At 42.7% G+C, this 451,349-nt stretch overlaps 2 protein-coding genes and 6 long non-coding RNA genes across 39 annotated transcripts; 2 read left to right on the top strand and 6 right to left on the bottom strand.

Moving 5' to 3' along the window:
• Positions 1-25,207: 25,207 nt before the first annotated feature.
• LOC128339872 (uncharacterized) lies at positions 25,208-27,198 on the bottom strand. Its single transcript, XR_008313284.1, has 3 exons — positions 27,064-27,198; positions 25,638-25,720; positions 25,208-25,542 (listed from the first exon to the last, which is right to left on the bottom strand). It is a non-coding gene; the product is annotated as an uncharacterized LOC128339872 (long non-coding RNA).
• A 16,089-nt stretch (positions 27,199-43,287) lies between these two features.
• On the bottom strand, positions 43,288-58,878 carry LOC128339516 (uncharacterized). The gene is made up of 3 exons (XR_008313062.1): positions 58,800-58,878; positions 58,245-58,305; positions 43,288-43,368 (listed from the first exon to the last, which is right to left on the bottom strand). It is a non-coding gene; the product is annotated as an uncharacterized LOC128339516 (long non-coding RNA).
• Positions 58,879-76,145: 17,267 nt separating this feature from the next.
• On the bottom strand, positions 76,146-97,307 carry MDH1 (malate dehydrogenase 1). Of its 5 annotated transcripts, none has more exons than XM_053284367.1 (9): positions 97,170-97,307; positions 84,287-84,385; positions 83,808-83,904; positions 82,533-82,708; positions 81,403-81,525; positions 81,072-81,248; positions 78,217-78,330; positions 77,786-77,875; positions 76,146-76,826 (listed from the first exon to the last, which is right to left on the bottom strand). In XM_053284367.1, exons 3-9 carry the CDS (start codon positions 83,869-83,871, stop codon positions 76,701-76,703), a joined length of 870 nt encoding a protein of 289 aa, XP_053140342.1. In that variant the 5' UTR covers positions 83,872-83,904; positions 84,287-84,385; positions 97,170-97,307; the 3' UTR covers positions 76,146-76,700. The 5 variants fall into 5 exon arrangements, with proteins under 5 accessions (XP_053140342.1, XP_053140343.1, XP_053140345.1 ...); XM_053284368.1 differs by having other exon boundaries at positions 97,146-97,283; XM_053284370.1 differs by having other exon boundaries at positions 97,245-97,264.
• WDPCP (WD repeat containing planar cell polarity effector) lies at positions 95,438-446,225 on the top strand. 28 transcript variants are annotated; one of them, XR_008313267.1, is made up of 20 exons: positions 174,137-174,289; positions 174,535-174,833; positions 214,444-214,527; positions 215,571-215,615; positions 216,478-216,528; positions 218,460-218,530; positions 218,785-218,844; positions 242,226-242,340; positions 249,460-249,593; positions 271,208-271,399; positions 299,711-300,320; positions 304,420-304,608; positions 307,896-308,019; positions 334,274-334,337; positions 361,605-361,707; positions 416,969-417,122; positions 419,308-420,575; positions 423,801-425,837; positions 431,174-431,202; positions 439,283-439,299. XR_008313267.1 is itself a non-coding variant. In XM_053284349.1 (19 exons), exons 2-19 carry the CDS (start codon positions 174,797-174,799, stop codon positions 439,331-439,333), a joined length of 2,211 nt encoding a protein of 736 aa, XP_053140324.1. In that variant the 5' UTR covers positions 97,318-97,484; positions 174,535-174,796; the 3' UTR covers positions 439,334-446,225. The 28 variants fall into 28 exon arrangements, 15 of the variants coding, with proteins under 15 accessions (XP_053140332.1, XP_053140324.1, XP_053140330.1 ...); XM_053284349.1 differs by lacking the exons at positions 174,137-174,289; positions 419,308-420,575 and adding an exon at positions 97,318-97,484 and having other exon boundaries at positions 425,740-425,837; positions 439,283-446,225; XM_053284355.1 differs by lacking the exons at positions 174,137-174,289; positions 174,535-174,833; positions 419,308-420,575 and adding exons at positions 97,318-97,484; positions 134,820-134,882 and having other exon boundaries at positions 425,740-425,837; positions 439,283-446,225.
• LOC128339864 (uncharacterized) lies at positions 116,450-119,516 on the bottom strand. Its single transcript, XR_008313281.1, has 2 exons — positions 118,465-119,516; positions 116,450-117,157 (listed from the first exon to the last, which is right to left on the bottom strand). It is a non-coding gene; the product is annotated as an uncharacterized LOC128339864 (long non-coding RNA).
• On the bottom strand, positions 129,395-130,075 carry LOC128339862 (uncharacterized). The gene is made up of 2 exons (XR_008313279.1): positions 129,722-130,075; positions 129,395-129,605 (listed from the first exon to the last, which is right to left on the bottom strand). It is a non-coding gene; the product is annotated as an uncharacterized LOC128339862 (long non-coding RNA).
• LOC128339865 (uncharacterized) lies at positions 226,938-239,313 on the bottom strand. The gene is made up of 3 exons (XR_008313282.1): positions 239,167-239,313; positions 233,858-233,942; positions 226,938-232,211 (listed from the first exon to the last, which is right to left on the bottom strand). It is a non-coding gene; the product is annotated as an uncharacterized LOC128339865 (long non-coding RNA).
• Positions 293,992-295,499, top strand: LOC128339863 (uncharacterized). Its single transcript, XR_008313280.1, has 3 exons — positions 293,992-294,438; positions 294,795-295,101; positions 295,288-295,499. It is a non-coding gene; the product is annotated as an uncharacterized LOC128339863 (long non-coding RNA).
• Positions 446,226-451,349: the final 5,124 nt, after the last annotated feature.

The following is a 451,349-nucleotide window of genomic DNA, read 5'->3' as shown; positions in this document are numbered from 1 at the left end:
AAGACCCAGCTCCCTTGAGAAGTCCATAATGCTGGGGAAAGTTGAAGCAAAGAGGCGGATGACCAGCAGCAAGGTGGTTGGACTTGATTACAACAGCAATGAATGCACCACTGAGAGACCTTAAAGGCCAAATTGAGAACAGATCATCCTGGAGAGAATCTATCTATGTGGTCACTAAGAGTCGACACCAACTTGACAAAACTTAATCAAATCAAATCTTTATTGTTACCGCCATTCGACCAGCAAAGCACTTAATCAATCAATCAATCAATCAATCAATCATGCCTCTCAGCTTAGATTCCACAGTATATGGGCAAGTGCCATAGCTCCTGCCAGAGGGGGAGGAGGGAGTTCACTGGGGTTTATTCTTGACTGTGAGGGATTCACAGTAGGCTGACACCCTCCACTTGGAACAAACCACACTTTCTATAGAAGATTCCTTGGGGGGTAAAATGGCAAAACCCTCCCTAGAAGGGTTGAGCAATCCTAGACCTCCAAGGTCATGTGACTAAGGCAGACCCAAAATGAAGAGTAGCATACCTCACCAACAAGGATTTATTATTAGCTTTTTAAAAATAGTATGCAATAAGAACAATTCTCTCTTCATAAGGCAGATTGTAAGAGAGATAAGTTTTCATGCTATGAAGTCTTATCCCCGAACAAGGTGAACACACACACACACCCAATATCTTACACTATGCCATTCAGGGTTTAGAGCCACATAAGCAGTTTCTTGATGAGAAGGCCTTATGTGGCTCTAAACCCTGAATGGTACAGTGTAAGATATTGAGGGGTGTATTTTCCTTGTCTTCTCCACAGTGTATGGAAGAATTTGCAGAGGAAATGGGGCCAGGCAATAAGACTTCATAGCACACATCCCCGGATAATTAAAATACAATAATTTTGTCTAGGATATTTTATGCTGTTTGGAGCTTTGCCCTTTCAAAGCATCAAGAGTCCTTGGTGGGTTGATAAATTATCAAAGAAGCACTTTCCTCTAATTCTGAATTAATCCTTCAAGGTCTCCAAACAGACAGGTTTCAGAGTCCACAGGGAGTGCTGGTCATCCCAAGAATCCAGAGGTAAATAGTACAGTCCAGGATAGTCAAAGATCAAGTTTGAAAGCTTCAAAGTTGGGAAAGAGGTCAAGCCCCAAAGACAGATAATAGAACAGACAAGAGGTCAAATTCCAAAGTCGTACATGAGCCAGCTGTGCGGGATGAATGCTCTGTGTGATTTTTGACAAGGTCTACACCCCAGAGATGGAAAATAGGTGACAGCATTGTAATCTTTTTAGCTTTCTGTGTTATATTGTGCTTCTATTGTCCTGACCATCGTGCCTGCAGCAACTAAATTTACAGTGCTGTTTTAAAAGCTTTTAAAGGTTTTTTAGAAAACTACTTTAAAATTTTATCAGTGTTGTCAGAGGAATGGGAATGGAAATTGGCAGGAATGTCCTCCAACGATTACTCCATGGAGAAAGTACAACAATTTGTTCTTTGTTAACCTGACCCTAACCTTTTCCTCTCTGCAAAAATTACTGCAATTTTACCCTAATCATTTGGGTGTTTGGATAAAGGGGTGATAACACAGAGAAAGATGTATGTGCAACAATCCTATCACCTGTTTTCCATCTCTAGGTGGGTAGACATTGCCACAAATAACTATGAGCATCTGTCCCCTGAGATGGTAGCAATGGACAAAATTTGTGGGCCTGGCTTGTGGACTAGCAGGAGCAAGAAGGTCAGGGCCAGAGGCAAGTAGCATAATCCAAGAGAGACAGGCAGGTGGAGGAAGAGGGAAAAAGTCTTATTGTCTGTAATTCTGACTGATGTGGTTTGGGCTAGATAAGCAAGAAGCTGCTAGATAAGCAGGAAGCTGCTCATCTAGCCACAGTTTGGACCACTGCACTGCAGACTCTGTGAGAACTAAGCATGCTCATGCCTCTTCAAAAATGACAGAAAGTTGAGGGTCCTAGTTGAAGATGGAGGTTGGGGTGGGGGTGGGGACATGGCAGAAGGAACAGATCAACCTATTCTGGAGAAAGGAGGTTAGAGTTGGGGGATTTCTGTGCTGTGAAGCATGCATCCCCCAACTCTCAGCCATCGGGCTCTGGCCACTTTGAAGTTTGAAGAGTTCTTAGACAGAGGAGGTGCTTTTCCTCCTGTCCTAACTGACTTCTCCTCCAAGGACTCTAAGCTGTGAGGGTGGTAGAGCACAAACACTTTAAAGAATCTTGGAAGGAGGGGTGAAATTACAGTCTGGAAATGCATCTTTTGAGCCCCAATTTCCTCGCAACTCTCCTATATACTACAAAAAAAGGAGAGTACTGTACAAGACTGAATAAAAAATAGCATTTTAATTCATAGTATGTGATGTCATAATCTCTATTGACCTTCAGCCATTTCCAGGGAAAAAGTCAGACAAGTCCAGAATGTACTGTAAACACAAATCGAATGGCTGGATTTTTAAAAATTCTATATACTGTTTAAAAAATTAAGACTCTAAGTGACTGTTGTCATGGCAAATTTCCTGATTATATGATAGTATAAAGAAGTCAAAGAAATGTACCATGCTCCATGCTCTGTCATCTAAATTTAATATCTGGTCACTTTTGACTTTGGAAATATACTGTACATACATGTAGCATTCCTCTGTCGTGTACATATGACACAAATTATGAAGCTCTTTATTTATACCTCAAGAGCTTCCTGTAGCTCCTTCACTCTCAGGAATTCCAGAGAAAATTCTCCATGTCAGAGATAAGGATTTAACCAAACCAAAAAATAGTTGAGAATGCTCAGGCCTTCTCAACTATTACTAAATTAAGTATTAAGGACTTCTGTTGGTGTTCCTATGACGTTAAGGCTTAGGAAAAGTACAGGAACAAGCAAGATAACAGAGGCAATGACAATTGAGCAAACGAATAAAAAATAGTGTTTATTTCAGGGGTAAGTGGGTGTGTATAAAATATTGATGCCAATGGAAGCTTTCCTCCCAGGACAAATCACTGCTTTGGGGCAGAAGGCCTTTCCAGAATGAGACAATGGTGAAAGCAAATGGGTAAAGCCCCCCTCCCCCCATGCCATGATCCCGATCTGGATCATGGTCCTGCTCATGGCTGTTACTAGTTCAGCCCATCAGCCCTAGTAAGGGGCTTAACATAATGTAGTATGGGAGTGGGGACTTTAACCTTTTGCCCACGCCGTGGTCCCAGCTGGATCCGGGGGCCCATGGTTGCTGGTACCCCTGGAGGAAACACCCATTAGTGCCAATGTGAGCTTCCCTACCAGAATAAATAGCTACAGAGGCCCAATCAGGACCATAGCAAGTAAAGGGTAATGCTTCCTTTACCTCTTCCTCTGGCACTGCAGTCCTAATTGTACCCTCTGTGACTCCTGTTTAAGAAAATGAAGGACTTCTTTTCTAATGGCATGCTTAATGTAGTGTGCAGTTTGGAGGTTGAGACCTCTGTTTGGACTCCATACAGGTGACTGTAGCAACTTGTTTATTAACAGAGTTCAGCGCAGCTTCCAGGCAGTTTCTCATGCTGGCCTGTGGCAAGGTTTTTCATCCAAGAGAAGAGAGGGAGGGTTGTTAGAAGAGGCTGGGTTGTGCTTAAGAGAACAGTGCACAGTTAATTCACTGTACCTGAAAGCAGCACCCAGCAGAGTCAGATTCTGACCAGGACTCAGCACAAATTGCTGACTAGGCAAAGACTCACCTTTCAATGATGATTCTCTTATATTTCAAATGGGGAGAACAACTGGCCCTGTTCAGCTCCAGCACAATATTCCTTCAGTGGCTGTGGCTGGTATCTACCTTGTGTTTCTTTTTAGACTGTGAGCCCTTTGGAGAGAGGCAACCACAGCAGTAGCAGTCATAGTAAACCACTTTGAGAATGTTTTCATGGCAAAGCAGTATATAAATCATAGTAAGTAAACATCACCCAAGGATAGTTTCTTCCCCGGAAGAGATCATTCTTCAGGCTTTCTTAAAGCATCCCCCCCACTGCCCTGCCACCTTTATCTCCAAGAGCTGGAACTAGTCTGGAATGACTTTTCTTGTGCTTGAGGCTGACTTGTTTGAACAAGTGGAATGTCTTATTTATGAGTCCTAAAAGCCATTAATAGTATTATCACATAACGTTTGTTTGGACATTGCTACACTGCTCTCTCTCCCCCTATTTGTTTGTTTGTTTGTTTGTTTGTTTGTTTGGTGGAATAGTAACTCTTATGTTGGAATTTGCAATGATAGTTTAGGGGTACTAAACAACAACAGCCTTGTTGTTCCTTAGAAGAGATATTAATTTCTACTATTGTTTTTGATCTAATCGTCTAATTGCAGTAGTCATGTCTAAAAACAAAGCAAAGCAATCTCATCACAATTTTAACTCTTGCTGATATTTGACAGAGTTTGTTTTTTAAATCAATATGGATTTAGGACCAAAACAGATGCAACAGCAACAGACCCATTTATTTAAAGTCCGCATCGGCCCTAATTACTTATAAAATGCGGGGGCAGGGGGAATACAAGGACCACACCATGAAAGACCAAATGGGTGCCACCAGAGAAAAGGCACAGCTCTGTGCCCTTAAAGTTCACATTCATAAGAGATGGTACATATGGGAGGAGTTACTCCTTAAGGCAGGAGATCTCAACCTTGGGTCCCCAGATGATGTTGGACTACAACAATGGCTGCCGTTTTGGCTGGGGATGATTGGAATTGTAGCTCAGCAACATCTGGGGACCCAAGGTTGGGAACCCCTGCTCTAAGGTAAGCAGTCCTCACTGTGTATGTTCTCAGTCTAGACTGTGCCTGGCAGCAGCTAAGCCATAATTTCATGTTCCCTGTGGCCCCACCCTGCCAAGCCAAGCTGAAGCATCCTACCCGATTTGGAGCTTCAAAACCATCTTCTGCTCTAACCCCACATTGGAGATGAGCCTTGAAGTTGTCAATACAGGTGATCAAAGTGTGGGTCATTCATGACAAATCTTTGTCTGAGATAAACGGTTGAAATGATCAACCTGAGCTGATGAAGGACTCATACTGCTGCCATTTGCACATCCAGCAGCAAGACAGGATCTTGGAATACACCAAGTGTTATCCATTAGCAGATTTATAACCACATCTAGAACAGGTGCTGATAAATGGAGGAGGCTGCAGGGTTCTGTGCTGATCTGGAGCACATGGAGAAGGCTCACTCCACACAAACCCTGGGCTCCTTCTCCTCTTCTGAGCAGAGTTGGGAATAAGTTGATCCAGTTTGCCTGGAATGGAAATTATTCTGGGAGGACTCAGAGCTAGCCAAACGTCTTCTCCCGAGGACTAGCCTCTCTGTAACCTTAGCTACAGTGGCAAACCAAAAAGCAAACTAGCTCACTTAGCTGGATCAGACAGAAAAGTGTTCCCTAATGTCTGGGCTGGCCTCAATTTATATGCAACTTGAAATCTGAGATTGTTGATACAACAGTTCCATCTGGCAATGTAATTGGTGAAGATACGTACATTAGCCAGCGTGGTGTAGTGGTTAGAGTGCTGGACCAGGACCGGGGAGACCCGAGTTCAAATCCCCATTCAGCCATGAAACTAGCTGGGTGACTCTGGGCCAGTCACTTCTCTCTCAGCCTAACCTACTTCACAGGATTGTTGTGAAAGAGAAACTCAAGTATGTAGTACACCACTCTGGGCTCCTTGGAGGAAGAGCGGGATATAAATGTAATAATAATAATAATAATAATAATAATAATATATAATTAATTAGCATGTGGGCAATAAAGTGGTCGAGCCTCTCTAGAGAAAGAATTACAAGAGAGTGATTAGATCTATACCTCAGGCTTTGAACTTTTTTTATAATTATACCATACTTGGAATTCTAATGTTTCCTTTGGGATAAACTTGACTTGAAGCCTCTAGAGCAGGGCTGTACAACTCCAGCCTTCCTGCAGATGCAGGACTACAACTCCCATCATCCCTAACTATTGGTTACTGTAGCTAGGGGTGATGGGGGTTGTGGTCCAAAAACAGCTGGAGGGTTGAAGTTGTGCAGCCCTGCTCTAGAGAAAATAAGGATGGGAGCAATATCAAGTCAAATATATATACCTGTAGAACCTCAGGTATTGTGGTGCCCAAGGCGAGGCACTAAATGTTGCCTTGATCCATGCTCCTGATGGGGGCCAGCCCAATTTCAAAACTGACCTTTGCAAGCTTTAGAAGTGGAGTAGGGAGGAGGGAAGGTTCCCACCAGCTTCCTCTTCAGTCCTCATGCCTCTGGCAAGCTTTGCAAGGAGTGTTAGGGGAGGTGCTCCTTGCAAAGCCTACAAAGGTTAGATCAGTCCTAAAGAGCTGCTCTGATGATAGCAGCAGTGGGCATTGGGGTGTGCACAAACCATATGATGCCAAACCAGTTCACCTCAAACTATCAGCGGTTCAATCACAAACTGAACTGGAGGCTGTTTGGTCCACAATCAAACCGAACCAAGTCCGGTTCAGGCGGATCAGTTTGGCATTGAAATGCTGGCCGGGCGGTGGGGGGGAGGAGCAGAGAGAAGTGGTTTAACCTTCTTACCATTCCAACATGGCTGCTACTCACACCCCTGGTGCAGCCCAGGCATGCAGCAGTCCCTCTTCAGCAAGCTGCCGGCATAGCGGTGGCATGTTTCTGGACTCTGTCCAGAATTGAACTGCACCACCGCATGGGTGGCTTCCTAAAGACTGATTGCCACACAACGCAGAGGAAAAAATGGGGGGGGATGTTAGTGAATGTGAGCAAGTTTCATAGGAAAGACAGAGTGAAGAGAAATGTTAATACCCTTCTCGTACTCCCATTGCTACAATAAACTTTGAAGCCCCCACCTGCCTTTCCAGGGCCAGCCCAAGGATTTTGGGTACCCCAGGTGAAGCCTGGCTTTGGCACATACACGCACCCAGGGAGGCAGAAGACATGGAGATGCTCATCCCCACCCAATACCCACTCACTTGCCTGCTCATGGCTCCTGCAGCTGGCTCCACCTCCTTCCTGTTGGCTTGATTGTCTGCCCGCCTTTGTTACTGCAGAGTCCACTGTGTCTGCTGCCAGCCTGGGCCTGCACTGGGTCTCAAAGTGCCATGATGCATTATAACAATATCACCGTGGCACGTCATTCTAACATAGCTCAGCACTTCACAGTGTGCAGTGATGTCATTATAACATGCTGTGGCACTTCAAGGCCCAGGCTGGCAGCACCAGACGAAGCAGTCAGGGCAGGTAGGTGAGTGAGCAGGCAGGAGGCAGTGGTGGAGGCCACAGGCAGGCAAGTGAGTGGGTGGCTGGGCTGGAGGCAAAGTCAACCACATGGTGGGCGACTGGTGGGTGTGGAGGTACCCTCCATAGCTTGGCTCCCTGGATCAGCCTAATGGAAGGGCCAGCCCTGACCATCCCTTTAAACAACCATCTGTTTTATAGCTGCTTGGCTCATACACACAAGGAAATATTACATAGATTAACGAAAGGTTCATTTGGCAACAACTCCATTTTCTCCTCCTTTCCCTCCCTTTTCTTTTCTGACTCCTCCCTCATATGCGCTACAGGATCCCCCCAGAACAAATATCCAAACAAACAAACAGAAAAAAGAAAAAGAAAAAGACTGGAAAGAATAAAAAACAACCATATGGAGTTTGAGTCGCAAGGTAATTAAACAGTGCTTTAAAAGGCTTGAATAGATGTTGTTGCCATTCTGCTCTCTATCTGATCACTATTTGTGGGTCACTAATTTGAATTTCCAGCCAAAGATACCCCGTACAAAACATACCTCAGGTCACATTGCAGAATCTAGTTCAATTGTCCCCTCAGATTCCCACCTAAGTCCAGCATTCAGTTGCACACAGAAGACTTGTGCTCCATCGCACAGGGCCACACGGCACTCTTGCCCTGAGCAATGTCTTGCATGGCTACATTAAGTCAGCCTTTAAACCAAGCAGTGAGTCAAATTATTCTTTTTTTCCATTTTCTGAAGTGATATCATGCTTTATTGCTGTCAGAGAGTAAAGAATGCAACAGGCTAAAAGTGGAAATTGCGTATCAACATATCCTCTTTAAATCTCCATCAGATTGGTCTTTCACACAGACCTCCAAGATGCCTTCCTTCCTAGGGGCAAGAGTTCAGGATGAGATTCATAGTCAACCTTTGTTGCACTCCTCTTGCCCTTGCCCTAAAGCAAGTTATGCCCCCGAGTCAGTTTCACAGGATGGCCCATCTTAAAACCTAGTCTTTTTTCCAAGTTTAACTGGATTGAGAAGAAACTGCTCCCTGGGTCCCACCTGCTGCATCTCCTTTCAGGAAGGCAGAAAGAGTCTTTTGATCAGCTGTTTCTTTTTCCTATGGATCTTCTGCAGCCCTGTAAGGCATTAAATAAATGTTGGTTCTAATACTTGCCCTCCCAGACAGTAAAATAGAAAGGTAGGTATTTTTTAATTGACAGCAGTTAATTAACGTTTGATCTACATAATTAACAATCAATCTGCATAGTATGCAGATTGGGCTACCCAGATTTGGGAAACGAACATGGCAAGCCCAGGAACATCACAATTTTTAATATAAGTTGGGTTCTCTAATGACCCTAAGCTACAGCCCATTTCACTCAGCTGTAGTGAAAATGGTGGTTTTGGCAGGTCATAAAGGATGCTTATAAGCACGTAGACCAATAAGGTTACCAATATACCAATATACAGCCCAGACTAGTGCACCCTGTCCATGTGTGCTGATACTTTAAACTAAAGCCATGTGGACATGCCCTGATTTGCTCCCTGAGAATACACTGCAGCTGCTCAGATAATGGATGTATGAGAAATTTGTCAGTTTTACTGAGCAGCATTATTCTTGGATCCTGCCTCATGAGAGAAGAAATTCCATTCAGGGAGGCTTTGAAGGGAGGAGTGGAGTATGATGGTGTTTACTTGGCAATTAAATGTACATGTCAAGTCCCCCACAGAGCTCAGTCCTCCCTGTGCGTGCATCGACTTTTTCTTCCTGCAAGTAATCTCAAGTGGCATGTCGGTCTATTAAAGCAGGAAGCATAGAATAAATTAAGTTTGTGACAAATAAATCTTAAAATCCAGCCACGAATACTGGTTATTCACATTTAGCTGTTGACATAACTTAGATCCAAAAAATACATGGATGGCAATCTTTCAGCTTCTCTCATAGGCCCAAATAGTCCTTTTAGAACAGACCTATTACATGGTGTGGAAATATGCTCCCAAAGCCCCCCATTAAAAATCTGCATGTTCCTACAGAGAGTGAAACAATTCTCTTGTATGCCTATGTAAAACCTGTTCTTTTGGTGCCTTCTTTCTAGGCCAATTTTGTAATAATATTAACTACAATGCAGATCTTCACATAGAAACAGAGCAGCAAGATTCAGCACATGCTAACTTTTGCTTTTAAAATATTCATTCGACTTCTCCCTTTCATCTTTGTTCAACTTTTGTTCTAGAAAAGAGCTGACTTAAAAAAAAATGGCTTTGCACAGAGTGATCAGTGCAGATTCGATTTGGTCTTTTGTTCTGATCAGGGTGGTGTTCCATGGGTGGGAACTCCTGTCATCTTCCCACTGTCATGGACTGATCACCATCTGGTTAAGGTAGAACTTACAGTCACAACCCACCTCTGCAGGGCTGAAGGGCCTATTAGATTGGTTTGCCCGAGGAGGTGATTGGATCCAATAGGATTCCAAGAAGCCTTGGAAGGGTTGGTTTGGCTCTGCTAGGGATTCTGTCGATGCTCTGGTGCAAACATGAATTCACTAGGGCAGTAGACACCATTGATTCCAAGCGTCCTCTCCGACCTGCTTTAAAGACAGCCCCATGGTATTTGGATGAACTATGGGAGCTGAAACGGCAAAGTAGACAACTAGAGCGCAAGTGGAGTACAGAGCCCTGGCAGTGTGGGCGGCAAAGAAGCAGTTCTTTTCTGCCCACATTGCTTCCACAAATTCATGTCCAGCTGAGTTGTCTAGGGTTGTGAGGGGGCTAGTATTTACCTCCTCCCCCTTGAATTTAAACTTGGGAACATCGGTCACTCGCTGTGACATCTTTAATAACTTTTTTCTGGATAAAATCTCTCATATTCGGGCCGAGCTGAATTCCACAGTTACTGCAGAGTCTACTGTGGAGGTGTCCAGCAACTCCTCTTATGGGATTAGTTTGGATCATTTCCAGTTTGTGACTCCTGATAAAGTGGACAAATGCCTTCGGACTGTACATCCTACAACCTGTTCTCTTGACCCTTGCCCAGTTTGGCTTATCTCACCTGGTAATCATATTATCAGAGAGAGTCTGGTAAATATTATAAATGCTCCTCTGAGGGAAGGCAGGATGCCTCCTTGTCTTAAGGAGGCTATTATTAGACCACTTTTGAAAAAAGCTGCACTGGATCCCTCGGAGGTAGCTAATTACAGACCTAGTCCGGAAGGACGTAGTCCAGAAACTACAACTGGTACAGAATGTGGCAGCCAGATTGATCTCTGGGACAACACGAAGGGACCACATAAGACTAGTTTTAAAAGAACTGCACTTGTTGCCAATGTATTTCTGGGTGAAATACAAAGTGCTGGTTATTACCTATAAAGCCCTTAATGGTTTGGGTCCAGGCTATTTAAGAGAGAGCCTCCTTTGTCATAAAACCTTCCTGCCTTTTATGATCTTCTGGAGAGGTCTGGTTACGGTTGCCTCCAGCTAGTTTGGTGGCGACCCAAGATGGGGCCTTCTCTGTGGCTGCCCCAGGACTTTGGAATATGCTCCCTGCTATAATAAGAGCATCTCCTTCTCTGTTTTTTTTTCAGGAAGACCCCCAAGACTCACCTGTTCTTGCAGGATTTTAATTAGAATTAATTTGAATAATTTTAATAATTTGCTTCAAAAACTGTTTTATGCTGTCTTTATTGTGTCTCATGTATTTTAATCCGTGTTACCTTTTAAATATCATTTTAAATTTTGTACACTGCCTAGAGATGTACATATCAGGCAATATAAAAAATGATAAATAAATATTCAGTTTGAGACTCAACGCATCCTGGGGCCAGTGTTCCTTCTAAGGTGTGTGCTTGTGTGCATACACACAAGGTTTTTTTAATGTCCGCTCAGCTGATTTTAGATCCTAATCAGGTTGAATCAGGAAGGTCCTATTCTGCATGTATGTTCACACACACTGCCTTGATACTGCCACTCAGGGGAAAAAACCCATTCTGCACACAGATGAAAAAAATTAGAGGGAACACTGCCTGGGGCAACCTATTTTTCAAAGGTTTTTTCCAGGATCCATTGAATTGCAGTCTGGATATGCAGTTAATTATGCACAGGACTACTCTTGTATGTGTAAACCTACTGAAGAGGTTGATGTATTAAAAATGTCATGTGAATCCACCTTAAAATAGTACAAAAGAAGCTTGGCTGGCAGCATTCACTCTACAAAGGTCACATGAGCTCCTGACATGCTTTAAGAGCCCAAATCAGGAACTCCAGGAATCTGGAGGAATTCCAAAACAGGAAGCCATCCCATTGGCTGAAGGCACCATCTCTCAATACAAGTGAAGAGACACATAGCTGAGTGTGATGTGCTGCATAGATAAGGAAGTGAGCACTCTTCCTCCTAGTGAAGCCAACACACACACACACACACACACCTTGAGCAGGAGGCCAGCAAGGGGGCAGGAAGAAATTTGAGCACTGCAGACTTCAGCCTAACTCTGTAAGCTTGGCAAAGACATTGTGCGTTCCGTGCATTAAGAAAAAACCCTTTAGTTATCTTATACAAGCATAGCTCCCACGTCGTTACTTGAATTTTATTTTATATTCCTGAGCTATGTCCTGAGGAATTTCTGAGAATGCTTTCCTTGGAGACTGAAAATAACACCTACGGGCACTCAGAAGCAGACAGGTAACCACTTATATCCAGGTTGCCTGAATAATCCAAAATCCATTACCCTTAGTAAAAAGCATGGCTATTAATAATTAAAGGTAGGCCCAAGTGCTATTCAAAGTTGTATATTTGAATAGGCAACTTGGCAGATGGGAAAAAACCTTCTTTTAAAAAAAATCTATAATATTCTGTCCTCTGTTTCATAATCCATCCTCTTTGATGCCAGCTAAGTGAAAGGGTTTTACCTTTTAGAAATTACCCCATTTGCTAAAAGTACAAATAAAAGTTTTTAAGGTATCCATAAGTACAAATACGTATTTAATACAGCATTCTTAAATCAGTCTCTCTCTTTTTTGCATTTCCAAATGCAATTATACTGGACTTAATTTATGGTAAGACTATTTGACTTGCCTTAAGGTGTATTAATAAACAAGGTTTTACACAATTTTTGCTTCCATAGCTTTGTAACACAAATATAAAACCCACATTGTCCACATAGCTCGTTAGCATTGCAAATGTCTCTTTTTCTACTTTCTCCTCCACATTAACAATCAGGTCATCTAATTAACATAGAAGTAGTTCAAAGGAGAACAGTGAAAAAATGGGACTACAACTAAATGTAAAGAAGACTAAACTAACGATAACGGGTACAGCAACCAGCCTCAGAACTGACAATGAAGACACTGAAGTGGTGAATAGCTTCTGCCTTTTAGGATCGACCGTCAACAGTAAAGGATCCAGCAGTGAAGAAACAGGCCGCAGACTAGCACTTGGTAGGGTTGCAATGAAGGACTTGGAAAGCATATTTAGATGCTGTGACATGTCTACACCTACAAAGATTAGAATCGTTTAGACCATGGTTTTCCCCGTGACACTCTATGGATGCGACAGCTGGACTTTGAAGAAGCAGGATAGAAAAAGTATTGACGCTTTTGAACTTTGGTGCTGGAGAAGACTTTTGAGGATACCATGGACAGCCAGGAAAACAAACAAATGGATCCTAGAACAAATCAATCCAGAATTTTCACTCAAGGCACAAATGACCAGGCTCAAACATTGGACACGTTATGCGAAGATCCAGCTCCCTTGAGAAGTCCATAATGCTGGAGAAAGTTGAAGGAAAAAGAAGAAGAGGATGACCAGCAGCAAGGTGGATGGACTCAATTACAAAAGCAATGAATGCACCACTGAGAGACCTGAAAGGCCAAGTTGCAGACAGATCATCCTGGAGAGAATCTATCTATGCGGTCGCTAAGAGTCGACACCGACTTGACAGCACTTAATCAATCAATCAGCTCAAAGGCCATTTTTAAGCCTCATATATGAAAAACACTCTCCAAAAATGTGAGTAAAAACATTACTCACATGTTTATTACATGTGAGTAATAAAATAGTATTGTTTTATTATTAAATACTAATAAAAATAATTGTAATAGTAATAGCTATTACTATTAAAGTGATTTGAGAACTATATACTGAATCAGCAAATGACAGATGAGTTGAAGACTATTGGGTCCTAATGATAGTTCATTGCTGAATCAGAAAGCATGGGAGAATTCTCAAGTTGTGTCTTCTCATCATTTGGTGCACACAAAGTGGTGAAACAAGAAGAATGTGATGAAAATCAATCGAATAGCTGAACAAAACCAACAGCAGGTTTCTGTAAAACAACACAGGCTAAAGCCTCAAAAATGGACCCAGATTGTCTAATCTGTACATCTGGCCAAACTGATACAGGAGAACCTCAGTATTCGCGGGGTTTCCGTTCTCCATGATTACCGTGGATACAGAAATAACGAATACCGAGTTATTGGGGCAATGGGATTGTGGGGGTTATTTATTATTTATTTATTATTTATTTATATACTGCCCTTCCAAAATGGCTCAGGGCAGTTTACAACAGGAGAAAAACAATTAAAACCAGTTAACAATTAAAATCAAAACTATAAAAACAGGATAAAACCCATTAAACATGCAAACAACTAAAAACCCTGGAAAACCAGGGCAACCATTTAAAGCAATTTAAAACAGTTTACAGTAGTTTAAAAACACTGGAAGGTCACGCCAAACAGATAGGGTTAGGCTCCCAGAAAGTAAGAATGCCCCCAAATCAGCCAAAAATCACCATTTTTTGCCCGTTTTTAAAAATTAAAATGCGGAAGAAGGCCCTAGAAATATAGGGAGAAGTGGCCTACTGTCTTCCGTGGGTCCCCAGCAGACAAGCAATACCCTCAAGAGTAGTAAATCCATCAAACCCCACAATTTTTGCCCATCTTTTTGTCAAAAAATGAGCCATAAAATGGCTCCTGATGTCAAAATGGAGATCAGAAATGATCTCTGAAGTAATTTCCAGCCACCCCAACATGCAGATATGTGGATTTAACCCCCTTTTAACTCCCCCCACCTCCGCCTTGAATGCCCTGTTACGTACAATTGCCATCTCATTGCTGCAATATTTCCCTTCACAAGTCCATTCGTCACCCTGCCCCCACTGTCTCATAAAGCTTGTAAGGACCCCTGTTACCTTGTCACCAGTTTGTGCTTCCTCATAAGCATTCATCCTACCTTGAGTTTTCTTCCACACCACCTGTCGCCACCTCCTTGCATTTCCTCACAAGTTCATTCACCACTCCACCACAGCCATGGAAATAGTGCTGGGATGAAGTACATTTCCCAGATGTCCCTATGTGCTTTCCCAATGTTCCTGTGTGAATCCTCAGCCCCACAGTTTCTGCTTCCCATAGAAGAGGCCTCCCCAGTACCAGGAATGTACTGAACTGCACCAGAGATGGCCATGGTGGAAGCAGCACCAAAAGGATGCTACAGATTTGTAGGGATGTGCACGGACCATGGAGGTGCGGTCCGACACCAGGTGTGTGTGTGTGTGTGTGTGTGTGTGTGTGTGTGTGTGTGTGTGTTGCTTTAAGGGTGAGGGGGGTGTTATACTTACCCCTCCCGCTGCTTTCCCCCCTCCGGCGCTCCATTTTCAAGTAAAATCTTCGGGGTGGCAGCGGTCCTCCCTGCCACCCCTCCCCCCTTGTTGTCTGCAAAATGCAGAAGTAACTCCCACACATGCGCACCACCATGCTCACTGCCGATGTGCACGCACATCATTACTTTCGCATTTTGCAGACAACAAGGGGGCAGGGGCAGCAGGGAGGACTGCTGCTACCCCAAAGATTTTACTTGAAAATGGAGCACCGGAGGGGGGAAAGTGGCGGGATGGGTAAGTACAACCCCTCCACCCTTAAAGCAAAACACACACCCCGGCGATGGTCCGTCGGACCACAGGACCAGCGAACCGGTTCACAGGCCTCCAACATGGCCTGCGAACAAGTTTGTGCACATTCCTACAGATATGTTGGGATTGCAGAGTTCAATGAACAGCCCTAGTAGCCAACACGTGTTTTCTAGAGTTCAAGGGTCAGTTTTTTACTGTTGCATCTTAGCTGCGTCCTGCACCAGATCTGAATGGGTGGTGCCCCTAGTTGATGCCTGCAAACTTTGAGGCAGACAGGGCAGATAATTTAGATGTTTATCACCAAGAGAATATTCTAACATTCTAGTGTTAGAATGCTGAAACAATTGCTGCATCTTAATTATATTAACATAACTGCAATATAAATGTAATAAATAAATAATATAAGGAAGGATGGAGGATAAATTTCCCTTTCTATTGAAAAACTGAAGATTTTGATCAATATTCTTGGTATTTTGAGGTTAATTTGGAGGGTACTGTGAGGTGGGAAATTTCTGGGAAGAAAATCTGTAGTCTAAAGCGGTTGTTTTTAATGATCATTGGTGTGTTTGTGTGTGTGTGTTTAAGGAAAAGAAAATAATGACGTACAGATCTAAAGTGAACACAAATTATCTGTTTCTTGTTGTTTCCTCATTCACTGTCAGATCCCACTATTGCTAAATCCACTATTTTCATTTAATGTTGTTGTTTTTCCGGGGGTGGGGGATGTATGCAGAGTGTGACTTTATCTTAGTTGAAGGTGTTACAAAGTTTTTGGTGGTCAGCATCAGGAAGTTCTACTTTGTAGTTTGAGGTCAAATGACTATATTATTTGGTATCAATCAATCAATTCCTTTATTACAGTCACCGACCAGCACAGTATTATTTGGTAGGTAATTCATAGAATTTCAGTCAAAACAGAACTTCGACTGCTTTACAGTTTAGATCCTGATCAGGCTGAGTGGAGTGTTGCAAAGTGTGCGGACCTAAAATATCCCTTAATAACTATGTGTTGTCAAAAAGTGTGTGTGTGTGTGTGTGTGTGTGAGAGAGAGAGAGAGAGAGAGAGAGAGAGTGAGAGAGAGAGAGAGAGAGAGAGAGATCTGTGCTACTAAAGTGAGAATGGTATTCTGTGAATTTGAAGATCATTTATATGCCCAGCCCATTTATTGAGGCCTGTAATTCTATTAGTCTGGAGAGGCATGGGTACTTGGTAGTAACTTCTGTCAAACAAGGCTGAAGATACTACAGTATCCTCCAAAGAATACTGATCAAAATCCACATTTTTCCAACAGAAAGGAAGATTTATCCTCCATCCTTCCTTATGTCACAGTTCTGTTAATATAATTAAGATGCAGCAGTGGTTTCAGCATTCTAACACTAGAAACCATTAATACTCTCTTGGTGAATAAATCTAAATTATCTGCCCTATCTGCCTCAAAGTTTGCAGGCATCATCTAGGGCACACCACCCATTCAGATCTGGTGCAGAAAGCGGCTAAGAGGCAACAGTAAAAAAAACTGACCCTCACACTCTAGAAAACAAGTGTTGGCTACTAGGGCTGTCCATTGGACTCTGCAATCCCATCAGATCTGTAGCATCCCTTCTTAACTTCTGCGCCATATAAGCTGTAAAGACTTTGTACAGTCTGATATATGATGATGACTTTAGAAATGAGGCTCCATGGACCCACACTTTGCCTTGGTCTTTCAGTTGGACATTGGGCTGCAGAGGGATGCATTTAACAGGTGCAGCTTCCCTTATCACTTCCTAGAGATGCCTTTGATGAATTTCTGCCTGGTGCATCTCTGATCAAGGCAAAGTGTGGGTACACAGAGCCTCATTTCCAAAGCCATCATAATATACCAGATTGTATAACATCTTTACAGCTTATATGGTGCGGAAGTTAAGATGGGCACCTTAACTTGCAATTTCTATTCTTTTTAGAGTACAAGTGAAAATGTAAAGGATCTTAACTCCAATCTTAAACCAAAGGTTTTTTGGTTACTGAATTTTATTAAACCCAGGCAAGTTTTAATTAACATATCTAGTGTTATTAGACAGCTTTCTTTCTTCATTAGTATTTTGTGTTCATGTATATATCATATGCTATTTGCTTTTAAGAAAATATAAACCAGTAAAATAAAAATTTCTTACTGTTTTTTTTAAAAATTACAGATATGAAATCTATTGCAGTTGTCAACAGATGCAGGCTTTTCACTGAAGTCTACAGGTAGAATAATTAGTGAACATAGTGGAAAAAACAGGATGTTGAAAGGAACTGGGAAAATGTAATCATTTTTTCCTCTATTCTGAATGGATACAAAAAGATCCCTCTGCTATTTTGAAATCCCTTTCTTTTCAAGGCTTTCATTCTAGCTTTTAAAAATATTGCATAGAACTAGAGTATTTTCTCCATTGAGACAAAACTCTGTTGACAAACTGAAAGTACAAGACTTTAGATGTTATTTGTATTCCCCTTTCCCTCTTTCAAACTAGGCATAATTGTTGAAGGGGGAGGGGGAGCAAATTTATCATTTCTGTTTATGCTCTCAAGAAATACAAAGAGCAGTCTGTGTGTACACATACACACATCATGCAGTTCTGTCCTTCAAACTACTTTAGGGAATCTGATCAGATAGATTGGGATCCTCCTCTCTAAGGCCCTGAATGGTGTTCTTTACAAACAGTGAACAGTCTCGAGTTAGAAAACTACACATCAGTTCCTGTTTAACAATGCTCTCTTTTTATTTTTTCAAAAACGTCTAATACATAGTTCTTAAATGACAAGAGAGGGCAAGTTAAAAGTGTTGTCTCTGCTTTCCTCAAGGTTTTGCCTTCCTAAGGGAGTCATTAGCTTGGTTAATTAGAGCCTGCAATCCGATTAAAGCGATCAAAATAAGCAGTGTGACTTGCAGAATATCTGAGTACAGATGAACATGTGTTCTGTATGTTAACAAACCTCAAATGTCCAGCAGCAGCATGGACCTGGAAGGGACTTCAGCCTTCTGCCAAGTTTAGTTAGGCTGGCTTATCCCCATACTTATTCAACAGACAACTTTGTTCACACTGAGAAAATGTTTCAGTCGTGTTCCTGGCTTTAGCAGCCAGCCAGAGCAGTTTTTTCTGAGTTTCAATATGTGACTGTAGTTCCATGTTTAGTTATATCTCATTGTTTGATTTTACAATTACTGCTTTGATCTCTTATAGGGTTTTTCACCAAATGGTGAAAAAAGTTGATATCTATCACCAAAAAAGGGGGAAATAGAGGGCTCCTTTCACTAAGAGCCTCCCAAAAGTCTCCACTTTGCATAACATTTGCATATGTTTATTAGTATTATATATGCCTAGTTTGATAGAAATTAGATAATTTGAGAATAAATGCAGCTCACCCCTGTGAAGCTGATGACCAGGTGAGGGGTATGTCTGCTTGGTCTGCTGTCTAGGTGCAGAGTTCTCCAGGCCCCTGCTGCTTAACCCCTGTCAGTTCATCTCCTGGTTAGGTTTACCACCCACACACAGTCCTCTGTCCTGATTCCCCAGTGGGTCACCCAGCCTGCTCTCCCCAGCCAGGCCAGCAGCTTCACCTCTTGGCTGGAGGCAGGGCAGCCAGCTAGCGACCGAGCCAGCCTCTTTGCATGCTCGTGCAGTGGTGCATGCATGGCCTCCCACTCACCACCCTACGGCATTTATATACAGCTTTTTAACAGAAGGATTCACAGTGGTTTTCAATAATAATAATAATAATAATAATAATAATTTCCCCTGTCCCCAAAGAGCTCCCACTCTAAAAAGAAATGTAAGGCAATACCCATTACCTTCATAGCATCAGCCACTGAAGGGATGCTGTGCTGGGGTTGGATAGGGCCAGTAGCTCTCCCCATGATTAATAGAAGAGATTCACCACTTTAAAAGGTGCCTTTTTACTCAGCAGGCATAGCTGTTTTCTCACTACCACCACCACATGAAGGAAGGGGCCTCTGCCTCACATGGCCCTGCAACCTACCACTGAAGCAGGAACTCCACTCTGGGTTCCCCACTCAATGGATAGTCAGTAGGAAGGAGGAGACGACAAAGGAAGAGAAGCTGCCCATAAAAGCAGAATGTTCTGGGCCAACAAAATGTCCCAGCTGCTCCCCAGAACTTTGTACACCACAACACATGCAAAAAAGTGGTTTGGTCTCGAAAATAGTCTCTTTTCCTCCTACTGCCCCCACCCCCAAGTAGTGATTTGGTCCCCAAAATAATTGCATGTCCTAAAGTCCCAAGATGGCAACCCTACTCTCATCGTTTTGCAATTTTTTTGTTACTTTTTCTTTTGAATTTATTTTTTAACCCTTGAGTGTTCAAAGGAGTGTTGAAAGGTGGGATTTATCTATGAAAAAAATGTATTTACAAAACAAATATAAAAATGATAATCCATGATCAAAAGACATAGTTTCAAGGGGAAAGTGTTTGCCTAAGAACAATTTTGTTTAAGCTACATCCTGCTATTACTGACATCAACCACTGCACACTCTGAGTTGAATTGCCCAATAATAATAAACCTTTGTTCTTATAAAGGCAGGCAGGTAAAATGGATTCAGTTAAAAAGGTAAGTAACACTGGACCACTAACAGCTAAACAGTTTCTTGTTTCATACAACCAGAAACGTATCAGGACATAAACACCATACGGACTTAATTCTGATTAAATGGTGTTTGGGTTTTGAGAACAGAGTGTTTCTCATGGAAGAAATGAATTTTTTATTGCCAGGGCTTGGTGCTGGAACAGCTGAATATATGCCTTACCCTCACTTCTAGCAAGCACAGCTGACTCCTGACACTTGTAGTAAAGGCTTCCAGTACAGAATGTGTAACTGTCAAGGAGGACTAAATTCTGACCCTTCTCCATTTGGAAATTTATGCTACCCCCTTCCTAAAGTTCTAAGGCTGACAGAGCTCATCTTAGTGTAGATTCCCTTGCACCCAGGATCAGATGTCTTTTGTATGCACTGGTTTGTATCCATAACTTTCTATGCACTGTGCTTTAAAGGTTAGTCTCTGAACCCATCCCAGATAATGAGTTGAGATAACATCAGCATTCAGAAGATAAAACAGATGTTAAATCTTTGAAGTGCTGCTGTGCATTAGCCCTCATCTGGAGTCATGATTTTTTTTTACACACAAGTAGGACTTCCTGAGTAGTCCCATTGGTTACTTTGGATGCCCACCAATGTTTTCAAGCTACAGTACCCACAATAATTTAAAATTTCACTCCAGGGGAGTGTAGCGGTAACCCCCACATCCCAAGCATGGTGCCCTGTGTGACAGCACAAGTCACTGAGAAATGAACATTTCAAATCCCACATTAATGAGGATCCATATGTCAACATCTCAGTTCTCAGCTGAAAGGACACACTGTGACCAAGGCAATCTGGGAGCTGGTCAAGTCCATTCTACAGGCCAGTCACCCATAACTGTGATATCTTTTGCTTGGTTTCTTGTCAGCTGTCCTGGGCACAAACAATACCAATGTCTTCTGCCCATCCAAGCTAAACACAGATGACAGTGCTTCCCTTTTGTGGTTGCATCTCTGGGGGTATGTCTGGATTGTTGTGTCTCATAGTCCCTTGGTCAGGTCAGCCTCTGCCAGCTACACACTGGGCGGGGGGAGTTACCCCTCCTCACAATTCACAGAAGGCAGGTCCAGACGCTGCACATGGGAGAACATCAAGTCTGTGGCAAGAACACACCTGCCTTGATATCACTGGTGGATATGCTGATGCACTCCAGGCACATCCTTTAATTGTGTGAGAGGGATGCTCATTTGAATCACCCTACACATGCTTCAACAAAGTTTTGGAGTGCATGGAGAGGGATGATTCACCTGAAGCAGTCCCAAGTGTTGTTATATGGCTGTACGCACTGCTGCACAACCTGCAGGCCTACTTGTCTTTGTTGCAGTCCTCCAGCTTGCTTCCCAAGATAAGACATTACCTGTCAGTGGGTAGGATGTTTTTCAGCACAGCACCATCACATTTTCAAGCCGTACTTTTCTGGCTTGCTTAGCACGTTTCCAGAAGGGACAGTACCTTGGAAACCTAACAGATGCTCAGACTCAGAAATGTAGCTGTGCTGTAGCTCCTGCACAAACAAGGTCCACCAAGGCTAATGGTTGCCACCTTGGCAATCATTCTTCTTTCCTGTCATATGGCTTTGTCATATAATCTTAAATTGCTTGTGATGCCCTCAAATTGTCTCAGCTGCATCATGGCACAGAAAAAGGACCACCCCAAATGTACTGGCCAGAGACCTTGCAATGCTTCATTATTGCCATGAAACTCACCAGCCAGGACTAGCAGGCCAACATACACTTTCAGTTCTGTTAGGTCAAGAAACTTCCATTGGAACACAGGAAGTTGCTACCTACTGAGTCAGATTGTTGGTCTGTCTAGAGCAGCATTGTGTACTCTGACTGGCAGTGGCTCTTCAGAACTTCAGGCAGTATTTGGATTCCTCCCTCAGGGTTCATGATGATCCTTTCTTGGTCTTAAATTTCAGGGGAGGGAGTTGGTCACTCACTGTCTCCTCCTGCTGGACTAAGCTTCTCTTGGTGTGGCCTCTCATCAGAGGACCCAGGCCCCACCTCAGCACTGTGCAGTGGGTGAATGATAGACTGCTAGTAGACCACCTTTTGCCATTTCTGTTTGTCATACACCCATTATCTTGGTACCTTCACTGGCAGGTGAGTGAGGTCAACAGCAGACTATTCAATGCTACACATCTCCCCTCTACATCTTCTTGCTTTCTCCACTTGGAACCAAGCTCCAATCACCACCTCCTTCTCGGGTGTTTCCCAGTAGGAGAAACAGGAGAAGACCCCAGATGTACTGCACAGAGTTGATCCACTGGTGCTAGGCTTATTGAGGTTAACATGTTGTGGTTGCTGCTGTTATGATCCTTTTGGCTTTGTTCTGCTGGAAAATTACTGCTTCTGCAAGGTCAGATGCTTCTGAAGGCTTTACTTTACTAGGTCTGATATTGTGGAAGAGGCTGGTTTCATCTGGCCTAATTCAGGAGCAAAGAACTATGCAGTATCTCAGACTGATTTTGAGACAGTATCATCAGAGGAAACAAAACTGAAGTTTCTGAAGAGAAACAGGGTGTTCTCCCTCATCCCAAATGACTTAGCATGGGCATGGGATAGAAAAACTATCCCACCATAGAAAGCCCATTCATTTCTGGGGTGGTTTTTCTGCCAATTGACTTATAGAGGAAATGGTATTGAAGCCACCCCACCACAGGGATTCCATTCATTTTGGAGTAGTTTCCTACCCTGTGTCATATTTTTATTAACATAAATATAACAACTGGTGAGAGGCCATGCTTGAGGATCTATAGGGTACCAGAGTGCAAGTAAGAGTTTGGCAACAAGACCATAGCTGGAAGTCTTTAAGCAACTTTATGCAGCTGGGGGCTGGACATCTATCCCAAAATCCAGATGAGGGTTAAAATTGGCATAAATGAAGATGTTTTAAAAGAGGTTTGTTTTGTGTTTAAGTCAGTGAGCTATGTACAGTTCCAAAAATATTACAATAGTCATAAGTCTCATAATCCTCTCGTCAGTTGGTGTGAGGATACTATTGCAGTGACCTTTGATTGCAGCTTCATAAGCCAGTTATGTGGATGAAACCAAATGCTTTGTACATTTTAAACCAAAGAAATTAGGAGAATTAAGTTCACCACCTGACTACAGAGCAATATGAGCTCAGCAATGTTGAGAAATATTACAATCAAGGAGGAACCTGTTTTCTTTCTAAAAAAAAAAAAATCCAGGAGAAAACCGGTGTGTGTGTGTGGGGTGTGTGTGTGTGTGTGTGTGTAAACAAAGTTTGGAAATGTTGAGTTTTGCATTTATTTCAGAATATTATTCCTTCCCTCTCACATGCATGTACATACTTTTGAGATTATGAGAGGCCAGGAAAAAGCCCTAGTTCCTGTTTCTGTCACTCAGCACAGGGGTTGCCAACTTGTGATTTTCAGGTGTTGTCAGACACCAACTCCCATCATACTTAGCCACAATGGCTAAAGGCAGATGATGGGAGTTGTAGTTCTACAAAAGCTGGAAACCTAAGGTTGGAAACCTCTGCTCCATTATCATACTCTAGTGCAATGAAGAAGACTTGATTCTCAGTCATCCTCACCTCACCAGTACATAAACCCTCACATACAATCTATATACATAGAAAGACAGCACCACTCTACCCATCAGTAATGAGAAACAGCAGATATACAGTAGATTCAAGTCCCTTCCCTTGGGGATGGAAATCCAGCCTCTACAGGGCAAACCTTACTTTAATGGTGTCCTGGAGACAATAATATATAGAGGTGCAACTAGGTAATTTTGGACTCTGGACCTAATGAACTTACGGGGACCCCTCGGCAAAATAAGCATCTTCTCCGTATATATCAATTTCACGTATATATCTGCAAAATAAGCATCTTCACCGTATATATCCATTTCTCACAGGTCCGGGCCAGGGTGCATTTGGAAAGGAAAAAAAGACTACACAACCCCCAAAGGATTCATATGTCTTCTTGATCATTCACCATAAACCCACAGATCTGGGCCAGAGTGCATTTGCTGGGTGCGGGGAGACTATAAGCTCCAATGGATTCTTACTGCCTCTTGACCATTCACAAATTTACTGTGACACAACACGTATCCCTTGTTCCCCAGTTCATACACAAAGTCAACTTGGACATATAGTTCATTCAGAAGGGAAAAATATTAAAGCCACACTACATGTCCCTTGTTTTACAGTTCTCATGCAGACCTTCTGGATCACAGACCAACTTGAGCATAGTGCATTTGTAGATAGATAGATCCAGATGTGACAGTTAATCCCACTTTCACTAGGTGTGAAGTACTCTATGGACAGAAATAACTTTCTGGTATCTTTACAGCAGTAGGGAGAAATTCATTAAAAATCACAGGATTGACTGATTTCCTTGAAATAAAAATGCAGAGTGCTGCCATCTCGGGCTACATGTGTGCCCAATTTCAGAACTCCAAGCCCAAACATTCTGAAATGTAAAGGGTTGGGCAACAAGGGTGTGTGGTGATTGACAAGTAGTTCCAGAAGTTTTTGTAATTTTCTACCATGAAACAAGTCACTTATAGGACTTATGTGAAGTTTTTTTAAAAAAATCAACGGATTGCCAAATCCTCTTCTAAATCAATACACAGTATCCTGATAACCTATCCTACATCTGTGCCAAATTTCAGAACTCTAGGCCAAGCCATTCTGGAAATATAAAATGGGTCCCTTTCCCTTGAGAAACATCATGGGGCACTCTAGGAGAATGGGCACACAGACCTGGGCCCCCAGGTCCATGCCTAACAGTATGTGGACAAAAGAGAGAGGACGCAGGAATATAAGCCAGATATCAGCAGAGAGCAAAGGGACAAATGATGGGGCCTTTTCTTTCAGTGATCTAGCCTCTGACACATCCCTTCCCAAGCTATAGACTCGGCAGGATAGCACAGGTTTCTTACAAAAGTGGGACCAAGTTTAATCCCTAGCAACAGTCTTCTAGGGACTGAAGAAAGGGCTGGGGAAAACAAACACTAAGACAATGCAGCATGATCACAAGAATGAGCGATGTAAGAACCAGTGGCCTCACCCAGGCAACCTCTCTGCCCCCTCCATCACACCCAGCTTTCACACCCCATATGCATTTTGTTGTTTGGTAGGACCTGCTCATTATTTTCTTAGTCGATGTCATCCACTGCCTGCCCCCTCAATTTCACAGAGTATGAATACATATCACAACAGCTACACTTAGGAGCCAGTTTAAGAAGACAAGGAGCTGTTGGTTCCAGGGGCAAGACAGTAACTCTGATGGGATGTTGTGGCAGTGAACCCTCTGACCCCCTCACCTTCTTATTGTGTTCCCCAACATGAAGTCAGTAGTGCTGAGTTACAAGCTGGGGGAGTCTTATTAGTTAATAATCATAATTTTTTTAAAAAAAGTTAAACAGTCATGGCATCTATGGAACAGCATGGCTTGTGGAGAGAGTTTTTTTTTTAATTTGCTTATTTGATTTGACAGCATCAAAGAATGAGGTTGCTAACTTCTTTCTTGCCACACAGCTCCTTTGCCTTTGCAATCTGCATGACAGGCAGAGGAGTTCACTAGCCTTGTCTGTCACTGCATCTTCATGCTGGGTATGGCTGTGCCCATTTTATATTTCCCTCTGTAACATGCTTGAAACTGCACAGGAGCCACACAAGGATGAAGAGTAGAACAGCAGACTTCCCACTTGCCATTGCTGCTGTTGTAGGCCTCACTTGTGGTCTGTATGGCACTGAGGCTGGGGAACAGTTTTGTCTCTGGACGTTTTGGATGGTTGCCTAGTTGCTATGGAAAGACGGGATAATGATACATACAAGCTGCAAGATTTCTGTGTCTAAGTGATCATTAAGGGTTGTTGGGGTGTGACTGAAAGAGGGTACCTCCACTTAGAGGCTTTTTCATTCCACACGGCCCAGCCACCTTCTCCCGCTCATCCCACTAATGTCTGCATTTAGACAGTCACCTGTTGGGGGAAATAACAGACTCATTAAGAGCAGTTGCAATCTTCCATTGTAGAGAGTTGCATTGGAACACTCAGTCTTTGTTTTAATTATTTATACCTCACTTTTAGCCATCAGGCAACAAAGCAGCTCACAACAAAGTACAAAAATACAACAAACATATCATAGAAATACACTGAAACAGATAAATAAAATACAGTTGTCCCTCTCCAACCGCAGGTTTCCCAATCGCAGATTTGAGTATCCGCGACTAGGAAAGTGTCACCAGACTTGCCAACTGCAAGCTGAATATCTGCGGTTTGGCAATTTAAAAAAAAATCGGGTGTTTGGGGGTTATTTCAGGAGTCAAGGGGCAATTTCTGGGTGGGTCATTTCCAGAGCTTCAGAGGAATATTCTTTTATATATTTATTTTCCATTTATTGTTAAATTTTTATACCACCTTTCATTAAAAACAATCCTTTCTGTTTTTGCTTTTTGGCCCTTCCATCACCACAGTTCCCCTAACCCCATTTCCAATGCTTTCCTGTTGCTTGTCTAATGCGAATTAGCCAGCTACTAGGTTTTCCAGGAACAGATCCCTCGCAGTTGGCAAGGGATGACTGTAGCAGCAATTAAAATGAAGTAAAAACAAAGCTCTCCCTACAGAGTCAAAAGCTTTATTAGGAGCCAAGGTCTTAACCTGTTTCCTTAAACTTGATAAAGAGAAAGCCAGCCAAATATCCCTTGGGAGGGAATTCCCGAAGTATGGCAAAGCTACAAGAAAGTCCTGTATGTAGTACCCACCAATCAAATTTCAGTCAATGGGGACCAGAGAACAAGACCTCTTAGGCGGACATTAATAGAACCGCCAAGGCCAATACCTTGGCTAAGTTAATATGGGAGGAGATGGTCTTTTAGGTAACCTCATCTCAGATCATTCAGGGCTTTAAAGATTAAAACCAGCATGCTCAGTTGAGCTTGGGGGCATATTGGTAGCCACTGTATCTGGGCTAAGAGGGGCATCATATGTTCCAGCTAGCCTGCCCCTGTCACAGCTTTTTATACCAACTGAAGCTTCCAAACTGACTTCAAGGGCAGACCTAAAGAGAGTGCATTACAGCCTAGATGTAACCAATGCATAGATCCCTGAGGAGCCTCAAGAAAGGGTCACAGATAGCACAGCACTCAAAGCTAGTAAAGGACACTTCTGGCTGTAGCCCTAGATATCTGCGAAGAAGGCTGGGTCAAGGAGAACCTCCAAATTGCATACTGGCTCATTCAAGGAGTGTGCAAACCCACCTCAGACAAGTCTAATGCTCCCATCTAGCAAGGCAGAATCTCCCACCAATTGCACCTCTATCTTACCTGGATTTCATTTCAGCTTTCCCCCCTTCATTCATCCCAGAACTGCCTCCAAACACAGGTTTGAAGTTTCAGTAGATATTCTTGGGACTAGTTGTTTCAGTAGGTATTCTTGGGATTCATTGCTGGAAATGAGAGGTTGAGCTGGGTGACATCAGCATACTGATAACACCACAAACTAAATCTCTAGATGATCTCTCCCAGTGGTTTCATGCCAACACTGTTTCCTTGTATTCTAGAATGGGAGGAAGAGCAATGTAAGCATTGCTTTGACAAGTCATAAAGCAATATACAGATCCATTTAACTGAGAAGATCAATTTTATAGGTATATGGACAAAATTAGTCCTGTGATGCTGATCATCATGTGACATGCTATGTTTTTATTTAAATCTATTTTATCTTTTTGTTTGTTTCCATAAACCTGCAGTCTACAATAGAGTACCTTCAAAGCTTTAGTCCAGGTTTTGGTTTCTTCCCCCCACCCCCAGGGTTAACAATCTGAATGTTGGTGGAAAGTGGTAATTTTGGTTTTCAGTTACTTAAACTTTTTTTTTAACATTTATATCCCGCTCTTCCTCCAAGGAGCCCAGAGTGGTGTACTACATACTTAAGTTTCTCCTCACAACAACCCTGTGAAGTAGGCTAGGCTGAGAGAGAAGTGACTGGCCCAGAGTCACCCAGCTAGTCTCATGGCTGAATGGGGATTTGAACTCGGGTCTCCCCGGTCCTGGTCCAGCACTCTAATCACTACACTACGCTGGCTCATACCATAAACACATTAAAACATAAACATACCATAAACACAATATTCTCTGCCAGTAACAGTTAAATGCTCACAACTCCTTTTTCAAATAAGCTTTTGGCCCACTTTAGTTTTGAACTAGTCGTCATAACGAAAAGCCTGGAGGCCAACAGAGACATAAAAAGAAGACAATGATCACTTTGTGATCTAACCCAGTTATAAAATATGTTATACACCGGTTTCACTCCCCAAAGGTAGAAACATTATTTTATTCTGGTAATGCTGTCTTTATGAACTTCTTTAGTCCATAGATGAGATTAATTTCAAATAAACTTAACTCTGAGACATGGATCCTCCTCACCTGGCCCACTCTTGCCAAGGCAAACTTATGCCATGTTATTTATGTTGCTTACTTTCCCTAGTGTCGAGCTTATTTATTAATTGATTTATCTGCACCTGCTCAGAGATTTCTCTGTTTATCAGTCCTGAAAGGATTTTGCTTGTAAAAGTGTGTCGAATCAGAATTATACAATGACTCTCAGCATTTATGGCAGTCTTTCCACGGTATACACTGGTGTCATTTGCTGCAGAAAAGGTACACAGCATCCATGGCTTTAAAAACCTACACAGGGGATCAAGTTAGGCTCAGTATGTTAGCTTTGAATCTGGGAAACTAGGCTCAATTTCTTACACAGCCATCCGCTCCTACTGTAAAAATAGGAATACTAATGGCTGGGTTGTTATTCAGATAAGCACAATAAAGCTTGTAAAGTATTTTGCACTCAAAAGGAAAAATCATATGCTCCACTGCACCAGCTGTGTGGGATAAGATTGCAACCAAGTGTGGTTGCACTGAAACCAGAAACTGCATTGCAACCGAACATGAATTTATCCTGCACAGTTATAATGTAGATTGTTTTAACTTTGCTGGTACAAGGTCATAACTGGAAGGAAAAGAACAAGGAAGTGCCCGGTCAGTTCTTGAGAAGGAACAATGCTACAAGTATGCTCTTCAGATATACAGAGTGATCTTTTCCTAAGCCTTTCGTGCACTTTGCTAATGGAAACTGTGCACCTGCTTGCTTGATTTATTTACTTATTTATTCAATTTATATACCGCCCTTCCTAAAGTTATTTTTATTTTTTAAAATAAAAACACATAATAATAAAACAGTTTAAAACCAGAAAATGTTTAAACCAGTTTTAAATTAAGTACCAGATATCATCAAAAGCCAGGCTAAAAAGTTGGGTCTTTAATGACACTGGGTGGCTATGTTGCCGTTTGTGATATGCCTCCTCTACTTAAGTGGGACTGAAAATAAGTTGGCAGTTTCAGTGTAGATAGAAAAGGTGGGGGCAGGGGAGAGAATTTGAGCTTTGTCTGTTTGCTGGCAAGAAACAGTCTTGGGGAGAGTGGTATACTGTAGCTTTTAAGGAAATGGTGCTCCTTTTACTACGAGAAGTGTCAGGGCCAGACTGGGGGCACTGAGAGGGCAGTGGAACGTGTGTGGGGAGGGCGCCAGGTTTTGAGCAGAATGGATAATTAAGGGTGGGAGTCAGGGTGCAGGGGTGCCCCGTGGGTGGGGCGCCCCGGGAATATGCCCTGTTGCTCTGTGGGCCAGTCCGAGCCTGAGCAGTGTCTATCAGAGTGTTGGTCTGCTCTCCACTTCTAGGTTAGTAAACAAATAGTTCAATACCATCATACATCTCCACATAAGGAAATTGGTTCTGCAAAAGGCTGCTCTAAAACTTGTTCTTCTTGGGTAAGTGGAGAGTATAAGAACATAAGAACAGCCCTGCTGGATCAGGCCCAAGGCCCATCTAGTCCAGCATCCTGATTCGCACAGTGGCCCACCAGATGCCGCTGGAAGCCACAGGCAGAAGTTGAGGGCCTGCCCTCTCTCCTGCCATTACTCCCCTGCAACTGGTAACTCCCCTGCAACTGGTATAAATCAATACATTTCCAAGAGCAACATGGGAATCACTAGTGTGGCTCCTTTTGTATATCGTAGCTATAAGTTCTGAAATAAGATCATCTGGGTGGAGGTAGCTACATGCTCAGTCATTTCCCACACCAGTATTACCATCCCTTGAGTTGGGTGATATTGACATGGCAAATAATTTCTTCATTGGTGCTGCCTACATGACCCATAAAAAGTGTAGTGGGTGCTGGGGTGATCAGACCCCGCCCCAAACCTTTTGGGCAGGCCATGGCTGGTATACTGCTGCTACCACCTGTTCACAACCTGGGAATGTTTTTCCAGACATGCCTGCCCCCCTCCCCTACCCCTGGCAGGTATACCAGACTGGATCAAACAGGATACCCAGTCTTCATCACAGTTTCACCAAGGACCTGAAACTGCAAAGTGATCACTTGGGGGGAAATATTAGAAAATTGTGGCTCCTTCAGTCTAGGGCTTGGGAGGCATGAGACTTGGGGCCCTCCTTTCTCCACCAAGCACTCAGGGAACAGTATTAACAACTCAACAAGCTTTATTATTACAGTGGGACATGAATTGGAGCAAATCGGGGGAAATAAAAAAAACAGGCCCCAACCTTATTAATAGTAAGACACCCTTGCTACACAACCCAGGGTGGGGAGAATAAGCTAGCACAAACTGACTACAATTACTATCCCTATCAGAGGTGTATCTAGGGAAAATAGCGCCTAGGGCAAGCACTGAAATTGTGCCCCCTGTCCAAACATCTGACACCCATCTTTCAGATAACTTTACCATAATATCAGCTGAAAAATACAAGTCAAGCTCATTAATCTTTTAATATTTCAAAAACTATTTAGCAGTGGATGTAGCCAGACCAAAAAATGCTGGAAAATGACACATTTCAGTATGCTGGGGCTCATGAAATACCCAAATACTATGCAGAAGTGTACTTGGAAAACTAAACAGAAGTGCCTGTCTAATTTTCTACTATGCATTGTAGCATCACTATTACATAAGTTTTAAAAATAAATGGAGAATTTGACTTTTTCCAGATACTCTGGAAATAATTAAAGGATATGCAGAGTAAACTGTGTCACTGCTTGAAATATATTCTAGTATTTCAGAAAGACAGTTAAAATGAGAGAAAGAGAGCAAGAAACTCCCAGTGGGCCTCAATACTAAGGATTTCACATTGATTCAAAGACAAACTCAGCATTAATAGCCATATTATTAAGACATCACATTTAACTCACTTATCACAAGAAGCAAAGTAAGAGCAAATGAATACAATACTAGCTCATAAGCTTCAGCTCAGTATTCACAAGCCCTGATTCTCTGTACATAGTGCCAATCTGAATATGTGTACAGTAACTTATATTATATTAAATTTTAATTTTTTTACCTGTAGCCCCTTTGGGGGGCTTCCTAAAGGCTGTGTGTGTGTGTGTGTGTGTGTGTGTGTGTGTGGCGGGGTGTCTGCAAAGGTTCCCCATCCCCCTGATGGCCTCTAGGGCCTTGCAGGAACCATTTGAGCATGTGCTGTGGCCATTTAAAAAAATATTTTTTTAAAAAAAATGGCCACTGAGAACAAAATGGCCACCGTGCATGCTCATATGGCCTCTGCAAGGCCTGGCATGGCCTAGGGCCTCCCAGAGGCCATTTGAGCATGCGTGGTGGCCATTTTGTTTTCGGCAGTCATTTAAAAAAATTAATTTTAAAAAATGGCACCCCCCTTCAAGTGTCACCCAGGGCACATGCCTTGCCTGCCCTATCCTAGATACGCCTCTACCCACTACACCTTTTATCCTGGTCCTTGGGGCTGTTATACTCCACAAGCCTCCAAGACACCTTCTCACCTCAAGCTGAGTAAGGCCTGAGGGAGAGAGACAGAAAGGCCATCTTCTTCACTCCAAAACCTCCAAAGAAACTCACAAAAGACAAGAAACCCCTCCTCCCAAAAAGAGAGGGAAAAGTCAACTCTTAATTTAATTGGTTCCCATGTGGGAGACTGTAGCCAATTACAGGGTTTGGTTTGTGGTCTGGCCCTGATGTCATCTATCCCAGCAACCAGGATCCTGGGGGGGAGGGAGTAAAGTGGCAAAACCCTTCCAAAAAGGGCTGAGCAATCCAAGGCTTTCAAAAGCTTATGACTACTCTTCAAAATGAAGAGTAGCATACTTCACCAACAAGGGTTTATTATTACATTACAAGAAAAACAAAATTAGGCAATAAGATCAATTGTCTCTTCATAAAGCAGATTGTAAAAAAGAAAGAGTTTTTATCAAACCTGGCAACTCAGATTCCAAGCAATACAGAAAAGAAACATATAAGTTCCCTCATGTGTCTAACTGAACTGGTCCTAACTTGTTACTCACTCGCTGTGGCCTTCCCACTTCCACAGCAGTACTCAGCCTTCTGCTTCCTCGGGGCCCTCCTGGGATATAACTTAGAGAACAAAGCTTTCTCATCTTCAATAGGTAACTGTGTAGGTAGTTCCCGCCCAGTCCTTGGGATTGGTCCATTTTTGAATTTCCCAGGCTTTCCCCCTTATTAGGAAAGGACTAGCCTGCTAGCAGTTGCTCTGAGTGCGGCCTTGTGTCCTCCTCTGAAGCCCTACCATCATTACACCCCCCTGCTTAAAATGAGATCTTGGGATTGATAAGTTTTCACAACCTGCATTGAGTCAGGTGACATGTTCAACAGGTTTACCTGGTGCCTTTAACTGGAGATAAACCAGCTGCAACCTAAAGAAAAAAAAGGGTCAAGAACAATAAAGTATGGATACGTCAAGTCCACAGAATCAACCATGCAATGGCTATCATCTTTGGCACTAATTAAAATTCTACTGTCTCTTTAGTTCCATCTCTCCTTGCACAAGAGCCTTGGAATACTGTGACTGGCACTCGTAAGGCCAGCCCATAAGGCCAGGGCAGTGTTTCGCAATGATTTTGGAGTCATGGACTGGTACACTCTTCATGCGTAGTTTCCTGGACCAGCAGTTAGTAAAGGGGTCAGGGCCCTCACTACCACCCCTCCCCCCAGTGATGTCATGCGCAAAGGGGGCGGGGCCCAGAGTCCACAGAGCCCAGGCGAGCTCTCCAAAGCTCATTTCTAGGCAGGCAGCCCTTGCTGCTGGATAATGTTCATTTCACAGCAGCGAGGGCTGCCTGGAAATGAACTTTGGAGAGCTTCTGGCGGCGGCCCCTGACAGCCCGAAATTGTTTTTTGGGGGTGGTTTTTATTAGTGATGCCTCTTGGACCAGTATCCAATGCCTCGCGGACCAGCACCGGTCTGCAGACCAGTGGTTGAGAAACACTGGTACAGGAGGTACTGCCTCCTGAGGCAAGGGCAGCGCTGTGGGTACTGAGGGCACAGCAGACTTGTCAGGAACAAGGGCTCTCTCCCACAGGAGAGAGCGTAGACGGCTTGCCTGGTTCTTATGGTCTTGTTTAGTAAATTTGAGGCAATGTGCACAACCTTCAACCTCGTGGGATTCCCCCAAACAGACTGGTCAGTGGGAGTGGCCATCAGAAAAAGATATCTTAGCCCTACAAAGTGTACAATGCTTAAAAATCACCTTGCTGGCCATACAGAGAAGGTCGGGGTGGGGAGCAACAGATGGGATTGAGACCCCTCAGCACTTTCCCCCCAGAAAAAAATTTAACCACAATGGGCACCTGGATTTTTGTTTTTAAAAAACAGAATAAAAGGGAGGGCAACATTGGAGATGAAGCCCTCTACAAAAAATCAGTAAGGGGAAAAATGAGGGTCGGGAGGTGGCCTGGCCCACGGATAAAAATTGGTGGTGAAAAACTTTACTTCAACCCCAAAAGGGTGGGAAGGGTTGGAAGTGGTGGGTGGGGGGTGGAGGAGCCGACTGAGAAAACAAGAGGCCAACGGCAAAGAGAAGGAGCACAACTGGATAGGAAAAGCAGGAATAAAATGCTAAAACAACTCAAAGGAGACAATAACAAGGATAAAGAGGAATTATTCAACCTTTTGATCACAGAGAGCAAGAGAGCACCCAAGAAAAAATGCTATCCCTTCGGGCTAGAAGGGATGAAAGAGAACTGAGTGAAGGGGGAACAAGGCGAGGCTGGCAGGGGCAGAGCTACCACTCAAAATCAGAGAGCTTGAGATGTTCTGAAGGCTGGTCAAAGCACCCTTTGATATTCGGAAACTGCTTGAAAAACAGATCATATTAGAGACAGTATCGAAGGTATATTTTTGCCATCACAGGCCCAAAAGCCTCATTTTGACTAAAACTCTTGCAAAGCAGACTGGTCAGCCTGGACATAGAAATTGCCCTTCCGGTGTCCTTACAGTCGGCACGTTTCAAGTGTTCCAAGTGGCACCAGAGTGGGCGGTAAGGGGCGGTTGGTGAGCATTTTAACCTCCCTGGACATAAAGTCACAGAACTCGGGTTGGCTGTACTTAAGAAGATAAATTCAGGGAGATATTTGCAACATGAAATAGCAGAAGAGCCTATAGTGAAATTTGATTGTGCCAATTTCTCTTTGAATAGATATTATGGGTTTTATGCACAATACAGAGACACATACTTGGAAATTTCTCTCCTTTGCTACCTGGTATGTGTAAACCCACTGACATACTGTAGATTTCTCTTTAAATGTATCAATATTTTTAATTCTCCTAGGCATACCAGTTGCTAATCCCATGTGTGGAAGCTCTCGCGAAAGTTTGCGAGCAGCAGCCAGATAGGATAGAGACAGGGAGAAAATGGCGATGCTGGCTGAAAGAAGCCGCGGAAGCAGAAGGTGGCAGTGGGCTGGGCCGGCCACAGGGAGGAGGAGGCAGTGTCTGGCCGGCCTGGTCACAGGGAGGAGGCGGCCACTGCCGGGAGTTGGCAGGTGGGCGGGAAGGGGGGAGAAGAAGCAGGCCGGCTGGAAAGCCCAGCCAGGCGGGGGGGGGGGAGAAGAAGCGGGCCAGCATCTGCCAGCCATAAAGTGCAGGGTGGGATGCGAGAAGCGGGCGGTGGGGGAGAAATGGGCCGGCCGGCCAGAAAACCAGGTGGGCCAGTGGGGGGGGGGAGAGCGGTGGTGGGTGGGCCAGCCGGAGGCGCGAATGCTCTACGCCCAGCCTAGCTAGTATGGAATATTTGTCACTACCTGCTGTAACTGACTCTCTAAGTCACGAAAGCTCATGCATTAAAATAGTTTGTCTAAAAGGTCCTGCCTTATTATTCTTTTATCAAAAATAATTATCACTGCCCAGAAAAGCATATTCAGAATCTGCAGACACTTGTGTTTAGGCTTTAGCAAGGCCCACAAATATTCTCTGTGCCTTTGAGACACAGGAAGATTGAGCAAGCATCTTCTGCTTGCTTATGCTAGGCTTAGCAAACATTTCATGAATAGTCTTGTGTTATTCTGCAAATTTGAAGTTAAGCTTTCACATACTGATTTAATTTGTATTTGTGTGCACATGTTTACTGAGTTACAGTTTTCTGGGAAAAGTCAACATGTGGATATTTATGTGCAAACAGGAATAATTTTCCTATTGAGACAAATACAATATTATATAGTTAATGAAAACCTAGGGGCATTTCTATATCTCCAGCATACAAGACAGGAATATATTTATTACTCCTGTTTCACAGACCATATGGTAACTTTATGTAAGGTCTGCTCTAAGCAATGCACATTTATTTATACAGAGTTATAGATGTAAAATAATTTGGAGAAGAGTTGCTATTGTTCATGAAGTTGCCAATGTTAGTGCTTTCCTGGCTCAGAATATTAACCAGTGTGGTATAATGCTTGCCACCAGTCTGAGGGGAAGATCATCTGGTGAGGTCCAGTTGCGGCTACCACTGGCCTGTTTGGTAACTTGGAACTGGGTTCTTTTCCATAGCTGCCCCAGGATTTGAGAGTGTGTTCCCTGTTAAGAGCTTCCCCAACTCTGGCTACCTTCAATAAAGCTCTTAAGACACATCTGTTTCTTCAGGCTTTTAGTTAAATAATTTTCATATTGTTTTAATTGCTTTTAACTGTTTATTGTAATGGTTTGTATAAACCATCTAGAGATATTTTATATAAGGTGGTATATAAATTCTATAAATAGATAGAATTCTATAGAATTCACCCACAACTTTTGCCCAGATTCCATAGAATTCGCCCAGAACTTTCGCCCAGAGACAAAAGTTTGGGGCAGTATACAAATTTGATAGATAGATAGATAGATAGATAGATAGATAGATAGATAGATAGATAGCTCTCCTCTGGCTAGAATAACATAATTAGAATAACATAAGAATATAAGAACAGCTCTGCTGGATCAGGCCCAAGGCCTATCTAGTTCAGCATCCTGTTTCACACATTAGCCCACCAAAGGCTGGTGGGCCACTGAATGCCCAGTCAGGATAATAATTGCTTCAGGATGATAATTAGAACCAGACAAGAACACCTACCTGCCTATCAACTACCCAACTCACTCACTCATTCCCCTCCATCCACCCCTTATCATCTCTATCTCCCCTTTTATCTGGTTGTGGTTATGACTGTGAGGACAACAGATAGGTCATTTCATCCTTCCTGTTTCAGAGGATGAATACAACTGAAGGAAGCCCGGGCGGGTGCACGGCTGGGGGAGTCAGTCATATGACTTGCCTCTGGGGGCCCCCCCCAAGGCAGTGGGCCCCCAGACAACTGTCTCCCCTTGCCCTATTATAGTTATGCCCCTGCTCCTGAGGTACAAAGGAGAGAGAGTTCCAAGTTGTCATAAGACTGAGGGAGCTTAGCTTGCCAGCCTTGTCTGCTGGCTACCCCTTCCCTTTGTTATCTTAGCAACATGAGCCTGTCTGTGGCCAAAAGTGGTGGTATCCAAGATGTGGCAAACGTTTCCTCAGATAATGTGAATTCACAGCTGCACAAATTTCCCCTTATTCCTGGGAAGGTGTAGCCAGAATGAAACCTGCACTTGTGTACTAAATCTGTACACTGAGCTTCAATCTTTTGTCTATGGGCTGGGCTGGGGAGGGGACATGTCATTGTCTATACCTGTATCTGTACTAAGACAAGTGTTAGCAAAATGCTCTTCCCATATATGTTCTGAGGGCAGCAGAACATTGTGCAAAGTGACTTTTCTCCACACCACAGTTCCCATCACCACATCCCCCCTTGCATGCTGCAAGTATGCACAACACGAGTCCACAATAATATAGCTTAATGCCATGTGCCCTGTCTTCTGAGTTATGAGTATACAAATCCCCTGACAGGGGTTTGTATACTATGATATGTATGCAGTGCCTGGATGCAAAATTATTCTGAATCCTGTACTCTGGTGTGATAGAGTGGATGGGATGGATGAAGCCACAGGTCAGGGAGACAGAGGATTTTTGCTTTCAGTTTGTTCCAGTTGATGTTTATTTACTTGCATGTCTTCTGAAGTCAGTGTAACATTAACTGTTATTGAAGGCATAAGTTTGCTCTTCCTGGTCCTGCCCACACAGCATGCCTCATCTCAGCCAATTTTTGACCTTTGCACTGGCTAGGTTGCACCCATGGTAAGAGCATATAAGAGCACAGCAATTGCCTAACTGGCATTATTGGTCCTGATTGGCTATGGCACTACACAGTTTTAGGTGTTCTGAGGTGAGGACTGGCTTCTCCCAGCCTGCCTCCAGGTGGGAGACCTGAGGCCTTGTGTGCTAGAGCTATGCTGTTCCAGAGGCCTATGGCTCCACCTTCAGCCACCCACCCCCCACCCCCTCAGTCCTAGTCCTGGACTGTCCGTCCATATGGCTGAGTCTGTGGGCTCGGGCCCTGGGGGAGGTTTCAAAAGCCTTATTAGGTTTCTTTTGTCTATTTTCCCTGTGGTTGTATGATGAGAGTTACTCTGTGGAGTAGGAAGTATGGGTCCTAGTCCTGCCTCCTCCACTCTCTTTGGGAAGCCACAAGGGTGTGCAGGCTGCCTGTGTTTGTCGCAACCCTGTCTTCAGGAATCTCTGAAATATGTCAGTTGCTCATCATTGCCCCATGCCAGTGTTCACTAAAGAAGACACTGTGATATTTTGATGGTGCCTGGTTGTATATGTTATGGGATCATTCTGCTAATGCCATTGTCGCTCGTTATCATTGCCATTGTTTGGTCCTTCTGTGCATGGTTCATGTAGAGATGTTATCAGTGTTGGGAATTCTCTCTGGTAGGAGAAACCCTTTTTCATTATAGCAGAGTGCACAGAGGCACAACACAGCGGAATTTAGTTAGGTATGCGTGTATGCTGAGAGTAAAGTAACTTGGAGCCAGTTCATAGTTTCAAATCAATATAAGTGGTATTTATTAGAGAACTCCATTCTAGATAGGAAAGTGAGGAGTTAGGATCACTAATCTAGCTAGCTAGCTGGATGCGGATGGATTCTGCATCTCTGCACACATGGTGCAGGGAGAGGAGCTTGCATGTTGTAAGGTAGAAGGAACAGGAAGCGAAGGGAGAGAGGAAGTGCAAAGCAGGAAGGAAGGAAGTTAGTCCCTAAGAGTAGTAATCTACATTCCAAAGGGATAGTGTCAGAGCAGTAGAGAAGGGATGACCAATGTCTTGACCTTCTAGCCCTCTGACTCACTAGTCTGTCCTTCACTGTCTTTGAGACAAGAGACAGCGCCAAGTCCTGCACTTCCAACAGTCAGTAAGTATGCTTTGATTTGTAGGTGGTTCCAGAGTTGCCTTGGAAGCTGTGGGTTCAATCGGTGTTGTTAGCTTAGCCCTTTTCTGATACTTTTACTGCTCTCTAATATATGTGTTCATTATACTGCCTGAAGAGACTCCACACATACATCCAGGAACCCTGCTTTCATTTTGAAGTACAATTTTGCTGTTTACTTTGCTGCTGGCAGTGCATAGGATCACCAGAAGCTGCTTTACTCCAAGTCAGACCATTGGTCCATCCAGCTCAGTATTGTCCACTACACTGCCTGGCAGCAACTCGTGCTGCCAAATCAGCATGATGTGAGCGACTTTATCTGCAAAGTGACATGCAAACTTATCACAATGGGTGGCACAGCAACTGTATTTTTATAGTCTTTTTAATTTTTCTGTGAACCGCCTAGGGATTGTCTTAATGAAAGGTGGTATATACATTTAACAATAAATCAATAAATCAATAAGAAGCTCTCCAGGGTTTCAGGCAGGATTCTTTCCTAGCCCTACCTTGAGTTGGCAGAGATTGAATCTGGGATCTTCTTCATGCAAAGCAGGTGCTCTAACAATGTTACTCAGGCATCAGTGCTGAGAGATCATCATCAATAATAATAATAATAATAATAATAATAATAATAATAATAATTCAATTTCTATACCACCCTTCCAAAAATGCCTCAGGGCGGTTTACAAAGAGAAATAAAACAAATAAGATGGCTCCCTGTCCCCAAAGGGCTCACATTCTAAAAAGAAACATAAGACACACACCAGCAACAGTCACTGGAAGTACTGTGCTGGGGGTGGATAGGGCCAGTTACTCTCCCCCTGCTAAATAAAGAGAATCACTACGGTAAAAGGTGCCTCTTTGCCCAGTTAGCAGGGGTCATGGTGGGCTGACTCTCCAAATTTCAGTGAACTGTTAGTTACAAATCTGGCAGTACATACAGTCATTACACGTGTTATTGTATGTAAACAACGTGTATCAGAGAGAGAGAAGCGGGTGGGACTAAAAATACGCACCTCATTCTATACTGGTCAGAGTGACAATATAAAACATTAAATACAATAAATGACACCCAGCATACATTCATAACATGCTACAAAATACAACTCCTGGTGCATATACTAAACTACATATAACACACAATGGAAACCTGGTTGGTATACCTGTTTCAGAGTCTTTATCAAGTGCCTGATTATTCAAAATATTGATCAAATGGTTGTTCTTATTATCTTCAAAGCATGTAGTAAGACATCATCATGGAAAACTTCAAGTACTGTACATTCACTAAGATATCATCATGGAGATCTTCCAAACATTTTCCCCTTCTGTGTAAGATTTAGCTGTCCACACAAATTGCCATTCCACTAAGACAGATACTGTAAATGCTGATGGTAGAGCCCGCACAGCTGTCAAGTACGGAACAGTACTGACATGAATGGGACTTGTGTCCTGTGAGACAGTCAATTTCTTGGGAATTTTTTAGACATCAGTACTGGTCTTTACAAAGTGGCTGGTGAGAAATTTATAGGGGGGGGGGGGAACGGAGGAATCAATGATATCCCAAGGAGAAAAACAAAAAACAGACCGTGGACAATTAATCTAATAAACAATTAAATAAGAATGGGATTTAATCAAATAACATACTAAACGTAATATAAGATATACTAAAAACCAGTATATGTACAGAAAACATATGACTGAAATATACTATATAAACTCAGTCAGGTAAACATCTACAAACAGAATATATGAATGAATGAATACAAGGCACATAAACAGAAAACTCCCCCTAGGAGCCCAAAGTCGGGTGGAAGCAAAAGAACCTAACAGCCGGAAGTTAGAAGTTCCAATCCTGGATTAAGGTTTGAGTTTTTTTGAATGAACATGACAAAACAGTTTTAAATATTTCAACAATGTTTTAGAGTATGTATTCATTATATATTTCCTAGGTAACATGTTGCTCATATGATTCTGCATTAGAAGCTGTCTGCTCACATCCAGTAATATTTGAGTGTTTACTTGGATCTATATAATGAGTGAGTATGAAGGAACCGTAGTAGTACCTACTGTATGACTGAACATTGTTGTTAATGTGTATGTCTTATAGGATAAATTGCTGTAGAAGAGAGAGAAAATGTTTAAAAGTTCTCCATGAAATTTTCCATGATGATATCTTACTACATGATTTGAAGATAATATTCTTCTCCATAAGACCTAACATTTGATTAATATTTGAAATAATTGGACACTTGATAAAGAATCAAGTGTTATGTCTTGATTAGTATATGCTTCATTAGTTGTATATGTATCATGGGTTGTATTATGTAGCATGTTATGAATGTTGTTATGCTAGGTATCATTTACTGTACTTCATGCTTTATACTATACTATATGACCAGTATAGAATGAGATATGTATTTTTAGTCCTCTCTATATACTGCAAATATTCACAATTATCATTTACAATTGATTTACTTATTGGCATTATAGTTTTCATATTATACTCCACCTTATATGTGTTATCTTGTATTATTGGGTATTACTTAACTGGCCAGTCAATAATATTTATGGTTCATCTAAAGGCCACTATTAGTCTGTCATGACATTTATTTTATTATATATTTATCACATTTCTAGACCGCCCCATTCAAAGGCTCTGGGTAGGAATGTGCACGGAACCGCAGCGGGGAGTTTCAAAGGTGGTGGGGGTCTCTCTTTAAGAGCGGGGGAGGGTGAACTCCCGCCGCTTTCCCCCGCTGGTGTCTGTATTTTGCAAAGCCAATTGGGGCGGCAGCATACCTCCCTGCTGCCCCATTGCCGTCATCTTCCGGATATGACTGGAAGTCGCCGACGCACCAGCACTATAAAGGGCCTCCGAACCAGTTCCGTGCACATCCCTAGCTCTGGGTGGTGCACAACAAGTTTTAAAAACATAAAAACAAACACCATTTTAAAAACACACTGCTTAAAACAATATAAAAACAATTCTATGATGTTATCTAAGAGATCTGAAGATGGAAAGAAGGCACTTGCTTACTGTCATGTCCAGTGTAGGAAAATTTTCATGATCTTGACCAATTTTCTGATAAATTCCCCAATAACCTGGTTTAGATCTGAGCTTTAGATCTTTCTCTGATAAACAGCTCTGTGTTCAAAACATGTTGTGACTAGTAGTGTGCTGAAGACTGCAGTACTATGCACCTAGGTGGCCAGATTTGGCTTTAAAAAAGCCAAATTCTGGCTTATGGCCCATTTGACCCATGAGTATACCCCTTAGGTTCTGGCAACTATGCAGAATAAATCCCACTGAACGAAGTGGGCCTTTCTTTTCAGTTGACATGCTTAGGATTAGACTACACTATAACTGTTTCCTTGACCTATTGAATATTTGCCTTTGCCTCTGCATAACAGCAACAATAGGGATATGAAGTAGTGGAGAAGGAATTCTAAACATTCAGAGAAGTTCTTTTATTATTGTAGTCAACGGTACTCTTGCTACTGACTTCTGAGACTATAAATTCATGTACTCTGATCCAGCAATGGCGCTGGGTATACAAAAACAGACTTCCACTCACATATCCCTTGCAGGATGAAGAAGCGTTTGTGCAAAGTAGTGCTGAGTTTCCCAGGGAAGCACCACCCAGTATCTGGGGCTCTGTGTTGGTGGGTGACAGCACCAACCACATCTTCAGGAAGACAGGGGGCAAGTTAGATTAGATGACAGTAGGGTTAGTCAACAGTAGCCCACTGCTGCATGTGTCTCATTTCACATCATTAGCTTTTATGAAAACTATTGCAGTGCTTTCAGGTCTGGTTTCCTGAAAGTATTGCCATTCTTGTCAGTGATTGTATTTCAAGGATCCTGTTTTCAGTGATAGGCCATAATACTTGAAGCACATTCAATGACATACATAAATACAAGTACATTCATTGATATTCTCTCTCTCTCTCTCTCGTTTGTCACTTTAAAAACTCTGTGTTCCTTGTACAGCACAGAGAAGCATGTCATTTATTTCTGAGGCCAAGTTTAAGGCACCAGTATAGTGGATACTGTTGAAAAGTCAAGCATGCACAGGAAGACTGAGAGACTTTTCAGGAAATGAGAGGAGTGTGGTACAATACGTGCATTGATAAAACTCATGAACAAAGTACACTTTTCATCAGCCACAACTGCAGAAACTGAGGAGAAATCGGACTGACTTGATCATTTTCTGCCTTAACTTGTATTTACATATATGGAATGAATCTATTTGTTGCAAGATAAAAGTGTCTAAGGCACAACATATTTTAATTTTGTGTGTGCATCTTGTGAGTATGAAATATATATATATGAATCTTCATCCATGTAGTATGCAAGGGCCATTCTAGTATTATATGTCCATACTTGTGTTACATATATATACACACATATTTGCATGTCAGGTAGTACGTAGAAAATGGCTAAGGATCCACATGTTTTTTAGCATCAGAAGCAGGCCCATAGCCAGCCTGAAAGCTTATGGCAGGCCCCAACAAAAAGGGGAGTGGGCCAGATCCGTCTTCAGTGGGCCAAGCCAGCTTATATGGCTTTTTAAAAACAATTTGCACTACTTATCCTGAAGTAGTGCAAAAGTCAATTCTCTAAATCCAATTCAATTCAATTCTCTAAATCAATGTTTTTTAAAAATTCAATAAAAGTACACATAGTTAAAACTGCAAACTATTTTTAATAAGAGTATTCTAATACTTTATAACAAATAAAAATTTACATAGATAAAGCTGTAAACAGTTTTAATTAAGGAACATATTTTCCTAAATGCATCCATTTCTTACCACTATATGACCAGCAACAAATAATTCAACAAGGATAGCTTTTGGCCAGCATAGTGATAGAAAACATTTCCTCAACTCTGCTGAATTTCTGCCTGTTTTTTCATCCTCTTGCATTGCCATGTTGAGGCCATTGTGAACTAGAAGTCTGGCTGGGGAAAAACAAAAATCAGAGTTTTAAGTCCAGGTGGTGACAGTGTACAGGAGCACCTTTTAGCAACTACGGCTGGTATGCCAGCTGTGACCCTACTTGGAGGAGTCGGAACTGACCTCAGTTACTCGTGCATTGGTAACATCCAGATTGGACTACTGCAATGCACTCTATGTGGGGCCGCCCTTGAAGACTGTTTGGAAGCTTCAGCTGATCCAGAATGCTGCTGCAAGAATGCTCGTGTGTGCAAGTCCTTTCATGAGTATCACACTCATCCTGCAGCAGCTCCATTGGTTACTGGTCCGGGCGCTTCCAGACTAGATTCAGGATGCTGGTCTTGACCTTTAAAGCTCTGCACGGCTTGGGGCTGCATACCTGTTGGACTGCATTTGCCCATATGAATCTGCCAGGGTCCTCCGTTCATCATCTCAGGCCCTGCTCATGGCCCCGCCACTAACAGAGATCTGGTTGGCAGGGACTAGAGACAGGGCCTTTTCGGTTGTAGCCCCCCAGATATGGAATTAATAATAATAATAATAATAATAAATTATTATTATTACTACATTTATATCCCACTCTTCCTCCAAGGAGCCCAGAGCGGTGTACTACATACTTAAGTTTCTCTTCACTACAACCCTGTGAAGTAGGTTAGGCTGAGAGAGAAGTGACTGGCCCAGAGTCACCCAGCAAGTCTCATGGCTGAATGGGGATTTGAACTCGGGTTCCCGGTGTAAAGACAAGGCCTGAATCTAGCAATGACCTTAACATGAGTATCTGTCTGCACATAACTAGCTTGCACAGGTGTAATCAGCAGCTGAAGGTAACCAATATGCCACCACAAAAGGCAAACAAGGAACTTTATATATGAAAGTGGGCAGTGAGTTAATAAACGAAAACCTTATGCACATTATACATACAATTGGCAACCTTTTCCCTTTAAGGCTCCCATGGCTTTAAAGAGCTGACATACAGAGAAGTAATGGATGGTATTCTCCCATCATTTCATCTCCATACCAGGAAGAGCTTCATCTGCTAAGGTTATGCCTATGAGTTGCAGGCAGCCCGAGGTGAATAGCAGTATTCATGATTATGCACAAACATGCAAATAAATTGTGTGTTCCATGTACCCAAATCCAGCCTCAGCTTCTCTCTCTGGAGAACATCAGAGACCAAAGTTAACAGCAATGACATCAAATGCATACAGAAAAACAGTATTTATACCATTTGAGAATAAGCTAAAAATAATATTCCCGCTCCTGTGTGACTTCTGAAATATTTTGTAAGGGCACCTCATGCTGTTCACAAGACTACCAGGTTCCGGAGATCAGTGTTGCATCCTTCAACTGTACAGCATGTACCAAGATTCCTGTCTTAAACTGACATTTAGTATAGCCACTTAGAGGAGGGAAAAAGCTGTTTCCATCAGAGGCTTCAGTAAAGAGATGTCACAGGGGTATTTTAAAACAGCTGCCTTTTGCTGTCATGGCTTTTATGTGGATCAGAAAAGACTGGCAGCTACTAGACCCATCATTCCTGAATAAGGATCTAGTCAAATATAGAGAGAATTAGGAAATATAATTTAGAGAATATGTTTACCTCACTGGGCATGCTCAGCCAAACATAAGCACTTTGAAATCTCAACAGGCAATATTCAGATTAAGTCATGACTAAGTCCCAAGGAAATTAATGGAACTTAAATTAGTCATGACTCACTTCTACCATTTATTTCAGTGTCATGAAAGCTTAGTCATGATTAACAACCTTGTGCATTGCCTGTTGATTTTAATGGAAGAGTTTAAGTCCACAGCTTTGGCTAGATTGTGCCCATAGTGTATTAAACATAAATATTTAATTAGCATTAAGAGTTCAGCTGCATATATTTATATTTCTAATGGTACTCTTTGTTCCATTTTGAGAAATGCTGCACTGACTGATTTCCTTCCTTATCTTATATTACTTGTTCATGGGCCATGGACAATTTTTCCTTCTATTCTTTGAACTTCAGGTTTGCTCACCACAATTTGCACAACATGCAAAAGTGCAATCATTTATTATTATTAATTATTATTAAGTATTATTTATTATTATCATTATCATCATCTTTTGTATATTTAATTTTCTTAAACGTACCCGCTGCTAATCCCATGTGTGGCAGCTCTTGCGAGAGTTTGCGAGCAGCTCCTGGACTAGCGACAGGGATGGAGGAGAAAATAGGGGTGCTGGCCAGCGTCCTCTGGGAGCAGGAGGCAGCGGGGGCCAGCCCAGCCACCGGAGGAGGAGGCGGGCCAGCTTTCTGGCCGGCCTGCCAGCCAGAAAGCGGGGGTGTGTGTGTGGAGAAGAGAAGCAGGCGGGGGGGGAGAAGTGGGGCGGGGGGGGAGGCAGCTACAGTGATGGCCTGAGGCACAAATGCTCTGCACCTGGCCCAGCTAGTTATTGTTGTTGTTGTTGTTGTTGTTGTTGTTGTTGTGTACAGCTCTTAAGAAAATACCAGGGGAAATTTTGTTTGTTGCTATTTTGTTACTTTGAAAAGATCAGTGAAGAAAGATCTATAGGTGCCCCAAACCTTCAGAATGACTGTCTGAGCTCCTTGGCGGAAGAGCAGGATAGAAGTGTAAAAATAAATAGAAACATTTCATAGCCTGGTGGAATAAGTCAATAGACTTGGCTGAAGTCTATTGGATAAATGGATAAGTGAAGTATGTGGATAAATTGAGTGAAGGGAGGACTCATGATTTCATGTCTGTTTGTAATTGTGTCTAGGCAATGATGAAGGCCTGGCAGTCTGAAATGTCTGTATTCTTCAGAAACAATAATGATGTTACTGTTGCCTGGAAACATGTGTAAAGAAGCAGATAGAAAGGAACTGCAAGCCTCATTGTTATAGTGTTTGGATGGCAGTCCATACTACAGTAATGTTCAAATCACTTGAACAAGCAATTCTGGAGCAGGAGTATACATGCATCCCTTTTTAAAAAGAAGTCTGTACTCCTGTTCATTCCTCAGTTCTACTCCTCTCTGAGGGTATTTGAACCACAGCCAAAGGGTGCTGGGGTTCAAAGTCTGTGCTTTTTAGAGCTCTTGGACTCCTGTAATAGTTCTCGTAGCCATGATTTACAGGAAGAGTTATTCCAGACACAGGATTTAGCAAACACTGCTATGTTTGAAAGGCTGTGTGAACATTGTCGGTTCTTCTGCTACCCAATACAATAGGGCAGGGGGTGGTTGAAGGCGGGGGGACATACTTTAAGGGTGTGGGAGGGTGCCCTTACCCCTCCTGCCGCATTTCCCCTGCCAGTGGTCCATTTTAAAAGTATCCGTCGGGGCAGCAGCGTACCTCCCTACCACCCCGGTGTCATCCTCAGCTGAAAGTAAAAGGAAGTACCCAGCGCATGAGCACATGCACGTTGCACTTGTTCACACACATGTCAGGCGGGCACTTGACGTGCATGCGCACATGCCCATTGTGCGCATACGCACCAGGTACTTCCTTTTACTTCTAGCCAAGTAGGACACCGGGGTGGCAGGGAGGTACGCTGCCACCCTGATGGAGACTTTTTAAATGGAGCGCCGGCAGGGGCAACACAGTGGGAAGGGGAAGGGCATCCTCCCACACCCTTAAAGGTATGCCCCCCACCTTCAAACTGGCGGTCGTTTGGAGGCAGGGCCTCCAAACCAGTTCCGGGCATGTCCCTATTCAATACAACACTCTGATTTTAAAACTGCGTTGAAAAGTAGGCTGGGGTAATATTAGCCAAGTGATTGATTCACCACACATGCAAGTCCTGATTTTTCTGTGGTAACAATGTTAATAACTGCAAGGCTTAGGTTAGGACAACTATCTCTTGGTTATTATTTGTTTGTTTGTTTTTGAAGGAGGAGGAATAGATTATTAAAAGTACTGCTGAATCAAAATTCTCATTGAAGAATGTGTAGCCTTAATTACGGTGGGTGGGGGGTGGGGGTGGCTAAAATTTGGCAAGGACATAACTCGAAGCAATTTTTATGGGGAGCCCACATAAATTCTGGAAATGTTATTAGGGCAATTTACCACTGATTGGTGGCAGACAACTGTCTTTCCCCCCTTGAATCCCCCACCCCCGTGCCTCTCTGGCTGTGGCAGCAGTGGCAATGCAAAGCTCTTCTCAGTGGCCAGCTCCTACTGGCTGCCATGAATTTATCCTCCAGAATTCCCCTTGAATGATGCCACGAAGTGACATTTTATCATTCTGATGTGGCTTTCACTGGACTAAGATGTTCCTCAGATGTCCACCACCACCACCACCACCACCACCACCACCACCACCACAAATGCCCATCTTTACTGCCTGAGAATGAAGCTGAGAAAATGAGAGGGCATTTTGGATTAGCCATGAAGCTGAGGTTTCTTGTTTGTTTGTTTTTTAAGTCCAGTGTTGGCCAAATGTGCTCACTGCATATTTTAAACTAAAACTACATACCAAAGAGCTGACACATTTTTAAAAATTGGGTTCAGTTCTTGTTCAGTTTCATTCATATTTTTAAACTTTGTGGTTTGATTCTGGTTAAGACCCTAATTTAAAATAGTTTGGTAACTGGTTCAGTAGCTTAGGACCAGTTTTGTATCAATACATTTTTTTTTACAACTAATTCAACTAATGTCAAACAATTACAGTGTAATGCCTATAACATGATAAATTTAATTGTAAAAACATTGATATTTGTAAACTTGTAATCTAAATGTACTAATGGCACATCCTCTGGAACTCTGTCCCTTATCTTAAAAACATGATACATACGAATTCCTGACAGGATGTTATCTCACATGGTTTCCCTTTGGTTTGGACACCAAGATTGGTTATATTTCCTGATTTGTAAATCAAATTTTTATTATAAGCAAAAGTGGTTGTGTGTGTTTTTCCTCACTTTCTATTTTACCTTTTGTAATTGATCTGACCATTTTCTGTTAAATATGACCTGGTCTTGTTTTGACCATTTGCCTCTATTGTTTCAGTTTCCTTTCTAACAATGGAGTTTTGCACATCTCTTTCAATAACTCTCAAAACTGCTGGCAGAGCATTTTGCTTGGCACTTTATTCACCAAGACGCCTGGTCTGTGTTTCTCTTCAAAGGTGAAAGCTGATGAGGCCTGGGTTAGCTCCAGCTCAAAATATGAGTCAAGCTCCTGGAGCTTAACACTGGAATCTTAAAACTCTGACTTCATCATGTGATCTCAGATGATCTTTATTCCCCCAGATGGCCTTGGAAAACCTTGTCTGTCGGTCATTTAGGATTTAAGGAGCCAGTAAACCAATAAATATAGTCCTTAAAAGCCTTTCCTGGGGTGTGTGGAGAGAACCAAGATAAATAGCAGGAACTGGCATGTTTTCATTTAGTGTGATGATTCCTAGTGCTCATATATGAAAAGTAAGAGATGGTATATTTTCAAGGCATGTAAGCATAATATGTGAATACCATATGATATGGATCCTGGCAGCTAAAGAGTTAACATTCATTCTTTAGTTAACCTGATAGTTGGATTTATGTGTGCTTCCCACAAGATTGGCTTCTGAATGTCTTCAGCAGCTGATTCTACACAGAGTGAAAAACATGAACCTACAAGGACTGATTAGGAGTGGAAAGAGAAGCATGTGAATGAAATGCAAAAAAGGAAAAGGAAAAAACACAACTCTTGATGGAATGCTTTTCTAGCTTTAAGTGTGGTCTTTACCTTCGTGGCTAGACCTTTAAGACAGACAGCACATGTGTATTAAATCTTTCCAGCTATTGGGGGCAGGGGCAGAATCGTCTGCTGCTATTGTAAACAGCTCTATAAATCTTTAAAAAATATATGTTGTTTGTATTTATTGTAGATTTTTGTTTTTGCTTTAATGTGTTTTTAATTGTATGCTTTATTCTACTGCACTGTTTTATTCCTACACTTTGTCAGCTGCCTGGAGAACAATTGTTATGGGGCAACCAATCAAGTTATCATCATCACCATCTCACATCTCAGCCATGAGCACACTTGCCTTGAACAAGTCATTTGTCTCTTAAACTAAAATTGGGCACATTATCCCAATTTATAAATCCAAACCATCCCAATTTGTAAATTGGGAATACTAGCAGCCTATCTCACAAGGTGGTTGTGAATTTCAGTGAGGGAAAGAATTCACACTGGGATTTCAGGATAGGTTAGATTAACATTTTTAAATTTTATTTTATTTACACTTTTATCCCACCTTTCTTCCAAAGAACAAGGAGCTTAGGCTAGCATGTATTGTCTCTAGCCCACCTTTTGTTCTCACAATCAATCTGTGAGGTAATTCAAGGACTCATAGCTTATAGTCAGCGGAATAGGGAAGATAACAGCAGCCTGCCTTTGCAGCGGCCCCTGCCACGAGCCTGCTAAGCCCCTTGTGTTAACCTTGTATCAGAAGCATGCTGGTGTACGGAGCATGGCCAACACTGGGATACAGATGTGGAGGCCCTGGCCGGCACTGTGTTGGCTGTTTGCTCGCTCTGGCTCCAGTGAACAAGAGGATGGAAATAAGTACTCAGCTGGTGAACAAAGCAGTGGCCAGCTGGGAGAGACACATACAAGGCCCCTCATCCTCTCTCAGCTGTCATGTGCTTTGTTTGCTGGCTGGGTGTTTCTTTCCATCCTCGCACACTCAGGACCAGAGTGAGAAAACAACTGGCAAAAAAAGCACAAGACAGCTAGGAGGGGACAAGGGTCCCAGTGCACCCGCTGGCTGGGTTCAAGGGGCAAGGGGGCACCCTGGTAGCCCAGGAACATCCCCCCTCATGCTTATAGTATAGGGATGGAGCTATAATTTGGTGGATGTGTTCAAAGAACATGAGCTGCCCAACTCCAAGGAGCTGCCTGGTTCTCCCCTTCTCCCCTCTCCTTGAGTGAGCTTTGGGTGGCCTCATTCCCAGCTGGCTTCATGGTTGACTGCATATTTTCTTCATTCTCTCCCTCACAAAGAGCAAGAGAAAGAATGAAGAAAACACACAGCTGGTGCTTTGTTGCTGGCTGAGAAATAAGTTCCAGAGGGCCGTGTGGGGCCCTTCTGGATGCTGGCCACCCCTCCTGGGCGTGACTCTTCACTTCACTCCACTCTATCTGAACCCACTGATAGTTGTAGTTGCACATGGTTCTTTGTCATTCTTGTTCCTTGTAACAACCTACTGGGCAGCAGCTGATACTCACATACAGAGGTGCACCTAGGTGATTTTGGAGCCTGAACCTAAAGGCCTTTGGAGGCCCCCCCCCCACTGCAAGTTCTTGAGGGCACAAACCACACCACCCAGGCTACTTTGCGAGGGCCCAGGGGGTGTGGAGGCCCTGGACTTTGGCCCTGAAGTCCAGCGGTAAGAGCACCTCTGCTCACATGCACCATGGCGGACTACCAACTGATCCTACAGCCTCTGTTTTCACAATCTAGGTCTCTCACCCTGCTCCAAACGGGTCATTGGAGGGAACTACACAGCCCAACTTTCCAGTCTCCCAGCTGGTTTGTGAATGGGAAGAAGCCCTCAGGCAGCCAAGCTGTTCTGCTGCCTCTCCCCATTCCCTTGCACTGGGCCTTGTGAATCATACCTCAAACATTTCATAGATGAAAACTAGGGACCTGCTGCATGTGAATGTATGTGGCCCAACAACCTGAAGTGTGCTGTACACTTCTGACTGCAAGTATGCCACAAATGGAAAGATGGTAAGAAAGTGTATGGCATGCAAAGCATATTATTCCAGAAGACTAAAACAGATTAGCCAAGTTCACACTCTCCAGTTATTTCAGGGATGAAAATAAGGATATATTTGTATAACAGTTTCGTTTATTACTATCAACGATCAAAGATCAGCAATACTTGTATAACAACCATTTCTCATACCAAGAATTACTGCCCAAGCCCCACCTCACACCTATTGTTACACTGCTGAAGACTGGATTCCACTTGCTCGATCCATGTTCTTCACTGTAAGCATGGTGTGCACTCCTGACGAATTGTTTATTGGGCCTGTGTGAAGCATTGGCCAAAGCTGAATATTCTACACAGTCCCCATGCAGAGAAGACCATTCATACCGTGCAGTACTGTGCTTTGCCCAGGCCAGGACCAAGAGAACAGAGCCCTTGCACCATCTTGGAAGGCAGGCATGAAGTGTTGGGAAGTATAGCTCTTCCCAGCACTTTCCCCACAGATCTCTTAAAAGAGGCTCTGTCTCTCTTAAAGGGCCCTCCCAGCACTGAGAAAAGCGCTGTATGTGCAGAGGTCAGGAAATGATTCTCACACTGAAGAGTTTTTGCCAAAGTGGCCCCCACTTGAAAAATAGTGCTAGATGCTGGATCATTGCGCTAGATGCTGTGCCCCCTGCATAGTGCCTTAGTGCTGTGCCCCTATTTACAAGCAGGTGCACTAGAAACACAATGCATGCCTCAACCCACTTGGAAATTTAATTTCTGAAGATTTTGGAAGGAAGCTGAATCCTGAAGAATGACAACTCAAATTAAAAAAATTGAAGAAGGCGTCTCCAACAGACAAAAATAGAAACAATGATCTACCAGGCATAGATCCTGGGTAAAAAGGGGTAGTTGGAGCCTATGTGTGATTTAATCCCCCAACAAATTCTGATTTCCTGCTGTTTGTGACCGTGTTTTCTCACCAAGCCAGCCATCATTCATTCATTCATTCATTCATTCATTCATTCATTCAATTTCTATACCACCCCTACAAAAATGGCTCAGGGCAGTTTACACAGAGAAATAACAAATAAATAAGATGGCTCCCTGTCCCCAAAGGGCTCACGATCTAAAAAGAAACATAAGATAGACACCAGCAACAGTCACTGCAGTACTGTGCTGGGGATGGATAGGGCCAGTTACTCTCCCACTGCTCAATAGAGAGAATCCGCACATTAAAAGGTACCTCTTTGCCAAGTTAGCTGGGATAACTTGCACTGAGGAACAATCAGCTACTTAAACCAGTGTGAGAGCTAGAATTTTCTTCCAATTTAGTATCAAAATTTCTCTACAGCCAGAGGAATGGGAAAATGTTATTAGTTGGAGGCAATCACTCAAAAGCAAGCAAATGTATTGCGATGAATGTTAATATTTGTTTTTGTTACAGCTGTTTGGATGGTGTATCTTTCCCTTGTGCAAAAGAACTTTGATCTATTTCATAGGTTGCTGGCCTCCTAAACCCTCAAATCAGCAGGACAGCATGAGCTAGTGTAGTGCACTGAATAATTTGCTTAAACTATTCAAAGTGCCAGGGTTCTCTTACGCAAGAAGTTCTGAACCATCCAAAGATGAGAAACTAATAACTTTTATTGCAAGAAGTTATTCAGTGCCAAGATAAACTCCATGCCATTTCTGCCAGTGACAACACAAAGATTCATTAAAAGGTAGTTGGTGTTATGGGCCAAACTAGATGAAATGAGGGAGTGGCTCCCAACTGTTTTTAGTTTCCCCCCACCAAAGGAAATGTAGCTGTGAGAAGCTGAAAACTGGATAGATAGAGTTTTGGAGGAAGGAAATGCTTAACCCTTTTCCTGCAGGCAATTATTTTGATCAAAAATATTATTGTCTTTCTCCTTGCAAGGGAAAAGATACAGGAACCCTGGATCTTTTCCTCCAAAGCTGGAAAATCAGCTGGGGAGATTTTGAATAGAACAATGACCTACAGGAAAAGCTTAAGAATACCTTTCTTTGACGCGGCTCTGATCAATTTGCAATCTTCCATGGATTTCAGGATTTTTTTAAAAGCCAGGAGTCTGTGCATCGGCTTTTTGCATTTCATCTAGCTTGGCCCTTAGTTGCAACACTCACTCCAAAATGCAATAGGGCTTCACCAGCAAACACAGAAAGTTTATTGTATTTCCTTCACTAGGAAAGCTCTTTATTGCCCTCTGATTAGACGAATGTTGAAACAAAAATGCTGGAGTACTTGGGAATAAAGCCATGACCGCTTCAATACTGATTCTTAATTAATATTTCATGTTCACAAAATGGCCTTGGATGGTATTCCACATACTGTATGCACCAAAGTTAAAATGAAACAGATTGTCCAAAGACAGTTTGGTGAACAGGCTTCTAGTTCCTTCTGCACTTGGCCCTCAGGATTGCACCTCAAAAGAGGTTTCCTACCACAGGTGCAGCACACTGTAGTATGGATAGTGGAGAGGGGATCACTGCCACAGTATGAAAAATAAGATGTTGATGCTGAACTGTGGAAAACGGAACGGCAGACATTTCTTTAGTGAGGAAGTACTATCTACTTAACATACACAATTGAAGTTGTAAAAAGGGAAGGTTTTTTCCATGTTACAAAGAGCAGTTAAAAAGCACAATAGAGATTCAGTCAGGCTCTCCACATGAGCAGTGTGGAGAACCTAAAGGGGGTTTGTGGGGAGAGTGGGCTTGACCCAGCCTCTCCGCAGATGAGCAGGCCACCCTCCCTGGGTGGCCGGATCGGCTGCCCAGTTGATCACCAGCTCCATCACAGAACCAAGAAGTCCCCGAATGACCCGCACAAGTGTGCAGGGCATTCTGGGGAGCCTCCCGGTGCCAGGAGGCTTGTTGTAACATCCCTGTTGGGGATCTACTCGTAAGTCGCTGCAGCGACACACGGTCTTTTGACCCAGTTTTCAGGCACTCTTGCACCTGAAACCCAGGTTAAGCGGCGGGTTCCATAAGCTGCTGAGCCGCCACTGGGAGCCGCACAGCTCCTGTTGCTTCCCACGATCGGGAGGAATCGGGCTAGCCTCCCCTAGCCCAATTTTTGTTGATTGTAGGAATAGCTTCAGTATTAGTATTGCTTGTTATTCAGTATTGCTTGTTATTTCTCTTTGTAAACCGCCCTGAGCCATTTTTGGAAGGGCGGTATAGAAATTGAATTATTATTATTATTATTATTATTATTATTATTATTATTATTATTATTGACTAGCAACCAGTGTTCTCTCTAATTTTTTTCCATCTGTGTGCAGAATGAGTTTTGTTCTGGGAGGCAGTATCAAGGCAGTGTGTGCACACCTGCATTCAGAGTGGGGCCTTCCTGATTCAACCTGAGCAGGTTCTGAAATTAACTGAGCAGACATCAATAAACTTGTGAGCATGTGCATGTGCACACGCCTTAGAGGGAACACTGCTGGCAACACTTTCAATTAATAATAAAAAAGTATAATAAAATAATTTCATGAATAAAAGATACAGATTAACAGAAGATTGTGGCCAATCTTCTGACAAAATATGTGGCTGCTCATCAGGAAGAGCTGTGTAGGCCACAAGGGTATAGTTTTGAGTGGTGCATGGTACTTCTGGGGGCAGGAGAGCTTGGCAAGAATCACCCTCCCCTTGCATGATAGATTCTAAGGAAGTTTTCATAACTGCAGATGCTTCTTCCCAGCACATGGCCACATGCTGAGTCAAGATGCCAGCCCATGAAAGCACTCCAGTAAACACACAAAGAAAAAGCTAGCTGAAGCATGCCAGGAGGTTACTCATTTGGGATCCTGAATGAAGTGCAGAACAGCTATTCAAAATTTTTTAGGATGGAGACTGTGATTACAGAATTAGTGCTGGCATTTATTCCAGATTCATTCTCATGCTAATGCTTTAATCGAAAGACCTCTAAGGAAATAGTATTGTATTCTGTGGTAAGAATTGTGACAATTCTTCAGTTTGAATAATACAGAAGAAATAGCATGGAAGAACTTTATGAAAGTACTTCCATAAATATGCACTGAAGTAGAGAAGAAAAAATTACCTACATAGTGTTTTAGATTTTGCTTGTTATTTGATTACTACAACAGAGATTACTAGCAGGGGTGCAGCTAGATAATTTTGGACCCTGGACCTAATGAGCTTACAGGGGCCGCCCACCCCCTGAAAAATAAGCATCCTCTTATTTAACTGCAAATCCACAGGTTTGGGCCAGAGTGCATTGGTTTGGCGGTGGAAGGGCGGGGGAGAGACTACACAACACTATGAAGGATTCATACAGCTTCTTCATCATTCACCACAAATCCACATATTTGGGCCAGAGTGCATTTACCAACCTCCCTCCCCCCGCCCCCAAACCAAACAAATAAACTCCAGAACAAACAAACTTTATGCAAGCCCTAGTGGATTCACAAACTAACTGACACACAACATGTGAACCTTGCTCCATAGTTCAAACACAAAATGAACTTGGACATATAGTGCATTCATAAAGGAAAAATATTAAAACCACTATTCATGTCCCTTGCTTCACAATTCTCATGTGGACTTTTTGAATCACAAATCAACTTGAGCATAGTGCATTTGTAAAATAACAACAACAACAACAACAACAACAAATAGATTGATAGTTTATTCAGATGTAGCAGTTCCACTTTCACATGGTGTGAGATACTCTATGGATAGAGATGTTTTCTAGAAGCTTTACTGCTATAAGGAAAATTCTTTAAAAATCACAGAATTGACCATTTTTCTTGAAATAAAAATACACAGGGTCCTGCCATCTTGGACTACATATGTGCCCAATTTCAGAACTCTAAGCCCAGCCATTCTGGAAATGTAAAGTGTTAGGCAGAAGCGGGGGGCAAGTTGCACTTTTTTAAAATGAAGGCAAATGGCAAATCCTTCACATGGGGGGTGGAATGATGGTTGGGGGGGCTTCACTTCCAGACATTTTTCTAATTTTCTGCCATGAAACAAGCCATTTATAGGACTTTTTAAAAAGTTTTTTTAATTAAAAAATAATTAAAAAACAATTGATTGGCTGATCTGCTTCAAAAATCAATACCCATAGTCCTGTTAACCTGTCCTACATCTGTGCCCATTTTCAGAAAACTAGCCCAAGCCATTCTGGAAATATCAAAGGGGTTAAAAGGGGGTGTTGATTACCCCCTTTTAATGAAGGCAATGGTCATATTCCTACACATGGGGTTTGAATGATTGTTGGGGCATGGGGGCTTCAGTTTGATAGGTTTTTGTAATTTTCGGCCATGAAATAAGCCACTTATAAGCCACTTTAAAAACACTTTTTTAAAAACCCATTAAAAATCAACAAATTTACTGATCTGCTTCAAAATCAATATACAGAGTCCTGCTGACCTGTCCTACATCTGTGCCAAATTTCAGAACTCTAGGTCATAGGAACATAGGAAACTGCCATATACTGAGTCAGACCATTGGTCTATCTAGCTCAGTATTGTCTTCACAGACTGGCAGCGGCTTCTCCAAGGTTGCAGGCAGGAATCTATCTCAGCCCTATCTTGGAGAAGCCAGGGAGGGAATTTGAAACCTTCTGCTCTTCCCAGAGCAGCTTCATCCCCTGAGGGGAATATCTTGCAGTGCTCACACATCAAGTCTCCCATTCAGATGCAACCAGGGCAGACCCTGCTTAGCTATGGGGACAAGTCATGCTTGCTACCACAAGACCAGCTCTCCTCTCCGGTCAAGCCATTCCAGAATAATAAAATGATTTGGCTTGTGGGAAATCATGGGGTCCTCTAGCAGAGTGGACACTTGGCCCCCAAGGTCTGGGCCTAATGGCATACCTGCTTACAAGCATGTATAAATGCTAGTTTATAGAGAAAGAATTTTACATCACCTGATATCATCTCAGCAAAATGTTTTCCACTGGAGTCAATTTACACATTCATCTGCCAGTATCATGTGTACTGTAGAATTAATTCAATCTTGTTTAACATAATGGATTAAATTTTTAAAAATTAATTCACATTGCTATTTATCATCTAACAAATTCTGTTATGCATAAGCAATATAGTATGCATCAGGCACGGCTCATGAACGCGCCTCCAGGGGGGCTGCGGGCAGCTTCTTTAAGGTAAATGGAGCCGGTGCTCCATGCCACCCGGCAGCCCCAGCAGCGGGGAATTGCCTCCACCACTCACCTGTCTCCCGCGGAGCCAAGCCCCCGCCAGCGGCCAGGTGAGTGGTGGAAGTGATTCCCCGCCACGGGGCCTGCTGGGCGGCATGGAGCACCGGCTCCATTTACCTTAAAAAAGCCGCCCACCACCCCCAGGAGGAGAGTTCACGAGCCGCGCCTGGTATGCATATTTGCAGTGTTAGAAGTATGCAGCATTAGAAGGCAAGTGCGGAGCTGGGAACATATATACATTGCTGGTGGAACTGTACTAAAATATACCAGTGGTCTAAGATAGTGGTGCATATTAAGAAATTCACAGGCTATAGGTTACATTTACATCCTGAGATATTTATCTTGGAGTGGTATGACAAGGAAACTATTCCAGCAGTCTGACAGCACTGCTCACAGTCCTGATAGCAGCAAACCCCCAAATAGTTTGGAAATGGAACGAATAAAATCCACCTTCTATTAGATTGTGGTATAATAAAATATGGGATATTAGTTTAAACATCTGTCTAATGTAACCACAATTGTTTATTGATCTAATTAAAAAGGGTTAAATTTTGTTCTGTAGAGTCTTCTCCCCCTTCCTCTCCACTGTTCTTGGATAGCTTATTTAGTTTCAGTTGCTGTATTTAAAGAATTTCCAGCTGTTTGAGACAGAACATTGACAATGATGTTTTAGCATTGAAACACATTTGCTCAAGTGTAAGATCTTGGTTTTATTTGTTTTTACTTACTTACACATTAAAAGTGGTCTTTAAAACCTTGTCATAATTGTTTTATGATGGCTCCTGAATTTTGTTTTTGCTATGTATGTGTTTTATTTTAGTGGAATTCCCATATGGTAATTTGGAGAGGTACTATATTAGTTGTATTTTTTTTTAAAGCTTAATCTTTTTAAGTGTACAGTACAGACATTGTCATTATGTATTTGCAGGCATGTACCAGGTTATAGAGTTCAAAGGAATTGAATAGCTTATAGTCCACTGTTGCTCTAAATCAAGAGGCCTTACCTCAAGCATCTCTTATTTCAAGCATCTCCAAAAACTACCTATCAAATCTGTTCTTGGAAACCTAAAAAGGAGATTCAACAGTTTCAATGTGGTTAGAACATTTATGTTTTATCCCCATAGTTATATTAAAATTTATTTCATATTAAATAGAAATAAAGGAACATAACCCAGGCTGCAAACCTGTGCACACTTGCTTGGGAGCAAGTACCATTCAACTCAGTGCCATGTGCTTCTGAGAAGACATACAAATGGCCCATTGGTAAATGTTCTCTCACCACCACCCCTGCCTGTTCAGCAGATAGAACAATCTGCTGAATCAGGCAGTGAACTCTTTGCCCCATCCTCTTCCTGCCCTCTTGTAAACTGTCTTTGTTTCTTCCTCAAGCTTGATTTTGAACTTCACCCATTTAATGTTAATGAAACCAAATTAAGATATTGGCTTATTGTTTATGTTTGAATTATGCCTGCTTATTTTCAGATTGTGAGTGACTTTTGCTCTTTTGTGCATCTTTCTGTTTGCCATCTGTGGCTTGTATTTGCTATTCATCCTGTTACCTTGGAATCCACAATGGACATTGTAGTTTGTTTCACTTTGTATTCTTGGGAATTCTGTTCTTCCACCTGGAGCTTGCCTTCTTTTTATAAGTCACCATAGGTCTTCCTCATGACAATCTCCCATATGATCTCGAATACAGTGAAGCCATTTCTAGATTTCAAAAGACACAAGCAATCATATTGGGAGTCTTGGCATTCTGTGATGAAGGGTACCCCTTAAGCCTTAAAGTAAAGGATTGTCCACAAATCCCAGGCTGTCCCAGGGAGAGGTGAGCATCAAAGACAATTTTCATTAGACCTTATGCACTGAGGTTAAGGATCCCCATCCCACAATTGCCAAAATCCTACACATGTCCGTAGTTGCAGATATGATTATATTGCGTTGATCCCTCCAAGTTACTATTGACTCAGCCATTTGAAAGCCACGCTGGAACCCTCTGTCTTTATTTGCATGGAATAACATAGTGACAGTAATGAGAAACAAAGGTGGCTGGTTACAGTGGAGCTTCATTGGAGAAGAATTCCAGAATAGTGCTATCGGCTGCAGAAAAACGAGTTGTGCAGCACCTTAAATTCTGACAGAGATATTGTGGCATAAGCTTTTGTGGACTAAAGAGAATAGGGCGCTTGCCACATTGTTTCCCTATTTGCATTCTTAACATGCAAATGTTAAATAATGAATTGTTACTAAATGTATATGGTTAAGAAATACAAGGGCTGACATCCTGATGCATTCAGCATATCTGCAGTGCAGAGAGCTTCCCCACTATTGCTGTGCCTTGTGTCACCGGAAAATATGTCCCTGGGGACTGCTTGACCTTGAGGGACATATTTTTTCATGATGCTGCTGAGGTCATTGCTGGAGGCAGAGTAGATGGTCAAAATTTGCTTTCCCCTCCTTGCACACCTGATGTGCTGCAGCTTGGAAAGCTTTCTGTAGCATGGGTGCATATTCCTGGAGTATCCATACTGCATTAGTTAGGATGTCAGCCAACATGTAATGAAGTGCTATGGAAAGGCAGTATGCCTGAGTGAACTGTTCTTTTAGGAGTGCATGCAGCATTGCAAACGTGGGCAAGGCTTCTCAGTGGTGGCCCCAGCTCTCTGGAACTCCCTACGCCCCTTGATCTTAGTCTTTCTCCCTACCTGTTTGATTTTAAACCAAAGTGGAAGACTTTTTTTTTTTATTCCAGCAGGCCTTCCCATACTTTATACATTTCTCTGTGACTGCTCTGTTTGAAGATTGCCTTATTCTGCATTTCTATGATTTTAGAGATTTTAGATTTGTGTTTACCGTGCTGAATTTAATGAACTTTGTTGTAAGCCATAATGAATTCATTTATGAAGAATGGCGGCATTTAAATCTTTCAGTTAATCAATTAATTAATCAAAGGATCCTGGCAGTGTCAAAAAACAAAAGGAAAGCAAAAAGGTGAAAGTCTGGTGAATGGCTTCATCATTAAGACTCATATTTTAAGACTCACATTCTCCCCTTTAATTTGTGGCCATTCCTGTCCTGTCAGATTTCTTATTGGAAATTCACAGCTCATCTTTGCTGAAACATAGACTCTCACAAAAGAACGTAAAACACAAAAGGATAGAGCCTAATTTTTAAAATATGTCTTTGCATTGGGTATTCTCATGAAATAATTATGTGTTGTATGATGGGGTAGGGGACAAAATGGGGCTTCATATTAAACTCTATTAATCAATACTGGTGGCTCCACGATGCCTCTGAATACCAGTTGCAGGGGAACAATGGTAGGATAGAGGGCATGCCCTGAGCTCTTTCCAGTGAACTTCCCAGAGGCATCTGGCGGGCCACTGTGTGAAACAGGATGCTGGACTAGATAGGCCTTGGGCTTGATCCAGCAGGGCTGTTCTTATCTTATGTTCTAATTCCAAGACTAAAATTGAGATTCTCCCATTAAAAACTGCAACAGCATTCATGTCACAGAAGAACAAGTAGCATCTTGAATGATGAATTAAATTGCATAAAGTGAAATAGAATTTTAAATTTTGTTATTTATTTTATTGTAACAACAAATTAAATATTTTGTTATGATGACCTTTGTATGGAAATTATCTGTGAGATGCAATAAGCACAACTGACCTTCAGAAAATTCATATGAAAAGAAAGGTAGGAGACAAATATCCTTTAATTTATTTTCAGAAGTCCCAACTCACACTTTCTTCTTAATGGGTTCAAGATACAAGTGACTGCTCAAGCAGCCAAATGAGTTTACAAGGTTTTATTTTAAACCTGAATGGCACAAAATCAAATAAGCACAGAATTATATTTTAGCCACAGTATATTTCCACTAGGTCCTTACTCTTTAATAAACCAGAAGGGTTGCTAAGAGAAACCTTCCTTAGCTACTTTTAGGAAAGTACATGGAGGCCTCATTTGCACGTAGTGCGGTTACTTGTCTGCATTCGGATGTAACCGGCACAACCCTCTCTGCAGCCAGGGAGACTGCAGAGAGGAAGGGGAACAGGCTGCGTGGACTTCCTTCTGGAATGAAAGACAGCCCCAGTAGCCAATCACAGCCAGAGCGAGGAGCTTCCTCCCTCAACTTCAGTTAATGCAGCACCAGCATTCGAACGTAACAGGCCAGCAAAGGAAACTCAGGTACAAGTGACAAAACTCATACAAACCTAAGGTTCAAATTGGAATTTGGGGAGGGAAACCTCTGGTCACTTTGGTGTCCAAACCACAGCTGCACACATTCAGACGTACAACAAATTCAGCCTCAGGCCCCTCTAACTCTAGTTTCCTGTTATGTGCGAATGGACCCGACTTTCAAAACCAGCCCTTCAGAAATCCTCTGTTCCACGGCCATCTCCAGGTGGGGGGCAAAGGGGGCAAAGGGAGTAGTTGATCTCCCCCTACAGATTCATGGCCAGATTCATGTGGAGCAGCAGATGCTTTTATTTATATATTTATATGTATACTAGTGGTTTTGTAGCCCGTTGGTTAACGGGCACTAGTGGAGCTCTGCGCTCCAGACGTTCGCCGCCATTCCCTCTCCCGCCACCCCCCGGCGCCCGGGGCTCCGGCCGGGCCCGCCACTCACCGCCGCCCGCGGCTCCGGCTGGGCCCGCCACCCACCGCGGCTCCGGCCTGGCCCACCGCTGCCCGGGCCCACCGCCGCATTGTTTTGTCTGCCGCCTCGTCCGGCGGCCATCCTGGGCGGCCAGAAGCGGCCGCCCCGAAGAAGCCGGGTAAGCAGCGGCACGGCCAGGCCTCGGCCATGGCTCTGCCGCCTCCTCGGCTGCGCCGCCTCCTCTGGCCGAGGCGGCGGCTTTGCCGCCTCCTCGGCCAGTGTCCCCCGCCGCCGCTTACCCGGCTTCTTCGGGGCGGCCGCTTCTGGCCGCCCAAGATGGCCGCCGGGTGCTGGCGGTCCTGCCTCCCTGGCTCCTTCTGGCCATGCGCTTCGCGCATGCCCAGAAGAGGCCAGGGAGGCACGGACACACACTTGGTGTCCGTCCACGGACGGACACCAAGCCTTTTATTAGAGAGGATACTTGGGCCCACCCCCATAAACATGTCTGCAGATACCCATGCTTTGTTCCCCTTTTTCTCCTCTCCTGACAAACAACTTTACCAAAAGTATTTGGTAACTTTCTCAATTTGTGGTCAGTACATCTGTTCCACCAGCATAGCTAGTTCTTCATTTTGTAGATTGATTGCAAATATATAAATATCTCAATATTTACAGCCTGTTTGACCAAGCCGATGCCAACTGGGTCCTAGCCAATGAACTATAGATTGCTACCAAAACTGTCCCAATCATAAGATATACTTTTAATGTCCTTGAGAAACACCATGGGTTGGTCGAGTGAACAAAGTGCAGAACTAGCCTGATCCTGCTTTCACATTAGTAGCAGGTATGTCATTTTGTTAGGCACAAGGCCTCATGCATCCTTCAATATCCTCGAGTATGGGAGAGGAAATTTGAGTGGGTGAACTGCTGAATTCTCCTTGGGAGCAAAAGTAATAAATTAGGGCCTGATCATGTCACAGTTAAGCATACAGTCCCTCTGATTTCAATGGGAGGAAATTACTCATGATTTTAATGAAGGCTGTGGGTTTAAATTGCGTATATGTTGCTAAACTGTACTCTTATTGATGAAGTCCTGTGTACTGTAATGGATAGAATTGTGCACTTGAACTGGGGGTGGGAGGGGGGGTGTCAAATCCCTGCTGAGTCACAGAGCTCACAGGGTGACGTGGGACAGCTACGTTCTCTCCACCGATCTATCTCATAAGTTACCTGTGTATGGTGCCTTGAGCTTCTTGGAGGGTGGGTGATAAATAAAATAATAATAATTTGCCCATCAATCAATGGCTGCCTTGACAAACTGGACTCATTCACCATCCACTCCCTGTTTGGGGCCAAATTAATGACATTGAAAATTACAGTTTAAGCATATGCCAGTTCCCAGTCAGTTTCACATTACTTTCTATTTAGTGGCGTTGTTAGGGTGATTTCCAACAAGATTTTGTTCCAATGCAAACAAGTGCTTAACTATCATTTACTTGGCAGTCATTTTTGCAGCAGGAGAAATTAATCTGATTCTTCTAAGACACACCAATTCCCCATGAGCCCAGAGTGCTGGCAAGCTTCTAATGGGTTTGGTTCCTTTTTGCACTGAGCTCAATGTGAGCTCACTGACAGTATGGAATTCTTAGGAAATAATTAACCGTATGCATAATCTGCAATGGACGGAGGACAAACCCACTTTGGAGCCATGTGAATTGACCCAAGGTCTATTACTTGAGATGGTAATATGCTAAAATCATTGTAAACCGCTTAAAGAGCTTCCAGCTATAGAGCATATATAAATGTAAGTGCTATTGCTATTGCTAAGGGCTATAATATCATTCTGGGTTGTTCTGACTATACCCCGTTTGTAAAGCATCTGGCATCATCATAGAATTTGCTACACAGCTCAGGTCACAGGTATTACAGTTTGTATCACAGCTACATCTACCAAAATAGGAGGAGTGGGCATGAATACTTCATTTTACAGCTTTTGTCTGGGAGATGTTTAAATCTAGCGGTGTCCAGGCAGGGTCCCTTACCCTGGTTACACAGTAATGGAAAGTTCTGAGAGAGGAGCGACGTCTAGCTCATCCTTTAATCAAATATTTGTTTTAGGGCCTTGTATAAGAATGAAAGGAGACCATTTGTATGCCATGTGCTGAAGGATAAAAGGGGTTACTGTTTGGAACTACAGGCAGCATAATTGCAAAGTTTATGGCACAGAAAGCAAGACCCAGGAAACCCAGGGCAGGGGGAGGGATCTTTTCCACTGTGAAAGGTTCTGTTTGTATCTTTCACAGACTACTCCACAAAATGATCTTGGTGTTGCTCAGTGGATCCACCTCCTGGCCTTTTTTAATACTTTTGTCCCAATACATTCCCAGTATACTTTGCATGCCATATGTTTTTAAGATCTGATTTTATGGAACTGGGAAATAAAGGATGCAAGATTTTTACTGTATTTTGAAAATGTGTTTTTGAAGTGATGGTGTAGTTCAGTATGGAGCGAGATTCTGAGCTTTTAATTGGTGATGTAATTTAAGATAAACTGTTATCTGTAGCTCAGTGACAGAACACATATGCTGCATGCCAAAGATCCCAAGTTACATGCCTAGCATCTCCAGGTAGGACAGGGAAAGCCCCCGGCCCTGTCTGAAACCCTGGTTGCTGCTGATCAGTGTAGAGCAGGGGGGAACAACTCAAGTGTCCCTGCGGGCCTGAACCAACTATGACTTGGCGTGTGGGGGCCAAAGTCAGTTTCCCACACATTAATTATTACGTTAAAATAATATTAATCAAAGCAATTATTAGCCACTTGTGGATATTGCCCCCACTATCGAGGGACCCACAATTTTGACCATGAGGAGTGGCTAGAAAATAGGCCCTTTCCCTGCTTAGTTAGTGGGGCACCTGGAGTGCATGCCAGCCGTAAACAAACGCCAAGCCTTCTCCTCTCCCTAAACTGCTGCTGTTTCCAGGCTGCAATCTTGGGCAATCCTAGGCAGGCCTATTTGGCAGAAAGCTTTGCTGAGTACATCATGGAATGCATTTCCAAGTAAACATGCATTGGATGGCATTTTAAGGCAGTTTCCAGAGAGGATGGAGGATGGCCCTCCTCAAAGAAGAGGAAACTGAATGAAGGAGTGCCCTTCTGCCCTTCTGGGGTGTGCTCTGTCTGTGACTGCGTGATGCTGCTGCTTTTCCAACCCACTCCATCCATCACTGCTGCTGATGCTTCCCCAGCAGCAGCAACTGGCTCACTCACTCATTGGTCCACATGCATCTCATCTGGCCTTAAGGGGCCAATCACATTGAGATGCTGCTGCTTGTCAGTGGAATTGGCTAAGGGCTCTTCATGGCTTCTGCTGTTGCTGCAGGATATACCTACCTGGGGGTCAGCAAAAAAGTCTCTGCGGGCCAGATCTGGGCCCAGATGCCCCGGTTGCGCAGGCCTGGTGTAGACAATACAGGGCTATATGGATGAAAGGGGCATCACAAGGTTGGTGTGGGCTCTGGCACAAAAAGTGAAGATAAGATCCTGCCTGCCTTCCCCACAGCTTCTCTTTCCCCCTGTGTCTTTGCTGCAGAACTGTAAGGACATCATTTGCATGCCCTTTCTCTCATTCCTTTGCAAACAATTTGGGTTGTGCACAAATCAAAATCTGCAATTCAATTCCAGGTTGAATAAAATAGTAGACCCCTCAAACTGATTCATTGAAAGCAGCCGGCTTGGCTGGCTGCCTTGACGAATCAGCCTCAAGTCACCCAAATTGATTTGGGTGATTGGTGTGCCATTTTGAGGCCCATTTTGCTGGGAAATTGGGCCTCAAAATGGTGCTTTTTTCCAGGGGAGAGCTGGTCTACCTGTTGGGATCAGTGGGTAAACCAGCCCTTCGCCTTGGAGTGTCAGCCCGCACCAAGGACAGATCCCCATTTGCGAGGTGTTTCAACCAGCACTGGGTTTTCAGTCTCTCTGGGAGTGCCTCTCTCTGTTTTGCAAGGCGGAGAGAGGTGCTGCTCACAGCCAGGCTGGGAACCCAGCACTGGCTGAAGCCTCATGAACAGCCACGTTTCTGCATCTGGCCACACCTCCTACATCAACATCAGATGCAGGGAGCATGTATATGTCACAGAGAGGCATTCCCAGCCAGGCTAGGTACTACTCAGCACTGGCTGCAGTACCTTCTGAACAGAGCTGAAGGGCCCCATTTTTGCATTGGGCCATACACTCCTGCATCTGACTTCAGATGAAGGGGTGTGGTGGTTAGGGTGTGTTTCTACTACAATGAGTAGTATTATAGTTTTACCCTGTTCTATGGAGGGCAGGATTCAAAAAGGGTCTGTAAGCTCCTTTTCGGCTCGCTCTCAGATTTGGGAGGGAAAGGGGATGGGGGAGAAGTGTCCTTTCTCCTCTGCTTTTGACTAGCTAGCTGATGCTCAGTGATCTATTCTTCACTGGTGCACTTTCAGTCAGGCTGAGGCCCAGATGAATTCTCTGATAAGGAGCCAGCAGCATGCCAGTGAGTTGGGAAGGCAGGAGGGCAAAAGTGAGGGGTGAACTATCAAAGATCAGTTAGCCAAGCTGATAGAATTAACGCAAATGAACTGGGTGGCTCTTTTGCCTTATGTGCTGTTTAAAATTAGGAACACCCCAAGAGGCGAGGAAAAACTTACTCCATTCAAAGCCATGTACGGCAGGGCATCACCCATTCTCCGCGCCCCAGACGGAGATCGCCCGCCCTCTACAGCTCAGTGGGCTAAGGTTTTACATGATGTACGCAGCTCCCTACAAGAGACAATTCCCATTCCAATAATCGACCCTGTGCATTCATACGAGGTGGGGGACTGGGTGTGGGTTAAGAAGTGGAATGTGGAACCGCTGAAGCCCAGATGGGGAGGCCCGTATCAAATTCTGCTAATCACTCCTACTGCTTTAAAATGTGCAGGAATTAAGGCGTGGGTCCATCACACCAGGGTTAAGCGGGCGGAGGCGCCCATTTCGTGGGTTGCACAGAGGACCGGAGAGACGAAGCTGAAGATCCGCCGTCTACCCTGAGTCTACCCCCTGCTACACCCTACCGGGAACGGGTGCACATCTTCGCACGGGTCCAGGGTACAACTTTTGGACGTCCCTACTGTGTGCCCAATACTGGAAGCGGCCACTCTACGTACGGACCACCGGAGGGGGAGGCGAGAGGGGGGAGCCTTTTTCTATCTGGACATGTCCGGGCATTGTTAACTCTGTGGGTAATGGGAACGGGCACCTCATCCAAGTTTCCCACCCGAAGGTCCCGGGGCTCCAGACTGTGATCGGAGCTACGTCTCTTAAAGACTGCTGGGTTTGCACCCATGGAGATATACACTCTGAGGAAAAGGTTGCTCTGGTGGCGGGCCCGGTATCCCTCGCTTGGTGGGTGCAAAAACCCAGGGTCACTTGGTGTTCGCCATGGATTAGCACCACTGATTTGGCATGGCGCCCGGACCCAAGAGGGGGGAACCGTCAGCCCTACCGCTATGTGAGGGAATGGAAATGCAATTGGTATTCAAAAGGGGTGCCCGAATATGAAGTGGAATCCTTGCTGGGACAACATCCCATCTGTATTCAGAATGTTGGCAGTACAGGACCCAGTCTGGGAGCAATTCCTCATGCCCATTGCGCTCACACCTGGTCATTTGATAAATCTCTTGGTGAGTTCACACCGCTGCTAGATGATCATGGACCTGACCAGAAGGAATGTGATGGGAATGATCCCGCTGTGGGAAGGTATTTTGGATTGTATGGGGGGGAGATGACACTCACCTCCGTCACTCTGTTCAATTTTACTAATGGCCCTTGGCGGGAGGAGTCGAAATTTTTATGGAATCACACTCTGTATGTACATGATCGGTTGGGCATTCTAGTCAACAAAACACAGACTAAGCATGACACGTGTGACAGTAAACTTAACACGTGGGAATCCCCTTTCTGGCACATCTGGTTAAGTATAACATGTGCGCACCACAAAGACCCTAACGTGACTCTCTCCTGATTTGGGGGCCGGTCCAGCAAATCCGGACCTTTCAGCCTAGACGGGGAGTGTGCCACAGCCCTGAATATAGGGGAACGGAAGGTGGGGCCAGGAGAGTGGGAGACAGGGGACGTTCTGACCCTGTCCTTGCGAGAGCCTGGAATGTACTGGCTCTGTGGGAGAAATGCGTACAAAGCACTACCACAAGGCTGGAATGGTAGATGTGCCCCTGCCTACCTAGCACCCAAGGTAGAGCTTCGCAAAAGCCTAAATGCCTCTGAGGTTTTAAATATGGGCAGTTTCCTGTACCGCGCAAGACGTGGCGCGGAAAACCCCCTTGTGGTTCGAAACACTGGGTTTCATCAGGCCTGGCGAGCCATACTACCAGGTCTTGGTGTAATTGAACTAGAACAAGCAGTTAAAAACATCTCAAAGGAAATGGAAAAGTCCTTTAATAACACACTGAAAATGTTAATGGAAGTGCAACAGGAGGTTGATTCCCTATCAAAGGTGGTAGTACAAAACAGAAAGGCGCTTGATATCCTTGCTGCTCAGCAGGGGGGTGCTTGTGCCTTAATTGGGGGAAAATGCTGTTACTATGTAAACAACCAAGGCAAAATTGATCAAGAGGTGGCAAAGTTGAAAGAGTCCATCAAAGTCTTTCATAGCATCGGTCAGCCCGCCTCCGGATGGGGGATGTGGCAGTGGCTCACAAGTTGGCTACCCGACCTTGCCTGGTTGAAATCATTGTTTATTGTCTTCATTGTCATTGTTATTATCTTGCTTATGTTACCCTGTGTGATCCCTTGTTTAACTAGAATAATAGAATCTGCTGTCTCTGCTATAGTCAGGAAAGAAGCTGCCCCACACATAATGGCAATGTACTCCAGTCTGCCTGTAAAAGAAGAGCCCTGAAATGGGCTCTTGAGGGGGGAGATGTGAGATGGAAAATTCCTTATTGTTCTCTACTGCTGAAACTGTGGAGTCTCTTATCTGCCAAGGACAGACAGGGTGGGGGAAGAGGGTAAGGGTGTTGCAAACTTCATTAGCATAGGCGTCGAATGATAGGCTTATTCCAAACTGTAACTGTTCTGTTTCTTGGAATGTGGATGTGTCTTCATTTAATTTGCTTATCTGTCTGCTGAAGAACCGAAACTTAGGGCAAAGTCCAGCCTCAAGACAAACACATGTGTAAATGTAATGAATTAATTGGTCCCTTGGGCTGAATGGGGGACGCCCAGCTGTGTAACAATGCCAAGGTATAAAACCCCAAGGCACGGGGTATTTGGCGCGTTTTTCCTGGTAGGCCGCGAGGCACAGGAAAGAGCCACCAGCGCTGATTTTGGTTCAATAAATGGTGACTATTGCTTCCTTCAATCATCCTTGTCTGTCTGGATTGTGGTAACTGGGGTCTCCCAGGTAACAATACACTCCTGCATCTGACTTCAGATGAAGGGGTGTGGTGGTTAGGGTGTGTTTCTACTACAATGAGTAGTATTATAGTTTTACCCTGTTCTATGGAGGGCAGGATTCAAAAAGGGTCTGTAAGCTCCTTTTCGGCTCTCTCTCAGATTTGGGAGGGAAAGGGGATGGGGGAGAAGTGTCCTTTCTCCTCTGCTTTTGACTAGCTAGCTGATGCTCAGTGATCTATTCTTCACTGGTGCACTTTCAGTCAGGCTGAGGCCCAGATGAATTCTCTGATAAGGAGCCAGCAGCATGCCAGTGAGTTGGGAAGGCAGAAGGGCAAAAGTGAGGGGTGAACTATCTCCCTCAGGGGCTAAAGAAAGTCCCACTGAAATTAGACGCATGAGTTAGGCATTCCTAACTTGTCTTTTTAATTTCAATGGGACTTCCTTGAGTAAATTTAGTTAGGACATCAGCCACTGAATGCATTACTTTTCTTCCAATAAAGTAAATTATTCCTCTCCAGTATTTGGCCAATGAATTTTACATTTCTGAACGACTAAAGATATTTAGCAGTTTGAAAATGAGAATTGTGACATAAAAATCTACAAAAGGATGATTATTTTGGCTTGCTATGAAACATAGATGCTTTGGGTAATTATTTGACAAAATAATTTGACAAATATGCCAAATACTGGAAAGGAATAATTTAATTTATTGGAATAGAAGTAATGCATACATTTTTGCAGATGAAAACTTTTCAGAAATACTATATTTCAGGTCAAGTTTGACTTGGCAGCATGAATTCACAGCAATTGGATGCCTAAATTCCAATACTTATCTAATGCATAATATTTTAAAATTAGTAACAGAAACAAACTGGACTGAATTTATTATTTTCTGTTTCATTGGACACAGCTGTGTCAAGCAGAAGGGAAGTATGAAGAGACCTATTTGAGTTAAAGTTAAATGTCAAATGTTTTCATTCCCAAAGAAATTTTCAAGAGTTTTGCTGTGAAAACAGTAGACTTCTGAGTAGGGGTGTTTTTGTTTTTTTTGTAAAGCTATTGTAATATCTTAATGTGGCAGAGTCATGTAGAATCAAGCATTCATTGGCATTTTCATAAAGAATCAAGCATTCGTTGACATTTTCTGAATGTGATATGATTGGCATGGGACTACCTTCTTGTATATGTATATGGATTATTTAATGTGTTCACAGAGATTCAGCTTGGTGAACCAAGGCTATTGGTAAGTAAGCAAGCCTCGTGATATATTAATATATTTTTAATGTTGTATTTCCTGACAAAGCTGTGGCAGATCCCTACATCCAGTATACACAGGTGCCACAAGCAGGTCAGGAAGTAACAGCAAGATAGCACAGGAAGCTGAAGGGCACAAGATGGTAGGATGTACAAGGCAATATATTAAGACAGGAAAGCTAAAGGAAACCAGAGCTGGTCCATGGCAACATTCCAGAACCATGGACTGTAGTCAGAGAGACTAACTTCTTCAAAGTATTATGGCATAGATTAATGTAATGGCCTTCGGAAGCATTTGGTCTTTGTGATACAGCTAATACTTTTTGAGACTTGCTGTGGAAAAAAGCTTAGGCAGTATGAGCATGAAGAACAATGTGAAAATACACCAGGAATAGGGATCAGTCTAGAAAAGGGAAGAGATACTGTGTTGAATCGAAGAACAATGAGCAGAAAGAAAACAGCTGTTTGGTGCTGTCCCACTTGCACAAGAGCAGGCGCAAGTGTTCACACAGTGCTAGACCACCAGAGAGATTTATAAGTTACCTCAGAGAGCACTTTCTTCTGTATGATCCACATTGCATGTTGAGGTCATCCGGAGAAGTCTGTCTCCAGTTACCACAGTTACCAGTCTGGTGGCAACTTGGAACTGGGCCTCCTCGTTAGCTGCTCTGGGCCTGTGGAATGTACTCCCGGCAGATATCTGTCATCTGGGCTCGTTGTTAGCCTTCAAGAGAGCCCTAAAGATTTACCTGTTTGGCCTGGTCTTCCAAGGATTTTAATTTGTTTTAAAGTATTTTCAATTGGTTTTAAATGGATTTGAACTGTTTTAAATCTATTTTTATATTGTTTTAAGCAGTTTGTTTTAAATGGTGTTCGTTTTTGTTTTTTATTTGTTGTGCAATTTGTTGTGCAACCAGAGCTCTTGGTTGGGGCAGTATTAAAAAGGTAATAAATAAATAAAGTGATATTCATTGTTCCACAAGAGTCTATGCAATCCCTTATGCAGGTGGAAGAAATCTTTGGATTAGTTTGACTTTTCTCATGCAACAATGTCATGCATGGTGTAAAATATGCTTGTTCGCAGAAGACAACACCCACATGCAGAATCCAAACAGGGAGTAAGTGCCCCCTCAGACAAGTAGTTTGCCCCTCCACCTGCCCCCCCATTTCTGTTTTATAAATCTAATATGTGGGAGACAGCTTGCCCACCCATAAATGCACTTTGTCCCTTCTGTGCACCCTCAATTTTTTTTCTGGTGTCACCAATGGAATAGGGAGGCCTACCTGATGGAATGGAGCTGCTGAGGCTGATAGTCCAAGAGCAAGGAACAAAGTGCTCAGAAAGACCGAGGTTCTCAGACTGAGGAGGGCTCCCTGAGGGAGGCACAAAGCTTCATGGAGGATCTTAAAGAAATGTGGGAGCCTTCTTGTCCCACCCCAACTAACATTTAGCAGTGCCGCCACCACTGCCACCATAATGGCAGATGGAGAGGGGATTTTGCATACCCTTCCATGCTACTCCTGAGCAGCTGAGGCATGGCATGCTACCACCTCCTCTCTGTGCTTTGGAAAGATTCACTGACTCAGGTAGAAAATCTATTGCCCTCACACACAACAGAAGGTTGTGCACTATGAATGAGGATGTCAACATACCTGTGGAACCGATTGTATGTGGCTGGAGGCCCCCAGAAAAAAGTGGATTTCTAAGGCAGGAGGGGTCAAATAAAAAGTTTAGAACACGGGCTTTGAAGGTCACCTGTTCAAAGTGCTTGCCCCTTGTCACATGGACCAGGATTCAAGATCTGCAGTATTGAAGATGTAGGATACTAAACTCAGGGTTTTTGATGAGCAGTGGGTCATCTGGAATTGTATCATGCAAAGGCAGCCTGTTTCAAGGAGCCAGTCTGTTTTGCTCCTGAGTTTGGCTAAGCCTGTTCTTACATCATCACAAACTCAGCCCATTTAAGCAATGAAGCATATGACTCCCTAGATATTTTTAGAGCTCACTTTGCATAAAACCAGAAATTCAGAGCAGCATCTATAGGCCTGCTAAAGCCTCTCTGTAAAAAGCTAATTGCTTTCCACTGTAGAGTTCTAGGTTCCTCCTTCATAATGCAATCTGTTCACTTGTAATCTGTGAAAATTGTGTGCAAAATTTCTCCTGATGTGTGTAACTAGCTAAATGAAACAATTCTAGTTCATTCTTCCACATCCATATATGCAATAGAATGGCATATAACAAAAGTAGAAAACTAGCACAGACAAAACTATCATTTTTTAAAAAATCTGACCCTTTCTTCAAGGAGCTTAGGCCTGTTCACATGTTATGTGCAACACACACACACGATCTGTGTACAGTGTACACATGTGTAAATTTGTACACACATAGTTATTAACACATTATGTTCAATGCAAACTTCAGTAAAATTCACATCTGTATCCTCGTTTGTACCCAGGTTCACTTTTAAAATGGACACATATACAGTCATTCACACAAAAACATGTGTACATATGTATGCACATACAATAGGATGACTGAATACAGCTCTAAAATAATCATTTTTGGTGGTTATTTTATTTCATAAGAACAGCCTTATTAGATTAGACCAATAGCTTGCCAGCTCGCCTAAGGTTACTTAGTGAATGTCAGCCAGCATGATGTAGTGGTTAGAGTATTGGACAAGGACTGGGAAGACCCACGTTCAAATCCCTCTTCAGCCATGAAACTCACTGGGTGACTGGGCCAGCCACTGCTTTCTCAGCTCAACCTACCTCACAGGGTTGTTGTGAGGATCAACATACGTGGGGCTGCCCTTGAAGAATATCTGGAAACTGCAGCTAGTGCAAAACACAGCAGCTAGGGTTTTATCTGGAGCTGCCCAGTGGGAGCACATCACACCCATTCTGAGAGTTGCACTGGCTGCCAGTTCATTTCTGGGTCCAATTCAAGGTGCTGGTTTTGACCTTTAAAGCCCTTAATGGTTTGGGCCTGGGATACCTGAGGGACCGCCTGCTCCCAAGGGTTGCTGCCCACTTGACAAGGTCATCTGAGGGGGCTCTGCTCCGGGAGCCGACAATGAGGGAGGCTAGGTTGTCGTGCACTCGGGACAGGGCCTTCTCTGTTGCTGCCCCCAGACTCTGGAATGCTCTCCTGGTGGGTATCCGCTCCTCAGTCTCCATCACAGTTTTTAGAAAGCATGTCAAATCATGGCTTTTTATCCAGGCTTTTATATGATTGTCTCAACTGTTGCTTCTTGTATGTTGTACTGTTTTTATGCAAGTGTTTTAATTTAAATTTTTTTTAATCAGATTTTTTATATTTTTAGCTCAATATTTTAATGTGTCTTTTTTGGCTGTTGCAGTGTGGATCAATTAATGTACTGGTCATGTCCAATAACATACAGCGACATCTTTCTCAATGAGGTTATTTCATCTTGTAGAACAGTAGTTTTCAAATAATTCTGAGATTCCTCAGTAAGATTAGTGTTGGCAAACAAGCTTTTCAGAAAAAAAAAATTGAATCTTTCCTTTTAATATGTGGCTATTGGGAAATGCTAGGTGTATTCTAGCTTACTCTCTACATTCACACGAAAGCAAGGTGGCAAGCCTGGTCAGTGCCCTGTGTAAATCAAATATGTGTCCTAGGATATGCCACAGAAAAGAGATCCTTAAGGGGTTCTTCAGCAATCAATGTGGAAAGTGTCTTATGAAGGTAGAAAGTTTGGAAACCACGGATACAGCGAAGAATTTTCAGCATTCTGATTTCTGATTCCAATCCAGATGATGTGTGGAACATATCAGATGTTCCACCTGATATGTGGAAAAACGCTAGAGGGACATGAACAGTATTTTGTCCTTCAAACGTTAAGACTAACTGATCTTTTTCAATTCCCACAGCTTTCCATACTGCCTTCACCCAGTTTTCTCTCTTCTAGCTCCATCTGCAGGTTCAACAGAGAATTCACACGGTTCTAAAACTTAGAGGTGAAGTAAAAGGATTCAGATACTACTTTATGGGAATGACTGACTGATGTTTTGAAGACTTAGAAGGGTGGAGAATAAATCAAGCTGGGGGAACCCTCCCATACAGTTGAGGGAAATTTTCTATTCAAAATGGCTGCAACCAAATAACATTAACAGACTCTACCTCTAACAGTTTTTGGACAGAAGCAATCCATCCCCCCAGAATTTAAGACTTCAGTTCTCTTAAGGGCTCCAGCATTCTAAAATAGATTATGTTGGAATGTGATATATTGTGTTGATAAATATCTATGATGGGTATTTATTCAATGACAAGCAATGTAAGTTCTGCCCTAAAAGCAAACTACAGCTCTTGGGAACCATTAAGGCTAAGGCAAGTATCACTGTCACAAGGTGCCCCAGAGAACAGACATTTTCTCATTCAAATGAATGGCAGTGTGATAACCGGAGCTTCTCCTGACTTCCAAGATGGGCCTGAGAGTCCTGCTGCACCTCAGAAGGATGGGGAGGGGGTTAAGGTCCCTGTTTCTCCTCCACTAACCAGGGAGAGAAAATGCCTGGCTCCTCACTGGGAGACACAGGCCACACTGCTATCTATCTCCATTCACCTTCCTCACCACCGCTTGTGGGCTCCTCTAAATATCCTTGTGCAGGAGGGACACTCTCCCAGGTAAATGGAGAGTGCTGTCAAGTCAGTGTTGACTCCTGGTGATCACAGAGCCCTGTGGTTGTCTTTGGTAGAATACAGGAGGGGTTTACCATTGCCATCTCTCGTGCAGTAGGATATGACTCCTTTCAGCATCTTCCTATTTTGCTGCTGCCCGGTATAGGTTCTTCCCATAGTCTGGGAAACATACCAGTGGGGATTCAAACCGGCAACCTCTGGCTTGCCAGTCAAGTCATTTCCCACTGTGCCAATTGCTGGCCCACCCTCACTGCATCTCTCCAATTGCCTGCTGCCTCAGTAGCTCTGGGGTTCCTCCCCCTGCGGCTGCTACCTCCTTAGCTGCTGGCTCCTCCCCTTCCAGACGGGGCTCTATTCGGCCCAGCACAGCCAGAAAGCCAATGGGCTGGGCCAGCCCCACCCAGCTACAGACCCCTTGCTCGCCATCCTCCTGGCCCGGCCCATCAGGGCAGGGTGGTCACTACAGGCCTGCAACACCAGGCCCAACCCAACTGGCGTTCTGCCTGCTGTCCAAACAGACTATGTGGCCAGATGCCAGCAGGAAGGCCTGACAGGTAGCCATTAACTTCATGAGAGAGAAAAATTATTGCCCCAGAGAAGTTATTGGGCTAGATTTTCCCTGCTCCAATGCTAAGAGTTGCTTGGGTTTTGCTGTTGGGGCCCTATTAATGGGTCCTAGAACTTTGCCTTTCCAAAAATACACTTTACCCTACTTTTCCATTCTCTGCCAGATTATAGCAGTCTCTTCCCATTATGAAGTCAAAGGCGGCTAGCTGCCCATCTAACCTGTTGACTACCCAGAATGCATCTGTTCCAGGACATCTTGTCAAAAATTAACATCTACTTAGACTATTTGGGTTTGTTTTTTTTTAGTGTCACCATTACATTTGGGCAAATATTTAATCTGCTTTTTTAGGCCTTTTGTTTTCCCTGCAAGACTACTACTTTCAAACCACTGTGTGTCCAGCATTTACTTTATTTTAGCATTTCACAAAACAATGTTCTGGTAAAGATTGGTTTTATATATTTAAACGAAAGCAAGTTAACAGAACAGCACAGGGAAAAAAAAGATAGGAGTGCTTCGTCAACAACATTTAATAGTAGTTTATAATGAATGCTTTAAAGAGTCAGTGATGATCAGTACACAGTACATTCATCATAGTCAAAATTGTGCAGTAGGTTTTGGTGTAAACTGAAGCTGAAAAGCTGCTAACCATTCTATCACTAAGGCAAAGATGTCATGTGTGCTATGCAATTACAAGAAGCAAACAGTAACAAATCAAGGAGGTTTGGTCAAGTCTGCAAACTACTTTTGGAACTGGTTATGCAATCATCTCATTACTAAGAGCTCTCAGCAACAGGCACAGATGTACCAACAAAGCAAGTATTGAAAGGACTGCCACAAGAACAACAACTGGCTGACAGAGCAGTCATATTTTATGTTGGATTTAGAGACGGCTTTTAGACTCTTCTGTGTTTAAGCAGTCTCCCCCATTCTGAGGAGCATGTAGTCATGCACTGGAGAGAAACTCCACAGCCATCTCCTTTTCTTCGCTTAATTCCTTAGCTGTCAAATCCATCTTTTCACGGGAGAAGTCATTAATAGGAAGGCCTTCAACAAACTTCCATGTTTTATTCTGCGGAGAGGAAATACATTGGTAAGACCAAAACCTTGAAAGCATACAAACATTAACTGTGCAATGTGTTTGCAATCCACATTTGCATATTGGCTGACGTCCTGACTAATGAAGGATGTGTGTTAAGAGACTCTGTGAGGATGCACTGAGAGCCCTCGTAAAACTCCCACAGTCCTCCTGCACTCTCACTGCTGCAGAAGAGGTCTAATAGTTCAAAGCACTGTTCACATGCTATTAAGTGCTGTGTTGGAATGGAAACACATTGCTGACCCTCAGGGTTTTGATAGCCGTAGCTGGTTTCCTTATCCTAAATTTATAAATAATTTTTTTATCCTGTTTCCTCATCCTTATTCAAAATAAAGTTGCAGTACAAGGCATATCAATATTCTCTCTTCCCAGGACTTTTGGATATTTTATTTTGGAAGTGAGAGAGCACATTTCTAGGGATCTCTAAAAAGAGAATTCTTCAGTCTCTTCAAACTTGAATTCCCAGACTTCTCTGGGAGACATTGTAAGTGTTAAACAGTAATAAAACCAATAAAGTTGTAGTATACTATACATCTTATGAGTACACATCCCAACTATGCACTTTATATATATTTATTTACATTTCTTGCCCGCCCTATACCCAAAGGTCTCAAAGCAGGTTACAATAAAATTACCAAAAGGAAATCCAAACTTTTGTTTTAGAGATACTAATTAAACTGCTTTTATTATTTCTGAGTAATCACTGATGTACAGAGTGCTTTACAATCATCTTGTCCACAGTAGCCTGCTCATATACAGGCACTGACATTTTGCTGTAAAATTCTGAAACTATAAATCCTCTCCCAGCTTGGAAGACACTAGACATTTCCTAGCAAACCATGACAGCAATATTCATATTCACTGATGTCAACTTTACATAGCATTCTTATTTAATAAGAATGTTTCAGAAGTCACATGCATTTCTTACATACCTTTATTACAACAGGAAATGAATAAATAAGATCCTCTGGGACACCATATGAGTTTCCATCAGAAATGACACCCATAGAAACAAATTCACCCTTCAAAAGCAAAACACAATTAATTAGTGTATTGTGTGTTTCCACCCATCTCCAGTTCAGTTGTTCGTGTTGTACTATCTTGTGCAAAACCAAATTTCAGAAAGAAGGTTCTGTACCTTACTACATTTCATTGCATTCTAGAAGACCAGGTATTTACTTTCCCCTCCTTTTAATCTTTGTTCAGGTTATCATATTTATATCCCACTCTACTCACAAGTCCCCATGAAGATGTGCACAGGACTGTTGATGATCACTTGCATGCCCAATATATACTAAGTGTATGCTAAACTTTGAATACACATATGAAGGTCAACTTTGTCATGGGACATGGCAACACATACCTCTGGAGTGCCGAACCAGAGGTCCCTCACATGGTCACAGATAGCTTTGGCTGCTGACATCGCACTCGATAGCTTCCTGGCCTTGATAACAGCTGCACCCCGCTGCTGAACAGTCTGTGGTATTGGGAGATGGAAGCTATTGCATTATTTGCCATTTGTACCTACTGCTGTATATAATTATTTTTAAAGGAAATTGTCTGACATTCTGCAGACCCATCAGCTTTTTCGATTACATAAGCTTATACCTCCTGAAACAATGTCCTTGAGAGTTGGAAGACCCCTCAGGAAGATGGTTTTGTAAAGCACAGGCAACTGCAAAGGGAAGGGTATTTTCTTTTGACAAAAATCTCTTCACCCTCATGAATCTAGCAGGTTTTAAAAGAGCACTCAAGACGCATTTATTCCATCAAGCCTTCGATCAGCTCTAAGTTGGTTTTTATGGCTGCTGTTACTCCTGTTTAATTGGTTGTTTTTAACTCTTGTAATGTTTGGTTTTAATGTTAATTTGTAAACCGCCATGAGACAATGTCATAAATAAATAAATGAAGCAGAAAAACTTGGTGCACCTGCAGAAAGTTAGTTTCAATGTCAGCCAGGACTTATATTGCCTAGATATGGAAAAAAAACAGCAAGAGGAAGCCTCAAAGAAACACAGAAGGTAAGTTTGATTGAACTTGTTTTGTGTCAGCAACTGCATTAGGAACTGAAGGAGGAACATAGAGTGGTTCTGATGTGTAGTGCTCAATTGAGGCGGGGGGGGAAGGTCTTCTGTACACTTGGTTGAGCTTCTGCTCTCATTTCTGCATCACTGTCCTCCTTCCTTCCCTCCCCTGTTTAGTTAACGGGCAGTGACACACGTAATATGTGTGTAAGTACAGGAAAGCTGCTGGTTCCCACTGGGCATGTGCTCCTCATACCACCTCCATTTTTGTGATGTCTGAAGCCACCAATGTTGGGTGGAGAATGTCAGTTACCTGCCTCATCCTGACTGCATCAAGCCAACACCAAATGATAGTTTCAGATGGGCTGAGGTAGATTGCTGTGCCCTTGTGGAAGACTGTGCCCTTGTGGATGTGGGAATATTGAGATGGTTGGCCATGTGCTTCTGTACTGTTCTTTCTACCGTGAGCTGCATTCCAAATATATTGCTCCTCTCATGCTTAGAGACCCTGACAATTTGAATGAATTTTATATAAACTTATTTCTTTCTGATAAACATACTTATGTCCTGCATTCAGTAGCCAAACTCTGTACAGCTGTGATCAAAATTCACTCACGGTGTGTAAGAAGCTGTCAGTTTTAATCGTCCCTTTTTAAAAATTTTTGTTTTATCCTATATATTTTTATCTCAATCTTCTATGTAACTGATTTTTTATATGTATATGCATGTATGTGTTTATACTGATATCTACCCTCAGGGTAGATTTATTGGATCTGTATTTGATCAAAGATCGTAATAAACTGAACTGACATTAGGTATCTTCAGAGTCACAAAAACAATGGCACGAGTGCACACCTGGTCGGAACTGGCATGAACTGTCATGCATACTTGTTGCATTACATGTGAAATCACCCATAGCAACAATATCAATATTCCTTAAACTGGAGTATTTTAAAGGAGAGCAAAACTGAACTTGGGTTGAATACAGTCAGACATTAAGTACGGACTAGGGTACAATATTGTTCAGTTGCAGAGAAAGCATCTTAGTTTAGATATTCCAAAGATGCAGGGGGAAAGGCACAAAAAAGTGAGCTCCTCCTTTGCCAGCATTTATTGCTATGTTCAAAGTGGGATTCACTGATCTTATCCAGTGTTCCCTCTAAGGCATGCATGTGTGCGCACACTCACATGTGTTTTGAAGTCCGCTCAGTCAGTTTTAGATCCCACTCAAGCCGAAAGCCCCACTCTGAATGCACATGCACACACACTGCCTTGATACTGCTGCCCAGAATAAAAACTCATTCTGCACACAGATGGGGGGGAAACTAGAGAACATATTGATCTCATCCATAATGAAATTTGTAGATTAAAGAAACCCTACATTACATATTATAAAAGAAAAGAGAGAAGGCAAGAAGAAGCAGAAGCTATTGGAGCTTCTGCTTTGCAACATAAATACTGCCCCTTGGTCTCCATTTCTATTTTAAGCCTATACCACTGCATAGCACTAGATTCCTTTCCAAGGTTACCCAGAATGAGAGCAAGTGGAAGTCATAATGCCAGAACACACAGATAGAAAACTAGAGGTGCCTTTCACTGGCTGATCCCTGGCAACTCAGCTTCCCAAATGTCACAAGACAATTTATCTCAAGAACGTGGAAGAGTTTGCAGTACAGTGATAAGAGATCTGCTATCCAATTTTTTTCTAGAATATAGCAGTATTGGCAGGAGGCAGCCAGAATGGTAACTGAAGAACTTGCAGTGTTATTCTGAGGGACTGAGGCCCCATCACCGTTCCCAGCTACAGATCTTTCTCTCACACACACACACACACACACACACACACACACACACACACCCACCCACCCACCCACACACCCACCCATGGACTGGAATATAAATTTGCTTCTACTGGTGAAGCTCAGATATGAATATTTCACTTACAAGCATTTTAGTAGAGAAGTTCAAGAAGCACACACATTATTTTTCTGGAATACAAGTGGATTTTCTGCCTCTTTATCGAGAGTCCTTCACTTAAGACACATGCAGTACATCCAGGATGTAGTGATACATCACATGTATGCTATTCTTCATAGCAGGGCAGCATTAAGCCCTCTTGCTCTGTAACATTCACTACTCCTCTTATGTAGCTGCAATATGTCTACAAAAACAAGGGGGGGAACCCATAACTTACTGAAATGAAGTCACCCTTCAGCCAGTTATCATTTTTCACAGCTTCATAAACTCCAACTTCTTTTCCTTGCACTTTCACCTTGGCATGGTTAACATCTGGATATTGAGTAGAGGAGTGATTCCCCCAGATGATACAATTCTTTACATCGTTAGCAGTCACACCAACTTTCAGAGCAATCTGGTTTGATCGAGGGGAGAAGGAAAGTTCCAACATCATTTTATTAATTTCAAGTATTAAGATTCCTTTTTAAATAGAATAAACTTATTTCTACAAAACAGTGTACATTAAAGAACATACAGTGCATCTCTGGAACCGAAAAGAGGATTTGTACCTGGGATTTAGCTCTGTTGTGGTCCAGTCGAGTTAGACAACTGAAATTCTCTTTTGGTATGGATGGAGCAGACTTTGAAGCAGTCAGGCAGTTGGTATTTGCTGGATTACCGACCACAATAACCTGGGGTGTGCGGAGAGGAAGGTAGCCTGTTCAGTCATTCAATAACCATACTGTAATCAACTTAACTTTCTTTAATAGTATGCAAATTTAAATTTAAAAAAGGCAAATTCCTGAAAATGGAGTAACTCTACCTTTTTAAAATGCTGAAGTAAGTGTGAACTTACAATTTAATCAGCTACCAGTGACTGTTAGAAGGAAAGGTCTTCTTTAATATTTCCTTTTTCATTATCTATTATTTCAACAGATCCAATAAAATATGTCTTTAATTCTCACTCCCAGCAATTAAAACACATTAGAAGCACCTCTAGTGTTTTAAGCATAGAAGTGAATTGTTCTTGTTCAACTTCACCCTCTTTTTCTGAGAAAAGGCTTTGAAAGACCAAATCCTTACAGAATTTGAAGTTGCATTTCAAAAACTATGGCATACCGTATTTTACGGACTATAAGACGCTACAGACTATAAGACGCACCTTAATTTTAATCCAGTTTTTCAGAGTTTTAACATATTAAACTGTTAAAACATATAAGACGCACCTGAATTTTGGCGGATATTTTTTGAGGAAAAAAGTGAGTCTTATAGTCCATAAAATACGGTATCATGCATCTTCAGCTTGAACTGAAAAAAACTTTTCCTAAGCAAGTTTGCAATTCTATACATTTTTAATAAAACCAGTATCTAATACTGTACAGAAGAAATATGTATTTTATTTAAAATGTCTTTTAAAAGAAAAGAAAAAAGAAAAGAGGAGACTCAAGTTGCAGAATTTGAAAGGAATTTAAAGAAATGTCAGCTTTGTTTCAGTAGTAATTACTACTGCTTTGCATTTGGGTAGCATTTTCAATGTTCCAAAGCATGTTGCATGCATTATCACAGTTATTGCAACAGGGGATTATTATTATTTCTGCATTGCAGGAGTGTGAGAGCAGCCAAGGCCACAGAGTGAGCCTCTTGTAGCAATCTCCTACATCACAGCTCATTACCACTACACTATACCAGCTGTATTCACCTTAACAGATTTCTTTGCATACTTGTCCAACGCTGCACCTTGAGACTTAAAAATCTTCACATTGGCCTTGAGGAGATCTTTCCGTTCCATGCCCTCTTTCCTTGGCATGGAGCCAACCAGAACGGCTACATCAAGGTTTTTAAATGCAACTTCTTCTTTGTCAGTTGCAATGACCTCTAAGCAGAGATGAAGAGCAAGAGACCAAACAAAGGTATTTGAAGTTGAATGTATGGCAACATACAAAGGAACAAATGGCTTCAGAACCAATGATATTCTATCGTAGCTGTTACCAACATCCCCATACAAATAAAAAGCATGGACTTAACACTTAGAATGATATTGTTTCTATTCAAATGTCAATGTCCTGCTCCCTAGAGAGATTGCTGTACTTAGGGAAAGGAGAGATATTAATTAACAAACTGTAGTGAAGCAAGTTCGCTCCTGTTACCTGATCTTATCTAAGCTTTATTTTGATCTACAGGAGGACCTCAATATTCACAGGAGTTCCATTGCTGGCTGCAACCAGGGATATGGAAACCGCAAACATTCAGTCATTGGGGGCTATGGAATCACGGGGATTAGGTTGTCAGGAAAATCACTGAACATTATCGAAAATCAGCTAAATGTGGAAGGGGGGATATGTGGAGGGAAAGTTCCCTACCATGCTTTGCGACTCCCCCTGAATTGCGCTGTGCCCTGGAATGCCCTCAAATCAGCTGAAATTCGCCTTTTCTTCTTTTCAAAAAACCCTGAGCTATTGAGGCTCCAAAACACAAAATGTCTGGAAATGACTTTCGCAGTCATTTCCAGCCACCTCTGACATGTAGATACATAAGATCAACATGTCCCCCAGCCCCCTTTTTGTCTCGTATGCTGAGATTGGGTGTCTTTTACCTGACTGCATATACGTGAATTTTTGGATAATGAATCCATGTATATCAAGGCCCTCCTGTACACTGTCTCCTCTTCTCCCACTCACCCAATGCAGCCGTGCTTTTTGTGTTTTCATCCTCTACTGTCAACTAAACTCCTACATTTTATCTTAATGTTTGGGCTTTTAAATCTGACACTTAGTTGCTTAAACTGACATATCTGCAGTTTACTGAATGGCAGCATGATTCTCAGCATTTGTCCCAGCATATACTGTATGTCCACAGCACTGAACATTGCTGCAAAACTGGCAACATGTGCTGTGGCCTATATACCTCAAACCTGAACTTTTGCAGAACACTTCTCAGATCACATTAGCTTTTGTGTTGTGTTTGTTTGTGTTACCTCTTAACAGTGGAAGAGCACAGTCTTGCAATTCCATAAGTACACCATCCAACACAGTCATCATGGGAGTGATATCCAACAATACAAGGATGAGGGTCTGCAAGACGACAAACAGTGTAAATTACTTAGTTGAACAAATATTTGGCAAAATCAGATAATTATATTCCTTTTTACCCGGTAGTCAGAACATTATGCATCACATTCATGAAGTACAAATATGTACAAGACTAATCTGTAATCTGTCAGATTCTACCTTATGATAGCAGCATATATGAAGCACACTACAGGAGTAATGAAAGTCTCATTTCTTCAAAATGCAAATTCACCCTCACCCCCTACAAATAAGTTCTCAGAAATCTAAGCAAACCAAGTAGGGCTCAGTCAATCCTTGCTTTGAAGGACTGATAACAATGGAAGAGCTGACCTTTAAGCTCCTTGCTACGGCTTATAAGTATGCTATAATGTATTTTATTCATTACCTGATCTTTGCCAAAGACATCACCCTTCGCAATGCTGTAGAGCAGAGAGTATGCAATTTGTCCTGCAGCTCCAGTCACTAGGACTCTGATGGGTTCAGACTGCAAGATAAAGAATATTTGCAGACTTCAGTAAGTAGCACCAAGTAACACATTTCCTCTTGTTAAAGAACTATTGAGCATTTACAGTGCGGTTCCCACAGGACGAACATTTATAATGATTAGCGAGTCTACTTGGCAGGAAGGCCATTACTAAGATCCAGCTCCTACTGTGGTCAACAGGACACATTCTGCTGACTTCCAGTAGGGAGTTAGCCAGACTGCCAGAAAAATTAGTTCTAGATTAGCCAAGACTTGTTGTTTTAACTTTCCCATTCGATCTACAATTTTAAAAGCTGTGCATGCTCACTTAGAATACAGGGATCTTCTGGAGAACAATATTCTATATCTGCCTAAACACAACTTACTTTGAAGAAACTTCTTGGGAACTACAATATTTTGGAAACAGGTCAATTAGCTGCAAAACTGAAAGACAAGGTCCATGCTATCACTTAACATTTTGCATAATGCCACATTTATTTTATTTTTTTCATTTATACTCCACCCTTCCTCCAAGGAGCCCAGAGTGGTGTACATGATTATCTTCACAACTACCCTGTGAGGTAGGTTAGACTGAGAGATAAGTAAGTGACCCAGAGTCATCCAGTGAGCTTCATGGCTGAACAGGGATTTGAACTTGGATCTTCGCAGTCCTAGTCCAACGCTCTATTCCCTCCATCACACTGATTCTCCCTATACTTATATAACCAAAACAAGGTAAGAAAGGTTATAGGTAACCTTCTACTATAGAGAAAATGCTGAAATAGACATAATTTCAAACACAACAGATACAATGCCCGGGAATCATTAAAAAAAAAAGTGTTTGTGTGAGTGGGTGAAAATATAAATGCTCTACTGGCATTTAGCATAATAAATAAGGTGGTTAAGTACATATTTAACAAATCTAATTTGGATCACTTTTTACATGGTCACCTAAGGGTTGGCTTCTTAAAGCTGGTTGTACTAGTTTAAGAAAGGTTAGGCAAAAAGGGACATTTGAATAATTTCATCACTAGCAAAATGATACAGACCCTTCTTCAGATCGACCCTGCTGTTTCAAAGCAAGGGAGATTAAACTCACTCAAGCTAATACAGTTAGACTAAAGAGAGAATTAGAAAGGCCTCAATATAAAATGAATGTTTTTTTTTTTTTTAAAATCAAAGCATGTCGGTTACATTATTCTTGGTCCACTATTTTTATGTAATCAGGCGCTCTCTCACACTTTTAGCAGGCTTTGCAAGTTACATAATGCTGGTTAGTAGACTTTGGAAGCCAGTAGCAGTTACTATATTCCGTAAGGCTTTCTCCCCAATTTGCTAATGGAAGATGTAATTACTGTAGCTGAGTAAAATATTCATGATTGCCACCACACAGAACTAAACCGGAAAAGTACAAATCCACTAATATGAGTTATTCCTACTGAGGAATCTATAGTTGGGGAAGTGATTAAAAGATTATGTATCACATCTATGATAGAATGTGGGGGACGGGGAAGCAGAAGGGTTTATTTATTTATTTTAAATATGTATACCCCACCCCTGCAGTGCACTAGTGCACAGGGTAGCTCACAACAATAAAATAGATACAAGAGACAAGTAATAAAATTAACAAACAAATTAAAAGACCCTTTAAAACCACACTCATTAGGTTCAAATTAAAAGTTATTTTAAAAGCTAAAATCTGAAAATTATAAAAAGCTAAAGAACTTAGCAGATATAATAAAAAAAGGAGCATTAAAAAGCCTCCTTAAAAAGGAGTGTTTTAAAAAAAACTGAGGGAGGGACCATGGTGAAGCTCTTCAGGGAGGGCGTTCCAAAGCTGAGGGGCCACAACTGAAAAGGCCTTGTCTCTAGTACCTGCCAACCAGATCTATGTTAGTGGCAGGGCCACGAGCAGGGCCTGAGATGATGAGCGGAGGGCCCTGGCAGAGTCATATGGGTGAACGCGGTCCGACAGGTCCCCCAGCCTCAAGTTGCGTAGAGCTTTAAAGACCAGCACCATGAAAGAGTGCTGTTACTGCTAGCAGTATATTAATTATAGACATTATTCTGATTTAGACATATAACACTTTAAAGTCAGTGGGTTTTATACATACACACACACACACACACTCTCTCTCTCTCTCTCTCTCTCTCTCTCTCTCTCTCTCTGCCGGAGAGGAATGGTGGAGAATGATGTAGCATATATTATTAATGAGCACACTTGCTTATTATTAAACTATGAGAAGGAGAAAAAGTTACTCAAGAATATCAGTGAAATTTTGTATACATTTATCATATGCTGGAATATGAGTAAACCATATGTAGATATAGTACAAGTAGTATTAGGCATTGTATAAGCCAAGATAAACATGCCACTGATAACCATGCAGACTGATACTCTACTATATTTACCTGAAGCTAAGACTAGGTCTTTTCCCAAGTTCTTTGATGTTAGAAATTGAAGGAGGGTGGGTAGGTCTTAAATTCTTCTTAAATTCAGAATTCTATTCCTTTTGGGTAAATATCAGTATAACCTAAATGTAACCTCTATTTTTAAAAGGGTCATCTTGTATTTGGGTAAATATGAGTATTTTTCCTCTGCATTATAAATATTTAATAAATTGTCAAACATGTTCATGATATGAATCAATTACATACTGATATACTAAAATTTACAATCACCTCTACTAATTGGGTAAAGAGGCACCTTTTAAAATGGTGGCTCATATATATTTATCAGGAGAGGAGAGGAGAGCAACTGTCCCAGTTCAGCCCAGTATCCTGTCTTTCTAGTGGCTGCTTCTGGTGTTTCCTTTGTGTGTGTTTGCTTTAAGATTGTGAGTTCTTTTGAGATAGGAAACCATTTCCTCATATTTCTTGCTATGTAAACTAATTTGGTAACCTTTTTGTTGAAAAGCAGTACTGTATAATATAATTTAAAGCTGCAACCTTGAAATGAAGGTTTTGGGCACGTTTGCACTTTAATGCTGAGACTTCTCCATGTAAAGATTCCATGGAGAAGATGAATTACTGCAGTTCCATTAACAGACTACTCGGCATTCACAAGCCTGGAATCTCTCCTTCCTTGCCCTGTTTGCACCCTGTGCCTGGAGGTTTTACAGACAGGGCTCCTCCCCTCAACCCCCATATCCACTTGTGATTGGAGTGTGCCAGTCCACATATTCGCTGGATTTATCCCAACCTCCCTGCAGGCTATCAGGGACCAGGACAGACAGGGCTTTGTTTTTCTCCAAAGGGAGGCTGTGAATTCTGGCTTAGCCCAAGTTATGTCTGGGGTAAAAAAGATCCTCTATTTCCAGTAGCTTTTGAAAAAAACTCCAGGGCTTCTGCTTTCTCCAAGGTGTTGATGGAGGTGCTGAAGACTTTGCGAATGGTCCATCTAATTCCTCAAATTAAAATGCCTCGAATGAAGCAGATTTGCTCTTCAGATACCCCGAGGCATAGAGCCATGTGTGGAAAACCTCCTGGCAAAAACAGTCCCTCATCAGCCTTTGACAAAATAAGAGTAGCAGAACCTCTGAGTCTAGACTTTCTGCATCTGAAAGCAGGGAATGCAACATGTGGGAGATCTCCACTTCCCCCCTTCCATGCTCAAAAAGATTGGTTTGTAGTCTCTGGTCCCTGGAACTAGCATTGCAGAGACCAGAGATTACAAAATCATCTTCCACCTACCATATCTCCTAAGGGCTCCACAGACGGAGTGAGAGAAAAATAACGATGTATTCTTTTAGAAGAGATAAGAAGTAGAATAATGAAGCCTCAAAACCACTTTCTCATCTCTATTCTACCACATGCTTAGTTCTCACTGAGATGTCAACCTGTGCTTGGCTGTGGCACATCAGATTGCAGGCAGGAGATCGCATGACTGAAGGCTTCTTCCTATAAAAACCACCACCACATGTGTATATAACACCAGGGAAAAGGATAGGTCAGGGTTCTAGCCTAGCCTTCTTTCTTACATTAGTTATGTACAATGCAGGGATTTTTGTGGGGAGAAGCGTTCAATCATGTCACCTGCAGTCTGAAATGCCATAGCCCAGACACAGATTGATCGTCTCAGTGCAAACTATGACCTCTAGGGAGAGATACGAAGGACAAGAACAGAACAAAAGCAGAGATTAACACTTCGGAACCTTGTTTAGGCTTGAGCTAATACAAATGTTTACTTCACTGCTTCTAATACTTTTGTCAGGTGTGCAAGTACTTCTGGGATGAATTTTATATTCAATAGCCATCTCACATATGCGAAAGAATGGTTTAGGATTTCATTGTACTTGAGGCTCCACTTGTGAGACAGTGCAACCCCAAGGGCAGAAGACTGTAAACTGTAGGAGAATATAAGACTAAAATGAAAGGGCATGAACACTAAAAACAGAAAAATAATATATATTGGATTGGATAGATGACAACTCTAACCAGAACTCCAATATTAGAGAGATGAAGCCCCAACTTGGTATTTCTGGATTGTTTCAATAAGCAAACTGGTTATCTGCATTTTTGTGTATAAATTATCAGATTATGCAAGATGCTACAATATTTCATTATGCATCACACACTAGAGCAGGGGTAGGCAACCTTGGCTCGCCAGCTGTTGCTGAAGTTCAATTCTCATCATCCCCTGTCACAATTTATTGTGGCACTTGAGAGCTCTACTGTCTCCTTGTGCACAAGAAACAGACAAACAGCAAATAAAACCCAAAGAAGTGTGCCACACACACAGCTTCCTCCAAATCATTTTCTTGAAACAATTACTGGCTGCTTCTTTCAGCTTACAAAGGACTCAATTTAAGAGATTGCCCCTAAATGTGACTGTACATTTTTAATTTGTAAACAGCTTCCTTCACTGGAAAAGGCTTTCATGGCCTCACTATTAGAGGTGACCTCTAATCACAGAAATTCCAAAGGACTGACTGACTCACAACACAGTTTCCATTCACAGAGAAATAATCTGAAACAAATAGGAACATTTGGTATGCCAGTTAAAGATGTTGTCCATCCTAACACTCCACCAAGGAGAGCATGCAGAACAAGTCTATGCTAGACAAAAGCCAGAGGGGAAAGGGGGTGCCTGAAAGATTTCTGTTTGTTCTTTATCATTTCCAGAAGATCTTTGGAAAGTCAGATGTGGATTCATTATTCTGCAGTTCTATCATTCTGGTACATATAAATACTGAGTGGGTTTATTATTCATTCATTCATTCATTCAATTCTTATACCACCCGTCCAGAAAGGCTCAGGGCGGTTTAGCACTGTCATCCATCAAGGGACTTTAAAGTTTAATTCTGACAATGTGTATCAGTAATTCAGTGCCAAGGGAAATCTTGAAATTCTTACCTGTTTTGTATTTGAAACTGCTGCTATTGTTCAGTATTGGTAAATAAGGTGTAAAATAAGAGCAAGTAAACTGTGTTCTTTTCAGGACTAGTTATAGGCAAGAAGGAAAAAGGTCCCCATATCTTAGAGAGTCTGGAAGATTTATATCAAACATCACCTTTCATGATATAAAATACCTTGAGAAAGGTTGGCTGATAGTTTCTGAAATTATTTCAGAGACTGTAGTCAAACAGCATGCATTAGCTTGCTTAGGGTGGGAAAGGAAATTAGCCCTGAGGAATTCACTAAAGGGTGCACTTTGTTCTACTTAACAGTAAGAAAAAATGATTATATCTGAGTTTTTATTAACAGATTTTTTAAATTACCAAATCCAGTATTTTTCACCACTGTCTAGCTCTTCGAGCCAAATAAAATTTGTCAGGGCCTGAAGTAGTCCTGAGTAGTAGAACTGAGGAATTTAGTCTGGATGTCAGCCACTGAATGGATGACTTCAGCATCCTGAAACATCTTGGAAGCTTTGCCCCCACCCACCCCACCTGCTCCTGAGAAATGTGGATTATGCGGATCAGATGTGGATTAGAAGAAAGAGATTGGGAAAGGAAGTGGATGCTCATGGGAAAGTGCCAACAGCAGAAACTGTAATGTAAAGATAACGACACAGGGAATAGCAGGTAATTTTAATAACTTCTTTTAATAACTGTTTTATTCTGTTTTTATTATGTTCCGTGGATTTTAATCTGTTATTTTCTATATTGTTTTAAATTGTGTACACCGCCTAGAGATGTATATATCAGGTGGTATAAAAATATGATAAAATAGATAAATTAATAAAATGGTGCTAAGTGAAGTATTACCACCTCCTGATCACCACGCTGATCATCACTCTCTGTTGTGTTTTAGACAAAGTTGCAAAAGTTTCTCCCCCGCTCTCCCCCCACCCCACATATGGACATGAAGCGTATCTATACAAAACTGAGTGAAAGAAGACAGTCTCACAATCCCACATTTACTGAATGATATGAGGCAGCCTCATACTGAGAGAGATCATCTGTCTAGCTCAGGTGGCAGCAGCTCCTTGAGCTTTCAGACACGTCTTTCCCAGCTCCATTTGGAGGGGACAGGGATTAAACCTGGGACCTTCTTCATGCAGAGTATGTGGTCCACAATTGTGCTACAGCCCCTCCTCAAAAGGATCCTTTGTCTACAGTCAGGTGCAGAGAGGAGAGAAAAGCATAAAGCTAGTTGGAAACGCATAAAGCTAATTCCAAATTCTGACAATGTTGGGACTCCTATGAGTCATCTTTGAGGAGCTGAATTATTACAGAAGCTCCCTGGATCGTGCTCGGACAGTATAATCTTTGATATAAACAGCTAGCCACAAAGGGTATGCATTGTGTTTGGAGAACGTGCTGTATGGTTATGTTATGAACTCCAGAAACATCTAAAAGCACAATAGAGAGAAGATCAGAAACAAAGAAATCACTTGTTTTAACTCACAATGCAATTCCGGTAATACAAAGGGAAATCTTGGTCTGCTTTTACTACCAGAGAGAAAAAGCAATGGCATGATGGACTCCTAAAAGGAAGACGCCTGCTGACTACAGTATTATTGTTGCCTAGTAATTGGTACAGATATGTGTCTTTGGTTGTCCAGAGATGGGGAAGTTGGGGGATGACTCTGGGGCAGCTGTTCCAGTGTGGTGGGAAAACAATGAAGATATGGCACTGGTAGGTCAGAGGGCAATTACAGGGGAAGAGAATTCAGAAATGCAATTGCTGTTTCCCCTTCCAGCAGGCTTACCACCTTTCCCCACTTTTTTTCTTTTTTACCTTGGAGAGCAGTGCCAATAACCCACAGAACCTCACCTTATTATTCTGTAATGTCAGGTTGGTCCAAAATAAGTCTGAGGTCATCCATGACTTGATTATTGACTTGAAGGAGCCAACCTAGTATGCATTAGGGAAAACTGGTTTAGCCCCTAACTGAGCTGATAGACCTGGATGTGGAGTTGGTATTAGAGCTGCCCAGGTTGTGTTGGTGGTGGGGGACTACAATGTTCATTTTGGGACTGGTTTGTCAGGAGTGGCTCAGGAGTTCAAAGCAACCATGACAACTATGGGCCTATCCTAATTGGTCTCTGGACCGATGCACAATGCTGGTCACACGCTTGATTTGGTCTTTTGCTCTGATCAGGGTGGTGTTCCATGGGTGGGGATTCCTGTCATATCCCTATTGTCATGTACGGACCACCATCTGGTTAAGGTGGGACATGCAACCACAACCTAGCTTTGCATGGGTGAAGGATCTATTAGGCTGGCCCACCTGAGAAGGTTAATGGATCCAACAGGATTCCAAGAAGCCTTGAAAGAGTTTAGAGTTGGCTCTGCTAATGATTCTGTTGATGCTCTGGTGCAAACATGGAAGAATGAACTCAGAGCAGTAGACAATTGCTCCAAAGTGACCTGCTTCAAAATCAGCCCTGTGGTATTCAGAAGAACTATGAGAGCTGAAGCTGCAAGGCAGACGACTAGAGCACAAGTGGAGGAAGACCTGACATGAATCCAACAGATCACAACACAGAGCACATTTGAAGAGCTATGTTCTGGCAGTGCAGGTGGCAAAGAAGCAGTTCTTTTCTGCCGGCATTGCTTCCACAAATTTACATCTAGCAGAGTTGTCTAGGGTCAACAGGGGTCTAGTATATGCCCCCTCCCCGCAATTTGGAACCATCAGTCACCTGCTATGACATCTTTAATGGCTTTTTTGAGAATAAAATCTCTCGTATTCAGGCCGAACTGGATTCTACAATTACAGAGTCTACTGTGAAGGTGTCCAGCAACTCTTCATAGGATTATATTGGATCACTTTCTGTTTGTGACTCCTGAGGATGTGGACAAACTGCTTTGGACTGTGCGTCCTACAATCTGTTCTCTTGACACTTGCCAACTTGACTTATTGCATCTGGTAATCATATTAGCAGAGAGGGTCTGGTAAATATTATAAATGTTTCTCTGAGGGAGGGCAGGATGCCTCTTTATCTTAAGGAGGCTATTATTAGATCTTATTTGAAGAAACCTGCATTAGATCCCTCAGCTAATTACAGACCAGTTTCCAGTCTTCGATGGTTGGGCAAGATGACTGAGCGGGTGACAGCCTCTCAGCTCCTGGCAGTTTTGCATGATACAGATTATCTAGACCCATTTCAAACTTTCAAGTGGGACTGCCTTGGTCGGCCTGATCGATGATCTCCAATTAGGTATTGGCATAGGGAGTGTGACTCTGCTGATCCTTTTGGATCTTGCAGAGGCTTTCAATACAATCAACCAAGGTATCCTTTTGGGTCACTTGAGGAAGGTGGGATTGGGTGGCACTGTTTAACAGCGGTCCATTCCTACCTCTCTGGTAGATTCCAGATGGTGTTTCTTGGAGACTGCTGCTCTGCAAAGCAAGAATTAAAGTATGGTGTTCCACAAGGCTCCATACTGTCTCCAATGCTCTTTAACATGAAACTGCTAGGAGATATCATCAGGAGATTTGGTGCAGGGTGTTATCAATATGCTGATGATACCTGGATCTATTTCATCAGGAAATGGCATAACTTCCCTAAATGCCTGCCTGGAGGCGGTAATGGACTGGATGAGGGATAACAAACTGAAATTTTGTTACCTGAGACCTAAGAGATGGTTTAGGTCTGCCTGTTCTGGATGGGGTTACGCTCCGCCTGAAAGCTCAGGTACATAGCTTGGAAGTGCTCCTGGATACAAAACTCTCTGGTTTCTCAGGTTGAGGCAGTGGCCAAGAGTACTTTTTATCAGCTTTGGCTGATTCGTCAGCCATGCTCATTTCTGGAGGTGCCTTAAAACAGTGGTGTATATGCTGGTAATCTTCAGGCTTGACTACTGTAATGCACTTTATATGGGGCTGCCTTTGTACATAGTCTAGAATCTACAATTGCTACAGAATGCGGCAGTCCAACTGGTCTTTGGGACAACCTGAAGGTACCATATAACACTGATTTTTAAAGAATTGCACTAGCTGCCGATATGTTTCCAAGCAAAATACAGAGTACTGATTATTACTCATGATGTCTTTTTCATCATGAACCCCACTGCCCATTGAGATCATCAGGAGAGGTCCATCTGCAGTTGCCACCAGTTCATCTGGTGGCTACTCAGGGACAGGCTTTCTCTGCTGCTGCCCCAAAGCTTTGGAACATGCTCCATGTTGAAATAAGAGCCTCCCCATCTCTGACAATTTTTAAAAAGTCTTTGAAGACACATCTATTCACCCAGGCTTTAATTAAATATTAAAATATTGTTTTAAAAATATTGTTTTAAAATTTAAATTGTTGTAATGTTTTAACTTTTTCTGTTTGTCTGTTTGCTTTGTTGCAAACTGCCCAGAGACGTGAGTTTTGGGCGGTATACAAATATGTTAAATAAATAAATATAATAAATACTTATTAAGCCCTCAATGGCTTGGGTCCACAGTTAAGAGAATGCCTTCTCTGTCATGAAACCTGTAGCCTATTCATATCATCTAGAGAGGTCTGGTTAAGGTTGCCACCGGCTCATTTGGTGGTGACTAGGGAGCAGGCCTTCTCTCTGGCTGCCCTGGGGCTTTGGAATATGCTTCCTGTCAAAATAATAGCATCTCTTTCTCTGTTTGCTTTTAGGAAGACCCTCAAGAGACACCTGTTTTCTCAGGCTCTTAACTGAAATTAACTTTAAACTGTTTGTTTTTATCCCATGAGATTGTCTTAACTTTTTATTTTGTAAAAAAATTTTTCCTGTTTTATATTTATAGTGTTTAAATTGTGTACATGGTGTAGAGATGCACATATCAGGCTGTTTATAAATATGATAAATAAAAATAGAAATAGTGAAACCAGCAATGTTTCACAGCAGCTGTTTCCCCATAATCTTCATTTAATCTTGATGATGTTAGAGCACAAGGCATATTCCCCGGTAGTAGTATAAAGAATGCAATCTTTTGTAACATTTTAATCTATACACCACCTACTTTTAGAAAGAAGGCCAAATGTCCAACTCAAGTCATGACAGATAACAGCCTTACTCATTACTTAATAGAGAGCTATCAGCTGCAGGCCACGAAACAAAGGTATGTTTCAGTGGGCCTCCTTCTCTATGGTTGCATACTGCTAATCAGAGAGGAATTTGCAAATGTTCTACACCATTGTAACTGTCAACACCTGATCAATATGCAATAGCCAAATCTTTCACTGGAAAGTGTCAAGAATCTAACTTTTGGTCCTAACAAGAATCTGAGAATCAACTACAAGTTCACTTGAAGAGCACCTGAAAGTCACATGAGATACTCTAGCAGTAGCACTGGTCATATGCTGCAGCACTTGAAAAGAGCAAGAGGATAAATGGAGTATTGTCATTGTTAGGGTCTGGCATCTCCTTCTGCAGCTGTCCCTTCAAGTGCCAAATCTAGTTATTAATGATCATAAGTAACCTCTTGTGCAGGCTTCCTATCTTTCCACTTCAACTGACATGAGCAGAAGAGGAAGCACTGGTCTAATTTTAAGACGATCATTCTGTCCTCTAAATAAGCAGAGAGGAGAGAGATGCGTGGTGCCTTCCCCCCACCCCACCTACATACACTCAAAGGTTCAAGTCTGCAAAACCATGATTTAGCAAAGGGGAATTCTGGCATTTGCAACAGGGAAAGCCAACAAGCTCTGTTTCACTCTAATACCCATCCCATAAGGTAAGTAAAGTGTGCCGTCGAGTCAGTGTCGAGTCCTGTGGTTGTCTTTGGTAGAATACAGGAGGGATTTACCATTGCCATCTCCTGTGCAGTATGAGATGATGCCTTTCAGCACCTTCCTGTATCACTGCTGCCCGATATAGGTGTTTCCCATAGTCTGGGAAACATTTCCCATAGTCTGGGAAACATTCCAGTGAGGATTCAAACTGGCAACCTCTGGCTTGCTAATCAAGTCATTTCCCACTGCGCTATTAGGTATCAGGTGGTATACAAATATAAATTAATTTTTAAAATAGGCATCAATAGTATCTTTTGAGTGACAAAAGATCCACCTTCAGAGGAAGATTTAGACCCATCTTTACTGGGAGCAATTTTCTGTGACAGGAACTCCTAACTGGTGCAGCATAGTGGCTAAGAGGCTAACTCACAAAAGGATGTTCCTAGGTTTAAATCTCACCTCTGCCATAAACTCACGAGGTGGTCTTATTTCCTCTCAGTGTCAGCTACACTATGAGGAGAAAGATACCTTCCAGTTGTAAATTCATAAAAAGCACTTTGGATACTCAGAAGCACTATACAAAAGCAGAATAACCACCTCTCTCAGGCACGGGCTACCATGGTTCACCCCTATGAGATTCACAGCTATGAAGAGAACATCTAAGTCCCCTTGTCAGCCACACACAGATGGATAAGATTCCTAGGCTCCCCTGTATAACCATATACAGCTCCTCGCCCCAAAGAAGAGAGGAAGTACCTATAGGAACAGCACTGATTAAACCAGGTCTCCATTTCTTCTTACACGCTCGATCGATTTCCCCCCAAGCTCCAACCTGTTCTGGGGACAGGACAAGGAGGAACTCATAACTCCCCACCAGCTTTAAGAAACGCAAATGCGGTTGTTGGTTTTTTTTTTAAAAAATGTACAGGCTTCCAGATATTTCCCGCCCCCATTCCTCCCCGGGCGCCGAACTTTTGGTCTGGGATCTTCTTAGATCCTCTGTACCGCAGAAGAGTTTTCAACCCCCAAAACCATCACCGGAAAAAGAAGCTGCACCATATCTCATCGTACAAATCCACTCCGAGCTCGGCTTCACTAACCATGGCGATTTTAGAAGAAGAGACCGTTTCTGCTCCTCGAGGTCACCTCTAACCGCAGTCACAGTTGCAGCAGAGAGAAAGAGCCAAGCTCGAAAGGTAAGCAAAAGGGGTGGGGAAAGAACTCCCCGCCTCTCTCACCACCTCTCATTTTGCTGCCTGGGAATTGTAGTCCTCCGCTTCAGCAGCAGCGAGCAAAGCGAGGCGCAGCCGCAGGAACAGAACTACGACTCCCAGTGGGCATCACCAACAGCCGCGACAGCATCGATGTAAGCTTTAGCTCTGCTCTAAAGTTTGACGTACGACTCACGCGCTTCTCCCAAGGGAGGGGGTGACTGTAATTAAAGTACATGCGCAGTTGGGGAGTCTTGGAGAGCAGATTCCTGGGCCTTGCTGCGCATGTGTAGATAAGTCTGAGGCAAAAATTGCCACGGTCAGTCTATCGTTTCTTATGTCTACAACTGGAGGCTTTCGGGCCTCCAGAGAGATAGAAAAGATTACATGACACATCGCTAGAACTTCTAGTAAAAGTGGAAAGCCGCCATAGGCCATGACTCTCTTGTACCATGATAAGGTTGGAAGATGACATAGTACCCGAAGCCTCTCTTCGGCCAGTACCGTATATAGTTTCCATTAGCGTGGGAAACCAGCTTCAAACCGGTAGGTGCCAGGACGGGCAACGGCGTCTCCGACCTGTACTCATTGTCGTTTCGGTCCCGTTGCTCTTCGTCCTCATTGCGCAGGCGCAGATGACCCTGGAGCAAAATGGGCGGATCCATTCCTCTTCCCCCGAGGAGGAGTGAACGGCTGCTTCGCTGGTTGCCAAGAGACGGCCGGAAAGCGCGCGCCTGAGAAAGAGAGAACGGCTGGCTGCGGCGGGGAGGCTGCTGCTACTCCGCTACCCGACGGTGGTTCTTCCTCTACTGGCTGGTGGTGAGTTATGGGGAGGGGTGTGGAGCAGTGACACGTTCCTCACCTTGGCATGAAGTCTGAGCGGCGCCAGATTGATTATGCTTTGTTTATTGCTTTTATCCTGTATTCATACAGCTGAGTGTTTGCTGATATCACACTAAGTTTACGGACCTTCTTTTTCACTCTCTCTGCTGCATTTGCTTCACCCCAGATTGCCATCCCACGTTCACTTAGAAGTAATTTCCAAGGAACTCAGTGGGAATTTCTTCCAAGTGAAAGAGCTTAAAATCGCAAATGCAGATGCGGTAATTTGATTTCTTTCTCCCCCCACTGAAGTCTCCTTAGTCGTGAAGATGGAAGGTAAATTTTATGAGAGCTTTGCTGTCGGGTCAAGGGGATCTCTTGCAAGAGTTTGTCTCTTCTTTCTGTCAGTGAGTCAATACAATGTAATTATCTGGATTCGTTTTAATACAGTTTGCAAATGAGGCAGCATAAAACAAAGTTTCTTCATTCTTGTTATGTTACAATCCGAAGTACATGTGAAGTGGAAATAAGACCCTGCCAATTTCAGTTGTATTTATTCTATCTATGCAATATGTTTAGGATTAGAGTGCAGGTTTTAAAATATGGCAGTGCCTTTACTTTTAAAGTAGTCTTCCAACTGTAATCTGAATATTGTGACCATTAAAATACTTAACTTGGGTTGGGGGAGAGATATTTCGTGGTATTTTAAAGTGTTGTCAGTGTTGACAAGGTATTTGAAAAATGGCATATAGACCTAAATTACAGAGTTTGATAATATGATCCCCTTAACTCTGTTTACGATGAAGTTAATTTGATGCCATTGTCTTTCCAGTTATGCTACACTTGGTGGTAATCTGAGGCTGGGGATTACGGCTGCCACTGGGTCTGGGGATTATGGGAGCTGAGGTCCAGTAACATCTGGGGACGCACACGTTGAGAATCCCTGATTTAGAGGATCACTTTCTTCCTTGTGAATCTGCGTGGACCTTTAAGATCATAACTGGAGGACTTGTTCCTAGTCCTGCTATCAGGGATGAAGTGACTTTTTTGTTGTGGGAACCCATCTGTGGAGCTCTCTCCTCCTCAAGGAAAACCACTTGGTGCTATCCTTCTATTGTCTTCTGCACCAGATGAATATATTCATATTTGCTTAGTCTTTTCAGAGTTGTTTTATCCTGGAATTTTTATCAGCTTCCTATGTCTTCTTTCAATTTTTAATTGTTAGATTTGCTTTTAATTGTATTTTTGTATGAACACTATGGCAGAAGAGTGGAATATAAATAAAATAAATTGTTATAAAATATTGTAAAAGGAAGAACAGTGGCTGGCATTCCATGCAGTGAACATTGGTGCTAGGGACCTGCCAGGTCTGCTGTACAATGTGAAAGGCAGCCTGGGTGGTGTTGCAGGGCAGGGCAGCTGCAGAAGGACTTAAAGCAGCTTCTGGGTGGTTGCTCAGAGCTGTTTTCATTGTTTCCACTGGAAGTTGTACTGCACAACTGCCTATTTTGCAATGCTGTCAGGATTGCCTTTCACATTGTGCAGGAGCCCCAGTGTGTCCCCACTGCCATTGTTCCACTCAGGCATCTCCAAATCCACTTGCCAGCTCACCAATGCCTAGTGTCCCTATCCCTCTGGTGAGTAGCACCACACATCCAGCACCACACAGATATGCTACCCAGAGGTCTTATTTCTAATACCATCATTTCTTGAATGGCAGGAGTCTCTTGATCAGTAGGAGAGGGCAGCCATTGTTTCATACCCTTTTCATATTTCAGAGCAAATGAGAGAAGACCCACTTCTCACCTAAGCCCTCTGCCTGTGTGCCAGAAATGATTTGAGGGAAGAGAAGAGTTGGTGGTGAGCAGAAATAATGGCTGGCTAGTGATCTAATCCTAAATTTGTGGGCCTCTAGTTCTGCTACTCAGAATGTCAGCTAGTATTCTAAATCAGAAACTTCTGTACCGTTCTGCTGAATTTGCTAGATGCCTGCCTCTGATAGCACTTAACCTGGGATGCATGATCAAGACTAGGAACAACATAAATCTCAGTCAGTAAATACAAAATGAACTATCTCTTGAGAGAGCAGATTGGCCTGTGAGTCTTTTTAATCTACATAAGCAATGAATGACAACCTTACTTTCATGTGTGTTTCTGGTTTTCTCAGATAAAATGCTATCTGAGACCATTATTTCATTAAAATATGCCAAACATCTTTAATTTTCATTCCATTTATTTATTTAACATATTTTTATACCACCCAAAAGTTACTTATCTGGGCGGTTTACAACAAAGCAAAAAAGATGACAACAGAAAAGTTTAAAACATTAGCTAAAACAAAATAAATAACAGAAAAAGTTAAAACATTACAACAACTTAACATTTTAAAACAATATTTTAAAACAATGTTAAAACTATCAAAACAATATTTAATTCAAAGCCTGGTTGAACAGATGCAGAGACTTTTTAAAGGTTGTCAGAGATGGGGGAGGTTCTTATTTCAGCCGGGAGCGCGTTCTAAAGCTTTGGGGCAGCAGCGGAGAAGGCCCATCCCCGAGTAACCACCAGATAAGCTAGTGCAACAGCAGATGGACCGCTCCTGATGATCTCAATGTGTGGTGGAGTTCATGATGAAGAAGATGTTCTCTTAAATACCTAGGGTCCAAGCCATTTAGGACTTTATAGGTTATAACCAGGGGTCGTAGCCCGGAAACTTATCGGCAGCCAGTGTAACTCTTTCAGTATGGGAGTAACATGGTCTCTCTAAGATTACCCAGAGACCAACCTGGCTGACGCATTCTGGACCAACTGCAGTTTCCAGTCTACATACAAGGGCAGCCCCACATAGAGAACATTGCAGTAATCCAGTCTGGAGGTTACCAGCATATGTACCACCGTTCTGAGGTCGTTTATCTCAAGAAATGGACGTAGGTGGCGTATCAGCTGAAGCTGATAGAAGGCACTTCTGGTCACTGCCTCAATCTGGGACATCAGGGAGAAGTTTGGATCCAGAAACACCCCCAGACTGCGTACCTGTTCCTTCTGGGGAAGTGTGACCTCATCCAGAACAGTCAGATCAAACTCCTCTCCCAAATTTCAACTCCATACAATGAAGTTATTATCTGGATTCAGATAATAACTCTGTCTTATCTGGATTCAGTCTTGGTTTGTTATTCCTCATCCAGCCCATCACCACCTCCAAGCAGGCATTTAGGGAGGTTATGTCCTCTTTCAATGACATTGACTTGGAGAAATAGATTTGGGTGTCATCAGCATACTGATAGCACCCTGCACCAAATATCCTGATGATCTCTCCTAGAGGTTTCATGTAGATGTTATACAACTTTGGAGACAATATGGAGGCCCTGAGGGAGACCATACAAAAGTTCAGATTTTGAAGAGCAATATTCTCCAAGGGACACCATCTGGAACCTGCCCAAGAGGCAGAAGCGGAACCACTGCAAAGCAGTGCCTACTAGGGATGTGCATGGAACTGTGCTTCCGCGGTTCAAAGGCAGTGGGGTACCTCTTTAAGGGCGGGGGAGGGTGCACTCACCCCTCCTGCTGCTTCCCCCCCTCCCGGCATCACCATTTGTTCCTAAAAACCCTCGGGGCAGCAGCATACCTCCCTGCCGTCCCGTTGCCCTTATCGGTCAGACATAAGAACAGCCCTGCTGGATCAGGCCCATCTAGTCTAGTATCCTGTTTCACACAGTGACTCACCAGATGCCTCTGGAAGCCACAGGCAGGAGTTGAGGACATGCCCTCTCTACTGCTGTTACTGCCCTGCAACTGGTACTCAAAGGCATCCTGCCTTTGAGGCTGGCCTATAGCCCTCCAACTAGTAGCCATTGATAGATCTCTCCTCCATGAAGTTATCCAAACCCCTCTTAAAGCCATCCAGGTTGTTGGCTGTCACTACATCTTGTGGCAGAGAATTCCACAAGTTGATTATGTGTTGTGTGAAAAAGTACTTCCCTTTACTGGTCCTAGATTTCCTGGCAATCAATTTCATGGGATGACCCCTGGTTCTAGTGTTATGTGAGAGGGAGAAGAATTTCTCTCTATTCACTTTCTCAACACCATGCATGATTTTATAGACCTCTATCATGTCTCCCTGCAGTCGTCTTTTTTCTAAACTAAAAAGCCCCAGGTGTTGTAGTCTTGCCTCATAAGAAAGGTGCTGTAGGCCCCTGATCATCTTGGTTGCCCTCTTCTGCACCTTTTCCAGTTCTACAATGTCCTTCTTTATTTTTTATTTATTTAATGTTTTTAAACATTTTATAACAATTTATATTTTGCAACAACATGCCCAAGTTGCCCCCCACCCCTCCCCCACACCCTTCCCCAAGAAAGAAAGAAAGAAAGAAAGAAAGAAAGAAAGAAAGAAAGAAAGAAAGAAAGAAAGAAAGAAAACAGAAGAGGGAAAAAGGGAGAGAAGAAGGGAGAATCACCGTTGCACTAAGATGTGGATAGGTCAGAAAGATTCTTATTCTAAGAAAAGATTAAGAAAGTTATCCCAAATTTCAGACCATTTATCCAATTTATTTACTTTTAAGAAGGCCCATTTTTCATGTGCCGCAAGCTTAAGCAGGTCCTGTACCCAATCCTCGCACCAAGGGAGATTGGGAGATTTCTACAGCCTCAATATCAACCTCTTGGCAACCAGCAGGCTCTGCCAAAGCCATTATTTAGAGCTGTATTTTAGTCCCCAGCTGGTTGGAATAAACCGCAACTCTGCATTTCGATCCTTCAGTGCAAGAGATGAATCCAGCACTAAGTTAATTCTCATAGTGATCTCTCTCCAGAAGCCTTGCACTATGGAACATTCCCAGAACATATGTGTTAAATTGGCCTGTGGATTATTATATCTCCAACAGTTACTATTTGAGGACATTTTTAATCGCATAAGGTATAGAGGAGTCCAGTAGGCCCTGAAAATAATCTTCTGCTGGATGAGGCGCAATTTAAGATCTGATGTACTGCATTGAACACTACTTAAAATATTTTGCCATTGCTCAGGTGAAAGTTTATCGGAAAGTTCCAAGTTCCATTTGTCCCTAAGTAAATCTAACCCAAGGTCTGTGTCTCTATGCACACTGGCATATAAGTACTTATTTAGTTTTGGGAGAGAGGCTATCTTAATGGCAAGCCCAAAGATAGCTGGAGTTGCTGGGGTCGCTAAGGCGTCTGGACCAAATTGAGCCGATATGGTATGTCTCCGTTGCATATATTGCCAGGCACATGCTGGTGGTAGATGGAACTCCTCTTGCAGGAGTGCAAAGGGTACTTGTAGCTATCATTTACATTTTTCAGCTGTGATAACTAGTAAATCCCTTTATCAATTCAATGTCTCCACAAAATTGGTTGTTTGCCTATCAATATATGTGGGTTACCCCACAGTGCCATATCCATGTGGGCATAGGGATCAAAGTTTAGTTGCCTTGCCAGTTCCTTCCAGGAGTGTTGGGCTGCTAGTATAGTAGGGGATTGGTAGTGGGGATGTTTAAGATATCTGGAGCCAAGTACTTCCCATCCCTCCAAGGGTTTCAGTTATGCTAGCTCCACTTGAGCCCATTCTGGCCTTTCGCCATTTGTGTTGGCATGCCAATGGATAGCTTGTGAAATTAAAAATGTGTTATGGTACAATCTAGGGTTCACTAGGTTGAAGCCCCCTTTATCTGTGGCCAACTGGAGTTTATTAAAAGCAGCCGGAGGCCTGCCATTACCCCAGAGGAACCTCCTCACAGTTCTGTCAATTTCTCTAAAGTATCTTTGAGGAATAAGCAATGGAAGCCCTCTTAAAGTATAAATACATCTGGGCATAACATTCATTTTTACAACAGCTATCTTACCCCACAAACTCAGCTGAAGGTCAACCCAGCGGAGGAAGTCTATCTTAATCTGTGAAAGTATTTTATCTAAGTTAGTTTTGACAAATAGATTAGGTTGTTTAGTAATTAAAATACCTTAGTATTTCACATAGTCTGTTTTCCAAGTAAAGGGCCAGGGCATATCCCTATGAGAGAGGGGCAATTTCCCAATGGACATGGCCTCGGATTTGTGCCAATTAATTTTGTATCCAGAGAGGTCCCCAAATTGGTATAGTAATTCCATAAGTTTAGGGACGGATTCCTGTGGTTTGGAAAGAAACAAGAGGGTGTCATCTGCATATAATGCAATTTTATGTTCTTGTCCATCTATCTCGATCCCCTTAATACCTGCATTTTGCCTCACTGCGCAAGCCAGAGGTTCAAGGGCCAAGTCGAAGAGCAATGGAGATAAGGGACAGCCCTGTCTGACCCCGCACTGAAGGGAGATGGGTGCAGTCTGTTGGCCGTTAGTATTGATCCTAGCTGAAGGCATTTTATAGATTGTCCGCACCCAATTTACAAAAGAGGTAGGGAATCTGAATTTCTCAAGAATTGCCAAGAGGACGTCTCTATGTACTTTATCAAAGGCCTTTTCAGCGTCAAGGGACAGCAGCAGCACCTGGTTGGTCCTACGGGATGTAATGTGGATAAGATTATGAACCATATGTATATTATCTGCTCCCTGCCGCTTAGGGATAAAAACAACCTGTCCTGGATGTATAATTATATGTACACAGCTATTAAGACGGGTTGCCAAGATTGTAGCAAAGATTTTGACATCAACATTCAGTAATGATATTGGTCTATAATTTTCACATTGCTGCGGGTCCCTTTGTGGTTTTGGTACAAGAGACACATTTGCTACATACATAGTTTTCGGCAGGGGCGTAACAAGGCTGGAGTGAGCCCAGAGACAAAATTTTTAAATGGGCCCCTCGCTGATACACACACTTCACAGTATATAGTGCACTCACACTCACATCCCCATTATGCTCCACCCTCCCATGGGGAAGAGCGCTCGCTGCTCAGAGTTGCTTCTGCAGACAAGGACTTTGCTGCATGCATGCCGACTTTGCTCCGAACTTGGGGTTGGCTTTTCCACGACACCGAAGTTCTGCAGGTGTTGGGGAGTCATGTGACTTGCCTCTGGGGGGCCCCTCGAGGCGTGGGGGCCCCCAGGCAGCCACCTCCCCTTGCCTAATGGTAGTTACGCCCCTGGTTTTTGGCAGTTCATGTGTATTTGCGGCTTTGGTGGCCACTTCTGCCAGTAGTGGAGCTAGGTTATCAGAGAATGTTTTGTACCAATCAGATGGGTACCCATCCTCGCCTGGGGCCTCTCCAGGTTTAATTTTTTTAATTGCTTCCTGGATTTCAGCCAAGGATATGGGTGCAGCAAGATGTGTGGCTTGTGTATCAGTGAGGGTCGGAATCTGAATTTTATCTAGGAAGTGTTGGATCTCTTCACACCTATAGGAGGGGACATGATTATATAGTGCTAAGTAAAAATTTTCAAATGCTGCATTAATTGCCTTATTATCAGTATGTAAATGCCCATTACTGTCTTTGATGCCTGCTATATGGGAGCGATTATGTATTTGTTTGATTCTAAAGGCCAGCAGTTTGCCAGCTTTTTCTCCTGATTCCCAGTACGTTTGCCTTGAGCAAGCTAGAAGGAAGTCAGCCTGCCTGGCATGTAATAGATTCACTTCATATTGTAGCTTCAGAAGACTAGAGTAGGAACGAGGGGCTGGGCTGGTATTGTATTCCAACCAAGCCGCTTTGAGTTTCTCTTCCAATTCTTTAATGTTCTTGAGCTGTTCCTTTTTTTTAATATGAGGCAAAGGCTATAATTCTGCCTTGTAAGCCTTAAGGGTATCCCAAAAAAGTGCCAAGCTAGTCTCAGGTTTTCTATTAAACTTCAAAAACTCTTGAATTTCAGATCCAATCATTGTAATGAATTTGGGGTCCTTTAACAGGGTTGTATTTAGTCTCCAATGTTTCTGCTTCTGGTCTCCACTGTCTGTCAATTGTATTTTTAATACCATAGGTGCATGGTCTGAGATAATGAGTGGGCCATTATCACATGCATTTACCTGTTTCCCCAAAATTGAGGACAAGAGCCAGAAGTCAATCCTAGGGCTTGTCTTATGGGATTTTGATAAGAAAGTAAAGTCCCTGTCTTTGGGGTGTAGTAATCTCCATACATCGTAGAGGCTAAGGTCCTTCATAAAACTATTTAACAGAACACGAGATTTAGATAACACAGAATGCCCTGTGCTCCTGTCCATTAGGCGATTCAGAACCTCGTTGAAGTCTCCTCCATAAATTGTTACTGTTCTCCCTTGCAAGGAGCTTAGCGTGTAAAGCTGTAAAAAAGGAGGGGCAATCTTCTTTGGGGGCATACACATTAGCCAAAAGGATGGTTTGGGGCCCAATCTGGGGGGCTTCCACAATGATAAATCTTCCTAGGGGGTCTGCCTCTACATTAAGGGGGTTGAACATGATGCGCTTATGAACTAGGATTGCCAACCCTCTTGACTTGGAAGAGGACCCCGCAACATGGCCCACCCAGCTCTGTTTAAGCCTGTGAATGTCTTTTTCTGCCATATGTGTTTCTTGTAGGAAGGCCACATCTACATTTTGTTTTTTTAAATATCTAAGAATTTGCGTTCTTTTTTTTGTGGTGTTCCTAGTCCCTTAACATTGAAGGTAATTAAATTCATATGTCCTGCCATAAGAAAATTTTAAGGACATACAATGTCCTTCTTTAGATGTAGTGACCAGAACTGTATGCAGTACTCTAGGTGTGGCTGCACCATAGTTTTGTATAAGGGCATTAGAATATTAGCCGTTTTATTTTCAGTCCCCTTTCTAACAATCCCTAGCATGGAATTGGCCTTTTTCACAGCTGCCGAACATTGAGTCAACACTTTCAACGAGCTGTCCACCATGACCCCAAGATCCCTCTCCTGGTCAGTTGCCGACAGCTCAGATCCCATCAGCGTATACTGTCCCAATGTACATCACTTTACACTTGCCAGTATTGAACCGCATTTGCCACTTTGTCGCCCACTCACCCAACTTGGAGAGATCTTTTTGGAGCTCCTCACAATCCGTTTTGGATTTCACTACCTGAAAGAGTTTGCATCTTTCTGCAAACATCTGCCGATTTGGCCAACTCGCTGCTGACCCCTGCTTCTAGATCGTTTATGAATAAATTAAAAAGCACCGATCCCAGTACAGATCCCTGGGGGGCCTCACTTCTTACTTCCCTCCATTGTGCAAACTCTCCATTTATACCTACCCTCTGTTTCCTGTCTTTCAACCAGTTAGCAATCTACACATGTACTTGTCCCCTTATCCCATGACCGCTAAGTTTCCTCCGGAGTCCTTGATGAGGAACTTTGTCGAAAGCGTTTTGGAAGTCCAGGTATAAGATGTCAACTGGATCACCTTGATCCACACACTTGACACTCTCAAAGAACTCCAAAAGGTTTGTGAGGCAAGATTTACCTTTGCGGAAGCCATGCTGGTTCACTCCCAGCAGGGCCTGTTCTTCTATGTGCTTTACATTTTTTTCCTTGAGGATGCTTTCCATCAATTTGCCTGGAATGGACATGAAGCTAACCATCCTGTAATTTCCCAGATTGCCCCTGAATCCCTTTTTGAAAATCGTTGTTACATTTGCTACTTTCCAGTCCTCTGGTACAGAGCCCGATTGCAGGGATAAGTTATATATTTTAGCAAGGAGGTCGGCAATTTCGCATTCAAGTTCTTTGAGGACTCTTGGATGGATGCCATCCGGCCCTCGTGATCTGTTAGTTTTCAGTTTTTCCAGACAGTTTAGAACATCATCTTTTGTCACTTCTATCTGACTCAGTTATTTCGCCTCCATCCACGAAAAGCCTGGTTCAGGAACATGTTTATGCTCAGTATCCTCTGCCGTGAAGATGAATGGAAAGAACTCATTTAGCTTCTCTGCAACCTCCATATCCTCCTTAATAATCCCTTTCTCTCCCTCATTGTCTAATGGTTCAGCCGCCTCCTTGACAGGTTTCCTGCTTCTGATGTATTTAAAGAAGTTTTTGTTTTTCCCCTTGATACGTTTAGCTAAATGTTCCTCAAACTCTCTTTTTGCCTCCCTGATTGTCACCTTGCATTTCTTTTGCCATTGTTTGTGTTCCTTTCTATTCTCTTCATTTGGACAGGCCTTCCAATTTTGGAAGGAAGTCTTCTTCCCTTGTATGGCTTCCTTTAACGTTACCTGTTAGCCATGCTGGCATCCTCCTGGACGTAGTGGTACCTTTCCTCCTTTTGGGTATACAATCTAACTGGGCTTCTAGTATTGTGGTTTTGTTCCATGCATTCTGGAGTGGTTTTGCACCATGCATTCTGGAATGAAGTGACTTTCCTGATTTTTCCCTTTCAGCTTTCTTTTCTATACTTCTCATTTTGGAGAAGTTTCATCTTCTAAAATTCAAAGTGTCTGTGTTAGACTTCCTTGGTGCTTCTCTCCCTGCATGTATGCTGAATTTGATGGCACTATGGTCACTGTTCCCTAGAGGGCCGATGACACTGACATCACGCACCAGGTCCTGGGTGCCACTCAGAATTAAGTCCAAGGTTGCCTTCTCTCTGTTCAGTTCCAAGACCAACTGTTCTAGGGCACAGTCATTTAGCGTATCTAGAAATTTGACCTCTTTGTCATTACCTGATTGTGAATGTACCCAATCTATGTGTGGGTAATTGAAGTCACCCATTATTACAGCCCTGCCTCTCCTTGACGTCTCCCTGATTTCCTCCTGCAACTCCCAGTCACTGTCAGCGTTTTGATCCGGAGGGTGATAGCATGTCCCCAGTAGCACGTTCCCTTTCAGGCCTTGTATTGTCACCCACAGGGTTTCTGTGGAGGACTCCAGTCTGCCTAGGTTTTCTAGCTTTTTAGATTCTACAGGTGAAACAAGGAAGAAGACAAGGATTGAAGAATAGAACAATATCGGACCTCTGAAAAGTATAAGCATGCATATGTATTCAGTACTTGGTTTGGGCCCCTTTTGCAGCAATTACTGCCTCAATGCGGTGTGGCATGGATGCTATCAGCCTGTGGCACTGATGAGGTGTTATGGAAGACCAGGATGCTTCATTAGCGGCCTTCAGCAATTCTGCATTGTTTGGTCTCATGTCTCTCATCCTTCTCTTGGCAATGCCCCATAGATTCTCTATGGGGTCAGGTCAGGTGAGTTTGCTGGCCAATCAAGCACAGTACACTGTATACTTTTCAGAGGTCTGATATTGTTCTATTCTTCAATCCTTGTCTTCTTGGTTCCATGTAATATTCTAATTTTCTGAGATTGTGGATTTGGGGTTTTCATGAGCTGTACGCCATGATCATCACAATTATAACAAATTAAGGCTTGGTTTATCTCGCTTTGCATGTAATGCGTCTGTCTCATATATCAGTTTCACCTTTTAATTTGCATTACTGAAATTAATGGACTTTTGCACGATATTCTAATTTTCCGAGTTTCACCTGTATGCCTTCTTTAACATGCAGTGCTACTCCACCTCCAAAGTGCCCCTCCTTGTCCTTTCTATAGAGTTTATACGCAGGGATAACAGTGTCCCATTGGTTCTCACTGTTCCACCATGTTTCTGTTATGCCCACTATATCTATTTCTGCATTAGCAACCAAGCACTCCTGCTTACCTTCCGGAAGTGGCTGGAAGTATCGGGTGCTCGTGCGTACCTAGGCCTGACCTCTGTTGGAAATTTATTTGTATACTAGTTTCAAACTGGGATTGCATTGGAAGCATGCGCAGATATGGAGTAAATTCTCTTTCACCCAACTTCATTTAGCTTTGGTTGTATGTTTGTTGGATGGCTATTATAGGAGTGTATGAGCTGGCTCGACTTGAAGGCATTAGGCTTGAAGGAGCTTTGGTCGAGCCGAACCGGGCCTGGTTTGGCTTGAACTGGCTCGAAACTCATTAGTAAGGAATCCAGTAAGGATTCCCCTTTACCAGTAAAGCTGGCGCGGGGGGTGGGGGCGGGGAGAGGATTTTTTGTTAAACATAGTGGGGCGAGAGGGAAGTCAAAGTTTACCTTTGACTCATGGAGTGGCTGTCGTATCCACCCCCTGCCGGAGCAGGCAGGCCCAGTTTGGGCCTCTTCACATGCACGGAGGTCAATAAAATGGCCTCCTCGCATGCACAGAAGCCATTTTATTGACCTCCATGCACATGCACAGGCCTGAACTGGGCCCAAAACAGGCCTGAACTGGGCCTGCCTGCTCCAGCAGGGGTGGGGAAGAACTGCTGTAGTCACCCCCGCAGCTGTCACCGACGGCACCTTTAAGGTAAACTTTAACTCCTCTCCTGCCCTAACTAGGTTTAACAAAGCACCCTGGTCCTCACTTCCAAAGGGGAATCTTTTACCATTATAGCTTCAAGCTTGACAGGACCTGATTCATCTTGAGTTTGATTCAAGTCGAATTGGGTTTTCCAGTTTTGCATACATCCCTATGAATTGGTCTATAGTTCTAGATCAAACGTTAGAGAATTTAGTTCTTACTTCCAGGTTGGGTAGTGGAAGTAAGTAAACATGCTTAAGACCATTTTGCATGTAACCACACTCAGTGCCACCATCTATAACAGAATATGGAATTGCTGGCCCTGATCTTGCAGGTACTTGTCCATACATTCTTACTATAGGATTTAGCCTACAATCCGTAATCATGCTTTCTGTTGGACTAATTAGTGCTTACTTTTGAGTAAATATTATTTGGATCGCACAATACACATGAGCCCGATGCCACATGCAAACAAGTAGTGCAATATGCAACACAGAAAACTGTTCCCAGCATCATAAGCCAGATGCAATGAGGCTGCGATCTTACACAACTTATTAAAGTGCTAGTCCTAATTCAGTGGTAGTTACTGCCAAGTATAACGCAACAAACAGCCTGCAAAAGAGAGGTACCATTTGATGCTAAACTCACAAAAAGATAAATAGTAGTATAGACCAGTTTAGTCTAATCATCCGTTGTTAATATATAACATATAGGCAAATGAAACTAAATGAATTATTAAGTTCACAGAAAAATTTCAAATATACTTGAAATTTTTCTATTTACTTAATAAGTTTGTTTCATTTAGCTTCAGTTGTACATTTGTTGCATGGCTATTATATTAATGATAGTTGATTAGACTGAATTTGTCTATAGTACTAGAGCAACCTTTTGTGAATTTAGTTCTCACTTTCAGGTAATGGGAAGTAAGAAAAGGAGTATTCCTTATTATTCTCAAATAATAGGAATCGGAAAGTGATTTCCCCCAACAGCTTGATCCCATGTTAAGGGAAAATCCCTACTTGTCTGCAAGTAAGCAGATTTCAGATGCATACATACAAACTGTTCAATGAGTCCCTTGGTAAAAAAAAATAAAAATCAATATTATGGTTGTATAATGGCTAGGAATATGAAGTAATTTAAATTTAGTGCTATGACAAATAATACAACTAGCACTTGAAATATTTCTGCAGTGCTTCTGTGAAGGATACCTGTTCTGTAAGTCATCTTAAAAAATGGGTTTTGAATGTTTCTTTTTGAAATCTGAAATTGTTTATGGCTAGCCATCAGTATTTAAAGATTTTAAAGCTGTAGCTTCCTGTGTTAATAAGCTTTCCTTTAACTGTGTCTCTGATGGGAATTTGGTTTTGTCCTTGAAACGGATTCCTAAGTTGCTTTCAAAAATGCTACCCACTGTGATTTGAGAAATGAAATATAATAGAAGACTGTGGATAATTTTATGGCACTTTAGTAAATGTTAAATAATACTACTCTGCATAGTTACTTGGGATTTGCACAGTTCTGATTCAATTTCTTCACCTACAAATGGGTTGCTAATTACAGGGGCTACAAATGGGTTGCCAATTACAGGCCCAATATATAATAAAATGGGGGCATGAGAGAGGCCAATATGTGGATGGAAGCAACATTCACCTACCAGCACCTTAGGACAATAATTACGTGTTTGAAGGGAGGTTTCTCGGTTTGCTCCTTAAGAAGAACATAATGCAGATGTGAAAATGTCCAACTTGAAGCTCTTTGTTTCTGAATGGCAAATATAAGAACAGATATAGCAAGTGTAATATACAGGATAGGGCTAACATGATGCTGTTAAATTGTTGCATATGCTTACATTCCTTGTGTAGTGCAATCCTTGAAGGTGTATTCACTGTGTTCAATAGTCCCACTGTGCAGGCTGTCCCCACTACCTATCCTAAGAAGAAAGTGTGCGTGGGATTGTAGAGGTAGTTAATGTTGAGATTTTGTTTTCTTTGCAAGTACTATGGAGAATTTTCTTGATTGTATGCATAACGCAATAGGGAAGTGCACAGACAGGTTCGGAGGCCTTTTCGTGGACCTCCGAACTGGTTCAAAAGTCTGACTGTTTCAAAGATGGAGGGGATAGCTTTAAAGACCGGGGAGAGTGCTCTTATTTATTTATTTATTTAGCGCATTTTTATACCGCCTCAACCCAAGGTCTCAGGGCAGATCACAACAAACAAAAACAAAATATCAATTAAATACTAATAATAGTTTAAAACAATCAATAAATAATCAAAAGTTTAGAAAGTTACAAAGTTAAAAAGCTAAAAGGCCTGGGTAAAAAGATAAGTCTTTAGACACTTTTAAAAAGCTGCTAGAGGTGGGGAGACTCTTATTCCCACGGGAAGCGTGTTCCAAAGTCTCGGGGCAACAACAGAGAAGGCTCATCCCTGTATGGCCACCCGATGACATGAAGGTAGCCACAGACGAGCCTCCCCCGATCTACGCAGTGGACAATGGGGATCATGCAGAAGAAGGCACTCTCTTAAATTCTGTGGGCCTAAGCTGTTTAGGGCTTTATAGGCTATAACCAGCACTTTGTATTTTGCCCGGAAACTTATTGGCAGCCAGTGCAACTCCTGTAATATAGGAGTAATATGGTTTCTTCAAGATGAAACCATATTATGGTCTCTTCTTGCACCCCCAACCGTGTTTCCCCCACTGTCACTGTGTTAAAAAATGGTCCTGCGGAGTGGCAGCGAACCTCCTTGCCGCCCTGGTGCATGTTGGACTTGAAATACCCCCGGAAGTATCTAGTGCGTGTACGCATGCTGCATGCATGTGCTCACACATCGCGCTCGTGCTTGTGTTCATCAGACTTGCACGCGTACCTGGTACTTCTGGTCCAATGTGCACCAGGGTGGCAAGGAGGTACGCTGCTGCCCCGCGGGACCGTTTTTAAACAGAGTGCTGGCAGGGGAAATGCAGTGGAGGCAGGGTATAAGAGCACCCTCCCTGGTCCTTAAAGCTATCCCCCACACACACTTTCGAACCGGCAGTTACTGGTTCCATGCACATCCCTAGTGCCATACACATGTGAGTATGACTAAAACTGTAATGAAAACAAAGTATCACATTAGTCCCATAGCTTTCCTCTGTGATATAACTTGTTAGTAGTGATGATTTCAGCCAGTCACTTCGTCTCGCTTCTGAACAGAGTTTGAAAAATGTTGTTATAAAATAAGAACATAGGGACAGCTCTGCTGGATCACACCAGCATCCTGTTTCACACAGTGGTGCAACAGATGCCTCTGAGAAGCCCACTAGCAAGAGGTGAGGGCATGCCCTATCTTCTGCTGTAGCTCCTCTGCAATTGGTATTCAGAGGCATCTTGCTTCTGAGGTTGGTGGTCTATAATTACCAAACTGGCAGCCATTGATCCTCCATGGATTTGTCCAAGCCCCTTTTAAAGCCAAGGGGCCATCACCACATCCCATGGCAGAGAATTCCATAGATTATGTGCTATGTGAAAAAGTACTTCCTCTTGTTTTGGTCCTAAATTTCCTGGCCATCAGTTTCATGGGATAACCCCGGTTCTAGTGTTGTGTGTGAGAGAGGAAAATTTCTCTGTCCACTCTCGCTACTCTATACACTTCTATCATGTCTTCCTGTAGTCTCTTCTTTTCCAAATGAAAAAGTATCAGATGCTATAGCTTTGCCTCATAAGGGAGGTGCTTCAGGCCCCCCTGATCTTGGTTGCCCTCTTCTGCACCTTTTCCAATACCACAAGGTCTTTCTTAAGATACAGTGACCAGAACTGTACTTTAAATGTGGTGGCACCAAAGATTTGTATAATGGCATTATAATATTAACATTTTTATTTTCAAACCCCTTCCTAATGAACCTTAGCATGGAATTTATCTTTTTCACAGCTGCCGCACACGGAGTTGACACTTTTAACTAGCTGTCCACCATGGCCCCAAGATCTCTCTCCTGGTCAATCCCCGATAGCTCAGACTCCATCTATGTATATGTGAAGTTGGGGTTCTTTTTGCCCTAATATGCATCACTTTACCTTGCTTATATTGAACCGCATTTGCCATTTTGTTGTCCACTCACCCAGTTTGGAGTGATCCTTTTGGAGCTCCTTGCAATCTGTTTTGGATTTCACTATCCTAAATAGTTTAATGTTGTCTGCAAATTTCTAGATCATTTATTAATAAGTTAAAGAGTACTAATCCCAATACAGATCTCTGGGGGACCCCACTTCTCACTTTCCTCCATTTTGAAAACCATCCCTTTATTCCTGCTCTCTGTTGCCTGGCCTTCAACCAGTTACCAATCCAGACATGAACATTTCTTCTTCTTCTTCTTCTTCTTCTTCTTCTTCTTCTTATTACATTTATATCCCGCTCTTCCTCCAAGGAGCCCAGAGCGATGTACTACATACTTGAATTTCTCTTTCACAACAATCCTGTGAAGTAGGTTAGGCTGAGAGAGAAGTGACTGGCCCAGAGTCACCCAGCTAGTCTGTCACAAGCTTTTTGGAAGTCCTAGTAAACTATGTTAATTGGATCACCTTTATTCACATGCTTGTACTTGTGTTTTTCCATATGCTTGGAAGAGGGTGAGGTCTGATCTGTACAGCAACTCTTTGAACAGTTAGAAAGGCTAGGTGTGTAGCAGTTAAACTGTGACTTTGAATCTGCAGGGGTGGCTGAATTAATTGTACCAAACAAGAAATTAATTTTGCAAAAGTTAGAAGCAACAGGATCTAACATTACTGTGCAAAATTATAGTTATCTGCTTCAAGATTATTGTACTGTTCAACACTATTCAAGTAGTCTTTAACTCAGGTTTCAGGAAATATTTGAAATTCCATTCTAATACCCAACAGAGAATATTAAAGTACTATTAAGTTTCACATGCCTGAAGCAAAAAAGCTCTCACAGCATCTTAAACTGTTGAATTGTATAAGAATATACATATCTATTATTCTAGTATGATCTTGGTTTTGGAAATATGACTGAATGTGAGACTGTGCCCAATAAACCAATATAGTTCTGTGTTGTAAAAGTTGGACTGGCATCCTAAGCTGAAGCAAGATGCCTGGAATAAATGCTTGAGGTCTGTTAATAGCAGACCATTGTTACTGCTCTCTCTCATTTTGCACTACTACTATTACTGCCGTGAATATTTATATTCTGATTTTTCAAGAAAAGTTCTCAAAGGGGTTTACGCAGAAAAACACAAATAAGATGGTTCCCTGTCTGAAAGGGCTCAACATCTAAAAAGAAATGCTGGAGGGATGCTGTGCTGGAGATGGATAGGGCCAGTTGCTCTCCCCTTTCTAAATTAGAGAATCTTCACTTTAAAAGGTTACTCTTTGCTCAATTAGCAGGGGCATTTTGAAATTTCATATCTGATGATTGTGCTATGTAATAATCATGGAACAAATAGCATTCAGAGAAAATATGAGCTACCTCAAGCATGTCTGCCCCCCGCCAAATATGTCCATGTTACTATTTATGGTCGTGTTTCAACGGACAAAGGGCCACTATGACAATGTGTTATACTGCTCCAGATTTTATAAAAGTGGGAGTTGAGGTACAATTGATTAGAAACTCCCACAACATCAGAGTAGACAGCTTGGCTGTGCCAAGCAAAGTGATAATGTCTTTGCTCCTGGATTCCTGAAACATCAAGAAAGATGTCAAGGCACGGAACTAGTATGTCTGGGAGGATTCGCAGAAGTCGTACTGGTAGAAAAAATGGAAGATGCAAGTCAGGTGCTGATATGCCAATAAAGAAGAGAAGAGGTAAAGTTTAAGGTTCATATGTGTTGCATTATATTGGGTGGTTGTCTTATGCTTGGCAGTTTGCTCAAAAGCCAATATCTGATTGAGGATGAATGGGTTTTGCTTAGTATTCAACAGAATAATACTGTAATAGTCAATACTGTACTGTTTATTCCCCACCCCCCATCCCAACTTGGACAGGGTATGTACGTGTCTGTAACACATACTACTACTGGAGAGGAAGAAGACATTCCCAGTAACTGCCTTTCGCATAATACTTAGGAATTCCATCTTTGGCACCAGTGAGTCACCACCAGGCATCTGCCATGAAAAGGGAAGTCATCGAATAAGTCACCGATGACCTGAGGGAAGACTGCAAAATCCAGGAGCACTCCTATTAAAGGAGCTTGACATGTCTGTCTGTCAATAAACTCATGAAAACTCATGTTGTCTTTGGCGTCTCCCTAAATATTTCATTCTCTAGTTCTCAGATGTTTCGTTGTAGTTTTAATGCAGTCATTAAAAACTCAGTGGCATTTGAGTAAAGGGGAAAAGATAGGAATCAAATTCATTTTCTTGTTATTACAAATATAGATAGATAGATAGATATTGTGTGTGTGTGTGTGTGTGTGTGTATGTATAGATAGATAGATAGATAGATAGATAGTCTTTTTCCGCAAACACAATCTCAAAGGTTTTTTGGAGGCAAAATAAGATAGCAAAAGGTTAAACATATGTATTATTTCTTCATCTTTTCTATGAGAGCAGTCTAGAGATCTGAACACCTTTTAGATACTTGAAGTTCTGGATAATACCAAGGGCTCCTGAGAAGGTAGCTTTTATACACTTGTTTATCATAAACTCAAACATCAAGGATATGAAAGAGGAATCCCCTTAATTCTTTAGAATAGAGGCATTGGGTTGCAGGGTCACATAACACAGTAGATGCTCAGATATTTTAAATCAAGTAATAATTGGCTTTAATGGGGAGGGTGCCAGAAGTAGGATCAGTGTTCTCAAAATACACCTTGGCATAAACCTCCAATGTGATGCCCTTCCACATTTTGTCTGACAAAAGCTTTTATCAGCATCACTGTTGTCACAAGTTCCTTGTTGCTCATGCAGCTCCCAACTCCAAGACATCTAAGCTCCTCTCTCCATGATTGCTCCCCCAAACTCTCATATCAAAAGATCTGCCCTCCACCAGCCCAAACATCTCTCATTCACATTTCTTTCCCCATTGTTCTCAGGACACCATCACTCTCCTTGACGTTTAGCACTTTCTTAAAAAAAAAAAAAAGTGTGCATGTGTATAAAACTTCAGGGTACAAATTTTTAGAACAACAGTGCTTCTTCTTAAATTATTTTACACGGACACACACACCTCTTGTAGTCCCAGATAGGGAGGCCCATGATCTGCATTTTGTCACAAATGAATGTGACTTCATTAGTCTGTATTAGCATTGCAGTTTGCTTATTAAATTATCAAAGATGCCAGAGCAAATCACAAGGTCTGAAAGGGTTATCAAGGACAGGTGGTGCTCACAAGGACAAGCACTTGACCAGATTCAAATGTAGCGGGGGAAATGGCCAGATTCCAACGCAGCAGGAGCCAGAGCCTAACCCATCTCCATCGCAGGCATCGCCGAAGGGCCAGTCAAGGAGGTAGATCTGGAAGGAGGAGGAGAAGATGACGCCAAGGCAGAGGGAGGAGAGGTAACAATCCTTATATCATCTAGGACATTGAACCTTATAACTATATACTGGAAGTAAGTTTGAATATTAGACAATAACTAATTGGTGTTTGTTGCAGGTCATAGATCACGTGGTCTCAGAAGGGGGAGAAAGCGAAGAAGGAGAGATCGCGACTAAGCTTTTCCACTGTCATGGTGTCTGGTGGCCTTGGTTTTAAGTCACTCATCTCACTAAAGTCTCTGCAAAGCAAAAAAGTGAAACACAATCACCCCTTCTTTTTGAAGACTCAGAAAGAATTACCAAAGAATTGTGGAGGCTGAAACCATTTGAACCTTGTCAATAAATGTGGACATAGCATGTGTGGGTCTGAATATCATTCCAGGAGGCTTCATGCTATTATGATGAGCAGATGTAGGTGAACAAAGCAAAGTTACAAACACCACAAAATAATGTTCCAAGAGCGTTTTTAAAAACAGATCTTATATAAAAGTCTTGTGGCAAAAAGCACATATATCTTTAAAGTAACTATTAAATTATGTAGATATGACTCAACATTCATTGTCTTATCAATCACTTAGGTTTTCAGGGTAGAAACATTCTAGTTGGCACAGGAAGTGAGTTTTCCAAAGCATTAAATGGTACTGAATTTGACATGGATGTTTCCATACTCAATATCTTGGGCTCTCCCCCTGCCCCAAGTTTTTACTTTTAACCTCTCCCATGGTAAAGGCTAAGGTTGGATAAAGCCATTTAAATTCTGGAATGTTGAATTGTTATAGTAATTCCAGGTTCATATCCATGCTCGGCTTTAAAGCTCACTGAGATTTAGCATGGGGCAAATCCCTATCTCTCAGCCTAACAAACCTCACAAGGTTGTTCAAAGATACAACACAACTCTGACCTCCTTGGAGGAAGGGGTGGAATACAAATGTCACATATATTTTCTGAAGCATCACAGACTGCCACAGCTAGTTTCATTGGAGTGGAAAGGATGAGTACTGTATTAGTGGACTGAAGTTATTTTGAGGTTGCTCAATCAAATGAGGTTCTTAAGGTCTAAGCGTTAATTTGATTATTTGAAAGCCCAGCTAGACACTTTATCAGAGTTCCATGATTGAGCTCTCAGGTCATTTTAAAAAATGGTGGTTTTGGACTGGTCCAATGGCATGCAGGTGGGCAATTTTAGCCCTTTGGTGGCTGCCCCCCCAAAAAACAAAGCTTCTATTAGTGCAGAACAGCACACACCCAGAAAATATCAACTGAATAATGCTTTAAAGTCTAACCTTGCAATTTTCTGAAATCAGCATGGGTTCAGTCTTTCTCAGTTCATAATTCTGCATTTGTGTTGTGTGTCTCCATGTGCACATGCTGGCATCTGTTCTTTGGAGACTCAAAAAGAGTACAAAGTAATAGACATAATAAGAATGTAATCTAGCTGAACTAATTCTGTCACAGTCCTCATTTGTGATTTACATGATACACTAACATTGTCAGAATAGCACAAAGACCCAGTTTCTACAGGGCAAGGAGCTAGAATTCCACATGCCTAAAATATTAAAAGCCTTATTTATAAATCAGCAACATATTTGGGGGGTTGACAAAATGTTGGCTTATGGGTGTGGAGCACTGTTGGATGAAATATTTAAAAGAACACCTTCTTCGCTGTGAACCATTGAGATCATCTGGAGAGGTTCATCTGCAGTTGCCACCGGCTTGTCTGGTGGCTACTTAGGAACAGGTCTTCTTCTGTTGCTGCCCCGAGGCTTTGCAACACACTTCCTGCTGAAATAAGAGCCTCCCTGTCTCTTACAACTTTTAAAAAGGCAGTCAAGACACATTTGTTCACCCACGCTTTAATTAGATACTGTTTTAATTGTGTTTGTAATAGTTTTAACACTTTTCATTTCAATTGTTGTAATGTTTCAATCTTTTTATCTGTTTTTATTATTTTGTTGTAAACCACCCAGAGACTTGAGTTTTGGGTGGTATAGAAATTTTTTATATTAAAAAAAATATATATATATATATATATAAGTCAAAGACCGACATCCAGAATAATGAAGCAGCAGTTATATGGGCAGGAGCGTAAGGAGGCTGGTGGCGGCCTGTGTGCGGCTGCCGCTGTGGCCCCCTGGCCCTGTGTCTGACATCAGATGCAGGGGCCCAGCTAGCCATGTCCCTGCATGTGATGTCAGACGGAGGGGCGTGGTCTACCTCCTAAACGGGGCCGCACAGCCCCGTTTGGAAGGGATATTGGCCTGCGCTGCATTGGGCAGCGTGGGCCGGACCAACTCTCCCTGCTTTAAAGGCAGGGAGAGCCATTCCGGCCGCTCTGCCAATGCATTGCGGGCCAATCTCTCTCCTAAATGGGGCCGCGCAGCCCCGTTTGGGAGGGAGATCGATCGGCCCCACTGCGTTGGCAGCGAGACCAGGAGCGGCTCTCCCGGCTTTAAGGCAGGGAGAGTCACTCTGGCTGTGCTGCCCAATTTCAGCTCCAAATGGGACCACGCAGCCCCGTTTGGGACCGAAGTAATGTCCCCGCTTCTGATTGGTGCTGGCCCGGGTTCTTTGAACCTGTTTGCCCAATGGTGGCTGTCCCCCTGGCTATGGGGGAAGCACTGGAGTGAGTTCAACTCACTCAGCTATATCACTTATGCTGTGATTTTGACAACCTCCCCTTTACCCAGAAGCACTTCTGTGCCCCTGAAAAATATGTCCTTGAGGGTTATGCAGCCAGGGACATTTCTGAGTGGCACAGGGTACATCCAGAGGAAGGGGAGATTCAAACTTCTTCACCACCAACATCCCTCTTCAGAAGCATTGATGCCACACCAGTGCTTCTCTCATTATACTAGTGCTTCTTTAGTCTGGATGTCAGCCACTAGGTTTTCTTAGTTCTGAGTGGATTGTACCCTTGGTCACTCAAATAAGAGAAGTTGGTGGAAATAACCTCTGAAACAGTGTTGATTTGTTGGCCAAAATCTAAACATCTAGTGTGTTTGTTGAGACTGTAATGATGAAACCAACTAAAGGAGGCACAGGAGTGTAGTTATAGCCATTTATATTTAATTGAATACACAGATACCACCGCACATACTGCTAAGTGTTCAATTTAAGTTATTGTGACCATAAACATATAATAACAGGCACAAAACATAATACTCCATATTTTTATAAAAGCGCAGCTGGCTAACAATGCAAATAAAATTATGACAATTTTAGATGCCTGACTGTTGTTACAACTCTAATGAATAGAATCCAAATACTAGGACTAATCCTACTAAGTCTAGGAGGTTCAGCACATACCTTTCCCCCACTAATTTTAAAAGACAACAGGGTAAACATGGCCACTTGATAACTAACATAAGGAAACAAGTTGTTAACACATTCCTATTCAGAATCTGTGAATTGATCAAAAACGTGGCCCAACCTTGCTCCAAAAGGGATTCTCACTCATTGCTTCATTCCCAATGGGAGATGACACACAGCTTCGGAGAGATGGAGCAGCTGCTGTCTTTGACAGCTGCATGGATGGACTCTTGGCTGGCTCAGAAGCAGGAAGCGTGCATCCCTCTTGGATGGCAGCTTCCTGAGCAGGATGTTAACCACCATTTTAAGCTGAAAAATAAAAGTACAAGAATATGTTATATGTTGTATGTTGTTAGGCACTTGTTAGGAATATGTTGTTAGGCACTTGTCTTGTTTTATCACTAGTGGTGAATACTGCTAGTTATACATATATAGTACTGCATATATGGTGAAAACCTGACGATAAATATCTTCTATACACATCAGATTCCTCATATCAATGTGTGTTAAAAAGCAAAATGGTTTCTTTACTTTTCCTGTAAGTTCCCAGCCATAGGATACAAAATGGATAAGATAAAATAAGGAAAGCGGGGGTGGGGTGGGATGGAAAACATTTTATGAAATCTCACAAAGTGAAATTTAAAAATTCATTTCTTAAATATAATTAATAAGTGTTTGTTTAGTTTTAATTTTAAAATAATATCTACATAAGAACATGGCGAATGTTCTGATTTATTACAGTGAGATACTACTGTGCTGCTAGAGTAATTTGCCATATATGGTCCATTACAATGGGCAGGAGGACTGGCTTGTCACAGAGAGAGAGAGAGAGAGAGAGAGAGACCACTGCATTTCATCACAATCAAGGAACGCGTCATGAGCCATTGTCAGGTTTCACACCAGCCTTTAAAAGGGGCAGCACTGCCAGCTCCAGGCCTTAAGCTCTGACAAGCCCATCATCTCAAGAACAGGTGGTGCTCCAGCTGCACAGAGCTTGAAGAGAAAAGCACCATCTCCTATGGCCAGATTCAGACGCAGCCGGAGCCGGAGCCTCAGTCGCCGCCGTCGCAGGAGGCGACATGGAGGAAAGGGTGGGAAAAAGAAGGGAAGGCGCCACCGTGGCAAAAAGGGAAAAGGTAAACATTTTATTATTTATCTTCACATGTCCTATATGATGGTTTGTTCCTAACAGGCATGAGAAGTAACCATGTGTGTTTTCTGGTTTTTTCTAGGTCACAAACATGGTCGTAGGAGAAGAGGGAGGAGAGGAAAGAAAGATTAAAGGCTCCCCTCATCCCCAGCTTTGTCGGCCTCTAGAGCATCTGCCAATCAGAAAAATGAAACAAACCTTCTCAACAGAACATCCAGGATGACTTTCCCTAGAATCAAGGAGGTCCAGACCATTTGAACAGCACCACCTGTCAATAAAAACCTTGACATTTGTGTGTGTCTTGTTTCATTGACCATGTAGTTATGGGGAAAAAACTGGCAATCAGGGAAAAGGTAAAAGGAAAGGGGCATGCCATAGTCTGAAGCAATTGAGTTGATTGATCAAATCAATTGATCAAATCAATTTGAGTTGATTGCATTCTGAAATGCAGACTAATTTGGAAATTATTGAAGGCAGAGATGAGATAATAAAATCACAATATATTAGGAAATGGTACAAAAGAAGGGGAAATACAATAGGAAATGGTACAAAAGGGGAAAGAACATGCAAATCATATGAAAGGAATTTAGAGCTTTATATTTCATATTTGAGTTTTGTCTCCTGTAGTTTTGAAATGGTGAAAATCCATGTTGAATCAAGTGCTATGGAGTATTAGAACAAACTGCACATCATGTTATCCATTTTGGTAGGAGCGGGGCAGGGAACTTGAGAACTCTTGATACCATCTCTCCTATGGGTAATCATTCACACTATACATTTATTAAGGATCTAACAATCTCCGGGGTTTGGTGGGACAACAACCATATGGTTCATCTGATATCTGAAAAGACAATGGTACGAATCGTTTTCTGCCATCATACTTCACAAATATCACCCATTCATTCGCAGTCAAAATGGGTACTTTCACAAATGTGGCAACAAAATCTGTAGAAAAATATATGAATCATAACTTCCCTCTAGTCCCATTGGAATTAAGGCCTTTAAATAACTTATCCTTTGAATCTGAATAGGACTGCTTTGAGTAATGTTCCTCATTGCATCAACCACTAAGAGTGCAATATGAAGACTAAAGGGTTGGGGCAAAGTCTGCGAGTTTTGAGGAGGATTTTAAAGAAAGTAAGGGAGGTGGCACCAATAAAGAACTGTGGGAAGTGATTCCAGACATAAGTGACAAAGGAAGGAGATATTTAAGGAAGCAGAGCATTTTTGAATGGCTGAGGATGGTGACGCTGAATAAACAAAGGTCACAGGTACAGATGTGGAATGAAGAGATAGCAGGGGGCAAGGCCATGGTGGGTTTGGAAGGTAAGAATTAGAAGCTTATGCAGGATCCTGTAGCAGACAGGAAACCAGTGTAGGGATTGAAGAAGAGGTATGATATGATCGGCATGATGGAAGAGGTATATGATTCTTGCAGCAGCTTGCTGGACAGAGATGAGGGAACTGAGGTGAGACAATGTAAGACCAACAAAGAGAAGAATGTAGTAATCAAGGTGAGAGAGGCCTGCGGTGTGCATCACACTTGTTGAGCACAAGATAGAGCGCAAGGGTTGCATTTTTATATTTAGAAGAGAGGAGCAGCCTGATTTTACAAAGGACTGAAGCGAGGGATGAGTCGGCAAAGGATACCAGGCTACATGCCTGATCTATAGGGTGAATGGTGACATTGTCATGGATAAGGTGAATAAATGCAGAAAGGAGAGCTTGGGAGGAAAGAGAAGGGACTCTGTCTTGGACATTTTGAACTTCAGGTGCTGATGAAGCATCATCATTTAGATGATGAAGCATTCAAACAAGTATCAGAGAGGCACTTGGAGATGCAGGACTGGATGGAGGAGAACTAGAAATGAGTATAATTTGTTAATATTCAAAATGTGTGGAAGGAAAAATGAGACCTGCAAATCGTAATACAGTATATTATATTGAATGTTGAATGGGTATCTTCATGAAATCTGATCTTATTACACTCAGGATTGTGCTGTTGCTACTTTAATTTCCCTTATATGGTCAGTGATATGATTTTACCATATTAGGCTACATCTATTGTATGTCATTGCTAATGAATTGTAGCACAACAAGGCTTTGTTAGACTTGGACTCCAGCTTTCAAACAGGCTAGTTATGCCACTTCAGTTGACAAGCTCTGAAAGGCCCATCAAGGACAGGGGGTGCTCCAGCTGTTAGGAGCTCAAAGGGGAAGAACAGTAAGAGACACAGCAAGATTCATATCCAGCAGGAGAAGCATGACCCATTTCCATCGCCAATGGCAATGAAGAGGAAGTCATCACTGAGATAGATCTGGAAGAAGGCAGCATAATAACAGAAGAAGGAAAGGCAAATACCTTAATATACAACTTAAATTCTAGGTAATTCTAGTCATTTTCTTTGTGACTAAGACTGCAACTATATGCAGTTATGTGGCTGTTGGTTTCATTGAATGTAGTGGGATTTGTGAGTAAACATTTTCAGGCTCTGGATATTAGCCACATCAAGTGATCTATGATTATGTTTGTCTACTTTCCAGACAGCAGATCAGATGAGAACAAGAGGAAGAGGAGGAAACATAAACACTATATACATGGTCTCCTTCACTCTTGATCTGGAAACCTGACCTCTCTCTGCCTAACACAAATGAAATGAAGCAAATTCCATCCTTCAGAACACCCAAGATGTCTTCCCAGAATTCCAATAAGATGAATTGAACAGGGCCACCTGTCAATAAATGCTACCATTTCATTTCTGTATTGTGTCTCATTCACCAGAGGACGAAAATCATATGTACCTGTGCATATATAATGCAGGTGTAAAGAACCTTTACACTAATAGTTAAAATTATTAACTGTTTGGAGCACTTTGAATTAAGGTCAGTATCAGTCTGAGAACTTGATTTCTTATTAATAGAGACAAGCTTTTAATGGTTAATTCTAAAACTCGTATACTGTTTTGAGCCATAATGCATGTCATGCTTTGAGAATCTTAAGCATTACTTACTACTTGAAGTCAATGATTCTCGTGTCTGAATGAATATGACTAGGGTTGAACATAGAGAAATAATGGTTTTGCCATAAAATATTTGGGACATAGTAGCAGCTTTCAAAAGTCCAGAAAACTGTCATGAAAAGATGGAAACTCATTTCTGGACACACTGAGCAAAGTAATATAATTTCTGGTTGCTGCAGATACAACCAAAAGGAAATATTCTAACTGTAAGAACTGCTAGACAACTGAACTAGTTTTTTTCCTTGAAGGTAGCATTAGAAAGTATATTTATGCATTTGTGGAGGATGGTTTAATCCAAGGGAATCTAGATATTTCAGGATCAAATGATTAATGAAAATTCTTTACTATAATTCATCATAGAAATGAGACAATCTATCGATGAACATTAATTACATCACAAATAATGACCTACCCAGGCAACAAAGAGACTTGGGGGGGAAATGGTGGGAAGAGGAGTTGTCTCACTCACCATAATCACAGACATTAACCATACCAACTGGTGTTCATGGCATGCATGCAACCATAATTTGATAGAATAGTTAATATTAGCTGGGCCGGGTGCAGAGCATCTGCGCCTCTAGTTCTCCCCCCACTGCTGCCGTTTTCTCCCCGCCCACCCACCACCACCGTCGCTTTCTTTGCCTGCCCGCCACCGTTTTCCTTCCCCCCACCTGCATGCTGCCACCGTTTCCTTCCTCCTCACCGCCCACACACCGTCGCTTTCTTCTTCCTTCTCCTCCACACCTGCATGCCACCGCTGTCTTCTTCCTCCCCACCGCCTGCTGTCACCGTTTCTTTCCTCCCCCACCGCATGCCACCGCCGTTTTCTTCCTCCCGCCCGCAAGCCTGTCCGGCGCCACCGCTTTCCTCTTCCCCTGCCAGCAGCTTGCTTATGAACTCTTGCGAGAGCTGCCACACATGGGATTAGCGAAGGGTACGCCTAAGAAAAATAGATCTATAGATTACTTGCTGGGTACTAAAAAGTGCTCCCAGCAGCATATTACAGCCCAAGTGCTAGAAAAATAGTAGCCACTGTGATGCACAGAGTTCTGGACATGTTGCACACTGTGTCGAGACTGCTGCAGACTCTTAAGGCAGCCCTGACCATCTTGAGAAAGTGCAGTTGGGCAAGCAGCAGCACTGCCACATTGTCTCCCATTGTTGTGGATGGAGAAATGGCAGTAGTGCTGCTTGTGCAACAGTGTGTTCTCTACAGCATCGGGGCTGCTTTACGCATCCAGAGTAGCCCCAACATGGTGTGTAGCATCTCTAGAACTCTGCACGTATTGTAGGCCTCTGGGAATAGTTCTCCTTTCTTTAAAAGAGAGCGTCAGAGTTTCCACTATACCAGAGCCCGAATAAGGCTCTGTGGGGTCTGGGGCACTTACGATCGGGCAGGCCCTTAGCATCACAAGCTCTCTCAGGAAGTAAGCGAGCAAGAAGAGTGTGCATGCAAAGCCACAAGTGGGTAGCCAACAATAATAAAATCTACAATTATAATAATAAGGTCTGAGTGGACTGTTTCATGTGAAATATGCAGTCTGAGATTAGTTGGCTTGTACTCCTCTCAAAGGTTCTTTTCATTCTTGGCAGTGGACGGGGATGAGCGACTAATGATCAAGTCACCCATGACCTATTTTGGCCCAGCCTAAAGAGTCTTAATGCTTGTGCAGATTCAACGAATAGGAAGCTTCACAACGTGCTGTGGACAGCCTGATATTCCAGTTGCAGTTCATACTATGTATTATGTACATAGCACTACGTAACTCCCATGTTAATTAGGAATCTTCCATTATTTCTTTCTGCTGATTTTTAAAGTTTGTCGTTTTGCACACCTGTCCCAAGCAGGTTGACACCACATAAATTTAATTTCCATTGGTTTCAATATGGTTTATTTTCAAGTAAATTTCCTCTAAATTGTAGCTTCAATTGCAGAGCAAAATGAATGCTTTAAAAAAAGGAGAAACTTTGAACAGAATTCTGATCCTGTACTCTTCACACAAGCCACCTAATGGCACATCAGGGAAATGACTTGACTCGCAAGCCAGAGGTTGCCGGTTCGAATCCCCGCTGGTATGTTTCCCAGACTATGTGAAACTCCTATATTGGGCAGCAGCAATATAGGAAGATGCTGAAAGGCATATCTCATCGCCAGGAGTTGATACCGATTTGATGGCACACTTTAGTTTTATTCTTCACACATGCAATATTCCCAATGACCTCAACAAAAAGTACTCCTGAGAATGCACAAATAGGAAAAGTATTTTAAAATTGCTCTATAGTTTTCTGTTCTGTTTAGAAGTATTTTATACTATTAACTATGTCTAATACTAGAAATTTTAAAAACTGGTTCCGCATTAATTTACCTTGAGAAGTCTGAGAACAGGCAGCTTTAGAGGGGAGAATGAATAAGTTATATTCACTAACACCTTTGGGATGTAACATTATCTAAAGCTTTTATTGCACTGGTCATGTAATGAACCTGTAATTAGCATATTAAAAATACATGAACAGATCATTTGTTCTGTTCAGGCTTTATATAAGATAAAACATTTATTTTTAATATATCAAATAAGACACAGTAATAATCTGTAAAAACATTTTATGCAAATAATTAGCATAAGAAATAAAAAGGACTGTGAAAAGAAAAATAAGTAGCTTCTAAATCCTGTGCCAGAAAGACATAAAAATAAGGTTTGAGATCTGAACCTGAAACTCACTACACAGTCATGTAAGTGCTTAGGGTGCAGTATACCAGATGCTGTGCATCAGTACAATAAAGCATGATATTGTACCAGCAGTGCAGGTAATATCAAGCTGTTACATTTATCAATAATTGTATGATTTTTTAAAATAAGAAAATAAGTTCACAGCGCCATTGTAGGTAGTGCACTATGAGGCTGTCCACATGAGCAATCCTACCTGGGTTTGCAGCCTACCAGGGTAGGGCAGTTCATGTAAAGGGCCGGGATTGCGGCCCATCCTGGCGCTGCTCCGCCAAATAGCCCAGGGTTTTTACCAGAGCTTTTACCCGGGTAGACCGGCACAAGCATGCCCTTCCCCTGGGTCCCCGTTCATGTGCCTGCTCGAGCTGCAGACAGCCTGAGCAGACATAGAGCCAGGTGCCTGGAGCGCCTGGCTGAGGGGGAATCCCTGAATGCACCGCGCTCCTCATGCAGTGCATTTAGGGATACCTCTAACCCCCTTGCTAACTGGGCAAAGAGGCACCTTTTAAACGTGGTGATTTTCTTTATTGAGCAGGGGGAGAGTAACTGGCCCTATCCACCCCCAGTACAGTACTTCCAGTGACTGTTGCTGGTGTCTGTCTTATGTTTCTTTTTAGATTGTGAGCCATTTAGGGACAGGGAGCCATCTTATTTATTATTTCTCTCCATAAAACCGCTTTGGAAACTTTTGTTGAAAAGCGGTATATAAATATTTGTTGTCAGGGTTCCTTATCACATTGAAAGCATGCGTGTTCAGCTGAGTGCTTTCTGACTCTTTTTTACAAGGGGTAAAAGTTGACATCTTTTGAGGTTTGATTATACAAGCATGGTTGGATTTGGCAATCAGCACATGTCATATAAGAGGTAAGCTATGGTTTATATATTTTTCCACAGATTTTGTTGCCACATTTGTGAAAGTACCCATTTTGACTGTGAATGAGTAGGTGATATTTGTGAAGTGTGATGGTAGTTTTAACAAAACTCGTACTGTTGTCTTTTCAGATATTAGATGAACCATATAAGTCTGGATGTATACAGAGGCGTAACTATAGGGGGGCAGGGGGGGCACATGCCCCGGGCGCCATCTTTTCTGGTCACGTGGGGGGCGCCGCCATGACCAAATTTTTTTAATTTTTTTTAATTTTTTGTTAATACAAATGTTTCCTGCTCAGTGCAGCAGCGCTGCAGCAGTCAAGGGAGCGCGTCGGTGCCCCCTTCCCCACGAGCCGTCCCTTCCGTGCCGCCTGCGCCCTCCCCATTGCTTTGCTGGCGCCTGGCGGCCAGTCAGTGGCCTGGCTTGGCGGCGGCGGTGGGCGCTTGTTAGGAAAAACCTAAGTATAATGTAGTATGTTGGGGGGCAGGGGGCGCGGTGGGGGGGCGCCATTTCAGTTCTTGCCCCGGGCGCCGTTTTCCCTAGTTACGCCTCTGGATGTATATCCCACCAAACCCCAAAGATTAAAGTGATTAGATCCTTAATTTCATGTTTACAAAAAGGGCCAGAGAAAAAAATGTCTAATAAGTATATAGTGTGATTTCTCACAGGAGGGATGGTACTAAGAGTCCTTGTTCCCTGCCACACTCCCACCAAAATGACCAACATCATGTGCAGTTTGTTCTAACACTCTGCAACACTTGATTCTGCACTTGATTTTCATCTTTTCAAAATGATAGGAGACAAAATTCAAATATGAAAAATAGGCTCAAAATTCCTTTCATATTCTTTGCATGTTCTTTCCTCTTCTGTACCATTTCCTATTGTATTTTTCCTGCTTTTGTACCATTTCCTAATATATTGTGATTTTATTATCTCATCTCTGCCTTCAATAATTTCCAAATTAGTCTGCATTTCAGAATGCAATCAACTCAGACTGTTTCCCACTGCTTCAGACTATGGCATACCCCTTCCTTATATCTCTGCCCTGACTGCCAGTTTCTTCTCCATAATTACATTAGTGAAACAAGACATTATCTTGTTCCCCCATAGCTACATTATCAATGAAACAAGACATAAATGTCAAGGTTTTTATTGACAGGTGGCACATTTCAAATGGTCTGAACCTCTGTGTTTCTGAGGAAAGTCATCCTGGATGTTCTGTTGAGAAGGTTTGTTTTGTTTTTCTGTTTGGCAGATGCTCTAGAGGCCGACAAAGCTGGGGATGAGGGGAGCCTTTAATCTTTCTTTCCTCTCCTCCCTCTTCTCCTGTGACCATGTTTACGACCTAGAAAAGATAAGAAAACACACATGGTTACTTCTCATGCCTGAGTCCTATTAGGAACAAGCCATCATATAGGACATGTAAGATTATTTCCAAAAGATGGATAATAAAACCTTTACCTTTTCCCTTTTTGCCACGGTGGCGCCTTCCCTTCTTTTTCCCACCCTTTCCTCCATGTCGCCTCCTGCGACGGCGGCGACTGAGGCTCCGGCTCCGGCTGCGTCTGAATCTTGCCATAGGAGATGGTGCTTTTCTCTCCAAGCTCTGTGCAGCTGGAGCACCACCTGTTCTTGAGACGATGGCCTTGTCAGAGCTTAAGGCCTGGAGCTGGCAGTGCTGCCCCTTTTAAAGGCTGGTGTGAAACCTGACAATGGCTCATGATGCGTTCCTGGATTGTGATGAAATGCAGTGGTCTCTCTCTATGACAAGCCAGTCCTCCTGTCCACTGTAATGGGCCATATATGGCAAATTACTCTAGCAGCGCAGTTGTATCGCACTGTAATAAATCAGAACATTCAACATGTTCTTATGTAGATATTACTTTAAAATTAAAATGGAACAAATATTTCTTAAACAATTATATTCAGGAAAGGATTTTACATTTAGCTTTGTGAGAGTTGATAAAATGTATTCTATTTATTTATTTTCTTTTTCCTTTCATTATGTTATTTTAATTTTATATCCTATGCATTTTTATTTTCTTCTTTCTCAATTTTTTTAGTTAAATATGGTGGTTTACATCTTGCTCAGGGAGCTTCCCATCCAAACGGGAGACATGCGCTCTGCTTTTGAACCTACCAAGAGCAGCCTCTTCATGCATTTTCCAATGGCTCCATGTTTCTGAAGCTCTGCGTCATCACAGCTGTGATTTATTCACATTGGGAATGAAGCAGTCAGTGTGTATCCTTCTTGGATGGGTGGCTCACCGTGCAATATGTATGCTGGTATCTGTTTTCAGTTAAATAATACATGGCTATAACTACCCTCATGTGCCTCTTTTAGGTAAGGGCTTGGTTTCATCATTACCATCTAGAGTTGATTTTATTTAAATTTCACGTTTTAAATCATAGCTTAAATTGCTTCACAGAAGGACTCTATTGTAATGATTTAAATAACTAGTATGGAATTTTCTATATAATCATCATTTTCTAGTAAAATACATTCTTGTTGTCTAATATAACCTTCATACATATTCAGAGATAGATGTAGGTTCCATTTTTAGATGATAGGTGCATACAATAATAGGTACACACCTCATAATGCTGTTTCATTTGGGCAACCAGGCCTTGCATTTCTTTGTTGCACTGTTTGCATTTTGCACACATGCCTGCCTTACCCACAGGTACAGGAACAGGAACTTCATTGTAATATTCCCAAATGGGTTCTTTTTTATGGCCTGCTACCATGATAGGTATTTCCCTTCTACACTGGAGGATATACTCAGAAAAAGGTTGCTCAGGATTGTATGAATATGTTATGTTCTCTTTTTTTCTGACATTCTTTTCCCCAGCCCTGTCCCTTGCATTTATATCCAGACTCCGCCTCCTTTCTCAGATCTACTCCATCCCCTCATAATCTATTCATTTATTGACCTTCTTTGTCTTTGTATTTTTAGAGATGGGGGACAAGGGCTTGAGAGAGAGAGAGAGAGAGAGTGTGTGTGTGTGTGTGTTGCATGTATATCGCCTGCAGAATAGGATTGATCAGGTCTGTTATCTCTCATCCCCATATACTGCTGTTAACATAATTAGAAATTATGATTAATATTCATCATAATATCTTTGACCTAGGCTCTTTTTAAGGAATTTTTTTCATACAATTTGAATTTTAAAAATCCAATGTAAATTTAAAGAAAATCCTATTCTTTAATGTTTTTTGTATCACCCATTTTTATCAACCCTGTTACAATCCCAACAAGCTCACTGTAATTGTTTACATTTTGGTCTACAAATCAACACTGTTTCAGAGGTTATTTCCACCTACTTCTCTTTTTTGAGCAACCAAGAGTACAATCCACGCAGAACTAAGAAAACCTAGTGGCTGACATCTAGACTAACAATGCACAAATAAATTGAAAAGTTTATTCTGCAACTGTATGAAGTTCATTGTGCAATGACATTTTGGAAATATAATTGCTTCTTTTTCTTTCATAAGACACTTTTTTTTTTTAGTCAGGCTTTTAGTAATCTCTGAATGTTTTAAATTGTTTTAACAGTTTGTTTTGTTTTCTTTATTTCTGTGAACCACCTAGAGCAGGGCGTCTCAATTTTGGCCTTCCTGCAGATGTTGGCCTACAACTCCCATAATCCCTACCCATGGGCCATTGTGGCTGCTCTGGATTATGGGAGTTGTGGTCCAAAAACAGCTGGAGGGCCGTTGAGCAGGCCTGGCCCAGAGCCTTTGGAGTCAGGAGATATATAAATAAAATAAAATAAATACAATAATGAATTTCCCCCCCAGTTTTGATTATTAACCTAATAGATCTAGAATTTCACATTCAGTTTTTTTCGTTAGCTCTGTTACATTCCTCCTTTTTCCACCTGCTGAGATAAAAGAAATGCCATTATCCTGGAGGAGAGAGATTTTTGCAGCTTTCTGCATACTGTTTGGTTTACTTTTTTCCTTCCAAATTCTGCCACTATTATCTTTCTCTAAAATGTACTGTGAACAATTTTTATCATTCTAGTGACTTTGATATTGATTCTTCCAAGCTATGTTTGTCACCTCCAGCCTCAGAGGCAAGATGCCTCTAAATACTAGTTGCAGGGGAGCAGCGGCAAGAGAGAGGGTGTGCCCTCAGCCCTTGCCTGTGGGCTTCTCAGAGGCATTTGGTGGGCCACTGTGTGAAACAGAATGGTGGACTAGATAGGCCTTGGGCCTGATCCCGCAGGACTATTCTTATGTTCTTATGTCTGAGTAAGCACCAGGGGCGTAGCAAGGTTGGAGTGTGCCCAGAAACAAGATTTTAAAATGCCACCCCCCCTCACTGAAGCTCAGCTCATGAAGTAAAGAAATCTTAAATGAGGCTGAATAGTGGTAACAAAAAGCATAGTAAAATTTGTATATAACACCTATGTGCCACAATAGAACATCATCCTACATTATTTTTAATAAGGTTTTGTAAATTGTGGACAATGCAAGTCATTTAATGTTACTAGAGAAGGACATGCTGTTCTGGTAGCTCCAGGTCTTAACACATCAATTTCGGAGGATGAATACAACTGAAGGAAGGCTGGACGGGTGCTCGGCTGGGGGAGTTAGTCATGTGACTTGCCTCTGGGGCATTGGGCAACCAGACAACTGTCTCCCCTTGCCCTATTAGAGTTACGCCCCTGGTAAGCACTATTTTGGTATTAAAAGTGTCACTGGAAGAAAGATTGAACCTTTTTGTTCCGAGGCCAACAGGCACAAAATTAGGAGGAGGGAGATGAGCAGTTTTTTCTCTTTAAAAGTTGGCAAGTATGAAAGGAGGCTTCTTTTTTAACCTAGTAACCTCTACAATAGCCTTACAGAAGGAATCAATTTTTACTGGTTAATTTATTTTTATAGTTAAAACAGTCTTGAGACAGATTTGGAGAGATATCTGTGAAATATATTTTAGCTGACAGTTCGAAGACTGACTGCATCATTGGTAAAGTGAGGGATGAAAGGAGTTAGTCAGAAGTCATTACACTGAATTACACTTTTTGTCTGACAGTTATGATGGTATGTTAATAAAAGCTCAGATATGTAGGATGCCTGGGGATATGAACTTGTTTTAATATATTTTTCTCTGAGGAGGCAACATGGCAAACACTTATTTTTCTCCATAGTCAAATCTACTATAGTATAAAACTTATTTCACAATGCATTATGAAAATCTGCAGGAGTCCCAGTAGTGTACCATCTAAGAAAATAGACAGTATCTAGGATGAAAGGTTCATATAATGATTGCTGGTAACTGTTCATGTCAATGTGCAGGTAAAAGCAGCCTTTGAAGAAGTATAGGACTGGGTGTTTGTCCTATCAATAATTATTTGGGTATCTGATTGGTTAAGTACTGTATTGGCCAAGTATTTAATTGCTTGATCAGCAATTGGTTTTCTAGAACAAGGGAGTTGGAATGAAAGGTTAGGCCTTTCTCATCTTCCAGAACAGCCTACTAGCAATTCCATTACCACTAGTGCAAATCCCTCCATCCCTTTCACTAAGCTCTGCATTGACAACTTTGAGGGTGAAATGGAACCCCTCAGAAGGCTAGATTTGACCAAGGAGCTGCCAGTTGTTGATTTCTAATTTGACTCCATCCTACAGTGAAAAAGCTAGGCTGCCACTTTTACAAGGTGCTTCACCAGCTATTTATTGTTATTGTTGTCCACTATTTGACCACAATCAATCAGCTGATAATCATTTGACAGATCAATTAATTGGCACCCCGACACTAGAAGAAATGTATGAAGATCATTGCCACAGTATGAAAGTGTTCGAAGAATGTTGGGCTTACCAAAAAAAACACACCACACATATCAAAGTGTGCAATCTATTCATTCAAGAATTTGTTTACTAGCCCTTCTCAGAGCGTACAAATTAAATTTTTGTATTAGATCTCTCGATGCTCTGAATTTGGCACTTTGACGTGAAACCAGAGTTCTGGGAATTGATACTATTCTGATTTAGAAATGGGACATACTGTATGTTGCGTGGGGTATCTTGCTTCCTTTCTCCCTCGTGAACTGTACTGTCTTAAATTTACCTGGCCTGCCATGTAGATTATTAAGGAATCAAAGTGATGCATGCAAAAGTGCCAAAGAGCCTGTGGTGACTAGATGTGTTGAACCAGAACTTTGAAGAAAGTAGATGTGCCACATACTTTGCATCTGTAATCCTTAGACTGTTCATTTTATGTTGACAAAAATATGTGCTTCCTTACGTTGCTTATACGATACTGGGTGTGCCACGAGCGTTCCTACCATCTTGCTTGTAAAGGGGCATGATTCAAATAGTGTGCAAGATTCATTCAGGCATCGCCTCTTTAGAGTGCAGCGTTTAAAAGTGACCCTTGTGGCTGTAGGACATAGCGACCAACTAAAGAATCCAAGAAGCAGGAGGAGAGGGGAACTTACTGTAAAATTAACACACAATTCAAAGAGAGAAATATATATGGGAAAGGAGAGACAGAGAGAATAAATGATAACTAAATGCAAGGGAGTTGAAAACGATTGTGGTTCATGCTGTCAGGCAAAGCTGGAAGAAAGAACCGAAGATGCCGCTGTGGCAGTCAGCAAAAGACTGAGGAGAGAGGTAGGATCAGCCACTCTTTCCCGCCCTTTTTTCCTTTTATGGTAAAGCTCTGGAAGGATCCAGATCATGGCTCTGTGCAAGCAGCATGTGAATTCACAGAAAACCACTCCCAGGAACTACAGTTACAGGTAAGAAACCTGCCTTTTAACTCTTACATGAAAAGGAAATCTTAATAGGAAATGTGGCAACTGGATCACAGACAAAGCTGCTTGAGAATCTACCATTTCCCAGCATTTATATGTGCTGTGTATCTCTATATATATTTGTATCTATACATTTCTTCTATGAAAACAGCATGTGTGAATTGACCTGGTCCCCTACCCAACAGAAACCTAATTATAGCTTTTAACTCACAGAGTGACTGAAGTGCGTTATGTTGGAGAAAATAATTTCTAACACAGAATGAAATCTAGAATATACCTAGTTAGGGGATTAGGCTTTTATTTTATTAAGTGATGGAATTTTTGCATATTCTGAAGTTATTTTTGCAGAATGAAATTGTAGTATTTTGACATGATTAACACTTAATATTTTTCTAGATATAAACAAATTATACTTGACATTTTCAAGAGTAGGCCCTAGCTGTTGTCAAAGGAAGACATGATTAATACAGTTTAGTGAATGCACAGGTGACAGTGTTGAAGGGGGAAGAAAAAAACATGAAATATATTTGCAGCAGCCATACTTTAACAGAGTGAAGCTATTCTCATGGGCAGCGAAAACTGGGCTCGTGAAGCCCAGCCCAGTTTTTGCTGTGCATGAGAACCGCTGGGAGTCACGCGGCCCCAGCAGCGGTACAGCAGTGAGTCCTCTTAAGTAGCCTGCTGCTTAACCCGGGTTCTGGGTGCGAGTGGCTGAGGAAGCCGCTGCTCCTCTGGACGGGCAATCTGCCTACCTAGAGACTTCTCTGTGATCGTCTGCAGGGAGGTAAGTGCTTTCAGGCTTCCTCCTCGCAAAAGAGGATAGACTTTCTCACTGATCGTGAGAAGGGCTTCAGTATCTCTTTTTATTGCTGAGCTATCTGGTTTGTGCTGGCCTTGCATCTCTAGTTGGGGTAGAGGTTCCTGTTGGGTGTTTGTGTGTAGAGTCTGTAAGGGTAAGAAGAAAGGGTTAGTAAAGTGTTCTTTCCGTATTTGTTTTGGGGGCAAAAGGCTGTCTTTGTGTAACATGCATTTTCTTTATAGTTGCCATAATCAAAATTCTCACTTGTGTGCTCTAAGTGTGCTCAACATGAGGCCAAAGAGATATAGCCCAGTGCCATGCACCATACCATCTAAGTTATATATTCCCTGCTAGGGGGTTATATACTGGGGTAAGTGTGTTATGATTGATTGCAGAATTAGTATGAATCCTGTACTCTGTTGTAACAGAGTGTGGAGTGGATGAAGCAGGAAGTGGAAGAGGGCAGTGATACTTTTGCTCTCCATTGATTTCATTGTTTCCTTTTAACTTCTGATGTTTTTAAATCTCTGAAGTTGATGAAACATTGGCCACATTTGCATGTAACATGAAACTGGAGTTGAAGAGGCCTCTGGTTACAGTTTGTGTACTCCCGAATGTAGGCAACTGCAGTTCTAACTGAAAATGGACCCGCGGTTTCCTTCCCCAGACTCCAGTGTCTGCCTTCAGTTTGTAGTGAGTTTCACTGCCTGGACCTTCAGTTTAGCAATGCCAGTGTTACATCCGAACGGGGCACCGCAATCTGGTTGTTCCACAACCAGAATTGAAGGAGGAAGCTCCTTCCTCGCTTGGGCTGCTATTGGCTGCTGGGCTGCACTTCAGTCAAGAAGGAAGTCCAGGCAGCCAGCTCCCCCTCCTCTCTGCAGAAAGAGAGCTCTCCATTAGGGATGTGCATGAAACCACGGACGTGTGGTCCAGCACTGGGGGGAGTGTGGCTTTAAGGGTGGGGGGGTAGTACTGCCCCCCCTGCTCTTCCCCCTCTGGCACTGGACTTTGCTCAAACGTTTTTGGGGCAACAGAGTTCCTTCCTGCCGCCCCTGCCCCGTCGTTGTCTGCAGAGTTTGCAAGCAGTAGAAGCTGGCACCACGCATGCGCCTGTTGTGGTGCGTGCGCGCCTGTTGCCACCACTGGTGCGCGCACGCCGCATACGTGGTGCCAGCTTCTACTGCTTGCAAACTCTGCAGACAACGACGGGGGCAGGGGTGGCAGGAAGGAACTTTGCCGCCCTAAAAACGTTTTAGCAAAGTCCAGCGCCGGAAGGGGAAGAGCGGCGGGGTGTGTGTGTAAGTACTACCCCCCCGCCCTTAAAGCCACACTCCACCCCCCCCGGGCCACCAGACCGGCCAAATTCCGGACCAGTCCGGAGGCCTCTTGCATGGCCCCGGACCGGTCCGTGCACACCCCTACTCTCTATTACATCCAAATTCATACAGGAGAGTGAGGAAGGCAGAACCGCAGGTCCATTGGACCCATGGTTCTGCACTGCTTCAATATTGCATTTCTTCCTGCTCAGCATACTATTCATGCATGGGTATAACAGTTCATCGTGTAGGCCCATTTCATGTCAATTTCCAAATTGTATTTGGGATATTAGTTGCACTGTTCTGATCTATACATGTTTAATTTTATGCTCATTCATTAATTTTATGCTCATTCAAACATTACACCCATACATGGATATCCGGTAATGCACTGAGTAGATGGGAGAGAAGGTGTGATCTTGCTTTCTCACCATACATTCTGGAGAACATGTTATCCCTAACCCTAACCTGGCCAGAGTTTGCATCTATGGAAAAGATAATTCAGCTAATGTACATAGTGAATTTTCCCAATCAATGAAGGCTGTCTCCCCATTAAGAGAAGCGCTTCTGTGATCTGTTGTGGTGTCACTTTATACATGGGATAGAATTTCATTAACTAAATTATGAGCCATATTTTAAGTCAGGTACACACTGTTTATTAAATTATAGTGGCTGACATTCCAAGCAGTGTTAGCAATGGTAGAGGGATGTCTGGGCTGAAGGGGGTTTTGCAGCACAGTACTTGCAGCCTTGCAGCTCCCTGCTTTACTGGCAAACTCATCCCATATTTCCATCATGGCTGATACAGCTGCTCTGGAGTGACTGTGTAGTCCCAAAGCTGTTATGGGATTATTCCTGGCCATCAACACTTCTCACATTTGGAGAACTGTGGTCTTATTGTCCTGGGAAGCTTTTCTTACTACATCACCATATAAATTTAATTATATGTAATTTGATGTTCGTTAAGTCTTTCTTAGACATGGGCATTGGTTACACCTGGAAATGAAAGAAAGCTTTTGGCAGTATAGTTTTTGCTTGATTGAATTGAACATTTGCCTACTTCTCACTATAATTTTAATGTCCCTTAAGAGGCGTAAAAAATTCTTTGTGTAGTTTTTCCATTTGGGCTGAAATGTTCCCTCCATCACACACCCAAAGCACCTCATCAGTTTCCTTGCCATTTTAAGTGTAACGGGATCTTCTAATTGCATATTCTGTGCCTGTGGTAGTTCTGTCCCTGTGGCCTTCAATTTTTTATAATATGCCTTCAATTTTCCTAGAGACCTAATTTTCTGTGCTGTGAATGGGAATGAAAGCCTCAGGTTGTCTGTCATATTAAGAATTTAGAAATATATGTATATGAAGCAAATCCATTCTCCTTTCCTTGGACAAGATGGAAGTTGCCTGGAATCTGGTAATTCTTTAACTTAAGTAGATACTTATTTACATATGCTTGAAGATCAGGCTATTCATTTGCAATGTCAGTTATTAAGAAGATGGATAGAATGGGTTTCTCTCTTCTTAGAACCAGGGAGTAGAGTTGGTGGGAGGAAGGGGCATAAGATAACACTTGTTGTCAGCTTGTCAACTTGAAAACAGTTGAAAACTGTTGTCGTCAGCTAGGTCTGTTAAAACTATTAACAAAGATTCTAAATGCCTCTCTGCACTTTAAAATGACACATTTCTTCAGCATAGAACTTTTATTGGTGGCTGCTATTTGCACTCCATGACAAACCATATGCTGCTTTTTAAACCTAAGGAAATTTCAATGCTTCCTGTTAGGTATGGGGAGGAAAGTCTATTGTTATTAAACTAACGTGCATAGAATATCATACATACATTCAGTTGCTTTGGGTGATTAAACCCATGTCCCAGGAACTTTTAATGTGGATTAGTTAACCATTTAACCGCCTAGAGTCTTTGGAGGAGGTGGTATATAAGAAAATTTTAATAATAAATAAATAAATAAATTTACAAATTAACCACCTTTTTGTTGAGAGTAATTTTTTGTTTAAAGGATCTCGCTCTCCAATCTTGTACTCATAGACTTCAGTATGTCTTGTGGAAGGTGTGTGTGTCTTAAATTCCAGGTGTGGAAGGTGTGCTTTTAAAAAATTAATACACTTCCGGATTTTTATTACACTGACTTCAGTTCAAACATTGATGCAAACCTATACTTTCTTTAGCCAAGGCATGGTTCCTTGCCATATCTGAATTCAGCCCCTCCCACAAATTATGGTTTGTTTGTGGTTGACAAAAATATGAAACCATGGGTTGAAACTGGTTTGCAAACTACAGTTTCTGCTAACTATGCTTCCCCACAATGTCTGAATTTACAGACCACTGACAAACCACATAGTGTCATTGTTTCATTTCAAGAGGCTGCTTTACTGTGGAGATGGGAATGAACTTATGTATCTGAGCCTTGAGCAGATAGGAAACAAAAGCAGACTAGCAAGTCTAAATGATTGTTTGCCTACTATACATCTGGAAGCTGAAAACATGAAGTAGAATCTTAACTGTGGTGTTGTGCTATATCTGAACTTTGGTATTGTGTTATATCTGAACCTCACCATTGCTTGGAGAACAGAAAAATGTCCTTATTTTATGCCTCAAGGGTGCCAAGAGGTATATGCCGGATTAATATCCTGAGTTCAGCTCTTCTTGTACAAATAAACTATGAGTATTTATGTACAGCTTTTCAACAAAAGTGCTCACAAGCGATTGACTAGAAAAATAAGATAGTTCTCTGCCCTAAAAGGGGTTACAGTCTAAAAGGAAGTATAAGGTAGACACCAGCAACAACCACTGGAGGGATGCTCTGCTAGGATTGGATTGGGACAGTTGCTCTCTCCATTCTAAATAGAAGAGAATCAACACTTGAAAAAGTGTATGAGTACTTCTAATTTTGCTCAATGATATCTTGTCTAAGTATGCAGGCAGGTAGTGCCAGTGCCTAACTTGTTCTTTCCTTATGCTAGCTGCAAACTGTCTATCTTTTGGAGAAAAGTTATATACTTTAAAAAATACAGAATATTTAAAAGTATTTTATCCCACTCTTCTTCCAAAAGACTGAAGGCGACATACATGTTCTCCCCTTGCCCCATTCTATCTTCAAAACAATGCTGTCACATTGATTTGGCTGAAATATAATGACTGGCTCAAGGCCACCTAATAAACTTCATGGCTGAGAGACAATTTGAGTACTCAGTCAAATGTATGGTATCTTCTGTGGAACCAATTCAAAACTGTTAAAAACAATCACCCCAAAGCCAACCAAGATAATCAACATTTTTCAGGTGCCTAATATCCAGAAAATAAGCCAGATACACATTTCCCACAATTTATCCCATGCCAGAAAAGTCTTTATGAATCTCTCCTCTGGCCACAGTTCTCATATTTCATCTAAAACAACTTTTTGAGTTTTTTCAAAGTGACTTGTTAAGTGGTTGTTGTTGGAAAAAAGAAGCCTTGTTGCATTCATATACACCTTTGCTTACAAGGATTGTCAAAAGAAGTTCAGTGGCTGATTTGCTTTGGAAGAGATTCAGCCCTATTTGACCATTGAAGCATGAGTTCATTTTTGATTAGGCAGACTACCAGATTGGTCCAAAGTGAAGCAACCAGAGACAAATCAAGCCAAACTGTTGCTCCCCCAACCTAAGGGGTATACTCATGGGTCAAATGGGCTGTAACCCAAAATTTGGCCTAAAATAAGCCAAATCTAGCAACAGAGCGACTCCTGTAGTGTGGTCAGATCAGGTCAAATCAAAGCAACTCCCTCAACCCCTGTAGTTACTTCCTGGTCATGGTAAGAGATGAGTACAGGGCAGGTTGTACTACATCTTTGCTCCTGGCAACAAGGGAGCATCAGTTTCTGCAGCATCAGTTTTAAAATGTTCCTGGAATCTTAATCATCATCTCTTCCTATTCTGGGAAAGACACATTTTCTGTATAATTGTTGTGTAATATAAAATTATTACACTATATTATATTAAAATATAAAATTCTTCATTTTACATTGGGGAGACAGGGAGACACCCATTAAAAAGATATAAAAACATTTAGCAAACATGCAATATATTAAAGACTGATTAAAACCCTGGGCAAAACATATGAAAGAAAAGCATGAAGGAAGAGTTGCACAAACAAAAGTGTTTATTTTGGCTGTTGAATGAAATGCTATGAAATGTAAGATTAAAGAGGCTTTGTATATTGAAAAATCAATCCATTAATGTTAAGGTAGAAATGAGAAAGGCCAGTAAAGGGCAAATAAAGGGTTGATTTTGGAGAGTCACTTATTTCCCTCTCCTTCCTTTTCGCCTGTCCTTTGATTGGTTACTTCAGCTGTAGTTACTGTATTTAATCTTAAGTGTTTCCAGCTGCTTGAAATTACTGATGTGCACGGAACCACGGAGCTGAGGTCCAACGCCGGGGTTGTGGTGGCTCTTTAAGGGTGGGGAAGGGTGCACTTAACCCTCCTGCTGCTTTCCCCCCACCGGCGCTCCATTATTTTCCAAAATCCATGGGTGGCGGCGTACCTCCCTGCTGCCCCTTCCCCCGTTCTTGGCCGGAAATGTGGAAGTATCCGTGCAGATTGGCAAGCGGGAAGTCAGTATTTACTTATGTGTAGAATTAGATAAAGGAATTTAATTTGAATGTAAAAGTTATTGTAAAATCCAATAAAAATTTAAAATGCAAAAAAAAGGAAATGCGGAAGTATAGTCTGCGTGTGTGTTTGCCGCCACACGCCCGCTGCACATCACGCATGGATGTCGCGCGCATGAGGTGTGCACGTGATGTGCAACGTGTGTGGCAGGTGCACGTGTGCACGACAGCGGGCGCATGCGCACACTATACTTCTGCATTTCCGGCCAACCACGGGGGAAGGGGTGGCAGGAAGGTACACTGCCGCCCCATGGATTTTGGAAAATAATGGAGCGGCAGCAGGAGAAAAACGGCAGGAGGGGTAAGTGCACCCTCCCCCGCCCTTAAAGAGCCACTCCCCGGCGTTGGACCAGCAAAACCACCAGTTCCGTGCACATCCCAGCTTGAAATAGAGCATTGATAATGGTGTTGGGATATTGAAACACATTTGCTTGATTTTGAAAGATTTAATGTTTTGTGTTTTTAAAATTGGTCATGGAAGTAGTCTGGCAAGTAGGGGTGTGCACAAAACTGGTTTGCCTGGTTCAGCTTGAATCCGAACTGGACTGGGCATGTTAAGTTTTGTGCATTCCCGAATATCCCACCCACCCTGTTTCACCTTGAGTTCAAGCTGGTGCGGGGGTACTGACTGTAAAATTTTGTTTGTTTTAAATGAATTTACCACCTCCAGGGGCACATGCATGGCAGTCTCCAAAATGGCCACACAACTACACAGGGGCTCGAAATGGGCCAAAATCCACTCGAACCAGGCCTTTCCGAGCCTGGAGGAGGCCAATGGGGGGAGGGAGAACCTCCAGAAATTCCCCTGTGGCCACAGCAGAACCCCCGGAGGCAATGAGTTCATTAAAAAAAAATAATACTCAGAACCCCCGAACTGGGCAGGGGGTTCGGCTTGAGTTCGAACCAAACCAGGGTAGGTTCAGTTCGAGGCCGGCTCGATGTCGAGCTGTTTGATGTCAAGCCAGTTTGCACATCCCTACTGTCAAGTCAGGAGTGCTTCATGGTGCTTATTTAGACTAATAATTGTTGATTAATTTCTGGACAACTATATCTTCATTTTCTGCATTCCTAGGATCCAATTCATAATAGAAAAGTTTGGCTGGGTGGCTATTATTCCCTAACAACATTATGGAAGTCGGGGGGTGGGGGTGAGGGAGGTGGCCAAACAAGCATACAGCTAAAATTTATATATCAAAGCACTTGATAATATTTAACGGACATAATTGTAAATAATGTTAAAGTAAAATTGTGTACAGAATTAATTTCTTTCTACTTATATGTCTGAGTTGCTGCAATTCATTGTAATAGAATGTTTCTTTCATAACTAAGACATGAGGACTGTAAAGGTGAGCTTAGTGATTTACACTAAAGTAAATAAGATCACATAGTCATCTCCTTTGTCTATAATGGGGATTGCAGAGTAGGTATCTCTGCTCCCTTTGATGTTTATATAAAACAGATAAAAATGCATAAATTGCTTATAATCAGAGATGAATTAAAGCCAAATAGCATCCCAGAGGACAAAGCACCCCAGGCACCCATCAGCAGCCTAACCAAATGACAGACCTAGAGGAAACTTCAAAGCTGCAAATATAACTGCCAGTGATATCCACAAAGAATCTAGATGCTAATGGAAACCTAATTTTCACAGTTCTGAGATATCTGGGTTTTGGCCAAAAAAAGAGGGGGGAAAGTGATGCCACTTATAAGCACCTACTTTTTAAAAAAATGTTGCCATTCCTAAAATTGCATATATGAAAAAAATGACAATTTATTTCCTACTGAGATTAAAGCAAAATTTGGGTGTTGGTTAGGAATGTTGCCTACAGTGGTTACTGTTAGTATAATTTATGTTCCAATAGTGGTCACATCTGCCTTTTGCCTGTTTTGATGACTCTTTACAAAATTAGAGTAGTAGTTTATTTAAGCTTGAAATTTCAGTCTGCATTTCTTTGTGGGTGAAAAGTGTTAATGTAATTCTGCAGCAATATATTTTGTATTAAAGAATGAACATTTATACAACACTAGAACAGGTGTTTTTTGATCAGTAATCTTTTCACTATAGGCATATTCCTAAATTGGATGATACCCTTTTAAATCAGCTGCAGGAAAGTGTACGCTTCTTTAAACCAATGTATCTATATATTACATCAGGCCTTACACAGATGTAAAAGAATATGTGAAACTCACTCTTCAAGTGGAAATGGCTTAGCAAATATGCTCTATGACATTTCCCCCTCTAGAATTAAATGAAGAGCTAAAAACCTGTGCCTGTTTACATGTGTGTAATATTTTGATATACTGTTAAAAACAAGATGAGTACCTTTTGTTATAGTTTTTTATTCTAAAAAAAACTTTGATGGCAAGAGGCCAAGTTTGCGATCTTGTCTGATTGCAAAACATATTTTTTCTGTCCATTAACATTCCTCTGGAATGTACTTTTCTTAACAAAAGTGTGTCTGTTACTTTTCTCTCAAGTTCCCTTCTAGGTTCATTTTCTCCACCTCCTCTCTTGAGATAATATTTTAATTCCTTGTGTGGGAAGTCTTAGCCAGCGGTCCCTTATGGCCCAACAGCATAGGGTAAGAGATCAAGTTTCACACTGAAAGTCCTCAAATTCTGTCATTTTAAAACCCTGGCTCACCGAATCAGAAATTCAAAATGGACAATTGCTGGAATGCAAATGACTTTAATAAAAGATTTTGACTAAAAAGATTTTTACAGGATATTGTGTGGAATATACTTTTTTTAAAGGTCCTATCCATTTTAAAGACCTTGAGATGTAGGCGCAACAGTTAATCAGAGTTTCTGATGCAGCTATTATTTATCATATTTATATACCACCTGATCTCTCTCTCTAGGTGGTGTACATAATCCAAGATATAATATAAAAATATTAAAATTTCCAGAGTAAAACAATTAAACACATTAAAATTAGTTTTAATTAAAAACCTGGAAAACAGGTGTGTCTTAAGGGTGTTTTTGGAAGCGATAGGAGATGGAGAAGGTCATTTTGACAAGGAGTGCATTCCAAAGTCCTACGGAGAAGGCCCAGCCCCAAGTCGCTACCAGATGAGCTGGTGGCAACTGTAATTGGACCTCCCCAGACATAGGGATGTGTGAGCCAGCTCAATCTCAAGCCGGTTCAGCATTGAACTTTTGGCTGTTTTTGGCCTGTTCTGGGCCTCTTTGCACTGGCGGTAGCCATTTTAGAGGCTGCTGCATACACACACTGGCCATCTTTTGGCCCAGAATGGGCCGAAAACCACAGGAAAACTGCCCCAACTGGGCTGATTTGAGACTGGGGGGAGACCGGGGGGAGGGGGAACTGCTGGAAGACCCCCCCTCCCTTGGCCGTGGCAGCACCCCCCGCCAGAGGTGGTGAGTTCTTTAAAAAAAAACTTTTTTCATTAGAACCGCCAGACTGACTCAAATTCGAACTGAACTGGGGGCAGGTTTGTTTGTGGGGGCAAAACTGAACATTCCTGGTTCCGTTCAAGTTCGAAATGGGCATACTGGTTTCATGCACACCCCTACCTATATGATCTTAATAGGTGACAGGGTTCATGACAAAGGAGATGGCCTTTTAAGTACTCTGGACCTAGGTCATTGGGAGCCTTATAGGTAATAACCAGCACTTTGTATTTCACTCGGTAACATAGCAACAGCCAGTGCAATTCTTTAAAAATCGGTGTTATATGGTCCCTTCAGACAAAGTTTCTGAGATCTATTCTACAGATCCCTAGATGTGTTCCCAATGTAATATTGAGGTTGGAAACTGGCATGCCTAAGATGGAAGCCCGGATGTGGTTTTCCATTCTCAGCTTCTGGTTGAGATTGTCTTTCTTTTCTACAGGCCTTGCTCACTTAATTTTTATTGATAAATTTAATTCTAGCTGGAAGCAGTCAATATCTCGCCAAATAAGTTTATATGGCTTTAGCCTGGATGGTCTATTAGAAATGGGTTTTTGTCACGCGAGACTGATATTAAAGCAGCGGATCTATGATATGGAAATGCAGACTGATCGATCTTTAATCTCTAAAGAAGTTTTCCTAGGTTTACAAATGTATAATACTAAACCTGCGAATTACCTGGGTAAGATTACTATCACTAAATATCGCAGGATGTTTACATTGGCCAGATTTAATGTGCTACCTTCAGCTGAATTAGAAGGTAAATTCAGAGGGATCCCAAAAGAACAGAGACTATGTCCTTGTGGCTCTGGAGAACAGGAGTCTATCTTCCATATCTTACTCCGCTGTCTTTTTTATAGGGACTTACGAACTTGTTATATTTCCTCCTTACTGACTGATTTCCCAGGGCATACAGATGCATTTTACGTCAACTATCTGCTCTCAGATCAGAAGGAGGAAGTAACATTTAAAGTTGCTAAGTTCTGTGAGGCAGCTAAGAAGGCTAGACAACAGATGGTAAATCAGATTATGCTAACGGGAAATTGCTGATTAGGATGAGTCCATGCTCCTGATTATATTATGTATATATTATTACTATATTACGTGTATTATTATGTATGTAAATTTTGGTCTATGACCGTAAATAAACATGATGATGATGATGATGGTCCCTTTGGGTTGTCCCAGAGACCAACCTGCCTGCAACATTCTACAACAAATACAACACATATTTATATACCACTCTGCAACCAAAGTTCTAAAAGTGATTTACATAGAAAAATAAATAATACATAAGTAAGATGGTCCCCTATCCCCAAAGGGCTCACAATCTAAAAAGAAACATAAGGCAGATATCAGCAACAGCCACTGGAGGGATGCTGGGCTGTGGTTGCATAGGATAGCATCCCTTCAGCACAGCATGTACCACCAGAAATGGGTGTAGCTGATGTATCAGCCAAAGCTGATAAAAAGTGCTTCTGGCCACTGCCTCAATCTGAGAAACCAGAGAGAGTTTTGGATCCAAGAGCACTCCCAAGCTATGTACCTGTTCTTTCAGGGGGAGTGAAACCCCATCTGATGGTCTCTCCCAGCGGTTTCATGTAGATGTTAAAGAGCATTGGAGACAGTATGGAGCCTTTTGGAACTCCATACAGTAACTCTCACTTTGCAGAGCAATAATATCCAGGTGACACCATCTGGAATCTACCTGAGAGGTAGGAACGTAAGCACTGTAGAACAGTGCCACCAATCCCACCTCCCTTGAGAGACCCAGAAGGATACCATGGTCGATGGTATCAAAAGCCGCTGAGAGATCCAAAAGGATCAGTAGAGTCACACTCCCTCTGTCAATACCTAATTGGAGATAATCCGTCAGACCAAGCAAGCAATCTCTACCCTATAGCCTGCATTAAAGTTTGCAATGGGTCTAGATAATCTGTTTCCTCCAGGACTGTCTGGAGCTGTCTGGCCACCATCCTCTCAGTCACCTTGCCCAACCATGGGAGATTAGAGACAGGCCTGTAGTTGCCTAACTCTGAGGGGTTCAGTGTAGGTTTTTATAAGTAGGGTCTAATGAGTCTAATAAGTAGGGTCTAATAAGTAGGGTCTAATGCCTCTTTAAGACAAGGAGGCATCCCACCCTCCCTCAGAGAAGCATTTATTATGTTTACCAGACCAAGTTAAATGTGCATTACACAAATTCATGGAGGAGAAATTTAACCGTGGCTCGTAATCATGCTGGCTAAGTGGAGCCGCCATATTCATAGGCAGTATATGTCTGATGTAGAATTTCTCTGTCCAAAGACTGCCCCCCCCACTTGGTATACCCTTGCAAGGCCCCCACTGCTGCCTCGTGTTCCCTTGCAAGTCAATTCACCACACTGCTGCTGTTTCACATACCCTGGCAAGGCTGCCCCTGGCCCTGTTGCCACTTCACTGGCCCTTGCAAGGCCCCCCATCCCCATTCCACTGCCTTCTGTGCCCTTGCAAGGCCATTTGCCACCCCACTGTCACCTTGGTGCCCTTGTATGGGCTCCCCCTCCCATCACCACTTTGCTGTTTCTTCAGTGGAGGGAGAAAATAAGCCCGCTTTTAAAAAAGAAAGAGGGAGGGAGGGGAAAGGAAACACTAGCTTTATGATAAACATGCCAGAGTGTGCCTAGATATATTTTTTTTAAAATCAGGCAGCTAAATTCAGAACCAGGAAGTCACTATCTAGTACTTGCCAGTACTTGCCACTCCCAAATCTGGCTTCAGAACCCTCAGTGGTCAAAACTGATGATACATGGTCTTAGTTGGTTTTACACTGATATTATGGAGAATACAGAGGCAAATAACTCAGGAAATATTTGATGGAGTTTTTTCAAAACTACACAGGGATTTTTTCCCTGCATATACCTGAATTAAAATAATATTTCAAGGGGCATTAAAAATAGCCCTTCTACATGGACTATTCATTTGTCTTAACATTTTAAAAAGTTCATACCCAACTTTTCCCAGGTTTGGCCTTCCCCTTCAACCCGGGAAATTGAGAAGTTTCCACCTCTGCCTGGGTACTATACAACTTGTAGTTGCAGCTGCGGGGGTGGGGGTGAGGACGGGAGGTTCGTTGGACCCTTTGATCAGTTGTGCAAGGATTAGTCTTCAGAGCTGAATCCCTGTGTTTGGAACTTATGATCTAAATACTTGCAAGTTCCTTGACAATATTGTATCTGCCTAACGAACACTGAAAGAGGATGTGTCCTTGCAGCAGTCCTGGGAATCTTGGCCGTATAACCCACCCAGAAGCTGCATGGCAGACACTTGCACATCTCAGCAGAAAGGGTTCTGGCTGCCATGCTCTGGCCGGACAGATTGCTTGCAGCTAGCACTGCTGGAGTTTTCATATCCTGCTCTCACACTGAGAATGGGACCACACTGGGAGTGGGAAACAGAACACAATGACATAATTTCATTTCTTTAACCAATTCTAGATTTTTTAAAAATCATGCTAATTGTTCATTTCTTGTGCATTGAATGAGAAGAATTGGGTATACCACTGTAGTTTCTATATAGACACTACAGAAACTGTAGACGTGCATGTGTAATAAGAGACGATAAAAATGGTTTTATGATCACTACAAAGCATCTTATTAGTACCTCTGGATCATTATCCCTCTTTTCTTGGATCTCATATTGGCACAGCCTTCTTGTTTGCTTGGCTACTGCAGAAGTATTCCCAAACTGAAGAGGGGGATGGGGTGTGCATTGAGAACTAATAGTTTAGACCTTGAAGGAAATGCCAAATGAAATGAAAAAAACTCTACAGAAAAGAAAAGAAAAGAAAAGTCACTTGTGCAAATGTTTTATTTTCTTGAAATGTAGGTCTTTGAAAAGGAGTTGATGTACTTGATTAGGCTTTTAATTACTTTGGACCTGCTTTCACCATTCATTGGTGACAGGCTTTCCATTACATTTATTATACAAGGAGCTGGTCTTGTTCTGTACACACTGTTGAGTTTTGATTGCACTACTGTTCTCATGTAAACACTAATGAGGAAACCATACAACAAAGACTAGGTAGGAGAACCTGCTAATCCTGGGCATGTAAATGCAAGAATTAAATGTGCATGTATTATATAGAAAGCTCTGTGTCAGTTGGAATAGTTGGAGAGAGAGAGAGATGAGGAGACTTACTATGCTTTGGAACAGCTACCTAACACTGGTCAACATCCAGACTAAACCTGCACCAATTCACCAGGGTCCTCCAATCCTCTGGCATATAGTTTTGAGAGACATAGGCAGCTGCAGAGGGCACATCAGCACATTGTTAGTCTCAATGTTGGCCCTTGTTTATAATCTCCTTTGTATGTAGGGGGATCCTAGAGGCATGTAATGGAATTATCTTGCTGAAGATACACAAGCCTGGGCATGCTCAATGCTTAGGCGGGAGACTGCCTGGGAATCTTATGAATTCTGCCTTATGGAAGAAAGGATATAAATGAAACAAAATCATTGGTTCTTACATGACCAAATATGCAAGACATTAAGAGAAGAAATCACATGAACTATCTCCAACATCTTACGAACTATTTCCCTATGGCCTGATGTATTCTTTTCAACAATATTGTTCCAAAGAGGGCATGCACAGCAAGAGAGTTTTAACCTCAAAACAGTTCTTGCTTTTCCTCAGTCATTTGCATAATTATGTAAAGATGAGGAAAAAGAATATCTGCGGGAAACATGATAGAGGTCTATAAAATCATGCATGGTGTGGAGAAAGTGGATAGAGAGAAATTCTTCTTCCTCTCACATAACACTAGAACCAGGGGTCATCCCATGAAATTGATTGCCAGGAAATCTAGGACCAGCAAAGGGAAGTATTTTTTCACACAACGCATAATCAACTTGTGGAATTCTCTGCCGCAAGATGTGGTGACAGTCAACAACCTGGATGGCTTTAAGAGGGGTTTGGATAACTTCATGGAGGAGAGGTCTATTAGTGGCTACTAGTCGGAGGGCTATAGGCCACCTCCAGCCTCAAAGCCAGGATGCCTCTGAGTATTATTATTATTATTATTATTATTATTATTATTATTATTATTATTTTACATTTATAGCCCACTGTTCCTCCAAGGAGCCCAGAGCGGTGTACTACATACTTAAGTTTCTCTTCCACAACAACCCAGTGAAGTAGGTTAGGCTGAGAAAGAGGTGACTGGCCCAGAGTCACCCAGCTAATATCATGGCTTAATGGGGATTTGAACTCGGGTCTCCCCGGTCCTAGTCCAGCACTCTAACCACTACACCACGAGAAAGGGCATGCCCTCAACTCCTGCCTGTGGCTTCCAGCAGCATCTGGTGGGCCACTGTGTGAAACAGAATGCAGGATTAGATGGGCCTTGGGCCTGATCCAGCAGGGCTGTTCCTGTGTTCTTAATGTATATACCCACTATATCACTTGTCAATTATAAATTAAGCCTGGAAACTTGTGGAAGAAGCTATTTAGGAGCACAGGGAAGTTATATGGGTAAAGACACAAATACATAACAGCTGTTTTAAAATCTGTACATTTTCAATATGGAAGGGTGAAGGGACAATAAAAGTAAAGTGTGCCGTCAAGTCAATTTCAACTCCTGGCACCCACAGAGCCCTGTGGTTTTCTTTGGTAGAATACAGGAGGGGTTTACCATTGCCTCCTCCCACACAGTATGAAATGATAACTTTCAGCATCTTCCTATATCGCTGCTGCCAAATATAGTACCAGTGGGGATTTGGACCGGCAACCTTATGCTTGTTAGTCAAACATTTGAAGGGACAATAGGTCATCTAATAAAGGGCATAAATATTGTTTTTAAACACTAGATGGCACTATTGTGTAAAGCTGCATTTTGGTAACTTTCTATAGCCAACCTTTCATAGGTTTTCAAGTATGAATATTTATTTTGAAAGCTGTGGAGAGTTCTTAAAACTGGCTGTTTGTTTGCAAGACTCCACTTTATGCCCATATAATTATTTTTAATGTACATTAAACAAACTCAGAGCTGGGATAAATTAAATCATACAAAATTTGTGTCAAAATGATTTTCCTTCTTGATTCTGAGATAGTGAAAGAGGGAGAGAGAGAGGTCATTCAAGTAACACTCTCTGCACGTCAGAGAGCAGGTAATTTCAGATTCATCGTGAATATACTAAAACAGACTTCCCTTGTATTACTTCAAATGCACCTTAAAATGCCTTAGGATTAAAGCAATTATGTGTAATACTATATTGTCTAGATTTGAAGATTGCCGTTGATTGGGTGAAAACATGAAATGCAGCTTTCCCCCCTCTTGGAATAGTCAGTGTGGCTTCCCTCCCCACCCCCCATCCCTCTACCAAAACTGTGCATTCTTCATGTAATCCCAAGATATTAAAATAATTAAATGGTATATTCACAGTTTCATTTAATAATAAACCATAATTGGTGGTGTAACACTTTGATATTAAAATTAAAAACCATCTTGCTGAGAGTGCATAATATTTTCTTGCAAATCTTGGATGCTTGAATTAATGAGCGTCTTGCCAGAGTAAAGACTGAGGTCACTGATAAGTGGATATGTTTCTTTCATTGTTTTTTTCTGCTCCCCCCGCCATGGACCTCATAATTTTAATCTTTAAAATGCTTCATGAGCTTTTAAAGGCCTCTCTCTTTTTTAAAAAAAGATGTGCTGAGAAGGTTCTGCTATATTACAAACCATACATCTGGTATTGTTCATGTATACATCACATCCCCTGAGTTACAAACATCTGACTTACAAACACCTGTACTTATATTATTATGGAAGTCCCCAACTTAAAATGTTAACTCACACATACAAACATGTCTTCACTCTTGGGAAGTATATGTGTTCCAAGTTATGATCATCCAACTTACAAACTTTTGGAACACAACCCGTTTATAAGTTGTGTTAATAGTGATTGTGTGTCTTATCAGATTGCAAAATGGGGTCAAAAGAGGGAAAATGCCAGCCTGATGTGGACTGAGAATGCTCAGTGGCCCCCACGAGCCAAGGAATGTTGGAATGTTATTGGGGGGGGGGGCAAAGTGTGTGTGTGTGTTTGTGTGTATCGGGATTAAACTGCTTGGGCATTTAACACTTTCTAGCATCCTGGAGGTGGGCATTAGATTTGGAAAGATGCAACATTTTGTTGCAGATCCCTCTTGGGGAAATATGAAACTAATTTGGCCTATATTAGAGAATAGATATCCCACAATGCCAAATAAACTATTATTTATGTAGGTTGTTATTACTGTATATATTGACTACTTTACAAGGGAAGGAGAGCTGGTCTTGTGGTAGCAAGCATCAATTATCCCCTTTGCTAAGCAGGGCCCACCCTGGTTTGCATTTGAATAGGAGACTATATGTGTGTATACTATAAGACAGTGAAGCTATTCACATGACTGCACGAAAGCAGGCTAATGCAGCCCAGCCCACTTTTGCCCGGTCATGAGAACCACTGGGCTTGCGGGCGAGCCCGGTGGTCCTCTGGTGGCTAGCCTGCCTAAAAACCCCTCACCTTAACCCAGGTTAGTGGAGCAAGCGCTCTGAGAACCCGGGTTTTCGGGTCATGAGACTCTGCAGAACATCTCTGCACCACAACAACTCATGAGGAGACCCCCAACCAGGCAGCTCCATCAAGCCTCCCAGCCTCGGGGGGGTCTCCCAAGCATGTCCTGCACACTTGCGTGGAGCATGCTGGGACTTCCAGGGGCTGGGTGGTCCCCGAACCCTGCCACCCCTACCAACTTTGTGATGGAGACTGGAGTCATGTGGGTGGCCGATCTGCTCATGTGCAGGGAGAGCAGGCTAAGCCCGCTTTCCCCGTACTAACCCTCCTGGTGCTTCACACTAATCGTGTGAAGCGCCTCAATGGTTCCCAACCTGGGTTCCTCCAGGTGTTGCTGAACTATAACTCCCATCATCCCCAGCTATAATTTATTGTCTGAGGATGCTGGGAGTTGTAGTTCAGCAACATCTAGAGGAATCCAGGTTGGGAACCACTGCTGTAAGATATTCCTCCTAGGGGCCTCTCTGGGAAGAGCATCTGCATGCTTGCCTGCAGAAGCTTCCAAGTTCCCTCCCAGATGTCTCCAAGATAGGGCTGAAAGAGACTCCTGCCTACAACTTTGGAGAAGCCATGGTGCCAGTCTGTGTAGACAATACTGAGCTAGATGGACCACTGATCCGACTCAGTATATGTGGCAGCTTCCTATGTTCCTAAATAAGGATTTAGGTGATCTAGAAACCACTGAAGAGTTGGCATTGGTTCCTGAAATAGCTGTGTTGCACCTCAGATGCTCAAGGCATTCACTTAAATGGGGTTTGTGCCAGTGAAGCCATTTAAATATCAGACTTTCACATCTAAAGACTACTCTCCTATACAAGACTGCTTATTATATACATTGCATGTGGCATAATGCTGGCCACCTCTCCCATCTAATTACAGGCCACCTCTCCCATCTAATCTAATATTGTATTATCATCATCGAGCAAAGGAATACATGTTAGGGGTGTGTTTTGCAATCTTGCGAGAGAGCTGACAAACCAGGAAGATGTTATTGCTAAACAGCACATCTTCCAGTGGAACAGCAACTGGGAGAAAGCCAGAGTCATAAGTCTAGTAAGGCTCATTGTACAAAGGTGTTCCATATCAGTAGCGGGGCCAGAGCAGCTGCGGCCTGTGTCCAGCTGCCGTTGCAGCCCCGCTCACCCCACCCCCTACTTCTGACATGGGACACAGGTTATCCACACCCCTGTGCCTGATGCCAGACACGTGGGCTGTGGTCTGGCTCCCGAACGGGGCTGCGTGGCCCCATTTCGGAGCTAGATCGAGGCCAGCACTGCATTCGTGGTGTGGCCAGAAGCAGCTCTCCCTGCCTTTAAGGCAGGGAAGATCCGCTCCTGGCCATGCTGCGAACCCAGCGATGGCCATTTAATTCCCAAACGGGGCCACGCGGCCCCACGTGGGAGCTAAATGTGGGAGTTAATGGCCCCACTTGGGATCTAAACCAGCCCCCCCATGTCTGACGTCAGATGCAGGGGGCATGCCAGGGTTGCGAGGCGTGGCCCCTGAGGGGCAGCGGCCCAGGTTCTTTGAACCCAGTCACCCAGTGGTGGCTACGCCCCTGTTCCATATAATTATCACCAAATGGAATGGAGTGTGATTTGTGGCATCTTTGGTGAAATATATGCAGTTGCTTAAGGATATGGGAATTCATTTCACAGAAGTCCGTGCTTTCATACTGATTCTCTTAACTTGATGCTGCTTCTAGGTTAGATATTTGCATGGTTCTACATCTTCTAACCAACCAGAAGGAACTTTCAAGAGGCCAAGGCAGTGTCATCCTTTTTTTAAAAAAAGACAATTGCAGGGTTGTTTTGATTTAAATAAAATCAATTTAAATCACGATTTAAATGGCTTCACAGAAGGACTCAATTTTAATGATTTAAATCACAATTTAAATTACTACTCAGGAAGATTCTATTTAATCATTTTCTATAAAATTACATTCTTGTTGTCTTATATAACCTTAATACATATTTAGAGATAAATGTAGGTTTCATTCATACCTACCAGAAGGTAGGTACACACTATAAGAGGTACACACTTGTTTATAAGAGGTACACACTTCCTTAGATTCGAGGCAGTTTACATAAATTAAAACAGCAACAATGAAGACAAGAGAAGAAGGGGCAGGGGAGAAAAAGGAAAGGAAAGGAAAAAAGAAAAAGAACCCCACCACACACATACACATTAAAAACTAAAAGCCCGGTTTTCAGGAGCTTCTTAAAGACAGAAGGGAGGGGGCATTACGAATCTCAGGAGGCAGAGTGTTCCATAAGGAGGGAGCTGCAACAGAGAAGGACCTCCCACGAGCCCGGGTCCCACGTACCTCCCCTGGGCCCGGAACACTGAGAAGGCCCACCTGAGATGACCTCACAGGGCGAGTTGAAGTTGGATGGGAGAGGCAGTACTGAAGGTACACAGGTGCCAAAGGGTTTTATAGGTGATAACCAGCACTTTGAATTGGACCCAGAAGCGAACTGGGAGCCAATGCAGCAACTTCAGCAAAGGTGAAACATGATAATATTTTCTGCTGCCCATAAGCAGCCGGGCCGCGGCATTTTGGGCCAGCTGAAGCTTCTGAGTCGTCTTCAAAGGCAACCCCAGGTAGAGTGCATTGCAATGGTCCAACCGAGAGGTGACGAGGGCATGAATTACGGTTGCCAGGGCCTGCCGGTTGAGGTAAGGCTGCAGTTGGCGTACCAGACGAAGCTGGAAAAAGGCTCCCCTGGCCATGGCTTCCACCTGCTATTTGGAGCCATGAGTCCAGGATGACCCCCAAGGTGCGAGCCTGTTCTTTCAAGGGGAGCACAACCCCATCAAAGGAAATACCTCAAACCGGAACCTGGCCAGATCGAGAACCTGGCCACACTCCTTGTAATGCTGTTTCATTCGGGCAATGAGGCTTTTATATCCAGACTCCTCCTCCTCACTTAGATCTGCTCCATCCCCCCAAATCCTCCATTCATTTATTGACTGTCTTTGCACTTCGGTGGCGGGTGGGGTGGTGGGTGGCAGCAACGGCTTGACTCTGTGTGTGTGCTGCATGTATACCACCTGCAGAATAGGACTGATCAGGTCTGTTACCTCTCATCCCCGTATACTGCTGTTAACATGTTCATAGGATATAATTATGATTAATATTCATGGTAATATCTTTGACTAGGTTCTTTATGAATTTTTAAAAAATCAATTTAAATCAAAAATCCGATTTAAAATTTAAAAATCCAATATTTGTGTGTGTGTGTGTGTACACACACACACACACCACCTATTTTTATCAACCCTGGACAATTGTGTGAACTTTTCTGGATTCTTCTGTAGGCTAATGTGAAATCAAATCTTCCTCCTATTTTTTGTTTTTGTTTTTTTCTTTCCCTTTTTTGCCTTCTCACTGCATCCACACCTCTAAATTATTCTGCTTTATAGACTATCAGAAGAGGGTGGGGTTTTTTTGTTTTTGTTTTTTTTGCGGGGGGAAGGCCAAGAAATTAGGAGAATATTACACAGAAGGGAGCAGTGGGAGCATCTCCAAAAGGCTCCTCAGACATTCATTGAAATTACAGAGCACTGGAAAAACAGATGCTGGGTCAGTAGGTTAAAAAAGCCATGCCCTCCTCAGCTGTTTGCTATATCAGAAAACGGAGAATAGGTTCATCTGTCACTTTTCCTTGTAGAGAGTATTTAACTTGAATAGTGCAAGACAGTTGTTGGGCTTTTCTGTACTGACAAGTACATTCTTTCATGTTGATGATAGTGAGATCCCTTTAGCCTTAACAGCACTTCCATGAAGAAGAAACTCTGGTGCTCCTTACAGCCTATTCTCGCATATGCTAGCTTGGAAGAGGCTGTAGTTTGTGGTAGAGCACCTGGTTTGCATGAAGGCGGTTTAATACTTGGCATTAAGGCTTCCTGCCTAACACCCGGAGAGCTGCTTCCAGTTAGTGTAGACCAGGCCTGCACAACTTCAGCCTTTTTGGACTACAATTCCCATCATTCTCAGTCACTGGCCAATACTGAAGGATGATGGAAGTTGTACTCCCACAACAGCTGGAGGTACCGGAATTGTGCTGCCCTGTAGACACATCTGAGCAGGATGGGCCTGTGGTCTCATCAGTGTTCTTCTCTAAGGTGGCACAGTGCAACTGCCATCTAGAAATAGAAATTGCGCTTGGAATACTTTCAAGCTGAACTTGGACGGCTGTGCTTTTGCAGGACGAACTAGCCTTCAGGACAGTTTATGTCAGGCGGCGGGAGGAGGGTGGTATTTCAGACATACATTTTTAAAAAATCGTAGCAGTAAAGTCTGAAATTATGTTGCGTGAAATGTGTTGGTGAATCATCTACACATTACAGCCCCTTCTGCTGCAAAAGACAGGCTTCCTCTTTGCCGGCCCCTTAAGTCTTGGTTCATCAACACATTATTTTGATACCCTACTGAAGCCAGGGAGACTTCAGGGTGTGCCCCAAGGCCCGAACAGCTCAGCTGCCTCAGCCACCAACCAAGCCACATCATGGCATGGAGCCGCAGGTGGGAGAGGGGTGAGGCTGACGAGGATTATTCCCCTGCAGCTGGCAGAACAATCCGGTTGGAGCACCTCTCCAGCACTCTGGTGGCAGGTTTCCAACAGCGGCCGGCACAAACTAAGCCAGGCATCTCGGTTCTCAGCTCGCTCCGTCCAGGTGCAGGCAGGCAGGGTTGCTTCATGAGTCAGGAGACTCCCGCAGAGGGGAGGCTGAGCTTGACGAATCCGTCTCTGTCCTCCGCTCCCTGCTTGCGCGGATTCCTGGCAGTGGCAAGCCTCTGCTGCCTGGGCGGGACACTTTCCCTCCTTCCCTCTGTGTTCGCCTTCTTCCGTGAGAGGTGGGCAGGGAGGAATGTGGCTGGGCTGGCTTAGGAGTTTGTGTGGAACCGGAAAAGAGGGTTGCCTTACATGTGGCACTTAGAGGTGCAGGGGGCAAGTCTGGCTTCGGAGGAAGACAAAGCATGTTCCGGTCTCACTAGTTTTCCTCTCCCTATAAGGGGATGATGTCTCTTCTGGATTCCATCCCCCCCCAGTATGTCCCAAGGGTTGGGATGGTGGTCCAGGGACATAGGATTTCTCACCCTTTGCTGTGGCTAAAGTCTGAGCATATTTACACACCTTCTTTTTAAAAAGCTTATCCCTCAGCTGCAACACTTTCTCTTCGATACTCATGATGTTGCAGGCTGGATTGACTAGGTGTATGGGAGGGAGGCATGGAGCCACTTAAGTGTGGCTGGGCTTGGCTGGCATAGTCAGGCTCTTAAATAACTCCTCACATGGCTTAGCTACAGAGGGTTCCTGTGCCTTTAAGTAGTTGCATAAGAAGCAGGAATGCAGCTGGTGAAGCTTTATCAAGCATGGAGGCAAGAAAACACCACCTATTTCTGCGTATGATGGTACAGGGCACAAGTAACAGCTTCGTAAAATATGCATTAAGTGTAGATGTTTTATATCAAACACTCCCAGCAGTTACTATATGCATGTACATATGCATCTGTCTTTGCTCATCAACTCTTCCTCATGCACATTTCAACATTCTTCCTGATCAGAAAGTTTTGTAGGTTCTATGCTGTTCTGCAGCCATTAGAGGGTGCTTCTGTATCAAGGAACTGTTTTGCTTCTTATATGCCAACTTAACTCTTCTGTACCTGTTTATATACATTGTATAAGCACCAAAAATGCAGAATTAATATTTTCCCTGTGAACTACATTAACAGCAACAAAGTTACATTATAGATACAAATAAGAAATAAATTTAAGAATATTACATATTTCAAAGGTACACAAGGTGGCCAACCAGCAAAATGCTCTATGGAAATATGAATATATGGATATGCAAATATATTCTGAAAGATAATGAGGAGATTCTCATGATCCACCAAAAACGGGCTAAGGGAGCCTAGTCCACTTTTGAGGATTGTGTGCTGCCACAGGAGCCACACGGCTCCCAGCAGCAAACCCTCCTAATTCCCCCTCCCCTTAGACGAGGTTAGTGGAGCAAGCGCTATTTGATTTGTGTCACATTTCACGCAACCCATGAGGAGACCTCCACCGGGAAGCTGAAACAATCCCCGCAGCCCCCTCCGGCTCCGCGACAGAGCCGGCAGTCATGTGGGCGGCCGATCTGGCCACCCAGGGCTGTCTGAGGATCGTCTGTGGAGAGCGCGTGTACTGATCGCGAGACTCACCTCAATACATTTTACTTGTTACCAATAGTGTTTTCAGCTTTGGGAAGTGTCCTTCTAGGTATATTCTATTTATTTCTGCAATTTTACTAATACTTTTGTTTTTATTAAATATATATGTTCTATTTTCTCAAATTTTCAATGTGGTTTACATAACATAACAATAAAACATAATTTTAAACAAGACAAATATGGATCAACAATATCAACACGACACCTGAAGCAGAAACAAGGCTTCAGTCAAAAGCTTGATGGGGGAAAAAAGTTTGTTTCAAAGTCCTTTGGTGGTAGTTGTCCTAACTTCTTCTGGAAAAAGAAGTATTCCTAATCCAAGCTATTGCAGTTTGCACCTGCTACAAGAAGGTTGCAAACTGTTTCACCTGCTGATTGGTTCTCAGTAGGCAAGTGGGCTTGCACAGGGAAAAATGGTCCATTAAGGTATGAGGGCCCTAGACTCTTCAAGGTTGAAACCAGCACCTTGAATGGGCTTGGAAGTAGGTACGTAGGTAGTGCAGAACAGGTTGGATATACACGTGCCTTCCAACATCAGTTAGAAAACACCATTCTATATCAGTTGACTCTTCTGAGTCACCTTCAAAGCCAGCCCCACATAGAGTATGTTGCAGTAATCAAATGGGGAAACTACAGAAGCATGGATTAGCATGTTAAGAACTGGCCTATCTAGAAGAGAAAAATGCTTCTTAAGTTGAGGATAAAGCGGGCGGGTGGGGGGATTTCAACCTGCTTCTCAATAAGTAGTGCCAGATTCAGGAGTATCCTTACGCTCTTAACCTTAGAGGTGGTTGCTACAGAAACCCCATCAATCAAAGGCAGGCTTATCCCCTCAAGTCCAAACCATGGTTCCCTACCAGTCTGACCTCCATCTTGTTTAGATTAAATTTTAACCTGTTCTTTTTCATCCAATGATGACCCGATTCAGCTGTTCTAGGTGGTGCAACAAAATACCCATTTTAATAATGATCCACAGTATTAAAAGCTGCTGACAGGTCCAGTAAAACTGACAGGGTGGTATTCTCTTTGTCAATCTCCCTTCAAAGATAGCTCAGTTCTACTAGCAAAGGCATATCCATCCTATAGAGAGGACAGAACCAGGCTGGATTTTGTTGTTTTAGCAAAAATACACTATATACATTTTTGTGTGTGTTCTTGTGGACTGTCTAAAGCAGAGCTGCTTAACTTTGGCCCTCCTGAAGATGTTGGCCTACAACTCCCATAATCCCTGATTTATGGCTGCTGTGACTGGGGATCATGGGAGTTGTAGTCCAAAAACAGCTGGGAGGGGGTGGGCTGGGTTGAGTAGGCCTGATATAAAGCAAACATATGCTGTTATTGCTTTTCACTTTTCTAGTTTAAGACTTTTGACTCTAGTGTAATGTATGAAAGATTTTCAATGCAAACATGACTTCTTATGTTGCCTGGTAAAATGAGGCTTCATGGTACCTCAACATAATGCAGTTCAGGAAAGCTGATAATGATTAATGTGCTGTGACAAATAATTAGTAGATGGCTTAACATTTTGAACTGTAACACTAAATTGTTCATAATGCTTTATTCTAAAATATAAGGTATTTCAGTTTACAGACAAAATGATAAGGGCTATGATTCCCTCTTGTACTGAAAATTAAAATAGAACAAATAGGCAGACAACAGGAAGAACACTCTTAGGAAGCTATTCTGACTCCTGCTTAATTGGACAAGTGTTAGTTGGATAAGTATTCCAATTGCATCCTTTATGCCATTCTTTTTTAAATGTTGGATTCCTTATTTAATAACTCTGGTCTTAGAAAGTGGCAGAAAGCCAGACTTCCTAAGAGTGACCACTATAAATCCATCAAGACATCTAATGATGGAAATGGTACTAATTAGTTCAGCCATACCAACAAAGAGTAAAGGTATAATGTAATAAATGTGCTAACTGATGCCTAGGTGGTAAGGTTACAGGTATTTTGTTATATGAAACCTCAGCTGTCTGCTCAGAATTTTTGTGATAGAACAATGAACTGCTGTAACTACAATACCAATTTGTTGAATAGGGCAAAGCAAACATGAAACTCTGAGCATTGTACCCTTGCTAGTTAAATTGAGAGAAAGATATAAAAGCAGAAAGAGACAAAACAGGAGGAGGACCAAGACTGATGACATAGCTAGACATTACTTTCTAAACCCAGTATATGGGAAAAGTGGTCACCCTTGCATCTCCACACTCCATCCTACATGTATATAAATGTATACATTTATACATGTGGTGTATAAATATTCATAGTAGTATCTCCTCCCTAAATGTCTAAGCTGCTATGAGAGGGGGCAGATCTTTGGTTATCCAAATGTCTGGATTAATATGTGTTTGTGTTTTTTTGCTTTCAGAAAAGAGCCACAAAATGGCTCAGCACTACAAAATGGTGGCAGGAAGTGACATAGGAAATCATTTCCAGCCACTCAAGAACTGTGGATAGGTAAAAATAACCCTATTTTTGCCCCATGAATAACGAAACTGGGTCCCTATGACCCAACCATGGATACTTGAAGCCATGGGTGCTGGGACTGTGGGTAACGAGGGCCACCTGTACTTTGAATTGGGCTTGGAAATTGAGTAGTCGCCAATGAAGCTGCTGTCGTAATGGGTGGCATGATCCTGATTCTTGGCAGAAGTCTGGCTGCAGTATTCTGGATTAGCTGAGCATATCACAATCCAGTCTTGACTTCAGCAAGCCATGTATTGTCATGACCAGATCTGAGATCTCAGGAATGGATACAGCTTGCACACCAACTGAAGTTCAGCAAATGCACTTCTTGCCATCTAACAACTTGGCATCCAGGCTCAAAACTGGGTCCAGGAGCACACCCAAACTGTGAGCCTGAGCTTTCAAGGGGAGTGGTTCATCATCTAATGTGAACTGAAACCCTTTTCCTGGATTCAGGGCCAGTGCCAGACTATTTTGCACCCTAGGCAAGGCTAAGTACTTGTACCCCACAAAAAAAATTTCAACGTCGATTTTCGAAAACAGATGTATTGTAGAAAAAATGAAAAGCACAAAACTTGAAACTGCGAAATTTATTTTAAATTGCAAAAATAGGTAATATATCAATTTTTGATTATCTTTCTCAAATACAAAAGAAAATATTTTGGCACACAAATTATTTTGAACTAGAAGGGCACTCGGTAGGGTGTATACCTCCACCAAGGGCAACACAACCCTCAATACCACATCAAAATCTCACTTTGCGTGCCTTTTCCTTTGCAAATTTTGTCACCAATTCAATCAGATCAAGTGCTGATGCCTGTTCATGTTCAATTGATATAGTTGCCAAGCCAACTAGTCTCTTTTGTGACATTGTTGAACATATGTACGCTGCCGACCCTGCCCCCGTCGTTGCTTGTTAGTCTCTGTAATAGTAGCACGCATGCGCGCGTGGCGGCGTGCGCACGCCCGTCGCCACCGTGCACACGTGCGCCACCTACATCACACGCAGCATGCGTGTGACGTAGGCGGTGCGCGCGCATGGCAGCGACACACGCGCACATGCGTGCTACTATTACAGAGACTAACAAGTGACGACGGGGGCAGGGGCGGCAGCGAGGAACGCTGCCGCCCCAAAAACTTCGCTTTCAACTACAGTGCCGGAGGGGGAAGAGCGGCGGGAAGGGTAAGCTCTACCCCCCCGCCCTTAAAGGGAGACACCCCCCTCGGTGCTGGTCCGGACTGGTCCGGACCATGCACATCCCTAAGGTCAGCAGAGGTGGGGGGGCAGGAGGTGGGGGGAGTGCAAGAGAGACTGGGGCAGGAGGTGGGGTGGGGGAGAGCGGGAGAGAACAGGGGGGAAGGAGAGCCGGCCCCCAAGAGCGCACAGATGCTCTGTGCGGGGTCGGCTAGTGTATATATCATACAGGAAGCAAAATAGGGAATTATATTGTTGTAGCTGTTGGAATCTCTCTTCAGCAGATTGTATGGCCATGTCTAAGACATTATAGTAGAAACCTACTTTGAATTTCTGCTTTGGATCTTGTGGTGCCTCTTCTTTGGCCTCGTACTCAAACTGCCATTTCTTTCTCCTTTTTCTAACTTGTTCTGTCTCAAAGTATGGTAGTATCTCTAGTTGCTTTGCAATTTCAGTAGCATCTGTCAAAACTTGTTGAAAACCTTCATCACATCTGTAGCCCACAAGGTAATTCTTAGTCACTTGCAATTGGCTTGTAGCTGAATTTAAACCAGCTTCCTTATTTTGTAGTAGCTTGCTTGTAAGATTGACTTCAGAAAGTATGTTGTACCATGCAACAAAGGATGCCACAAACTTGAACTTACAAATTGCATCAGCATGGGCCTTAGCTTCAATTTGGGAAGTATTTCCAGATGAACCTTTTAGCCTTGTGTCATCAAAGATCTCTCTTAAAGCATTGTATATATTATCAAGATGATATCTCAGTGGTTTCAAAGCATCTATCTGACTCTCCCATCTTCTTTCACTCAGTGGCTTAGCAGTTATGCCTAAGTCTGATATTTGGCTAGTTAGAATTTGCCAATGCTGATTACAGATCTGTTGCAACAAACTGAAGAAACTAGTTGCTTCCAGACAACACTTAACAGTATCATTGACTACCAAGTTTAAAGAGTGTGCATGGCAGGGCACAAAAAAGACACGTGGGTTTATGTCTAGGACTCTCTTTTGTACACCATTTTCTTTGCCTTTCATGTTACTGTCATTATCATAACCTTGACCACGCAGATTCTCAACTGGTAATCCCATTTGCTCAAGCTGTACAAGAAAAGTTTCTGTCATAAAGGCACCTGTAGTCTCCTTTAGTGAAACAAATCCCAAGAAATGTTCTCTTATGATAACTTCAGGCTCTGACATCTCATTATTTGATGGTTTGATTACATAATCAAAACATACAATCATTGTCATTTGCTCAGTGACTAATATCAGGTGTGCAGTCGAGAATAATTGAGTAATATTCGGCTGAGTTTGTATGTGTTAAAATTTGCTGCTTTATAGCACCTGCTAGTAGCTGTATAAGCTCATTTTGGATATCTTTTCCTAGGTAGTGAACCATTGTTTCTTGATCTTTAACTCTGTGCAAATGTTCATTCATGATAGGGTCAAAAAGGGCTAGATATTCTACAAACTTAAAAAAATTTCGATTGCTAGCACTGTACAAGTTTTCATTTGTACCACGGAATGACAAGTTTTGCATGCCAAGAACTTTGACCAAAGCAATCAACCATTCCAAGATTTGTCGCCAATATTGTTCTTCTTGCCTAATTTTCTGCTGGTTATTACCATCAATTGTTTTTCTTTTAGATAAGCGCAATTCAAGTTCACACCATGTCTGATAGTTTTCTAAATGGTCAGTATTCCTCTCATGTGAAGAAAGAATTGCTCCAATATTCTTCCAGGCTTTTGAACCTGTTTCTTGTAGGGATGATGTACCATTTTTTTGGCTGAACAACCTACAGCAAAAACAAAAAAGCACATCTTTTGAGGTTGAATATATCAACCATTGACTGCATACTTCTTCACCATTTGTTAGTCTCCTTTTATAGTGTATAGGAGAAAATCTTCTGTTTTTTTAGTCTTTGGGGAAATCATGTGATACAACCTGCTGTGGTTCATGTTGTATTATAAGCTATCACAAATTATCACTGCAACAGTAAGGCCAGTTGGCAGGATCACTGTAATTTAAGTCAGGCACAATACCATCTTCACATTTTCTTGACATCTTTTTTCCCCTCTGTGTTTTCCAGAAATATCTCCAATTTGTGAAACTTCTGTCTTAAGAGTTTCTGTCATTTGTAGTAGGAGCACCACATTCAGCTCTCCCAGTGCTAGTTTCAACAAGAGTACAGTCATATTCTTGTTCTTGATTTGCTTTCTGTGTACGAAGGTATTTCAAGAAGAACCCCTCCTTAGCTTTTTCTGCCTTTTGTTTGTGGTACTGAGCTCCAGAAGGTCATTTTCTATCAGCCATAGCTTACTAGAAAAATGAAATAAAAATATATGGGATCACTGTGATACAAATTGAATTAGGTTTAACAGTATTGTTAGTGTTGAAAACAATGAATTGGTTTTTTTTCTCATTTTCCTACTCATTATTCTTAACGCATTGACACTCTACACTTTCCGCCACTCTGAGATCTGTGCCCTAGGCGGCTGCCTAGTTGGCCTAATGGTAGCACTCGTCCTGCCCGGATTGGCAGTTTGACTAAACGAGAGCACCTCTGCCTATTCTGGTTTTAAACTAGTTTGTTTGCTAGACTTTTTTTGATTAAATGAGTCCATTACTGATCTTAGGGACTAGGTTAGAACCTTGTCCCTTGAGTGAAATGAGAGACAGAGTTGTTTGCTTAGAGGAAGGTCCTGGTGTGTTTTGAATTGCAGCTTTTGTCTCAGCCGTTCAAAAAGGTTTAAATATGAAGGGAAATGTTTCAGTTTGAGGTACAGAAAACTCAAATAGTGATTGTGATTGATTAAGTACCGTCAAGTCGATGTCGACTCTTAGCGACCACATAGATAAATTCTCTCCAGGATGATCTGTCTTCAGCTTGGCCTTTAAGGTCTCTCAGTGGTTCATTCATTGCTGCCGTAATCTAGTCCATCCACCTTGCTACTGGTTGTCCTCTTCTTCTCTTTCCTTCAACTTTTCCCAGCATTATGGACTTCTCAAGGGAGCTGGGTTTTAGCATAATGTGTGCAAAGTAGGATAGTTTGAGCCTTGTCATTTGTATCTCGAGTGAAAATTCTGGATTGAATAGCTTGTAGACATGTATCAGGCAGAAATTCATCAGGGATATCTCTAGTAAATGATTGGGGAATTTCTGCTTGGTGGATTTCTGCACTTGTTGAATTTCTGCTTGGATACATTCCCCCCAGCCCAATTTCAAGCTGGAAGACCAAGGCAAAATGTGGGTGTTTGGAGCCTCATTTGTAAAGTCAGCATAATATACAAATCTGTACAAAGTCCTTAAAGCTTATACGGTGCAGAAGTTAAAATTGGCACCTTTACTTGCAATTTCTTTGCTTTTTAGAGGATGAATGAAAACTGAAAGCATTTTATTGTAAACAGAAGATTTTGAGATTACCAAATTCCTAGTCTTAAATATATATATATATATATATATATATATATTAGACACTGTGGGAAAAAGAAGTTTAACAGTGGCTCATACCCATGCTGCCTAAGTGGAGCTTTCATATTCATAGGGAGTGTACCTCTGATGCAGAATGCTGATGTTCAAAGAAAGAATTTTACTTGCTCATAGGGAGCAGCAAATCTCTGATGTAGAAGCTCCTTCTTCAGGGACAATCTACTACTGCCTTGTGTGTCGCTGAAAGCCCTCCCACCATTAACCTTGCCACTTCTTCACTTGCCCTTGCAAGTCCATTTGCCACTCTACCACTGTCTCTTGTGCCCTTGTAAATCCATTTTCCATTTCACCACTGCTTCACATTCCTTCTTAAGTCCATTTGCCACCTTGCTGCCAGCTCTCATTCTCTCATGAGGCACCTTGCCTGCCCTAGTATGACTCCCCTGCCACCTTACTATCACCTCAGTAGAGGGACAAAACCAATGCCAATAACAGGAGAGGGAAGGAAATTTTTGGTTAATTATAGGAGGTCCAGAGCTCTCCTAGACTCTCCTTATCAAGCAGCTATGTTCTGAACCAGGAAGTCACTCTCTAGAACTTGCCAGGATTTCCCCCTGCTAACTCTGGCTTCAGAACCTTCAATGGGCCAAATCACTGATCTGTGCCCTTTGTTGTTTCTCTCCTGTTATTTCAACTTCAGAGGCTAACAACTCAAGAAATACTAGATGGATCTTTTTTGAAACAACACAATATTATGCTTGAGCATATCTGAAGTTTTAAAACATTTAAATAGCGATTTTAAAAAGGCACTAGCTGACCCCACACAGAGCATCTGTGTGCTCTTTGGGGCTGGCAGTTACCTCTTCTCTCCCTCCTCTGCCCTAGTCTCTGGCCGCCTCTGCGGCCGGGCCCAGGCTGCCAGGCTGAGTGCCGCCTCCGCGGCTGGGCCTGCCGCCGGGCTGAGTGCTGCCTCTGCAGCCGGGGTGGCTACCGGGCTGAGTTCCACCTCTGCGGCCCGCCGCTTGCCTCCGTGACCAGGCCCGCCACCGCCTCTGGCCTCCTGGGTGCACCTCAGCCTATCAGGTGCTTCCGCCACCCAGCCCATCAACTGGGTGCCGGGACGCACATTCCAAGGCACACCCAGGAGAATTAAATATATAGATGTCTTATCTGATAGCAAAAAACAAAGCCAACAGTTGTTTTCTAGAGTGTCAATTTTTAAACTGTTGCATCTTGGCCATTGTACAACAGATCTGCACCATATTTGGAGGTATGGTGTCACTTGTCACCTACTGATGTCTGCAAATGTTCAAACAGCTTGGAGAGATGGTTTGAATTTCATGGTCAGTAGAATGTTTAGGACTTATAATGGAAGAATTTGAAACAACTCCTCATCTTAACTAGACTGACACTACCATGCTAGAACTACTTTTGTTTTCATTGATTTGAAGTATCGCAACCTGTATGCATTTTTGGAATAATATCTGTTGCAGGACTTGGCTTTAGTATCACCAGTGTCTGACTTCCGAAATTACATGCAAATCCCACGAAATCATGTATGTATATTTAGTCAAAGATAACCATAACCAAGTACTAAAGTATGATAAGAACAGCCAAATAGATACTACCTAAAAAGAAAAGCAATATTTTCATGTTAAGACAGGAAGAGTCTGACCTGACCCACCAGAAAAGTCTTTGATAGTATTAAAAGTACAAACATTGAAAATAGGAAACTGATTGCTGATGCAACATTTACATTTGTGCAAATACCTCTTTATTTTGGGGATTTGACTATTTAAATGTGATTGTTTATATGATTGAACAAGTGCATATGGTTTTTCAAAATATCTTTGTCCTACCTATCTGGTACAAGAACAGACAATAAACCTACACAAACAGCATTGCAATCTTGAATTATTACAATATAAACATTAATGGGTCTTTTCTTTCTTTAAGTGAAGGTGGGCATATCTGAAAATAAAATCTCCCCACCACCACCACCATAATTCTGTTTGAGGATCAGAAAGGAATACAAAGGCAGAAAAGGGTTTTTCTTGTTCGTATTTCTTGAAAAAAGAAAATCTGGAATATAGGCATTGTTATTGTTTCCTGATATAGTGAATACAGTTTGAAATAAGGCCTTTTGGCATTTCTGTACATCAGCAAAATGTATTACAACTATAAGCTGTTTAAGCTAGGGTACTTTACTTCAGTGGGACTAAATCAGTTTAAAAGGCCATATCATTTATATTTAAAAAAATTAGATCAGCAAGAAGTTTGTAGTAACAGGTTATAAAAATGATAAAGAAATGTTACCTTTTACTTTAAATACTACTAGAAATAGGGATGTGCACTGAACGGGATTGTAGGAAATACTAGACAAATCTTATCCCCCACTATATAGTTATATAAAATTACTCTCCCTAAGTTCTGCCATGCCTTTACTTTGACCCGTTTAAATGTGTTACCTGTTTTGGAGGGAAGATTTCATCATATGTCATATTCCCGATAGCTCTGCCACTGCCATTCACACAAGATTGAGCCAGTGGAGTGTGTACTGTATTACTTTACTGTGTATTTTATAAAGATATTCATTCTCTTCTTATTGGTTTAATTTTGTTACACTATCCAGGCAGGCCAGATGACTTTTATGTAAATCTCCTTCTTTCTGATTCTGACGCTGAGATCATCTATTTGATTGTGTGGCTAAATTCTGTGCAATATTAATATTAATATTAATATTAATATTAATATTTATTAATATTAATTCTGCCTGCAATATTAGGAAGCAAATAGTTAACCTTTATGTTGTGTAAGGTATACGTGTTGTGGTGGTGGTGGGTTGATAGTCCTAGTATTATTTGTTGTTATTTATTACTATTTAGCATTAGAGTACTTTAAGTTGAACTGCCTGTAATTGTTGGTTGTTGTGATTGCTGGCTGGTTGCGGACTGTAATATATGATTATGTATGGGATTTCTGTTCCGAGCTCAGAACAGAACGCAAATGCCCGGAACATTCCTTAGAAAAACCTGTCGAGCCGGTTGTTCCGGCGGAATGAGCTCAAAAAGTTGATTTGTATGATAAAAAGCCAACCCAGAAGCAAGGAGATTGCAAGCCATTCAGAAACCAGTGCTAAAACCAGTAGCAAGAGAAAAACATCTGCCAAAATGGTGCTTGGAATGGGGGCATTCTGGTCCAAGCTTGAAATAGGCCCTTCATTCGAAGGGCATTCTGTTTCAAGCTTGAAATACTCAAAATGCCCCGTTTTGAGTCAGAATATTTCAAGCTTGGAATGTTCTGCACACCCCATAACTAGAAACTGCCTACTTTTTTAGGTAGAAAAGTTGTGTTTGGTTTTTGGCTTCCCAAAAATATTAGAGACTTTTAAGTAGATTAAACCTATTATAATTTTTTTTAAAGTTTTAGAAATCTTGGTTCCCTTTAATTATCATTCACATTGGAAAAATCATAATCTTAATTGGCTGTATCCAAAACTATAGCTGCAGTGGCACTTCATCATCAGAAGCTTCTTCTGCTCACAGGAGAGTTGCACTTATGTGAGGACCACATCCACTGACAGAAGGAGCCCTTGCATGCGTACAACTCTCCTCCTGGGATTGGAGGGAGCTTCTGACTATTCATTATGGGTGGACCAGATCAGGCATGTATCCAAGGGCTCATGCCTGCCTGTGCCTAAATGAGGGCCTACGCCTCACCATCCATCCAGCTTCTCTGCAGTGGAAGTGGAAGTGGAAGTTGGTCAGTTTTCACACCACTGCTGCCTTTGCCATCTTCCACCAGCCAATGGGTGGTGGACACTGCTTGGCTGATAGAAAGCAAAGAGCTGGTGTTGTTGAAAGGGAAGTGTTGGTGTTGATGGATGCAGCAGCTCCATATTGCTGAGGAGCTGCTATTGCCACATCATTTGGCAACTTGAGCAGCAACTCCTCTTCCCACCCTAAAAGGGTAGAAGTGAAAAGCTGCTGTTGCCTAGTAAGTTCAGGAGGGCACTGGGACCCTGCATGTCATGAGGAGCTCAGAAGAAAGCTGCTGCTGAAGGATGCAGCAGTGGTGGTGGCAGCTCCTCTTGCTCTTACGCTTCAAGAGTGGGAGGGGGAGAAGCTGCTGCTATCTTTCATAGGAACATAGGAAGCTGCCATATACTGAATCGGACCATTGGTCTATCTAGCTCAGTATTGTCTTCATAGACTGGCAGCAGCTTCTCTAAGGTTGCAGGCAGGAATCTCTCTCAGCCCTTTCTTGGAGAAGCCAGGGAGGGAACTTGAAACCGTTTACTCTTCCCAGAGCGGTTCCATCCCCTGAGGGAAATATCTTACAGTGCTCACATGTGGTCTCCCATTCATATGCAACCAAGGTGGACCCTGCTTAGCTAAGGGGACAAGCCATGCTTACTACCACAAGACCTCCTCTCCTCTCTTTCTACCACCAACTGGTAAGGTTTTGATTCTGCGGACACCCTTCATGGGGCCGTGCCCTAAAGCTTTGGCACTGGCTCTGTTTCTGACAATGGAATGCCAAGGAGATTCCAGTTTGATCTTGGTTTTGGAAATATGACTGCAAGTGAGACAAGGAGCCCAACAAACCAGCATAGTTCTGTGCTGTAAAAGTTGGACTGGCATCCCAAGCTGTGGCAAAATGCCTGGCGTATATGCTTAAGGTCTGTTAATAGCTGGCCATTGTTACTGTTCTCTTCCCATTTTAAACTATTACAATTACTAAGAATATTTGTATACCATTTTTCAACAAAAGGTCTCAAAGCCGTTTATACAGAAAAATATAAATATATAAATAAGATGGTTCCCTGTCTGAAAAAGGCTCAACATCTACAAAGAAATACTGGAGGGATTCTGTGCTGGAGATGTATGGTCCAGTTGATCTCCCCCTTCTAAATATGAGCATCTTCGTACTTCGAATCTCCCCCTTCTAAATACGAGCATCTTCGTACTTCGAATCTTTGCTCAGTTAGCAGGGGCATTTTGAAATTTCATATTTGATAATTGTGCTATGTAATAAATCACGCAACATACAGCATTCAGAGCAAATATGAGCTGCGGCAAGCATGTCTGTTTTTCCACCAATAGCTGGTAAAATAGGGCCATGTTCCTATTTATGGTTGTGTTTCAACAGACAAAAGGCCACTGTGACAGTGTGTTACACTAGGGATGTGAACGGAACCGGCTGGCCCGATATGGTTCGAGTCCGGACCGGACTCAAACCTGACTGGGCCAGTTCGGTCTGGCACCCCCTCGAACCCCACCCCCATTCCATTCAATTGGGGGGGGGGTTGCAAATGTTTTTGGGTTTTTCTCCTATTTTTTTCTACCTTTACTCCCTTTGAGGGAGTTCCTTGAGGCATGGGTGGGAGTCCACGGAGGTTCCCCCTCCCCCCACTGGCCTCCGGCCTCACCACCAGGGGCCTGTTCAGCTGTTTTTTTGGCCCGTTTGGGCCTTCGGCACAGCAGCCATTTTGGATGCTGCTGCACCTGCACAATTGGCCTCTGTAAGGCCTGGGCCAGTTGTGCAGGCATGGCGGCATCCAAAATGGCCACTGCGCTAAAGTTCGAAGTCCTGAATGGGCTGAAAAACTGGCCCAACGGGCCGCTGCCAGTGAGGCCAGAGGCCAGTGGGTGGAGGGGAAACATCCATTGACACCCCCCACACACACACACTGTATCAAGGAACTCCCCCGAAGGGAATAAAGGTAGACATTTTTTAAACAAACAAACAAATAAATAAAATAAAAATGTTCACGAACCCCCGAACAGTCGGGGGTGTTTGGTCCGGGGTCAGTCCGAGGGTCTGTCCAGTCCGAGGTCGGACCGAACAGCGGGTGATTCGGTTCAACTCCAGACCATCGGACCGAACTGGCTTGACATTGAACCTGTCAAACATTGAGCCGGTTTGTACATCCCTATGTTACACTGCTCCATATTTGATAAAAGTGGGAGTTCAGTTACAATTGATTATAAATTCCCATAACACCAGAGTAGACAGCTTGACTGTGCCAAGCAAAGTGATAATGTCTATGCTCCTGGATTCCTGAAACATGGAGAAGGATGTCAAGGCACCAAACTAGTACCTCTGGGAGGATTTGTAGAGTTTGTACTGGTAGAAAAAATGGAAGATGCAAGTCAGGTGTTGATGTGCCAATAAAGAAGAGGAGAGGTAAAATTTAAGGTTCATATGTGTTACATTCTATTGGGTGGTTGTCTTACTATTGGCAAGCAGTCTGAACAGAAGCCAACATCAGATTAACGAGGATGAATGGTTTATGTTGAGTGTGTGAAAGAATCATACTGTAGTAATCAATACTATACGCCCCCTCCACCCTTGTACAGGGTATGTATGTGATTGTAGCACATACTACTACTGGAAAGGAAGGAGATATTCCCATTAACTACCTCTTGCATAGTCCTTAGGAATTCCATCTTTGGCACCAGGCATCTTCCACGAAAAGGGAAGTCATCTAATAAGTCATCAATGACAAGAGGAAAGGCTGCAAAATGCAGGAGCACTCCTATTATAGGAGCTCGACATGTCTGGCTGTCAATAAGCTCATGAAAACTCATGTTCTCTTTGGTGTCTCCCTAAATATTTCATTCTCTTGATCTCAGATGTTTTCTTGTTGTTTTAACTGTGTCCTTAAAAAGGGGACCTTTCCTTAAAGAGAAAAACATAGGAATCAAATTCATTTTCTTATTACAAATATTTTTATTGTCTTTCTACCTTTCAGCCATACAAAAAAATCTCAAAGTAGTTTATATCACAAAAGAGATTCTTGTCTCAAGTGCATTTGCAATTTAAAATGAAACACATGGAAGATGCCTGCAACAGCCACTGAGAGGAAACTATGCTGGGTTGACTTAGGACTGTTTCTATCCTCTTGCTAACTATAAGAGAAGCACCATTTTAAAAGGCTGTGCTTTGTCATTATAAGCAAGGAAAGCCTTATGAACACAAATTCACATTTCACTAATGAATAATTTTTGAGGCAAAACAAGACAGCAAAAGGTTAAGCATATGTATTATTTCTCAGTCTTTTCTATAAGATGGCAGTCTAGAGATCTGAACACATTTTTTAGATACTTGCACAACAGAAGTTCTGGATAATACTAAGGGCTCCTGAGAAGCTAGCTTTTATACACTCGTTTATCATAAACTCAGACATCAAGGATATGAAAGTGGAATCCCCTCAATGAGTCTCATTCCTTAGAATGGGGCATCAAACTCAAGTAGGTTGGAGGGTCACTTCACCCAGTAGATGCTCAGATATTTTAAATCAAATAATCATTGGGTTTAATGGGGAAGGTGACAGAAGTAGGATCAGTGTTTATCTTTCTTAAAATAAACCTTGCAAAACACTTGTGTGCTAACCTTCCACATCTGGCCTGACAAAAGCTTTTCTGCAGCTCCACTGTTTCCAGTTCCTAGATGCCCCGACAGCTCTCAACTCAATGCCACCTAAGCCCCTTTCCCCATGCTTGCCCTCCAAAATTCTCTCACATGTCAGACGAGCTCCCCCGCCCCACATTCTGCCAGTCCAAACATCTTTCATCCAGATCCCCTTCACTGTTCCCACAGGACACCATATCCTTTACTGAAGGTTTCCTCCTCCTTGCCATTTGGCCTGTACTTTTCTTTTTAAAAAATGTGTGTGCACTTGTTTAGTACTTCTCTCAGGTGCTTTGATGATGTGTAAAATGAAAAGTAGGGTACACATTTTTAGAACATTGAGTGAGAACAGTGCTTACTGCTTCTAATTTTCTCTTACACGGCCAGACACAACACATAGTTACAGATAGGGAGGCCCATGACCTGCATGTCATCACAAATGAATGTGACATAATTAGTCTGTATTAACATTGCAATTTGCTTATTAAATGGTCAAAGATGCCAGATCATATCATAAGCTCGGAAAGGGTAATCAAGGACAGGTGGTGCTCCCTCTATTAAGAGCACATAAGGACACAAGGACAGGCACCTGGCCAGATTCGAATGTAGCGGGGGAAATGGCCAGATTCCAACGCAGCAGAAGCCAGAGACTAATCCATCTCCATCGCAGGCATCACCGAAGGGCCAGTCAAGGAGGTAGATCTGGAAGGAGGCAGAGAAGACACCAAGGCAGAGGGAGAAGAGGTAACAATCCTTATATGATCTAGGCCAGGGATTCTCAACATTGGGTCCCCAGATGTTATTGGACTTCAGCTCCCATAATCCCCAGCCCCAGTGGCTTTTGGTGGGGGGTTATGGGAGTTGAAGTCAAATAACATCTGGGGACCCAACATTGAGAATCCCTGATCTAGGACATTGAATCTTATAACTATATACTGGAGGTGAGTTTGATTATTAGACAATAACTAATTGGTGTTTGTCTGTTCCAGGTCATAGATTACGTGGTCACAGGAGGGGGAGAAGAAGGAGAGATCACTACTAAGCTCTTTCACCGTCATGGTGTCCAGTGGCCTTGGTTTTAAGTCACTCATTTCACTAAAGTTTCTGCAAAACAAAAAAGTGAAACACAATCACCCCTTCTTTTTGAAGACTCAGACTCAGAAAGAATTACCAAAGAATTGTGGAGGCTGAAACCATTTGAACCTTGTCAATAAACGTTGACATAGCACGTGTGGGTCCGAATATCATTCCATGAGGCTTCATGCTATTATGATGAGAAAAGATGTAGGTGAGCAAAGCAAAGTTACACACACCACAGAATAATGTTCAAGAGGGTTTTTAAAAACATATCTTATGTAAGCATCTTGTGGCAAAAAGCAGCACAGGCATCTTAAAAATTACTATTAAATTATGTAGATGCGACTCAATGTTCATTCTTATCAATTAGGTTCTCAGGGACGAAACATTCTAGGTGACACTGGAGGTGAGTTTTCCAAAGCAGTAAATGGTGCTGAATTCTGCATGGTCACAAAGATATGACATTATTTGAGAGTATCTCACTTTGAGTGTAATTCTTTATAGGATCATGTTACCCTTTAAGAACAGCAGAGGAAGCCTGTATGCAAGAATCCATTTGTACAAGTTAATCGGACACACAACCTGCTTTTTCAAGCCCAAGGCATGATGTATCCTCTCTTAACACAATCCAGCTCTATGGATTTCAGTGCTCTCTCTTCTATGCTGGGTGCACAGTGCCAGACATAATGTGTCTGACCATTACTATCAATAGGAAATGTGTGCTGCACTCATATTCCAAATTAAAATGAATTTCTGTATTATCTCCATACAGCTTTAGTTTGCCCACAAAAGGAATTTTCCACTAAAGATCTTGGGCTCTCCCCCTGCCCCAAGTTATTACTTTTAACCTCTCCCATGGTAAAGGCTGAGGCTGTATAAAGCCATTTAAAGTCAGTGTGGCGTAGTGGCTAGAATGTTGAATTGTTGTGGTAATTCCAAGTTCATATCCACACTCAACTTTAAAGCTCACCAAAATTTAGCATTAGTGCAAATATCCTCACAACACCTTATGGGTGTTGCAAGGATAAAAATATCCATATACATTGCTCTGAGCTCCTTGGAGGAAGAGCGGAATAGAAATGTAAAAATAAATGAGTACCCATCTCTCAGCCTAACAAACCTCACAAGGTTGTTCAGAGACTGCGAACTCTGACTCCTTTGGAGGAAGAGTGGAATACAAATGTAACGCATATTTTCTGAAGCATCACAGACTGCTGCAGCTGATTTCAGTGTATTAATGGAGTGAGAAAATGTTACCTTGAGGTTGCTCAATTAAATTGGGTTCTTATGTAAGGTCTAAGGATTAATTTGATTAAATGAAAGCCCAGCTAGACATTTTATTGGAATTCTATGGTTGATCTCCCAGATCATTAAAAACCAGTCACAGGTAGGGCATTTGGATTGGTCCAATGGAGGTAAATCAAGTTTGACCCTTTGCCATTTTACCCTCACCCCACAAAGCTCCTGCTCAACTACATAACTGATCCTGTGGGGGAGAGAGGCATATTTTGACAGCCTCCCCTTCCCCCAGGAGTAACCCTGTGCCACTGAAAAATATGTCCCTGAGGGCTGTGCAGGGACATTTTTAGTAGGCACAGAGTGCTTCCAGGGGCAGAGGAGGTTGACAAAATTTGCAGCCAACACCACCTCCCATGCAAGAGTCTGGAACTCTTCAGAAGTATTAATATTACACCAGTGCTTCTCTTGTAACACCAGTGCTTCATTAGTCTGGATGTCAGCCACTAGGTTTTCTTAGTTCTGAGTGGATTTACTCCCACAAACAAGAGAAGTAGGTGGGAATTATTTCCGAAACAGTGTTGATTTGTTTGCCAAAATGTAAACATCTACAGTGAGTTTGTTGAGACTATAATGATGAAAACAAACCTTTTACAGAAGGAGGCACAGTAGCTATACCCATAATTATTTAATTGAATACACAGATATCAGCGTACATACTGTTCAGTGTTAAGTTTAAGTTATTGTTGTTACCATAGGTCATAAATGTATAACATAAGCACAAAACATAATAATAGCAATAGCAATAGCACTTACATTTATATACCGCTCTATAGCCAGAGCTCTCTAAGCGGTTTACAATGATTTAGCATATTGCCCCCAACATTCTGGGTACTCATTTTACCGACCTCGGAAGGATGGAAGGCTGAGTCAACCTTGAGCCCCTGGTCAGGATCGAACTTGCAACCTTCTGGTTACAGGGCAGCAGTTTTACCACTGCACCACCAGGGGCTCTTATAATAATGCATCATACATTTTCATTTTTTATAATAATGCATCATACATTTTTTTAAAAAGTTCAGCTGGTTAACAAAATACAAATAAAATTATGACAATTTTAAATGCCTAACTGTTGTTACAACTCTAATGGATATTTCCAAATACTAGGGCTAATCGTAAAACTCTACTTAGCCAAAAGTCTAGAAGATTAGCACATAAAATCCCCCCACTTATTCTAAAAGACAAGAGGGTAAAATGGCCCCTTGATAACTAACATAAGGAAGCACATTCTTGAACAAATAGTTAACACATTCCTCTTCAGAACTCTCTTCAGAATATTCCTCTTCAGAATCTTTGAATTTATCAATAATCTGACCCGATGGGGATGGATGCTCCCTGCTTCATTCTCAATACAAGTAAATCCTCCACAATGATACACAGCTTGGGAGGCACAGAGCATACCCTGCCTTTGGAATCTGATGGATGGGCTCTTGGCTGGCCCCATGAAGTGAGCACACATCCCTATTGGATGGCAGCTCCCTACACAGGATGTAATCCACCATTTTTAACTGCAAAAAATAGAGAGTGGTGGAAATACAAATTAGAAGTGATGGTACAGTACAAGAATATGTACTTTTATGTTAGGCATTTGTTTCATAATTAATGTCTTGTTTAATCACTAATATTGAATATTGCTATTTATACTGTACATATGCTACATCTATGTAGTATATGTATAAATTACTTCATATTGAAAAATATCCAGCATGAAGTAAATATCTTCTATACAGATTCCTCTTATCAATGCATGTTAAGATTAGGTTGCCATAAAAAGCAAAATGGTTTCTTTACTACCAGTTTTTCCCCACCCATAGGAGACAAAATGAATAAAATAAAATAAGAACGGGGGGTGGGGGAGAAAAGTAATAGAAAACATTGTATGAAATCTCACAAAGTGAAATTTAAATGTTAATTTCTTAAATATTAAATATTTGTTTAGTTTTAATTTTAAGGTAATATCTATATAAGAACATATTGAATGTTATGATTTATTACAGTGAGATACAACTGTGCTGCTAGATTAATTTGCCATATATGGTCCATTACAGTGGACAGGAGGACTGGCTTGTCATAGAGAGAGACCACTGCATTTCATCACAATCCAGGAACGCATCATGAGCCATTGTCAGGTTTCACACCAGCCTTTAAAAGGGGCAGCACTGCCAGCTCCAGGCCTTAAGCTCTGACAAGCCCATCATCTCAAGAACAGGTGGTGCTCCAGCTGCACAGAGCTTGAAGAGAAAAGCACCATCTCCTATGGCCAGATTCAGACGCAGCCGGAGCCGGAGCCTCAGTCGCCGCCGTCGTAGGAGGCGACATGGAGGAAAGGGTGGGAAAAAGAAGGGAAGGCGCCACCGTGGCAGAAAGGGAAAAGGTAAAGGTTTTATTATCCGTAAATAATAATCTTACATGTCCTATATGATGGCTTGTTCCTAATAGGACTCAGGCATGAGAAGTAACCATGTGTGTTTTCTGGTCTTTCTAGGTCGCAAGCATGGACACAGGAGAAGAGGGAGGAGAGGAAAGAAAGATTAAAGGCTCCCCTCATCCCTAGCTTTGTCGGCCTCTAGAGCATCTGCCAAACAGAAAAACGAAACAAACCTTCTCAACAGAACATCCAGGATGACTTCCCCCAGAATCAAGGAGGCTTAGACCATTTGAAATGTGCCACTTGTCAATAAAAAACCTTGACATTTTGTGTCTGTGTGTTGTAGAAGTTTGGGGCATGCCATTGTCTGAAGCAGTGGGAAACAATTTGAACTGATTGCATTCTGAAATTATTAAAGCAGAGACAAGATAATAAAATTATAATATATAAGGAATGGTATGATACAAGAGAAAATGGTACAAAAGGGGAAAGAATTTGAAAGGAATTTTGAGCTTTATTTTTTCATCATGGTTTTGAAATGGTGAAAATCAAGTGCAGAATCAAGTGCTGCAGAGTGCTAGAACAAACTGTACACGATGTTGCTCATTTTGGTGGGAGTGAGACATGGAACTTGAGGACTGGTTGTACCACCTCTCCTATGGGAAGTCATTTACACTGTAAACCTGCTGGGTACAGATATTTCTTTTTCTCTGGTCCTTTTTATAAAAATGAATTTAAATCACCACCTTAATCTCTCTGGTTTTCTGGTTTACACTTCTACACTTATGAATTTATCTGTCTGATGTCTAAAAAGACATGGAAGCAGTGAGTCCAAGAATATAGAAATCATAGCTTCCATCTTATTCCACAAGTTTATTCACACAACCTTTTTCTGGCCAGGTAGGGTGGTTGGGGGGGGGGAGGCAGGAAAGCACCTAACTTATCTCCAGACGATCCAGCGGCATCCTTTACAAGTCAAATCTTACTCTACATGCAATAAGAGAAGAGAAGATAACCAAGCAACTATATCATGTCTTAGTAAATGAAAGGCCTTAATATGGAGACAAAGGTAACAAGTTATGTAAACTGAAATTAGCTTCATGCATTGTACCTCATGTCTTGAAATCAATTACTGTTATTTGGAGTAGGCAAATTATTGCTTCCACAAAGACATTTGACTTGTGATCATCACTGTGGATAAACAACTCCATGGTAAAACAAAATTGTGAAACCTAGGAATGCATAGAGGTCGCTGTGGCTCTTTCAGTTGTCATGGCTGGCAGAAGTGCAGCCAGGACTATAGAAATGGATACAGTTCTTTCCAAGTAATATTTCTCCTTGTGATCATGTACCTGCATATCGATCACATGAGGAGAAAATATCTGAGGGCTACATGAATTGGCCGCCCATCTCATTTTATCTCATATTATTTTCCTCTTTTCTCCGCTTGGTCTCACTTTCATGCATACGTTTAAGAGAATGTCTTCATCATTGTGAGCACCAATGCCTCATTATGAGCCCCACTGAGATCCTTCAGAGGGTTGCCACCAACTAGTCTGGTGGCTGCACAGGTTGCTGCCCTGAGACTTGAATGCGCTCCCTGGTGTAATAAGAGCTTCTCCATCTCTGAAAACTTCTAAGAAGTCTCTAAAGACACATTATTTCACCCAAACTTTTTAACTAGTCTTGTGATTTTAAATTGTTTTAAGATTTTCATTTCTGTTTTAATTTGTTTTTTGTTGTAAATCACCCAGAGATGGGCATTGTACAAATATGATTGATTGATTGATTGATTGATTGATAAAATACATTTATTTAACCACATTGCTGCTCTTTCCCATTCATACAAACCCACTAACCATCTCCCAGAATTCCATGTTTGGAACTCCCAGTGATTTTAACTCCACACATGTGCATACACACAACTGTGCATAGGATTACAGCTTTATTTTTTCTTTGCGGAGCTGCTTTTTAGAGGCCGACATCTTAAATGCTTCTGAAGCTAACCGAAAGGCTTGTGCTAGCCCTAGGGAATTTTTGACTCCTTGCCTTTGAATAGCTGTTTCCCATGCTATATTGTTAACTGGGGCAGTTTGCCGTGTAACTTAACTTTTGTAAACCGCCTTGGGATTGTTTTTAATGAAAGGCGGTATGTAAGTATAACAATAAATAAATAAAATAAAATAACATGGGGGACTGCTATTAGAAAAAAACATCTCAAGCCCCACTGATTTCATGGAATTAGTTTAACAGGTGGATATCCTGACTAATGAAGCATCTGACGAATGAAGTACAACTTTGCTTGTTAGGCAAGTACTTTGTTAGATAGGAAGATCATCCACACAGCCTTAGGGGCTGGAGATAGGGAGGATTGGGGGGCAAGACAGACTGGGAGGAAGCCTACCTGCCTTTCCTCCTCACAATCTCGGACTGTAGAGGGCTCCGCTGCTTGTGCAGCCACCCAAGCAGAGCGGCGTTTAGGAGGTGAGGGAAAGAGAGTTGGGCTGCCAGATATCTTACAATGCATCATGTGAGGAGAGCAGTGCATTGGGATATCTCTCAGCTGCCTGGCTGCTCCTTCCCCCTACCTCTATATCAAGGATGGCTGCCGGCAGCCCGAGCACCCACATGATCAGACAGTGAGGTATGAAGCATGTGTGCATCCTTCCACCTCACTTTTAGCTCACGTTTCCAACCCGGGGTACCCAGGGGTGGAGCACCAGGATGGGGAACGATCCCAGCACTTCGCTTGACCAGCCCTACCTAGCTTTACCTGGGTAGGGCTGGTTGTGTGAAGGACCTCAGGATGTCAGCCACAGTTATCTTATGCCTTGTAACAGATAGCCATCAGTCATTGTTAACGAAACATTTTGTGGCTGTTCATAAAGCTGGTGAACACAGGTATGGGAGCTGTGCATGCTCCCGGTTGTGTGGGAGAAAACAACTGGGTCGGAGGAAGGAGAAGTGAATGTGTGGGAGAGAGGAGCTGGGTAGGACAGCTTTTCCTCCTATCTTGGTAAAATGCTGGATATGGAATCTGGGTAAGACAGTTCTATTCTACCCAGCTCCTGCCTCCCACACATTGACTTCTCCCTCCTCCTACAAAGTTGTTTGATCCCACACAACCAAAAATTGGGAGCACGCACAGCTCCCAAATAATTGTCCTATACAATTTTTTTTAATTGTGTGAACAGCTTAATCATTTTAAAGGGAGTGAAAGCTATTAAAATGAACAGTAAATTGGAGTCAGAGTTTTTGTTCTGTAAATGGAGGACTATGAACCCATTTGTGAGTGGAAGGAGCTGTTCTGAGAGCATAACTCTCCTGCCAAGATGATGGAAGCTCCTTCCACTCACTAAGCAAAACCTTTGAATTCAGGCCATAGTTACATAGCCAGCAAAATCTCTTTTTTTCATATAAGATGAGTCTCTGGCTTAAGAGAACATATAGCTAGTGCCCTGAGATGTTAGTATCATACTGTATCAATCAGTTGCCAGTATATAGATCAATGAAGAGAATTTGTCTGTGGAATCTGATATCCACAGAGTGGTATATTTAACATCTCAAGACTGGGGAAGCATAGGCAAGTATTTATTGTATAGGCTTACCAACTGATTCAATTAGGAAAATTTCTCAAAGTCATCCCATTGAAATTAAAAGGATGTTAAGTCTTTTAACTAACATATCCTTTTAATTTCAATGGGACTACTTTGAGTAATTTTCCTCATTATGTCAGCCACAGAGACTTTGTTACAATGTAGTAAGAGAACTAGAGGGTTGAGGCAAAGTCTACAAAGACAAGATGGGTTTTGAGGAGGGCTATAAAGAAAATAAGGGAGTTGGCATCACTAAAACTTTGAGGGAGACAGTTCCAAGCAGCAAGAGAAAAAGGGAGGAGATGTTTAAGGAAGCAGGACACTTTTAAATGGCTGAGGATGGTGAAGCTGGATAAGCAAAGGTCACAGGTACAGATGTGGAATGTTAAGGAAGTGGAGAGTTTGGAGGGGGCAAGGCCATGGAGGGTTTTGAAGGTGAGGATTAGAAGGATTTGGCAGCAGGCAGGAAACCAGTGTGGAGACTGAAGGAGAGGCATGATGTGATTGACAAGATGATAGAACTGCATGATTGTTGCAGCAGCTGCTGGACAGAGATTAGGGAACCAAGGTGAGACAATGGAAGACCAACAAAGAGAAAGTTGCAGTAATCAAGGCGATAGAGGCCTGCTGTATGCATCTCAGTTTTTGCCAATGAGATAGAGAGGAAGGCAGGAGCGGAGTGAGGCTGGTGGTGGCCCGTGTGCGGCTGCTGTCATGGCCTCCTGGCCTCGCCCCCTGTGCCTGATGTCAGACGTGGGGCCCGGCTAGCCACACCCCCGTGTCTGATGTCAGATGCAGGGGCGTGGTCTCCCTTCCAAACGGGGCCTCACGACCCTGTTTGGAAAGCAGATTGGCCCACATTGCATTGGGCAGTGTGGGCCAGAGTGATTCTCCCTGCTATGCAGCCAATGCCGTGCAGGGCCGATCTCTCTCCTAAACGGGGCTGCGTGGCCCCGTTTGGGAGGGAGATCGATTGGCCCCACTGCGTTGGCAGCAAGACCAAGAGCGGCTCTCCCTGCCTTTAAGGTAGGGAGAGTCACTCTGGCTGTGCTGCCCAACGCAGTGTGGGCCAACCTTGGCTCCAAATGGGGCCGCATGGCCCCGTTTGGGACTGAAATAACGTCCCCACATCTGACATCAGACACGGGGTGAGTCTGGGGCCACGCTTGTGGCCTCTGATTGGTGGCGGCCCGGGTTCTTTGAAGCCATTCGCCCAGTGGTGGCTCTGCCCCTGGAGGAAGGGTTGCATTTTTCTAACACTGCAAAGAGAGAAGCAACCTGATTTTGCAAGGGACTGAAGTGGGGTATGGGGCAGCAAAGCATACCAGGCTACAAGCCTGATCTATAGGGCAAATGGTGGCATTGCCAATTGATAAGGTGAATATATGCAGAAAGGAGAGCTTGGGAGGAAAGAGAAGGGGCTCTGTCTTGGACATTTTGAACTTCAGATGTGGATGAAGCATTCAAACAGTAGTACTGGAGACAGAGAAGCATTTGAAGATGCGGGATTAGAGGGAGAGGGGGAGTCCTGCAGTGGAGAACTTGAGATGGGTATGATCTGGCAATATGCAAAATGTGTGGAAGGAAAAATGAGACCTGCAGACCTTAATGCAGTATATCATATTCAATTTGGAATGTTGTATGGGACTCTCCCTGAAATCTGATCTTATTACATTCAGGATCATGCTGTTGCTACTTAGGAGTAGTAATTTTTATTTCGGTCACTGTCCAACAAAAACAGAAAAGCAAATATATTAAAAAACCACACATAAAATTCCTATAAGTTCCTAAAAACTTTAAACATATTAAGAGGAAACCAGTTCATTATATAACAGCTAAAGTATCACTATCTATTGATAGTGATACTTAATTCTGCTAGCAATTAGGCAAAACTTGGCAACTACATAAGAAATCTTATCATCATGACCTGAGAAAAGATAGCATATGTAGAAATTATCAGAGCAGCCTGGAAAGATTGATAAATATGGAGTAATATGCATGTTATTAATGTCCCTATAGAAATTACAGTATAATAGAACATGCACTGTTGATTCTATGCTCCTGAGTCACAGACACAAAAGTGCTCTTCAAACAGAACTTTGTTAAATCTGCTCTCAAGCACTGCAGTGTGCAGAACATTAAGCCATGCTTGGGTAAACTCCCTGCAATACTTGGTCACTGTAACCTGGTGAAGATATTGGCAGGGTGTGTATTCAGAATTTGATTCCCCAGCACTAATCCCCTTGGGAGGAAACTTTGGTTTGTTTGCCGTTCTGTATCTAAGATTTTTTGGGTAACCACCAGCTTGGCCTGGTCATAGCCCAACATTGTTAGTACTTGCTGTGATAGGCCATAAGTAAGAAGCTGTTTGGAGCACTTTGAATTAAGGTCAGAATCAGTCTGAGAGCTTGATTTCTTATTGGTAGAGACAAGCTTTTAATGGTTCATTCTAAAATTTGTATACTGTTTTGAGCCATAATGCATGTTATGCTTTGAGAAACTTAAGCATTACTTACTAGTTGAAGTCAAATATTCTCTTGTCTGAATGAATATGACTAGAGTTGGACGTAAAGAAACAATGGATCCTTGATGGGATCTCAATGTATTCACACAACTGAGATACATGCCTGTGCAGGAGACAATTTGGGAAGATTCTACAAGCTTCATGTGGCGCTCCCAACTCCGCCCATGGTGCGCATGCATCCATCGACATAGGTGGTTGGAGCGCCACTCTCCTCATTTCCTTTCTGACCGCCGACCAGTGCAGACGCCTCGGAAGTGGTTTGCCGCCTCAGCCTTCCAGATTTGTGAGAGAACATTTTCTGTCATTTCTTAGTCTGTTTAATATCTTTCTCGTGTTGTGGGTCTGTTTTTTATGACAGACAGAAAGAAAAATAGGTTCAAGATGTATGGAAAATGTAACACTGCATTCCCTTCTTCGGATCATCACTCCTTATGTCTCCTCTGCCTCAGTAAGGCACATAACACTGAAAATTGCAATATTTGCTTAGACTTTTCCAAACAAACTTGTAAAATCCCAACTTTTGAGGTTAAAAGACACTCTCTACAATATTGGTACTTAAACCTCCAGTATCAGTGTCGACCCCTTCGGCTATCCTGATTGCGAAGTCTTCTCAGCCCTGACTTCGAGAGCCACAACACCATCTATGAAATCTTCCAAGGGCTCCGATGTGAAGTTGATGTCAGCACCGAGTCGAGCAACACCAAGCTCCCAACCTTCGACCCTGAAGTCGATGCTGAAGGATAAGACAACTGCTCCAAAGCCTTCTTCCCCACCTTCGAAAGGGGCCAAGTCGTGAAAGGCTAAATCAGACACAAAGCATCAATCTGCCTCCTTGACTACCTCATCTGCTCCCCAAAAAACAAAGTTAGACTCAACATCCAGACCCCCAATGTCAGAGGTTTCCATGACATTGAAGCCATCCACGTCGGAGAGGCATTCAAAACTGAAGCCTCCAAAGTCTCGATGTTGACACAGCCCATGAAAATATTGATATCAAATGAGTTGGTATTGGGAAATGTGCCACTGCCAGCACCAAAGTTTACAATCCTGAAGCTCAAGATCGTCCCAATACAGAAGGAAGGCATATTGATGCTCGACTCCTTGATGACTAATTGCTCGCTGAAGGTGACAGCGGAGGTCCCTCCATGCAACATTTTGGCACTTCCTTCGAAGGCTAATGTTTGTTTGTTTGTTTATTTAACATATTTGTATACTGGTCAAAACACAAGTCTCTGGGCAGTTTACAACAAAACAATAAAAACAACAAGTAAAAAGGTTAAAACATTACAACAGTTTAAAATTTAAAACAATGAACTATTAAAAATCAAACTATTAAAACAGTATCTAATTAAAAGCCTGGGCCCAGGAGGTTTACCCACCCACCCACCCCCGTTCCAGTATCATCACTCTGGATTACACAGATGAGGTATTTTCTCACATCACCATGATCCCCGGAGTCCATGGACCGTGATGCATACCATCATTTGGGGTTTGAACTCGACCCTTATGATTCATGCTACAGTTTTGACCCAGACTGACTCAGTCTCGCCACCGGCACCGACCACAGCATCGTGCTCGCTACCTCCAGTGGCACCATTATTTCCTCCAGCACGGCCAGCTTCACCAGTCAAGCCTTGATTCCCTGCTTCTGTGCCCCCAGGTGGCACCTGCTGGGTGCACCCTCCTCTGGAACAGTTTCACCGGTCCCTGAGGATCCGGCTCCTGACTCTGATTCTGACCCTTGAAAACATCCCCTTAAAAAATCCTCGGATTCCCAAAAACTACCATATGCTGAAAAATATTCCTTGAAAATATGTACAAGGTACAGGAGAAGGGCTGTGAATATCTTTTCAAACACACCCAGCCCAATTCGCTAGTGGTGAATTATGCCTCCTGTTCCTGTTCTGGCAGACAGCATGCAGCCCCAGTTTACAAAGAAGGCCGCAAACTGAACACCATGGGGAGGAGACTTTATTTCACAAGTACCTGGCCGTACGCATTTCCAATTACATCGCATGTATGTCATGTTACGAGCACTCCCTGTGGGAGCAACTCGCTGAGACATGACTAGAGGACATGCCAACTAAAGTAAAATAATTACAGGGAAAGCCTGCTGATATTAGCAGGCAGCAGATCAGTACAGCCTGCCACCTGATGGACTACGAGTCAAAGAATATGGCTGCCGTGGTAGCCCTGCATCGTCATGTGTGGCTACGCTCCTCTACTTTGTAGTATGATACTAGGGACATCCATTTGAGGGTGAGGGTCTCTTCAGTACCGAGACTGACGACATGTTAGAGAAACTTAAAAAAAATCTAAATTAACCACAATGTCATTTGCAGTCCTAATGGCCCAACCAGGCTACCAGGCTAGACCCAAACCCTCCTACATTCCAGCTACTTCATATGGGAAGTACTGTCCCCAGTACAAGACCTCTTTAAGGCGTGGATTTTAAGAAATCTTCCAGGCCTTCAGCTAAACCCTACCAACCCAAGGGTAGGTTGAACAACGAATGCCCCAAACAGGATGAGAAGTCCAAACAAGGCCTTTGATAGCTCGGACACTCTTGCAAAAGTATCTGTGATATCCTGACACCTGGACATTTGGAAGACGATAACTATGGACAAGTGGGTGCTTTCCATAGTCCAATGGGGCTATGCTATTCAATTTCATACCCATCCCTGGTTCACGGTTATAAAATCCACTGCATCAAACCCCACCCTCCGGACGGAAGTGTCAACCCTTTTGGAAAAGGACACGATAGAACCTGTCCCCCAATCACTTCAGCGGGGTGGGTTCTCTCCGGACCTTAAACAAATTCATTCAGACCACCAAATTCCAGATGATTTCCATCGCATCCATTATCCAACTCCTTCTGGGGGACAGGTGGTTCGTCGCCATCGACCTCAAAGTTGCCTACTTTCATGTACAAATCTGGCCGGAGTACAGGAAGTACCTTTGATTCACAGTAGGCCTTCAAGTCTGTCAATATGAAGTCCTCCCCTTTGGGCTCTCCACTGCCCCGTGGATATTTACCAAGGTGATGGCAGTTGTGATAATCTATCTCTGTTGCCTTGGTCTTGAGATATACCCTTACTTAGACAACTGGCTTTTGACAGTCCTGTCCAAAGAGAAGTTGGAACAGGACTTGCAATCCCTTCTAAACACCTCAGGAGATTTGGGGATTCAAGTCAATTACAAAAAAACAAAGATGACGCCTTCAAAAACCATCCTGTTCATTGGGGCCCAATTGGATGCCAACCAACAGAAAGTTTTTCTGCCCTAAGACCATATATTTAAGTTGTTGTACCTTGTACATCTTGCCATGCCATCCCCTTCAAGAGCACACCAAGTACAGATCCTGCTGGGCCTCATGGCCTCTTGTACCTGTGCCATCGCACTTGCAAAGCTATGCATGGGGCCTCTACAGCTCTGGTTCTTGAGACATTTTGATCTCCTGCATGGCTCCCTCATGCAAGTCATGCACTTGCCCCAGGCCATCCAGAACTCTCTCCTGTGGTGGTCCCTAAGGGACAATCTGATCTTGGGAATCCCCTTCCAGCTCCATTTCCCACAGGTGATTGTGACTTTGGACATGTCCAACAATGGATGGGGGGTTCATTGTACAACCCACAGAGTAAATGGTTTATGGACCCTTACTCAGAAACAACTCCACATCAGTGTCCTGGAGTTGCTAGCATCTTTCCTTGGACTGAAGGCCTTCAAACCACTCCTGCAGGGCAAAATAGTCCAACTCATCATGGACAACATGACAGCCATTGCGTACATGAACAATCAAGGGGGCACGGTCTCCACCCCTTGTGCAATCTGTTGCTATGACTCTGGGATTGGTGCATAGCACACAACTTTCACCCAGTTACCATCCACATCAAGGGTGTCGACAATGTGGACGCCGACTCCATCAGTCGCGTAATTCACCACTCTGATGCTTACGACTGGAGTATACACATGTTCTACCTGCTCCCCAATTTTTGAACATGGGGACATCCACAAGTGGACTTGTTCACAACAGCAGAGAGTACACGGTGCAAGCAGTTTTGTTTATGGGCAGCCATAGGAACCAATTCTATGGGGAATGCCTGCCTGGTTCTGTGGGACGAGACCCTATACCCTGTTTTCTTAACAGATTCACCAACAAACAGACAGCATACTGATTGCTCCGGACTGGTCATGACAAACGTGGTACCCTACGATACTGAGACTCTTAAAGGGCAGGTCCCGGCCCTTTCAAAGTGCGCCGGACCAACTGTCCATGTATTGTGGATAAGTACTACATCCTGATGTCAAGATGCTGAAGTTCACTGCATGAAGAATCAAGCTGCTGAGCCCTGTGATCTACTCTTAGAGAAAATTCTTTTCAATGAAAAGAAGCCCTCTACAAGGAAAACTTATGCAACAAAATGTAAGCGCTTCTCTGCGTATGCTGCAGCCCACTCCTTTTCACTCATGAAGGCCACCATCCTGCAGGTACTAAGATATCTCTCTAATCTCAAGTTGGCCAGTCTTTCTACTGCTTCTATTAGAATCTACCTTGTGGCCATCTGCAATTGCCATACAGGCGTTGATAATGCGACCATTTTCTCCCATCCCCTTTCAAAGAAATTCCTCAAGGGTTTGGAAAATCTATACCCACATACGCGGGCTCCTAGCCCACAGTGGTCCCTTTCTTTGATCCTGGCGGGCATAATGAACAGTCCCTTTGAGCTTATGGCTACTGTCCCTCTTCGATTCCTATCGCTAAAGACAGCCTTTCTCATCACAATCACCTCTGCCAAGCGAGTTAGTGAGCAGTGTGCCAAGCGCCCTTAGATCTGACTCTCCCTACGTCCAATTTCACAAAGACAAGGTCGTCATGCGTTTGGATCTTTCTTTTAGTCCCAAGATAAATTCAAGTTTTCACATCAACCAAAATGTGATCCTGCCATCCTTCTTCTGTGACCCACAGTCTGACTTGGAGCAATCCCTCCACATGCTGGATGTTTGCAGGGTGCTTGCAGACTCTTTGTGTCCAACAGAAAGGATAAAAAAGGCATGTGAATCACTCACCAAAGTGCTGCATTGTTCAGGCCATAGTGGAATTCTTCAAGGCCCAGGGTACGGACCCACCTCAAAGCATAAAGGCCCACTCTACTAGAGCAGTAGCCTCGTCAGCTGCCAACCTGTTGGGTGTCTCCATGTCTGAGATTTGAAGAGCTGCCACCTGGTCTTTGGACCACCCATCCATCAAACACTCTGCATTAGAACTTCGGTTCTGCAAAGATGTGCGCTTTGGGAGGGGTGTCTTGAAGCACGTTCTATCCTAACTTCACATGGGGTAAGTCCAAGAAACCCGCGTACTGGAGGAGCTTGCTAATCACCCAGTTGTGTGAATACACTGGGTTAATGTCAAGGATAAACAGGTTGCTTACCTGTAAGTGATGATCCTTGAGTGACCCTAGGTATTCACACATCCCATCCTTCCTCCCCTCTTCCTTGGAGGTCGTGCTCTGGGCAAAGTTTATGTTTTACTTACCTGTTCTCTCACTTACCTCTCCAGTTCCACTTGCGATGGTCGCTGATGTCCAACGGTTGTCCAGGAACCGAGGAGAGCAGCTCTCTGACCGCCTGTGTTGACAGACTTATGTGCACCATGGGCGGAGCTGGGAGCACTGCGCAGAGCTTGTAGAATCTTCCCGAATGGTCTCCTGTGCAGGTGCGTATCCCAGTTGTGTGAATACATAGGATCACTCAAGGATCATCAGTTACAGGTAAGCAACCTGTTTTTCCCCCATAAAATTTTTGGGACATAGTAGCAGCTTGTTTCCAGACGCATGAGCAAAGTAATAAATAATTTCCGGTTGCTGTAGAACAGATACAACCTTAAAGAAATATTCTTATCCTAACTGTAAGAACTGCTGGGCAACTGAACTAGTTTTTTTTTTCCTTGAAGGCAGCTTTAGAACGTATATTTGAGCATTTGTGGAGAATGGTTTAATCCAAGAGACTCTGGATAGTTCAGGATGTTTGATTAAATGATTACTGAAAATTCTTTATCTATGATTCATCATAGATATAAGACAATACATTGATGAACATCAGTTGTATCACAGATACTGTAATGGTCTTCCCAGGCAACAGAGCGACTTGATTTTTTAAAAAAATGATGTGAGGGGAGTTGTTTCATTCACCATAATCACAGTCACTTTAGATGTTCATAGCATCCATACAACCATAATTTGATATAATAGTTAATGATATTACTTGCTGGGTACTAAAATAAGTGCCCCCAACAGCATATCATGGGTACCAGAAAATATGACAGGGTAACACCTCTCCTGCAGTCATTACACTGGTTGCCTGTTCGCTTCCGAGTTCAATTTAAGGTCTTGGTTCTGACCAAAGCCTTGCAAGGCTTGGCGCCTGTCTACCTACAGACCCGCCTCTCCCATCCAGTTACATCCCATCTGGTTAGATAAGCTCAGTTCCTGATTTCCGAGAGTTTCGGGGCTCTCTGACCCGTGAAAGGGCCTTTTCGGTTGCTGCCTCATTTCTTTGGAACGCTCTTCCCCTCCAGATTTGTTTCGCCCCTTATGTACTGATCTTCAGATCTTTACTGAAGACTTTTCTTTTTCGCCAGGCTTTTGCCCTGTAGTTTACCTATTTGTTTTTTGTTACTTACTTTAGTTTTTAATTTAGAATGCAATTTTTAATGTTGCCTTGTTTGCATGTTTGTGTGCACCGCCTGGATTCTTCAGAGTGGGCAAAGATGTTTCTATTTATTAAATGTTTCTAAAAACAAACAAACAAACAAACAAATATTACAGGCCAATTGCTAGAAAAATAGTGGCCACTGTGATGCAAAGAGTTCTGGACATGTTGCACACTGTGTCGAGACTGCTGCAGACTCTTAAGGCAGCCCTGACCATCTTGAGAAAGTGCAGTTGGGCAAGCAGCAGCACTGCCACATTGTCTCCTATTGTTGTGGATGGAGAAATGGCAGTAGTGCTGCTTGTGCAACAGTGTGTTCTCTACAGCATCGGGGCTGCTTTACACATCCAGAGTAGCCCCAACATGGTGTGTAGCATCTCTAGAACTCTGTGCATTACTGATAGTCGAATAGTTCCCCTCTTCTTTATTGAAAAAAGAGAGAGAGAGAGATCCTGAGTTCCAATATACAGTACCAGAGTTGGATTAAGGCTTTGGGGGGCCTGGGGCACTTACACTGGGGTGGGCCCTTATCACAAGCTCTCTCTCAGCGAGCAAAAGGAGTGTGCAAAGCTACTAGCAGTAATTGCAACTCACGATAATAAAATCTACAATCAGTGCCCGAAGGAAATGATGCAATCCATTTTCTTTCCTATAGTAGAAAATCACTTGTCTGAAAATGTATGAACTTGTAGCTTGATTTTTTGACAACTAAATGTAATACTTAAAAGTATTATTCAAAAGAGTTGGCATTTAACATTTCTGTAGCTATCCTGTGTCAATTCACTGGATATCCTTAGCCTGAATCACTCATCTACTATCACATATTTTACGTAGGCCTTAAGGGTCTAGCAAATGTCAATGTGAACTTTTCATCCAGTGGGGTTACAACTCTAGTAAGTTGTATTTGTATCTTCTGTAACTTCTTTAGTTGTAACTTTTGCATACCTGTCAAGTTTTTAAAAGATGGTAAATTTGCTTACAATGTCATTTGAACACTAAATGCCAGGCTTCAATTCATGTTCTCAGCGCTGAAACGGATACATAAAGCGAATATGTCCCATTAACAAATAGTGTTACATTAGATGTGTCTTTTATAGCTCTGCATAATCCTGTTACATCTTACATTAATTGATGGCTTTCACAATAGTATAAAAAACTAGCAATTATATTGTTGAATATGTCAAGTAGTTTCCAATGCTCAATAAATGAGCGAAAGTTGAATGAGCTCTGTTCCCTTTTTATACTTCTGTATAACATCGGATGGGAGGGCCATGTTTGGAACTGCACACAGACACATGAAAACAAGAAGCACAAACTCACTTGTGCTTCCAGTTCCTCTGTTTGTCAAATGTCTAAAGTTATTCTCAGACTGATTGATAGAAGTTGGACTGATTTAATACTTTCTCTCACAGATTGCTTGTTATATCTTGGACCGTACATGTTATCACATTGTAACATCGGAGTAATGATGCTTCTCTGTCCTATAGAGTGGTTTTGACAATGATCAGTGTAGTTAACTGACAGTGGGTGTTAGTAGTTTGTAGGAGGGTTGTTCTTTCTCCTTCTTCTACAATGATTAGTAGCATGGTTGATTTTTAGTAGAATAAATGCCCAGTTGTGATTACTATTGTTACCAGGAGTTTTTCAGATAGTTGAGTGTTCCAGATATCTTTCCTCCTTTTAGTGCTTCTCTTGTGAAAAATATATTGCATTTCCCACTGCTCAAAATGCAGTCTCATATCTCCAGAACAATGTTACCACCTTGCAACTACTGTGTCAATTGTAATTGTGCATGTCAATTGGAATTGTGAGTTCTGTGTGAAATGTGATTTAGGGGATGGCACTCACCTTAAGTGGTGCAGGGGGGAAATGCTTGACTGACAAGCAGAAGGTTGCCGGTTCAAATCCCTGCTGGTATATCGGGCAGCAGCAATATAGGAAGATGCTGAAAGGCATCGTCTCATACTGCATGGGAGGAGGCAATGGTAAACCCCTCCTGTATTCTATCAAAAGAAAACCACAGGGCTCTGTGGGTGCCAGGAGTTGAAATCGACTTGACAGCACACTTTACCTTACAGACCTTCCATCTACACCCATGGCATCATTTTAATGGCAGAACCTTTTTTTTTAATCCTTCAGTAATACTTAGTGAGCTTGTGCAAATTATATTTACATTTTATATACGTTATATATTTTGCATATTTGGATATGTGTGTGTTGACTTTTCATTTACATCTATTTATGTTTGCATGTTACTGTAAAAAGTTGTATCTGGCATAAACAGGTAAATGAAACTGATGGAAATTAATTAATAGCACTGGTCCACCATCCAATAATGCTGCATCCCTACAAATTGTTATTTGCAAACTGGGTGCCAGCCTTGTGAATGAATGCTTCCTCTTTCACTTCTCTCTGAAGCAAATTCTTCCCCTCTTTCCCTTTCTGGTATTAATGAACCGTGGTTTGAGAATCATAAACCAACCGTGTCAATGTGAAACTCACTCTCTGGAGCAATTCCCCACTCCGTTTCCAGCGTTAACCATAGTTTCATCTTATGTGTTCACAATGCACATGGTTAACATAAACTACAGTTTCTTCAGCCCTATTCATACAATATGTTCAGTGCATTTCTGATCTGTACCCTGCATTTGAGGGTGCCTGTACCCAGGTCATTCACACTAAAAGATGTGCATGTATCTGAACACCTGAACTCATGTACAACATAATGAACCTATTCTCACGAGCAGCCTAACCCAGACTAGGGCAGCCCAGCATGGGTTAGGCTCCTTATGAGGAGCACCAGAAGCACTCCCGATCCCGGAACTCCCACCTCATCTAACCCTACTTTTTGCCCCAGCCTTTAGCCAGGTGTGTGCTCAGGCTGCACACAGCCTGAGCATACAGTGAGCTGGGTGACAAGAGTGCCCAGTTAGGGGAAGATCCCTCGGTGCACCGTGCTCCTGGCACAGTGGATTGAGGGATGCTAGAGGACTTCCTCCTCCGGCTCCCTTCTCTGCTGCTCACTGTGGTGCTGCTTGTGTGCTGTGGCGAGTGGCAGAGCGAACTGGGGAGAGAGATTGTGTGCAGGGACACAGGCTCCCCAGCAGCCCTCCCGCCACTAGCTTATGTGGTCATGCACACAACCTCAGTGTCTGAATATTAGAGATTGAGGCCATGCTTTGAAATTCGTTTCTGAAGTGTGGACTCTAGAGATTCTGGTTTGTTTTAACCATGGTTTGCACCAGTGTACATGTAACATGACACTAGGAAGTGCAAAATATTTCACTCCCGAGAGGGAAAGAAGGAAGGGTGGGGGGAGAGAGAAGATTGATGAGGGTGACTCCTGATTTCTATGATTTTCAGGAAGCCAGGGTTACATCTTCACTAGGAGTCTCTGTAGGGTGGAAATATAAATAAAATATTCCTCAGAATTGGAACTGACATCTAATTCTGTTTTGTTTTGTTTTAAAGTGCAGGTCATAAAAGATGTTTGACATTAAAAAAATCTTGGTGTGAACTGCATGCCTTTGTAACAGGATATATCTTTATTGTCACTTATTGAAGGACTTGCACGAAAGAAAAGTGTTGTTCAAGAATAGGAACATAGGAAACTGCCATACTGAGTCAGACCTTTGGTCCATCTAGCTCAGTATTGCCTAGACTGGCAGTGGCTTCTCCAAGGTTGTAGACAGGAGTCTCTCTCAGCTCCTATTTTGGAGATGTCAGGGAGTGAAGTTGGAACCTTCGGTATGCAAGCATGCAGATGCTTCACAGGATTGTGTTGTCAAGCTCTTAGTCTGACACATTGGCACACTTTAAAAAAGTCAATAATTTTCGAAGGTTGTTCAAAATAAAAAAAATGAATATTCCTAATGTTAATAAGTATCTAATTAAAAACTGTTACATTTAATATTGTTGAGGTACTGTATATTAATGCTTCTGAAGGATGTGACTCTGCATGGTGTTAATGGAACTGCTCCTGGAGAATTGGCAAACACCCCTTGCTACATTTTGGGTTTGTGTGGGGAACTAGCAAGCATGAATGGAGCAGTCCACCTCAGAATAAATTTGTGCAAAGCTTCGGTCTTGGAAAGAACTGACAGTTTGAAGTTCAAAAATAGAGTCAGGTTTATTTTAGGGTTTGGGGTACAGGAAGTGAGATATTGGTTAATAGGCAACACAATATTAATTAATAAAACTAAGAAGACTAACAAATCAATAGGATTAAGTTGAGGCTCACAAAGAGGCAATTTGGCTTGAGATCCCAATTAAGTCCACTCAAGGCTGACCAGAGAAACAATCTTAGAAAACAGCTTTAGATTTTAGAGAGAGCAAGAAAGGAGGGGAGTAAGAGGCTTGAGGGCAGAGTTAGTTATACTATCTAAGTCTGTCTGTGGGGCATATGGGCCTTTATAGCTCAGCCAATGCCGAGGGACCTCTCTCCTCCGGGACAGGCAAGAAGGCAGAAATGGAGACCCAAGGGCCAAGTGAGGGTCCAAAAACCAGGCAAAATCCAATGGGGATCTGATCTCAGGAGACCAATATCTCACAGCCAAGTGTGCTTCCAGATCAGGCTTGGAACAAGGGCCAAACTGGAGGCTACAGGTGGAACAGGAGCAAAAAAGTCCAGGCAAGGCAAGTTGGAGTAGTCAGTGCCCAAACGTAAGAACATGCAACTGGGATCCGAGGAAGAGAAACACTGATTGATTGTGTCTTGGCTAGGAATAGACAGCATCTTGCCCTGAGGCGGAATGCTGATCACACCTTTCTGTTGGCAAAGGCAACCATAGGGATAGTCAAAGGACTTAATCCTTTTCCTGTTCAACTTTGCTGGGTGTGCTCTTTCAACACAAAAAGGTGAATAGGTTTGAGAAACCTGTGTGGGGTGAAATGAAATGGGCACATCAGAACTTATCTCATGTTTTTAGAAAACCTTGAGAGTGACTAGGAATGTTTTAACAAGATAGCTTGTTAACATTTTAACTATTAACATTTTGTTAGAGGAGATGATCTTGTTACCTCTTATCTGTCCCTTCCTGTGAAGGCAATAAGACTGAACTGATCTGATGTGGGGGAGAGTATTTGGCTAGTTCTTGAGAAGAATAGTGCTCAATTAACTCATGTTTACTCCAGCTTCCTCACCTGAGAACCAATCAGGAGGCAAGCACAGAGATAGTCCTCCTGCAGTCTCAGGCTAAACTTGACCTAGAACCACTTTTTCCCAAGCTCTGTGCCAGATGACATACCCCATGAGTTAGCTTTTATTTATTGTTAGATTTTTATACCACCTTTCATTAAAACAATTTCAAGTTGGTTTACAAAATGGAGCTCATGCAAACCAAATGGTAAGCCCACAATCCCATGAGTTCTGAAAGCCAAAAATCAAAACTACAAGCCTGTAGCTCCAAACCAGATGTAGGGGTGCTCCTGGGTGCCCCCAAACACACTATCTGGGTAAAAATGGGTAGATTTCTATTGAAACTGGACCACAGTGACTTACTACAATTTTAATGCACATCGCATGATAGTTGATATTTTACTTAACCCTCATCTAGAATTGGGGGTAGATTTCCACCCCCAGCTGCATAAAGTTGCATAAACAAGCAAACCACTGCACTCAGCTATGCTCATGTCAGACTCTCACCTGGGACTCTGGCACACAATATATCCACATGTATGGCCCCTTACCAGTTATGATATTTATGATTAATAAAAATATGACACCACCCCAAAATGATTAATAATATTGTTATTATTAAATCAATAAAAATATGACACCACCCCAAAATGAATGGGCTTCCTATGGTGGGGTATTTTCTATCCAATTCTCATATTAAGTCAGACAAACCACTCCAGAAATGAATGGAATCCCCTTGGTGGGGTCTCTTCTATTCCATTCCCATTATAAGTTAATTGGGAGAAAAACCACCCCAGAAATGAATGGGCTTTCTATGGTGGAGTTATTTCTACCCCATGCCCGTGTTAACCCATTTGGGATGGGGAAGAACACCCTGTTTCTCTTTTAAAACTTCAGTTTTATTTTCCCAGATGATGACAGTGTCTCAAAACTAGTCTGAGGCACTGCATAGTCTTTGGTGAGAGGTCAGACCAAGAGAGTTTAGTCCAGCTGGAGGAGGCAGTGAGTGAAGCAACTCCTTACCCTGCAATCTGAGAGAGAAAGGGGTGTATGTGTGTGTGTGAGGGAAATATCATCATGAACCCTGAGGGAAGAATCCAAATACCATCTGAAGTCCTGGAGAGCCACTGCCAGTCAGAGTAGACAGTGCTGCTCTAGATGGACCAGTGCTCTGACTCAGTAGGCAGTCAGGATGTGCACAAACCGTCCGACCAACAGTTTGGCTTTCCTTGGTCTGACCAGCAGTTGATGAGCAGCTGTTAGGTTTTCAAGGTGCTGTATCTTGTGGCAACACATTCCAAGAAAGCCAAAAAAGTACTGCTTGAAATTATGGTGCAGAAACATTCTTCCCACTGACAGGAGATGTTGACCTTGGGAAGCAAGCTAGAGGACTGCAACAAAGACAAGTAGATTTGCAAGTTGCACAACAATGTGTACAGCCATGAAAAAACACTTGGGACTGCTTCTGGTGAATCGCCCCTCTACATGCATTCCAAAACCTTGTTGAAGTGTGTGCAGATGGGTGATTCAGATGGGCATCCCTCTCATGCAATTGAAGGATGTGCCAAGAGTGCATCGGCACATCCACTAGTGACATCAGGGCAGATGCATTCTTGCTGTGACCCTGATGTTCTCGTGTGTGCAGGGCATGTTCATCTGAACCTTCCCTTAGAGCAGGCCTGCTCAACTTAGGTCTCCCCAGCTGTTTTTGGACTACAACTCCCATAATCCCCAGCTACAATAGCCAGGGATTATGGGAGTTGTAAGAACATAAGAACAGCCCTGCTGGATCAGGCCCAAGGCCCATCTAGTCCAGCATCCTGTTTCACACAGTGGCCCACCAGATGCTGCTGGAAACCTGCAGGCAGGAGTTGTGGGCATGCCCTCCTCCTGCTGTTTCTCCCCTGCAACTGGTACTCAGAGGGATCCTGCTTTTGAGGCTGGAGGTAGCCTATAGTCCTCCAACTAGTAGCCATTGATAGATCTCACCTCTATGAAGTTATCCAAAACCCTCTTATACCATCCAGGTTGTTGGCTGTCACCACATCTTGCAGCAGAGAATTCCACAAGTTGATTATTTATTTATTTATTTATTTAATACATTTATATCCCGCTCTTCCTCCAAGGAGCCCAGAGCAGTGTACTACATACTTGAGTTTCTCCTCACAACAACTCTGTGAAGTAGGTTAGGCTGAGAGAGAAGTGACTGGCCCAGAGTCACTCAGCTAGTATCATGGCTGAATGGGGATTTGAACTCAGGTCTCCCGGGTCCTAATCCAGCACTCTAACCACTACACCACGCTGGCTCTCATTATGTGTTGATTATGTATGGATTACGTGTTGTGTGAAAAAATACTTCCATTTGTTGGTCCTAAATTTCCTGGTAATCAATTTCATGAGATGACCACTGGTTCTAGTGTTATGTGTGAGAGAGAAGAATTTCTCTCTATCCACGTTCTCTACCCCATGCATGATTTTATAGACCTCTATCATGTCTCCCAGCAGTCCATCTTTTTTCTAAACTAAAAAGCCCCAGGTGTTGTAGCCTTGCCTCATAAGAAAGATCCTCTAGGCCCCTGATCATCTTGGTTGCCCTCTTGTGCACCTCTTCCAGTTCAACAATGTCCTTTTTTAGATGTGGTAACCAGAACTGTACGCAGTACTCCAGGTGTGGCTGTTTTGTATAAGGGCATTATAATATTATCAGTTTTATTTTCAATCCCCTTCCTAATGATAGAATTGGCCTTTTTCACAGCTGCCGCACATTGAGTGAACACTTTCAATGAGCTGTCCACCATGACCCCAAGATCCCTCTCCTGGTCAGTCACAGACAGCTCAGATCCCATCAACGTATACCTGAAGTTGGGGTTTTTCATCCCAATGTGCATCACTTTACACTTTCCAACACTGAGCCGCATATGCCATTTTGTCGCCCACTTACCCACTTTGGAGAGATCCTTTTGGAGCTCCTCACAATCCATTTTGGATTTCACTACCTGAAAGAGTTTGGTATCATCTGCAAATTTGGCCACCTCACTGCTTACCCCTGCTTCTAGATCATTTATGAATAAATTAAAAAACACCGGTCCCAGTAGAGATCCCTGGGGGACCCCACCTCTTACTTACTTCCATTGTGAAAATTCTCCATTTATCCCTACCCTCTGTTTCGTTTCCTTTAACCAGTTAGCAATCTACACATGTACTTGTCCCCTTATTCCATGACTGCTAAGTTTTCTCAGGAGTCTTTGATGAGGAACTTCATTGAAAGCATTTTGGAAGTCCAGGTATACTATGTCAACTGGATCACCCTTATCCACAAACTTGTTGACACTCTCAAAGAACTCCAAAAAGTTGGTGAGGCAAGATTTCCTTTTGCAGAAGCCATGCTGGTTCTCTCCCAGCAGGGCCTGTTCTATGTGCTTTACAATTTTATCCTTGAGGATACCTTCCATCAATTTGCCTGGAACGGACGTGAAGCTAACCGGCTTGTAATTTCCCAGATTGCCCCTGGATCCCTTTTTGAAAATCAGTGTTACATTTGCTACTTTCCAGCCCTCTGACACAGAGCCTGATTGCAGGGATAAGTTAAATATTTTAGCAAGGAGGTCGGCAATTTCACATTTGAGTTCTTTGAGGACTTTTGGATGGATGCCATCTGGCCCTGGCGATTTCCTAGTTTCCAGTTTTTCTAGACAGTTTAGAACATCATCTTTTGTCACTTCTATCTGACTCAGTTCTTTAGCCTCCATCCCCCAAAAGCCTGTTTCAGGAACAGGTATATGCTCAGCATTGTCTGCCATGAAGACAGACGCAAATAACTCATTTAGCTTCTCTGCAACCTCCATATTCTCCTTAATAATCCCTTTCACTCCCTCATTATCTAACGGTCCAACCACCTCCCCGGCAGGTTTCCTGCATCTGATGTATTTGAAGAAGTTTTTATTATTCCCCTTGATACTTTTAGCTAAATGTTCCTCAAACTCTCTTTTCGCCTCCCTTATTGTCACCTTGCATTTCTTTTGCCATTGTTTGTGTTCCTTTCTATTCTCGTCATTTGGACAGGCCTTCCAGTTTTGGAAGGAAGTCTTCTTCCCTTTTATGGCTTGCCTTAACGTTACCTGTTAGCCATGCTGGCATCCTCCTGCTCGTAGTGGTACCTTTCCTCCTTTTGGGTATACAGTCTAACTGGGCTTCTAGTATAGTGGTTTTGAGTAAACTCCATGCATTCTGGAGCGAAGTGACTCTCCTGATTTTCCCTTTCAGCTTTCTTTTCACCATACTCTTCATTTTGGAGGTTTCCTCTTCTAAAATTCAAAGTGTCTGTGTTAGACTTCCTTTGTGATTATCTCCCCTCATATATGCTGAATTTGATCGCACTATGATCACTGTTCCTTAAAGGGTCGATGACACTGACATCATGCACCAGGACCTGGGTGCCGCTCAGGATTAAGTCCAAGGTTGCCTTCTCTCTGGTTGGTTCCAAGACCAACTGTTTTAGGGCACAGTCATTCAGTGAATCTAGAAATTTGACCTCTTTGTCATTACCTGACTGTGAATTGACCCAGTCTCTGTGTGGGTAATTGAAGTCACCCATTATTACAGCCCTGCCTCTCCTTGATGCCTCCCTGATTTCCTCCTGCAACTCCCAGTCACCGTCAGCGTTTTGATCCGAAGAATGATCACTCCCCAGTAGCACGTTCCCTTTCAGGCCTTGTATTGTCACCCACAGCTTTTCTGACTGTGAATTTACCCAATCTATTTGTGGGTAATAGAAGTCACCCATTTTTACAGCACTGGCTCTCCTTGATGCCTCCCTGATTTCCTCCTGCAACTCCCAGTCACTCTCAGCATTTTGATCCAGAGGGCGATAGCATGTGCCCAGCAGCACATTTCCTTTCAGGCCTTGTATTGTCACCCACAGAGTTTCTGTGGAGGACTCCAGTCCACCCAGGTTTTCTAGTTTGTTAGATTCTATTCTTTCCTTAATATACATTGCTACTCCACCTCCAAGGTGCCCCTCCCTGTCCTTTCTATAGAGTTTATATGCAGAGATAAGAGTGTCCCACTGGTTCTCACTGTTCCACCATGTTTCTGATATGCCCACTATATCTATTTCTGCATTAGCAACCAAGCACTCCAGCTCACCCATCTTGGCTCGGAGGCTTCTGGCATGAGCATATAAGCACCTATACGCTGTCTCTCCCCTGGTGTATACTATCTTTCTTTTGACTCTTTTACCAGTTGGCACAGCCTTCTGTCTGCTCTTTATGTGGTTCTGCTCTGTCCCCTTCTGTTTTATCTGAATCCTTTGCACCCTTGCACTTTAAAGGATGGCATTTGCTGAACTGGATACTGTTCAGCTCCTGTCGGCTGTATTTTAAAAGCTGCTCTGCAACCTTTATTATTTTAAGCGCCAACAGTCTGGTTCCATCTTGGTTCAAGTGCAGCCCGTCCCTTTTGTACAGGCCTTGCTTGTGCCAAAATGTATCCCAGTGCCTAACAAATCTAAACCCCTCCTTCTGGCACCAACGTCTCATCCATGCATTGAAACCCCTCAGCTCTTCCAGTCTCATTGTACCTGCGCTTGAAACAGGTAGCATTTCTGAGAATTCTGCCTTGGGGATCCTGGACTTCAGTACACTACCTATCAACCTAAATTTAGCTTCCAGGACCTCCCAACTACATTTCCCCACATCATTGGTGCCAGTGTGCACCACAAGAGCTGTCTCTTCTCCCCAGCACTGCCTAACAGCCTATCTAGACGCTGTGTGCTCCCCACAGCCTTCGTACTAGGCAGGAAAGTCACTGTGCTGTCAACACGTGGGTCACAAACCCATCTATCTATTCCTCTAATGATCGAATCACCCACTACAAAGAAGCTCACCCCCCGGAGGAGTAACCCCTGTGCGAGGTGATATGGGCTCATCATCCATGGAAGGGGTCCCTTCTAAAGGAGCATTTCCCTCTTCCTCAGACTGATGTCCTCCTTCCCCCAGACCTTCATTCTCCCTGACAGCAGAGGAGCTATCAGCTCTGGAGTGGGATGCCTCTACCACATCCCTGAAGGTCTCATCCGCACACCTATCTGTATCTCTGAGCTTCTCCTGATCCGCCATCTTGGTCTCAAGGGAATGGACTTGTTCCCTGAGAGCCAGGAGCTCCTTGCACTGAGCACCCACCCATGACTTCTGCTGTCATAAATCTGTTGGCACAGCTGACCCAACAGGATTTACAATCCCTTCAGCAATACTTGTGTGAGTCAAAATAACGTTCTGTAGCTAAGAGAAGCAGCTTAGCTGCATGAACAAAAGCGAAGAATGACTCTCAAGATAAAGTATTATAAACAAAAGAAAGTCCCTTGAAACTAAACTAGGTACCCCCCTCTACAATAACTGTGTAATAACTGAAATAAAGGAGCAGGGAAAGACAGAGCAAGGACAGGCTGAAACAAGGAAGACTGAGAAAGTACAAATACGAGGACACTGTCTGCGAAAAGGCAAAGTTGCTGAAAGTAATCTGTGTCAAGAACAGTCTGCTTAATATAGGGCTCAAGATAACCAGCAGCCAATCAGGCTTTCCTGACTCAGCACTTCTATTTCCTCTCCTGCAAGATCTTGTGCCAGCGTGTCTCCCACTGAGCCTTTCTCTTGAGATGTCTTCTTAACACAGGTGAAATTCCAGCTTCCTCCTGATCAGTCTCCTCAGCCCTCATGTCTGCCAGCTGTTCCAACTCAGCTCCAGAGTCTGTTCTCCCAGCCAAATTCTGCTGCTGTGCCTCTGAGCCTGTACTCCCAACTGAGTCCTCCTGTTCCTCCTCTGACTCAAAGGTCTGAGCCATGACATCTGCCCATGGAGCAAATAGTCATACAGGCGACACTCTGTGAAATACACTGGGAATTCCACCTCTCCTGCTGGCTTTCTATCTTCATACTGGTTTTGTTGGCTGTTTACAGTATTTAGAGATAGTTTATTAGAAGGATAGGTCTCAGCTGTAATGGTCAGCTATTTAACTGTCCAAACAGCCTTTCTCAAGAATATGAGGGAGGGATTTGTAGTTACCTTATCTTCTCCACCAGGCTCCTTGTGTCAACAGGGGCTTGTTCCAAGCTCCCCTGCACACTTCCCGCTAAACTCCTGCTAAACTCCAACATCCTGTTTACTATCCCTGTTCGCTTTGCTCTCAGGCCTTCACCTCTTATGTAGAGAGTAGGCTTCAAACTGAGACACAGGATGTGTCTCAAAGGAATGTGGGGCCTCCCACAGCCCTAGCTGACTCCACCCCCTCTAGGCAGGGACAAACAAAAACAAAGGAGTTTGCTAGCCCTGGCAAATGCTAGCCCGGGCACATAACACACACAGAGACTAGGACTTATCCCTCAAAGAGAAACCAGTCCCTCAAAATTTCCCCTCCTCCTTTTAGTTAGTTTGAAGGGGGGGGGCTAGATGTTGTTGATTAGAAAAGTAGTCCAACTACTTTTCAGATGTAAGTCCAACATCTGTTGTCCAACATCTGTAGGAGGGCCAAAGTTGAGCAGGTCTGCCTTAGAGGATGGAAATGCGGGATAACCTTTTCCTCCAGTGTAGAGCTGGCAGAGCCTCTCCTGAGCAAGGGGTTGATCTGTGTAGGCATTATGAGACACAACAAGCCAGACATACCCTCAGAGGTGCAACCACATTCACAAAGGGAAGCACCATCATTTGTGTTTGGCTTGGATGGACAGAAGACGTTGTTATTGTGTGTACCCAGGAAGTGTTTGCCCAGGACAGCTGACAAGAACCAAGCAAAGATGTATGAAGCATGGATCGTCATTAATGTGGGGTTTGAAATGTTCATTTTTCTTTGCTAATGACTCACATTTTCAGTGAGTTGTGCTGTCACACAAAGTACCATGGTTGGGTTGTGGGGGTCACCACTGCACTCCCCTGGAGTGAAATGTTAAATGTTTGTGGGTTCTGTCACCTGAAAAAGTTAGGGGGCATTCAGTGTAACCAATTCAATGTAACCTACTTGGGAGTAAGAAGTCCTACTTGTGTATAAAAAATCATGACTCCAGATGAGGGATGAAGGCACTTTTTCTGTTCAGTATATAAACTCTGGTCTTACAGTACAGTAGTATGTCTACTCAGAACTAAGTCATACTCTGTTTAGTGTGGGGTTTCTCAACGTGTGGGTCCCCAGATGTGATTGGACTTCAACTCCCATAATCCCCAGCCCCAGTGACCTTTGGTGGGGAATTATGGGAGTTGAAGTCCAGTTACATCTGGGGACCCACACGTTGAGAATCCCTGGTTTAGTGGGACTTAGTCCCAGGTAAGCATGCATAGGATTGCAGCCAAAGTTAAAGAGAACATTTTTTTTGGCTCTCATACTTGCCCAGAAGAAAATAATAAATACATGATATAATTTTGGTACTGTTTCACATGTAAATTTCTTAAAATTGAAAGCTCTGAAGCTATAACATGACCACTTGTAATTGCAAAAGATAGGACTTATTTCCAGACTCCTTAAAAATGTGAAGAATTAATTCAGTGGAGCATGAAACAACTTCTCAGCAAATGGAAATAAGTTTACAGTGTGTGATTTTCATGCCGCTATTCTTAGGTTATCAGATAATGTATTTCTTTTCAGTGATTATTATACAAGCCATAGTTAGGCCTTTTTCTTACAATATGAGTTTCAGTGTGGCTTTCAAATCAATATAGAGTATATTGGTTTGTACATCCATCGGTGTGTTACTGTTAGAAGACACATTTATAAAGCTAATATTGGCAAGCATTTCAAGTTGACAATGTTTTGTTCTTACCACCACATTTTTATCTGACTTAAGTGCTACCGTTTAACAAAAACAACAACCTTGAATATATATTTTGACCTGATATGATGCTGAAATGGTGAATGATTAGAGCAGTAAACAAAACACTTTTTCTTGGCAGTTGGAATTCTGAATCTTCTCTCTACATTATTAAGATCCTCATCTTGTGCTTCCAAGAGACTTTGGCACTATCTCTTTCTCTTCCTGAACATTATAAATACATATTCTATTTTCTCGTCTTCTTTCTTATGCTTCTCTTCTTCCATTCAGATAGTCCTCATTTCCTAAATGCTTTTCTCTACCCTTAACTAACTACTTCTACAACAAGCTCCTCCATCTTCAGGCTTTTGCTGAATTCTTTAGTTACCTCATTTCTTCAACTTATAGTATGCTTCTTCCTTACCTTATTTTTCAGGTTCTCCCCACCTTTAGCTAATTTCCCCTAATTTATTTTTCTGACATATAGAGCCCTTTCTCATGATTGGAGAAAGGGCTCGAAAGGGGTGATGGGAGGAAGGCTCAAAATGCTTACCTCCCTCGCAGACTATCTTTTTCTCCTGGCTGGGCAAATGGGTCACTCGCCCAGATGTTTGACGGCTTCTATTGGCAGCTGGGAAGTTTGGGGGCCGGGAGGTCCCCAGAATTCCCATGATGCACCACATGAGTGCATGGTGCATTATGGGGAGCTCCTGACCCAGGCTGGGAGGCTACTTGTGCCTAGGTGCCTCGTGAAGATATGTGGCACTGACACACGATCAGTTCATTGAGTTTCTGGGCTCATTCACACCCAAAACCTGGTTTAAGTGTGGGGTTCCCTAAGCAGGTTTGCCACCTCTGGGAGCTGCATTGCTCTCGGTGGTTCACATGCACCAACAAAACTGGGCTGGGCTTCCTTAACCTGATTTTGTCCACATGTGTGAATAGCTCCATTCTCTTTTTTTCTGCTTCTTTCTTTCTTGGCCCTGCTCTGTCTTCCTTCCAAAGCCTATCTCCTGCTTAATTTCAGTATTGTAGACCCCTCCCAAGCATTTGAGGAATCCCTTCAAAATGCTTTTCTGTCCCTCAAAAGTGTCTTTCCTCCCCACCACCACCTTAAATGAATAGCTGCTCCTCAATCTTTCCCTTTGTCTTCACCCCTTCTTATCTTAGTATCTCTGCTTCACACCTTAATATTTCTGGTTTTGATTCCCTTCCTTCCTTCCTTCGTGCTTGAAGTCTGTCCATGTCTCTCTGATACTTAAAAAAAAAAAAACTTCTCTTGATTCACTTGTTCTGTGTCTTGCTTTATTTTATTTCAAAGTTCTTGAACATATCATTTTCCCCCCACCCAAGTCCCTTACATTTTCCTCTGATAATTCCATATCAGTCTAGTTTTGGTCTGCTTATGCAAAATAATCTTCTCTAACCTGGATCTCAAATGATCTTCTCTGTGATCTTATTGTCTTCTTAAAAAAAACTTGTCATTCTCCTATAAGAACTTCTTTTGTTGTTAATACCATGTTGATCTTGCTCTTATTCTGTCTTCTGCATGCTCTCAAGGTTTCTCTGGATCCACGCTTTCTTGGTTCCAGACCTGTTCTATCTTTCTCTTCATTCCTTCAGTATTTCTGTTAACATTTATTTCTCCTTTTTACTCTCTGTTCGTGTTCCCCAATATATCTTGGGTGAGTCTCCTTCTTTTTACCTCATATATTCTTCCTCTTGTATCTATTATGTTTGTTTTGGTCTGAACTGGCTCGGCTCAAATTTGAACCAGTTTGAGCCCAGTTGGTGCTATTGACGTCATGTTTGCTGGGGGAGGTGCACATACTGCATGCACATGGGTCATTTGCATGCCCAGGTTCACAACCCGGGTACACAAATAGCCTGTGTGCACATGTGGTGGCCTCCAAAATGGTTGTTGCATTCTCCAAGAGGTCCAAAACAGATTGTGGGGAGGCCAGAGGGGGGAAGGGGAACGTCCAGAGGACACCCCTCAAACAGCTGCACCAGCACCTCCCGAGCCCATGGAAGCCCGCAGTGGCTGTAAGTCTGCCTCCCCCCCCAAAAAAAATATCAATAGCACCCCAAATCCGGCCCAAACTGGCCTGCGGTTTGGGCTCAACCTTGTGGCCAGGCCAGTTTTGTCTCTAAGTCAAGCCCTCTAACTGGGCCAGTTCAATGTCGAACCAGCTTGAGGTCGAGCCATCCCTAGCTGATTACTGTCAGTTCTACTATTATTTGCCTGACCTCTGATGCTCTCTTTGCTTTTTCCTCTTGGATGACTTCTCTTAAAACTGATTCTGATAAAACTGAGCTTCTATTCTTACACACACACCTTCTACTGATTAATTATACTATTTCTTACATCCTAGAAGGTCATCTCTCTCTCTCTCCTCTTCTCTCCTCTCCTCTCCTCTCAGTTGCTGAATTTTGTTGCTTTCATCTTTTGTAATATCTTTTAAATTGCCCTTTCTCTCTTTTGTTGCAGCTAAGATACTTGTTCACTCCCCCAATATGTCTGTGTATTACAACATCTTTTGCTGGGCTTGCCTTCTTCTTTCAAACTTTTTCCTTCTGTCTTGAATTATTCACCTAGTCAGTTTTCACTCAGCATTGTGACCATGTTCTGCTCTCTACCATGATTCCCTCTTTTTCTTCTTGTATTCTATTTAAATGCCTGTTGACTTTTCAAAAAAGTTTTAGTTTTATTGCTGTCCTGCTTTTTATTTCCATGCCCCTTTGCCCTCTCTTCACTCTCCTGGTACCTGGATGCATATCAGGTACCTGTTTAGGGGTTCCATTCTCCAACTCTGCCTCTTCTTTTCTCCCATAATTGGAACTTGCTGTAGAATCCAGAGGAAATTGTTGTGGCACGCAAGGAAAAGGCAGAGGAGTAGAATCAGGAATATTAATGGTTTAATGAAACAGATATTATTTACAGAGAGACAATTAAAGACTGCTTTCAATGCTCTTGCTGCTGGTTGTTTGTTAGCCCTACCTCCACTCCAGGACTGGATTAAAATTAACTAAAGCACTATTCAAAAGTCAAGGAATGGATCAACCCAAAACACCTCTTGATATCCATCTAGTTCCTTCCATTAGTAATTAAAAGTTTGCCTCTTTACTTTGTCAGTTTCTAATTGTTCTGCCACATTTATTCCCTGCCCTCCGTAGCTTCCCTAGTGTGTCTTAGATTGTACAGTAAGCTGGAGGGAGAGTTCTGTGTTCTGTATAAAGTTTATATTATTTGTGGATGATCTAGAAATGATAATGATAGACAGAAATGGTCTTCTAGTTTCTCATCTATGGTCTAGGAAGACCATAAACAGCGCATTGGCATTTACATGCATAGAATTCACTCAGGCAGGTGGCAAAAGGTAATCCACACTTTGGACGAGCTGCAACTTGATGAATAATTAGTTGTTCATTGTATCTAGACAGTAGTAGATATTGATTGTTCCTATAATATGGTTATGCATATGATTTTGTGACACACTCAACAAGTTGTTTAATATTTATTGCTGTGCAACAAGGACAGTGTAATGAACTACTGACATTCTTAATCCTGTGAAATCTTGCTACTAAGAATTATCACTTTAATAAATTATACTGGCAACAACACTTATTATAACATTTCTGTTTTCTGAATATTGGAAAAATTGTTTTGAGCATGAATTGAGCATGAATTACAATTAATTGTAATGGGTTTTGCAGCTTTGAATCAGCAACATCTATCTCCTGATAATACTGTATCTGATTGGATCCAAACTTTATATTTTAATCTGAAATGTAATGTTCAGCTATCATCTGTGCTTTAAGGAGCATCTCTCCTTGGTGAAGGAGAAATTGGTCATGAAGGAGGAAGAAAAGACTAATTACTCTGTACTGTATTTCCAAAAAACAAATCAGAGAAAATGGTTGCTTTCTCCTGTTAATTAATTTACTATATCTTTGATAGTAGGAATTAATTCTAATGTCTACATACAGAGAATTGTATTGCAGCAGTAGAAATAAACTGAAGACTCAGATTTCTATCTTAAGAGTAATGAATGTGATAGCCATCCCTTGTTCTTCTTACTACTACTACTACTAATAATAATAATAATAAATAAAGTTATTTGTTAGCTGCCACATAACAAATTGTTCTCTGGGCGGCTCAAAACATAGCATTAAAACATCAAATAAAAACACATAACACATGGAATCACAACACAAGGGGGAAAAATACTAAATGCAATACAAAATAATTTCAAAACTTTTTAAAACATCAGTTTTAAAAATGATATTTAAAAATCAGAATTTAAAAGGCCTGAGTGAACAAAAATGGCTTTACCTGGCATCTAAAAGAACAAAGTGATGAAGCCAGGCAAACCTCACTGGGGAGGCTATTCCGTAAACGGGGTATAACTAGTAATTCTGGAATATTAATGAATGAATCTTAAAGGTTACTATTTGTGGTGTGCTGTCTGTAAAGAAGAGATCAGTTAGTCATTGAACATTTGGATAAGCATTACACAGATAAAGATACTTCTTGTACTAATACTAGGTACTACTACTCCTTGCCGAAAAGGTTAGGAAATTCATATTGGAAAGAATATCTTTTATTTATTTATTGTGTTGTTTCTCTTTTTCCTACTTTCATCCTTCAGTACTTATTGAGAGACATGCATATCTGATGCAGGAAAAATAGGTAATTAACAAGACAAAAAAACCAGCAAAAAAACTTAAAAAGAAGAAATATCAACCTAGCATGAGGGCTTGAAGGTTCTTTTTTCATTACGATAAGGCCATTGACAATGTGGCAGCTACACAGTGAGTCCACCTGGTAAAATGCATTTCAGATTTTTTAATGCCATTTCATTTTGAAGCAGATTTGATTTCAGATACTTCTACTTAAGGAACAATCTAGAGCCAGGTTTGCAAGCTGCAACAGTAGTCTTAGGCACTCTTTGGACATAACGCCAAACCAGAGGAAAACATGCCAGAGGTTGACGTTTGTGATTGTCCAAATGCATAAAGCCGCAGTTCCATCACCCCACTGCAGTTCCATTTTCGCCTCCAAACCTAAATACAAACCCGTGGTTTGTAGTGAGTTTCACTGCTGAAACCTGAGGTTCCAGGGCAACGTTGTGTTGTCTGAATCTGAATCTGAATCCTGTGTTCTGTGTGCCAGCTCCTCCTGCCACCATAGAGAGGTCAACTCAGAGCAGCTATGAAATGTGTCACTTCAAAGGTGCTGCAACTGTGTGGTTGCACGAGTTCCCCTCACCTCCCAGATGAACAAAGAGTATTCTTCCATGTCTTGTGTCCTCTGTGGGGACATTGGTTCTTCTGATCTGCTATTCAAGGAACTCACAGCTCACAAACACATATATGCCCCCTCCTCCATAGCAGGGGAGGCAACAGGCAGGCAACGTGTACACTCTAAAGTCTCTGAAGTAGTGACAGGCAACATCCACTTCCTTTTTGCCCAGTGAAAAGGATTTGAGCAATTGTAGGCAAAGCACTCAGTGTGGCAGTGCACATCACCATGGAAATTGTCTTAGAAAGCATGGAGGAGGAAGCCAGAATGATATCACTGCAAAGGTGGGTGATACTGCAAATTCTCAGAAGCTTTGAGAACATGGAGACAGATGCTGCCTGTGAGGAAGAACTATCTGATACTCAGCAACCTGTTTGTAGTAGGCACCTCAACAGCATGTGAGATTTTCTATGAAGTTATTCTACCACTGAATGAGCTGTTCCTGGAGGATGTCATTTGGGTGAGCAACCTCCTGGAGCTGATGGCAGGGTTCCAGAAGAAGGGGTTTCCAGGCCTGCTAGGGTGCATTGACAGCACACAAATTGAAATTTTGGTGAACCCTGGCCACCATGATAAGTACTAAAACTGTAAGCACTACTGCAGCATGACCCTGCAAGCTCTGGTGGACTCCACAGGATGTTTTGTGGACGTATATGCAGTGGTGTCCAGAAGAAGCCACAATACAGCGATCTTCTAGACCTCCCCTTTTGCAGCAAAACTGAGGGCTGGGGCCTTCGTTTTTACACCCCTCATCATTGTTAGCACTGTTGCAGTCAAGCCTGTGATATTTGGAGACCTGGGATACAGTCTTCAGAAGTGGCTCATCAACCTCTGCCGTGAACCTTGGTGCACCATGGAGAGGAACTTCAACTTCTGTCATAGCAATGCAAGAATGGCCATGGAGGCTCTATATTGAGCCAGGTTACTCTATATAGGAAAGCCGCAGGTACAGGTACCCCAGCAACTGTTCTCCCTGTCTTGGCAACTGCCTCCAGGTAACTGTCAAAGTGTGCCCCCTGCCAGCCTGTCTCCTCATGTGGACATGTGCACCCTTGCTTGTCCCTCCAAACGGTGGCCCCACTTTCTTGGGGTTGCTGGAAATTGGGGCTTCCCTCTCCCACGATTCCCTGTGGCAGCAGATCTGCATAAAGTGCAACACCTGCCCGCACCCTGGAATTTTGAAATGGAGTAATGATGCATTCCCGCACCTGGTGTTCACTCTGTCCACACACATACCTAGTCTCTGACATATGGAGCGTCACAAACTGCTTTTGGTCCATGCAAGGCTTCTCATGGGAAGAGGGGGTTGCAATGCAAAAGTACTATCTTTAACCAGAGAGAGTGGAGACCCCATGCAAGCAGGGCCCCCTTTGTTGGGTTTGCTCAACTCATGAGTGTGCAGTTCGATGGAAGAGCTAGGTTGTCCTAGCTCTTTGCCAGTGGTCCTTCCCAGTAGACTGGCCCTCTCATGAGAGGAGTAGTCCACCGTCAGCAAGCTTCCAGGTGAGCAGGGGTGTGATTTGGTCTGCATGGACTGCTTTTCCAGGGTGAGCCCTCATAAGAGCATCCTTGGTCGCGATGGAACACTCCCCAGGATCTAGACTAAAGACTGATAAGTATAGATTAAGTATAGAGGGGGCTTACTCCCAAATACATGTGCACAGAACTTCAGCCTTAAGTACTGTAAATGAAGCAGCTTTCAGTACTATTGGAGTTTCCTAATCATATGTTCAGGGGATCTCCCCTGTAAGTTCCTATAATGGGCCAAGCACTTCGCTTACTTGAGTCACCAACAGAAGCTATTAGTCCTTTTATATCTATCTATCTATCTATCTATCTATCTATCTATCTATCTATCTATCTATCTATCTATCCCACTTTGGGAACTTTTATTGAAAATAGGTATATAAATATTTGTCGTATTCGTATAGATTCAGGATATTTTATTTGAAAGAATGTTCTCCTATATCGGTGAAGTCTTCATTTGAGGAATTTAGATGTACCATTTTACCATTACAGGCACAACAGAAGAGTTTGCGAATTTGTTCTTGTGCATCCACTTCTGCATTTCCCTGTCTCTCCTGTCTATATAGTAATGAATCTTTTGCCAGAATCATGGAGGGACATGCAGTTTACACTTTTAAACAACTGTTTGCTTAAGTATAGTTCAGATCGTTGGGATGCTAATCTAAATCCATGACATTCTTATCTAAGTGTATGACAATCTGACTACATTACATTCTTATCTGGGAAACTTATTGTAAAGGCTTTGTTTTAGATTCTGCCTTGTTTTTATTATACATAAATGTGAAGTGAAAAAAATAAAAATCCAATTTTATAAATAGATTAGAATCGTAAAATATATTTCTTTCCTTTCATATTTAAGGGCTCTGTGTGTGAGAGAGAGAGAGCGAGAGCACTGTATCTATAGTGGCACACAGTAATGCACATGTGTGCACGCTGCCTTGATATCTCCTCCCAGAACAAAACTCATTCTGCTAACTGATGAAAAAATTAGATGGAACACTACTTGGTAGCAGAAGTGCACCTAGGTAATTTTGGAGCCTGGCCCTAAAAGCTTTTGGAGGCCCACCCCCACCCCCACCCCCACCCACCCAATATTGTTAACACTCAACCACACCACCCAGGACAGACTAAAAAGGATTTGGGGGGCCCCAGGGTGTGTGGAACCCCTGGACTTCAGCCTGGAAGTTCAGAGGTAAGAGCACCTCTGCTTGGCAGTACTACTTTCGAGGCAATCATGTTCTAGGAAACCTATGGAGTTCTTAAATTCATTTTCTTTACTCAGCTTCAACTTTTGCAACTTGCGACTGTAGAGCAGTACATGGTCACCATGTCATCTGCCCTGTGCCCAAGTTAGGGCAGCATGGCAACAGTAGTCAGGCACGGTGCTACAGGCTGACTATCCAGGGAGGTACACAACCAAAATCGGGGGCATGGACCATCAGCCATATCTCCTGTGGAGATCAATCCTTTCTTTAAAGGACAGAGGTGCTCCACCTCCTAGGTGTTGAAACCCACTCCTGCATCTTTGTGAGGTAGCAATGGCCACAAAGTGCATTGACAAGTGGGTAGGAAGATGCTATGCTACCAACACATCTTTAAACGAGAAATGTTGGATTGTCAAGGATTAATGAAAAGCATCTTGATGGATTGTGGACTGTCCACAATTGCACAGCTGTCTGCAGGAGGAATACCTAGATGCAAAAGTGAGGGGGCTTTTGGGATGGCAGCCTTCAGTACTAAATGTCCCATCCATTGCTACCCACATAGAAAACCACACCCACAACAATAGCACTGACTCTTCCTCCTGCTCCAGCAATGGCTGGGATGGTACCTGGGGCCCAGTGGAAGGTGTGTGCGGACAGCGCTGGAAAAGGTAGTAGCATATGAAAAAGTGCTTGAGAGGACTACCCCTCCCAGCACTCCCTGTTCACATTTAACTGTCTAGCCATCACTGGGCCAGAATTGGGCTCTGCTTCCCATTAGGGACACACACACACACACACACACACACACACACACACACACACTTACTTTGCGCCAGAAGCATACCATACTGTGTGGAGACAGGTGCATACGTAGCAGCCACCTCCATGTGGCACTGAGTTGATGGTGCAGATTATTCAGCTTTGTTGAAGCACAGGAAATTTCCTAGGGCAAATTGTTTACTGTATGCAGCCTAAGTGTGGGACTTGGGGAAAAGCCTGTCAGTTTTTTGAGAATTTTGGACAAATTGAGTTTTTTGTTTATTAAAAATAATTGTAGAAATCATTTTAGTGAATGGATGTTATTACATGAATATTGCCACCAACATATTTTTGTATTCTATAACATCCTTATGTTGCATGTAAGCACTCCTACTGCCTGCAAAATGTGCTGTCATAGAACTAAACTACAAGTCTGAAAAGCAGGTATGAGTATAGTTTATAAAATCTCTGTCAGTAGCATTTTGGTTATCAAATCATTGGAAACCAGAACATCTATTGTCATTTGTACAATCTCTGAGCAGTTTTCAACAGAGTGTTGTTTTTCTTTCAGTTTAACTGATGGTCAATTTTCCTTTCCTTATAGAATTAGCTGTAGAATTGGTTCAGATGTCTGTCTTTCTCTCTGAGATGCACTTGTGGTCTTTGAAGAATACATTACATATTGAAGGTAACAAATGTTGTTGGTTTTCCAGCTTTAAAAACTGAAAAACTTGTATTATACTAAATCATGTCAACTAGAAGTGGCTCCAGTGGCCATCATAAAATTGTCCTCCACTGACTCCCCTTACATCAGTGGAACTGAGAGAGTTGCTTGGCTACTGCCACAGGAAGGCTGTGTTCACAGAGATGGTCTCGGGAATCAGCAGTTGACCCTTCTGAGCACCCTGAGCCCTTGGCTGCTACCCGTTGATTTCAGCCTTGATGTTAACATTCAGTTTAAATTAACATGTGATATATATTTCTTTTTAAAAACAAAAATGCTATAAAAGTCTCTCTTTACTTATCACGTACTCACTGCTATCTCCTGCTTATGCACCTTAAAAAAAAAAAAAAACAGCTTTGCTAACATCTCGCTTGCACTGATTTTGACCCAGCTTAACTTTTAGGTTGGAGAGAATCCTTTTCCAAAGAGCATTGCTGTCTGTGCAAAGCCCAGGGCAATAAAATGGACCATTGGCCTTCTGCACTCTTAATTAAGAGAAAGAAGCATTTTGGAGATGAGGATGAGTGCATTGCAGAGATATCAAGCAAACCTCTGCCACATTGCTTGCCCCTAATTTACTGCAGTGGGTACCCTTAGCTGAGCACTACTTTGCCTTATTATTGTTCTGCAATAGAGAACTCTTTGAAAGTCCACAGTATCTAATTGCATGCATGTAAACCTTCTACCCAGATTTTTTTGGTCAAGCAACTGGGGAAGGAGCCTTATGAATGTGTCAAATTAACGATATGTATTTATTTATTGTTATTATATACTGCTTTTCATAAAGGTATTTTGCAAGGTGATTTTTAGCTTTTTATTTATTATTTTAGCTTTTTATTATATTAGTCCAGAAACCCCCATGCAGAAAGAGAACCTCCACTTTATAAGTGACTGCTTGCATTGATTCTCAACTCTATCCATAATTTACTTACCACGGACCCGAAGAAGTTTGTCTAATTTCAAGAGCCAGATTAATAATTCTGTGTTGTGTTTCTTTAATAATATAGACCAAGACATTGGGCTCTACCATTACTATGACAAGAAAGAACCAGGTAAGTTGTAAATTAAAACAACAACAACACCTGTTGAACTGTTAGCATTTCAGAAATGGTATTTTTAACTCTCAAAACTGAATCAAAAGAATATTTTTTCTGAATACAGAAGCATAAGAAAGTGTAGTAACATTTTATAAATCATTTTCTGCAACCTGAATTTCTCTGCTTTCATTATAGTTAAATTCTTGGTTCAAATTATTTTTAAGTATTTGATTAACAAAGACAGTATATACTTCAAAAGTTTTCAATAAAGGCTCAAAAATGATATTTTAGATTGTTACTGGGCACTGTAGTTATTTTTTATTTACTGGAGTTCCAGCAGAGGGCATTGTAAATTCATGGGAATGCACTGATGCTGGCCTCCTGTATTCTCCTTACCTGATATTTGAAATAGGCATTTCAGAGTGAATGATCAATTTTCTTTATCTGATTAATCCTTTTAATCCTAGAAGATTCATGATGGGCCAAAAGGTCTTTTCAGCTAGAATTACTTCCTGTTTTAGCCCGGTTTAAAGTGGTGGGCTGTGGGCATCCCATGCAGTTCACTTGGTGGTTAATATGCTGCCTCCACAATTCTGATGACAGACTGACTCAGCTTCTGGTTTGGATTCAGTTGCAGTTCACTTCACTATCTGATTAGACTCAAACTTTTATAATACAGGCCCACCTGTTGGAGCAGCTTAAGTTTTTCTTTCACTACAAATTTAAGACATTTGTCCAGGAGGGGAAGACTTGGGGACTTGTTTGTCTTCCACATTTCTGCACTTCTCCAAAATATATTATATTCAGTACGTTGCTGGTAATGAATATGAAGATTACAATATTGAACTTCCTTTCTCTCCTCATTTCTCTCTTTTAGATTCCCCAGTGAACTTTGGCTATTTATATGAGAAGCAACAGTTAGCCACATGTAAGGGCTATTTTCCGTTTGCTGATAACTATAAATAAATTAATCTTAGGCTCAAACTACATTGATTCTCAGTTGTATATATTTGGGCCAAATTAGAAATGAGCACATGCTTAGAACTGACATGCTTAATTTTTTCGGTACTAATGAGAAGCCTGAGAAGCCAGGCTTGATTTCTATTAGGACCACAGCAGGATGGAAGGGAGACATTAACCCTTTCCTCAAGGAGGAAAGTTCCCATTGTGCCATGGTTGTGCCCAAGGATGCTTTCACACAACTTCAATTGGTGTGCCAGTTGCACTTCTACCTGGAGAAAACAGTTCTGGACAGTGTTAATACATGTGTTAATTACATCCAGATTGGATTACTGTAATGAGTGCTCAACAGGATTATTATTATTTTTTAATGTTCGGAAATTGAAATGTGGCAACTATGGTCTTTATGGGAGCTCAGGCTCAGGAGTATGGGACTTCCATTTTGTTGTAGCTACAGTTTGTTTCTGGGCATAATTCAAAGTGCTGGTAATTATTATTGAACCCTAAATAATTTGGAATCAGATTATATGAAGGAACACCTCTCCCACATGAATTTGCCCTCCTACTTCTGACATCAGTGACCCTCTTTGATGTTTCCTTGCCATCCAAAGTCCATTTGGTGGGGACACATGATAGAACCTTTTTAGTTGTGACATCCTGGCTAAGGAACACCCTAGCCTGGCAATTTTTGTTTGCTTGTTTGTTTCACCAGGCATAACTTAGAGTGATGTTGCTTGCTTTGTTGTTTTAATGGATTATAAACCATTTGGGGGCTGAAAGATGGGATATAGGTCTGTGGATAAAATAAATATATACATAAGAATTATATAAACTGCTTATTATAAGAATTATAAATGCTGGTACTTAAGAATTATATAAGCTGCCCTGATGATCAGACACTTAGGAGACTTCGCCATAATGTTTCATAGCGGACTAGTATGCTTGTGCATAATTGCCACAGTGAAAATGGAATGATAGTTCATGCAACATATTGCTGTGGCAGTGTCTTTTAAAAAAGGTATAATTTGACAGTTGGAAAATTTCTCACTTTTTCTGTTTCTGCATAACATCAGTGCTTAAGATTTTTACACTTTAAAAATCTGGATGGCATTGATGAGGACAATTACTCAAATAACTAACTTGTCCTTTTAATTTCAATGGGACTACTTTGAGTAATTTTCCTCATGTCAGCCACTATTGATGTTGTCTGGCTTTAAATGGAATAAAATCTATACTGTATTAAATGAAAATTAGAGTTTGGTATGGGCTGATGAGTTTTCTTGATTAATATCTGCTGATCTGAAGCAGGGAAGCCTTTACAATACCATTAAAATAGCAATGGTGTTTCAGTACAGATGGCTATGTGTTTATAACTTAACACAAGAGACTTGTCAGAGGTATCAATCTGGATATGCTGATTCTACCCATGTCTTTTGAACTTATCCCATTTATATAGATACTTTGAGAAAATATTTAGTTTGATCAGTGATATGAAAGCACATTTGAAATCATATGATCCTAAAATAATTGTTTTGGTTGAGAAGAGACTTCTGTAGAACTGCTAAAATGTGTATAGGTTTCTTTTAGGAAAAGGCATAAATGCTACCAGTATCAGAGTGGTTTAAACAAATTTAGTCTATATTATTTGCATCAGAATTAACCTACTTTAAGAGGAACTATTCTGGATTATAAACAGATAGATGTATTATGAGATGGATAATGTGCATAATATATTGAACCAACACACTTGACATTGTTCATCCTTCTGTGGTTTTCTGTTAGTGTTATAAATCTCTTCATGTTTTGTATGAAATTACTAATAAAAAATGAAGTAAAATCCAGTGTTACTCATAGTTTAGTATGTGTATGTATACTAACTTATACATGTTCTTTTGTTAGCTCGAGATTATCCTTGGGTACTTAAGAACAAACGTCCGGAAAAGCTGCGAGACACACTCAAGGAGCTGGAGGTATCTTTCAGAAAGTTTCAAGCATATTAACAATTAATCCAGGTTTTCAGATCTCTTTCAACAGCTTTAATTTTCATAAAAGAGCATCCCTTCTGGTGATAAATACGCTTTTGTCTGATGGGCTGTCCAGAACAGTTGCATCTTTGTTTAGAATGCCAGACGTTTTCTCCTCCTTGAAAATTAAAATCACTTTAACCACAAGCAAAATGTGTACAACCAACTATATACACTGTCTATTTTCTGTTGTCCTCCAGGAACTGATGCAAAACAGTCAGTGTGTGCTGAGCAAATGGAAGAACAAATATGTCTGTCAGGTAAAATGTTTTGACATGCTCTTGCAATGCTCAGTCAACAGAGCTGAACAATTGTTAAGTGATTGATGTAGTGGTGCAAAGTTAACTGGTAGAAAAAATGTAGCTAGTAGTTCTATGAGAGAATTTTTCGATGCACATTTTTGTTTAGAAACAAAACTGTTGTAAGGTAGACAAAAACTTTAGTTGGTGAAAACTGCTAAATATAAATAGGGGGGAATCATATAAAACATGGGATGTCTTGTGCTCCAATTTAAAGTGAAGTATTCAGTATATTCAGCACCCATGCTCAGAAGTCTAGTTAAAAAGCACAGAAGGAATTTATTAAATTTTATACTTGAAGCATTTTGCTACTTTAAACAAATCCTTTAAAATGTGCTGCATAGTGACAGGACTTGTAAAATAACTATCTAGTTAGATTAGATGTCAAAACTGCTGAGGCCATTGTGGCATGTGTCTGTATTCTGTATCTACATAAATATCCATATAATGGATAAAGAAAACATCTGCTCACATCCTTGTTAGCAGCATGGGAAGTGGGAACAGGTTGGCATCTTAGAGTGTGTGATCCAGCATTCTAATCAACAGCTTTTTCTTGAAATATGTTTAATGTATTTTAACTCATTAGAAGCTATTTCTAGCCCTTTATCCTTGATGTTGAACAGGCATGTCATTGAACTTACCACTGCTTAGCCAAGATGTTGAAATTTGAAGGATATGACTAATATCAGCCTAACCTTCAACCAGCAACAGTGGTGCAAGTCCCATTAAAAATGAATTGAATTCCCTGATAATTGTAGATTTCTGAAACTTGTGCTCTCCTCTTTATATTTAGTCTTTCTTTGTAATTTTAGATGCTCCAGCTATAAAATTGCAAAGCAAAATAATGTTACCAACATTGGATAATATTAATAGTAATACAACTGTAGTAAGTCCTTAAATAGTCCTAGGTGCAGTACAAAAAGTAGAGCATTTTCAAAGAGGGTGTCTGAAGAACTAAAGCAAATACTTTATATATAACAAGCGATGAAATTCTATTTTCACTGTAAGTAGAGCTGGACCAAGTGAGGGGATGCTGTTTTAAGTAGATGTGCAACTGTGCTCTTGTGCAAAATCCTTGGGACAGGCTTCCATGCGTGCAGCAGCACTGACTGATCAGGAACGTCGGTGTTGCCTTGTACATCATGTAGGCCAGTGTAACATAAGCTTTTAAAAAGAGAGATAGGACCAAGAAATTAGACTTAAGACCATTGGACTTAACTTCAGTCCCTTAAAAATTAGTAGAAAGCATTCTTAAACTAAAATCATTAAAGGTGTCAAAGAATAAGCCTTGCTGAAGACAAATAGGCATGACTTCTGGCAAAGGAAATTCCTGCCAAATCATTCTTTTAGAATTCTTTGAGTGTATTAAAAAATACATCATTATTTTGGTCTTTGACTAGCATAAAATACAACATATTTAAACACAGTTACTGAAGCGATTCTCATGACTGCAGGAAAGTGGGCTATGGGAGCCTAGCCTGCTTTCCTGCAGCCTCGTGCTGCAATGGGAGCTGCGCAGCTCCCAGCAGCAAACCGCGGAAAGTATCCTCCCCCCCCCCCAAAAAAACCCACCAGGTTAGTGGAGCGGGCGCTCCAACCCCGTTTGACTGATCATGTGCCTGAGGGTTCTAACCTGAGGTGGCTGGGAATGAGGGCACATGTGCACCCTGTGTCATGAGAGTGCATGCATGTTTTTCATTCCCAGCTCCCCTGGGGTCAGAGCTTGCTGGAGCACTGTGCGCAGACAGTAGGAGTGTGTTGCTGCCTGGGGGAAGGCTGCCTCCTGTGAGAGGGCTGCCCATGGGAACACAGGCCACCAAAGCCCTCCCTACGCCACTGTTCTTTTAAAACAAGCATTACTTCTGTTGAATGTAAAATGGCTATATTATCTGAGCTACAGTCTGAGGTGCCCAGTGTATCCATGCAAATGCATGGATAGTGAAAACAATTTTAGCAACATCAAATATATCACAACATATGCATTATCAGTTTTCCTCATACATGCAATTGCAATTTCCTGTTCTAGAACTGAATGGGAAATCCTTGCATACATGGAGTTTTGGATCAAATCATTGATCCAAATGCTCAAAACTATGAGCAGACTTGTGAATGCAGAACTGCCCTTTCCAATCTCCTCCTTTCAGCTGCAATCCACTACACCCCACGTTCACCCCACTTTCAGCTGCAATCCACTACACCCCAGGTTGTTTAGCTTCCCCACCCCATTATTAGAGGGTTAGTCATGTTAAATTGTAGCAGCAGCAGCAAAAATAACATGGACAAGGATGGAGCTAATGGTGTTTGCCCATGTTCAAAGAACAAGGGGCCCTGGGAAGGATGGAGCCCCCAGGGGCCCATCAGTAGCTTGCCACTTCCCCCCACTTGCCAGTGTGGCTCCTGCAGCCCGCCACAGCTCCTACTGCCCATTTCCACTCACCACTGCTCCTTCTGCTGCCCAACTTTACTTGTCATTGGGCTTGGGAGGCATTTGGAAGGAGAGATGTCCTATTCAGTTCCTCTCTCCAGAGAGGAACAGAACGGGGGCCTCCCTCCTCCCAAGTACCTTCTCAGCCTGATAGGAATGGAGGGCATGCATGTGCCCTGCCTCAGCATCAGAGGGCATGCACACTAGGAACATAGGAAACTGCCATATACTGAACAGACCATTGGTCTGTCTAGCTCAGTATTGTCTTCACAGACTGGCAGCAGCTTCTCCAAGGTTGCAGGCAGGAATCTCTCTCAGCCCTATCTTTGGAGATGCTGCCAGGGAGAGAACTTGAAACCTTCTGCTCTTCCCAGAGCGGCTTCATCCCCTGAGGGGAATACAGGTGAAACTTGGAAAATTAGAATATCGTGCAAAAGTCCATTAATTTCAGTAATGCAAATTAAAAGGTGAAACTGATATATGAGACAGACGCATTACATGCAAAGCGAGATAAGTCAAGCCTTAATTTGTTATAATTGTGATGATCATGGCGTACAGCTCATGAAAACCCCAAATCCACAATCTCAGAAAATTAGAATATTACATGGAACCAAGAAGACAAGGATTGAAGAATAGAACAATATCGGACCTCTGAAAAGTATAAGCATGCATATGTATTCAGTACTTGGTTTGGGCCCCTTTTGCAGCAATTACTGCCTCAATGCGGCGTGGCATGGATGCTATCAGCCTGTGGCACTGATGAGGTATTATGGAAGACCAGGATGCTTCATTAGCGGCCTTTAGCAATTCTGCATTGTTTAGTCTCATGTCTCTCATCCTTCTCTCGGCAATGCCCCATAGATTCTCTATGGGGTCAGGTCAGGCGAGTTTGCTGGCCAATCAAGCACAGTACACTGTATACTTTTCAGAGGTCCAATATTGTTCTATTCTTCAATCCTTGTCTTCTTGGTTCCATGTAATATTCTAATTTTCTGAGATTGTGGATTTGGGGTTTTCATGAGCTGTACACCATGATCATCACAATTATAACAAATTAAGGCTTGACTTATCTCGCTTTGCATGTAATGCGTCTGTCTCATATATCAGTTTCACCTTTTAATTTGCATTACTGAAATCAATGGACTTTTGCACGATATTCTAATTTTCCGAGTTTCACCTGTATATTGCAGTGCTCACACATCAAGTCTCCCTTTCATATGCAACCAGGGCAGGCCCTGCTTAGCTATGGGGACAAGTTATGCTTGCTACCACAAGACCAGCTCTCCTCACTATCCATTTCCATTTGTCTCTGGAGGCACTCAGAAAGAGGGAGACCTCCCTGCTTCTGAGTGCGCCCCCCCCACAAGCCTAATGGCAAGTGATGGTGGGTGGCAGGAAGAGTAGCAGTGATGGAGGCATGGCAGGTGGAGGTGTGGCAGCTAGAGGAGCAGTGGTTGGAGGAGCAGTGGCAGCATGGCAGCTAGTAATAAGATAAGGTGCATGCCGTCACCCTGGGGGAGTGCACATACATTGCCAAGGGGATGTACTTGGCTGGGGAGGTCGAACATAGGGGTGTGCATGTCGGCTCGACTCGAGTCAGGCTCAAGTCAGCCAGTTTGATTTGAAGGGCTCGGTTAGAGCCAGTTTGGAACTTGCTGGTAAAGGGCAATCTGATAAGGAATCCCTTTTACCAGTAAAGGGGTGAGGCTTCACTAAAATTAGTGGGGTGGGAGGGGAGTCAATTTTTACCTAAAAAGTGCTGCCGGTGGTGGCTGTGGCTGCTGAAGCTGCCAGGGTGCATAGAGGTGGGGGGTGGCTTCCCCCCTCCCCGTGCTGGAGCAGGCAGGGCTGGTTTGGGTCTGGTTTGGGCCCAGTTCGGGCCTTTACCAGTAAATCTTTTAGTCTTTGAGGTCCCCCAAGACACTTTGGTGTTTCCCCTCCATTATGAAAACCTACCATTTACCTCTACTTCCTGCTATCAATTCATAAATCACATCCTCTAATATCATGTTTACTCATCCCATACGTTTATTTAGCTGTCTTTAGTGAGGGGGTCTACTAAATCAATGTAATTTTTTGAATGCGGGTTAGTATTTCTAATATTTTAATATTCTAATATCGATGCTTAATGTCTATGTATAATTCTTAATCTGCTACTGAATGCTAAAACATAGAGAAGCTCTCCACACGAGCGGTGTGGAAAGCTTTATTAGGTTGTGCAGGGAGAGCGGGCTTAGCCAAACTCTCAACTGTGAGGGTTCACCTCACAATTGGCAAAAGACGCTGGCCTGAACGGATGGGCCCATCATCACTTCGTCTCCCACCACTGCCAGGGGAGGGGGGGAGAGGGGAGAAGGACTGCTCTGCTCCCCCCACCGGCAGCGGTAATAATAATAAAACAAAACACAGAGGTTTCATGGGGCAGGTGCCGGGTGGCTTCCGGAGGCCCCCCGGATGTTGGAGGACCAGACTGGGTCGCCAAGGTCTAGGGGTTAGAGCGCCTCTGGAGGGGAGGTGGGAGAACCCAGCAAGGCAGCCCCTGAGGCAGGGTGAGGTGGCTCCGGAGGCAGGGCGACACATGTTCTTGGGATGCATCTACCCAATTATAGCTCCACCCCGAATAACAAAATGTGTGAATGCACAAAGAATCCTGTGGTGTTTAGACTAATAAATGTCTTGGAACATGAATTTTTATAGTCCAGCTCCTTCACTATAATTGCCAATTAGACAATTATGGAAAGCAGGTATGCTTCAGTGAAAATTATTAGGTCAATTTACAACACAAAAACAACACTCTAAGATAAATAAAACCTAAAGGCATTTAGTATACACATTTATACATTTTAAAATAGTGTGATGAAAGCAGCAAATATTTAGTTTCTTCTATGTGGTCCTGTTGTCCTTCACACTACTGATCACACCTGTGAACACATCTTGGAACCTTCCAGAGAGCTACCCATTATTCTTCGTGGGAACCCTCTGAACATTGCTCACTGCACGACTCATGTAATCTCCTCAATATTCTTTGTACTACTACAGAAAGCATACTGAAGAATCCTTTCTTCCCTATCTGCTTGTGAGAGCTTTACCCTATTTTAAAAAAATCATTCTCCTCCTTTTATTTGACTCCCCCCGCCCGCACCTATCTGTCATCTCATTTCTATCACTTTTCATTTTGTGTCCTGAGTTAGATCGCACTCCCCCCGTTCCTCCCATCAGTGTTCTCTAATTTTTTTTCATCTATGTGCGGAATGAGTTTTGTTCTGGGCGGAAGTATCAAGACAGTGTGTGTGCATGTGCGTTCAGAGTGGGGCCTTCCTGATTCAACCTGAGCAGGTTCTGAAATTAACTGAGCAGACATCAGAAAATGTGTGAGTGCGTGCACATGCGCACGCCTTAGAGGGAACAGTTCTTTCCAGGTTGAAGGATGACAGCTAATGACATCTGGAGTCACTTTTATAACTTGTGTGACTTGCAACAATAAACTCCCCTCCATGGATGCCACATGGAGTGTTTGCTTTGTTTAGGTGAGGCTCATCAAGTAGACCTGAGCCAAGTCTGCCAGCACTTTACTAAAGAAGCATGAAGGAACTGAGCATCAACTGGGTTCTGGGATACTACATGACCTAGTAGTCATGCAGTATTTGCTGCCATTGTAAGCCAAAGCTATTTCAGCAACCTGCAATGAAAAGCCACATGCTAATTGTACCCTTTTATCTCACAACTGGGTGCTTCAGGCTTGTCAGAGAATATTGTGAATTCTCACAATATCTGCAGGGTATGTTGCAGAATGTCTCCTGGGTCTCAGCTACAGTTTGTGGGTGGTCAGCTCCCCTTGCTGATGCTCTGCAAGATGGGCAGTCGATATCGGTGTAGCAGTTTGAGAGCTGTTATGTTAATTTGCTAAATTAAACCTTTGTCCTCCTTCATCTTTCTCTTTTCCGCTTCCAAATCTCAAATGTCGCGATCTTCATTTTCACTGAACTCTAGCTGTTCAGTGTAGAAATGTCTTTGGAGGCATCTCAAAGATCCTTCTACCCTTCAGCATCTTCTGGAAACCACTAAGAACTGGACAGTAATCTGATGCATCTACAGGTGGCATGCTTAACAGAATAAATATTCCCTTCAGTAACTTTACAATGATGTGATCTTAATCTTGTTTGTATGCTCCTTCTGAATTTGAATCACCTAACAGGGAAAAGAACATAATAAAACTGCAAATGTCTATAAAGAATTAAACACATGCTACTTTTTATTTATTTGACAAGTGCCAGAACTGAACATGTTTGTCAGGTGACTAGAATGTTACAATCTTTTGTTTGTAGCATTCACACTGTAATTTGCTTATATAGACATTTGCTTGTGTTTGCATATTTAGAACTTGATTATTAGGTAAGATGCATAATGGCAAAAGCTGTTGTCGCTTGCAAGATGAGCTGCATGGCAAGTATATACAGGTGATCTGGTTTTGAAATCAATGTAGCAACATGTAGCATAACACAAAACCAGAGTGCTGAAATCAAGACAGTTCTTCAGATTCGACATTTCAGAAGTGTGCATTGCTGCCAGGTAATGCGAATGCTGTTTGTATTTTAGCTTATACAATGGCCAATGCATGGCCAATCCTTCATTTCTTTCCAGTGAGGACTTGCGCAGGAGGCAGCACTCAGTGTACATTGCAAGGGTCGGGTATAAAACACATTCGCATTGATTCCTGGCAAATAGTGACCCCAAGATAGTTGTATGAAAAGCAGCTCAAAAGTGATGTGAAATTAAGGAAGTGGATGAAAACTTGGTAAACCTGTCTAAAAGAGAATTGCTCTATGACTATTGTGTTCCCATAAGTGTATTTCTTGTCTGTTCGGGATGTTGCAAACAGAATAATTATTTAGAAATGTTTGAGGGTGCTCTCATCTAGTTTTAATTATGTTTAGGTAAATACTGGATCTGCTTTTCTTGTACAAACCTCCAGAGGGAATAGCCATATTTGTCTTTGGCAACAACATAGAGAGTTGACTTTGGCAACAACTCATGATCCGCTAGAAGGGCTCTGGGACAGTCTGCGGGGAGAGCGGGTTACACTTATGCTCTCCGAAGGCGAGCAGTGCTGCCTCCTTGGGTGGGCGGATCGCCCTCCCAGACATACACCGGCTCCTGTCAGTAGCTCCGGGGGTCAGGTGCTGAGATGTGCCACCCTGCCCTGCTCCTGGAGCTCCAATAATGCACTGTGTGGTGTATTATTGGGATCCCCCCTTCCCCCACAAATCTGCCAGCTGCGGCTGCAAGCAGCCACTGCTGACAGATGATTGCCAAAACGGAGTTAGGAGAGTGCTTGCTCTCCTAACCCCATTTTGAGGGCAGACTTCACAGGCGGGTTTGCCACTGTGTTGCTGCTGAGATTGGGCCTGATCCCGGTGGTTCAAACACACGTGCAAAACCAGGCTGGGCTTCCTTAGCCCTTTTTTTTTACATGCGTGTGAATAGCCTCAGTGTCTTGTGGCATCATAAAGACCAACACCTTTATTATAGCACACAGTTTCATTGATTATGGCCCACTGCATCCGATCCATGAAGTGTTTCCTCAGTTAGCAAGTATAAGTATAGATATTAGTCCGAATCTATAGGAATGCATTTTATTTATTTATTTATTCATTCATTCATTCATTCATTTATTTATTTAAAATATTTCTATACCGCCCAAAACTTGCATGTCTGGGCACTTTACAATTTAAAATCATTTAACATAAAATCAATTAACAATTAAAACCATTTAAAAGATTAAAAACATATAAAACCCAGTATTAAAATTATTTAAAATTATAAATCTAATTAAAAGCCTGGGCGAATACATGTGTCTTCAGTGCCTTTTTAAAAGTTGCCAGAGATGGGGAGGCTCTTATTTCAGCAGGAAGCGCATTCCAAAGTCCAGGGGCTGCAGTGGAGAAGGCCCGTTCCCAAGTAGCTGCCAGATGAGTTGGCAGCAGCCGCAGGCGAACCTCTCCAGATGATCATAGCAGGCGGTGGGGCTCATGGCGAAGAAGACGTTCGCTTAAATACACAGGGACTAAGCTGTTTAGGGCTTTATAGGTAATGACCAGCACCTTGTATTTTGCCCAGAAACGTATCGGTAGCCAGTGCAATTCCTTCAACACAGGAGTAATATGGTCTCTCCTAGATGACCCAGAAACCAACCTGGCTGCTGTGTTCTGAACCAACTGCAGTTTCCAGACTATGTGCAAAGGTAGCCTCACACAGAGCGCATTGCAGTAATCCAGCTTAGAGGTTACCAGCAGATGTAGCACTGTTTTGAGGTCGTTCATCTCAAGAAATGAACACAGCTGGCGTATCAGCCGGAGCTGATAAAAAGCACCTTTGGCCACCGCCGCAACCTGGGACACAAGGTAGAGGTTCGGATCCAGAAGCAGCCCCAGACTGCATACCTGTTCCTTCTGGCGGGGCATGACCCCATCCAGAACTGGCAGATCAAAATCATCTCCTGAGTTTTGACCCCGCACGATAAGTACCTCCATCTTATCTGGATTCAGCCTGAGTTTGTTATCCCTCATCCAGCCCATTACTGCCTCCAGGCAGGCGTTTAGGGAGGGTTATGCCTTCTCCAGATAATGTTGACATGGAGAAATAGATTTGGGTGTTATCAGCATATTGATATCACCCTGCACCAAATCCCCTGATTATCTTTCCCAGTGGTTTCATGTAGATATTAAACTTCATCAGAGACAATATGGAGCCCTGAGGGACACCATACAAAAGTTCAGATTTTGAAGAACAACAGTCTCCAAGAGACACCATCTGGAATCTGCCCTTGAGGTAGGAGCGGAACCACTGGAAAGCAGTGCCTCCCACCCCCAACCCCAATATGGTATTGCTCATGAGTTATATGCTCAGGCCTCTTACCTACTGGGCTATGAGGTGAGCTAATTGTAAAGACTGGAGTAGCACTTCTTTCTTTCCTGTGTGACCCTATGTATCTATAAAATATTTATATATTTTGAAGATTTCTTCAGGATCTGGTGATCTGTTGCATTCATAAGGAATGGGTTCTGCACCTGCTCAGGGACCTCACAGATAGACTGACTAGCTCCTCATGACGCCCACTCTGCCCTGTATGTGCTCTGTGCTTCTGTTGAAATTGGCAGTTGCGGGCACATTTTCTCAGTTTCTATTTGACTGCCAAATCATCAACACCTTGTTGCTGGCTCCTCAGTGCATCTAAATTCGTCAGAGAGAGATATAAGATAGGATTGATTTTTTAACTCTTTTTGGACTGGGACTATTTTTGACTATTCTAATGTTTAACGTACTGGATACGGTATTTTGGATTTTATTGTGTTTGGAGCCACGAGGCTTTAGCCTTGGGGTGCACCTTAGCCGACAATGGAGACTAAAAAGACTTTCAAGCGCTTGTCGAGCTAAACTACCGTCGACGGACCACCATGAATCATGTCTCCTGTGCTTAGGAGAGCAGCACAATACAGCAGTGTTCAAAATAGGCTGCTCCTTTTCAAAACAAACTTTAAAGAATTAGGCGCTATGTATAGCCGCAGCATTATATGATGAGGCGCTCCATCCACCAAAACCGAGGCCAAGTTATCCCTTGGCATTGGTTTCAGCATCGATCTTGGCATCGACATTGAGAGCGGGAGTGTTGCCAGGCTCAGCACTGAGCATGCAGGGATCTGCAAATATGCTGTCTAAAACCACTGTGGAAGGATCAGAGCCAGAATTCAAATGGCCAAAGGAAGTCCAAAAGCCAGCTTATCAGCATAAGAATAAGAAATGGTGACGCTCCTCAGATGAGGAAAGGGATTCTCTGTCACTAAAGAAACATCGAAGCAAAATGAAGTCAAAGGAAACCACTCCTTCGCTGACTGCATTACAGGACTATAGCCTGCCTACAACATCGGCAGCTGGGCTATCGACATCGAGAGAACAGCCTTTTGTGTTGATATCAAGAGCATTGCTGCTGAAAGCAGCCACAATGTTGACATCAATACCAATGGAACAGAGTGCACAGCTACAGGTCTCAATGTGGACATCAGTATCGATGGCACATTTGCTATCGACCACAACATCAACAGCGTTGCCACATTCTCCTTTTGCAGCAGTACCACCAAGAAGAGTACTTCAGCTGTCCCCTGTGCAGACACCAGCACAATCCCCTTCGACTAACACCAAATCAACAGGAAGAGAGAGGAGACTATATAGACTTTACTGTAGAGCAGGGGTGGGGAACCTTGGCCCTCCAGCTGTTTTTGAACTACAATGATGCAGCAATGACAACTGCATCATCTTTATCTTGTAAGTTGCCTGTACAGTATGCAAGCTCACAGGGACTCTGGAAGCAGGGTGTGCCTTGCCAACACGGACATAGGGAAATTACACATACTTGTGGATTTCATCATACTCCTATGGTTGCATTACCAGATGGTTATGCTGAATATCAGATGCAGAAAGCACAGAGAAATTTACAGCATCCTCTGTTGATTGTCCCAGAGAGGCAGGTACCGCAACATACTATAGCTAGGGCTGCTGCTACTATGTCAACTGCTTGCCAAATACAGCCTGATACGCCAGACTATTCAAGGCAGCCTGTGCAACCTCTTGCACCACAACCAAGTACTCCAAGCCAAGGAAAACTCTAGCGGCTCCTGCTTTGCCACCTCAACAATCTCCTGTTCAGCCTAGAGTTCCAAAGAAGAAGAAGGAGTAGAAGAAAATAGTACCACCAGTAGCCCCTCCATTAGAGGCAGGTGATGATGGCTATTCCACAATAGGCAGATTCCACAAGCAATGATTTAGATGTAACTAGCCACCCCTCAGAACTGGATCCACCTTCAACTGTACCTCCAAAGTCTTCAGCTTTCCCTTCAGAGGAGTTGAAGGGATATCATGCTTAGATTAGAGAGATGGAGGCTTTAGGCCTGGACATTAAACAACCAGGGGTGGATTTAAAGGACCGGTTTATAACGTGATGATGGCTGCTAAAACATCTCATCCAGTAGCACTTCCAATGCTTCCCATAATAACAAAAGTGGTGCAGTCTGCTTGGAAAGTGCTGCAAACCTCCACGTCGACGTCTAAGCAGCTAGAGAGCTTATATAGAATACAGGAGGAAGACAACACATACCTTCTGTATTATCCAGTGCCAAAAGCTTTAGTAATTGATTGCACAACTACATCGAGGTCTGATCAACACCACAGTATGCCTTCTACTACTACTACTACTACTACTACTACTACAATATTTATATACCGCTCATCAACCAAAGTTCTCAAAGCGGTTTCAATAGAAAGATAAATAATCGATCAAGAAGATGGTCCCCTGTCCCCAAAGGGCTCACAGTTTAAAAAAAAAACATGAGGCAAATACCAGCAACAGCCACTGGATGGATACTGTGCTGGGGTTGGAGATGGCCAGTTGCTCTCCCCTGCTAAATATAAGAGAATCACCACTCTGAAAGATGCCTCTTTGCTTAGTTAGCTGGCATGATACGCCTTCTGATGAGGAAGGAAGAAAAATGGATGTTATAGGCAGGAAGATCTATTCCACCTCTAGTTTGGCTATTAGAATAGCGAACTATGCAGTCTGCTTAGCCAGATATAACCATTACTTGTGGGATGTATTACTACAGGATTCAACTTCATTGACACCTGAGGAATTTCAGGACAGATTCGCTGAAGTATATGAGAAAACCACATATGTCCTAGGCAACAGCTCAGCACCTTTAAACATTTAGATGAGACTGAATCTTGTGCCATGGCTATGGCAGTGACTTTGTGGTGTCATGAATGGTTAAGATCCATGAACCTTCAACATGACATAGGTGACTGTATGGAAAATTTGGCCTATGATGGAAAGGGCTTATTTAGTGGAAGCACAGACTCTACAATGGAGTTATTTAAAAGATATACAGCGAAGACATTCATCACCACAACCTCAGCATCTACTGCGACATCCCGATACCAACCATATGGGAGACAGTGTGCTCCTTTTAAACAGCATGAGCGAAAGGATTTTAGATGGCAATGCAGGCCGTACTAAAGAAACAACGGTTTCGGTCAACGCCCAGAATAATAGGCCATCTAAGAACCGGAACATGCAGTCTCTTTGATCTGATCTGCCGTCCACTGTAATCAATACAATCGAACCATCCATCTGCCAAAGCATACAACATCAGCTTTGTAGTTGCCAACATTCCCATCAAACAGGCAAGCCATGCCCGAGCATGGCAACACATAACAGCAGACCAGTGGGTACTCAGAATTATCAAGACTGGCTATGCTTTAGAGTTCAAAACTATGCCACCATTCTCAGGAATAAAATACACAAGGGGAACTCATTTTACAAGAGGAAGTGCAGGTGTTGTTGGAGGAAAGGGCAATTGTTCCAGTGCAGTAGATAGAGAGGATGTCCAGATTTTATTCCTGATATTTTCAAATCCCAAAGGGGGATTGTGGGGATCCGGACAGTCATGGGCCTTCACAGACAGAATTGGTTTGTGTGGGCATGCAAGTTCAGAATGACGATGTTGCAAGGAATTCTGCCTTTCCTATGCAAGGAGGAGTGGGCGGCGATGTCAGACTTGAAAGACGCGTATTTCCACATAGGAATATAACAGAATCATTGCAAATATCTGTGATTTACAGTGGGAGATGCAGTAAACCAATATGCAGCCCTCCCTTTTGGAATGTCAACAGCCCCGTGTGTATTCACAAAGGTCATGGTTGTGGTGGTGACACACTTGTGTTGTGGTTGTGGTTTATCCGTATTTAGATGACTGGTTTCTGGCCAGGGACGACAGAAAGGTTACTTTCTCAGATCCACTATGTGTTACAACTCCTGCAGGATCTGGGCATCAACGTCAACTGGAAGAAGTAGAACCTGGAACCACAGGAACATATAAGTTACATAGGAGCTCTTTGGGATGGTGCAGTCAAAAAGAGCATACTTTCCTGTAGACTGTTTTCGACAAATCAGGGACTTGATTTGTCTATTCAACAAGACACCTATGCAACCTGTGTGCAATGTGCAGCGGCTGATGGGATTGATGGCTTCCTGCAATGCCACTGTTTATTACATGGATCTACAGATGTGGCCACTGCAGATGTGGTACATCAGGAACTTTCGCCCCAATGTGGACAGTCAGCACAAGTGTCCGTCATTGCCGCAGGGCGTCCTCCAATCTCTGCATTGGTAGACGGTGGAGACCAATCTGCTGGGCGGCATACCTTTCACGACAACAATGTCACCATATACATTACTTGGAACTGATGGCTCTGTTTATGGCACTAAAGGAGTTTGAGCTCCAGATACACAGCAAAGTGGTGTAGTGTCAACTCGACAACACCACAGCAATCACGTATCTCAATCGACAGGGGGCACAGTGTCTCACTCTCTTTGTGCCTTGAGTCTGCAAATTTGGAATTGGTGCATCAACTGCAGTGTGTATCCTCTGGTGATACATATATGGGGAGCGGACAATGTCTTGGCAGACGATCTCAGCCATGCCAAGCACCAATACCAGCACCACGAATTGGGGATCAACAGCATCTATCTAAGCCGGGTGTTCAAATTATAGGGGCAGCCAAACATGGACTTGTTTGCGACTGCTGCCAACAGAAAGTGTCCGAGATGTTTCTCACGTGGTGGTGTCGGCTGGAGATCCTTGGGAGATGCATTTCAACATATGTGGAACAAGGGGTCCTTTTATCTGTTGCTGCCTCAACCACTTCTAAACCATGTACTAGCACAGATCATGTGGGACAACACCACTATGATGATGGCCCGGACAATCCTGGTTTGCTCCACTACTCAAACTATTGAGAAGGACTTTCCACAGGTTCCCATTAAGGCCCAATCTTTTAATACGGGACGGCAGAGTTATACAGCATCCAGATATAAAGACTCTATGGATGACAGTGTGAAGAGTCGGCTTCTTAAGAAAATACTAATTAACAATAGAAAACCGACTACTAGAAAAATCTACAGAAGTAAATGGAAAAGATTTAAAGAATACACATGAATGCAAAGTTTCTGTCCTAAAGGGGCTATGCTGCAACACGTTTTGCTATATATGATCTCCTTAAAACTCAAAAGTTTAGCAAACATGTCTCTTAAGGTGCATCTGACAGCTATCTCTTCAATGCATACTGGTTGGGATGGCACCACTGTGCCCCCTATCCCCCCCATCCTGACTGTAAGGATTTTTTAAAGGGTGTAAATAACTTACATCCCCCAATAAAGACGCCAGTGGAGCAATGGAGCTTGTCTTTAGTGGAGCTTGTCTTTAGTATTGACAGGACTTACTGCGCACCCCTAGGTGGGGCTTTGCTTCATCTAGTGACATTAAAGACCATTTTTCTAATAGCTGTTAATACTGTGAGACGAGTGAGTGAGCTCACAGCATTGCGAACAGACATTCCATATACACAATTCTACTCTCACAAGATGCTGATGCGATTAGATCCACAGTTCCAACCTAAGATTGTAACAGAGTTTCATTTAAACCAAGATATTACATTACCTACCTTTTTCCAGGGCCCTCAGTCACCTTTGGAGAAAACGCTGCATTCGTTAGATGTCCATTATGCTTTGCTGTATTTCTAGAAAAGACTAAGGACATTAGAAAGACAAAGAAACTGTTTGTGGTCTATAAGGGCAGAGCAAAGGGTCAGCCAATATCGCGTCAATGTCTTGCACATTGGTTAGTGGAGTTAATAGTGCAGGCATATCGACAACAACCAAGATATTACATTACTTACCTTTTTCCAGGGTCCTCAGTCGCCTTTGGAGAAAATGCTGCATTCGTTAGATACATAGATCCACCACGCACCATAAGAGCGAACTCAACGTGAGCGTATGCGTCCTCTATAGAACATCTGTCAGGGATCCGCATGGCTGATACCTGTGCAGTTCCTACATGGTCTTCTCAGCAGCTATGCTATTGACACTATGCTATTGACCTAAGGTCTGCTGAGCAGGTCCAGTTTGGGAGAAGTGTTTTAAAACGGGTGTTGCCATAGGCTTCTGGGGCTACTGTGCCCACCACCAGGCTGGGAAGCTGGCTAATCACCCATTCCTTATGAATGCAATGGATCATGATCCAGATAAACAGGTTGCTCACCTGTAACTGATGATCTGGTAGTGATCCATTGTATTCATAAGACCCTCCCGAACCACCCCACAACAGGAAGTATTAAGAGAGAGAGAGAGAGAGAGAGAGAGCGAGAGAACACTGTATGATTGTCAAAGAGGGCAATCTGCAAGAAACAGAAAATGGTGCCCTCAACTGCCGATTTCAACGGAAGCACAGAGCACATGCAGGGCAGAGTGGCCGTCACAAGGAGCTAGTCAATCTATCCACAAGGTCCCTGCACAGGCGCAGAACCCATTCCTTATGAATACAACGGATCACTACCAGGCCATCAGTTGCAGGTGAGCAACCTGTTTATATGTTGAGTCTGTACTGTAAAGACCCAGTCTTGAGGGGAGCCCTTGATCTTGTAGCTGCATGCATCAGCTGCTTCCCTTCTAACTGTTGAGCAGTGGTGGCTGCTGATAGGGAGGTACTGTTTGTGGTAGGGGAGCACAGTTTTTGCCTTTGTATGATTTCGTTCTCTGATGCCATCATTGCATCCCTGCTTTCAGAATGTGTTTGGGGATGTCCATGCATGAGTAATATGGTAGTGTCATTGGTTGGTGATGGCAGACTTGCCAGGTATGCTACAAGAGCGATTGCTAATGTTGCTATATTATATCAGGTCTCTACTAGTATTGTGTTACTGTATTATATATACGTGTTGCCATTGTTGCTATGGCATAGGTGCTGCTGACATAGCAAGACCATAGGATAATCCTGCCAAGCATTTAAAATTTGAGGTGAACATCTCATTGAAATAAAACTATGCTTTAAATATTCTCTTTGAAAAACATTTGGATCCTTGGCATTATGTTGTTTTTCACTTTAAAACGTTTATGTTCTTAATTCTTAAAGAAATGAAAGATTTCTTGTGGAATTTATAGTCACTGCAGTGTGGTCATGCAGTTATTCTGTCAGATGTGGTACCTACTCACTTTGACAAGGATATGCTTCTCTTTTTCTAGATACATTACATATTGCTTTCTTGAGCATTCCTCAGTCTTGTTTTTTATTCATTTTTTCACATAATCTGCAAGGTAGTCTCAACTTTTAGAGATTTTTGTTGTTCTTCACGAACTTTTTCATTTATATTTTTTGGGACAATTATGAGCAATAGTCAAACATTGCTGAGCTATAAGATCACATTATCAACTTGGGAATAAATTGTGATTTTATCTAATCCAACTGCAACATAAGGATAAATTGAAGTTTTGAAAGGTTGCAATAAAAGCTTGAAGAGTGTGACTGTGTCTAACGTTTTTTACTAGGACAAAACCTTAAAGGACATCTGCCATAACTGGTGGGGCTTTAGAAACCTTCCAGATGATTATCCCAAAGAGACATTTGTTAGATTGACTGAAAGAGGTGGCTGTTGGCTTCATTTTAGTATTTACATTTTATAAATAGAAGTGCTTGATCTGGATCTGCGTTTGCAAAGATATGCACAACAGAGTGGCATTTTTATTTGAGCTAGTGAACAAGTTCAGGAGCAGTCCTTTGTACTTTATATAAACTTTTTGTGTATTGTAAAGCATGTGTACATTGATGGTGCTATGTAAAGAAAAATAAAATAATGCCAGCAATACTCATCTTCACAAAAACTCTGTCAGACATATCACTCTTAGTTCTCTTTACAGATTGCGAAATGAAGATGAGAAGAGTTTGTTTATATCCATGACTGAACTGGCCTTTGAACACTTGTCTCATAGATGGTCACTTCAGAAGTTTTCTGAAACAGTTCATTCTGCTTCCTTTTGATATTCATCAAAATTCCTTCTAATAGTTAACTCACATGACCACCCCAAAATAACTTAGCTTCTACATACTTGAGGGACTCCCTAGGTACACTTACATAGAATTATATAGTTTTGTAAATTAAAACAAGAACATAACAGCCCTGCTGGATCAGGCCCAAGGCCCATCTACTCTAGCATCCTGTTTTGCACAGTGGCCCACCAGATGCCGCTGGAAGCCACAGGCAGGAGTTCAGGGGTTGTTTAAGCAAACAATTTTGCTTAAGGAAAAAATGGCCCTGTGAATTTCCTGGACTTCAAAATTCCAGGACCAACGATCTGTTGACGGCTCTTTTGAGGCTTTTAAAAAATGTCAGTTTTTTTTAAAGGAAGGGAACAGAGGCGTATCTAGGGAAAACAGCGCCTAGGGCAAGCACTGAAATTGCCCCCCCCCCTATATCTGGCACCCATCTTTCAGATAACTTCACCATAATATCAGCTCAAAAACAGAAGTCAAGCTCGTTAATCTTTTAATTAACAAATTATGGCACTGCCTGAAAATTATAAAGGCACCTTACTTGCTTTCACTGATGCAAATTGCTGAGGCAGCACAGATACAGCCTTCTTCAGAAAGCAGGAGTCACACCTATCAGCTATTCAGAGAGGTACTGGAGACTGGATGTAGTCCTTACATTCCCTGATCAGCATGTTTATTGCATTCCAAATCCAGCAGTGTGTATTAGCAACCCCCCCCCCCAACTGCTAGCAAGCAGCAGCATTCACATTTTTATATCCCGCTCTTCCTCCAAGGAGATTGGTTTTGGGAGGGATGGGGAGAGGGGTTGCTATAGAGCCTGCAGAATTTAAGGAAGTTTAAGGAATAAGGAGCGCACCTTGGGATTGGTGTTTTTGTCTGGAAGAGTTTTCAGTCATGTGCACTGTTCCCTCTGATGTGTACAAGCCCCATCTACATCACCTCTAAGGCGTGTGCATGTGCTCACAAGTTTTCTGATGTCCGCTCAGTTAATCTTAGATCCCACTCAGGTTGAATCAGGAAGGCTCTATTCTGAATGCTTGTGCGCACACACTGCCTTGATACTCCTGCCCAGAACAAAACTCATTCTGCACTCAGATGGGGGGGGGGGGGGAATTAGAGAGAACACTGGTCATGTGTTATCTTATCATATGAATAATAAACACTCTACCATATTCAACTAGGAATGTAGGAAGTACACTATTTTGCCTTTCTATAAGTGTTCCTTATAAATGAAGTTTTCTTACAGCATTGAAGAAATTTCTATCCAAGTATTACCCACAAATCACACACAAATTAGCTTGCTTGTGCCTCAGATGTTCACATGACCACCATCTTGAATTGGAGTGCATGATATCAACACACACCACACCCTTTGGGCATCCCTATGTGTCCTTACATCTGTAGCAAATTTGGTTCAAATCAGTTAGGTGGTTCACAAGTTAGCCCACTTACACCTCAAAAGTTTACACATCCGCCATCTTGGATTGGGGTGGATGACATCACCACAAACTATGCCATTGAGGTGTCCCTATGTGTCCCTACAACTGTACCCGATTTTGTTCATATTGGTCCAGGCGTTGCAAAGTTGATAGGGGGGAACACACGGACACACACAGAGAATGCCAGGTGATCTCATAAGCCTACTGGAAAGCAGGCTAATAAACACTAGTAAGTGACGCCTGTTGTTGACTGGGTAAAGTAATTTGGCGTACATTATTTATTTATTTATCTATCTATCTATCTATCTGTCTATCTTATTTTTATACCGCCTGATATGCATATCTCTAGGCGGTGTACGAAATTTAAAATATTTAAAAGTCACAAATTAAAATACATGACAATAAAAACAATATAATAAAATTATTAAAACAAGTTTTTAAAATTATTACAATTTTAATAATTATGATTTATAATAACTAGATTAGATTTATAAAAAAGTTCAAGAAATTAAATATGTCATATAATTTTTATTAATGTGCTTGCAAAAGGGAACTAAAAGAACAGTTTGAAATTGATAAGTTTCCAACTTCAAACATTATTCATTTTATTGAATAATTATCATATATGGTAAATTTGAATCATAGTAAATTTGAATCTGAGAAAGATCTTCTGCTTCTCTGGGCACTATGTCATTTTAGAATTATTTCTGATTATGGAGTGTTAATCTATTGAGAACAATAGCAGTTAAAATATGATTATATCCCTAATTTCTTCTAAAAAATTACTTACTTACTTACTTAATTAATTAATTAATTAATTAAACCTTTCCCCCAGCATATTCCGGTATAGTGCATTCAGCTAATGTAAGTGGCAGGATTGTTCATGCAAAATTTGGTATCTGTAGGTATTGAGAAATATAACTGTATTTCAAACCAACCAACCAATCAACCAACCAGCCAATTCTTCAAAATATATAATAGATGGACTAGGTTACTTAAAATACAGTTCTAGTTGAAGAGGAAGCTGGCTTCCAGGGGGTTAAATTGAAATATCTGTTTTGTTCAAATTAACCATCTTATAATTATACTAGTCTGCAATTCTAAACACACTTACTTACAGTATTAGGGAGTGTAAGTCCCATTGAACTCAGATGAGCTTAGTTTTGAATAAATGCACTTAAGATTGCTCTGTAAAAGCAGAAACCTTTTTTTTTTTGCCTCCTTTGTTCCTCATATCTGTTTCCTTCTTATCATTTAGAACCACTTATGACAAAAATTGAAGGTGACTCCTATAAACAAACATTTGCTGTTTTTACCTAGAAAATTGTACAAATACAATGGTACAAGTTTATATTAATTTTGATGGTTAACTTGTGAGTTATATTAATTTTGATGGTTAACTTATACCTTGCTAAAGGCAAGGGTATATTAGTTTTTATCCGTACCAGATACAAAACACATCTGAATTATAAGGAATTGTTTTTAGTACCTCCTGCCCCAAGTGGGGCTGCTGCAATCAACGTCATAATTCTCTCTCACACACACCACCCTTTTGTTACTACCAAGATGTTCGTCTGATATATAATTCATCCTCTTGTTTTCAATACATTTTGCTAAATGCTGCTGATGCCTTGCCTGTGTTCTATTCATCCCAATAACTTGCAGTTTTTCAGAGGAGCTCGAGGCCACGCCCCTCTGCATGTGGCCATGCCCCTTTTGGTGACATCACAAAAGGGGTGTGACCTTGAGCTCCTTAGAGCCCGAGCGAGCTCTTTGGGTCTCATTTCAGGCAGGCTTGCTTCGTGAAAGCATCCATTCTCCTTTTCTCTCCCTCCAGAGAGGGAGAGAAAGGGGAATAGACGCTTTTAGGCAGCAAACGCTGCCTGAAAATAATCGGCATTGGTAGTGCTCACTCTCTGCAGCCAATGGGAGAGCGCCTGCCCACCTCCCGGACTCAGAGCTCTCGTGCGAGTCGTGCCTGAGTGGGGGTGGTGCTGGCTTGTGGCAGCGGTGAGCAGCAGCAGCGGCCCGCTGGGATTGAAGCGGGGGTGGGATTTTCCAAAAAAAGAAGAAGAAGAAGATTTTTTTTAAAACAAAACTGTTGGGGTTGGGGTGGGGGTGGGGCATAGCAGGCGCATTGCGCCCCCCTGCAACTGGCACTAGGGCACATGCCCTGCCTGCCCCTCCCCCTTCGTTACGCATCTGGAAGGGAATTGAAAGCAAGAGGAAAAGGGGTGTGTGGCCAGCTCAAGTCCTTACTAGCTTATAGAAGTTTGCTGGAGGGGAGGGATTGGTGTTGCGGGAGAGATGTACGCTCTGAGGTAAACACAACCACTCCTTGCACTATGTTTGAAGAGGAAAGAAAAAGAAAAAGGACACTTTTTCTGTTTCCCACTCACCAGAGCCGCCAGCACCCCTCTATACAGCAAGAAAATGCTTAGATTTGGGGCTAGTGGCCAGCCTCAGAACTGACTGTATCTCAGTAAACTACATTAGCATTCAGTATAAGTGGTTGGATCTTATGAAAGCCACATATCATGTCTGTTAGCTTAAATTAAACACACTTAGCTAGGGATGTGCAAAATGTTTCGACGCTGAAGCGTTTCAACTTGAAATGGGCTATTTTGAGTGTCTCGAGCTCAAAACAAAATGCTCTTTAAATAAAGGGCCTGTGTCAAGCTTGGAATGAAACAACCCCATTTCAATTCAAAATGCTTCAATGTTTCGAATGCCATTTTGGAGACCTGTTTTTCCCCTTGCTGATTGGTTTTCTGGCACTGGCTTCAGATTGGCTTGCAATTTCCTTGCTTCTTGGTTGGCTTATTCTACAATTCAAGTGTTGTCATGGGCATCTGTGCCCCCATTGGCTGAAGGGAGGGAGGGGGAGCCCAAAGGATGGAGTTTCAAAATGTATTTAAAGGGACTGGGATCCTATGGAGATTTGGGGGAAAGGTGAACATCTGTTAAAAATTGCCCACTTGCCCATTTATTTTGTGGGCTGGGTGGTAGGTAGCACCCATCTTGCCCTGCCACCCAACCCCTACTTTGGTATCCCTAGGAGCTCACCATGGGGAACGTCGCTAAGGCAGTGATGTGTTTCTGCTGCAACAGAGGGCTTTAGGAGCGCAGGAGAATACTCTGAGAGAAGTGCCCACTGCTTCCGTTGCACAAAAACTATGTGTAAGGGAACTGATGAAGCTGTGAGGGTGGTCCTGCTATGTGCTCGGAGTTGCTACTTACACAGACACTTTGATAGTCTGGATGGCAGCCAGTACGTCTACAACAGATGCATACCATACCTTGTTAAAATCCTGCTGCTTGTATACAGCAGGGTAAACTACGGAGCAGAACAAGGAAATTGCATTTAAAATGCTACCTGGTAGCATTGTTGCAATATTAACAAGGACTAGCTGGGCCAGGCACAGAATATCTGTGTCTCTAGTTTGCCACTGCCGCTTTCTTCCCCCACACCCCGCTGCTGCCTTCTTCCCCTGCCTGCAGTCTTCTTTCCCACCCCTCCCAGCCCTCCATCCATCTTCTTCCCCGACCACTGTCTTCTTCCCCACCTGCGTGCCGGACGTCTTCCCTGCCCACCCCTCACCATCTTCTCCCCACCCACCCACCCCTGCTGCCGCCTTCTTCCCACCCACCCGCTGCCTTCTTTGGCCAGCTGGCTGCCCTTCGCCATTCACCAGTTTTCTTTGCCTGCCCACCAGCTGCTGCTGCCATTCTCTCCCCCCTCCCGTCCTTGTTGCTATTTGGCAGCTGCTCATGAACTCTTGCGAGAGCTGCCACACATGAGATTAGCAACTGGTATGCCTTACAGACAGACAGACAGACAGACAGACAGACCGACCATGCTGTACAGGAAGTATGCAAATTAAAATAGGAATTGTGCTACTGCCGATGTGTGTGCCCTGTTCTGTGAGTCTATTCGGAATTGTGCTACTGCCGATGTGTGTGCCCTGTTCTGTGAGTCTATTCTCTTGCTCCCCTCTCCCCTAGGGGTGTGTGTGTGTGTGTGTGTGTGTGTGTGTGTGTGTGTGTTTAATCCATGGAGTCTGTTTTTCATTACCATATATGTTCAGCCCCATGAGGAAGTGAGTGTTTTAACTGATTGTGCAGAGCACATAAACATAGGTTATTGAGCAGCTCCACCTCACCGGTTTGTGTCTATGATGTCTCCTTCACATATCCACACTTTCATAGGGCAGCAGCCTGGGGAAGGATTTCAGCCATGAATGGCAACATCTGCAGTTACTATTTTCCATTCAAATTATGGAGAATTATATCCTATAGTGAAGCATTTCATGCATAGTTATAGCAAGTGTATTCAAAATTCTCAGTATGTTTTTGCTTTTCCTTCTATCTAGTTGTCTTTTTTCCCATTAATAAAGGTCCTGTGGCGTATCTAATATGTTTTGTCAGACAATCTTTAGTATATGAAATGTCTCAAAATACAGCTGGTAAATGTATTATGGAACTTACATTCTCTATTGATACGTTATACCTTCTTCCCCCCCCCACCCCCCATATATTTGGATTCAGCTCCTCTTTCATTCAGGTGTACTGGTATCCCTAAGCCTTTCTGGGCCACAGCTGGAGCGAGTAGTGATTGACAGAACCCTGGTGGGGAAGCTCATCTCCGACACCATCAGCGATGGTAATTATACCCATGTGCAATTCAGTTGCCTACGTTTATAGAGGAACAGAAAGAATAGTATGTCAACAGGTAGACCAGTTATTACCACTGGGGATTCGCAAGCACAACAAGTAATTGCATATAATGCTATAGTTACCACCCTCAGGACCAAAGCCACTTTAGGAAAAATATTTAACATCCAAGTTTCTGGTCTTACTATTACGTTTATTTTCTAAATCTCAGTTCTTTGTATAATTTCCCCCAAAGGTATTAAAGTTTAGTACCTGTAATTGTTTTTTTTTTCCCCATTTGAGTGCTTGTTCTGTTTGAGGAAAAACTGTGTTATTATTTTTTCTAGCAATCATAAAGAACAAAAGAGCTCTATCCTGCCTGTGTCCAGGAGCTCACTAATAATGCTAGTGCAAATGGTTTTGATAATAGTACAGTTAGGCGTTTTCTTTTAAAATATGTTCTGCCCAGCAGTGCCTGATATGACTGGAAACAGCTCAGATTCCAGGCAGAGGGCTTTTCCTTTTTCTTGCTACCTGAGAACAAATAATGAGCAATGGCTCTTTCCCATTTCGCCATCCATTGAGAGAATGGCCCCAAAGCAGGTGGCTTTTAAAAGGCAATTAGACAAAATCCCAGAAGATGTTTGTCAGTGGCTCTTCACTAGAACAACTAATGCTCAAAGTGCCTCTGGAAACCATTTACTGGGTGACAAAAACAGGGGAGAGCTGTGGCCCACAAACTGAACATGAAGACATCATGGAAAAACCAGGCTGGCCACTGCAAACAAAGTCCTGAGCTAGATGAGCCTTTGGTTTAACTCTGCAGAGGTCTTCTTATGTTATGTGGGGAACCATTTCTGGTTCAAAATTCTAGAATCTTAGTGATCCTAAGAGTGCTTATAAATGTATGCATAAGAATAACTGGAAGTGCCTCTTGTTTGAGGGGGATAAGCCATGGGGGTGGGGGTCATGATTGGGAATGCAGTATATGAAGAGGGAGAGTTTAATTCTTCTGCCAAAAATCCCTCCCAAAGTGGCTAATAGCACAAATAGCTGCTGTGGGACTGTTTTCCTGCTAGCAAGAAAACAGTATGAAAGGAAAGAGTTAACTTTCCTGTCCCTGCATGCTGTGGTCTCAATCAAGTTTGCACCCTCATGATTGTATGTTTTAAATAAGATAGATTTTCCATTCTAAGCATATATTTATGTGCATGGGTGGGTTCACATATACAGCAGCACCTGAGATTCGCATGTGCTCCCCTGCTCTCCACAACCCATACTTTCTTCTAGCCTCTACTTCCGTTCCAGTTTCTGATAGACCGAGATTGGTTGTGATGTCCAGACTCGCCATTTTTGACATATTCTGCCCTCTTGCTCCTCTTAATACCTATAACTGAGATTTGAAGTGCGTTACAGATGTTTGTTTTTGTGATGGAATTATGTCAGGATATGCTGAGACTGGCGAATTCAGATGTTATGACCGGTCTCAGCATAGCAGAAGCTGAAATGGAAGTAGAAGCTCGTTTGGGGATGGGGGAAGAGAAGAGCATGAGCTCCTAGGGCTACACAAACCTCAGATGCCACCATGCATGTGAACCTACCCCATGTCAAGTTTGATCCTAAGGAACTGTGTTGGTTCATTTGTTCTTTGAGCTAAATATTCTTACTCAGTGTAATGGAAGGATCTTTTATTGTAAGTTGCACTTGTCACTCCTAGATATCATAGCATAACTTTCTGCATTCACGTGAGGATTTAATTTTGCCTATATTTATTTAAATCACCAAAAGAGAGACTGGTTCATATTATTGATTCAAATCACATTTATCTATTTTCTGGGCAAATATGAATATTGTTTAGTTGTAACCTTTAAGAGCTTTTATGACAAACGGTGATAATTCAAAGCTTTTTGTTATGCAACCCACATGCCTTTTGTGCCATAGAGGCATATCTGTTTAAATAGAAGGGGGGAATTGTAGAATTAATGGATTTCTGTATTGCTCTCTTTGTGCACCATGCAAAATTATTTAGCAAAATTAAGGCTGTCGTTCCCCCTGCTACACAGAGGAAATGGCACTAAGGTCGTTCACACGACCTTTATGTGGGGTGGGGAGGGTGGGGGAAGGCAGGATTGAACCTATCTCTCCCCTAGACAATTTATCTTGTTTTGTGGGATGCGCAGATCATGCACCCACACAAGCTGTGCTACTCCTGGTAAGTAGCACAGCATTCTGGAGGCCGGATGAACACAGCCTGGCCTCCAGATATCCCTCATGCATTGGGGGATTCCCCCGCAATGCCCAAGCAGACACACAACCAGGAACCCAGTTCAGGAACCCAGGCAAAATCTGAAACCTCTGCCAAATAAAGTTATTGTGATGATTTGAGGTTACAAAAGACTCAGATTAATTAAATTAGGAGTATTCTCCAGAAGTACTTTCATGTCCACCTTGGCAGGGGCTTTCCTCCAGAAATCTCCATATTAGTAGTTTTCAGTGAAAAGAGGTGTATTTTACTGTGTTAGTGGTACTGATCCATATTTACCAAAGAAACTCAAAGGTAGGATGAGTGAACCTCATCAGTACAGAAGGCCCTGCCTTGATAGATGTGCTCCTTCTTCATTGCTTCTGAAATGGGTAGCAACTTATTTCTTTGAGCTAAATCTATTGATACAGTTCAGCAGAAAGACTTTTTCTTTCCTAAACATAATAGCATGGTTCCTTCTATGTGGTTGCACACCAAATGTCATTGTTAATTCAAACAAGGATTCTACTGAGGTCTGAACAAATTAAAATTAGGGCTGATTTTAAAAAATCTGACATGTAACAAATACATCATCAATTAAATTAATATATTAAAATACATTTACATGGTTTCAGAACCCCCACATAGGTATCTTTCAGACATATTGAAGGAAGGGTGAGATAATTTACAATATAATGAATGAAAGTATCCAGAGGTTGATAGAAAAATAGCTTTATCTTTTATAAATATTTCCTTTTCCATTCCCTATCACAATTACACCAGAAACAAAAGAGTCTAAAAAAGCCCAAGCCCAAGCATATCTTTAACTCTCAACCTCAGTTCTTCATTTTTCAGTTGCATACAAAAAGGTACTATAAAGGAATCTAAACACATTGGTAAGTAATGGAAGTTGAAGATGAACATCTCAGACCTCCTTCATGTAGTTAGATCTTAAACTGTGCTAAAGGAAGCAACTGAGGATAATACAGATTAAATTAATGCTTTGAGTGGGATTCATAAAGGCAGAGTACCTCTAGTAACAGCTTTTTAATTGTTAGTTTCCTCTATTTTTAGAGTTAGTGTGTTAGTTTCCTCTATTTTTTGCATGTAGATCTTGAAAGCTAGCCACTTCATATGTGTGTTTTCACTAAAGGTATAATATACACAAAATAATAATTTACATTGTTTTCAGAGGTATTCAGAGTTCAATGTTATATTTGTGAAGAGACACACTAAAACGAATAGCACAGTCCTAAGGATCATGTGGCCAGAAATGATGCCACACCCTTAGATAGATAGATAGATAGATAGATAGATAGATAGATAGATAGATCTTTATTGTCATTGTCCTGTGCAGAACAACGAGATTGAAAAGAATCTACAACCACTACTACAGGACCTAACAAGAATAATCTAAACATATACCCATACGCCCCCCTCCCATCAACCCACTAAAAACCCACTAAAAAACTCTAAAAACTAAATACAAAAAACCCCTCAGAAGCTGTGTTTTGCTCCGTTCAAAGCTGAGACCGCTTTTGGGTAGAAGCTACTTCTCAAGTGGCTGGTCCTGGTCTTTAAGACCCTATACCTCCTTCTCGAAGGCAGAAGCTGAAAGAGATCATTTCCAGGGTGCGTGGGATCCTGCGCTATCTCTACAGCTTTATTATAACACCTAATGGCATAGATTTGATCTAAGGTAGGAAGAGTACACCCAATTATTTTCTCTGCAGTCTTAACAACCTTGGACAGCAGTGTTCTTTCTCTGGCTGTACAACTCCCAAACCACACACAGATCCCATAAGTCAACACACTCTCTATAGCACAGCGATAAAACACCAACAATAGATTACTTGAGAGATTAGTCCTCCGGAGAACTCTCAAGAAGTATAATCTCTGCTGTGCTCTCTTCACCAGATCTTTGGTGTTTGCTCCCCATGTCAGGTCATCTCTCAGCTCTATTCCCAGAAATCTAAACACCGAAACCCGTTCCACACAAATCCCTTCAATAATGAGTTGCTGGAAATCCAATTTGCATTTCCTGAAATCCACAATGATCTCCTTTGTTTTCTTTAAATTGAGGAATAAGTTATTCTCCCTACACCACTCTGTCAGCCTCTCCACCTCCTTCCTATAGGCCGACTCCCCTTCTCCAGCAGTAATCAGACCAACCACAGTTGTGTCGTCTGCAAACTTAATAATCCTATTGCTGAGGTAATTGGGAACACAATCGTATGTGTAAAGCGTGTACAAAAGTGGACTCAACACGCACCCCTGTGGCGTCCCTGTATTTATACTGAGATCCGTCGAGACATGAGAGCCCATCCTGACCCGTTGAGAACGATCTGATAGAAAATTCAGTATCCACCTGCATAAGCATGGTGGAAGCCCCAGGTTCAATAATTTTGGCACCAATCTATATGGGAGAATAGTATTAAATGCAGAGCTAAAGTCTACAAAAAGCATTCTTGCATAATTCCCTTGTTTCTCCAAATGGGTCAGGACAGTGTGTAAGGCCATAGCCACAGCATCCTCTGTGGATCTCTTCTTCTTATATGCAAATTGATAAGAATCAAATCCATCTGGCAAACAAGCCATAATACGATTCCGCACCAATTTCTCAAAGCATTTCATTATGATGGGTGTAAGCGCCACAGGTCGAAAGTCATTCAGGCTATCTATATTAGATTTTTTTTTTGGCAGAGGTATGATAGTAGAGGATTTCAGACAAGATGGAACAGTGGCTTGGGCCAGAGATCGATTGAAAATCTTCGTAAAAACTTCTGCCAGTTGTTCCGAGCAATCTCTCAGCACCCTACCAGCCACTCCATCAGGGCCCATAGCCTTCCTCACATTTATTTCCTTTAATACCCACCTCACTTCCCCCTCTTCCACTTTAACAGCATTTTCCACTCTAACAACATTTTCCTCGGGGAGTAAGAACAGTGAGTCCGGCAGCACTCCTGGAACCACTGCCGGTGTCGCCTCAAACCGGGCAAAAAAGGTATTCAGCTCCCCCACCAGGGAGGCACTACTCTCTACAGTTGATGGATTGTTAGATTTATAGCCAATAAGTTGCTGAACCCCCTGCCACATTTGTCTAGTGTCATGGCTGCTCATATAATTCTCAATTTTCCCTTTATACTCAGCTTTTGCCTTCTTAATACTCCTCTTCAAATTCGCCCTTTCTATGCTATACAATGCTCGATCTCCAGTTCTAAAAGCAAAGTTTCTGGCCTTCAACAGCCTCCAAACTTCCCCCGTCATCCAGGGCTTCCTATTTGGATACATCTTCACATACTTTTCCCTGGTGACATTGGCTGTACAAAATTTAATATAATCCAGGACCGTTGATGTGTTGATCTCCAGATCATGATGGTCAAACACATTCCAATCAGTCTCCTGAAAACAGTCCTGCAGCTGTTGAGAGGCTCCCTCAGGCCACACTATAACAGTACGTGTTGATATCGGGGCTTGCTTTCTGAGAGGTATGTACGCTGGTGTCAAAAGCAGGGACACATGATCTGACCTGCCAAGGTGAGCCAAGGGCTTAACCTCAAATGCCCGTTTAATGTTCGTATACACCTTGTCAAGCGTATTTCCCTCCCTCGTTGCACACTTGATGTGCTGATGAAATTTCGGGAATACTGCCTTCTAATCTGTGTGGTTGAAATCCCCCGCAATAATCTGCACCGCCTCTGGGTATTTGCTCAGTTTACTATTAATGTTCTCATACAAAATACTCATGGCCTCATGTGCGTTTGCAGTTGGTGCCACATATACCACCGTCAATACAACTGCTGTAAATTCCCGGGGGAGATAAAAAGGTCTACATTTAATCATTAAAAAGTCCACATCCGGGGAGCAGTGGCTATCCAACCTAACAAAGTTTGTGCACCATTTGTGATTTACATAGATACACACACACACACACACACACCTTGTTTCTTGTTGGAATTCTCTGTTCTATCGCACCGGTATACTGTGTAGCCATGTAATTCAGTAGCTGTATTCGGAATATATGAGTGAAGCCATGTCTCTGTGAGCAGCAACAAACAGCAGTCTCGGATATCACCTTCAACTCCAACACGCAGCCTCCACTCGTCCAATTTGTTTACTAAGGACCGAACGTTAGAGTAAAAGATACTTGGGAGTGATAATTTATGTCGTTGTTTCCTTAACTTTGTCCTCTACCAACTACCAAATTTTGTTTGGTAGTTGCACTTTAATAAATACTAACAACAACAACAATACTTTTATGTTTTATCTGTGGTAGTACTTTCTGTATATTGATTATTTTCTAGACTTCACAAGTCTGTCCACTATCAGCTGATATAATTCACTTGTGGTATGCTGTAATTCAAGGATAAAGGAGTAAATGGCATATGTAAAATAAAATATAAAGTCAGATTTGTCTCTCTTCAGGCTCAACAGCTGCAAGGAACTTGACTGCCATGGTTGCATCTGCAGTCTCACTGGCACTGCTTTTTATGCTTCACTGCTGCTGAAAACATTATTCTCACTCAACCAGTGAATGCAATCGAAGAAGGTTACACTCCAGAATCTAAAAGTACTGAAGAAATATATGAATAGGAATATAGGAGAAAGCTATACAATATTAGAGTATCAGTTTGGTATATGATAATTTATTCAGCTTTACTTAATCTGAGTGCTTCCTAAGCTTTTTTTTCTCATTTCCAGCAAGACCTCTACAAGATGAAGCATTGATGTCTTTTAGGAGATTACAGAAACCCCAGTGTAATAGATTGAGGCATAGCACTGAAAATTTGCTTTTCTTCTCCCAGTGTCTCAGTGGAGGGTTCAGTAATTTGTTTTGTTATTGGTGACAGATATTACAATGTTGACAATTTTTATTTGTTTTTTCAGCTGTTCTCACAGACAGTTTCATGATCTTGTCATTTTCGGAGCAAAGCCAGCTCTGTTTTATTCAGTTCACAAAGAAAGCAAATTCTCCTGATGTAAACAAAAAGCCTGAAAAACTTTCATCCCTGGATTTTAAGGTATAGCCATCAATTATGTTTGCAAGTATAATTATTGGTGAACTTATAGAGATACTGGACAGGCATTTAGTGTAACTTTTTAACTAGAAGTAATTTTGAAAGTTTATTTTGGACAAACTGCTATAACCATTGGAATACTGTTTTTTGCTGCTTTTTAAGAATTGAAGCTTGAGAAACAAACTTGCACTGTAGAAAAGTATTTTCTTCTGCATGGTTTCCCTGCAGTCACATTAATTGGGACTTGTGTGAGCAACATTGGAAAGTTCTAGAGCTTTAGCCAGAGAATTTTCACTCACCACTGCCTTTCATGTCTTGAGAGGCGTGGTGAGCACTTTCCTGCTCTGTGTTTTGAGAAGTCTTTAAATGGTTGCCACAGGTAAAACATTGGCATTTCAACTACTTGCATTTAGACAGACCAGGCCTACATTACAGACAGACCAGGCCTATATTAATTCTCTCCCTACACACAAGAACTCGGCCCTCCATGGGCAACTGGATCGGCCGCCCACACGATAACCGACTCCGGCACGGAGCTGGTTGGGGCGGCGGGGATTGGGGGCTGCCCGGCCCCCAAAAGTCCCAGAGTGCTCTGTGTTATTGCGTGGGGCATACTGGGGAGCCTCCTAGTTGGGGATCTCCTCATGAGTCTTTGTGGCGCAGATCCTCACTGTGGTGACTCATGATTAGGGACACAGGGTTAGTGGAGCACTCACTCTGCTAACCTCATTTAACGGGTGTGTGTGTGGGGGTATTTAGTGGGGTTTACTGCCGGGAGCTGCACAGCTCCTGTTGCAGCACACGACCACTGAAAAGCAAGCTGGGCTTCCTTAGCCTGCTTTCCAGCAGTCATGAGAATAGCCTCCCTGTTTTTTCTAGAACATGCCATTCAAGAGAGAGAGATTATTAGGGTGGGATCGGGTGCTAGATTACTGGGACAAAGCAAGATCTTACTTAGTTTATTACTTACCTCCCAGTTTCTAAGCCTTTAATATTCAGAAACTATGCATTTTCAAGCTGTGTTTCATAACTACAACCACCATAAACTTTTTTAAATGAGAGATTTCTATTTTAAAAATCCTAACAGAAAACTGAGTGTCTGCATTTTGAGCTGAATGTTTGGATCTGTTTTCTGATTACAAAAAGAATTCTGATGTCATTGGCAAAAGGTAGTTTTAATATTAAGTAACTTGCCTTTTTATGTATGTATGTATTTATTTATTTATTTATTTATTCGATTTCTATACTGCCCTTCCAAAAATGACGCATGGTGGTTTACACAGAGAAATAAATAAATAAGATAAATAAAATGGATCCCTGTCCCCAAAGGGCTCACAATCTAAAAAGAAACATCAGATAGACACCAGCAACAGTCACTGGAGGTACTGTGCTGGAGGTGGATAGGGCCAGTTACTCTCCCCCTGCTAAATAAAGAGAATCACCACGTTAAAAGGTGCCTCTTTGTAGGTGGTGTCTCAGGGAAATCATGTAGAAGAACACAAATATTTTGATGCATTTTTTCAATATCTTTACTTCACTACTTGTATATCTAGGATTAGGAAATGCATTTTGTAACTATCTTTCATGTCCAGTTAGATAATTTTTCCTCTGGCAGTGGAAAATGTGAACATATACAATATATGAGGTTGAGGGTTCTTCAAAGCAAATGAGTTGACATTTTCATTTCATCCTAGCCCCATTCAAACATTATTTTGCATGTGAGTTCAGGTGCCTGAATCATGTACATGTTTTTGTGTGAATGACTACACATGTGTTCATTTCAAAAGTGAACGTGGGTATAGAACTCCTCATATACAAATTAGTACAGATAGGAAGTGTACTGCTGTATGTATGTTCAACATAATGTGTGAATAATTCTATGTCTGTACAAATTTGTATGTGTGTATACTGCACACAGATTGTATGTGCATTGAGCATAACTTGTGAATAAGACTTCTGTCTCTGTTCAAAATACAAAGTGAAGATTAATAAAAATGCTGGTGTCAGGTCCCTCACAAGAATGTTGGGATAGTGCTTAAATTTCACCTCTATCATGAACTCTTTAGGTGGCTTTAGACAAGCCACTCCATCTCAGCCTAAGTTCCCCAGCTGTAATATGAGGATAATATTACTTATTTACCTTTCAGCAAGGGTTCCCAATGTGGTGACTGCAGGTGACAGGGCACCCACAGAAGTGTTCACGCTCAACTACCCACTTTTCCCTGCTGCTACAGTATTGCTACTGTTTCTTCTTCCATTTCCTACCTCAGCTCTTTTCTCATACTGCAATCCTCAGTTGACCCCTACCTACCCACAAGGCAAATGTATACACATTACACATGCATATTGCTGGGTGCAAGTAAACAGATAGTTGTTAATGTTGCAATTACCTGCTGTTAAGTCATCTCTGTTAAGCCAGCTAAGTTGTTATATTTTTACTTTTTAGATGAACCTTTTGGTAAAGTATTTGTTTATTTATTTTATTTGTCATATTTTTATACCGCCTGATATGTACATCTCTAAGTGGTGTACAAAATTTAAAATATTTAGAAGTCACAGATTAAAATACATGGCACAATAAATACAGTAGAATAAAATAGTTATTAAAACAGGATTTTAAAATTATTAAAATTAATTCTAATTAATTTAGTTACTTCTAGTTACTGGAATAAATGTCGCTTAACCGAAAAAAATATACGAAAAATGCCAACAAGAAAATAATGATCTGCTATTACAAGTCTAGTCCAACTAGAAGAGGTTATTTTAAAAGAATGTACCAAATTTGGAAAGAGAAGCATCCAGATACAGAAATAACAGAACAAAGGCTAGCAGACCAGAGAAGATTCATAATAAGAAATAAAGTATTCACAGGAGTTGAGCTGGAAGAACTGCAAAGAGCAACACAGGCTCAAGATATGGAAGAAGAATTACCACCAACTGAAGAAGTTGCTCAGGCGCAGGTGGAGGAGGTGTTGGAAACAGAGGATGCCACTGTTGCTGAACTGTTTCAAAATCAAAACCAGGCAACCTCCCCTTTGCCTTCACCTCAAAAACCCAAATGCAGTTTAACAGAAAAGCAACAAGAACTAAAGCAAAAAATAACTGAGCATCATGAACCAAACAACCACCAGGGTTCGACTTCCAGCTCTAAAAACAGTTGCCAAAAAACAACTTGCTCAGGCATTAAAAGATGTCAATGCTGCACTTGCAGAAATAACAACCAATAATTTGCAAGAAACAAACCAACTCATGTACAGTGCAGCAACAATAACAACACAAGAGCTCGGATATAAGGTCAATAGACCTGTAAAAAAAGAAAGTAGTACATCACCTAAATGGAAAATTAGATTAGAAAATAAAATCTCCAGGCTTAGATCAGATGCTAGTAAACTGAAAGATATGAAAGACAAGTTGTCCCCAGACCCCAGCCCAAGAAGACACTGACACAATTTGTTGGGTGAAACTGGTCATAACTTTATTAACTTAATCAACAGTGAGCAAGCGAACCAGGTAGGGATGTTCCCCCACCCAAGACAGTGCGGGACCTAGCAATGGCCAGGTTCGGACACCCCGGTCCTCACCTGCACCATGCTTGGGCGACACACCCTGGCTCAGGAGAGCATCAGGCGCTGGCCTGATCCATCTCCTTTCTACCAACCCCCAAGCTAGGGCCTGGAACCTTCTAGGCATTTGCACACCCCAGACCGCGCAGCCCAAGGATCTGCAAAGTCCTGAAGCCGGTTCATGGTGAATCGTCATCCCTGGGCCGCACAAGCCACAAGGGAGCGATTGACCAATCACCCATTAAACCATCCAAGGGTGCTCACCGATGTTAGACACACTATTTTCCAACTAAACCCGCACTGTCCCTGCCACACAGGTAGGTCAGCCTAGCTTAGCCTTCCTGCCCCACTACTCACCAACAATTCCTCAAGCCCCCTCTGAAGATTGGACAAGTTCAAATCACAGCCTTGAACAGACAGATGTACACCGTCCGGCCTAAATAGGTGAGGCAAGGAGGCCGAAAGGCCTGGCTGTGCCAACACCCGACCCCCGGTACTAAGAACGAGCCTGCCAATAGCATTTGACTCCTTATGTCGAGCTCGTGCCACCCTCCTCATAGAGTGCACCCCACGCCAAACTCTACGCTGGAGCCACTCCACCCAAACAATCCTGATCCCTAGAAACCTACTCCGCAGGGATGCAAAATCAGAAGAGGCCTGCTGAATGATGGAGAGCCCTGTTCGCTTGCCCAAGTTGTTCTCACCCAAGTGCAATACCAAAACATCTGGACAGGAGCACCTATCTATATAATCCCACAAGGTAGGGAGCAACTGCCCCCAGAGCATCCCCCGCATACCCAACCAAGACACCCTGGACCGCTGTCCCAGACCGAGTTGGGTCCCAAAATGTGAGGCGCTGGCCCTCTTGTATGCCCAAAAACCCAGCGAATGGCCACACAGAAGCACACGTACTGGAGCCGCCGCCCTGCCAGCACCTGTCCAACGAACAAACAGATAACAAACAGCCGCTACCGCGCTGCATCAGCGCACATAGCGTAAGAACGCATCGGACTTCCAACGCCCAATCCTCCGCACCTCCCCCGCCTCCAGGCCCAAGCTGCTAGCTGTAGTAGCCGCCCCAATTCTAAAGGAGTGCAGGCTATACCCCAACTCAGACACCCCAGCACAGGCCATAGCCTTCCTCAAAACAGCCCATAGCTGATACTGGGTCAAGGGATCCCCCTTCTCATGAACAAACAGGCATCCAGATGTCTTGGGGCCACCCGCCACGTACTGCCTCAAAGCTGTAACTGGACACATCCCCGGGTCCGAGGCAGCATGTAGGTGAATCACCTGACCCTTCCCTCTCTGATCGGTCTTAGAACTGCGGAGGAGCAGCGTGGCCCCCAGGCCATCCAACGACATATCCCCAAACTGCAGGCAACGCCCTGAAGGCAAATGCCTACCCCGAGGTAAAACCTCGCTGGGCCTAAAAGCCCCCCAAAAGGAAACTAAAGAAGCGGCCTTCAACAACGTAGCTTCCCAAGGGGAAGAACAACAGGTAGGTAAATGGCGAACTAGGGCTGCAACCACAGTTAACGTCAGTGGCTTCATTTTGTCCGGGCCCCTGGGCTGCTGCCGCGCCCAACCCTCAAGCATTCTCCTAACTCTAGGATCACCTGTAGCATCCTGTACCCCCCGCGCCTGGGCCTCGAAAGCCAGAGCGGAGACGTAGCCTCCCATAGTAGAGACTGCCTTACCTGCCCCATAAAGAGACACCAGGAACTGCATTGTAAACCGCTTAGAGAGCTCTGGCTATAGAGTGGTATATAAATGTAAGTGCTATTGCTATTGCTATTACATGTTCCACAGGCACCGGCCACACTTCCACAAGGCCCTCTCTTCTCCTGAATGCCGCGAATGCCCCAACCTTTGCCCGATAACTAACCCTGGTACTGTGCGCCAAGGAGGCATCGATGGCCTGCAGCGCAGCTATGCGCCAAGCCGCCACAGGGCTGCCGGCATGATCTCCGGGTCACTTAGCCAGTAACACCCCAACCCATTGACTCCTTACCATGCGAACAGCCGCGTCGAAGGATGTATAACGAACCGAACATAAATGCTCCGGGATCCCATCATTAACCGAATCCCCTCTGGGATATGACAGGGGACCACTCCCAGTGGGGATATCCTCAAATTGTCAAAGGGGGGCCGATCAAAAGGTCCAGCCACCCTCCCAGCTGCCACCTCTTTGCTTATCTTTTCCGAAACCACCGCCTCCATCCCTTTAACGGATTTAAGGTTACTGGCCATGACAGCCCCCCTCCGTGATAAGGAAGGGATCCTAAAGCCCTCCCTGAAACCCGAAACTCAACAAGGCAGCGGCCCCCCGATTAGGGTAACCAAACAACAGCCGCTCCAGAACGTCCAACCTAACTGGGCTGGGCCCCTGTACCCAAAGGGGGTGCAGGGGGGCCCCCCTTTCCACCACCATCAAACCTTGGCTTTGCTCCCGCCCCGCGCCCTGGGGCAGGAAGAGCTCGGGTGCTCGGCACTGCAGAGGCTACACGCATGCTTGAACTTACAAGCCTGTCTCCCGCAGTGGCCACTGCCATTGAACTCCCAGCAAACCAACTGGGGTTGAACCCATTGCTGGCCCGCTAGGGCGGGAGAATACAGTGCCGCTGGCTTAGAAAGCAGATGACCGCTGTCCGATCTGTCGCCGTCTACTGGCCGCGTTGGCGACATAATGAGAACTCAGAGCTCCAAATGAGGAGCATCCCATGGCATGGAGGGATCCAGGGCAGCCCGCATCCTGAAATTCTCATCATATTTCACCCAAGCAGTGCCCGCGAAGTCTGACACCGCCCGATGAATAATGTCAAGATACTTGACCAACGCTAGGGCCCTAGCCGGCTGTGCCTGAAGGACCACCCACATGTAAATTGTAAACCCCGAAAGCCAGTTGTTCCATGATTTCTCAACCGGCTTTTGTTTTGTCACTACGTGGTCCACTTTGGGTTCCCTAAATAACAAAGAGAAGATGTCCACGTATTCCCCTTTCAATATTTTCTCCCTAGTAGCCGGTAAGAGGTGATCTCCCAAAGGCAACCCCACGGCCCCGTAGGGGGAATGCTGTGGCGTAGGTAGAACCCCCTTGGATACCAACCTGCATCCTGCGCGGGCATCATCATGGGTCCCCCGGACGGTGGCACGGCACCTTGCCACACCTGCCCAGCTACCCTTTGAGAGCTAGGCCCTACTCCCGGCATTGGACCCGCCAACCCCCTTGGATATGTGTAAGGGGCCCCCCAAGGGGCACAGCCCCAACCCCCAGCGGCTGATATCAGCCAGGGAAACAGTGGCCACTGGCCGGTGCCACCGTGTGGTGCAACAGGTCCAAGCTCACCCGGCTGAATGACAGCTGGCGCCTCCACCGCTGCTGAAGGCCACTCTCCCTGCTGCACCTCCACCGGGACCGCTGCATCGTCTGGAACCACAACAGGCTGTGCACACGGGATGCTGAGACCAACTGACCCAGTAGGAACTGCTCCGTCTTCCAGGACCTTCAATCTGGCAGATAAAGAGTTAATTAACTGAGTCCTCGCAGCCCCCCGCGTCCGCCTAAGGGGCTTGCCCCCCCCACCAGAAGGCTCTGCCCCTTTGTCCTGGGGCAGTGCCCTGGCACGCTCCAAAGCTTCTATCCGCTGAATCATTCCCCTAATGAGTATCATTTCCTCATCATCCTCATCCGAAGATGATGGTTGGGGCGCAGGTCGCTTAGGTGGCTTGACTAGCTGGCCTCCAGATTTCCCTTCTGCCTTCTTGGGAAGCATAATCCCAAAGCACTCCACCCCAGGTATAATAAGAATTTGTTGTTTTTATTTCAGTTTTTATTTTTTATTTTATTATTATAATTTTATTTTTACTTTATTTTAATTATTTTTTAAAACAAATATATTTATTTATTTATTTATTTATTTATTTAAAGAAATTTATGCAACAACTGCCGCACTCCCACAGAGGAAGCCACACCCAGCCAGCCCGGAGACCACCCAAAACCAGTCAAACGCCCCCCAAAGCCCAATACAAGTCTACAGCAGCCCCCCCGCTGCCACTCAAAATGGCCAGTAGGCCCCAAGAGCCAGATCCCTAGGCCAACCAACGCCCCCTGTCAGGCCCACCGCCGACGCAGCCACCCCACCCCACGTGACCAGAGCCGACCCCAGGACACCCTAAACGGCCCGATAACGGGCCGAATCGGCCCAAAATGCTGCCGCCGCCGCCCACCCTCCCAGCTGCCGGAACCCAGCCCAAACTGCGGCCCGATCCTCAGCCCCCAACGGCCAAAATCAGCCACCTCTGCTGCCCCACGTGGCCAAATTAACGGCCGAATTGGCCCAAATTACTGCCACGGCCGCCGACCGCCCACCCAACCGCCCAACACAAGGCCCAATCCCGGGCCAAAGAAGCCACCCCCGCGTGGCCAGAGTACAGGCCGAATCAGCCCGAACTACCACTGCAGGCGCCGCCGCCGACCGCCCACCCAGCTGCCTGATCCCCAACCCGAACCAGGCCCACGTCACCCGGGCCGATCAGGGCCCCACAAACTGAAGGAGAGGAGCTTGCAAACAGAGCTCCTCTCTCGTCAAAGTCTCGGGCCGGACTGGGGCTTTGGGCGGGAAGACGCCGAAAATGGCCGACAAGCCCCGCCCCCCGGCCTGAGAACCAATCAGCGTCTTCTTGGCCCGTTGCCAGGCTGGGACAAATCGCCCTCCCTACGGCAACGAGGCCGGGGGAGGGGCAATGCTGAAGAATGAAAACACCAAACAGTATCTGATCAAAAAATACCACCTAGATTCAAGGAAAATTAGAGAAGTCCTGGAAATAATAAAGCAGCAAATAACAGCAGTGTCAAAGAAGATTAGCAGATACGAAGCCAGAATTACACAACACAGGCAGAATCTCCAATTCCAGTCAAATCAGAGACGTTTCTACCAAACAATAGAAGGAGAAACTGCAAGAAACATCGAAACACCAAATAAAGAAGAAACAGTGCAATTCTGGGGGAAATTATGGGACAATCCAATAGATTATAATAAAAAAGCAGGCTGGATGAAAGAGGTCAAAAAATGTAACCAACAAATGCAAGATCTAATAATAACATCAGAATTAATAAGTGAAAGAGCAAAGAATATTAAAAATTGGACTGCTCCAGGCAACGATGAACTGCATCGTCGCCTTCATCGTCGCCTAACACGCCTTCATAAACAACTATCAAAACAGTTCAATCACATTTTGCAAGGAGGTGATATTGAACAATGGCTAACAACTGGGAAAACTCATCTCATCATGAAAGACCCAGCAAATGTGCAGTTCCAAGTAATTATAGACCGATAACCTGCCTGCCAACCATGTTCAAATTATTAACTGGAATAATAGCAGATGAAGTAATACAGCACTTATTAACTAACAAACAGCTTCCAGTTGAACAGAAAATAAATTGCCTGAACACCAGAGGAACAAAAGACCAGCTGCTGATTGACAAAATGATTTTAGAAAATTGCAAGAGAAGAAAAACCAATCTAAGTGTTGCATGGATTGACTACAAGAAAGCCTTTGACTCATTGCCTCACACATGGATGCTACAATGTTTAGAAACAACTGGTGTCAGCAAAAACATTCAGATATTTATTTAAAAAGCAACGAGCATGTGGAGTACACAGTTAACAATCAATGGCGAGACACTTGGACAGGTTAGCATTAGAAGAGGCATTTTCCAAGGGGACTCACTATCCCCTCTGTTGTTTGTAATCGCCATGTCCCCACTTTCACAAATACTAAACAAAACAGGCCTCGGATACCAAACATCTAAAACATCAAGTTTTAGAAAAAAGGCCTTGAAGAATATATCAAGGACAGTGAAGAAGATGCACTTCAAATGGTCAATAATGAGAAACTATTCAACACCAATGAAACAAAGCAGGCCTACAAGAAAGAACAAGTCAAGAACCAAGCAGAAAAATGGAAAAATAAGCCACTGCATGGTCAATATTTGCACAATATAAGTGGAAAATCAGACATCACCAAGACCTGGCAATGGCTTAAGAATGGCAACTTGAAGAAAAGAAATAGAGGGTTTAATACTGGCTGCACAAGAACAGGCACTAAGAACAAATGCAATCAGAGCCAAAGTCGAAAAATCCACCACAAACAGCAAGTGCTGCCTTTGTAAAGAAGCAGATGAATTTTACTGCATTGTGAATATTACAGAGACATAAGATGCCAACAAATTGCCCCACTTTTGATTAATTTTCCGGGTTGTGGTGAGGATTTCTATTTAAACTATTTGCTCACTAATCCTAATCCGGATGTTATTCATATCGTGGCCAAATATTGTTATATAATATGCCAAATGCGTATAAATGTAGTCTGATTTTATATTATCATCTTATTATTGTTATTATCATTATTATTTTAATATTGTTGTATTGCTGGTCTACGACCGAAATAAAGTTTTACATTTACATTTACATGGTTAATATTTGCACAATATGAGTGGAAAATCAAACATCACCAAGACCTGGCAATGGCTTAAGAATGGTTACTTGAAGAAAGAAACAGAGGGTTTCATACTGGCTGCACAAGAACAGGCACTAAGAACAAATGCAATAAGAGCAAAAGTAGAAAAATCCACAACAAACAGCAAGTGTCGCCTTTGTAAAGAAGCAGATGAAACCGTGGACCACCTAATCAGCTGTTGTAAAAAGATCGCACAGACTGACTACAAACAAAGGCATGACAAGATAGCAGGGATGATACACTGGAACATCTGCAAAAAATACAAGCTACCTGTAGCCAAACATTGGTGGGACCATAAAATTGAAAAAGTTGAAGAAAATGAAGATGTGAAAATATTATGGGACTTCCGACTACAAACAGACAAACATCTGCCACACAATACACCAGCTATAACTGTAGTCGAGAAGAAAGAAAAACAAGTTAAAATAATCGACATAGCAATACCAGGGGATAGCAGAATAGAAGAAAAAGAAATAGAAAAAATCACCAAATACAAAGATCTACAAATTGAAATTGAAAGGCTGTGGCAGAAAAAGACCCAAATAATCCCAGTGGTAATTGGCGCCCTGGGTGCAGTTCCAAAAGACCTTGAAGAGCACCTCAACATCATAGGGGCCACAGAAATCACCACCAGCCAATTACAAAAAGCAACTTTACTGGGAACAGCCTATATTCTGCGACGATATCTATAACAACAGCAACAACATTGACAATAAAACTCTGGCATCCCAGGTCCTTGGGAAAGACTTGATGTCTGGATAAAACAAACCTGTCTGACTGTGTAAAATAATAATAATAATAATAACGGCTAGGGGCCTCAAAAATCAGAAGTGGCCTGGGCCTCTCTGGACCTTCAAGAGGGCGTGGGAGGAGAAGAGAGATATCACTGGAAGGTGTACTTGTCTTTGTCAGAGAGAGACTGCTTACAATTACAACTGGTTTTCAGCGTTATACTGCCTCTGAACATGGGGATTCCACATAGCCATCCTTTTGCAAGCTGCCTCCTCCTGTCAGCCATTATGAGGTGGTCCCTTCTCAGAATTCTTAAAGTGTCCACAAGATTGGAGATCACTACATTCCAGGGTGGTTGTAAAGATTACATGAAGATAAAACATACAGAGCATTTTGTACACATAAAAGGCACATTATTATCAATTAAGAGATGCACCTTTTCCTACTTCCCCACCCCTACAACCCCCTACTATTTAAAAAAAAAGGGGTTAGCATCTTTTGCTAGCTACTGTATTTTCCCCCTTATGCCACCTTCTTTATATGTATTTGTTTAATTGATTTTCTATCAGTAAGACTGTCTTTTGAGTTGTGTTATACTTCTTTTTTTTTTTAATACCACATTACATTATATAACTTGTTTGGTGGGAATGCTCACTGCTAGGATGGGCATCTAATACATTTTCCAGGCTGTTTCAGTTCAAGGCCTCTTTTCAGCAGTGACTTGTGTTTGCAAGATTGATCCAACCTCTGTAACATGGATTTGAGACAGTTCACTGTTCACAAGGAACTGAGCTGATACGTTGTTTACTTCAAAATGATGCACACTTGTGCCTTGCTGAGTATTTGTTAAGCTTGGGCTTTTGATAGCCATGATCATGATCTGCACACATCTAACCTAACTGCAGAGCTGCAATGGGAAGTCAGTGCTATGACTGTTTATTTTCAAAGCCTGCGATTCATATGGCTGGTTATCATTAACCATATTTCTAGATCCATATGTATATCTCAATACATATGGCTCCAGAAACGTGCTTAGCATGACCTTTTAAGGAAAAGACAAGACAAGTGGCTTTATCAGGGTTAGTAACACCATTTTTATTAGGAGAAACTAAAATCACAAAGTAGTCAACCTTTTGAGTTTAACAGAACTGACATTTAAAAAGGAAGAGAGAGAAAGACTTTGCTAGTAGAAGACATGATGGGAGTCCCACCTGACATATATTCCATTCATAAATTGGTAATTCAGAAACTTTTTTGTAGATTAATTAGACTTGATTGTGCCCAGTACAAATAATCAGTTTGCAACGAGGGGTACAGAGATAAAGAAGCAATAGACATTCTCCCTTTGAAAATACATATGCAGGCAGTTATTCAAAATCAGAAAGAGTTCCTGAACTACTTAATACAGTTTGTTTAAATGTTTGATTTATTGAATGAACTATTAGAATACTGTTCTCCATATTATCTCTGAAACCACTTCACAAGAGGGGTTATAGTCTAGGCTGAAGGCATAACAAAAATTTGATTGGAAACATCTTTAGAAACACCACTCCCTTTCCTACAGCTTCCCAGATGGTTGTTGCCTATGGAGAAGATGACAGGCTGCTATTTCTTGCTCAGTAGACCTCAAGGCTTAGTAACACATTTTCAGCTACAGGCAGACAGAAAGACTATTCACACGCCCCCTGCCAGGGTGGGGAATATTGCATGGGGGGAAGGCAAGGGTTTCACCTACCTCCCGCCCCCCCAGATCCTTTGTCAAGTCTATGGCCTGCTCCGTGCCGATCGTTTGAGGCCAGGACTTTGTTTTCCCGGCTTCCGGATATCCCTCTGCCAGTGCAAGTGCTTTGGGGGAATCCCCCAGGCGTCAGGAGCTCTAGGCACACACGACCCCGGCGCCAGGGGTCTTAACCACTCACACTTTTAACCTCGGCCACAGGGCGGGGTACAAAGTAGGGTAGGTGGGCAGACTGCACCACGATCCCTGTAGATCCCGGCACTGCACTTGAACAGCCTAACTCAGGTTGGGCTGCCTTAGTCTGGGTTAGGCTGCCTGAGAGAACAGCCTTAGAGATTATTATTATTACTTGTATATCACCTCAGGAAAACTTTGGAAGAGCAAGCTCTCATTTTCCCAAGCTAGTGCTCACCTGATCTTTGTACTTGGAGCTGGTACTGTGTAGCTTTGGCATGGTTTTCTTTCTCTCACACACATATTGCATGCTTTCAGCTGTTACCATCATCACACCTTGGGCCCAAAGCCAGAGAATCAGTGCAGCACAGCAAGACTGTCTGTGGTGACAGCTTATTCATGAGAAGTCCAGGCAACAATGTCCAGCCCATGCACCCTCAACTACTAATTTCTGTTACCTTTCTCCCAGCATTAAGCTGTGTGCCTTTAGGATTGGCAGCAGCCAGTCCTGCACTGCATAAAGCAGCCTAGCTGTAGAGGTGACAGAGGTATGTAGACAGGGGTGTAGCTATAATTGAATAAGAGAGGACAAATGTCCCTGGGGGAGGGGTGTTGGGTGAGGGACAGCTTGCCTTTTTGCTCTCCCCCTCACACCTGTCTGAAAAAGAAGGTGATGGGGCTTGGGCCCATCTTCACTTTTTGTCCCAGGGTCCACTCCAATATTACTTACCAATAGTGGCATATCTTGCATAAGCCAATCACGTCATGCCAACTAGGGGACATCCCTGGATCATATCCAGAAACACGGGTGCTTCACCTGATATGTCCAGTTTAGGAAGCATGAAGAACATCATTCAATGGGTCATAAATGAAGTCTCCAAGGGCTACACCATAACATTTGCAGGGCTCCCCCAATAGAATTTGTATCCCCTACTCCCCATGACATGAAACAATTCGCCCTGATGCTTGAAACCATTGTTGAACTACAGAGCCACTAGACCAGAGGGCTATGAGAGGTATTGCATAGTCATCTTAGTCCCTAAGGAGGGATGTAGAAGTCAGATTTATTTTGGACTAAAAAACCTGAACAACTATGCAAGGTTTAGATTTTTTTTATGTTTTTATTAATTTTTCCTTGAGGCCTAATGTCCATAGTAGCTGTGGCAGTACTAGGGGTGTACAGGATGTCCCAAATTGGAATGTTCAGAGCTCGGAATGAGCTGTTCCAAGCATTCCAAGCTCAGAACAGACTCCCCTTTTAAAGGGGGTCCTGTTCTGAGCTCAGAATGGAATGACCCAGTTCTGGCCAGAACATACCAACCCATTCCAGCCATTCCAAAATGGTGGCCACAGATGTGCACTGGCCATTTTAAAATCCGAAATGGTGCCCGGGATGAGGGTTGTTATGACGGAATGCCCCAAACATTTTGTGTTCCGTGCATACCCCTACGCAGTACCTCACAATTTCATCATTTGAAGAGATCTGAAGGATGTTTACCTACAAGAAGACCATCATACGAGAAGTTTCTTCAGTAGTGAGCATCATGATCAGTCTTTTTCTCAGGCTTCCCACCCCTCGCAGGACATTAATATCAGTTACAGTGGCAGTTTTATTGCTGGAGCAAAAAGTACATATGTATTCTAATCTCATTTACTTGGCTTTCTGGTCAACTAGAAAAAGTCCTCTCAAACCATTCCAGTTCAAACAACATCGTCAAATCTCTGTTGAAGACTTTTCTTTTTCGCCAGGCTTTTGCTCTGTAGTTTACCTTTTTGGGTTTTTTTTCTTTTTTGTTAGTTACTTTAGTTTTTAATTTAGAATGTAATTTTAATGCTGTCTTGCTTTGCATGTTTTTGTACACAGCCCAAAGTCTTCGGAGTGGGCAGTATATTAAATGTTTCTAATAAATAAATAAATCTGGGGCAGATCCTATGCTCAGCTGTGAACAAGATTTTTCTGTCTACTTTCAAGAATCCAGACTGATGTCTCTGATTAACAAAGTCAAAACAAGAGAGTTCAGTTACAATCAAGGTTATCTTGATTGTAAAAAATCCATCAATAGTGAAAACTCCATCATTTCACATGCGAGGATCATATGCATTTGGGTCTAGGCAATTCTTAACTAAACTGATATGTTTCATTTAAGAAGCAGCGAAGTAGCCAGATTTGCAGATGACACTAAACTATTTAAGATAGTGAAATAGATTGTGAGGAGGTCCAAAAGGATCTGTCTCCAAACTGGGTGAGTGGGAAACAAAATGGCAAATGCTGTTCAGTGTAGGTAATTTGATGCACATTGGGGCAAAAATAACCCCCAACTTCATATATACACTGATGGGGTCTTTGCTAAGCGTGACTGACCAGGAGAGAGATCTGGGGTAGTGGTAGACAGCTTATTGGAAGTATTGACTCAGTGTGTAGCATTTGTGAAAAAGGCAAATTCCATGCTTGGGGTAATTAGGAAGGGGATTGAAAATAAAAAATAATTGAAATAATTGAAAACAAAACTACCAATATTATAATTACCCTCATACAAATTATGGTGTGACCACATTTAGAGTTACTGTATTGTGACCACATTTAGAGTTACTGTATCTCAAAAAGGACATTACAGAACTGGGAAAGATGCAGAAGAGGGCAACGAAGATTATCAGGGGCCTAGAGCACCTTCCATTTGAGGCAAGGCTCATCTGGGGCTTTTTAGTTTAGAAAAAGGATAACTAAGGGGAGACATGATAGAGGTCTATAAAATTATGCATGATGTAGTGGATATAGAGAGAGAAATTTCTCCCTCTCTCATAACTCTAGAACCAGGGGTCATCCCATTAAACTGATTGCTAGTGAATTTTGGACCGACAAAAGAGAGTACTTTTTCACACAGTGCATTATTCATCTATGGAATTCTCTATCATGGGATGTGGTGATTGCCATCAGGTTGGATGGCTTTAAGCGGGGCTTAGACAAATTCATGGAGGACAGGTCTATCAATGGCTACTAGTCTTGATGACTATAGGTTGCCTCCAAACTCTGAGGCAGGATGCCTCTAAATACCAGTTGCAGGTGAGCCACAGGAGGAACGGGGGAGTATCCCTTCATCATCTCCTGCTTGTGGACTTTCCAAAAGGATCTGGTGAGCCACTATGTGAAATAGCATGCTGGATGAGATAGGCCTTGGGCCTGAGCCAACAGGGCTTTTCTTATGTAGGCCATTGTGGAACCTTGATTGATTTTCCTTTTCTTCAACAGCAGTAGTAGATTTTAAAAATTTTGTTTTCCTTCCAAGCAGCTGGCACATAATGCTCCTGGAAAGGAAGCAGTGGTCATTTCGTGGTCAATGTTTGCTGTTTTGGAAGGACTAATCTGGAAGCTGCAAGAATTGTGGTGTTCCTAGATGCATTCTCTAATCAATTTTTAATAGTCTACCTCCTGTGACTGACCTGAGATAGCCTTCATCTGTGTGGCACCTGAGAGAACTGGAGGAGTCATAATTGACTGTTCTGTGTGGTGTGTAATTTGAATGCAGTTTTGCAAATTTCCACATGCTAACATGTTGCAACTCTCCTTGCTTCATGACCACACTGTGCTTGAACTATTTAAAAATAATTTGTAATAATATAGGTGATATTTAAAAAAACAGTTCTAAATACCAGCAAGACTCCATCTCAAGACTAGATCCAGCTTTTTGTGGATTCCCTCTCAAATTAAGTGTTACCTTTTAAATATTGTTCCCCTTCAACTAAGCCCTTGTTTTAATTAAATATGACCCACTCTTCTAGTATTGAAGTACACATCTCCCCTTGCTTTCCTAATATACCAAAGCAAACAACCAACCCACCACCACCACCACCACAAAAGAATGTGATTATCCCTCCCCTGTGTTGCAGCAATCCTAACTCCCCTCCCCTTCACTTGCAGCAAAGCTTCCTCCATCCACTATGTCTGAATGAAATATTGTGCTTTTGCTTTTGAATTAAGCCTTGCAGACTTATCCACCAAAGCCTAAAACCCATACTTTAAGTGATCTTTTGAATAAATTGTTTTCTGTTATAAGCCCTTTGCTTCAATCCTACTCTGTACAATTACACATTATTTTTTTAAAAGTCTACAGAAGTTATAAAATACATCATCTAGATATCACTCACAATCAGGTCCATAGGAAGCCTAAAAGTTTAGGGGGGCCCCAAAAAGTGTAGGGGGCAGGTGTTACTACTTCCTTTGCTCATCATTATTTTACAATATACTACTACTACTACTACTACTTATATACAGCTTTTCATACAATATAACAGCTTAAAAGGGAATACATTAGCTTGACTTATTCCTCATCCTTCTTCTTAGCTGATGGTCTGACTTGGTCTCTCCTGTGCAAACAACTTGCATCAAAGCAACCTAACCTACCTCACAGGGTTGTGAAGACAAACATGACCATGTACCCAGCTCTGGGCTCCTTGGAGGAAGAGCAGGACATAAATGTGAAAAATAAATGAAGGAAGGAAGGAAGGAGTAGTTTTTACATGAAGGTGTTACTATTAACTACCATTGGGTAGACAGTAAGAAAAAAGAAGTGGGCTGGGGAGAAATGGGAATCAGCTGGGTTTTCCTGTCTGTTTCCACTGTGTCATTCATTAGCCATCCCTCATTCACTGGTCCAAGATCTCTATTACATTAACTAATCCATCTTGCTATCATGCACAGAGGAGCTGGGTCCTGGCCAAAATTAGGTTAGAAAAGGTAGTTACAAATTAAATATATGTATTGTAAGTTGTGAATTTTAATAGCTAATAATGCTTTGGTCTGTGTGGTTCATAATGTATTTCTAGATATGCCATTTGCCATATTTTAAAAAAGGTATTGTGGATATTTTGTCAGACTCGACACTCATGCCATACCTTTTAGTCTTTTAAAATTGCAGCATCTTGGACATTTTAAACTCATATACAGATCTTCCAGGACACTGACCTTTTACAAGTTGTTCATTTCTATAGCTTTTTAATCCATTTCAATTTGCAGTGAGAAGAGAGAGTACAAGGAGTTAATGTTTACTATGAGAGAACAACAGTGGTAATTACTTTGATTTCAGTTCCTTTTGATGTGTATTCAGGGGATGAAGAGGTCAATAATATTATGACCATGCAAATAGAAAGGGGTTCTTTTTTTGGTTGTTAAAAAAAAACAGCAAAGGATTATTAAAGCATTAACCTTGATTTTTAATGGCCTTGGTTGAGTGGTGAGATCACAATTTGGATGAGCCTGATTATTTACTAAATACAATACATAAATGCAACGGGTTCTTAACACCCATTGCACTCTGGCATTATCGCATTACTGCCATCCTTTGTTGCCTTGCAGACAGGAATATGAAAGCAATCTGTCATGTAGTGAGACTGGCTCCAGAAGCATTTCTCTGATAAGAAGACCCCCTGCCCTTTGCTAGTGTCTGGTCCAGTAGGCTTAGCCATGCGCTTAATCCCCAGAAAGTGGTTCGATTATTGCTGACCAGCAATAGCAAGATAGGTTTTTTCCACCCCCCCTAGCTATCAACCTTCCATTAATTCCTTAAGCAGAAATGTGGTGCAATCTATATTTCCTTGGCATGTGTCACCCAGATGGTGTACTGCTCATGTTTTCAAATAACCATGCTCCAAAATAACATCGTTTGAATAATAAATTCCACAAATCCTTCTGGAGGAATAGATGCACACAATTCTCAAGAGCCACATAAACTTTACGCATGATGCTGTAGCTCATCCATATTACTTGGAGAAAAGTATATCCTCCCTTGCAGCCGTTGGTGTTCTTAATCCAGGAGAAAAATATACATTCCATTCAAACATTGTAAATGACCTTTTAATGTTTGATGCTGTGTCTGAAAAGAGTAGCCTTAGCCTTTGGGTCAGTATTGCAGAACTTAATATAAGTAGCCTTAAATCCTTGCATGTAGGTCGATGCTGTCAAGCAACCATGACTGTACATTTTGGTATTGATTGGAGTCACAGTAGTAAATTCCTTCTTAACTCTTATGTTTCCCCATCCACATATAAAACTGGGAACATACATGCCTCTGTTCACAACATCCTTATATATAGCGTGTGCAGATTAGGTAGGAAAAAAACCCATATATGGAGTACATGTCAAAAATATAAAACTAATTCTCAGTCCTTTTAGAATTTAAATTATATTAAAACAAACTTTGTGAAGCTATTCACACGCGCATGCAAAACCAGAAGCCCAGCCTGCTTTTGCATGTGCATGTGTACTGCCAGGATCGGGCCTGATCCCAGTGGCGCCGTGGCAGCAAACCCATCTCCAAAACAAGGTTAGGAGCGCGAGCACACTTCTAACCCTGTTTCTTTGATCGTCTGCCGACTACAGGGCTCCCAGTCGGCTTTGGAAAGGGGGGATCCCCATAATGCACTGCACACTCGCACAATGCAATCTCACGCAATGATACCTTGGTGTGTGTGTGTGTGATACAGGGCAATGCATCCGGCATTCCGACCTCAGAGGTACCGGCAGTAGCCAGTAATCATATGGGCGAGTGATCCACCCATCCAAAGAGAAGAGCTGGATCTCAACTGTGGGGAGGTGAGCTTCTTAAAACTTCCTCCCTGCTAGCCCTCTTGCACTTTCTCACTGCTCATGAGAAAGGGGCTCACTGTGTGACCCACACAAAACTAAACATTTTGAATTCTATTGAAAAATCAAGCACATCCTTAGATCTATTCCAGTGAAATCAATAGCACTTCAAAACACTTAAATTTGACTGAATTTTGTATAATTGTTAGTGATACATATAACCACAATATTTAGAAGAAATGAAAAATGCACTAATGCAGTCCTCAAATTTAGCCTGTTTTTTTTTAAAAAAACCAGTTATGAATATGGTATGATTCTATACATTCCCAAACTTTCATTTCAAAAAACAGACTTTGCTGATTCATAATGTGTGTGTGGTGGGAGATTAATAATGGAAAGTGACATGTCACTGCCAGCAGCCATGGTGCTTCACTCCCAGCTGTGTTCATTCACTCAAGTTCCTGCTACTAGTCCTGCTCCAACTTCACTTAGTCACCTTTGGCATACAAGAGTCATGATCTATTTAGGACACCATGAAGCGGCGGGGAGGGGGGGAGGTAAAGGTAAAGTGTGCCATCAAGTCAATCTTTACTCCTGGCGCCCACAGAGCCCTGTGGTTTTCTTTGGTAGAATACAGTAAAGGTTTACCATTGCCTCCTCCTGCGCAGTATGAGATGATGCCTTTCAGCATCTTTCTATATGGTTGCTGCCCAATATAGTACCAGCAGGGATTCGAACCAGCAACCTTCTGCTTGTTAGTCAAGTATTTCCCCGCTGTGCCACTTACAGTAAGATGGCTTGCGGGGGGGGGGGAGATAAAACAAATGAGATTGAGAGGGATGAACGGGGGAATCGATCAATCGGGGCAGTGAAATATATTTGTGAGGGACAGAGGTGGAGAGAAGCTGAGTATATAGGGAAGAAAATGCTTGGGGAGAAAAATGGAGGGGAGAGACAAGGCAGATGAGGAAGAGGAAGAAGGGATTTGTCCATTCTAGCTCTTCCTCTGCATAGAAGCTTCATATGCTTCATCCCTCCCCCATCCGCTCCACCATGTTCTTTCTTCTAGGCAAGGAACCCAACCTATAACTGTTTTTTAAAAGAGAATTTAGAACAAAATATATTTTGTTGTTTACCTTTATTTCAATCACAATGCAACTCTTAAGGCCAAGCTAGGCTTAATATGAGAAATCTGTGATTGGATAGCCATCTTGTGCAAAGCATTTACAAATATACCACGTAATTAAGTAGAAATCATACTTAATATTCACTGACCCTCAGTTAGAACAAATGAACAGAGTTCAGAAAATTAGCACTCCCATTGAAATTAATAAGAGAAACTTATCTCATTAATTTCAGTAGAAGTGTTCATAAGTAACTTAGTCTAGATGCAAGCCAGTGCCTGGAGTAGCCTGTCTCATATCTGTAACATTTAAGTATGTGTGTGTGCGCACATATGCATGCATGCACCTACACACAGGTATGCACACTATACAAATGGATACATGTGCAAATACCCTTTGTTCTGTCTGAAATAAAATTAAGATATCAAAAAATCTTCGGTTTAAGAGGAGAGTTAAGATGCCTTACATTTACATCATGCTCTAAAGAAGTATGGAAATGGCAAGTTAAGATGCCCATCTTTCATGCCATATAAGCTGCACCCACACTTTGCCGAAGTCTCACTCTCCATGCACCCACACTGTGCCTAGGTCTTTCAGTTGCACTTTTGGCTGGAGAGGAATGCATCCAGGGAGACATTCAATAGATGCAGCTTCCCCGATCACTTTCTAGAGATCACCAACACTTTGACCCCTCTTTTTAGGAGTTAAAATTTTAAACTGCTGTATCTCTGTCATGTTTCAAAGAATTTGCACCAAAGTTGAAGGGTGGTGTCTTAAGTCACCTAGCTGATGTGTGCAAGATTTCAGTGGGGCTGGATGGATACTTTGATTTTATGAGCAATAGAAGGCTCAGGGCTTATAATGGCAGAATGTTGCAAACTTCTCATCTTAACTATACTGGTGATAGTGTGCCAGTATAATGTTAGAGTGGTAAGAGAATGTGTGGGAGATTTAGTCCTGTTGCAGTTATTGTAGTCCAGTAATAGACCATACTGCCTATTGCGCTGTATTAGCCCTGGAGGGTTGGGATTAACTGGCAAATGAGGTAACTGTTGTTGGACATGCCAAAATGTTGCATTTCTGCCAATTGAGATCATGTTATAGGTAGTTTGTGTGCACATTTGTTTTGCAAATAGCTATGTGCAAATTTTTGTAATTTCCAATGTTTCCTGCGTTCCCCACCCCAGATATCTTATGTTGACATACCAGGACAAGGGAGTAGAAGCATGAAGCATCATCTGGCAATCAATTGTGTGCAGGATATGGTGATTTGCTGGTGGTCAGTGGCAAAGGATGAAGTGTGGCCTTGGTCTCCTGTTCCTAATGAAAGAGAGAGAGCCAACTTAATGCTCTTGAGATGTGAACATGGAAGCTTGGAGGTAATGTTCCAAACTGGATCCTATTAATTATTATACTTATTATCTTCTATAGGTTATGAAGTAATCGTCTAAGATAGTATATTTTAGTATTACCTGTGCATCAAACTTAGAAGACTACCTTATACTAAGTAAGAGTTCCCAGTTGTACAGAGAGAACCCTATGACTTACGTGTGGAGGTCAGGAGACAGTAGGGATGTGCCCGAACTGGTTCGGCGCATCCTTAGGGAAGCGCTGAACTAGTTCGGGTGCTGGCATTCAAACCGGTTCAGTGGGGCAGGGGTCGGTTCCTTTAAAAAGCAAGTAAGCAGGACCTTATCTGCTCCTCCACCCCTCTGCCACTTTTCCAGGCATGGCACTTGTTATTCAAATTATTGCGCACAGCTGCAGTGCTGCTCCCAGCACCCTGCGTGAGGCATTAGCACGAACATGGATGCTGTGCATGTGTGGTGGAGGAGCAGGTAAGGTCCTCCTTACCTGCTTTTTAAAAGCACCAACCCATGGCTGCACAAGCCATATGTGCACATCCCTAGGATACAGTGTGTGTGTTTCTGCTCCACCCTGCTTCATGCAGTCAATGTAACAGATGCAAATATCTAGAGAGGTCTGAATGATTTGATTTCACCCATGATCCTGCCCATTTATTTCCCAGAAAGGTATTATTTGGTTGTTCTTCACTTTAAAGCTGAAGCCTATTATTTGCTCAAACTATAGTCTCAGGTAATAAATTCCCCTCCTTTGCTCCACTGTGGGTAAATAATCTTTCTGAGCCCAGTGTCTAAACCAGATTGAAAGGAGCATACAAATGGCAAATTCAGAGAGATCTTGGGAACTGATTAACCTGGGATTGTGCTGGGTCATATGTCAATGTCTGTCTGGTGCAGAAAGTCAGGTGCAGAAAGTCAGTAGGACAACAAATTTGTTCCTGATACTCCCTATCAATTTCAGGTACAAAGGGGCCATGTTAGACCATGGGGGAAAGGTTCATTATTGTGGTGTTTCACTATCTAGTTCTAGGGACTACTTCCCCCTTCAACTGATTTATGTAGCTCATAGGTCCATGGAGTCCACTGCTGAAAAATGCCCTAAAGGACGGATGCATTTAAATAGATTTTTTTTTTTTACCCTGTTGGCTTAGGATTTCAGTACTTCACATTTTTTCTATGTATATTACACTGACTGATATCCTGACTAACAAAGCACCAGTGCAACCAGAGAAACACTGTTGCTTCTGAAAAGCAACTAACTCAGCAACACTGCTGGCTTAGCAATGGGGGCAAATTTCGATGACCTCTGCTTCCTCAGAAAGTTCTCTGTGCTACCAAAATATAATCCAGAGGGTTGTGCAGTCCTCGGTGACATATTTTGGGATTACAAAGAACTTCTGGGGGGAAAGGAAGGCTGTTCAAATTTCCCCACAACATTCACTGTGCAGCATTAGTTTAGAACTCTTCAAAAACACTAGTGCTATACCAGCACCTCTCCCTTTGCACTGGTGCTTTGTTAGTCAGGATGCTAGCCACTGAGCCCTTTCTCACAATTCACGAAAAGGACCTGAGGGTGGGCGGTGGGGAAGGCTTTGGAAACTTACCTTCCCCGCAGATGATCGTCTAGTCCTGGCCCCCAGAAATCCCACAATGCACTTCATGAGTGTGCAGTGCATTGTGGCGATTCCCCCAGTGCTGGCCATGAGCCCCACCGTCTCCCAGTGCTGGCTTAAAGCAAGCAATGCTGACAGGCGACTAGAAAAACTGGGCTAAGGGAGCACCCTTAACCTGGTATAAGTGGTGGATTCCGCAGGCAGGTTTGCCGCTGAAGCGCTTCCAGGATTGGGCATGATTCCGATGGTTCTTACGATGAGCAAAGCAAGACCGGGCTTGGCTTCCTTAGTCTGGTTTTGGCTGATCGTAAGAACATCATCTCTTTATACCTAGGTTTAGGCTTAGCTGAGTCTAGGTCTTATTTTTAAGATGATGATGGTGATGCTGATGACGACGATGCTATTTATACACAGTCTACCAGATGTTATTGACTGGATTTGGTACTTTAATTATCGGGCCCTTTCCAAGGGTCTAGGATAACTAAAGAAAAATTTAAAATATTGTTGTAGTATTTGTGCTGTCCTGAGCAGTGTGGCCTTCTGTAGTTGATATGTTGTAATTTTATTGATGTCCAAGGTGTCTAGATGGTGTTCAAGTTCTTTTGGTACTGCACCAAGGGCACCAACAACTATTGGCACCACTATTGTTTTTTTATTTATTGTTTCTTGTTTACACAGCCAGACAGGTGTTATTGACTGGTTTGTTTTATCCAGACATCAAGTCCTTCCCAAGGACCTGAGATGGCTGAATTGTATTATTTTATTTATTATCAATATTGTTGTTACTATTATAGATATTGTTGCAAAATATAGGCTGTTCCTAGTAAAGTTGCTTTTTGTAATTTGTTGGTGGTGATTTCTGTGGCCCCTATAGAGTTAAGGTGCTCTGCAAGTTGTTTTGGAATTGCACCTAGGGCACCAATTACTACTGGTTATTTATTTATTTATTTATTTATTTACACAGTCAGACAGGTGTTATTGACTGGTTTGTTTTATCCAGACATCGAGTCCTTCCCAAGGACCTGGGATGACTGAATTTTATTGTCAATGTTGTTGCTGTTATAGATATTGTCGCAGAATATAGGCTGTTCCCAGTAAAGTTACTTTTTGTACTAGGCTGGTGGTGATTTCTGTGGCCCCTATTATTATTATTTCTTGTTTACACAGTCAGACAGGTGTTATTGACTGGTTTGTTTTATCCAGACATCGAGTCCTTCCCAAGGACCTGGGATGCCGGAATTTTATTGTCAATTGTTATAGGTATCGTCGCAGAATATAGGCTGTTCCCAGTAAAGCTGCTTTTTGTAATTGGCTGATGGTGATTTCTGTGGCCCCTATGGTGTTGAGGTGCTCTTCAAGGTCTTTTGGAACTGCACCCAGGGGGCCAATTACCACTGGGATTATTTTGGTCTTTTTCTGCCACAGCCTTTCAATTTCAATTTGTAGATCTTTGTATTTGGTGATTTTTTTTCCTATTTCTTTTTCTTCTATTCTGCTATCCCCTGGTATTGCTATGTCGATTATTTTGACTTGTTTTTCTTTCTTCTTGACTACAGTTATATCTGGTGTATTGTGTGGCAGATGTTTGTCTGTTTGTAGTCGAAAGTCCCATAATATTTTTACATCTTCATTTTCTTCAACTTTTTCAATTTTATGGTCCCACCAATGTTTGGCTACAGGTAGCTTGTATTTTTTGCAGATGTTCCAGTGTATCATCCCTGCTACTTTGTCATGCCTTTGTTTGTAGTCAGTCTGTGCGATCTTTTTACAACAGCTGATTAGGTGGTCCACGGTTTCATCTGCTTCTTTACAAAGGCGGCACTTGCTGTTTGTGGTGGATTTTTTGACTTTTGCTCTTATTGCATTTGTTCTTAGTGCCTGTTCTTGTGCAGCCAGTATTAAACCCTCTGTTTCTTTCATCAAGTTGCCATTCTTAAGCCATTGCCAGGTCTTGGTGATGTTTGATTTTCCACTTATATTGTGTAAATATTGACCATGCAGTGGCGTATGTTTCCATTTTTCTGCTTGGTTCTTGACTTGTTCTTTCTTGTAGACCTGCTTTGTTTCATTGGTGTTGAATAGTTTCGCATTATTGACCATTTGAAGTGCATCTTCTTCACTGACCTTTATATATTCTTCAAGGCCTCTCTTCTCCTCCTCTACTGTTTGATGCACTTGCAGCATTTCTCTTCCACCTGAGCTGCGAGGGAGGTATAGCCTATCGACATTACTGCGGGGGTGCAGAGCATGATTGATGGTCATGATTTTCCTGGTCTTACGATCTAGCGTCTCTAGCTCTGCCTGGGTCCAGTCTATTATTCCTGCAGTGTATCTGATAACAGGTATAGCCCAGGTGTTTATGGCTTGTATGGTGTTCCCACCATTGAGTTTGGACTTGAGGATTTTTCTAACTCCCCTGATGTATTCACTTCCCATTTTTCTTTTAACTTCAGTGTGTGTGATGTTATCAGCCTGGAGAATGCCCAAGTATTTGTAAGGTTCTTTCTCTTCCAGGTTCTTGATCTTGCTTCCATTGGGCAGTTCTATTCCTTCTGTTTCTGTTGTTTTTCCTCTGTTCATTATTAATGCAGCACACTTGTCTAGTCCAAACTCCATTGCTATATCGCTACTGAATATACGGACAGTGTTTAGCAGTGATTCGATTTCTGACTGGGACTTTCCATACAACTTCAGATCGTCCATGTACTGCAGATGGTTGATTTTACTGGATGTTTTAGATGTTTGGTATCCGAGGCCTGTTTTGTTTAGTATTTGTGAAAGTGGGGTCATGGCGATTACAAACGACAGAGGGGATAGTGAGTCCCCTTGGAAAATGCCTCTTCTAATGCTAACCTGTCCAAGTGTCTTGCCATTGATTGTTAACTGTGTACTCCACATGCTCATTGCTTTTTTAATAAATATCTGAATGTTTTTGCTGACACCAGTTGTTTCTAAACATTTTAGTATCCATGTGTGAGGCAATGAGTCAAAGGCTTTCTTGTAGTCAATCCATGCAACACTTAGATTTGTTTTTCTTCTCTTGCAATTTTCTAAAATCATTTTGTCAATCAGCAGCTGGTCTTTTGTGCCTCTGGTGTTCGGGCAATTTCCTTTCTGTTCAACTGGAAGCTGTTTGTTAGTTAATAAGTGTTGCATCACTTCATCTGCTATTATTCCAGTTAATAATTTGAACATGGTTGGCAGACAGGTTATCGGTCTATAATTACTTGGAACTGCACCTTTTGCTAGGTCTTTCATGATGAGATGAGTTTTCCCAGTTGTTAGCCATTGTTCAATATCACCTCCTTGCAAAAAGTGATTGAACTGTTTTGATAGTTGTTTATGAAGGCTTGTTAGGTGTTTAAGCCAAAAGCCATGCAGTTCATCGTTGCCTGGAGCAGTCCAATTTTTAATTTTCTTTGCTCTTTCACTTATTAATTCTGGTGTTATTATTAGATCTTGCATTTGTTGGTTACATTTTTGACCTCTTTCATCCAGCCTGTTATTTTATTATAATCTATTGGATTGTTTATTATAATCTACTGGATTGTTTATTATTGGATTATTTATTATAATCTATTGGATAATTATTTCTTGTTTACACAGTCAGACAGGTGTTATTGACTGGTTTGTTTTATCCAGACATCGAGTCCTTCCCAAGGACCTGGGGTGGCTGAATTTTATTGTCAGTTGTTATAGATATCGTCGCAGAATATAGGCTGTTCCCAGTAAAGCTGCTTTTTGTAATTGGCTGATGGTGATTTCTGTGGCCCCTATGGTGTTGAGGTGCTCTTCAAGGTCTTTTGGAACTGCACCCAGGGCGCCAATGACCACTGGGATTATTTTGGTCTTTTTCTGCCACAGCCTTTCTATTTCAATTTGTAAATCTTTGTATTTTGTGATTTTTTTCTATTTCTTTTTCTTCTATTCTGCTATCTTCTGGTATTTCATTGTTGTTGTTGTTGTTGTTGTTATTGTTATTACATTTATATCCCGCTCTTCCTCCAAGGAGCCCAGATCAGTATACATGGTTATGCTTATCTTTACAACAACCCTGCAAGGTAAGTTAGGCTGAGAGATACGTGACTGCTCAGTCACCTAGGTTTTATTAAACCCTTTAAAAAATATTAAATAGTCTTATTTATATAAACATTCTGATTAGACTGCTATAATGTGTTGTGCTTGGGATTGCCTTTGGATGCTACCTGAAAATTTCAGCTGGTTCAAAATACAGCTGCTAGGCTGTTTACTGAGACTGACTGTCCAGAACACATCTCAAATTGTGAGCCCTTTAGGGACAGGGAGCCATCTTATTTATGTATTTTTTATTTTTCTATGTAAACCGCTTTGAGAGTTTTGTTGAATAGCGGTATATATAAATAGTAGTAGTAGTAGTAGTAGTAGAAAGTGCTGATGTAAACATTTAAAGCTCTAAATGACTAGAGACTTGGGTATCTAAAAAGCCATCTCCTTCCACATGTATTTTTCCATTTATTAAGAGCTCCAGGCAGTCTTGGAGGAAACAGATTATCTGGACCCATTTCAAACTGGCTTTTGGGCTGATAGAGAACCACCTTGGTTGGCCTAATGGATGATTTCATTTAGGAACTGACAGGAGGAGTGTGACTCTACTCTGTTGGTTCTTTTGGATCTCTCTGTTGCTTTCAATACCACCCGCCATGATATCCTTCTGGATTGCCTGAAAGGATTAAGAGTGGGATGCATTGCTTTACAGTAGTTCTGCTGCTATCTCTCAGGCTGATTCCAGATGGCGTTGCTTCAAGACTGCTGCTCTTTAAAACAGGAGCTATTGCATGGAACTCTTCAGGGCTCCATCCTGTCTTCAAAGTTTTTTAACATCTACAGGAAACTACTGGAGAGTGATCATCAGGAGATTTGGAGCAGAGTGCTTAACAGTATGCTTATAACACCCATATTTATCTCTCCATGCAATTTCATCAGAAAATGGCATTGCTTCCCTAAATGCTTGCCCACAGACAGTAATGGGCTGGATGAGAGATAATAAATTGAATCTGAATCTGGACAAGACATAGATGCTTGTTGTGGAGGTCATAATTCTAGTGATGCGACAAAGCTGCTTGTTCCCTAGAGGGAACCAGTACGCAATCTGGGAGTCCTCTTGGATCCAAATCTCTCTGTGGTTTCTCAGATCAAGGCAACCGAGTAAGCTTCTAGAATCTATCCTCTTCAACTGATACACCAGCTGAGTCCGTTTCTGGAAGAGAACAACCTTAAAACAGTGATGCACATGCTGGTAGCCTCCAGGCTCAACTACTGTAATGTCCCCTTTGTAGAACTACCTTTGTATGTAGTCTGGAACCTGCAGGTAGTGTAAAATACAGCAGTCAAGATGCTCTGTGGAACAACTTGGAGAGACCATGTATTGCAGTGGCTGCCACTATGCTTCTGGGTGAAATGCAAAGTGCTGGTATATAGCTACCTCTAAAGCCATAAATGGCTTGGGTCTAGGTTATTTAAAGGAGTGCCTTCTTCTACATGATCCTCAGCACTTGTTATGGTCCTATGGAGATGTCTGCCTGCAGTTGCCACCAGCTTATCTGGCAGTGACGGAGTCAGGCCTTCTGTGTAGCCACCCCACATTCTGGAATACGCTACCAGCCAAAACACAATATTTGCCCTCCCTGCTGGCCTTTAAATAAGCTTTAAAAACACATTTTTTTTAACCGGGCATTTTGATGGATGTTTTTAACTGCTTAAATTGGTTTTTAAATTGGTTTTGTCTTAGTTTCTGTATTTTAATTAGTTTGTTTTAATAGTTTTGTAAACCTCCTAGAGATTTTTGATTAGGTGGTATATAATTGTAATTAATAAATAAATAGTTCTGAGGCCCTCCCCTCAGTAGTCTCAACTTCTGAGGTGAAGCACGTGACAACCAGCAATCTCCATCTTCCCTCTTCTTGCATCCCTGCTTTGTAATTGCCTTCCCAGGGAGGCTTGCCTGGTGCCGAGTGTTATGTCTTTTTAGTCCCTTTAAAACCCTTTTTATTTGCCCAGCCTTTTTAATCATCTTAAGCTTTCTGGCTCTTATTAATACTATGAAATTGTTTCTGTTTTACAGCATTAATATTAGCTTACATGTCCCGCAATATTACAGTACCACTCACACCACTGTAGAGCTCTAATGCACACAGCGACAGTGCTGCGCAAGATGGCAGTACTGGAACTACTGCAATGCCCACATTATCCCACAGGACATGTAAGCCATTATGATGTCCTTTTTTATTATTTTATTTTGCTTAATTTATTGTAAACTGCCCCGTGAGTTCTTTAAAACTGAATGACAGGGCACAAAATGTGTTTAACTAGTATTTCTATGCAGTTTTGTTTTACTTTTTAATAAAAATACTAGGATGAACAGACAAGGAAATTATTTTCTAGTGGCAGCTGTGTGTCTAATCTACTTGTGAAAATAGAAAAGAATAGTATAATGAAATCTCTTGCATCTCTCTATCCATATTGTGTGTATATATATTAGGGATGTGCACAAATCAATTTCTTTAATTTGATTTGTGCACAAAACAAATCATCCCTGATTTGTTTTGTGTCCAGATCTACCCCCCAAATCACCCCAGATTCGATTTGTATTTGCTTTGACTTGATTCGGATTTGGACCGATTCGGACCACTTAACAGGGTCCTGGGGCACCAGATTTGGGTGATGGGTAGGTTCCCATGGGTGCCACCTAGCACCCAGATTTCAAGGCAGTGGGACACTTGGTTGACTTTTAATGAACTTATTTAATTTTTACTGACTTTGAACATTTCTGCCATAGGAAACATTGGGGATTCGAAGTTGCCACATCCTAACCCTAACACAAATCTCTAGCTTTCATTTAAAAACAAACAAACCACTAAGCTCTAGCAAAATGTTCAGTAATTATTTTTCAAGAGTTTGGATTCTTTGGTGTATAATAACCTTTCCTCATAATGAATCCCTATGAGGATTCATTGCACACCTTCATTTCTTCTGTTCATTGTGACTGTCACTGCACAGTGCCAACTGTCAACTGCCATGTGCCAACTACACCACACACGCACGCACACACACACATACCTGCAAGGCAGTGGGATACTCATTTTAATTTTTAGGAATATTGAAATGTTTAGATTCTTTGGTGTCTAATCACTTTTCCTCATAATGAATCCTTATGATGATTCATTATACACCTTCATTTCTTCTGTTCATTTTGACTACCATTGGACAGTGTCAACTGTCAACGGCCATGTGTCAGCTACACCACACACACACACACACACACACACATACTCAGTTTATTTTTTAGGTATTTTTGAAGTTTTGATTCTTCGGTGTCTTCATTACACACCTTCATTTATTCTATTCATTTTGACCCCACTGCTTTGCAGGTGGGGATGGGGAATTAGTGTCATCCCATGTTTCAACTACCTCCCCCCCAACCCACAAGCCACTGGGTACTCAGTTTATATTTTAGGAATTTTTGAAGTGTTTAGACTCTTTGCTGTGTAATGAATCTTCATAGGAATTCATTATGAGGAAAGGTTACTAGACACCAAAGAGCCTAAACACTTGAAAAAAATCCTAGAACATAAATTGAGTAGTTCCCCACTGCCTTGCGGGTGGGAGTGGGATGTAGTTGGCACATGGCAGTTGACTGTTGGCACTGTCGAAAAGATAGTCAAAATGAATGGAAGAAATGAAGATATGTAATGAATCCTCATAGGGATTCATTGAGGGGAAGTTATTATACACCAAAGAATCCAAACACTTGAAAAATAGTGACCACACATTTTGCTCTGTAACTCCACTTCTACAAAGGCTAGAGCTTAGCTTTGTTTGTTAATGAAAGCTGGGAATCTAGGGGGATTAATAGGAAGGATCCAAATCTCGAATTGATTCGAATCTAATCAGGCGCAATTCAATTTGTACCCAAATCAGTTTGCACATTCCTAATATATACATTTATTGTTGATATAACAGAAATAGGATGAGCAAGATGTTTTGACTTTTGCCTTATTCGTTTTGATTAATGCATTCTTCCAGGATCCAGCAAATATTGTACTTATATGAAGTTCTATTTACAGTTCGAAAGTCTGCTCTCTCTCTCTCTCTCACTCTCTCTCTCTCCCTCCCTCCTATATGAGATTTACACACACACACGCGGACACACACTTAGTTTTCATAGCAAAAATTATGTTACCACATGTTATCTTTTGTTGCTTTTCAGAATAATTAAAATTACTTTGCTTCCCCCCCCCCGCCCTGGAAGGGAAAATAAATTGTCTAGAAGAAAATCCCACTCCCACCCCACCTAAGACACAGACTTAATTACTAGTTTGCTTCTGATTTATTGTGTATCGACCTTTTGGTAGTGAGAAATCTGTCTCCCTACTACAACATTCAGGAGAAAATGTATGCATTGACTAAATAACTAAGAGAGAGGAAAATTACAGTGATAAATTTCATGTCAAGTAAAAAAGTTTTATTCATTGGCAATATCAATGGGAATAAAGTGAACAAACAAGAAACTTGCAAGTGGAGACTTGAATATCTAAGCAAAAATTAAGAAGAAAAACAAATATACATTCCTTCCCTAAGGTTTAACTTTTATTATCCCTTTTTTTAAAAAGCGAGAAAATCAGATCCAGCTAATTATCAACCCATTATTATTTTATTATTACTATTTACATTTTATATCCCGCTCTTCCTCCAGGGAGCCCAGAGCGCTGTTCTACATACTTAAGTTTCTCCCCACAACAACCCTGTGAAGTAGGTTAGACTGAGAGAGAAGTGACTAGCCCAGAGTCACCCAGCAAGTATCATGGCTGAATGGGGATTCGAACTCGGGTCTCCCCGGTTCTAGTCCAGCACTCTAACCACTACATCACGCTGGCTTGCTGAATGTAATTAGTAAATTATATTTACTAATTTATTTGAAACTTTTCAGTTGGTTGTAATCCAACCAATATAATAATAGCTAATATTATATTATATTATATTATATTATATTATATTATATTATATTATAAATCTGCTATATAATAATAGCAGAAAATATAATAGCTGATGAGCAAGCCAGCTTCAGAGTGTTGGGTCACATTCAATCAATGCCTAGTTTTGCATCATTTAGCTGAAAACTATACTGTGAATACCAAAGGAGCCCTCTATACAGTTTTTGTTAATTTTAAATCAACTTTTAATTTGATTTCAAGGGATAGGTTGTGGAAGAAGTTGGAGAAGACCACAGTTGACCGGTGTTTGTTACTCCTTATTTGTAAACTCCATAAACATACTTACATAAGGTTTAGATGCAACTCCATGTTTAACTATCATGTTTAATATCTACTTCTAGAGATGTAAGCTAGGGATGTTGTCACAGATCACCCCGTGCTGTTACCACTTGTCACGGCCTGGTCTCTTCCAGCCCTGTGACTTTTAAGCTTAACCACTGCCACCAAGTAAACTTTTAGGCTTCCTCTGGCCGAGTCTACTACAACAGCCTTCCAAACCTCTGTTGCATTAACAGAGTGGGGTGGAGAAAACAGACGCTACATTTTTTCTTTCAAGATAAATTATTTTGCTTTGAAATTTACTTTGAAATTTCACTGTTAATAGTTCCTTTAAAAGTTTCGTACAATAGCAGCAACCAAAAGAGCATAAGGAATAAACAAATGGTGGTCAAAACACATCCAATTTACCTGACTCTCACTGTGCTCTGACTTAAGAGTCCTTTGCAATCCCTTCGGCTCTTTCCGCAACCTTGGCGTTTCCCTTGTTGTGTCTCAAGTCCTGTTCTTTTTCATAGTTCTGAGGTTCAACCCAGACTGTTTCTACACGCTTGTGAGTGTTTTTAGCTCTCCAGAGAGTTTTCACACACTGCCAGTGGTTTTATAGTCCTCCTCAGCCCCAGTTCTGATTCTCTTTCAGACTGTGCCAGCAATTCTTCAGATCCTTACTTCTTCCTGAACTCCTTTTCGGCTTTCTTCAGGACTCGCACAATCAGTGAGAAGAGCTGGAGGGCGGGCAGTGGGGAGGATGCTTAAACTTACCTTCCCCAGCCTGTTGCTGGGCATGCATATTTTGAAGATTCCAAGCAGTGCGAACAGTTGGGGACTGGGACGTGTTGTCCTGGCCCCTGGAGATCCCATAATGCAACAAGCAATTGCACAGTGTGTTGTGGGGATCCCCACAGTGAAAGGCAGGCACCCATCACTGCTACATCAATGGCTAAAAGCAGCCGGTGCTGCACACAACAAACAACTGGGGCTAAGGGAGCGCTTGACTATGACCAATAAAATCAAACCTCCATTTCCCTCCAAAATCAAACCAGTACATTTCATCACCCAAGAAAATGAAACTGCTGAACAGAAGCCATGACATTCTGACCCTGCACAGCTTTGTAAATACACTGAATAGTAATGCACTTTACAATATAAAGTCTTATTTACAAAATGGAAAAGGTTTAGGCTCCTTCCTCCACATATGTATATATAGATTTATTATTGTGAGCCACTCTCTTGCTGCTGCTCCTAATGGATTTGCACACTCTGCTTGCTTGCTTGCTTGCTTGCTTGCTTGCTTGCTTGCTTGCTTGCTTAAAGGAACGTTTGTGATTGTAAGGGCCATCCCCATCAAAAGTGCTTCAGACCCCCTCTTAATCCAGCTCTGGTATACTCAGGATCTCTCCCTCTCGTTTAAATAAAGATGACTGGCACTATTCCCCGTGGCCGACATGATGCACAGAGTTCTAGAGATGCTGCATACCACATTGAGGTTACTCTGAACACGTAAGGCAGCCCCATTGCTGTAGGAAATGCACTGTTGCACAAGCAGCCCTACTATCATTTCTCCATCCACAAGAGTCTGCAGCAGCCCTGACATAGTGTGCAACCACTGTCCAGAACTCTGTGCATCACGTTGGCCGCTATTTTTCTAGCACTTCGACTGTAATATACTTTTGGGAGCATTTTTTCCTCTAAAGCAAGTAATATCATCAGTTATTCTATGGAATTATGGTTGCATGACCACCTAAATGGGTAGTGTCTGCAATTATGGTGAATGAGACAACTCCCCCTCCCACCATTTTTTTTTAAGCAAGTCTCTTTGTTGTCTGGAGCAACAAACATTATTTGTGATGCAATTGATACTCATCAATTTTTTTCTTATATCCATAATTAATCCTAGATTATGAAGAATTTTCAGTACTCATGTAATAGTACTCATGTAATACACCTTGAAATATCCAGATTGCCTTGGATGAAACCATCCTACACAAATACTCAAATATACTTTCTAAAGCTGCCTTCAAGAAGAAACTTGTTCAGTTGTCCAGCAGTTCTTACAGTTAGGGTAGGAACATTTCTTTAAGATCATATTCCCGATCTGTTCTACAGCAACCGGAAATGACTGATTACTTTCCTCAGTGTGTCTGGAAATGAGTTCCCATCTTTTTATGACAGTCTTTTGGACTTTTGAAAGCTGCTACTAAGTCCCAAACCTTTCTTTACGTCCAAATCTAGTTGTATTTATTAAAACACGACAACCATTGACTTCATTTAATAAGTAATGCTTAAGATTCTCAAAGCATGACATGCATTATTTAAATGCAAGGATTCTCTTTATTATAGTCACAAACCAGCGCACTTTACAGTTTGTGGTGTAGTTACAAACAGAAGCCAAACAAAATAAACTGGCATGGTTATATGATAGTGGTTAAACACATAAATCAACTAGAAATGATTCTTAATGAGCTCCTGGCGAATTTTACTGGCTATTAAACAGAATTTAGCCACATTATAAGATCTTGAATCATTCTGGTCAGTGAAAAGATAGCTGAGATAAAAAGAAGCTGTACAACCTAGATGACAGCTAATAAAAAGAGTTACATATTGATGCCGTATATCTCGGTAAAACTGACAATAAAAGAGCACATGTGCCATTGTTTCAATCTCCCCCGAGTTGCAGGGACAAGTACATTCTTTGTAAGGGATTTTTTGGTATCTCCCTTACAAGACTACTGTTTGCAAGGCATTGCATTGTGCCTGTTTCAATGCTCTGCGATATTTTTGTACAGTTATCAAATTTAGATATCTAGTAGGGTTAAAGCTCAGAGCTTGGTAGCCCAAGTGGACACCAACAGGAATACAGCACTGGTCAATTTGTCGCTCCATATCATATATTCTTTGCCTGTACCTCACCCAACTGGAGGTTCCAAACCACAGAAGGGCGTTCACTTTGGCTCGCTGCCATGGCCTCCCCTCAGCAGTGCTAGAAGGCCACTATAGAAGGACCCCACTTGCAGAGCAATCATGTGCCTGTGACCTAGGGCAGATTGAAACTACTGAGCATGTCCTCCTATACTGCTCGTTCTATAGAGACATATGTGCTTCTCTCATCCTTCCACTGATAAGCAAGTATCTAGGTCATCTGAGCCAATTCTGCAGCTCCCTGCTACTCTCTGACTCTAAGCCTGCCATCACATATAGCGTCGCCAGGTACTGTGTGGCTGCAATCAGCATTCGTTGGAGGGTGACGGGCAGTGAGTCCTATCAATCTGACTCCCTGTGACTCTGGGCAGGCCTTGCAATTGCTCACGCGCCTCCCTTGCTCACGCTTTTCATAATCCTCAATTCGGCTCTTTTCTAGTTTTATTACTCAGAATTTTATATATTTTATATAGTTCTGGTTTTTTACGCCTTTTAACCTTCTTGCAACTTTATGCCCCCCCCTTTAAAGTTTTCTATGCTTTTTATGCATTTTTATGACTGCATAGACTATTTTACTATTTCTCAGGTGTGATTCTGTTTCTACTATTTTTAGTATTCTTAGTCCTTTTAGTATTATTATATACCGTTTTACATGTAATCACTTTTACCTGCACTCACTTTAACTTGTAATCACCGTTATACTTTATGCTGGTCTGTGACCGTAATAAAGATTGATTGAACTGATTTATCCTTTGCCTGAGGTTGGCCCTGGCATTTTCATACCCCTGAGTTATCAATGCAGAAGGGGAGAAACCATAACGATGCAGCCTTTCCTCCATCTGGAGTGGTAGGTATCCATTAGCACAAGTGGCGCTAAACCTATGGGGTGGGAAACCAGCTTTAGCCAGAATTCAAAGATATTAATACATGCTCTGGCCTCTACTTTAAGCAGTCCTGCTTCCAGATGGAGGACAGCACTAGGCACACACCGGGGTACTTGAAAAATGTTCCTCAGGAACTTAATTTGCATGGATTCCACCTTAAAGAATTTAGAGTACATACCAAGCTGGGCTCCATAAAGGAACTGTGCTTGTACTTTAGCTGAAAAAAGTTTTATTGTGGAGGGGATAAATTGTGTGCCCCTAGAGCGGTGGAAGGATTGAATTGCTTGTGCACTCTTAAGTGCATTGTGCCTTACATATTCTCTATGTGCACGTCTTCTTCCTGAAGCCTGGAAGATTACACCAAGGTATTTTAAATTCTTTTTTCTAACCTATGCCCATTTAGTCACCAGTTCTAAAATTCTGGTCTCTTCACCAACACCAAGATCTTAGTTTTGTTATGATTTATTTCTAAGATTGTTCAGCACAATAGGTAGCAAGAGAGCGCTGAGCTCTACTTAGGCCTATTAGAGTTTGCAAGAGGATGACAGCATCGTCTGCATATAGAGGTATGGCAAGATGTTTGTCTGCTAATGTTGGTGGATGATGATCTGGATTGCCTAAATTGGGATCAAGAGAGTTAATATAAAAGTTAAATAGCAGCAGGACCAGGATGCATCCTTGTCTGATTCCCCTGAATGTTGGTATTTCCTTGGTGAGATGTCCCTGAGCACTGCAACGCACCCTTACATGAAAGTTTTCATATAGTTTAAGCATCAGAAGATGTAAACGGTGGTCTACTGCTAACTTGGCAAAGAGGCACCTTTTAATGTGGTGATTCTCTTTATTTAGCAGAGGGGGAGTAACTGGCCCTATCCACCCGCAGCACAGTACCTCCCGTGACTGTCGCTGGTCTCTATCTTATGTTTCTTTTAGATTGTCAGCCCTTTGGGGACAGGGATCCATCTTATTTATTTATTATTTGTCTGTGTAAACCGCCCTGAGCCATTTTTGGAAGAGCAGTATAGAAATCGAATAAATAATAATAATAATAATACTGATTATCTCAATAACATACAACAAAGTTTCTCTCTGGGGATCAGATTGAAAGCAGATCTAAAATCAACAAATCCTGAATATAGAGCAGAATTAGATTTGGAAGAGTATATTTCTACTGAATCTTATAGTATTAAAACAGGATCCATAACGGAATGACCTGCACACAAGCCAGTTTGCTCCTCCGCCATAGTATCATAACCTTGTTGGTTTATTTCGTTGGGCTTCTGTTTGTAAACTGCACTGGTCTGTGACTGCAATAAAGAGAATCCTTGCATTTAAATAAAAAAGAATCCTTGACATGCATTATGGTTCAAAACAGTAAAACAAGTTTTAGAATAAACTATTAAAAGCTTGTCAGCGCTTAGAAGTAAAGTTCTTAGACTGATTCTGGCCTTAATTCAAAGTGTTGCAAACAGTTTTAACTATTGTGTAGAAGGTTCTTTACACCTGTATGTATGTATGTATAAATAAATAAGACTGCTTGCTATCCATAAGGGAGAGAAACCCCATAGAGGGGTTCATGGACAGCCTATGCATGTACACGTGCATGCTTTCGTTTTTTTAAATGGGGCAAAAGCAGACATATTTTGAGGTTTGATATATATTATACTAGCATGTCTGGATTTGGCAGTCAGCGCTGTTCCAGGAAGGGCTGGAGAAGGGGAAGGTAGGAAACCTGCCTACCTCCACATGATCTTCACCACTCTTGGATCACTTGTGCCGTATGCCCACATAAGCAAACAAGTAATCCACGAACGTTGAGGGGGCAGGAGGAAAGCAGGCTGCAGCCTCCTGCATCCCACAATGCACTGTGCAAAGACTACAGTGCATTGTTGGATTTCCCCGCTTCCGGGTGCTCTTGCCGCCCAGAACTATGGACATTCAAGCTGCAGGCAACCCTAGTGTCCACGTGACCAGCAGTAGTGAGGTAGAAGGAAGAGCACCCTTCTACCTCACTACTGCTGGTCACATGTTCACTAGGGTTGCCTGCACTTGAGTGTTTCTTTTCTTAGGCACAAAAGAAATATCTGTGCCTAACAGGCTTACAATGTGAATGATTTCCCATAGGAGAGATGGTACCACCAATCCTCAAGTTCTGTGCCCCACTCCCACCAAAATGTTCGCTTTGTTCTAACACACTGCAGCACATGATTCTGCACTTGATTTTCACCATTTCATAACTATGATGAAAAAATAAAGTTCAAAATTCTTTTTGTATGATTTCCTATTGTACCATGCCATTTCTGTATTATTGTGATTTTATTATTTTGTCTCTGCCTTCAATAATTTCAGAATGCAATCAACTCAAACTGTTTCCCACTGCTTCAGAATATGGCGTGTCCCTTTCCTTTTACCTCTGCCCCGACTGCCAGTTTCCATAACAACATAATCAATGTAACAAGACACACACAAATGTCAAGGTTTTTATTGACAGGTGGTGCTGTTCAAATGGTCTGGACCTCCTTGATTCTGGGGAAAGTCATCCTGGATGTTCTGTTGAGAAAGTTTGTTTCATTTTTCTGTTTGGCAGATGCTCTAGAGGCCGACAAAGCTGGGGATGAGGGGAGTGGGAGACCATGAAGGTGGCATTTAATCTTTCTTTCCTCTCCTCCCTCTTCTCCTGTGTCCGTGCTTGCGACCTGGAAAGACCAGAAAACACACATGGTTACCACTCATACCTGAGTCCTATTAGGAACAAGCCATCATATAGGACATTTAAAATTATTTCCAAAAGATGGATAATAAAACCTTTACCTTTTCCCTTTTTGCCATGGTGGCGCCTTCCCTTCTTTTTCCCACCCTTTCCTCCATGTCGCCTCCTGCGACGGCGACGACTGAGGCTCCGGCTCCGGCTGCGTCTGAATCTGGCCATAGGAGATGGTGCTTTTCTCTCCAAGCTCTGTGCAGCTGGAGCACCACCTGTTCTTGAGACGATGGCCTTGTCAGAGCTTAAGGCCTGCAGCTGGCAGTGCTGCCCCTTTTAAAGGCTGGTGTGAAACCTGACAATGGCTCATGATGCGTTCCTTGATTGTGATGAAATGCAGTGGTCTCTCTCTATGACAAGCCAGTCCTCCTGTCCACTGTAATGGACCATATATGGCAATTTACTCTATCTATCTATCTATCTATCTATCTATCTATCTATCTATCTATTTATTTAACTTGTATACTGCCCAAACCTTCATCTCTGGGCGGTTAACAATGACATAAAAACAATTAAAACAAATATAAAAGGTTAAAACAGTTCAACAATTTAAAAACAACATAAAATTAAAACCTACAAATTTAAAAAGCTGAAAAAGCTTGGGTGAAGAGATGGGTCTTCAGATGTTTTTTAAAAATAGTCAGAGATGGGGAGGATCGTATCTCAGCAGGGAGCGCATTCCACAATCTCAGGGCAGCAATCGAGCCGGCCCGTCTCTGTGTGGCCATCAGACGAACTGGCAGTAACTGGAGACGGACCTCCTCAAGTGACCTCAGTGGGTGGTGGGGCACATAATGAAGAAGATGTTCTCTTAGATACCCAGGGCCTAAGCCGTTTAGGGCTTTATAAGTTATAAATAGCACTTTGTATTCTGTCCGGAAACCTATTGGCAGCACAGTTGTATCTCACTGTAATTAGTCATAACATTCATCATTTTGTTATGTAGACATTATTTTATAATCAAGGCTAAACAAATATTTCTTCAATAATTATAAATAAATCAGTGAACAGTCCCCTGCTAAATGAGCAAAGAGCACCTTTTAAAAGTGGTGTTTCTCTTTATTGAGCGGGGGAGAGCTACTGCCCCTATCCAATCCCCGCTCAGCATCTTTCCAGTGGCTGTTGCTAGAGTCTATCTTAGGTTTCCTTTTTTGACTGTGAGCCCTTTGGAGAGAGGAAGCCATTTAATTTAATTAATTTAATTTAATTTAATTTAATTTAATTTATTTCTATGTAAACTGCTTTGGGGTTTTTTGTTGAAAAGTGGAATATAAATATTCATAGTAGTAGCAGTAAATAAATATGAATAAATTTGTGATTATAATTGTGAAAATTAAACATTCAAGAAAGGAATGTTTAAATTTCACTTTGTGATATTTTATCAAATGTTTTCTAATTCTTTTCTTTCCATTTTTGACTTCTTTTTTAAAATTAATTTTGTACTCTATAGCTGGGAAAGAACTGGAAACTATGGCAACCTAATCTTTTAACATGCATTGAAAAGATAAATCCGATGTGTATAGAAGATTTACTTCATGTCAGATATTTTGACCAAAGAAGTATGTGTATATAGCATATTCAGTATTAGTGATGAAACAAGACAATGCATATTCTTGTATTGTACCATCACTTCTCATTTCACCCCCACCATTCTCTATTTTTTCAGTTAAAAATGGTGGATTACATCCTGTGCAGGCAGCTGCTTATCCAAGAGAGATGCGTGCTCAATTCTTGAGCCAGTCCACACAGAATCCAAAGGTAGGAATAGCTCTGTGCCACTAAAGGTGTGCATTATTATTAATAATAATCATTATTACAAATAATTTTAATTATTATTAATATTATTAATGCATTATCATTAATGGATTCATTCCGAATCAGGGTAACTCGTAGCTGCGATGATGCCGTTTAGGAGAAATGATGGTTAAGGATAGAAAACTAATAAAATAAAATTATACAGTGCAAAAAAGGGAAAGAAAAGAAATAGAAAACATTTTATAAAATCTTACAAAATGAAATTTAGACACTCATTTTTAAAATATAATTTAAAAAATATTTGTTTAGGTTCATATTATTTAAAGTAATATCTACATAAGAACATGGCGAATGTTCTGATTTATTACAGTGAGATACAACTGTGCTGCTAGAGTAATTTGCCATATATGGTCCATTACAGTGGACAGGAGGACTGGCTTGTCATAGAGAGAGACCACTGCATTTCATCACAATCCAGGAACGCATCATGAGCCATTGTCAGGTTTCACACCAGCCTTTAAAAGGGGCAGCACTGCCAGCTGCAGGCCTTAAGCTCTGACAAGGCCATCGTCTCAAGAACAGGTGGTGCTCCAGCTGCACAGAGCTTGAAGAGAAAAGCACCATCTCCTATGGCCAGATTCAGACGCAGCCGGAGCCGGAGCCTCAGTCGCCGCCGTCGCAGGAGGCGACATGGAGGAAAGGGTGGGAAAAAGAAGGGAAGGCGCCACCGTGGCAGAAAGGGAAAAGGTAAAGGTTTTATTATCCATCTTTTGGAAATAATCTTACATGTCCTATATGATGGCTTGTTCCTAATAGGACTCAGGCATGAGTGGTATCTATGTGTGTTTTCTGGTCTTTCTAGGTCGCAAGCACGGACACAGGAGAAGAGGGAGGAGAGGAAAGAAAGATTAAAGGCTCCCCTCATCCACAGCTTTGCCTCTAGAGCATCTGCCAAACAAAAATGAAACAAAGCTTCTCAACAGAACACCCAAGATGACTTCCACCAGAATCAAGGAGGTTCAGACCATTTGAACAATGCCACCTGTCAATAAAATCCTTGACATTTTGTGTGTGTCTTGTTTCATTGATAACGTAGATATGGGGAAGAAACTGATAGTCAGGGCAGTGGGTACACAGAAAGGGGCACAATATATAAGGAAATTGTAAAAGAATTGCCTGATAGGCTTACAATGTGAATGATTTGTCATAGGAGAGTTGGTACCACCAGTCCTCAAGTTCCGTGTCCCACTCCCACCAAAATAACCAACATGGTGTGCAGTTTGTTCTAACATTCTGAAGCATTTGATTCTGCACTTGATTTTCACCATTGCAAAACTGAAAGGAATTTTGAGCTTTATTTTTTCGTAGTTTTGAAATGGTGAAAATCAAGTGCAGAATCAAATGCTTCAGAATGTTAGAACAAACTGCATACCATGTTGGTCATTTTGGTAGGAGTGGGACACGGAACTTGAGGACTGGTGGTACCAACTCTCCTATAACAAATCATTCACATTGTAAGCCTATAAGGCACAGGCAATTTTTCTCTGGCCTTTTTTGAACATGAAATCAAGTAACCACCTTAATCTCTGTGGTTTTCTTGGATATACATCCACATTTATACGGTTTATCTGTTATCTTAAAGTCAAGGATACATTGAATCTTGTTTTAAAAACTGACATCACACCTCACAAATATCATCCAGTATTTCAGTCAGAATATATATTTTCACAGTGTGGCAGCAAAATTTGTTCTAAAATATACAAATCATAGCTTCCCTCTTGAACTATAAGGTCGTATATATGATACTAGTATACTTATACTATAAGATCCTGATCCCAGTGCTCTTCAATTGGATAGCCAGGGTTTTTTTACGCAGTCAAAAGTGAGGTAGAAGAGTGCATGTGCCGTTCTACCTCACTTCTTCCTGTCGCTCAGGCTGCCTTCAGTCTGAGCGTCCGTTGATCTGGGCGTCAGGAGCACGCTGCAGCAGGGAAATCTCTGAGGTACCCTTTCTGTGATTTTCTTTATTTTTATTTCTAAATCACACTACTTGTACATTGTACTTCACACAGACTGAAAAGCCAGGTTCCTGACCTGAAAGCCTAAATCTAAAAGAGACCTGGGGCGGCGGGCAGCAAAAAAGGAAGTTGGGAAGATTGATGCAGAGAGACACTGGGGAAGAATAGGCAAGTATTTATTGTGTAGATTTATGGACTGGCCCAATGAGGAAAATTGATAGTCCCATTGAAATTAAAAATATGTTAACCTTTAACTAACTTATCCTTTTTAGCTTACTTTCATTAAGGAAAGTAAGCTTATGAGATGACCCAGCTTTCTGTGTGTGTGTCCATGTGTTTGTGTTCCTCTATCCATTTCGCAATGCCAGGACCAATTTGAACCAAAACTGGTACAGTTCAGGGAAATATAGGGAAACCTCAGTGGCATAGTTTGTGATGATGTCATCCAACCCAATTCAGGATGGAGAATGCGTCAACATTTGAGACGCAAGTTGTCTAACTTGTGAACTGCCTAGTCGATTTGGACCAAATTTGGTACAGTTGTAGGGACACATGGGGACACCTCAGGAGCATAGTTTTTGATAATGTCATTCACTCCAATTCAAGATGGGAGAGACGTGAACATCTGAGTTGGAAGTAGGAACCTATTTGAACCAAATTTGCTTCATAGGGACATCTTGACAGCGGTTTGTGATGATGTCATTCACCCCAAGTGGTCTAACTTGTGAAGATGGTAATTATCAATTAAGATTATAATGGAAGGTAAGTAGGCAGATTAGTTCTTACTAGAACCTATTGTCATTTCAATGGGAGTACTTTAATGTTCCTCATCATGTCAGCCACAGAGACTTGGTTACAGTGAAGTATGATGAGGACTAGAGTGTTGGGGCAAAGTCAAAAGAAGGATTTTGAGGAGGAATTTAAAGGAAATGAGGATCTTGGCATCACTAAAGCATTGTGGGAGGCAGTTGCAGGCATAATGGGCAGCAAGAGAAAAAGAGAGATGTTTAATAATAATAATAGTAGTAGTAGTAGTAGTTGCTGTTGTTGTTGTGTTTGTTGTTTGTTTGTTATTATATATAAACCTTATTTACTAGTCGCCCCATAACGAATTGTTCTCTGGGTGGTTCACAACAGTGGATTAAAACATACAATAAAAATACAGAACACATTAAATTATTACAGACAAAAATGGTGAAAAGAAAATACAAAATATAATATAAAGCAGCTTAAAGACTCATTTTAAAATTAGTTAAAATCAGATCAGATCTTAAAATCAAAATTTAAAAGGCCTGGGTGAACAAAAAGATTTAAGAAGTAGGGCAGCTTTAAATGTCTGGGGAAGGTGGAGCTGGATGAGCAGAGGTCACGGTACAGATGTGGCAGGGTATGGGAGTGAAGAGATAAGAAGGGAGAATGCCATGGAGGGGTTTGAAGGTGAGAATTAGAAGATTATGCAGGATTTGACAATAGAATGGCAACCAGTGGAGAGATTTAAGAAAGGGCATGATGGAAGAGGTGTATGATTCTTGCAGCAGCATGCTGGCCAATGATGAGGTAACTGAGGTGAGACAATGGAAGACCAACAAGGAGGTTACAGTAATTAAGATGAGAGAGGCCTGCGGTGTGCATCACAATTGTTGTTCATGAGATAGTGAGGAAGGGTTGCATTTTTATAATATTATCAAGAGAGAAGCAACCTGATTTTACAAAGGACTAAAGCGGGGGATCCGGTGGCAAGGAAGACAAGGCTACATGCCTGATCTATAGGGTGGATGATGACATTGTCAATATAAAAGGTGAATAAATGTAGAAAGGAGAACTTGGGAGGGAAGATTTCTATCTTGAATATTTTTAACTTCAGATCCTGATGAAGCATTCAAACAGAAATATTGGAGAGGTACTTGGAGATGTGGAACTGGATGGAGGGAGAAATTTCTGCAGTGGAGAACTAGAGATGGGTACAATCTGGTAATATACAAAATGTGTGGAAGGAAAAATAAGACCTGCAAACCTTAATACCATATCAATATCATATTCAATTTGAAATGTTGTATATGGGTCTCCATGAAATCTGATCTTATTACATTCAGGATCATGGTATTGCTATTTTAGTTTCCCTTTTATGGCCATTGATATGTTTTTACCATATTAGGATACATCCATTATATACCATCACAACTGAGATGTAGCACAACAAGCCTTTGTTAGACTTGTCCAGCTTTCAAAAAGGCTAGTGATGCCACTTCAGTTCACAAAGCTCTGAAAGGCCCATCAAGGACAGGGAGTGCTCCAGCTGTTAGGAGCTCAAAGGGGAAGAGCAGTAACAGACATGACAAGATTCATAACCAGCAGGAGAAAACTGACCCATTTCCGTCGCCGGAGGCAACAAAGAGGAAGTCAAAGAGGAAGAGGAGGTGGATCTGGAAGGAGAAGGCAGCATCATGACAGAAGGAGGAAAGGTAAATACCTTAATATACAACTTTAATTCTAGGTAATTATAGTCACTTTCTTTGTGACTAAGGCTGTAATTATATGCATTTGTTTGAAAATAAATTTCATTGAACAAGTGGGACTTGTGAGCAAACATCAAAATCAAACAATTAGCTATATCAAGTGATCTATGATAATATTTACCTACTTTCCAGGTTGCAGATCTCGTGAGAATAGGAAAAGGAGAAGACATGAATAAACACTTTCTTCAGATTCTTCTTCACTCTTGATCTGAAAAGCTGACTTCTCTCTGCCAGACAAAAAATGAAATGAAATGAAGCAAATTTGTTCCATCAGAATACCCAAGGTGTCTTCCCAGGAATCCAAGAACCTGAAAATGAATTGAACAAGGCCACCTGTCAATAAATGCTACAATTTAATTTCTGTATCATGTCTCATTCACCAGAGGGTGTAAATCATTGTGTATATATTTGTACATATATAATGCAGGTGTAAGAACCTTTTAAAGTAAAGTGTGCCATCGAGTCACTGTTGAATCCTGGCACCCACAGAGCCCTGTGGTTTTCTTTGGTAGAATATAGGAGAGGTTCACCACTGCCTCCTCCCACGCAGTATGAGATGATGCCTTTCAGCACCTTCCTATATCGCTGCTGCCGGATAAAGGTGTTTCCCATGGTCTGGGACATCCACCCACCCCAACCCACCCTGACACATACAGTGAAATTCGCACTCAGCATTTCTTGTTTGTTTGTTTGTTTGCAGTTTCACAGTGTGAAATTAAACTAGCAGTTTTCTAACATCCATAAAGTAAATCAAACAGTTTCCTCATCTGAAAGACAGACAATTCTGTCACAGAAGGCTTATTTTTATGTTCCCTTTATTTTCTTTTTTATCTTCCTGGTAAGCCAATTTTCTGCTTAAAATCTACTGTTTAAAACTCTCATTTTCTTCAGTATGTGGGCTTTATCCTTTCCTCTGTACTGTTATGCAAAATGATGGAATTATTTATGTGCTTTAAAGTGTGTAGAGAAGAGCAAAGCTCTCATGCAAATAAGAATGGGGCTTATTATTTTGCTTCCTAAACATAAGGATATGAGGAGCATACACATTGGTAAATGCTCTAATTGTGTAGATTAGCTAAACTTTCAGTGGTTCCTTCCCTTCCCCCTTGTCTGCATAAAGGTTACATAGATGTTCTTCCTTCTGCTGATTAGTTAGACCAAACTACTAAACTGGGTGCAACTCTTATATCTTACTATTATTAAGTCATAAATATGTATTATACAATAATTTATTAATTGTAATAAATAATAGTAAGCAATAGCAGTAGAACAATCAAATGATATTGCACATTACTTTAATGTTACTACTAGCACTACGGTTAATACTACTAATTTTTATGTTTTCGCATAACGTATTTATCTCAGATCATTAAGCAGGACCAAAGTGATACAGACTGGGAAACACCCCCTCCCCACATCATCCATTTATCATGTTGTGCTAACTCAACAACAACGTATATTTGAAGGGCAGGCCATGTATGTCTTCCAATCTAGATAATTTAGTGTGTATTTGAATCTGCTATACTGCTCACTTGTACTGAGGCTGTTTTCCTGAAGGCTGTTTTCACAAACAATGTATATGAATGTTTTCACTTTGGCCAAATTCAAACATAACACAGAACCCATTATTCCCCCCCCACTCCCCCTCCCAATCCCCCTCCCTCTCCCCCACTTACCAGTCCGAATTTGGAAGTAAGCACTGGCCTCCTCTCTGCAGAAGGGGAACTGGCTGCCAGGCTTCCTCCTTTGATTGATGGACAGCCGTGGTAGCCAATCAGGATGGAGAGAGGGAGGCGCTTCCTTCCCAGGGAAGCCTGTCTCCATCTCTGAATTTGGATGTAATGGAGGCAGCCACAAACTGGAGGCCCGAGCAGTGGCCGTCGCTTCAACCCAAGGGTTCAAATTTGGTGAGTGAGTTTGTTGAGCGAACTTTCAGGTTGAGTTAGGGTCCTCAACCGCAGTTTCCTGCGTTCGGACATTCAGGTTTGGGGGCTTTTGGCTGCTCTGCCTCCAGTTCCTTGTTATGTCCAAAACCGGCCTTTGTTTTATCCCCTGACAATTTGCACTTGATCTGAAGTTGTGTCTGATAGTATCCTAGCAAAGGAATCAATTTAGAAATGTTCTCCTATCGAGTGTTGACACATCAGAGCAACAATTTTCTCAACCTATCCAAAGTGGATATCCAATGGGAAGAATAAATTAAAATCAGAAAATACTGCTTTCTACTATGAAATAATGCCAGATGTTCTTTCCCCTAAAAGAACATTCTTATTTCATAGCAGCTAGTTTCATAACATGAAAAAATTTGTCTTGTTTTTGAAATTTACTTGCTGAATTAGTTGGTTGTTTTTTTAATCAGAAAGCAAGTACAAACACTGTGCATCGTACTCTTCTGCTTGATTTCAACATATGGCCACTCCATAGGCAGACCAAAGAGTTCTGAGGTGTTACTTACTTTTGAAATGTTCATCAGGAAATCCTGTTATGAAATGGAAAATGCTGCTGCCTTGAAAAGCAGACTAGACACCTAACCTCTTTCCTTCAAAATCATTGCGTCTAAGTATGTGTAATGATCTTGGGTCCATAAATAGACATTAAGGAATGAGGTCTGGCATAGAACACAGCTTTATTGTTGCAAGTTACCAGTAATACAATAGGCCCAAAACCTTCCCCCTAGCTGGCAGACCCATGTGACCTTAGGGCCTGCCCCCAATCTGTTTGTTTATTATTACTTTTATAAATTGCCGGTTAAATTACCAATTTCTAAGGAAGTGTTGGTCTTATATAGGATGCCTTCAAACCTGGTTATCAACTATCACAACAAACAGTATGCTGCCAAAAAAGTAATTTGTGCCGCTTCCCCCCGCCCCAGTTTTCAAAGATGAATGCCACCCTTCTGCATTCTGTTTCCCTTATTACACAATCTTGAACTCATCAGGTATCACTAAGGGGCAATAGTTGCTCGCAGTCTTTCTCTTCTATAACTCTCCAAACACAAATGTGAACAGCTGCTTTCCGGTTTTTATGATTGATTTTCTTTTCTTTTTAGACCTCTCCTAGAGGAATGCCCTAACTAATCTATTACTTATTTATCCACTGCCAGTATGTCTCCAATAACTTTTCTTTCTTGGGACCAATTTGCAGTAGTGTTCTTTGACAAATAGTCAGAAAGCATGACTGTCTTCAGTAACATTATTATCTTTCCCTACCTATACTGTTTGATATCCCTTGCACATTTCAAGTTGTTATAAATTTCCATAGCTGATTCATTCTAATCTTATTCCTGTACTTTGCCTTATGGGTCACTGAATCTATATTTCTCTTGTCCTTTTATATTGTCCTCTAATAATTTGTTCTGGATCAATGAAGTCTGCTTACATGGGCAGGGATTCCCAGTGTGTTTAAGCTCTTACTTTCTATCTCAGGCCACCTTCAGGTTATTATAATATCAATGCAAACACAAACTATTAACCAAGATGATGCTGTTGTTTACATAGTCACTTTTCCAAGAAAAAAGGTAGGTCCATTAGAAAGCAAATCTAAAAGCTGAAATAAAGTAGTATCTTTATTAGAACCAACTAAAATATCATAAAGTAGCAAGCTTCAGAGTTCTCCAGAACTTTTCTTCAAACTGGCTGTTAAGCAAAACAAAAAAAGGCAGGTGTGGCGAAGAAACATATTTCAAAACAATGTGTTAAGAGGAGTGGAGGAGCTTTAGGTGGATGTAATTAGATTAGCCTGTGCTAGGTGCAGGGTTGATGTCAGTTTGCACCTTTTCCAAATACCCCTCAGTGCAAACTAAAATCTTTCTTAGTAGAGGTTAACCAGATTAAGTCTGCATTAAATCTCATGCACTCATGCCTTGAAACTCTACTATCATTCCCAGCTTTGTCTCAGCCCCGCTTTTGTTTTGTTTTAATCCAGCCTGATGAAGAGTTCTGGAGAGCTTGAAAGCTTGTTCACTACTTTGTGATATTTAGTTGGTTCTAATAAAGGCATTACCCTAATTCTAACATAAGTCAATAATCCCTATATTAAGTAGATCTGGTTAGCTCACCTTTAACTCACTTTGGTGTTTCAGTGGTTATAACCAAGGACTTAATCAGAAACTTAGGTCAAAATATCCTGTTTTCTCAGGATGTTCAACTCTGTACTCCTCTGGCTAAATACTGTAAATAATACTTGGTGTCCTTTGCTGAATGATTTTCTCCAAAATAGACAATAGATATAATATGGACTAAATGTTCTAGAAGTAAAATTATTGGCTTCTTAATTGGGTGATTATCACATTCTGAGTAATACTAGATTAAGGCTGTTGTGGGGAAAACCTTCCACAGTTAAGATTATTATGCAAGGTTAATACAGACTTAAATGCTGGAAAGAATTGGTAAGTAAATAGATTCTGTTATTTTCAATAATGTTATCTCCCCTGTAAGTAAGGCAGATTATACAGTAAATAAGCTGCATTTTCAGAATTTATTAGCGGAAGAGTTGTTTCAACCTACTGGAACTGGGCCAAGTGATTTATAAAACATTTGGGTTGTTTTTTCCCCAGGTTCTGAATTATGTCCGAACAAATGGGGATCCACTTGATATCGGTTTTAGCACTAAGCAGCCTTATCAGATCCATACTGTAGAGTGCTCATTCAGTGCAGACCAAGAGCCCATGGCTGATAGCTGCATCTATGAGTGTGTGAGGAATAAAATTCAGTGTGTGGCAGTCATCAAAATACCACTGAAATCAAAGGCCATCAGCTGCTGCAGAAACATTTCTGAAGACAAACTAGTTCTTGGATGTGAAGATTCTTCCATTGTTCTATATGAAGCTTACCGTCAAGTCACTCTATTAGCACAGGCGGAACTCTTGCCTGCCTTACTGTGTTGCCATCCCAGTGGAGCCATAGTCATGGTTGGTAGTTCACAAGGGGAGCTACAGCTGTTTGACATGGCACTGTCCCCAATGAAAATGCAACTGTTAGCTGAAGACTTCACACCTAAAAGAACTTTGCAATTCAGTGAACATTTTGATGTGTTCAGCAGTCTCATCCAGATCCAATGGGCTGCCCCTCAGCTTCCATCCCCAAGCATGGATGATGTGAATCTAAATGATCTGCTGTTAATTAGGTTTGACAAAGGACCGATTGGAGTGCTCCATTTTAAAGCAGGTGAGTTGATGCATTAGTTCATGCCAGAGGCAGTTTCCACCTATTACAAACTGGTGCTGTCTTGCACAGAATCAACAAATAGAATAAGTAGAAAAGGTTTTTTTAGAAAAATGGCAGGTGGCTGTGCAGTATGTAAGTCAGTTTATCCAGATGGTCAGAGGAAATTATTTCTTCAATTCTAGTTTTTCAAAAGACTATGCCAAAACTAGTTTATATTACAATTGCATATTAGATGTATTCCAGCTGCAAATTAAATATATAGTTTAGAAGAAAGTATAGTTGTAGATTTAGCCATGTCTATTGTATGGGGAAGAAATTGTCCTTATTACCCTATAAAGTTTTTAAATGGAGGGAAAGCATGTAGATAGTCTCATTACTGTGTGATAAATGAGTTCCATTTTGCCCAGTAGTATGTTTTAACAGTTGCAGATATCTACATGGCTGCATGTAATTAAAGCAACTCTTTGATGTATTCTTGCAACACTGTCATATTTTTAAGTGCCTCTAAATTACCCGGTTACCTGTCAAACAGAAGGCACTCTGCCTACATCTACCTTGCTTTTCTTCGGTTCTCCCAGGTGGTTTCTACTCACAACGGCTTTCCAGAAGGCACAGCTTCCCCTTTCCTATCTCTAGCACATTTATGTTCTTTCTGAAACAAACAGGCTCTCAGTACAGGGATTTGGAGGCCTTTCTGCTAATTGCCAGCTTGTAAACTTAATTGGACTGTCTCCCTGGGCACTGTTCCTAAATCAATTAGGCAATGAGTTGGCTGTCACCTCTCTTACCAAAGTAGGTCACTTGGAAACGCACCACCCAAGAGAAGTCAAGCACCCAAATGAGAAGATGTTGACCTCCACTGTTGGAAGTTATTACATTTTAAAGTTTGTTGTGTATATTTGCATCAAATCTGTTCTGTGTTTGAGAGATTGTTGCTTAAGCCCCATCATGTTCATTAGATGTTATATTCCAGTCTGACTTATCTCTAAGATAGTGTTGTGGGAACTGCAACACAAATGTATTTTGCATGTAATTGCAGTGGCTGACACGAGGAAAATTACTCAGAATTGTCCCATTGAAATTAAAAGAACACTAGGCATCAATAGTCCTTTTAATTTCAATGGGACTGCGTTGAGCAATTTTTCTCATTGTGCCAGCCATTGTATTTTAATTCTGTCATAAACACTGGCATAACCAGTATAAGAATGGGTGCAGTAGTCCTCTCTCACTGCCATATAAAAGATGTGATTTCAAGTTTGTGTTTGTTAACCTTGGTTGGTACGCTAGCTGCATCCTTTTCTGAAGTAGACAAACCTGGCCGCGGTCATGCAGGCATTCATAATCTCCTGGCTGGACCACTAATGTGCTTTATTTGGCACTGCTTTTGAAAAGCTGGAACCTTTTCCAGAAATTTCCAGTTGGTCCAGCATTGTCTGGAACTGGCTACATGGAGCAAATAACGCTAGCACAGTCTTCACCAGCTACCTGTTAATTTCTGGGCCCAGTACCTAAAGCCATAAAGGACTTGGGACCTCGATACTTTAAGGAGTGGCTTCACTGTACATCTGTCCTCATGCACTCTATTCAGCATCAGAGCCCTGCTCTGTGTATTACCCTGGAGGTTTTTCACACATGGCTTTATGCCTCGGGGTATCTGAAGAGCGAATCTGCTTCACAGCAGATTGGCAAGATGTTTACTTCGGGGTATTAGTTTGACAGTTCACATAGCTGCCGGCCCCTCCACCCACTCCATGGCAGATCTTTTTCCTGTGCGTTCGCATCTACCTGGTCCAGGTTTTCCCTCCAACACAGAGGAAGAGGCGAGAGAGCTTTTTTAAATAGTTAAGAGCAAGAATGCGTTGTCAAACAACTGGATCAAACAGCAAGACACTTCACTCTTGCCTTTGTGAGTGCCTACCTTCAGCACATAATGTTTACCCCCACACACAAACACCTAATGGAATCAGCCTAGACCACAAAGGGCTCAGGTTACATCCATTCTGCATAGCTAAAGCCTATGTAAAACATAGCAAGACACATATTTTGCAGTCTGTGCTTGTGTTTAACTCAGGAATTTCCCCCTCCCCCTCCCTCAACAGAGTATCACCAATCTACAACACCTTCCTCCCCCACGTTTGCAACTGCAAATCACTTAGAGCAGACCATACCCCAAACAGCGTTAACCTCCCCTTCATTGAGTTTTGTAAAAAACCTGATTTACTGGCATGACCACCCCAAACATAACAGAGAAAACTGTGGGGCATAACACAAGCCCCGGGTTATTTTTCAAAAGCCTCTGAAATAAGAGGTGGGTTTTTTAAAAAAAACGGAAATACTTCGGGCTAAGCCAGAATTCGCAGCCTCCATTCAGGGAAAATCAAAGTCCTGTCTGTCCTGGTCCCTGAGAGCCCACAGGGAGGTCGGGGTAGATTCAGTGAATATTTGGACTGGCACACTCCAATCAGGAGTGGATTTGCAATAAAAGCCCTGTGTGAAAAGCCTCCTGCTGACTGAAGTGCCGTGGATGACCATAAGGGACAAGGTCTTCTCAGTCATCCCTCTGCAATGCCCTCCTGAGGAAAGCTGATCAAGTGCCATCATTAAATATCTTCTGTAGTAATGTTCTGGATGTTTTCATGCATATTTGACAATGCTCAAGAGTGTGTCTGTACATGAAATATACAAGGTCCATCTCAAAGTATAAGTAAACATGCCCTGTATTCTAATTTCCTCATCCATTGGATGAAGAAATAAATCTTCTGGTGTGGAGGCTTATTTCCAAGATGTTGCACATGATGATTGTTCAAGCTATTCTTATTATTCCAATCCTGTTAGTCACATAGCTGCATTTGCTCTCACATGAGGCCAGTACAGGTTTGCGCTAGCTTCTGACTGGTCCAATAAGTCCCAGAAGACTTTACAGTAAAGGGGTGGTTGTTGGCATGGACTTGAACAATACTTTTGTGTAGTATTAGAGGCAGGATTATCTACCAATACATCTGCAACAAGGACTATTGCTATACTCACTGGCATGGGGAGCAAACCTTGCTATGGTACAGCACCAGATGTAGCACTGACACCTTAATGCCTTCTCAGTCATTCTTCACATTATATATTACAGCAGCAGATGACTGGCTCATTTTGCTCAGATGGATTAGGTTTGGGTATTCAGCACTTGCAAGATAAAATTTGGTAGCTAACATGATGTGCAGAACCACTGCACAGCACAACAGGGCTGCTGCAGACTCATAAGGCAGCCCCGATGCTGTGGAGAATGGATGGTTGTGCAAGCAGCACTACCACAGTTTCTCCCATTGTTGCAACTATGGCATCACTGCTTGTGCAACTGCCTGTTCTCTACAGCATCCGGACTACCTTTGAGTCTGCAGCTGGTCTGATATGGTGTGCAGCAGCTCCATATCGCTGTGCATCATGTTAGCCATTATCTGTAACCTTTGTTCAGGCTAAATGTGCCTGAAGTACACTACATGTTTATTTAATATGTTTTAATTCATCCCTCCTTCCAAGGAATTTAGGGCAGTATGTGTATGTGTGTCCCCAATTTTATCCTTGCAATCCTGGGAGGCAGGTTAGGGTGAGAGAGAGAGAGTGGTTCAGAGTCACCCAGAAAGTTTCCTGACTGAGTGGAGGTTTGAACCTGGGCCTCCCAACTCCCTACATAATGCTGGTTCTGTAGAATTTGTTGAGGGGTGTGAAATCCTCACACAGCAGAGTATGCTCTGGTGGTAAAGAAGTCTGGCCCAAAAGATTATCTGGAGACAGTAGGCTGAGTTCAAAAAGCAAAACAAAGATTTATTAAGAAACTAAAAAATACACAGACAAGCACTAGCCTTCAACAACTGAACAGTGTTAACTGACCAAGACAGACCTATTAACATATCGTCATGCCTCTAGTGGCCAGAAGAGGTGGTGCTCAGAGCAATGCTTTAGAATGATCACTTCTAGCAGAATTAACTGTGGAAATCTCTGTAGAATTAACTTTATATTTAAGTTTTTATAAATTCCTTTGTGTGCCTTTAACTTTGTTGAAAATTAGTGAATCTGTAGTTTTGTGATGCTACCACAACTTTGTTGACAGGTGTCTTCCCAAGAGGCCAGCTGGGCCTTGTGGAAATCATCCAGGAATATATTCATCAGGATGAGATGTATGAGGCAATTAATATCCTGAGTGGTATGAACTGGAACACAATGGGACACCAGTGCTACGTAAGCCTAAGTGCCATAGTAAACCACCTTCTCAGACAAAAATTGACACCTGCAAGAGAAGGTTAGTTTGATTCGATCTCTCCACCCCCTTCCTCCCCCCCCCCAGTTTTAAATTAATAGTTGAATCATGAACATAACATCAAACAGATCAGGTAGGAGACGCAGTAGAGGGTGGGTTTTTTGTTGCTGTTGTTGTTCTATGTGTTATCAGTGGTGATTGTGTGACATTTATCTTCATGTTAAAGAATCAAGCAACCGATTAAAAGTGACCCTTTTTGATAAGAAAACAGTTAAGAATGTTGGTGAGTAAAAGAAATGCAACATCCACAAACTTTACATGTTCCCAGTTGCATGCCCTCAGACCACTTTCCCATCCTTACTGTATCTCTCCCCTGTTGCCTACAGCGACTTCTGAAACCTCCCTATATTAACAGATCAATTCAAGGCTCAGACTCATCTCTGCTAGATCCTAATGGGATGGCTCTCCAATGAATGCGTGTGTTACCACTGAGCTATTCCCAGGATTTAGATGGGGGGGGTGAATTGAGGAGGGAAGTTTCATGCCACGGCTCAGCATGGAAGTGCAACTGGGCACCAAGCACCTCTGTTGTGGAAAGTAGTAAGTATGCTAGAGAATATGGTGAAAAGCAGATCTTAGAAAAATTGCTTGCTGCCCAAACCTGCCCCCAGGCCATCAGGCTGAGGCAAGCAATCCCTAACTACAGTGTGAGAGCCACAGCTAATTATCATAACCTCTACTGTACCAATAGACAAGGTCAAAATCTCTTCTTCAAGAACTTCTGAAAATACCCAGTAGGAAAGTGGAAGATGTAGAGAGGCTTTTCCTGAAGCTTTGTCTACAAATATATGTATTATAAATAAATGTCTTGTGTGTTTCTCCCCACATGCAACCTGGTTAATGCTGCTTTAATACAGATGAGTGTTTTATGCCATCCAGGATTTATTCTATACAAGTCTAACAAATCTGTCATGGTAATTTGTTTTCTTTTTCTTAGAGGAACCCAGAGAGCTCTTTCATTTGTAATGATGTGATGGCTATCTTTAAGATCTTCATTGCTGCCGTCAACATCAAGCTGGGCTATCCAATGAATCTGTAACTCAGCTAGTGCTTTCTCATATTCCATGTAGGCTGGAGCATTTCAGAAGTGCAAAACATGCTGTAAGGAAAACAGCAGCAGCAAGAGAGTGGCTTATTTGGGCTGTAACCTGCTGCACTACATCTTAATCGAAATTGACTGATGCTTTTGGAAGAAAACACCTTGAAAGTTCAGCTTATCTTACTGTCCAGATTTAAGATAATGCAAAACCTCATTTACTAACAGGTTGCATATGCCTGTAGTCCTGGACTATTAGAACTTTGGTGCTATTACAACATAAAATTAAGAATTGTATTAACTAAGGGATAATTATCGCTAAATACAGAAATAGTTCAAACATAGCAACAAATTAGAGAGATTTTTGTCTACAGGTCACACATGTCCCCTCCTTTCAAGCATCACACAACGCTGATTAACTAAAATTCAGTTTGCCCATCGGCCTTAAAAGCAGAGGCTATATCTCGAATCAAATTGTATCTGTAACTCAAGGAAGAGAGGACATTCTTCCAATTATATTTTGCTCACATATGAATGTCATTTGTATGGCACGAACCTAAAACCAATTAAACCAGTTAAACCAATGCATCAGCAAGTACAGTATTCCAGCATAGTGTTACAGTGACCTTATCCAGTGTTACATACATATTATGCATGCTTCTAGAAAATGGAGGGGGAAAGGTAAAGTGCATATAGCACTAGCCCTGTTTCGACATCAGTTACACATTAAGGTCGATCACACAACCATAATACCAGGATCAGGGAGGCCTGTGGGGAAGGCAGGGTCCTACCTACTTCTCCCCGCGCAACCACTGGTTGTTCACAGCTCCCTGTCTTTTTAAGGAGATGAAAGATGACCCAAGGACACTATCAGGTAAGGCATATGTCTTACCTTGAATCGGCATATATGCAAGTCAGCTGGCATATTTGCTTCATATCCATGTTGCTCACACGAAAGAAACTCATATGTGACTATTCAGGAGCTATGTCACACATGGTACATGGCTTCAAGAGCCATGAAGGTCCTTCTTACACACACACACACTATTCACTGTGCACTTCACAACTGAAGTCATGCACATTACTGTTTAGGGGTGTGGGTTAATCAGATGAAGTTTTCTCCAGCTTGGAGACACTGTAACGGGGAAGGCATGAACAAATGCCAAGGATGAGAGGGCCTCTGAGCATGCGCAAAGACTTCTTAACAGAAGCAGCAGCATGTACACCCCCTCAAATCTTCTCCGGGCCCTGTAACAAGGGCCCCCCCAACGTCATTGGGTCCAGACCCTGAAATTATCTAGCTGCACCCCTGCCAAAGGCAGGGGTTGGTGCAGATGCAATGGCAGTTGAGAAAGTTTTATCCATCCAACCCATTCCCTTGCTGCCACTGTTGCTCTTGCTCTCACTCTTAAGAGTGGTGAGGGAGCGTGTGTGTGTGTGTGTGTGTGTGTGTGTGTGTGTGTGTGTGTGTGTGTGTTTCTCAAAGGGATTGCTTTTCTTCCAAAAAAATTGCACACCAGAGGTGGTACACATTGTAATACTTTAAAAATAATAAATTGGCATCAGTGAAATTGCCAAGGCTCTCTCCACCCACTACACACACTCAAAGCAGAGAAGATGACAGGAGGTTTCTCCTGAAATGACTGGGACAGGCAGACAAAAAAACAGGATTATACACTGTCACCAACCACTCTCCTGCACCACTTGAGACAAAATCCCTATATCAGTTCACAACAGAAAGCTCTATGCTGCTATTGTGAAGGGAGCCCTAAGAGACACTACTCAGCATCCTCCTACCTTGCTTCCACACAAAACCAAAAATTGGGAGCACACACAGCTCAAAATCTGGGTAGAACCCAGTTTTTGATTGTGTGAATGACCTCACTATATGTCGCTTACTGTTTTATTCTTGTGCATCTAAGCAACATTCCTCCCACCTGTTTCATTCCTTTGTTTTCTCCATTGTCATCCCATTTTTAAGGTGATGCTGACTCAGCATCACTTTAAAATGGGATGGCAATAGAGAATGAAACAGTTGGGAAGAATGTTGCCTAGATGTGTAATTCCAGTTGCAACAGTTCTCCCATTGGGAATGATGGGAATACTATTGTAAGCAGCACAAACATGCTTTGGACTTCATCGCATCGAGCACACCAGATTGCTGCAAACATGAACAATTTCTTGTAAATGAAGTAGTTCCACGTTTCACTTTTGCTGCACTTGAACTCCACAGCACAGCTAGAGGCAAGCCTAGGAACCTTCTATGCACCAACAAGGCCTCTCTCTGAGACAACTGTATTGGAATACAGGGACCCGCTCAGCAGATATGCAAGAAGGTTTTTCCACCATCTGCTCAGGTGAATGACGGTTTCAACTATTGCACACACACACACACATAACGTTGCCCTTTTAATATGGTTAACACATTTTCCTAATCGACTGCTTCCATATGCATTCATTGTAATTGTTTGTTTAACTAGTCCTTTCTTCTTTTCAAAATACTTATTATAGATAAAGTGCTCTTTTGATCTGTTCTGTCATTAGCTAATATCTTTCCTTTTCTGTTTGATAGAGAATTGGGTGATTCTGTGCGTATGCTTTTTATTTGGACTAACAATCAAAACTGTTCAGGGAAGTAAGGAGAGGGAAACCTGATGATGGTAAATAGATGTTAAAACACAAATTAGGAAAGTGACCCAACAGATTTTTTTGGCAAGGAACCAGTAAAACTAGTCTGTTTTCTTTCCACCCCCTAACCTATTTCCCACTTAAGTAGCAATAGCCTAGGTGCTATCACTTCAATCTCGTGGTAGTAATTGAATGTGTCTGACTAAAGGAATTTCATTCTTTCTAAAATAAATTTTAATTTGTTTCTCAGACTTAATTGTATAATGCAATTTGTATCTTTGATCTATTATGCTGGAAGACTCTTAAAAACTAAATATCTTTATCTCATGTTTTATCTCACCCTTCCTCCCTCAGGGCAGCATACATCTGCCTGATTAACCTATGGTGTTTTCTTTTACTTCTTAATTTAAAGTTTATTGAATAGCTGCTTAAATTTAATTTTTAAAAACTTGGTGGCACTCACCTTTCCTGGATATTCTAGTCCCCCAAAGGCCTAAATTCAGCACATGTAGACAAGAAACAGAAGGACATTAAGAGAGAGAGAGGAAGAGGAAGAGGCCAAACAAAAGAAGACAGAAGTGGGAAGAGTGGCGAGGGAAGGTAAAAGAGATACCTTGAAATTGGTGGGGGTGAGATTAGGATTCGAAAAGCTCTGGCTATTCAGACCATATACCACATAATTCAGTGCTAGCATTGCACCTTTTAAATACTATCTGTTCTTTGACTGCCAGGTCCAGAAGTCCCTCTGGGCAGATATCAGCAGGGGCATATCTAGGGGTAGGGCAGGCAGGGCACGTGCCCCGGGCACCACTTGAAGGGGGGCGCAATTTCTTAAAATTAAAAAATGGCCACCAAAAACAAAATGGCCACTGTGCATGCTCAAATGGCCTCTGTGAGGCCCTAGGCCATTTCAGGCCTTGCAGAGGCCATTTGAGCATGTGCAGTGGCCATTTTGTTTTCAGTGGCCATTAAAAAAAAACACAATTATTTTTAAAAATGGCCACTGCACATGCTCAAATGGTCCCTGTGAGGCCCTAGAGGCCTGTGGAGGAAGGGGTAACCTTTGCAGACTCCCACCCACCCACGGCCTATAGGAGCGCCCCGAAGGGGCTACAGGTAAAAAATATTTTTTTAATTTAATATAAGTCACTGTACACATATTCAGTTTGGCACTATGTACAGAGAATTAGGGCTTGTGAATACTGAGCTGAAGCTTATGATCTAGGATTGTATTCATTTGTTCTTACTTTGCTTCTTGTGATAAGTGTGTATGTATGTATTGGTTTATTTCGGCCCAAGGCCAGCATAAATACAGGAAAAAGAAGGGAAACAACAACAACAACAACTTGTGATAAGTGAGTTAAATGTGATGTCTTAATAATATGGCTATTAATGGTGAGTTTGTCTTTGAATCAGTGTGAAATCCTTAGTATTAAGGCCCACTGGGAGTTTCTTGCTCTCTTTCTCTCATTTTAACTGTCTTTCTGAAATACTAGAATATATTCCAAGCAGTGACACAGTTTGCTCTGCATATCCTTTAATTATTTTCAGAGTATCTGGGAAAAGTCAAATTCTCCATTTATTTTTAAAACTTATGTAATAGTGATGCTACAATGCATAGTAGAGAATTAGACAGGCACTTCTGTTTAATTTTCCAAGTACACCTCCACATAGTATTTGGGTATTTCATGAGCCCCAGCATACTGAAATTTGTAGTTTTCCACAGGGCCGGATTAACATACCCGTGTTTCCCCGAAAATAAGACACTGTCTTATATTTATTTCTCCTCAAGGAGACACACCATGGCTTATTTTCAGGGGATGTCTTATTTTTATTAAGTGTGGTACAACACCAGTAACGGTGGCAGGCTGCAAGCTGAGGCATATGGTAGAGGGAAATACGGTAAAAATCTCTGTTTTTTTACTCTGGAGTGCTCTGCGCACTCCTGCCCGCCACCGCCGTGCTTACCATACCGGTACTCTCGCCGCCTCCCGCCACCGCCGCACTTACGAGTAAGCACGAGTAAGCCCAAATCTAATCACAGCCTCCAGCGCGAGTCCGGGCAAGAGCGGCTGCTCACCCCAGGGGGGATCCGGGCAGCCTAGCTTGCTAGCCCCTCCCGCCTCTCTACCATTGGGCGGAGGAGGAAGCGGTGGGGCCACTACTGGCTGCGCGAGGCGTCGTTCCGTGGTCCAAGAGGGAGAACCCGGGAGGCGCTCGGCTGCCTCTGGGCAAGCGACTGGTTGGCGAGTCAGTCCCTGTGCCGTTCGCCGTGTGGCTTTGAGGTCGGGGAGCTCCGTCGTGCGCACTTCTCCCTTTCCAGGCTAGCAGCAGCGGCTGCAGGAGGAGGCGGAGCTGTGGTAGCTACCAAGCACTTGACAGAGATGCGCTGGGCGAGCGGGAAGGAGAGGCAGAAGGACGAGGAGTGCGAGAACTTTGTTTCTAGGCAGAAGGACGAGGGAGAGAGAAGAGTTTGCCCCACTGCTTGCCCCTCTCTCTTCCCCGGTGCTTGGATGCTGCTGCTTCTGGAAGAGATGGTGCCGGCTCCAGGATTAGCCTAAGTCCTCTACTCTGCTCCCCCCCCCCCCCCCGCTTTTGCTCATCTCACTGCGACCGTTGGCAGATCCCTGCAAAGTGTCCCGCCTCTCGCCGAAAGGTGTCTGCTGGAGGACAATTTTGTAACAGCAAGCAGCCTGCTACTGAGCCAGGAGAAATCACCACTATGTCTTATTTTCGGGGTATGGCTTATATTGCACAACTGCTTAGAAATCCTGCTACGGCTTATTTTATGGGTATGTCTTATTTTCGGGGAAACACGGTAGTAGCAAATGTAGCATTTGCTACGGGCCCCGTGTTTTCTAGGGCCCCGCACGCCTGGCTTGAACGTCTGCCCCTTCTTTTGCTCTCTATTTGGTGCTCTCTGCTGACTCTCCTCATTGCCTGCTGCTGCCCATTTTCATCTCCGGCATCGCTCGCCTTGCTCGAGGGCGTTTTAGCAAGGTCTTCCTGGTACCATGGTGTTGATTGGGTTATCTATTATGTTAAGCAGCACAGGAGGGGAGTAGTAAGAACAACAATAGGAATAGATAGCTTGCAAAGGGGTCTCAAAGATAACTTAATTGCCAGGGAGTTGGTCCTTATTTGTTTAAAATGTAAAAGTTTTTAAAAACATACACACAGAGAGTAAAAGAAATAAAAGCAGTTTACATTAAAAAAAACAACTAACTATTAATGCCAGGCAGAAGAAAGGAAGCTAAAGAAGATGCTAGTTGAATGTTGCCAGCGTTTTCCGACTGACTGGGAGAGGGTAAAGATAAACAATGAGAATGTGTACCTTTAAGAGGAAAAAGAAAGCCGGAAGTAACTCAGATGCACGGCAAGAGGAGTCTCAAGGTTTGGTGGATCAATTGAGGGGAGCTTGGAGGGAGAGTATATTATGGTCTTGTTGATTAAGGTCACTTATATCCTCCTTTAGTATCTAGTACTGTTGGGAGGGAATTTGTGATCATTGCTTTTCAAGGAACTGCCAAATTTAAGGTGAGCTCCTTTCCTCTCCTCTAGAACTGAAATAACTACTGCTGCGTTGCCAACTTCATTAGCTTTACATTGAGATGCCCGTTGAAATTGTCCAAAGATAAACGGAGGCTGCAAACCTAAACACACTTACTAGAGAGTAAGGCTCATTAAGTTCAGTGGGACTTACATCTGAGTAAACATGCTTAGGGTTGCACTGAATGATTTGTGCATTTCCTCCTTTTAATATTAAGCATGTTAGTGCAATTTAGATTGAAAGAGGCTGTGCCTCCTGCCAAAAGATTGTCTTTTGGATACTTCTGTTTTCATGGAAGTTGCTAATGCACCTCATCATAATCACATTCATTTGCAATGCAACACCTGTTTTAAATATACATCTGCTTTCCTGTCAGGCTTGCACAAGAGGTTAAACATATATTCTTAATATTGTCAAATGGCCTTTTTAATGTGATGGCTGCTGGGATCCAATATGTTCTGCACACATTGGAATCAAACATCCACTGTTGTGTGCCAAAATTGCTAATAGGTTCAGATTTCTCAAAGTACAGAATTCCTGAGAACCTTTTAATTTAAACATTCAGAGTTTTGTTCCCCACCCCTTTTCTCTTTGTGAAAATAACTCCAAAGGAGAACCCATGGTTAGGAGTCACAAAAGTGTTGGGCGGGGGGGGGGGTGTTTTGCAAAGTTTGTTGACTGGCTGGCTCAGCTGAGTGGAGGCATGGGGTGGTTGGTGGGGGGGACACTAGGCAAATGAAAAAATTGAATTACTTTACTATGCAAGTAAATAATTTATGTTTCAATATTTATGTGCATTTTTTTAATTTGGGGCCCCTTCATAACATATGCTACAGGCCCCACACTCGGTTAATCCGGCCCTGGTTTTCCAGCATTTTTGGGTCTGGCTACATCCCCTGCTAAATAGTTTTTGAAATTTTAAAAGATTAACGAGCTTGACTTGTATTTTTGAGCTGATATTATGGTAAAGTTATCTGAAAGATGGGTGTCAGATATTTGGACAGGGGGCGCAATTGCAGTGCTTGCCCTAGGCGCTATTTTCCCTAGATACGCCTCTGGATATCAGTGTTAAGGGGTCAATGCCTTCCACTGTTGGAGAGTGAGGCATTTAACCATCATGGCAGCTTGCAAGGATTGTAGGTTTGGGCATGATGTAATCCCCCACATATATGGTACAAATTAAGAACTGAAAAATTGGAAGCTGCATCAGGAACCAAGTTATTTTGCTGATCAATTTCCTATCAGAATAGAACTATTATACTCATTAACCTATTTTAAAAGGCAGTTTTTAAATACTGTTTTTTTTTAAAAAAAATCACAAGATTATTCCCAGTTTATCCTCTTGTGGAATCGGTTAGGCTTAGAGTGTCTTGCCCTATACCACATAGTGAGCTTCAAAACTCTTTTGCAAATGTTTCAAGTGATATAGGGTACTGTTGAGACACACTGGGTCTAGAAATCAGGACCCTCACCTCTGTATGCTGCTGCCCCATATGGTAACTACCAAAGCTGCAGTTTGAGGCATCTTACTAGACACTGAAGAATTCTCAGGCTCTGGACTGTCCCAGCCAGCCCACAAAGATTGGCAATTGGGTCCTCCTAGACAGGAAGGGCTATAAAAGGCTTCCTACTTGGCCCGGACTTTGCCAGAGCCAGGGGCATAGCTATAATTGAGCAGATGGGTCCAAAGAACCTGGGGCCCCCCAGCTCCTGAGGGCCCCCCAGTTCCACCCCTTCCTATTTTCTTCATTATCTCCCTCACTTGAGGAGGGGTGCCAGGGAGAGGGGCAAACATGGGCCCCCTCTCACCCTCTGGCTCTGGCCAGAGCAACAACAGTTTTGCTTCCCTTTCCCCCATCTGTTGCATTACTTCATGGTAAGAATTTGATTCCTTTGGTTTTCTTTGGGAAAGTCGGGAAAGTATTATTGTAGTAACCAGACATAAGTGCTTTGGGATATTTTACTAGGCCTTAGAAATAATTTCTCAGGCTACCTCCACATATTGCTTTCTGATGGTTAAGTTATTGTAAGGTGATTTTCTCATATCAGGTATGCATGGTTAATATTTTATTTGAATGTACCTTCACAGGTACATTCACAGGGTGAGCATTGGTGCTTGTGAAGCAATAGTAAATTTGAAAACTGTTTCTTTTTATGTGGCCATGGTTGGCCTGCTAGGTGAGATTAGAGTGCAAATTATCTGTGATTCTGACCCAAGAACACTAGTGACAGCAAGGATATGTACCGAGGGGTGGGGAGGAAATAAAGTAGGAACTTAGAAAGTGGGGTTCTTTCTAAGTCATACAATAAGGAGAAGGCAGGGGCTGCTTTTCCTTCGTTCACCATGAAAATCCCTTTTTGGTAGCAAAGGCTAGGCAGGGCCATACCTAGGAGGGTATGGGACTGGGGGTTAGTGGCACTCCCCCTCAGCCACACTCCTCCAAGAGGTGTTCATGCTCCCGGAAGCAGGGCACACATGGGCCTCTCATTTAGTAGCTCTAGGAACACTGAACAGGGGTCTACCTGGGGCCTTCCCAGACCCAAGTCCTGCCCCCAGACATTACCACCTCCAGCTGCACCCCAGCAGTGCCCCCACCTCCCCAGCTGGACACCATGCCGTGTCAGGATCGCACCCAGGAGTTCCTCTCTGCCTGCAAGTCGTTGCAAAGCAGACAGAATGGGCTTCAGCTGAACAAACCAGCCCTGAGTGTTGTGCGGCAAAGGAGTGAATTCACAATCATGGCCAAGTGCATTGGGAAAGACCTCAGCAAAGAAAGAGTCAGCGTGGTGTAGCGGTTTGAGTGCTAGACTAGGACTGGGCAGACCCGAGTTCAAATCCCCATTCAGCCATGAAACTAGCCGGGTGACTCTGGGCCAGTCACTTCTCTCTCAGCCTAACCTACTTTACAGGGTTGTTGTGAAAGAGAAACTCAAGTATGTAGTACACCACTCTGGGCTCCTTGGAGGAAGAGTGGGATATAAATGTAATAATAACAATAAGAAGAAGAAGCAGCACTTAAAATGGTCAATAACGAGAAACTATTCAACACCAATGAAACAAAGCAGGCCTACAAGAAAGAACAAGTCAAGAACCGAGCAGAAAAATGGAAAAATAAGCCCCTGCATGGTCAATATTTGCACAATATAAGTGGAAAATCAGACATCACCAAGACCTAGCAATGGCTTAAGAATGGCAACTTGAAGAAAGAAACAGAGGGTTTAATACTGGCTGCACAAGAACAGGCACTAAGAACAAATGCAATAAGGGCAAAAATCCTAGAGTCCAAACTCAATGGCGGAAACACCATACAAGCCATAAACACCTGGGCTATACCTGTTATCAGATACACTGCAGGAATAATCGACTGGACCCAGGCAGAGCTAGAGACGCTCGATCGTAAGTCCAGGAAAATCATGACCATCAGTCATGCCCTGCACCCCCGCAGTGATGTAGATAGGCTATACCTCCCTCGCAGCTCAGGTGGAAGAGGAATGCTGCAAGTCCATCAAACATTAGAGGAGGAGAAAAGAGGTCTTGAAGAATATATCAAGGACAGTGAAGAAGATGCACTTCAGATGGTCAATAATGAGAAACTATTCAACAGCAATGAAAGAAAGCAGGCCTACAAGAAAGAACAAGTCAAGAACTGAGCAGAAAAATGGAAAAATAAGCCACTGCATGGTCAATATTTGCACAATATAAGTGGAAAATCAAACATCACCAAGACCTGGCAATGGCTTAAGAATGGTAACTTGAAGAAAGAAACAGAGGGTTTAATACTGGCTACACAAGAACAGGCACTAAGAACAAATGCAATAAGAGCAAAAGTCAAAAAATCAACCACAAACAGCAAGTGCAGCCTTTGTAAAGAAGCAGATGAACCATGGACCACCTAATCAGCTGTTGTAAAAAGATCACACAGACTGACTACAAACAAAGACATGACAAGGTAGCAGAGATGATACACTGGAACATCTGCAAAAAATACATGCTACTTCTAGCCAAAAATTGGTGGGACCATAAAATTGAAAAAGTGGTAGAAAATGAAGATGCAAAAATATTATGGGACTTCCAACTACAAACAGACAAACATCTGCCACACAATACACCAGCTATAACTGTAGTCGAGAAGAAAGAAAACCAAGTTAAAATAATCGACATAGCAATACCAGGGGATAGCAGAATAGAAGAAAAAGAAATAGAAAAAATCACAAAATACAAAGATCTACTAATTGAAATTGAAACGCTGTGGCAGAAAAAGACCAAAATAATCCCAGTGGTAATTGGCGCCCTGAGTGTAGTTCCAAAACAACTGGAAGAGCACCTCAACACCATAGGGACCACAGAAATCACCATCAGCCAATTATAAAAAGCAACTTTACTGGGAACAGCCTGTATTCTGCGACAATATCTATAATATCAGCAACAACATTGATAATAAAATCCAGCAATCCCATGTCTTTGGGAAGGACTCGATGTCTGGACAAAACAAACCAGTCAATAACACCTGTCTGACAGTGTAAACAATAATAATAATAGTATCCAGCTTGTGTGGCCCTGGGGAGTCCGTCTCTTTTGGGCAAGGAGAGAGCTGAAATTCCCAGCACCGTGCAAGCTGGATACTAAATGAGAGGCCTGCATGTGCACTGATGCTTAACCAGGGTGCACGTGGTTGGCAAGTTACAATACAATACAAAGCCTGGAAGGAAATGTCCTAATGGGGACGTGCTATCTCCCTCCAGATCAAAACGCTGACAGTGACTGGGAGTTGCAAAAGGAAATCGGGGAGGTGTCAAGGAGAGGCAGGGAAGTAATAATGGGTGACTTCAATTAATCACACATAGACTGGATAAATTCACAGTCAGGTAATGACAAAGATGTCAGATTTCTAGATACACTGAATGACTGTGCCCTAGAACAGTTGGTCATGGAATCAACCAGAGAGTAGGGGACCTTGGACTTAATCCTGAATGGCACCCAGGACCTGGTGCGTGATGTCATTGTCATGGATCCTTTCGGGAGCAGTGACCATAGTGTGATCAAATCCAGCATACATGCAGGGAGAGAATCACCAAGGAAGTCTAACACAGACACTTTTAATTTCAGAAGAGGAGATTCTTCAGAAGAGGAACTTCTCTAAAATGAGGAGTTTGGTGAAAAGAAAACTGAAAGGGAAAATCAAGAGAGTCACTTCGCTCTAGAATGCATGGAGTTTACTTAAAACCTCAATACTAGAAGCCCAGTTAGAATGTATACCAAAAAGGAGGAAAGGTACCTCCAAGACCGTAGGATGGAGGACGCCAGCATGGCTAACAGGTAAAGTCAAGGAAATTAAAAAGAGGAAGAAGACTTCCTTCAGAAATTGTGTTCCTTTGTTCCTTTCTGTTCCCTGCATTCTGGACTTCCAAACACTGGCAAAACAAATGCAAGGTGACAATAAGGGAGGTAAAAAGAGAGTTTGAGGAACATTTAGCTAAAATCATTAAGGGGAATAACAAAAAATTATTTAAATAATTCAGAAACAGGAAACCTGCCAGGGAGGCAGCTGGACCATTACACAATGAGGAAATGAAAGGGATTATTAAGGAGGAAATGGCGGTTGCAAAGAAGCTAAATGAGTTCTTCGTATTTGTATTCATGGCAGAGCATACTGAGTGTATACCTGTTCCTGAACCAGACTTCTCAGGGACTGAGGCTAAAAAATTGAGTCAGATAGAGGTGACGAGATGACGTTCTAAACTGTCTGGAAAAATTAAAAACTAGCAAATCACCAGGCCCAGACGGCATCTATCCAGGAATCCTTAAAGAACTCAAATGTGAAATTGCCGACATCCTTGCAAATATATATAACTTATCCCTACAATGGGACTCTGTACCAGAGGACTGGAAAGTAGCCAATGTAACACCAATTTTCAAAAAGGGATCCAGGAAATTAAGGCCGGTTAGCTTAACTTCTGTTCCAGGCAAATTGATGGAATGCATTCTCAAGGACAAAATTGTTAAGCAAATAGTGGTGTGCACGGAACCACATCTCCGCAGTCCAGCACTGGGGAGGGGGCTCTTTAAGGCCAGGGGAAGGTGTACTTACCCCTCCCGCCGCTTTTCCCCCTCCAGCGCTCCCGTTTTTTAAAGCATTTGGGGCAGCAGGGTACCTCCCTGCCTCCCCTTCCCCCATTCCTCGGCAAAAGGCTTCAAAAGACTGCGCATGTGCACGTCGCGTGCGTACGTCATGTCCACGCACTGCATGTGTGCATACATCACACATCACGACGCACAGACACAACACATGGACATGACGCATGTGATGTGCGCACACGCACTCAGGCTTTTGAAGCCTTTTGCCGAGGAATGGGGGAAGGGGCAGCAGGGAGGTACCCTGCCGCCCCAGATGCTTTAAAAAACAAGAGCACTGGTGGGGGAAAAGTGGCGGGAAGGGTAAGTACACCCTCCCCTGCCCTTAAAGGTCCACCCACCCACCCCAGCGTCGAACCACCAAACTGGCCTCAGGTCCGGAACGGTCCGGAGGCCCTTAAAATGTGCTCCGGACCAGTCCGTACACATCCCTATAAGCACATAGAAGAACAGGCCCTGCTGGAGGAGAACCAGCATGGTTTCTGCAAAGGTAAATCTTGCCTCGCTAACCTTTTGGAGTTCTTTGAGAGTGTCAGCAGGTGTGTGGATAAAGGTGATCTGGTTGACACAGTATACCTGGACTTCCAAAAAGCTTTCGACATAGTTGCTCATCAAAGACTCTTGAAAAAACTTAGCAGTCATGGGATAAGGGGACTAGGGCATGTGTGGATTGGTAACTGGTTGAAGGACAGGAAACAGAGAGTAGGAGTAAATGGAGAGTTTTCATGAAATGGAGGGAAGTAAGAAGTGGGGTCCCCCAGGGGTCTGTACTGGGACTGATGCTTTTTAATTTATTCATAAATGATCTAGAAGTAGAGGTAAGCAGCGAGGTGGCCACATATGCAGATGATAGTGGATAGAGATAAATTTCTCTTTCTCTTGCATAACGCTAGAACCAGGGATCATCCCATGAAATTGATTGCCAAGAAATTTAGGACCAAAAAAAGAAAGTAATTTTTCACACAATGCATAATCAACTTGTGGAATTCTCTGCCACAAGATGTGGTACCAGCCAACAACCTCTGGATACCAGTTGCAGGGGAAGTAACAGCAGGAAGAGGGCATGCCTTCAGCTCCTGCCTGTGGCTTCCCATCGGCATCTGGTGGGCCACTGTGTGAAACAGGATGCTGGACTAGATGGGGCTTGGGCATGATCCAGCAGGGATGTTTTTATGTTCTAAATTCAGTCTCCTCTCTCTTTGCTCGAACAAGGAGGGAGGTGATAGAACTCTTTAGCACTACGCATGTTGGATACTGAGCAAGGAGGATGGCGAGGAGCAGCAGCTGATAGGGAGTGCAGGGATGGTTGGGCCCAGCCATGGGGCAGTGCAGGGCTGGGGTGATCGCCCCGCTTACCCCATCCAAAGGACGGGCCTGAGGCTCGAGAAGGAAAGAGCACCCTATTTAACTGCTGTGAAACCTATCATCTGGAAGCTTCCAGCATATTTTGATAACTAAACTACATACAGACCTTACTTTGAATAGAGCCTTGTGACTATATATGTTACCCAAGGCTAATGGGTAAACCATCCCTTCTTTGCATTTGAACATTTTAAAAACAAAATACAAATCTAATGTTAATTCCATTCTAGTGTATTTGTGATATCAAAAAACACCCAAGTGTTCTTGGGTCACTGTATGTTTGTTTGGTTAGAGAGATCAGATTGCCACCAGGGCTTCCACTGTTTTTTCTTAAATGTGCACAGAAAGAATATTCACCAACGCATTAATTAGAACTTAAGAGAATATTTCGGAGAATGATTCTGTCCATTCTATGGGGGATGGGCTCCGCAGAAGCCAGGTGAGTGGCGGAGCTGATCTGCCACCACGTTGGAGAATATTCTTTTCCAAGTCTACCCTGAAGTTTCCCCTTGTAGTCTGTAGTCCAATATCCAGGCCTCTGGTCATGAATTAGGAGTGTAGCCTTCCTGCAGGAGCGGCCGGTTCAGGCACCACTTGAGGGCAGTGAGAGGCAGCGAGAGGCCTTTAAGGCTAATCGGTACTTTGAGCAGCAGCAGCAGCGCGCTCCCTGGCACTCCCTCCGGTGGTGGATCGTCTCCGCCACTCATCTGGCCACTGGTGGGGGATGGGCTCCACGGAAGCCAGGTGAGTGGCTAATCCTAGAATCTTCCAAACTCCTCGTCACAAGGAATCTTCCAAACTCCTCATCACCATCACAGATTAGAAAAACGTTTGGCTCTATTTATTTCTGATGATGGGATAAGGAAGAGGTGAGAGCTAAGTAGTTGTTCTGTTCCTTGGGCCAAAGTCCCAAGAACTGCACCATGTTGTATAAGAACAGCCCCTTCTTCTGCCAACACACTTGAAACCTATCAAAACAGGATGAACTTTTAAAGCAATCGCACTGTTAGATAGTAATTATCATCACTCTCTGAAAAATATAGTTGTATTAATGCCATTTAAGAGAAGTTTCACAAACAGTAATATCATTTGTGTCAGATAGTATTACCATGCACATGGCAAAAATTCAGGAGCCTGAAGTATGCCCTTTTACCTAAAAGTTAATTGAGCTGTCTCAGGTGTTAGAAAGCACAAGAAAGCACAAAATTTAACTTTCAGGAAACAGATTTAACAGCAACATTCTGAAAGCTGTTAACAAGCGTCCTCCACAGAATATATTTCAGGTTATATTTTTCCCGCCTTGAAGCTGATCAAAAGATCTTAATACTGCACTCATGAATATGAATTTCAGTCCCTGTGATCCAAGAACCACATGAAAAGACTGCCCTAGCTAAGATTATTGACCTGCTTTACAACACATGAGATGGGATTGCCACGACTTAACCAGATTTTAATTTTCCAGTCAAAAAGGTTAAACATTGCACCCAGTGAAATGTTAGATTGCCTTTCTTTCAGCAACACTGCTAATGACTTTCTTATTTAAGCCAGTTCCGTTGCAGGTTTTAATTTCACTCAAGTACTTTGATGCCCCATCAGTAGTTGTGAGGTTTAATTCTCTCATGCAGAGCACAATGTAAGCAAAATTGGGCAAAGTATCAGGAAAAGAAAAACAAACAAAATCATGTAATTCCCAAATAAGAAAACCATGATATAAATGCTGGTAGCCACAGAGGAAAAGCAGCTGTGTTGCACTGGGTTCTGAAGTGTTGGAATGGAAGCAGTAGTCTTGTTCTATTATTTTTTGACCCATTTCCCAGCTACATGCTAACATAGAGGAGAACTTTGCTGCTAGGTATACCAACATCACACTGTACAGCCTGCCTGAAGAAAAAGAAAGAAAAGAGTGGTTGGTTGCTCCCTTGACTTGTCTGCTCTTTCCTCACTTGCTGAGCCATGTAATTGCAGGAGTGCAAGAGCTGATGTGACAGTGTTGAGGGAAAGGCATTTTGCACATGCTTAAGGTCGCATTCTATTACTTGCATTCCAGGGCAGTGTGCTGGCATTAAAATTGAGTTTCAAAGCTGAACCATGGGTCACATTGGCACATTGCCTTTCTTAGTTTTATGGAGAAAACAAAGGAATATATCTCAGGACTGCACTCACTCGCTCTCAGTTAAAGAGATTGTGGCGTGAATGTAGGAAGAAAAGAGTTTAGAGTGGATAATTATCTAAACTGTATTTCACTGGAAGGATTCACTGTAAGCAAATGAAATCTTTGGCCCAATAGAAGTCTATCTACAGGCTTTGGAAGCACCAACAGGTAATATTATCTCCAGGCCTAAGAATAACCTAGACCTACAACCTAGGGAGAAGTGTACCTTGGTCTTAACTTCTGCTACTAAATGTTCATTTGCTGCCATCTTTAAATGGCTGTGATATCATATCATATCTACACAATAGGGATTTATAGTAGAAGCAACAACTCATCCTGAACCATTGCTGCTTCTGCTATAGTGCTGTCTTTTGGTGTGTAGACATGCTGATATGTTTGCTCAATAAAATGTAGCTTTCAAGACATACTGTTAAGTTTACATGATCACCAGAGTGAGAGGGCTAAAGCTGGAACAGAAGAAAAGCTGAAGAGAATTAATGTAATAAAAGCTGGGATTTAACAGACAGAGTTGAGGAAAATAAGTGTGAAACAACAGGTGTCATCAGCTCTTATCGGCATTTTTAATTAACATCTGTTTTCAGCCCGGAGTGCTTTGGAAGAGTATGCTGGAGTGTGCCTGTATTTAAAGATAAAGGTAGACTGTTGAGAAGTTACTAAACAGTAAGAGGTTGGGGAAACTAAAAGGTAGGGAGGGGTTGTGTGCAATGGGGGTGTTGGTTGCAGCTTTTACAAACCTGAAGGAAAGCCATTATAGCAACAGTGCAAGGTAGGGAGATATTGCTATGGCAACAAAACATTTTCTTTTAGAGGAAAATGAGAATGATAAGGAAATTCAGAGTGTGGGAAATTCAAAGGGAAAGAAGATTTTAATAAGAAGAATGTATGGGATACATTTTAAAAGCAGCCACAGCTTTACTGTTAGAATTATTCAATTAAAATTAGAATGCTATGTACCTCTTCAGTCTCTTTCATTAAGAGCCTCAAAGAGCCTTGCAGAGATTAAAAGAGCCAAGCCTCATGACCTCCCTTGAAAAGGAAAGGTGCGGTCTCATCCTTTCCAACAGCATAAAAGGAAACTGAGGCTCCTCAATGGTGCCATGCAGAACACTCTGTGATCCAGATGGCAAGCCACTAGTGCACATGGGCTGATCATGTAGAAGATGCAGAACTGGAAATGGAATTTGGATGTCACAAGAAATAGATTCTGTGATCTAGACAAGAGATGCCTTATAAGCCCTGTACATATCCAGGGCTGTAGCCAGGAGAAATGGAGCCATCTCCCCAGACCAGGAATATGCTAGTCCTCTTCCCTTTTAGCATGTATGATGCATCTTGGCATCATACTCCAAAAAAGATCTAGAAGCAGTAAATGCTCCAAATCATAATCATGATATTCTTTTTCACATTCTTCTGGCTAAGAAAAACAGCATTATTAAAATGGTTATATTGCCTGGAATATTGTTTCTTTTCATGAATTTTCCATTTTTCTTTTGGCAAACAGATTTTTTTAAAAAATTGCAAAATATTTTATTGAAGTTCGAGCGGAAAAACCACCCAGAACAGCTAAAGTGGAGATATGCAAGCATAAATGGGATGGAGGATTACGATTCCAAAATTTGGAACTCTTCAAAGTTGGCCATTATATCAGAACTAGTGTTTTCAGGCCCGTTGTAATAACGGGTGCTAGCACCTTCCCCCCCCCCCACTTGCCTCCGCGTCCGGCCCCGCAACCAACAACTGTCGCCGCCGCCACCAGCCTCCATGCCGCGGCCGGTCTCCCTGGCCGGGCAAGGGCCCCAAATTCCCCCCCCCCCAGAACAGGGCATTCGCGCATGCCCAGAACAGCCCAGGGAGGCATGGACACCAAGGCTTTTATTAGAGAGGATGGAATTTCCCAGATTATACTGGCACAGTATAAAGAAGAGGAGTTGTTTCAACATTCTACCATTAAATGCCCTGAACATTCTATTGCTCATAAAAATAAAACTATTGGTTAAATCAACCTGATTGTATATAGACATCAACTAGGTGATAAGACTGGTTGAAGAACAGGAAACAGAGGGTAGATATAAATTGAGAGTTTTCACAATGGAAAGGAGTAAGAAGCAGGGTCCCCCAGGGATCTGTACTTGGACTGGTGCTTTTTAATTTATTCATGAATTATCTAGAAGTTGGGGTAAGCTGCGAGGTGGTCAAATTTGCAGATGATACCAATCTTTTTAGGGTGGTGAAATCCAAAACAGATTGTGAGGAGCTCCAAAAGGATCTCCAAACTGGATGAGTGGGCGACAAAATGGCAAATGAAGTTCAGTGCTGGCAAGTGTAAAGTGATGCACATTGGGACAAAAAAAAAAAAAAACTTCAAGTATACGCTGATGGGATCTGAGGTGTAGGTGACTGATCAGGAGAGGGATCTTGGAGTTGTGTGGACAGCTTGTTGAAAGTGTCGACTCAATGTGCAGCAGTTGTGGAAAATGCCAATTCCATGCTAGGGATCATCAGGAAGGGGATTGAAAATAAAACGGCTAATATTATAGTGTCCTTATACAAAACAGTGGTGCAGCCACACTTGGAGTACTGCATACAATTCTGGTCACCACATCTAAAGAGGGAAATTGTAGAACTGGAAAGGTGCAGAAGAGGGCAACCAAGATGATCAGGGGCCTAGAGTACCTTTCTTATGAGGCAAGGCTACAACACCTGGAGCTTTTTAGTTTAGAAAAAAGACGACTGTGGGGAGACATGACAGAGGTCTATAAAATCATGCATGGTATGGAAAGAGTAGATAGAAATTTTTCTCCCTCTCACATAACACTAGAACCAATGGTCATCCCATGAAATTGGTTGCCAGGAAATTTAGGACCAACAAACGGAAGTACTTTTTCACACAACACATAATCAACTTGTGGAATTCTCTGCCACAAGATGTGGTAACAGCCAACAACCTGGATGGCTTTAAAAGGGGTTTGGATAACTTCATGGAGGAGAGGTCTATCAACGGCTACTAGTCAAAGGGCTATAGGCCACCTCCAGCCTCAGAGGCAGGATGCCTCTGAATACCAGTTACAGGGGAATAACAGCAGGAGAGAGGGCATGCCCTCAACTCCTGCCTGTAGGCTCCCAGTGGCATCTGGTGGGCCACTGTGTGAAACAGGAAGCTCGACTAGATAGGCCTTGTGCCTGATCCGGCAGGGCTGTTCTTCTGAGATACCACCCCTCCAAATTCAGTGCAGATCCATTGAGATCTGAAATACAGCAGTTTAAATATCAACTCCTAAAAAGAGAGGGTTTGCTATGCTTTTTACCATCAGCTAATGTATCTTATAATATCGAAAATGGCCCTTTAATTTTTATTTTTTTTTAACTTCAGGTACATGCTGAGGCATAATATTGTGGGGTTTTTGAATAAAATTGTCATGGACGGACCACCATCTGGTTAAGGATGGACTCACAGTCACACCCCACCTTTACGGGGGGCGAGGGGCCCATTAGAATGGTCCACCCGAGAAGGATATTGGATCCAGTAAGTTAAGTGTTGGCTCTGCTGGTGATCCAGTTGGTGGAGAATTGGAACAGCAAGCTCACCAGGGCAGTAGACATGATTGCTCCTAAGCGTCCTCTCCGATGCACTTCAAAATTGGCCCCTTGGTATATGAAAGAACTACAGGGGCTGAAGCAGCAAGGTAGACAGCTGGAGCACAAGTAGAGGAAGTCTTGACTCAAATCCTACAGATTACAGCATAGAACATATTTGAAAATCTATGCTCCAGGAATATGGGCAGCAAAGAAGCAATTCTTTTCAGCCCCTATTGCGTCCACAAGTTCATGTCCTGTGGAGTTGTTCAGGGTTGTGAGAGGGCTAGTAAGTGCCCCTCCTCCTTTGAATCAGCACTTGGAACCATCTATTACCCGCTGTGATGTGATTAATGAGTTTTTTGTGGATAAAATCTCTCCTATTGGGGCCAACTTGGATTTTGTCCCCACAATTACTGCAGTATCTGAATCGGAGGTGTCCAGCAACTCCTCTTATGTGGTCAGGCTGGATGAGTTCCAGTTTGTGACTCCTGAGGATGTGGACAAGCTGCTTGGAGCAGTGTAGCCTACCACCTGTTCTCTTGACCTTTGCCCAACATGGCTTATTCTATCTGGCAGGGAAGTTATTGTAGAGGGCCTAATAGAGATCATAAATGCTTCTCTGAGGGAGGGCAGGATGCCTTCTTGCCTTAAGGAGACAATTATTATACCTCTTTTGAAGAAGCCTGCGGTAGATCCCTCAGAGTTAAGCAACTATAGGCCTGTCGCCAACCTTCTGTGGTTGGGCAAGGTACTTGAGAGGGTGGTGGCCTCCCAACTCCAGGCAGTCTTGGATGAAACTGATTATCTATATGCATTTCAGACTCACTTTCAGGCAAGCTATGGGGTAGAGACTGCCTTGGTCTGCCTGATGGATGATCTCCATTTGGGAATTGACAGAGGAAGTGTGACTCTGTTGGTCCTTTTGGTGGCTTTCAATACTATCGACCATAGTATCCTTCTGGAACATCTGATGGGGTTGGGGATGGGAGGCACTGCTTTGCTGTAGTTCCACTACTACCTATCAGGCAGATTCCAGATTATGTCCCTTGGAGGCTGTCATTCTTCAAAATCTGAACTTCAGTATAGTGTCCCTCAGGGCGCCATATTGTCTCCGATGTTGTTTAACACCTACATGAAACCGCTGGGAGAGATCATCAGGAGATTTTGTGCAGGGTGTTATCAGTATGCCAGGAGTCGACACCGACTCAATGGCACAACTTTACCTTTACCTTTACAAATCATAACATAATCCATTCATTTTTAAAATAGGGCTCCAAACACCTGGTAAATGGTAGCACTAGTTGCTGCTGACCCTCCTTTTTAAAAATTTCTGTAGGCCTCCTTTTAAATATCTGAAGATCAGTTTAAGCACCCTGTTTTCAAAGTCTTCTTGTCCTCTTGCATTTCTTCTAAATGGAATTGATACTCCCCTGTAATCTCTTCTTGCAGTTTTAAGCCATTCTTCCCTTTCTAGGTTTTTTTGAGTTTCAAAAAAGTAAAATATTATGCAGTGAAGATAAGGCAGCATTGTTTTTCATTTTGTAAAAGCGTGCCTATTGTTTCTTTTTTAAAAAAAAAACTGCTGATAGGAGACTGTATGGGGAAATTGTTCCTTATGAATAATTAATTAATGTGCTTAAGAAATGGGCAAAATGCCTAGAAAATGAATGAAAGAGTAAACTATTAAATTGAAATATTAAATGAAATAACTGAATTAAAAGTGATCATGTAAGCCCTGAAGTAAATGTTTGGTAGCTGATTTAACCTATTTTCACCATCCATTCATATGCTTAAATACAATTGCTTGATGTTAAATAAATGCTCGAACGATATTCAAAATACTTTTAAAAATTGCATATGCATTTCAGAATATTGAACAAATTAAAACTTCATTTCAGTTGGATTTGATTACATGCAAATTGTTTCCAATATTCATTACTCCCATTGTCTTCGTTTGGAAGGATTTTAAATTCTCATTTGCATATCACATATCATCCTTCACTGGACTTCTTGATGAGGCAGGTTCTAAGACTTCTTCATTTATAAGGAAAGGTTTATAAATTAAAATGGTGGCCCAACCCTTCTGCTACAGATGATTTTCTAAACACTGTGCATTTTTATTGAAGATGAGAAAAAACATTGTAGCAGCCCTCCTTTTATCAGCCTAGCACCAGGAATATGCTTACATGGTCAATGAGCATGTCTAAGATGGCTTGTTGGTTGTAACTAGTCACTAAAATGCATTTTCTACTATCAGTATGACCCCCCACCACCACCACCACCATATAAATAGCATGGTAAGATCAATCCAGAATTCTCACTTGAGGCACAAATGACCAGGCTCAAACTATCATACTTCAGACACATTATGCGAAGATCCAGCTCCCTTGAGAAATCATTCACATGACCCGGGCTGCTTGGGTAAAATCCCTCCTACCCAAGCTGCCTGTTCCATCTGGGAGACTAGGAGGTCTCCTGATTCAGAAGCTGTAGCCAAAATCTGCTACCCAGGCAAAAGGTGAGGTAGGATGTAAAAGGAGTCTGTCCTATCTCACTTTCTGGTTGTTTGCAACATTAGGGCTCTGAAAATGGCCACCAGGAGTAGCAGCCATAGAGCCCCAACCGCAGCACGGCCAGGCAGAGGATCCCTGATGCATTGTGGCAGGCTGCCTCTGCACTGCCTAGTGGCGTGTTGTGGGATGTGGGAGGACATCCTCCTCCTGATCTCATGTCAGGTGGCCGCCACACTGGTCATGTGGGTGCACAAGTGGCGGTGCCCCAAACAGGAGCAGATTGTGTGAGGGAAGGTAGTAAGGATGTGCATGGAACCAGCTCCCTTCAAGCCAATAGTGGAGCTTGGATGGCTTTAAGGATGGGGAAAAGTGCACTTACACACACCCGCCATGCTTTCCCCTCTGGCACTCTGTGTATAATTAGTCTGGCGGGGCAGCAGCATACCTCCTTCCTGCCCTGTTGTTTCACTGACCAGAAGTGACTGGAAGTGCTGTGTGCACATTACAGGCTGGTGCACTCACCCATGCCATGTGCATGCACGCACAACGCTTCCGGTCACTTCCAGTAAGTGAAACAACAGGCCAGCAAGGAAGTACACTGCTGCCCCGCTGGACTACTGATACACAGAGTGTCGGAGGGGGAAGCATGGCAGGCGGGGGTAAGTGCACCCTTCCCCAACCTTAAAGCCACCCCCGCATTCAAACCGATTGGAATGCGGGGTTTCCAAACCCTAAGAATAGAACGCCGAACAAGTTCATGCACATCCCTAGAAGGTAGGTTGGATTCTGCCTGCCCCTCAGCCCTCCCCAGCTTCAGCAGTCTTGTGAACGACCTTACTATCTCAGTAACCTTAGAACCACCCCTCTATTGTTATCCCTATATTGCAGGTAGGAGGCTGTGGGTGAGAGAGTGGTTTGTCTAAGACCATCTAGTGAGTTTATCACAGAGGCAAGATTCAAACCACAGACACCTTAGCCACTATGTTACATAAGTTTATGACATGTAAAATAAAGGTCACAGTTTTGCTATAATTCATAGGTGGTTGTTAATGTGTGTTGACTGGAGCGTGTATATCTGAAGAGCTGGCCATTTGCATATTCACTGGATATTTTGGAGAAGATGCACAAATGAATAGCATGAATAAGGGATTTTGCATATTATTTGCACCTTTGCTGATCAATGTGTAACATTTTTAATCCTTCAGCACCACTTGGAGATTATGCACAATCCATTTTGCCACATTTGTTCACATCATCAATGAAGTTTGGTGAATATGTATGATGGCCAGTGTTTTAATAATGGTTTTATGTTTTTACAGTTTTAGAAAATATGTACATCTGCCAACTCGCACGAACCCAAACACATATAAGGAGTTTTGTGCATATAGGTAATTCCCTCTTTCTTCTCTGCATTGGCAAATCCCTGTCCATCATAGCTAGCTAATATCTGGCAATGGCAGAAAGCTACTCATGGCCAAGGATGTTTGGTAGGCCCATTGAGCCAAGCCACAATTCCATTGTGATCAGCTTTCACTTCTGTTCTCCCAGTGCTCAGAAGACCAGTAGGAATGGTGAGCTGGCAATGTTAACAGTGTACTCTTATTGGTGTTTGTCTCCTTGGACACAATCTTTTCACTGAGAGCATGTGCTTCTCCAGAGATTCATATCATTTTTATTGTGGCACAATCCCAAACCACCAACCCCATGGATCTCTCAACACTTGAAAGATTAGCAGCGACTCGGGAAGGGTAGATTAAGGGTTGTAGAAGTAAGCAAGCAACACTGTGGATGTGAAAGGGACAGTTCTCTTGCCCAGGCCAGGGAAAGTGCTGTAGGTTTCTTGTCTGGGACCCTCAGAAACTTGAAACTGCCCTTGCTTTCACACACAGAACACCCTTCTTTATAGGAGAGACCTGTGAGATGGTTACAGACCTGTGAGATGGTTACGGTGGCATGGCTAGTATCAACTGTTATCTCAGATCATTGCCATTAATCAAGCAATTTCCCAGCAACAGAGGGGCAAGTTGAGAATTAATACATATGTCAGTCCTCACTTAACAGGGTATGTGATCTCATCCTCATTATTAACTTTATTTCAATAGCCCTCATAAAAATGCTTAGCTTGAACTGGATCCTGCTACTAGTCTGGCTACTACTATCAATGGCTACAGGCCACCTCCAGCCTCAGAGACAAGATGCCTCTGAATACCAGTTGCAGGGGAGCAACAGCAGGAGAGGGCATGCTCTCATCTCTTACTTGTGGGCTTCCTGGAGGCAGCTGGTGGGCCAGAGTGTGAGACAGGATGCTGGACTAGATAAGCCTTGGGCCTGATCCAACAGGGCTGTTCTTAGCTTACTTAAAATTTAAAATTTCTCTTAATTATCTTGCTTGATAGTTATGTTGATAACAAAATGCTACATGCTAGATGTTTGCTATTGTATTACACAGAATTATTGATGCCTATACCCTTCCAGATTTTCCTATAGTTGCCCTGAACACCTAATCAGCAGCTCCTGGAAACCTCCGCAGTTCTGATCTGAAAGGTCATTTTGCTGTTAACTATCATTTCTACCAAAAGAAGTGGTTGAACTTCATGGTTTACAGGCAGATTTATTATCTTGCTTTTTTTCTTCTTCTTTCAAGAGACATATGAGCCTTGCTTGCTTGAGGTACTCTGAAACAAGTGGTAAATTGTATTGTAAGGACAGTTGTCAGACTTGTTTCAACATCACAGCCATCTGCCAGAAATCAAATACTGTGGCTTACAATATCATTCCACAGAAACATAGATAAGATGTTGACTGTTAGTGGAGTATACAAGAAATAATGGCTGGGCCACAAAGAGTTCATTGGGATAACATTTGGCCTTGCATTGGGGTGTGCATGAACTGGTCCACAATGAACCAGGCCGGCTCGATGGTGCGATCACAAACCAAACCGGCCTCCAGGAGAGGTAGTTCAGTCCACGATCGGACCAAGCCCAGTCCATGCAGACTGGTTCAACCCAGTTCGACAGTCCGAGGGGCCGTGTTTGTAAAGGGGAATCCGGTGAGCATTCTGCTTTACAAGCAAAGTGGATTCCTGACTTTAAAAGGCTCTAGGGATGGTCGGGGAGGAGGCAAGGGCACCTTTAAAAGTAGGTGCTTAGCGGAAGCTATTTGCATGGCATCGGTGGGCCAGAACCATGCCACCGCCACGCAGGCAGGCAGGCTGCTGGGGTGGGAGCTCCTGGGTTTCCAGGAACCGCTGGCACCAGATCAGTAAGCACCGACTTTTAAAGGTGCCCTAATCCCCCACCCCCACCCCGGCTGCCCTTAGAAGCATTTTAAAGGTAGGATTCTCCTTTGCTTGTAAATCGCAAAAATTGATCCATGCACACTCCTACCTTGCACTAGCTTAGGGAATTTTTTTTTCCTCCATTGAGATTTTTTTCTCTCCACTGCTGATCTCATGCAGCATTACATACAACTTTTCAAACTCTCCTCAGTTTCAAAAACACTTTGCTAGAATGCATAGGGAGGAAGAAAGCAGCTCAAGACAAACAGTTCTAAAATTGCTTGAAGTCATGGATCTGCTTTCATGATTCTTTTTACCTTATCCAATATCTTCCCCCTCCTAAACCTTTCTTTCAAACATTACCAGCAGTGTTCCCTGTAACAGGTAATCCCAGATGTTGTTGACTACAACTCCCAGCATTCCCAGCCAAAGGCAATTGCAGCTGAGGATCCTGGGTGTTTTTGTCAACAACATCTGGGCGCTTTCCAGCCTAGTTGCTGGAACAGCAGCAAAATGCTTCTGTACAGGCAAGTCGCATTGAAAACGTAAACAGCAGGTGGAGCAGTCACGCAGCAACTAACAACCCAAAAAAACAGCAACTTCCTTATGCTGGCTACATGATGTCCTATCTCTATATCGCAGCAATTAAGTTCGAGACAAGGCATTGGCAATGTGAATGGCACCCTGCTGTCCGTGTAGGGACTGCTGTGTCACGACGCAGGAAGTGTGGAAGCACACTTCCGAGATACGTCCTGACCCCGTTGTAGGGTCTAGTCTGGAAAACGCCCTGGGATGTCCTGTTACAAGAAATACTGATTACCAGTATGTAGCCACTGCACACATTTTTTTGGACTACATAGTTGCAGCATGGATGTTGGCCATTGTTGGGGGAAAATGGAAAGGTTATCTTTTGCACATTAAATGCTCATTTTAATACCCCCTGTATTATTAAAGTATACAGAAGCTAATAAGGTGTGTTGTAGTAGTAAACTCAAAATGCTACCTCTGTATTTACTTTTTGAGATACAGTACATAATTTTTAATCTATAGATAGTTATCATTCTAGGACTGATTCTAAATTGTTGCATAGAGAGATGATACTGGATGAATTAAGATTAGAATATTGTAACTATAAAATATTGTTTAAAAGTAAAAACTTGATTATGAAGCAGTATATAAATAATAGTAATAGCAATGGGCTACATCAATTTTTGTTATTTCCCAATGTAAGTTGCTGTATAAATAAAAGTAATAATAATTATAAACAATTAAAAGTACAATGATCAGTTTAGGAAGTATAAAATAAAATGAGTTTGAAAACCCCAGAAAAAATAGGTTGTTGACTGTTTTGCTTTGCTTTTCCATGTTAGCTAAACTTGTTAATCTCCATTAAGGACTTTGCCTCGTTTAAGAGTTCTGCTACTTTAAACAATCATCTGTGTTTCTTCCAAATCTCCTGGTTTATAAAGAACGTTTCTTTGGGAGATATTATAAATAAGTAAGCTGGCTCTATGGTTTTAAATACTGCAGATACAATTGTGAGATTGTGTAAAAATTTTGATTAAAAGGAAACTGAACTCATTGTGAAACCATAATGAACTGCCAATTTCAGAGTGATGTGTTCTGCTGACCAAAGCAAATTTATTTCCCCTTTTTTGAACATTTTGTCTTAAGTGGAATTGTAGATCCTACTCAAATTACTTTCTTCAATATTTCCCATTTAAAAACAGACATACTTTTTAATGCTACAATATTCTGTATCTCCAGGTTCTCTCAGACTATGATTAAAAAAAAATTCATTATAGATAAATGTCCAATATTCTTTTAACTATGGGCTGCAAATGAAAGAACTACATCCTTTGCATTTTGCAAACAGGCAGTTTAACTTGGTTATAATTCAGGTGCAAACAACATGCTGCATGCAAATACACTTGCCCATTTGGCAAAGACAAGTCTCTTTTTATAGGAATGATCAGGAGCTGAAAGATGGCAAGGGGAGGGTGGCTTAACTCTTTTCCTGGCCCAGTCCCGTCCCCCCCAGTAGTTTTTTCTACCATGGAATTTTAAGTGCAGGAAAACATGTATCCAAACTCAACTGGGGACGGGGGTGTATCTAGGGTGGGGCAGGCAGGGCAGGTGCCACTTGAAGGGGGGTGCCATTTTTTAAAATTTAAAACAAAATGGCCGCTGAAAACAAAATGGCCACCATGCATGCTCAAATGGCCTCTGGGAGGCCCTAGGCCAGGCCACACCTTGCAGAGGCCATTTGAGCATGCGCAGTGGCCATTTTGTTTTTAGTGGCCATTTTTAAAAAAAGAATTATTTTTTTAAATGGCCACTGCGCATGCTCAAATGGTCCCTGCGAGGCCCTAGAGGCCAGTGGGAGGAGGAGGAACCTTTGCAGACTCCCACCCACCCACGGCCTATAGGAAGCCCCCCCAAAGGGGCTACAGGTAATTTTTATATATATATATATATATATATATATATATATATATATATATATATATATATGTATATATGTGTGTGTCACTGAACACACATTCAGTTTAGCACTATGTACAGAGAATCAGGGCTTGTGAATACTGAGCTGAAGCTTATGAGCTAGGATTGTATTCATTTGCTCTTACTTTGCTTTTTGTGATAAGTGAGTTAAATGTGATGTCTTAATAATATGGCTATTAATGGTGAGTTTGTCTTTGAATCAGTGTGAAATCCTTAGTATTAAGGTCCACTGGGAGTTTCTCTCATTTTAACTGTCTTTCTGAAATACTAGAATATATTCCAAGCAGTGACACAGTTTACTCTGCATATCCTTTAATTATTTTCAGAGATCTGGTAAAAGTCAATTTCTCCATTTATTTTTAAAACTTATGTAATAGTGATGCTACAATGCATAGTAGAGAATTAGACAGGCACTTCTGTTTAGTTTTCCAAGTACACCTCCACATAGTATTTGGGTATTTCATGAGCCCCAGCATACTGGAATTTGTAGTTTTCCAGCATTTTTTGGTCTGGCTATGTCCACTGCTAAATAGTTTTTGAAATATTAAAAGATCAACAAGTTTGACTTGTATTTTTCAGCTGATATTATGGTAAAGTTATCTGAAAGATGGGTGTCAGGTGTTTGGACAGGGGGCGCAATTTCAGTGCTTACCCTAGGTGCTATTTTCCCTAGCTACACCTCTGACTGGGGAAAAATACATGGGGGGAAATCTGGACTAAGAAAATTGTGAACAGATAAAGGGCCACGCTTCTTTCCCTCATTTCTTCATTTCTTCATTGCCATCACTAGAAGCAGTGCTTTCTCATCAAAATGGGCCATCAGGCTATTGTTACATATGTTTGCTGGTATACTTTAGGTTTCATTTATCCCTTTTGTTTCTCCTTGCCTTTCAGGTATCAAAGATTTGAAAAAGCCTTTCTGCTTGCTGTTGACATAGGTGCTCATGATTTATTTATGGTGAGTTATTACTGAAGGATATATTTATTATTATGCTGCCTTAGAATGAGTTCTTTGTCAGTTTTGATGCACATTAAAGAGGATCAGAGTAATTTGTACTCTTAGGATCGTTCATTGAGATCACCAGGAGGGATTCATCTTTGGGTGCCACCAGTTCATCTGGTGGCGATCTGGGACTGGGCCTTCTCAGTTGTCGCCCCTTGGTTGTGGAATGCACTCTCCATGGATATCTTCCTTAGAGGCCTTCAGGAAAGCCTTAAAGACTCATCTTTTTAGCCTGACTTTTAATATCTAGTTTTAGTTCTAATTTTGTTCTGGTCTAAGTGTTTGTGGGGTTCTTTAATTATTATGTGTTTTTTATTTGAATGTAAACTGCCCAGAGCCACTTTAGGAAGGGTGGTATACAAACTGAGTAAATAAATAATAAAGTCTGCTGAAAGTGAAGAGATGTGTTCCAGCAAAGGCACCTGCTAGTACAGTAGTGCCAAAAGTTGCTTCTGCTTCAATAAATGGGCTGGAGTAGATCCCAGTATTTGATCTTATCTATATATTTGTGCTCGAAATTTATATCAGTTTATTTTATATGAAATAAACTGTCATGACTTCACTTCAAATAACTAGGAATTGTAGTTTGGTGAAGGTACTGACAACTCTACTAGAGATCCCTAGCCTTCCTCATGGAACTAGTTCCCAGCATATCCTGAGAAGAGGCTATGTCTAATAAATCAAGCTGTATCCTGATTTGTAGATATGTCCTATGAATGGTGGTGTTCAGGAAAAAATTATTCCTCTTTGCTTGCACTCTACCAGTACAAATTTGGTCTACTTCTTTGGAAAACAGATTTATGTTCAGGAAAAAATTATTCCTCTTTGCTTGCACTCTGCCAGTACAAATTTGGTCTACTTCTTTGGAAAACAGATTTATCAACTTCACTGACTACTAGTTGGTTTCGGGGCCCAGTTTAAAGTGTAGAGGGGAAATGGCAGTTTAGTCCCCAAATAGCAAAGGAAAACCAGTTTGGTGAGAAAGCAGCAAAGCAAGAGGTCTTGAGACAGTTCGTTAATATTGAAGAACTACAAGGATTTGTTTAAAGAAAAGGTTACAAATAAATGTGAATAAGCTTGCCACTCAGCTGTAGCTCATGGCTGAAGAGAGAGACCAAAACAAACAACAATCTCTGGAGAGACAAAACAGAGACTAACACTGGAAGGACAAAGAGGGGATGAGTCCCACACTTTTATCCATGACCCTAACCCTCCCCCCAGTGGTCACAATGAGACATTGCAGCTGTGAGCTGATGCTGCCAGGGTCCTAGCTCCAACAAAAAGTGCTTGTTTTGACTTTGACTTTTAAAGCATGAAATTGTCTGTGAGACGGTGATCCTTGAATCTACCTTTTCATTCAGGGCCTTACTCCATGTCTCCCTTGCCCTTATGAGAGGAGAGCTGGCCTTGTGGTAGCAAGCATGATTTGTCCCCTTAGCTAAGCAGGGTCCACCCTAGTTGCATATGAATGGGATACTTGGTGTGTGAGCATGGTAAGATATTCCCCTTAGGGGTTGGAGCTGCTCTGGGAAGAGCATCTAGGTTCCAAGTTCTCTCCCTGGCATCTCCAAGATAGGGCTGAGAGAGATTCCCCCTGCAACCTTGGAGAAGCCGCTGCCAGTCTGTGTAGACAATACTGAGCTAGAAAGACCAATGGTCTGACTCAGTATATGGCAGCTCCCTATGTTCCTATGTTACTGTCTGAAATACCATGGGTTGTTACTTGAAGCAGGACCTACTGGTGATGTTGCCTAAATAGTAGCATGGCTCGCTTGTTCTCCTCACTACTTGTGTACAGATATCAAGTTAAAAAGTTTTGTTACAAACCACCCAGAGACTTACATTTTGGGGGGTATGCAAATATGTTAAACAAACAAACAGCTGTTGTTTTATAGGTCATTTGGGTAACTGATAGTTATTGCTTATGATAATTCTGTTTATAGCTGCTGCTGCTGCTGCTGCTGCTGCAGATTAATATTTAGGTTTTTTTATTTGTTTAATTGTATTTCACCTGTCATGTTCATATTATTGTTGATCCCCCTTATAGTTCCTGACAGATGGCAAGGCAGGATATAAATATTTTAAGAACAAAATCTAGTGGCTGACATATTGTACAGTCTTAGGCTGGCACTTCCAGTCAGCCCACACTGCTGCAGGTGTCTAAAGAAACACCAATGCTCTTGCACAAGTGTGCAAATACTTAAAATTGTGCATTGGCACTTCGGGAGTGCAACTTTCATTATTTCCAATTGAATGCATTGATTATAAGGCATTGATTATTTTAACTGATGTTTTCATGAATCTACCTGACAAACTATTGCATCCAATAGCCAGGGACTTAAAGCAAACAATAGGGTCCTATTAATGAGATTTAATCTTTAAGTCAGGTTTTAGAAGGGACACAATTACCATGATTCACAGGGATAAATAGTCAGGAAGGCAGTATACATGCAAAGTGGGTAGAAGAGCACTCTGGTTTGGATAAGAGAGTTCTGGCTTGCTGACAGCAACTTGCAGATGGAAGCCTAGGCTAAGGCTGGAATAAGTTGCTAACAGTTTATATCAAGCTTCCAGACAGGCAAAGGGCTGCAATGGAAAACATTCAGAATACCAAAGATCACTAAAGGAAATAGTGAAAAATTCCACTACATGTCCATTGTAGTCAGTTTTTAATGCCTTCATCTCCTGGGAATAAAGGCAAGGGCGTAACTATGTGGGGGCAGGCAGGGCACGTGCCCTGGGCGCCACTCGGGAGGGGGCGCCAAAGCGCTGCCATGACCCCCCCGCCCCCGCCAAATTGCCGCGCTGACACGGCGCCCCCTCCGCGAGCTTCACGCCGACAGTGGGCGACAGCGCGGCGGCGGATGTGTAACACGGAGCGACGCCGAGGCCTGCCGTTCAGCCCGGCGTCGCTTCTCAACTGCGAGGCGCGCCTGCACAGCTTGAAACTGCGCAGGCGTGCCTCACAGTTGAGAAGCGATGCCAGGCCGAACGGCAGGCCTCAGCGTCACTCCGTGTTACACATCCGCCGCCGCGCTGTCGCCCACTGCCAGGGTGAAGCAAGTGAAGGACATTGCTTGCTCACCCCCCGCCAAATTGCCGTGCTGACACAGCGCCCCCCCCCGTGAGCTTCAGCAGCAGCAGCACAGGAGGCGAGGCGGCGGCGACCCATCCGCCCTGCGCTCCCACCTCTGCGGCCGGCCCAGCAGCCAGCCAGGGCCTTGCAGACGCCACGGGAGGCAGCAGCCACACTGGGCTTGGGCTTCGCTCGCAAGAGGCTAGCGAGTCGATGGGGCGAGTTCTCGGCGCTGGGAAGCGATGGATGACTCTGGGATCATCCACCGGAGGCGGCTCCAGGTAAAGGCTTCTTCGCAGAGCTGCTCCCCGCTCCCCCATCTTGCTTCCATCCCCCTGCCTGCCATGTGGCCATCCAAGAGATCCCTCTTCGTGCTTGCCCCAGCCTCCTAAGGGCTAAGCTGGAAGGTCATTCCGGGAGCTGCTCTTGGGAGGTGGGGCATGCCTGATGGGAAACGCAAGCAGCGTGTCGCGAAGCCTCCCTTTCCCCCGAGATCTGCCCCAAACCTTTTTATCTGGAAGACAACAATGACTTTATTGTTGCGCAGGGCACAGGTGTGCACGCTGCCAGCTGGGCGGCACTTTGCTTGGCTCCTGCCAGTATGGGAATGGGGTGTGTGTGTCCTGTGTTGCTGCGGGTGGGGGGGCGGCTTGGCTGGTGGTGGCTGCAGTGGTCGCGGGATCCATCCCCCCTGCATGCCAGACCCAAACAAACCTCCGCTGCTCTGTCGCAGGGAGAGGTTTGGAGGAGAAGGGAGAGATCAGGAGAGGGAAGGAATGGCAGAAGAATCCCCCCCCCGCCGCCCACGGCCTTCCCCTCACCTCAGAGGACTCACGGCAGCAGGTGGCTGCCTCCTACTGCAGGGTGGGGGGCGGGGGGGGCGCAATTTCAGTGCTTGCCCTGGGCGCTGTTTCCCCTAGTTACGCTTCTGAATAAAGGCCCCAGGTTCTAGTGACACAAGAGTCAGCAAGAGGCCTAAAGGCAACCCTCTGTTTTTAGGAAATTAATTTTGTGCTCATGTTCCCATATAGGTGGATTTCATCTTTCACTCTTGTATGTTTACAAGACCAGCCAACATTCTGCATCCCATTTCACAATTTAGATTTCTGTGAATTATGAATGTTCCCCTGAACCTTGAGAAGTCAAACATCAAAATGAGGGGTTTACATGTCAGCACTCTCACCTTCCTCCAACACAATTTGAAACAGAAACAAAATTAGCCACTTCTTAAGAGACCCTGTGTGCAAGCTCTGTGGGGAACTCTTGTCTTATAAGATCTTGCAGCACAATGTGACAGTGAGGTCCAGTGGACAAAGACAAAAGTGCTTTCCTAGTCTCCCAGCATGTTGCAGCAGATTGTTTTTGAAGAAAAAAACAATAGGGGGAAAACCTTTGAGAGTCACATTTGCACAACTCTTTTACATAATGAAGACATTCTCTTTAAATTAAGCTTTGACATTAATAGCTGCTAATATCATTTATCCTATTAAGCCACTTGCCCTACCAGTTTGATCTTGAGATTTATGTTATATGTTAAATTGAACAATTACATTCCTTTATGGGTTATGAGCATTCCTCTCTAATTATACAGAAAGAAATTGCATGAACCTTTTAATGCTTTTTAATGTACAGCTCTAATCATCTAGTTTACCCATCTAATTAGAAAGATGTGTGTACAGATGGATGATAAACTTTTCTAACTAAGCTTGCTTCAAAAGATGTTTAAAATGTCACACTTCTGAGAAATTAATTACATATGTTGTATTTATATTTAAATTCACTTGCCCTCTTCTTTATACTTTTTTATTTTATCTTTCTCCTTCCATATTGCCACATAAACTGCCTCATTACACATACATTTAGGAGATATTTTTAGGGCTAATTCTTCCAAATGTGTAAAGCCCAAATACCTTCTACGTTTGCTAGCATTCCATAAACTGCCAAGATACTACTTACTAGTTGCTAACAAGTCTTACATTATATACACAATGATCAACATCCAGACTAACCCTACACATCATAGTTTCCTGTCATATGGTGGGGGGAATGATTTTTGGAGATTCCCCTTTCCATCTGAAGTCTCCTGTGCTCCCGAAAATATGGTCCTTGGTGGTGGTGGGGACTTAAGGGACATAGCCGTGGTAGGCTGAGGTGGTTGCAGAGGGAAGGCGGAAACTCACCAGAAATCACACCTCTCCCACATGATGGAAAACCCTGGCATTTTGGCACACAATTTGTCTGGATGTCAGTCAGTATCTTTTTTGAAATATAAATACTCTTCACTCTATCGACTGCTAAACCCCTTGGTCCATTGTCTTTCTACTGTTGTGCTGATCACAATAATGTCTGCACTCATCTTACTGTTGCTGCTGACCCCTTGCCACTCTGCATCAACTTCAGTCTTCCGCTCCTTACTTTCAAAGTTTGACATCTGTTCTTTATTTCCTCTTGCACCCTCTCTCTTTGGGCACAAATTCCTCTATTGGTCTCCTTTAGCCCCTCCTTGTCTCAATGCTCTTGCAATGCTGCTCTTGATAATAGACTAACATGGCTATCCTCCTAGAATTGCTCTCCCCTTTTCTTCATCAAGTCAGTTAGCTCTCCTCAAGACCCACTTCTTCAGCATGAAGTGGCTAGTGCACTTTAGCATCTCCATATCCCTCCATACTGCCACCAGATTCTCCTCTATCCCATGCCCACATCTTTCTTTTCATTCCTTGATCCCTCATCCTCCTTCTGTTTTACCCAGATTAATGTAGATTGTGAGGCTGTTCTCACAACCTACCAAACAGGCAGGGGAAAAGGCTTTGCAAACCTTGCCTTCCCCTCAGATGAGCACTCTGGTGGGAGCATGACTGGTGGGAGCGTGGTGGGACCGGTGGGAGCATGAAGCGCACTCCCACATGAGCAGCGCAGATCACTCTGAGGCTGAGACTTGTTATCCCAGCCACCGGTAACCCACAGTGCACCGAATGCAGTGCATTTGGGGATTCCCCAAGGGACGGGCGCTCTAGGCACCCTTCTCTCTGTCAGTACAAGCAGCAAGCAGCTTGTGCTGACACACAATTCCAGGAGCCGGGTTAAGGGTGCATTTGCACCCTTAACCTTGGCTAAGAGACAGGCTTCAGCGCTGGGTTTGGTGCTGCAGCACCACCGGGATCTACATGGATCCCAGCGGTTATCACAGGCAACCAAGCCCAGGCTTGACTGTTTGTCAGAACAGACTCTTAAGTCATTTTTGTGAAAAGCACCTAGAATGCGATGGGCACTAAATGTTGAATGATGTCAGCAATAATTGACACATGGTATATGTGGTTCAATCCCAAGATTGGATAAAGATTGCCAATGGTAAAAGCGGTATGCAGTACAGTTACAGTAGGAGAGAGGTCATATCAATAGCCATATTGTCAAAAAGGTCTGAATGGGGTGGGGGGGGCATAGTTCAGTGACAGAACAAACGCTTTACATGATCCGAGGTTCAATCACTGACATTTCCGGTTAAAGTATCAGGTAGCAAATTATATGAGAGATCCCTGCCTAAGAGCCGAGAGAGCTGTAGTTAATCAGAGTAGACGAACAGGAACAATGACTCAGTACTAGGTGCTTAGCCACCATTGGACAAGTGGGGACAAATGTCCCTGGGCCACTGGGGGGGCTGTCACAGTACCCCCTCCCCAGGGCACCCTCTTCTTGCAGGATGGGGAGGGAAAGCAGAGAGAGCCCCTGCAAAACCCTACAATTCCCTACATTTCCAGCTCTCTGAAACAAAGGCTTCTGAGCATGACTGAACCCTCCATTCCCACAGCACTGCAGGGAATATTTTTCAATCTTCCTTGTAAGTGAGTCAGGAGAAATAAAGAACTACATTTCCCGGAATCAGCAATGCATGCTTGAGCATTCAGAGAGAGGGACTGCTTAGAAGAAACAGCAGGCAACTTAACTCTAGGAACTGAACTTTCTTATTATTCCTTGTCAATGAGTAAAGAAGAATGGGGCAGTGGGCGGAGGGAATATGCTTCAAGAGTACATGCCTTCGGCAACAGCTTAGAAATGTTTGGCTTTCACCTTGACCATTGTTTTCTCTCTCTTCCCTGCCCCCCTCCATAACTTGTTACATTTGTGAAAGTGGGGAAAGGGAGCGAGGACAGAAACTGGCAGATGAGAGAGCTGGTGTTGAGCATTACAAGGAGACATAATTTGTTATAGTATGAAGCTACATTTCTCATTGATCTTAGATGCATGGAATTTAACAAAGTCAGACATCAGGTTCCAGTTGACAGCACTTCCTGGGTGGCTTAAACAGATGAATTACTTCAGCACAGGTCAATAAGAGGTAAAGGTTAGAGTTGAAATATTTATTTTTCTCTTTCAAGGCCAAGGAGTGTGGGTGCACGTGCTTTCCCCAATGCTTTCTTGTTCTTGGGCCATATTCACTTTTAAAATTTAAACCAATTGTCAAGTGCTATGGCTTCCCCTCAGAAAGCCTGGTATCTGTACCTTTGCAATGGTTCTGTGTTGGATTCCTTGGGGGAAAGCACTGACAATTAAATCTGTTTACATGTGTAGTGAAATCAGTTTACCCGAAACTAATCTCAAACAGCTTTGATGCTATGCAGGCCGGGGAAATCAATAAGAGTTTTGCCGTTTGGAAGGCGAGGCTAAAGGGGATACATGGGAAGCAGACCTGGGGTGGTAAAAAAGGGAAAGGGATTATCTACTTACTGTTCTTGTGAATTCAGATGTTTTCTTTTGAATACGCTGTTGTGAAATGGAACTATAATAAACATGTAGCTAGAAAGAGAAAATAATGAATACAATATTAATGGGGGTAGGGGGACTCTCAGTCTCATCATGATATCACCAAAGAAAGGTTGTCAAGTGACAAACCGGAAGAAAGCTCCTATCCCTTTTACCAGTGGCAGATTTAAGCAGAGGCAGAGTAGGCACTTGCCTATGGTGGCAGAATTTGAGGAGCAGCAAATTTTGCCGCTCCTCAAATTTTGCCACCCCTCTCTGGGGGTGAAGAAAAAGCCGCCTCCCTTTTCTCCTTAAAAACCACTGCTGTGCACGGTGGGATAAGGTCAGTGAAGGCTGTACAGTGGCAGCTGCGGGGAGGGGGGGAGGGGAAAGTCCCCCCTTTACTTTTAAAACGCCACACAGGCAACAGGGTGACAGCGGCTGCAGCGGGGAGGGTGGTAGTGGGCCAAGGGGACTGCACCCCTGTTTCCAATCCGTTATGGGCCTTTCTCCACATGTAGAGAAAGGCCCATAACGGACTGCAGATGGGGCATGCAGGAGGGGAGGGAGGAGGGGAGATGGAAGGAGCTCTCCCTCACTGCCCTTGCCGCCCGCGCAGCGACATTGCTAAAAGGGGGAATTTGCTCCTCAGCCCACTACCACCCTCCCCGCTGCTGCCCTGTCGCCTGCGCAGCATTTCAAACAGTAGTTGATAGGGCCTCTTACACACACATACACACACACCTCTTAAATAGAATACGTTAAAAATAATCAGAGGACTCTAAATGCCAAAATCCCACAATATAAAATTTTAAAATATGGAAAGTTGATAGCATGAAGATAGAACAACAGGAAACAATAGGAATGGTCTGCTACTAGCTTGATATAAAGATACCTGGAGAATAATTTTAAAAGAAGTAGTCACTGCTGTCCATTTCATGCACAAAGTAAGATAAGTAAATGAGTTGAGCTTTGAACAGGCCACTTCCGGTTCTTAACTATTGTGCCATGCCAACTGAAAAATAAGTCTGTGTACATCTGCTGTTGCATCGGTGATTAGACACACAGTTATTGCAGTAAACACTGTACAACTGCCTTGTTAAAGTGCCTTCTTGAGATCAAAACTAGGGACCTCTAACCTAATACTAATGCATTTTTCTGAAAAGCACCACATCACATATTAATGAAATAATTGTATCAATTCTTTTAAAGTTCAAATATATTAGAAAAGGGCCGAACAACATGCTGAATACCACCTATATTTATTGGGCAATGACTAATCCCATGTTTGACAGCAAGGATCAAGCAATATTAAAGTTGTTAGTTTTAAATCCTTTTGTAGTGTGTCCCACCTTTCAGCTGCTGACAATTCAAAAGGGCATCTACCGTACTGTTAGAAGTAGGAGAGACCCAAGGAACAGACACTTTAATAAAAGTGTCAGGTTTTTAGTGATGGCCTGATCAGTAAAAAACAAGAAAATTCTGAACAATACTTGGAATTTTGCCCAGAAAGATAATATACATATCAGAGTAGATCGGATGTCTTGAAATTGGTGAGGGCCATGACTGCCTAATCTAAACAAAAAGATGATTTTAAAAACTACAAACCAGAATGCTAAGAAATTTCACTAATTGCCACTAGCAGTGAAAATATATTTGCTAACATTCTAATATTTATGGGAAGAAATCTCTTAGGTTATTATGTACAACAATTTTAATGTGGAAAATTACATGGGGTGTGCAGGGGGGACAAACAAAGTCTGCTGCTTCATTAGTTCAGCAAAGTGCTATGGCTATTTTGCGATTTCATCATGCCAAGCATGGATGTTTTCTCCCTGCGGCTATTAAATTGGTTTTGGAAAAACCTTTAGCACAACTCTTGTGCAGAGTGCAATCGGGCCCTTATGCTAACCTTGTCCTACTTGAGAGGGCCCAATCTGGATTTTCAAGAGCCCTCTTTATAATGCCGATATGTGTTGCCAATATGCACTAAGGTTGGAAGCAGGTCTGATTAGAGTAGAAGCCATAACTTGGATGGCTGTTATTAATTTCTGGCATAAGCTTAATTTTACTCCTGTAGGACTAACATCTTTGATATTGATGGATAATTTCCAATCTGCTTGACAGAGGGGTATATAGAGGATAAGTTGTTTTCCTATGTTCTCTCACCTGATTTTTTTATTTTCATTGGGCAAATTATTCAATTATTTCATTGGGAAATTATTCAACAGTGAGTAAAAGACATTGAACAACAGAACGATATAAATCTGCTGCCTAGCTCCTATAAGATACTGAGGGAATCCTCTTTAATTGCACCAACGCCCAATCTTTCATCTTTGACATACTCCAAATATCGCTGGGCAGTTTCTAGGGCTAACTTCAATGCCCTTCCTTCGGCATTACTGGAAGGTAGATTTTAGCATATAGCTGTTTCACAGCGGCAATGCCCTTGTGGCACTGCTGAAATCGAAACAATAGCTCATGTTCCTTTGCACTGCTGTTTTGATAACAAATTGAGATTTGATTTGATTTTACCATTATTAGTTAATTGCCCAGTACATTTGGATTATTTTTATGTTAAGTTTCTTTTAGACAGAAAAGGGGAAGGGAAATCACAGGGGAAGGGAAATCAGTAATTAAGTAACTGTTTCCACTTCCAACTGTTCTGTCAACTCTTTGGCCTCGGGGAGCAGCTCCAACGACCCACAGAATCTGGCCTTGCTCCTCTGCAATGCCAGGTCAGTTCAGAATAAGACCGATATTGTCCACGATTTGATTGTGGATGTGGGAGCTGACCTGGCATGTATAACTGAGAGACCTGGTTGGGGGAGGCAAGTGGTCCAGTGTGGGCTCAGCTTCTCCCACCAGGTTACTCTGTCGTGGAGCAGGCCAGGGGAAGTGGGTGGGGTGTGTGTGTGGAGTGGCTGTGGTCCATAAGAATACCATTTCCCTTACCAGAGCCCCTGTGAGACAGCTGACTTATATTGAGTGCATATTTTTGAGGCTGGGAACTAGGGATAGATTGGGGATTCTGTTGGTGTACCGTCCACCCCGCTGCCCAACTGACTCCCTAACTGAGCTGATGGAGTTGGTCGCGGAGTTGGTGTTGGAGTCTCCTAGACTTTTGGTGCTGGGGGACTTCAATATCCACTTTGGGGCTGGCTTGTCTGGTGCGGCTCAGGAGTTCATAGCGGCCATGACAACTATGGGCCTATCGCAATTAGTTTCTGAACCAACTCATGTTGCCGGCCATGCACTCGATTTGGTCTTTTGTTAGGATCAGGGGGGTGTTCCATGGGTGGGGGATCTTGTGCTTTCCCCATTGTCATGGACGGACCACTACCTGGTTAAGGTTGGTGTCATAGCCGCAATCCACCCCTGCAGGGGTGGTGGACCTATTAGGATGGTCCGTCCAAAAAGGCTGCTTGACCCAGTGGGATTTCAAAAGGCCTTGGAGGATTTTGACGTTGGTGCGGCCGGTGATTCTGTGGTTGCCCTGGTGGGAACCTGGAACAGGGAACTCAACAGGGCAGTACACACAATTGCTCCTAAGCGTCCCTTCCAACCTGCTGCAAAAATGGCCCCTTGGTATACTGAGGAGCTGCGGGGTCTGAAGTGGTTGGGTAGGCGACTAGAGCGCAAGTGGAGGAGAACTTGGTTCAAATCTGACAGGATTCAGCATGTGACCCATTTGAAGGCTTATACGGTGGCAGTGCACGCAGCAAAAAAGAGATTCTGGTCTGCGCGCATTGCGGCTGCAGGTTCACGCTCGGCGGAGCTATCCCGGGTTGTGAGGAGTTTGGTTTCTGCTCCTTCTACTTCCAATCAGTCCCCGGAGTTGCTCTGCTGTGATGCCTTTAATGGGTTCTTCGCGAATAAGATCTCCTGTATTCGGGCTTACTTGGACTCCACTATTACTGCAAGTTCTATGGAGAAGATGTCCAGCAATCCCTCTTGCAGTATTAGATTGGATCAGTTTCAATCTGTGACTCCTGAGGATGTGGACAAGCTGGTTGGGGCAGTGCGGCCTACCACATGTTCTCTGGATCCTTGCCCACCTTGGCTGCTTCTCTCTAGCAGGGAGATTGTGGGAGGTGGCCTAGTTAATATCATAAATGCATCGCAGAGGGAGGGTACGGTGCCCCCCTGCCTGAAGGAGGCAATAGTTAGACCACTCTTAAAGAAGCTTCCCTGGACCCCTTAGCAATGGAAAGCTACAGGCCAATCTCCCTTGATTGGGCAAGGTGATTGAGAGGGTGGTGGCCGACCAGCTCCAGGCAGTCTTGGAGGAAACTGATTATCTAGACCCATTTCAAACTGGCTTTAGAGCTGGCTATGGGGTTGAGACAGCCTTGGTCGGCCTGATGGATGACCTTTACCGAGGAATCGACAGAGGGAGTGTGATTCTGCTGGTTCTTCTGGATCTCTCAGTGGCGTTCGATACCATCAACCATGGTATCCTTCTGGATCGCCTGGGGGAGTTGGGGATAGGTTCCGTTCCTATCTCTCGGGTAGATTCCAGATGGTGGAGCTTGGTGACAGTTGCTCCTCAAAACAGGAGCTGTTATATGGCCTCAGGGCTCCACTCTGTCACCAATGCTTTTTAACATCTACATGAAACGGCTGGGTGAGGTCATCAGGCGGTTTGGTGCTGGGTGTTATCAGTATGCTGATGACACCCAAATCTACTTCTCCTTTTGATCTTCAGGAAATGGCACTCATTCTCTAAATGCCTGCCTACAGGCAGTAATGGGCTAGATGAGAGATAACAAATTGAAGCTGAATCCGAGCAAGACGGAGGTGCTCATTGTGGGGGCTCAGAATCTGAGGGGTGAGTTGGATCTCCCTTTGCTGGATGGGGTTACACTCCCCAGAAGGAGCAAGTGCGCAGCTTGTGAGTACTCCTGGACCCAGGCCTCACCCCGGTATCTCAGGTGGAGGCCATGGCCAGGAGTGCTTTCTGTCGCTTTGGCTGATTCGACAGCTACGCCCATTCCTCGAAGAGGATGACCTCAAAACAGTGGTGCATCAGCTGGTAACCTCCCAGCTTGACTATTGCAATGCGCTCTACGTGGGGCTCCCTTTGTACATAGTCCAGAAGCTTCAGTTCAGAATGCAGCAGCCATATTGGTCTCTGGGGCAACCCGGAGAGACCATATGATATCTGTTTTGAAACAGTTACACTGGCTGCCGATATGTTTCCGGGCAAAATACAAAGTGCTGGTTATTACCTTTAAAGCTCTGAATGGCTTGGGTCCAAGATATCTTAGAGAGCGCCTTCTTTTACATGATCCCCACCACACGTTAAGGTCATCTTGGGAGGTCCATCTCCAGTTACCACCGGTTTGTTTGGTGGCGACTCAGAGGCGGGCCTTCGCTGTAGCTGCTCCTGGGCTGTGGAATGCACTCCCAGCAGAAATTCGTAATCTTAATTCTGACCTTCAAGAGAGCCCTTAAAACCCATCTGTTTGGCCTGGCCTTTCAGGCTTTTTAATTAGTTTTAATTGTTTTAATGTAAACCTGGTTTTCAGGGTATTAATTGTTTTGAAAGTTTAATTGTTTTTTAAGATGTTTTTAAATTGGTGTTATTTGTATTTCTGTTTTAATTGTTTTTAATGATTTCTGTTTTTTAATTGTAAACCGCCCTGAGCCAGCTCGGAAGGGCGGTATAAAAATCAAATAAATAAATAAATAAATAAATAAAGGACAGAGATTCCAGTGTCACCTATAAAGTAGTTAAATTCTGTTTGTTAGCATCGAGGGCATGTCATATGCTTGTCTAGTCAATATGAGGAACAATGATAGTCAGTGATAGTCAGTGAAGTATATATGATTTGTATAAATGTCCATTGTATTGTCTTGCTGGTCACTGACCATAATAAAGATTGATTTGACTACGGGCCAATCTCTAACTTCCCTTGGTTGGGCAAAGTGAGGGTGGTGGCCAATCAACTCCAGGCAGTCTTGGAGGAATCATTATCTAGACCCATGGCTATGTGATTGAGACAGCTTTGATAGCTTGATGGATAACCTTCATGAAGGAATTGATAGCAGGAGTATAACTTGATTCTTTTGGACCTCTCTGTGGCTTTCAGTACATCTACCATAGTATCCTTCTGGATCTTTGGGGAATATGGGAATAGATAGTACTACTTTGCAGTGGTTACATTCCTATTTTTCAGGTAAATTCCAAATGATGTTGCTCAGAGACTGTTTCAGCTCTGTAGATGGGAGCTGTTGTATGGTATCCCTCAGGACTCTATCTTGTATCCGATGCTTTTTAACATCTACATGAAACCTCTGGGTGAGATCATTTGGATACAGAGTAAGGTGTTACCTATATACTGAGGAAACCCAAGTCTATTTCTCCATGACATCATTATCAGGATCTGGATCGAGATCCGTCAACAGCCATAAAAGTGGGGTTCTGCGCTCGCGCAGGAAAGCCCACGGTAGCCATGCCTCAGCTTGCTGAGGCATCCAAGCCCCGCCCACATGCAGAGCATGCTATTTAAGAGCAGGCTGGATGCGACGTCCCTCAGTTCTTTTCTGACCGCCTTAGCATTTAGACCTCGGTCTGCCACCTCTCTTGTCGGGAAAGTCCCTCGTGAGTTCTTCGTTGGTTTGTTCTAAAAAATAATAATGGACTGATTATTTCATTTTGACCCATTTCTGGTTAGCAACCTACTCTCCTTCTTGACTCGGACTGTCTGACATCTTACAACTGGCTTTGACCCTGGAACAGACCTGACCACTCTTTGCCTAATGTCTAAAGAGAAGAAGTTCTTTAAGAGGTGTGAGGGCTGTAAGTCCAAACTCCCCTCTAAAGACCTTCACAATTTGTGCATAATTTGTCTTGGAGAGGAACACAATGTTTCCTCATGTAAGATTTGCCAGTCATTTTCAAAAAAAAAACTTGGAAAAATTGGGCGCTTCGCCTTAGAGCGGCGATTTATGATGAGGTGTTAAGCCCGTCGATGCCAGGCACACCCCACCCTTTCCCATCGGAAACGCCAATAACGAAACCATCAGGAAAGGGCCACTCAACGTCGAGCTGCACCACAAACTCAACGCGAGCACACGACTCGTCTTCAACTCCGCACAAGTCGAAACATTTGACATCGGCACCGATACAAGCACATGGCTCGCCTTCGACATCACATAAATCGAAGCCATTGACACTGACATCAAGCTGCACGCCCACGATGTCGAGGACCACTCGTATCTCGTCATCCATGGAAAGTGAACAAGACTGTGACGCCTGACATGGACGTTTGACATTGGGGAAACGACCGGCTTTGCCGACTCCCTCAACACCAGGGAGTAAGCGCCAATGCCTGGTTACTCCGCCGGGGGAGGAGACTGCACTCCTTCTCCGGCGGAGACGCAGGGATCAGTTCCGGTGCTCCCTTTGACCTCGATGCTTGATGTCGAGATCACTTTTCTAGCTGACCTATCGATGGAGCCTCTACAGTTGGGACCGACCAGCATCCCAGGGCCATTGACATCGAAAACACGTTCGTTATCTCCAGCATTGACACCGATAGCATTGTCTCCGCTGAGGCATGGCTTCCTGAGGTCTCGGGGGAAATGAGAATAGGGGGATACACCAAGATTGTACCTCAGAGAGAAGCCAGAGGTCTCGGAAAAAGTGATAAGGCTTGCTGAAATGCCGCATTACTATTTTAGATGGCCTTGATGCTGGTAATGAAGCATATTAGTGGGCAGGTTGGTGGTTTCACGTGAGTTGTCAGATTAAGAAATAACCTGTTAGATGAGCATTCATTACCTGTCTTTTAGGCATTCATGATATGTAAATGTACAATTAGGTCTTAATGGGATAAAGAATATCCGTAGGGATATTATTAATATGCACAATATATAATATACGTTCTTAGTCAGGCTAATAGGTCTATGTATAACAATATATGCATGCCTCTGCAACGAGGCATCATGGTGAGACCTGGGACCAAGCTACAAACCTGTTCTTTCTGGGGGAGTGTAACCTCAACCAGAATAAGAGGTTCTATCCCATCTTGTAGCTTATGACCCCCAACAATGAGCACTCCTGTCTTGCTTGGCTTCAGCTTAAGTTTATTAACTGAACTCTACCCAAACCCGTAGGAACTCACGTACAGTGCTATATTCTCTCTACTGTTGCAACCACACATCCCTTAGTACATGGCCATGTTTTATCGCGAAATTCTATTCACTGTTGCTTTTGTGAACCATATGCTAAACATTTCCTCATGCAGCCCATTACTGCCTGTAAGCAAGCATTTAAGGGGCTAACACCATTTCCTGATATTGATGGCAAGAAGAAATAGATTTGGGTATCAGCATATTGATAACACCCAGCACCAAATGGAGAGAAGAGCTGGTCTTGTGGTAGCAAGCATGACTTGTCCCCATAGCTAAGTAGGGTCTGCCCTGGTTGCATATGAATGGGAGACTTGATGTGTGAGCACTGCAAGATATTCCCCTCAGGGGATGAAGCTGCTCTGGGAAGAGCATCTAGGTTCCAAGTTCCCTCCCTGGCTTCTCCAAGATAGGGCTAAGAGAGATTCCTGCCTGCAACTTTGGAGAAGCCGCTGCCAGTCTGTAAAGACAATACTGAGCTAGATAGACCAATGGTCTGATTCAGTATATGGCAGTTTCCTATGTTCCTATGTTTCCTAAATCCCCTGATGACCTTACCCAGCAGTTTCATGTAGGAGTTAAAAAGCATTGGTGACAGAATGGAGCCCTAGGGGGCTCCATATAGTAGCTCCCGTTCTAAAAAGCAACTGTTACCAAGCACCACCATCTGAAATCTACCCAATAAATAGGAGTGGAATCACTGTAAAACAGTGCCTTCTATCCCTAAATCCCTCAGGTAATCCAGAAAGATACCATGGTTGATGGCATCAAACCATGGTATCCTTATTCCCCCTAAATGGCTGCCTGCAGGCAGTAATGGGTTAGTTGAGGAATAGCAAATTGAAGCTGAATACAAACAAGATGGAGGTGATCATTGTTGGAGGTCATATTTATTTATTACATTTATATACCACCCCATCCAAAGCCTATGGGTGGTGCACAGCAAGTTTTTTTTTAAAAAAATTTAAAACAAATGGCTTAAAACAATATAAAAACAAATTTAAAACAGTTCTGAACTATTTAAAACCAATTCAAATAAGAACAATTCAAAAGCCTTGGAAGTCCAGGCCAAACAAAAAGTTTTGGGGGCTCCCTTGAAGGCCAACAATGAGTCCAAACTATGGATATCTGCCGGGAGTGCATTCCATATGTTAGAACATCCTGTTCTGAATGGGGTTGTCCTCCCCCAGAAGGAACAGGTTTGCAGTCTGGGAGTGCTCCTGGATCCAGGTCCCACCCTGGCATCTCAGGTTGAAGCTCTGACCAGGAGCACTTTTTATCAGCGTTGGTTGATAAGACAGCTGTGTCCATTCCTTGGAGAGAGTGGTCTCAAGGCTGTGTGATGCACTCACTGGTAACCCCTAGGTTGAACTACTGGAACACACTCCACATAGGGCTGCTGGAAACTTCAATTAATTCAAAATGTCGTAGCCAGATTGGGCTCAGGGATATCCAAGAAAGTGAGAGGGGAGAATTTCGCCAAATGGGGCATCTGAGAGTGGAATTGGTCTCCTAGAAAGTGGGTGCACCCACTTTCCACTGCAGCCTCCCCAACCATGTCAGTCCTGGCGGCCCACTAAACCTCAGGAGTGGCTTTTGGCAGAGCTCAGGGAGCTGCAGTAGGGAAGAGGGGAAGGTATAATTGTGTGATAGCCATTGCACTCATACTACTTAAGATCAGTTGAAACTCAGATAGAATAGAACCTTGAGACAGGTAGCAGGATCAGTTGGAGATCCTGAGTTTCAGCACCAAATGTTTTCTTGAAATTATTTTGAAAATATAAATCCATTTCCATATTTTGCATAGTCATGGGTTAAATTAGATGGTTAAATCCAGAATGATAACCTATAGCTACCCCAAATATGGATATTGAACCATGGTTCTCAAAAGAATTTCAACAGAATTCAACCCAAGATCTTCTAAAGCTGTTCAATAAGTCAGTGTTTTAATATTGCCAAAAGATGGCTTAAGATCTGTCTGTCACATCTCTTACAATGGCCTAATTGCCTACTCTTGGGAGATGGGGCCATAGCTCAGTGGTAGGGCATCTACTTTGCATGCCAAAGAGACCAGGTTCAACCCCTGACATCTCCAGGTAGGGCTAGGAAAGACTCCTCCCTGAAGACTTGGAGAAGCCACTGCTACTCAGTGTAGACAGTACTGATCTGGATGAACCAGTGGTCTGACTTTGTATAAGGCATCTTCCTATGTTCTTAATTGCCACAGAGTGGAAAGACTGGCCAATGCCACCTACCCAATTACTGATCCATGTAACAGAGAATCAAAAGAAGGTGGACATAATGCAAGCTTTAATAGGCAATACAAACTATGTATTTTCATCAATGGCCTTTGGTAGGGTGGAATAATTTTTTTCTTATATTTTTACTGCACATAATCAATTATGGAAAATGGTTCCCTTCCATTTATACACAACAATATAGTATGAAAATGAACGAAGGTGCTTACCAGACAATGAAAGATTAGCTAGTTCACAGCTGCTATTTTAACTCGACTTGTGGTATAAACCTTTACCCTTTTTAGGAACTTTCTCAAGGCTGCTTTCTGACAATCATATTAGGCCTGTGGCAGAGGAAGTACAATATTCATAGCAAATTCTTATGACTTTGCCCCAAGACATACATTCTTCTAAAGCCACACCTGTTTTTAATCTTTGAAGTAGAACTAGGCATATTAAAACTACTAGAATTCTAGGGAGCTGCATCCTTCCTTGTTTAACCCATATTCCTTATCTCCATTGTTTGTATGCCGTGTGTTTCTATTTCTTCCCTTTTAAAGACAACATTCATATAGTAATACTTTAGAGAGGGCAGCAGTTTACTGCACAATTCTTTCATTTTTATCCTTAAGTCACTGTTTTGTAACTTCCTAGAGAATAAAAACAAGTTTCACAAGTTTGCTCCAATAATGACTGCATAGGCTCGGGTAGGGATTAGTTGGTGTAATTAGCAGTAAAAGCACCACAGAGATACACACAAACCTTTTTGAATGTGTTATGTTGTAAATTCTGGCTATTTGAAAGTACTAAAAGTTCTGCAGACTGCTTCTGTTGCAGATTGCTAGCAACAAACATGAAAAAGAACTTGCAGAGAAGTTCACAAAAGAAAAGGTCCTCCAGAGAACTAGTATGTTCTCAGTTTTCATAGAATACTACCAATTACAAAATGATGATACCCAATTGTAGTAATACATCAGATTTCCGTGTGTGCTTAACTACAACTGCTTGACCTTCACATTTCTGCATGCACTTCACTAACCCTACTCTGCTGTCAGGAAATGAACACACCATCCTCTCTAACCTATTGTTATTAAGGCCAGAGAACAGAATGACAGTGTCTGTTTTCTGTGTTCTACAGTACATGCTGCTGCCATCTGGGAAAGAAGAGTGTATATAGTGCAACAGAGAACAGTGTGGACCAGCAGGAATAGCAGTTAGGCACAAGGGGGTGATTGTTAGACAAAGCAGTAAATTCAATTCATAGCTCACCCACACCTTTGTTTTAACTAGAATTTATAACCAGTAACTCCACATATAGAAGCTGTTCTGACAATCAGAGGAAAGTGGGCTAAGGGTGCTTAGCCCGCTCCCCACCGATCATCAGACCCACCGGGCTCACAGTCAAGCCCAGTTCTGTCAAAGCGGGTCACCCGCTTCTGTAGCCTGCCCCTTAAACCGGGTTTGTGGAGCAAGTGCTCCACAAACCCAGTTTTTAAAATTGTGAGTAACTGCGGTGCAGCTCCACACTGCGGCTACTCACGAGTAGACCCCCAGCTGGGAGGCTTAAAAGCAGCTTCCCGGCTCGGGGGTATCTCCAGTATGCCGGCAGTTGTGTGGGCGGCCGCTGCAGCCTCCCACAGCAGACTGGCTGGTTGTCTCTGAGGAGAGCAGGCTTAGCCCACCCTCCCCACAAACCCTATGGAGGTGGGTGTCCTTGATCATGAGACCCGCCTCATAGTGTAATATTTTCCCCAAAAGTCAGATCAGGAACCCAACTGACATTTGTTTAAATCAGGGGTTCTCACACTTGGGTCTTCTGCTGTTGTTGAACTGCAACTCCCATCTTCACCAGCCACAATGGCTGAAGGCCAACAACATGTAGGGAGCCAGGTTTGAGAATGCCATTGTGGCTGGGGATGATGGGAGTTGTACTCCAACATCTGGGGACCCAAGTTTGAGAACCCCTGGCTTACATGGATTAAGAGCAGGCGATCTCCCTTTCTTTAAAAGTGAGGATTTAATTGTGTCCTTGCTGGTGACACAACTGTCACCAGTTGTCACTTAGTTAATATATTATTTTTACTAGTAGTTGGAAGCTTTTAAGACCATGCCTAAAATGTCATCCACAAATTGATTCAAAGTGTACATAATGGAGTCTGTGAAAAAGTATTCAGGACTTAGAGAGCCGTTTCTCATGATCCGTGAGAAGGGCTCGAAGGGGCGAAGGGAGGAAGCCTTGAAAAGCTTACCTCCTCTGCAGACGATCCTCTTCTTGTTGTTGTTGGGTGGCCAGATAGGCTGCCCAGACAATTGCCGGCGTCTGCCAGTAGTTCCAAAGGTAGCTCCGGTTCTGGTTGCCCCCCAGAACTCCCATAATGCACCGTATGAGTGTGCAGTGTATTATGGGGATTCCCCCTCCCCAAAGCCAGAGGGGAGCCCCGCAGTCTGTCAGCCCCAACCAGGGCTGGCAGACGATCAGTAAAACAGGGTTAGGGTTCAGAGAATCCTTTTCCAGTTTCAAGGACTTACCCCCATATAGTTGGAATTAAGACACTGACGTGCAAACACTTAATGACCATAAAGATGGGACAAGTAATAAGGAAGCATGAGCTGCTCCTTGTTCTAAAGAACAAAAATAAAACATAGGAGAATCCTTTAATAGGTAGATTCTCTATGGAGAGTGAACATTAGAGAGTGACCATCTATTCCTTTAAATTGTCATTTTAATTGGTATTTTCTAGGTATCAGTATAAATATGTATAAAATCAGAGCATGAAGAACTGGCCGATGACAAAGCTAGAAGCATTGATCTGAAGTTATTGTTCACTTCTTATGGGGAGAAAGAGTGGAACTTCGAAATACTATAAGGACACAACAGATTTACATTTTCTCTGTACAGCTTATGTAATTTAATGCCCTCCCCCACAAAAAGGTCAATTTGATGCTAAGCTGTGGTTTGCTGGACTTAAGAATTTAGAAATAGGTTTATGCATCATGGCTAAACACATGCTTCTTTCTGAGAGGAAGAGTCAACAGCTGTGTTCTCCATACCAGAAATATTATATTGTGGGGGGGGAGGGGCGGAATCCCATCTTGCATCCCAAATAATTGTAAAACAGGCAGCATGAAGGTCCAGAAACATACACTGCTACACAACTTTGTGGATAGTACTGACTGCCATTCAAAGAGCTGAGACCTTAATATTTCTCCCTTTAGACATTGCTTTCCTTACCTAGACACACATTTTAATCAAAATCTCCATTGATTTTATCTGCAAAGAAACCAGAAATTTTCTCACCACAGGAGGGACTTGCATCAGCAGCCAAGTGAAGACAGTGTGGATTAACCAGACTACCTGCCACCTGGAACAAATCCACTGATTGAGGCTTCACAGATAACACATTGGAAGCAAAGGAATATTTCCTTTTTATTAAAAAAATGTACGCACATGAAATATAATTCAAATAGCTTGACTTGGTTAAAAAAAAAATTAACACCAGATTTCTCCCTGTGTGTGTCTGGCTTCATTCATTTTCAGATCATACATAACATTATGGAATCTTGTAGTGTAAAGCTAGTGGGGGGAAGGGGGACACCTTGATATTTAAAAGTATATGGTCTCTTTATTCATGTCTAAGCCCACCAGCAAAATACATCCTTACAGTAAGCATCTAGCAACATTCAGATTCTGCTTATGTCTGCATCTACTTTTTAAGCACTAGGCTCCAGCAACAATATCTGAACTGTTCAGCTGCCCTTTCAGTGGGAATGATGCTCCTGCTGCTTGTTTCTGCTTTGTTCCCAGACTGAGAAGGAAAGTTGAAGCAGCTATCCCATATTCCTTTGCCTTGGAAAGGGAGTGTAAGCGATGCTGGTTTTGAAAAGGACATTCTGCCTAGCAAAGGGCAGCTGTAATTATACTCTTCCAACTGGTTTGTACTCTCTCTTTCAAACAGCCAGGTGGGGGGCAGGCAGTAAAGTACTGCTGGAAGATCCAGCAGTAGTTTAATACCAAAGTACAAATGCAAACAATACAACCGTAGCCGTACATCCAGCAATAGTTCTAGCTGTAAACTAGTAAGAAGTGGATTGGACAGGCAATTCCAAGCAATATCGTTTGAGAAGGCCCTGCCTAGATGCTCAAAACCCCACAGCTTGCTGCTTTCCACTTCATAGGCTACTGCTACTGCTCTTCCTACCATTTCTGTGCCTGCTGCTCTTCTTCCAGTCAGAAAAATACAGTACAGTACAGTGCTATAGCAGGGACATGTGTCTTTTTCTTCTGATGCACACTCCAGGGACCAGTATCCCTTTGCTATGAATAAAAGTAATAGTGATAGCAGAAAATCAGAGAGGCCAACCAGTGGGGGGAAAGAAGGGAAAGCATTGCAATTTGCCACTTGACTGTTTGCACAGTATGTACAAACCACCACAACAAAAAGGTTCCTCTGATCCGGCAGTACCAGGAAAGCTCACATAAGAAGGCAGTGTACCAGAGAAAGGCTTGCTGCTGTGGAACCTACCTTAAGATGTCATTGTGGTCCGACAAACGGCCTTCTCTAATGGAAAAGGAAGGGGAAATAAGGCAGCAAAGTGTATAAAGTATGTCCATTTATATTTACTAAATGGAATGGGTACAGAGAAATACGTGAAACCCTGTTTATTGAAAATTATTCTTTTGTAGTTGTATCTTCTTCATTGTTTGTGTGTATTGGTTGAACTTGAAAAAGAAACAAGAAAAGGTAACATTAAAACAAACTGAGCATCAATGAGAAGGTTTTCTCTATTACCTGCAATGCAAGTTCACCTTTGCTATGCTAAGATGAAGAGTCACCAGCTAATATTTTCCACAGTGTAACATGGGCAGTGTAGACCAGCCCGTGTTGCGGCATGGCCCTAACATTCACGATGACAGTGCTGCGACTCACTCGTGATTGCAGGCATGTGGTACTTGCATTGGAAATATTGCAAGTCTCACATAAATTGCGGTCATGCAAGGGTGAGCTTTTGCGCAGCAGAATCACTGTGTTAGAACTCTACAGTTGCACAGGCAGGTCTGTGCTGCCTGCTTTATGCTGCGGAATATGTCAGCCAATATGTCTCACATCTGACACATAACTGTTTAGCAAGGCTTTATCTGTAATATGCAGATACCCAATTATAACAGTTAACAAATAACTATCGGTATACAGATGTTATCAGTCAGATTTAAGATGACAGCAGAATTAGCTTTGTAATAAAGTTGCACAGCATCCAGACTAAGATTTGTGCTAGTGGAATAAAGATAAGATCAGTGAAAATTGCCCCTCCAATTTTGTGTGAGCAGAAGTGTTCCACTTGTGCAAGTCTTGGTCTGCATGCAACCAGCTTAGTCTTCTCTTTTACCCTCCTCCCAAAGAAAGAGGCAGCATAGTCAACAACAAATAAGTACAGAGTTTCAAATGTCAGGACAAATTGGAAAGTGATGTGGAGAGCAACTGGCAAATTTTTGAGATGCTCAAAGAAAGAAATGGCAAGTTTAGATCATGGATAAGAGAAGAAGTAAAAGATAAATAAGGGGGGGAAAGTAGGAGTCAAAGATGTCCCCAGGTTGTATGGCTGGGCGGTAATGGTAGGAGGGGAAAGCAGTATCTCCAGCAATGACAGGAAGGTAATGGAAGTTTTGGGTGAGCTTAGATTACTCTATTCAATCTAAGGCACTGATGGGGCGTTTCAGGAGGAAACATCAACAAGAAGAGATACAGAACTGGACCGAAGCCAAGAATGAAAAGCAAATGGGGTAGTCAACAGCATTAAAGTGGTAGCAGAAGTTAGTAAATCCTGTGAAAGAACAGAGGGAATTAGGATGACAAGGACTGGGCCCTGTAGGGTACCTAATGGGAGCAGGAAAGCCAACTAAAGAGAAGGGGAAGGAGCAAGTAAAGAGTTCAAAGGAGAGTCTATGGACACAAGATAGTGCCATAGAAGCTTAAAAGAAGGAAACTGAAATTGAGGCAGATAGATCAAGAAAAACCGGACTTAAATGCTCTTAGGGTCAAACTAGACATGACTGTGGCAGACCCATCTCTTTTAATGCAGGTGTTCACCCCCTGCCAGCAGCTACTCCTCCAATCACTTTTCTCTGAGACAGACTCGCTTTCAGTATGAGAGCTCAACTGATGGGAAAGTGGCATCCCAAGAGAGGGAGTAAGCTGTTTGAGGATGTTTAGCACACCTCGCCTGCACACCTCTTCAACTCTTAAAACTGGACTCTCACCCAAACATGACTGAGGTTAACCTGCACTAAAAAGCAGTCTGTCACCCTCATAACTAGTTTAGCCCTTGGATTAAACCAAAGAAGAGAGTTACCAAAATTCTTGCCCCCAGTTTCCAGCAGGAGCAGAGCCACAGGTGTGAACATGAGCCACCATGCCCACAGGAGCTTCCGCTGCCTGCTCCACCTCCTTCCTCCTCTGCCGCTGCCACCACTTCCCCCTTCCTCCTCTCACCACTGCTGCTATTACATTGCATGCTGTTTCAGGGTGAGCAGAGGGATGCCATGCGTCCTCTCTCGTGCTAGCAAGAGAGGATGCATGACATCCCCCCACTCGCCCTGAAACAGTGAAGAGCATAGTGGTTGTGGCAAGATGAGGGGAAAAGGAGGACACAGTGCAGCAAGGCACAGCAGGGGACAATACAGAAGGGCTAGGGCCAACCCCCACAAACAAGCAGCAGGGGTGGTGGGCTTGGGGTGGGACACGCAGCTGCGAGCTTGCTTCACCCTTGATTTCCAGAGCAGGGTGGGCCAAACCCAGATAGCAGAGATTTATGAATAATAAACAGACAAAGAAAGTGGAGAAAGCAACCAAAATAGAATGCTTAGAAAGTGTGGTTGAAAGGATGGTTACTCCTATAACTTGTCATATGCCAGCGTAGTGTAGTGGTTAGAGTGCTGGAATAGGACCGGGGAGACCCGAGTTCAAATCTCCATTCAGCCATGATACTAGCTGGGTGACTCTGGGCCAGTCACATCTCTCTCAGCCTAACCTACTTCACAGGGTTGTTGTGAAAAAGAAACTTAAGTATGTAGTATACCGCTCTGGGCTCCTTGGAGGAAGAGCGGGATATAAATATAATAATAATAATAATAATCTGCACAAGGTAATATTGAGAGGGTGGTGGCCGATCAGCTCCAGGTAGTCTTGGAGGAAACTGATTATCTAGACCCATTTCAAACTGGCTTTAGAGCTGGCTATGGGGTTGAGAAAGCCTTGGTTGGCCTGATGGATGACCTTTACCGGGGTATGAACAGAGGGAGTGTGACTCTGCTGGTTCTTCTGGATCTCTCGGCGGCGTTCGATACCATCGACCATGGTATCCTTCTGGATCGCCTGGGGGAGTTGGGGATAGGAGGCACTGCTTTGCAGTGGTTCCATTCCTATCTCTCTGGTAGATTCCAGATGGTGGAGCTTGGTGACAGTTGCTCCTCAAAACAGGAGCTGTTATATGGAGTCCCTCAGGGCTCCATTCTGTCACCAATGCTTTTTAACATCTACATGAAACGGCTGGGTGAGGTCATCAGGAGGTTTGGTGCTGGGTGTTATCAGTATGCTGATGACACCCAAATCTACTTCTCCTTTTCATCTTCAGGAAATGGCACTCATTCTCTAAATGCCTGCCTACAGGCAGTAATGGGCTGGATGAGGGATAACAAATTGAAGCTGAATCCGAGCAAGACGGAGGTGCTCATTGTGGGGGCTCAGAATCTCAGGGGTGAGTTGGATCTCCCTTTGCTGGATGGGGTTACACTCCCCAGAAGGAGCAAGTGCGCAGCTTGTGAGTACTCCTGGACCCAGGCCTCACCCCGGTATCTCAGGTGGAGGCCATGGCCAGGAGTGCTTTCTGTCGCTTTGGCTGATTCGACAGCTACGCCCATTCCTCGAAGAGGATGACCTCAAAACAGTGGTGCATCAGCTGGTAACCTCCCAGCTTGACTATTGCAATGCGCTCTACGTGGGGCTCCCTTTGTACATAGTCCAGAAGCTTCAGTTCAGAATGCGGCAGCCATATTGGTCTCTGGGGCAACCCGGAGAGACCATATGATATCTGTTTTGAAACAGTTACACTGGCTGCCGATATGTTTCCGGGCAAAATACAAAGTGCTGGTTATTACCTTTAAAGCTCTGAATGGCTTGGGTCCAAGATATCTTAGAGAGCGCCTTCTTTTACATGATCCCCACCACACGTTAAGGTCATCTTGGGAGGTCCGTCTCCAGTTACCACCAGTTCGTTTGGTGGCGACTCAGAGGCGGGCCTTCGCTGTAGCTGCTCCTGGGCTGTGGAATGCACTCCCAGCAGAAATTCGTAATCTTAATTCTGACCTTCAAGAGAGCCCTTAAAACCCATCTGTTTGGCCTGGCCTTTCAGGCTTTTTAATTAGTTTTAATTGTTTTAATGTAAACCTGGTTTTCAGGGTTTTAATTGTTTTTTAAGATGTTTTTAAATTGGTGTTTATATTTGTATTTCTGTTTTAATTGTTTTTAATGATTTCTGTTTTTTAATTGTAAACCATCCTGAGCCAGCTCGGAAGGGCGGTATAAAAATCAATCAATCAAACAAACAAACAAACAAAATGTTATGTTCAGCCACCTGGCAATTTGGGTTCAGCCACATTTTTAGCCTAACTGTGTTTTCCTCTATTTCTCCCCCTTCCAATTGGCATTCTGCTAAGCTTCAGTTTTGCTCTGCCAAACAAAACTAAAGCATAAAAGTGCCTGTTACAAGGTTTAGTTATCCTGCAGGGTTGAGTGCTCTGTTCTTTCAGTTAATGGTTAACACCTTATTCAGTATTAAGTACCAGCATAAGTACGAATAGGATAATAAAATGCATTTCAAAAGAGTAACTCTGAGAAAATTATAAATATAGCCTCATCACTGCCATCTGCGTTTCTGATCTAAGCAATAAAGGAGCCTTTTTTTCCCTTTCAAATTCTCCTTTGTTACTTGCCCAAGATTCGTTTTAGATTAATCTTTTATTTTGCTTTATTTCTAAAGGACATCCATTACTTTGCACTAGATAAGGGTGAATTGGCGCTAGCTGAAGTGGCAAAGAAAAAAGCTAACGACATTGACACAGAATCAATAACTACTGGAATTGGTAAGAATTAATGCTTTTTTTAAAAAGTGACTTTTTTGTTTTAATCAATACTTGTTCTTGTATCACAGTTATGTTTTGCTTGTAGCAGTGTTATTGGTTAATTGGAATGGGCGGTGGGGCATTGATGGTACCTTTACATAAAGAGAAGGGTAAGCGTATGGGAACAACCTTTAGATACCAAAGTGAGTAATGCCATTATTAAAGCACAAAAGTGAGCTAGAATTTTTTTACAAAACAAGAGGAGATAATTAATTGTTTTTATATTGCAATAAAGTTAAGCAAGAAGTTACAATATTTTACATTATAGTTAAGAACCATATTTTAAGGTCATGGCACTCTGAACAGGTTTTCAATGAAAGACAGAAAGCATAATTCATTGAATCAGTATAATTTCCTAAAAGTTAATTTGTAAATAAACTGCATAATCTGGACCTATAGTACTTGTATTAAGTTAATGAGCCATCGGCCTTTTAAAAATATATATTTTTCAGGCCTACAAGTTTGGACCCATATTAGTGTTTGTGACTGAAAGCCAATGTTCACTTTATATGTTGTATGTTGGTACAAAGTATACAATACAAAAGTATTTATCTACCTACATTATATAGGGCCATCAATGTGCATGGCACTTTATGTGAGAGCGAGAAAACATGTTTCTGTCCTGAAGGGCTCAAAATCTAAAATTCCCCCATTTCTGAATACTTTACAGATGTGCTGAATTTTACACACATGTAGCTATTCAGATTTGACAAACGACATGTAGCTTTTGCACTTATGTATTTATATCAGGGTACAAAATGTAAAATCAGACTTTTCCCAAAGACTCCACCTTTGCTTCACTTTCCTGTTGAAGACAAACTATTGTCTCCTGTCTTCCTTTAAGTGAGGGAAGTGAATGCTGTGTTGATTAAATATAACAGAAAGCTAGGCAGGAGGAAGCTCAAAAGTATTTCAAATGAAACATAACCCCAGGAACAGAATAGTGACCAACATCCAGACTAACCCTCCACTGATGAGCCAAGGTTATCTGTTGTGTGAGGGGGTGATTTCCGGCACTCTTCCCTTTCCTCTATAGCTGCCTGTGCCTTCTGAAACCATGTCCCAGAGGCCTGGGAGATTGTTCCAGGAGACACAGATGGTTGCCAAGGAAAGGGCAAACTGCTGAAAATTGTCCCTTTCCCCTTACACAACAGAAGACCCTAGCATGCTGGTAAAGAGTTAGTTTGGATGTTGGCCAATGAGAGAGAACAGATACATTTTATCAACTTTTTTGTAAAACCTTTTTTCAACACCAAGAGGCTGTTCACATGATCAGAGATCCCTGAGTAGGAGAGGGTTAACGGAGGGATCCCTGGTCATCTGGGGAACCAGGAGTTCTCCCAACCCAGCCGTGCTGAACCTGGGTAGCCCAGATTCTCTATGCATATTTAAAGTGAGGTAGGAGGACAACCAAGCCTATCTTACCCTCTTCTGTGGTTGTCTGTGTGTGCGATCTGCAATAAATACAGCACCAGCTGCTGGCAGCCATATTTATCATAGAGTTCTGGGCTTGCAGGACCAGGCAGAGCTGAGCTGCTGCAGTACTGGCTGCCTCTCCATTGCTCGCACAGTGCATTATGGATATTGGATGACCCAGCTCAAGTTTTCTTTCTTCTTGAAGCACGCAGCTGCGGCATCTTCTGGGGGTTGGGGAAGTTAACCCAACCAGGGGTTCGGGTCATCTGAGAGGCACAAGGCAGGAGTGTGCCTCCCCTGCAGTCCACCCCCACATGGTCGTTAGAATGGTCTCTGTGTAGGAATTCCTTCAATAAATTAGATTAATATCTTTCATCATACTACATAAGCATACTTACATGGATGGAGGTGGTATGTACTTAAGGTGAAGATAAACCAATGAGGCTGAATCTGTGTTATCTTGATCATGGCAGTTAGTTTGAGACAAAATTGACAAATGAGATCCATACCATTTTGAATATGTATCCATATAATAGTATTTTGTGAGTTGTGCAAAGTTGGCAACATGCCGTTGTTCAGCTTTTTGTATATAAATACCCAACTCTACATTCAAAAACATATATAACACATTGATATTCCCTTGTGTTAACAATCTTTACTCTGTGTCTCAGTTTCATTATCATTCATGAAGTGAGTGTCATGTCTTCTCTGAGATACCCAATATCTAGTCTGACAAGTGCTACATTCTTTTACCCAACCATTTTCTCACATCTCATTCTCTGGTTACCAGAGTCTGATCTACTCTCTCCCAGGTCCTACACAAAAACATTTTTCTGCTAAGCTCTCAAAATTTTATCTTGGCCTACAGTAAGCACTGTTATTTCTCCAACACAAGATGTTTCCAGATCAGGTGTTTACTCTAAAGTAGGGATATGCAAAACATTCTGCGTGCAGAACTTTCCAACTCGAAAGAGGCCATTTTAAGTGTTCCAAGCTTAGAACAGAATGCCCTTCAAATGAAATGCCTGTTCTGAGCTCGGAACAGAACAGCTCATTTCAAGTCAGAACATTCCAAGCTTACCAAGTGCCATTTTTTATTCCAGAATTGCATTGTTGTGGCCTCTGCACTTGTGCTTCCGGAAACTATCTCCCTGAGTCCTCAGGGACATAAAGCATGCTGCGTGTGCACAGAGGCAGAAGAGCATTTTGGATTCCAAAATGGCGCTCAGAATGTTCTGAGTCAGAATGGGATCATTCCATCGGAACCGGTTGTTCTAACTGAATGTTCCAGGGATTTAGTGTCCATTCCAAGCTCGGAATAGAATGCTAAATCTGTTTCATACTCATCCCTACTCTAGAGTTGCCAGTTTTCATGCACTCACCTTTTATAGGGCATGGCATTGTCAGCAAACCATTGATCTTCCATCTTTTCCCCAGATTGCTTCCATTTCTTTAGAGAGAAGAAAATCTGACTTTAAATAAAGAAAAGAAAAAAGAACAGAGCAGTAGGATCATCCTGTCCAGGCTTTTCAGGAATCCTGTGCTTATAAAACTGCACACTTCTTTTCTGCAGGTTTGCTCATCTCCCTGTTCAGTGTGGCTTGGAGGTAGTGCTAATTAGCCTCTGATTCACCACTTGAGTAGCCTCTCTGAATTGCCCTAGTAGTTTTATTTCCCCATGGTGGGGGGGGCCCTCTAATTATATATTTCCTCTCATTCTCCCCCCACCCTTAATGGCAAAATAGCACTGTGTTGCTATTTTTTAAATATAAGCAATGAGAGAAAATAAATAAAGTCTTCACCCACAGGAAAAGAAACCACTAGGGCAATTCATACAGGCTACTCAAGGGATTCATTACAGGGTATTCCACTCTAATTACCTAACCACCCTGTGCTTCCCTGTTCAATGTGAGTGAATGATTTATGCTGAAAACTACCTGATCTGTCCATGAGTTAACTTCTCTGAATTCCTGGAGCAGTTTAGTTCCTGGAGCAGTTTAGTGCTTGGGGGTTACTTATGCATATTCCTGGAGAATTCCTGGAGCAGTTTAGTGGGTGGGGGTTACTTATGCATATTCTCTCTCTTTCTCTCTCCCCCTCTTCCCTAATGGCACTACTCCATCATTGGGGGGAAATGAATAAGTAACTAACACTCCACACCCACACACACAGGAACAGACAGGGCAATTTATGGGGCAAATCAAAGACTATTCAGCACTAACTCTCCAGCCACACCAAATAAGCAATCATTACAATCAGCTAAACTAGCAAAGAGGAGGCATGCAATTATCTTTGGAAAAGACCTTTGCTGAATAGCCCTTCCCACCACTTCTGAGTAAACATTATAGAAGAATCTTGGCCACAATGCTGTTGCAGACATAAAACATGATAAGTAATCTGTGGAGCCTCCATTTTAATTGTGCTTCTGACTTATTGTGGAAAAGCAATGCCTCAGTACCAGTAAAGGGCTTTAATGTGGAAGCACCTGTACATAAGCTGAACAAACATCAATGCGACACTGAAATGCCAACTCTTATGCTGCAGAGAAAATCATTTTTAAAAGAAACTGTCATATCTGTTGAACCTAGATGCTTTTTGCCAAGTCTATATCTAGATAAAAGAAAAATACAAAATTCTCTGCCCAGTGAAAAGCTCAAATAATCCTTGTAGTTTCTCTTTATTTTAGAAGATTGGAGCACTTGAGGGTACAGAAGTGTGTGTGGGAGGGGTTATATTCAGGTGATTTTCCTCCTATCTCCTGCCTGTTGTCTGGTCACAAATGAACATTGTTAAGATTAATTCGATAAAAGCTTTTTAAGAGGTCATAGTCTCAAAGGGCTTTTTATGTTGAAATCCCATGCGAGTGCATCTTGTAGCATTATGACATCCAAACAACTTTTTTTTTAAATTCTGGGAAAGCATAATGCCCTGTTGCTCGTTCACCTCAACGCCTGTTCAAATTGGAGACAGATTTCCATGGGGTATTACCATAGGGAAAGGGTTTGCATAGCCCCTTGTGTGCAAAGTACCTTACAACCCTCTACCCTCACAGCAATCCTAAAAATGCTGCTTCTGTTTCATACAGGGAAATATGAGGCTGAGTTCTCATGACTTGATTGAAGAATGACTGATGCACAGGACTCCCTCACTGACTTCAGTGCTCTGTTCATAGCACTGTAGGGATTACCTATGTTGAGTAGAATTGTGGACTAAAGTTAATTTCTATCCTTTCTTTACAAGATCATTTAGCATTATATCTTTGAATAAAAGGTCAGAACACATCACCTGGCTGCCCACAGCTGACTTGTTTAACCCTTGCCAGCATCCAGCTTATTGCATACAGGATACCTGATGTTCTTGCCATAAACAGAAGTTTCAATTTTCCAAATTCATTGCTATTGTTGATGATGACGACTTAAACTATACTTTCTGTTTCTACAAAAGGCATTAGATGATCTGTTTACCACAATCAAAGGAGAAGTTAATTACTGCTGGTACAGCAATATTCTGTCTCATCCATGAGACTTATAGCCCAATCCTGTGCATATTTATTCAGAAGTAATTCCCACTTGATTCCATAGGACTTAGTCCCAACTGACTGTGCCTAGGATTATAGTGTAAGGCAAGTTCGTATATTACCTTTCTAGCAATGGAACACCACTATTTAAACCCAACCTTTACCAGTCTGATTAACTTTCCAGATTCCCTCCTACCATCTGCCAAGAGGGGAGGGGAAGAGGAAGCACTCCTTACTTTCACCTGTATTTCCAGAAGGAGTATGAGCAGGATGATCAGTAGCCACACTTATTGTTATATTTGCTGCTGCTGCTGCAGCTAACCATCTAAAAACAGCACTTACCCTGGCAGTAGCTGCCCATGGCAAGATACTGTTCCACTGAAATTGCTAAATCCACAATTCAAAATAGTTAATACTTCTATTGGGATTAACTAAAAACTAACAAAACAATGAGCTTTTGAATCCTAAAGAACCCCCATCCAGCTTCCTGTCAAGCTAGATGGGAATCAAAAGAACTGAAGTGAGGGGGCATGTTGGGGGTTCTCCAACAGTCTGTAGTTTAAACTTTTTAGATTCTAAAGATGATTTTGCGGGGGTGAGGGGTTGCCTCAGCCTAAGTTCAGTTTCTGAAAGGTGTGAAATTTTCAGTAGGCACACAGGGCTGCTTGGATAAAGGAAATTTAAAAAGCCTGTACACCTATATATTGGATACATAGAATCTGCAAGTTTACTTAGTCCCATCTCCAGTTCTTACCTGAAATCTACAGGTCCCTTGCAAGGCAGAAATTATTCAGTATCATCCCCCTCCATATGTCAAAGGAGGGACGGAATCTAGTAAATTATAAGTTCCACAAGAAAAATATCCAGAGAATCACTGTTGGTAGTTCAAAATAAAAAAATTAAGAATTCTAGTGATCTACCACCTAAACCCAGATCAAACCTTAGATGACAGAGAGGCAAATTCCCCCTCCTTTAATCCAGAAGCTGCATCATGATGAAGGGAGACAGGCAATTTTGGTTTTGAGAAGTTTTAAAAACACTTGCCTCCTTTCCCTGCAACTCAGCAATACTTTTTGGAGAGGGAGAGGAGACTTTGCCCCACAATGTCAGAGTAGTGGGAAAGTTTTGCCCTCACTCAGGTTATGCCCCCAAGTGCAGCACTTCACAATTCCTCATAGAAATGAATGACATCCATTCTTCTAAGACAGGGAACCATCTTCTTATTCTTTGTGTTATAAACTACTTTAAGAACGTGTATGTTGAAATGCAGTAAATACCCTACATGATGATGATGATAATGTGGGAGACAGGTACTCAGGAACAACATTGGAGAGAAGCTAAGCATGCTCTGGCATGAGAAGCAGATTTTGCCCCATCTCAACTGTGTCCCACACTGCAGCCTATTTACTTTGTCCCACAGAAATCAACAGCACCAATTGAGAATGCAGCCAGTTAGGGATGTACGAACTGGTTCGAGCTCGAACCAAACTGGCACTTCAAAAATGGGGGCCAGTCCAAGTTCAAGCCAGACCAGTTAAAAATCTCCTTTACAAACGGAGGGGAGGGGAGGGGGGAGGGTTGGCGGGGACAGGCGAGAGTTACCATACATGCCACTGCAGCGCTAGAGCCAGTCAGTCCTTCTCTACATAGCCCTGCCCTAGTTCCGGCTTCTTAAACATTTAGACTTGGAAAGTGGGATAAAATATTCAGGCTTGTGATGGACAATACACAATGTGAACTGTGAGAGAGAGGAAAAGAGAGAGAATCTCTTACATACAATATTCAGAACTTAGGTTCATTCAATGAAACTAAATGGCAGATTCAGGGGGGGAAAGACTACTTCGTCTTTAATTTTATTTATTTATTACATTTATATCCCACTCAGAGCAGTGTACATGCTTATTTTTATCCTCACAACAACCATGTGAGTTAGGTTAGGCTGAGAGATACATGACTGGCCCAGAGTCACCCAGTGAGTTTCATGATTGAATGGGGATTCGAACTCGAGTCTTCCTGGTCCTAGTCCAACACTCTAACCACTACGCTATGCTGGCTCATCTCAATTAACATGCCACTCATCTCAAGATGTGGAGGATGGTCACTCACATAGATTTTTAAAAAACAAAGTATGAAGTTATGAATGATAGCCATTGATAAACCCATTAGCTATAGCGGTTGAATAGAATCTCTGGAGGCAACCTCCTCACTCGCTGCTTCCAAGCCACTCACCAGTCCAGCAGTAGGTCCAATGGGAGTAGGTCACACTCGCAATGACACAGTATGGAGAGGAGAGCTGGTCTTGTGATAGCAAGCATGACTTGTCCCCTTAGCTAAGCAGGGTCTGCCCTGGTTGCATATGAATGGGAGACTAAAAGTGTGAGCACTGTAAGATATTCCCCTCAGGGGATGGTGCCGCTCTGGGAAGAGCATCTAGGTTCCAAGTTCCCTCCCTGGCTTCTCCAGGATAGGACTGAGAGAGACTCCTGCCTGCAACCTTGGAGAAGCCACTGCCAGTCTGTGAAGTCAATACTGAGCTTGATAGACCAATGGTCTGACTCAGTATATAGTAGCTTCCTATGTTCCTATGTCAGTGACACAGACAGAGGAGCCCCAGTCATCAACAGCAGCACCAATGGGGTGGTGAATGGCTTGGAAGCAGTGGACACAGAGCCTTCTTGGAGCCGCAGCTCACAGGGCAGTATGTGAGCCAGTGAGTTTTATGACTGAGTGGAAAATTGAACGCAAGTCTCTGTGGTCTTCATCTAACAGCTCTCTGGCCTCAGGGAGCAGTTCCAACTTCCCACAGAACCTAGTCTTGATCCTTTGCAATGCCAGGTCGGTTCAGAATAAGACCGAAATCATCCATGACTTGATCATGGATGAGGGAGCCGACCTGGCTTGTATAACTAAGACCTGGATGGGGGGAGCTAGTGGCCCAGTTTGGGCTCAGCTTCTTCCACCAGGCTACTCTGTTGTGGAGCAGGCTAGGGGATGTGGGCGGGGGAGTGGAGTGGCTGTGGTCCATAAGGATACCATTTCCCTTACCAGGGCCCCTGTGCAACAGTTGACTTATATTGAGTGTGTCTTTCTAAGGCTGGCAACTAGGGATAGATTGGGGATTCTGTTGGTGTACCGTCCACCCGCTGCCCAACCGACTCCCTAACTGAGCTGACGGAGCCTGTCTTGGAGTTGGTGTTGGAGTCACCCAGACTTTTGGTTCTGGGTGACTTCAATATCCATTGTGAGTCTGACTTGTCTGGTGCGGCTCAGGAGTTCATAGCGGCCATGACAACTATGGGCCTATCCCAACTAGTTTCAAGACCAACTCATGTTGCTGGCCACACACTTGATTTGGTCTTTTGTTCGGATCAGGGCGGTGTTCTGTGGGTGGGGGATCCTGTGGTCTCCCCATTGTCATGGACAGACCACTACCTGGTTAAGGTTGGTTTCACAGCCACAATCCAGCCCTGCAGGGGTGGAGGACCTATTAAGATGGTCTGCCTGAGAAGACTGTTGGACCCAGTAGGATTCCAAAAAGCCTTGGAAGGTTTTGATGTTGGTCCTGCCAGCGAGTCTGTCGATGCCCTGGTGGGAACCTGGAATAGGGAACTCACCAGGGCAGTAGACATGATCGCTCCTAAGCGTCCCTTCCGATCTGCTTTAAAAGTGGCCCCTTGGTATACAGAGGTGTTACGGGGTCTGAAGCAGCAAGGTAGGTGACTGGAGCGCAAGTGGAGGAGAACTCAGTTTGAATATGACAGGATACAGCATAGAGCCCATTTGAAGGTTTATGCGGAAGCGGTGTGTGCAGCAAAAAAAACAATTCTAGTCTGCGCGCATTGCTTCTGTGGGTTTGCGTCCAGCAGAGCTGTCCCGGGTTGTGAGGAGTTTGATTCAGGCTCCTTCCTTCAAACCAATCCCCAGGGACTTTGTTCTGCTGTGATGCTTTCAATGTCTTCTTTGTGGACAAAATCTCCTGTATTCGGGCTAACTTGGAATCCACAGTATCTGCAGACTCTATTAAGGTGGTGTCCAGCAATCCCTCTTGCAGTATTAGATTGGATCAGATTCAGTCTGTGATGCCTGATGACGTGGACAAGCTGCTTGGGGCGGTGCGGCCTACCACTTGTTCCCTGGATCTTTGCCCGACTTGGCTACTTTTATCTAGCAGGGAGATTGTTGGGGATGGCTTAGTTAATATCATTAACTCATCGCTGAAGGAGAGTAGGATGCCTCCTTGTTTGAAGGAGGCAATTATTAGACCACTTCTTAAGAAGCCCTCCCTAGATCCCTCAGTGATGGACAGTTATAGGCCGGTCTCCAATCTCCCATGGTTGGGTAAGGTGATTGAGAGAGTGGTGGCTAACCAGTTCCAGGCGGTTTTGGAAGAAACCGATTATCTAGACCCATTTCAAACTGGCTTTAGAGCGGGCTATGGGGTTGAGTCTGCCTTGGTCAGCCTGATGGATGACCTTTACCGGGGAATCGACAGAGGGAGTGTGACTCTGTTGGTTCTTTTGGATCTCTTGGCGGCATTCGATACCATCAACCATGTTATCCTTCTGGATTGCCTGGGGGAATTGGGGATAGGAGGCACTGCTTTGCAGTGGTTCCGCTCCTATCTCTCAGGCAGATTCCAGATGGTGGAGCTTGGTGACAGTTCCTCTTTAAAATGGGAGCTATTATATGGAGTCCCTCAGGGCTCCATTTTGTCACCAATGCTTTTTAATATTTATATGAAACTGCTGGGTGAGGTCATCAGGAGATTTGGTGCAGGATGTTATCAGTATGCTGATGACACCCAAATCTATTTCTCCTTATTATCATCATCATCATCATCTTCATCATCAGGAAATGGCATTCACTCCCTAAATGTCTGCCTACGGGCAGTAATGGGCTGGATGAGGGATAACAAATTGAAGCTGAATCCAAGCATGACGGAGGTGCTCATTGTGGGGGATCGGAATTTAAGGGATGAGTTTGATCTTCCTGTACTGGATGGGGTTACATTCTCCCAGAAGGAATAGGAACAGCTTGGGAGTCCTCTTGGATCCCAACCTCACCATGGTATCTCAGGTGGAGGCTATGGCCAGGAGCGCTTTCTATCAGCTTCGGCTGATTTGACAGCTGCGTCCATTCCTTGAAATGAACGATCTCAAAACAGTGGTGCATCAGCTGGTAACCTCCAGGCTCAACTACTGCAATGTGCTCTACGTAGGGCTGCCTTTGTACATAGTTCGGAAACTTCAGTTAGTTCAAAATGCGGCAGCCAGATTGGTCTCTGGGGTAACCCGGAGAGACCATATTATGCCTGTCTTAAAACAGCTGCACTGGCTGCCGATATGTTTCCGGGCGAAATACAAAGTCCTGGTTATTACCTTTAAAGCTCTGAACGGCTTGGGTCCAGGTCACCTGAGAGAGCTTCTTCTTCTGTATGATCCCCATCGCTCGTTGAGGTCATCTGGAGAGGTCCGTCTCCGGTTGCCACCGGTACGTCTGGTGGCTACTTGGAACAGGGCCTTTTCTGTAGCTGCTCCTGGTCTATGGAATGCACTCCCGGCAGATATCCGCAGTTTAGGCTCACTGTTGGCCTTCAAGAGAGCCCTAAAAACCTATTTATTTGGCCTGGCCTTCCAAGGCTTGTAAAGTGTTGTTGTTTTTAGATGTATGTTAATTGGTTTTAAATAGTTTTAATCATTTTGAATTGTTTTTATATTGTTTTTAGCATTGTTTTAATTGTGGGGTTTATGTCTTTTAAAAGTTGTTGTACACTGCCCAGAGCCTCTGGATGGGGCGGTTTATAAATAAATAAATAAATAAATAATAACACACTAACCACCATACACATCTGCTTATGAGCACCCAGAGACATATCCTTAGCCTGCATTATAGAGAGTGTTGAACTAGTAAGAACCTTGGTCTGATCCAGAAATTCTTATATTTTTATTATGATGATGATAAAAGCCTCTCTAGGTATTGTGCCATGTGTACAGCCTGCCTGAGCGAGGCAGACATGAACTGGGTTCCATATACAGCACCAAGCACATGGAGGCTGAGCGGTGTGCCCAGCAGGGGGCATGGCTAGCCCACACACCCCCATTGCTCTCTTATGCCTTGGTTATATACAGGACTTGAGAGACCTGTTATAAAGCAGATATCCTGAACAAACAGATGCTATGCATCTCATGCCCCATATGCATTGTACCACAGCATATTACAATATAACATATAGGTTTTAATAGGTTTCCAATAGGTTCTCCAACAAAATAAAAAGTGCTAGTTATAACTTATAAAGCCCTAAACAGCTTAGGTCCTCGGTATTTAAGAGAGCGTCTTCTTCACTGCGAGCCCCACTGCCCATTGAGGTCATCTGAGGAGGTCTGTCTCCAGTTACCGCCGACTCGTTTGATGTCACAGAGACGGGCCTTCTCGGTCGCTGCTCCGAGATTGTGGAATGCGCTCCCTGCTGAGATACGATCCTCCCCATCTCTGGCAATTTTTTTAAAAACACCTGAAAACCCATCTTTTTGCCCAAGCTTTCTCAGCTTTTAGAAAAATATTAGGTTTTAATATCTGGTTTACTTTAAATTGTTAAATTGTTTTAAGTTTTTTATGAGTTTTTAACTTGTTTTGTGCTATTGTTAACCGCCCAGAGATGAAAGTTTGTGGTAGTGTACAAATTTGATTAAATGAATGAATGAATGAATGAATGAATGAATGAATGAATGTGTGTATTTCCTCTTTGAAAAACTTGATTTAGTATCCAAGGGGCTGGTGCAAATAAAAAGTGCAATAATACATGCTCATAAAGGTGAACAACTCAGTCATGAAGACATTACTATATGATGAACTTAGAGCACATACAGGGGCACACCTACTGTATGTCATTTTGGCTCCCGGACCACGCATGCCATAACCCCCCTCGCTGCAAGCCCCCCGAAACCTACTTTTGGGGGCCTCCTGCCTGCAGCCACCCTGCCGCTGTCCCGCCACGCTGAACCTCCAGGTCTGTCCCACCCCCGCCACATAATTTCAGCCACCATGTGAGATGAGGGGTGGCAGATGAAGGGTGGTGGCTGTGGGGTGAGCCAAGCAGGCCTCCCCCTGCCGCAGCAGCGGCCGGAGCAACCGCTGGGCCTGTCCAGCCACCCCAGAGGCTCTTGATAACTGCAAGGCACTCCAGCGTGCCTGCGCAGTTGAAATAGATTGTCCCAAGCCCATGACATCAAGGGCTTGCAATGATCTATTTCAACTGCACAGGCGTTCTGGAGCACCTCGCCGTTATCAAGAGCCACTGGGCCAGACAGACAGGTCCAGTGGTCACTCCAGCTGCTGCTGCAGGGCAGGGGGAGCCCTGTTCAGCTCACCCCTCAGCTGCGTAGATGGCGGCTGAAATTATGGTGGGAAACAGAGGTTTGGCGCGGCAGGGCACTGGCATGGCAGGCATGGGGTGGCTGCAGGATGTACCCCTGGCCATTTAGAGGCCCCCCTGGACCTTGGAGGCCACAGACCGGGGGCCCAAGGTCCGGGGGTAAGAGTGCCTCTGAGCACATACAGTATGAAGATTTATGCTCTGCCAATACGCGCAGCAAAGAAGCAATTCCTTTCTGCCCTCATTGCATCCTCAAGTTCACATCCAGCAGAGTTGTCTAGGGTTCTGAGATGGCTAGTAAGAGCCCCCTACCCCTTGAATCCAGATTTGGAACCATCGGTTACCCCCTGTGATGCTTTTAATGATTTTTTTGCAGAAAAAATATCTCGTACTTGGGCCAAACTGGATTCAACAGTTAGGGCAGAGTCTGTTATGGAGGTATCCAGGAACTCCTCTTATGTGGTCAGACTGGATCACTTTCAGTTTGTGACTCCTGAAGATGTGGACAGGTTCTTTCAGATTGTGTGTCCTAGCACCTGCTCTCTTGACCTTTGGCCAACTTGGCTTATTTTCTCTAACAATTAGATTATTGGAGAGGGTCTCATACACATCATAAATGCTTCTCTGAGGGAGTGTAGGATGCCTCCTTGTCTTATGGAGGCTATCATTAGACCATACTTGAAAAAAACCTATATTGGTCCCCTCATAGTTAGACAACTATAGGCCCATCTCTTATCCCTCATGGTTGGGCCGGGTGATTGAGAGGGTGGTGGCCTCTCAGTTCCAGACAGTTCTGGAGGAAACTGATTAACCACCCAGAGACAGAAGTCTACAAATTTGACAAATAAATAAATAAATAAAATTATCTAGACCCATTTCAAACTGGTTTTCGCATGGGCTATGGGGTTGAGACTGCCTTGGTCGGCTAATGGATAATCTCCAATTAGGTATTGACAGAGTGTGACTCTGCTGATCCTTTTGGATCTCTCAATGGCTTTTAATACCATCGACCATGGTATCCTTCTGGGTCACCTGGGGGAGGTGGGATTGAGTGGCACTGTTCCCCAGTAATTCCGTTTCTACCTCTCGGGTAGATTCCAGATAGTGTCACTTGGAGACTGTTGCTCTGCAAAGCACGAGTTCCACAAGGCTCCATACTGTCTCCAATGCTCTTTAACATTTAAATGAACCCTCTGGGAGAGAAAATCAGGAGATTTGGTGAAGGGTGTTCTCAATATGCTGATGATGCCCAAATCTATTTCTCTCTATCAGCTTCATCAAGAAATGGCATAAATTCCCTAAATGCCTTGGCTAGAGGCAGTAGTGGGCTGCATGAGGGATAATAAAGTGAAGTTGAATCCAAATAAGATGGAGGTACTGATTGTGAAGAAGCCACCTAATGGGGCATTAGCCACCTAATGACTTGATTAGCAAGCCAGAGGTTACTGGTTAGAATCCCCGCTGGTATGTTTCCCAGACTATGGTTTCCCCATACACTGTTGCTTTGGGGAAACTGTTGCTCTGGAAAAGACTACTGCTCTTTTCCCAGACTATGGGAAACACCTATGTTGGGCAGCAGCAATATAGGAAGATGCTGAAAGACATCATCTCATACTGCACGGGAGGAGGCAATGGTAAATGCCTTCCTGTATTCTATCAAAGACAATCACAGGGCTCTGTGGTCACCAGGAGTTGACACCGACTCGACGGCACACTTTACTTTACCTTTACTGATTGTGGAGGTCAAGACACAAGAGATGGTTTAGAGCTGCCTGTTCTGGATGGGGTTACACTCCCCACTGAAAGATCAGGTACATAGCTTGGGAGTGCTCCTGGATCCTAACTCTCTGGTTTCTTAGGTTGAGGCAGTGGCTAGAAGCACTTGTTATCAGCTTTGGCTGATATGTCAGCTATGTCCATTTCTGGATATAAATGACCATAAAACAGTAGTGCATATACTAGTAACCTCCAGGTTTGACTACTATGATGCAACTGCATCATATGTGGGGCTGCCTTTGTACATAGTCCAGAAACTAAAACTGGTACAGATTGTGGCAGCCAGGTTGATCTCTGGGACAACCCGAAGGGACCATACAACACCAAGAATCGCACTAGCTGCCGATATGTTTCTGAGTGAAATACAAAGTGCTGGTTATTACCTTTAAAGCCCTCAATGGCTTAGGTCCAGGGTGCTTAAGAGAGTACCTCCTTTGTCATGAACTTGCCACCTACTAAGATTATCTGGGGATGTTACCACCAGCTCATCTGGTGGTGACTCGGGGGCTGGACCTTTTCTGTGGCTGCCCTAGGGCTTTGGAAAGCACCCCCTGTCAAAATAAGAGCTTTTCCATCTCTGATTGCTTTTTAAAAGACTCTTAAGACACACCTGTTTTCTCAAGCTTTTAATTAAAACTAATTCTAAACTATTTAATTGTTTTACTCTGTGAAAGTGTTTTTATTGGTTTTATATTGTAATTTGGAGATATATATAGATATAGATATATAAATATATATATATAGATATATAGATAGATATAGATATATATATCACGGTATATAAATAAGATAGATAAATAAATATGAAAACCCAATTAAAAGCCTATGTAACGAATGTCAGAAAGTTTCCCAAGGCCAGCTTCCAACAAATTGCATTAGGTCACAGCAGGATGAATTTATTTTAACCTTCAAATCAATTGTTTTCACCCCCAAGGGATTCATGTTGCGACAAGACAGCCCGATAAATGCTGCATAGTTCAAAGGCAAACTGCGGAGGCCCATACTTTTATAAAGAAATTTAGTTTTAAATGTTGGTGGTTTTGAGTTTTGGCTACATCTGTAACAAACACACCTTAATTTAAAAAGAAAAGCAAAAACCTGATGCGATAATTCCACTGTTGTGAAAAACCCTACAGGGCTGATTTGTTCAATGGTCCCATTAGTTAACCTGAACAATGCTGGAGCTTTTTTTCTTAGTCTAGAAAAAGCAAAACCTATAAATCAAAGTAACATTTAACTGAAGTATCAAGTATCCTGAGTGAACCTTGAGATCTTAAAATAATTTCATATTTACCTGTTACTTCTGCAATAAAACTGAGTTTTTACCTTTTAGAGAAATTTCTGTTATTTATTTTTGTAGCTGCCCAAAGATTAATGAACAATTGCCATAAATGCCATAATTGATACTAGACATGGCTTTCTTGTAGAATTGTAGTAAATGTCTTACATACAGGAAATTCTGGCTACAGTGGACAACACAAGAATACTCATGAAATAGTCCTCTGGATTCTAGTAATGAAACAGCATGTGCGGAGGCCATCTTGAGTAGTCAGAATGGACCACTCAAGATGGCGTCCACACATGCTCAGATGCCATTTCCTGCTGGGAACAGGGCACTTCCTGTTTCTAAGCAAATGCAGCCAGGCAAACAGCTGCTTCATACAAACAGCGCTACTCTGCAGCAGCAGGGGGCAGCAAAGATGTAACGGAGGGGCAGGTAAGACCTGCCTTCCAATCCTTAAAGTGTCCGCTTGCTCCCAGCCGAAACGACTTGGCTGGGGCAGCTCGAAGCATTTCGGCATCTGGAAATGGAGGTGCCGAAACGCTTCAAGCACATCCGTACTTTATTCATTGTTTTCTGTGCAGTATATCTACCTGTAAATACCCTAAATAAATTGAGCTTTCCATTAGATATGGATTCCTATTCTTCATAAACACCTCTTGAGAATACTGGAGGCAGAAGAAAGAAGAGAGCCATACATTAGTCATCCTGACTGAACTGAGACTTAAGATAATTTTAACTTAAATGAGGCTCTCCCAAGGGTTTGGAACTATTGGGAAGGGGGTAAGAGGAGACGTGGTGACTCCAGAAGCAGGTAGAGGCACATGGCCTCACAACCACCTCTTTCAAGGTAGCTGGTACCACTTCCTTTCATTAAGAGGATTCCCCATTCCTTAGACTCAGCCAGTCAACCCCCTTCTGCTGATTTTATCAGCTGTGGAGGGCAAAGGTTCAGCAAAGAGTTAGTAGGCCACACCTCTCTAAGTACCACGTCCACATCCTCAAGCAACAACTGAAATTCATCCAACAACAACAAAAAAGATGTGTCTTTAGACATTTCACTTCACTACTCTGCCTAGTTATTGCTATGTAGAATGGTGATTTAGAGCAAATCCATATGAAGATGGAGAAAATGTCTCTCTTTGGAATTGGGAAATGCCACCATGAGTTAATGTTTCCTCAGCATTGCCCTGTGCTAAAGGTGCTCTGAATAAATATTTAACAATGTTCCAGAAAACAATCCATGACAAAGTCAAAATGCCTGGATATGGACAACAAAGTCAAATGCAGATTTGGGGAATAATCCCATTATCGTATCATTACTGTTTCTCACACATTTTTGTAAATTTATCTTAAATCATTTCTTTGAAAGTGTAACCCATTTTAAAACATTTCTCTTAAAGTGTTTATGAAAATACTATGTTTATGCTTTGTCTTTTTTGAAGCAATGAACTGCACTTGTTTCATTTCTGGTAAGTTCAGCAACATTGTATGCTCCATACTTGCTCTGACTATAGAACACAGTCATATTAAATTCCACCACCTCTGCTTGCCTTTACAATGTCATGTCATCAGTTTTGATCTATACATTCCACTGCAAGGCAGCTTAAGCCTCTAATAATTACAAGTACATCAAAGGCTACCTGGTTTGCTTAGCTCCAGAAAACCCACATAAGGCTATACATACTATAATATTGATGTTCCTTTTAGAATCATAACATTATTTACTTTTCCCCCTTCTAAATCATAGCATTGCCTATTACAGAATCTGATTTAAATATACCATCATCATTTCCAACTGTACTTTAGTCTTCAGTGAAATGGCTGCCTTGTCAGTCTTCTTCCTTCTGTGTACCTTCTGTGTGTGTTGGCACATCACAGGAGTTCTGAAACAAGGCATACCAAGTCACATTAACTGTGTTTGCAATGTTCAGAGAGAGAAAGAGAGACTATATGGGGAAGCTACTGTGGGAGCAGCCACTGACATTCATATTTTAGAATGTTTGGGTGTCCACAGCCACAGTGTTTGTCTTTCTGTTCCCTTGTCCACATACCTACCTCAATAAAAAATCAAATGCTGAACAGCACAAGCCCTAATAAGGCATGAATAGCACCAATAAGGGGGGGGGGCAGTAAAGCACTATTCTGATTAGCAACAGACACCAGCTACAGAGTAATCCTGCTAGGAACATGAATCATCTCTGCAGGTAGATCTGTCATTACCACTGCTGGCTGAAGTCCATAAGCAAACAAAGTGCATCCCCTCAAGCAATCTTTAGCCCCTTTATGTCTGTCTTTAAGGAGTTATCCGCAGAGTGGCTTTTCTGGGTATTTGCAGTAAAGCCAGAGTCAGGAAGACCAAGCACAAAAACAAAACCCCAATCTAGCAAGTAATGCCAGCCAATACTCTCCTGGTGGGAATAATTTTTGTAGTTATTTTCATATACATTTTATAGCCAGATAAGAAAAGAACCTTGAGAATTAAGGATACATAAACAAAGATTATGATTCTATTTTGCTTCTAAGAGAAATGGGGACTTGCTCATAAGCAAGTGTGTGGAGGATTTCAACCATAGGTTATCTGATCCTCTGTATTGTCACTCCTGAGTGCATTCATTTAGATAGAAGTTGGGGAAAAACATGTACTTGTTAACAGTTGGTATGCACACTAAGTTTATAACCTTTCTTCTGTTTACTCTGCGAGATGTAATGTGATGTGACAGGGTGTAACACATCACAGAGGTGATGTGTCAGCTGAAGAATTTTGAGAGCTATTTTTCTAGCTTGAAAAGTAGGTGACGTTTTTAGTACAGAACCTTAACTATTTTATCGCTGCCAAATGTTTCAAACAGAATATTCATCAACAGTTGATAAAACGGGTAAATATCAGGTCAAGCATGAGGCAAATTAGTATAATTTATAGATGTGTGTTTAGATGAAGCTAGGCTTTCTAAAAACAACTCCTTAGCTCGTAAGACAGATGAAGCTTAATTGGAATGATCTCTAAGTGTTTGTAGAAATATCCTCTAGTGAAGATGCTGGACTGTCAGTCTGCAAGCATGCAGGGATCTTTGATCTGAGACCCTGTTTCCTAGTCCTAGCAGATGATGTTTGGTCAGGGTAGTAACTTGAAGCTGAGCCTCTCCCTAAGGTGGCAGGTGAACTTGAATAGGAAGAAGTGCGCCCTTAGCACCTCCAGTACTTGACAGTCCTCTGCTTCTACTGAACTCACAAAACAAAGACTCACCTTTCACATTCCAGAGGAAGATCAAGAGTTAACCCTGGAGGACAGGTGAATTTGAAGAATGTTGGACTTGTAGAAACTAGGCAAGAGCATGGGTGCTTCATACTTTCCATATAAACAAAAGAAGAGGGAGTAAGAGGTTCATTTCAGATCCACATTCTAGTCACTCAAGAAGCTAGAGAAGTACAAGAGTTCTCAGAAAGCAAATAAAAAGTATATTTCCCCATGATTTCTCACTTCATCCTCTGAAGAACAAAAGCTTCCAAGATCAGGAGAGGAGTCTGAGAAAGAGGGAAATCAAAACAGGCCTTATTCTTGGCAAATGATTGGCCAACTGCTGAACAAGGACACAATGATATCTAAGAGAAATCCCAGAACCTTAAAGGCCTTTTTATATAGGCTGAACTAGTACAGACCCTTGGAAAGGGTGAGGGGCTCTCCCTCCTCCTATCCTTGAAGAGGGTGATTGCTGACAGATTCCCAGTTGTGTTTGTTCACACAACTGGGCGGGCAGGGGGAAGACTTCGCTACACTCACCTCCCCCACCAGATGATGAGCAAAATGTTGCTGGGAGCGCCACACGATGCATTTTCAGGCAGCTGGGGCTCCTGGCCTCTGGGAATCCCACAGTGCATCAAGTGCAGTGCGTTGGAGGATTCCCCCAGGAGGTGGGCGCTCTAGGCACCCATCTCTGTGTGCGACCAGGCTGGAAGCAGCCCGAGATCACACACAAACAGGAAGTCCGGGTTAAAGGAGCACTCACTCCCTTAACCTCAGCTAAAAACCAAGCCAAAAAGCCAGTGCCCCGCCGGGATCAGGCCCGATCCTGGCAGTTCTAATGTGCAGCCCTACCCAGCATGAGAACAGCCTCAGAGAAGGGGAAATACCTTTTCTTCTTCATGGTCTCTGTGCATCACACATGGGATTTGCGCCTGTGCAATACCACCATCCGGAAATTTCCAAAGCTTTACCTTATGGAGGGGGAACAGGAAACCCGGCTCCCCCCATCAGCCAATTTACCTCGCTTCCTCAGTCTTTCATCAACCACTGCAGCTACTGCACCTCCGGTTGTCTTCTCTGGCTTTGCCGTTTGTCCTTATGAAATTTGTAATTATTATTATTAGGAAAATTCTCTCGCTTTTATGTTGTTTCTAGTTGTTTTTTTCTGTCTTACTGTACCCTCGTTCACTTCTCTCTGTCGCATTTTGTGTTTTGATTTAAATCGTGAATCTGCCCCCACACACACACACACCATTCTATTCCTTTGAACCATTTATGGCCACAAAGGTAGTTTTTTAAAAGTGCTCTCAGTGCTCCTCCAAGCTTCCCTCTTCCGATGGCCATTGCTTGTGTTTAACTTGCTTGAGGGAGTCGCACCGCACAGACCTCTGCCCAGTTTGCAGAGGCTTTACAAAACAGGCCCATTGTAATCAGGCCACCCATCTTCATGTCTCTCTTTGGGAAAGAGCTTTCCTGATGAGCCCATTTGCAATAGAGACTTCAGGGCTGTCACTGCCTGCTTCACACTCTATCCCATGTATGGGAGAAACCAGGGGCTTAACTAGGAGAGACAGGGCCCGTGTTCACCCCTCTCTCCGGCAGCATCTCGGAGTGAGGGAGATAATGAAGAAAATAGGGAGGGGTGGAGCTAGGGGGCCCGTAGTAGCTGGGGGCCCCAGGTTCTTTGAACCCATTTGTTCAATTATAGCTACACCCCTGGGAGAAACGCCAGCAAAACAAGCCATGCAGGCTGGACCTGATCTGCCATCCAGCCCGTCAGTATTGCCTGTACCTTAGTCTGGCTGTTTCCCCACCTGCTCCACCATTACTGGGACCATCAGCTTCGATCCCAGCTGCACCTCCTCCTCCTGCCTCCGTTGCTGGCCTTCTAGTCCTGGGCTCAAATGGCGTGCCTGCATCGGCCAAGATCCCATTTGAGTTCCCCATGTGTACCACCAGGACAAGCGCACGTACCTGTAGTCCCGCAGCCCATGCAATATCCGGTTGCACCAGTTTCAGAACAGCCTCTGACTCCAGCACACCTGTTGCCCACTTGTTCTCCACCACAAAATCCTGCTCCAGAGGACCCGGGTCATCCTGCAGAATCTAGTTTGGGCTCATCGGATTTGGAAGAGTCCAAGGACGGTGTTCCTACACCTGTAATTGGGAACAGCACCTCACCTGAAGAGTCTAAGCACTATGCTGAGCAACTAATCTGCATGGCTACCTCCTTGGGCTTAGAGGTTCGCCAACAGACCTCCCAGCCAGAAGATCCTGTTTTTCAACTCATTCAGACAGATTCTAATGTTCCAGTAGCTGTACCACTGGTCCCCACCCTCGCCCAAGTTGTCAAGGTATCTTGGGATAAATCTTCTATCTCCGTAACTTCAAAGAGACTGGAGAATATGTACAACCAAAGGACACAGGCTTCCTGAGGAAACACCGGGTACCAAATTCAGTAGTGGTGGAGTCAGCCCAGTCGTACTCTAGACATTACGTGTTGCATGTTCCTATGGATAGAGAAGGAAAGAAATTAGACTTCTTGGGGAAGAAAGCGTACTCTATGTCTAGCATCCTTGTACAGGTGGCTAATCACTAGTCATGTTGGGCGAGATACCAGCAATTTATCCTAGAAAAGTTGGTTCCTTTCCTCCAACATCTCCAACAGGACTAGAGGGATGCAGCATTGGTCTTTCTGAATGAGGGCCTCCAGGTGCGGGAAAGCAACAGCTTTACTCCTCTAGACACTGCGCCGACTGTGGTTCACGCTCTATAACGTCTGCGGTTGCCCTTAGTAGACATGCCTGGCTGCAGTCATCTTCACTACCTCAAGAGATTAGAGGGTGCATAGGAGATTTGCCATAGGAAATTTGCCAGGAGATTGTAAATGCTTCTCTGAGGGAGGGCAGGATGCCTCCTTTTCTTAAGGAGGCAAAAAGTAGGCCACTTCTGAAGAAGCCTGCCTTGGATCCCTCAGAGTTAAATAATTACAGGTCTGTCGCCAACCTTCCATGGCTGGGCAAGGTGATTGAGAAGGTGGTGGCCTCCCAGCTCCAGGTGGTCTTGGAGGAAACTGATTATCTAGATCCATTTCAAACTGGCTTTCGGGCAGGTTATGGGGTGGAGACTGCTTTGGTTGGCCTAATGGATGATCTCCAATTGGGAACTGACACAGAGAGTGTGACTCTCTTGGTCCTTTTGGATCTCTCGGAAGCTTTCAATACTATTGACCATAGTACCCTGGAACATCTAAGGGGATTGGGGGTGGGAGGCACTGCTTTGAAGTGGTTCAGCTCCTACCTCACAGGCAGATTCCAGATGGTTTCTCTTGGAGACTGTTGTTCTTCAAAATCTGAACCTTCGTATGGTGTCCCTCAGGGCTCCGTATTGTCTCCAATGTTGTATAACATCTACATGAAACCACTGGGAGAGATCACCAGGGGATTTGGTGCAGGGTGTTATCAATATGCTGATGGCACCCAAATCTATTTCTCCATGTCAACGTCAGAAGAAGAAGGCATAACCCTCCCTAAACGCCTCCCTGGAGGCAGTAATGGGCTGGATGAGGGATAACAAACTCAGGCTGAATCCAGATAAGATGGAGGTACTTATCGTGTGGGGTCGAAACTCGGGAGACGATTTTGATCTGCCAGTTCTGGATGAGGTCACGCCCCGCCAGAAGGAACAGGTACGCAGTCTCGGGGTGCTTCTTGATCTGAACCTCTCCCTGGTGTTCCAAGTTGAGGCGGTGGCCAGAGGTGCTTTTTATCTGCTCTGGCCGATACACCAGCTGCATCCATTTCTTGAGATGAACGAGTTCTAATTAGTGGTACATCTGCTGGTAACCTCTAAGCTGGATTACTGCAATGCGCTCTATGTGGGGCTGCCTTTGTACGTAGTCCAGAAACTGAAGTTGGTTCAGAACGCGGCAGCCAGGTTGGTCTCTGGGTCATCTAGGAGAGACAATATTACTCCTGTGTTGAAGGAATTGCACTGGCTACCGATACGTTTCTGGGCAATATACAAGGTGCTAGTCATTACCTATAAAGCCCTAAACAGCTTAGGCCCTGGGTATTTAAGCGAACGTCTTCTTCGCTATGAGCCCCACCGCCTGCTACGATCATCTGGAGAGGTTCGCCTGTGGCTGCCGCCAACTCATCTGGCAGCTACTCGAGAACGGGCCTTCTCCACTGACAGCCCCTGGACTTTGGAATGCGCTCCCTGCTGAAATAAGAGCCTCCCCATCTCTGACAGCTTTTAAAAAGGCACTGAAGACACACCTATTCATCCAGGCTTTTAATTAGATTTATAATTTTAAATAATTTTAATACTGGGTTTTAAATGTTTTTAATCTTTTAAATGATTTGCATTGTTAATTGATGTAATGTTTAAATGATTTTAATTGTAAACCCCCAGAGACGCAAGTTTTGGGCGGTATAGAAGTATTTTAAATAGATAGATAGATAGATAGATTTTGATGGTGAGGCCCTATTTGGCGACAAGACCAATGATATGTTTGAGGGTGTCTAGAAGTTATGCTCCACAGCAAAGTCAATGGGTTTCTCTCCACATCTACCTTTAGTGCAATGTGGCGGAAGCCTTGGCCACATTTCACTCAGTCCAGGCTGGGGATTCCTGGGGATTCCTTTTGTCACCAGCAGCGTTTCCAGCAGCGAAGGGCCCCAGCTTCGGGCTCCAATAACAGACCGTAGTCTAATCTCAAACCAAAGACGTCTTACCACAAGCATCAATGATGCCACAGTGAGGTGACCCCTCTCTTCCTCATACAGGGCTTGGAGAATGATTACTTTGGATGTCTGGGTCCTGGTCATTGTGAGGAATGGATACAAAATAGAGTTCGACTCTCTTCCCCCCTTTTTTGGATCCACACCACACCCTCGTCTCCTCATCTGCTGGCAGAAGTAGACTCCAGAAAGAGGCTATCCAAAGGGTTCAGGACAACAAAAACATGGGTTTCTACTCAAGATACTTCACTGTTCCCAAACGGGATGGGGGCTTGTGATAGTTTAAGGGGTGTGAATCTCTATGTAACTTACCGAAGATTTCGGATGGTGACCATCCCTGCCATTCTTCGCTTGCTGTTCCCAGGCACATGGTTCACATCCATAGATTTACAGGATGCCTACTTTCATATTTCTATTGTGCCATGCCACCACAAGTACCTAAGATTTTGTGTGGGTTCCTGGACCTACCAGTATTCTGTCCTTCCCTTTGGGCTGGCCTTTGCCCTGCATGTATTTACCAAATGCAGTGGTGGCAACTCACCTACGACTTGGGGACATCACCATTTTTCCATACATAGACGACTGGTTGCTCATGTCATCCACAAAAGCCCGCCTTGCGAAGGGTGTAGAGCTTTCCCTGTGTCTCCTTCATCGCTTGGTCCTGCAAGTGAACCAGAAAAAAATCAAAGTTGATGCCAGTGCAGTCCATAGAGTTCCTGGGCGTCATCTTGGATTCGAACTCTTCACTGGCTACTCTGCCCCAGGGGAGAATTCGGTTGATACTGCTGGCCGCTCACACCCTCTGCACACTTTGGGGACACAGGGCAAGATTTGTTCAGCATTTACTCAGCCTGATGGTGTCAACTACTGTGGTTTTGCCCCAGGCCCATCTTCGCCTACAGACATTACAAGCATGGTTCCTATGCAATTTTCGCCCCCAGGTGCACTCTCAACACAGGATGCTCACAGCCCCACGCAGAGTGCAAAAGGCGGTGTCCTGGTGTACAATATGGTTCAATCTCACTCAAGGGACTCCTTTTTGGAAGTAGTCACCCACCCTCACGATCATCACAGAGGCATCAAACACCAGGTAAGGTGCGCATTTCAGGGACCTGGTAGTCGCTGGAAATTGGATTCAAGAGCAATGTCTTTGCCACAACAATTATCTAGAACTGCTGGCAACATTCCAGGCATTCAGGACCTTCTGCCTGTACATAGCAGGGTCCCCAGTTCTGCTCCTGATGGACAATACAATGGTCAGGTCATATCTGAACAGGCAGGGAGGGACAGCATCTTGTTCTTTGCTTGACCTGGTGATGCGTTTCTGGTTTTGATGCTGACTGGAGCATCTGGCCAGTCGCAGTATACATTCAGGGGAAGGTCAACACCCTAGCGGACACTGTGAGCCACCAGAATGCCCTCTCTCAAGAGTGGCACTTGGATCATGGCATCCTGCTCAAGAACTTTCGCTTGTAGGGAACCCCTCATCTGGATGTGTTCGCTTCTCCCCAAATCACTTAATGTGCAAGGTTCTGCAGCAGGGAAGGGATAGACCCGGATTCAGAGGGGGATGCGTTCCTCCAGCACTAGGGCAGTTAGCTCCTGTACATGTTTCCGTTGATACTGAGAGTCCTCCAGAAGATTGCCGAGGATGTGGCCATATGCCAGATTCCAAGAGTCCAGAGCCCAAAGTCCATGACATCACCAAGGGAGGTCTCAAGGCGAGGTAAAGCAGCCCGATGTCTGGGTCAGGAACCGGGTCTCAAGGATTCCGAATGAGGAGCTGGGAAAGCTAAGCAGCCGAAGGCAAGCCCCAAGCAATGAGTTGCTTCTCAGCAGTTTGCTGCTAGCTTGCTGGGTGATTTATAGTTCTTGACTGATTGCTCTCCTCATCCGGCCAGCTGTCAGAGATTCAGTATTTATCTGGCTCGTTAAGGAGGCACTGACTCCTTCTGCGCGTCTCCAGCTGCTGGCGGCGTCTGGCACATCTCCATTCTTGGGGGGTAACTGACTGTGCCTCTTCCAGCTCAGGGTCTGGCATTTCATACCCCCTCTCTTCTGCTTCTGACAGCCCCTCTGGAACTGAAGCTTCGTCTGGGTCTATCTCAGCTGCCTCCTGCAGCCCAACCGTTGAGCTCTCCCCTTGGAGTGCCTCTGCATCTGCTGGAGGGTTGTCAACTTCCTCCTCCTCGTCACTCTCCATGGGTGAGGGCATGACATTCTCCAGCTGTTGCAGAGGATTTACCAGCACCTCCCATTGTTGACATATCTACTGATGGGAGAGGAAGGTCAGCTTCTCCACTCAGATGTGGAATATCTATACCTTACAGCCTGGTGGATAGAACTGTGACTTTGTTCAGTGATCCAGTGTAAGCTGTTTTGACAGCAGCAAGAAAGCCTTCCACGTTAAAATCTTACACAGCGAAATGGACACATTTTTCTAACTTTGTTCAGGGCAAAGGATTGTCTCCATTGGATATGTCCTTACAACTGATCTTGGAGTATCTATTGCTATGCCACCAGCTTGGTGTAGTGGTTAGAGTGCTGGACTAGGACCGAGGAGACCCGAGTTCAAATCCCCATTCAGCCATGATACTTGCTGGGTGACTCTGGGCCAGTCACTTCTCTCTCAGCCTAACCTACTTCACAGGGTTGTTGTGAGGAGAAACATAAGTATGTAGTACACCGCTCTGGGCTCCTTGGAGGAAGAGCAGGATATAAAATAATGATGATGATGATACATAATGGTTTCTTTTATTTTTCTTTGAAGGTTCATTTGGCGGCCATAGCCGATAGGCATTCAACACCCAGTTTGTTCATGCATAAGCTGGTTAAAAAGTTCAAGGGGGATCCTCCATTTGTTTCCACCTGTTCCCAAATGTTCCCCACCTTGGAATTTGCTGCTCGTTCTGAAACAGTTAATGAAACCTTCCTCTGAGCCTCTGGCGACATGGAACCTTAAATTATTGTCTGTAAAGGTAGTGTTTTTGGTTGCAATTACCTCAGCTCAAAGAGTATGCAAAATGAAAGCATTATGTTCTGATGCACCATATCTAGTTTTCATAAAGACAGAGTTGTTTTAAGGCCTGATGTTTCCTTCCTGCCTAAAGTTTCATTTGTTGCAAGATATTTCCTTTCCCCCGCTCCTGTTACTAAGGAGGATCGTGCTTATCATTCTCTGGACGTGAGAACGGCCCTTGCCTTCTATGTGGACAAAATGCAATCAAAACAAAACGTTTTGCAGGTCTACATCCCTGTTTGTGTCATATTCGGAGCCTTCTAAAGGCTTACCTCTTTCATCCAAATGGATTGCTGCGTGGGTCAGAGAGGCCATCTCTTTGGCGTACCAACTGGCCTTGGCACCTCTGCCATCCCCTATTAGAGCACATTCCACATGGGTGATGGCTACCTTGATGGTTTTCCATATGGCTGTGTCTATGACTGAAATTTGTAAAGCCGCTAAATGGTCTCGTCCAACTACCTTTATCAGACATTATGACTTGGATGTTCACTCTAGTTCTCATGCATTGTTTGGCTTTTCTGTACTTCACTCTGCTGTCCACTAGAAATAAAAGTTTTTCTTTTCTGAGATCTTCTGTGTTGATTTTGCTTATTTATATTTGGGATGGGCTGCACCCTCCATCCAGTTATGATAGCTTGCTATTATCCCATGTGTGATGCACAGAGACCACGAAGAAGACAGGCAGGTTTCTCACTTGTAACTGTAGTTCTTCGAGTGGTCTTCTGTGCATTCACATGACCCACCCTCCCTCCTCGCTGCAGCATAGTTGCATCACTTTGTCCAGCTTTACAGCTGTGGTGGTTGCCTGGACTAAGGGAATGAGGTAAATTGGCTGATAGGGGGAGCTGGATTTCCCACTATTTTTCCTAATAAGGTAAAGCTTTGGAAGTTTCCAGATGGTTGTTCTGCACAGGCGCAAATCCCTTGTGTGATGCACAGAAGACCACTCGAAGAACTACAGTTACAGGTGAGAAACCTGCCTTTCTTAGAAGGTACCTGCCATCTGCAGTTTTCATAAGTATTTATACTAAAAACAATCTTCATTTTTTAAAAAAACAATTAGTTAATAGGAGACACCTTTTTAGTTGATCAATTTGTTCTTAATCTATTGATTTATCAATTTACTGTAGCAGCTCTACTCATGAGGGAAATGCAACCCTATACGTTGGGGGAAACCCAAGGGATTGTTTCACCTGAGGCGAGGTGCCAAATGCTGCCTTGCCCCATGCCCTGGGTGGGAGCCTTCCTTCCTTTCAAAACTAACCTTTGCAAGCTTTGGAAATGGTATGGGAGGTGGGACAGTTGCCAGCAGTCTCCTTTTATTTTCTTGGCCTTGTTGCAAGCTCTGCAAGGAATGTGGGGAGAGGCATAAAGTTGCAAAGGTCAGATTGGTTCCAAAGAGTTGGTCCATTGCCAGCAGCAGGAGACATCTTGCCTCTCTGCTGCCACCCCAGAAATATGCCACCTGAGGCAAGCATTCCAACTTGCCTCATGAAAGGGCCACCTCTATTGTACATGCTCAGAAACATTCTCCTCTTACTGCTAAATAACCACACATCTGGGATATAAACCTTTATGATCAAAGGCCATGACTTTTAGGCAAATTTTCAACCGTACACCTCACTTTTGATGTGTATCCAGCAGTATCAAGTCAGAGCACTTAAAAACAATAATTTACTCCATGCCAGGAGTTATGCTATATTACATAGATATCTCTTTAGTTTGCTAATAAAAATGAAGGGTAAAAAATTTCTTCCCAGACTGTTCTGCAGATACTGTATCTATAGGATACAAATGTCACTCAGTACACTTCTAGCAAATCTTTCATCACTTATCGAAAACAGGTGTTCAACAAGAGACTCGCATCATTTAAAAATATGAAAGCAGAGACATTTACCATTGTAACACAAGTCTCTTACTGTTTGCTCCCTGTACCTAAAGCTTCAGATTGAAAAGTCTAGAGATTACATTAGAATATAATGTGTGTGGGATTGTGTTTATTTCCATTTCCCTAATGATTTCAGAGAGCAAGTACTTAAAAAGTCTACAAAGCAGATAAAAACAATGCATTGTACTGTAATACAACATTGTAATACACTGTCTCATACAGGAAGCCCTCCATACAGATGGCTCAGGACCATAACCACTGCATGGACATATTTTCCAATGAAGTCAGCATATACTAGTGGAACTGCTTTATATCCCAATGGTACATGCATTATTTCTACCTGCAACACCTCCCAGTGCTATACCACCAAACCCCCTTTTATATTTAGTGTAATTTTAGAATCTATTTGAAACTGCTGCAGTGAGAGTTTTTGGTGTTTGCATGCTATCTCCTGCATGTGTACTGTTGGTCCCTGTAGATCACAGGTAGTGTGTCAGACTACTTAATTTGAGGGGGTTATGATATAATCGGCGAAATACGCAGTGAAATGACATGACTAGAAAAAATAGCAGCAAGGGGTGTAATTTTTTTTTTAACTGATTGTAATAGCAGTATCTTGTGAATTTCAGACTTTAGGAGAAATCGGGAGGAATCGCGAGTGCCCAGCTCTCTGCCCACCCACAGATGCTCCCCAAAATGGTTGAAGCCACCCAGCTTTCCCCGTGCCAGTGCTGAGTAGGTTTTAAAGGGCAGACGCCGCCACTCTCCTACCTGGGACAGTTGCCCCATGGAGAACTGCCTCCTTGTGGTGGGGGCCAGAAATGCCAAAGCAGAATTCCAATTTTTACCAATGTGCACAGACGTAATAAGCATGTGTGTACTAGTACTTGATTGCTCCCCTAACCCCTTGCCATAGCCCCCCTCACCTCAAAGATCTCTCCACCCTCACCTGAGCTGCACTCCTGTTGCTCCTCCTCCATCCGGTTGCTTCCATCCCTCTCACCCCTCTTGGTCACTCCTCCATCCCTTCACCCCCATCACCCCTCTTGGTCACGGCTGCAGCATTGCTGGTGCCTATTGGCCAAGCTGCAGCCCCCTATCTCCAGAGACCTCCTCACCTGAGCCACGCTCCTGCTCCTCCCCACAGGAGCAGCAGCAGCAACGGTTGACCAGGCCCTTCCTCACTGCCGCCACTGCCATGGCTGCTTGTTCACCTCAAGCTGCAGACCGGCCCTGGCCTGTCCCTTGCCTGCCTGCCTCCCTCCCTCCACCAATGGCCTTGGTAGCCCCAAACAGCAGCAGTGGTTGACTGGGCCCTTCCTTGCTGCCAATAGGCACCATCATGGCCATTTGTTCCCCTCAGGCCACTGTCAGGCTCGGGCCCGTCCCTCACCCTTCCTTCTTTTTCTCTTTTCCTCTCTTCCACTCACTCTTCCCCTCTGTATTTCTTCCCCTCCCTTTTTTTCTTTCTCTCTCTCTCCCTTCCTGAGTTAACAGATCTTGTTCATCTTGTTTCTTCATCTAATTCACACAACAGCAGCCTCCTTCTCCTGAAGGGACTCTTTCCTCCTTCACGACCCCTCTCTTCGCAGACCCCTGCCCACTATCCTTTGAGAGAGAGAGAGAGAGAGAGAGAGAGATTCAACTCCTCTACAATCAAGAACATCATCCGACCAATAACAGTTGCATTCCAACTGTCCTTAACTATCACAGGCTCTTCCTCCCTATCTGCATATGGAATCCCCACTGCCCAATCACCATGGTGCCACAGGCTCCTCCTCCCTATCTGCGTACGGAATCCCCACTGCCCAATCGCCCTGGTGCTTCTCACAGGCTCCTCCTCCTTATCTGCATATTGAATCTCCGACCACAGTACTTCTGCTCGCGAAACTTCGCAAGATTCACCACGCATGAGATTAGCCACTGGTACACCTTAGGGAATTATATATATAGATTAGAGCTGTGCAGACTTAATGGTTCAGTAGGAATATTGAACCAATATGCCCACTATTGGGCATTATCAGAAGGATTTCCCATATGACAGCAGGGAGCCCTCTGATAGTCAGAATTCTAACTAAAATCTCTGCTGTCCTTTCGGAAATTCTTCTACCTCCAGTAGCAGTAATATCAGAACAAAAACCAGCCTAGAGACATGGAGAGACTTTCTCTCCAAGCTGTATTTTAATGACTGCAACTCCAAAATTGAGAGTGTCGGCGGGGCAAGGGAACCCCTCAGGAAGCACCCATTGACCCAGTGGGTGTTTCCTGGGTCAGTGACCCAGGATTTCCCTGATCTCAGGAGTGCAGTGCTTAAAAACCAGCCCAAAGAGCTGGGTGGAGTAAATAATGTATTTCCATACTACATTTGGGTCTGGATTCCCTTTAAAGGCCTTTGGGCACTAGTGATGTTAGTTATTTGCATACCTGTGCAACAAAGCACTTAGACAAGAGACAGGCTGTAAGTGCATATCAGAGAGGCCGTTGCTTATATCTGCTTCAGTGGCCTTCATTGTCACACCCTCCTTGTAAACTGTAAACTGTCAGTCATAGTTACAGAGTGGTGTTTAAAACAAGTCAGGCTCTGGTTCCCAAAGCTCTTTTATGTCTAATGCCTTAAGGTGCATTTAGAAAAGGCATCTGTGTTGTCTCCCCTAATGTAGCATTTTCTAGCTATGACTGAAGAGCAAGTCCTGGCTTTCTTTACATACACATCTAGTTAAACGTAGGAGGATGCCATCAGAGTATTCCACAAATTCTCTGTATCAGAGGAAGCTTCTCATTTGCAGCAGAGGGAGCATTGCCCACATTTTTGCCAGCAAACCTCCCCCACCCCCCGCATTCTCTCACCAAACATACCATCTTTTCCTCGTTGTCTTTCTCTCTGTGTGTCTGTGTCTCTTGCTTGAATGTTGCTTTTGCATTTTCACTGCTTGCTAGTAAATGGCACTGGCTCTTGATCTTTTTTCCTAAATTCCTTTGTAAAACCATTCCCTCCTTCTTAGGGTGTTCAATGGGAACTGTTGCCCCCCAAATGAAGTAATTACCATACTTAGTAACTACCCAAATGGCATATTTAGTGCCTCAGCACCAATCAGGAAGTGACTCCCCCCCACACTTTATTTTCCTTAAGGGTGGGCAGCGGCTAGCCCAGTCCCCAACCAATCAGGTCAGAATAGCTTACAGGCATCTATTCTGACCAATAACAAACAAAGCCAGCCCAGTCATCTGGTTTGCTAGGATCCTTCTAGGCCGACTCTCTGGAGATCTGTGTGCAAAATGGGAGTATTCTGTCTGCAAGCAAAAGTAGTTCAGAAAGGTTAGGAGTCCAGGCTACCTTTCTCCAGTCTCCTCTTCTCCAGAGGGAAGCCAGCTCTTTTCTCCTCACTCAGTACCCCTGTCAAATTCAGGCACTGGATTTGCTAGGAGCTCTTTCCTTTTTTTTAAATGCCACTAGCAAATACTGGCAACATCCAGAAATCTAGAGAATGAGGGGGAAGTGGGGGATATGGTGGACTGGCACTTTCTATGGGTAGTTCTTTTACCAACAAACATACAGCCCCCCACCTTCCCTCTTCATCTGGGACTTTAAGCAAAGCCTCTTGCTAGCTCCTTTCTCTTTCTCTTACTCTCTCACCTCCCTTTAAGGTGAAAGAGAGGGCAGGGGGGTTAGAGCTTCCAAATAAAACAAAGCATTTTAACTGAAATTACTAATTGGACAACTTGAAACTTATCCTGTTTAAATGTGTGTGTCTTTAGTGCAGAAATGTTTTTATTTTTTATTTTTTTAAGAATTCTGATATTATTTCCTCCTCTTTATGGACAACCTAACAGGAACAGATTGAAAACCAGACCTGTCCAAAATAGTCAGGTAGCTCCACCACTCTATAGTCCTTATGCCAGTTTGTGTTTGCTGTTGGTTGGTTATTTTGTTTTACCTTTTGTGGGCGGGTGGGGGGAGTGATAGTAGTATTGAAAGGAGAGGTCCTAAGTGTAAGTTCTTTGTATAGGTTTGTTATCTATATGGCTTAATTTTCAAATCTGATAAAGAATTCTCTCAATTAAAGGTTGCATAGAATTGCAGCCAATTCTATAGCATTTATCTTCTTTATATATAATTGGCTAATGCATACCCATGGCTAATCCCATGAGAGAGTTTGGAGAGCTACCGGATAAAATAGCGATGGGGATGAGCGGTGGAAAGAAAATGGCGGCAGAGGCAGCCAGCTGGCGGTCGGCTAGGCTGGCAAATAAAACGGCCACGAACAGCTGGCTGGCAGGAGGGAAGGAAGAAAGCGGGGGCGGGCGGCTGGGAAGAAAGAAGAAGGCGGGGCGAGCGGGCGGCCGGGAAGGTGGCGAACGGCTGGCTGGTGGGCGGGCGGCGGGAGGAGAACTAGAAGATGACGATGGTGGCGGGGGGAGAAGATGGTAGCGGCGGGGGAGAAGGTGATGATGGCAGCAGTGGTGGCTCCAAGCTGTGGTGGCGGACAGGCAGCGGAGAGTGCGGTGCACTCCCTCACTGGCCTGCCTGCCGGCCAAAAGGCAGGAGCACCAGGGTCAGGAGCATGGGTGGGGGGAACGGGGGGGATGGCAGCGGCAGCAGGCAGTAGTGGCCCAGTAGTGTCGGGGGGGAAACAGCTGCAGCAGCACCGGCGAGGGGGGAATGGGAGAGAACTAGAGGCACAGATGCTCTGCACCCGGCCCAGCTAGTTCCAAGTAAAGCTTTAATTAACCCATTGGGGCTTACTCCCAAGTAACTGATGTGTGCATAGGATTGCAGCCCAAGGAGATGCCACAGAAATGTCTATATTGTGAGAGAGGGAGAAATAAGGCTTGTTTTAAAAAAGAAAAAGTATGTGTGTGCGTATTTGTGAGAAGAAAGGAAACTAGTGGGTTCTGTGTATGGCAAATACATTGTGGTATTTTCAAGTGGTGTGAAACATGTGCATGCAAGTGCTACCTGCAAATAGGGACTCAATACCCCACCCCACGCCCTGCACATTTCAGTTGAACTTCTTTGCCTAATTCAGTATGGGATGAGGAAGAGGGCTGTGATTGCAAGGAGGGGGAGAAATGGAGGCAATGCTGATAGGAAAAAAGATTGAGCTACTGAAGGGAAGAAGAGGCATGGGGAACTACAGAATGAGTGGCCATTGCTACTTTCTACACTGACACGCACCATGAACCACTCTAAAGGCAGGACTCCCTTACTCACAGCCAACCAAGGGGTAAATTTAGCACTAAATAGCCAGCTGCCAAATGTTGGTGTGAATGATGGACATTTTGGTTGAAACAAGCAAGCAACTTTACAGATGGAGAAAACCATGGACTGGTGATTCACTTCTTTTTAACTTCAGTTTTGACCTGCCTATGGTTACCCCTGGCTCACTTCCCTCCCCTCTGCCCACCCCCAGCCTCAGGAAGAAGCAGCCACCACTGCTATGAATATTTGTTGGAAATATCTAAATTCTGCACTGTGGGTTTTAAGATTGTTAAATAAACTATACCAACTTAAATGCTTGGCACAGATGTGATGCTGGTTTCATGTAAAACTACAGTTTGAAGATCAGGAGCTAGGGATGTGTGAACTGGCTTGAGGTTAAGCCGGTTCACCATTGAACCAGTCTGGCTCAAGGGCTCGTCCTCGAGCCAGACCAGGCCCGGTTCAACTCGAACTCAAGCCTAACCCCCTGGGCAAGCTTGGGGCCGGTTTGGGAGTTCTAAAGTTATAAAAAACACTACCCAATCTGGCAGTCTCGGGGGGGGGTGTCTTCCATTGTTTCCCCTCTTCCCCCGCCAGCCTCCCCCCAGTTAACAGAAAATTCATTATTAAATCACTGGTGGGGTTTCCCCCCCATTGTTGTTTGCCTCATAAGAAGTAAGGAAGTTAAGCTGGACAAGGAATTTAAGATTCAGATTCCACACAAATAACAAATTTGTGCATAATACAGCTCTTCGTAATTTCTGGAAGGACAGAGAGGAAATAAAGACCTTGGGGTGTGAACCTCTCCTCCTAGTCTTGTCCCCAACTTCTCTTCAGATTTTTCTTCCTGTCACACAAGTAGGAAAAACATTTTCATGGGCTGCCATGTAAAGGACTAACTCAACAACTGGAAACTAATTGTAGAAAGCAATTGGAATTTTTAACTAGTTGCTGGGTACATTTTTCTGCCCAGAAACCCTGAAAAGGCCTCATGCTGCTATGTACACATTCAGGGGGAAATCAGAAATAATAGGGCAAGTGGTTTGAAACCCTGACCTGTGTACAGCCTAGGTGACCAGCCAACTAACTGTAGTGCAGACAGCAGTGTTTTCATTCCTCTAGGGCTCTTTTTACATCCTTTGCCTTAGTTAAGTGCCTCGGAGGGCATTTTAAGTTTATTTATTTTATTTATTGATTTGATTTATACACCGCCCTTCCAAAAATGGCTCAGGGCGGTTTGATAAGTTGGCAATGCTATGCACATTTTATGTTGAAGCAATTCTTCCACCAAGATCTCTTTATTACGCAAAAGATAAAACGCCATCCACCAGATGTTACAGGTTAAAACAAAACTTGTTTCAATATTAAGACACCATCCTTAGTTACTTACACAAACCAAATATCCCAGCAGTTTTTAAATTCCTTTCCGCGAGGCAGATAAACAAAAGAACTGGGAGGACAACGTCACAGCCTCCAAAAGGAACAATTAACTCAGTTTCTACCATTCAAAGACTAATGAATTTCATAGCTGAAACCATCTCCTCCTCCTTTTCTTAATCAAAAGAAAAAGCAGAGAGGCTGATAAGGGCTAATGGATATACACTCCCTATATCGAATAGTAGGAAGGTGAAATTTACAAAAGGATTGCCAGTGTTGAAAATTCCATTTTTTATTACTAACAAATTTATCTTCATCTGTCAGACTCAGAAGCTTCTGGAGAGACATGGAGTTAAAGCTAATGTAGTGTGTAGTGCATCAATAATGTTGAAAACTACAATTGTTTAACTCTCGATTATATGATAAGAAGAGTTTAAAGATTGTGCTGTTTGTGAATGAAGAGAGGGTTGATGTAGTATAAAGGGGGTGATTTATAAGAGCGTGTTTGAAATTTTCCTCTTTCTATATAGGTGGAATGGGGAGACCACTTATAGGTACAGTGAGCACTTGTTGAATATGTGATACAATGGGATCTGTTCTAAGCTGTGGTCTATACATATGAAGGAGGGGCATGCTGGACAAGTGGTAGGAACTAAGATAACTGTATTGACGGTGGAAAGAAATTTGCAGAAGTGTAAAATAGAGGAGGCAACGTATATAGAGAAATTAAAAACATGTTAATATTGAGATGGTTTGGGCTATGAAATTCATTAGTCATTAGTCTTTGAATTGCTGGCTAGGTAGAGAACACAACTAAAACTGAAAATGGAAAGCAGAAGAAAGGAATATCCAGGGAGTGGAGTCTAACTCTAGCACTTAATAGAAAGTTATAATATTTAACTCTTTAGATATCAGGTTACTACAAAGGGTATTTTTGTTTTTGTTTTCAGAACTACTTGAGTAACCATAGGATGATTGCACTCTGGACAAAAATCCACTCTGAGTCAGGGAGAATCTTAAGTGAGTAGTCCTACTGCACTTCTGGAGGGTGCAGCACCACCACTTGCCATATTTTAAATGCAAGTGTTCCCACTGGCATTGCTTGCACTAGGCACAAGGGGGCACATGCCCCAAACATTTGGTCAGGTACCCCCATGTCTTGTCTGCCTGTCCGCCTCCTGTGACCACTGAACTTGTTTGGACAAAGCAGGAGAAGGTGGTAAGGGGGAATACGTTGGGCTGGAATTAAATAATCTAGCCAAGCAGGTTCTCCATGTCACTACCTTTTCTGTCTTTGAGCCTCCCTGCTCCTTTCTCCATATGTTTGTAATGGAAAGGAGGAGAACATAAGAACAGCCTTGCTGGATCAGGCCCAAGGCCTACCTAGTCCAGCATCCTGTTTCCCACAGTGGCCCACCAGATGCCTCTGAGAAGATCACAGGCAAGAAGTGAGGACACTCTCTCCTGCTGTTGAGATGGAGCCAAACGCCTTCTCCCCATTCCCTCTTCCATTTGCTTGTATGGGGGAGAAAAAAGGAGTTGCTCTGAGGGCTGGCTCTTTCAGTACACAGGGCCATTGTCTCCATGCCCAGCAGCAATGCAGCTTCCAAACTTAATTGAGGGGGTGGCAGGTGGCCCTCGTGCCCAGCAACTCAGCTGCCAGGCTCAATAGAAGGGACAGTGGTGATCCTCCAGAAGAAGGTCGGTAACCCCCCCCCCCCAGTACAGTTAATTCCCCAAAGCCTGTTTAAAATAATTGTGTGACAGCAAAGCTGCCACAGAAAGAACAAACAAGAAAGGTTGAGGGGTAAGATACTAATGCACAGTAACCCTCTCTCAAATTTCATGTGGCAAGGCTGCCACAAGTAGCAATTTCAAAAGTCAAAAGAAACTTGAAAATAAAGTACTGTGGGCCAAGGACTAGCAGTGTGCCCGAACCGGTCCGGCGGCCATTCCAAAGAATGGCCGAACTGCCGGACCAGTCCGGCCCTGCCTGGTTCGGGTCCGGGTGGGGGGTATGCCTTTAAGGGCGGGAGGGCTTGCTTAGCCCTCCCGCCTCCTTGCCCCCGCCAGCGCCCGTATTTTCTAGTATAGGGGCGCTGGAAACCAGCCGCCCCCCCCGCCGCCGCCGCCGCCCCGGCCCTTTCCCGGCGGGTAGACCGCCGCCGCCGCCGCCCCGGCCCTTTCCCGGCGGGTAGACCGGGCCTCCGATCGCTGGGTAGACCTTTCCCGGCGGGTAGACCGCCGCCGCCCCGGCCCTTTCCCGGCGGGTAGACCGGGCCTCTGGCGAACGGCGTGTTTTGTGGTGCGCGCATGCGCGCGCGCGCGCGCAAAACACCATTATGCCGGAGGCCTTCCAAACGAGAGGAGCTCTGTGCCGGAGCTCCTCTCGTTTCCTATGCGGTGAGCGGGTGAGCGAGCGGGCGGGCGGGCGGGCAGCTAGCTGGGAGGGAGGGAGGGCTGGCATTGGGAGTTCTTTCGCCGCGGCGGGGGGGCGGCTGGTTTCCAGCGCCCCTATACTAGAAAATACGGGCGCTGGCGGGGGCAAGGAGGCGGGAGGGCTAAGCAAGCCCTCCCCGCCCTAAAAACAAGGCCCCCCTTCAGTGCCGGTCCGGACTTCTCCGGACCGTGCACATCACTACCAAGGACCCAATCCTAATAGATCCATAGCAGTGCCCCTCACCAAAACACACCCAATATAACAAGGATGTATTGGTGATTAATGGCTTTAAAAATTGGAAGAAAGTTATGGATTCCTTTACAGAGCTTGAAAAGGTTTGATTATAAAAATGGTGCCGGGGGGGGGGGGAGTACGGTCCTAGACCCCAGATCTTTTAAATACTTGGCAACACCTCTAATTCTTCCTGTTTTTAAAACAAGCTGTCATTCTTTAAATGGACACCATCATTGTCACAAATTAAAAAGCCAGTTTAAAAAAAAAACCCTAGGTGGGGTGAAACAGTGCTCTAGGTATGGCAGTGTCCCCACAGCCCCACCCTGGCTACAGGGTTAGACCACGGATTTTTAAAAGGGTATGATCAAGTCCAGGAGGATGCTAACACGGTTAAATAGTATCAAGAAAGTCATAAAAGGCACGAAGTCTTCCTTTAGAAACTGGGAGTTTTGCCCAAATGTGGAAAATAAAAGGAGCATACGCTAAGGAAAAGCAAATGTAAACTGATGATAAAGCAAGCAAAGAAGGCATTTGAGGAGCAAATTGTTAAAGACATAAAAACAGTCAACTAAAATTTCTTTTAATACATGAGGGGGAAACCCTGTCAGGGAGGTGATTAGATCTTTACAACAACAACGGATATATATGTACCACTTTTCAACAAAAGTTCCCAAAGCAGTTTACAAATAAAAATAAAAATAAATAAAGATGGATCCCTGTCCCCACAATCTAAAAAGAAACGTAAGACAGACAGCAGCAGCAACCATTGGAGGGATGCTGTGCTGGGGCTGGATAGGCCAGTTGCTCTCCCCCTGCTCAATAAAGAGAATCACCACTTTTAAAAGGTACCTCTTTGCTCAGTTAGCAGGGGCTTTAGAGCAAAAGATGTGTGGCGGGGGGAGGAGTATTGAAAGAGGGCTAAATTATTTTTTTATCACCTCATAAATTTGTGGATAGTTGAGAGATAAGCTAATTTTTTAAAAATTAAATTGAAAAATTACCATCCCATTAGACTGCAATATGTAGTCCTTTGCCTGTTTTTACTACTCTAAGGAAGGGAATTTATTTGTAGACAGGCAAATGGCAGTATTAGCCTGTGCAGCCCCTCCCACTCTTCCTCAACAAATGGGGAGGCGGGGTGCCAGAAGCAGCTCTTTCTCCTCTCCTCTGGGAGGAGGAGTCGCCACATTTTCCCCCATTCACTGGTTGGTGGGGGAGATAGATAAGCCACCGCCACCCTTGAATTTAGTGGCTCCTCCATCCCTCCCCCTCAGTAAGTGCACCTTCTTCCCAAAGCCCCCTGTATCATTCACCAATAAGGAGGGTGGGAGGTGATGAAAGAAATGTGAGACAATGCTTCCCCCTCCCGCCCCGGGCAGCCCACTATGAGGCCTAAGGCATCAGGGGTCAGCTATGGGGCCTTATCCAGGGCTCAGTTTGTCTGGCTCCCTACACGACTCCTGGATAACATGTGCAGCCTTTTTAGTAAGTTACACTCAATATTGTTTTAATTCCAGAAAACAAAAAGGTTCAAGCATGCAAAAAGTGGAGTTTTAAGGAGGAAGGCCAGAATGTCAAATTAGTCCAAGCAGCGGGTTCAGCGGGAGTTTAATCTTGGGTTTATGGTTGGGCCCCAATGGTCTGTGCGGAATGGGCCTCCCCAGCACAGTGGGCACCCAGTCAGCATTTGTTGCAGCTGTGTGACACTTTATATTTAAATGTGAATACTGTATTTCCATCTTTTTACGAAGGATTGGGGGGAAGAAGAAAAATTGTCCTAATTATTTTTACTTTTTAAAAAAGAGATAACAGTATTTTCATTAGGATGTGCTTTGCACACTCCAGTTTCAATAGCCTGAAATTTTTCACTGGATCAGAAAGCCAATTTAATTTGCTGCAAGGTTAAATGTTAAGTTTCAGTCTTATGACCATGAATTATCAAATTAAATTCCGCGCATTGCTTAACTTCCTAGTTGCTGTGCATTCAATGTAATTGCTTTAGCAAATTGGTGTTTTACTAACTACTCTTCCAAATTTGAGTTTGTGAAGGACAGATGCAACGAAAAGCCTTGAGGGACACAGGTGGCCAAGTTGGTTTCACTGGATTCACTTGTGGGGTCTTTAGATATATTTTAGTCTGACCACATCCTGAGACCATATTTGATGAGGCCTGTGCTGCTGACAAGCTGGAGAATGTGAACACCTGTAGATGTTAGATGTTTAAGCCCAAATCAGTTTTGAAGTAACAAGAAAGGGTGAGCAACTGGGTCAGATTTCAGTCACTTGTCAGCTAAATGTGTGCACTGGGCCATTAAAAATTTGGCCAGGCATATCTTGACAGTTCATCCTTTCATTTTGCTCTTCAAAAACAGCTATAACCTGAAAGCATCTAGGTGAAAAGTCACTTTATTAGAAAAACCATGATGCTTATATATTTTAAAAGGTCAACATAAGCCAAGTTATTTTTTTTTAACTGTCAGTTGCATCTATTGTCTTAAGACATTCAATCAAAAAAATCAAAACACAAAAGTTTCAAAATTTAACACAAAACAAAACAACAAAAGAGCTTACCAGTGTGACGGTGGAATCCAGCTTTGAAAAACTGTATGTCAGTCTTAAATTCCTTTGTTTTTCTTAGCTTAAATTTGATATATGTAATTCCGATTAGTTGTGATGATGTCCATTAAGAGACTGTATTGCATCTACCAGAGTTATCATTAACATTCCCTTGGAATATTTTTGTTTGTTTGTTTGTTTGTTTAAGAAAAAGAACACCATATTGGGGGGAACCCTTTGTTTTGAAATAGTTGTCTGTTCCTACAATTCAGAAGTGTCCACGAATTCTGTAGTGGACACTGATGAATTATTCTTGGAAACCCTAACTAAAATCCAAGCTGAGCTGTGACTCAGACCTAGAGAGTTGCCTAAAACATCTCGCAGCCTCCCTGGTTATCCTTTCATGAAATGAAATTATATATCAGTGTGGGCTAACTTAGGCAGGTCAGTACAAGAGATATAAGGCTTTTGGTTATGACTTCTATTTTTTTATATTGTATATATTTATATTATTCTACCCCCCAAGAAAGCCTTTGACGTAAAACATCAAAAAAAATTACATACAATGGAACTAGAAATAACAGAAAACAGGTGATAGCAATTCCAAGGCCAGGTAAAAACAGCATTGAAAGGATCTCCAATACCATTAAAAGTCACTAAAGGAATGAGAGAACATGACCGACTTCATCAGGGGCCTAAAAGAGAGAGAGCCAGCATGGCATAGTGGTTAGAGTGTTGGACTAGGACCGAGAAGACCCAAGTTCAAATCCCCATTCAGCCATGAAGCTCACTGGATGACTCTGGGCCAGTCATGAATCTCTCAGCCTAACCTACCTTGCAGGGTTATTGTGAGGGGGGGAAAAAACCATGTACATCACTCTGGGCTCCTTGGAGGAAGAGCAGGATATAAATGTAAAAAACCAAAAAATTAAAGGCAGCAGAATGAACATGTCTGTGGAGGGAGTTCCATAATTTGAGTACCACTACCAAAAAATGCCCTCCTCCTTAACTTCTAGATGGAAGCACCTGAAGAGCCTATGAAGAACTAAAGTCAGTGTGCTTCATTTCAAGGCCTGGGAGCTACTGTAGTGATGGCTCCCATTATTGATTCCACTATTTATTGTTACTGACTACATGTTGTTAAAATGACTTTTTTAAAGTCACCCTATATTTCAATTTTAAAAGTTTACAAAGCAACTAAAAACAAAAATTAATATTAACTAGTTAACCTGCACAATACCAGTAGCATGCTATAACCTCAAATACATCAGTAAAAAGCAGAACTAATAGAAACAGAAACATATCTCGGTATATCAATAAAACAGCAATAAAAATCAAAGCATACACACAACTCATCTAATTAAAAAGCTTGGGAGGAAAAGCTTGTTTTTATGTGGCCTCTAAAGATTAACAGAAAGAGCACCCAACAAGTGTTCCACAACCAAGTGCCACCACCAAGAAAGCCTAATCACTTGCAATCAAGGCACCCAGAGCAGGTTATCTGATGCAAGTCTCAAAGACTGGGAAGGCTTCATATGGAAGAAGGTGGCCCTTGGCTTGGTCTCCCATTTTATAGGGCTTTATAGGTTAAAACCAGCACTTTGAAATGTGCTAGCAACAGACTGAAGCCAGTGAAGTTTTTTTTAATACACAAGGCTATGTTCCCATTGGTCCATTCCAGTTTATTTGGCCACAGTATTCTGAACCAATGGCCACAGTCTTCAAGGGCAGACTTATAAGAAGAACATACATGTGTTTGTTTGTTTATTAATTTATTGAATTTATATACCACCTACCTAGTATAAAAATCTTTAGGCGGTGGTACAGAATTAAAACATAAAATATAACGCATTTAAAATCTATAAGATAAAAATTAGATTTAAAAATGTTAAAAACACATTAAAATGTAAAAATCGAATCTCAGTGGAGATTCAGTTTGAAACATAAGACCAACCCTGCTGGATTAAGCCCAAGACCTACCTTGTCCAGCTTCCTGTTTCACTTTGAGGCTGGAGGTGGCCTATAGCCCTCCAACTAGTAACCACTGATAAACCTCTCCTCCATGAAGTTATCCAAACCCCTCTTAAAGGCATTGGGTTATTGGCTGTCACTACATCTTGTGGCAGAGAATTCCACAAGTTGATTATGTGTTGTGTGAAAAATGTATTTATTTGTCCTAAATTCCCTGGTAATCAATTTCATGGGATGACCCCTGGTTCTAGTGCTATGTGAGAGGGAGAATACATTGCAGTCAAGTCTGGATGTTACCAGGGCATAGATAACTACTGCAAGCCTATCTCTGAATAGGAGAGTCTGCAGCTGGTGCACCATCCTTAGCTGGTAGATGGCTCTTTGTGCTATGAAAGTCATTTTGATCTCCAAAATAAGGGCCAAAGCTAAAAGTTCCTCTGTTCTGAATCTAACAGATCAAATTACATTACAACCCTTTAACAGTTGTAGCTTATGGAGACTGGAGAATAGGATCTGATTCTGTTGCTTAGGTTAGGAGATTATTTATCCTGGTTAAATGAGGTTTAACCACAGTGGTTTGACCAGGATTACCCAGGAAGTATTCATTCTCATAACCAGCTCTGCGGGACTCAGAAATCCTGGTTAACTCTTTAACCAGGACCGCTATGATTGTGAGAATGCAGCCATTTCATCAACCAAGTACAAATACAGGTGGAGCCCAAGGTACTGTGTTGCCTGAGGCAAGGAGCCAAATGCCACTTAGCCCCATGCCCCTGGTTGGGGGGGGGCACTTTCCTTTCAAAACCAGCTCTTGCAAGCTTTGAAAGTGGTGAGGGCGGGAGAGCAAGAAAGAGGGAAAGCTGCCAGCAGCCTCCTCTTCTCTACTCCTGCTTCTTGCAACCTTTGCAAGGGGTATGAGGAAAGGTGCTTATCGCAAGGTTGCAAAGATAGTAACGCCTCTGATGGCCCCATTGCCATCAGAGCAGCAACTTGAGACCACTATGATCTTTGCAATCTTGCGATAAGCACCTCTCCTCATACCCCTTGCAAAGGTTGCAAGAAGCAGGAGTAGAGAAGAGGAGGCTGCTGGCAGCTTTCCCTCTTTCTTGCTCTCCCGCCCTCACCACTTTCAAAGCTTGCAAGAGCTGGTTTTGAAAGGAAAGTGCCCCCCCCCAACCAGGGGCATGGGGCTAAGTGGCATTTGGCTCCTTGCCTCAGGCAACACAGTACCTTGGGCTCCACCTGTATTTGTACTTGGTTGATGAAATGGCTGTCAGGAGACTTGTCAGGAGACACCCCCGCCTACAGTGGCAAAGTATGAGAGGCGGCAAATTCAGGGGTCGGGGCAAGTTAATTTTTTTCTCCCAACCGCCACTGTGCAGTGGGGTTGGTAGTGGAGACGGGGGGGGCAGCCTTCAGGGGGCTGGCACTCACGGAGGTTCGGGGAAATGGAGGTTCGGGAGGCCCACATGCGCAGAGGCCTGAAATGGTCCGAAAATGGCCTGACCTGTCATTTGGGTGGCAGGCAGGCTCAGGAAAGGAGCTCTTGCCACCATCTGTGCCACCATCCTGGCAGAGATGGCAGCAACAGCTCTTTCCCCAAGCGCATGAGCAGAGAGCCCCAAAATGGGCCAAAAATGGCCCACCTGTCATTTGGGCAGCAAGTGGGCTCAGGGAAGGAGTTCTTGCTGCCACCTCCCCAACCTCAGTCTCCCCTCACTTTGAGTGCCTGCACCCCGCTGGCCACCCCCAACTCTGCTCCCATCCTCATCACACAGCAGTGGTTGAAAAAAGTTTTTGTTTTTTGTTTTTAAAGATTTAACTTGCCCCCGACCCCGTCAAGCTGGGGTGGCAAATCTTTATTCCCTACAGGTGGCAAAAAAATTAATCTGCCCCTGAGTCCCCCAGAAATCTGCCACCTGAGAGGACTGTCTCACCTTATCTCATGAAAGGGTCATCCTTGTACAATAAAAGTGTTCTAGAAAGCTATTTAGGCTCTAAAGTGACTAATCAGCTCTTTAATTATTATCACTACAATAACAAGTTTCTGTAATGGCTATTAATGGGTTAAAATTGCTTTGTCGGAAAGTTACTAAATTTCTTTTAAATTGTTTAGAAAATTAATACATGAAATATGTGTATCTATCTATATACATACAGCTGCTTGGGCCTCACTCACTCACTGACATGAAACTCCCAGACCAAGACATGAAAAATACAAACATGTCCTTTTACAGGTAGGGCTTCAGATCTTGCCCAGGCTACCAGAAAAATAAAAAACTCTGGGGAAATTCTTCAGTTTCCCAGAAAATGCAGGAGAAACTCTCCCATTGGAAAAGCATGAGAAAGTATACCTTCTGACAAACATTGGCAGTTTTATCAAATACTTTTACAGAAAGGAAGTCTGTACTTCCACAGAATGATGAAACAAACAAGCTATATTGTTTCAGTTCACTGGATTTCTGTCCATGTCAGATTTCCATGAAACTCGCTTAAGAAATTGGGGGGGAAACACTTTGATGGTCTATCTAATTAAATTTCCTAGAATTTGTCTTTGTAAGGATTCTTGGCAGCAACACTATTATATCCTTAAAATCAAGCAGCTCTTCTGGTCATCATCTAGCAAGGAGTGAAGGGAGGGTGCATGGTCATTTCATGGTATACAAGGAATGCTTGCAAAACTGCAAGCCCTTTTGCTAGAATTTACTTACAGATGTATGCAGTGGCATACCGGGGGGAAACGGCGCCCAGGGCAAGATCTGCCCCTGAAATTGCGCCCCCCCCACCCCCTACATCCCCACATACCTGAGTGCGCCCCCCGCCCCGAGTGAGCGCAGTGGTGGCGGGAGTGAGCACGGTGGCGGGCGGCGGCGGGAGTGAGCGCAGCGGTGGCGGGTGGCGGCGGATTGTCGCCCAGTGCGGTGGTGGTGGGTGGCAGCGGATCGTCGCCCAGTGCGGCGGTGGCGGGTGGCGGTGGATCGCCCAGTGCGGCGGTGGCGGGTGGCAGCAGATCGCCCAGTGCAGCGGTGGCAGGCAGCAGCAGCGGATCAAGTGCAGCAGAGCGACGCCGAGGCCTGCCTTCTGGCCCGGCGTCACTTCCCAACTGCAAGGCATGCCTGCGCAGTTGGGAAGCGACGCCGGGCCAGACTGCAGGCCTCGGCGTCGCTCTGCTGCACTCGATCCGCTGCTGCCACCCGCCACCGCCGCACTGGGTGATCCGCCGCCACCCGCCATCGCCGCACTGGGCAATCTGCCACCACCCGCCCCCGCCGCCCACCACCGCCACGTGATCCGGGGGGGTCGGGGGGCATGCCACTTTTTGCCCCCCCCACGTGACCCACCAGAGTGGCGCCCAGGGCACGTGCCCTGCCTGCCCCCCCATCGTTACGCCCCTGCATGTATGTACTATTTTTTCTTTTTAATAAGTTACAACTGACATCGATCAGATCAGAATCTGCTTGCAATGTGGTCTAGTCAATTTCACCATTGTGTTGACATCAACGGGTCCTTGGTAACTGGGTTCATGGACTGTAACAAACTCAGAAAATACACAGCCTATGGTCACCTTCAGACATCACAGAAAACCTGAGGCAAACCCATCTCAGGCTGGCCCTCCATGACATCCGAATAATCAGAACCACGGTTCTCGGATCCAACCACAGTTCTGATTCCTCCTCCAAACCTCAAAATGAACCCTCAGTTTGTAGTGCATGATACTTATCAAAACAAGGGTTGAGAGCTTCCACCGTGTCATCCGGTGTGGGCAACTCACCCAAACTGGAGTTAAGGAAGGAAACTCCTCCCGCCCCTTAAAACTCATTGGGTGGCATGGCAAGGGCCAAGGGAATCCTCATAGTCAGTTCCGCTCCCTTTGCCTTCTCCAAGATGCAGTTCCTGATCGTCTCAGAGACCGCCAGAAGACTGGGAGGCAAACTGCGGGTGCATTGGACCCGCAGTTACATGTATTGCCAAAGGCGGCCAATATATGGAGTAGTTTTCTTTTGATGAAATCAGTGGCAATCAAACCTGAACCAATAAGCACCCACCCTTCCCCAAACACAGGGTCTTCCCCCTCCTTCATACATTTGATGCATCACTAGTGTCACAGCAGAAGAAAAGAGGATGAGGAGGAGTTCTCTTGTTGCCACAGAATCCTCCAACTAAATTATAGAGAAAATTCTGTAAGGAGAGGAAGAAAATTGATATATGTTTTTCTCAAAGCTGCACGTTGTGTTCAAACTCATCTAATTAAACTCCACTAGGAACATCTAGGGAAAAGCAGCTTCAGGAGGAAGCTAAAAATCTCCCCACTGCAAGTTATCTTCTCGTCTGCCTCTTTGTTTCACAGTAAGAGGTAAAGTGTGCCGTCGAGTCGATTCCGACTCCTGGCGCCCACAGAGCCCTATGGTTTTCTTTGGTAGAATACAGGAAGCGTTTTCCATTGCCTCCACCCGTGCAGTATGAGATGATGCCTTTCAGCATCTTCCTATATCGCTGCTGCCCGATATAGCAGCAGTGGAAATTTGAACCGGCAACCTTCTGCTTGTTAGTCAAGCATTTCCCCACTACGCCACTTTAAGTGACCACAGTAAGAGGCAGAATGCAAAATACAGGTACCTTACTTTCAGCAACAATTCTACCACCAGTCCCCTGATTCATATTCTAGAAATGGTTTGTTAAGGACATTTCCTGGTTAAACAGGTTTTTTATACCTTGCAGAAAGTCAAAAGGGAGCCAACTGAGACACTGTAGCCAATGCCTGGGGCAATTTCCTCATATCTGAAAATGTACAAGATGTGTAACTGCATGTTCTCATCACCTACTATCACCCAGCAATAAATGCAGTTTTGCAATGCTACATAACCAGGACTACAGTTTCTCCTTTTGTCTTCTCATCACCATAACTTCAAACTATAATTCACTTCAGGCCGCAACTCCCATCTAGAAGGCAGATTTCCTATCCAGACATCCATCCACTCAAACATGCTTGCTTATAATAGCTTTGATAAAGAGCTATGAACTGAATGCTGTCACTGCCCCTTTAATGCTTTGAGTCAACATACTGGAATAAAAAGGAACCTATTATGGCCGGCAGCTTATCCTGAATTCATTACCCTTAGAAATTCATCAACTCCATCCCATGAATTTAAGGCTGCAATTCTGTGAACACTTACCTGGAAGTAAATGCCTTTTAACTCAGGTTTACTTTTGAGTAAACATACATAGATTTGGGTTGCAAGTCTTCTTGGAGATGACTTCCTACGTTATAGATTTTCTTTTTCAGTCCAGTGCGTGATAATGGAGAACAACAACTAGTGAAGAACCTACACCATTAACTGGACATTGCTGGAACTGAAAACATCTCTGTTTCATGCTTTATTAAGAAAATAAGTACCTCTTCAGGTGAAATTGTCATCTTCACACTTTTAGGAAAGGGGAAATTATTCTGCTCACATTCATCAATATTTGGAGGTTCACCTTTAGCTGGAGGCTTGGATAATATAACTGCTTCTGCTCAGGATTTTGTCCTTGACTAAATACCCTATTTGTACTTAGAGGGTGGTCTTAAGCAAGTTTGCTATAAAGGAAGTCCTGCTTTGTTCAATGGGGCTTTCTTCAAAGTATAGATCCAGACCTAGGATGCCAGCCTCTCTACAATCTTGAGTCAGCGTGTAACACACAATTCCTTGGTGCTCATGCTGACAGACTCAATTGGGTTAAGAACTGTTCTTAGCCTAGCAAAAAGACATCAGTATCAGGGGCATAGCGCAGTTTTAGTGGGGCCTGGGACAAAAAGTGGAGATGGGCCTCTGTCTGCCCCCTGCCCTCTTCTTCAGAGAGGCACAAGAAGAAAAACAAAGATCAAGCTGCCACCCAGCCGGTGAGTCCTCCTCTCCCTCAGGGGTCCAGAGAAGTTTGTTCCCACTCCCCACCTTGTTCAGTTGTAGCTACGCCCTGGTACTGGCATTCTTCCTTAGTGGTCTAATTCCCTAATTCCGTGGCACAGCTAGCATTGCATATTTTACACTCTCTCACATTAGAGTCTTTGGGTTGGATCCTATTCCTAAGGTTTCCTCAGTCCAGATCCAACCCAATATTTAAAAAGATATATACATCTTTCTAATGTGGGTTGTGAATACATTGCTTTCTTATACCAGGTATGGTCTTGTAATGTTTCTCTGTTACACCATTCCTCTGAGAAATCTCTATGTCTTCCTATTTTTAACAGCAGTGAATAGAATCAGTTTGACTTACTAGTAGTTCATTGGAATATATCTGCAACTCCTAAAGTGCAAAAAAACGAATCCTGTATTTTATCTTTTGAAAGGGTTGCATTTGTTGAATGTATTGAATTTTTCAAAGATCAGCATGAAGAGTTCTGATTAAATGCTTGCTTCAGCATTTTAAAGGTTTCTTCTATCCCTGTTGCCTAAGGAGGTCATACATTACGATTACTTTGTAAACATCAGATTGTACAGAATTGGCTCTGCATACCATGCAGAGTGCACACACATAAAAAGTAGTAAAATGGCTTATCTTTCACTTATCAACTAGTTTATTTTTCATGCCAAAAGAAGCTGTTTTAATACAAGAACAGCTGCTACTTTGTAAATATTTTAATGGCTCCTGTTAAATAGAGCTGTCAGTGCTGCAAACAACATTAAGAGACTACTTTCATTCTTCCATGCAGTTGCATGCCTTTGAAATATATTTCATCTCAGAAAGTGCTATGGAGATTTGAGAGTAGAAATTCTTCCTGATTTGTGGGCACTGTGCCAGCACAAAGTTGGTATATTCACATCACTATGTACTACTGAAAGGGAAAATCAAGAGAGTCACTTCGCTCCAGAATGCATGAAGTTTACTTAAAGCCACAATACTAGAAGCCCAGTTAGAATGTATACCAAAAAGTAGGAAAGGTACCACCAAGACCGGGAGGGTGCCAGCATGGCTAACAGGTAAAGTCAAGGAAGCTATAAAGGGGAAGAAGACTTCCTTCAGAAATTGGAAGTCCTGCCCAAATGAAGAGAACAGGAAGGGAACACAAATTATGGCAAAAGAAATTGCAGTGACAATAAGGGAGATGAGAAGAGAATTTGAGGAACATTTAGCTAAAAGCATCAAGGGGAATAACAAAAACTTCTTTAAATACTTCAGAAGCAGGAAACCTGCCAGGGAGGCAGTTGGACCATTACACAGTGAAGGAGTGAAAGGAGGATATGGAGGTTGCAAGGAAGCTAAATGAGTTCTTCGCATCTGTCTTCACAGCAGAAGATACTGAGCGTATACCTGTTCCTGAACCGGGCTTCTCAGGGACGGAGGCTAAAGAACTGGGTCAGATAGAAGTGAAAAGAGATGACATTCTAAATTGTCTGGAAAAATTAAAAACTAACAAATCGCCAAGGCGAGACGGCATCCATCCAAGAGTCCTTAAAGAACTCAAATGTGAAACTGCTGACTTCCTTGCAAAAATATATAACTCATCCCTCAATCAGGCTTTGTACCGAAGGACTGGAAAGTAGTCGATGTAACACCAATATTCAAAAAGGGATCCAGGGGTGATCTGGGAAATTAGAGGCTGGTTAGCTCAATGTCTGTTCCAGGCAAATTGATAGAAAGCATTCTCAAGGATAAAATTGTTAATCACATAGAAGAACAGGCCATGCTGGGGGAGAACCAGCAAGGTTTCTGCAAAGGTAAACCTTGCCTCACTAACCTTTGGAGTTCTTTGAGAGTGTCAAAAGGTGTGTGGATAAAGGTGTTCCAGTTGACATAGGATATCTGGACTTCCAAAAAGCTTTCAACAAAGTTCCTCATCAAAGACTCTTGAGAAAACTTAGCAGTCATGGGATAAGGGGACAAGTACATGTGTGGATTGCTAACTGTTTGAAGGACAGGAAACAAAGGGTAGGCATAAATGGAGCATTTTCACAATGGAGGGAAGTAAGAAGTGGGGTTCCCCAGGGATCTGTACTCAGACCAGTGCTTCTTAATTTATTCATAAATGAACAAAAAATTGGGGTAAGCAGCAAGGTAGCCAAATTTGCAGAAGACACCAAACTATAAAACCCCTGCTAACTTGGCAAGGAGGCACCTTTTAATGTGGTGATCCTCTTTATTTAGCAGGGGGAGAGTAACTGGCCCTATCCACCCCCAGCACAGTACCTCCAGTGACTGTTACTGGTGTCTATCTTATGTTTTTTTTTAGATTGTGAGCGCTTTGGGGACAGGGATCCATCTTATCTTATTTATTTATTATTTCTCTCTGTAAACCACCCTGAGCCATTTTTGGAAGGGCGGTATAGAAATTGAATGAATGAATAAATAAATAAATAAATAAAATTAGGGTAGTAACATCCAAATCAGATTGTAAGGAGCTCCAAAAGGATCTCTCCAATTGATGCTGGACTAGATGGGCCTTAGGCCTAATGCAAACAGCAAGGGGCGCACAGGTGTGTCGGAGAATTCCGGTCATATCCGGGCAACGAGGTGGCAGGGAGGTACACTGCCACCCCAATGGGCTTGGAATAAAACAGACACCAGCAGGGGGAAAGCAGCAGGAGGGGTAAGTGCACCCTCCCCTGCTCTTACAGTTAGACACCCCCTGCTGTCAAACCGGCAGAACCACCAGTTATTTGAACCGGTTCAGAGGCCCATAAAGGGCCTCCGAACTGGTTTCATGCACATCCCTAGTAAGGGCCCATCTTCACATTTTGTCCCAAGATCCCCTGCAACCTTGCTATGCCCCTGCTGGAAAATCTTCACCTCAGTGTTTCCCACTTGTAAAAGTGGTAAATTTGTTTTCTGGATTGCCTTCAGGCTTATTTGCTTACTTATGTGCTGCATATGTGTGTGTTTATACATACAGCTTAGCATGTAAACTGCAGCTGTGTTCAAATAGTTGAGTTAGCACTTTTAGTCCTTAGTGTTTGGAATCTGAATTGTGTATGGATATCTATGCTTCCCTGGTATTTTGTATACCATACACCACTTGAAGCTAAGAGACTAAGCACGTGGAATAAGCTGTACACCTGAAATGATCTTCTTTCATGGGCTCTGCCCCCATCACTGCTTGGTTCTGCCTATGGGTGCATAGGCTCCACTGCCTTTACCTCTCTTGGAAGGAGGGTTCCTTGTTTCAGATTGATGTTCAAAATGGATTACAATGCTCATCTAGCAGAAGACCCCCGCCCTAAGGGTTCTCCAAATTCCCCAACAGCCAAATTGTATGAACATTTATGATGAGCTTTGTGTGGAAATAAGTCTTCCAGCTAGTGATGATCAGCAAATACCAGAGGGAAGAGCATACACCTCAATTCCCAATGGATACTACTTGGTTCTAATTGTATGCCAATGCCATCCCAATTTTCCTTGTCTTAACAATGATAGTTTTTGCAAACTTAAATTGTAATTTTTTAAAATCCTTAAGGAAAAAAAAATATTACAAGCTACTTCCATTTCTAGATGTATGACATTCTGGTTAGATTTCTCAGATGTGAGCCAATTCTAAAAGAGCCTGAAGGAAGAATGGGCCTATTCGTAATTAAGAGTTTAATCCGTTCCAAGACTGCCATCACATGAAATTTATGAGAACAGCTTGAAAGCCTTTTGTTGTTAAAACTTTAACTTAGTACTAGTTCAGGGCAGCTCCACAGTTTATGCGGTAAAACCGCTTGCTGCAGAAAACAGATGTAATACTGGCATATATGCAACAAATATGTAAAGTGTGGAGAACATGCATGCTCTGTACATGCCTCTGAGAATCCTGGTTCCCTGTATATATGTTGTCTATACTTTAGGCTTGCACACTGCAGAGAAACACCAGCATAACACTGTTGTACAGGTGGCAAAAACATTTCCCGTATAGTTGAAGCTCTCCATACTTATCTTAATCATAAAAGCTATCGCCTCATCATTTTGAGGAGAAAAGGAAACAAAATATAATACATGAAAAAGAATATGTAGTGAGTAGTTAACTGTCCATTCCAAAAAGAACTGTTGACACACAAGGAATATGGCTTTTATAGCATATAGTGGATTGATTTTAAACTAGAAAAAATGGGAGAGGCTGAAGTTACAATAAAAGGCAAAGGCTTACCTGTCTGAGTGGTCAGATCCTTGCAAATCCTTTTTGAAAGTTTCTACACATGCAGAGAAAGGGCCATAACAGACTGTAGATGGGGGCGTGCAGTCATTTGGGCGGAAGGAGGGGAGCTAGAAGGAGCTCTCTCTTGCTGCCCTGCCACACAGTGGCATTGCATTAAAAATAAAAGGGGGAACTTTCCCCTGGCCCCACCACCACCCTCCCTGCTGCAGCCGCTGCCACACCATCCCGCCACACAGTGGCATTTTAAAGTAAAAAGGGGAACTGTCTTCTCGCCCTCCCCTCTGTGCAGCCTTCGCTGCCCCCATCCCACCACGCAGTGGCAGTTTTTAAAAGAAAGAAGGGGGGACTTTCCTCTCACCCCCAGAGAGGGGCGGCAAAATTTGAGGAACAGCAAGATTTGCTGCTCCTCAAATCTTGCCACCGTAGGCAAGTGCCTACTTTGCCTCTCCTTAAATGTGCCACTGCCTCCATAGTTCCATGTATGTACTCTAAAAATAATAGACAGAAATAGAAATTATTCTATTTACTGGACTACTTATGACCTAGTTTCTTCTTTACAGAATATGAAAATACATAATCTCAAGCATCACTAACAGGTCAGAATGATTGTTCCGACTCTTCGGAAGTAAGGCTTTAGGTAATAAAGAATTGGAGGTACTTACAAGCTCCTTTGCCCTCCTAAGCTGGTGAATCTTTCTAGGGCTGGAGCTCAAATGTATTACAAAGCAGTATGGTATAGCATGTATAGCTTCACATTCTTTCCACTGCCCATGATGTTAACCTGGGTTATGTGCAGATCAAGCTGTACAGGGTGCCCAGAGAACAAGGAAGAGAGAAAACAGGATTTAAAGGCGCGGGGGGGCAGTTTTATGATTTGGAGAAAAACCCTTTAAAGTCTTTATTGATAACAGGATTTTTTTCTTAATCCGTACTCTGCAAGCTAAGATTTGATTATTTCTAAGAGTATCGCACATAACAGTATGCATTTTTAATGTATCATTTCAATTTAATCAAACAATTTCAGCTTTACACAATTTTAAATTGTTTTTTTAAAATTTGGAAAATCTGTTATGCTACTCCATCATTTGCCTGCTGTCTTCAGAGTCACTGTCCAAAAACATAAATCCATCACTGTCCAAAAACATTAATCTACAGTATAAAAGAGGGAAATGATTTAATGTAAATTTTAAAGTTTTAAGTGACATGCACTAGCCAATTACACACTTGGCATACCCATGGAAAGTTAAGTATTTTTTGGTTCCACTGATTTCAGTGAGAGATTTAAACAAATGCTTTGCTTTCCTATTGAAATCAATAGGATTAAAGATAGCATAACTTCAGCTGCATCATGTTTATTGTATACACAGAGCTTTAAAATTGTTACAAATATAAATTCCTTAGATTGATCAAATGAGCAGGAGAGCAATAAAAATAAGCACTTGGTTCCACCTGGATGTCATTCAATAGTTCTACTTCAGTGATCTTCACTATTTTTCAAGCAAAGTCTTCAATGTGTGAGAGACCTCAATGCAGTGCTGTGCTTTCCCCAATGCTAAGCGGGAAGTCTTTTAGGAGAAACAGAGTTCTGCTTAGCCCCAGAGCCGCCCTCAGCCATTTTTGGAAGGGCAGTAGTATCAGATGTATGAATGAATGGTGCCAGGGTGCTGTGAAAAATACTTTCCTTTGGCTGGAGTTTCACACAGGCCTAATGAACAGTTAGGGAGATTATGTATTTTCACTTAGGGTCATAGGAAGCTGCCTTATACTGCATCAGACCATTGCATAAGAACAGCCCTGCTGGATCAGGCTCAAGGCCTATTCAATCCAGCATCCTGTTTCACACAGTGGCCCACCAGATGCCTCTGGGAAGCCCATAGGCAAGAGCTGAGGGCATGCCTCTCTACTGCTGTTGCTCCCCTGCTACTGGTGTTCTAGAGGCATCTTGCCTCTAAGGCTGAAGGTGGTTCAACTACCTCAATATTATATACACTGATTGGCAGCAGCACTCCCAAGATTTCAGGCTCAAGGGTCTTTCCTAGCCCTATCTGGTGATCCCAGGGATTGAACCAGAGACCTTCTGAATGCAAAGCAGATGCACTGCCCCAGTTCATGGGCCTTGCCATGAAGGATGCTGTTCTAGTTTGTCTTAACAGAATGAAATCTAGACAGAATTAGACACACCCATTGATATCAATGTGGCTTACCTGTACTTTAAAACCTATTGATGAAATTCTCATGATGGGGGGAAACCGGGCTAAAGGAGCCCAGCCCAGTTTTTCCCCATCATGAGAACCACCGCCCGGTGGTTCTCTGGCTGCTAGCCTGCCAAAGAAGCCCTCCCCTTAACCCAGGTTAGCAGAGCGAGCACTCAGCTAACGCGTGTTTTCTGGTCGTGCGCCACTGTGGTGTGACTCTACGCCACAGCAACACATGAGAAGATCCCCTCTGGGAGGCTGGAACAAGCCTCCCAATCCTGGGGGTCTCCCCAGGATGCCCCACGCACTCACGTGGAGCATCCTAGGATTTCCGAGGGCCAGGCAGCCCCCAATCCCCACCACCCCAACCGGCTTCGTGACAGAGCCGGTAATCCTGTGGACCCAGCAATCATCTGCAGGGAGGAGTAAGTTAACCCACTCTCCCCACAGACCCACCGGAAGCTGTTCTCACCGATCGTGAGAAGATCTTCATCAATCTCATTGTGACAGGAGCATGCTGAACTGCTTCTGAATTGTGCTGTTTATCTTATTGCAAAATTCTCTCTTTTGTTGGGACTGTGAACTCTTCAGATGCATTACCAGTAACTGTTCACCTGCCATCTGGCAGTTTGCCCATAGATAATTTAACGTATAAAGTCTTTCCAATATACAGTGTCTAGTGATTCCAAGTTACATGCTCCTATTCAAACTGACACATTAACAAAGACTGCTGAGACAAACTATAGGTGAGTGGGAAACATATAGTAGAAAGCTGCTTTGAGAGGCTCTAACCACACGTAACACATACATTTTCCAATCCGTCTTATATTTTGTGTTAATCATAGATTTTATTATTAATTTCGATTTAAAAACAAACAGAGATTCCAGGACAGGCAGACATAGAGGATGTTTTAAATGAAACATTTGTGGACCTGACTGTACTGCCTCAAGAGGAACAAAACTGTCAAGGCAACCTACCACCCTCTGTTGCAAATGCTTGCTGCTTCACACGTACAACAAACAACTCTTCCGGGTAAGGTGGTCAGAGACTACAGCAAGATGGAATCATCTGGATAAAAATTAGTCATTTTAATTGTTTTTTCCTTTCTGTTTCTCCTGTACAATAGCACCTACTAGAGTTTTTGAAAGCTGATTCCTGTAATATTAGAAATACCGTAGATGAATATCAGTGTCTGTCATTAAACATAATAATTTTGACTTTGTATTCAAAAGCACTGACATTCCTCTCTTAAAGCATTTTACTTGTAAGCAAGCCCTGTTGATTATACTTCCAAATAAGTGTGCTTAGAGTCACCAGATAATTTTTAAACAAAACCTAATTAGTTTTTAGCATCAACTTAAGGCTGTGATACAGTTGCCCATCTTTAGAAGCAAGTTCCCTTAAAGACAATAGGATTTAATTCCAAAGATCAAGGTTCCCCTTCCCCAGAGTCTTGGGAAGAAAAACTGAACAGTATTCTCTGCAACCAGTTTACAAAGTAAACCAGACTCCAGTAGATCTATTTCAGGACATTTTATGCTCTGTTAGCATTTCCATTCTTGGCTTTAGTTTTGCTTCTTGTCTTACTGTCTTGACTGCTGCAAATGTCCAGCCCAAATGGGTCACCACAAGTTACTGATCTTCCCAACTGAGCTTATTTGCAATCACTGGAGCTGCATAAACCACTTTCCCCTCACCAAGATTACCTCTTGCTGAGCTGCAGAACATAAAGAGAGCTTCCAACCCTTACTAACAGTGCCTTCATACCACTGAAATCCAAAAGAATGCTGCCAGCCCCAGAGGCGTATCTAGGGAAAATAGCACCTAGGGCAAGCACTGAAATTGGGCCCCCTGTCCAAACATCTGACACCCATCTTTCAGATAACTTTACCATACTATCAGCTGAAAAATACAAGTCAAGCTCATCAATCTATTAATATTTCAAAAACTATTTAGCAGTGGACATAGCCAGACCAAAAAATGCTGGAAAACTACAAATTTCAGTATGCTGGGGTTCATGAAATACCCAAATACTATGTGGAGGTGTACTTGGAAAACTAAACAGAAGTGCCTGTCTAATTCTCTACTATGCATTGTAGCATCACTATTACATAAGTTTTAAAAATAAATGGAAAATTTGACTTTTCCCAAATACTCTGAAAATAATTAAAGGATATACAAAGTAAACTGTGTCACTGCTTAGAATATATTCTAGTATTTCAGAAAGACAGTTAAAAGGAGAGAAAGAGAGCAAGAAACTCCCAGTGGGCCTTAATACTAAGGATTTCACACTGATTCAAAGACAAACTCACCATTAATAGCCATATTATTAAGACATCACATTTAACTCACTTCTCACAAGAAGCAAAGTAAGAGCAAATGAATACAATCCTAGCTCATAAGCTTCATCTCAGTATTCACAAGCCCTAATTCTCTGTACATAGTGCCAAACTGAATATGTGTACAGTGACATATTAAATTTTTAAAAAAATCTTTTTTACCTGTAGACCCTTTGGGGGCTCCCTAAAGGCCATGGGGGGTCTGCAAAGGTTCCCCCTCCTCCTGCTGGCCTCTAGGGCCTCACAGGGACCATTTGAGCATGTGCGGTGGCCATTTTTTTAACTTATTTTTTTAATGGCCGCTGAAAACAAAATGGCCACCATGCATGCTCAAATGGCCTCTGTGAAGCCTGGCATGGCCACAGAGGCCATTTGAGCATGCATGGTGGCCATTTTGTTTTCGGTGGACTTTTTTAAAAAAAAATTAAAAAATTGCGCCCCCCTTCAAGTGGCTCCCAGGCCACGTGCCCTGCCTGCCCCACCCTAGATACACCCCTGGCCAGCCCAAAAATAAAAAAAGATCTGTTGTCCAGAGATTTTCCCTCTCCTTGAACTGCCAAATACAAAAGAAAGTATTCGGTCCTTTCTATGACTCTTTGGAATTGTGGAAGTCCCATGAATCCCATCAAACCTAAACATGACTCTAAAAGAACTCCCTGTAATAACTTCTGATTGGCACAGAAAATAATTGACTCCTGCTAGAGGCCATGAAGCTGAGAAACTGCCTAATGGCTGTCATAAAGCATTGCAAGTAAACACAGTGTGCTAATACCTAGGAAATAATTTGCATATATTTACACATTGCCATGGTTTACTTCTTAGTTCTCTCTAGTTGGCAAAACTATATTAACACACCTTTATTTCTTCTCCTCCTACAGAAATTTCCAAACAGAAAGAATACTTTAAAATGCAGTCAGGAGAACCAACATTTGGCTCAAGATGAACCATAAGCTGTGACTGTGCTCTTAAATATATTAAGTCAAGTGTTTTAGAAACCACTCTTAATCCATGAGACTCCCCAAATCCCTAATCTCTTTATTAAAATCTTTATCTCTTTATAAAAATCTACACTTCTACACCTGTAAAGTAGGGATAAATACCTGGGTTTTACTAGCATATTGTGAAATACAATACATACAATTAATTATTGTGAAGAATATTGAAATCATTAGGAAGGAAATTTCCCCTTAAGGGATAAGTCTATTGTTCTAAACTATCAGTACTGATCAAGAATTTTTATAGGACTATATCTAGGTGACTGAGCTTCTCAGTATCAACAACATTATTAAGTTGTCTAATATTTCTTAACCCATAAAATAGTTGCACCTTGTTTGTTTCCATGCTGACGTAGTCCACGTTGCACAATGAAGTATTAAAACAAGCCTTTATTTTACACTTCTCTTCAATAACAGTTTCCCTTTTGCAAAGAAAAAGGTCCACAGCTTTGTCATGAATTTGCAGTTCCAAATTCTGCACTCTTGCTTTACTATTCCTCCTAAACTACACTATTAACACTACTGTAGATAGCTGATTCATTTCTCACTCTTCCAATGTCATTTGAATCACAATTTTAATCTCCCGTCTCTCTTTATCAGTTTCCAGTTTGACTTTGCTTCTGCCTTCTTAAACATTAGAATACCAAACTTTTAAAGCAATCGTTCTCTCTGCTGACATGACAATATCCCACTTTACAGATATGCAGGGCTGACTAGAGTGAGAAGCCCAGCTTCTTTCTTTGTCAAAGCTGGACAGACTCCATTTTAAATGTTTGACTTCAATCCCTTTTTCAAGCCTTCATTATATCAAATCCCCACTATGTTTTTCTTCGGTGTCATTGATCTCATTATGGATCTTATGTTGTAAGGTTTGTAATATTGTATACAGTTACATAAACAGTTAATCAGTTTTATTCATATGCATGTGTTCTACTTGTAAGAACAAGGCTCTATAGGTTTGCAGTGCACATGCTGGAAGTATTTAGGCATCCTTTTTCTATGCTATGTTAATAGTATGAGCCTTGGTAGTTATTGCACAAACAATGTATTATTTCGGTCACATTCATTTTTTTCTTGAACTGCTACTTACCTCTTTTATTCTTAAGATTTTTTAAGCAGGGAAGAGTGTCACCATGCAAATAATATTAAAGGTGTGTCAGAGAGGGTGTACTATAAAAATAATACATGTCAAAACATTCGCATCGAAAGGTTGAACAAGCTCATTTACCTGAATAGCATTTGTGCACTTTTCATTGTTGGAGTGGATCCATTTCCTTTGTTCTTTTAATATTAGAAACAAAAATCCTGCCTCTAGTTTATTTCCAATTGTGTGGGTAAACTTGAAAATGAAAGATGGCAGCATTTTCTGAAGGATGAGAACAGGAATGTATCTAAAAGCCACAACATCAAAAAGGCAATAAGAATTATCCTGGATCACATGATATCTAGCCCACATGGTTGCATGTTGCTACCATATACGACTTGCTTGCCACCAGTCATTCCAAGGAAAATGAGTGGCAGTGAGGTTGCAGGGGAGGGGAAAGACTTTGACCAGATAGCAAGCCCAGCCCTTACATTGCAAAGCTGTGGTATCCATGTGATCCCTTGCAACTCTGTTGTTGCTGCTGCTGTTTGCTGCTGGTGGTGGTTGTGGTTCTCTAGACTGATGTTGAAATCATATGCCAAGTTTTAGGGTCGTGGACTTGATTGGGCTTAAGGATGAGAAATTAAACATGGACTACAGCCTAAGAAACACACACAACTCTGGAGAGTAATCTAGAAGTTGCATGCCATAGGGCACTCACTGTTGGACTTTAACTTGAATACGGTTATTTACTCTGTAGCAGGGGTGTAGCTATAATTGAACGGATGGGTTCAAAGAACCCAGGGCCCCTAGCTCCACTCCTCCCTATTTTCTTTATTATCTCCCTCACTCTGAGGAGCCGTCAGGAAGAGGGGAGAACACGGGTCTCATCTTCCCTAGCTACGCCCCTGCTCTGTAGGGCATGCCTTTTGCACCACACTGTCTATTAACGCTCAGATTGGATGCTTATTTTTGATGACCTTTTTTCCTCCTCCTCAACAAGCATCAGAAACTGTGTGTACAATAGTGGGACATTTTAACATTTTTTTAAAAAGAACGAGTAAACAAAGCATCTGCCAAGTGCTCTCCTAAAATGCTTTGTAGTGCCAAAAGTACTGTCACCCTGATAGAAAATCCTAACAATTATTTTTACACTAATCCAACCTGGCCCAGCCCAGACTGACCTTATTTATTCATCTCAGAGTCTTTTAATGAATAGTAAACTTGGCACTGAGAGAAACATGTGGCATATGTGCAGCAGGCCTATTTCTGCATCTTAGACAGAAATAAATGTAGTACTTTGAGCACTTCTACTGCCTAGAGCTCTTAGGTAGATTTAAATGTATTAGATAAAAGTGGCTAAGTTGCTTTTATCCCCTCCTAGGCTTTTCATGTTTGTTGAATTTAATAAAGACTAGAAGCAACATCTTCTTCTAAGCCTTTTGGATATATACGAAATCCTCCCAAGCACTGACCAATTTTAAAGGAATGTCCAAAGAGGATGGACAGTTTTAAGCTCTCTTAAAAACATAAAAAATAGAAGGTTACAGCAATTTGGCAGCCAAAAAAGCAATTTACAGGTCACCATGGAATCCGCAGCTATGTGTAGGAAAGCTGATCAAGAGACTATGGAAACGATAATGGAACTGGAGAGCAAAAGGATCTCTCCATTTTGAAACTCACCTAATCTGGTCTCCAATGAAGTTCCTTAGTTTCTTTTTTCTGAGCCAATAAAGCTTAGTGGGATGAGGTGGTTGATTATTGTAGCTCTTTGACTCAGGGACAGGCAAAAAGCTGCAAGGTTACTATAATTCATGGCCTCCGGCATAATCTTCACTCAGTTCATTTTATTTGTTTCAGCCATTGGATATAACAGTGACACTGTTCAGTATTCTGTTTTCATATAAAATGAAAATAAGATAAAATAAAACCAGTCAGGTGGTAGAATAGCTTTCACTATACTGAGGCTAAAGAGATTCAAACACAAGGAAAGCCCAAGCTAATCAATATTATTCATATGCTTGTCAGCAAAGAAGCAGCCTTTACATCTAGAAGGTGTTATTTGCATTATCAAAGGCTCACAGGACAAGCACTACACCAGCCTGTAAGGTGGCAATTAGTGGGCAATTAAAAGCATTCAAGGCTTATAAACTTACTTGCCCACAATGAAAAATGGGCATTCATTCAATTATCTAATAACTGAGATAGAAATTGGAATGTGATGTCATTGTAGTTCTACAAATTATTTTATTTATTTATTTATCAAATGTATATACCATGCAAACTTTTGTCTCTGGGCGGTTAACATAAAACAATTAAAACACATATAAAAAGTTAAAACAATTCAACAATTTAAAATCAATCACAAAATTAAAACCAAAAAATTTTAAAAGCTGAGAAAGTTTGGTTGAAAAGATGGGTTTTCAGATTTTTTAAAAAAAATTGCCAGAGATGGGGAGGATCGTATCTTAGTAGGGAGCGCATTCCACAATCTCAGGGCAGCAACCGAGAAGGCCCATCTCTGTGTAGCCACCAGACAAGTTGGCGGTAACTGGAGACAGTAGATTTGTCTGTACAAGAATGGGATGAAGAAACTGAAGGGAACTAAGTGGCCCTAAAATGAAGTGTTGCTGTTTCTTTCTCATTCTGCTCATAATTGTAACGCCATGTGCTATTATAGCCAATGGCTCAAACAAACAAACAGAGTGAAGGTTATGCAAGCAGCCGTGAATTATTTGCTCATCCAGAGGTCATCACCAGGTATAGAACTGCACAATGAAAAATAAGTATCAAATCTGATTTTCCCATTGACCATACTTGACAACTGTCCCGATTTACCCAGGACAGCCACGAATTCCAAACATGAGCAGCGTGCACACAGTGTATGCTGCCTCCAGCAGCCTTCCTTCCTCCCTGCCTGCCTGCCTGCCTGCCAATCAAAAGTGTTCCCGCGTGGGGCAGGCTGGCAGGAAGGCAGAGAGCCAGCGTGGTGTAGAGAGCCAGCGTGGTGTAGTGGTTAGAGTGCTGGACTAGGACCGAGGAGACCCGAGTTCAAATCCCTATTCAGCCATGATACTAGCTGGGTGACTCTGGGCCAGTCACTTCTCTCTCAGCCTAACCTACTTCACAGGGTTGTTGTGAGGAGAAACCGAAGTATGAAGTACACCGCTCTGGGCTCCTTGGAGGAAGAGCGGGATATAAAATGTAAAATAATCATCATCATCACTCATTATTTCAATGTATTTTTTTGTTTGGGCTTATGACTATGCTTACAGTTACAAAACTGCTTCAGTCCCATTCTTTAGATGTCTTGTTTTGTTGGACCTATATGAAGATTACCTCTTTAGAGTTAGAATCTTAGAGTTTCATGGTTTGGAAGGGAACACAGAAATCAAATCCAACCACATGGTCAATACAGGAATCTACAAGCCCAACAGCATCTAGGCTTCTCAAATGGTCTCCTATCCAAGTGATAATCAGGTCTGACCCTCCTTAGCTTCCAGGATGGTTGATTTGACTTGCTGCCAACTATGTACAGAATGCCTACCCAGGGGAGGGAAGTTTAAAAAAAATTGCTTGCTTAAAAAAAAATGTGTACTGTTTTCTGATGTTTACTCTGTTTTCTTACCCTGGATTTACACTGACACATAGTCTGTAAAACTGTTAAACAAAGTGGCCTTATGATTTTTTCCTAATCCAATTTTTTAAAAAAACCTAATGGTATGTTCCCACTGATAGGACAACTGGAGGGTACCAAACTGCATATTGGGTCAAATGCATAATTTGGCTGTGCATATTTTTTGAAGTTAAGTAGCAGCTGGGAGGATGGTCAGTATCAGGACTGCAGAGCATGGGAAAGAGGTATTTAAACTGCCATATTGCAGCCCTGACAGGAATCATCCTCATCTTTATTACAGTCAAAAATGGTGGGCGGGAGTGTACCCGGCTGTAATAATACAATAATAAAACTACAATAGATACAGCAGACTGAGAAATTTAAGAATTTTACAGAATACTTCCCTTTTGGGGAAAAGCTACAATTGCATGGCATGATCTAGAGACTGACACTCAGAATTTTGCTACATTAAATTAAATGTAAAATATTACTATCTTTGTCTGCTAAAAGAACGAATATAAAATTCATCAAAATGGCCTCAGAAAGTCTTTAATATGGGCAAAATTAACTTTTTGCGCAAATCATAGTAAAAAACACAATTAAAAAAAGAACATGGTCAGCCGTTTCAATCTCTCCTGATCCACAAGGGCAAAAGCATTGCAGAACAGGGCTATTGTTATGTCTGCCTTCTAATAGGGCTTATGGGGAGGCTTTAAAACGGACCCTAGAAAAGGCCGACTGATATTAGATACTGTCAGTATAACTAGGTATGGTGCTGGCTGAAGATTAAAGATCTGCCTAAAAGTCCTGTAGGCTCTCAGTAAGACTCACTAAAATTGCTCTGACAAGAATAACTTACTGGAAGCTTCCTTTCTTGATGGCAGCTTTGGGGTTGCTACTTTTGTCAGGACCGTGGTGTAGTGGGAAAGAGTTAAATACTCAAGCACCACAGCCCTGATCTTAATATCCCTTGTGACTGTTGTTCAACTGGGGAAACACAGCCAAACCACATATTTAACATACAGTAACACTTCTTGCAAAAGAGAACAGAATTGCAGTATTGATCCATCAGCATTGTTCATAAGTGTGTATGAATGTAAATCCCAAAGTATGTAAAGCATTTACATTTTCCCGCTCTTGTGTCTTCTCCCCCTCAGAGGGAACACAAGAGTAGGGAAAGTATAAATGCTTCATATATATGGCCATATACTTGAAGTTCAGAAATCCCATTATGTTTACGTTAGCCCTCTTCAGACATTATAAATTGGGAGCACCGCTCACAAGGAGGAAAGCATGGAGGAAGTCCACCCCACCCCCTGGCCACTCCCTGCACCCAACGGGCAACCTTGATCAAGGTTGCAGCCCATGGGATCACCAGCCATCACACTTATTAAGCTGTTTGTGGCTGGTGATCCCCAGGCTCCATAAGTGTGGTCATCGGGCACAGGGGGTGGTACTTCCTCCCTGCTTTCCTCATTGTGAGTGACACTCACAATTTATAACAGCTGAAGAGGGCTGTTATAAGGGAAATGTATGAGCTTCAACGAGACACAAAACAGGGAATTGAACCAATACAAATGTTTTTACAGTATTTTATATCATTGTCCATTTTAAGATCTGCTTTTTATGGAAAGACAGATGACAAAAAACGTGAATTTGTAATAGACCTTTATACTGAACCACAGATGGACAAAGTATCTTGGTGTCAAACAGGTAAGTGAGTGTTACCATCAAATGTGAACAAAGAGAGTTTAGAAATTAGCAAGATGCTACATCTGGAAGATGTTTGAATTCAGAAAAAATGCATCTGTTGTGAGGATTTATAGTCAATTTGCTGAGTACACAGCTGTAACAATGAGATAGAATGGTCTAATAACTAGGGGAAACTGTGGAAAGCAAAAGAAACCCTAAGTTTATCTTTGAGCTACCACAGGAAAGTGTGTGTGTGTGTGTGTAATCTTAATTCCTTATCTTGTTAAAGTATTGGTGAACCACAACTCACATATTGTATGCCCAGGCCAGATCTGAGATGGTGACAAGTCTATATAACTTCTTTGAGTCTGTCATATCATGCCCTCTTAACTCCAAGGGAGAATGTGGCATTGTGCCTACAAATATATTAAAAGAAAGTCAGGATGCCATACACTTGTCAAATAGCAACAAAAAAAGACTAGCACTTATTATGTCTGCACGCAGAAGTCATTTGTCAGGATTCCTCTGATATCAAGGCAGTAAATATGTTAATATTGAATATGTTAAAACAGATGGAGTTCATTCCCCCTCATGACAAAACAGTACAATTCCATAATTAATACTATGCACATTTACACAGCACTGACATCTCCTCCTCCTGTATACTTAGCTCTTCCATTTCCATCATATTCCCATGTTACTTTTTCCAAGATCACTTTTTCTCTAATTCATCAAAGTTATGGCAAATAAAATAGGTAAGCTTAGGAGTAGAATGGATGTTCAGTCCCAAATTTTCAGGATTCTGCCTATCTACTCCACATAATCCTGAGAATGATTAATGAAGATCTAGCATTTATTTAGAATGAATAAATCCATAGTTGTACAATGGGGAAGGCTCAGATAAGGAAATGTTATCAGAGACATAAAGCAAAGGAGTGGTTTATATATGTATGTACATCACTTGATTGTACAAAGCTTAAATACAGCTGAGTCTGTGAACTAACTCCATTGAAAAGTATTGTGTTTGAGGCGAGATGAAAACTCTGGGGTTTATTTTTTGTGTGGCTTTTTCATACAAGCAAATCACCAGTCAATGTTGCAGCCACAGGCTAGAAGCTATGGAGAAATGAGTGAGAGGGCCACAAATGTAAATAGGTTTTACACTGTATAGCACATATTGTGTGCATGTATTATAATTGTTGGGAATTATCTTTGATAAGAGAAACCTTTTTTCATTATAGCAGAGTGCACAGAGGCACAACACAGCGGAATTTGGTTAGGCATGCGTGTATGCTGAGAGTAAAGTAACTTGGAGCCAGTTCATAGTTTCAAATCAATATAAATGGTATTTATTAGAGAACTCCATTCTAGATAGTAAAGTGAGGAGTTAGGATCTCTAATCTATCTAGCTAGCTGGATGCAGATGGATTCTGCATCTCTGCACACATGGTGCAGAGAGCGGAGCTTGCATGTTACAAGGTAGAAGGAACAGGAAGAGAAGGGATGACCAGTGTCGTGACCCTCTAGCCCTCTGACTCACTAGTCTGTCCTCCACTGTCTTTGAGACAAGAGACAGCGCATAGTCCTTCACTTCCAACAATAATAAAGAGGCTTACTGCAGACTGAAGCAAGGGTGCAGGGAGCTCACTGGCGGCCAGGGGACAAGGTCCTGCTGGCAGCTCCCTTTGGTGTTAATTGCATGCATGCTAGCCAACCTCAGATGCAGGGAGCAAAGACGGGGCTCAGCCTTGCTACGGAGTTTCCCCAGTCAGCCAGTGGTTTGTTAAATTGCTGACTGGAAGCTCTTTTGTCTGCCTTCTCACGAGCCAGAGACAGGAGCTTCCTGCCAGTAATTCAGAATAAAAATTAAAAAATCAACAAACCGCTGGCTGACTGGGGAAACTCCCCAGCAGGGTTGAGTGTCTCACCCCCAGTACTGACCACGCCCCCTGCATCCAACATCAGGAGCAAAGAGGCATGGCCACTGCCCAGGAAAGGGTATGTTTGGACCCTGATCCTCCCCAGCCAGCATTTCAGTGCTGACTAGTGAGGAGTGAGGCAAGGGGAAAAGCCCCAAGCCAGCCAGCATTTCAATGAAACACTGGCTGGGAATTTGAGCGGTGTACCCTATACTTCCAGCTGGCAAGCACTTGGTTCACCGGCTGGGTGCAGGAGGGGGCAAGGGGGTGCCCAGGGCAAGTGGCTTCTTTGGCAACTCCCCCCCCCACGATGGTGGCTCAGGGGCTCTTGTCCCCCCTTGCTCCATTGTCCCCACATCCGTGGACTGAATACAGCAAGTTACAAATAAAGAATTATAAAGGAGTAACATGGCAGAAGAGGAAGTCCATAATGACATTAAGTTGAAAAAGAAAGATATGGGGTGGGGAAGGGAAAGTAGAATAAACTGGAATTGGATGAGGCTTAACTAGCAGAAGCGGTAGAGAGAGCAACAGTGCTATCCTTGAGGGAGATGAACTAAAATGACGGAGAAAATTCAAGAAACATTAATGGACCAGAGGACAAGAATCATGGGCAAGAGGAAGCATGGGATAATGGAGAGTGAGGTCTGTTGCCAGAAGGCAAAATTCAGAGTTGGGGCAAGTGAAGCAGGATGAAGTGGCTGCTTCAAGTGCAGGCATGAAGGAGAGCACAAGGTGCTGCCCCCCGCCCACCCCCCATGCCACCTTGGGCCCCACCACATGGGCCTCCCTGCTGCTACCCTTCTTTACCTCACTGAGGCATGCTGCTCACTTTCCTTCCTTGCCTTGCGCGGATGAGCCTCTGCTTTTTCATCTTCCCCACCCCACAACTGGCATGCCCTGCTGTCAGCACCTGGCTTGGTAGCAAAGTCTGAGAGTGCTTGTGCTCAGTGCTGCTACTACCTCAGCACTGAGAATGAGGAGCACATGCCTGCCGTGCTTGGAGCTGATATAGTCCCTCATCTGGCAGCAAAATGAATGGCCTGTGAGACAAGTTCCTGCAGAATCCAGAAATATTGTTGATGCAACACAGTGGAGGACAGATCATTTTTGTATTGTTTCAAGGGTCTTCAGTCAACTGCAGTTCTTCTGTAACAAGGAAATCAATCCACAAAGAGCAAGGGTCTTAGACTACAGACTAAAGAAAGCAGAGCCTCATTTGCTTAGGATCACAACTTTTTCAAAGAGTTTTTTAAAAAGCTTCATCCTACACTAAGTGTGGACATTATTAGTGTGAACATACTTACCTTTTTCCCCCCTAAATAGGAGTTTCTGGGCAACCCTATCTAGACTGAGACTGTGGCACAGGTGAAAGGGGTGTTAACCCTTTGCTCTAACATAGGCTGAATTGTTCCCCAGGCTGCTATTTGTCTGTCAGTCAGTCAATCTTTATTAGTACAGCCAATGGTCAGAATTACAAGAATAAAAACATCTAGAATTAACAACTTCATTCCGAATAACACCACAAATGTAACAAAGTTTAGCAACATTGAATAAATTATCCTCCTTACAATGTGAACGCTCCCATTGGGGTTTTAATGGTGAATTAACTTTGCTGGAAATGGCCACTTCAGGCACAAATAGCCACTTTGAGAGGGCTATCTTCAGAACAAACACAATACAGGGGGAGTGTTAACTCTCTCATGGTCCCTATCTGCATTTTCCATCCCCACATCTGCTTTCTGTGAAAAGAGAGACTGTTTTGGTTTTAAACCTTCTCTCAGTGGTGGGCTGAATGTAACATAGTTTGGTACAAGTATCACCTTTAGTTTGGTACAAGGATCACAGTTTCAAGCTTTGAAGGCCCCACCCAAATTCTCACACATACCTAATAGCAATCAGTGGTACACACCCAGCATTTGGCAAGGGATAATGTACACCTTCTGCTCATTTGGTTCTCCTACGTCCCAGGAAAAGGAAATCATGAAGGCAACAAATATTGCTACTAATTAACCTAGAAGAAGAAAGGGAGATGCTGCATCTTGACAGATTCATTTTCCACTAACAGATACATCAGTTGAGTGGTAAACTGAAGCAAGCATGTGCTTGTGCAGATCTTCAGGATAAGGCATTTAGTTGTGCACTATCCAAAGAACCATGATTAAGATCATAAACTTTGGTAAAGCAATGCTCCATCAGTGGAAGAGAATTATGTCCATGCAAGGGTCCTTTGTGCATGCTTCCGATGTTTGAGCACTGCCCATGAAAAGTTAGGATCTAATCCCATGTTTCAGGCCTGTAGCACTAACAGTTTCACTTCGTCCACAGGAAATGACTTGGCTAGCAAGCCAAAGGTTGCCAGTTTGAATCCCTGCTGGTATGTTTCCCCGCTGGTATATTTCCAGACTATGGGAAATTAGGGGTGGGTCCAGACCGGTCCGGAGGCCATTGTAAAGGCCTCCAGACCGTCCGGACCGGTTCGGACCTGGCCGGTCCGGTCTGGGTGGAGGGGGTCCCTTTAAGGGCGGGGAGGGTTTACTTACCCCTCCCACCGCTTTGCCCCCTCCAGCGCCCGTATTTTCTGTAGAAATTGGGGCAGCGCCGCCCCTTCAGCCTCCTCATTGCAAAAGGCTGCAACAAGCCTTCTGCGCACGCACACGCGGCGCGCGAGCTTCACGTTTACCTGACGCGACGGGTAGACGTGAAGCTCGCGCGCCGCGTGTGCATGCGCAGAAGGCTTGTTGCAGCCTTTTGCAATGAGGAGGCTGAAGGGGCGGCGGGGAGGTATCCTGCCGCCCCAATTTCTACAGAAAATACGGGCGCTGGAGGGGGCAAAGCGGCGGGAGGGGTAAGTAAACCCTCCCCGCCCTTAAAGGCACCCCCTCCACAGTGCCGGACCGCAACTGTGCGGTTCCATGCACACCCCTATGGGAAATCCCCGCTGGTATGTTTCCAGACAATGGGAAACACCTATTACAGGCAGTAGCTATATAGGAAGGTGCTGAAAGGCATCATCTCATACTGCTCAGGAGATGGCAATGGTAAACCCCTCCTGTATTCTACCAAAGACAACCACAGGGCTCTGTGGTCACCAGGAGTCAACACCAACTCGATGGCACACTTTCCCTTTAGTACAAGAGAAGGATTTTTTGATGGCTCTCACAGAGATATGGGATAAAGAAACTGACCCGACACATCAGAGTGCATAGACTTCCAATGTTTACACTGATAAGAGGACACTATCCCCATGGCAAAATTGCCACAATAATAAATTCCAAGTTGGCTGGTTTATACCTGTTGGAAAAATTATTTTTATAATATATGAACAATTAACTTGCTCAACTTAGTGAGAAACGGAAATGGAAATTGAGTTGTTCTTTACATCTTGCTTGTTTCCCTAATTAGTTCATCAAATAACTTTTATAATCTTGTTTTTAGAAACTTCTGAAGAAGGACAGGAAAAACAGGTAAAGTTTCCCATTTTACTCTGTCATAATATGAAATACAGAAACGAATGTGCAAGCCCTTCACACATTCAGATTCTCACATTTTTAGGACAAATACTTTCATCTTTTAAATTAAACTCAGTTTATGGCAAACAACATTTGGTACCATTTGACTGGCAAACTCAGACAATTCATTAGAAGATTTCTCTAGTAATATCCATTTATCGGGGTTGGCTTTAGGGGTCAGCAAGCCACATGGTCACCCAGAACACCTACCTGAAGGGGGTACTGAGCTGAGCTTGGGGGGCTCACTGTTGTTGAGTGAACCATGGGAGAGTGCCAAAAGCACTCCTCACTCAGAGGGCTATTTATCCTCCATCCAAGTTTAATTTGAGTCAAGGCTTGCCCAAGCTCAACCTTGTAACCTATTCCCACAATCACAAAGTCCTCGGGAGCCTCTGGGCATGGGCAGTATGCATTCCTTCCACACTGTGTAACCACAACCATTCATACAATTATGAATTAGTCTTGGCTTAAGATCCCTGCCTGCTGCTTCTAGTCAGGTTGCAATTCTCCTCTAAGAGAATATTTGTGTCATCAGCTATAAATACACTTAAAGGAAAGTGCAGCACCACAATACCATATAATTCATAAATATTGTTTCTCTCTGTCCACTAGTTTACATTTTATATTTACTTTCATCCCCTAAATTAATTCTCATTTGCTCCCACAATGTGTGCAGCATGAGGGTCCTGCCAAACCCTATTCAGATTCTGTACAGAAGAATTTGTAAGCAGCCTACTTGACTAACATGAACTTAGCATAAAACACACATTAACATTCTAATGGCTTTAGTATTCTCAGTGACACCTTTTTCAAATAATGAGCCCATGCAGAAATCAGGAAAAGAAGTCCTTTCATTCCCATCAGAATACTTTATCAAAGGGCCCAGTACTTAAACTAAGGCATCAGTTCTGGGCACTTCTGCCAACGTTAACAGAGAGGCTTCACATGCTTTACGTTTATAGCAGATACACCAGGATGACACAAGTGTTTCCCACAGCCAACATGTAAATTGTGAGTGACAGATATGCATCCTTAAATACCTCTGTACATGCACAGGGAACCTTCATTTTAAGCATCTTTTAAAGATTTGACCTCTCTGTCACGCAGTAGTTCTAACCCCAGAGACAGAAGGATCAAAATGCTAACCTTGTATATTGTGTGAACAGCGTGGATGCTTTTCACGAAATATACATCCGATTAGCTAGCAAGCTTCATTTCCAGGATAGCCCAGGAATGCTCTGGTGTATGCCAATATACAAGGACATGTTAACTGGTATTTGTGTTTTATAATATATGAAGGTGTAGAAGCGAAGGGAGTTTTGTTGATCATGGGAAACTCCTTCATTGTTGTACAAAATGCAATAAATATAGGTTGGCTAGAAAACTCCTTTAAAAGTCCACAATCTGATTCTTACCTTTCTCAGTTTTATATAGAGAAAGGGCATGAAGCAATGCTAAAACATAGGATACTACTATAAGGATATCAACTGTTGAAATGCGGATTTTATGCAGCATTGTGCTTGATGGTTTCTGTCTCATTAGAAAAAAAACATACCATAAGATGGAGCTGCTGCTCCAGTGAATACATCTTATTCAAGATTGATTTACTCTGACATAGGTTTGCGGGGGGGGGGGGAGAAAACTCATGAATCCCACTTGAACTTGCCAGCACACAAAAAGCCTGAAGCAGTCTTAACTTGCACACTTCTGCTGCCAGTTCTTTAATACTTTTTTCTTAATGACTTGAACATATGTTGAATATTGCAGTGAGGCAAGTTTCCTTTTGTTTCAAACTCCACACCTAGTTTTCTTTACATCATGAAGAGTTTTTGCTTGTAGTTCCAGAAGGAAGTAGTGCCTCATTGCAGAAAAACAAAAGCATGAATACTCTAGGCATGCTAACAGATATTACACAACACATCTCTGTATTTGAAGTTGGACATTCAGGCGGACCTTGTTATCCGTGGTTCCAATATTCACCGATTCGCATATCCACGCTTGAGAAACAATTGACAGACTTCCCAATTCACCGTTGCATGTCTTGCATATCCACGGTTTTTGTTGCGAGCCTCCAATGCCAATATATGGCCGTGCTATTCCCGCACATGCTCTGTGAGATGAGAGAGGAGTCTGAAGGAGGATTGTTTTGGTGGTTTGTTTTGTGTGTGTTTTGCTGCTTTGGGCAGCATAGTGGAGGCTTGGTCTCCTCTGGGAGTCTTTTGGAGCCATTCCTCTTAGCTATTGCTCTCTTAGCACTTTGGCTCTCTGTGGAGGCTTACCAGATCAGTTTGAGCCTTTCTGCTGCCATTCATATTGGAGGAACCTCTTGGAGCACTGTTCAGCCCCGATAAGATGCTAACATGTGGCCCTAACATAAATCAATATATTGTACATTGCTATAATTATTATTGTTGTTGTTTTAGGAGAACAACTTGCAGTACATGTTTTTTGTCCTTTACTGAACCCTTACCATACAATGCACTGCAGTTCATATATATATATATACACACACACACACTGAATATATATGAAACAGCACTGTGATATTTATCTTGCAAATTGATTACTGAGCCCTTGCTGTACAATGCACTGCAGTTGCATACTGTACAGGGTGTGGCATTTTACATTTTTAAAAATTTATATATTTAATTTTAAATTTTAAATTATTATTTTATTTTTATTAAAGCAAACAACTTACAGTCCTGTATTGTGATATTAATCTTACTGAACCATTCTGTACATATATCAGTTTTTAGTGGGAGAGAGTTGTATGACACAACTGTGCTGCAAATGTGCTATACTGTACATGTCCTGTACTGTTCTAGTTTTTCTTCCTCCACAGTCAAGATGAGCACACATGCAGTGGAGAGCTCTGCTGAGCAGTGGTCTCTCTCATTTTTTTCATCTGTGTGCAGAATGAATTTTGTTCTGGGTGGCAGTTATCAAGGCAGTTTGTGTTCACATGCATTCAGAATGGGACTTTCCAGATTCAACGTGAGCGGGCTCAAAAATTGAGCAGACATTTAAAAATGTGTGCGTGCACACACATGTGCATGCCTTAGAGGGAACACTGCTGCTGAGGTGGCAAAAGATCGCGCAAGGTGATGCCCTTGAGCAAGAAGATCAAGCTTCTGAACATGCTGGCTTGTGGGAACAGTGCAGCCATCATTGCGACATCGATCAACAATCCGCTCAATTAAAAAGTGTGACGCTAGCATCCAGTGTAGTCTCTGGAGCATCGCAAAGTCTGAAGGTGGCATTCCATCCTCGTGAGCCGCACGTGGAACAGATGGAGAAAGCACTCAGTCTTTAGGAGAGGAGAGTTGGTCTTGTGGTAGCAAGCATGACTTGTCCGCTTAGCTAAGCAGGGAGACTAGAAGTGTGAGCACTGTAAGATATTCCCCTCAGGGTATGGAGCCGCTCTGGGAAGAGCAGAAGGTTTCATGTTCACTCCCTGGCATCTCCAAGATAGGGCTGAGAGAGATTCCTGCCTACAACCTTGGAGAAGCCACCGCCAGTTTGTGTAGACAATACTGAGCTAGATGGACCAATGGTCTGACTCAATATATGGCAGCTTCCTATATTCCTATGGATCAAGGATTAGACCCAGAAAAAATGTTCCACTGAGCAGACCAGAGAAGGCGCTAAGGCTTCACAAGCAGTTTGCGGGAGAAGGCAGTCAAGCAGCAGCAGCACCAGAAGGCACAGAGTCCAGTTTCCAGGCCAGCAAGGGCTATTTTGAGAAGTTAAAGGACCACTACAGCCTCCACAAGGTAAAGCTGTCATGGGGAGTAGCATCAGTGGACCACGAGGTGGTGGAAAGTTACCCAGTAGAGTTCCAACAGCTGATAGAGTCAGGAGGGTACAGGCCAAAGCAGGTCTTCAATGCAGATGAGACAAGCCTGTTCTGGAAGTGGATGCCTTCCCGCTCATTTGTTAGCATGAAAGAGAAATCCACTCTGGGCTTCAAGGCAGCGAAGAACTGCCTGACTCTGCTGGTGGGTGGCAATGCTGTGGAGAACGGCATCATCAAGCCCATGCTGCTTTACTGAGCCCAGAACCCTCACACCCTCAAAGGGAAGAATAGGAGCCAGCTTCCCAGCTTCTGGAGGACAAACAGGAGAGCGTGGATGACTGCAACAGGGTTCACAGACTGGGTGAGCAACTGCTTTCTTCATGAGGTGCAAAGGTACCTTGTCGCTAAGAATCTGGCCTTCAGAGTCCTCCTGGGGTTGGACAATGCGCCTGGCCATCCTGAAGCACTGCAGTTTGTGCACGCAGACTTCCCGATCACCTTCTTGCCACTTAACACTCCCTCACGAATCCAGCCCATGGAATAAGGTCTCATAGCAATCTTTAAGTTGTACTACACAGGATGCACCTTTGGGACACTACTGAATATGATGGAGGCCAATCCCTCACTGTCAGTCAGCGATTGCTGGCAGGGCTGCTTCACTGATAACATTGCAGCATTCCTGTCTGAGATAAAGCCCCACAATGGAACGCAGTGTGGAGGAAGTTGTGGCCCAGTTACCTCTTCACTCACTGCAGTCGTTCCCTCTGCGGAAGACAAGGTGTGGTGCAACACCAGCCTTGTGTTTGCCGTTGGTGGTGAGGGCCTGGGAGACATCAAGGCACATGAGGTGCAGGAGTTCCTCAAATTCCACCAGGTGGAGCTAATGGCAGAAGAACTTGAGGAGATGCTGCAAGCAGCCCCTGAGAGCAAGAGTGAAAAGGAGGAGGAAGAGATGCTCCCCTTCACCATGCTCCCCTTCACCATGCAGGGGTTCTCAAAGATCCTCCAGCTGAGAACTGCGTTGTTGGATAAGGTGTTCAAGCTCACCCCACTAATGGAGCACAGCATAAACTTTAGGCGGCAGCTGCAGGCAACTTGGCAATCATACAAAGACACTTACAATACGGTGCAAAGCAAGGCGAAGCAGTCCAGCACCATGACATAATTTTCAAAGGCCTCAAGTACACCCACTGCTGCAGCTGAGCAGTGGCACTGGTCATCATTGCCAGAAAGCAACACTAGCACGTTTGCTGACTTTGAGGAGGGAGATGGTGATGGTGGCTCCAGAGGGCCTGCTTCCTCAGTGTGAACTGTTTGTTTCAACAATTCACAGAGTAAAACAATTAAAATAATTTCACAGGATAAAACCAAACAGTTTAAAATTAATTTTAATTAAAAGCCTGAACAAACAGGTGTATCTTAAGAGTCTTTTTAAAAGCAAACAGAGATGGAGAAGCTCTTATTTTGACTGGGAATGCATTCCAAAGCCCTGGTGCAGCCATAGAGAAGGCCTGGCCTCGTTGCCTCCAGTCAAGCCAGTGGCAACCGTAACCGGACTTCCTCAGATAATCTTAATAGGCAGCAGGGTTCATGACAAGGTGATCTCTTAAATACCCTGGATCTAAGCCATTCAGGGCTGTATAGGTAATGACCAGCACTTGTATTTAACTTGGAAACATATCAGCAGCCAGTGTCATTCTTTCAGAATCGGTGTTATTATTATTATTTATGATTATTTATTGGATTTCTATACCACCCTTCCAAAAATGGCTCAGAGCAGTTTACACAGAGAAATAATAAATAAATAAGATGCCTCCCTGTCCCCAAAGGGTTCACAATCTAAAAGAAACATAAGACAGACACTAGCAACAGTCACTAGAGGTACTGTGCTGGGGTTGGATAGGACCAGTTACTCTCCCCCTGCTAAATAAAGAGAATCACCACATTAAAAGGTGCCTTTTTGCCAAGTTAGCAGGAGTTATATATGATTCTCGAGTTGTCTCAGAGACCACCCTGGCTGCCACATGCTGTACCAGTTTTAGTTTCCAAACTATGTACAAATGCAGCCCCATGTGGAGTGCATTACAGTAGTCAAGCCTGGAGATCACCAGCATATGTACTACAATTTTAAGGTCATTTACCTCCAGAAATAGGTGTAGTTGATGTATCAGCCGAAGCTGATAAGTAGTGCTCCTGACCACTGCCTCAACCTGAGAAACCAGAGAGTTTTGTATCCAGGAGCACTCCCAAGCTACATACCTGATCTTTCAGGGGGAGTATAATACCCTAGAAAACAGGCAGATCTAAATCATCTCTTGGGACTTGACTCCCTACAAACAGTACCTCTATCTTCTTTGGATTTAACCAAAACTGACCATTTGGCAGGGGCGGAGCCACTATTGGGCGAAGAGGTTCAAAGAACCCGGGCCACTGCCCCCAGGGGCCATGCCTTGCAGCCCCAGACACGCCCCCTGCACCTTACATCAGACGCGGGGCATTATTTCACTTCCAAACGTTGGCAGCACAGCCAGAGTGACTCTCCCTAACTTTTTAAGACAGGAAACACCACTCCTGGCCGTGCTACCAACGCAGTGAGGCTGATCGCCCTCCCAAACAGGGCTGTTTGAGAGATAGATCAGCCGGTGCTGCGTTGGCAGGGAGAGACACTCCAACTCATGCTGCCCAACGCAGCACGGGCCGATCTCCCTCCCAAATGGGACCGTACGGCCCCTTTTGGGAGGGAGACCACACCCCCACGTCTGGTGTTAGGTGTGGGGGCATGACTAGCCAGCCCCCTACAGCTGCTGTCAGATGCGGGGGGTGGGGTCAGGGGGATGCAGTGACCAAACACAGGCCGCTGCCAGCCTCCCTCTGCCCCTGGTTAAAGGCTTAACCTTTTAGAATTTTGGTCATTTAAATTATGTACAAATGATCTATGTAAATGTCAGCTATGAATACAGAATATATGCACTTGACTAAAGTGTAGCATTATAAGTTTATTTTATAATAATTTAATTCTTAATCACATCAAGAATTAAGAAAATGAAATCAAGAAATAAAAGTTCAAGTATCTTGAATAAAAGCTTGTAAAAATCAATATTCAGGGGTGTATCTAGGGTAGGGCAGGCAGGGCACATGCCCCGGGCGCCACTTGAAGGGGGCATCATTTTTAAAAATTAAAAAAAAAATTAAATGGCCACCACACATGCTCAAATGGCCTCTGTGAGGCCCTAGGCCATGCCAGGCCTCCCAGAGGTCATTTGAGCATGCATGGTGGCCATTTTGTTTTCAGCGGCCATTTTTTAAAAAAAACCAGTTATTTTAAAAAATGGCTACCACACATGCTCAAATGGTCCCTGCGAGGCCCTAGAGGTCAGCGGGGGGGAACCTTTGAAGACCCCCCCCCCCATGGCCCTTAGGAAGCCCCCCAAAGTGGCTACAGGTAAAAACATTTTTAAAAAATTTAATATAATAGAAGTCACTGTACACACATTCAGTTTGGCACCATGTACAGAGAATCAGGGCTTGTGAATACTGAGCTGAAGCTTATGAGCTAAGATTGTATTCATTTGCTCTTACTTTGCTTCTTGTGAGAAGTGAGTTAAATGTGATGTCTTAATAATATGGCTATTAATGGTGAGTTTGTCTTTGAATCAGTGTGAAATCCTTAGTATTAAGGCCACTGGGAGTTTCTTGCTCTCTTTCTCTCATTTTAGCTGTCTTTCTGAAATACTAGAATATATTCCAAGCAGTGACACAGTTTACTCTGTATATCCTTTAATTATTTCCAGAGTATCTGGGAAAAGCCAAATTCTCCATGTACTTTTAAAACTTATGTAATAGTGATGCTACAATGCATAGTAGAGAATTAGACAGGCACTTCTGTTTAGTTTTCCAAGTACACCTCCACATAGTATTTGGGTATTTCATGAGCTCCAGCATACTGAAATGTGTAGTTTTCCAGCATTTCTTTGGTCTGGCTATGTCCACTGCTAAATAGTTTTTGAAATTTTAAAAGATTAACGAGCTTGACTTGTATTTTTCAGCTGATATTATGATAAAGTTATCTGAAAGATGGGTGTCAGATGTTTGGACAGGGGGTGCAATTTCAGTGCTTGCCCTAGGCACTATTTTCCCTAGATACGCCTCTGTCAATATTTGTTTCCTTTGTTTAAAAAGAGACTGTCTTTAAACCTATACTTTGTATTTGATTCATAATATGTCATTCTCTCTCTGCAGGAAATCAGAGAAAGCAGTTCTATCAAAGTGGTGCATTTTGGTCTGGTGTAAGTCTAAATACTTATGCCTTGATGGTAGGGCTCCACCCAACACATGTCAAGATAAATAAGAGTCTTTCAATGGAAGCATCTTTCACAGAAGAATTACAAACCATGGAGAGGTGGCATTCGGATCGGGACTATGGCAAGGGCTTAAAAGATCCGGACTGCAACAAGGGGTTAAAGTCCTCTTCTTCCTCAGCCGTTCCGCCTACTGTGCCGCTGCTATTGATGTTGTAAACACATGAAGCCCCAATTGCAGGCTAAACATAGCATGTAGCTAGGTCCAGGGATTCAGTCAATTCTGAAATAATATTCCAGTAGATCACCAACCAATGTTAAGCACTTGTTCAGCACCATCCTATGCATATTTATTCAGAAGTAAGCCCTACTGTGTTCAGTGGTACTTACTCCCAAATAAGTGTGCATATGATTGCTGTCTTGGTCTCAATTAATACTATGGGAAAGAATAAAGCATCCTGACTAAATCTACTCAAGGAAGCCCCATTGAAATTAAAAAGACATGCCTAACTTATCCTTTTAATTTCAATGTGACTTTCCCAATTTAGTCAGGATGTTAGCCAGTGGACCGTTTGTGCTCAGCTTTGGCTGAATTGCATTCATTATTTGGATACACAGTGAATTTTGATTACCCAGTTCAAAACTAAAATTACTTGAATTTTAGTTATACCCTTGTATTCTTGCTGAATAAAGAGAGGGAAATTATTATTTTTTTTTAATATTACCTTTAACAGAGTCCTTGGCCAATTTGCATTCAAGATGTTTGTTTTGCTACATTATCAGGGGGGGGGTTGGGGGGGAGAGATTAAATTGTACAACATATGCCTTGTGTTTAGTAGCAAGAAGGGGGGAAATAAAGCATAGAGACTTATCAGTAATAGTCAGATGAATGCATTAAATCCATGCTGAAAAGCTTATGTCCTCCGTAGACAAAAAGTAGTAACATGCATAAGATTCTCAACACTCAGTGTGGGTGGCAGGGGGGATCAGTAATGCAAGAGCTACAAGACAGAGCCATCATTAGACACCTCCTAGTCCATCATACATAGCAGCATATAAAAACAAAATGGTTACTGCTGGCTCACAGTTATTTGAGGAAAGCATATGGCTCAAAGATATAACATGCAAATGTAGTTTCTAAGGTAGATGCAGTCCAACAACAGATCAAGGGAACCTTTCACTTGTTCAACCTAAGGATTCTGAAATGCATTATTTAGCCATGGAGCTATTTTGCTGAATTGCAGCCATATTTCTGTCAGTACAAGTGATGGTCTATATGAGGGATTAATCTGACACCAGACAGTGATCCTTAATCCTTCAGTATATCATAATCTATTTACTTTGCATGCTAAGAGGATTTTGGTTTTAAAATATACAGGAAGTGATGCTAGAAATGTACAGAAGATCAGGAATGCTGTTTCCTAAAATCTCAGTTTTTAATAAAATCCCTTTATGGATTTCTTGGAGTCCTGTCCTTACAAAGTATTGAATAGGGATTTAGTTGGAAATGGGCATATGTTTTTCTTTATACTGGAGCCCTCCAACTGTGTTCATCCTCCTCTTCCGGGTGTGTGTGTGTGTGTGTGTGTACACACACACACACAGAGTGGGGGGGCGGGGTTGTTTCCTACACTGCAGGTCAATTTCAGGGAGTTGCACTGATACTATACTGACAGAAATCAAAGAGAGATGCCAAGCTCCTGTGCATTTTATAGGTATTGTTATTTTTCCCCCGGTTGAGCTAGCAGTAACTTCAGATGAAAAAGCAAAGAGTAAAGAGAACATTTCACAAAACAAAAAGAATAAATTTCACACCACCATTTCCCCCATGTTGGCATGGATGTATCTTATATACATGTAGTAGTCAATTGTACATTTAAAATTATATTTTTCATAAAATATTTTGCAAGTTTTTCCATTATGTAATATGTAGCATTTTCAAAATGAATTTGTTGCATCTTGAAACACTGTTTGAAGACGGAATAAGGAGATAGACAGCCCAATCTTGGCAGCAAGAATACTGTTTGAGAAACAAGAGGCAAATTCTGCTAGTTACAAGCTCAGTGACTGGGGACCAACAGAAAGTTGCATATACAATAATTGCATATGATAAAGTGCTGTAATCTAGACATGTTCATACAGGGCTATTCATAGTTCTGTGCTGAAGCTGTGCAGCAGGGTAGCCCAAGTTCTGTGCCAAGAAAAACTGAATTCTACAACCTGTAGCAGTCATACAAACTAAGCATATTTGCATCTTATTTTGCTTAATCTGCTATTAATAGATGCAAGGAACTTTATAACATACTAAAGGCACATATTTGACCTCTCACCCTGGGGTGTTTCTACACTACTAGGTACTTACTCTAGAAGTTGCCATAGATGTACAGGGCATCCACACGACAGCAACAAATCATTGTTCTAGGTTTTCCCTATGTAACATCCTTCTATTTTCAGAATGCAGAAAATGATCTTTTTTAAAAAGAACACAATATCAGCACAATCACCACATATGTAGTCTGCTTTAGGATTACTCCTCCACCTTTGAAAGAGGTGTGGTTTTCTCTGCAGTGATGTGTTGGGTGTGACTCTATCAGCACACATCTACACTTGGGCATACCTTCACTACTACCTTTCCCATAGTACTATTTGACAGCATATTTCTGAACTGATCTTTTAGTTCACACTAAAACCCCTATATGTTAATCAAATGATAAAGCATTTAGTCACCAATTTAAAAACTCATCAAAAACTATTCTGTCTTTCTAGTCTGTGCCATTTGGTGTGCTCACACACACCTCTTCTTTTTTTTAAGTGTGTGTGCAATTGTACCTAAACAGAAATGCACTCTGCTGCAATTTTTAAAATCAATTTTAAAATCAATTTTAAAATGACATGCTGAGGTGAATGGCCCCTTCCCTACCCACATGGCAATCTCATGATTACTACCACAGTATGAATGGAACATAGAAAGATATACACAATGGCTGGCATCCAGGCCTTCCGCAAAGTTACATTCCATCCTCAGAACATGAACCAAAGGAGAGTTAAGCTCACTCAAGGGGTCCTCGTGTCAGTGCAATGCTCCTTCAATTCACAAAAGGAGCTTCTGAGGATGGATGCTGCCTCCACAGAAAATGCTATATCCCCTGAAGTGCAGACAGACAATTCCACATATAAGTTACAGCAATATCAATTATTAGAAAGCACTAGAGGCTTCTAGTTTGGAAGCTCAAGCTCTCACATATTCATCTACCCACAAACATTTAAGCCTATTTCTGCAGTCAATGGAACTCGTTTGATTTTTTTAAAATAATGGGGGGGTTTGTAATGGAAACGAGGATTTCAAACTGCTGAATTTTGCATCTAGTACCAAATCCCATACTGGAAAAGCAGGAAGGCAGAAAGCTAAAAGCAGGCCTGTCCTTGGGCCACTATCCTGTGTCCTTTATTCATATGTCTGCAAAATGTAGTCAATACCTTTTGCATGGCAATTCAAGATATGATAGTGGTGAACACGGTACAGTCACTGAATACATAGTACTTCATTTCATACTAATTCAAACCACTGAAAAATTAGTGATCTAGATAGAGAAGCTGGTGGGTTCCGTAAAAGAAAACAAGTTGTTCTGGTAAGAACTAATCTGCCTACTTTCCTTTCACTATCCCTACAACTGGACTAAATTTGGTCCAGGTCAGTTAGGCAGTTCACAAGTAAGCCCACTTGTGCCTCAAATGTGCACACGTCCACGATCTTGAATTGGGCTGGATAACATCATTACAAACTATGCCACTGAGGTGTCCCTATGTGTCACTCACTACAACTGCACTCACTACAACTGCACCAAATTTGGTTCAAATCGGTTAGACGATCCACAAATTAACCCACTTGCTCCTCAAATGTTTATACATCTGCCATCTTGAATCAGGGTGGATGACATAATCACAGACTACGCTGTTGGGTGTCCCTACAATGGTACCCCATTTGGTTCACATTGATCCAGGCATTGTGAAGTTGATGGGACACACACACACACACACAGAGAGAATGCCAGGTGATCTCATAAACTTACTTTCCTTATGGAAAGAAGACTAAAAATTTGAAGAACAGTAAAACCCTATAGAACCCTTGCTCAGTTCCGTGGGTCTGAGCAAGTAGTATATATTTGTAGTCATCGCCGTCTCCCAGTGCCACCCAGACCTTCCAGATAGCAGCAGAAACACTGAAACACCGTGCCTTCAATCCCCAACCCAGAAAACCTATCCAGAAGAATACAACGGACAATATAACTTCTTGGTATAAGAAGTTACCAAGAAGTCCAAAGGAAATGAGTGATCCAGGTAGTTGTCTTGCCAATACAAGATCTAAAGCCAGACTAAAATGGGTTCAGATAATCAAGTCTTATCCAAGAGCATCTGTAGTCCTATAGTAACCATCCACGCAAGGACCTAGCCTAAGATGTGGATATCTGTGACCGACCAATAGCTTTTTTTACAATCTTCACGTTTCAAGGAGGATTTCTTTAGAAACAGTCTCATTCTTCTTTATGAGCTACTTCCACCAAATCAGCTGGGACTAAACTTGAAGGGAAGCATTGATCACCTCCTGGACCCAGTTGTTAATCCCAGAGGCGTAACTAGGGAAAACGGCGCCCGGGGCAAGCATTGAAATGGCGCCCCCCTGCGCCCCCCCAACATACTACATTATACTTAGGTTTTTCCTCACAAGCGCCCGCCGCCGCCGCCAAGCCAGGCCACTGACTGGCCGCCAGGCGCCAGCAAAGCAATGGGGGGGGCGCAGGCGGCACGGAAGGGACTGCTCGTGGGGGAGGGGGCGCCGACGCACTCCCTTGACTGCTGCAGCACTGCTGCACTGAGCAGGAAACATTTGTATTAACAAACAAATTTTTAAAAATTAAAAAAAAAAATTTGTCATGGCGGCGCCCCCCATGTGACCAGAAAAGATGGCGCCCGGGGCACGTGCCCCCCCGCCCCCCCTATAGTTACGCCTCTGGTTAATCCCCTTCTGCTAGTTGTTATAAGGCAAGAGGGGTAGAATAAACAGGCTATACACCTGAACTTATACTCCATAGGCTATACTCCTCCAAGCACCTTGTCCACATCCTCAGGTCACAACATTCTCAATTCATTCCACAGATCATCACCAGACAGTGCTCTGAACACATCCCTGGGTTGTTAACAGGTCACTGTATTTCTCTAGTGGAATACAAGTACAAGATAACAAACCTATAATTGTTATCTTTTACACATAGGGTGAAAAGAGACATAGGTTAAAAGCCCATCTTGCCAGTGCTTGTTAACTAACTTCCATTTCCAACTGAGCCTTCTCATACAGCTCTTTCTAAACTGTGTGAACATATTAAAAGTTGAACAGAGCTGTTAGTTATCCCAAGATAGGATTAAGAAGCCCTGACCATTTTCGCCTAACAAAAACAAAAATACATCAAAAATGCATCACATTTCTTCTATTTTCAAACTCATTGGGATCTCTATTGCTTATATCTCAATGCTAGAACACATTTATTTGAAAGCAATTACAACTGATTTCAAATCCACTTATTTCCAAGTGTGATTGGAATAAACCATTTAGTCAAGGCAGCTTCCTATGTTACACTTTTGGCTCAGAGAATGTTCCTGTGATTCCTATGACAAAAAAGATAAAACGGAAAGTAGCCGGAGTCATGGAGTAGCTTTTCATGCTGTGCCTGACTCTCAGAAAAATCATTGCCATTCTGGGTAGTTCCATGGAAACAGGGACAAAAAGGTGAAAAATTAAAAACTGACCAAAGTCAGTGTGTCGTTTTATAAAGAAATGCCTCAAGATCAATAATTCATGCATGTTTCCCATGCCTTGGTCATAGTATTGGTGAGGAATTTTGAAATGTCTAACAAAAATGCAGCATTCATTGACAACAACAATACAAGTTGTTAAAATATGGATAGTAGAGAAATAAATAAGTTACACTAAATGTGCATGATGGATCCAAAGGAAGACGCATAAGACTTTATTTTTCTCCAATTAGCACATTTTTTAAAATACAGCAAGGGGTGGGTATTATGAAAATCATAGATCATTAATCCTGATTCCGTTATCACAAAGGTCCACAGATAAAAGGATAAACACTGCAAAGAAAAATCCAAATCTCTGTAAGCAGAGTTCAATTTTTCCCCTCAGAATGCGATCAGCTTTCTATTTGGTTTGAGCTTGCTCTATGCACAGGCCCACAGAAAGTGGTCATTCTTGACTACCAGTCACAAGACCATTGCTAGTAGTCTGCACTGAACTACATAGTAGGCTTACTTGTAAGTATATAGTTATTTGAGTGGTAGAATAGTTTTGTGTTTCTAAACAGTTCCTGTGCAATTACTTAGCACTGAAGGGTCAAAACCCCCCAAAATGTGCACCTCATCCCTGGCCCTGTGTAGAGGCAACCATTCCCACAGCTCACCTCTGTGCAGAGCGATCCTATTCAGAGAGTCAGCGAGGAGCTTAAAAGGGGAGCTGGAGCTGGAGCTGGAGCTGTGCAAAGCCCCAGCAACGTCTGGAAAGGTGCACATGGAGCACTGGGAAGTGTGGCAGCACTTTCCCCATCAAAAACTTCCCAGTGTTCCATAGTTCCAAGAACTATTTAGAAACACAAAGCTGTGATGACAAGTGATGATCTGACAACTGTCAGACATGACTAAGTCATTCAAAATAAGCATGCATCTAGCACTAAACCAGCTACCATTTTTGATACTATCATGAAAGCTGTGTGAACTGCTGCAGCACACCAGTTTTTCTTGGGCAATATCTCAAAGATAATAAATGGTTTAATATTATTAAATGCTGAATTAATGTTAATAAATAGATGTATATGTTTCAAGACTTATGTGCTTTTCTTTATGTTAATGATTTACCTTGATATTTAGCAAGCAACACTGCAATCTCATTCAGTAATCACACAACCTTATTCCATTACCAGTGTGTTTGCTTTTCTTCTGATTAAAACAAAACATGTAGAGGAAAACTAAAGAGGACCTGTACTTAAGGGTTTTGCAAAAATATGGCCTTAGAGTATATACAATATCAACGTGAAATTTTGTTCATAGCTATAGTAACTGAAAAAGTAGTAATGCACCTGATCCCATTACCCTTGGAATTGCCCTTATATCATTTTTAATCACAAGAGTATCTTGTTCAGGGCCATAAACAAGAACTATATGGTGAGCATATTCACCAACATATTCACTTCAGTGACAGTCTAGTCCTACAAAATAATGTTTATAAATATTTAGTATTTATATAGGTCCATATTTCCTAAGTGCTCCAAATATATTATCTATTATCTCAGTGATCTTCACTGGTTCATTCCACCTCTCTACCACCAGCGCATGCTTCTACACCTTCTTCCATGGGCCTGTGCTTGGCCCAGTGCCCCCCAGAGGTGCATGCCCCAGCAGTGAGGGGGGGAGACACATGCTGAAGGTGCTGGCCAAGTACCTCCCTGGCTTTTCCACCTCCTGCAGCTGCTCTCAAGACACGGCAGAAGGCGCAGCTATGTGTGTGTGCCTCATTGAGTGGGGGGAGGTCAGAGGCGGCCAGCAGGGTCTGCATGGGCTGCCAACAGCCCACACAATGAAGGTCACTGTGAATATAGTAATCCTTATAGCTGTTTATATTGTCTCTATCTTACAAATGGAGGAAGGGCTGATGAGAGAAAAGGGCTTGCCTAAGACTGCCCAAAGAGTCTGTGTCTGAACTGAGATAGGGACACTTCCATCTTACAGTAGCTCATGCTGATAATCCCAATGTGAATGCACGTCAGAGCAAATTCATTCAATTCCCATTTTTATAAGATTTAGATACATCTTTTGTGAAGTTTTTCCTAATTTCCTTATGCAACGAATATACTATATACAAAGACACGATGCTATTTTGTAATAAGACAACTTCCAGAAACTGTCAGATTGGTTCCAGAGAGGTAGCTGAGTTTGTCCATTGCAACCAGCACAACAAAAAGTATTGTGGCATTGTAAAAACTAACAAATGTATTATAACATAAAGCTTTCATAGACTAGTATAGCCCACTTCATTAGATGCATGAAGGGTTATCTTCAGTTGGCAGGTGTGTACACACACACACATATATATAGGGGGAAAGGAAAAAATGTATGCAGTGGGGTCAAATGGCTATAAAATGTAATCTGTTAAGCTTAAATGTATAAAACAGTGATAATTGAATAAAGAATAACAACTAGGTGCTGTGACACTGCAGTAAACAGTGATATCCAAGTCTTCCTAGCCTGAATTAACATCTGTACTGGGACTAATACTACAACAAATATTTATATACCACTTTTCAACCAAAGAGTTCTCAAAGTGATTTACACAGTGGGTGGGGAGGGGGAATAAGAAAATCCTCTGTCCCCAACGGGATCACAATCTTAAAAAGAAGAAGTAGACACCAGCAACAGTCACTTGCAGGAGAGACTCTGAGATGCCATGCTGCTGGGGCTGGAGAGGGACAGGAAACCATTGTTCCAATTCAGCTCTAAGTGAACAGAATCAAACCTCTTGAAACAGAACACAAGTGAAATTGTTACTTCAAACTGGGACCTTCTGAATGCAAAATGTATACTCTACTGCTGAGTTAAGGCCCTCCTTTCCACCATGTTTTCTTCTGAGTAAATATGATTAGCATCAAATTCTATTGTAGTTACAGTCAGATCTTCAGTTCCTTTGATCTACTTTTTTCCTTTGGTAACATGCACCATTTGAACTTTAGACCCAATTGCTCTGATAACAGAAGCACTCATCAATCAATCAATACTTTATTTACGGTCACAGACCAAATATAACAGAAATACACACACATACACACACAGAGATACAAGAATTAACTTCCCTCTGCCATCAGGGAGGCACACATTCTTACAACAATGTAAAAGAACTTTGCTACTACATTAGAGACAGAGCAATCTCTATCTGAAAGTAAAAACTTAACTAAACCCTCATCAGGTTTGCCTGCCAATCTAGACACTATAGGAAAAATGATACATTGCCTGCTCTCCTGATAAAATTTACAGCGTAATAAAATATGGGCAACAGTTTCTATTTCGCCACAACTGCAAGGACGCCTCCGAGTCTCTAAGGGAAGGTGTTGAAATCTCCCAGATAACAGAGCAGAAGGAAGAGCATTAACTCTAGCTCTTGTGAACACCCAACAAAATTTATGAAAAGCAATTGTAGATAAATACAAGGCAGGGGAAAGGGAAAATCAGAACGTTCTCAATGCCATTTTGGAGACATGTTTTCCCCTTGCTGAATGGTTTTGGCACTGACCTTTGATTGGTTTGCAATCTCCTTGCTTCTTGGTGAGCTTATCATCATACAAATCAACTTTAATTGTGTGATAACAAGCCAACCAAGAAGCAAGGAGATCACAAGCCAATCAGAAGCCAGTGCCAAAATCAGCCAGCAAGGGGGAAACACACTTCCAAAATGGCTCTTGCAACACTTGGAACTTTCAAGTTCATTCCATTAGAACAACCGGCTTGACAAGTTGTTCCAACGGGACGTTTCAGACATGTGTGTTCCACTCCAAGCTTGGAACTGAACATAAATCCCATTCCGTACAAATCCCTAGTACCCATCTCATCAGGTCCATGCACTTGATGAAGGGAAATACACTCTCTTTACATACCTCCCACAAAGTATACCTTGTACCTCTTTCCATCTCTGGAAGCCTTAGCTTCTGCAACATTTAACAGATTTACTATTCAGTGCAGATGGTATAGTGCATCATGGACTTGGATAATGCTTCTCACAGGCAATTTCTGAAAGGAAGTAGTCTGAGCTTCTACATGTAAACACACCAGCAAAGAAGTTACTTTGTGGCTCACATTTAAATATTGGGTTCTTCCTAGGAGTGACTTCCTATGTGGAAATTTATTATGATGATGATGATTATCATCATCATCATCATCATCATCATCATCATCATCATCTTGTTTACACATTCAGACAGGTGTTATTGACTGGTTTGTTTTATCCAGACATCGAGTCCTTCCCAAGGACCTGGGATGGCTGAATTTTATGATCAATACTGTTGGTTATTTTAGATATTGTCACAAAATATAGGCTGTTCCCAGTAAAGTTGCTTTTTGTAATTGGCTGATGGTGATTTCTGTGGCCCCGATGGTGTTGGGGTGCTCTTCAAATTGTTTTGGAATTGCACCTAGGGTGCCAATTACCACTGGGATTATTTTGGTCTTTTTCTGCCACAGCCTTTTAATTTCAATTTGTAGATCTTTGTATTTTGTTATTTTTCTATTTCTTTTTCTTCTATTCGGTTGTTATTGTTGTTGTTGTTGTTGTTGTTGTTATTAATTCGATTTCTATACCGCCCTTCCAAAAATGGTTCAGGGCAGTTTACACAGAGCAATAACAAATAAATAAGATGAAACCCTGTCCCCAAAGGGCTCACAATCTAAAAAGAAACATAAGACAGACACCAGCAACAGTCACTGGAGATACTGTGCTGGGGGTCGATCCTGGAAGAATGGCATACATTCAAGTAATATCAAACATTTTCTCATGCACACAAAGCTTTGAGAAAGGGCAGCATCAAAATTCAAATAATAAATAGTATTTTTGGTAAAGTTAATTAAAACTATTATATGGGGGGGGTTTGCATAACTTCACAAAAAAGCTGCTTTATACCACAAAAATTAGTCCATCTGTAGCTCAACATTGCTTACTCTGTCTGGCAGTGGCTCTCCAGGGTTTCAGAGAGGGGTCTTTTGCAGTCATACCTGGAGGTAGTAGGAACTGGAAAAGGGGCCTTCTGCAATCCAAGGCATGTTCTCTACCACAGAGAGTCCACTTCTGGCCTTCAATAAATAAATGGTAGAGTGGCATTAGGCAAATGTGCCCTTGCCTGTCACATGGAGAAGCCTACCTGTTGTATCTTCCATACAACTATTAAAGGCATAAGAGCCATAAACTGTTATTACTCTTACATCTGGTTCCTTCAGAGAAGTGCTCTTTGTTGCTAGGCCTGGGAGCTAATGACAACTCCAGTCAACCTAGGTGTGGCTCCCTAATTGTTCATTTGGTATGTGTAAGGTTTCAGCCAAAAGAAATGCTCTGCAGAGCCCCTCCGGCACCAAGCAGAGATGGCCATTCTCACTGCACAGTGCTGAACCTCCTTTAAGGGCAATGAAGCCCCCTTGAGCCCCAATGCCACCTTGGAAGTCGCATACACAGCACTGGTAAATGCACACCATCCCAAGTGCTTTCCCCATAAACCTCTACAGAGAAAGCACTAAGAAGGACTACATTTCCCAGAGCTCCATGCGTGCCTTCCAAGGTGGGGGCGGGGATCTGGACAAGGTTCCATTTATCTTTAAAGGTCTCCTGATATTAAGAAAAGTGCAGCAATACACAGAGGTCAGTACTGTGGGAATTGCCTCTCATATTGAAAGATTTTTGCCAAAGTGTCTCACACTTGAAAAGCAGTGAAGATCAATACTCTAGAGCAGGGATTCTCAACGTTGGGTCCCCAGATGTTATTGGACTTCAACTCCCATAATCCCTAACCAAAGGCCACTGCAGGTGACTCTGGGCCAGTCACTTCTCTCTCAGTCTAACCTACTTCACAAGGTTGTTGTGAGGAGAAACTTAAGTATGTAGTATACCGCTCTGGGCTCCTTGGAGGAAGAGTGGGATATAAAATGTATTTTTTTTAAAAAAAAGAGTCCAATAACATCTGGGAGCCCAACATTGAGAATCCCGGCTCCAGAGAATTCTGCCTGTCTGCTTAACAGTCCTTAGAAAACAGATGCAACAGCTTCAGAAACCTGCAGCCTCCCCGAAAAAGAAAATATGGAGCACTTTTCTACATGCCAACCTGGAGCAGACAATGGAAATTTGGTTTGGTTGTATTGCTTACTCTATATCAAGCACATTCTGTCCAGGTTTAGTGGGCAGTGTGTGTTTCATAGTT

This window comes from Hemicordylus capensis, chromosome 1 (genome assembly GCF_027244095.1).
Source record: "Hemicordylus capensis ecotype Gifberg chromosome 1, rHemCap1.1.pri, whole genome shotgun sequence".
Classification (NCBI taxonomy): Eukaryota; Metazoa; Chordata; class Lepidosauria; order Squamata; family Cordylidae; genus Hemicordylus; species Hemicordylus capensis.
The sequence above is the reverse complement of the archived record's forward strand: the minus strand, read 5'-3'. Positions and strand labels throughout refer to the sequence as shown.

Bases quoted from the DNA above. Each gene is read 5' to 3' on its own strand.
- MDH1 (XM_053284365.1), bottom strand. From the start codon at position 97,185: ATGGAAACTATATACGGTACTGGCCGAAGAGAGGCTTCGGGTACTATG. The intron at 82,709-83,807 runs GTAACACAAACA...ATCTCTGCTTAG, and splicing joins TGCTCTTCCACTGTTAAGAG to AGGTCATTGCAACTGACAAA. The intron at 76,827-77,785 runs GTATGTAAGAAA...TCCTCTCCGCAG, and splicing joins CATTTCCTGTTGTAATAAAG to AATAAAACATGGAAGTTTGT.
- WDPCP (XM_053284349.1), top strand. From the start codon at position 174,797: ATGAGGCTTCATGCTATTATGATGAGAAAAGATGTAG. The intron at 216,529-218,459 runs GTAAGGGCTATT...TTCTTTTGTTAG, and splicing joins GAAGCAACAGTTAGCCACAT to CTCGAGATTATCCTTGGGTA. The intron at 271,400-299,710 runs GTAATGTTCCAA...TTTTTTCCCCAG, and splicing joins GTGAACATGGAAGCTTGGAG to GTTCTGAATTATGTCCGAAC.